This window comes from Lissotriton helveticus, chromosome 2_1 (assembly GCF_964261635.1).
Source record: "Lissotriton helveticus chromosome 2_1, aLisHel1.1, whole genome shotgun sequence".
Classification (NCBI taxonomy): domain Eukaryota; kingdom Metazoa; phylum Chordata; class Amphibia; order Caudata; family Salamandridae; genus Lissotriton; species Lissotriton helveticus.
In genome coordinates, this window is record NC_136059.1 from 839,935,350 (window position 1) to 840,457,796 (window position 522,447).

Sequence of the window (522,447 nt, forward strand, 5' to 3'; positions counted from 1 at the left end):
ACACCTGCAAGTTAAGTCTGCTTTATTATAATGGTGAGAACCTCCTTCAGCTCCGAATTACCATTAACCAATAGTATGCCTTGAATGTGACGGTTGTTAGTGTGCATTATGATTTGGTCTCCTAATAATGTTTTGTGCATTTTGCAAAACCTTCACAATAGGGATAGATTCTTCAAGGCAGATACAAAATCCTTGATTTTTTTTATCAGGTTCCCATTTACAAAGAAATAATCTAAACCAATCTATTTCGATGCAGGCTATTAGAAGAAAATAACTATTTTTTTTAATTCTGGAGACAAATCCTCACCCTCAAAAGCAAAAATATAAGCATTAAAATATGACCTCCGTTCTTCACACTCCATGCTGGATTCTCCTCTGGCTGTAAGAAAGGGTTCTTGTGGAGATAAATTCCATGGAATAACAGTGGTCATAGTTGTATGAAAGTTCTCACCTTCAGTCACAATCAGCAGGAAAACTGATTGTTAAAATTACAACACGTAGAACAAAGCAGAAGAAAATATTCAGTAGCTCTGAAATGGTAAATGAAATGTAATCATTAATAATGTGTCACTGAAAATAAATAATTAAATTGGCATCTTGTATGTGTATCGCCTGATTCAAAAGCATCGTGAAATGCGCAAGACCATATGGTATCAGAATCCTAAATGGCGGCATGCACGCATGCTTAAGGCTTACAATGCGTGTGCATATACGTGCATGTCGCAGCTGTGCTGATGGCAGTCAGTGCTGTGGAACAGACAGACACCTGTAGTGAAACTTGAGGATTCTGGTATACTGGTAGTAGAGGTCACTCACAGATGAAGGTAAAGAAACTCTGCAACCAATTAACCCTTCTTCCGTAGTTTCACCAGACCAGTAGAAGAAACACTCATCAAATGGCACAGATACATAAAGAGTATTGATTTGGAAACAAAAACAGCCAATACATGTAACCATAAAATCTAGCTGATGTATTGTCCGTATAGAATAATCTGTGTGGATGCAGTAATGTGGGTGGCAATCGCGGGGCTGCGGCTCGTCGCCAATTGGTACGTGCTAATGCAGGCACAAATGCATGGAAGTTGAACACAAGTATGTGTTTATTTTAGGCCAGCATCAGCTAAGCTCCTCTCCAATACAGTACCAATCTCTGCCTGTCAGTCCCCCACTACCAACATTCCAAATTGACAAGGCAAAAATCGTAGCCACAAGGAGACAAAGCTCAGAACCATGCACCATGGTGTAAATCACACTTCGCTGTGCATATGCAGCCATGAGATTGCATGCGCTCTACCCGTGGCGAGCTAAGAATGCCCAGGGCCAGAATATAAATAAGTGAAATGCCCCCATAACCTGCTCAATGAACCCCCCTACAATACGTACTAACGGTAAGTAGTGTTAGAATGAAGAATGTGCACAATTACACTACACGTGGGAAGTTGCTTTGCAAAATGCATGAACTAACCGGAATTAATACGTAAATAACCAGAAATGTAATAATCTTGTGTTCAGAATGAATTAAAAGGGTTTGCATAGCAAGGCCGCATGTATATGTAGTAAAAAGCATGACGTGTGTTGCTTAATAATGCCGCTTTTCTGCTTATGCTATGCTAGGCTAACCGCTAACATGAAGTAGAGTTAAGGTGGATGGTAAACAGTGAAAATGCATTATCATATAATTAATATATGTTTATTTTCCGTTCTTATCAAATTAGCCTCACAGAGGGCGTGTGGAGTAGGGCGTGAGCGGGAACCATGGGACCACATGACTGAACTACTGTGCAAAGCTGAAAAAAACTTGACCTGGTGAAGGACAGAACATTGACAAGCGGCCAACGCCAGTGTCATCGTGGGAACGGAACCTAAAGTTGTTGAATTTATTAAAATGTACAGTAAATTGTTACTTGTGTACTCATGAGAGAGAAGAGGTATTGATGGCTGTGTAAAACAATGTTTAGAGCAATGGTGTAGTCAAGAGAAGAATGATTTCATGGTTGTGACAACCCACCCCCAGAATTCAGCCAATCCCTTAGCTAGAAAATGTGAACTTAGCAACTATAGTGGGACGGACATGGATTTTTAGGGTATAAGAATAGGGGCTTTAGGGGTGTGGTTTAGGTTGCTTAGGCTGAAGGTGTCCGGGTGAAGGGATGCACCGCTGTTTGTCGGGTTGTAGAGAGGCCTAGCTGTTCCTGTCCGGTCCCTGTCCTGCTTATTGAGTCTTCGATCCCTGACTTTTGGTCCAGGGGTCCCCCACTGCTACCTAGGCCTGGGTAGTAGTTTTTCCCTTAAAGATCCTTTGGGTTTGTATTTGATCAAATTTAGCATTGCGTAAATTAATATTTGCAGTCTTATTTCTCGTCTCTGTACCTTCTGTCTCTTCATCTATCCCTCCGAATTGTTGGTATCAAAATCAATATATTTTTACTTGCATCTAATGTCTGTTATCCACTCTTTGCAACGTATAATTGAAATGATAGTTCCGTTATTGCTATGATTAGATTCTTGCTCTCTCTCATGAAGTTTCCAGTATTTGAATTTATGAAGTAATCAATATGAGCATTTATTATTACTAGATAAAAATTATTAAATCTCACTGAGAGTCTGTGGTTATTTAGCCAGTATTATGATTAATGAGTTTCATTAAAAATTCTAATTGCCATCAACTCTTCAACTAATTGGTCCATCGACCAAGTAGATGAAAAGTCGATTGATATTTTATTCAGATACGCAAAGTTCAGAATGTTTGCATTTTGTGTCTAAATAACAAGAGTAAATACATTGGCATGTATTAAGGAGGATTTTTGGTTAATTTTTCCATACCAGCAAATGCTGGTCCTGGTACATTGGCATGTATTAAGGAGGATTTTTGGTTAATATTTCCATACCAGCAAATGCTGGTCCAATTAGTTGTCATAGATTGACTTAACTCCTTTGGTTTTTGTATTGATTTAAGTCTCTTTTTTTCAATGTATATGATTATATGATGTATAGTCTTGTCTAAACAAATTTGTGTTGTATGTTGTATGTATAGGATGTAGATACTTTATTCACTTAAAGCTAGGTTGTAAATGTCATTTATTTTTTCGTAAGTATCATTGTACATTTGTGTAAATTTGTGTAAATATGTGGATATATATGTGTCTTTTTTCGCTGAGTAAACGTCTTTTTTGAAAAATTATAAATAAGTGGTATAAATAAAAATACCGGGTTGATCTGGACAAACAGTGTTTTCGACCTTTTTCAATTTTGGATATAAATGTAGGTGGCTAGGCAATTTTGTGTTTTTCGCATCATGCCGATAAGGCCGCCAATCAGGCGCCACGAGAAGCTAAGATGCAAGGTCCTCCTATGAGCTGTGTCATGCTACATTCAAATTGATGGAGCCCACAATTAGGCAGGGAGGAGTACACGCTTGTGCTAGTCAAGGGTCCAGGAACTGGGGGCATCATTTGGGGATCAGGATTTATTGCAGGCAGCAGGGCTCAGACAAGTCCAGTTGCAGGTCCAGTGCAGCAGGTAAGCTAGGCAGCTGCAGAGAGGCCTCTGCTGCTTGTTGTGTCCCTGTAGCTCACACAAGAGGTCAGTCATCTGACCTTTAGAGTAACTGTGGTTAGCCTGGGATGAAGACCAGCAGTTTCAAAATTTCTTCTCAGATAGCAAGGCAACCCTGCAAGCAGCAGGGCATCCCTCTGGCAGCAGGGCATCCCTCTGGCAGCAGGGCATTCCTCTTTCAGTAACTTCTACAGGTCCAGGAGTGTTCTGAAAATCTGGCTCTGGTTGGCCAATATTTATAACAGGTACCAGCCTTTGTGTGGGGGGTCTCCCTGTCCTGCAACAACATCAGGTTCTGGAAGGTTCTTCATCTTCCCCTGTCAAGGCTCCAAATTATCTTCTATGACAATAGACAAGGTGGCCTGGTGTCAGGTTCTGTTGTGTGTGCCGGAGGCAAAGATCTTTGAAATGTAATTTAATGTTTGATTAAGCGCATTCATCTGTCTGGTGGCAATCTCATATTTAGTTTGCGTGCTTGTTCCGGGGCCTGGGCGGCCAGGCTCTGCCCATCCCAACAGACCTATGCGTGGTCTGTTCAATTTCAATTTCAATCTTTATTCGATCCAGTTAAAATGATCATAAAAGCACAGATAAAATACATAATAATAAAATCCGGAATTAATTCATAGCTGATCTTAGAATAAAGACCCTATTACAAAAATATGATTTCACATTCTAAAAGATCTAAAAACAAGGTTACCGTGTGACACGCTCGAAACTCTTTTTGCGGTCCCCCTCTTCCTCTTTCTCATGCAGGCCCATAAGAACGTAGCTACCAAAAAGCAAACCATGGGATCAGAAAACAATTACTAAAAAAAATATAATGCAACCCGGCATTGATTAAAATTCCTTTTCTCTAAAATTGGGTTAAGGTAGTCGTTCCTTTTTTTCTCATAAAGCTTGCAGAATAAAACTATGTGCAATTCAGTTTGTGGTGAGAGGTTATCATATGGACACACACTTAGTTCTGAGTGGTTATATGTTTTTCTGGATAACCTAACATCAAGGGAATCATATACATACGGAACCTCAGTAATATAAATCTGTGTTGCGGCCTGGTAACGTTTACTAAATATGAATACCCTCCCTCTATCAAAGGAAGGATCTGGAGATTTGTACAGACTGCTTGTTTCTCTCTGTGAAATTCCTTTTGCTTGTAGTCCACCATCAATAAAAACATATTGCTGACCTTTTTTTTTTAAAACCTTTCTACAAGCCAGTAGGTCTTTAAACTATTTGGGGAGGCCGATCTCCTTCAGAACTAGCTCCATATAGCCAAACCACCTAGACTTTCTGCGATTGTCCATTGTTAGACCTGGCATCCTTGGCTCGGTTTCCCCCTATCTGTTTGCCTCTACCTCCTGTGTTTTTGATGCTGTGCTGGATTTCGTCAGAGTGTAAGTGCTCCCTGTGTAAATGGTTATTATGATTGGATATACATGATTGGCATATTTGTATCACCATGAAGTCCCTAGTAAAGTGCACTGGGTGTGCCAGGGCTGGTGATGACAAATGCTACTAGTGGGCCTGCAGCACTGATTGTGCCACCCACATGAGTAGCCCTAAAATGGTGTCTCAGGCCTGCCACCGCAGTGCCTGTGTGCAGTCTGTGAACTGCCATGTCCTCCTGGTCAGTGTCCCCACTGACTAGGCCTAACCCTTCCCTTTCTGTGCACATTGGTCACCCCTATGGAAGGCCCCAGGTACCCCCTTGGGCAGGGTGCAGTGTATGTGAAAGGTAGAGCATATACTTGTGCAGGTGACATGCTCTGGTAGTGAATTACAGCCATTTTCGTTTTTCACTGCAGCAAGGCTATCTTGCACCATAGGCTATCTTTCACCATAGGCTATCATGGGGGATGCTGGCTACAGTGGCTACCAGCATATCTTCCCACAGGAGCAAGATAGGACATAAAAGTCTGGTATCCCTGAACTCAAAATGTAATAACACATCTTTTAGGAAAGGTGTTTTTTACCTCCTGTGTTTGAGAATAGCAGTTTTAGAAAGTTGCTGTTCTCTTGTCTGACCTTTCTGTGTGCCTTGGCCTGTTTGTGGATTGACTGTCTGGTTTGAGAGTGACAGGGGCTGGGGATTCCCCAGGAGGCTGGCTGAGTCAGCCCTAGGCTGAATGACTGCATTTGCAACTTGAGTGGTGGGAGGAGATAGCACCTGGGCCTGAATAGGGTGGTGCCTGCCTTCCACAATGCTGGCTCCACCTCCTGCTGGGCGGCTGACGACCCTGCCCCTCACTCTAAAAGGAAAGGAGAAGCAAGGAAAACAGAGTGCTCAAGGAACACCCAGAACTGGTTCAGACTGGGCTCAGAGCCCTCCTGCACAAAGGGAACAAAGACTTTTAGGGGTATAAGTACAGGACCCCTGACAACAGAAAATTAGATCATCCTGGAATCAAGAAGGAACCTCAGCCAAGGAGAAAGCTGAAACTGAAGAAGGAAAACTGTCCTGCTGTTGCTCTGCTGGACTGACTTGCTGTTCCTTTGCTGCCAAGGAGAGGGGAAGGACTTTGCTTTGTGCTGTGTCCCCTTGCTTGAAGGAATCTCCAAGGGCCTGATAAGAGCTGGCTCCCTGTTTTTGAAGTCCCAGGAACAAAAGGACTTCCCCCCCAGCTTCTCTGAACTCTGCTGAGAGAGTTCTGTCTTTCCTAGAGTGCTTGGGCCAGTTGTGGTGCCTCTGGAAGTTCTACCTGTGCTGGGAAGCTGGAAACTAAGATTGAGAGACTTTTACAACTGAAAAGTTATCGCATCGCCCGTTGCGGAGCGAATCCCCGACAGTGCGAGGAAATTCCCGCCGCTTCGGAGGTTGACATCGTCGCAGCGCCTGTTGCTGCTGTCTAAGACGACACATCCTTCGATTGCGGGAAGATCACCATCGCTTCGAGCTTCGTCACAGAGCCTGTCATCGCTGAGGGAGATTGCCGCACTACCGACTTGCGGATCGCATCACGTCGCTGCGAGCATCGTCGCAGAGCCATCGCATCGAGGAGCTGCGAGAGAGAGGATCGCCGCTGGATCGAGCATCGTCGCCCCGGAGATTGTCGCAGCCCCTACGAGATCATTGCATCATGCCTTTGCGAGAACAAACTTCCTACGGAACCTATGCACCGGAATCCATACAAGTGGCCTTCCTCCCCATACAGACCGGATTCTTCGCAACACGCCCGCTGCTGCGGCGGGGTTGTCGCAAACGCCTCCCCGGGGTCTCAGGAACAACGCATCGCTTGTTTTCCACCGCACCAGCTTCTGCTTTTGGAACTTTGTCGCAACTGAAGGTACTGTTGGCTAAACGTGACGCAACTGTGAACTTTTCACGCATCTATGGATTATTTTATCGCAACCTTAAGAACTCTTTTGAAACCATATTCTTGAACTGTGTATGTTGTTTTTTTGTCGTTTTGTTCTTGTGTAGTTTAGATTAGATACCTTTATTTTTCTAAACTATTGTGGAGTCAGTTTGTGGTGTTTTCACTGTGTTACTGTGAGTGTTGGTACAAATACTTTACACATTGCCTTTGGATAAGTCTGACTGCTTGTGCCAAGCTACCAAGGGGGGGAGTAGAGGTTATCTAAAGAGTGTTTCCTCCTTACCCTGACTAGAAGCAAGGGTCCCTATTTGGACAGTGGTACCTACCTCTGCCAAATAGAGACCCCCAGTTCTAACATCCATCCTTAAGCAGTTCTTTATTATTGTTTGTGTCAGAGACACTGTGTCCCTCCACCAAATTGAATGCCAGATTGGGGCAAAATTTTTTGAATCTGAAATATAAGGCAGGCCCAATTCAGAGTGTAAAATATAGTTTGAGGAAGAAAAAGGGAGGCCAACTATGGATTTTAAAAAGTTATTCTCAATGGTTTGCAATATTGTTGGTGCTACCATACCCCAAACGCCAGCCCCAAACATTATTGCCGCCTTTACTTTGGCCTGGTAGATGTTTTTTATTGGTAATAGTGGTTTTGCGCCTAGTTTTGGGGCGAAAGATTTAACGGCTGAGATACTTCTCTCCGTTGCCAACTTTCTTCCCTCCACCAACTTTGACCATGATAGGTCTTTGTCAAAGAGAATCCCCAGGTAGGGTGGTCTGTTTACTTCTCATGGGTGGGAGGGAGGCAGGGTGGGGGGGCAGGAGGGGGGTTCTTTTGTGGGAGGGGGTAGGGTGGGAGGAGAGCTGAGGAATAAAATCCCTAAAAATAAGCAATAATAAAGGTAAAGGTCAAGATAAGCAACCAGGAAACACGTAGACCTTGGGGAAAGAGGGAGCTGCTGCAGTTTAGGGGTATACCCTTCTTTCTTGAACGATGTAGGGCTCTTCTTTGAGGGGGTGGCTATATTGGCTTAAGGGCATGTTGGTCCTGCTAAGAGTAAACTAGAAGATAACCTAGGCAGGTGGGCGATTGTTGAGTGTCAGAAACAGGAACCAGATCTACTATCTGCTTGATTTATGGCTCCAATCAGAATGATGCTAGGCTTTTTGAGGAAATGGAAATTGAATTGGCGACTTGGCCCACCCCACTGATTGTGTGTGGTGACCTAAATTTACATCTTGATAGAGGTAGAAAGCATGAGTCCAAGTACCAAGAGAGAAAGTCTCGGAGGAGCCAAGACGAAATCCAAAATGGCAGCGTAGACTCCCGGCTCCGCTGTTCGCCCTCTCCCTCCCTAACATCCTGCAGCTGATCCTGTGTCCTTTCCATACCCTCACGCGTCTAAGGTGGTGCGGTGCCTGGACGTGCAACTCCGAGTTTGCTATCTCCTCGGATGGCCGAGAAATACCGTCGCTCAGATCCGGGCCTGTGAGGGATGTGAGCCGGGACCTCGGGCTGTGACGTGGCCGGGGTCGAGCTGAACAACAGCGGCCGCGGTCGAGTGGTGAGGATCGGTGGCCCCTCCCCCTCCCCCCTCCGGGGATCGCGACTCGAGTAATTTCGCTGGCTGACGATAACGGAGTGCGGCGCAAGTGCTCGACACCTCGCTGCACGCATCTGGCCGCTTTTCTCCTCGCCTAAGAGTCCGGGCGTTAATCATACTGCCCGCATTAATCTTTGCAGTGGGATCCCCGGAGTAACCTGACATTCGGTGAAAAAGTCCACCGGCAGAGACTGATGTCGAGTTGTGGGTCACCCTGGTATTGCGGGGTTGAGGTTGGTGCTGCTGTATTTTTGGTCGAGTCTCGATAACTTCACCCCGACCCCTACATAGACTACCTGGTGCTACTATACTCCGGATGCCTGATACAATGTTTGTTGACTCGCCTGGGGAGTCCCCGGGGGTGAGACACATGGTGGCCGACGAAGTTGCAGACGAGGCGTACACACTGGGAGATGTCCTCTTGGCTCTCCAGGATTTTCATTCCTCCCTGGGTCGTATGCTGTTGCCCCTCCGCGACTCGTCTGTTTCAATTGCTCCCGATATTGGGCTTGGGGGCATGGGCGAGAATGTGGCAGATCGGACGCTTGTCGCGGCTCGGGTGTATGTCACTACGGACTCCCCTGGGCATACAGGGTTACTAATCAAGGAAGATGTGCCCGGCAACCGGATTTGCGTTACTGACATTCACTTTGGGTCTTTCATAGATGTGCTCGTAACCGAGGGACATGGCCGCACCCTTTCACTATTGGACTATGTCGTAAATCGTCTGCCATCGCTGGACTCCTGGGTTGATCCTGAGAAGAGGTTTTGGTCGCTGAAATCGCCTGCCTGTGGACTCGATGGACTAGATTGTTTGCCTCTTTTTACTCGGACTGGCCAGGGGTGATTACTGTATGATTGTTCTCTTGGCCTGTTGACTCTGGTGATGACGCAAGACTTTGCTTATTATTATGGTGGTGGGGGTATGTGATGGACATATGATGATAGTTATCTCCTTTTTCGAGGAGCCTCCATTCTCTTCTGGGATGCGGAGGGGCGGGGGGGAGGGGCGACTGGGGCCGGGTACGGGGGTCCTCCTCCTTCCTTCTTTTCCTAACTGGGGTTTCCTGGGTGGGACGACAGGCATGCCTATAGGGGGGGGTTGGCCGTAGCTTTCTGCTGGTATGCGGGGTGGGGGTTGGGGATAGGGTCTGTTTTCTTTCTCCTTTGTTCTATGGCTCTTATTCTTTCTCGATTTTCGCTCTTTCTTCTTCTTTTTCTCACTTCTATTTGCATGGGGGGATCTGGCTTTGTTCTTCTCTGGGACTGGGATTTTCCTAGCTATGTTACATTCCTTTTACAATGTTTCTTTACCACGTGAATGGATATCGAACTGCCGTGTAGTGATTGTACGCTGACGTCTTCTGAGTAACACGTTTTGGTTTCCTGTTAGTATTGACAGCGACTGTCCCAATCCGCGAATGGCATTAACTGTATTCTGTCTAATCGTATGCTCAGATCCTTCTTCCCTATCATAAAATGGAACCTATTCTATCCTGATACTGAATGAACGCGCTTCTGGGCTATTTCAAATTTATTGCTTTATTGTGGCTTTAGACCGGGAGATGCGGAATTGTGATATTTTGCTATGTGATGGTTTTGATCTATCTTATCCCGGCCGGCCTGAAGGGTTGTAGGCCCACATCTGTATTGTCTGAAGCGATATGTCTGAGGTTTCCAAATAAAAATTATATAAAAAAATAAAAAAAAGAGAGAAAGTCTCAGGTGTATTGAGCTCTGAGGTCCTTAATGGAGAGCCATAGGTTGGTGAATGTGTGGGACGGTATTAAAAGGCCGGGTCCTGGGTTTACCTATTTTTCATGCCCGCACAGAAAGTATATCCAGCTGGATTCTGTTTTGACTTCCACTGGGTTATTGGGCAGGGCTGATATTAGTTAGCTCTCAATGCTCTTCTCTAATCATAATCCTTTCGTTTTGGAAATACCTTGGCTGGGACTGATTAAGACTCAGGGTAAATGGACGTTTGACAGGAACCAGCTTTTAAACACCCAGTATATCAAACACATGAAAAACTGGATAAAGGACTTTTTGAAAATAAACAGATTTAAAGCATCAAAGGGGTTGGTCTGGGATACACTTAAAGCAGGTGTGAGAGGCGAGACTATAAGCTTTATTGCACACAATCAGAAACAAAAGGCTAAAGGAATTAAGGGGCTATATGAGCACCAAGCTACCTTGGAAAAATGCCATACCAAGGGGGTTACACAGGGACAGGATCAGAGATTCAGCAAAAATAGCAGTGGTGCAAGCCATGATTAAATGCTACCACACCAGGGTGCTGGCAAGAGGTTTCAAGTATATAGAGCCGAAAGTTATGAATAAGGGGAGACAGTAGGAAGATTATTAGCGCTCTGCACTCGGCAAAGGCAGATCGATAGGAATATTGAAAGCATTAAGAGGGACGATGGCTTCTCAGCCACTAAGCCGTCTGATATTATCAGATCATTTGAAGATTACTACAGTGCCTACTAGGATTATGCATGGAAAATTTCATTGTTGCAGGTATCCTGGCTTACCTATGGAAACATTATTGAATACTTTGTGGTAGCATACTTAAGACAAGGGGTAGCCAAGGATCCAACACTGCTACAAATTTTAAAAAAAGATTACTACAGTGTTATATATCAAGAATTTAGTCCATTAACATCATCACCGGTAGAAGGGTTACTGGTAGAAGAGGGGAGGGATCAGGTAGATGTGAACATTATCACAGCACTAGAATCAGATATTACGCTAGAAGAAGTCGCCATTGCATTAAAGTCCCTTGCCTCAGGTAAGGCGACAGGCCCTCATAGAATGCTCTTGGAGTTCTATAAAAGGTGTTCTCTAGAATTAGCTATGGTTTTGTTAGATATGCTATTGGGGTTTCAGCAGGATGGGGTTCCACAACCCTTCTGTCCGGGTACGGAGACACAGTGATTTTCATGAAAAAGACTAAGCCTCCGGATAATCTTGGCTCCTATAGGCTCATTTCTTTGATTCATTCTGATGCTAAACTCTATTTTAAAGTTTTTGCGGTCCACTTTGGGAGGGTCATAGCCCACATGGTCTAGCCCTGGCAACATGGTTTCATGCCTAGTAGAGGAACAACGGAGCATGTCAGACGTGCCATTACCCTTTTCAATATTGCAGAAGTGACCGGTGATCCTGTGGCTATGATCCTCCTCGATGCAGAAAAAGCATTTGACAGAGTGCTGTTGAGCTATCTCTGGGGAATACTGATGAGTAAGGAATTAGGTCCATGCCTGATTAAGAGACTAAAGGCTCTATACTATGCCCCATTTGCCAAACTTCAAATGATGGGCCTAAAGTCAGAGAGGATAGTGATTACAAGAGAAACAAGGTAGGGTTGTCCCTGCTCCCTTATTTAATTCACTCTTTATTTCGACCCATTATTAAGGCAAATATCAAGGAGTCAAGTCATCAAGCTGGTTAGGGTCAACAAGTTCGATACAAAGGTTTTAGCATACTCTGAAGATATCACAATAATCAGTCCAGATCCTATTAGTTTGGTGCTCGAGGTGGAGAAACTGGTTGAGAAGTTTGGGGAAAGCTCTGCCTACCTTCTTAACAGGGAAAACCCAGATTGTATGCACCGATAATATTGGTTTGAGGGATACCCGTAGGGTTGACACAACTACGTATTTAGGAAACAGGATAAAGCCCAAGATGAGATCCACCCATCAGATCAATCTAGACTCGCTACTGAGCAAGATCAGCACTGATTTGAGACGTATTAATGGTTTGCAACTTACCCTAGTGTTAAAGATAACTGTTCTTCCAAAAGTACTCTATCTGTTTAGAACTATACCTCTTGAGTTAGAAGGATCCCTGCTCAGAGAACTGGATGCCATGTGCACACATTTTTTGTGGCAACATATGAAGATGAGACTAGCCCTCAAAATGTTAGCTCTCTCGCAAGAACCAGGGGCTATGCTTTACTCAACTTCGTGTTATACTAGGGGCATGCTGGGGCCTGGAGGCCCATGTTTACAAGTGAAAGGAAAAATACAAGTCCCCCATAGTTAATGCTGCTGGTTGAAACAAGCGTTACAAGCCTCACTTTCAGGGAGCTGTCAAAAGAAAAAGAGAAAATAAACGGAGGCCATAGAAACACAAGCGCGGGCCCGTCATGGGACGGACAGAAGATGTGCACGTGGGGACTGCCTTTACTGGAGGCGAAAAAAAAAGTTCACAGAGTGTCACGCCGCCAGTAAAGGGGCCAATCCCCGCATGCACATCTTTTGTCTTGTTTGTCTCCCCGCATGCATGCTGGAATCGTATCGATTCCAAAAGGTCCTCCGCATGGCCGATTCCAAAAGGTCCTCCGCATGGCAGAGCAGCGCATGCGCTTCTTTTCGCCAGGCTGAGACCTAAAAATAGAAGTACAGGTACTCTGTCCCAGAGTACTTGCTTGTTTCTGAAAAGTGCTGGCACTCGCCAATCAAAAGTATTATGTCACTCTTGAGAAGTGCCAGTACTCCCCCACTCAAAATCAAAAAGTGCTGGTACTCCGGACCGGGCAGTACCGGTCCATTTGAAGCACTGATACTGCACCACCCGCTCTTCTTTTTCGGGCGAATGGCCGCTACAATATTGATTTTATAGTTTAGCTACGGAAAATTGCCCTAGTCATCACAGGCGTTTGTAACAGTCTACCACAAGGTGGCACTGTCTGTCTAATTTAGCGATTGCCAACAACAGGAAATTATAAATTCAATATAATCTGCCGCCCAAGCCATTCTTATAGCTTTGGAGGCCTGAAAATAGTCCGAATGTACGCACTTGTAGGAGTGCGATGGTTAATAGTTGGGTTGTTACTATCATTTGCAGCATGGCAGGGGCAATGTGTAGTGAAAACTGTAGGGGCCTCCTGATGAGAGTCATGGCACTTTTGTTTTTTACGAATTAAGCACATGTGAAGTGCAGTCATGTTTTTTTCCTCAGTAAGTGTTATTTTTTTTGAGGGGGGAGTAAATATGCATATGCTTTTTGCTAAAGGATTACGTGGTCATCTGTTTTTTAATTTTACCACACTGATCATGCACCCCTACCATGTCTTTTCGAATGTGTTGATTTCATCATATTAGCCTACCATTAAAGTGGTTTATTGCTCTTAGGAGGTTTGGTCAAACGCAGATGTTTCTGCTTGCTTGGATGCACTGCATTGTGCGAGTCTCAATTGTTTGTGAAGGGATCGACTAGTTGGTCCTTTAATAGTCCTCGTGCATTGCATGCTCAGGAAGTGCGGGCGATTTCATGGTGACTGCGGGCACTTGTGTATGGCATGTGATTTTAAAAGAGGTTTTCTTTGCAGGCTAAACACACACTGAAAGCACCACCTTGTGTGTATATATCTTTGTAACTCGTGCCAAGTGTTTTTGGTGTGAATTTTAATTGCTATATATGATATTTACGACTAGCAACGCAGAATAACCTTCTACCCTCTGGGAAATTATAGACAAATACCTTACTTTACTTGCAAAACCCTATTGTCCGTAGCATTCTCATATTACGCTTATGTTTCCGCAACAGCTACTCTGTGGTGCACGTGTGCTTGTTTGGTATTTTCCACTTTATAAAAATCTAATTAATAGTATAAAAGGCATCCAGTTAGGTAAAATATATTATTTTGAGAAAACAGGACAAGTGTTTATTGATTTTATTCTACTGTCATGCTTTAAGATTGAACGGCTTCAGATCATTCAGTAAGTAACAGTCAAATAAGAAAACATTTACAGTATTCATCTGTGGCTAAATTGCGCCACCTTGTGTTCTTCAATAGGAACTAAGTATATCATTTGTATTTTATTTTTGGAATAGGACATTTAACCCGTTTTTTCGTGATGCCCATCTTTTCTTTTCTCGGTTCTTGATGTGGCACTCTCTAAAGAGCATAGCTGTCCGAGCACTGAGCATGAGATAAGTGCAGCGAGCAGTTGGTACTCACAGAGACAAAATATGAGGTAGGAAGCTTGAATGTATTGCTCGTAAGTATGCACTGGTTCTCAATCCATTAAATCAGTCATATTTGAAACTCTGCAAAACATATTGTTATATGGCTCTAGAGAGAGCCTTTAGCTTGAATGACCGCATCGCATTCTGGCTTTTCACTAATGTGACGCAGCTAAAGTGGAGAATAAAAGTTGTTCCCCACTGGTGCCATCAGTAGAACATGGCGGGACGGTGCCTGTGCCGACCGTCACACTCCAAGGTCAGCGTGACCCAGGAAAACAAGACGTACAGTGTTGGCACAGGCTCTCTGCTCACGTAGGAGCAGAGGGCTCGGGTGGCAGAGAGATGTAGGAATGGAACACAAGGTGTCGAGGGTGTGTGGAAAGAAACTAGGTTACATTTTTATTTTAGTGGGGGTCGTGGTGGCGGGTGTCCAGAGGCCACGTATTTTTTTGTTATACAATATAATTACATCTGGAGAGGGAGGAGAGCCCATACTCTGTAACCCTCATCCCCCGCCACATTACTTCTTTGTCCCCGTGTTGCAGTTGAAAGCAGGGCAGATGACTTTGGGGAACCATACATAACTTAACATTTGAATGGGTAAAAGACGAATAATAGGGATTATTTTTTTTTTACCTCAGGGTTCTGATTTTCTTTTATAGACGCTCCTATTTCTGTATCTGCTTATTTGATACCGCTCAGAACCCATCAGAGAAAAAGATCCCTGCGATATACTGATACCCATCCATTGTATATGTCATAGAACAGTATCAGTGAAGACTACGGTATGTATTTGATATAGTTGACAGAAAAGGTTAAGCATGAGAAGAGAAGAGTAAAGTCCTCATTCTGAGCACTCAAGAGTTATGCCTGTGAAACCACCCCCAGGAGGTACTTACACAATGGCATCAGTAGCTCGAATGCATACATGCCAACATTTTAGAAGAGGAAAGAAGGATATATATATATTTTTTTTTAAACCATCGGCAGAATGTATTTCTTCCATCAACTTCTATTGAGGCCTGAATCTAATCTATTGTAATGTACTGGCACCAACAGCTTAAGGATTTTTGCTGGCCCTGGGCCAAACGTATTTTGGGGCCCCTGTTAGGAACCAATTTCAGCTCTTTTATGCCCTCTTTGGCCAGGTCACTGACAGTGCACAGGTACACTCGTCCAAATTCTAAATGTGTTTACATCCAATATTCAGGGATAGTAAAGTGTGTTTGTAATATTGTAACACAGCAGCTCACTAATATTACTGCGAATAATCACTCTGACACCCCCTTACTTCAGATATGCAAGGACCTGTTTTGATCTGAAAGAAACTTTTTTTTATTGATGTTGCATGAAACATAAACACACCTTCTCTGTAAAATGTATGTAATGGACTCTCACACGGATTAAAAATAAATTAATGGAAAACGGTGTTTGAAACATTCTATTTAAGAATTATTAACGGTCATCCGGCAAGGATTCCTGCAGAAAAGATCTGGCTCTATCAGTGGGCCCCCAGAAAGGATGGGGCCCTGGGCCAGAGCCCACTTTGCCCACGCCTTAAAACATCTCTGGGACTGGGACTAAATGAAAATATCCATATTTTGTCCCTTACCTGTCAGGAGCATGGTGAAAGGCTATGGCAGGCAGCGAGAGCGTGACAAAAATGTTGTGCACTGGGCTGCAGGAGCAGGTTAATGGCAGTGCATACTCCGAGCCACACGAGACCAGTCCTTGTCTGCAGAAGACTGCTAAGGAATCAGATTTTTGCAGACAGGAATAGGGAGGTGGGCGACTAGTCTTGCACTTGGTAGTCTCCTGCCTAAATTGGGAGAGTTGGCATGTATGCGAGTGGGACCTGGGGTTGCCCAGGAGAATAAAGACCCAAGACCTGCTGACCTTCAGAAGACTTCTCAAGACATGGCTGTTCGAGCAGTAGCAGCATTCCCAAGCGCCATGAGAGCCTCACTGGTAAGTAGTGCGCTTTACAAATATTTTTGATTGATTGATAAAGCATTACTAGGATAATCAGTAATTACGAGCCCTATTTCCCTGTTTAGTCCTCGCTTTCCACTGTCTGCCGTCCGACTCACCTGAAGTATTTCACACAGGGACGTCATCTGCTTTTAGCAGGTACAGTCCTCATTTGAAATGCACTGCACTTATACTGTTCACTTGGAAATAATAATTTTGATGGCGCCTGTAACAGGAGTTATTGTAATTGAGAGGGCACTTGCAATGTGGCCCTGGGAGCAGTGTTATGTCAGAAGGCAGTAATGATATCAAAAATAGAAAAAGATGAGTTATGAATGAAAGACGAAATGAAAGGAAAACTGAAAAGGAAATAGGGAATGAGAGGAAGTGTTGCAGAAATTATTAGAAGGTTACCGTCTAGAAGACATAGGGGAAGGAGAGGAAGAAGCTTAGTGTAGAGGTAGTGAGGAAGTTAGATCCTGTTTCTTCGGTTACGGTTGAAGATGTTGAAGGAGCAAAGTCGCCCTGTTACTTACGAGACATATTTATTCATTTTAGTCCTTATGCACATACCAGTCATTACTTATGAGGTGAACCCCACCTCCTTTCAGACAAGAAAATAACGGGGGAAATGCTAATAAGCTCTGCTATGACTCCACTGATCTGGTGCAAAAAGGGGATCCTCCTCCTGGAATACCAAGCATAGCCATCGAAAGTCAGCTACTGAGTGGAAGGGCGGTGTATGATGACTGGTAAGAGTACAAGTAGGACTAAGAGTAAGGAAGATTACCGGTAAGTAGTTGGACCATTACATCTATTTCGCTTGTCCTCATACCATTCATTACTTATTAGGAATATCAGAGAGACCGTGCGGCCATACTGTAATTACTGCCAGCCCCTGGATAACCTTGCCCAGTCTTCTGCCGAGCCTGCCACTGGAGCTGCAGGCCCGGCCTCCGTTGTGAACCAGTCCTTCTATAGCTGCTCGCCGGTCTCAGCTGCTGCACGCGACCGGAACCAGCTTCAGAGTCCAGCAGGGTCTTCTGTTTGATCTTCTTCTGGGTTCTTCTTAGCCACGGAGAAGAAAGACGCAGGACATTAAAATACCGATAGTGTCGCTCGAAGTTGCGAGGAGCTGCGTGGAGCTTGCAGTCCCTCACCTGTTCCAAGGGGATTACAGGATCTTTTAAGTGCGGAGAAGACACCGGCGTAGCTGCGGGACTGCGAGTCCGAGGACCACAAGCGGCCTGCTGACGAGCCGCACCTGGTGACTCCTCCCGTTGGCCGCGCCCCCCGCTCTGGGTGCTTAAGACTGCGACTCGCAGCCCCCGCTTCGCGGGAGCCGCTCGAAGTTGCGAGGAGCTGCGTGGAGCTTGCTGTCCCTCACCTGTTCCCAGGGGATTACAGGATTTTTTAAGTGCGGAGAAGACACCGGCGTAGCTGCGGGACTGCGAGTCCCAGGACCACAAGCGGCCTGCTGACGAGCCGCACCTGGTGACTCTTCCCGTTGGCCGTGCCCCCCGCTCTGGGTGCTTAAGACCGCGACTCGCGGCCCCCGCTTTGCGGGGGCCGCTCGAAGTTGCGAGGAGCTGCGTGGAGCTTGCTGTCCCTCACCTGTTCCAAGGGGGTTACAGGATCTTTTAAGTGCGGAGAAGACACCGGCGTAGCTGCGGGACTGCGAGTCCCAGGACCAGAAGCGGCCTGCTGACGAGCCGCACCTGGTGACTCTTCCCGTTGGCCACGCCCCCGGAGGACTCAGGCTACAAAACCACGCCCTAGGATGCGCATCGCGGGACTAGCGCGGGTGGGCGCCGGGCTAAGCCCGGGCAAAGGGCGGGCCGTTTGAGGCCGTTAGAGAACGGGAGAGACCGGACCGGGCTACCCCCCTAACGCCTTACCTTCCAGGTTACCTTTATTGACCTGCCCGGCTGCTCAGAAGCTTGGATGTAATAAAATAGCCACTAGAGAAACAAGAAGGAAGGCAGCTTCCATGGTCTCAGGTACTCTGGACAATTTTCTTGCTAAGGCAAATACTGTGGTTAATAAGGGACTTACTGTATTGGAAAAACAAATTGCGGAGGGTATAGAAAATTCTCATCAGGCTTCATCGGGGTTATCACCTAATGTAAGGTCATCACTATTGCGTGACGCCACTCACCTATCACTCATGGATAGTATTGACCAAACAATAGAGTCTGTCCTACAACAGCTAAGGACACCATCCAACTCTCATAGGGACAGAGACTCACTACGCATCATTGATGACGATGTGGAACCCTCCCCCACTGCTGAGTCAGTACCACCTAGGGCTCTGGGGGACGGTCCTACATTAATAGAATACACGGGTCATAGAGAGGATGCTCCCCTGAAAAGGAAACGATCTAGGAAGTCCAAAGGCGCCAAAAGGGCTAAAGTTGATTCCATAATGAACACCCCTGAAGATAGCGAGGGCGCCCCCGGAACATCTGTCACAGGGAATGACATGGGAACAGTGAGCACCCCAACTCCCGCTTCCATATTCACGCACACCGGCCCATTCATTTTTGGTGGGGCTGCCCCTAACACCTCAGAGCCCTTCATCTGCTCACTCACTGGTATCCTCAAAAGCCTTCTGAATCCTCTCTCCCTTAAATTAGACTCCATAGAGACTAGACTTCTAGCTATGGAAAGACTAAGTGGTAGTGGTAGCGGTCAGCCAGGGCTAAGAGCAAGCACATATGGAGCCCATGGGTATAATACTGGGACTTCTCATTCCCCTACTGTTACAACTACTACGGCCCCTATTCTATCAATAGCTCCTTCTCGGGAAAACACCAGCATTGTCCCCGTGCCACAATCTGCCCCCATACCCCTTCACAGGCAACTGCCTCCGGTACCAACTGCTGGGAGGTCGAAGCCATCTGCTTCGGCCAGCCTACCTAGACAGGAGAGACCATCAAATGAAACAGTCAACTGCCCAAACCGGTTAGTTAGTTCTAATAACCGGCGAAAAGCAGTTAACTTGCCCCCAGAGGCGGCAGCCTATACTGTGATCCTGATGGGGGTACCAGAGCTTTCCAGCGACGTGGTGGAATCCTATGATTCCCTACGCAATAAGGTTATTAGCTGGTTAAATATCCAAAGGCCCCTTCCATCGAATCTAAGAGGAGAAGTTCTTATGGTTAGAAGGGTTACATGGGTTGGGTATACCGCAAAGAAAAGTGTGGGGGATTGCATAATTGTAAGCTTTAAGAGTCCACAGGTTGCTACCTATATCTGTAATTGGCTTGGTAGTTCAGGAAATACATCCATAGAATTGCTCCCCCTGTCATATTTTTACCCTAGTCCACGTGATTTAACTATGAAGAGGGATGATGGCTGGACAAGGGTGGGTTTTGCCGTTGATGGGTCAAGATATAGGCCCACCCGTAATGCTATCCCTGCTCATGGCAACTACATACACCCTAACAGATTTAGTTGTCTGGATCAGGTTGATTGACTCCATAAGGGTGCATCTTCACGACGCACCCAAAGGATCGTTAGTGAATCTGTAGGACAGGGGATTGTGAGAGGTGATATTGATATCATCATTCGAGAATTTGATGCATCCCCTCGGGAAAGCTTAACCCCTACTAGCTCCAGGGGCCAAGTAAGTAATTTACCCCAGAGTCCACCAGGTTATAACCTAACACCTATAGTCCTCCTTGCTCCTAACTTAACACCCACGGTTCCATCTATCTTGGAAACACCACTGCAAGGACCCGTAGTTCCTTCATTGTACATTGCATCAGAGAAAACAGGGGGGCTGGGATTAAATCCTCCAGCCGAAATCCTGAAGTTCCTCTCTTGGAATGTGGCGGGTATTGCCAACAAATTATACACAAATGATTGGGATTCCCTAGTAGGCAGCAGTGATATCTGTCTTTTTCAAGAGACGTGGGCTAGGGAACCCCTGTGTAGAGTAGGACATGCAGTCTTTGAAATTCAAGCCAGGTGGAGTGGTAAAGGGAGGCCCTCAGGTGGTTTGGCAGTCTGGGTAGCCAGTCATATTAGGTGTAATGCGAAGAATGTACCTACGTTTTCGCAGGACATACAGTGTGTTCTACTCAAATGGCCCAATGCTTTAAACCTGGCAATTATTAATGTGTACTCTCGCCCAGTCAGTGTGGCCATGGAATCACCTACACTAGAAGATCTTTCGTCATTCTTGGGCCAACTCCCCACTGATTGTAAGATAGTGATGGGCGGAGATCTTAATTGTCATTTCGAACCATTGGAAGGTTTAAAGGAGGGTGCCCTAACTGCGGAAGATGACTTCTGGGGTGTCCCGCCATGTCATTCCCCCCACCCTAAATCTTGGTCCCCTCTCGCAGTGCAAATTATGTCCCTCACATTAAACTTTGCGCTAAGGGGCTGTAATGGACGCACTTCTTCTGACATCCCTTCATTGTGTACCTTCAATAGGAAGGACCATGAATCGAGGTTGGACTACATTTTTGTAGACATTGGTCTGTGGTCCAAGGTCCAGGATTTTAGGGTAGTTGTAAGAACAGATAGTGACCACAACGCACTTTTATTAGATATGGTGCATCCTGCACCTGCTGTTGGGTCACTATCTGCCAATCCCAGTGAAGATCCAGGGAATCTGGTTCTGAGCTCTAATAGACGTAGGGTAAAATGGGGGAAATTAGCAAACTCAGAAGAGAGTATAAGTAAAATCTATGAAATAGCACTCCCCAAGCTAAAAGAAATGGATGTACTAATTAACCAGCCTAGACCCCCAGATTTTAACGAGAAATTAGCTCAAATCCATGTCGACCTGGTGGGAGCTCTAGGTGAGGTTTTCTACCCAGTGGCAGTCTCACGCAAGAAAAAGACTCGAACCTCAACCTGGTACAATTCATCTTGTAAAAAGATTAAGACAGAGTTAATAACCACAATAAAAGCAGGTTCTGATAAGGGTAAGGTCGTTGAGCTTAGGCGGAAATACAGGGAAGCCATGGTACTGGCAAGGTCAGAATGGGATTGGAACAGATGGCAGGACCTCTCTTTTGCACTAGAAGCGAGGGATTCTAGAAAATTTTGGATAACACTGAATTTGCCAATGATGTGGCCTCCGATGCTATATCCAATCCTGTAGCTGGACTGGAATTTACCCTCGGCGAGGTGGTCAGTGCAATAGAGAGATTGGCGATGGGGAAGGCCCTGGGACTTGATAGATTGCCCGGCGACCTCTTTAGACACCATCCAGAGATCTGGGGCCCGTACCTCCTCATTCTCTTTAATTCCATCGCGGCAGGTATGGAAATACCCTGTACTTGGCTGGGGGCGGAGATAGTGCCTATCTTCAAAAAGGGTTCTCCTCTTCTCCCAGCCAACTACAGGCCGATCAGCCTCATAGATGTCTCCCAAAAACTATTTTCTCGCCTTCTCCTGGACCACCTATTAGACTGGATGGAGGATAATGAAATTCTGAGTCCCCTCCAGGCTGGCTCCAGGAAAAACACGTCCACCATGGACCAGATTTTCCGCCTCGTTCTCCTCTACTGGAAAACTGTGAGGATCGAGGGGGGGAGGCTGTACATGGTGTTCGTGGACCTGAGGTCAGCCTTTGACCTGGTCCCCCGCAAGAAATTATGGGAGGTCCTGAAGGAGCTGGGTGTTCCTACTCATTTACTACATGCCATAATTAGGCTTCACAACAGTAATTATGCACAGGTCAGGTGTGGGAGGGATGGAGCGTTGTCATCCAGGTTCCCAGTTCTCAGAGGGGTAAGGCAGGGTTGCGTCTTGGCGCCAACCCTGTTTTGCCTTTTTGTTAACAGTGTCATATCCCATCTCGACAATGTTAGGGACAATGACGCTCCCCTTTTGGCAGGCAGGAGGGTACCGGCAATTATGTTTGCCGATACCCTCCTGCTTTCCAAATCCCCGATGGGGATTCAACGGATTCTGGATGGATTTGGTCTTTTCTGTGGACAACATGGTCTAGAGATCAATACAGAAAAGACCAAATTCATGATATTCAATCCTTCCCCCAAAACTAGACCTAACCCATCATTGGGTTCAGCAAGACTGGAAAGGGTAAAAACTTTCCAGTATTTGGGGGTAACCCTACATGAGAACTTATCTTGGGACCCCCAAATAGCAAGATCCCGGCTAAAGCTGTCCCAACTGTCGGGGGCAATTTTGAAGGTTGCAAACACTTCTACTTTTAAACCCATAAGCCCGGCAGTAGAAATGTACAAAACTCAAGCTAAAGCGGCCGCATCCTATGGCAGTGAGTTATGGGGGTATAAAGCAGGGTCAGAACTTGTCAGTGTAGAAAACAATTTCCTCAGACGTCTTCTGGCCCTCCCCCGTGGCACACCGTTGCTCCCGCTAAGATTAGATGTGGGTCTCCCTTCTATAGCTGAGGATTTGGATTCAAAGCCACTAAGATTTTGGCATAGGCTCTGGACCACCGGTGAGCTTGCGCACTATAGGCAAGACCTCATCCATGTAATGAACTTGAACCAGCGTGATAGAATCCCGTGGCTGGCCTTTATAAAGAAAGAACTGTATCGCCTGAGACTCCCTGAGTTATGGGAGGTTTCTGAACAAGGCTGCCAAAGGGTCTCTCATAAAAGACTGGTGGAAATATACAAGGAGAAAAGTCTAGCTTCTCTGCTGTCTGCACCCAACAACGGCATTTTAACTGATCGATTTCTGGAATCCAAAAATTCTTACCAATTTGAAGGTTTTATGGATATTATTTTTCCCATTTTAGCAAGAAAATTGTTTATCCAATGGAGGTTAGGCACTCTGCCTATCAAAACCTTTACCTGCAAATGGCTAAAGAGGGATGACAAAATCTGTCCAGGGTGCAGTAATCATGATGAGGAGGAAATCCATGTTCTGTTTTTCTGCCCAGCTTACAACAGACCAAGGAAATACTGGCTTGTGCCATTATGTAGGAACTTGGGCTTTAGGAGGTACTTGTACTCGTACAGAACATTGAAAACAAGTACCCTGCCCCACATAGTCTTTGCAGTTGCCAAATTCATAATGGCCATGTGGCAGATAAGGAAAAAACTATTAAAAGACTAAACATTGATATAAACTGTAATGTAACTCCAGTTCATATTAGACTCCTAAGGAAATGTATTTTTATGTAATGTTTTTTCATATATAAGTGAATGCCTCTTAAATGTTGAATGTTTTATAGTATCTTTTATGGTCTAAAAGACCGAAAGAATTTTTGGATTGGATTGGATTGGATTGGATATTAGGAATATCTAAGCACAAAAGAACAATCTAAGCCACTTAATTCAACACCCTTATGATTTAAATAAGTACATAAGTGGCAGAGGGTACAGCAGAACTCAAGGCCTTTTTATCTGGATTGTCACATGGTCAGAATTGTCCTGGTAAGAAACACTGCCATTTACATACGTTTATTAAGCTGCCTAAAACTAATAATAATAACAATACATCAGGCCCTAATTTCTAATCTTTTTACACAGTAAGCTGTGTTAAAGTACAAACATTCTGCAGAAATATATGACATTTTATAAAATATTTACTGCATTATGAAAAGCATTTCTATCTAGAGGTCAAAAAAATCTGTTATACCTACAGTCCTGGATAATATAAATTTATTTCAGGAAATAACATTTCGTGTGTTTAAGCATTTCTAAGCAAGTTAGGCTTTCAGCAGTGTTACTTAAGCCATTATTGCCTAGTATGTATAAGTATTCGTTTTGTCATAATTTTAAATGCATTTTAACCCCTCTGGAAGTCTAAAGGATACAAAGCCTTGGAACCTCTGGGAGTATCCCAACCCAGAGACCCAAGAGGACAGTGGCCCTAAGAAGGAAGCGGAGTAGGAGAAAAATGATTTTGCAGAGGCTCCCGAGGAGAGAGTGGAGCCCAATGAGAGGGAGTTCCCTGCTGGATCTACTGCTGGGACCAGTGTCTCCTCACACATCCTGTTCCCTCAGGAGTTCAAGGACAGACAAGCAGAGAGGGACCTGCAGCTGGCTCAGCTGGCTGCAGAGGAGAGAAGAGCTGAGGCTGACAAAGCTTTAGCGGAAGAGAGGAGGGTTGTGCCTGAGAGAGCCTTTTCCCAGGAAGAACTTGCTGTGGAGGCAGCTGAGGCTGAGAGAGCCATCGAAGAAGGAAACATCTTGTGGGCTCCGGACTAACTCTAAAGGAACTGGACTTAAAAGTAAAGCAAGTAGTGTCCAGTGGTGCAGCAAAAGTATCATGTCCGATACTGAAGAAAAGGTTCACATACCCAGAGACTTGGTGCCCGACTTCAAGGAGGGGGTTGACATACACCAGTGGTTTCAGGCATATAAGGAAGCTCCAGAGCTGTGCAGGGTCCCTGAAGAGTATTGGGGAACTGGCACACAGAGTCATATTCCTGGTGGTGGGATGGACACTGTACTGGCCTTAGAAGTGAGTGACAGGGAGAGGTGTATCCCCATGGAGGAAGCCCTGGTAAGGAAGTATGGAGTTACCCCAGAAGAGTGTGGGTTGAGTATCAGGGTCATTCAGCTACTGTCTCACCAGTCCTGGGGGAAGTTTGTGAGGTACCTTTTCAGGGCACTGGATGGTTGGGGGAAGGGTAGTATGGTGAACAAACTTGAGGGCAGTACAATTTGATTGCTAGAGTGCATATGTTCAGTCACTGTTTTCCAGTGCTATGCCAACACCTGGTGGGGTCTAAGTTTTCTGACCTCAGGGAACTTGCACAGGAGGCAGACCGCTGGGTGAGTGCCAGACGGTCTGAAAAGGCATTGGGGAGTAATCATAAAGGAAGTGGCTCAGGTACCCCCAACTGAGGGCGGGGGCGGCTTGTTGTAGCACAGACAGGTCCTAGTGTAGTGGAATGGGTAGGGGGTCCCTTGTCCCTTCTCAGAGTAGAGGGAGATTGGGGGGTGTCAGAGGCCCAGGGTGTCCTATACCCAGTCCCAGAGCCTGGATAGTTCTGAGCATCTGGAGGGGAGTCTAGTCTGCACTGGGAGACCATCCACTGAGGGGGGGCCCATATTGTCAGGAGAACATGGAGAGTGGGGGGCGGCTGCCACAAGTGTCCCACTAGTTCTGATTTCTGGCAGTACCACTCCGTAGAGGAGGGTGCAGAAGTCCAGATGGAGGGGCAAGGGGGGGAGACAGTCCCCATTGGGAGGACCACTGAGTCATGGGTTGCCAGCTCTGAGATCGGAGCAGCCCAGGACTGACCCTGGTGATGCCACTTCTGGCCTGGGAGGAATCCAGGCTCTGCCAGACGGACAGGGCGTCAGGCAAGCATTGCCATGCAGACCCATGCGCAACACATTCAGAATGTGTTTCCCTTGGGGGGGTGTACTCCCCTAGAATTCCTGGCTTGCCAGGCACATGTTCAGCTTGAGAATATAGACCCTGGGTTGAAGGATCCCACCCCAGAGCTGGTGGGAGGGAGAGTGGACAATGGGTGCCAGTCACCTAGGGCTACCACCCCCAACTCTGAGAAACCACAGAGGTTAGAGAGCCATTGATGGCCTGAAGCCTGGCTCTTGTCACTGAAAGCTATCAGTGGCCACTGTTGGTTGCTGTCATTGTGGACAGAGTTGCCCTTGGGTTGTGGACACGAGTCAAACCCCGGGGGTGGAATGGCCACATCACTGTGCTGGCCATGGTGGTACTGTCTGCCTACTGGGACTGTCTGCCTACTGGGATGCATCGGTGAGCAAGTTAAGGTTAGGTGCTGCAATGATAGGTCCCCCAGGTAAGGAGAATGGTCCCCATGGGTCAATTCAGTAGGACCTTAGAATATTGACAGAGGGATCCAACTGGGTGGAGAGAGGTGTAGAACTGGAACTTACCTCTGCAGTAGAGGGTCAGGGTCCATGTTCTTTCGCCCTGGGCAGGGAAGCCCATCAAGGTATTGATTAGTCTAACCTGGTTTTGGCTGGTGTTGTGTTGGACCTGGCCCTTTTTTAAGGGTTAGCCCCAACCCTTTTGCCTTCTTCCTTCTGTTTTTCTGACCTTCTTTTGTTGGCTTTAGGACTCTGGGAACTTTACCACTGCTAATCAGGGCTAAAGTGCATATGCTCTCTCATCTAAAACATGATATGATTGGTTTCCCCATGATTACCATATTTGATTTACTACTAGGTCTCTAGTACAGTGCCCTGCATGCGCCTATAGCCAGTAAATCAAACACTACTAGAGGGCCTGCAGCACTGATTGTGCCACTCACATGAGTGGCCCTTCAAACATGTCCCAGGTTTGCCACTGCAGAGCCTGTGGGTGCAGTTTTAAACTGCCATTTAGACCTGGCAAGTTCATCTACTTGCCAGGCAAGTTCATCTACTTGCCAGGCCCAAACCTTCCATTTTATTACATGTAAGGCACCCCTAAGTTAAGGTCTAAGTGGCCCCAGTGGCAGGGTGGCATTTTCCTACTTGAACCATTCTGTGCCTCTGCCTGTTCCTAGAAAACACAGTCAGGGTGACAGCCTCCCTACTTCAAAGTCTAAAATGATTATAAGTAGTGGACCTCTGACACCATATACTTGGAATACTTTTGGACTGAGGACATTCTGTCAGGAAGAAGAACTGTTGGGCTGCCAAGAGGGACTGCCACTTTTCTGTTTGCTTTGCTGGGTTAGCCTGCTGCTTCTGTCCTGGGAGTGAGAGGACCAGACTTCCTTCTCTATGTCCTGCTTTCTAAAGTTTCCTGCTTTGCTCCTGTGAGAAGTCTCAGGTCCATCAAAGACTTCACATGTAGCACCTGGGCTCATCTTCTGAGAGTGCTACTTCCAGATCCACTTCCAGGGCCCTTGAAATGAGTTTTAGTGCTAGAAGGAGAAACCAACCCCGAATTACTCCAGAACCAACGTGTGTCTGAAACTTTGATGCCCTGCTGTTGCGTGCACAGAAGCCATGGTCCCCGCTCAATGCAGTGACTGCGACTTACAATGCAGGCTCCGACACCTCTGAAGAACTGCCACTGTGGTAATCCCGAGCACCGTGTCACTGACGTCTGTGACGCAACGCTCCGACTCTGATCCCACAGTGGTCCTAGTGGTTCGACCTCGGCGCCATAAAACCAAGGCCTGGCGGCTTGACCGCCGACTTTATCATCGATACCGCACATCAGTAAGGGACCAAGGTATTTCATCTGCAACCAAAGAATCACCTCTCCTGTGCCTCACATTGTCTCTGGGCAGTAGTGGCTCAACCACCCTGCACCGCATCCAGGAACTGGATCCTCATTTGCTACAGTGACACCTCACCCACGTTGTGCAATGTACTGTTCCCGAGTGCCAATGTACCAATGAACCTGCCCAGCAGTAAGGTACCAACAAATCACCTGCTTTCGCTACACCTCACCTCCCCAGCGACTCGCATCAATTTTGATTTTTGACGCATCCAAGGTACTGTACTCCGGCCTGCATCCCCTCGTGGCCGGACTGAACTTGTGCATTTGTTCCAGTCAATCGTGACCTGATAGCCCCAATCAGAGCTATTGTTTTCTAAGAACTAGAACTTTATTTAATTATTGGAAAATTCATAACTCGATCTTAATATGTTGGACATTTGTTGTTTTGGTCTTGTTTTGCTCAGATAAATATTGACTGTTTTTCTAAACTGGTGCGGAGTATTTTTGTGGTGTTTGCCCCGAGTTAGTGCATGTGTGTGTCTGTGTGCATGTGTGTGCATGTGTGTGTGTGTGCGTGTGTGTGTACAAATACTTTACACATTGCCTCTGGGGATGGACTTGACTGCTCTTGCGAAGCTACCAAGGGGGTGAGCACAGGATATTCTTAGTGTGTAACTTACTTAACCTGACTAGAGTGGGACTCCCTACTCAAAAAGGGTGCATGCCACGGCGAACTAGAGACCCCATTTCTAACAGTGCCATTTTCTGGAATTCCCTTAAAAGAGTGTCCGGCGATGATCCTAGATCTTCTTGAAATGTACACTCAATACCAAGTCTGATAAAGGAAAGTATCTTGGGTAACAATTCTTTTCCAATATATTTCGTTTTTCTTTGGTTTTTAGGCAATGAATCATGTCCTTCTCCCCTGCCACTTGAAGAAAATGTTTCACGAATCCTACATTCTGCTCTGGGGCTGTTACATGATTTATCTCCATCACAATCATTTTTCGTCACTGAAATCACCTCTACTCCCTTTCCTTGCAGAAGAGCTCCTTGATGCCAAAGAGGAATCGGTATAATGCTGTTTTGACCTGTGCTTGCCACTACTAGTATAGGTTATTTCCTAGTGTTTCAGAAAACATTAAATCCAAACACTCAATAAAATACAGAAATTTCCTCAAAAAACAAGACAAGAATGCTTATCTGCTCCCATACTGGGTAATTAAAGCCAATATCTCCTACCTCCCAAAATACAGTCTGGTGGACTTGGCCCTCTGTTGGGCCATCTCCAAACTTTTTGCATCCCCCCCCCCTTCCTGTTTTGCTGAATTTGTTTTTGTGGGACTTAGGACTCTGTGCACTTTACCACTGCTAACCAGTAATAAAGTGCTTGTGCTCACTCCTGAAAAAATGGTACGACTGGCTTACACCTGATTGACATTTAATTTACTTATATGTCCCTAGTAAAGTGCTATACAATATACCTGCTTGAGACCTGCTTCTATGTTTGAACTCAAGACTTCCAGAGTGACTCCAATGGCTAATTTGCCTACCTCCTGATCAGAGCCTCAGGGTTAGAAAAGGCTCCAACCATCTCGATCCCGCACCTGGACCCAGCCTGGGTGAGTCCTGACCCTTCAAGTGGTGTCGCTCCAGTCCTTGACTCTTGGAAGTGGTGCTAAAAGTGCCCAGGTATCCCAAATCCAAAACTTGGGAATTTTTTTAGCCAAATCATGCCCTGAGAATCTGGAAAAGATTGGCACTTACCTGCTCGCCCATCTGCCCAATGTGCATCACCAGTCGACCTGACTTTGCAGTACATCCTGCTACGTTCTTCTTCACAGCACTGTCCAGAAGGGTATCAGCCCTCATGGAGCCCTCATTGCCTAAAGCCTACAACTTCATCCTGCTGGAGATTTTCAACTTCCAAAAAGAAAAAATCAGTATAGAGAAATCTTCACCGTGACTGTGTCCAAGGGCTCCTAGACCATGACTCCACCTCCTCGGATACCGCCATCTATGTTGGCCCACTGAACTTTACAGTCTCAGACATTTTCTCACTAAATGTCTCCTATATCCGAAGGTAAGAGGAGATCGTGCCCAATCAACTTCATATGTCTGAACCCCACTCCAGTGTGGTTAGATATAACTTTAGACTTTGCCCCAGTCTCGCGTGGCTAGATGTCCGCGGTTGGGACTCTGATCTTTTAGTTGCTATTTTTTTCTGTTTAAACATTAAAAAAACATAACTCTAGTTCTACTAATTGGATTTTTGTCATTTTGGTGTCAAATAATTTATTAAAATTTACTCTATTTTTCTAAATTGGTGTGGGATTAATATTGTGTTGTGGCTTCACTTTATTAATGTTTAAGTGGGGCATAAATAATATATACATTGCCTCTAAGTTAAGCCTGACAGCTTTTGTGCCAAGCTGCCAGAGGTTTAAGCACAGGTTGATGTAGTGGCTTTTTGTGGTTCATCCAGACAAGGATTGTGGTTGCTGCTTAAGTAGGGTTTCATCCCCCTCAACCAACAACCCAATTCAATAATTCAATTCTGCACATGTGAGACGAGAGACTAAGAATTTTCTTTACTGTATGCTTGTAGCACCACATTTTGCAAGCTTCCCATGAGGATGCCGCTCAAGAAAAACAAGTAAACAAATGGAATAATCTTAATTTTCAAAATATGCCCATTAACCAGCTACGCCCAGCAGGATCAGTTATATGACAAACTTACAACATGTGGCTATTCCCTCTGCCATACTGCTACTTTTGACTCCTTAGGATCGAACAGCAGTCTTACTCTTAAACCTCCTATCCTGAATTCCCAAGCCCATCTGGGAAAGTCTGAAGGGCATTTTTATCAATTTTAAGAACAATCCCCGCAAACACTTAATTCTTTCTTATTCTTCTTATTTCTTGACTCATGTTCTTCTACCAGTCGCAAAGAAACAGGAAAACATTCTGGTAGAATGCTGGGAAGTAAACCTTTTCTTATAGCAGATGGGTGGGATTAGAGCAGGTTTATTATCCTTCTTACTGTATTATTTTCCTTTCTCAAAAGCGGTGGGCTTCACCTCATAAGTAATGACAGGTAGAGGATAAGGGATGTAGAGATAATGTCTGCAGTGAGAGGGAAGTATCCCATATGTTTAATGTATTGCCTGGCAAGGTGAACTTACCAGTGGTATTTTTCCTGAAGCAAATTGACTTAGGCCCTCATTACTAGTTAAGGGCTAAATTCCGATGCGAGATTTTACACAACGATCAGAACTGCGAGTTGTGTGATAATTGTCACACCCTTGCAGTTTTCTCCTGACAAATTTCAGCAAGTAAAACCTTCCAAAATTTACCAGCTGAAAAGGATCAGAAAAAGGGCAAAACATGGGGAACTTGGCATGTTAAAAACCAATTCCGCGTGTTGTGCCTTATTTTCCTGTTGAAAACTCAGAATGTGAAGTATTTATCGCAAGTGGTAAATACTCCTCTCTGGAGTAATGGTGGTATTTACCACATGTAATGGTATTTGCCAGGTGTTGTGAATACCCCACCCTATTTTGACAAACTTGTAATGAGGGATGTACATTTATTCTTCCCTCATTTTGTTCAAACGGTAAAAGAGTTACAGTATGGATTGTGTCATAATCGCTGTTAAAGTAACCTGACTCAATTATGAGCAAGTGGATTTTAGCGTTTGCAATTTTACCCCATAAGGGCAATGTATATGCCTAGATGGTCCCATGTTTACTGTGCCATAGGTGTCAAGCTAGTGCTACATATCACTAGTGAGGGTCATGTATGCTGAACTCAGTATGGGGGTTGTATGTATTCCCATCTGGAAGGGACCTGACCTTGCAGTTTGGTATGGACTGTTCCTGCTGAACCAAGACTGTTAGGCATATATGGAATATCGTGTCTCGAGTGGTACACTGGGTGAAAAATGATGGCCTGGATCGTGAACTGGGGGATCACCAGTGGCTGAAATGAATTAATCTATTCCAACCATCACTTTCTTGTTGGGTGCATTTCCGAGTTCTTTAATATAATTAGTACTCACACATGAGTTGTTTTTCAGATGTATAATTTAAGTGCTGTGTGGTGCGAAGGAACTGTGTTCTGACCCGCTTAATACAGTTAGAATGTCTCCATTTTTGGGGGGATTCTGCCACGAGCGAGTCATCATAATGGAGTTTCACCCACTATAAACTTCTGCTCAAATGAATTTGAGTGATATGTCCACCTTTCAATGTAAAGTCTGCTGTGAAGCTGGGGTAAGGTGCTCTGTGCACATTAGCACAGTGCACACACCTGTGCAAGCTGAGTGAGGAAGGCTAGAATATGACTTATCCTGATATCTGTGTACAGGTACCTTGTCGCTGATGGAAACCTGAAAAAAATAGTTATGGTCTGTGCTTATACTTTTTGGGACAATCAAAAAGAACGTTATCCTTTCTTTTTACCTGAAGAATAAGTGTGGAGTGCTTCCCCTTATTTACACTTTGTGGGAAATGTGTGCAACGTATAATTTTGCATTTGTTCATCTTTAACTTGATTTGACAGAGGGGTCCTGAGCACAAACAAAATATTAATTTGCCATTTGTGTTCTCCTTCATGCAGTTTGTTTTTTTATTTCATTACGGCTGTCCTATGGAGAGTCAGGTTTGAACCACCTTGTTCCACAGGGTTCCACAGCGTTATACAGCGCCGGGACGCCCCGTTGGGGCAGCTGTGCGCTTTACAAAATACACTACATTTACATTTGTTGGGCCAAGGAAATTTCTCTGCTGAACAGTTGGCTGATCAAAGCTAGCTCTGGAAAATAGGACCATTCAGAATGAACATTCTCCTGGTAAAGGAAGGGGCAGGGAAAAACCTTGATAGAGTAATTAGCTGACAATTGCTGTTTAGCCTAAGCATGCCTTTCTCACTGGGACAAAGGAGGAAAAGTTAGAATTCTGGCACCACTCACAGCAGGGGATCTTAATAGAAGGAAGCAGTTTAGCAGTGTCAGTTAGGGGTGGGGCTAAATTAGAGATTAATTATCAAAGTAGTGTGCAGTTCCTAGGGAAGAGGGAGGTCTTTTTAAGTAGTGCCCTCACACACCCCAAGAGATGTCATGCTTCATCATAGGGTGTGCTATTCGTCGGGCTGGCGCTGCAATGCCCGATGGGTATCCGCAAATGGGGCTCTTTTGCGGAGATCTTTTGATGAAGCCGTAGGGTGAGTGCAGGTGTGTGGGCTGGGTAGTGCAATGAGAGAGGTGAGTTAAACTAGATCTAGGGCAGTCCAACTGATGTGTTTATTCTGTGGGAACACTAGCCTACTTAAAATTAATAAGCCTCTGAATGGATATGATGGTCCTATAGAGCTAAAGTGGTGCTACAGGTCGACCTGTTTCGTGCCTGTTGATGTCACTTCATTAGGACCGTAAGTATAGTTTAAAAGCTGTAGTTGTTGAGCACTACTGCAGGCCTGGTTCAGTTAATTGGTACTGATAGCCAGAAGCAGTAGGACACCCCAGAAAAATTGGTACCAGGATGAAAAGACCAAAGGAATTAAGGGCAATGGCTGATGGAGGAAGCACAGCGCGTAGTTGCTCCTATTAGCCTGGAGACAGAACAACTTGTATCCGTCCTACCCTGGCTCTAGGCCCTGTCTAATCAAAAAGACCTCCCCCTTCCCTACAAACTGCACACTACTTTGATAATTATTATCCCTCTGGAGCGTGAGTGCAGGACCTACTAAAACATAGCTCCTGGTTCCTCTTGTTTAAGCTAAATTAGAGAGCTCATGCAGACCATAGCTTGTTACTACCATTTTGAAAATACCCAAGATATTCTGCAGGGAGTTGGCCAGCCTTTGAGCTGCTACCAGAAGGTTTCTGTTGGGTGTGAAAGGCTTATATGGCATCTGATGGGTAGAGATGCCTACTGTCACGAATCATGCTGTTGCTGGAACTCACACTTTCAAGGTGTAGGTCTGGGTGCCCTTGCATCCCCTACCATAGTCAAACATCCATCCTGGAGGATACTTTTGCCATTGATATTGAGTCTCACCCTCATATATTGTCCAGAAGACATGATGCACAGGGTAGCGCAGTGCTACTCATATAATCACTTACATGCGGTGAACAGCCGGTTGACATTCTCCGCCCTACCTTAAAAATGCGGGGGACATTGACAGGTAGTCTGCCATACATGAAAAGAAAATGCAAAAACACCAGCAGTGCTTTCTTTTCAGGGTGCAGTGTCCCCGTTCCAGCACCGTCTCTCTGTAGTGGAGCTCTGCTTGGGGATTGGGTTGGACAGGAATGCCCTTCACAAGACCAATAGGGACATTGATTGTGGGGAAGAGAGAAGGGAGGGGAAGGGAGACCTGGGCATTGGCCTGTGCTCCCTCCACCCACAGCTACATCAGCCTTTCTGCCCCCCCAACCCCGGAGGCAGATGGGATGTTATATCCTAATCTCCCGCCGCAGGGGACAGAAAGCACACTAGGCACCAGTGAACATATACAGCGCTAATTTTTAGGTGGGGTCGGCCCCCTTGGGCATGGGTCTGTGTTTCCCCCAACTTTGGCACAGCAGGTTTTCTCACCGCATGGGGCGGACATAGGGTGTTTATTCTAATCTGCCCCCAGGGGCAGAAAGCCCACTAGGCACAAAGGGATATAAACACCCTTACTTTTTGAGGGGAGCTGCCCCCATGGGAATTGACCTGTGCTCCCCCAACCCAGGCACAACACCCTTTGTGCCCACCATGGGGGGCAAAAAAGGGATGCTTATGTCAGTCTGCCCCCTCCCGGAGACAGAAAGGCACCAGGAAATGTATATGGCAGTACTTTTAGGGGGGCATAGGAATGGGATGTACTACTCCCATACATTGGGTACAACAGTGTTTCAGCCTCCTGAGGGGGGATAGGGGGTGTTTAACCCCAATCTGCCACTCCCCCAACAGAGCAGAAAGCTAACTAGGCACCACTTTTTTTTGGGGGGGGTCACCACCATTGGAATGGGCCTGTGGTGATCCCCAACCCATGCAAAAAAGTCTTTCTCTCCCCCTTAAGTGCATAAGGGGTGTTTAGCCCCAATCTCCCCCCACATGGAGTAGAAAACCCATTGGCACCACAGAATGTAAACAAAAGCCTTGCTTTTATTAAGGATGAGGGCCAATGGCAATGGGCCTGTGCTGCCCCAACCCAAGCACAACTCTTTTTCTGCTCCCCTGAGGGGTGGATGGGGATCATACCCAACCGGCCCCTCTTGGGGTAGGAATTTCACTAGATCACCAGCGGAAAAATGTTCCATAAAACGAAGTGATGGGAAGCCACCCACCCAGGCATCAGGCTGTGCCCCGCCCCAGAATAAGTGCAGCCGTCTTTCTGTCCACTCCTGGGGGGTTCCCAAAATTCTGCCTTCAGGAGTGACGTAAAGATATAAGGCCTGACTACATTGAAAGTAGGCCGCTACTCCATTTTGAAATAGACTTCGACTCCATTTTATGTATTTCTGCAAAATCATCAACATGTCTGCCTTTGAAGCAGATGTCATCTGTCCTTATCTTTCCAAGAACTGTGAAAGTGTCAAATCGTTTAGAAATAGACATACACAAAACACCTAATGCAACATCTGTATGGAACAAGTGCCTTGTTATCTCTATTTCAAGGTCAAACAAAGAGCAATAACCAAAACAAAGTAGTCCGAATTGTCATATTTTCACCTTAAATGTATAAAGGAATGTTTCCTAAACTAGCATCTTGATATTTATTGGTTATATCAAAAATCCCAAAGGTGACATTGCAAATTCCATCTCACATAAGATACAGTATATAAGGACTGCCACTAGACCACCTGTCAGGAGAGGTCTTTCACCCAAATTATCACGAGCAAGATACTGCCTGACCAGAAGAAAATCCTGCCTACAAGAGATACTACCGCCATATCACACTTTCTACTGAAAGCTGATATTGAGCTTAAGCCTGGGAGGAGTTCATTCTGAACGCAGGTTTGCCCTTCCCAAGAGACATGGCCATTGACTCCAGATAATCACAGCGTTTTGCTGTAAATAAGGTATGGGAGTGCGCTCTTCTTCCTAAAAAAATCTAATTGGAAGTTTTTCTATTTTCCATACTCTCCTCGCTTAACGCATAGAAGTAGGTTTTTGGGAGTTAGGTTTTTACATGACGTTATAAACCACATGTTCATTTTATTCTCGTTGTTCGCAATATGCATTTTTTGCTGTGTTTATTGTATTCTGTGAGGTTATTTTGGATGTGTTGAGTGACAGGGTATCCCAGTTGAAATAAACATGCTTTTTAGTTAAAGCATCTTGGGCCAGATGTAGGTAGGGTTTTACCGGTCGGTAACGGCCGAATTCGGCCGTTACCGACCGGTAAAAGGAATTTGAGATGTAGGGGGCAGAATCGGTAAATTTACCGTTCGGTAAATTTACCGATCGGTAATTTTACCGAATCTGTAAATATACCGGTCGGTAAATTTACCGACCGGTATATTTACAGAATCTGTAAAATCGATATGTAGGTGGGACTCTTATGAGTCCCACAAGGCCTAAGAAATCGGTATTTTACCATCAAATTCAATTTGATGGTGAAATACCGATTCAGGTGTGCATGCACATGTGTGCATGCACACCTGTGCCATATGACAGGCAGACCTGCCCTTAGGGCAGGTCTGCCTGCCATATGGCCCCCGAACCTTTTTTGGGGGTGCTAGAGGGTGTCAAAGTGACACCCCCTGCACCCTTGCCAAAAATCGGTATTTACCGATCGGTAAATACCGACCGGTAATGCCCCATTCATTCCTATGGGCTTCAAAGCCCATAGGAATGAATGGAGCATTACCGGTCGGTATTTACCGAATCGGTAAATACCGACTTTTAAAGAATCGGTAAATCCACATCTGGATTTACCTACATCTCGGTACTTCATATTTACCGACTCTTAAATACCGAATCGGTAAAATTCGGTATTTAAGAGTCGGTAAATATGATTTACCTACATCTGGCCCCTTGTGTGTAAACCATATTAGAAATGTTCATTTTATTCTCGTTGTTCGCAATATGCATTTTTTGCTGTTTTTATTGTATTCTGTGAGGTTATTTTGGATGTTATGAGTGACAGGGTACCCCAGTTGAAATAAACATGCTTTTAGTTAAAGCATCTTGTGTGTGTATGATTGAGAAGAATGGAATAGTTTTGTTTCTGATCACCACGGTGTCCCTGTGACTGTTAGTAATTCAAAAGCATTGACACCACTTCAACTATGTATAGGGCGGAGTTCGGTGAGGCTACAAAAACCTGTCTTTCACATTCAGCTTTGGTGCACTGAACTAAGTTCACTCGTGTCTCCCAGTGATGCCAGGCCACCCTGGAGCTGGGTCTATGCCCCCAATAAAGCCCTAACAATGTTTCTGATCACTTGGACTACAGACCATCTGCATTCCCATGGGAAGCAAGAGAAAATGTGGATTTTAAAGGTGCAGTTTGACATATGGCCTGTCGGAGAAAGGGTAAATCCAAATATCCACTTACTTGCCATGCTGAATGGCTGCAAGTTTTGAGCCTCTGTGCAGCCGCCACCCAAAGAAACCTACTCAATCCAGACATTTCTGAACATAATATACTCAGGGGAGTCAGGTTGGTGAGCCTTGCATGGATCCCTTGACATGTTCTTACCCACAATATCTTGTGAACCTCAATCTTTGAAGAAAATCACATTTCTGTAAAGGAAATTTCTGGAATCTGGAGGGATTCAGAAACTTCCTACCCACCAGCATCCTACACTTCTCCTGACAAAAAAGCTACCCTATTTGTGTGACATGGCCTAGTGCTGTCAACACATAAGACTTCAAAATGCAACGCAGAAACATTGTTAATAGTGGTAGTCATGGTATTTGAGCAGGGGTTTGGCTGCCACCCAGGGATACCTACCACAGCAAGACATTTTTTAAAACTAGACATCCAAGAGAATCCAGTGTGATGGGCCATGTGTGGATCCCACAGCGTTTTCTCACCCACAATAACTAGCAAACCTCACACACAGGCAGAAAACATGCATCTTCCTCATATTTCTTTGAAGGAAAGTTCCGGAATCTACAGGTATCCTCAAAATTCCTATCACCCACTATTCCCACACTGATAAAAATGCTACCCCACTTGTGTGGCTGGGCCTAGTGCCTGCGCAGAAATGGACCAGACTAGGGACAATGCGAATCCTCGCGACGGAATCACAATGTCCCTGGTTTGATGCGTTCCTGTCACAGGGGCTAGGTCCAGCCACATAAGTGGAGTAGCGTTTTCAATTAAGACAAGTATGAGAATGCTGGGTGGTAGCGAATGTGTGGATCCCCAATGATTCTAGAACTTTCCCAAGAAATTATAGGAAAATGTGTATTTTTGTCTACTTCTGGGGTTTGAAGGAAATTGTAGGAACAACTCCACACCACCCGGGACACCCAGGGTGTCTAGGTATGGAAAAATGTCTGGGTTTGGTAGGTTTTCCTAGGTGGCAGTTATGCCCAGGCACTAGATCCACAGCAACCCACCTTGCAAAAAAAGTTGGTTTTGAGTGGAAAGATGTGATCTGTCTATTTTGCATTTTAGGGCACTATCTGTTAAGGGCGATATGTCCATCCACACAAGTGTGGGGACCATTTCTATTGGGACAGCATGGAAACGCTGGGTAGTAGGTAAATCTGTGGATCCTGCAGTTGAGTGTGGAGAAGCAGCGGTGCAATTGTAGTTGCGAGGTCCGTAGTTGAGGGCTAGGAGTTCAGTGCTGGTGTACTTCTTGAAAATCTGTGGATTCTTTCTCTAGCACCAGTGACACTTGCATCCCCATTCCCTAGACTTTAGAGGTGGAATTGCAGGGGACCCTAAGGGACAAGGTTCACTGGAACTAATGCTCCTATGGTAGGCACCCGTGGATGATGACAGCCTGACTTCTACTAAACGCACAGGTGCCCTACAATTGACCATGAGGCTGTGGTGCCAGGGAAGTGCAGGAAGAACCTGTAGTCTGCCTTTATGGCCATGGGGTGATGCTGCAAGAAGAACCCAGGCTAGGAAGGCTTCCAAGCCGCAGAGCAGGACATGCCGTCCAGGCTCTCTGTGACTCTGTACTATGAGGAGGAAGCAACATGATCCAGAAGCTGTGGAAAAGCAGTAGTAAATCCTCCTAAGAAATACAACAACATTATAGAGCCTGGAAGGCCCTAAACTGCCTCTCCTGCACTACACTACAGGAGACGATAAATGTAAACCCTGCGTAAAAAGGCCCAACTGGGCCTTAAAAATCTGCATTTTTTTTCTGCTGCACGTATGAGACCTCCCCAGCAGGTCCCCGTGGCTGAGAAAATCAATACGACATTCTGTGGTTAATTGATATACCACTAGGAAAGGCCAGTGCCCAGGGGACCATTTAAAAAAGGAATTGTGCTACAAGCAACAGTTCCTCTTTTACTAAATACCCCTGAGGGCACTAGCCCGCCTGAGCGCCCCAAGTTGTGCCGTAATCGCTTTCTTCCCATGCACAAGGCCACCCAGAGAAAGCATTGTTGGATAGGCAACGAACTGCAGTAGCCAGCTGCCCCAATGGTATGAGAGGAATATATCGGGTCAACCGGAAGCCAACCGGCACTGGGGCTGCCATGTAGTCCCTGCACAAGTGCAGCTTGTGGAAACAATGCACCAATGGGTGTTTTGTTTTTTTGTTTAAAAAAAGGAAAAGTAAAGATATATGCCCTAGTGTATGAAAAGGCTGTGATTCACAAATATATGGCACACCTGATTATGACCGCTACAAATGGCCCGATGAAATACTAAAGAGCTTAAAATGTTGACTGTTAAAAATACACAGCAAAGAGAATAAATAAAATTTCATAAAAATGCAACTCCTTTTAAGATTATCAAAATGTGAAACATAAGAGCGATTTCCAAATTAAATATACTGAAGAGTAGCAAATTGAAAATAGTTGCAAAACAGCAAAATTGCATGAGCAAATTACCAACAAGTGGAAGCAGGTGGTAACCAGTTGGAAGGTATTTAGAGCACACCTAAAATACAGCACAAACATCCACAGTGGCATACTTTACGCAATGGTGGAGAGGAGGAGTGCACTGGGAGCACTACACTGAAGAAGGTGAAGACAGGAGTGGATTTTCTGACCAAAAGGCATCCTATTTCATCAAGCAGATAAGAAGGTTTATACTAGATACAGATTTAGCAAGGCAGTCATCCTTGATTCAATTAATAAGTTGGAACCTATGGTATTGAGGCAGCCAGAACACAGCCAAGCCATCCTCATACATGCCCAGGTTCTGTGCTCTCTGCATCTCCTAACAGGATTATCAAGGCACCAGTGCAGTTGCAGGGAGTATATCACAGAGTGCTCTTCCTAGTATTTTTAGAACATTCCTTTACGCAATGCCCACCAGGATCAATATAAAAATCAGTTTTCCAAGAACTCCATGTAATTGGCAGACAACAAAAGCCACTTTTAAGAAAATTGCTAATTCTCCAAATAATAGCTTAGGGTTTTTAGAAGGTGCACACATATCTATATCCTCCAAAACAAAGAATCCATATAGGAATAAGAAAATCCTAAACTCACTGAACATTCAGATTGTGTGCAAGACAGAATAAATTATTAAAGACATTGTTACTTGTAATGCTTGAGCCTACACACAACTCGCTTGAGCGTACACACAACTCACTCCTTTTTAGGTCTAGCTAGACAGCGCATGCGCTGTCTCTTCGCGACCTGCTGCAATCAGTCTATATGCAACAAGTCCATCCCCTTTTTTGCCATTGCTTTTAATTTGTCTATGTCAGTGTCCTTTAAAAATCCCTGCTTGCTAGTGGTCAGTCCTTCTCTTTGTCCCTCTTTTCTCTCTTCTGTTCCTCCCACAGAGCAGGGACTTAGTACTCTCTCATGCCGCCATGGTTCCTCATCTGTTCTTCGTAGAGTTTCAGATGTCATAAAAAACACTCACATATCTCCCCTGACTTGAAATACCTGAACTGGCTACCGTTTGAAGCCAGAATACATCTGAAAATCGCCTGCATGACGCACAAGGCTGTCCACCTGAGCTCACCCGGCTATCTCACTCAGAAGCTGACAATTTCTGGCAGCTCTAGAAACACCAGAGGCACAAACAATCTTCTGCTGAACCCTCGAAGATTCCGGAAGGAAAAAACGTATAAACGCTCCTTCTCAGGAATGGCACCCAGGATCTGGAACTCACTCCCTCCTGAAACGAGGCTCATCTCCTCCACTACACTGTTTAAGAAAGAAGTAAAAGCTATCCTCATGGCTAAATACACTTGAACTATTATTTTGGACTCTTTTAAGACTCTGCACCGATCTTTAATACTTGTTCGACCCCTTTGCTTATTTGTTTTACTTGTATTATCGACTTACGTGATTTTCTATGTTCCCACGTATTTGTACTATTAGCATTACTGACGTATCTGTTTGACTATGCTCCCTCATGTTCCCCCTTTCTATGTAAAGCGCTCTGATATCTGCAAAGATCTTGTTCGCGCTATATAAAACTTTCAAAACAAATAAATAAATAAATCAATGATGAACATGCGATTAGTGATGTAATATGTGAAGTTATAAGAAGTAAATGACAGTGGATGCAAGTTATAAGAGTGTTTTTGTTTTAAAACTGTACATTTTATAAGCTATATATATATATATATATATATATATATATATTCACTGAAAAAACCATAGGTTTCACACCAGTTATAGTTAGCTGGAAATTTTACTCGCATAAAACCATTGAAATTCCCACGTTATAGTTAGTTGGACTCACTATAACTTGCGCGTGCAATGCACTGCTGATGACGTCACATATTACATCACTCATGACATGGTCAGTGACATCACTCATGACATCACTGATGACACCATCCAGTGAATGTGTGTCTTTCTGAAAATAAATATGTGTTACATATGTATATGTAAAAGTTGATGGAAGAATAAATGTTTAAATAAGTGTTTACATGGATGTTTTAAAAAAATGTGATTGGTTAACTGGCTTATTAAGTGTATCTTAGTGAATACATATATTAGTGAGTAATGTTTAAATATTCAAATGTTTGTATTAGTGTTTCACTTTGTGTATGGTTGGTGAGTAGCTATATGTGTATATATATGGGTTATTAGATGTTTTTTTTAGTATCAGTATGAGTGTCTGTATGGTTTGGTGGGGGTATTACTTAGCACATAGATGCATGAATGACTGACTCTCTGTTTGTATGTGTTTTGAAGACAGCATATGTGCAGGACTGTATGGGTGGATGAGTGTGTATATGTGTGTGTTAGTGAGTGAATGACTGTCTCACTAGTGTCTTTATCAGTAACTACATATGTTTTAATCTTGTATATATGAATATTGATGTATATAAGTGAGTATATGTGAGTATATGTGAGAGTAAGAGATTGTAAGAGTTCCTGTTTCAATACATATGTGTTTCTATAAGTGATTGTTTAAGAGAGTACGTATGTGTAAGTATAGGTGTATCACTTCATATGATGAGTGAGTATATGTATGAGTGACTATATAGAACTGTTGGTGAATGAGTGGATGTGTATATAGATGGTGGAATTATTGAATTGGTTGTTGTAACTGGTATGGGTATCTCCATTTTTTTGAAAATTTTAGTTTCTATTATTGAATATGTGTTTCAAGGGTTACATTACAGTGAAAGGAGGTCTGTCACTCTGTCACAAGGATGGTGTCATCAGTGATGTCATGAGTGATGTCACTGACCATGTCATGAGTGATGTAATATGTGACGTCATCAGCAGTGCATTGCACGCGCAAGTTATAGTGAGTCCAACTAACTATAACGTGGGAATTTCAATGGTTTTATGCGAGTAAAATTTCCAGCTAACTATAACTGGTGTGAAACCTATGGTTTTTTCAGTGAATTTAATAGGTTTTTTAAATGCTAATCCTTAACTATAAATGGTGTGAAACCTATGGTTTTTTCAGTGAATTTCAAAGGTTTTTTAATAGCAAATCTCTATAGGTATGAAAAGTAATATTTTTTATAACGAATTTTATATTGTATAATTATGTATTTTTGTAATGTTTATTTATTTATGTATTTTTTTGAATTTTTTTGCCCCTGAGCGCTCCCGGGGCGCATACCGATGCGCTCACCGGTGAGCGCAGTGTTACGGCGCGCCCCGGGGCGCGTACCGGTGAGCGTCCCGTTAGCGCTATTGCCACGAACGAAAACAACATCGTGACGTTTCGCATAGCCGCGTGATGTGTCTTATGACGCACGGCGTAAACGCACCCGGAAGCGCCCGGACGTATACGATCGCGCAACGTCCTGACGCGCTTACGCTACGCGCCCCCGGGCGCGCCCCGGGGCGCGTAGCGTAAGCTCGTCGGGTCATGTGACCTAAAATAACACTTATCATTGGTTGAGATCAGTTTTGGTTTCCAAATGATGAAGGCCCGAGTCATGTGACCTGAAAGTAACACTTTTCATTGGTTCAGGACAGTTTTGTTTTCCAAATGATGAAAGCCTCCACCTATTTTCCTCATTCTCACTTTGTACTTAGAGTGAGGAAGACCTGTTGAAAGACCTCTCTGTACCTATTTGTCTGAAAAATGGCTACAGTAGCAGCAGCTGCAGGAGCATCTGCTCCACCTCCACCACCACCACCACCACAAGGACCACCACAACCCCACAGTGGTGGAGACCAAGAAGAGGAGGATGAGGAGGAGCAAGAGGAGGGGGGGTTCCTACCAGAAGATACTACCCCATATAAGCCAAAGGAGCACTTTATCTGGCAGTTTTTTTTCATCCCAAAGGACAAGAAGAAAGTTAATGCGCCAAAGGCGACTTGTTTAATCTGTGGTTTTCAACTTTCAAGGGGGAACCCTAACAAAAAATACTCTTTTGGCAACAACACCATGATTCGGCACATGCAACGCCGGCACCCTAATAAGTATGCTAGGGCAGAGGTCAGGGAACTTGCCAAAAACCCTGCCCAATCTTTTGCCAGCACCTCCCAAAGTAATCAACCCACCCCATCGGGTCCAGAAGCGAGGGAGATGTGCTCAACTATTCAAACCAAGTTTTCCAATTTTAAAATCGTTTGCATTTTTTGTGGAGGGTTAATATGCTATGGTGAGCAAAGCATTACACTCATCACCCGTGCTTGGGATCACCACAAGTGCCCGAAGAAACATTATTTTTTTCCTGTTTTTTTTTTTGCTCCAGTTGAGCCATTTACAATTCCCTGTTTTTTTGTTTCTCCCCATAAAAAATACAAAAAAAATATAAAACTGTTCAGAAAAGCCAAAAAAAGTAAAAAATGTTAAAAAAAATAAAAAAATATAAAACAACAAAAAGAATAAAAAAAACAGTTCTTTTTAGAACTACCTCCAATTTATAAAAAAATGCTACATTTTTTAAAAACTGTCATTCTTTTTTCTCCAGGGTACGCTCCCCGATACGCTCCCCGGTGCGCGTAACGGGCGCTCCCCCCCGCAAAAATAAAAAAATAAATACATTTTTTTATGGCCCCCACATCAAACCTAGGGGGTCAGGGGGGGTCTACCCTGCCCCCTTTTGGTCATTTCCCCCTTTGTTTTTGCCACCTCTTGTGTCTCGATCCTACCGAGACACAAGATGGCGGCCGCTCCGGACTTTTTGGAATGTTCACAGACACCCGAGAGCCAATCAGCTTTCCGCTCGCGTACTCGCGTAGCGCGCTGGTACGCTGCCCGGTGCGCGTACCGGGGCGTGGTCATAGATATATATATTTTTTTAACCTAAATTACTCAAAATCCACTGGAGCACATATCTTGAGACATAGCAAAGGCACATCGGGCTACCAGTCCCTACAATTTTGCCAAGTTTCGTGGGAATCCATTCAGCCGTTCGGGCTAAAAGTGAGTCCAACCGCCCTATGGAAATTAAGATGGGGGAAACACGTTTTGGGACCCCCTTTTATCTCGGCCCCCGCTTAACGAATCCCCCCAAACTTTCAGGGAAGGAGCAGAGCGGAGCTGGCCACCTAATTTGAGAAATTCGCGAAAATACGTCCACCGGCGCCAAAGTTATTCCCAATAGAATGTTGTAGACTTCCTATGGAAACTAGGTCCTAACTATAACTACCTACTGGCGACTAAGCATGGGCGTAAAATCCGCTCCGCTTGCGGATTTTTCGGATTTTCGGCAAATCCGCAATCCGCGAACGCTCGCGAATTTGTCGAAAATCCGTGAATCCGCTCGCGGCGGATTTTTTGCTTGGTTGCGGCGCGCGGCGTGGTGCACGGCGTTCACTTTCCGTCATTTTAGCGTTTGCCGAGTTGTTTTTCTTTGCGAGTGACGCGCCATTTTAGATCTTGCTGCGTGTTCCCGCGGGAGTTTGTCGCCCGCGAATACGTACTCGCGGCTTGCCACCTTGCACAGCACACCTCGCGAGAGTTCGCAATTGCGAACACGTAGTTGCGGCGGAAAGGAACAATCTCGCACTTGCGAAATAGAGATTTTGCAATTTCGCACAAGAAAATCACCAGCAAACAGGATAAACCTTCAGAAAATTATGATTTTTATCAGAATCACTCCTCAGGTTGACATTTGCATGGCCTTTTTTTTTTGCAAGGAGTCCATTTTGGGGGGGGGAGGAAGGAAGTGCCCCACAGTCTCCAACTTCCTGTTCCTGTCCAGCAGGCTCCTCCCAGTGCTTTGTCCATCTCCTGGTCACTTTCATTTGGATCTGGAGCTGGAAGGATTACTTTTTGTGGGTGCTGCTGGATATTTGGATTTGAGGCCTTTTTGACTGTCTTTGGATCACTTTTGGATTAGAAATCAACTTTCACAAGTAAGTTTGTTTGGGGCATTACAGTTGCTGCAAGTAAAATTTTGGAACTTTTTCAGAACATTAAATAAATTATATTGTGGGTAGCCACAGTATCCAGTAGGACCAGGGTTGGTTAGGGGTGCATGATACAACTGTTTTGTTGAATTTAAACACCATTTAGGCCATGGATGGGCTGGGATTGTGCTGATTTTTGTCTTTTTTTTGGGACTGCTGGTGGGGCCCTTTGCCCAGGGGTGGTGAGTGTTGCATGGGCCTAGTCTTTCTGTGGGGTGTCTTCTTAAATTTAAACATAATTGAGGCCATGGATGGGCTGGGATTGTGCTTATTTTATTGTTTTTTGTCGTTTTTGGGGGGCTGCTGGTGTGGCCTTTTGCCCAGGGGTGGTGGGTGGTGCATGGACTGAGTGTGCCTGTGGTGTGGTCTCACTCTCTTTAATGTAAACATCATGGATGGCATTGGATTGTGGTGATTTCTGGCTGTTTTTCTGTTTTTTGGGGTGTACTGTTGATGTGGACTGGCCATGTGGGTGGTGGTGGTGGCCATCTTGAGTGCTGGCTGCTACAGGCAACATGTGCTTGGGGTGTAAGGGGCCATTTTGAGGAGAGGCAGTGTCTGAGGCCTGCACTTATTTTGCCTACTTTTCATCCATTATGCCCAGGGGTAGTGAGTGTTGCATGGGCCTAGTGTGTTTTTGAGGGGTGTCTTCTTGAATTTAAACACCATTGAGGCCATGGATGGGCTGGGATTGTGCTGATTTTATTGTTTTTTGTCGTTTTTTTGGGCCTGCTGGTGGGGCCCTTTGCCCAGGGGTGGTGAGTGTTGCATGGGCCTAGTCTTTCTGTGGGGTGTCTTCTTGAATTTAAACATAATAGAGGCCATGGATGGGCTGGGATTGTGCTTATTTTATTGTTTTTTGTCGTTTTTGGGGGGCTGCTGGTGTGGCCTTTTGCCCAGGGGTGGTGGTGCATGGACTGAGTGTGCCTGTGGTGTGGTCTCACTCTCTTTAATGTAAACATCATGGATGGCATTGGATTGTGGTGATTTCTGGCTGTTTTTCTGTTTTTTGGGGGTGTACTGTTGATGTGGACTGGTCATGTGGGTGGTGGTGGTGGCCATCTTGAGTGCTGGCTGGTACAGGCAACATGTGCCTGGGGTGTAAGGGGCCATTTTGAGGAGAGGCAGTGTCTGAGGCCTGCACTTATTTTGCCTACTTTTCATCCATTATGCCCAGGGGTAGTGAGTGTTGCATGGGCCTAGTGTTTCTGAGGGGTGTCTTCTTGAATTTAAACACCATTGAGGCCATGGATGGGCTGGGATTGTGCTGATTTTATTGTTTTTTGTCGTTTTTTTGGGCCTGCTGGTGGGGCCCTTTGCCCAGGGGTGGTGAGTGTTGCATGGGCCTAGTCTTTCTGTGGGGTGTCTTCTTGAATTTAAACATAATTGAGGCCATGGATGGGCTGGGATTGGGCTTATTTTATTGTTTTTTGTCGTTTTTGGGGGGCTGCTGGTGTGGCCCTTTGCCCAGGGGTGGTGGGTGGTGCATGGACTGAGTGTGCCTGTGGTGTGGTCTCACTCTCTTTAATGTAAACATCATGGATGGCGTTGGATTGTGGTGATTTCTGGCTGTTTTTCTGTTTTTTGGGGGTGTACTGTTGATGTGGACTGGCCATGTGGGTGGTGGTGGTGGCCATCTTGAGTGCTGGCTGGTACAGGCAACATGTGCCTGGGGTGTAAGGGGCCATTTTGAGGAGAGGCAGTGTCTGAGGCCTGCACTTATTTTGCCTACTTTTCATCCATTATGCCCAGGGGTAGTGAGTGTTGCATGGGCCTAGTGTTTCTGAGGGGTGTCTTCTTGAATTTAAACACCATTGAGGCCATGGATGGGCTGGGATTGTGCTGATTTTATTGTTTTTTGTCGTTTTTTTGGGCCTGCTGGTGGGGCCCTTTGCCCAGGGGTGGTGAGTGTTGCATGGGCCTAGTCTTTCTGTGGGGTGTCTTCTTGAATTTAAACATAATTGAGGCCATGGATGGGCTGGGATTGGGCTTATTTTATTGTTTTTTGTCGTTTTTGGGGGGCTGCTGGTGTGGCCTTTTGCCCAGGGGTGGTGGGTGGTGCATGGACTGAGTGTGCCTGTGGTGTGGTCTCACTCTCTTTAATGTAAACATCATGGATGGCGTTGGATTGTGGTGATTTCTGGCTGTTTTTCTGTTTTTTGGGGGTGTACTGTTGATGTGGACTGGCCATGTGGGTGGTGGTGGTGGCCATCTTGAGTGCTGGCTGGTACAGGCAACATGTGCCTGGGGTGTAAGGGGCCATTTTGAGGAGAGGCAGTGTCTGAGGCCTGCACTTATTTTGCCTACTTTTCATCCATTATGCCCAGGGGTAGTGAGTGTTGCATGGGCCTAGTGTTTCTGAGGGGTGTCTTCTTGAATTTAAACACCATTGAGGCCATGGATGGGCTGGGATTGTGCTGATTTTATTGTTTTTTGTCGTTTTTTTGGGCCTGCTGGTGGGGCCCTTTGCCCAGGGGTGGTGAGTGTTGCATGGGCCTAGTCTTTCTGTGGGGTGTCTTCTTGAATTTAAACATAATTGAGGCCATGGATGGGCTGGGATTGGGCTTATTTTATTGTTTTTTGTCGTTTTTGGGGGGCTGCTGTTGGGGCCCTTTGCCCAGGGGTGGTGAGTGGTGCATGGACTGAGTGTGCCTGTGGTGTGGTCTCACTCTCTTTAATGTAAACATCATGGATGGCGTTGGATTGTGGTGATTTCTGGCTGTTTTTCTGTTTTTTGGGGGTGTACTGTTGATGTGGACTGGCCATGTGGGTGGTGGTGGTGGCCATCTTGAGTGCTGGCTGGTACAGGCAACATGTGCCTGGGGTGTAAGGGGCCATTTTGAGGAGAGGCAGTGTCTGAGGCCTGCACTTATTTTGCCTACTTTTCATCCATTATGCCCAGGGGTAGTGAGTGTTGCATACTTGCATGTCCGTAGTCTTTCTGTGGGGTGTCTTCAATGTAAACATCAAGGATGGCATGGGATTGTGCTAATTTTTCTGTGTTTTGTCGAATTTTTGGGGTGTATAACTGAACTGATGTTCCTCTGTCTTCCATTGCTTTTAGGTGCAAAAGAAGACTCAAGAGAACCACCAGTGCCAGGAAGAAGTCCTGCAGCGGTGTGTGCAGCATAACGTCACGCGACGTCACGTCTGGACACAGAACCCTCTGCAACTCGTGCAACTGCTGCCTGCTGACCTGCTCTGAAGAGGATGGCCCCAAAAAAAGTAACCCGTAGCTCCTCTAGCAAGAAAGGTGCCAGTAAGGAGCAGAAGAAGCAAGTTACCAAGGAGACTGGTGTGCCGCCCGCCCCTTTTTTTGGGAGTAAAAAAAAAAGTATGCCTGCAGCAGCAGCAGCGGGATCTGCTGGGGACCAAGCTGGCAGCACCCCCCCCGCTCCATTGGGCTCAGTGCCACCACCACCACCACGCCAACTTAAGTCCAAGCCCTTGAGTGCTGCAGAGGCAGCCAGTATAGTTCTTCAATCACCATCGACCAGTGATGTTGGCTCATCGCAAGAAAGCAGCAGCAATGTCCCTCAATCAACACAGGTTGTTGTAGCTCATCTGACGAGTGTTGAACAACCACAGCCGCAACAACAATCACATGTGCAAGTACAAGCCCAAGTACATGTGGAAGGAGAGGCAGCGCAAGGAGATGCGCATGCAGAGGTGCATGGAGGGTCACAAGTGCCCACAATAGTTGTTCCTCCCGAAGTAGGGGCACATCAGGAAATCGACAATCAAGGCGAGGTATCATTTGAGGAAGCCACTCCTCCTGCTGATCCTTCATTGTCTTCCACAACCCTAGCAAGGAAGAGATCAAGGGTGGTGTCTACATCCTCTTCAAGCACACCTCCTTCTGATGATACGGATCAAACTTGGGAACCAGCACCACAGCCGTCTGAGAGTGAGGCACACCATGATCCAACAAAGGTACTTAAGCGTAAAAGGAAGCTCGTCCAAAGTCTCAGACTTATGGAGTGTGATGAGGCTCAACAAGAAGTGGCGGATACTGCTGCTGATGAAGACTCTGCCAACGACGACCCAGTCATCATAAAGGTCACTGCAGCCCCAGCGGGCATGCAGCAAACAGACATTTTGACCCTAGCCCGAAGAGCTGCTGCGCGTGATGAGGATGATGATGATGTTGTCGATGAGGAGGCAGTGGAAACACCACAATCATTGGAGTTAAGTAGTACACCAACTCGTCCCGCTTCCATATTTCTTTCTGGCAAGAAGAGACCTGCGTCAACCTCGACCTTAATTAGTGGCGGTGAAAGTGGAAAACGTACAAAAGTTGGGCAATCCAGATCCTCCACTTCATCTGGCATTAGCTTCATGACCACCACCACCAGTATCGCCGCCTCCTCCAGGTCCCACAGACACTTCAAGTCCCCAGTTTGGGACTTCTTTACTGTTTGTCCCAAAAATCCAAAGTTTGCCATTTGTACCCTTTGTAAGCTTGCAGTTAGTCGTGGTAAGTCAGGTACCAACTATGGTACCGGCGGCCAGAGTGGTCATCTTGAGAGAAAGCACGCTGTCAAATGGTTTGCGCACCTAGCTGCGATCAAGAAAGGCCAAAATCAAGGAAACGTTGATGTTTCATCTGATGTTGACGAGCAGGAAGAAGACGTGTCAAACACTTCCCTTACACCCAGTACCCCTGTCAGCAGCACACCCAATGTGAGGCACACTAAGAGTGTTGGAGCGAGTGAGACACCAACGCACAAAAGTTCACCAGCGAGCAAAATTGGGTCAACGAAGTCATTATCAGCCCGTAAATGCTTGGTCCAGGCCAACATTAGAACAATGCTTACTTCAGACGTGCCATATGAACGCAACCACCCACTGACGCGTCTGTATAACACTAAGCTGGCTAAAATGCTAGCTGTGGACCTTCTACCTTTTTCTTTTGTAGAAGCGGTAGGTTTTCTTGAATTAGTTGCAACGCTCTGCCCTAAATGGAAGGTTCCGAGCCGGTTCTATTTTGCCAGAGTTGCGGTTCCAGCACTACATGAAGATGTGCTGCAGGCGATTGGGGCAGCTTTGCAGAAGAGTGCTGTTCACACAATACATCTGACAACAGACATGTGGACCAGTGGCCCAGGCGATGATTACATGTGCATCACTGCACACTGGGTCTCTTTTTCAGGTGTTATAGCAAAGCTAAACGCAGGTGTTGACCCGGACCAAGTTTTCAAAGCTGCTCGGAAACATGCAACACTAGCCATGTTTGGCTTGGAGAAAAGTCACACAGCAGAAAACCTTTTGGAAGAGTTTGACAAAAAGGTCTTGACAATGCTATCCCCCCTAAAACGCAAGATTGGTTATGTTTCCACGGATAATGGCGCCAATGTAGTTAAGGCCATGTTCCTTGGTGACCATGTTAGAGTGCCGTGTTTGGCGCACTGTATCAACCTGGTAGTTCAAAAATTCTTGAGTGATAAAGAGAGTCCAGCGTTCGAGGTAATGGCCACCTGCCGCAAAATGTGCAACCATTTCAGCCATTCTTTTAAGGCCCGGAAGCATCTGCGGAGACTGCTACTTCAACGTGGAATGCCAGTGAAAGCACTCATCCAGGAGGTGGCAACACGTTGGAACTCAACCTTCTACATGCTTGAGCGTCTGCATGAGCAGTATACGGTACTCGATCACTATTTCTTGACAGAGGCTACATCTCAGAAGGAGGACCTGCGGATGAGTAAGGCGCAATGGGACATAGTTAAAAGCCTGACAGACATGCTTCGTCCTTTTGAGTTCTTCACGCGTGCAGTCAGCCAGGAGGACTGTAATTTGGGAAAAGCTATCCCATTGTTGTGCATACTGGAGCACCAACTGATGGCGGTTTCTTCTGAGTTTGCAAAAGATGAAAAAAAAAAACCATTTCATTTTGTCTGAGAAATTATTACATCGCCTACGTGGTGATGAACGTCTTCAAAACATCAACTCAGATCAGCATTACATTTGTGCTACTATTCTGGATCCACGCTACAAAAAGGCGCTGGCAGACAACGCATTCTTTCCTTTCGCTGATGCAGATGTTCAAAAGTACAAACATTGGTTAGCCTGGTCAGCCAAGAGGTTTGAAAAAGAACGGCAGGTTATTGAAGGAGAAGCCAGTACATCAGCATCAGCATCAGCAGGCCATCCGCAGTCACAAGAATCCACTTCTGCACCTGTGGCTGGGGCACAAGTGACCTCTCAGCCGTTAAAGACACCGGCAACTGGATCATCTGCACCACACACAATGACAACACTAACAGTGGCTGGGGAGGAGGATTGGCTAAGTTTGATGGGGTATGGTTCTCGAAAAAATGTCACAGGCACAGCAAAAAGTAAGCAAAGTGGAGGAACAGTTGATGACCTTGAGTCGATGGTGCAGGACTATCTGAATGACTCAACAGAGGTCTTCCTTAATGATGAGCCATTGCAGTATTGGCATGGCAAAAAACAATTGTGGCCACAGCTCTTCAACCTGGCTATAAACTATTTGTCTTGCCCACTCGCAAGTGTGTCTTCTGAATGTGTTTTCAGTGCTGCTGGTGGCATTGTAACTCCCAAACGGAGCCGCCTCTCGCCCAAAAATGTGGAGCGGCTGACAATGATCAAGATGAATCAGCACCTCATACCACCAGATTACAAAGTACGAGAAAGCACGCCGCATGAAGACGAGGAGGACAGCAACGTAGATGAGGGGATTTTTTCTCTGTTCGGTGCCACTGACCTCATCCAGCCTGAATTCGCAGAGTATGATGACGAAATCTTGTTCTTATTCCCTGACACCGAGCCCTGAAAATGAGACAATCAATCAAGAACTTTCTTTTTCGTCCTTATTCACTTTTATTCCTGTGTGCTTTGTGTCTCTCTTTCTTTGTTTTGCACAGTTAATTTAATTCAAACTTTAATCACCTAATCCCAAAAACAAGACCATCATCAGAACTGTCTTCACTTGTTTGCTTATTGATTTGAAGGTGCCGCAGTCTACATTCCTCAGGTTCACAAGTTCTGAAGAACATGCTCCTCTATCCTCCTCCTCCAGACTGCGATTTCCCTCCAAGCAGAGTGCTGGATTACGCACAATGAAGAAAGACTCAGCACTTGTGGGGGTGTTGTACTTCTTTGCGGGTGAGTTGACGGTTTTGGGCCCATTGCTGTGAAGCTCTAATAATGGACAAAAGTGTTTTGGACCAAATATGAGGTGGAAATTTCTTGCCGTTTTTGCTGACTTGCTTGCCTTTGAGGTGCTCTTTGGCGGGGTTCCGGGGGTTTGTGTGTAATTTTTGGTGTCTGTCGAAGCACTGCTGCGACAGTCTAATCTTGATTGCATTTGCTTTTCAGGAAATCCGTGGTGGAAAACAGGAGTTATGATGATTGATGATGATGACCTAGCTGAACAGCGCCGCATTTGGAACGAAGGCCGAGAGATATTGTAAGTATGAGATTTAGCTTTTTCGCTGTTTGGGGGTGTTGTCGGGTGTTTTTTTGCGGGTGGGTTGGCGCCGGCGGGTCTTGCCTGGGGCATTCCTGGGAAGGTCTAATACCGGATAGAAGTGTTTTGGACAAAATCCATAAGGAACAGCCTTTTTTTTGCCATTTCTTCAGACATCTTGCTCAATGTAGCGTTTTGGGGGGCTTCCTGCTGTTCGTGGGTGGGTTGCGGCCAGGGTCTCTGTCGAAGCACTGCTGCGACAGTCTAATCTTGATTGCATTTGCTTTTCAGGAAATCCGTGGTGGAAAACAGGAGTTATGATGATTGATGATGATGACGACCTAGCTGCACAGCGCCGCGTTTGGACCGAAGGCCGAGAGACATTGTAAGTATGAGATTTAGCTTTTTCGCTGTTTGGGGGTGTTGTGTCGGGTGTTTTTTTGCGGGTGGGTTGGCGGGTCTTGCCTGGGGCATTCCTGGGAAGGTCTAATACCGGATACAAGTGTTTTGGACAAAATCCATAAGGAACAGCCTTTTTTTTGCCATTTCTTCAGACATCTTGCTCAATGTAGCGTTTTGGGGGGCTTCCTGCTGTTCGTGGGTGGGTTGCGGCCGGGGTCTCTGTCGAAGCACTGCTGCGACAGTCTAATCTTGATTGCATTTGCTTTTCAGGAAATCCGTGGTGGAAAACAGGAGTTATGATGATTGATGATGACCTAGCTGCACAGCGCGTTACTTTGGACCGAAGGCCGAGAGATATTGTAAGTATGAGATTTAGCTTTTTCGCTGTTTGGGGGTGTTGTCGCGTGTTTTTTTGCGGGTGGGTTGGCGGGTCTTGGCTGGGGCATTCCTGGGAAGGTCTAATGCCGGATAGAAGTGTTTTGGACAAAATCCTTAAGGAAAAGCCTTTTTTTTGCCATTTCTTCAGACATCTTGCTCAATGTAGCGTTTTGGGGGGCTTCCTGCTGTTCGTGGGTGGGTTGCGGCCGGGGTCTCTGTCGAAGCACTGCTGCGACAGTCTAATCTTGATTGCATTTGCTTTTCAGGAAATCCGTGGTGGAAAACAGGAGTTATGATGATTGATGATGATGACGACCTAGCTGCACAGCGCCGCGTTTGGACCGAAGGCCGAGAGACATTGTAAGTATGAGATTTAGCTTTTTCGCTGTTTGGTGGTGTTGTGTCGGGTGTTTTTTTGCGGGTGGGTTGGCGGGTCTTGCCTGGGGCATTCCTGGGAAGGTCTAATACCGGCTAGAAGTTTGTTGGACAAAATCCATAAGGAAACACCAGTTTTGGCACTTTTTGTAAGTTAGGGTTCGTTAGGGTTAGCCCTAGCAGCAGGATTGCATGTGTTTAGGGGGGTTCTATTGCAACGCGGTTCTGTTGTTGTAGAGCACTGTTGGAGCGATGCTGGCTATGGATACTTTTGCTTGCAGGCAAGTGGTTTGAATACAATCCACGGTCTGTATTTGGGCCTACTGTTACTTTCAAAGTACGTTTTGTAACCATTTTTCTGCTAGGCATCGTTTTTGGAGATATGATTGGGTTCTTCTACATTTTTGCGACTGGCTTTAGTAAGGGTCTTGGTGGGAGCATTGCTGGGAAGGTCAAATTTTGTTCTAAAACACAGTAGTACACCCACCTTGAGGGGAAAGATCCGCTATAATATTTTGGCCATACTTATTGATCCTTAAAAAGGTGACTCAGACAGAGCACGCAATTTCAAAAATATTGTACTGTCTATTAGGGAAATCAAAGTGTCACTTTTTGAACCACACAGCGTACATACCTTTTATTTATTTATCAGTGGTATTGTAATAGCACTTCCTGTTTTCCGTTCAATAATTACAGGCCGGGTTTCAGTCAACATCCGCCAGGCAGGCAGTGGACAGGGTGTCTCTTCTGTCAGTGGTCACCACCACATTGATGGACGAAGCGTCAGCTGGAATGGAGGAGTGCCGCCAATAAGAGGAATTGTTTGCTGCATGCAACTTACTTACCAATTTCAACAGGACAACTCCAACAACATACGCAATACAGATACAGTATCCATTGTTGTCTTTTATTCTATGAGTGTGACTGCATGTGCTTACCTTTAGTTTGTAACCAAAGATTGTCTGTAAACTCTGTATCTTCAATTATTGTTTGTCCATGCTCTGCTTTTTTTTTCTTCTCTCAACAAAACCTACCCAAAAAGAAACCCCCATTCCCATCCATTTTACAAACCCTAACCCTCTTCCCCCGGGCTGTGTTGCTTTGCTTGATGTCTGACTAAAATGACATCAATAATTCCACACACTTGCTGGGGAGGATAAGGTGATAGCAGCAACAGGCTGGTGAAGGAATACGAGGATATCTTCTAGACTTACTCAGCTTCAGTACTATGTCTTCTAGTAGTAGTAGCCAATGTCAAATAAATTCAACGCAAGTACTAGTTATACTTGCAAGCAAATACTTTACCATTTGTTAGGCTACATTATGGCACTGTTCTAGTGTACTGTCACCTGCTATTTTCTCGATCGTACCGTAACCGTTGTAATGCTACAGTAAGGAGGACAAACAAGGTTTCGTTTTCTTTTTTTCCATAGGCATGCAACTGCCACTGTGTCACACCACTAGTACCACCGCAATGAGGAAATGTCACCCGCCCAGGATTGACAACGTTAATCCCCATTTCACCTGGAGCCAGCCCTGGGCCTAGCCCTAATTTCTAACACAAATTACAGGTAAGATAAGCGTTTGGTGGGAGGTAGTATAATGGAGTATTATTTCGGAGTAGACAAGAGATTGACGGTTGTACTACTAAAGTCCTACGACTGTTCAGGAAAACAAAGTTACTGTTACACCCCCGCCCCCCACCCACCAGACTGAAAAGCAGTAAAAAACAGGTATGGTCAGATAAAGTTGAAAAATATATTTATTTAGCCCTAACAAAATAATCTCCCTCACCCACCCTAACCCCAACGATTGTCTCTGAAACGTCCCAAAACGATCCCAACTCCCAAATCCCACCCCCCAAAAGTCTATAAAAAAAGGGCAAGGGACACTCCACTACTGGAGGGTGCTGGTGCTGGTGCATGATGCGGCATGGGCATCATACTCCTTGCGGAGGGTGGCAAGCTCGGAGCGGAGGCCCTTAACCAAGTTCTTATACCTCAGGACCTCCTGCTCCAGGTTGGACATGCGGACTCGTAGGCGGCGTTGGCGTTCCTTGCAGCTCCTGTGGGGGGCAGCTGGTATTTCGGTTGCTTGGCGGTGGCGGTCGGCTTTCTTAGCCCGGCTCGGTCCCGCTGGCTTAGTCACGGAGGAGGATGCAGTGGTCACAGTCGAAGATGTTGCCCCGCTCGACTGCGTGTCCTCCTCCTCCTCCAGGGCCACCAGCCGCCGATACTCGGCGACTGTGGCCTCCAGCCTCCGTTGCCGGGCCAATCTAGCCTGCTCCCTCCTTGTTGTTGATTTGGAAGGAGCAACTATATGAAGAAAGAAAGACATAGTATGTAACCAATGCTCCTTATTAATAACACAAAGTGATTGAGCCGAAAGTTGGGTCACAGAGTACAAGTAGCAAATTGAAAGCACAGTACATAACTATTGAGGACAGTATCTATGTAACCTCCCACTTCTGCATCCTTGCTCTAACAGTAGTGGTAGTTTAATGAACTAATTCTACGACCACTATGGACTTCCATTACAGTCGACTATGACAGTACACCAGTCTTATTCTTCTTCTTCTCTCTTGTTTAGGGAAATGGGTACGTTATCTTATGCAAGCCGGCAGAATGACATGGACACAGCACAGTGAAGTTGCACCCGAGAAAAAAAGTTGCACACCATGATGATGGAGACAGACTTGCGTTACTGTACCGGTCCAGTACATGCAGGTGGTGAAGCTATTACTTTTCTATTACGGGTGGCACTGAGAATACTCTGTTACAAGGGCTACTGCTTAATTAATTTACCTTTCAGCCTACAGTGCAAATGAGTACTAGAAAAGGAAACTGAAGAAGCTAACTAATTTGATTATCTATCACTTCACATGGGACGTATTTAATGACAGATGAGATGACTTTAGGTGCTTTGCTTAATATTGAGTGAACAGTGATACACCCACACATGAATGACGTACTACAAGTAAACTAAAGTTATTAAGAGAGGTACGGAGTGTCCACCGTAATAACCAGATATATGCTGTGAATGCAAACGCAATACAAAGTACTGCTACTATTCATGGTAGTATTGGACACATTTACAATTTCTTTTCCTTGCCTTCCCTGCACTGGGACGGACGTGCGGGTGCGGTGGTACATGCTCTTCAAGGTAACACTTACTTCACCTGGCGACCATCTACTCTCTCTAGATACACATGTGCTATGTAAGAGTCAGAGAATACCATGCTCCAGGCATCCATTCAGTCAAAGTATACGCACACATACAGTTTCTGTTTCACCCACCCAGGCTGCTGTCCTTCCACCCATCCTTGCTTCATCATTGACCCAGCCATGCACCATACCATATTCTTTCCTTCCCAGCCACCTCTGGGTCCAAGCAAACACATATCGTTCTTCTTTGCCAGCCATCATACAAGTTTGCGTCCCACTTACTTACACCCTTCTTTCGCTTTTCGTTCATCCCATCCATCACGTTCGTCTAAGAACTTATTGGGATTCTTCTCACCAAAAACTTCACAGCTAAGTCGAAGTACATTTCGAGGAGGCTACTACCTGGTTGATTTGTAATTGTAATACACCCGTGCAGAAAGCACACTATGCAGTCTTCAATCTCAATAAGTAAGGAATATATAGCTTACCTGTTTCCGCCACCACCGTTTGATCCCCCACAGGAACGGCCACCAGCTCTTCTAACGCCGCCTCCTCCCCAGAGGCCTCCGAGTCCAAGTCCAACACAGCCACCTCCGCGCTGGCCCCGTCACCAGATGTTACACCTACAAAGTACATTTAAGAATGTTAGAATACACCACTCACTACTATATAATATTTGGTCTAGGAGAAATGTTAAAAAAACAGAATACAATGTAATAATTTGTGACTGTCTACTCCATAGTAAAAATGTCCCATTTTCCAGGGAAGGCTGTTGTCTTGCTGCACTTTTATGCACAACTGATGAATGCTTGCTTTTGATTTTTAACACGCACCACTTTTTCTCCTAACAGACAGAAGCTTGACTCCTGAGTCCTAAGAACACGACCAGGATCAAGTTCAAACTAGGTGAGAGTTCGGCTCGACCACAAGAAATGTGTCCAATTAATCGTCAGCACTAACCACTTTTCCGTTTACAGTTAAATAGTTTTATGACAAAGTAGATTTTAATAAATGTGTTTACTTTTAATAAAGCTTTTACACTTAAATAGACTCTGTGGTTTTTGTTCCTCTAGACTAGAGTGGATGAGCTAAAGGTTTTGGAATTTTTGCAAGCATGAGTGCCTCTGACACTTCTTGACTGTGCTGTGACTCCATACTACTCTCTTGTCCTGCGTACGATAATCTAGAGATCATTGGGGATCTATAATCGGTGACTTCGGGAGCTGAATGACTCTGCCACACTATCTAGTCAGTAAGGAGACAGTGCATAGAGGTATTGCTGAATATAATGGGAGTCCAATGGAATTGCCAAATGTCCAATCTTAGTTAGCTACACAGACAGACTAATAAGAATAGTCTAGTAATACCACAGGGAGTCATATTCGAGGCAGGATAAGAATTTATATCCAGTCTACAAGAAGATCAAAGACGATTTAGAAAAAATCGAATGAGGAACGCTAGGAAAAAATAGGTACTGTTTATTAAAATGTAAACTTACTGGGGCCAGCAAAGGAGCCCTCGCCTGCCCGATCCTGGCCTGCATCCTCAGCACCCTCCTCCTGTGTCCTCTTGCCCTTGGGGGGAGCTGATGTACAACATGAAAGAAAGAAAAAACAGAAAACATGGATGAGATTTTTCAACCAAATCAAACATTTGAAAAGAACAATAACAACATATTTTGGAAAAATAGCAAATAGATAGACAACTATTCTACGGGATCTATCTCATGTGGTATACTACGTTATTCGTATTGCCTGATTTGCGGAACGTTGACTTAGAAAGTTCCTATGTAACTCAAAAAACAGACTACTAAAGAGGTTTGCCTAGGCCTGGCACTGCAGGCAGCAGTGCGCAACACGTGACAGACAAAGTCCATCCTGCTTGCAGATCAGTGAATACTCAAACTATCAATCCACCCGCCACCACCGCCACTATTTCTTCTGATAGCCATGTGACTGTCTAAAGGAAGGACTGGACTTCAGTCTGTTGGGGCTGATTTATAAGTCCCTTGCGGAAGTTGCGGCTGATTTTCCTCCATTGTTGCGTGCCTTTTCTGACGCAGCGGCAGAACAAAAGACTCGCCATGGTGTTGGTGCGGCGTATATATTAAAAAAAAAACACATATGGGCATATGGGCGATGCATCACGTTGTAAAGCCCTGCGCCATCAGGGGGCGTTCCGGCGCAAGGGAGGGCGTACCTGCGCAGGAACGAATCCTAAAAGTGGCTGAGGGAAATCTACAAGATGTCAATCAGTCACTTTTAGGACAATGATGCATGACTCAAACCCTGCGCGCTTGAAGCCGACGTACGGCTTGATGCAGCATTGGGGAGATAGGGTACCCCAGAGCATTGCTGGAGCTGCGCCATCGTTGGCACGCAACTCCAGCAATGCGCTGCCTTTATGGCACAGATGCGTAAGGCTTCTGTGACGTTTTGGGCCAATGGGTGGTGGTGGCATGGCACACAATTACTGCCGCATCCCTGCTACTTTGCAGGGATGCGCCGGTAATTGAAAATATGACCCTTACTGTCTAGCATTACGCAGTTCTTTTCTTTACAGTACACTCATACATAATTTCTCAGGCCAATGAAATGCTTCTGAACACAACATACAAAACAAAGAAGCATAGTAGCAAGCAAGGCTACTGAGAAGGAGAGCAGTGCACCTGAAAATGAAATGCATAGAAGATTTTGAAATATAATTTACCTCAATGTAATCGGCAGCATTATTGCTCTTGGTAAAGAACAAAGATTTGCAAATAACAGAGCAGGATAAAACAGAGTAGTAAATGTACTACTACTACTACTCACCAAGCCCGGGGACCTCTACGCCGAGCGCGTCCAGCAAGTCCCGCTCCCGGTCCATGACATCGGTCCAGCGGTGGGTGGCCTGGTTATATGTGCGCCGGACCCCAGAGATCTTGTACATGGCCCGGCACACCTTCTCCCACCGCTGGCGGCGCTCCCGGATGCCATAGCCGGTCGCGATCTTGCCGCCTCCCAGGATCGTCTTGGGGAGGCGGCGCTGGACGTGGAAGATCAGTGCCGCCACTTCCTCCGCGCTGAAGATCTCCCTCGGGACCACTTGCTCCCCCCTTAAACGCCCGCACGGGAGCCGGGCACGGGGTGCGGGACCCTTCCCCTTCTCAGGGTGCTTCCCGGCTCCCTTTACCATGGTCTGGGCAGAAATAAACTTAAATGATAAAGAAGAAATAGAATAGTGAAGAAGAAAAGAAAAGAGTTTAAAAAAGTAGTTTAAAAGTAACTAAAAGCTGCAGAAAACACAAAAATATAGAGCTAGAAAAATAGAGGGTTAGATAATAAGTAAAATTAGATCAAAAAAACTTCAAACAAGCAAAGGATGGCAGAGATTGAGAGAGGATAGAGAAAGCATGCCCAGAACCATAGCAATGAATGAGAAACAAGATGGCCGCGCCCGTTCACGACCGCGTGGGTAAGTTCGCGCGAGATTTTCCTTGCGAGTACACGCGAAATTGTACTAGCGAGCAGCACACTTTGCGAGATTACACATAGCGGGCGGAAACAGAATTACGTCACGCCAACAAGATGGCCGCGCCCGTGTACGACCGATAGGGTAACTTGGCAAACGTATAGCTAGAAGCGCCTCGCGAACACGCGCAAGATCACGCGAACATACACGTCGCAACAAAAACAATTTTGTATTCGCACGTATTCGCGGCTTCCGAAATCGATCTCGCACGGATTCGCGCCCCAAAAAACGCGCGAAATTGCAGAAAAAACGATTTTAGCTAAACTGAAAGCAATGAGCAGGTGCAAAAGTTCAAACTTAACATTAGTAACATTCAAGGTAGTGCTTCCTGATGGGCCCCTCCAGAGTTTGCAACTATTCTATGACCCTGCTATGACCCAAACAGCAGGCTCATAGAATAGCACCATAAAGGTCCTGTGAAAAAAAAATTTCACTGCAACAAAAAGCAAATTACAGATAAGGAAGGAAGCAGGTGCCAGCCAGACTGGAACTTTCAAAATTACTGACACATTAATGAAACACAAATTAATTGATGGCAGTTGAAGAAGGGCAGGTGTGCTTGCTTTTTTCAACCACCATAATCTACAGTGATAAATAAACCTAATAGGTGCCAGTGAGGATGTACTAGAGGGTGGCATGGGTGTCCCAGAGGGTGGCAGTGGTGAAACAGAGGGTGCTGTGAACCTGTGATGATAAACCAGACGTAGAAACAACATAGTCGCGGCCGTTGCAAGCCGAAAAGTAAGTTCGCAATTGCGAACTTGTCCCAAAATCGGCACGAACACGCGCCAACACAAAAAACGGAAAAATCCGCAAATCCGCTAGAGTTCGCGGATCTTCGCGGATTGCGAATCCGTAAATACGCAAGTTCGCGGATTGCCAATCCGCAAAATCCGCCCATGCTTACTGGCGACCGCCAGTAGGTAATATATACACATATATATATATATATATATATATATATATATATATATATATATATATATATATAGATATAGATATATATATATATATATATATATATATATATATATATATATATATATATATATATATATATATATATATATATATATATTACCTACAGGCGGGCGCCAGGAGGTAGTTACTGTTAGGACCTAGTTTCCATAGAGAGAGAATATATTCATTTGCCAATAACTTTGGATTCATTTGACGAATCCTTGCGAAATTTTAAAAACTAATACACCAGCCACTGCAGCTCCTGTGGTGATCCGTCAAGCAGGGGCAGAGAAAAAGGTGGGGTCCCAAAATGCTTCTTTCCCAAGATAATTTATAGCACAGGTCTGAAACACTGTGATGCTATTCTCGATCTTGCCGGGGGGTGCCCTAGATGCAGCTTCCACCTGGCTACTAATTCCTCTAGTGAGGGACTCATGGAGGAAAAGGAGCAGAGTGTTTTGGCAGCCCTTATTAACGCCCGCTCAATGGTAAAGTATGCAGAAAATATTTACGATCTAATTATAGATTGTAAGCTTGATGTATTGTTTATCACCGAAACATGGCTAGGGGAGTCATGTGAGCCGGTGGTTGAACGTACTGTCCCCAGGGGCTACCTCTTAGCTCGTGCTGTTCGCACGACGGGGAGAGGGGGGGGGGAACTGCGGTGGTGTTCAGGGATCACTGGGCCTTTGCCTGTGAGGCCTCTGTGGAGGTCGCAGAGGGTGAGGCCCTGGATTTTTCATTCTCCCTATCGCCCCATTTCACACTGGGTGGCACACTAATTTACCGTCCCCCCAGCCAATTCGGTGCCTTCCTAAAGACTATGGGGGAGGCTATCGCTGGACAGGCCTTGCGCTTCCCCAAATTCCTTATGTTGGGTGATTTTATAATTCACTTAGATAATCCAGAGGCCTCCGACGCCATGGCCCTATTGGACCTTTTGTCCTTGACACAGCTGACTCAGTGGGTTTCCACGTCCACCCACTCGAGGGGTCATTTGATTGATCTGGTATGCTCAAATTTTGATCTGCAGATGGAAGACCCTTTGCCTGTCTCCTGGTCTGATCATTCTCTGATTACTTTCTCTTGGGATATGGAGAAACCTTCTTGTAGGCGTCCTGCTCCATCCGGCCCACCCGCCCGTAAGGTTCATATTCCAGGATTAATGCAGGCCCTTAGGCACTCTCAGGTCGACCCTGCTGCCAATCTGGAGGAGGCGGTTGACCGGTTTAACACCTGGGTTAGCCAGGGGGTTGAATCCTCTGGCAAACCTCTATCTTCCAAGGTTCACCGGCCTTCTCCCTCTTAGCCCTGGTACTCCCTTGCCTTAAAGGAGATGAAACTGGGCTGTAAGAAGTTTGAACTTCAGTGGAGGACTGCTTACTGTCCTGCAGCCAAGTCCGAGCTGCGTGCATCACAAAGACTCTACTATGCCGCAGTCAGGGAAGCTAAGAGCGTTTTTTACGCCGATAGAATAATGAAAGCCAATAACAACGGGAAAGAGATTTTCTCTATTGTTAAAAGCTTCATGTCACCCTTTGCGGAATATAAGGCTACTCCAGCCTCCGCAGGATGGTGCGAGGAGCTATCAACATTCTTTATTCATAAGATACAAATAATCCAAGAAGGCCTGGATCTATCAGTGCCATTGCTGAATCCTCTCCCAATACCTCCCCACTGCATCCCCCTTACTACATCATTCTCGCAGTTTACTCCGGCTGTAGAGTCTGACATTCTTTCGATTCTGAAATCTCTCAAGTCTGGCTCACCTTCTGACCCATGCCCGGCCAGAGTCCTAGCAGGAGTGGCCGATGTTGTTTGCACTGAAGTACTGACCATTGTCAACTGGTCACTTCAGGTGGCGATCGTGCCGGGACAGTGGAAACAAGCCAAGCTTCTTCCTCTCCTTATGAAGCTGACGGCGGACCCCGCTGTTCCTGCTAACTATCGCCCTATTTCTTTACTACCTGCATTGTCGAAGGTCTGCGAGAAAGTGGCCTTCTGCCAATTAGATGTCTTTGTGGAATCCTCGGGGGCTTTACATCCGGCCCAGTCAGGTTTTAGGACATTTTATAGTACAGAGACAGCTCTGGTGGAAATGGCAGAGGCAACCAGGGAGTGTCTGGATGGAGGTGGCAGAGCGGGTCTGATTTTATTGGACCTCTCTGCCGCCTTCAATACGGTCCCTCACCAGCTTCTCCTTTCCCGCCTTTCTGCCATTGGCATCTCGGGGGTAGTGTGGTCCTGGCTGGAGTCCTTTTTGGATGCTCGTACCCAGCAGGTCTGGATACCTCCTTTCTCATCCTCGGCCAGGGAGGTCGGAACTGGAGTCCCCCAGGGCTCGACTTTGAGCCCTTTGCTCTTTAACTTCTATCTGACTCCTTTGATCTCCCTGGCAGAAGAGCTGGGGGCCAAAATTATGGCCTAAGCCGACGACACCCAACTTTTATTTACCTGGAACGGCCCCGACTTGTGCACGGGGGCTGCTCAGAGCTGCCTTTCCGCCGTGTTTACATGGCTTGCACAGGCGAAGCTAAAGTGTAATGAGGGGAAATCGGAAGTTCTTCTGTATGGCCAATTTCCGCCGAACTTTGGGAAGGCATTGTGGCCCTCCGATTTTCCCCGCCCACTCTCGGAGGGTGGCCCGGCAAAAAATATGGGGGTTTGGTTCGGGGAGGATCTCAGATTCTCTGACCACATCAAGAGGCTTACGGGTGTCTGTTTCGGTACATTCAAGTCACTTAGTAGATTTTTCCCTCTGCTCCCTCAGCCAGCCATGGAAATGGTGGCTCGGGCACTTATTCTGTCCCGTTTAGACTATCCTAATGCTTTTTTTATTTGCATTCCGGGCTACTTATTGAACAAACTCCAACTGATTCAAAATGCGGTGGCCAGACTCTTATTTAACATCTCTAAGAGAACCAGCATTAGGGCACACCTTCGTGACCTCCACTGGCTGCCGGTGGCCTAGAGAGTGCAGTTTAAGGCCCTCACCTTAGCACATAGAGTCCTTCATGACTCGGGACCCTCATATATTAAGAAACGAGTGGCCTTTTATACTCCTCAACGCTCTCTGTGCTCTGCCTCTCACCGTCTGATGACCACCCCCCGCTTCCGACGCTCCAGTTTGGGGGGTTAGTCACTCTCGGTCAAGGTAGCCGTGCTCTGGAACAGTCTTCCTGTCGTCCTGCGCCACACACAGGATCTCGGTGCCTTTAAAAGACTTCTCAAAACCCACTTCTTTAATCAAGCTTTCTCTTAATTTTCCCCTTTCACACGTCTGAGTCCGTTTCGCGCCAGGATACTCCTGAGTAGTTGTGCGCGTTATAAATCTCTTATAACATAACATAACATAACATAATTTCCATGGGAAAGTTTAGAACTGCTGAACGGAATTACACCACATTTGGCAAAAAGGTAGCTCTTGGTCCAGAAAGCACTCTTTTTGTTAAATGGTTTAAATCCGTTCGGTAGTTCCTGAGAAATGTTAAGTTTCTTAGATATACAACTGTGGCCGCAGTGGAACCTTGAACCCTTCTGATCTCGTGCCTTAGATCTGATTGGCTGCCAACACTTCAAACCTGTAAGTGTTGGCAGCCATCTTGTGACTTGGTTGAACCGAGTCAGAAGAAAAAACATTTTAAAAAAAGATAAGGGGGCAGGATAGAAACATCCTGACCCCCTGGTCCTCTTGGTGGGTTGGGGGCTTCCAAAAGCATTTTTTTTTTCCGGCGAGAGGCGCGGTGGAACCGCAAATCTCGCTGAAAATGTTTAAAAAACGAAGTGCAGCTTGCCGCGCTTCATTTAAAACGGATACAGGGTGGGCCAGGTCCTGGCGGCAATTGAAAATAATAATCGGGGGCCCGCCACCTCTCCAGAGTTAATTGATTGAAATGCGGGGGGCACGTGGCCCCCTCAGCCCCCGGGACCCCCGCCTCCCCGGGACTATATGTAAATGAAAATGTGTGTGATGGGGCTCCAACCCCCCACGCAGCCCCGGGGGACAGCCACCTCACCGGATCAAATATACTGGAGTGTGGGGGGCCACGCCCCTCCGCAGCCCCAGGGACGCCTCCTCCACAGGGCTTTATTTAAATAAGATGTGTGTGGGGCTCTGCCCCCCCCAAAGAGCCCCGGGGTCCACCACCTCTCCAGGTCTGTTTTCAAGGTGGAAGGTGGGCCGCGCGGCTCCGCTCCTTGAGCCGTAAATGGCCCTGGGGCCCGCCACCACCAGGGCCGGCTCCAGCAATGTCCCAGGGTGCCCACCCCAGGGACATTACAGTTTGCTATAGCAGAATGGGAGCCGGCTCTGGGACTCTTCCCCTCTGGCCCTTAACAGCTGTATGCGCTATAGTAGCCCGTGTGGGTGCGAGGCGCTGCCCGTCATGCCGTGTCCCCGAAGAGACCCTAGATCCTGTCCTGTAGGCGTTGTTGGATATTACCACTGTGACACTAAAGAATACAAAGTTGCCCTAAGGATAGGCGAACTGATCTTAGTAAACCACTACTTTTTGCACTAACACGTTATCTACTGGCCACGTAGAAAGCCAGGGCAAAGGTCAACATGGTACCTGGAAAGCTACCCCTGATTGATGTAGTGATGTGATATAGTCTACTTTCTATGCTTAGCCTTGGATCCTAATACTACTCTTATCTTCTTACATCCTTCACTATAGTGCGCCCACTAACCAACAATTTTTAAATTATGTAAAATCTGTTGTTTTATAACCCTTAAGACTCCAACGAACTGTATTTTAACGACTTTTATGTAGTTAACTATTTATGTTTTAAATTATATGCTTTTATGGCCATTTTAGCCGAAATAAAGCTGAATTGAATTGAGAGATTTTAATTTTGAGAATATGTGGTCCAGGAAAGTATTGATTTTTGTTTTGTATGTAATGAAATAATATTGAATTTCTTTATATATATTGCAGCCTTAAAAAAGTTATTCGAAATGAACTGTGATGGCTCATTCTTATCTATTGAACTAAGAAATAATAGAGATGTGGTAATTTGGAATTACCACATCTTTGGATGTGGTGAGCATCTTCTTCTTGACCTTGGACCACAACCATATGATTTGTGAATTGGATTGGGTGCTTATTTGAATCGGAAGGAACGTCGTAATAATTAGAGTACTTTTCCCAATCATATGAGGACATCTGAATGTTTCTTGCCTTGCAAGAAATAGGGCTGGGAAAATGAAACCCAAGGGATATAGCACTTAAGAACTTGAATATTGTTAGCACTAGTAGGGGTGTTGCAGTAAATTTGTTCTACAACTGTCTCTGTAAATCTTAACTTCACTTTAACGTATTTTTCAGTTAATTTTCAATGTTTTATTTGAAATGTATAGTATTTAAATATATGTCTGCAGCCAACCGCACGAGCTTTGTGCAGGGTGATGGTGGTAACGGAGCCAAGGCCTGCTGCACCAAACTCCCTGCATGCATGCAACCTATCACCGTGCATGGGCGTTGGCCATGCTTGGTGAGGGGGTTTGACCAACCTTAGAAGGGGAGTTGGCCGCAGGGGCTGGACTGTGGCCAGACCCTAAAGCCAATTACCCATGAGAGGCCAACACCCCCACAAGTGAGGAATCTGCCCAGACCAAAAGCCAACACTTTTTTTTGTTCCTGTTGGATTCCCACGAGAGACCCATGGGAGCACTCGGGGGCCTCACTGGCTCCTGTGGAACTGTGACAACCTGAAATATTTTTTCAAAAACATTATGCCCGGGGGCGTGGCCAAGATGGCGACTGGGATGGACGTGTGGTAGCGGAGCTCCCGTCCCGATTCCTCTCCCAGGCCCTTCAATAGCACTTAAAAACCCTCAAGCAACTCAGCGGGGCCCTGGTGAAGCCGGACTACACGACCTGGTCAGGCGGGAGAGGCCGGTAGCGCTTTCCTGAGACTACGGAGCGCCGCTGGATCTCCCCGCGACCTGCCCCTTGAAAATGGCGGCCGCGGTCGCGGAGTAGCGAACGCTGACCCTTCCCGGGGGTGCGGGGACGACGGAGCACCTGGAGGCCCGAGGATGAGCTGCATCGCGGGCCGCGGCGGCAGCGGCAGGGCCTGGAGAGCGGCCAGCCAGCCAGGGTTCCCGCAGCACCGGGGAGGAGGCGCCCTCTCGGAAAACGCACAGCAGAGGGCCTGGCGCCAGGACCCGCGGTGAGTCTCCGCCCCCCTCGCTGGCCCCAGCCGCTCTGCGACCTACGGCTGCACAGGGGAAGAGGCAGAAGAGCTCTGCGTGGTGGGGGAGGCAGGCTTTGAGGCCCGTGGGCCGCAGCGGCGAGGAGCCAGGCAGAGCGGCCGGAAGGCGGAAATTGAGCCCCAGGCCTGGGGCCTACCTTTGGGGCTCCGATCCCTGCCCTAAGAGACACGATCCCTGCCCTAAGAGATACGGACTGCGGCCGCGGGCGGACCGGCTCCCGCTAACATTCCAAAGAGGCAGCTCAATACTGCAGGCCTCACCCGGGGACGAGGGCACGACGCACTGGCGTCCAGCGGCGGGGTGATATCCTGAGACCACGTGGCCAAGGGTCCCGAAATTTAGCCCCAGGCTTCCCGGCCTACCGGGGGAGCACTTTGCTGCGACAGAGCTGAGCCACCCCGGTAGGGACAACGTCGGACCACTGGTCCTGCAGGCAATCAGCAACACATGGTGCAGGGGCTGGAGGCATCGACGGTCAGCTGGGCAGAGGTCAGGGGCTTCGGAAGTGGCAGTATTGACACGGGCCGCGGGTCAGGCGCACAGGGACCACACAGCTTGGGATTGCTTCTCTAGCCGCACACCTACCCGCCAATATCTGGTCATCACGGACTCTGCAAAGCAGGCCAGCGACGAAACCCGGTCCCTAAAAGCATTGGAGGACTACGTATCTTCGCCCGAGGGGAACCGCGCAGCCTCTTCGACGTCCACAGGCGGCCGGGTGGCTGCTTCTGCAAGGATTGCTTCTTGGTGGGGGGGGTGCACCTGCGGCCCTCGGGGTCGGCGGACCCACTCAACACGTTTTCAGGGCCACGGAGAGGGGGCCGGACAAACACAGATATGTTAACAAAAAGTGCCCAGAAAGGTGAGAAGAGCCCAGCGACCATGGGGCCGGCGAAAAACACCGCGGGGCGAGAGGAGGATGAAGCCCCCATCACTAAGTCATTCTTAGAGTCTCTTTTCAACACGCTGAGAGACAATTTCCACACCCTAAAACAGGACATGGCGAGCGAATTTAGGGACATACGGAAAGAGGTGGACGGCCTGGGCGAACGGGTGGCCGCCGTGGAGGAGGCTGACCACACTAGGAGTGAAGAGATAGATCAGTTACAGCAGGAGGTGGTGAGTCTCCGAGACCAACAAGTAGACTTACAAGCGCACGCAGAAGACCTGGAGAACCGCTCCCGCAGAAATAACATACGGGTCCGGGGCATGGCCCTGTAGTGTAGTTCCTATTATCCCAATAGGATCTGCGCATTGGAATAATATCTTCAATAGTATAGACTTAGGACAGAGGTTAACTAGGTCTTCTACTGACGATATTAGACTTAAGTTTTGTGTGCCAGCTAGCTCAGAGTTCACTAGAAACTTTCTCGAATAGGCGAGGAGGAGTTTAACCTCCCTGGATAGACAAGAAGGGATTTAGTTCCTGACAACCATAGAACATGACAACTTTGCTCTCCCTGATCAAGAGTATATCTGCAGAGTTGTGTGAAAACAAAAGACAACTATTTTACTCAGTCAGTACGTGCATACTTAGTTCCACCAGATTGTAGAGAAAGAAGAGATGGGCGTGTTCAATAAAAGGTGTTATTTATTGATCAGTCTCTTTTTCTCATACAAGAGAAATGAATCGCTACAGTTGCAATACTTAAGGTAAAGTAAAGTGCATACAGTAAAAGCAGGATTATAAAATATTACTGTAAAAGCATTGATATGGTTTCTTAGCCATATGATACTTTAAAATGGATAAAAGATATACATACATATATACATTGACTAATCGTACTCAACTGGTGCTTCTAACTACGCCTACCCCGGTGTACCTGACCTAAGCCTAATACGTGGGAGGGAGTAAGTAAGTAGCAGTTTAAGTTAAGTTTGTTTGCCAAGAATCTGTCTCAAGAATTCTCTGTAAGGGGTTAGTCAGTTCAGTACCTGGGATTTAGAAGGCAGGAGGGCTGGTATCTCTCTCTCAGGACTCGGTATCCCAGTTACCCGCGAAGGTAAGCCGGAAACGCCGGAGGCTGGATTTCTCGGCAGGAGAAAAGACAGTGTCTCTCTCAGCGCGTCAAAAAGGGAGGGGCAGCGTCCGTGGGCTTCCTGCATCAGCTGGGCTCTCCGGCAAGTAGCGCTGCTCCAAGCTCATCACCACCGTGTCTTTGCTTAGGGCAGCGTTGGTATATTTATACCTGAAAGGTGCCGTGTTTGACGTAAGGATGGACATAATACGTCAGTAAGGATGTCATAAGAACTGGTCGTTCTTGCATTCTTTACAGGAGTTCTCGAACAAAATCAAAATAATAGCTACGGGGGATTTCCCAGGTCTGCTGGAGGTTTGGTTTGTTTTGAGAACTCGGTGTGCTTTCTAGGGGGCTGGAGGAATAGGGCTTGCTTAATGTGACAGCATGCGCTATGACTTAATCTGAAAACGGGATTCTGTGCCGTTGTATGGATATTAGTGAATTATTAACCGGACAAGGGTCAGAAATAGGAGTATCGATATAGGTACCTAGATAAACACACTACACCCACTCCACGCTTTTATGTCCATATTTACTAACTAAGCAATAGTAAACATAACTAATAGTGCATGTGTATACCGAACCACCCCAAAATACATTTTTTGCATTTAAAAATGGCTTTAGCGAAATACACGAAAATGAGTATAGGTACTGTATGCATTCAAGCAGTATAATCATTCAAAAAGGAGATGCACATTATATATCAGCATGAATGATTTGCGAAAATTACACATGAAATGGCTCTTAATACAGAAAAAAAGTGCGAGACCACTTCATCACATATAAATATAATTATTTGTAAATAAGCTAGAGGTTGAGTTAATGTCTATAGAGTTCATAAAAATAGAAGCTCTGTTCTCTAAGAATAGTTCTACTGTAAGCAGAAGACAAGTGCCAAATAAAAAGTAAATATTTTGGCTTGGGAGAAAAGTTTTCGCTTTTCAGGGGAGAGGAGAGAAAAAATTGTTCACAGTAGCTTTGTTTTCCCAAAGCTGAAGGCCAAATTCAGAGTTCAGGGAACGCTGTGTGTTCGTTTGTTTAAAGTTATTCTCTCTGTTCGGGTGAAAACATCATTTCAGACAGACTCTCGAAAAAACAGTCTACCGCTTCTGGTGAAAGTTCGACCAAGTTGGAAAATGTCGCTACCATGCAATCATGCGCATGTTCGCTTTCAGTGATGTTTAGATCAGCACTGCTTACAGAAGGTCGTACCTGGTTGATGCTGCTCTCATCCTGTACTTCACTACCCTTCAATCGTAGTGGTGAAGTCTCCACGAATTCCGTCATCAGGATAGGTAGCCGCTGGGGACAGCACAATGCATGAGCCTTTACTGGACCCAACAAAGTATCTGCATCCAATGGTACTTCTGATTGTAGTGTAAGACAGGTGTCCAACACGCATTCTTCGCCGCATAGCACGCATCTCAATACAGGTAAGACACAATTCTGCCATATGGGTCTGAACGAAAGAAACCAGGTCATATTTAGATCTCTTAGCCGGGCTAATCCAAGGACTTTAGTTATGCGGTCCCGGTAGCGTATAGCTAGGATCGTTTCTTCCATTGTTGCTGGAGTCTTTCTGTGACATGGCTTGCCATAACGAAGCAAGAGTAGCAAAAATAAAATGCCTGCTACGAGTCCCAACAGGAGTGGAAGTCCGCCAAAGATGGAATGGACGAAATTTGGAAAAATACCCAGGACTGCTTTGAATGGGGTTAACAGTCCAGAAAAAACGGTCTTAAATACACTCGCGATACCATTTGTATCAGAAATATTTAAGATTTCGTTTAGCATTTCTGCGAAGTGTAGGGGGCGATTTGTTGATAACAATGCATGTATCTCTCCCGTTGTCCTTGCAACTTGGAGATCATACGTTTCTTTTGATGACGTCAAATGGGTTGGCGTCTGTAGGAGCACAGTCTTCATTCTGCTTAAAGTATCAATTCGAATAGAAGAAATTTTCAAACTGGGCCATAACCTTCCCTCCCTGTCTGGGGTGTCATTCGGGAACAATACTCGCTCACAGCAAATGACCATGGAAGTCACGCTTACCAGATAAGGTTTTCCTGGCAGCAAGCCACAACATCTGTGATCTACAATTAGAATGTAACTCCCGTTAGAAAGTCTTTTAAAGAATGGTTCTATTTGTGTTGCAGGTGTGCTGAGCTGGTGACATGAAAGGTTATCTGAAGTTCCTTCACAGGCCCCATGTAAATTTATACCTTTACACAGAAGTATACCACTTAGTGATGTCTCACAATTATTACCACTAAGAAATACACTCTGTCCTTTATTACTGTAACATGTGTGTGTATAAGGTAAGTTCCATGTTGACTTAATGTATCCTTTACCCAACCTTTCATACTGGCCTGCCTGTATATATTTTTGACAGTATCGAAACTGGAAAGCTGTTATCGGAATGGTTATTATCCCATGTATTATCCATTCAATGACAGGTCGTTCTGACATTGTCAATGGTAATCTCTCAAGTTTTTCAATGCTCAGAATTGTATACTCTGCACCCTTTTGTGCCAAACTGATTTGTGTATCAGTAAGGTTAAAGATACTGAATAATGACGTTGTGTTGATTAAACGCCAAGGCACATAGCCTGAACGCAGATTTTGTAACGTCCAGCCAAGCTGTACAATAGAACGCAATTGGGACTGACCGTGTTGTAACATCAGTAAGTCTTGTTCTATTATATCGATTGCAGATGATACAATACTGTCCAGTGAATATATTCTGGAAGACAGTCATTAACCCATTGTCCACAACAGAAAGTGATTTTTCCAAATTAACACGGTCAATTTCCCGTATTTTCTCTGCTGTTTCAATTTGAGTTACTTTCCAAGCTTCGTTGTAAGCTGCATATATAGAGGCCGCTATGAAACGTTTTTGACGCTGTTTGCGTGGTCCCATAATGAAATCACGCAAGTCAGCACCTTCTTTAAGTAAAGTCAAGTGTTGCTTAATTTCTGCCAGTGTGGATGTTTGTAGCCATTCGAGGCAGAGTTTCCCTACACTGTAAGTAGTTACAATCCCTGGATGTTGTCTCTGGGAGTATCTAGGGTCTGGCCTGGTCAATGTGAACCCTTGTTTTTTGTTCAGGAATCTATCTTGACAGTTATTTGTGTCTGTGGGCCAGATCAACCATTTATTCCCATCAAGATGTCTTCTATTTTGATTTAAAATATGGGATACGTCTATCTCAACATCTGTAGTGCTATTACTGTCGGGTGTTGGTTTTGGAATAGACGGTTTGTTTAAGTCTTTAATTTTGGCTAGGCCAAGACAGGTTGTCTGTTGAATTATATCATTCAAAAATATAATTTGTTCTGGGATCATACAGGCTCTAAATAATGATTCTAAACCTTGCACTTGCCAATCTTTTGTACCCCAGATTGTCTTCGTTTCAATATTTTTGTTCCAGAAATCAAAACCGAATGTTTTCATTTTTTCAAAAAATTTCTATGAATAGATCAATTTTGTGTTTGTAAGCATGGTTTTCATTCCTGTCTTATTTAACAATTTGAAGTAAAATGTTTCTGCATCACTTGTGTTAAACCCTGAGAAATAAGAAAAATTTTCATAAAATGTTTTTGAACTACCTTTTGGTGGAGTAGCACAATGTTCCCATTGATTATAATTAAAAACATTTCTGGGTTGAGCGGATTTATGCAGATAATGGTGACCATAGTGGTTGTAACAATACATCTGGTCATAATTAGATGAACCCTGTAAATAATCATGTTCTGTAAATTTAGCTATGAATTATGATGGGTTGTGGTGCCCACCTAATCATGCACTGTTCACCTGGTGCTCCGCACCTTCTTTACTTAATTGTCAACCAAACAATTTTTCTTTTGTCATCAGTTCAACTTTTAATCATTTTCTTACTTTTGTGCTTTGCATTTCGTTATTCAAATTCAAAATCAAATTCTTAACAATTTTCATTTCATTGCATTATACTTTTGATACAATAATTTGCAGAGCAATTCAACATGATACATAATGTTTCAAATTTGTTACATCTTGGAGAGCCCAATGCATTTCGGCACCTATCTGTGCCTTCCTCAGGGGCAAATCTTATCTGTCTTGTCATGGACTGTTGTTTCTGTAGTTATGTCCTCATCATATGCCCATATGCTCAAACTGGTACTCAATGATGTATCTTCGCTTCTCTATGGCTCACGTTTCTGGTGCTTCTTACTCCTGTCTTTAAACAATATACTGCTGTCCTGTCGGCGCCGACAGGACAGCGGTATATTGTTTAAAGACAGGAGTAAGAAGCACCAGAAACGTGAGCCATAGAGAAGCGAAGATACATCATTGAGTACCAGTTTGAGCATATGGGCATATGATGAGGACATAACTACAGAAACAACAGTCCATGACAAGACAGATAAGATTTGCCCCTGAGGAAGGCACAGATAGGTGCCGAAATGCATTGGGCTCTCCAAGATGTAACAAATTTGAAACATTATGTATCATGTTGAATTGCTCTGCAAATTATTGTATCAAAAGTATAATGCAATGAAATGAAAATTGTTAAGAATTTGATTTTGAATTTGAATAACGAAATGCGAAGCACAAAAGTAAGAAAATGATTAAAAGTTGAACTGATGACAAAAGAAAAATTGTTTGGTTGAAAATTAAGTAAAGAAGGTGCGGAGCACCAGGTGAACAGTGCATGATTAGGTGGGCACCACAACCCATCATAATTCATAGATACGGTCAGGGATTGACAACCCTTGTTAATCATAGCACCAGTGGATAAGAATCAAGAACAAGCTTTAAAACGGAGTGCTCCTTACAATCCTCATTAATACTGTAAATTTAGCTGACATCACTAGATTTGCCATCATATCATTAATACTTTCAAAGTCCCAATCATCAGCGAATGTGCTTGGTTTTACAAAGTCACTCAATGAAATCTTGAATTGATGAGGATACTTCAGGAGCTCGACCGGACCATAGATTTCGTAATCAGTTTTGTCCCATGCTACCCCACCGGGTATAGGATTGACTGTGAAGTTTACTGAAGAACGTTCTCTTTTCTCGATGTGTGAAGACTTGTGTGGTTTTAGGACCAAGTTGATTTTCTGACTTGCTGTGTCCATTGTAACATATTTTCCCTCAATGAAATGTCCCAAGCATAGTACCATGATGAGCCAAAGTATGAGGATGAAAACTCCTAGTGCCACCCAAAGTTCAATCCATGGAGAAATCAGATATGTTTCTTGTAGTTGGTGAAAGAGTTCCTTTGCTTTATCTTTGAAAGTTTTTGTTGTTGGCTGTTCCTCAGGTTCACTTGGATCCTCAGAAAAATCATCGAAGTTGATGAAGTAGCCAGATGCTGTTCTGTCAATTGCTTCAATTGCTTCTGGATTCCTTTTTGCTTTTTGAATTTTCTTTGTTTCATTAGCATAGTCTGTGGATACATCATTGTAGACTGGTGTTTCTTGATGTAAGATTTTGATTTGGGTTTCAAGAGGTTTAAGTTCCATGGCTTTTTTGCATAGTCCTTGTTGATTCACTGTAGGTTTATCAATTGTGATTAGTCTCTCAGTTTGAACCTCTGTATTTGTTGCAAACTTTGGTGTTCTACTACTTCTTGGGAGTCCACTTGGCCTACTACTTGTTATCGGCCACATGATTGTGGTTTAACCAGGTCGATGGATACAACTCGGTTCTCCTTTTTACCAGCAAGGGGCGGTAATACTACTGATCTTGTCCCGTTGACAGACAAGACAGGTACTGCTTTTCTGTAAGAAGGCCCAAATTCCTTCTTTACCGCGATCTTCTCTCTGACCAGATCCCCGATTTTTGGAATCCAGACAGGCCTTGCTGGGACAGGTGGTTTCTCTTCAGTGGTTGTTGGCTGTTGTTTCAACTTTATGTTGCTCAGGTCTTTTCTCTTTTCGTTTAAGTCCTGTAAAATAGCCAAACGATCTTTGATATCAAAGCATTTTTCTTTAACCACTGAAGTTTGACTATCGAGGTCCTGGATTAACATTCTAGTCCCAAACAATAGTTCGTACGGACTGAGACCTCTCAGAGAATTTCTTGGCAGATTATTAAGACTACGTTGGACACTTATTAAATGTTTGACCCACCCAGCTCCCGAACCTAATACCTTTGCCGTTATAGATTGCTTTATGCCTTGGTTTTTTCTTTACACCATCCCATTTCCCTCAGGAAGGAAGTGACAAGAGTCCCGCAATGCAGTGCCCATGCTGGCCATGCCCCCCCATAAGCTCGAGAGCTAAAAGCAGGACATTGGTCAGAATGTAGTATGCTCCATGCGTATATGCCATTTTAGACTTGCAACTCTTTATATAACAGTTCAGATGTCAGCCGAGAGCTGGGGTCTACATTTTAAGTGATGATAGTCTCAATATGTTAATTTGACACATTAATCATACTGGGTTTTACATATTTATTGTTTAATCCCGTCTTGAGCGAAACGCCATGGTAAAACACCGTTCCGGTCGCCACTGCGATCTCTGTTGCAGTTTGAACAGTTTTTTGCAAATATGTGATGTTGCAGACTCATTCCTGGCCACCAGTATGTGGATTGCAATTCTTCTAGAGAATCTTTAAGCTTGAGGTGTCTAAGACCCTCACCCATATGTGCGTCTGCTATTAACAAGCCTCTCCTGTTCGTGTTTGGAATTACTCTATCCCCCACTCCAGGGATTTGAGCAAAAGGAACGGAGTTTGCATCGATTATGTATGTATAATTGAGTGGATATGTGATGGGTAGCGCTGAGCAGTCGCCTTTTGATGACGTTTTCACCGCCAGCATTGTTTCCCCGTCAATGTATTTTCCTGAACTCTTTTTTGTAGCTACGGGAGCCGATTTAGTTGCTTCCGCTGTGGCTGTCTCAGCCAATAAATTCCCTGCAGCGTGAACGCCGTCACGCTGATGACTCAGTGAGTGTATCACGTGAGTCCTTGGTAGTTCTTTCTTTAAAAGAACTACTTGTTCCCAAAGCGATTTTTGCTTTATTGTGGCACCTGTGTCATCTTTGTACCCGTTTTCAACCCATTTCTGCAAGTCGTTATTGTATGATTTGACGCAGTAATATGAATCGCACACTATTAGTGTCGGGAATTCGCGATCCGCATTATCTAGCGCCATTTTTAACGCTATTATTTCAGTTTGTTGTTCTGAATTATTTTCCACTGAGTGTGTTTTTGTAAGCAGAGGTTTCAATTTACCTTCGCGCCACACGTCTTTTACAATCTCGCATGTGGCGTTATATGCTTGCTTTCCCCAAACTGAGGGTTGAGCATGTCCGTCTGTATATATTACACAGGCGTATTGTCGTATGGGCAGAATGTCGATTGGCAGAGGGTATTCTCTTTCATATTCTAGATTTTTTTATTTTTTCATGTTCGGTCCAAAGTAGTAATTTACTTTGTCTGTAGCAAGGGAATTTTCCCATTGTAACCATTTTGGATTTAATGCCACGGTAGTTAGATTACACGTGCTTGTTAATGGCTCAAAAGCTGATTCTGCTGTTACAACAGTAATCCTTCTGCCTTGGGCCTGGGCTCTTTCCTTTGCTATAGCTGTTTGAACCGCAAGTACAATGTTTTTCTTTATACTGAATGTTTTCTCAGCTTCTGAGTACAAATGTGATTTGTATGCTATTGGTACCGTTTCTCCCTCATTAGAGGTTAGGTATGTGTATCCGCATCTTCCTGGGATGACTCGAATCACAAGGTTGCGTGTGTTATCGCGTGTTTGTAGTTTTGTTTTAACTAAGGTGTCTGTTTGTAAAGATCTCAAAATTTCTGTGTGTTTTTGAGTCCAATTGATTCTTTTAAAATCTGGTTTTATTAGGTCATAGAGAGGTTTAACCCTCTCTGCGTAATTTATAATGTAAGTTCTTCCGAAATTCAGGAAACCTAGAATTGATTGTAAGTTTTTCAGCGTTCTTGGTGCTTGGATTACAGCACATTTCTCGAGGAAATTGTCTGCCAGGCTTTTGCCTTCACTTGATAATTCATATCCTAAAAATAGGACAGTCAGATGGGCAATTCTTGACTTTTTGAAGTTGAATTTGTAACCCTCTGCTGCGAACCCAAGTATTATGGTGTTCACTCTTTTCAAGTGAGTATCCAAGTCATCATCTGTTAGATAGATGTCGTCGGCATAAGATAATGCCTCATCATCATACATTTGTAGTAACTCTGTTACTCTCGCTGAGAATAATCCTGGGCTGTTCTTGAACCCCTGTGGCAAACAACAGAAATTTTCTGCGAGCCGTTTATTGAGAACGCGGTCAAATATCTGCTTTCTGGTGCTATATTTTGACAAAAGAATCCATTAGAGATGTCTAATGTTGTTTTGTATTTTTTGCGCACTATGCTATTCATTAGTGCTGCACTGTGTGAGTTTTGTACTGCAAAGGTCTTGCAACATGAGTTTAGGTGTCTGTAGTCCAAAACTAGACGATATGAATCATCTGGTTTGGAGACAGGAAACAAAGGATTGTTCATTTGTGAGGTGCAAGTTTCAATCACCCCTTGGTATTCAAGTTGATCTAAGATCTCCCTGACCTGTTTTTTTAGCTTCATGCTTAATTGGGTACTGCCTCTGTGCAGTTGGTTGAGATTTTAACTGGATTTTGTGAGGAGGAGAGTCCTCATCCCATCCCACGTGGTTTTTATATAATGCAGGAGCGTTGGCTACTGCCCACTTTCTTGCAAGTGTATATTTTTTATGTATTGGAATGTGATTTGAGAAGGCAGGCATAATCATTTCTTCGCCATGAGGGCACTCCCTGACAAACTCTGGTGGCCAGTCTTTTTCAGCTAGAAGGATGTCATAACCTTTGGAGAGATTATCCCAAAATAGACCCCTTATTTCCCTAGTCTTATCTCCCTCTATACGTAATGTTATTTCATATATTTTATGAGGTTTGCTAATTCTGGTATCTGCAGTTTCCACTTGAATGTATTCATTCGTGTCCACTGTCTCCAGATGATTCATCAGGATCTTGCGAGCTATGCTCACTTCTGCTGCGCTGTCTAGCATTGTCTGAGCCCACTCTCCGTTTTTCAGCTGTGTCCTCAGGATCCTCGGCATGTTTGATTACTTTAATACTGGCTACCTTCTTCTTTGGAAATTGTAACTTTTTACTTTGATTAGCAGGTTCCTTGTCTTTGGACTTGACGTGCTCTTCCCTGTGTTTTGACCGTCCTCTTCTTTCTGATTTCTGCGAGGAAGTCTGAAGAGATCGAGATGGACGTGTTTCAATATCTTGATATCTATCAGGTTTCTTCAAATTATCCCTATTTCTAAGGTTGTATTTTTTCTCAGAGGGCTCCCTCTGTGGAGACTTGTGTCCTTGGTCTGGAGATCTTTCTCTCCGCCGAGGAGACCTTCCTCTGGACTGGAATTTTTTCTCTTTGGGAGTGGATTGTTTATTTCCATCCCAGCTCTTTTTTGGAGTGTTTAGATTATTTTTAATAAATACTTTTTCAGGATTTTCAGTTAGTTGGGGTTTCACTGGTTTTCCACCCAAACTATCTCTTCCTAGTTCTTCATAGGATTTTTCTATGATTCTGGCAAGTTCAAATGGTTGTTCTGCTATATCTGTTTCTTTCAACCTTTGGCGGATCGCCACAGTTGCTGCTTCCCCCTTTATGTTGGCTAGTAATATTGCCGAGACCTGTTTGAAATCTTTCAGTAATTTCATACCAAGAGTTAAAGCAGGTTCTGGACCGTATTCATTTTGAATTTGTTTTAGCACCTCTGGTATTACCGCCATGGACGGAACACCATGTGTTTTTGTGTAAATGGAAGCAAAGACTGTGCCCCAAGTGTCACAGTCCTCCACATGTGGTGCGAATCCCATTGGAAGACAGATAGTCAGAATTATGTGTTTCTCAACAGGGGTGGTAACCGGAAATACCGCCTCTATTTGAGTGATTTTTTGTGCTAACCAGAATGGAATTTGTTCCCGTTTAATGGGTACTTTACCTAGACAGGACTGTATGTTCTGTGGTGTGATTTTATTTGTGTTCCCCTGATGAGGGGTCAGCTGTGGAATTTTAATAGCTGTTTGGACTGTTGAGGTCCGCATTACATATTGGACTAATTGTCTGTGTATTTTAGTGTAGTGTAGTTCCTATGATCCCAATAGGCTCTGCGCATTGGAATAATAGGAACTACACTACATGGCGCCCTACGTTGGGCGCCATGTAGTGTAGTTCCTATTATCCCAATAGGCTCTGCACATTGGAATAATATCTTCAATAGTATAGACTTAGGACAGAGGTTAACTAGGTCTTCTACTGACGATATTAGACTTAAGTTTTGTGTGCCAGCTAGCTCAGAGTTCACTAGAAACTTTCTTGAATAGGCAAGGAGGAGTTTAACCTCCCTGGATAGACAAGAAGGGATTTAGTTTCTGACAACCATAGAACATGACAACTTTGCTCTCCCTGATCAAGAGTATATCTCTAGAGTCGTGTGAAAACAAAAGACAACTATTTTACTCAGTCAGTACGTGCATACTTAGTTCCACCAGATTGCAGAGAAAGAAGAGATGGGCGTGTTCAATAAAAGGTGTTATTTATTGATCAGTCTCTTTTTCTCATACAAGAGAAATGAATCGCTACAGTTGCAATAATTAAGGTTAAGTAAAGTGCATACAGTAAAAGCAGGATTATAAAATAATACTGTAAAAGCATTGATATGGTTTCTTAGCCATATGATACTTTAAAATGGATAAAAGATATACATACATATATACATTGACTAATCGTACTCAACTGGTGCTTCTAACTGCAGATGCCAACAAAGGGCTCACCCAGCGACTACAAATTATACAAAATGCTGCGGCCCGTTTTGTCCTAGCACTCCCAAATACTTCATCTGCCACTATGGCCAGAAGGACCCTTCACTGGCTCCCTATTCAACTGAGGATTTCCTTTAAAATTCTTTGCTTAGCCTATAGAGCTTTATCAGAAAGATCTACGCACCCGTTAAGCGCCTTGCTTACTCCCTACCAGCCGGGGAGAGCGCTTAGATCTGCTGAGTTGAATCTGTTGGTCGTCCCTCGAGCCAAAAGAGCACGATGGGGAGATAGGGCATTCTCAATTGTTGCACCAAAGTTGTGGAATTCTCTCCCCCAAGATATCAAGACACAGTCCTCTCTCTCCTCTTTTAAAAAGGCCCTTAAAACCTGGTATTTCGTCAAGGCTTACCCGCAATAGTTGTATAACTGCATAGTGGTATCTCTAACAGCTGTTACTGTTTGGTTATGCGCCTTGACGCCCATTGGGCTTAGTTGCGCCATATAAATTGCCTTTAATAACTACGCCTACCCCGGTGTACCTGACCTACGCCTAATACGTGGGAGGGAGTAAGTAAGTAGCAGTTTAAGTTAAGTTTGTTTGCCAAGAATCTGTCTCAAGAATTCTCTGTAAGGGGTTAGTCAGTTCAGTACCTGGGATTTAGAAGGCAGGAGGGCTGGTATCTCTCTCTCAGGACTCGGTATCCCAGTTACCCACGAAGGTAAGCCGGAAACGCCAGAGGCTGGATTTCTTGGCAGGAGAAAAGACAGCGTCTCTCTCAGCGCGTCAAAAAGGGAGGGGCAGTGTCCGTGGGCTTCCTGCATCAGCTGGGCTCTCCGGCAAGTAGCGCTGCTCCAAGCTCATCACCACCGTGTCTTTGCTTAGGGCAGCGTTGGTATATTTATACCTGAAAGGTGCCGTGTTTGACGTAAGGATGGACATAATACGTCAGTAAGGATGTCAAAAGAACTGGTCGTTCTTGCATTCTTTACAGGAGTTCTCGAACGAAATCAAAACAATAGCTACGGGGGATTTCCCAGGTCTGCTGGAGGTTTGTTTTGTTTTGAGAACTCGGTGTGCTTTCTAGGGGGCTGGAGGAATAGGGCTTGCTTAATGTGACAGCATGCGCTATGACTTAATCTGAAAACGGGATTCTGTGCCGTTGTATGGATATTAGTGAATTATTAACCGGACAAGGGTCAGAAATAGGAGTATCGATATAGGTACCTAGATAAACACACTACACCGCTTCAGGCAGAATGGAAAGATATCTCCCTCTTCTTGCAAGGCCTTTTCCGCGATGTCCTGGACGAGGGGGAGGACTTTGAAATACGCATTGACAGGGCGCACAGGGTGGGCCTGGCGCGCCGGGAACCAGCCCCCCCCCCGACATTCTGGCGTTCCTTCCAGACTTTCCCTAAAGGAACGCATCCTCCAGGCGGCCTGCAAGAAACAACCCCTCCGCTACCGGGGTCACCAATTCGCCCTCTACCAAGACCTCTCAGCGATTACCCTGCAGAAGCGCAAGACCTTCAAGCCGGCTACTACCCTGCTGCGAGAAAAAGGGATCCCCTATTCCTGGGGCCACCCATTCTGATTAATCTTTAGGTGGAACGGTGTTCTCCAGCAACTTCGTTCCTACAGCGACACGTGCGCCGTGCTGGGCATGTACAAAGAAGAAGATAAGAATTCGAGAGATCCTACAGATCGCCCTTCGAGCGGGGAGTCGCGGGATCCTCCAGCGGCGGATGGCAGCGGGTGGGTCGAAGACGCTCGCCGAAGCTGTCCCTCAAGCCAGACCCGACAGCAGTGGCGCAAGCGAAGGCGGAGGCCATCGTGGAGGTCTTCAAGGACACGGCGCCTACCGACTGAGAACATGAGACATTGGGAGTGCCATGGATGCCTCACTCTCTGCAAGTCAGTACGGGGGGTTCTTATCCTTTGCTTCACGTCCGAGGGTCTGGGGGGGAGGGGGGAAGCCACGAAGGTCGCCACCGCCACACACTCCAATACTTAAGGACTCCGGAGGCCTGAACTGTGATTGGATAGGCCGAGGACTATGTTTTGGTTGAGACTTCCTCAGTTGGGGTTGGGAAGGGGGCTGTTGGGGAAGGGGGTTGTTGGGAGGGTGGAAAGAGGGGGGAAAGGGGTTCGGGGAGGGCTGGTTCTGGGGAAAGGGGGGTACTCCCGGTGTGGTTCATCCGAGGCAGACACCATGGGTCGGGGAGTCTGAAGAACTTCTGACTCACACTGCACTCCTCACACCTTCTAGGTAAGGTGGACTCCACGTTAAAGGTTCTCACCCTGAATGTTAAGGGGCTTAACAACCCCATCAAACATAGGGCCGTCCTGTCCTATCTAGAGAACTCTAAGGCAGAGGTGTGCCTACTTCAAGAAACTCACCTGCTCCCCAAAGACTGGCACAGGATGCGCTCTAGAGCCTTCCCGTTCCAATACTACTCTTCAACACCTAAAGAAGGCGGGGGTGGCTGGGGTGGCCCTTCTAGTGGCGCGACACTTCAGAGGGCAGGTAGGAGATAAGGTGGCCGAAATTAAAGGGAGATTCCTGGCTTACAACTTCCAGATAGGTGGGTTAACGGTGGTCGTGGGGTCACTTTATGCTCCAAACTCTAAACAAGAACCGTTTCTTAAAGGAGCCCTGGCAGACGCATTAACTTCCAACACGAAATCCATACTGGTGGGTGGAGACACTAACCTGGTGATGGACTCCAGCAGGGACAGGTCAGGCCACCGATTTGGGTTCGCGGGCGCGATCTCTGGGGAAGGGAGCCAGTGGCTAACGGATAGGGGATTTGTAGACCTGTGGAGAAAATCTCCCCCCCCCGTTCCCCGGGCTACACTTTTTATCCACACGTACACCACACATATGCTCGAATTGATCACTTCTTTGGAAATACTGAATTGGCCCCTCTGGTAGATGACATCGAGGTTCTTCCGGCAGCACTCTCCGATCACGACGCACTCATGACACACATGCGAGTCCCATGAATCACGATGCAGAAAGGCAGATGGCGCCTCAAAGAAGCCCTCTTACAGCGCACAGGGGTCAAGCAACAGCTTCATGACCGCATTACTGAATACCTGCGCATGAACGATAACCCTGAGGTTCCACTGACAGCGGTGTGGGGAGCGCTTAAGGCGGTGGTGAGGGGAGACTTAATCGCTGTGGCCGCTTCGGAGGCCAGGGAACGGAGAGACAAGCGACAATCCCTTTCCGCGCGACATAGATAAGCACTTTGAGACGGAGATCCCCCGATTCCCGGCATATGCACTGCTAGGTCTTCCCAACGCCATCACATTCCCCCTCAAGTCACTCAGAGGGAAGCAGATGGGGCTGGCAATGGGGGCTGCCACTCAACATATCCTATCACTATGGGGCACCAAGAGGACACCCACGCACACAGGGTGGCTCCACAGGCTATGGTACATAATGGGAATGGAAAGGACACAAGCATCCCTCACTCAGACACAAGACACATTTCTGGACACGTGGCAACCTTTAGTCTCTCTCTTGTCGGACGAATTTAACGAACTCACATGCCCAAAATACCTCAGGGTACTCCGCCTGCCAGACGACTTCAGGAAGGACACAGAGTCCTCCACATGAACCTCACAATGTGTATAGGCCTCAGAACGCTTGACGGCTGCTTAATGAACACACCGGGGGGAGGGATACGGGAGGCAAGGGGGTGGGAGGGTTGGGGGAGGTGGGGAAGTTGGTTGTTGATGGGGTTGATTAATGACATCGTCGGTCGGATCCGGGCCCTCACCCACCTTCATGGACACATTCTCCTGCACTGATGTGAGGCTTGTCTTTGGGCGGGAGGGGAGGGCTGCCAGGAGGCAGCTTGGGGGGTCCTTTGCACTACTCCTTTGTCGACCTGTCATATGTTGGATGTCACAAAACTTAATAAAAATGATTTAAACAAAAAAAAAACATTATGCCCAGAGAAGGTCCCTCAGGAACTCCTCCATAATCCTTACCCTGCACCCTTATACCTTTTTTTACTTTATTTATAAGCAATCGGGGACCAAGCCCCCAGGTCTGTAATGGTGGGCACAACATTTTTCTTCATTTCGGCAAGCCAAAGACTCTGCTTGGTCACAGATGTTTTTTCCTACAGAACTCCGGCGTTGGTGTGTGTCAACAGATAATGCTATTTATTTCAACCTTAATTTCTCTAAAATGAACTGCCCCTGCGTGAGCCTTGAGCCCCGCATCATTGAAGTCTAGGATGCATAGCCCCGACTCCGAACCAGCGCCTGCTTCAACGCTATGGAATTGACGTAACTCAGCTTGACTTTCGACGAATCGTCTCTGGGTGTCGATTTCTACATTGACACCACACTGCAGTAAGGAACCGAGGCTGCATGCCTGAAAACTACGCATCACCTCCTCTGCACCAGTAAGGAACCGACACATCACCCTCCCCTGCTTAGCAGTAAGGAAGCAACGCATCACCTCCCCTGTAGCAATAAGGAACCAACACCTCACCTAGTTTTTCGTTGTCTCGCCTTGCATCGTCTCTGATTTTTGGTGCATCTAAGGTACTTTGTCCTGATCAAGCCAAGCCACTGATTTTTAAGAAATGAACTTTATTTATTCTTTGAAAATTCATATCTTGACTTGTGTATGTTGGATTTTTGTCGTTTTGGTCTTGTTTTATTTAGATAAATATTGGCTATTTTTCTAACTTGGTGTGGAGTCTTTTTGTAGTGTTTTCACTGTGTCACTGTGTGTGTACAAAGACTTTACACATTGCCTCTGGGAAAAGCCTGGCTGTTCAGTGCCAAGCTACCAAGGGGGTGAGTAGGGCTTATCTTAGGTGTGTAACTTACCCTGACTAGAGTGAGGGTCCCTACTTAGACAGGGTGCAAACCAGTACCAACTAAAGACCCTATTTCTATCAATTCTCGATGGCTGTTCCAAAATAATGCCCTGCTACATACAGCTTTTCTCTGTGTCAAACCCTTCAGTCACTGAACCTATATTGAGAAAGGAAGTTTGTTAGACCTGGCACCATTGGCGTGGGTCTCCCTTCCATTTGTTTTGCTGTTGCCTGCTATGTTTTTGTTGGTCTACATGCTTTGGGCACTTTGCCACTGCTATTCAGTGCCAAAGTGCAAGTGCTCCCTATTGTAAATTATTGTAATGGATTAGTGACTCCATGATTGATTGGCTTATTTGATTTACGTGTCAGACCCTAGTACAGTGCACCATGTGTGCCCAGGGCCTGTAAATCAAATGATGCTGGTGGGCTTGCAGCACTGGTTGCACATCCCACAGAAGCAGCTTGTAAAATGTGAATCAGCCCAGCGATTGCAGAGCCTGTGTGCAGCCTGGGGCTGCCATGTCGATTTGGCAAGTGCACCCACTGGCCAGTCCCTAAACCTTCCCTTTTCTACATATTAATCACCCCTAAGGGAGGCCCAAGGTACCCCCATGGGCAGGGTGCATTGTATGTAAAAGGTAGGACATGCCCTGATGTGTGTGGCATGTCCTGATAGTGAATTACAGCCAATTTCGTTTTTCACTGTTGCAAGGCTACCTGTTCCCATATGCCAAATTAGGGGTGGGCAGAATTTGTGTAGTCGCGCTACTCAAAGCTCCGTGACATGGTAAAAAATGTCCGTGAGCACGCAAAAGTTCTGCGAACACGCAGAATTGCTTGTTCCGCCTGTTCGCGATGCTTTTTTCCTATTAGCGAATGCTGTTTGCTTGCTTGGGGAGAAATATCTCGCGAACACGCATTTTGAAAGCACGAACAAGAAAAAAATTCTGCAAAGCCACGGATCACAGAATTTTTGGCAACTCTGCGTTCAACGCGGAATGCTAAATTACCCAAATTCCACAAGTGGAACGGAATTTACCACCCAGGCCTAGTTAAAATACATATTTTAGTGAAGGTGGTTTTTACATTCTTTGTTTGAGAAGATCACATTTAGAAAGTAGGTATTTTCTTGCCTAACCCTCCAGCATGCCCCTACTAGGATTATCTGGTTTGTGAGTAACAGGGGGCTGGGGGGAGCGTTGGCTCCAGCAGTCTGATAGGTCAGGGCTGGGCTGAGTAGGACCTGCATTGAATAGAGAGTGGGGGGCGGAGATTTCCTTTCACTGACCTGAGTCCTCATAGAATAGAAAGTAGGGGAGGAGAATTACTTCAGCTACCTGGGCCAGGTCTGCCTTCTACAATGCTGTCTCCGCCTCCTGCCACGAAACTGCACAGAACTGGTTTTTGCTGGGCACAGGCACCCTCTGCCTTCAGAGGACAAAGGATTTATTGGTATAAATATTGGGGCCCAGACCCCAGAACTTTAGATCAGTTATGGGAATCAAGACAAACCTTTGCCAAGAAGAAGAACCAAGGAAGTTGAAGGAGGAGACTGCCCCTGTGCTGTTTTGCTATTTCTGGGGTTCGCCTGCAGTGGTTACTTTATTGCCAAGGAAAGGGGAGAAGGACTTTAGTGAACTTTTCATAATCTTGAGGAAAAATCTCCAAGGGCTTGAAGTGTGCTTGTCTCCTGCCTAAAATCTCAGGGATACAAGACTTAACTACCAGCTCCCCTAAATTCCCTTGCTGGGAATTCTACCTGCAGAGAGGTGCCTACTGTTGTTTGGGCCCTTTGAGAAGACAGCGTGTCGCTGGAAGCTGAAAGCGTGACGCAACGAGGAGAACCGTGTTGCCGCCACAGCAGTTGCCGTTGCATCGCCAAAGAAGTGTGCTGCTGCGGCAGCTGTTTGCCGTCGCATCACCGACGAAGCGTGTCGCATCACCGGAGAAGCGTTTTGCCACCAAAGAGGTCATCGTCGCATCACCGGAGAAGCGTTTCGCAGGGCCTGTCACAGCTCAGAAGTTACCAAGTTCACCGCACGGCCGTCTGGCATGCACGCATCGCATCCAACGTTGTCGCATCGCATCAAGGGCGCCATTTTGTCACTTCACACATCATCGTCGCATCACATCGAGGCGCCATCTTGTCGCATCATCACTGGGCCGCAGTAGGAAACGGCGCATCAACTCCCCACACAGTAAGGAAACGAGCCTCAACTGCCCTGCGCAGCAGTAAGGAACCTGACGCATCCACTCCCCTGAGGGTAAGGAACGGCGCATCAACTTCCCTGCGACCCTTTTGTTTGTTTTGCGTGACACATCTAAGGTACTTTGAAAGTAAAGTGTCGAATTTACCATCTACATTGAGCTAAGCTATTTTCTACCATTTTAAAGTCTATTTTTGATTACAGTATTGTGGTTTTTTGTAGTTTGGTCTTGTGTTAAGTCTAGTAAAGATCATTTATTTTTCTAAACTGATGTGGTGTCCATTTATAGTGTTTTCACTGTAATACTGTATGTGACCCCAAATGCTTTACACACTGCCTCTGAGATAAGCCTGTATGCTCGTGCCAAGCTACCAATGGGGTGAGCAGGGGTTATTTTAGAAGTGCAGCCCCTTACCCTGACTAGAAGTAAGGGTCCCTATTCGGACAAAAGTACCTACCTCTGCCAATTAGAGACCCCCATTTCAAACAGTGGTGGTCAGCGGTGAGTATTTGGACTTGCATTTGTGACTCATATACAGTGATTGGTGTACACTACTAGTGAATGCAGACCATAATTCGAACACATACTTTTTGGTAGAATTTTCCTTGGACCTTCTTTTTGCTTTTTGAGAACTGCCAACTGTTTTTCACCATGAGCAAAGCAGCATCCATTGCATCTGTTGATATTGAAGAAGATAGGATTAACACTTACACTGTTTCTTACCTCAAAGCTGCTTGCAGGAAATATAAAGTCTCTATGAAAGTCCTCAACAAGAAAGAGGAATACCAAAAGGCGCTGAAGGCCTGGGTAGAATCTAGGAATGCCACTGAGCATCCTGAAGAACCTAGGGAGGAAGTAGAGAATTTAGATGGGCAGCTACAGGGGCCAGTGGGCCTGGATGGGAAGAAAGTGCCTTCCATAGCAAGCAGCAGTGTTTCTTCAAAGGACCTGTCTTCAAGAGAGTTGGAGGACAGGGTGAGAGATAGAGTGCATAAGATGGAGATGGCCAAGCTCAAAATAGGTGTTCAGATGGAGCTGGAGAATAAGAAGTTGGCCTTGGAGGAAAAAAAATGCATTTGGAGCATGAGAGAATGTTGAGAGAATTGGAATTGAAAGCTAAGAGTTAAGAAATGTCTCCCTCTGGTGGCAGTGCACTGTCCATGCCTGTAGAAACAAGAGTGTTTATACCCAAGGATGTCATAAAGGAGTTTCAAAAGAATGAAGATATTGGGCAATGGTTTAAGGCCAATCAAGTAGCTATGACCTCCCACAGGGTCCCTGAGAAGGATTGGGGAGTGGGGTTGTGGGGGCGGTTCCTCAGTGATGGGCGGGATACCATATTGGAATTGCCTTCTGAGGATCAGAATTCTTATGCGCAAATGAAGGAATCCTTAATGACCAGGTATGGGTTGACCCCTGAGCTTTATAGATAAAGGTTTAGGAATTGTAAGAAAATTGAGTCTAGCACTTAGGTAGAATATGTGACTTTTTTTTGCAGAGCATTGGATGGCTGGGTGAAGGGTAGCAAAGTGAATGATTATCAGGGGCTCTATGATTTGTTTGCATGGAAGCACTTGTTTAGTAATTGTTTTCCAGACCTACGCCAGGACTTTATTGATAGCAAGCAGACTAACCCTAGGAAGCTTGCTGAGGAGGTGGACCGCTGGGTGAGTACCCGGGTCCACAAGGGTTATGTGGGAGACTTCGCCAAAGGTGGGCAGGGTCCCCAGCAGAAGAGCTGGGGGACACGGGTAAACAGAGGGAGTTCCAGAAAGGGCCCCAAAGTAATCCCCAAAGGAAGGGTTCCCAGCCTCTCCCTGAGAAGAAGCCAGGGTCCCGACAGGTAAACCTGTTCATAAGGGACCCCTGAAATGTGTTAAGTGTGGTGAGTTGTGTCACCGGTTCTATGATCCCCTGTGTCCCCAAAGAGATAAGACAGCACCCACTGGTACACCACCCCAGCAGATGGCTAGTGTAGCCCTGGGGAATGAGATGGGTTCCCAAGGTGGGTGGGGTCCCGCAGAGATGTCCCTAGTCTCTTTAGGAGACTGTGAGGTGATCCCCAGGACCGAGCTGCCTGATAACACTAAAAAGTACAGGCAGTGGGTGACCATCAATGGCCATAGAGCGGAGGCTCTTAGAGACACCGGAGACAGTGTGACAGCTGTCAGTTGCCGGCTGGTGTCTGAAGAGCAGGTGGTTCCCAATGCATTTTACCCAGTTGTTGCTGCTGACAACATTGAGAGCCACTGCAAGGTGGCTCAGGTTCTCCGTTGAGTGTGGGGGGGTCAGGTACTCTTCAAGTAGGTGTGAGGCTGCCATGCCTGTTGACTGTCTGTTGGATACCGATTTGGAGAGCTCCCCTTGGGCTAAGGTGGAGCAAAGTGCTCATTTGGAGATGTTGGGTCTGCCGGAGTGGGCATGTGTGACCACACGGTCCATGGCAGCCAGTAAGGGTGTTCAAGAAGACCTGGAACATGAAAGAGTGGCCTAGGTGCCTGTCTTAAAGAGAAGGGGCAGGGGGTGTGGGAAACCAGCCTCCACCATTCCCACGGTCCAGGAGGAGGCAGACCTTGAGGGGGATGTCCCGGAACCTACAGGGGAACAGATAGCTGAACTGGGGAACCTGCCTGAACTGACCCATTGGCAGCCAGAAGAAGGACCCTCCAGGGAGGAGTATTGTGAGGAGCAGAACAAGTGCCCTTCTCTTGTGGGTTTGCAAGTGGAAAAAGTGGGAGGAAGCACAAGGCCTCTCCAGCCTTTCCCTGTGGCCAGCACCCCCTTTAAAGGGAGGGCAATGACATTGTGGGGCCTCAGGATCCCAAGACAGCCATAGGCAACAGGTTCATCCTGGTCTTGGTGTACCAGGCCAACCGGTACCCAGAAGCCATCCCTCTCCTGTGTGTGACTGCCCCCGTGGTGGGTCGTTAGTTGATGGGGATTTTCTCCCGTGTAGGGTTCCCCAGAGAGGTGGTGTCAGACTGTGATACAAACTTAATTTCCAAGTATATGAAGTCCCTGTGGCAGGAGTGTGGGGTAACTTATAAGTTCACCACTCCTTACCACCCCCAAGGTAATGGGCTGGTTGAGAGATTTAAACGGACCCTCAAAGCCATGATTATGGGTCTTGAGGAACCTATGAGGCATAAGTGGGACGTCCTCTTGCCCTGCCTTCTCTTTGCTTACAGAGAGGTGCCACAGAAGTCCTTAGGGTTCAGCCCCTTTGAACTGCTGTACGGTCACTTTGTAAGAGGACCTCTGAGTTTGGTAAAGGAAGGCTGGGAGAAAGCTCCAAGGAAACCTCCCAAGGATGTATATAGTTATATGCTAGCCTTCAGAAACCAAACCCGGCGTTTCAGGCAACTCGCTCAAGCAAATCTGGAAGCCAGCCAGGAAGAGATGAAGCAGATGGTAAGATCAGATCAGAATGCTTACAGAGAGGTGCCACAGAAGTCCTTAGGGTTCAGCCCCTTTGAACTGCTGTACGGTCACTTTGTAAGAGGACCTCTGAGTTTGGTAAAGGAAGGCTGGGAGAAAGCTCCAAGGAAACCTCCCAAGGATGTATATAGTTATATGCTAGCCTTCAGAAACCAAACCCGGCGTTTCAGGCAACTCGCTCAAGCAAATCTGGAAGCCAGCCAGGAAGAGATGAAGCAGATGGTAAGATCAGATCAGAATGCCACTCTGACTGAGCTTCATCCTGGTCAGAAAGTTTGGGTCATGGCCCCTTGGAGCCCTGTGCGCTCCAGGATAAGTGGACCGGACCATTTGAGGTGATGGAGCCCAAAAGTGATGTCACCTACATGGTAGACTTGCGGTCTCCAAGGAACCCTTTGTGGGTCCTGCATGTCAACCGCCTGAAGCCGCACTTAGGGAGGTCCAATGTTGGCATGCTCCTAGCGACAGATGATGGAATGGAGGAGTAGACTTAGCATCTTCCTGACCTCCTGTCTGCAACAGAGGCATGATGGGTCAGTGGATGGTGTAAACTTCTCTTCCACCCTGACCCCTGAGCAGCAGCAGGACTGTCGCTAGTTGTTGGGACAGTTTTCTGATCTGTTCTCCCCGTTCCAAGTGTCACTGATTGGTGTGTCCATGATGTAGACACTGGGGAAAGTCCTCCTGTTAAGCACAAAACTTACAGAGTGACTGACAGGGTGAGAGCTTGCATCAAGGAGGAGCTCTCCAAGATGCTTGCATTAGGGGTGATTGAGTCCTCTAACAGTCCTTGGGCCAGCCCAGTGGTCTTGGTCCCAAAGGCTGCCACACCGGGTGCCATTGCAGAACTCCAGTTCTGTGTGGACTACCGAGGGCTCAATTCAGTCACCAGGACTGACGCGCACCCCATTCCCAGAACTGATGAGCTCATTGATCCGTTAGGGGCTGCCCGGTACCTCAGCAAGTTTGATCTAATGTCTGGGTACAGGCAGATCGTCTTAACTGATGGGGCAAAAGAGAGGTCAGCATTCTCCACACCAGATGGGCACTACCAATTCCGGGTTATGCCCTTTGGGATGAAGAATGCCCTTGAAGAAGAAAAATTAGTCCTTGAATTTAGCTTGTTATTTTCCCCATGCAAGTGAGGTTGGTCAACCAAGTGTTAGATGGACTTGAAGATTTCAGTGCCACCTACCTCGATGACATTGCAGTGTTCAGCGCCAGTTGGGAAGAACATCTGCACCACCTCTGGGAAGCGTTGATGGCACTGTGGAGAGCAGGCCTCATGATTAAGGCGAGTAAGTGCCAGATCGGGCAGGGTTCTGTGGTGTACTTTGGACACCAGGTCGGGAGCGGCTAGGTGGAGCCTCTACAACAACTCAAGATTGAGATCATCCTGGCTTGGGAACACCCCTCAAGACTCAGACAGACGTGAGAGCCTTTTTAGGACTCACTGGGTACTACAGGAAGTTTGTCAAGGGGTATGGCAGCTTTGTTTCACCCTTGACAGAGCTGATTTCCAGGAAGCAGCACAAGAAAGTGAACTGGACTTACAGCTATCAGAGTGCTTTTGATGCCCTAAAGACTGCCATGTGCACGGCGCCCGTGCTTCTGGCGCCCAACTTCTCTAAAGAGTTCCTTGTACAGACAGACGCTTCAGAGCATGGTGTGGGGGCTGTTCTTTGACAGATAAATGAGGAGGGCCTAGACCAACCTGTAGCCTTCATCAGTAGGAGGTTACTTCCACGGGAACAGAGGTGGAGTGCAATTGAGCTTGAGGCATTTGCTCTGGTCTGGCACTGAAGAATTTGAGACCATACTTGTTTGGGACTCACTTCCGGGTTCAGACAGACCACAGGCCCTTCAGATGGTTTATGCAGATGAGGGGTGAGAACCCAAAGCTGTTGAGGTGGTCCATTTCCCTGCAGGGGATGGAGTTCACGGTGGAACACCTCCCTGGTACAGAACAAGCCAATGCGATGGTCTGTCCAGATTTTTCCACCTTAGTGAAGAGAACTCCCAAGGGATGGGTAGTTCTCCCCACATTTCAGCTGGAGGGGACATGTGTTAGACCTGGCACCATTGGCGTGGGTCTCCCTTCCATATTTTTGTCTGCTATGTTTTTATTGGTCTAGAAGCTTTGGGCACTTTGCCACTGCTATTCGGTGCCAAAGTGCAAGTGCTCCCTATTGTAAGTTGTTGTAATGGATTAGTGACTTCATGATTGGCTTATTTGATTTACTTGTCAGACCCTAGTACAGTGCATCATGTGTGCCCAGGGCTTGTAAATCAAATGCTAATGGTGGGCTTGCAATACTGGTTGTGCCACCCACAGAAGCAGTTTGTAAAATGTGACTCAGGCCCGAGGCATTACGTAATCTGTATACTTGAGTGAAACTCTGCCTCTTGCTGGTAGTTTCTCCTGCCGGTACTTTCTCCTGCCGCTTGCCATTCGTTAACTGTGGCATTTATTTTGTTAGCTGGCTTATGGTTGGCTTGCGGTCCAATGCGGCACTTCCGTTTTGCTTCCCTTTGGCCGGAAGCAGCACCAACCAACTACGGTTTTGTTTCGCTGCTAGGCCTCATCTATTCCTGTAGGGCAGAGCTTTCCAAGCTGTGTGTCCCCACACAGTACTGTGTCGCCTGCAAATGGTAGATGTGTCGCAGGATGACACCAGTATTAAGGGCACTTAGCACATAACTGCTGCTAATTAGGAGGCATGCCTTTGAAAGAGTATCTCGGGGTCAACTGCAGCAGCTTGGACTCCGAGACAGAGGGAGACAGACAGAGGGACACAGAGGGAGGGACACAGAGGGAGACAGAGAGTGGGAGACAGACATAGGGAGATGTAGAGGGAGGGAGACAGACAGAGGGAGGGAGACAGAGGAACGGAGACAGAGGGAGGGAGACAGAGGGACGGAGACAGAGGGACGGAGAGAGAGGGAGGGAGATAGAAGGACAGAAACATAGACAGAGAGCGGGAGACAGAGCGCGGGAGACAGAGGGAGACAAAGAGATGGAGACAGACAGAGAGAGACAGACAGTGGGAGACAGAGGGAGTCAGACAGAGGGAGGAGGGCGACAGAGGGAGGATGGTGACAGAGGGAGGAGAGCAATAGAGGGAGGGAGAGAGAGGGACGGAGACAGAGGGAGTGAGACAGAGGGAGGGAGACAGAGGGAGCGAGACAGAGGGAGGGAGACAGAGGGAAGGAGACAGAGGGAGGGAGACAGAGGGAGAGAGAGGGAGACAGAGAAAGGGAGACAGTTAGAGAGAGAGATAGGAAGACAGACAGAGTGAGTGAGAACCCCCCTGAATCCCCCTTAGGTGGTTCGGGCTCGCTACGCTACGCTCGCTTGCTACACTGCGTTACTGTGTCTCAAAATGCCGCATCTCCAAAAAGTGTGTCCCCAACATGAAAAGTTTGGAAAGCTGTGCTGTAGGGACTACTTCCTTGTTTGTCCCATGATGCAGTCTCTGCTGGGAATCCTGTTGCACCCAGATCCCGGATTACCACGCTGCTCCCACTACACCCGAGAAGACCTCCTGCCATTGCCCTGCTGTTGTTCCACAGCTCCTGGGCGGCGCGAGACCAGCGGCTTCCCCTGCTCTGCCTGTGCGGCGAGATACTCCTCCATAATGCCTCTGGGATCTGACTTGGAGCTGGCGACTCCCTGAAGCACATACAGTACAGGTAGGTGGGGGGCTTGTTTTTAAATATGACGTATACTCAGCTTGAATTTAATTCCGTAAGGGCCCTGGGGCTTCGGATCTTTGCAGAAATGTCATGTTTTCCAATGTTTCGTCCTTGTTGCACATCTTGCCAAGGTGTGATCTGCATGATACACATAGGAGTCGAGCTCCAGCAATGTAGAATGGTCCGCGTACATGCCGTTGGGATACTGCTCTGACCTGAACGCCGATTCTGTTTATCAGCTTCGATGAAATCTGCTGCAGTTTTATTTCTACAATGTAAAGGTTGGTTTTATTTTGAACGTGTTGGCCTCAGTTCGTGGTACTCCATAAAGTGAATTTCTAGGTAAATGCAAAGGTAAACTAGTGTGCAAGTGTTGGAAAATGAAGCAGCATCTGTGAGGCCTGCACAAATAACATGACACATTTGTCCTTCACTGGGAACCAAACACCCTAGGGCAGCGCCTGACTCTCAGAGGGTAGCGTTGCAGAGCAGTCGGAGGCTTACTCAAGGGAGGTGGTGTGGGCTAGTAATCGCCATTTGCAGGTGCGCAAAAATAACACTCAATAATTGATTGTCCAGTCTGTACTTTGCTTTATAAAAGTAAGAGTACATTTATTAAACACACACACCACTCAATACTATACACCAAATTACAAATATACATACGCTAATGGAATTACTTTGTGACATTGCATAACATCTCCACCCCTCCCACAGGGGGGTGGGGTCTAGTACCACCACTCCCATGTATGCACATCATCTTGCCCCCAATGCAGTGAATTGGTCTTAACCTGGAGCGAGGGCCCTGCGCACTGGCACCATCCCAGTGGCGACCCCCCTCCATTACCTCAACAAGCATTAAACAGGCTACACCTGCCTTGGTGACACATGGCCCTGACTGAGCATCTCCTACTGACCATACAGAATGCACCTCTACATCTTAAGGGCTAATAGTCTGGGGTCTTCACCTAAGCGCAGCAGCAAGAATACGTGCTTACGCACACTTTAGAATGACAGTACTCAGCACATTTGGATATCATTAAAAATGCCTTGCAATTACAACCCCTATAGGCATCACAGATGATCACAGGATTAAGTTGTAAATACAGTCAGACACCCTGGCAGGAGTGTCTAGCCACTTAAATCCACTTTGCTTATGACATCACCTTACAAACTGTGAAATTCAGTCCCTCCAAAAGAAATAACCATTAGTAAATGCATCTCAATGTCATTACACCATTTCACCTCCAGGGGATGCCCTTCGAGACATCTCCCACTCAGCCCTTCAATCTTTGATGCACTTCTTCATGAACCCCCAGCTGTAGAACTAAAGTTCCAGCCTAGGAGGTGATGCAATCTTCGCCGAGCGTTATGGGGTTATTCTTTTTAAAGCCTCAAGAAACTTAGGGTGGGACTTAGTTTTGTGCTAGGGGCGGTACTGTGCTTCTCCAGCAGCTCCCCCCAGCACCTATTCACACTTAAGGGTGACCCCTCTCCTCTGGGGGCCACCAAAACGCCAAAAACGACCCATTCCCCATGCCTTGCAAGGCATTATGGGGCGCTTCAGCTCCTGCTGCTGTATAATAGATGAGCGGCTCTCCTGCTGTGCTCGGGGAGCCCACCCCCGGCCGCTCCTTCTCTTTTCTGGGGCCCGTTCCCACCTAGGCCCCTCGCACCACTGACGGTCTTACCTTGGGGCCCCGGTCCCACCCGGGACCCCCGCGGTCCTCCTTTGTTGGAAGGCAGCCTGGGGAGCCCATCCCCAGCTGCCCCCAGCTGCCCCCGCCATCTCCCCGTGCGGCCTGCACTCTTCCGTGCTGCCGCGGGAGCCAGCCGATCCCTTCTGGTCTGCCCGCTACGGCGGGCAGACTCAAGGACTCCCGCAGTCCCGTCAGGACCTCAGGGGAGTGCGGTGGCACTCCCCCAGCCTTCTCTTCCAGGTCTGGGCCCGGGGATGGGGTCCCGGCCCCCGGACATCTTCGGGGGAGTGCGGAGGCACTCCCCCACCGCTGCCTTACTTCGGGGCCCGGGGATGGGGTCCTGGGCCCCCTCCATGACTTTGGGGCCCGGGGATGGGGTCCCGGGCCCCCGGGCAACTCCGGGGGGGGGCGCGACCGCACTCCCCGGCATCGGCGGGGGGGGCCAGGGTGGGCTCCTGGCACCCACCCCGGGGGCATGATTGCGACCGGCGGCGGAGCCTCACGTGCTTCGTCGTCGGTCCCAGGCGGGGTCTAAGGTCGCCTACCTTCTCGGGGGCATATCTCGGCCCCCTGGAGTCCGATTTGCCCCATTTTTGTTTGCGTCTTCTCGCTCCTGGTGGTGTCCCCCAGCCACTGGGAGCACTCTCCTTCGTCCTCCGGGTTCCAAGAGGCTGCATTCTGCAGGGAGCGGTTTTCACTGGCTCCTTGCGCCTCTCTTCTCCCTGCGCAGAGGCCTCTTCTTCTGCGCCCCGGTCCTGGGCTCTTCTTCTGGCGCTGTTAGGGGCCTGGGGGGCAGTCAGGGGTGTCCTTCTTCCAACTGCCCATTGCACCAGGCTCCAGCACCTTTTGCCTCAGCAGACCACACCCCAGAGAGCTTCTCTTCCTGTGCAAGTACTTTTAAAATTTGAGTAGGGGGTTGGCATGAAGTCTCTGTGTGTCCTATCAAACGGCGACACATCACTTCCCTGCCCCTGCTCCCTCCTTCTTGCCCAGCCTCTGGGTTTGTTCAAAATGGCGTCGTCCAGTGTCTCTGGCCACATGGCATCTGAAAACCAACTCCTTCCCCCCTCACTGCCTTCTCGCCTGGGTGCAAACTGGTGCCTGGCACCCAGCGACAGCAGTTGATGGATTGGCTTTTAGCTCCACCTATCTTTTCTCCTTGGAGGAAAGATCTTCGCTCTGGGAAGAACGGTCGTTAATCTAACCTACCATGGCCAGATCCCAGCCAGGCACTCAGAGAAATATGACATTTCCGGACGACCCAAAAGCAGTACAAATATGACTTTGGACTTTGCAGAATACTCATTTTCACATCTGCTACACTGGACATTAGTGCCTGTCTGGAATCTGTAGGCTTTGTGGAAGCCATTTTAGCCATGGGCCCCACATCCCCATAGGGAAATAATGAAGTGAAAACACAGTAAGACACACTGACTTTCCCTGGCATGTTTCTTTCCAGTATATAAAGCCTATTCCATGTCACCACCCAATTCTGCATAAGTCCTGCCACACCATTCACTCTGTAGCTGCTCCTGCACTGCGCACGCTAGGAATCTCCCCTGCGCAGCCCCTACACGTGTGTACACGCATGTACACCTGTGTCTGCATGTAACCAGCACGTGCCCCATACTCCAGCTGCTGCGCAGCGGCCTAGTCAAGCCAGGGGGACACCAGTAAAATCTCCATGCAGTCTCCTTCATTATGAATTCACTGTGGGTGAGTCCCACAGTGAAAGCTCAACAATTAGGTGCTCAAAAAGCAAAAAATCCAGGCGGCCCATAGTGTCAGAGCCGCCTTCTAACACATGAAATGAAATGAATGAAAAAGAAACTTGATAAAGCACACTGCGGCCAAGCGGCTTCCTGGCGCTAGGGACCATGCCGCGCCCAGCTGATTCCTACAGGGAAGAAGTAGCCACTCGACATGGGTACACTTCCCGTAGTCAGCGATAACTAGTTATAAGGGGTTCTGACCAGACCCCCCTTACTCACCAGTTATCCGCTCAGACCACCTACTTCTCCCATCCATGAAATCTCCACCCATGACAGGGATCCCAGACTACCCTAAGAACTCTCCAGGCTCTAGGTTAGATACCTCCAGGTCACACATGGTCTACATGGACTCAGCCTAACTAGGCCCACCTTTGCCCGTGGGCATGCAACACTATGCCTACCCCTTCTCTGGACAAGGGTACAGTGCCTCAGCACTGATGTGGTCTCCTGGGATAGGTCTACCTCCCATCCCCAGATCACTAGCTGGTCTCCCTTCCAGAGTTTGTTCCAACCAGTACCCTCTCTCCGTTTTGGTCCTTGCACCCTAAAGATGCAACCTCTTTGGATCCTCAGCCTGCAGCTGAGGTCATTTTGCTGCCACCACCCTTTCGGGATGACTAGCTTCCCTAAAGAAAGCACAGCCACTTATGCTTTTACCACTCAGAAAAGCTCTTCTGACCACTAGCCTGACTCCAAAAATAGGACCTCAGACCGGTCTCACAACCACACTGGCAGTGCTAGGGAGGAACACTGAGGGTGCCTTGTCAGACCCCCTACAGCTCATCCCCCCCGTCAGTAGCTCCACAAGGAAACTACCCCGGGAACCTAGACCCCTTTCTTGTTCTCCGCTGTGAGAACAGGGCCTATGCACCCTTCCCTCCGAGAGGCGCGCTCTCCTCCCGGAGTACCCTTAGAGAGCCAGTGGGCCCCGAGTTAGCTAGACCCGGGCCCACTTCTCATGGCTCTCCCCGGCCTCCCGGCAGCACCTTGGGAGACCGTCCAGGGACCCTCATGGTCCCTGGATGGCCTGCACCACCCCTTCTGAAGAGCAGGGTCCCTTCACTTAAGATAGGCCCCACCTGCCTTCAGGGTAGTACTACTACCCTCAGCCAGGGACCCTAAAGATCCTGGCTAGGCCTGCACCACCCCTTCGCGAAACACAGGGTCCCTTCACTGAAGATAGGCCCCACCTGTGTTCAGGGTGGTACTACCTTGCAGAAGTCCACCCCCTGCCTCGAGCTAGAGGAACATCCCCATGCCCCTGGTCCTCTTATCCAAGTCCCACAGGACCTACCTGACTGGTTACCGGCTAGGCATCGCCCCAGCCACCACTTCAGGTTCTCTCCACCAGCTCCTGATCCTGGGGTTCAAGTCCCACAGGAACTACCGGACTGGTCACCGTCCACCCCTAACCCTTCAACTGGAAACTAGGGAGCACATCAACCCCACTCATATCTCCACTGGGTCAGTTACCTTGCCCACCTATGGTACCTTGGGGCTACCACTACACACCATCACTCAAGAACTACCCTCCTTTGGGGCCCCCCATCACCAGGGGCCACCCCTGGGTTGCTCACCTACCCACCAGTTAACCTGGGGGCCTGCCGGACACTCAACTCTACCACACCCTCCTCCCACCGTGGGAAAGGTTTGTTGGGGTCCCCACCATGGGAACGCCTAGGAGTTACTACCCGAGGTGAAGAAACCTCCTGCCCCACCCTTCCAGGGGTTTTGGCCTGCGCCAATAGCAAGAAACTTTCAGCGGGGGAAGGATAGCTGGGGCCCCTTCTGTGGAAACCCTCCCTGCCCTTAAAAAGCGTGTGAACCTCCCAGGACCCCTTTTTCTTCTGACCCCCATAAAGGTCAATCCACCCCTACACCCCCCTCTGTGATGTAGGTATCAGTTGCTGTCCCTATCTCTTGAGGAGACACCCTCCTCATGCAGGTGTAGTGCGTGTAGTGTTAGGGTTCAAAGGTGTACAATATGGTTTAGAACATTTGTTTGTAATCATTTCCTGGAAAGCACCATCCCGCTAGCACATGATAATCAACATAGCGCGGTCATATCAATACAGTTTACATTTAAACCATAATATCTTCACATGACACATGTGGGAGCGGGGCTTTCCTTTCCCATACCTTCAGTTCACATAACCAAAACTTTGAACCCTTCTCAGAGCCTGGCGCTCTTCCATTTGCTCATTACTGCATAGGTAATGTGTGGCTAAACTGAACTTATCATATGCTATAAATGCACACCAGATTGGGATACTATGTTTCCCGCCGCTAGACACCAATGTTGGAAAACGAGGCAGCCTCTGTGAGGCATGCACAAATAACATGACACATTTTTCCTTCACTGGGAACCAAACACCCTAGGGCAGCGCCTGACTCTCAGAGGGTAGCGTTGCAGAGCAGTCGGAGGCTTACTCAAGGGAGGTGGTGTGGGCTAGTAATCGCCATTTGCAGGTTTTCCAAAAGCAAGATTTTGCTATCCGCTGCATTTATGGATCTAATTGTTTGCATTTTTAACATGCACGCAGGAGGAGCGTTCTAGTCATTGTGTTTCTCAATTTGTATCATGGTCAGTAGTTGACATACGTTAAAGTATACACTTTAGCATTCTTGGGGACTGCTTCACAAAACACGTTCTTAATTTATAAATATTCCAGAGAATTAAAATCTGTGCAAATGTCGTAGCAATGTGGAGTTTATTAGGCTGTGGAAAGTTTTGTCTTTCATTAAGGTAGGTCTGATGAGTAAGACCTTCAATAAAGTCATTCTTTTGCTGGAAATCTGGTGGTGCTTTTTTAGAGCATTAGTGCAGTCAGTTTTCTGACTGACAAAAAGCAACAGGCTATAGGTGTAAGACTGTGTCTGCGTAGTTTTTCGGATTTATTGGTAACTATAATTTTACCCTGTATTCTAAATAATTCCTGAGTGAAGTTTCTTAACTCTTCCACTGCTGGATGAAGCAGTAGAGAAGTCAACGTATGGCTAAAGATATTCGTGATCACACCGAAATTTCCTTTTCTTCATTGTTGCTGTTATGTTTCTGGTGGTTGCTTTAAAAATGTTGGCATACCGATGGATATGAAATTGAATATTTTGCTGTGGTTTAGCATTTGTGTCATCACCAAATCCTGTCATATGATGTCAAACGAAGGTGAATTTTAGTCTGTGTATTACATACTTTGATAATATTATGCTTGACTAGTGACAAGATAGGAGTTGTTGACCTTTTATCTAGACACATTATGTAAAGTGACCTCCATTTTATTAGGATTATATCTTGGCTGTTTGGGGCTATTCAGGAGTGGCAACTCTTTCTGTAGAATGTCACTTGCTAGACATACTTTAGCTGTAGTTTGGGCCTGTCACAGTTGCATAAATGCCAATTTCAGATGAATGCACTTGAGTGGAAGAAACCTACCTCTCTGGAGAAACAGTAATGAAGAAGATACATGAGAACCTAATAAACATACATTTTGTTATAATAATAGGTCCTGGCTCTTAGTTTGCCTGTGCAGAGCAGTTGTGTTGCCTTGTATATGGAGCTGACAGTCTTTGATGAATAATTGTTGACTTGTTTTGGGGAAGTATGTCTTTAGCTCATGCAATTTGAGACTTTCTGCACCCAGTGAGGGCTTTTACCTGCCCAGTCACAGAACAAGCATTTTCAATGCAATAGGTCTTGCATGTACGCGAGTTTGAGCTATTGGCATTGTAAATGACAATGCCTTTTATTTATGTTTTAAAAAATAAAACCTAAATAAGAGGCATTGTCATTTAAAATGCCAATATCTCAAACTCGCATAAATGCGGGACCTATTGTATTGTAAATGCTTGTTCTAAACTGGTGTGGTATCCATTTGTAGTGTTTTCACTGTATTACTGTATGTGATCCCAAATGCTTTACACACTGCCTCTGAGATAAGCCGGTCTGCTCGTGCCAAGCTACCAAGGGGGCCCAGGGGTGTGGAATTTAATAAAATATCTACTTGTCCTTGAGACAGGTAGCTTCATAAATCTACTTGCCCTGTAACAAAATCTACTTGCCCCTTTAGTGCCATGTAGTGCACTGACAAATAATGTCAGGAATCTAATTTTGTAAGAGCTTTGATAATAGCCTCTCTGATTATACTTGGGTTCATACTATAGAAGAGTTTGAATACTATCAATTTCCTTATTTTGCCACCTTTCTGCAGATCTAAAAACTGGGGCTAGAGGTAGTGGTAAGCAATGGTTCCAAGGTTGGAATACCTTTTTGAGTCTGGGCAAACCTAATAACTTGCACTTTTTAGTGGTTTCACCAGCTCTTCTCTCTCTAATCTTTTCCCACACAGACAAAGGATAGAAATGTACTAATGACAATGGCAGAAGGAAAATTTCTTCCTGGGCTGGGAAAGATTTGGTTGGAGGAGAAGTGAACTTGTAAACGCTCAACAGATTTTTGCAGGAGCAAAACTATGCATTTATATTTGGTAGAGCTAAAATGCAGTTCACAAATATTTTCTAGGAGTATGATTTCCTGGCCTTCATGTGAATACATGAAAGCCGTAAATCTGCACTAATGCAAGAAAATATACCATATGTGAACTTTCTGACTTTCTTTAGGAATTGGGCTCCTAATTAAGTCTGGTGTTAAGCAAGACCTTTTGTTTTTATGAAAATTCTATCTATCGACTGGCTTCACAGTGAGTGACAGCATGCTGCTCTTTTACAGGTTCTGAGGGACACAGGGTTACCCCTTTTTATCTAAAACGCTCCTTTACAAGCAGCATATCAGAACACATAGTATTGTATTGTATTGTATTGTAATTGCATTTATATAGCGCTTACTACCCCTGACGAGGCGCCAACGCGCTTTTTCGGCGAGTAGCATGCTACTCTGGGACACATAGAGGATTAGTGTTGAATTAGTATAGTGAAACATGCAAGTACATTTTTAAGTGGTGGATAGTTTAGTCAGTTATTTGGAGTTTTGTTCAGTGCCAGGAAATACTGCGGCTATGTGTGCTTTGAGACCAAAAACAATGTTTCCAATGGTAGTTGTAATGGTTAGGACCCAGCAGCTCCAGCAACAATAAAGTTTTACATAGACCATGTCAAAACAAGACACGCATTGACAAAATCAAAAGGTTGACCACCAAAGTCAGACCTATTGGCGTTGCCAGTGCTTACTTATTGTCATGTTTCTCATAATCTTGTTGAAACTGGTTACACTGATTTTCCTTTATGAATATTTTTTGGAAAAACTAGCATGCATCCACAAATTTTAATAAATTATGCTTCCCATAAATGATACCTAAAATTTCACAGTAGTTTAGCAAAACGTAGGGATGGGTTTTAGAGGTGGCTTGAGCTGGTTACGGTCTTAAGAAGGAGAGTTTCTACGGTGGGTACCTTTATAATTTCTGCCATACAGAACATAGCATCAGTACACTTTCACATTGTTTTACTGTCTCTCATGAGAAGTTTGCACCGTTAGCTGTTCCTGGCTTTAGTAGCTTTCAGCAATACCGTCTCCATGTATTCACGTGCTCTGCATGTGATTTCTTTCCAGCATAAAAAATTGTCTTCCTGACTACCTAGTGGTAAAAGTCTCAGCAATGCGCTTTGATGTAACTAACATTCAACCCAATTGCAAGGTGTAGCTGTTGTAGAGAATCTGAAGCTCTGGGAAGAGAAACAAATATAATACAGAGGACAGACTCATGGGCCTCTGCAAACATTTAGACCCTGAAAACAATACATCTTATTGAAGTCTAGGAGCTGGAAGCCCCAGGAATCTATCCATCCCTAACAGTAGGAGTAGGATTTCTTTAGACCAGTTTATCCTACGGTCTCAACATTTTTTGCTTTCCTGTGTCAATTGTTAAGGTGCCTATTTGTATTCATTGCATATACGCACACACGCACTGTCTACCCATAGTAGCTCCTCTAACTAGTCACCTCTGCCAGTACATTGAAATGTGGCACAAATATAATCGACCAAAAGAGGGCACTGAACCTCTAACCTTGACTCACTTGCAGTTAACTTCATTGCGTAGTCCTGGGCAAGTGTTTTATTTACTTGGTCCTCCGTTTCTTAATCCACTAAAATTGGTGGTACTTGGATGAAGGTTAACCCGTTACTAAACTCTACCTAAAACAAGTGTATATTGCTAAACCGCACAGGAGCACTGGGTTTACCTAAAACTTGAATAGTGTTTGCAGCGGTGATTAAGAGTTTTCATTGCTTAATTATTACTGTAAATTAGATAAAGGTGGAGCATATTGGGAAACTCATGGTTGTTTCGTGGGTGAGTTCGACAATATGTCCTTATTCAATGAGAACTGATCTGACCCTGCTGTAGCCTCTTTGTAGGCCTCAAGTCACCTATCCTATGGAAGATATAGTCTTGTGCCCTGGCATTTGAAGAGATCACCCTCCATTTAGCACCCCATGTTTCCTTAAAGCCATGCTTGGCAGTGCACAGAAAAGCATATAAATTCCCTCAGTTCAAAGACAAGGCTTTGATAACATCAGGTTGAAATTAAGATTTACATCGAGTGTCATTTGAACACACATCACAGCACAAGTCGGGGTGGAAAAGGGTAGACTGAGTCCCCACACTAATCAGAGGGGACACGGTCGTGTTTTGCCCGAGGCAGAAAGAAGCTCAGGTATGTCCCTTTTACAACTGTATGAACACCCATGCACTTACCTAGCATTTTCATTACTGTTCTCAATGGCAAACCCACGCCTTTGTGTTTACTTACAATGTGGCTCACTGTATTTTTGTGTCACTAGACAACATCTTTCTTCTCCTCTAGAGGAGCCCTAGATGGGAGGGAACTGTACACCATTGAGACATTAATTTCTTAACAATGTTGTTTTGTAGTGTTATGGTGTTATGAATTACAGCTCGGTCCAAACATAGCACCTTATAATTTGCTCTGTACAATATATATATGAAACACGTTTTATGTACTCATTAAAAAACTTCAGTTTTTGACTGTAACAAAGAAAGTTTTTTTTAAATGTCACTTTGTGCACCCCTTTGTGTTTGGGAAAACAAATGATTTAAAAGAAGTAAAACGAATATAAAAACTAGTTCAGCATTTCACTGCATAATTATATCTGTTGTTTATGTAAAGCGCTTATACAATCAGGGGACCATTTCGGAGGACTGACAAAGCCTGACAATATAATTTTTGGTGTTCAAAATGATAGATTTTTAATGCATCACACAAGATTGTAACATTACTTGCTGGGACATCACTTCATGTGATGTCTCTGTGCATTGCCTATGCTAATTAGTCCACTAGCGATTTTCTCTATGATTTGTGCCCTGCATATCATCACAAACCTGTCTACAAAGGCACAATGGGGGGCCCTTCTGTTTTCCTTTCCCCTCTTCTCGTTCCTGGTGCCAGTGAAGAGACAAAGGCAGAGCACTTGGCTGTCATGGAAGAACTAGCTGGCAAAGAGCACAAAGCCCACCAAATAAACCTGAGGCACCAGGGGTCAAGTGAAAGGACAGTGGGCCAGAGGCCTATATGAAAGCGAAAGTCCCATGGGTAAAGTAAGGCGCTTTAATGTAAGCCCTCGATAAGATAAGACCTGAGAAGCCAAGGGGAGCGGGCCAGGGCTGTCTCAGAGGGGGTAGGAAGGGCAGGTACAGGCACTGGGTGATACATAGGGTGCATGAAGGGAGGGAGTGAGGGGCTCTAGCTGCATGAGAAGGGAAAGCAAGGCCCAGGAGGCGAGGGTGACAAGGGATCTTGGGGCCGCATGAGGCCCAAGAGTGGAACAAAGAATAAAAGATAGGAATGACAGGGTTCAAGTCAGAGCAGGGGCCTAAAAGCAGATAAACCAGCCTCTTGCACGTCAGTGCTGTAGGTGTCCTGGAGCTGCAGAAGCGCAATCTTCGCCTCGTGCTCGAAGTGAATGAAAGGATGAGGGTAGGACCGAATGCCATACAAGAACCTCGACGAGAAATTAAAATGCCTGTTACCTGCAAATGTTGTGGGTGTACCACAGGGCGCTACAACTAGAACTCCACTCCAACATGTTGGTCTTCTGCTCCAGGAAAATGAAAGCGCAGGGCCCAGCTTTTGTACAGACCCTTTCACTGCCAATAACTTTCACTGCCAATAAACTGATCAAAGCCCAGCCCTGACCAGGAGCCACTAACAGAAAGGAAAGGTGTACCAGTGGGGCAAGGCACCCCTCTCATCCAAAGCCAGTTGTGACTGTACTACATGCCATCAGTGTAATCACAGGCCACTACACTTCAGCACGTAGTGGTATGTTCTTCAGTCAGACTTAAAAACTGGCTTTGACGAACAGGGTTGAAGAGCTCTGTATCGGATTACAGTAAGTCTTTGTCTACTTGTCCTTGGGACAAAATAGACATTACAACTTCTTGCCCTTGTGAGAAATCTAGATGTCTCGGGCGTCGGGAGATACAAATTCCCCACCCCTGGGGTGATCAGGGGTTATTTTAGAAGTGTAGCCCCTTACCCTGACTAGAAGCAAGGGTCCCTATTTGGACAACTAGAGACCCCCAGTTCTAACAAAGTCGATATGAGTAGAAAAGTGGGTACTGTAAACAGAATTTACTCTATGGAGAGAGTTTAGTCTGTAGCACACTGTTTGCAGACAGTGAAACTCGTATGACAAATACACCACAGAGTATTAAAACATATCTACCAAGAAGAGTGTACACTCTATGCAACACTTATATAAAAAATAAAAAAGACACTATTCACTTAAAATAACAAAGGTCTGAAGGTGCTAAAGATTATACTACCTTCAGCCTTCATACTGTGGTGAACACTTTACTGATAGCCCATCTTCTGAAGCAAAAGAAGCACATGTACATAGGTTAGTACCTGGTGTACGTAGTCTTCTATGTTATGTGGAAATTGTTGTGCTGAGACAATACTGTCTAATATCTCAAGGCTGATTAAAATACTTAGTATCTACTATGTAGAATCTTTGCCCTGTTGAAAACTTATTCTGCAGAACCAAAAAACGTGCTTGAAACATGCTGAACAGAAATCATCAACTGTAACCTGCACAAAGACTAACTCTTCTTTACAAAGTTTTATAACCTGTTCAATACCTCAACACACCTATGATGCATTAGCGGAGCACATGCGTTTTATAAACACTTATACCCATTATCTGGACACAGTCTGTACAACATTTGGTAGAAAATGTAATATGGTAGCTACACGCCACTATGTCAACTATAAAACAAACACACTCATTGGACCTCATCAGTGATGTCATTTTAAATATCATCTAGTGATGTAATACATGATGTCATAGAACACGTCATGAGTGATGTAATATGTGAGGTCATAAACAGTGCATGGCGGGGGCAAGTGAATTTGTTTTTTTTTAGTTCAAAATGTTAATGTTGACACCGACATATTCACCTAACTAGAACGTTACTTTAACCTTTGCTTTTTTCAGTAAATATACATAATGATATGTATATATATAAATCTATATATATTTATAACGTATGACAGTGCAAAGTCAGTAAAAACAGTGACAACAATATATATTAAGCTTGTAAAAGAAATTGCGCAATATACAGATCTGTCATCTTAGGCTCATTTCACCCAGACAAAATGCCTCCATTGTCTTCTACAGAGCCCCCCACACCTCCTCTTCAATCCATCGCATCTCTAAAAAACAAGCATTGGAAATGCAATAGGTCTCGCCTTTGATTAAGTTAAAGCCATTTGCTTTGCTAATGGCATTCTATAGCAAACTTAATGAAATGCAAGACCTATTGCACTTTTAATGCTTGTTTTGAATGATAATTTCCCGCACATGCGGCCCCCTCCTCCCATCCTGGTAGATGCCAGCTGCCACTGCTACCGAGTCATGATGACCCTTCTATGATGCTGCAATGGTTAGATAATGTACCCTTCTGTCTCCTAAGAGCGATTAAAAAGGGTGTCATACAGTGCCAAGAGACTTTCACTAGGCTAGTGTGTGCTTTATAGCTGCAGTGAAGCAGTTGGTGTCAAAGCATTTTACACTAGGCTCCGTGGCTTACAAAAATTGTGAAGAGCCCTAATGAAGACTGGGAATTGGATACTGCGAAAAAAGAACATGCCTCTGAGTTCAACTGTAGGATGACTTTTCTTGAGGTACATATCTTTCCGAGTTGAGCTTATGAACCAATGAAAGCAGGGCAAGAGTCTGTTTGCAACATTACTGCTTGCCCTTTGACTGTGTTTCTTTTTATCACTGAGGTGTTATTCTATACAAAATGAAGGTGGAAAGTATGGAAGGAACAGTTAAAAGGGCATGAGTATGCCACTTTGTGTCATTTAGGAGTATATTGAGATGTGGGATTTTAGAAGGTTGCAATGGCTCTGCTCAGGATACCAACTTTGATTGGTCTTTCAATCGTTATCTTGGTATTGGGGAGGTGGGGGTGTGAGTAGCTCAGCAGTAGACACTATCCCCGCTTTTAATGGGTCGCACAGCCCCTGTTTTTTGTCATTTGACATAAGTATATTTATCAGAATCCCTGCCTTGTGCATGCTCCCAACTAAATTAGTGGATTGATCCCCATTTTTCGTCTAGAAACGTACATACAGGACAATTCGACATGCAGCAAAAATCAACACATCTCTAGCTACTCCATCTAACAAGAAACATTAGCCAGAATAGTTCTAATGCATCTAACATAGAGCACCAACAAAACGTCCCCTTTAAGCAACCCCACCATAAATATTCAACACAACACTTAACCAGCACTCTGAACACCCAACTAAGACAGCACAGATATTCCACATGGGCTTGGATTATGCCACGCCAATGTTTTTTTTAGCAATAGTATGCAGCATAGCCGATGCTGTGCAGCATGGCAAAAGGGAAGAAATGCAGTGACAGTCATGAGAACACAAGGCAAAGGAAGAAGTACATAGGTGAAAGATGCCCACAGACAAGAGAGTTGGGCAGAAATGTACATGGGCAAGAAAGGGGAAAACGGATAGCTGTGGCAGAGAATCAAAAGGGCAGGTGGTCATTGAAAAGCACATAGTCAAGAGAAGCAAATAGACAAGAAAGAGTAACACTAGCACAAGAGTGGGAAGAGAAACACATAGGCAAGAGGGAAAAAAACACACACAGCAGGTGGCAGAGACGCATATGGCCGAGAGACGAATACAGAGAGCTGGGTCCAAAAAGCACACAAGATCTGTGGGTGGTTGAGAAGCACACAGGTGAGAGAGAAACACAAGCACTGGTGAGAGAAATGAGGAACACAGACGAGAGAAAGCAACACAGATAGCTGGGTTGGTAGAAATGCACATGGTCAAAAAGAACAGAGTTAGGGGCAGAATATTGCAAGGGCGATAGTGCACATCAAAGCAGAAGATGACCGAGGCAAGTTGGAGTGACAAGCGCGGTGGGGGGAAAAGCACAGAGACGAGAGAGAAATGTGGAGCATGCAGGGTAGCGAGAGGGGATTACGGAACACAGAGAAGAAGCACACTATCAAGTAAATACGGAACACAGAGAAAAAGCACGCTATCAAGTAAATAATTCCCTGCCGGCACTGAATATTAAATGTAATCACGTAAATGGAAACAAGGTAGCTAGCATTTTGCGACAACCCACTTAGTCTTCGTGAACCTACAAACACTTTACTGCCATGACAGCTTCTGCCACAACCCCCTTTAGTTCGCAAGACAGTACTGCTCCCTCACCGTCACTGCTTCCAACTCCTGCTGATCCACTGCCTGAACCCAGGAGTCCGACATTTTTAGTTTGCAAGCGGTAAAGAGCCGGCAATCTTCTACCGAGCAGCCTCGGATTGGTAACGCGGGCATTCGGGCAATGCCCGAGGGGCTGGGGTCCGAGTTGCAGCTGAGGGCTGCTTTTTTGAGCAGTCTGGGGCCGATTTGGACGGTGTCTCTATTTTTGGAATACAGCCAGCGGCCCAGTGGGTGTCCGAGTGGCCTTTCTGCAGGCAGATGGGCGCTCATTACTACTCCCCACCACAAACACCGCCGGTCCCCCACCCCCGGTTTAGCAACAGGCAGAGGTATCACTCTCTTTGTCTCGCTGGCCGGCCCATTAAAATATGCACATACAGAGCGGTGCAGGGGGCCTCAGTAGAAGTGGCCTCACTTCTTTTCAGGTGTGTTTCACTAGTGTAAACTAATGCGTGCATTTTTTAAGCCCCCCTCCTTCTTTTTAATGCAATTACACTGAATCAGTGATTTGAGGAAAGGCATTATGCAAATGAGGGCCGATTTTTTTTGTGTGCCCGGGCCGATTTTCAATCCCAATCCGACCCTGCTGCCGAGCCTGGTATCAGTGCAGTGACTCAGGCTAGGCAGGGTGAAAGAGCAGCCAGCTCCGGAAGTACTCTGTGGTAGAAATTAGAACATGGAGCCAACCGAAAGTTACTCTCAGAAAGAGAGGACTGGGAGGGAGCGCAACTGGAAGTAAAAGAGTGAGAAAACGTAGGGGAGAGATGCGCCGTCATAGGCTCTTGATAACCAAAGTGGGTTGTAACCGAATCACGATGTGTGTTTACCAGAGACTGCGAGGTAGTCTTAGCGGTGCCTTCCAGGAGGAGGCACAGTAGAAAGGGAACGGTGCTCAGGCTGAAAGCATTAACATTTTTTAATTAGTAAATTGTTAATATTGGGTACACATGACAAAACATATGATTAAGGGAAAATGAACGGTGTTTACCTTTGCCAAACACCCCTAACTGCATGACAGTATTCGACTTTACCTAACACAAACCACCCCAACCGTTTTCGGTTTATTTTGGCTTGGTCTGTAGGACACAGCTAAAGCCCCACAGCACGGAGAGATGTGAAAATAAATATAACAACTTTTTGACTCTGCAGCGCTTTCTGCTGGCTGCACCTGGGTTACTGTTTGGGCCTCTCCTGGCTAGCTGCAGTATCCAATAACATCTTCGTTATTGATAAACACTTTGAAGGGTGAGGCCTGATTTAGATTACCTCTTTTCTCAGGAGCAGAATGGATGGTCAGCAAACAAGCGCGATACCGCAAAGGCAGCCGCATGTTTATTTTCCCACCGTGCTTTCACTTTAAGTGAAATCGCGATGGGAAAATAAACAAACGTCTACCTTTGCCAATGGCGAATGTAGGAAAAAAAGTGCGTACCACTTAATGAGGGAGAGTGTCACGCCGCCGGTAAAAGATCAAATACCAGTGGGTGTGGCCAAAAGGAGACAAGGCAGCAACAAGGGGGGACTAAGAAGCCTCCTTTACAATCAGAAGCCAGCGTTTTGCATTTAGGATGACGCTGGCCAATTAAAAAGATGGGCGGGGCTTTAACTCCGCCTCCGAGAGCTTCGGAATCTGTATTGATTCCAAAAAGCTCTCGAATGCAGAGAGCAGCGCATGTGCTGCTTTCGACATCCGATACCTAATAATGAGAAATTTCCTAGTTCACACAAAGGAAAGTTTCAATTCTATTAAGGACGCGAAGGCGAGGATTTTGCTTGTCCTTTCTCCATTTTATTGGACAGCACGTTAGAAGTATAAAGAAAAAAACATCAACCATGAACTACCCTAACCAACATGGCAGCGGTAGTCATGGTAATACAGTAACCAATCATAGTCCACAACAACAGCATAAAGGAATCCCACGTCGGTAGTCGTTCCTCTTTCGTTGCTGCCGGTGGAAAGAAGTCCTCTACCCTCTAGTCCGTTTTCTGATCGGAGCCTAGGGAAGAGAAAATATAATAATATCTCGTCCAGAACAATGTTGATAAGAATCTAACACATTGCAATGGAAATGATCAAAGATAAGTGCAGTAAAACCAAGATATATCCAGTAAAAAACATATCAATCAAATGTACACATCAATACATATGAAATATATTACTTCCCTCGTATGAAGAAAACATTACTGGAATCCATAGGTCAGGGAGGGAAGGCTAGATAAAGCCAGGGTGGGAAAATCCTCGCCTCCGCGTCCTTAATAGAATTGAAACTTTCCTTTGTGTGAACTAGGAAATTTCTCATTCTTTGTCAGGAAGCGGAGGCGAGGATTTTGCTAGTTTAAAGCCTACTCACCACCAAAGAGGTCGGCTCCTGGATTGGCTTAAAATAAAACTTTTTAAAAGTTGAATCTGAAGACCAATCCGCTGCATTCATAATATCTTCCAATCTGCCCCCAACTTGGACAGCCTTGGAAGCCATAGCGCCTCTAGTGGAATGAGCGCCGAAGTTTGTAATCTTAATACCAGCCTCAGACATAATCCACCTGATCCATCTGGCAATGGTGGGAGAAGAAACCGCTTTTAAAGGTTTCTTTATCGCAATCAGCAATTGTCTTTCGCCCGGGGGCGGAGTTCTAAAGTCACATCCTCATAAGTTTTGAGGCAACGAACAACACAAAGTTTAGTTGAATCCGGAAAAGCTGGGTAAGATACTGCCCTGGTATTACACTTAGTTCTTCTAGAGACAGTAAAAGTAACGCCTTCAGGGGTAAAGACTCTGGCAGAAACATCAAGGGCGCGAACATCGGAAGCCCTTTTGCAAGAAATGAGACATAGGAGAATAGCCAATTTAGCCGAAAGTTCCTTGCGTGAAAGGTATTCGTTATCTTGCCAAGATAGAAGAAATCGTAATACCACATTCACGTCCCAAAGACCAGAATAACGCGGTTCCGGTGGACGTGACAGGCGAATAACCTTGAGGAGTTTGCAAACCCAAGGATGCTCTCCCACAGGAGAACCATCCACCAGGGCATGACCCGCGGAAATTGCTGATCTGAAAGAATTGATGGTACAGTAAGCAAGTTTGTCGTGAAAAAGTTGAGCAAGGAAGTTAATTACTTCTGTCACAGATGAGCCCACGGGATCCAAGTGTTTTGCCACACACCAATGAACCCATCTGTTCCAGGCAGATCGGTATCGTTTAGTGGTACTAGGGGCCCAGGCTCGCTGAATGAGGAGTTCAGCGTCTTTCGAAAGTGAGTCGTTAGACCAACGTCTCCTGAAATCCTCAGGGCCATGAGACGTAGATGGCCTTGGAGAACCAGAGGATGTGGATGACCCAATGGATCCGTCAGAATGAGGTCGGATACTGGCAGTCGAATAGGTCTGTCCCAAGATAATTCCAGAAGGGACGGGAACCAGCATTGAGCCTTCCATATAGGAGTGATCAAGATTAGAGAGGCTCGTTGCCTGCGGACCTGGGCTGCTACCCTCTGAATGAATAGGAACGGGGGAAATGCGTAAGCTGGAAACCGGGACCAATCCTGCAGGAAGGCATCTACTGCTTCCGCACCAGGGTCCGGCTTCCAGCTATAGAACCGGGGAAGTTGGGCGTTCCACCTGGACGCAAACAAGTCCATCTGAGGAAGACCCCAAAAATCCGAGATCATCTGAAAGACATAAGGATCCAGCTTCCAATTGCTGGCATCCCGAAAATTCCTGGACTGCCAATCCGCTACAGAGTTCATTTCGCCGGGAAGATACTCCGCCATGACAGAAATCTGGCATAGAAGACAATAGTTCCAGAAATCTTTCGTGAGATCCGCCAGGACTTTGGAGTGGGGGCCGCCCAGGCGATTGATATACCTGACCGCAGTCGTGTTGTCCATCCGAAGGAGGACACAACAAGAGACTTTGGTCGTTGTGAACGAGCGGATGGCGAACGAACCCGCAAGGAGTTCCAAGAAATTGATGTGGAGATGAAGTTCCTCCTCCATCCATCTGCCTCCCACTGAGAGGTAGCCGCACCGGGCTACCCATCTCTGGCGGCTGGCATCCGATTCGATCACAAGATCTGGACGGGAGCCGAAGATCGCCTTCCCGTTCCATGCATCCATGTGATCCAACCACCATAGGAGTTCTGATCTGGCTTCCATGGACAAAGAAATGAGTTCCGAGTACGTGAGACCTTTGCGGAGATGAAACGCTTTTAGTCTCTGGAGAGCCCTGTAATGAAGCGGGCCTGGAAAAACGGCCTGGATCGATGAAGACGAGGCCAAGAGACGGACAGAAATCCGGTCCCGACGAAGGACCTTGCGAATCTCCTTCTTGATCTTGGAAATCTTTTGAGAAGGGAGATGTAACGTTGCATCCGTTGTTCTTATCAGAAAACCCAGGAAAGTCATTTCCTGCTGTGGGATTAACTCTGTCTTCTGGGCGTTGATGATGAACCCCAGAGATTGAAGAATAGTTATGGTCACTTGAAGATGATTGAGAAGAAGATCCTTGGATTGATTCATCAAAAGAATGTCGTCCAAGTAAATTATCAGACGAAATCCCATGGTACGGAGATGTTCCACCACGGGTCGCAGGAGTTTGGTAAAACACCAAGGTGCTGAGGAAAGACCAAAGGGGAGAGCACGAAATTCGTAGATCTGATCTCTCCATAGAAACTGGAGGAATCGGCAATGAGGAGGGTAAATTGGAACTGAAAGATATGCATCCTTCAGGTCCAAAGGTACCAACCAATCGTTCTGAAGAAGGAGGTCTCTCAAAAGATGGATGCCCTCCATCTTGAAATGTCTGTAAATTAGCCATTCGTTGAACAAACGAAGATTGATGACTGGTCTGAACCCTTTGTCTTTTTTCTCGACCAGAAAGATGATGCTGAGAAAGCCGTTTGGATGAAGAGAAGAAGGAGTGATGGCGCCTTTTCGCAGCATAGCTTGAACTTCTAAATCTATAAGCTCCTGGTCTGCGAGAGAAAAAACCAATGGACAAGGACGTGAGAGTTGAACGGGGGAACCGTAAAACTCTATGTGAAAACCTTGAACGGTTTCTAGAACCCAAGGGTCTGTCGTGAGATTCAACCAGGCCTGAAGAAATAAAGCAATCCTTCCCCCCAGACGTACCGGAGAAATGATGGAAAAACTCACCGTTAAATCCTTTGGCGTTGAACTGATTGCCTCCACGTCCTCTGCCCTGGCCTCTGCCTCCACGGGAAGGATAGAAGGAACCTTGACGTCCATCATTCCATCCATTGTTCCTTTTGGACTGACCTCTATTGGGGCCTTGCTGGAACTGGCGGCCGGAAGACCGACCCCTGCCTCTGCCGGCCCCGCCAAAAACCTTCTTAGGAAACATTTTCTTCATTGAAGCTTGCGCCTTATCCAAGGCAGAAAAAGTAGCCACAAACTTCCCAAGTTCTTTCACGAAAGGATCACCAAACAAGGTACCTTACGCTACCGAACCTGCTTCCGAAGAGGATAACTCACCAAGCTTGGGATCAATTTTAAGTAAAAGAGACCTGCGACGCTCGGCAGGGAGGGCACAGTTGGCATTGCCAAGGAGACAAACAGCCCTCTGTCCCCAACCCGCTACGTCCTCAACTGGGAGAGGAATACCCGATTCCTTGGAACGCTGGGCGAGTTCAATGATTTTTGTAAGGGGACCGACAACGTCTAACAACTTGTCCTGACAAGCTTTCCAGGACCTGTCAATTCCTTTCTTAGGGTCCTTAACATATTTAGCGAAAAAAGTGCATAACTTCGGGTCTATTTCTGGAGTGGCTGCTACTCTATTGGGAAGAGAAGGGCGAGGACATTCAGAACGTAAACGCAGTCTCACATCCTGAGAGAGCGGTTGCCTAAGTTTAGCGGCCACGTAATCAGCCGTTGATTTCTCGGGAACCCACTCGGAAGAACGGGGTCTGTAAATAGAATTAGGGTCAAACATGTCTGGGGAAACTAGGTCACCCTCACCATAATCTGAGACATTAGATTTAGGACGCCAAGATCTACTAATGTCAGACATATCTTCAGAAGATTCATCCTCATCGTCATCACCGTAGTCATCCTCGTCATCTACTCCCTCTTGGGGAAACCCTTCTTCCGGGTCAAGGTCCTGGGTGGAAGTACCACCAATATCCCCGGGTGAGTCGTCCCCCCGGAAGGGTGCGCTTCTTAGCGTGCGCGCACTCTTATGAAAGACTTCAGCAAGTCTGTTGAAGCCTTCCAGGTGCCCCGCGTCACGCTTCTTGGCCGTGCGTGAAGGTACAGAAAGCACCCCACTGGGCCCAGCCCCACTGTCTCCAAAAACACCTGAACCTGTTTTAAAAACATGGGCAGACAATTTATTGACGCTATCCTGTAGAGGTGCCAGCGCCTGGGCAATAGCCGAAGATAGGAGTCTGTCCACCTATACAGGAGGGTGCAATAAGGGCTTTTGAGGCTGCTCAGAATCCACAGCTACACCATCTTGTTCCTGACGAGTCTGCATTTGCGCAGAAGACTGGGCACCCATACAATTAAAAACGCCCCAGACTAAATAAAAGGGGGGGTTCCCGAACACAGGTACCCACAGGCAACACCAGATAATGTGGAACAAATTATGCCAATAAAGTGACTGACACGTTTGAAAAACGAAATAATTATAAAGACACAAGAAAAAGAAAACCAGTCACTTATTATTATCTTGCCACAATACAGCAGCGTCAGTGTGGGGAACGAGGCACGATTAATATTAAATAAAGCGCCTTGCCTCAGCGCGTGTTCACCACCAGCGCGGGGAAGCGCTGAGGAGAAAAGCCGGTCAGCGTCTGAGAAGACGACACCACAGACCGCGCACGCGCGCAACAGAGACGCTCGGGCCAAAAGCCTACCGCGTCTGTCACCAACAACAAATAGCCTACAAAGCAGGACAACAGTCGCGATGATATAATAAGGCAAAAATATGCTGTCAACAATGAATAAAACACACTGCCACGCCACAAGAATAAGCTGAGGAGAAAAAACAGGACTTATCTTGACGCGGCAGCAATGGAGAAAGAGGAAGGACTACCGACGTGGGATTCCTTTATGCGGTTGTTGTGGACTATGATTGGTTACTGTATTACCATGACTACCGCTGCCATGTTGGTTAGGGTAGTTCATGCTTGATGTTTTTTTCTTTATACTTCTAACGTGCTGTCCAATAAAATGACAGCGCCACCCGATCCTAGGGGCGTGTCGCCCTTAGAGGGCATCTGGGGCGGGAGGCCAGCAGGAATATCCTCGTCCTCGAGGCAGCAGCAGGACAGGGGAGGGGCAGCCAGCAAAGCAGGTCCAAGTGAGCCTATCCCGGGAGACCAGAGTCGTCAGGAAGGCAGGGTCGACCTTCCCTCCCCCGAGGGTATAAAACCTCGGGGGAGGCAGAACTAACCCTCTCGGCCCATCACTGAGCTGACCATGTGATGCAACCTCAACTGTGACAAAGCGTCACACACCAATAAGACAACCTAAACAGCGACTACAAAATTCCAAACGAATATGGAGTAATGAGGCTATTGCCTCGGTATCCAAAAACTCACCACTGTCAGAAGGTATCTGACAGGAGAAGACAAGAAACTAACCCTCTTTTGTCTTCTCCCTACAGCTCCGGCAGCAGACCAGCAAAAGAATTACAGCGCTAGCTGGGTGCTGCACGCGGAGGAAAGGAGAGGGCCTCACAGCGTAGTCATTTAGGGTGAGTTATGAGATGTCTGTTCGCTGATTATTCAATCTGCGTTAGAGTAGTTTTCGGGTGTTCTTATTTCATGTACCTTGGCATATCAGTTATTTTAGAACGTAGTGTTACTGTTCTCAAAGACGCCAATAAAAATGCCCCCTTTTCCAAATCATGTTTATTTTCCTCAGTCAGTTGTTTACCTTGTAGCAGCGGAGTCTACAGTGTACAAAGGGTTTCTTTTTCAATACATCGCTAGGCATCCCGTACAAGCAGTCCCCATGCAATCTGTAATTTGTCACAGGAGAGCGAGATTAATAGCCTAAACGATTTTCTATTTGTTTTCGTCGAGGAAAAGTGCAGCGGAAAGCATGCAGCCGTGGAGAATTCCCAGGCCCGAAGCAGGAGTCTAGCCCGGTACAGTAAGCAGCTAATGTAATGGCGGATGCCTCGTGGTCAGGGCACCATGGGTTTGTACTGGTAAGCGGCCATTTCCGGCCTGGTTGGAAATGCATGGACATTCGCAAATATGTTACACGATAGTGCGGATGCTTGTATGCTAGATTAAGAACACTGCATATGCGCCATATCACTGAAGAGCGTTCTTATTGTGCCGCATCATTTCTTCACTTATCGTGCCGCATAATTAAAAACATTTTAGAACTTCGAAATGCCACCACTGTTTAGAGCCTCCAGTATACTGTGCGCAATCCTGGAATTTTCCTTCAGACACAGAGATAAAGAAATCAATTGAAGTAACGTTTTCCAGTCACGTGCTGGTGCCCAGGTCGCACTATAGCGTTAAGGCTTGGTGCCGATCACACTGCTTCTCTAATTGTATTATGGTGTGAGTCACGCTCTTCCTGGGCCCCGACCAACTGTAGACAAACGTCGCTTTGTTCTGCCCAACCTACGGCCATTCAGCGGCAGGCAGCCAGCATAGTAGTACTTTAAAGGGGCAGTAACTGTTAGCTTCGTTATAAAATAAGGAGTTAACAGAGGATTATTCGTCAACCAGACGTGAACCCACAGTACAAACATCAACTGGGGACAATAATTTTACTGCAATCCCAAAATAAAAAAGGGGATTTAAACAGATAGAAATAAAATTATGCCTTAAAACGAATGCTGTATAAAACCAAAGCACAGTTCACTAAAAGAATGGAGCGTTAATTCTAGATGCAGAGTTAATAGTAAACAATACCCAATGCACGGAATGCTAAAGTCAAGTCGGGCCTCCTTGCACTCTCTAACTGTATTATGTTGGTGAGTTATGTACGCAGCGTCACCTGGAGACAGTGGCAGTACAACCAAGCAGTGCAGCTTCAGTTCTAACAGGGGTGCACTTTGTGTTAAAAAGCATTCTGGAACCAAGGGACGGAGGTCAGCCCGATATAATCTGCATCACTGTGGTACTTTTAGGCATCCCCTTTTGGAGTTATGTATGTTAATTTATTGAAGAAATGTATTTTATGTTTTAAATACAAGTGCCCAAATGCCAGTATTGTAAAAGTATGTGTTCATCGCAGTATCATACATCAGCTGGCCTGAACGAATTCATGTTTTGTTTTCACATGGTGCATATTGCGTTTCTTGATATTAATTGTGACTATCACTGCGAGGTTACAGATGCTCATGTCCCACGGGTATCGAATGTACTGACCTCATAAGGATGAACGCCCGAGTTGGCCCCACCGGGATGCGAAAGTCTGACCCACGAAGCTACCTCCAGAACACATTTAAGCGATAACCCCATGAGACAGCTTAGCGATTCATGTGGTCGCGTGTTGTTTAATTGCCGAGTACCTGGGTCAGCACAGTAACCATGGAAGTTCGATTTTGTTTTAATTTTATCCCGAAAGAACCGACTTTCATTTCTGAACATGCTCGTTTGGTCCCCAAACAAGAATTAGTCAAGGCTTTACAGCGTTGGGTTTCAGAATAGGAAAAGGATAGACCCAAAAGGGCCCAATTCAGGTCTCCCTTCCCTAGAGTACGCCACCCGAGCAAAGAGTGCTCGGTGGGTTTAGCGCCCACTTCAGAGTGGTACCTGGGGGTAATATGCGAGCCTCTGATCCATTGCTGGTCTAACTCTGCCTCTCATCACTCAAAGCTGAAAAACGGGGCAGGAGACGCTTTTCTTAGGGGGTGCACTACATGAATTTAGGTCTACTATTACGACGCCCCCACTCTGCAGCAACGCCGTTTTGTTTGTTTTATAATCCATTGTAATAATGTCTGATGGCTCCCAGCTCTGTTTTAATTGGGTTAGGGCACTCGTTTTCACCTCAATGGCGATGTGAGGTGCTGGATGGCTTTTGAATTGTTGTTGCCGGTATTTACAAGTCGAGTTCAAAGAAGGGCGGCCAGCTGTTTTTTCTCTTGCTCGAAGGGTAAAACATGTTTAATAAAACACCCCCTTATCAGCCCCGCTAATAGCTAGGTTCGTGGTATGAAACGTGTGTGCATTAAATACTTTTCACATCGCAGTTCAATACACGTCGCTCATTTTGATCATAAGCCCGTGGGCCTGAAAGGGAAACGCAGCATTCCCTGACTAGAGAAAAAGCGGCACATTGATTTTAAAGGCAGAGAAAAGACTCTTGAAAAAATCTGATGTATAGGAAACAGCAGCAGGGTGGCCTGAGAAGGGAGTCATGCAACTCCCGAGCACGGTGGAGCAGCCTAAACTCGGTAAAGGAAAGTCGACCACAATGAAATTGCACAATTAAATAATTTTCAGAGCTCATAAAAAGTTCGCAGGATTAAGAGTGCTTTGAAAGTCTGCCGAACTTCCTCCTGAGAGAAGGATATCTTGGAGTGATGATACAAGTTCCTGCACTTCTGTTGGTCTCGCCAGTACATGCAACCCTGCAACAGATAGAGGTTTTGGACTACTCTGCTCACTCTGACCAGTAGTATTAGGAAGTAGTATAAAGAGAAAGGTTCTTGAGTGACAGGCAGCACATATACATTGTGGTGTGAGGCAAACTGGACAATCCATATAATGATTTAGACAATTTTTGTGTGACTTTGTTTATTACATTTTCCCACTTTTATACTAAATTGGTTTGAGGAATTTTCTGGTGCTCTTTCTTGGCAACACTTCTTACTGGGTCTTTACACAATTTATTACTGGGGGAATGTCCCTTTGTTGTGAATGAATAATCAGTTTCGCAGTGCTCAGTAGGCATAGATCAGAACATCACAACACTTCGTCGGCCGGAGCCATACGCTCCAATATGGCTTCCCCTTGGCACTCGTTGGTAATTCGCTGTAACATTGGTTGCCGGCTCCGCTGAGCACAGCAGCCCGCCAGTTTGCCTGGAAGCCGTTGGTTGCCACAGGTGGTGGCAGTTATGGATTATTTACCTGCAGCCCCGTTCATCTGAGGGCATTTCAATTTAAAGGGGCTATCTATCTTGGTTGTGGCCTGTTGGCACAGCCTGGAGGTTAAAGCAAAGACCCCTTGGAGAACGGGCGCTAAGATAGAATGATTACGTATTTATGTGTAAGTATTTGGATACAGCTATGTTCATAATTGATAAACAATTATTTCAAAGAGTTTACAAATAAAGAATGCCAATGGAGGAAGGGGTGTTTCTCGTTTGGGATCTTAGCCCTTGCCAAGCAGCATTCATAATCCGAGTCAGTTTAAATGCAGGTAACTACAAAATTAACCTGCACTCACCCTATGGTAGCAGTAAACTAGAGCCGTCAATCCTTACCTAAATTGGGGCGGAGTTAGGGTGATCCGTATGGGTACAAGGATAGTGTTCTAGATCCTGGGCGCCTAGGTGGTTCAACACGAACCCAGGGCCTGTTCATTGAATGCTACAAGTGGGCTGCAGCCCTTATGGTAACAGTCCCCGAAATAGCATATTAAAACACACCTCAAGCCTGCACTGCAACTTGTTGGGCAGTCTCAACATGATAGTATCCCAGCGAATAAACCCTTTGTCAGTAGACATATTCCCTAGCAATAGACCTTTGGTCGGCAGACCTATTTCTTTAACGCTGGTTGCGTCACCCTTAAGGCAGCCCCTAATCGCTAATGGGGCAGGGGCACTGGGATTGCAAACATAGGACATATCTGAATATGTTTATATGTCCTGACAGTGAAAAGCTCATATTCATTTTATCACTGTGTCTTGGCAAGTTTCCAATATTAGTTCTAGGTTACTTTAGTCTACTTAATAACTGATAATGGTATTGAACTGTGTAATAGTATTGATGCAAATCCTACATTATGAAGATCAACATTGCCGGACAATATTGGTTTGCTTCTAGCATATATCTGGACGCGTTAATGTTCCTTCTAAATCTATCTCATAATCGTCGAACTTGGCACACAAAAGAGAATAGGTGGGAACCTGGCATAGCTATGTCGTTCTCATGATATTGGGTGTTAATTAGCCATTTCATCAGAGCAGTCCGTGAATGTGTGCAGATATTGCCTGTAAGTCCATGTTCCAGATTGTAAAGTTTCATGCTTAATACGTTCACTTTTCCCAATGTGGGGTTATGAAGGGTGAAAGCATTTTAGATATGAAGACGTCTTTAACGGAACCGCCTGCAGTGAAGGTGAGGGTAAAAGTTCACTATTACGGCAAATACTTCACTAGCAAAAAATATTGGGCCCCTTCAGCAGCGGTGAAATCTTCGCATAATTCATTCCATGCATAATATCCTCGAGCTTGGTGGGCCATGCATTATATTGGACAATGGGTGAAGTAGCCTCCAAGAGCATTGATCTTGAGCCGCTTCACAGGCCCGCAATCTTGAACGTATAATTATTCTGAAGATAATACATGCCAGGTATTTTGTCAAGGATTGCAAGTCTCTACAGGTATTTGCAATCCGTCTAGAAGCTAAGTTAACTGTCTACCTCTTACAATGGGATTGGCAGTCACAGGTCGGCTGGATAAAGAGGGTGAAAAGCGGCAAGTGAGGAAAGCCACTAAGGTGCCTGATATGGGGTTTCTTGGCTTTGCGCCAGTCAGCTCATTACAGTGCAGTTGTCTTGATCAGGCCTCCACATAAGCATTATGATAGATGGTGAGTTACCGTTGGGGGGCCCAGCGTGCCATCAGCTGTGAGTTAAATGGCAGTGGTAAGAGCGGAGGCTGATTCCCGGGCATACATGAACAGGGGACTGGTGCAGAGGTGGCTCCCGGCAGTGAAGTTTGTTCGGTCGGGGGGGGGGGGGCGAGCGCGCCAGTAAGCTACTCGCCCTGTGGCGGGGTCCCAGGCAAGAAAAGGCGGTGGACTTCCTTTTTTGGTATGGACTGGATGCCCCTTGGAAAGGGCAAGCAGTCATTGTGGGGCTCTGGGCTGGCGGGAGAGGGGGGACTGACCTGCTGGTGGTCCTTGACCTCTCCTACCCTACCCAAGATGCCTTGGTATATGTTTATAACATTGAAGGGGGTATGCCCCAGTATGGGTGTCTCATGGAGGCACATTATTTACCTGCGGCTCCGTTGACCGGAGGGCGGTCAACTTAAGGAGAGCAGGCTATCTTGGTTGTGGCCTGCTGGCACAGCCCGAAGGTTAAGAAAAAAGGCCCCTTGGAGAGTGGGTTGAAAATACAATGACAATGTACTACTTTGAGATTTATTTATATGCTGTGGCATTGATAAGCAAAGTATTTTAAAGATTTACCTTAAGCAAGATGAATAAAGGATTAATAATCCAAGATGAATAAAGGATTAATGACACTGCTTAAAGATTCAATAAAAGACTACGCGGTGAATGACAACAACTTGTTTCGTGTCTTTTATGGGAGGGCGACTCGCACCCGGTATGCACACTATGACAGCGCCACCCGCTCCTAGGGGCGTGGCGCCCTTAGAGGGCATCTGGGGCGGGAGGCCAGCAGGAATATCCTCGTCCTCGAGGCAGCAGCAGGACAGGGGAGGGGCAGCCAGCAAAGCAGGTCCAAGTGAGCCTATCCCGGGAGACCAGAGTCGTCAGGAAGGCAGGGTCGACCTTCCCTCCCCCGAGGGTATAAAACCTCGGGGGAGGCAGAACTAACCCTCTTTTGTCTTCTCCCTACAGCTCCGGCAGCAGACCAGCAAAAGAATTACCCACCCACCCATCCCTGCAACAAGGAAGAGCATGGCGGGGTCCCAGGCAAGAAAAGGCGGTGGACTTCCTTTTTTGGTATGGACTGGATGCCCCTTGGAAAGGGCAAGCAGTCATTGTGGGGCTCTGGGCTGGCGGGAGAGGGGGGACTGACCTGCTGGTGGTCCTTGACCTCTCCTACCCTACCCAAGATGCCTTGGTATATGTTTATAACATTGAAGGGGGTATGCCCCAGTATGGGTGTCTCATGGAGGCACATTATTTACCTGCGGCTCCGTTGACCGGAGGGCGGTCAACTTAAGGAGAGCAGGCTATCTTGGTTGTGGCCTGCTGGCACAGCCCGAAGGTTAAGAAAAAAGGCCCCTTGGAGAGTGGGTTGAAAATACAATGACAATGTACTACTTTGAGATTTATTTATATGCTGTGGCATTGATAAGCAAAGTATTTTAAAGATTTACCTTAAGCAAGATGAATAAAGGATTAATAATCCAAGATGAATAAAGGATTAATGACACTGCTTAAAGATTCAATAAAAGACTACGCGGTGAATGACAACAACTTGTTTCGTGTCTTTTATGGGAGGGCGACTCGCACCCGGTATGCACACTATGGAGAAAGGACAAGCAAAATCCTCGCCTACGCTTCCTGACATAGAATTGTCAACTTCTTTTTAAAGTCGTCTGGTTGACAGATATGAATTAATTTAGAACACTACCAAGCTACAAAGCAACTGCACGATAAACAGCATAACAAAGGGCTACCCAATCGCCAGCAGCGGTGCGTCCATTGGGCATAGGGGCGTAGCCCCACTAGCCCCCATGGACCCGCGGCTGTGCAAGGAAATATAAATATTTCATTTTCAGACCTCATCATGTCCAGGCCGTCAGGGATCCGGGCAGCACCCGGCGTATCCGGGAGTCGGGGGGGGGGGGAGTGCTTTGCGGCAGGGAGGCTGGTCCGGACTGCTGTGCAGCTTGAGTTGAGTGACAGTCCGTCACTGACTCAGCTGCAGCAGAAGCGGTGTCCCGACGACGAGGCTCGACGAGTGCGCAAGAGAAGCTTGGGGCTGCAACTAGCCCAAGCATGCGCATTGTTGTTCTCCTGCGTAGCGAGTGGCCAGGGGGGTGCTGGGTTTAACTAGGCGACAGCCCCCGGCGATAGAAAGGGCGACAGGGCGAGCACGCAATGTGACCCCCTAGCCAATGCCGCGCGTGGGTGGTTCAGCCGTGGCCAATCACTGTGTCCGACTTCAGTCATGATGCAGTGATTGGCCATTTCGCGGCGCTGCTGACCTGTTCTCTAATCTATTCTCTTCTCTCTCTCTCTCTCTGGGTGGGTGGTGACGAGTGTGACTCTCACCTCGTGTGTGCGTGCATCAGCCAGCCTGTGTGCTCTCGAGTCCGTCTGTCGACCCGTCGTCGTGTGACTTCGCTGGTGACTTCAACTTCAGTAGTTTTAGTGAGTATATCAAAAGAAAATGATATGTAGACTAATTGTTTTAATCTCCTCTCCAGTCAACGATAATAATTTAGAAGTACGACGGCGCTGCGGCTGCCACGCTACTGGGCCGGCCTTGTGCTGCACCCAGAGAGGCCTAGGCCGCCTCAGTATATCACCCATCACTAGTACTTCACTCATCCCGCCCACTGTCGACACCATATATTCATTCAATGAACTTGCTGTCTGACTGTGCAGTGCACTTGCCGCCCTCACAGGCCTGTACACCTCATCATTCCCGCCCCCACACAGACTTACACGACACAAATGCCCGCCGTTACTAATCCGACCAGCCGGCAGCCGTAGCTGCAACAAGGCATCCCGTCATCAATTAATTCAAATCAAATGACTGAGTTCGCTCGCGCTTGACATCCAGTCAAAATAAAACATGATTTTTTCCCCCAAAAATTATTTACAGTGGAGACTCTGAACGGAACATAAAAAAGCCTAGCTGCTAGCTGGCAGACGGCAGTGCCAGGCACCCGCAGCAATTAGCCCGCAGGTGGTTCGGGGACTCGGGTGCTGGCTCCGGGGCCGGGCCAGGACTTCACCAGTTCCGACCCAAGAGCCCCGGCAATGGGGGGATTAACAGAAAGTTCTTGCAGAGTAACCATGATTAAGAAGTTACTCAGTGTTTATACCCCTTAGCGTTCCATACATTTAAATTCGGTACTTCCAGTATCTTCTCCCGATACAGATGACATTTTAGGACTGGTAAGGTTACAGATGTCTCCTAAGACGCAGTTCCAGTCCGGGATTTCCTCTCCAAACACCGTGTGCTGTGATAGCCTCGTCCAATTGGTTTCATTGATGGAATTCAAGACTACAAGTCCCAGAGTGCATTATGGTGTTCATTTACAATTTCAAACAGATGAGTGGTGCGAGTCGACCTTAAGTCACAAGTGCAGGAATCTGAACCCATTGCTGTCATCACTCCTCAGATCCGTGCTGCAGCACCTCCTGCCACCCCACCCGACCCTGGCATCTGCACTTAGTCCTGTCAGCACCCCCAGTCTTGAATTCTAGCACGCCTGCTCAGCAGCAGGAATGTGCCCACGCTGATCCGCCATGATCTCTGACCTCTCGTGCCCTCTGCTATTTCAGGACTTGGGGCTAGTTGAGTAACTTCTAAGTTCTTAATCATGGACAGCGGAGTAAATCGTAACCGTCCGAGGTCTCACTCCCTGACGGTCAGACAATTACACTAAGCATCCCGCCTGCCGCCTGGGAGGAGGATGAATTGGGGGGCTATATTGAGCGTGCGGGGCTCAGAATCCACGGAGTACAGGGTCAAGCGAGGCCAAAAATAATCCGAAAAGGAAATACATGAACTATGTTAATTCAGTTCTCAATCCATGGCCTTCACTTCAGAGGATTTTTTTTCTTTTACAATTGCGGTGCATGCCCTCTGAGAGGATTGGGTTGTGCGTTGCGCAGTTTGAGGTGTGTGCTTGAGGTAGTTGAGACTATGGTTTTTGATTGCACTGAGAGGGAGAGAGAGAGAGAGAGAGAGAGAAAGAGAGAGAGAAAGAGAAAGAAAGTGAGAGAGAGAGAGAAAGAGAAAGAAAGAGAGTGAGAGAAAGAGAGTGAGTGAGAGAGAGAAAGAGAGAGAGAAAGACAAAGAGAGAGAGAGAAAGAGAAAGAGAGAGAGAAAGGGAAAGAGAGTGAGAGAGAGCGAAAGAGAAAGAGAGAGAGAGAAAAAGGGAGAGAGAGTGAGAGAATGAGAAAGAGAGTGCGAGAGAGAAAGAGAGAGAGAGAAAAAGAAAGAGAGAGAGAAAGAGAGAGAGTAAGAGAGAGAGAAAGGGAAAGAGAGTGAGAGAGAGAGAAAGAAAGAGAAAGAGAGTGTGAGAGAGAGAGAGAGTGTTTTGTCTGATTGTGTGTTTGTATTCGTGCACACGTGCACTTAAATATTTCATTTATGCATATGGGTTCATCTAAGTCTGTTCCTGCACCCAACCATGACACAGCCATATTGGGCCATTTCAACTAAGAAAACGTCAGCTTAAAAAAAATCTAGACCACTTGGCCAATGCTTGCTGTATACATTTGTTTATTTGCTCTATTATCAAGCACAAATGGACTTGCTAACATTTGTTTTCTTTGCTCTGCACTGGTAAACCCCTGCCCATAGACCCATAATGTTTAGGGGTGTTCTTTCCCACCTTGTAATTTGATTTACTCCTGCACTTCACGACATGATATTTATAAACGTGTCCATGGTGGCAGAGGGCCATGAAATGGTTTGCAAATCCCCATAAAAGCATGTTTATGACACTCACAACCCCTGGAATTCCATTACCACGCTCCGGGGAGAAGATTTACTTCCACGTGCAAGTAGGTGTGATTACTCTTTTTACACTTGTAAGTGTATGTTTTGCAGATTTCGTAAATCAGGCCATTTACACAGGTGAGTTCAACTGAGGTGGGCAAATAGCTAAGCTAATTTGGGTCAATGGATCCCAAAAACGGATTTGACCTGGTCAAAAAGTTCCATTTGAGTGTGTAAGTTCCTTTCAGGCGCCCAAATGACTTCTGGGATTGAACCAAAATTAGCAATTTCCAAAAATTGACATGTTGAGGCTGGATCTAGCAGAACCAAAGGTTGTACTAGGTAGAGTAGATGTCTGTCACTCAAGCCCCTACATCAGAGGTTCTCTGGTTACCCTGGATCTAACTCACAACACATTTCCCGAGTAGTTGTGTGTTACTCTAGTTTAATTGTTTATGCAAGCATTTTTCAGGAGTAAGACATATTTATCTAAAGGAAAAAACATTGTGAGTCACGAGACTTGTTTTGCCCCCAAAGGAGCATTTCTTCTTACGCCTGGAAATTTGTCAATCACATCTAAGCCTGAAATAAGAAACAAATACTTTAAAATGCTCAGTAAATCAGATTTGATATTCATAAGTAATTCACATTTGAAACGGGATTAAGACACAAATACTCATAGAAAAAGTTTTGCCGCTCAGATCGCCTGTCAGTGTCAGCCCATCTTTTAATTTCAGTGCCTAGTTCTCTGTCCGCATGCATATATCTATCTACCTTGCAGCCTAACGATATTTTTTCCCCCGAATCTATCGCTTTCAAATTAAAAAGCATCATCTCCGCTGAAATCTTTAGCATATGTGCAAGGTTATGTTGACTTTCCTAAAAAGTGAAAGCAGCGGTCTGGGCTGCCTGCTAATGAGGCAAACGTGAGAAAAGTTCAGGCGCCTTCTGCCCTTCAGATCAAACACTAGCAGTCAGTCGAGTGTGTCAGTCACGCGGCCCCCTCTTTCACGATCAGTTGTCACTGCTCAGCACGATTGTTATCCAATGTTCAGAAACAGCGTGTTAGGTCTTTGTCTTTTCCCTGCCCTCCCTGAGTCCCTTCATTCTGCTAATTCTCACCTCATTATTCGTGTAATACAATACATGATTTATGCCTCTTTTATTTGCTCTTCTTTTCTCACTGTCTCAATCTGTCTCTTTACCCTAGGTGGTATATTAGCATTTTTGGCTGTCTTGAAAGCTAAATAAGCCCTACTGTCCAACGCTGCTTATGACAATAACAGAGGTTAATGTGCCCTGTCCATGCAGTGTTAACTGATGTTAATTACGCACGCCGCAATTATGGGCCTAAAACCAAGGAGTGGGTGCTGAAGGAAGAGAACAGCAATTAACAGCTCTTAACCTCAAATTAGCATTAGCACCAACTCCCCCCACTCTCACTCAAAATAGGGAGACAAAGAGGCCAATCATTCTTTGTCATGTATGTCCTACAGAAGCAGCGCAACACGATGCAACACACAATGATGAACATGATTTGACGGAAATAATCGGAACTGAGTGCGGGAGTTAGGGAAGGTCCGGTCCTACTCCTACAGGCAAAGTGAGCACCCCGAGAGCCCATGAAACTGACACAGGTGGAGGGGGGTGGGCGAGTGCCGGAGCCTTGATGATGGAAATGATGGATAGATTGAGGGAGGGGGTATGGAAATAACGCCGAAGGTAGCGAGAAAACTGCTGAGACATCAGTAATACTATCCAAGAAGAGGACTACCCTTTTTTGTAATAATGTTGGTGATATTGACATATTGCTCGGTGCATCGCCTGCCCCATACGGGGTTGTTGGCTTTACGGCTGTGAAACTTTTGAGATGGAGCTGTTGTATGGCTGCCTATTATGTTTTCAAGAGTCTTGCTCTGTATGACTGTATGCTTTTGGTTTTGTCACGTAATAAAAACTAAAAATAAAATAAAAAATAAAAAAAACAATTTGCATGCAGTTTCCCATCCTGGGAAAGCTAACACTCCTGGTACAGGCAGGAGTAAACGTATTTTGAGGGTGGAAGTGCATAGGAAGCACTGACAAAAAAAATCGGTGGGTTTAGGTGGAGGAGTTTCTACATTTGGGAAGACTGAAGAGGTAAAAAGTTTGAATGTAGTGCCACACTTCTGCACGGCGTTGGTGTCTCCGTTCACCCCCACTCTCCCCCCCCACCTGCTGCCATGAATCAGTGTTAATGGCCCATCAGCGGGAGGCGAGAGTCTTCGCACAATGTGTACAAACGGAAAACCTCCCTTTGTATAGGTAGGCGAGTGCCCGGGGGGAGGGGTAGGAGGGGGGGCAGCTTCACACATACATGCCAGATGTCATGTCCAGAGCCTGCTGGGGGTCGGGTGGTATCAGATGTGCATACCTTCATTCTGTTTCTTGTGCAGCTGTTAGCAACACAGGTGGGCCTTGATTGCATCCACATGCATGGAAGTCCCGAGAGCCCTTGGAAGCAGCAGTAAGGCGTGTGCTTCCGGATAATGACGTCCTCGCGACTATTTTGACTACGCTTAGCTTGCAGCCACCAGTTATCTAGGCTAAATTACCTCATACCTGGATGCAACTAAATTGGTTTCTCCTCATGAGAATATTGTAGTACCGATCTGCCTAGTTTATGCAATTTTTAGAGCACACAGCTCCGTGGGGGTAGAATAATATTTGTGTAAATTTCTGAACCTAAAGATATGGGCATTTTTAAAAGGCAGGAGGCCATGTGTACATTCTGCCGACATGCTGGCACAGATGCCCACCAGGCAGATTGGCAGAATGGTGACAAACCAGGGCAAGGGGTTTTCAGATTGTGTGCATTTGCAGCTTTATTATATAGTGCGAGATCGACCCAAATATATCAGAGCACTTCACATGAGCACCAGGGACCTTACACAAGGACACATTCATTATTTTGGTAGGCGATGTAGATTAAATGATTTGCCCAAAATTCCAGAACGGTGAGGCCACACCTAGGCTCGAACCCTGTTCCCCAGCGCTAAAGTCAGAAGCTTTAGCCGTAATAGTCTGAATTCAGCACCTGAGCATAATAGGACAGAATGTATGAAGCTCTGTGGTAATACTGAATAAGCAGCTACCTATGTTATGCCATCTATTAATGGTTTATTAACCTTCCTGCTTTCTCAAATTTGCTTGAAAATGCACGGTTTTTCTTCTTTTTTTAAAAAAAATTCTTGGGGGGGGTAATCCCCCCAAACCCCCCTTTTGGGGTTCAGGCTCGCGAGCTGCGCTCGCTCGCTACGGTGCTGTATGCTAATTAGTTTGCGCCTCACCACTTTAAAATCTCACCCACCGCCCCTGCCAATCGCAAACGCGAGCAACTCATCTGCAAAACACTTAAACTGGTAAGTGCTAGATAAATACCCATACCTTTCCCACTCCACCTTCCACCAGCGACTGTATCAGCTTTATTATTACGCTTCAAAGTTGCTTTATGGTGGGCAGTGTGTAAAAAAACACACAGTTTGCCAATAATGCAAAGGGAAACCGCTACCTAACAGCTTTCTAAGCTTCACAGAAACTTTACAGAGAGGTGACGCGAAAATCTGCTACGTCTTGGCGGACACGCGCGCTGTCAGGCCGAGGGCGCGCACGCTCGCAATCAAAACACACTCTAAGCTGGTTCTCAGCACCGGAAATTGCGTCACTTTTGATTCGGAAGTTACGTTTGTTTACGGCTCCGCCTATCCCACGTGGGTTGTGTGCTACTGGAACAGCTTGTGTAGGGCAGAGGAAGTGCCCGAAAAAAGCAGCGTGGAAGCTGCTCCTGCTTTACAGTGAACTCGAGTGGCATCTGACGGTGAAGCAGGCATGGCGGCTCCCGTGCTGAATCTTAATAATGAGGTGAGTTCCAAGGAGGCGCGGCATCCTTCCTTGAGATAGTTTCAGTGTATTCGTGACTACTATAAATGCATATGTAACGCGTTCCTGCCGGTAGTGCTTGAAGTGGAATAAAAGAGCCGACAGTCTGTGATAGGGGCATGGCTGGGTAAATCATATGTAGAAGTCCTATACCGGAGGCATGATATCATTGGTCTATAAACATTTAAGCCTAGAGTTCTGCGCTTGACACACAGCACGTGCCACCTGATCAGGATATGGGTATCTCTGTGTGTTCGCTTCGAATACATCTGAACACATTTATATAGCGCTTGCTACAGTTGACGATACTGTACGCCAGGCAGCTTGCTGCTCCGGGAATTTAAGGTTACTCTGTTTATTGGTTATTGTTAGTTATTTATATTAATCTTGTACTCTCAAGGAATCCATTACAAGCATTCACTCACGTTTATTTTTTTGTAGATTCAATTAATATGAGTAAGGTGGGATCATTAGTGGGGGCGGGGGTACCTACCACAAAGTTTGTTGTGGTTTTGAAATGAGATGTGGCCAATTAGAAATGCAGTCGTAGAGATTAAGGTAAACACGTGACGGAGTAAACTGCTCAGCTACATAAAGTGTGCAGGGATAGGAAATAGGAGAGTGTCATAAGAAAGAAGAAGTGACAATTGGATGTTTTAATTCAATGTCAGTTTTTCATTCATGGGTTTTTTCAATATAGTGGAGAATTTTGTGATGGAATGGAATCTGAGGATGCAACACAGTAGAAAGACTCTATTTGCATGTGATAGATACAGTGCTACTATGTATCTTTGATATGAACCAGATTCAGACAAATAGTCTGGCAGCTCCTCTGGTACAGCACACCATGACTACAGCAACGACAGTTTTCCAGGTCAGGTGCTGGCAGTGTAATTGACTGGATGCATATATTGGGGATGCCTACATTGGGACGTCAGGTCATTTTAATAAATAATGTAATCATTGAAAAGATATTTCCGCAAATGCTGGAGCAAATATCTTCTTAGGCCCTTTTAGTTTGTCTCACCGTGATAGTTATAAAAGCAAAGTGGATCTATTTGAATGCCCCAGATTTAGCATGGAGCTACATTGGGGAGAATAGAACCACTCCAGCCAATGGAACTGTATTGCCTTCATTGTTGCGGTAGAAAGTAAAGATCCAGACACTAAAGTGATTGGGTGAAGACAGGACTATAGAAATGTCATGAAAACTTTTAGAAAGGGGCTGCTGATTAATTTTCTCTGAGATCTGCCATTTGGTTGATGTTAGATGTACGGGTGGAGCTGTAGATTCTGTTCAGGTTAGAGAATTTTTGGCCAGGCATACTCTTTTGCCTATCCCTAATTGCTGGTTCAGGAAGGATGAGATGCAGATATTCGGCACTTCATCGTGTTCATGTTGTGGGTTCTCCTGCTTGTAGCGAGCCCCAGTGCTTCTTGGAGTGACAAGATTGCCTTACACAAAGGCTGTGTCTAAGAGGGCGGGGGCAGCTTATAAAAAACACTTCAAAATGAACCCTAAACTGGTCCTACAAGAGGAGATATTGTATGCAATACTGAACAAGTGTACAAAAGAGGTAGTTAAAGCGAAGATAGAGTAGTGTGCTCACCGATCGGATTCAGCTCTATAATCGACAAGCACTTTGCAATGTACAAGAGAACACATTCTGCACTCGTGAAACTCTCTGTTGTTTCCCCCTCCCCCCAACCCTGGCTGATTGCCGGTTTTGAAGCTTTAAAATGGTATTACGTGTTTCAAACAAGGTGTAACAGCTTCCCATTGCCTACCCCTGTCTGAAAAGCTATTGGCATTGATGGCTGTTGCATGCATGTGATGTTCCGAAATGCATGATATTGGATTCAGAGACGGTTCGTGCCTTAACACTGCAATTAAACGTTTCTGAGGATCACATAATGGACCCTGTCCTTTTCCAAACTATTTATGCCCATATGAGCGTAGAATAGCATAGCTGAGTGTGCTCGGGCTAAACAACTCTTGCTGAACTTTAGAGTCCTTCTGATAGGCTGCACTCTCCCTCACACAGATGGAATGACACAGTGGACAGGGGAATGGAAATAGAGAACATTACCCTCGAAATATTTACACAGATCCCAAGTACCTGCATTTATTTCAGTAATGTGAGAACTAATTCTCAAATGAATAAATAATGACGATGTTGATCTAAGCCTCCTGCTTGTCCCAAGTGCAATTTTCCAACTCTTATTCTGCACAGCAACAAAAACAAATGTACATTTACCAATGCATTTTAGCCCTGCTTTTTTGTTTAACATCAAATAAATAACAACAATGTTGTTGTGAATAATTAGAATTGCAAATGTTTCAATTTTGAAAATATGAAACTCTGAAGATTTGAAATAAAAATGTCAAAGATCTGTGGGGAGGGGAGTGTCTTGACTATCTCAAGCACTCCTGTTCTCGCTTGCATCACTTTTCTCTGCTGTATGTGTGGGAGCAAATTATGGCTACTCCAAAACTGAAACACCCCAAAATTTACCTCAACTGGACTTCCCACTATTTACTGTATCGAAAACATTGTTATATCTCAGTTTCATGAGGAAATGTGTCCCTACATTAAGGCGATTCCCAAAACGCCCAAATCACTGAAAATGCAATTCATTAAAACAATTAAATAAGCAGTTCAGAGCTAATGCCATAAAGGCTCATAGATGCAGAGTTATACAAAATATGCAAAAGTCAGATAATATTCTAAGTCTCAAAGGTGCAGCAAAATCAGTGAAGAAACTGGCAGCTTTCCTAGCAGCATCAAGGAAAGAGAAACCTCTTCTTGTTCAACCCCACAATCAAGGATTTTTTTATACACAATCCTTGCACAATAAATCCACATTTCTACAAATCCATTGTGGTGTGAGAAAGTGTGTACATTTTTAGCAAATCAGAGCACGTGAAAAATAAAATTCATCACCTAAGCACTATGCAATGTTCTTGAAAAATTATTCAGCATCGTCTATGCTAACGTCATCCGGAGATGTTTTAGCAAATATGAAACATTACATAACGTGTATTTGTAAAGCGCACGTTCACCCATGGGTATCTTGGTGCTGAATAATGGTACTTGTTTTATCAATCTCAGAAGGATGAAAGGCTGAGTGGGCCTGCTGGGATTTGAACGTGTGACCATGAGGTCAAACACAGACCCCTACAGTGGATGCATTAGTCTACTAAGCCACCAGACCCGGCAATTGACAACAGGACTTTCTTCAAATGAATAGATCCAGTGAAGGAACGGAAACTGTAGTTACTTGTAACAATTTTACTTCCATACTGTGGAAAGGTAATCATGAGCAATGAAAATAAACTAGTATGACTTCAGTTTGTGTGCTGCGCAGCCTGTGTGGTGAGAATGTGAGTGCAGGAGGAAACGGGATTGACTTACAGAGATGACTTCCATCTTGTTGAAGCACCTTATTAAATCCACTTTTATACATTAAAAAAATATATTTCAAAAGCAATTCTGTTAATTCAATCTGTAGAGATAAAATCATGTGTAAAAATGCATACCGCACTTTATTATTAATGCACGAAAATATAATTCCGCAAAACACTTCTATATATGCCCCCCCATCTTTCAGGAATCTCCCCATCTGCTTGTCTCGCACTAATTCTCACTCCTTGCTCTTCACCATTCCCTGTTTCCCTATGTTACACAAACCACTCCCACCTGTTTTCAATGCACATTTTTTAACTTCATCACTGTTAATATTTTGACAGCTATGTACCACCCTCACATATTTCCTATAGAACTGAAATTGGAAAATATGTAACCATTGCGCTCTACAGAGAAGCCAATGTTTGGATGAGTTTGTAGTCTGAACACCTTTCCAATGCAATAACAGGCAAAAACTTGTACTATCGTCAGCCTTAAAGCAAGAGTTCTCAATCATGTTCCACCTAGAAAACTCAACTATACCATACATTCCCACAGGCACTAAGAGTTGGCTCTGTTTACAGAGAAAGATATCCGTGTTTTTGATTATAAAGTTAAGGACATGAATATGGTTCCAGTCCCAGCCATGTGTCCTTCTGATGCATTGTCCTATTTGAGTTTGTCAAACCTCCCAGCTCGCCATATCATCTGTCCTGGATCATTTGTAGACTGCCCATGGGCTTTCCTGTCAGTTGACCACACAGGACTTGTTTTTGTTGCGAGTTCCTCAATCTTGTGCCTAAAACATCTCCTTTCACCTTACATTTTGTGTCGCCCTGCTTCCATTCCTGCAACTACTGTTTCCCACCTATCAACCAGGGATAGTTTATACATAAGAGATTTGTGCCTGCGCTCCCATGAGCGGCTTCTAATTTCCCACTAAGATCCATCATCACCTATTCGTGATACAAGGTGTCACCTCCCAGCATTGGACATGCTATCACCCCTAGGAACCGGCTACATTTACATGGTTTGGTGAGAGGCAATGCACACAACAGCCCTCCTAACGCTTTTGATCTGTATTACATTGCAACTTTATATTTTAATTTGAACCTAAGGTCATAACAAACTATATTTGTAAATATAATAATGTGTTTAAAAGTAAGAATGACTGTGAATTATAAAGTTGCATCCACCAAAGTAACAAGAAAGATGGGATCATCAACTCCTAAGAACATAATCTACAGTATGAGTGCTTAGAGGTTGAAACACAGTGCCATGAGTCCATTAAAACAAGTTCAGGTCATATGAACAGTACAGTTGGAATCCCAGATGTCATATATTTCTTTTCTACAGATATTTGTTAAACTTTACAGTCCTAGTATGCACCATAAGTGAATTATCTGTGTCCCTTCAGTTGTCAAAAACTACTTTTCTACTACACTTAACAATAAAAGGAGCCCCAGATCTACATGCAAACTATTTGGATAGCTTATACTTCTCTACTGAAGCAAGATCTGGAACTGAATAAAGCCCTATTCTATTCAGACAAGGATGTTCTGTACTTGGATGTGTGACTGCTGTATATTTCTCATTTGCCTGTTGGATAGATCAGTTCTCTGCATGAACTAGAAGTGCTGGTTGATGTAAAGAGAGTTTAACTGTGTTCAGGTGCAGATTGTTGCAGCCCGACCTGAACAACCTCATTTGTTTGTTCTGTCCATTTCCTGATTCTACCCAAATAATATAGCGTATGGTGTATGCTGTTGTGCCAAGTCTGTGTACTTGAGGTTCCCTGTTCCTTTGTGGAATGTATGATGCAGTGACTGTTCTGACACTGATCATTGGGATCTTCAGTTGAGACCAGTAGGCCGAACAGGCAAGTTAGCATTGCTCCTGCTGGAGCATATATAACGCCTGCATTTTATGTACATAAGCAACACTCTATTAAAGGGGGGAAAAATACCAATTGGTGTCCCTACATCATCTACAAACATGCAACTTCAGATGTAACAATAAGGACGAGTTAAAAAAAAGCACATTAAAAAAAGTTCTTTTTCAGATGACAATTACTGTCAAGAAACGACATGCCCCCTGGTCCTTTATCACCTCCATTTGACACTGTGGAAGAAGAAAAACACCCAAAGAAGTGAATGTCATTGATGGAAAGAAAATCCTGCACCTGCCCTAAAATTAACTATTGGATGTCTGCATTGCTGCTGGTCAGAAACCAGATGAGGACATTAGGCTGGTAGTTGCTATGGGCACAACGAGGCATGTAAGCCAAATGCTACAGTTGGTTGCTGGTGCGCTCTATTTTAGGCAGCTTGTAACTGCTGAAATCTCGCATACCAGTGATTTATTTGAATGTATGACGTTACAATGAATTCCGTTGCAACGCATGCCTTTACCATGCATGCGTTACAACGGAATTCGTTTTCCAGGCATAACCTTTACCTCGAATATTCCTTTACCACGCATACATTTACAACGTTTTTCGTTGTAAATGTATGCATGGTGAGGGCATACTCTTGATAAAGCTTATAACTCTCCCCTTAAATGCCCCCTGCCTCCACTCCTTATATTTACCCCTGCCCTTAACCCTTAATATATATATATATTTATTTTACTAAAATGCCCCTTACCTTTTAACTCGCCTTCTCTACTTCTTCTATGGTTACGTCGGTCGTACGTCATTGAGAGGAAGCGGAAGTTACTTTCCGTTTCCTCTCTAACAACGTTGATTGCTTCAGCTTCGTCTTCAGCTTCGGCTCTTCAGGTTAGTTTTGTTTTTTTGGGGGGGAGACCCCCCCAGCCCCCCTTTTTATCCCAACGCTTTATTTTTTTTATGGGGGAGACCCCCCAAACCCCCCCTTTTTTTTCTTTTCATTTACCACACATGCCTTTACTACGTATTTCGTAGTAAAGGTATGCGTGGTAAAGCCTCTCGTTGTAACCATGCATGCGTTGTAAAGCATGCGTGGTAAAAGATTTCGTGGAAACGGCTTCGTTGTAGAGGCCGTTTCCCGATTTATTTAAGCCACTAAAAAATCATACCGTGGCCATCCAGTAGATATTTCCAGTAACCCTTGGCTGGATTAAACTAGCGGTGTTGTGAAAGGAATTTATGATCAGCCACATGTCATTCACTCCAGTGCAGGCAAGGTCTTTTTGGCAAAATAGCCCGCTCCATGACGAGCACTGTTTCACGTAATGAAAACTAAAGTTCCATTTTTAATTCCAACTAAGTTCTTTGATCCAGTAGGCTCATTCTATAGTTATTACTCCTCTCCAATCTTACTGAATCATATTTCTACTTTTGGTTACAGAGTCAATAGATAAATTCCTGAACAAACCTTTTCAAAAGCTACAAGCTGTGTTTAGATGCACATTCACGTGGTGGGGTCACAATCATCTGTAAACGCTATGTTTTCACTCAAATTTTTAAATTCTTTCTTACACCATGCTCAAATTTCTGGTCATAAAATATCTCATTGTAGTGCTTCCAAAGGCAGTATACCTGAACATGAAAAAATATGCAAACAATTATACCACAAAAAAGCATTTGAGACATTGCTTTGTGTATGTACATGAAAGTACTTTGGATCTTTAATCAAGTAAACAGACATATCTTTATAAAAAGTCTTGTTATAAAAATATAACTAAAGGTAAAAAAGGATCAAGTACTGTAGCAGTGTAAAAACACAAATAACCATTCCCAGAATCAATATTTCAACAACAAACATCAAACACTAAGAGCTTATGTTCTGCTCTTTCGCCCATTCTATTTAACCTATTCCTTGAACCATTGGCTTACCTCCTAAAATCTTCTAATATCCAATACCATATGTATGCTGATGACACTCGGCTGTATCTCAAAATCACCTCCCCAGAGGACCTCATATCCCTCAATTCCATCTTACAAAACACACACCTGTGGCTCACAGTTAACCATCTCAAACTCAACGCTGCCAAAGCGGAATTTCATCTCATCTCTCCACCGAAACACAGCCCCAAAATTGATCTTTGGTTGAAACATCTTACAGCCCTCAAATGCTCTCCCTATATATTAGACTCCGCTAGATCACTAGGTATTACATTAGACAAACACCTAAATATGCCCAAAAGCTAGAAAAATCAGTGGGCAGCAGATCCTCACTAAGTGCGCTCACCATGCTTCTGACACCATAACGAACTCACAAAAAGAAAGTGAGTGCCAGAGCATTCTCGGCTATTGCACCCGATGATATGGAACTCTCTACCACTGGATGTTTGCCTAATCTCCTCCACCTCCTCCTTCAAAAAAGTAGCCAAATCTTTTCTAATGACGAAGTTTTTACCTTAAGAAAATATTACTCTCATATTGAAAATGTATAGTCGGCAAACTCCTATGGGGATTCTCCCCTCCTATTACTGTCTTTATTCTTTATTGAAGACCAATCCGTGTTATACTATTAAACTTTGATTTGTTTAGTTCTCAAGCATGTATTTCCTGGTTTAAAAAAAAAACCATTAAGACCAAATGTTACACTCTTCCCTGTCGAGTAAAGCGCTCTGATACCCACTAGGGTCACTTTCGCGCTGTACAAAACATTATAAATAAATGTGTTGTTTTAACACTGTTCTGCTATCGGAACAATCCAATCCTACTTCAGTTAGTATTTTCTAACAGAGCAAGGTGTAAAGTCTTTCAGCCATTGCTTTAACCAGTGTTGACATTTTGGTCTCTCATTGTCTTGTGTACTTGAGACAGAAAAAGGCTACCTTGGACAATTAAAGCCCCCATTAAAGTACAATCACTAGATGAACCAATAGGTTATAATAATTATTGAAATCATACTAAATGCCCAGGATTCAATCTATATCAAAAGGAATACATCCATCCAACTGAGTAATTGAACTAAAATTTTGAATCCATTCATGGACAGCAGGAGTTCGGGTCTCTAGATCCAAGCAAAGCACCATTTAGCACAGTGTCCGAAGCTGCACGAAGTCCAAATGAAGAGTCTGACACCAGTAGGCACTATATACTTGAAGGGGAACATAATGACTTGGGTTTCCTACTCCAGTGAAGCACCACATAGCACAGTGTCTGGAGAAGCCTTAAGTCTGAATGATAAGAGCAGTCTGACATTCGCAGGCACTAGATACTTGAAGGGGACTAGGGGAATGGGCACATACTATGTGCTCCTTCGACCATCTAGTGTTTGATGGTGTCAGACTCTTATCGTCTGGACTGGGTGCGTCTCTGTGAGGAAGATGAATATGGGTGGGCGGGTTATCTATAGGTCAACACAATAAGGTCACTGTCTACAATGTTTTTATATTTCAGATTAAGCCTGTGCGCATGCGTGGACTTTAGGGTTTCAGTATGTGCACCATACTGTATGTGCACTGAAGCTTGGCATGTAGTTGATGCTGTACCCTAGTTCTTGTGTAATTAGATCATCCCCTTTATCCTACGTGCTAGATTGAATATTGATTGTGCAGTGCTTTATGCCAGTGGCTGTTTTGTCCCTTTGTGTGCATCATTCTTATTCTGAAGAGGCATTGGTATTCGAGGCAGCAGGCATTGTTCCTCCAAGATCTGGAAAACATCCCGGTATCCATCAAGAATCCCCAATGTACCTAGAGGGCTTGGAGTCCCTCCCCGAGTTTAGCCCTCTGGAAGTGAAGGTATTTATGGGAGATCTGGAGACGAAAAAGATATCACGCATATTCCAGTCACTAGTCACACACTGTTCCCCCACACTGCAGAAGCTCCGGGAGACTTGGGAAGGGGACATAGGAGAATTAGAGGAGGAGGATTGGAGGGAGGCGTTGGCAGCCCCCAGGGGTGCTGCCATAGCGATGCGCCTATGGCACATCCAATTTAATTACCTACATGGAGGTTACTTCACTAGAGAGCGATTATGGCGGGCGGGACTGATCGCATCTCCGGACTGTCTCCGATGTGGCCAGGGAGTGGGGACATTTATACACACAGTGTGGAGTTGTGGCTCTCTGGATCGGTTCTGGAAGGGAGTGCTGGATTGCATGTCTGGAGTTCTGGGGTGGGAGCTCCCCCGTACGCCGCAGTTAGGCTTATTGCATGTGATGGATGGGGTAGGCAGTAATGTCTATAAGAGGCATTTATTGCTGCTGGGTCTCACATTGGCCAAAAGAGACGTGGCCAGAGCGTGGAAGGATCCGCTGGCCCCTTCTGTGGTGGCTTGGGAGAGAGGATTAGACTTTTGTATGGGAATGGAGAAGCCGATTTTAGTAGCCCGAGGATGCCCACGAAAGCACTATAGAATCTGGAAACGCTGGGCTGAATTTAGGGGCCTGTGGCTTGAGCCGCCGGTGGAACGGGAAGATCTTCCGGAGGTGGCATGAAGGGGCCATGGTAGAGGGTACATACATGCAGTCATTTAGATGAGTAATATGTAGGAGACGCGTGACGGACTTAGTGCGACTTGGGGGGACAGGATCCGGGAGGGGGAGTAGGGGGGGGCTAGGGGGGAGGAGGGGGGTGCCTACTATTGCTTTGTTTATGTTTGTTTATCAAAGAAAAGAAAAGTTGATTGCATCTCAATTGATGTCGTATATTTGTCCTGCAGATATCTCTGGCGTGCAGAGCTCTGCGGAATGTGTGCAATCTATCAATAAAGTATGTTTAAAAAAAAAAAAGAATCCCCAACGTTACTACAATTTATGAAAGAGTTGAAGATGCATCTCTTTAAGAAAAACTCCATCACAATGCATTGAGTCCACAATCTTGCTACCTCTATCACTTGTTGCCTTTTGGATAGCTTTGCGCTATAGAAATATTACATGCATACATACATACATACATACTTATGTATGTTGTTAAAAGTGAGAGTGCTATGCAGTACAATTTGTGGTTTGCATTTCACCATATCCCAAATAGGTTCAGTTCTTTCTATCAGTTGGTCGAGTTCTTCATAATTGCAATTAGGTAAGCATAGAATTAAGGTCTATAATTCTGAGACTAAGCAAGAATGGGTGGGGAGTTTGTAATCTTAGATAAACAGTACACTTTATAAACCAGCATATATTTATTTGTGTTTCTGCGTAACACAGAAAGGACCAGAGGTGGCAGAGCATTCTACATAGGTTGCAAGTTCAATATTAGACTCTCCTAAAGCAATATGACCGCAGTAGAGCATCAGGATGTCCGCTCAATAAGGCAAACCTTGCAGTCAGCCCAATACCGAGTCAGCAGACATAAGCAGACTGAGAGACATTCCTACTGAATGCAAAAATATCGAGTTAGAGGTACAATCATACAGTTGGTGCATTATTGTTCAAGATGGACTCTTAACTGTGCAGTAGCTGCTTCCAGTTGACGAAACAAAGAGAACCCTCCACCCATGAATACCTCAAAACGAGCTGTGTAAAAAGCACTGACTTGGACTCTTATGTCAAAAACTCTTTCTTGGACTGTGAAGTTAATTCTTTCTACCAATCATGTGAGGGCCGACATTGATTATAGAACTGACGTTTTTACCATCTCACATCACTGTATCATACCTAGTAGCATACCTAAAAACCAGATCACACTTAGTTTCTTTACACAAGCTGAGTAGATCAGACAGTTCCCTTACCAGCCCCACCACGGCGCTTACTTCTTGTGGGGAGACTTCGTCCCTTTCTCACTGCAACTGGGGGAGGCGTCAGAACCAATGTCCATTTTCTTTCATAGAAAATTCTCAACCTGGATTCATACATCATCTCAATCTTCCAGTTCAACACTGCCCAGCAGGTTCACATTAGCAAGCTGCCTGACATTTCCCAGCTCTTCAGACAGTCTTCCAGACTAACTGTTAACTTTAAATTGCATCTTAAAAAACTGGAAAGTGGTTCATTTGTTTCCTGGTGCATGGCCCAAAAGGATTCTAGAGAACCTATACTCTTTTCCAAAACTGCAGTGATCGCCTCCATCCCTGCAAGTTTGAGGGTTACCGCTTTCAATCTGGACTTGACTGCAGCCATATTGGAATGTTATGTGTATTTGTAAAGTGCACTATCACCTGCGAAAGTTACTATCTGACAGCACAGCTCCAGTGGCTCACTCAGTGGGAAGGTGACAGAGGCCGGCAAACGGGAAACTTGGGCCCCTTTGTATCTCTCACAGTTGGCACGATTAGTATTACGCATATCTTCCCCGAAGGCAGATGGTGGTTCAGAGTTTCAGGTGCTCCACAGGTGCTGGATTCGGAGGCTTCAGATATCAAAAACTAAGATACCTTATGCCCTGTAGATTCAGCTGGAATTTCTTATCGAACTCCCGCATGGGTGTAACTGGCATGGACTGAGGGAATGGGCGACAGCTGGGGTGTCTACCATAGGGACTTTATATGAGGATGGCACATTGCTACCATCTGAAGAATTCAGAGAGAGAGATGAGCTCCAACATGGGCACTTTCTTTTAAACAGGGCAATTACGGCCGGGTTCCAGAAACACTGGAGATTGGGAGTGTCAGAACCCCCATAGGCGGAAGTGTCAGTATGTAGGCGGAATAGTGTCAGTATAGGATGTCATCCGTAGCTACACACAAGGCATTCACTTGTTTATATCGATGGCTCCGCAACTAAGTGCTGCCCCCGCTAGACAACTTACAGGCATATTGGGAGGAAGACTTCGGGACCCCCCTAGATTAGAAGGTGTGGGAAGGACTACTATATTGTGCTCCCAAAGTTTCTAAAAATGCCCAATTAAAGCGGATTAATTTCTATGTGCTTCATATGGCATATCTCATGCCAGGAAGGATAAACTGCCATTTTGCGATGACGGAGGCTAAACGTCCCCAATGGGGTTTGTCTGGGGCTGAATTCCTACACCTGTTTTGGAGATGCCCAGAGCTAGGTGTCTTCGATGGTGACGGACACATTGACTGAGGTAATAGATAGTGAGGCCCACTACACACCGGGTCATTGCCTCATCAACTGGTTCCCGCATACACCCAAGTCTAAAGTAACTCGTAGTTTTCAGGACCAGGCAGCTTCTCTTGACCAAAAGGGAGATTGCCTGGAACTGGAAGGCACAGAGAGGGATTAGTGCTGAGGGATGGATAAGGGAAGTCCTACGCTGGGTGGACTATGAGGGAGCGGTATGACTCGGAGAGGCCAGAGATCCCTCAAGACTGCTAGAGCTTGGGAAGCATCATTAGAAGACTTGAAACACCCGGAATGAACCTTACCCGAAGAACCTCTACATCTGCCCTGTTGACATGGTTAACATTCTAGACCTCTGAGAAAACAGATACGATGCAAAGGGATATCGCCCTCTAGACTACGCACATATAGACAATTTCACAACTTTGGCACTAATATTAACAAATACAATGGAGCATTCCCAGACACCCTCTTTATTCCACATTGAGGAACAAAGTCAGTTTATCGTTGTCTACCTAGTACCAGGCCCAGCCATGGCACGCCAGGGGTGGGGGGGAGGGTAGAGGGGGGGTGGGGTTGCTACACCCTATAGGCAGCACAGCAAGTTGATTATCACGGTTCTTAGAGACAACAAAGACTTTATGTCTAACAAGATAACCTCTCTAAAATAATGACCCTATTATTACTGATTGGGAGAGCCCAGTCCCCTGAATCTTGTTGGGCACGAACTTGCATGCATTACCTGTGAAATGTGAAATAGCAACATTTAATGTTTATATGTCAGATTAGTACCAATCACCTGGTTGTAGTTGAAAACAATAAAAACTTTGTTTAAAAAAGAAATATATTAATGCTAGCATGACCTAACAGTGACTACCACCCAAAAGCTATTTTTAACTGTGGCAGGCTTAGTTATCGTATGTAGAAAACCAGTGTACAGATTAACATCCTGATACTGTATCTCAGGAATACGACTAGCTAGAAAAATATCTAAACAACTATTTTCAGTATTTATTAAAAATCCAATTCAATGGTGAAGTTGGAGTTTTAATAAATATGGAGGAAAAGTAATTTTTAGAAAGTTACCTTTTCCCTGCCTGAAGCTTTTGGAGGTTAATTTGCACTTGCTCTCCAACTTTTCCAGTTATGGATTAGCTTAATAATAGATGAGGAAAAAGTGCAAAATGCCTCTCGGGAGTTGCACAGTAGGTCACTGTAATTGACAGGTCGACCCGAATGGTACCTCACTTGTGTGGGTAGGCCTAGTGACGTGATAGTAAAACCGGAAACCCTAGTTGTGATGAATCCTTCCAGTGGGTAGTCACCCACCCGAAGTAAGAATCCATTTTCTTACAACGCCCATGTGATAATCTTCACTATTGTTAAAGTTCCTATTAGCACGTTAAATTCCTGCTTACAGGATGCTGTCAATCCTGTGTCTTGGATGACAGTTTTGTTCATGAACAATGGACTCGTTGGACTTCTCTTTCTTCTCAAACGTGCACTAATAATATTATTATTACGATGTAAATTCAGGTAAAAAATATACAGGATGCACCATTGTATCCCCTGTGTTCAGAAGTTCATTCATTATGGTGTCTCTTTAAACAAAAAAGCAGGCTTACTAACTTGCAACAGAGGATTTTCTTGTTACACCGTGCTTTGATGGAAAAGTCCAAGTATTCGGGACTGGTTCCTCAGAGAACAGACAGCGGTTTCCAGCCCAGCAGCTTCAGTCCATATCTGCTACAAAATGTCAATTGATAGCTAGTTCCTGGGATATCTCTGTGGCAGTAACCAGTTCCTTTACTCAGAAACGTTTCTACACTCAAAAGGCATAGGAGAGAGGCTTCATAGCAAGCAGGCAGTAGAAATGTACATTTGCAGCTGGGCCCACTAGTTTTTCTTCCAGGCATCCACAGCTCTGACCCCATGTCATCTGCACTCTCAGGAGAAAAGGTCTTCTTCCTCAGGCAAATCAAACTTTTTGGCTGTACCTGACTTTTATGTCCTTATGGGTCAGCAAGAGTCTGTCTTCCTTAGCCCTTGGAGCAGCTCTCTAGTCCCAGAGATTCCAGAGAGCTGGTGAGAAACATTTTCTCTACTTTCCTCTACATTCCGGTAGGCAGTATGAAGGTATTTTTCTCTTCTTTGGATCCAGGCAGCTTCACCTGAAAGGAAATGATATTCAAGAAAGTAAAATAGAAATAAAGCAAAGGCTGAGAATGGAAACAATATGTGCACTGAATGTAGTCAGCTTTCAGCCCCATAAGGGGGAGATAAAACAAGAAAGCAGACAGAAAGGAGAGGAAAAGGTGGTAAAAAAGGTAATCTAGATTGTGTAAAAATGTTGGTACAGAATATACATAGTATTGGAAGGTGAACTGAAAATTATAGCTGATTTGCTAATGATAAGTAGTAGAAAGGAGGATCGAGGATAAGGACTGGCAGGAACGTGAATATGGGTAAGTTGCAGTACAGAAATGTGTTTATTTAAACTCTGATATCAATCTAGTGACAGCAGGGAGGACTCAGCTGTATCCATGCACATGTTATGGAGGTCTACCCCTTGATTTGGACATTCGTCCTAAACACAGAGAACTGGTGTTGCAATACTTTTGGTAGGCAAATGTGGCCTAAATGTTACAAATGACCTTCCTGCATCTCATTGTTCTGCATTCTTTTAAAGGCATGATGTGTTAGTTTGTGAAGTTGTGCAGTTAAGTGCAAAACGCATGTTTCTGCCAGAGAAATAAGCCCTTTCTGAACACTGTTGCTATAGTTTAGAAAAGCAATATGACAACTGCAATCCTTCCATTGGTTTGGTTATATTTATCTGTATTCTGCAAATTTGGAGTTTGTAGCATTATCCTAACTAAAATAGGATTGAGGTCAGCTTCTCACAATTCAAAATGCAATCTTTTGCAAAAAACGTGGGCTTTATAGTAGATATTTCCATTTTGTCTCTAGCTGTAAGTGGGGAGCTTACATGACACAAATCAACTTTGTGGATCTGTACAAACGTTTGTCGCACACTTACTACTGACTGGCTGAAGTTTCAAATATCCAAAGTACATAAAAAAAAAGATTTTCTTTTCCTTATACAAAGACTAGCTGCATGTGCTACTAAACATGGTCTTTTAAGGATCTATTACCATTTCTATAGATGTATGTGAATAAATATTGCCTTCTAGTTTGCATCCCAAATTTGAACGTTGCAAGGTGGTGCAAAATATCGATGCATATTTATAGTTGACTTCCGGAACATTGAACATGCTAAATTGAAAACTAAGGGCCTGATTTAAATGTTGCTGGCAAGAGAACTGCATTGTTCTGGTGACTGGGTTCCCTCCCTGCCAACATAATGGTACACCCGTCCGATTTAAATTCGGACAGGTCATAGTTTGACATTGGATACTACTCTGTCTCCGCCATGGGCAAACCCGTCCAACAGAGTAAGGTCCATCGGAGGTTTGGCTATATGTTCACCTACCTAACTTAGATGGGCGGACATACATCTGTTTTTCAATGCCCTTCATTTCCAGGAAAAACCTTGCGATAATGGCACTGAAAAGTGCTCAATGTCCCCCCTACCATGGGAGGAAAATCCCTTAGCGAAAAGGGCATTGCTTTAATTTTTTGATTTCAAAAAGAAAATCCTGCTCTGAGATTTTCTTTTTGAAAACAAAAAAATTGTACGTTTGGAAGTCCGGCTCGGTCATGTTGACAGAGCCGTCCGTCAAACTTTAAATGCATTGGTGGGAAACCACCAACACGGTGGTTTCTGTCAATGCTTGAAATATCCACTGTGCCAGAGACTATTTCAAAATTTGGCAGCCTCTGTCAGGGTGACCGAGTTAATAAAAATACCAAATATTCAATCGGGCTCAAAACCTTGTTTATTTTTAGGATAGGGCACATGAAGCTGGGAGCTGATTTGTAGGCCAACCTGCCCTAGAGCCCAAATAACATTTGTTCATAGTCTAAAAAGGTTGCCCACGGTGACAGAAATGTTTTGCGAACAATGGGTCTTGGTTCACACAAGCTATTAATGAAACATGTTTGGGTTTTTCTGGAGACCTTTAAGCATATCTATTTTCCTACCTGAAGATGAAAACGACTTAGGAAATTTTAACAATCTAAAAAATGTCAATCTGGGAGGAGTGTGTACGAGAAATACTGGTGAGTGAAATGACTACTCTGGTGGTGAAAACTGTAATTGGGTAATCTGGGTATGGAGAGTTCTATTTGTTGTTTTTTATATGTTTTTGTTTAGCAAGATAATACCTGCATTTAACTAACTGACTACATGAGGAAGTAATTAATTATTCTATTTGTTATGCCCTGGAAGAAATACAAAAATTGGAAAGTTATGCACCAGTGTCAACATTATTGGCACAATTTACTGAAGTTCCTTGGATGGTGTGTTTTTAGTGGTTACATCCTTTACAAATGGGTTTTGTTCAAAGATTACATGTAAATGATAACTTAAAACTGCATATAATTTAAGTTCTTACACTTTTCTTTACAATATTTCCTTGACGATATCGTACTCTCCCATGATCAAATAAGTGATGTGGTCTAGAAATTTAAGAGAAGAGAAAAGTCCTAGAGTTACAAAATCAGCATTGCTCAGTCGGGTGAGAAAATGTGGCAGTGGTCTTAGGAGAATATTCATAAGGCTTTTATGTTGAGTCCCTTGCATTTTTTTTTCTTTTCAGGTTAAGTAGCATTTTCCACAGCATAAGGTACAGAAGAAAATTTGCTGGGTCTGTTTTTGATGGTCTCACTTTTAAGCGGGTAGGCAAATCATAACAATGGTTTGGTGCCTTCCCCTGTTGATTTTACTGTGACACTTTGGTAACTTTTGATAAACATATAAGAGCCCTATTGAATTTTGTTACCAATCTAGTCTGAATCAGTTCTACTAATAAGCAACTCCTTCTTAATGGCTTTCTCAATTGCAAATAAAGGTACGTGAGAAAGAACAGGCGAGATCCTGTATATTGACCATTTTGCACATAACAAGGATTGAAATACTAAATTTACTCCAAATTTCGCACTGAATTGAAACACAATTTCCTTTCTTTTTTCGGTCTAATGAGTTCCTTTGGTAACATCGACCATACAGGTGACATTGAGTTCATGGAAGGATTAAGTGAGAAGTGACCAACTGAGCTCCATAGGTATTTCTGACACCTGATGAGAAAATGTTTGTTGGTGTGTAGTTTTATAGTTATAGCTTTGGAGTGTTAACATAATGTGGTAAGTCAGTCACAATATCAGAAGTTGTTGAAGTGTGGTTTGTTATTGTTTTGAAATTGTTAACATGTTAGAATTGATACTAGGACATCCAGTGAAGATAGAGGTCTCCTTTTCAAGCTTTGTGTTGCAAATTACTTACAAGTACAGGATTGTCAGTCAAGCAAGAATTTGACTGGGATGAGCTTTGGTGGTGGCGAAAAGATTAATTTTAGCAAGTGGGAAAAAAATTTCCATAATGGTGTTCCTTGGCTTGCAGATGTAATTCTACTATTCATCTGTGGAAAAACAAAAGTTTACTCATGCTGGTCAAAATGAATTGTGAATGAATGAATTATAGTTGTAAAACTTGTGAATCTAACCGTTTTACAGTTAGGTTAAATAGTCACGGCTAAAACTGGCCAGAGTTTTTTGTATATATATTTTTAAATTTACTTTTAGCCACACTGCACCTCATTCGCACTGCTGCACAACATGGCTGAAAAACATTGACATAACCAAGGCCTCTCGTAGGCGGGACTTTTGGCTTTGCCAAAACCCCTCCCAGGTGACGAGTTCCCCCCCTCCCTTAGTCATTTTTCCAACCTCGCCCTTTTGACCTTTAAACACATCATGGACAACTTTCTTGGTGCCAAAAAAGGTCGCTGTTTATTAAAAAGAAGCACCCTCCGGTTGAAATGCCCTGCTGGAAATATCTAGTGCTTTGACATCTGAAGTTCTTCTGAACGATACTAGACATAATAAGACAGTAAGTTTATATGAAATGTCTTTTAGGGAAAGAGTGGAATTCTCGCCCCAGGAGGTTAGGGTTCGTAACACATCTCTAACATCCCATAGAGAGGTATATTTAGCGGTTGGAAGATTTAGTACCCTCATACTTCTCATTATCTTTTTAGTTAGTAAATTCTGTCCCACAGGTACACCCTCTACTAAGGAGTGTCCTGCAAATATAGCAGATCTATAAACATTCATGGTTCTGTAACTCAGACTTGATGTGAATGGCTCTTCCTGCAGGTTGCTTACACATAACCGGCCTTGCGGGAGGCGGAGGGGCTTAGTGGTTATATTCAAGTCTGCTTTTCATTGTACACTCTCCCCACAGACTATTTCGGACTGCGAAAGCGCCCAGTTTAAAATTACTATATCACATAATTTTACCTTTACTGGGCTTCTCATTTATCGCCCACCAGGTCCAGCCAGGGCTTTCCAAGAGGCCTTGGCTCAGACTGTTTCCACTCTTGTCCTAGAGTCAGCCAATCTGGATATTTTAGGTGGTCTTAACTTGCACCTGGATCGCCGGGACACCCAGGAGATTTCCAACTTCCTGGGCGACCTAGATGCCTGCTACTAACTCAGTTAGTGGAGGGACCATCCCAGCTCGCATGCCACTTACTTGATACGATATTCTCGAATCTTCAAACTTTAACAGTTAACACACCCCTCCCTCTAACATGGACGGACCACTTTCTTATCTCCATGCGTATCGATATTGTAGGCGCTCCCTTGAGGTCCCCCTATCGGTCATCAATGAAACGTCCTTGGCACAAATTGGACGAGCCTTCCTTTGTATCTATCTAAAACTCATCCCGCCCAGATTGGCCTACTGACTTGGAGGCAGTCGACAGAGCCTTTAGGGGCTGGATCAACAATACGCTTGACCACTGCATCCCGAAGAAACTGACCGGTGCTAAGTGTACGCAAATTCACACCTAGTACAATGAGACCCTCTTGGCGATAAAGAAAAACTGTTAAATTCTGGAGCGAGCTTTGAGGCGCACCTATGACACTACTGCAAAAAATGCCTATAGGAAGGCAATAAAAGCCTACCATAAAGCAGTCCAAAAGACTAAAGCCTTGTTCTATGCTAATTCGATTTTGTCAAGCTCCAATCCCTCTAAAACTATTTTTTCCTTCATGAAAGATATGTTAAAATCCCCGACAGGAACCAATGATACTATATCAACTAATACACAATATGATTCTCTGGCGAGGTATTTCATTAATAAGGTAGAGGCATCTACACTGCACTCGAAATTTGGCGACTCCACCTCAACAGTCCCCACTCCCCCTACTCCCTACAAAATCTGCCAATCATGTCTCTTAAAGACTTGGCTTGCCTGTCTTGGCAGCTAAGGTTAAATCAGTTTCCCCTGATGATCCCCTAAAACTAATCTTTTGATTGAGGGTAGGGAACTCATCAATAGATCGCTCCTGTTTACAGAGATCCTTAAGTCTTGGAAACATTTTAAAGTCGTTCCATTGCTGAAAGAGCCCACACTAGACACGTCCCTGCCTGAGAACTTCAATCAATCAATCAGTCATCTGTTAAGCGCACTAAATACCCGGGAGGGTCTCAAGGCGCTAGGGGGGAGGTGGGGGCCGCTACTGATCGAACACTCAGGTCTTTAGTATCCTCCTGAAGTCAGCAGGTCTTGGGTCTGTCGTAGGCTCAGTGGGAGGGAGTTCCATGTCTTGGCGGCGAGGTGGGAGAAGGATCTCCTGCCGTTGGTTGTTCTTCGGATGCACGGGACGGTGGCGAGTGAGAGGTCGGCGGAGCGTAGCTGGCGGTTGGGGGTGTAGAAGGAGAGCCGTCTGTTGAGGTAGGCTGGGCCGGTCTTGCGGAGTGCCTTGTGTGCATGGATGAGGAGCTTGAAGGATATCCTCTTGTTGACGGGGAGCCAGTGCAGGTTGTCGTGGTACATCGAGGATCAGTCGTGCCGAGGCGTTTTGGATGCGTTGTAGTCGATTGATGAGCTTGGTCGGGGTGTTCGTTGCTGTGTGGTTTCCCTTCCTCGCGGCCGGGCTTAGCTCCGCCCCCCGCTCAGGGGCAGAACGCGCAATTCCCACGCGCCAGGAGGCGCATAAAGACTCGCCTGTTGCAGAGTCCCTTGGTGTTCGTTGCTGTGTGGTTTCCCTTCCTCGCGGCCGGGCTTAGCTCCACCCCCCCCCCCCGCCCTCACCGACCGGCCGGGCTTCGCTCCGCCGGTCCGGACCACATCACCTGACTGCAAGCCCCAGGAGCCTCAGGGGCAGAACGCGCATTTCCCACACGCCAGGAGGCGCATAAAGACTCGCCTGTTGCAGAGTCCCTTGGTGTTCGTTGCTGTGTGGTTTCCCTTCCTCGTGGCCGGGCTTGGCTCCGCCCCCCCCGCCCTCACCGACCGGCCGGGCTTCGCTCCGCCGGTCCGGACCACATCACCTGACTGCAAGCCCCAGGAGCCTCAGGGGCAGAACGCGCATTTCCCACGCGCCAGGAGGCGCATGAAGACTCGCCTGTTCCTTCGTCCCGCGCGGGACTCGCCGGGCTAACCCTGGGCAAAGGGTGGGCCCTCTGTGGCCCTCAGAGGCCTGAGGAGGACGGGACGGACCACCCCCCTTGGTTTTTCCACAAGAGGAGGTAAAGAGACTTGGACTCCATACTTCGTGGTCTACTTAATATTTGATGTTATTAACGGACTTTGATTTTTGTACTTTGAATTTCCTGACCGTGTCGCTGCTTGGTATTACCCATATACATCTTACTCATAACCAAGCCACATTATGACTCGTCAGGGGATTAACAGAAATGTCATCCCTCAGGGGGTTCATGCCATGGGACACAAGTCCACCACCTAAACGGGATAATATTGCCCAATATTGAAACAGATGGAAATAATTCTTGCCAGCCCGTAGATAGTATACTCAGTCCAGACTCTCCTTTACTAACAGCCGGTATTGTGCAAAGCCTCTCATTGGAAGAGGAATTAAATATCCTGTGTAAAACTAGGTATGTTCCACTGGAACCGAGATTCGAACAAATTAGTGCCCTACCTTGTCACCCCAGCAGTATCGGTACATTATCCCCTAATGACTGCCCGCTGGAACACCCCCTATTACCTCAAAAAGTTAACACCCAAAGCATAGTACTCCCCCAGGTTTCATCCGTTAAAAGGAAGTACGACGGGGATAAACACAATGGGAATCACCCAAAGCTACAAAAACTATCAGTAAGCCCCTTACTTTCTACCACTAACTCCTCCTTAATCTCAGAGGCTGCAGAAAAACTAGACCACTCAATACTTCCCTCCCAGTTAACTTTACTGTCCCAGATTGAACTACTGATTAAATCTATTACATCACCGTTGGTGGAAAAACTAAACACTCTAGGGGACAGGCTGACGAGACTAGAAGAAATTATCAAGGCCAACCTACTACCCACTAAAAACTCTGTAACATCTAACCGTTCCCAGCCACTTGCTGCCCCCGAAGTGCCTACGCTAACTACACACTACTGACCAAATTCAGCCACTAGCCCTTAATACATCAGCCCCAAATGTTCCTAAAATCCCTTCTAAACCCGTTTTAGTACGGCATACTGCTCCTAGAGCAGAGTTTAATAAAGCACCTTACATACACCTACCACTGGAGGCTATCCCATTTGTATATGTCCTTTCGGGAGTACCAGCACTCACTTATGGAAAAGCCGAAAGACAAGAAGATCTACTAAACAAGGTTATGTTTTGGTTAACAAAAAATAGACCCCTACCAACCGACCTTAATGGAAGTATAGTGAGTGTCAGAAGGGTGGGCTGGCTGGGTTCCCTCCCAAAAGACATTCCTGGTGATCTAGTGCTAGTTAAATTTAGAAACAGTCATATTGTCCCGTATCTGAAAACCTGGCAGCCACAAGTAGGAGACTGCCCTATATCCACCTGGGATTTACACAACTTTTACCCCTGTGCGTCATACCACCCTCTATCAAGATCAAAGACCAAAGACAGGGTATAATTACTCGATGGGTTTCAGAAGCGCCTGTGTATTGAATGGTAGTAGCTTTTCCGCTTCTAATCGATTGGAACAAATGTACAATAGCTATAAGCATGGAAAGCTCTATTAATTTGCTCCTAGTAAGCAACAAGCTGATGTAATGGTAGATCTGTGAATGCTAATCCTGTGAAAGGCACGTAACAATAAGGAAATTATTCCCACAGGCTGGGCCCAAGTTTTTTAACTTGTACATACTTTGTGCCACTGCATGTTTTGTTTTATGACTGTTTTTAACTGTACGCTTTTATGATTTTAAAACCAAATCGAATAAAGCAAACTAAACTGAAACTGGTCGGGGCTCCCACGCAGAGGGCATTTCCGTAGTCCAGTCTGCTGCTGACGAGGGCCTGGGTGACTGTCTTTCTTGTATCTGTCGGGGTCCATCTGTAGATCTTGCGGAGCATGCGGAGGGTGTTGAAGCAGGAGGAGGAGACGGCGTTGACTTGCTTGGTCATTGAGAGCGTTGAGTCGAGGATGATTCCCAGGTTGCGTGCGTGGTCGGTGCGGGTCGGGGCTGCCCCCAGTGCCGTTGGCCACCAGGAGTCGTCCCAGGCTGACGGGTTGGAGCCGAGGATGAGGATCTCAGTCTTGTCGGAGTCGAGCTTCAGATGACTGATCTTCATCCAGTCGGCGACGGCCTTCATTCCTTCATGGAGGCTGGCTTTGGCAGTGATGGGGTCCATGGTGAGGGAGAGGATCAGTTGAGTGTCGTCGGTGTAGGAGATTATGTTGAGGTCATGCTGTCGGGCGACATGTGCGAACGGGGCCAAGTAAATGTTGAACAGTGTCGGGCTGAGGGAGGATCCTTGGGGTACGCCACAGATGATCTCGGATGCTTCGGAACGGAACGGGGGGAGGCGAACGCTCTGGGTTTTGCCGGACAGGAAGGAGGTGGTTCATTCTAGTGCCTTGTCTCGGATCCCTGAGGCGTGCGTGTAGTGTGCGGTGGCAGACGGGGTCGGAAGTTCTTCAGGTCTCTTGGGTCTGCCTTGGGTTTTTTGAGTAGGGCGTTGATCTCTGCGTGTTTCCAGCTCTCTGGGAAGGTCACGGTCTCAAGGGAGAGATTGATGACGTTGCGTAGGTGGGGTGCGATGGAGCTGCTTGCTTTGTTGAAGACGTGGTGCGGAAATGGGTCCGACGGAGAGCCGGCGGGGGTTGTGCTCATGGTCTTGATGGTGTCATCGACGCTCACGCTGGTCCAGGCTACCAAGGGGACGTGGTCGATGGTGTGCGCAGGGTCTGTTGTGTTGCTGTCTGTTGGGGCTGTCTGGGTGTTGAAGCTGTCGTGGATGTCTGCTATCTTGCTGTGGAAGAAGGTGGCGAGGGAGTCGCACAGGGCTTCCGACGGCGGGATGCCGTTGGTGTTGGAGCTGGAGTTGGAGAGTTCCTCCACGATGTTGAAGAGCTCCTTGCTGTCGTGTGCGTTGTTGTTGAGGCAGTCTTTGAAGGAGGTCTTCTTGGCAGCCCTGATGAGTTGGTGGTGGTTGCGGATGGCGTCCTTGTGTGCTGCGTGGCTGTCTGGAGTTTGTTCACTGTGCCATTTCTCCTCTAGTTTCCGGCAGGCTTGCTTGGAATCTTGGAGTTCTGGGGTGAACCAGCTGGCCCTCTTGCTGCTGTCTCTGTGGGGGGGTTTCTTCAGCGGGACGAGGGTGTTTGCGCAGTCCTCGATCCAGCGTCTGAGGCTGTGGGCAGCGTCGTTGGTGTTGGAGTGTTCGGTGGGTGGGCTGAGAGCGAGGTTTGCGTGTAGTTGGTCTTCGGTGATTTTGCTCCAGCGGCGGCGGGGGATCTGTTGGGTGCGGTGGTGGGTTTCTGGAAGCTAAAGTGGATGCAGCGGTTTTTGGTCCAGAGGAGTTCGGTGGTGTGGCTGACGGAGACGTGCTGGCTTGAGGAGTGGGTGGGCGTTGTGACAAGTTGTCTCAGTCCCAGGTTGGCGAGGTTATCGATCAGGATTGTGGAGTTGTTGTTGTTCTCAAGGTGAAAGTTCAGGTCTCCAAGGAGGATGTAGTCGGTGGAGGTCAGGGCGTGCGTGCTGATGAAGTCGGCGATGGAGTCGCTGAACTGGGGGTGGGGTCCGGGGGGTCAGTAGACGAGGGTGCCTCTGAGGGTCAATCTCCCTGCTCCCATACTTGGCCAAGATTATGGCATCCCATGTTAACGTCACTCTGACCAAATATTTGGACACTAATGAGATTCTAGACAGCCCACAAAATGGGTTCTGGTCCAGACACAGCACGGAATCAGCGCTACTGGCGGTCACACAACAGCTTCTGTCCAACTAGCAGAGGGTAACACGTCGGCACTATTTCTACCTGACCTCAGTGCGGTCTTCGACACGGTCTCCCATAAGATTTTACTCCAACGGCTAGAGGAGATCAGGGTCATAGGAAATGCCTTGGCCTGGTTTGCCTCTTTCCTATCCGAGCGCTCCTTTCAGGTCCATGCCCCTCCCTATCTGTCTAATATATACCCTCTTAACTGTGGTGTTCCTCAGGGTCTGCCTTGAGTCCCACTTTGTTTAACGTGTATGGCTGCCCACTAGCGCTCCTGACCAAAGCACAGAACATCATATGGTATCCTATGCTGCTGATACCCAGTTGGTATTTACTCTCTCTTACAATCCTTCACAGGTCCTTGAGGATGTTTTGGCCATCTCAGACTGGATGGCGGGCAACTATCTACAACTTAATTCCGCCAAGACGGAGGTGCTCTTGATAGGCCCTGATACCCATAAATGGGACTACCAATGGTGGCCCGTGGCTCTGGGTACCCGTCCCCAGCCAAAAATGGCAGTCAAGGACTTAGGAGTCCTGATCGATAACGCCCTCTCATTTGAGCCTCACGCAAAAAAGTGGCTGGTACTTGTTTTTGCCTTTTACGTGGCCTAAATCCCATTTTGGGGTTTTTCTATGCCCCTTCCCGCCAATTGATTGTTCAGTAGGTAGTCCAATCACGTCTAGATTACTGCAAAGGACTTTTGCTGGGCGTGATTAAAACAGTTATTAAAAGACTCCAGCGGGCACAGAATGTGGCAGCCTAAGTCCTGCCACACCTCCAGTCTTCTTTGTCGTCTTCATTGGCTGCCAATCAAACAGTGAGTCCAGTTTAAAACTCTCTGCATCACACATAAGATTCTACATGGTGGGGTTATCCAAATTCTACAGGGACTGTGCACTTCATATGTTCCTTTGCGCTCATTGCGCTCCTCTGACCTGCATCTGGTCTGCACTCTCCGGGTGCATAGGTGTAGAGCAAGGGGACGCTCCTTTAAGGCTCAAGCCCCTGCCTTATCGAATTCTATTCCACTGGCAACTCGCAGTACACAAGATCATTGGGCTTTCAGGAAACTTCCATCTAGTCTATTTCTCTCTGGCCACCTGTCTGCTAGCGCTGGGACACCCTGTTGCTGGGGCAGCCATGTGCTTTACAAATGAACCTAACATAACACGACATGCACTAAATCAGTTGAAACAGGATCATAACCTTGTTGAAAACACCAGCGAACCCCAAGCCAGTCGATATGCTTTCCTTCTTCTTGACTCTCTTGACTCCGATATGAGTCGGAAAGCGTCTGGCGAAAGCCCTGGGATTCGCCACTGTCTCCTGAAATCTTCCAGGCCGTCAGAACCAGTAGACCCTGCTCTACAAGGCAATGGATGTCTCCCTCTGGACCTAGGAGTATCTCTCTGAATGAAAGAATTAGAATTGGGAAGTCTATGCTCATTTCCAGGACGATTGGAATCAGGCTTGTGATCTCGAAAGGGGAGTTAGCATTACTATGCTCTCTTTGTAACGTCGTGCATGAAGGAGTAGGCGAGGCAGCATGACAAATCTCCAATCTTGTAGGAAAGCATCTACCCCTTGAGCTTGAGGGTCTGGTCTCCAGCTGAAAGACCCTTAATTTGAGTATTCAGCCGGTCTGCAAAGAAGTCCGTCCTGAAGTGGCTCCATCTACATTGGATATTCAAGAATATTTCCCTGTCTAGTCTCCCGTTGCTGGAGACCTTGAAATTCCTTGGAGAACCAGTCCGCAACACCATTGCTAAATCCAAGAATGTGTACTGCTATAACTGATACTCCTTTGTTCAAGCAGCATCCTCAGAAACCCTGCGCCAGATCCGTAAGGCCTTTGGAATGGGGTCCACCCAGCTTGTTGACATTTGACACATTGTCCATATGTAACATTACACAGCATTTCATTGATTTTTGGGTGAAGCAGCAAACTGCAAATGAACCTGTTAGTAATTCTAAGCAGTTGATATGCAATTTCTTCTTTTGATCTGTCCAGCGACCCCCTGTTGATGAGTTCCCACATCTCGCGCCCAATCCTTCCAAACTCTCATCCAATTCTATTACTAGGTCTGGTTCTTCCCCAAAAATGGCTCTGCATTCCATGCCTCTGCATTCTTCTACCACCAAATGAGTTCCCTCCTTGATTCTTGGTCTAGAGATACTATCTGGGAATACGATTGTGTTGATCTCAGTGCCCTTGCTTTTAGCCTCTGCAATGCTCAATAGTGTAGTGGCCCTGAGAAAATAGCTTGCATTGTGGATTGGATGATAGGAGACCCAAGATCCTTGCTAATATTCTTAGTGAGGTAAGTCTTTTTTTAAGAGTAATTGCCTTAGTTCTTTTCTTACTTTACTTACTTTGTCTTCTGGAATTTCAGTTCTGCTTTTACAGTATCTACCACAAAGTCCTGGGATCTATGTATGTTGGCTTGGTACTGTACAAGAGTTTTTCTTGTTTATAATAAAACCTAGGTGTTCTAAGAGTCGAATAGCGAGGTCTGTATGAAGGGAAACCATCGGTTTTGATTGAGTCATTATAAGTATAACGTCCAGATATATTATTAATCTCGCTCCCCTTTCCCTGAGCCAGGTTGTCACGGGGCGTAGTACCTTGATGAACCACCAAGGGGCGGACAATAGTCCGAAAGGGAGACTGCGAAATTGGTAAAGCTTTCCCTCCCATGTAAATTGGAGGAATTTTTGGTGAAGTCCCCAGATTGGGTTTGTCAGATGCGTGTCTTTCAGGTCTAATCTCGCCAACCAGTCCCCTTCCCTTAGGATGTCTCTTAAAAGATGTATCCCCTTCATCTTGAAGTGGTGGTAGGTTACACATTGATTTAAATCCTTGAGATTTTTAACTGGTCATCGTTCCTTGATTTTCTTTTCTACCAGGAATACAATGTTGAGGAAGCCTAACTCCGAGTCCTCTAGTATCGCCCCTTTCGTTAATAGGTGCTCTACCTCCTGTGAGACCTGTTTCTTGTCTTTGGGTGAGCATGAAATGTCCTGTGGGCGTCTTGTTTGGGAAGAGGCGTCGAGGAATTCTATCTTGTATCCTTCACTGTATCCTAGACCGAGGTTTCTTGAGTTATCAAATTCCAATTGGCAGAGGATTGGCGCTATCTGCCTACCACCTTTTGGAGGGATATCTGAAAGGTCTTTCAAGGTTCTGACCTGAGGAAAAAGAACGCTGTCTCCGCTTGCCTCTTAAGGGTCTTCCACAGTTCCTTTGAGGGTAGAAATGTTGCTGGGTACCGTAGGTATTCTGGAATTTTCCTCCACGGCCCAGGGAGGGTCTGGAGGGAGGTAGTCCAAGGCTGGGGAAACTACCCCGCATTCTCCTGCCCCTCCCAAAAACTCTATTGTGGAACGCCTTTTTTATTTCTTTTTGCGATTTCTGAATGGAGCTAAAGACTCCGACGTATTTAGCCATTTCCTTAAAGAAATATTCTCCGAAAAGTAGACCCTGAGAACTAGGCCCTCCATCTTTATTGGCTAACTCAATTAGCTTAGGATCAATCTTAAGTAGAACCCCTTTCCTTCTCTCTGTGGAGATTGCAGTATTAGCATTTCCTATGAGGCATATTGCCCTTTGAACCCATTCTCTTAGTTTCTTTTGGTCGATTGGGGTATCCCTTAGGTAGGCTGACTCTGCCATCTCAAAAATCTTTGTAACGGGCCTATAGTATTGAGTAGGTGGTCTTGACAGGGCTTCAGCCCCTTATCCATGCCTTTCCTAGGGTCTTTGAGTGCCTCCATTCGTGCACCAAGCTGCTGCACTGCGTGTGAAAAGGTCTGTCGCATTTTTTGCTATAAAGGCTACCACCTTAGGGTTAAATTTGGTAGTCATAGCTACTTTATCAGGTAGTGAGGGTCGTGGGCATTCAGAGTGTAGCCTGGACCTAACCTTTTTGAATATTTCTTTCCTCAACCGAAATGAAAGGTAGTCCGCCCCATGTTGAGATGTGTACACTCCGGTGATAAGGGGTGTTTAATTAACAGAGGGTCGAACAATTCCTCTCCAAATGGATCCCGAGACCTTGGATGCCTCCTCAGAGCTTCCCATTCCTCTTACTTCCATCTATTCGACATCAGTGTCGAACTCAGAAGGGAAAGAAAGCTCAATTTCTAGTTCACAATTATCATCACTATCAATGTGGATAGGGAGCTCAGGCCTTTGTCTTGCCCAGCTGATGTGCCCGAGGAACCAATCTTGTCACCGCCTTGAAATCGTGATGAGGGTTGGAGGTTTTACTTTTCTTTGCACCCTCACGTTCATTTCCTCCTGAAACCCTTTTCCTTGGAGCCTTACTTGCTCCTTCTTGACCACTAGTGGATGGCCATGCTAGATTGGAGATGGAATACATTTTTTTTATTGATGGTTTCGTCAATTGAGCCCAAAACCTTTTCTAGAGCCTTGTTAACCAGCTCCTCCAATTTATCCTCCATATTTACTTGAGGTGGGGGTGCAAACATTTCGTGGACATTTCGTTAAAAGTGTTATAATTTCTTAAATAAATATCTATAAATAGATACGGTAGTTAATAATTAATTATAAAGACGAAGTGGCTATCCCTTATTAGTCCTAACTTGTCCCTTTTTTGTTAAAGAAGCTTTGAAAAGAGCCTTGATAGCACTTTCCTACCTAGCGTGGGAGGGAAGTCCTAAAATCAGCTGTTCATTTGGTAGAGTGAGTATGAAAGGGGTAGGCCCTTAAAACTCAGGACCTGGGTCCGTGGGTCAGTACATATGAGGATGGTCTGAGTATGGCAAAATGTAATATACAAATATATACAATTTTAGATAGAACCACGTTCACCTTTAGAGTTGAAAACAATCAAAAGAATATCTAATTTTGTTTTTCATTCCTTATGGCATTTTATTCATTCATAGCCAAGATTGTGTAGAACAATTTATGGTAAAGACATGTAATTGAACAATTTATGGTAAAGACATGATGCAACAATTACATGTCTTTACCATAAATTGTTCTACACAATCTTGGCTATGAATGAATAAAATGCCATAAGGAATGAAAAACAAAATTAGATATTCTTTTGATTGTTTTCAACTCTAAAGGTGAACGTGGTTCTATCTAAAATTGTATATATTTGTATATTACATTTTGCCATACTCAGACCATCCTCATATGTACCGTTCATTTGGTAGAGCCAGCTGACTTGTGTGGTAACTGGCAGTAAGATAAACTGTAACTGACATGTAATTTTCCCAATGTATTAAAATGGAGGTTGTATTGTGGACACAAGTGTTGTCTCAAACCTCTAAAATTGCTGCCACGCACGTAATGAGCGTGCGTAGCCGCCTGCCAAGGTTCCTTTCTTCTATGCAGCTAGAGCCGGCCCTCCTTCGCGATACCGATCGCACTGAGGGGGCCGGCTTGCTCCGCTCGCCTACTTGCTCACTTCCCTGCCTCTCTAGCAGACAGAGCAGGGCTTGGAGTGGCGGTGAGGTGGGGAGACTGAATCGGTAGCAAGAGGTCGCGCTTGATAGCGCGCCTCAATAGGAATACTTGCCTGCAAGGTGGCCTCTGAGAAGTCGCGTGGTGACGGCTGGTAGGAGAGTTTTTTAAAATTAAATTAATTGATTTTGAATGGTGAATCCGTTTCATAATAAAACCAGAAGGTGAAGAAGAAGCTTTAGGAGAGTAATAGAAAGGTATTTAACCTGTGAAAAGTGGTAGAGACAGTAGATCAAATAAAATATACAAATTGTTGAAAGAGAAGAAAATCTTGCACTCTAAATAGTACCTAATGATAAGACTACCTTCAAATAAACCTTATAAATAGTATACAAATAAACAGAATGCAGTAATAGAGAAAGTATATAAGCGGTCTAAGCTCTTAAAGGATGGTATTTATCTTTCTGAGCAGCAGCAACAAAGAAAGGAAGATGGCTGCTTGTAGGAGGACTTTATACCATATTGGAATGTTTATTGAAGCTCTGTATTCTTCAATTGTTGCTTCTGAGCTGAGGCAATAAAGGAGCTTTGCATAATGTTAACCTCTGTCATGTCATAAATTAGTGTACCAGAGAGGTTTTTGTGAAATGAGATTAGAAGTCAATTTGTGACAATCATCGCACTGACCTTGGTCCCTTGGCAATTAGCCTCCCTGAAAGTCCGAAACCTACGATCTTTAGCGTGCAGGAATGTAGCAGATCCGTATAGGGTTGAAATATGGTCTAGGAAACTTCTCGCACACGGCTACCCAGAGGTTATTTGCAATCTAGTGCAAACTCGACCTCTGCGAATGGCAGAGCGCACCTGGAGATCAGCTCCCTCTGCACTGCACCTAAAAACACTGAAGAAAAAGAGAAACGCCTACTTCAGGAAAATTAAACGCTCAAAAACAGATTTCTTCAGCCTCCAGCTTGACCAAGCAAAAAACCGTCCGAGAAAACTGTTTGAGCTAATCAGAACACAATCCAAGGAACAACCCTAGCCACTCAGCACTATGCGCGAGGCTCCCTCCTGTGAAGACTTCTCCGCTTTCTTTATCCAAAAAACTGACAACATAAAGAGCGATCTCCTCATTGACGCAAGCCTCTACTCCAAACCTCACTGCATAGCACCCACTGAACCAAAAAACAATGCTACATGGTCATCCTCTGTCACCTACTCTGAAGAAGAAATTGGCAAACTGCTCAGCACCTTGAAACCATCCAATCACCTCACGGACCCCCTTCCTGCTAACGCTGTAAAAGACTTTACCCCTTTGCTCCTCCCACTCTGGACTAAAATTATCAACAGCTCACTTCAACAAGGAACCATCCCTGACTCCCTCAAAGTTGGACAAGTCACACCTTTACTAAAGAAACCTACAGCCGACCCCTCTGATTTAAACAACTACCGTCCCATTACCAATATCCCCACTCTCGCCAAATTGTTGGAAAAATGCGCACAACTACAACTGACTAAACACATTGATCAGTTTGATCTCCTCAACCCTCATCAATCAGGCTTTCGAGCAGGACACAGTACAGAAACTGCTATGACCCACATAATTGATGACGCCCTTCAAATCCTAGATCAAAACGATACCTGACTCCTCATCATTCTTGATCTCTCTTCAGCATTCGACACCGTTAAACATGAGAATTTACTCGAACTATTAAACACAAGAATGGGTCTATCTGGGACTGTTCTCAAGTGGTTCACTTCCTTTCTACACATCAGGTCGCAGAAATTCAAGAGCAACAACCTGATGTCCTCGCCAATACCTGTTTCGTTAGGCGTCCCCCAAGGTTCCTCCCTATCCCCAACTTTGTTCAACCTAGTTATGGAACCTCTCACCACCTTGTTACAAGCTTCCAATGTACACTTTCACATGTACGCCGATGATACCCAACTATATCTCAAATTACAATCCCCCAAAGACATTTTGCTCCTGAACTCAACGATCAGAAGCACCCAATCCTGGCTTGCCGATAATCATCTCAAACTCAATGCTCTGAAAACAGAGTTCCTTCTTATCTCACCTCCCTCGAAGATCTCTACCACTCAAATTTGGCTTAAACACCTAACTGCACTCAATGTCCAACCCACCATCGTGGACTCAGCAAAATCTTTAGGCATAACACTTGACACCAATCTCAACATGCAGCAACATATCAGCAAGGCAACTAAGGCAGCGAACTACCAAATCAATACCCTGAGGAAACTTAAACCCTTCCTCCCTGCCAAAGACTTCCAAACTGCAGTACAAGCACTAGTCATCCCTCGAATAGAATATGGCAGCATCGCCCTCTGCGGACTCCCCGTAACTACTACCGCACCCCTAAGAGCTTCTCTAAACACTGCAGCGAGACTCATCACCGGGTCAAAAAAACACTCACATATCTCCCCTGACTTGAAATACCTGAACTGGCTACCTTTTGAAGCCAGAATACATCTGAAAATCGCCTGCATGACGCACAAGGCTGTCCACCTGAGTTCACCCGGCTATCTCACTCAGAAGCTGACAATTTCTGGCGGCTCTAGAAACACCAGAGGCACAAACAATCTTCTGCTGAAGCCTCGAAGATTCCGTAAGGAAAAAACTTATAAACGCTCCTTCTCAGGAATGGCACCCAGGATCTGGAACTCACTCCCTCCTGAAACGAGGCTCATCTCCTCCACTACACTGTTTAAGAAAGAAGTAAAAGCTATCCTCATGGCTAAATACACTTGAACTATTATTTTGGACTCTTTTAAGACTCTGCACCGACATGTACTACTTGTTCGACCCCTTTGCTTATTTGTTTTACTTGTAATATCGACTTACGTGATTTTCTATGCTCCCACGTATTTGTACTATTAGCATTACTGACGTACCTGTTTGACTATGCTCCCTCATGTTCCCCCTTTCTATGTAAAGCGCTCTGATATCTGCAAAGATCTTGTTCGCGCTATATAAAACTTTCAAAATAAAATAAAATAAAAAATGCTGTGGCGCGCTTTATACAAGTGTCCGTTCCATTACTCCGTGTAAGATGCTTTGCTTACATCAATACCAGAATTAAGTGATTTGCCCAGCATCACCGGCTACTAAACAGCGCGAGACTCATCCTGCCTCCCCCGGTTTCTACTCGGCCTCTCTGACCGTAAACCCACATCCTGGGTCAATCATGAAAAACACCTTCTGTAATGGGGTGACTTTGTATTTCCCCCTTTGTCTACGCCTGTTCTAACCAGCCTGCTCTGAACAGCGCGGAGCCCAGTACCTTGCCAATTATGCCCGTGCTCACCTACTGTATGATGACACTCCTCGGGGGCACAGCTCTGCAGTGCGTGACATAAGCCCCTTCCACCAAACTTAGTGCCCCTGCGAGACCCATCTTGTCTCGCCGCTCAGGACGTCTGAGCCTCCGCCCAGCATGTTTCCTCTCCGGGGGCGAGCATCTTTCCCCCAATCCGAGGCAATCTTGAGCCGTTTCATCTTAGATAGTGGTACTGGTTCCCACCGGAGAGGGCCCGATCCCCGTCATAGCCCGGTTACTCCCAGCGCTGCCTTTGGGGCCCACCAGTAGGAGGGGGGGGCACTGACCACAGACACAGGAATGGTGTGATAAAGGCCGCTTTATTGGAATCGGGTGCACCCCGCCTACTCCCCACCTTGGCCTGCGCCGCACAAAACTATGTCTCACCAAATAGTGAATGCCTAACAACCCCCCCACCACCCCTAAATGGATCCCCACATTGCAACTCATAACATCATATAACATCCCATCTGCAACCTACCCCCCTGCCTGCAACTGCAAAAGACCTCAAGTCCCCCACCGCCTACAACAAGCCAACTCAGGCCCCTTCCAATACCCCCACTACCCCCTTGTTAACTAGGAGAAGCGCAACTCGAAAGCCGCAGTAGCGTCTTTCGACCCCCCCACTAGGACTCCAGCCTCCTCGGGTACCTAACTACTCCCAACGCCGCATCCAGTGCCTCCTTCAACTGGACTATGTATAGCTCCATCCCATACCTTGAAAGATGAACCCCGTCCTCCAGAAAGAAAGACACCGCCCCGTATCTAAGCTCGGGATGCTCCATCCTGCCTATCCCCTCCCTAGCACAGAAATCCTTCATCTCCTGGTTGATCTTTCTCCTTGTCCTGTCAATAGCTCCCGGGCGCTCAGCTCCCCTCCAACACCTCCTAGGAATAAAATCAGACCAAATCACATGGCAACCTGACCACTGTCTCTTAATCTCCACCAAATCTCGTTTCATCTGTTTGACCAGTGCTAAACCTTTACATTGCACTAGGTCATTTTCACCCAGATGTAACACTACCACATTCGGGCACACCCCCCCCCCTGACCACAGTATTCAGCAAGGGCATCAACTCATGCCAACGCATTCCCCCCTTTCCCCTCCAATGACACCTAAACAATCTGTCATCCAACTCCAAGTTGAGCTTCCGGTGCTTGTCCCATTCAGCCCTCTCAGCCCGCCTGACAAATGAGTGTCCCACCAAGTAAATGTTCAGAATCGCCACCTCCGGCCCCGCCACAGCACCTGAAAAGACACACATGTAAGAGGGCGGAACACAAAGTTCAAACCGTCCCCTCTACCGGGACCGCAGAGGCCCACAGGCAATCACTGCTGCCGCGGCGCCGTTGGCAGCGCACCGCGGCGGCCTTACCTGAAGGTCGGGCCGCACCAGATCCATGCGGCCGGCCTCTCCGAGCAGCCTCAGCGCCTCCTGGACCCGGGGGTCACCTAGCGCTGCCATTTCGTCTCCGCAAAGAGCTCAGGCCAAACACTACCGCCTCCTGCCTGCCGCGACGCCAAACCACGGCCCCAGACAACCGCAACAACCGAACCAGGTACCAGTCAACAACAAGCAAAACAAGGCACCCAACGTGTTCCCCCCGGCTGACATGTCACAATCCACAAAATGGTGGACAGTGACACGCGCATACCTACTATAAACACCCCCCAGCCCAAAAACAGCCCAAACCTAGCCCAACAGCCCTCCCCCAGCCCAAAAACAGCCCAAACCTCCTTCCTGTCCGTCCTGGTTCTGGGTCCCCCTCCCCTCCTACCGGCCCCAAAAAACCCCGTGGGGGCAAGCCTCCCGCTGGTCGGCTGCCCCCCCAAATCCCCATACTCCTCGACGGCCTGGTCTCGGCCGTGGAAATAACGATTCCTTTCTTCTCCTGCCGTCAGAGAGAATTGAATGCTCGAGGGGGCTGTTTGCCCCCTTCTTAATTCCCACTGCGGCTTGCGGCCTGCCCCTCCTATTTGGGGGAGGCCGAGTTCCACTTGAGGCGAGCAATCGCAGTCGCCCCTTTTTCCCGGGCTTGCCCCCCGGGGGGGGGGGGGGGAAAGGCTCCATTGGGTCCTGCTTTGCCTTCCCTGGCCCAGGTTCTTATTCGTTTGTTTGTGGTACCCAGTTCTTCTTCATAAGTAATATTCCAAAACTAGGAACACTACTCGGTGTACTTTTAAGATAATATGTAACAAGTTTTTTATGTTTTGTGATCAGAGCCTTTTTATGAGTTATCAGCTTTATTTGATTTGTGTTTTTTGGATAGAAGTGGGAAATTTAATTAAATGGTTAATCATAAAAAGCGGACAACGTTCCCTTCAGGAGGTGGAAACGGCATGCTGCTTAGTAAGTATTTCCTCATTGAAAATCCAGTGTTTATTGATCCTTATAATTGCACTTAGCAGTCAAAACGAGATTGTTACGAAATCGGAATAGGAAGCACAGGTGTACCTAGATCTCATACACTTATTATTGTTTTGTTTTAATTTATGACTTTGTTAAAATGTTCACAGCTTGTTATACGTGTACTTGTCGGCTAAATGAAACTAAATACCTAAATGTGATCCTGTGCATTTTTGAACTATACGGATTTTTCAGCCAAATAGTTTTTTCAGATTTGCACCACAAGATGGCACAAAAGATCTTTGGTTGGGAAGGTATTATTGTCTTTTGTTGATGTTTCTTTAAGCTTTGACCGATTTTTTTAATGTAAAAATTAGAATGTGAGGTTGTGATGCCTTTAATTGGAAACCCTGAATTATACAGTAGATGGCAGTTTGTAAGTGAAAAATCACTCCGAGTAGCTTGTTTATAGATTTTGTTGGTATTAGCACCTTCGGTGCAGCTGGGACAAGACGTATACAACCATCTCTGCGGTGCATAGAGTTTCGAGAGTTTTGGAAGTTTACTCAAATTGCAGGTAGTTTGGAAAGTGCAAGAGGCCATGTGAAAACAAAAAAGGCAAATGTAACAAAGAAAACAACACCAAGCTATTCCTCCACCCTTAAATCAACATCTATGGGAAGCACACAAGTGATGATACGTATATTTGATATATTTAATAACACGCCATAATCATTGCTCCACGCCGCTTGCTAGATAGAAAACGTGGACTAGGGAGGGTGACAATAAGGGAACTTGTTCACAGAAGTGGAAGAATGGCCATTCGGGTTTTAGAATTATTTTTTTCAGTAAAATTATTTGTTTTAGCATCTTAAACTGTAGGAATAAGTGATGCTCCGAGGGTGAGGAGTAGGTTTCAAAGATACTCCTTGGTGAATAAAAGTCCTGCTTCTCTGTTTTAAACGTTGATGATTAAATTGTTAATGTCGCTTAATTGCTAGACCTTAGTTGGAGAGCCGGTTGGTAGTGATGGTTTCTTGCTAAGGGCTACGTTGATTGCACAAACCCCTTTAGAATATACCGAGGTCTTAAATACCTTTGGACCGGTTTGGAGACCCCTTGCTAAGACACTTTTTTTAAAAGATTTATTGTGTTCTTTATTCGTTACATCTAGGGTGTATGGTACTACATAATTCTGTGCGATTTTGAGTTAGTTGAAAACAGATTTCTGAATTTCTGCATATAATGAACTACCACACACGCCAATAGTTTTAGTGATTGCTGTGATGCGATCTTTTCTTTAGGGAAAAGGGGGGGGGTAGGGGGTAGAGCTCTAAAGATATCTTTTGACTTTGTGAGGAGGAATTTCCTTTGTTTTAAGACTTGGCCAAATTAAGATGCAAGGCAGAGGTTGGTAACAAAAGTGGCCCTTAATCCTGGCTATATTCTGACACTATCCGCTATTCCACTTTGTCACTCCATTGTATGCTACTCAACTGTGCCCCATTCCACTATATAATATTCCACTCTACGCCACTCCAGTATATGCGAATCTGCTGTACGGCATTCCACTCTATGCTATTTCACTACACTGTGCGCCGCTCCACTCAATGGCACTCTAAGGCACTACACTTGACAACACCATATGCCACTTGACTGTAGCACACGGTACCACACTCTAGTCTACTCTTCCTCACTCCACTGTCAAACACTGTACTCCATTCTATGCACTACACAATAGTTCAATCTATGACAGTGTCACACAGCTAGGCACTCGTCTCTATAACACTTTTCTCTACTTAATGCCATGCCACTGTAGTGTACTACAGTCCACGTCACGGGACGCTACTTCACTATATGACACTTTAGTCTACTCTACACCACTCCATTCGACTATACTGTACGACTCTCTAATATAGCCCACTCTACAACACCCTACTATACTCTATAAACAGCACTCTACAACAGTCTACTACACTCTGTCACTGTACTACACTCTGCCATTCTATGGCACTCTACTTTATGCCACTGTACTCCACTTGATGACGATCGTCTTCACGGCACTACAGTCGACAATACTCCACTGTACAACACTCAACTGTACTGTACAACACTCCAATCCATTTTGCAACACGCCATTACACTCTACAGTTTTCTACTCCACTATACGACACACCACACCGCTCCACCCTATAACACTTTACTCCATTATATGCAGCACCACTCTCCTCTACTCCACTCCTCTGTATTCCATTCCACAACATTAGACTCTGACCGCACACTGTACGACACTGTCCTTTACTATACTCTTCGACACCACACTTAACAACACTCAATTTAATGATCATCAACACTATGACTTAAAACCTGTATTATTAAAAAATAAAATTTAAATTTAATGAAGAAAACAAAGATTACAACTAAGTTATAGTCCGGAAAACTTTAGTTATTCTTTATATACAAACCCAACTTAAACTATGCAGGCAGTAGAAATAATAAGTTACAATTATAGCTTAAATTCCTGTTTACGCACCACTAAATAGAACCTACATTTAGAATTATGCACCACCATCAATTTACTATAGGTTGTGCACGTCTGTACACATTCTTTCCGTATCAATCGTCGCACTACATTACCAATAACTCACCACTCTACCCGGCATTCACTATTTTATGACAAATTGTAATTTTTGATGTCATAAGTCTTATCACTGCTATCATTTCAAATGCTATAATTGTCAGATGCTGTAAGATATATAATACACAAGGGGATAACCATTGCATGGAGAAACAGCGAGTTATACTCAATGTAAAAAAATGTGTATATGTATATATTTATACTTCTACATACATATGTGTTTGTGTGTGTGTGTGTGTGTGTGTATATATCACAAAACCAAGGTTGCCCATTGAAGACGCCACTCACGGGGGGGGTGGAGGAGGGAGAGAAGCGCACGTACACCAGCGGCGGAAGAGAAATCAGCATGCCATCACCTTCCCCAAATCTGCTGCCAAACGCGTTTCAAGCACACCACGTGCTCTTGATCACTGGCTTAATGAAAGAAGGGAGCTGGCGTTTTCGGCAAACGGCTAGCTGGATTGACAAAGCCTGCAATATCCTCGCCCCACCCAAACTACGCCTCCTGGCCAGAGCTCAGCCCTCAGCGCCATGGTTTTCGGAGGAATTAAGAAATCACAAGTTGGAATGTAAAAAACTGGAAAGGGTCTGGCGGAAGGAATACAGGGAAAGTGATAGAAGTCGTCTTAAACAAAGTCTCCTAACATGATGCATCCCAAATGCAAAAATACTGGTCGCAAAGAGGCAGATTCTGCGAATCTGACAGTTTTTACGTTGATGCACGTGGCCCATTGTTACCAATTCTTTAACATATACATTAATGGACTTTAGTTCCTCCCCACAGGAGTATTACCTTCTCACCTCATGCTCTTGGCTGTTTGATGTATTGTTCCTCTTCCTCTGGCGTGCTTCTATTATGATGACCGAAAAGTAGAAGTATGCTGGAAGATAAGTACACAATCACCAGGCTGCACCATGTTTTTGGAAATGTTTGGGTGGTCTCCATAGCAAGCCAGACCTATTGGATTCACCAGTGTGTATTAATTGCCATCTGCACAATAGCCAAAACAAAGTCATTGTTATTTTAATGTGTTGGTACTTTCCATGTAACTAGCACCCATGAACTAGGCTGTTTGAGGGAGCTTCACCCTCATCCTAACATTCGGCCTTAAGCAAAACTAATCCAAAGGAAAACCTCCAAAATTTGAAATTGACAAAGTGGCAGACTCTCAAAAGGGTCTATATCAAATCCTGGATCAGGAATCAGCATTAATCTTTTTTTTAAATGAAGGTGAATGTTACTGAAATTCCTAAAATTGTAAGAATTGGAAGGTGTACTAATAAAAAAAAAAACAATGCACAGGGAGAATCAGGTAGTGCGTGAAGAAAACTGGGTAGTCGTAGTTTTCTTTGAATTTATGCTGCAATCCACCCAGGAGACCAGAAAAGGAAAGGGTGCAGGCAGAGCGAGCCTAGAATAACGCAAAAGGTCAGCATGAATGGATAAAGAAACTTATTAATGAAAAAAACATAATGCAAGTGGAGTGGAGGGCAAGGACTAAAGCGGTTGAAGAGAGAGAGGGAGTAGGCGAGGGCAGTGAGGTTAAACCCCACTTAATTAAGTGAAAAGTACAGGAAGGTGAAGGGGCAGGGCAGACAGTGGGATATGAATTGTGACATTAAAGTTGGAGTGTTTTAGAAAAAATACCCCAGCCATGGGTGAGGGGGTGCAAGCTGGAGGGGGCTTAGATTTGGGGATAGGGAATGTAAAAGGGTAACATGATCTCAGGCAACCTGCTGACAGACAGACAGACTGAACAGCTTGGTTTTGTTAAGAAAGGTATTTTTCATGCCCGGTTTTGCTGTCTAGACGATGAAATGCATTCATACATTTTTCACAAAATATTTTTCATCTCTATATGTTTTTCATTGCTAAACCCTCCAGGCCTGGGCTTTGTCCGCATCACGCAGAGCCATTCAAAGATTAGCCTTGCAGTGTGTTATAGATGTCAGCGATGATTGCCGTTAGGACCCAGATTCTAACCCACATGAACAAGGATCTTACTTTCAAAGCAATTTAATCTTCATCGCATAGTTGGAAAATTATTAACTAGAACTCTGTGTACATATCTATCTTTTACTTATCTATTAAGTGAACGGATGACATTAATTTGTCATCTCCTCTGTAGTCAGTCCTAAATAACATCGTACGAGCCCCAAGCGGTTCAACCAAAACACAAAAAAGGTGAATTAGAACTTTTCCACCAAAAGAACTAGCCAGAAACCTCACCTCTGCAGTCAACTCTCTCTGTTCATTGCCTCCAAGATTAGCTGTGTTGATCTCTCTCTCTTTTGTATTTTGTTTAGGTGTCCAGAAAAGTTACGAAATGAAAAGTAACTAGATAGGCTTCACTAACTCCTGCTTGGTTGACTTCTCAACTATCACAAAGTCTGGTTGTAAACTGTACAGCATGCCAGCTTACCTAAAGTAATTTCAATTACTTGAATACTTAAATAGGAGCTCATTGGATAATCTGAATAAGTTACACCTGTATCGTTAGCAAAAGAGGCACAATCCTAAGAAAATATAGTGCAAACGCCTCAAGTCAGGTTCTTTTCATACCTATAATACCTTTTGTTCTAGATAGCCCCCGTTTTTGTGCAAGCTCGGGAGTCTATTCATGCCAAGCAACCTCATTCAAACAGACTGTCCTTTGCTGGTCTTTTTCCCCTCCATCTTCAACCTCCTTCTACCCCCACATGTTCCAGTACTATGCATTGCCACATTTCCTTCTGTGCACGATCCAAACCTATTGTGTCATGGGCTAGTAAGTGGAGAGGGAGGGGTTTGCTATCCTTTATGCTTTAGTTCTCTCCTGTCCCCTTTATAATGTACAGTAACATAGGCCATCAAAGATAGTATCTACAACGTTGACACTGGATGTTAAGCGTTATTTTTTTAATTTGTTAACTAAACTTTATTCACTTAGATGAGTTTTCTTTGATAGTGTTCTGAATACGCTTCCTCTGTACAAGCCGTTAAAAGGATTTTTGAGCCACAAATACAGGGTATTTGGAAGAGTATACGCAAATCACAACTGTTTGCTTCTGTGTTGGTGACCATCACAATCTTTTTGTTTGTCATTTAATGAAAAATTGTCTAGCAGTCGCGACAAAGAATTTTCAATTCTATTAAGGACACGGAGGCGAGGATTATGCTTCTCTTATCTTTACTGACAAAAACAGCAGCCAATAAACTTTAAACTGGCATGACCCCGGAAGGACAACCCCCTCCATCAGTCTGCACCAATCACTGTCCAGTCCAACACATAACAATCCTTGTAAAACCGGAACCTTCCTCTTTCTTTGCGATTTCCTCCGCAGTCCAACCAAGACCGCAACCCAACGTGGCAACTATCGCATCCTCTTGTCCGAAGGGGAACACTGCTCCTCCTCAGCTGAAACCAGCTCAGCCCGCAGAAATCTTTTCTCAGGTCTGCTTGTGCTGTTCACCTGAAATGAAAATACATGTCGTAATGGCTATTCCAACAATAAGGAATACAACAAGCCATAAACATCATTCGGGTGGGTAAAATACATCACATCTTCAAATCTCCATACAAAGTACATCACTGTCAACCCGGGTGGGATAATCCTCGCCTCCGTGTCCTTAATAGAATTGAAAATTCTTTCTCGCGACTGCTAGACAATTTTTCATTCTATGTCAGTCCACGGAGGCTCCGATTATGCTAGTTTAAAGTTTCTCCACCATCACCGAGGCCACATCCACAATAGGTTTATGATAAAACTTTTTAAAAGTAGATTCAGATGACGAATCAGCCGCAGTCATGATGTCTTGAAGCCGAGAACCGGCACCAAAGGATTTTGAGGCCATAGCCCCTCTAACAGAATGAGCTCCAAATTTGGAGGAATCAATACCCGCCAGACTCAACAACCAGGAAACCCACCTGGCCAGAGTAGCATTGGCGACTGGGCGGAAAGGTCTCTGTAGGGAAATCAACAATTGACCAAAATCGTTCCTAAACTCTCTAGTACAATGCTCATATACCTTTAAACACTTTACTACACACAATTTACTGTGGTGAGGAAATGCAGGATAGGAAATACATTTTGAGTGTGTCTTAGTTCGCTTCGAAATTGTAAAGGAAACTCCCGTGGGAGTAAATACTCTGACAAATCCAATGCTCGAATGTCCGATACTCTTCTGCAGGAAATCAAACACAGCAAAATCGTAAGTTTCGCTGAGAGCTGCTTCCTAGACAGACCCTCATTAGCCGACCAAGCCGATAAAAAACGCAAGATAACAGAAACGTCCCAAAGTTCAGTATACTTGGGTTGAGGAGGGTTCACCAGCCGGATCCACCTGACAACCTTACACACCAGTGGATGTTCCCCAACCGGTTTACCATCCACGTGCGGATGTCCCGCCGAAATAGCTGATCGGAAAGTATTCACCGATCTGTATGCCAAGCCCGACTGTGCCAAATCTGCCAAGAAATTCACAATCATAGAGATATCTGATCCCACTGGATCTCCCTGCCGTTCGTTACACCAACCAACCCAACGTCTCCAAGCTGACTCATAACGCTTGTGGGTGGAAGGTGCCCATGCCTGTGACAAGAAAAAGAGAGTGTCCTGAGAAACTCCCGGCACTTGCCAGCGTCTCCGGAAAGTCTCCACGCCATGAGAGACAACTGATCCAGAAGGACCAGCGGATGTTGAAGGCCCACTGGGTCCGTAAGAAGGTCTGGAAACGGCGAGATTCGCACTGGTGATGCGCATGCAAGACTCGTCGCAACCGGAAACCACGCTTGAGTTTTCCAACACGGCGAGATCAAAATCACCTCCGCCTTCTGCCTCCGAATCTGAGCTAGAACCCTCGGGATCATGATGAACGGAGGAAATGCATAAAGAATGCCCGTCGCCCACGATTGAAGAAAGGCGTCCGAGCTGATCGCCAACGGGTCCGGACGCCAACTGAAGAATTGGGGCAACTGTCTGTTGAGCCATGAGGCAAACAGATCTATCACACAGGGACCCCATAAGTGGTCCAAAGCCCTGAAAATCCTGGGATGCAACCTCCAATCGCTGGCATCCCTCAAATACCGAGAGTTCAAATCCGCTGTCACGTTGACAGATCCCGGAATGTACTCTGCCGTCACCGAGATTTGATGGTCCAGGCAATAATGCCAAAAGTCCTTGGCTATCTCCGCCAGGAGTCGAGACCTGGTGCCTCCGAGGCGATTTATATACCGTACCGCGGACACATTGTCCATGCATAGGAGAATGCAACAAGAGATCTTTTGAGGGGATAGAGTGCGCACCGCAAAGGAACCCGCCAGGAGTTCCAGGCAATTGATGTGGAGATTCAATTCTTCGCGGGACCAGCTGCCCCCGGTCTCCACAGAGCCGCAACGGGCTCCCCAGCCCCACCGGCTCTGATCCGACTCAATCACCACTTCTGGGGTGACAGCAAAGATGGCTCTGCCGTTCCAGGCCTCCATATGCTCCAACCACCAGTTCATCTCCGTGCGAGCGTCCGCCGACATGGAAACCTGTTGAGCGTAAGTCACACCCTTTCGTAGATGCAATGCCTTCAATCGTTGCATAGCTCTGTAATGCAAGGGACCCGGAAAGATCGCCTGGATGGACGAGGCCAACAGCCTCACCAGACGTGCTAAGGTCCTCAAGGAAATTGTCGGAGAGACAAGCGCTTTCCTCAATTCCTTCTTGATCGCCACCCTCTTCTTGAGCGGTAAGAGCAATTGAGCCTTCACTGAGTCGACGTGGAACCCCAGGAATTCCATAACCTGTGAAGGTGTCAGAATGGACTTCTGCAAATTCAAAAGGAAGACCTGGTAGGTGCTAACAGCCCTACCTCACAAACCCCTTTTTTAACATTCCCAGCCAGGGAAGCGAATAAAATTATTTTTTCCACTAGCCAGGGAATTTTTATTTTATTTTTATTCACATCACAAGGTCCCTACACTTCACCAATTCCATTCACAATGCACTAACACATAGTCTTTCATCACTTAAACAGTGCTCCCGCGTAGCTCTTAGGTCGTAGCACGCCCCGCCCCGTAGAGGGACGGGAAGACCCCCATGATGAAGCATGACACTAAGGGATTCTTAGTGTGTGAGGGGTATTTTAAAAGCACATAGCGCCTTCATCTCACCAATCTGAGGAAGAGCCTTATTCCACCCCTTCTCATTAAAAAACCTTTCTAAAAAAAAAACATAAATTTAACACTTGCACCCCTATTTTTGATAGAATCTTTTTGTTAATGTAATTCAAAAGGAAGCCCAGTTCCTGAAGGAGGTGAACCGTCCATGACAGATGGAGTGAAACAACCTCCGGCGAGCATCCCAAAATCAGGATGTCGTCTAGATAAATGATCAGCCTTCCACCCCTCTCCCTTAAGCACTGAACTATTGATTTCATCAGTTTGGTGAAACACCAGGGAGCGGACGAGAGGCCAAAGGGCATGGCGGCAAACTCAAACCACTTGTTGCGCCACTGAAATTGAAGAAAGCGTTGATGCGGTGGAAAAATGGGCACCGTCAGGTATGCGTCTTTCAAGTCCAGACGTACCATCCAATCCTGTTCTAACAGAATGTCGCGCAGTAGGTGTATGCCTTCGATTTTGAAGTGCCGATACACAACCCATGCGTTGAAATCTGAGATTTAAAACCAGTCGAAAGCCCTGGTCTTTCTTGGGAACCACGAAGACGGTGCTCGCAAAGCCCTGAACGTGTGGCAAAGTCTCCACTACTGCTCCCTTTCTGAGCAAAGCCAGCACCTCTGCGTCTATAAAACTCTGTTCTTGTAGGGAAAAATGCAGTGGCGCGGGCGCTTGACGCTGCGCGGGGGAGGCATAAAACTCTATGTGGTACCCTTGGACGGTTTGTAACACCCATGGATCGGTTGTTAGCTCCCGCCACTTGTGAATAAATAAGGCCAGTCTGCCTCCCACCATGTGTTCTGTTGCACAAAGAACTCGTACCTGAATAGGTGTTGTTTCCTGAATTATTTTGTTGTCCTCGGTAGTTTCCTTTCTGTCCTCTGCCACGACCTCCTCGATTACGGGAGGGATAGAAGTTGGAGCGCTGGTAACCTCTGCCTCGTTGCTCACCTCCACGTGAGGTCTGATTAAAACCTCGGCCGGACCCTCGACCTTGCTGACGTCCGGCCCTGTCAAAAACACCGGTGTGAAGCACCTTTTTGATCGTAGTCTGCGCCTTGTCAAGCGCGGAGGAAGTGGCGACGTACTTGCCCATTTCCTTAACGAACTTGTCTCCGAAGAGCATGCCGTTAGCCATAGAACCTGGTCCATCTCTGCCAATTGGGAATCAATCCACATCAGAAAAGAGCATCTCCGCTCTGTGGACAGAGCCACGTTCGCATTTCCCAAAAAGCACATGGCGCGCTGGGCCCATTCCATGATATCAGATGTATCCATAGGCACGTCCTGTTCCTTGGCCTTGACCGCGGCCTCCAGAATTTTAGTAAGGGGTCCTGAGACGTCCAGCAATTTGTCCTGGCACCCCCGACATGCTCTGGCCCCTTATTAGGGTCCTTAGCGAACTTCCTCATGACGCTGTCATGGTAGGATCAAGGTCCGGAGTATCCATCACTTTCCCTGTCACTGAAGGTCTGGGGCATTCCGATCTCAACGTGGCTCGCACCCCACTCTCAAAACCTTGACGCAAGTTATTGGTGACATAATGCGCAACTTCAGCACAGGGCACCCATTCCGTGGATATAGGGTGAACTATACTATTAGGGTCAAACAGAAGGTTCTTAGGGACCTGACTATCATCTGCCTTGTATGCCGTGTGCTTAGTCTTCCTAGCCTTCTTTTTAGAAGCAATCAAATCCACCTCCGAGTCCGAAGTACCAGGTGGCGTCAAGGAGGAATCCCCCGATGTCTGATAAGCCATAGAGCCATGGTCCCTCATCACTGACTTGGCCATCTGTGCTAACTTGTGGTCCTGGGACTGAGCAGAGGTATCCCCCTTGCGTGAGGATTTAAACTTTCTCTTGCCTGAGGTATGATGGGACTTAGTAAAAGGCTTTAACGCCTTAATCAGGGCTTTACTAACAGAGCTCTGGTCGTGGGTAGCCAGGGCTTCACCTAAGTTCTCCTCCAATTGTTCTTCCTCAGGCTCATACTGCTCATATTCATTGAATTCGACCCACTGGTCGCCCTCCTCGGCGGAATACGCCATATCCAAGTGAAAGGAGGTGAGGAAAAGATTAACAGGGGGGAGCAACCCAGGGGTGCCTCTACACACACTCTGCAACCCCAGTTGCCAACACACCACAGAGGGCGGTAAATATACGGTGGAAGGAGACCCCTATTAACACTCAAGCTCCCCTAAAACAAAGCTCTTAATCCGGACACGCTCCGGTCAGCGTTCCTATGAGGCCAAGGATTGATGCAGCCTAGAAACACGCACTTCGCGAGGAGCCGGTAATGCAAAATCGGAACTCGGCTCCTCGCGCATGCGCGTCGTACTGGGGGCACACACTCGACTGCTCCCTGCGCGCGGGCAAGCCGCGTCTGCCTCCTCCTGCTCCACCGCCCCCTAACGCGCTCAAACGCGCAACGCACACCGCAGGACGGCGGACCGGGTAATGAAGAAACCCGACGTCTGATAAATTTGCGCAATAGCGCTATACAAAGTCGCACAATCGCGCAAAACCAAACAATCACACACCATAAACCCCCATACGCTGAAGCAAATAAGGGAAAGGCACTTAACTCGCTGCTGCAGCAGCAAAGAAAGAGGAAGGTTCCGGTTTTACAAGGATTTTTATGTTTTGGACTGGACAGTGATTGGTGCAGACTGATGGAGGGGGTTGTCCTTCCGGGGTCATGCCAGTTTAAAGTTTATTGGCTGCTGTTTTTGTCAGTAAAGATAAGAGAAGCATAATCGGAGCCTCCGTGGACTGACATAGAATGACTTTTTCCCCTGGAGAGTTCAAAAAAGGTGTCAAGATATGAAATTGCATATTTATCTAAGGATTGGTGTACACACTGGGTTTTTAGAATGTTGCCTGTTCAACCTCTCAGACCATGGTCACCTCTGAAACCACAATCTACAAAGTAGGTTTGTTTTGATCTACCACAATTATTAATGGCATACAGGTACCTGACCATATTCTTTATTGCAAGTTTTCACAAAGTTTTCCCTTCAATTGGAACTCGCACAGCTTTTAGCCAGGTCTAGCCTCAACATTCCACGGTGACCTAGCAGACACCCCGCTACTTCTGGCTGGATCCCTAATGTTCCCATGAGTGATAGTGCAAACAGTATTCACACAGGTTCCAATGTAAATGTAAGTACCAGAACATACTAATCCGAAGTCTAATGTAAAGAGATGTCTAGTCTAAAGACAAATTGAGGTATAGGCCCGCTACAGCCCAGTTCCATTTCTGCCAAGCAGTTTTCAGACCTGTACCCTGGCTGTACAGCTTCTGGGAGCTACATATCAGAAGCGTAGAACTGGTATATTAAAGAACATTTGCATTGACTTTGAATAATGAGTGGAGCTGTATATTGTGGCCAGTGTTAAGTCCTGTTGAGCACAGCCTGTAGTTCGTTCTCAGGATTGTAAGGAATTCTGATAAGCACTAGTGGGAAGGAGTGTGGTATCTTGTACTTGGTGCCATGCATCTTTCCTACAAAAGCAAAGGGCGTGATGGAGTACCTGACACACTTTCAGCTCTCTTAGTGATCGTGTTACCGTCTAATGCGCAGCAGTAAATAGCCATATCACTTGAAATCCAAATAAACCAGCCGTTATCTCTTAGCTGGTAATGAAAGGTTTTTATGAATTGGTTTGGGCCTCTCTTGTCTAGGTCTGATTAGGTTGTGGAGGATTATGACTGCATCAATTATCGATGCGAACTGAAAAGATGTGAGGGCAGCGTGCCTAAATTATGTGAAAAATACCCATAATTTATTGAGGAACTGTTAGGTAAGACTTGATTTGCCTTCTGTCTTTTCTATCTGGGAAGGCCCATAGCTGCCAAGGTTTCAGATTGCCATGTGTGACTTTTTAAAATGTCAGTGAAATTATGAGTGACATTCGAACGACTATGAGTGACACTTTCTCGCGAGCGAAAATCATGCAATGAAGACTAGGGAAACTTATAAATATCAGAAATTACAGCCATTTGAGCAACAAGAAACTCCAAGAACTTCTTGAAACTGCTGCAGAGCACCAGAAATGGAAGGACACTAGTGGCAAAACACGCACCGGCATCCATAGTCTAAAGATAATACCTCTGCCTCAAGTGAAGTACTCTGGTACCCAAGGATGACAAGACAGAGCAGCCCTGCGCCTTCAGATACTGTGTCTCAAATAAATAATGATCAGATCAATGCGTGGTGCGCTCCGCGCTGTTTAGTAATCATGTTATAGGGTGGTCCTCCGAGCACTCATTCGAATAATCAAAGTCTTTGTGTAGTTTTCATTATTCCATTTAATGTCCAATTCTTCAATCGTATTCACAATACAGATCCACAAATAATAATACGCAGCCTATTATTATTTGTGGATCTGTATTGTGAATACGATTGAAGAATTGGATATTAAATGGAATAATGAAAACTACACAAAGACTTTGATTATTCGAATGAGTGCTCGGAGGACCACCCTATCATTTTGGACCATTTGGTTTATCTTTGGGGGCTGTGGTAACCAACTCTCCTTCTCTTCCTGAGCACCGTGTACACTTATATCTGTTTACGTACCTTGACTTTGCTGTGCGCTCCAACTAACTGTTACCAACCTATTGCTAGTAATCATGTTACAACTGATTATAGCGGACTCTGAGGAATGATGACACAAATCGTAACCCCCCCCGCACCCCCCCGCAGATTTAGTGGGATTAAATTCGATCTGCTGATAAATCAGGCTCTGAAGGATGATGAAACAGAGCAGCCCTACCTACATATTTTAAACTAACTTGATTGCGTGTCAGACCGAAATAATTCATCAGAGATTATGAGAGACTTTGCGCGCCGCCGCGGCGCTAATGTCACAAGCACTAATTAAACTGAGTAGTACGCTGGCAAGTAAACACCTTACTTATTAGAGTTCAGATTGCTGCTGTCTCTGCGTCCTGGCCTGTCCTGCGGCCGCGGCATGACCCCACAGGGACCCGCGGCCTCACACTCAGCACACTGTATCATGCACTCTTCTCCCAGCAGTCTGCAGAGTGACTCAATGACTCGACCCCCGCCCGGCCGCACTTTGCACCAGCGATGTCTGCGATGCCTTTGATGCGCGGCGGCGCGGGCGGCCATCTGTCCTGTTGATCATAAGTTAACCTCTCTGCTCGGTCCGATAACTCTGCCCGGTTTTATGGGATTTAAATTGCGGCACATTTAGCAGCGGCAGCGCTCGGAGGACTAGACTCTTAGTTTCAGTCTCCCGCTACTTTTGACCACAGTTCCTTTTCCTCCTGCCCAGAACGTGACACTACAGTCACATCCGGTGATTAGGCCCCGCCCTGGTGTGCCACAGCGCTAGCGCAACCACTCCTGAACCTGCCTGGGCAGGCCCCGCTCCCCAGTCTCGGTAATTGGCAGTATGTGTGTCAATCTTTGTCTGGTGCGGGTGGTTTGGCAGAAAGCCGCGCGGCGCCGGAAATATAATTATGTTGCCAGCACAAGTCAGCGGCTGATGGGCAGATTTAATTCGTAACAACTGTAGCACTCTCAGCCACTCGACTCCAGAGCGGAGAGCAAACATGATTAACTATTAACTTACTGCCCAGTGCCTGCAGCAAGTCTGCGGAGGAGCAGGCAGGTGACGGCGGCTCGCGCTGGCACCCTCGTAGCCAGAGTTTCAGAGTGGCAGAAATGCGTGACAATGCATTTCAGTGCGGTGATGCGGATCATCGCACTGAAATGCGTGAGCGTCACACCTGTTGCGTGACGCTTGGCAGGACTGAAGGCCCAGGAGCTGCTGAGCCGTTTTACAAAGACGTACTGACAGTTGGTACTTGCAAATTCTCCTATATTTAAGACTCTTGCATTTCCTGCTTGTTAGACACCGGAGAAATAACGTTTAAAAATTTGAGTTAATTCTTAATGGTAATTTTTTTATTTCTTAATCAGTCTTGTACACAGCTGTAGGCGCTTGAATAATATTTCTCAGGAATGCTGGCTTAGTCCATCATTTGCATTATTCTGCGTTACCACTTTTTGCTGTTTACCGCAATCTGTTCCTTCCTCACCCTTCTGGTGCGTATTAGACTTTTAATGTTGTTGTCCTATTTACTCGTACTTGTGAAAATTAAAAACAAAACTTTTTTTTTGGAACACAGCTTGAAACGCCTTAGTTTGCGCAATGTTTTTGTAGCTGGTCTGCAGGAGCTGCAGCACTCTGTAAATAACTGTTTGGATTGTTCTTTCATGTTCTGAGCTAGAATTCCTAAGTCATTGCAGAAGGGGGCACTTCCAGCTGGTGTCAAAGTTAGAGACGTTTTTTTTTTGTTATTTGGTGAAAGGATTGCATTCTCAGTTTCTTTTTCTTCCAATTATTCTGGGGATCAGTTACCTGGATAATACTCAGGGGTGGTGGGTGACATTTCAAAGTGGCGGGGCGCCAAGTGATTTGCATACAGCACCGTAGCGAGCGAAGGGAACGAGCCTGACCCCCAAAAGGGGGGTTTGGGGGGGTTACCACCCCCCCCAAGAAAATTTTGAAAAAAAAGAAGAAAAATCGTGCATTTTCAAGCAAATTTGAGAAAGCAGGAAGGTTAATAAAGCAATTGTGAAAGTGCAGTTATTACATTAATAGATGGCATAACATAGGTAGCTGCTTATTCAGTATAACCACAGGGCTTCATTCATTCCCTCCTATTACGCTCAGGTGCTGAATTCAGACTATAAGACTTTCATGAAAATCTCAGCTCAAAGAGTAGAAGTTGTTGCACAGCAGTTGGGAAACAGCCTTCACAAAGCATTAGGAAAATGAGAGGCAATTACTTGAAAGCAAACTGAAAGCAATGCATCAAGTAGTACCTTAAAGCAATGCATCCAGCAAAACAGTGCATGCAGTCAACCATACAAAAGTAAACTAAAGCAAGTGTGAACCTGTGAACCTTCACTTTGAAAGCAGGGTGCTAGTCAACAGGCCAGTCACATACATTTAAACTGAAGAAGAGTACACCTCAGCATGCAGGCACAAACATAAAAGCACCAAGCAAGTCAAACAGTTTAATGAAAGAAAAATGAAAGCAATACATCCAGCAAGCTAGACAGTGACTCAAAAAGTAAACTGAAGCAAGTGCACACTGAAAGGAATGCGCAGTCATAAGTCAGACATTCACATAAAAGCAACTTACCAAGACACCCAATCAATTACATGGGAAAAACTTGAGCCAATGCACCCAGAAAACCAGACCAGCACACCAAAGCATCCCACCCCTGATTGGATGGCAGCTGTGCTCTTAGGGTCACCCCTCGGTTTTTTGGCAGGGTAGAGGGCATAAAACTGGGGGGTCCCAGTTTTATGCCCTCTGCGTCTGAAGGGGAGACAGGCAAAAGGGGTCATAATGGGACATCTGGCACAGCCACTTTGTAATCGAGGTCACCCACCCAGCTCAAGACTGAGTTACAGGCTGATCTTAAATCTTTAAACAACCACAAGGGTCCATGGTGGCTGGTGGGGCTCCGCCCCTACGCCCCAATGGACGCACCGCGGCTGGGAGAGGTGGCGGTGGTGGGTCATGCAGGGTGTAACCTCTCCACTAAAACCAATCGCTGCCACGGGCAGTGCTAGAAATGAGGGGGTTGGGGGGATATAAAAGTGCTGGGACTAATTGCCCCAGATTATCTGTTTACTGCTAATAAGTGCAGTAAGTGCAGGTACTCTCCCATGAAAAGCACTGGAACAGTGTGGGTACTCTTCCTTCCAAATGAAAGAAGTGCAGGTGCCGAGTACCGGATAGCACCTGGCCATTTAAAGCACTGACCGGGGGCACACTGGTTAAATATCGTAAACCACCAAGGTTATTCAGGGACGAGGAGGGTGGTGGTGGAGATTATAACTGAACTACTGAGTACAACGATGCAAGGTGTACAAGCCCAAACCCTTCAGTGCATGTAACAGGTGAATACACCAAGTCTGAGTGTGTGAAGTCAAACGCCACCCTAAACCGGGTGCATTCCTCCAAAGCGGTCACTGTATACAGTCGAAGCAACACTGTAAATACCATTAGACACGACCGTGCAAGATAGAGCACCGGGCAAAGGATCCAAAACACACAGTGTATGCGAGGTGGAACTGAGTAATTGATGGAACTGAGTAATTAACTGCAAGTGACAGTGTATGAAAGGCTTGACAAATACCCCCCGAATCACCCACAATACAAAGACCACAATTTGTGAAATAGCTTAACCATATGCAGTGCAAGAGCCCAACTTGGCAAAAACCACCCACTACCAAACCGGCAAGATACCCGTATGCCACTCAGATCTTTAAGAGTCAGGGCCAGGTCCTTTACCCTTTGGACAACAATTTGGCGGTTTATCGCCCCCTCGCCTATCCGGGGCCCCACCCACCAAACAGTAAAAGCCCCTATATGAGGATCAGTCACTAGCCCCGTAACTCCCCCACCTACCCATCACTCTTACCATGCATGCAGGCTCATTAATACAAGAACCACACGTATACCCCTCGCCTGTGAGAATTACACCAAATGGGGCTTTTCAAATTACCCACATCTCCGACTACCGGCCCCGTGCAGCCACCACGCTCCCACCTCAAAGCACCAACAACCTCGCGCACCACTACCAGGCTTCTCTCTCAGTCTCATTAATGACCGCATCCACCATCCCGCTCCGGATACCCCGCTCACCGCGAACTCCTCAAGTACGATCAAGATCCTGCAGCAACTCTATTATTTGCTGCCAGGACTTCACTCCAACCGTGGGTCACCCCTTCAACGTATGTTTCAATCTCGTGTCCAGTGTCCTTGTCTTGCCATCTCTCTCTTGAGCCCGTCCACCCATCACCTTCGTAAACACCTATTTGTAAGGGACGTGGTATCACTCGCCCTCATGATCCAGCCCCCGCTGAACCCCCTCTACCCTCCCTCCAGCTCACCGCCTGCATTCCGTGACTACTTGTTCACCAGTTACCCGGACCGTCCACGAATTCAGCCTCACGCCCGTGGCTGCTCTTTTCGAATGCCGGGCCACCCCCACGCGCGGCATCCAATGGGATGCTGTGCCGGTGGACCAGCCAATCCTGGCGTTGCATGCAGCGCCAGGATTGGCTAAGGGGTCACATTTGCTGCTCGCCCTGTCGCCCTTAGGAAACCCGGGCTGTGGCAGGCGAACAGCACGGTGAAGCACCCCTGGGTCCCACTGGGGAACTTACAGTGCGCATGCTTGAGAAAGTTGCCAACTTTCTCAAGCATGCGCACTGTAAGTTCCCCAGCGGGACTGCGCACTACGGTCTGCTGCAGCCTGAGTGTGTGGACTGTCACTCAAGCTGCAGCAGGCCACCCCCCGCGCAAATCAGCGCAATGTATTTTAAGATACGGCCGGCGGCCGCGATGCGGGTCCATGGTGGCTGGTGGGGCTCCGCCCCTACGCCCCAATGGACGCACCACGGCTAATAATACTGGTTTGAGTGCTTTCACCTAGTGGTAAAAGACATGGGCCTCCGTTACAGTTTGGAGTAGTTACAAATTCGGGCCAATCCGAAATTACATGAGATGTGGGAATGCTCTACTCCCGACTCCTCCTTCCCCTACAAACCTCCCGTGACTTTAACCTCGCTCTCGACCTCTCATCAGCTACCTTGCTGAATATTTTCCAAAGTGTGTACTTGGTGAAAACGTGGGTCCTCTTTTTTTACCAATAAGTAATATGGATGCGTGGTAATACCCCATTTCTAAGGGCACTCTTGGCCTGGGTGAGATGAATACTAATGTAACATTCCACATTCCTGAATTTCTAATGCCTGTAGTATTGATAATTCCAAGAGAAGGAGGTATTCCTGACCGATATTTAATGAGCACAGGTTTCCAGATCTTAACTCTTCCATTTCATGGACGGGATGGTGCTCTTGCCTTCTATATTGACTTGGCAACAGATGTCCTGTGGTTTCTGCCTCCTCTTAATGTCCAAGATGGACAGTGGTGGAGAATGACTTGGATATTCCATCGTGATAGATTGGCATTGCCTTTTCCTTCATGCTTCATGATTCTGCTCCTCGTTTCACCATGTGGGGGTGTAAAAGAGAAATCCAGGAGCAACTCCAAAACTCATTCTATAGTGTTTAATCATGCTTGTCCTTACTAGATCCGTGTTTGGCCATTTAAAGTGGTTTCAGTGCTTCGTTATCAAATGGCAGGCGATGTTTTTAACAACCGCTTTCCTTGCCCTCCCTTCACCCTCTGACACCTTCTGACACACTTCAACAAAACCATCATCTGTGTGAGGCAACTAAGTTATAGGTGATTTAGGTGCTCTGGGGGATGGTTGTGTTCAGTGGCCAGTCCTTGCTCATCCAGATAAATAGCAGTGAACACAAAAGGGACACCTTGCTGCCTTATTTAATTCACTATCATCCACAAGGGCGCCAAATTTCTCTCCGCCCTCGCCCATGGCGCTATTTGAGCAAAGGCCGGTTATGTATATAATATAAATACGTTTTAGTTGTGGGATTCCAGAAGTTGCGAGTCAGTATTAAATGTTCTTTCTATTCCTGCGTTCTCGCCTGCAACTTGTGTTTGTTATAACTAGGCGTGATAGAGAATTTCGTCTTTATTTTTCCTGAATGTAAACCTGTGAGGCGCAGTAGAGGGCACGACATCCTTAGCTATTCTAGGCATATAACAAGGAAGTGCCATTACTATGTCTGGCATTACGACTTTGCACAGTAAGCGCCCACATTTGAAACCAGTGTGTTTTGTTAAGTTGATTTGTAGAGTGCGCTATCACCTGGGAGGGTACCATGGCCAGGAGCGTAACTGCCATTGGTGCAGCAGGTGCAGTGGCACCGGGACCCAGAGCCTTGAGCGGCCTAATGAAGCGTGCTAATTGCTGCGTTTTACTGGCAAAACAGTAGTAGAGCGACCCATTTTCCTTGCTGTGCACCGGGACCATGGCATCCTTGCTACACTACTGTTCCTGGCACTGAAACAATCAATACACTACTGCCCACTGCAGCTGCTGTCAGTGGTAAATCCAGGGCACAAGTCCTAAATAAAGAAGTGGGGGATTCTTAAAGACTGGAAGTGACGTCACGAAAGGGAAAACATAGAAGTGGGGGGACGCTCAAAGACATGGAGTGACGTCACGAACGGGGTTGACGTCACGAAAGGTAAAACAGCATAGACTTATATGGGGGATCTGTGAATTAAACGGTTGTCGCTGTTTTATGGTGTAATCTGCACGTCAACTTCCAATCCAGAGAAGACAACGTCAGCTTTCAACGTTCCAGGGTCGATAAAGAGAGCACCGCTCACTGGGTAGCGATTTTATAAACAACAAAAATGGAGAGCATAGGCTCGAAATAAAATACCTTACCTGTCTACTTTGCACAGAAATAGTATCCTGAACAGAAAAACCATCTGCACATAGTAATCTAAATTCCTAATGAGCGCCGCGGCCTTCTCATCAGAAAGAACGTGGGCAAAATCATCACAATCTCAGCCGAAAAGTTTCACGCTGATGCCGAAATTGTGTGGCAAACGGATTTAGCTCATTTTGTTTACACTTTATTCCTCAGCAAGGGCATCTTTACAGGGGTGGACGCGGTAAAATAAGTGGGGGGATGCCATCCACCCGCGTGGTACCGCGACTCGAGCCCTGGGTAAACCCTTCAGTTTCACCTTCAACCCTCTGCTGAGCTCATTATTTTCGGTGTTTCCGCATTGTATCTTGCATCTTCTTCCTCCCCAATGTATATATCTGTTTTTCTTGCCAGCTGTCATTAATACAATCTTTAAAGGGGCTATTAAGTGACTAGTGGCACAATATGTCTCAGAACATAAAGTGACCTCATCAAGCCCAGGACATTTATTACTGTACACTGGAGCACATCTTTAAATGAAGCATCAAGTGAGTGATGTTACAATATCTCTCAAAACCCAAGCACATGCTCTGAAAGAAATTAACTATGTAGAAAGCTTACTGTTTGTAATTGTTAGACATGCGGGACTAGGTAAAAAATAAAAGCACTTTTTTCCCCTCTCTTTGCTTGTTGGCCCAATATGGTTCGGCCACAGGTGACATTCATGTTGAATCAGAAAATGCAGCGTTTGTGATTTTCTTTTTTTTGCATGGATATATATTGAAACATTTGTGCGGTCAGTTTCTCGCTTCAGTGCTATGTTTTTGATAGTTGTATAACAATGTCAACCATTGCTATGCGCCATGGAGCTTTTTCATCTGGACACATATACGGAACCAGAACAACCTTTGCTTGATAGTGCACATTGTTTGTGTTTGTATGGTAGTGTGAGGTTATTTGACAGTTTATTGTTTAGTTAGTTCTACAATGGTTTGTGTAAGTGTTGTTATAAAATGAGTTAGATCAAGGAAGATGGTTGTAGTGTTTTATGTATATAGGTAAGCGTCCCAAACACTTTTCCCATTTTTCTCTCTGTTCGGGAAAGGGAAGTCTAGCCTTTGCTCAGTTTGCTTAGTGTTGTTTTTCTGTGTGTGTCATGTTGGTGTATTTTAAAGTATGTTTGTGTGCATGATTATTACGTTTAAGCCTTTTTTATCTTTGACTTTATACGGTGTATGTTGGGTTTATGCATGACGGTAGTATTCATAGGGAATAGCTTTTTCCTTATAAATGGCTTAAATTATGTGTTCTGCAAATGATGATGAACGGATTCTTTATAGCGTGTGTAGTACTAGTATAACCATTTGCAGATGAGAGTGGGGTGACTGTGTGTATTGTTTTGCTGGGTATTTAGTGGATTCCAGGTGAAAGCCCAAGTTTGGTATATTGGAGGTGTGTTGAATGTTCTATGTATGATGTACTATTTGGGAAGATGTGTGGTGAAAGGTTTTTGCATCCGGAGCTGAAGAATGTGATTGTGTGATGTTAGTTAAGTATGGCCTCCTAAAGGGCAATTACTCAGTCCTGTTGGAGAGAAAAGCTGAGCATGGAATGTGACCCAAGTGCAAGATGGTAGTTTTAGAATCGTAACGCCCTTTCTAGAAGAGCAATCAGTATGACTAAACCACGATTTAGAGATGGCACTACATTGTCTGGATAGTAATATTGGTGGAATGTGGGTGCTCTAGATTCTCGGATCCGAAGAGAATTTCAGTCCTGTGGGAGAATGCATAAAGGCCGGAAATGTAAGCCCTAGCCTGTGGGAAAAACCATAAAAAATGTTTTCAACCATTCAACCTCCTCCCCACAACAGCTGCTGTCCCATGCCACCCCAAAGAGTGCCAACTATATGATCAATGCAGGAGAGCATTCCACCCCCTCCCGCCCCCCAGTGAGCATTAAAATATGTATTTCTCCTAAACCCCTGTTGGAAGAGGTAAGCAATGAGGAAACCATCAGTAACAGGCTGTAACTCTCCGAAACTAGAAGTAGGCATTGCCAACCGTGTCCCTTAATAATAATAATAATCCACATTTGTAAAGCGCACAATCACCCGTAAGGGTCTCTAGGCGCTGGGGGCCGTCGGGAAGATTAAGCGAGCTATTGCCCAGAGTCACATGGTGCTGGGCTAACCTGCCGCCGGAGCCGGGGATCGAACCCTGATCCCCAGATTCCAGCGTCAGTCGCCCTGGCCGCGGCGCCACACCTCTCCAATCACAGTCATGCAAGTCCTGCAACTGCCATGCCAGCCTTCTTCTCTCTGTCTCCCACTGAGAAGACCATATAGAGCCTTCCAGCACAACAGTCTAGTAAACACTCCCATCAGGTCTCCACACTTTGAGGAACCATCCTGTTCAAACAAGGCGGGCTGGTGTGCGTTCAGAGCAGTTAGACGATGATGATGGGCAGTAATGTTATCTAATGTAGCAATTTGCAAAGTGTAGGATTACTTTAAAGGTGTCCTGGTGCTGGAACTGAAAATGAATTAAAAAAACCGGAAAGATTTGAATATCTGTAAACTGGGTTTGGTTTGTGAAAGGGAAGGAGCTGCCTCTGTACCTGCAAGTGATGAGAAAGTGAATGCCAGAGCTTTATGACAAAGATGGGGCAGGCCTTAGTCCTCTGATATGTTGGAACAGTCAAAAGACTGGTATGAGAAGACCTTAGGGTATGGGAAGGTTCATAGAGGAATACCATTTGAGCACAAGCATAATGCATAATGCATAATGCTTTTAACACTTTTCTTTAGGAGATTGGGGCCAGAGCAAAGCATCAAGTATTTGTATTTGTATTTATTTTATTTGTAAAGCGCTAACATTCATCCTAAAAGGACATCACGGCGCTGAGGAAAAGTTGCAAGTGATTTAACGGCAGCACTAATTGAGAATTATTGATCTGGCCTGGGGAAGAGGAATGTTTTTAGTTGTTTCCTAAATGAAAGGAAGCAGTCAGTTGTTCTGAGTTTAGGGGGTAACTCGTTCCACTTTGTTGCGGCAATGTGAGAGAAGGCCCGCTCTCCCATCCTGACAGTCCGAGCTCGGGTGATGGATGCTCTTCCTGACGTCATAGATCGTAGGTTTCTAGAGGGTTTATGAAATCTGATCATGTCATGTAGGATGATGGGGCCTGTATCGTGGAGTACTTTGTGTGAAATACACAACAGTTTGAAAATAGCTCGTTGTCGCATTGGAAGCCAATGGAGCTCACGCATGCAGTTTTTGGCTGAGTCGTATTTTCTTTTATTACAGATGGCTTTGGCAGCGGCATTCTGAACCATCTGCAATTTAGAAAAGAGGTAGTCTGCCATTCCCACAAACAGTGAATTACCGTAGTCCAACCTACTCATCAATAGTGATTGGACTAATGTTTTCCTGCAATCTGTCGGAACCCAAGGGAAGAGTCGTCTGAGCATCTTCAGAAGGCCGAAGCCTCTGCCGCAAACTATGGAGACATGAGATTTCATGGATAAGTCCTTATCCAGTGTTATTCCTAAATTTTTAGCTTTTATAGTCGGGTTGGGAGGCAAGCCCAAGTCGCTCGGCCACCAGCTGTTGTCCCAGACCTGTGTGCCTCTGCCGAACAATAGAACTTCAGACTTGTCAGCATTAAGTCTAAGACAATGGTCCTGCATCCAAGTTGCCAGTTCAGTCAGGCAGTTCGTCAATCTAGTTTTAGAGTCATCATTTCCATCAATGGTGACCATCAGCTGGGTGTCATCCGCATAAGAGCACATTTCGACACCCCACTTTTTGCCGATGGTTGCCAATGAGGAGATGAACACGTTGAACAGAGTTGGGCTCAACGACGCCCCCTGGGGAACTCCATATTTTATAGGTCGCGGAGGGGATGTATAGTCACCCAAGCGAACTGATTGGGTTCGATCCGCTAGGAACGATTGTAACCATCCTAGTGCTTTATCTTGAATTCCTTTCTCTGCCAAGGTGTTCAATAATTGATGGTGGGGTACGGTATCAAAAGCCGCTGATAAATCAAGGAGTATCAGAGCGACTGTACTACCTCGATCCACCTTGGTCCTAATACTGTCTGTCACCGCTAAGAGTGTAGTTTCGGTGCTATTGTTTGTCCGGAACCCTGTCTGTGAAGCGTCCAGCAAACCATTAACTTCCAGAAATGTGGAAAGTCGTCTGTTTACCAACTTTTCCAGGACCTTTGATAAGTAAGGTAACTGAGATATTGGTCTGTAATTGGCCGGATTGTTAACATCTGCCCCAGCCTTCTTTACTAAAGGGGTAACTAGGGCCTGTTTCCATGATTTTGGGAATTCGGCAGAACTAAGGGAGAGATTAAGTGCTCTAGTAACTACTGGACATATTACAGGGGTAAGCTGGGAGAAAATGTGATGTGGACATGGGTCAAGTGGTGAACCAGACTTGACCTCAAGCATGACTTTTTCTACATCCTCTTCTGAAAAAGGGCCAAAAGTATGACAGATGGTATGTGCAACAGTTGGTACATATTGTTCGTTTTTTTCCGTCCTTGGTTTTGGAAAAGAGGCATAGATGGTATCAATTTTTTCGCAGAAAAAATCATTGAGCTTATTACAGTTCTCCTGTGAGGGAGTAAGATGTAAGGAGAGATTAGTTGGGTTGCATAATTCTCTAACAATTTTAAAAAGTTCTTTTGATGAATTTTTATTCTCGGATACTCTGCGTGTGAAGTAATCCTTTTTTGCCTTTCTGATCTCTCTATGATAGAGTGCTTGAGCTTTCCTGAAACTGTCTTTGGTCTCATCTGTCTTAGATACTCTCCATTTATGCTCAAGAGAGGTGCAATTTCTTTTTAAGAGTTTAAGCTCAGGTCCGTACCATCTCTCTGATTTTTTGTTGCCTGGTTTGTGACGGGATTGGGTGGTCGAACAATGTTCAAGTGCATTTTTAATGTTATTATGAAGGAGGTCTATTTCCTCATGGATATTAGTACTTGTGCAGGAGGGGTGTGAAAAATGATTACTGAATTTATCAAGTGTAAAAGATTTCTAATTTCTCATGTTTGCTATGAATGCACTGTGTTTTTTGGTCTGGGGGATGGGGAGATTAATGCGGAAGGTGATCATATAATGATCGGTCCATACCAATGGGATTAAAGGGTCGATGTCAATAGATTCGATATTAGAAAATATCAAATCTAATGTATGTCCTGCAATGTGTGTTGGTTGGTGGACTCTCTTAGTGGTTGAAGATCTCGGTTGGGGGCCGGGGGGGGGGGAGAGGTGGTAAATCTAGAGTAAGGCGGGAAGCTGCATCTAGTTTCCCTGAAGATGTTGAGAGTATAACCTAAAGCGCTCAAAAAGAGATGGCTATAATAGCCTAAGCAACTTAGAATAGTTGTCTAACTATTGATTAAAATTGAAACCAGAGGTGTGATAAGATTTTTTGCAACAGGCTTAGAAACAAGAAGCAATTTGCCTCAAGCACGTTGACCTGGCTAGTTACGAAAACATCGCACAAAACACAAAGCCTATGTTGTGAACTGAGGACACAGTAGGAGTTTGACCTAGATGAAAGGATTCGAAATGATTAGACATAACGTTCTGTGAGTTAGTATCTCAGTTTTGTCAGTATTGAGTTGGAGAAGGTTATTGCTCTTCCATTCTGCCACATGAACTATGCAATCAGAAACGTTGGAAGTCTGCCACTGAGGGTTCTCATCCTAGGAAATGAAAATATGGGTGTCGTTGGGTATAGCACTTGGGCTTAAGTCCAATAGATTGGATGAGTTGGGCAAACATAAAGATTAAACAATTTAGGACTTAAAGACAATCTAGGAGGACAATGTGCCCCAGTTATTTAAAACTGGACTGGAGATGAGCAAGATCTACTCTGTGGGATTTATTGGTACGATGTGATTCAGTGCAAAAGCAATGACTTGGTTTACAGCTTTTGGAGATCCATGAAAATAGTAAAATGTGGGAGATTGTATCAAATGCTGGGGAAAGGTCAATTAGGACCAGCGCTGAAGAGTTACCTTGGTCTCCAAAGTTCATAGATTATTGAGCATTGAGATCAATGCTGTCTTGATGCTCTGTGCCTGACAAAAGTCTGATTGATCTTTGTCTATGAAGTCAGAAGATTCCAGATAGTATGAGACTGGCCTTATTTACAGATTTCATGAGAGGCTTTGTGGGGTAAGGTAGAAAGAAGCTGGGGCGAAAATTACTCAGGTGGAAGAGGTCCACCGAGGGCTTTTTCAAAAGCGGGAGAACAAAGGGCTTTTTCCAAGTTGCTGGCACAGTGGCAGATATAATACAATTATTTCAATGGCTTATCAACGTTTGTAAGATGATTGAAAGGCTAGTACATTTTTGGGAATACAAGGATCGAATGGGGAACCTTAAGAAGTAGATGCCATAAGATATTCAAATGGTGAAAAAAGATTACATTTCATCAGACAATGATAACCTGCTGTGTTAGCAGGGTAAGGAGGATGGTACATCTGACTTCAGAAAGAGTTGTAGATCATGTTAATTTTATCTGCAAAGAATTCTGAAAGGCTATTGCATAACAGCTTTGTAGCCTCTAGAGAGATGGAGGTGCAATCAGGAGATTAGAAAGACTTGAAAATGCCAAGGAGCTCCTTAGTGGAATACCTGTATTTAGAATTCTAGATACAACGTAGTCCGAGTTAGTTTTTGAAAATCAAATTCTTATAGGTCCAGAGGTCATCTTTGAGCTTCTTTTTTGCTGTCAAATGAGTAGTCTAACCTCCATGTACATTCTAACTTTTTTCAGTGTTATTTGGTCTCTTAAAGGTTTGAATTCCACCTGGGGACATACAGAAGACATGGAGGATAGTAATACAAGAAAGAGGGTATTGTACAATGCAGCAGTGACCCGTTAATGAACATTTTTTAGTGTTGTTCTCATTGGAAGAATTAGGGGATGGTGGTCTCACATAGGACAGAGATTTTGTAAGTGTTATAAAAAAGTTTGTCTCACTAATTTGTAATATTGGGAAGATCCTACTGCTGAGTTGTGGTAGCACCATTCAGTAGAAGAAGGATAAATGGGATGAGAAAATGGCTGGCCCAAGCTTGGGGAATAAGAGAGCAGTTTACAAGATTGTTAGAGGCAAAGATAGCCAGCCCAGCCATGTATGTTGGTCCCAAGACTTAGTTGGGCTGGATTAAGTTACTGGAGGCAATTGATCCATATCTTGGTGGTGTAATTGTCTAGGTTTCTGCTCAGGTATTAAAATTGCCAAGTATCATTAACCACTTGAACGCTATGGGGATTTTTCCCCTGTGCTGGAAATCCAGGAACATCATTATTCATGACGAGCTGGGCTCGTCATCAGTGTAGCAGGAGGCTACTGCATGACGAGCCCAGCTCGTCATGAGCGTGGAAGGGGTTAAGGAGAAGTGTCTGATGATTATGGTGATAAAAAAATCCTGTAAACGGTCTCCAGAATTCAGGCTGTGGGAAGGTGGACAGTGGCAAATCACTTGCATGAGGGGTGAGGATGGGAGTTTAATAGAAAAGCCATCAAATCAGTGTGATTAAAAGGTTTTAGCGACCGCATAGAAAAAAGTGACCAATATTGCGTTACCTCCACTCTGCCTTTTAGGGCGTGGGGGATGAAAAGCTTTGCAACCCTGGGTGCAAGCACCATCAAAATCGGGGTAGAGGCTTCTGAAGTCCAAGACTGTGTGACAAGTAGGGGGGTAGAGAATGTGGCCTAACGGCTAGGGTGATCGACCTCGGAGCTGGGGAACCGGGTTCGAGTATCTGCAGGGATGCTCAACATTCTGTGATTCTGGGCAAATCACTTAATCTCAACGTACCTAACAAAAAAATGAATGTGTTCGTCTGTAGCGTAACTGGTGCTCATGTAAAGCCATCCGATACCTTCAGTGGTAGTTCGCTCTATATAAAACTCCCCACCCCCCGCCCCCAAAAACAAAAATAGTATATCTATATTGTAGCTGAACAGCAGTTCATTAACTTTAGTGGAAGGTTTACTTAGTGAACAAGAGTTGATTAGCCCAGATAATAGTGAGCAGGTTATATCCTACTTATTTCTGGCACAGTAGCTGGTAGAGTCTGAGATGGTGGTGTAAGAAACAATGGCATGCGAGTAGATCAGTGAGTTTCAGATGTAATATGAATGGACTGATCTGTGATATGCAGAAGGCCCAAAAGGGTTTTTGATGGGTTAAGAGAGAGTGATGCCTGCGAAGTACCAAATATGATGATAACTTGCCAGATAACTGCCTTAGTGAACTGATGACAGATGTGCAGCACGACTGACACTGAGCCTGTCTGCCCAGTGGCTTTAAATGGCCTCCTCGGTGAAGTAGGTGTGACCTGTGGTTGCAAGGCAGCACAGTAAGCACAAGGATCTGGAACTCACTCCCTCCTGAAACGAGGCTCATCTCCTCCACTACACTGTTTAAGAAAGAAGTAAAAGCTATCCTCATGGCTAAATACACTTGAACTATTATTTTGGACTCTTTTAAGACTCTGCACCGACATGTACTACTTGTTCGACCCCTTTGCTTATTTGTTTTACTTGTAATATCGACTTACGTGATTTTCTATGCTCCCACGTATTTGTACTATTAGCATTACTGACGTACCTGTTTGACTATGCTCCCTCATGTTCCCCCTTTCTATGTAAAGCGCTCTGATATCTGCAAAGATCTTGTTCGCGCTATATAAAACTTTCAAAATAAAATAAATAAATAAGTCTGCTTTTAAAAGGGAGGGGTAAAGTAAAACTAACAGAGATCATCAGTTCCTGGAGTCAACGCCTACCTCCCTAGACACCACACCTACTTGAAAGTGAATGGAAATAAATTATCTAAATTAAAAGCGAGTAAAAAAATCGTAAAAGTCAAGGTGGAGCGAGTAGACTCGATCCTTCACGAGCCAGGTACCTCGCTGATACAATGAGATAAAAGGAGCTACAGAGTGCCTTAAAGACTCTACAGATGTTATCAATAACATTGGAGGTGTAGAATTTGTTGCAGATACCCAATGGCTGGTCACATTCAACGTGGTTTCATTGTACACTGAGATCCCCCCAAGAAGATGGTCTTCAAGTTATTGAGGCATTTTTGGAACTAAGACCAAGACCACATTGAGTTGCAAATGAATTTGTGATCAAGCTGGTCTAATTCGCATTATGGAAGAATTATTTCAAATTTGATGAAGAATTCTTTTATCAAATAACGGGGACTGTGATGGGATCCCCCTTCGCTCTAGAGCTGCCAGTACAGTATATGGCCAAATCTGAAGGCAGATTTATTTTGGTAAGATGGCTAAGATGTATAGATCGATACAAAAGGGGATGATGGACAGAGCGCTTGAACAAATCAAACACTCACCCCCAGTCAACTGATCTGGGTTTAATCCATCACCATTCTTTAGTTCACTCAGCCACCCCAGTTCAGACATGCTATATGCAAATCAGTCTGACCCTGTGCCTTATGGGAACAGTCCAGCCCGAACTGCCAAGCCATGTCTTCCCTGGACCGGAAACAAGCATCCTGGGAACGGTTTCGGATTCATAATCCTCATCAGCCAGGCTATCTTGAATCCAGTGGCCAAGTGAACAAGGGACTCACGTCTGAGCATACCCTGCCACACTTAGGGCGAACAAAGCGATACAAAAGGGGATGATGGACGGAGCGCTTGAACAAATCAAACACTCACCCCCAGTCAACTGATCTGGGTTTAATCCATCACCATTCTTTAGTTCACTCAGCCACCCCAGTTCAGACATGCTATATGCAAATCAGTCTGACCCTGTGCCTTATGGGAACAGTCCAGCCCGAACTGCCAAGCCATGTCTTCCCTGGACCGGAAACAAGCATCCTGGGACCGGAAATTATTTTGGCCACCACAAGTGTGGAAGGGTATGCTCAGACGTGAGTCCCTTGCTCGCTGCTCCATCAGGATTCAAGCAAGCCGGGCCGAAGACGGCTGTAATGCCAGAAACCGGTCCCCGGAAGCTTGTTTCCTTTCCAGTGAAGAATTGGCTTGGTAGTTTGGTCTGCCCTGTTCCCATGATGCACTGGGCCAGGGACAGACTAATTTGCATATAGCCAGGTTCTGAAATGGGATGGTGCAGTGAGCTAAAAAACGGTGATGGAACAAGCCCTGATCTGTTGACTGTGTAGGAGTGTTCGGATTAACTCAGATACTTTGTCCATCACCACCCCCTTTTGAAATTAAGATGTATAGATGGCATCTTACCTGTCTGTGCAAGAAAAGAAGGGGCTTTAGACTTTTTCCTATCTTGGCTCAACACTAGATCCTCGGATATCAAATTTTGCATGAATACAAATCGGAAAAAGATTGCCTTCCTGGATGTGGAAGTTTTTGCGAAAGGTGAAAACCGTCTGAGAGCACTATATTGGAAACCCAGCTACCAAAACAAAGCTCTTCACAAGTCCAGTTTCCACCTGCAAAGTCTAAGACACAACTTGCCCTATGGACAGTTTCTAAGGATAAGACCAAGTTAATAGATCAAGGTCATCCCGGCAAGTTGTTAAAAAAAAAAATCATTGAAACGAGTTTGGTTCCCTCCCCATGAAACTCTGTTGGAAAACAAACAAAACTTAACTTCAGAGCATCTGGTTTGTCTCGCCACATTTTGTTCGCAAACAAATCAAGATTTTTTTTTTTTTACAAAATTGCCAACTATTCCTTAATCTGGATTCATCCTTTGAGTGCCCTTTATTTGCCTTAAAAAATGATAAAATCTCAGGAGGCAGATACTCCGTTCATATACGCCATCACCCACAACAATTTGAGGTATTTTGTAATCTTCCACTTTTGGAGGGGCATCACAAATGTGGCACTTGTCTTGCATGTCATCAGACCGTCGAAGGTACTTGTTTCCAACGTAATGACATTATGTGGCAACACATTCAATTTCAAATCAGGCTGAGGATTATACTGCACAAGGAGCGACTACGCAACAAGGTAACAAGGTAACTTCTGCACCATTCGTTAATCACTTTATTGAAAAAGATCATACAGAAGATTATTTCAAGTGGACAATCTTGGCATGCATAAAATCCGTTCTAAGGGGAGGTGATATTGAAATAAAGTTGGTCAAGAAAGAAGCCTATTTAATACTCTGTTTCAATACAATGAGCAAGGGGCTTAATGAAATGACAGAATTGCGAAACTTATAATTTTCTAATGGGTCTTCCTGTTACCTCCTAAAAATTTGTCACCTTTGTCACAGGAATTACACTGAATTTAGTTCACGACAACTTCTTACTGAATAAATGGGTTGACATATGTCTGAATCAATTTTGTGAGATATGTGATACACTTCGGTTGCAAGTTCCCTTCACCCCACTGCTTAATTCAATATGCATTACCTTTCATGAAGAGACTGATTCCCATAATGCATCATGATGTCTTGTAGTGCCTCCTGCACTATATCCAATCAACCAGAAGGCTATTGGCCAATGAAAAGACCCCTCACCTAGATGTACCTTTAAATTTCCACGAAGGATAGACAAGCAACTGCAACATTTCCATTAATGACGTCACCATGATGCATGTAGGGGACTTGTTAGACTGATCACTTTGAATGTGAGGTAAGTTGTTTGTAAATGGGAATGTGTTGTTTTCCCATCTGCTTCCCAGTACACACACGCTTTTGGTACATTGTTACAAATGTGCTCTCTGTAAATGTGAGGAATTCGCAAGCACAATGTACCTCTGTTTTATATTTTTTTTAAACCCGGACTGTTTTATGATGCCTTTGTGATCAGTTTGAGCAACTTCAACGGCCCCAAGCCAAGCGGTTCAAATGATTGGTGAGAGTATATTTGCCTAAAAAAAGATACTGTGCCTTGCCCCGCTATCATCGCTAAGTGGCGCGTGGTTCAATTAAGGAAACATACTACTCGCGCTTCAGTCGCGATTTCTTCTTTTGAGATGTTACATTTCTTAATGTTTATCTTCCGAATTGCATAGAGTTCAACTATAATCCTTTTTAGGTCTCGCTAGAGTCCGTGCGCATGCGCTGCTCTTGCGAAAAATTTAGTAGCTGCTTTGAAAAGTGCTACCCAGGCCGGCCACCAGCTTGCTAGAACGCTCACCGGCGAGCGCGATATGCACAGCACTTTTTCACGTCGCGTGCGCACGCGCTCACCACTCGCGTCAACGCTCACGTTTTTAAAAAACGTCCGGGATTCTTTTTCCAAGTTGCTTCCCGAGCTGAGACGAGCAGGCATCGCATTTGGTAATGTTCCTTGGAACAGCAGGCTCAGTAGATTGTTAAGTAAGCTGCAGCTCAGCGAACATACCACCTTTTGGTTTGCTTGCCCATATTACCCGGGACCACAAATATCTTTCCAAGCAAGCTGTATGTGATTCAGTAGGCAGTAGATAGACCTCAGACCGGAAGTCCACTAACAGCTGTTTCTTTCCAGAATTCTATGTTTTTATTCCGGCAAAAGCTATGTGGTCGACTGAAAACTGTCTGCCTCAAAGGGATCCTTATGTGGCGAGACACCTCTACCTCCAACTAACATTGGATACCCTTCGGTTGGCAATGGCAATTAGGAACACATCTTGGGGTGGTTGGCCAGTCATTGGCATGCTGAGCCATGCTGCCGTTTTGATATTATTCAATAAAGCTAAGTGCACGTTTTCTTATGTTGCTCTTATTATTAAAGTCTGTGACGGTGGTGGCTTGCAGACCAGAGCATTTTTCCTGTTTTGTGCAATTCAATAATAAAACAGCTGCAATTTGTAAAATTGTGTTTTCACGGGTACTAAACAGAATAAAAAAGGCAGGACATTTCTGGAAAGTATCGGTATTCATTGCGGTACGCCACTCACCACAAAAACACGAAACAGACATGAAATAGTACCAAAACAATGAAATAACGAAACTCCGCTGAACTTCATGAGGCAGAACTATTTAGTGAAACAGCCTTAAGCCCATTCCATGCACAAAATTTTTCTGAGAGCAGATTTCATACATTTTGCATTTTGACATAACGTTTTGCCCATGCCTATTGACTATTTCCACCTTTCTGCAACAACAGGATATGCATCTTAGGTCAGTTGGGGGAAGGGGTGAGGGAGGGTAGGGTGAGTTGGGGTGTGACAATCCCCAAATAAATGCATTGGTCTTGGCAGTTGTGTCTAGGGGCCCCGAGTGGGGTCTGTTATGTCTGTGCTTTTCTCATTGTCCTGATTTCACAAAGATGTTTTAACTTGTTCATTTTTTCGACCAAGAACATAAACGTATATAGTGACCAGTCTACCTAAAAAGTAGTATATATGCACCCACATAAGTAGTCCTTGAATGGATGCAATTTGGCAACTTTTTTGGAATTCACAAACATTGGTAGTAGTAAGCTGGGAAAGCTGTTCCTTTTGCTTTTGTCTCCCTAAGTGGGAAGGATATGCCCAGATGTGGGTCTTGTGCTCACTGCGCCACTGGATTCAAGCTGGCCTGGCTGAAGAGTTGTGATGCCCCGAAATCAGTCCCAGAATGCTTGTTTCTGGTCCAGGGAGGACCTGGCTTGGCAGTTTCAGCTGGACTGCTCCCATGAGGAACAGGGTCAAGACTGATTTCCATATGGCTGGGTCCAAACTGGGGTGGCGGGGTGAGCAAAAGAACAATGGTTTAAACCCAGCTCTTTGTGATGGGGGAGAATGTTTGCATTGTTCGGCATTCCTCCATCATTTGTTCCTTTTGCTTTTGTCGTAGATGTCTAGGCATACTACTAGCAATCAAACACCTATAAGATGATGGGATGAATACTTGCAAATAGTCTACCCTCCAGCAATCGCTTGGGGTAGCATTCCACACCATTGTTTTTTGCTCACAGTGCCACGCTCTACAGAGGGCCTAATTTAGGGTTGGGTGGACAGTGTAAAGGCAGACAAGGAGGCTGAGGACTTTATGCCTGGCACCCTGCCTTCAACCTGCATGCAAAATTTAGACCTGTCTGTCTGCCCAGCAGACATCTCTCTACATTGGCAGGAACTGCCTACAACGGACAGTTTCATCAAACATGACAGCAGACCATCAACCATTTGCAAATTTTTCTATTTTTCAAACGCAAACTCCTAATGCGGGAGTTTGTTTCTGAAAAGTAAAAAACAAATGCCCCCTACACCATGGAAGCTATCTACCCTGTTCTGGGGGGTAATTTTTCTTTTTGATCTATTGTACTTTTATTTCGCTGTCTCTTACCACCAGGCTGTACCTGGTGGTAACGGACAGTTGCCATCAGACAGTCCGCTGTAAATAGGGTGGACAGTTGGATGGCTAACCTCTGACATCCCCCAACTCAGTTGAGCTGCTGGATGATGTTTTACATCGACAGAATACATTTTACTCAGTCGGCATAAAACTTGCAATCTGCGAAACTCAAAACCAAGTGGGTAGATCTTGAGTTTAACGGATAGGGTACTTTGTCACCGTTGCGAAGGAGTATCCGGGCCAGCTAGCTCTAAATAAACCCTAAAAGCCCACCTAATGCAATTTAGTATTGACCCTGCATGGAAACAGTCCATCCTGAACCTTTGTCACCTTTCCCATTTACCCTACGGCTCACTGATTTTTAGGTCTCGCCTGAGCCAGCGCATGCGTGGCTCTGGCAAGACATTTAGTGAGTGGTCTTTAAAAAGCCGAGCACACCCTTACAGCCCGCGATCGCGATCACTTTGATGGCCGCGCGGCCAATGCTTGTTTTTCCTTTGCATTCAGGTGCCTGTGGTGCTATTTACTGCCAAACTTTAATTACCAAAATTTAAAGGCAAAAACCTGCCAGGATCAGATACTCGCGCATGGACTAGGAACAATTGAGAGCTCTGGGAAATTAAATCTAGTGAATTTAAATACACAAATGTGTATAACAAACATGGCATGCTCCACAAGTACATCAGCTGTGAATAATGATGCTTTAATAAGTTGTAGTGTTTTTTTTTTAGCTTCAAAGTCTACCCTGTTCAGCCTCTCCGGCGCCTTCAGCAGCGGCTGTTACTCCATTCCACTCCCAGGCTCTCGCAGGGCTGCTCTTTGTAAGCGGTTGTGTATGTCTGAGTACACTATGGACTGCAGCCGAAGGCCGTGAGATATCACTGTGCTGTTCCTTTCTTTTAAAACTCGAGCTGGGCTAAAGCTAAGACAATAGACGTCATTATACAGCCTTCCACTTCCCTGCGATTCATCATATGAGGCCACGCATTTTACAACACATTTAGCAACCTCTGTTTACTCGCTTTAGAGCAAAGTGAAGCTCCACATTTGTCATGGGGCTTGAGCAAATGATTTGCAGTTCCTAGAAAAATAGGGCCCTGAGGTTAGACAGCTGCTCACGGGGATTTGATTTTAATAGAATCATTCAACAGGGTAGAGCTGTTATATGAATTATTTTAAGAATGTTTTGTATTAGCGAACTCCAACCTACTTTTTTTTTTCTTTTTAGGTCTCGCCTACGCAGCACGCATCGCTGCATAGGAGACCTGTAACTGTTGCTTTACGGAGATAACAAAACAATCTACATTCAGGCTGCGTTTTTAGTCACGGTTTTTAAAGTTCCATATTTCCTAACTTAAATATGTTAAACAATTCTGGGACTCTCACCGCTCACCCTCACAGTCCCACCCCTCGCGCCCCCACCCCTCAGTGGCCGCGCACCCTCACAGCCACACCCACTGAATTAAACTACTGCTTTCACTCTGTGGTGTCTCTTCCCATCCTCCTCTCACTCTCTTCCTCTCAGCCCCCCCCCCAAGTGACGCCCCTGCATCACCACAAACCGTCTGCGCACCGACACTCCCTCCCTGCATTGCACCAAACTCGCATCCTCACCGTGTGCAGACTCTCCGTCCCTCCAACCTCACATCTCACACTCCTCCATCACTCACTTTCTGCCTCACCACACCAGCTGTCTCACCCTACCCTGTCATACCTCCCAGCCTCGCATCGCCCCCTCTCACTTCACCATCACAGTCTTATCCCTCACCTGTCACGCGCCTGCACGCTTTCACCCACCACTCTCCCCTCATAGTTTCGCTTCCTTCCCATCGTATCTCTCACCCCTGCATCACCTCGCCCCCTGCCTCACTCTACCCTTATTTCACCACCCTCGTAGTGTCACTCTGCATCATCCCTGCCCATCCTATCTCCCCCTTTCTTAATCCCTCCCTGTGTCTCACCCCACCCTCACACCCTGAATCACCTCCCCCCACCCTGCAGACTTCCAGCGCCTGACCCCATTCATGCTGGCAGTGTTTGCTGCATCTCGTGATCAACCCCTTCGAGCCCTCGTCCTGCCTGTCAGTGCTGCTTGTTGTAGGTTTGTCCTGCATTTCTTTCTGACTCTCGTCTGAGGTGTACTTCTTTCTGTTTCTTATCTTACAAGCAGATGTCTCGTACACACGTGTCTCCTGGAGACTCCGTGTTTCTAACCTTTATCTCATACACATTTTTCTAGCCTTCCACACACTTGTGGTATACGTGCGCGTAATACATTTCTATAACACCATACTGCCTCGGGCGCACAGCTCGTCGCACAGTTTTCTTGCACATGTTCCTAGTGGTGCACACTCGTGTCAGGGCGCTGCTATTAGTAATTAAGTGCTGTGCAGCCTCTCCTAGGGGTACACCTTTCAGCTCGCACACACTTCTATGGTTGCACACTTGAGATCCTCTCTTGTGCACACCACTGATTGCTCACACTCATCTCGAGGCACTTCTAGTCATGCTTGCGCGGTCCCGTGCCACACCAGTTTCACGTGCTGTCCTTGCACACTTTTCACCGTGTGTTACTGTGTCTCTGGGGGTTAGTGTGCCCTTGGGTAATCTGAGGCTCCCAGCACGAGGTTACACACTGCCAGGGCCACACGATGTGTGAGCTCGACTCTGTGTGTGGGGGGGTGTCGCTGGAGGGTGCGGGGTACCGATGGCCACAGAAAGAGCTGGTGTCAGTACTTCTGTGAACAGCGAATTGTGTCGGAAAGTGTCACCCAGGTGATCGTCACTATTTGCTGCCCTGGCACCGGCACTGACGTTCCGGAGCCTGGCACTGCCCCCCAACTGCCCTTCGTTGCCCTGGCACCAGCCCTTCGCAAGCATTGGCGTTCAGCAGCTTGGCACTGCCGCCTCCCTATGCTGACCTTGCTCAGGCCCTTAGCACCCCTGGAGTTCAGTAGGCTGGCTCTGTCTTGCCACCTCCACCCGCTGGCCTGGCACCCGCCCTGCACAGCCCACTCCTGTACTAAGGTTACGAGTAACCTGGCACCTGCCTTTCAGAGGTTTTTCCATCCACCCAAGTCTGGCCTGGCACTGGTGCGTCCCAGCCTGTCACACACCGGGTGATGATCTCCGCACCTCCTTCTAGACCCCAGCTCACTACTGTTTGCAGTCTGTCACTCACCCCTCACCTCCCTGGCACTCGCCCTTCACCCCTCTGCCCTGGCAGTCACTCCTCGCCCCTGACACTCACCCTTCTCCCTCTCTGGCACTCAGCATTAATTCTCCGTGACACTCAACTGTCACCTCCCTGACACTCACCCTCGACCCTTCTGGTACTCATACTTCCCCTCCCTGGCACATATCCTTCACCTCCCTGACACTCACCCATGTCCCTCCTGGCATTCACTACTCGCCCCCTTGGCACTCACCCTTCACCTCCATGGCAATAGCCCTTCACCCCCTGGCCCACCTTCTGCCCTCTGTTAGATTCGCTTTTTGTGCCTTTCTGCCCTCTGCATCACCACATCATCACTCAGCGCTAGCCCAGCATCACTCAGCGCTAGCCCAGCATCACTCAGCGCTAGCCCAGCATCACTCAGCACCACCACATTATCACTCAGCACCACCACATTATCACTCAGCGCCACCAAATTATCACTCAGCACCACCACAGCACCACTCAGCGCCACCACAGCACCACTCAGCACCACCACAACATCACTCAGCACCACCACAGCATCACTCAGCACCACCACAGCATCACTCAGCACCACCACAGCATCACTCAGCACCACCACAGCATCACTCAGCACCACCACAGCATCACTCAGCACCACCACAGCATCACTCAGCACCACCACAGCATCACTCAGCACCACCACAGCATCACTCAGCACCACCACAGCATCACTCAGCACCACCACAGCATCACTCAGCACCACCACAGCATCACTCAGCACCACCACAGCACAACCACAGCATCACTCAACGCCACCACAGCACAACCACAGCACCACTCAACGCCACCACAGCATCACTCATCACCACCACAGCATCACTCCGCACCACCACAGCATCACTCCGCACCACCACAGCACCACTCGGCACCACCCCAGCACCACTCGGCACCACCCCAGCACCACTCGGCACCACCCCAGCACCACTCGGCACCACCCCAGCACCACTCGGCACCACCCCAGCACCACTCGGCACCACCCCAGCACCACTCGGCACCACCCCAGCACCACTCGGCACCACCCCAGCACCACTCGACACCACCCCAGCACCACTCGACACCACCCCAGCACCACTCGGCACCACCCCAGCACCACTCGGCACCACCCCAGCACCACTCGGCACCACCCCAGCACCACTCGGCACCACCCCAGCACCACTCGGCACCACCCCAGCACCACTCGGCACCACCCCAGCACCACTCGGCACCACCCCAGCACCACTCGGCACCACCCCAGCACCACTCGGCACCACCCCAGCACCACTCGGCACCACCCCAGCACCACTCGGCACCACCCCAGCACCACTCGGCACCACCCCAGCACCACTCGGCACCACCCCAGCACCACTCGGCACCACCCCAGCACCACTCGGCACCACCCCAGCACCACTCGGCACCACCCCAGCACCACTCGGCACCACCCCAGCACCACTCTGCACCACCCCAGCACCACTCTGCACCACCCCAGCACCACTCGGCACCACCCCAGCACCACTCGGCACCACCCCAGCATCACTCGGCACCACCCCAGCATCACTCAGCACCACCCCAGCATCACTCAGCACCACCCCAGCATCACTCAGCACCACCCCAGCATCACTCAGCACCACCACAGCACCACCACAGCACCACCACAGCACCACTCAGCACCACCACAGCACCATCACAGCACCACCACATTATCACTCCGCGCCATCACATCATCAATCTCTGCAACCATTCAACAACAACTGGTTCAAATATGTTCTCTCAATGTTTCAAGCTTTATTACAAATGTCACAAAAAGATGTTAATATTTCACTTCTGTTCTTGGATTTTCGTCACAATAAAATACACTGAACATAATCTTCACAAAAGTTATTTACAAAAGTTTAAGCTATTGCCATTATAAATTACAATCACTTTTATTTAAGTATTAATTATTTAAAAAAATTAAAAGCCATTGTAATTTGTAATATCAATACATCTAAGTCACGTAAATACAAAACATGTTGCATTACAAATGCTATAGGTGTCACATTTGCGAAAGTTAGAACTATTGGCATTGTAAATGACAAAGCTATTCATTTAGCTATTTTCAAAACCAACACATAAATAAAAATATTGTCATCTACAAGACCAATAGCTCAAACTTTCTTATTGCGAGACCTATTGCATTGCAAATGCTTGTTTCTTTTTTTTTTTATAGCACAGCACACCACAGTGTGCCTCTGGTTATTTTGCGGTGCATGTTTTTTTTCTATTTATTAACTTTTTTGTTTTGTTTACAAGCACCCCATGCCTCATTTTCACGTTAATGGAGGCTGCGCCTCTTTCTTTAGATGAGGCGCGTCTAATGTAAGGTCTGCAGCTGCTATTAAAGTAAAACTGAGGCATGGGGCGCTTATACCAAAAAAAGCCCCCAATACACGCTTTAACGTTAATGGCGACCGCGACCCTTTTTTTAGATGCGGCTCGTCTAAAGAAAGGGGTGCGGCTGCCACTAACGTGAAAGCGCGACATGGGGTGCTTTTACAAGAAAAAGTATTGATAATGCCATAGGTCTCGCATTTGCGAAACTTTAATCTATTGTGCCAATAGCTCAATAGCTCAAACGCTCATAAGTGCAAGACCTATGGCATTACAAATGCTTGTTGTTTCACTTTAGCCACGTTCGACAACATCGAGGAAGCTGTGCAGCGGTCACAAAAGCAAGACCTATTGGCTTTGCCAATGCTTGTTAACTTTTCAAGCCAATAGCTGAGAAAGGTTTGTTGAAATGTAAAGGCTTTAATTGTACGTTTAATATCTTGATGGCAGTGCTGCAGAAAAGAAGCTTGGGTGTTGTTGACATTTTTATAGACCTGTGTAGGGCATGAAGGTGAAAGCTTCCCCTGAGCCCGTGAAACCACCGAAGCAAACATACACTACAGATAGTTTTCCAAAGAACAGTTTCTGGGAACCCTTCCAGCAGATGTTTTTAAAGGGCCTGCAGTTGCCACATCACCACTGCACGAAGCCCGAGTGACGATAAGCGGGTTGCACACATTGTTTTCCACTAGCATTTTGTTGAAGGGGGAATATATCAAGCACTCCCCCGTAATCCAGCAGCTGGTTTGCGCATTTGTATGATCCGTTTGCTTCGCTGTACAGAAGCGCACTCCGACAGACCCTTCTGAGCTCTATGTGACCTACTCCGAGTGCATGTGGTCAGCCACGTAGACTGGCTAGAGGCTGTTACGAAACCATCTGTGCTGTGCTATTGTGTAATAATGTGAAGGGAGGCCTTGCATAATGAGTTTCATCAAATTGACGTGTAAGTAAAAAAGGTTTTTAAAATTGCCCCGTGGCATCACGAACTGCAAGAGCCGTAATATATTTTCTAGCCTTCTTCTAAAATATTCTCTATGGTGACGTGTTCATAACTTTTTGCTTTTTGACAGTGTGTCATATTTTTTCTCCATTGTTTTGACTGAGTATATTCGGTGTTTTCTCAGACTTGGAAAAGGAGTCATGGCTTAGCAAAAGCTGCGTGCTGCTGTTCGTCATTGTAATATGTGAGAGCCAATCCATGTATAAATAAATAGGTATCTCTGATTTCCGTATTACAGTTGAATTTTGATGTCATAATGTCTGCTACTACTGCCGCCAAGTTGAAAGGCAAGTCACAATGCATAATTTTAGCTGCAGTTTAAAAACAAAAACAAAAGCTGCTTTTCCTTCTTCTGATCTGCTTTCTAAAATGGACAGAGATCAGCCAGCAGAAAGGAGATATTGATGGCAACATGTTTATTTTTTTGCATGGTAGATGTAATTCCAAGAAATATAGAATCTATTTGCATGTGTCTATATATTCTGAGGTGTAGCATTTGCTAGTTTGCTAAAGGCTTTTTGGTTCGTTCAATTATGCACTACCAATTCTGCTTGTATTTTTTATGACCACACCTATACACATATACAATTTCTTTCCTTTGAAAACAAAACCCCAATAATTAAGCAGGTTGTGGGATTTATACCCATGTACTATAAGGAATAAAATACCTTCTGCCGTATGTTTAAACGATATTACGAGTTACCTCGGAGTTCCATGACCATCAAAAAGGAACTCTGCCTTCGCCCACTGTCTTCTGTTTAGTCACAGAACTCTGCGACTTGTAATATGCTTATAAGGTTCCACATTGCAGATTTTATTAGTGCCATTCAGCTGCCTCGGCCACACCTGGGATAGAAAGCAATGAGAAATGCCCTTTATAGCAACGGGTAGTAACACAAACCAAAAGCACACGCTTACGCTTGTACACCAACAACCAGTTTAGGTGCACAACAGCATCTGCAAGGGTTACGTCCCATTGCTCAGTCCAAGAATCTGCAATGGATTGCTTTAGTCTTTAGAATTTGGGCCTTCCGATGCAGATATTCTTCTAGGGTAGTTGGTGACATTTTTAGACTCACAAATCTGATAATAAGGGCGTATTTGTGGTCTTTCCTGGGTGAATCCATATCTAAAAGTTTGTGAATGGCCACAAGCAATTAAGTATATGGGAATTCATCAACCGTTACCAGATAGATCCTGGACTCACATGCAGATTTACTCCCAGCAAGGGTAGTATTAAATGTATTTCCAGAGTGGGAATAGACCGGAAACAATATTAAAATGGATGGAGCTGTAGGGCAAGGAGCAAAAAAACTATGTAAAATAATTTCTCTATGCACAAAAAAGATTTTCTGAAGTGTACTTTTAATCGCAAATGCCTCACCTTTTATAATATCCCCATGCGCCAGACCGGGTCCAGAAGACTTTTCAGCATAGCCCCTTCATGCCAGTAGGTGGCATTGTGCTGCTACGTATCCTTCGCTCCGCCCTGGAAGTGACAATGGAGTCGCACATAGGCTCCCCCAAAAATGGATGAGGTCAGTTTCTTTCTTTCTGTACCTTCTTATATGGATCTGGAGCCAACTCCTATTTTTTCTCGTCAGTTGAAGTCTTTTTCTATCAAAAATATTTTTCCAGTGTGCAAGGGAATATTTCCCCTCCTAAGACTACAGGGTTTAAGCCATGTAGGTATATGTCTGTGACAGATCCCATTAAGGTGAGGCTATAGTGTTTGGGGTAGGGCGGCGTCTCTGCTTGTGCCCTGATGTAACCAACGGAAAACTGGGAAAGTGGAGCAAACTATACATTGCCGAGCACTGATGGAAGTTGCGTATGGGCTACTCCAGCTCGAAGCCGAGGATACTGACCCACTCCTGTTCTCGCGATAGGTTCTCATCGCAATCCAAGTCTTCAGGTAAGTCACAACTTCTAAAGAAATACAAGAAGTCCATGTGTGCCTCTTCCAAATCTCGCCATTTTGCCTGAGAAGTCACTAGGATGTCAAGGTGCCCCACAGTCTCGCTACCGGTCCCCTACTGAGGAGCAGATCCCACAGCGGATTTCCATGTACTATAACATCCCGGGTCGATTGGCGATGCCACAGCAGACTGAGAAAATATTGGAGGCACCTGCAAGCGGGTCCCCTCTAGCGGGCCTTGGACCCTATGGATCTGTGGGTTCGTCCTCTGGGCTGTCTGTGCCTCCTGCACCCGCTTCACGGTCCGCTTCAACTCCGTAGCAAAGTCCACGCCTGGCCAATTCCTGTTATGTTGATGCAAGCACAGTAGCCACTCACACCAGAGGAGGACTTCGATTCCAAAGTTCTGTCTCAGCCAAGTCAGATCGACTTCAGCCAAAGCTGCGTTAGTGCTCAGTCCCTACACGTATGGCCCCTATATGCTCTGACTGATAATACCCTGCTTTTACCACAGAGCCGCACACAAGTGCTCCAACAATTGTCAGATAAGAGTCTGACCAAAAGCAGCCCGAATTTGGTGATGACTGATGATGTGGATGATTTTGCCCCTTAATATGATGGTGAGAATTTTTGCATGGACGGCAAAGAGAACAGTGATTTTGACTCTTTCCCTGACATTGGGCGGCATTTAAAAAATAAAATTAAAACCTTACCTTACAGGTCCCACGCCACCTCTGCATTTTCCTGCTGCTTTCCTGCTCTCCTGCCTCCGACAGGAACAGGAAGGAGGCAGCCTCCCTCCCCTCCCCTAAGCCAATCACAATGCTACAATGGCAGGGTTGTGATTGGTGAAGATGGTGCCCATCCGGGTGCCTATGGGGAGGCCAATACATGGGGTCCTGGACCCCCTGCAACCTACACAGAGATGTAAAGTCCATTCCGGACTTCAACTGCCCAGGAAGTAAGCACCCAGAGAGGGATGCCGAGACCCCTGAGACTACCATTAAAGAGGATTTTAAATTACAATTCAAATAAGTGGACGACTTATTTGAATATCTGTGTGAAAGTACGATCTGCTTTCATGGTTACCCCTACTTTCTGGTGTCATCATGTTTTTGACCTAGTCTGACTGGGATCCTGCTGATCAGGACCCCAGTCACTGCCTTCTCCCTAAATTGACCATGGTAAGTACTTCTCTACATCCACAGTTGGCTACTGGTGTACCCTTGCAAATCCCTAGTATATGGTACTAAGGTACTCAGGGGATGGGTACACCAGGGGTCTCCCATGGGCTGCAGCTTGTATTCTCCCACCCGTAGGAGTCCACTTAAACTGTGGCTACAGGCCTGCCATTGCAGCCTGTGTGAGTTGGTGCTTGCACCTCTCACAACAGATATTAGTTTCCTTATATCTGAGGTTACTTCACTTAAAACCTGTAAGTCTCCCTTATGGCAGGCTCTTCAGTCCTGAGGGCAGGGGGCCTGATTATAAGTGGGAGGGTGCCCCTGCATGAGCAGGACACCCATACAAACTTCAAAAGTTGATTCTCCAGACTTTGTAAGTGCGGTAAGCCATTTTAATACATAAAGTGGACATCACTCATAAGAGATGTCTAACTATATAGTGGCTGCACCGAACCCGGTCATGTTTGGTATCAAACATGTTGGAATCACACCCCAACACCTATTCCAGTGTTGGAAGTATGATCACATGTACTGGGGGACTCCCTTGGGCCCCCTGTACTCCTGGTTACAGACTTTTAGGGCTGACAGCAAGCTAGTGCTGCTGCCGACCACAGACACTATTCTGCCCTCCTGCTGCTGAGCCAAGCAGGGGAAGGTAGAACAATACGTTTCCTGTCGCAAGGAGGTGTGACCACCTCCCAGACAGGACTTAATGTATTGGACTTAATGTATTGGGTGCTTGACAGTGCGACCAGACTGCTTTGAAGGGCACATTAGGTGCCCTCCTTGCATACTCAGATTTGAGCCAGTTCAGGGAGCCCTTTGCTCCCGCTCTGGCACAAAACTGGAAAAGGACATGGGAGTATCCTCCCCTATGTACAGCCCCCCCCTCTGGGAGGGACCCTTGAATTGTTCCAACCCTTCCCTTAGGGTACGTAAGGACTTACCTGTGGGTGGGTCCTCAGATTTGTTGTGGGACAAGACTCGAGACTGAAACCACGTCACTCTTAGACCTTCTGGTTCACTTGGACTTCGCTAGACTTCGCCTGTAACCAAGACTAAACCAAGGCAGTCTCCTGCTGCTCCTGGTCTCGCTGGTCTGTTGGTCTTCTTCTTCGTCTATGTCTGTGCTTCTTCCAGGATCTTCACCACACCTGTGGGAATCAAGGACACCCAAAGTAATCTCCCTGGGAGTGAAGGAGTCACTCCCCTGTCTGCAGGCACCGCAGCGAAGCTGAACAGTCTGCTGCTCCTGACATCCCATGGACTTTCAAAGGCTCAGCAACACAGGTGGTGGTTCTGCAACTCCCTCAAGGCCTGACATCTCCTCTCTGCAGTTTTGAGGCCAGTATCCCTTGTTGATACCGCTAGGACCAAATCCCTGTCCACTGTGTCAACTTTTTGTTGCGAAGGCTTGTTGGCTCTGCACTCCAGAGATCTTCAGGCTACAAGAAGATCCAGCCTCCAGAATCTCTTCCTGCCAAGTACAGCGATCTCACCGCTTCCTCTGCACCGTGGGCATTCCTTCTTGGTGAGCTGCTCGAGGTCCTCTTGTGACTCCTATGCCTTCGGCCTGTGGTTCTTCTCCTGCTTCAGTGGGCTCATCTGCTTGCTCAGGCCTGCTCTGACTCTCCTGCTGTTGGTGAGTCCCTTGGACCTTGCTGGTCCTAACACTGCTCCGTCTACTTTCTCCACGCCAGTTGTGGCTACCAAGGATTGTTGGTGCTCCCGCCAGACACCAACCACCTAGTAACCAACATCTGATGTGGGACAGCTCGTGCACGGCTCCTGGTCTTCCTCAGCATCGCCTGGACCTCACAGCTGCAGCAATAAGGACACTGTCAACTCCTCTGAACTGTCCAACATTGGTGGGCATTGGTCTTCCATGCCTACTGGTCACTCCTGAGTTTCCCCTCTGCTTGCAGGTTCTTCACTTCCAGAATCCACTCTTGAGTTTCACTAGACTTCTTCACCTTCTTCTCCAGAGGCACTTTTCTCCAAGTCTTCCTCTGTTGTCTACGGAGGTTTTCAACGTCTCTTCACCCCTATGCACCTGGCTTCCCTGGTGTAGGTAACCTGGTCTCCAGGGTATCCATGGGTGGAGTGGCTCTCCAACCTTCCATTCTGCTAGGAAATTCTTCGGGGTCCCCAGGGAACGGTCCTTATTCAGCAAAACTGCAACCGCGACTTCTCTATTGACTTCCATTGGACATGCGACTGTGTTCCCACTCTGCACACAGCCTCTGTGGGGTTCCTGGGTATTTACCTTGGGTGGTTCCTTGTGTCCCCGGCTCCTCTGGGTCTTCTGGTCCAAGTCCTGTCATCTTCTGCAATTCACATTCCACTTTCTTAATTTATGATTTGGTCTCCCCCCCTGGTGACCACTGTATTTTGTGCTACTTACCCTATTACAATTGAAGTAATATTGTGCATCTGTGTTGATATCTCCGAGTAGGAGCTATACCAATGATTTAGTGAGCGTTGTGTAATAAATAGAAGTATATATATATATACATACATACATACATACATACATACATACATACATACATACATACACACATACACACACACACACTGTGGTTCTCTTTCATTTAACTTGCACCCTAAGGTTAAACTGGTAAAACCAGTTGCTTAACACGTCTTCAAGATAAGCCTGTAGGCTGCTCTCCACAGTTACCACTTTGAGATCTTTCTATGGTTATTAAACACCACTGAAATCACCAAAAGGGTTACCTGTATTAGTGCAAGGTGCATAATTTAAATAAGTGTGCACTATATACTAAGTCAGCTTCCTAGATGAGTGGCAGCGGTGGGATTTTAGCCTGCTTTTTTACCATTAAATATAGGTGTTGGTTAGTTTAAAAACCATCACTAGCATTGGCACATATAAATACTTTTTGTGATTTAGTACGTTCTGCTTAACCTTTTGAATTGGTATTTAAGGGTCTACCACAACCCTTTCTCCAATCTTTGGAAGTTTAGTTTTCACTAGGGGTAGGTAGGTGCAACACCACACCTAGTCACCATGTCTTTAGTTGTGGAAGCCAGTGGGTCTCAACCCTCCAGATACAGTTGTCTTGAGTTCCAGGAACTTAAGACACTTCATCCAGGAAGATAAAGCCAGGTAGCAGCCATAACACAGAGCAACTAGTAGTGACGCTCCTGCAGTATGACCTTGATCCAGCGCCCCTATAGAAAATATGTCATAAGCAACGCTACCCAACTCCACAATACTCACCATTAATCATAAAACACTCATAAGGCCCATAAACCAACGGAACATATTTTTGAGCAACTGAATCATGTGACCTAATTAATAAAACCTATTCATAAAATATATACACATTTATATACAACTGCAATCTAACGAATTTACCATAATTTTTGTAAAACTTTGAATTTAATTAAGCCACTTAGGCAAATGGATCTGCTGATGGTAACGACTGCGAAATAACAAGGCCAGCTTGTCTTTTCAGAATCTTATTTATTAACTATTTATTCAAGGAAAGTGCATTTTATTAGAACCTTTTTATTATAGCAGCATTATTTGAGGATTGGCAAAATAGTTTCAAGCAAAATCAATTAGCATGATTAAAGAGGAATAAACAGTTTTCCATCACCTAAACCCTAACTTCCCTGTCTAAAACTCACTTCACCTAAAAGAATAAAGTAAAAGTCATTTAGCCCTATTAATCCTTACGTGCTCCAAAGAAAGTCCGTCAGCACGTCACGTCTAACAGGTCACAGGAGAAGATGAGCAGCAAGCGCGCCCTCCCTCCCAAGGGGTCAGTTTTTATACCTTTTTTCTCTAACTAATCTAACTAAAATGAATACTTTTCCCTGCCATTCTAAATTCTGATTGGCTGACAAACCTCAGACCACATAATGTCATCGCATTTTCGAAGCCCAGTTCCGACTCTCTCTTAGAGTCTGTTGTCCCTTATTTTCAAGTCACGCAGCTTCCTCCAATTTGAAACATTTGTAATAGTCAATCCGTGACTTCCTTAGCTTGACAATCTCTCTGCCGGTTTCCGACCTTGGCTTAGTCCGGCCAAGAGCACGAATAGTTCATCGTTCAATTAAACTTGCATTCTTTTTTAAACACGACAAAAACTTTCCACACTGGGCTCTTGCTTTTTCTGAGCAGGGCTTCGCCAATCACCATTTTAAAGACGTGCTAGGCCTCAAGCCTTTTTCTCAGTAACTAGTATTCAAACAAACACAAAAGAATAATGAATGCAAGAATTAGAAATCATTCTGTTACCCACCCACCTTTGCTAATTATTAACCCATTAATCTATGTTACCTAGCAGAAGCAAATGAAGCAACAAACAGATTCGTGCAACATTTAAGACAGAAAACAAAACATGAGCACACAGAAATAAGCACATGCCATTATAAAACAGCCGCATTTAATTCTGACAAAGTCGATAGACAAAATTAGTTTATTATTTTACACACACATGCATTTGCAACATAAAGCACAAATATGAGCACACATTAGTTTCCCGCGTGTAATGATTTGCAATTTTACTCTAGGTTGGTTAATAAAAATTCACTTTAATCATGTTAGTATGATTACTTATATTATGGAAGTTTAACTTTGCGAGTTGAAATAAATATATTTCTAAATCTCGCTCCATCAACCTCTAGAATCCTGAGAGTCCAGAGGGACAGGATAACTTTGGGTTGGGTGAGGCCCAAGAAGAAGGGTCAGGGGTTGCTCAACCCAATGACAACAATTCCGAGCCTGACCAGGAGGAGTCTGAAGACCCCTTACTGGTGAACTCTGATCCATCAGTTCTATTCCCTGGGGGAACAGAGGGGTGTCCCTGTTATGTTATGTTAGCAGGTATTTATTAAGCGCGCGGCTACTCCCGGCGCTAAGAACAAAAAGACCCACCACAGAATACACCCAACGAGCTCTAGTTTAAGGCTGCTGTTGAAACAGCCAGGTTTTTAATTTCTGTCTGAAGGTGATGAGATCCTGGGATTTCCTCAACGCAGGAGGCAAGCAATTCCAGAGGAGAGAAGCCAACACTTGGAATGATCTGCCGCCTCTCAGAGAAAGTTGAATATGAGGGTTGATGATCTGAGACTAAGCCGATGACCTCAGAGTTCGACACGGAATATAGTGTTGCAGTCTATCCCCAAGGTATGGGGCGCCAATTTTATGGAAGGCCTTAAAAACCAGCACCAATGATTTAAAGGCGATCCGTTTCTTAATAGGTAGCCAGTGCAAAGAGGCTAAAAGAGGTGTGATGTGGGTTCTCGGCCCAAACAAGAAGATTGCTCGTGCCGCCATATTTTGGACCACCTGGAGGCGCACAATCAGAAATTCAGGAAGGCCGAGATACAGAGCGTTAGCGTAATTCAAACTCAACACCACCAAGGCTTGGACTATTGTCTTCCGGTGGGGGACCGGGAGAGGAGGCTGAAAGTTCCTTAGTATCCTCAGCATCCCAAAGCAGGTCCCCGCCACTGCTTGAATTTGGGCCTTCATTGAGCGAGAGTCATTAAATTTAACTCCCAATTTTTTTCCATCTGGACAGCAGAAGTGGGAGGCGACATGTCCTGCGGCCACCAATGATGCCAGAGGTCACATGACCGAGAGCCAAAAAACATTATTTCTGACTTCTCCGGGTTACACTTCAGTTCATTTATCCTAAGCCAGTGGAAAACCTCAGATAAGCAGGTGTTAATTTCTTCACTGTTAAATTCTGAGCTCTTCCCGCAGGTGAACAACAATTGTGTGTCATCAGCGTATGACACTATCTTACCCCCATAGTTCTCCGCGAGCTGCGCTAGAGGCGCCATATAAATATTAAACAAAGTGGGGCTAAGAATTGAGCCCTGAAAATCCCCACATTCATCAGGGGAATAGGGGCCGAAAAAGGCGGTCACCAAATGATTTGTTGACGGTTATTCAGAAAGGAATCAAGCCATTTTGACACCGTACCTCCGATCCCGCCCTCGTGGAGCCTTTGTAAATTTCCATTGTGGGGCATGGTATCGAAGGCCGCGGAGAGATCCAGCAGCACCAGGGCCGCCCTGCTCCCCTTATCCAAAGTGATTTTAATAGTTTCCACGACTTCCAGGAGGGCTGTCTCCGTGCTAAAGTTGGCCGTAAAGCCCGATTGACTAGGGTGGAGGAGAAAGTTGGACTCAATATAATGAGTGGTCACTGAATTAACATAACTCTCCAGGACTTTAGAGAAGAATGGTAGTAGAGAAATTGGTCTATAATTACTGGCCACCGCAGGATCAGCCGTGGTTTTTTTTAAAAGGGGGAGAGTTTTAGCCTTTTTCCAGATCTCTGGCATTACTCCCACCTGGAGGGCTGTATTCAGGACTGCATTAACTGCCGGACTAATTACGTCGGCAATGGCTGCCAGAGTTTTGGATGGACATGGGTCAGAGGGTGACCCGGATTTAACGGTTTTCATCAGTGCCAATGACTTATCCAATGATAGGGGGGGGGGCTGAGTGAGTGCGGGGCCTGTCTTGCACCGGCTTGGGCAAGGCATGACTCTGTCCCTTCCGACTGCAGATGATTGGACTGCAAAAGAGTCTTGTATGGTCTTAATCTTGTCATAGAAGAAACAGGCCATCTGGTAAGCCCATCCCTCACTGGGTACAAACGGGCTGCTAACGGCTTTAGGGTAAGAGAAGTCCTTAACAATATTGAAAAGCCCTTTGCATCTGTTCCCTGCATGTTCAATTTTAGCAGCTAGAAAAAGTTTTTTTCCCCTCGCGCACGTTCCCATAGTGCACCTTAAGGGCCTGTTTTTAGGCAATTTTGTCTGGCAGCTTGTAGTTGTTACGCCGTACCCTTTCCAGGCGTTTGCAAGCGCTCTTACTTTTCTTAAGAGCCTCCGTAGAGGTAGATCCCCCCTCTATTCCCCCTGGGAGAGTGCAAAGAGTCCCGGGGAGGTATAGTTCCTCCTCTGTTAATTCAGCCTCCTCCAACCACTCCTTAGGGACCTCCATCTCTAGCCAGAGGGAAGACTCAATGGAAAGGGAGTACCACCGGCTCAAGCTTGAGAGAGCCAAGCTCAAGATCAAGAAGGAGCAGTTATCCCTTAACAAGGAGACCCTGGAAGCTCAGAGGGCTAGGAAGAATTTGAGATTAGGGTCTAATGGTGGCAAAACCTAGGGTCAAGGAACATTTATTTGATACTAAGAACCTGAGCAGGATCGTCCCTCCTTATCAGGAGGGGGGATGACATCCATAAATGGATCACTGCTTTTAAGCAGGCCTGTAAAGTTCAGACGGTCCCCCAAGGGCAGTGGGCCGCCATCCTGTGGCTCTATTATGCTAACAAAGGTAGAGACAAACTGAACTGCTCACGGTTAGGAAGGAAGATGCAGACAATTACTCAGTCGTTAACAGTGCCCTCATAGAGTGGTTTAGTTTAACCACTGAACAGTACAGGGTTAAGTTTAGAGAGACACAGAAGGCACACACCCAAGACTGGGTAGATTTTGTAGACTGTGCTATTAACTCTCTGGAAGGCTGGCTTCATGGAAGTAATGTACATGACAATAAGGGACTGTACAATGTATTGGTGCGGGTGGCACATCCTTAATAACTGTCAAAATCAGCACCTGCACCACTACCTGGTGGACTCTGACCTGACCTTTCCCCAAGAATTGAGAAAGAAGGCAGATAATTGGGTCTACACCAGGATCAAGCAGAAGTCTCATGGTGGTGGTGACCAGAAAAAGTAAGATTCTTCTAAACCCCAAGAGAAGGGTGGGGAGAATGGTAAAGACAAGAAAGAGTCTTCACAATGTCCCCAAATGTCTTCCTCTGGAGCTGGGTCCCACACATCTTTCTCCTCCAACATGAAACCTTTGTGTTACCTGTGTAAGGCCATAGATAAAATGATGGCAATTGCTCTATATCTGGCACCAAGTAGGCTACTACTACTGCTCTGAAAGCAACAAATGCCCCTAGCACCAGTGCAAGTAGTGATAGTGCCTCCAAGCGATTAGTAGGGTGAACCTTAGTTCTGAAGTGGGTTCTGGTCTAGCCAGAACACCCACTCAGGCTCTTCTTGTCTGTGACTGTGGTATGGAACATGCCATTTTACTTGTAAGTCCCACTAACTCCGGCAAGTACAGACAACAGCCACTCATTAGTTGCCAAACTGCTATGGCATACAGGGACACAGGCCAGTGTCACCATGGCGACAGAGAAACTTGGGTCTCCTGAACAGATCATACTTGGTCAGATTTACCAGGTGAGCAATGATAGCAATGTCAGGACTGATCATTCCTTGACAGTTGTGAATCTCAGTTGGGGAGGAGGAACTGTCCCTAAAAGAGTTGTAGTTGTCCCAGACCTGCCTGTGAACTGTCTGTTAGGCAATTATTGACAGGGCTGACATGAGCTTTCTCATGGCCAATGATGAGGAACAAAAGGAAGAGAGTGCCCCTCTCCCTGATCTCCTCTCTCAGGATCACTGATGGATCAGTGGAAGTAGTCGTCTTGGCAGACAGCCTCACTGGTCAATAGCAAGCTGATTGTAGGCAGGTTAGCTTCTTTGTCAGTTTTCTAGAGTGTTCTCTCTGACACCCAGTAAGACCACCTGATGTACCCATGAAGGAGAGTAGTTTACTTCCAGGACATGCAAAAATTAAACCCACATATTCTACGTTTTAAATATTATGCCCCCTACTAGTGTTGAGGGCCTACTTTAGGGGTGACTTTTAATTATTAAAAAGGAAGGTTTAAGCATAGCAAAAGGTTTATTTTGCAGGTCAAAATGGCAGTTTAAAACTATACTATGGACTGCAGTGGAAGGCCCGAGACAGTTTTACAAGGCTACTTTAAAGGGTGGCATGAGTGCTGAAGCCCACTTGTAGCATTTAATTTGCAGGCCCATGGTAGATGTAGTACAATTTACTAGGGACATAAAAAGTAAAGTAAATGTACCAATCAGGTGTATGCCAATTGTACCACATTTAAAGGGACGAGCACCACTGGTTAACAGGAGTAAAGTGCACAGAGCCCTAACGCCCCAAAAAACTGTTTAAGGAGGGAAAGACAAACATCTGGGGTGACCCTGCAGAAAGGACCATGTCCAATATTTACTAATAACAAAAGTTCCCATATGAACTTTTTAGAATGCTAATACAAATCTAAAAACAGAAAAAATAAAAAGGGAAAACACTATAAAAATTAGATGTGAAGGATTTGGCAATAGCATTTACAGAAGTAAACTCATACCAAATTACCTGCACTTGATATCATTTTGGTTAATCTGTAAGCAAACCAATAATCACATTAGCATTTTAAGATTGTTGTATGAATAAAGACAATTAACCTGTCAGTCAACAATTTTGCTCATTAAGGTGTAAAACTAATTACATTTCAAAAATGTATTTATTATTGTTTTTCCTTCTAATAGGTCGTGAAAATGAGGAAAGAAGTGAAGAAGATCAGAGTTCTTACCATCCGCAAGCTCACACGGCATCTTGCCAAACTGAAATCAAAAAAGTTGGTCATATTTTTCATTAAATATTTATATTTTGATTTTACTCGCTTCATTATGTTAGTATTAGTACGTGATTTTATTAGAGTATTAGGTTTGTATGTGACAGTTATATTTTAGAAGCATGCAATTACGTTTATGATTAGTAAACAGTTTTTGATTTAGATGATCTCATTTTGAAACTGAAACACTTTCACATGGAAATTCTGAAAGAAATCCTTAAAACCAATTTGAAAGTATTCAATTCAAACAAATTGTTGGCAAATCGGAGTAATATCTTTCTTGTGCAATCTAGGTTTGAAAATAGCTTTTCTTTTTGGAAAAACATATTGTTCAGCTCAGATCATTCCTTCCTTTCAAGGCAATTGTTAGTGACGCTTTACTTGTTTTCTTGATATTCTTTCAAAAGCGTGACATAGTTTGTGCACTTGTTATTGACGGTCTTTCATTGTAGTAGTGTTTCAAAGCAGTATTTCTATTGTGGTGTCTTAAGGATAAATATCTTAGGTTTGCTTAGCATATGATGACAACTTTAAGACATGATTATTTGCATCATGATTTTCTTTAAATCTACCTAAAACAACATTCTGCCTAAATTCCAGGAAATCAGTCCTCTAACTGAAAAAGAATATTTTATAAATACATTGTTTGCATCCAGAGGCCAAAAAGGTGAAATGGACCATACCAAAGGTTTAACTTAAGGAACATTCGTTAAATACAATTTAATAGACTATTCGTAATGATAGAGTACAGAGCTAGCAATATTCCCGTAGTATTTTATGTTCTGAATATGTGTACAAATGTAAAGTTCAAATCATTGAGGTTCATATATAAATATACAAAATGAGTACTTGTGCTAACATTTGCAACTGAAATATGCACACTTTATGCAATACAATATTAGTTTGATCTGAGAACAACAGATTTTATACTGTGATAAACAACTAATTTGCTAATGTAATTGAGGTAAATGGCAAAACAACAGTTGACTTTTCAGATCTAACACAAACGATAGCGACTAGCAGGACTATAATGAAAGGCCTGGGAAACCCATTGAGTTCCTTGTTGAATCTGCAAGATCAGCAGTCAGAAAAGTTAGTACTTTTGAAAATGAAGGAAGCATTAAGGGCGCCTCAGTTGACCCAAACATGTCTAATTTATTTGTGGTAGCTTTTGAGGAACAGTCTGTCTTCTCTCCTTTTAATACTTTATTGGCCCATTTGGTGCTTTTAAAAATAATTATTGATATATTTCTCATTTGGCATTGGTACTTTCTCAGTCGCTTGAGCATTGGTCTAGCTTCATAATGAAATATGATTAACTTGTAATTCACTTTTTTTTAATTTGGAAAATATAACATGCTGGGTTTGCTGTTCACATCTGTACTCAAACTACAGAAAGAAACAATGTGAGAAACATTAAGAGTAATCTGCCACATGTCATGCTTCATACACTGAGATGCAAGTGTTGAGAGAAGATTGACAAATTTGTACAAGCCAAGATTCTGTGTCGACATTTGGCTGACCCCAGGGTAGCCCCAAAGATCAATATGATATTTTCCATCAAGAGCATGGTACTACAAGTGGGAGACTCTATCAAGTTAAAAACATAATTATCACATAATGGTCTGTGTGATAATGTTTTGGGACTTTCAGTACACCTATGCGCAAATGGATTCTGAGCAAGTGGCACTGTACCCTAGAAACTTTTATGTTGAAAACCACTATCTACTTTAAAAACAGCAAACAAAAACTCAGAAACTGGTTTTTTCTTACACAACGAGAAAAATCAGCAGAGAGCGCACAGGCTAATCGGTGGGATTTAATCCCATTGAGCACTTGTTTTAATGGTGGTAGCCTGTACCATTACAAAAACAAAACGTATTTGAATTTCAAAGGACATGTGAATTGTTATCCAATAATTTGGTGCACTGCATCAGATGCCAGTGTAACATACATTATATTGAAAAAACAGCTGTAGAAATCCAGTGCTGGATTGTACAACACATATAAAAGTTTAACAGATACACAATAAAAAGTGGGTGGGTAGATGGGAATGCTTGAGCCAATGCTCTGTAACAGCAGGGAATTGTTCTGTGTGGCATTCTAGTCCAAAGTTTTTTTTAGTTTGCTTGCGCCTACAGTGCAGACAGTCCTGCTGTGCCGAAGGACCTAAAGTGTACCTCATTGAGATAGAATACATTATTTAACTGTTTCTGTGCCTAGTAGATGGTGTCTCAAACTTCATGTGGGACTTCTTTATTATGATATACGAGGTCATTTTTCACAGTTGTGTAGTTATGCTATCAGAAAGGAATACTGAATGGTTGAGAAGCCCTATTCAAAACATTTCCCTTATCCTACCATCACTTTTTTGTTACCTGTATGATTTTGGTTTCCAATTAATTGCAGTGTGTGACTATAAGTTGCTTGAAAATGATGGTTGCATATTTGAATATCAATCCATGGAGTTGTACATTCAGATTTACTTTTACAAAGTATGTTCGCATATTCACATTATAAAACTATATGTTTGTAGAGTCACATTATTAAGATTAAGTACATAAAATAAATTAAATATTGTTTTCAGGGGAACCCAGGAAGATATACTTAGAAATCAAAGACGAGCTCAAAGGCTACTGGAAGAAATTCATGCCATGAAGGTATTTCAAAAATTGTTTTTTCAAGCATTTCTAGCAACCTATTTTCTAATCTGTCTCATTTCAAAATGTATATTGTTTGGGAATACTTATTGCTTCATAGGCTGATGTTTTCAAGAGATGTTTATAAATGAAGGAACTTTAATGTCCTCTATCCACACATACATGCAGGCATATATCCTCTTGTAAGCCATGATGGAGGTGCTGACATATTGCCTTTTAAATCTTGCCAAGTTAGAAACCAAAGCAATAATGCTGCTGCACTTCGTGGCAACTAACAGCACTAAAGTTAGTTTATGATTGACCAGGACACCTAAATAATGATAGCTGGCAACCACATATTTTAGTCCTATTCATTGAAAGTCCATTCAGATGGACATCTTTCTCTAGATGATCTAAACCACACTAGAGCCCTAGTGAGCCTTGCTACCGCATTTTTGCATCATATGTAGCTGTGATTAATTAAGTTTGGTCTTAATAGGAATACTCTGTAATCTTCCCATCAACTATATGTCGTCGATGCACAGTATCTCTTTAAACCTGCCGATTTTTAGTGCTTTCCATAGAATTACTTGTTGGAACAATGATCCATTACCTTTCTATTTCTATTCGGGATTTTGTTCTTTGTCGGGTCTATATGTGATGTCTTCTATGTCCGTTGGTGCGTAGTCTTTTTTTCTTTTTGTGATATATTTGTTTGTTTTACCAAAAACGTTTAAAATTCCGTATTTTGCTTTTGGCTAGATTTTACTACAACTTGAGTAAAGTATTTAATTGGACATGGTACTAAAGCAATTAACTGAGGCAGTCTGTGTGAAAAAGAGCTGCACAATAACCCTGCTCCTCTCCACCATTTGAAGTAGTGATTTAGGTTTAGAGAAGGGGGTTGAGGAGTACCCTCCCAGGACATCGAGTGGCACAGTCTCTGCTCTCTTTGCTTGCATATGACAAGTTTTTGCTTGATGTGACACATGTGGGGACTCAAACACAGAGAAAGGGACACCTCTTATTCCTCAGCAGAACATGGTCAAATATACAGAAAACTCAATATTCCCTCACCGTAGATTGGTAAATGTATTTACCCCTTTTGGACTAAAAAAAGCATTTTGACCATAGAAAATAAAAAGCACACACTAACATTTTGCCACATTATATAATGGCGCTGTGAGATATTGGGTTGGTGGTTGACTGAGGTGTTAGCATTGGCCAAGAAGCAACCACAATCCCTCTCAGGGTGAGGAACAAGCCTTCCCAAATTAACCAGTGCTCGACCCTCTGGTAGCTTGATACAGAGCAGTCAGGCTTAACCTAGAGGCACTGTGTAACGTATTTGTGCAACACTTCAAACAGTGAAAACCCACACAAAAAGTATCCCACACTAAGTTCGGATATAGAGTATATTGTAATAAATAAAACAATACCAAAACAACAAAAATCGAATCAACCAGAGATATGATTTTGTAAAGAATATAGCGACAATAGCGCCAAAAAGCACAAAGCACCCACTCTGGAAATCTGGTCGCTCTGGACCAGGTCAAAATCACACTTTCAGGCCAACCACAATGGAGCGCAGGTTGTATAAAGTCATCAAGTTAGGCCTACTAAAGTTTACCATCTCAAGTTAGTGACAAGAGTCCTGTTTGTGTTAAAGAGTGCCGCAAGGAGCAGGCAGAGCGTCACAGAGGGCTGTCGGCTGAGCGAGCCGGCCAGCGTGGTGGGTGAACGTTGCTGGAGTTTCTTGTTGGCAGTCAGTGTGTATAATCCCTATCCTTTGGGTGAGTCAGATGCCAGGGCTCTGTTAATGCGTGGTTGCTGATAATGTCAGATAAAATGTACCTATTCCTAGGTTGTCTGACAGTATGATTCCCTGATTTGTCGAGGTGCGGGCCTAGTGGTAGGTTCTAATCTCCTCCATCACAAGCGTAGTCGAACCCCAGAAGTTGAGCAGTTTGGTTATTGTAGCAAATAGATCAGTTTTGTCCCCTATGGGAGCATGTATGAAGCCAACAATTAGCTGTTCACCCCGGATCCTGAGTTTTGCTAAACGTATCTGCCCATGGGGTCTCTCCATGTGCGAAGTGTACGGGTTGCCAGAGAGTTATGCAGGAGAATGGCCACCCAGTTTTTCTTGTGGTCTAGTGGTGTGGCTTGTGATGCAGGAGCACAGGATTTGCTAATGTATATCACTGTATCCACCCCCTCCTGTTTCATCTCATCATGTTTGATGACGGACATGTGTGTTTCCTTAACCATTGCCATGTCAGGGTGGTGAGTCTTCAGGTAAGACAGCACTTTCTTTCTCTTAATGAAGTGTGTCAGCCTGTTGACAATTAAGCAAGACGATCCGCAGGGGTTGGGGGGAACCATTAGGAGCAATAGGGGTCTATGCGATGTCAGACGTTAGTTGCAGGCAAACCACAGAGTGGAAGGGTGGAGGAGGGTGAAGGTAATGTGGGGGCTCTCTCCATGCTGTCTCAAAGGAGAGATAGCACTGCAAGAGCAACAAAATCGCAGTTTAGAAACTTGTTGGGGAGACCTGCGTCCCTTCTCCTATTTCCAGAGAACACAAGCACTAAGTTCTGTAGTTCTAGGACCAGGTAAGGGCATCCTCCGACATCAGTGTGCCCCGGCCCCAAAACATCTGGGATTGCTTCTTCCAACATATGGCAGAAGAAAAGAGAAAAAGAATACAGTATATTACACAACAGAACCTAGGATCGGAGGGCAGGATTCTCGTAACCATTCCACAGGACACACATCTGGACCCCTCCGAACTTAGTCTAGGCATAGAGCAGGAGCAACTGCCCTAATCGCTTCTGCAGTAGCAGATGGTACCGGACAGTCAAAGGAGGGAATCAAAATGTCAAAGATTACTATCAGCAATCTCTCGATGTACAAACTGCTGTAGCCAACTCTAGACTTTAAGTGGCGAGTGTGATTTGTCTCTATGTGTCCCAAGTCCCTTGGGCACGTATTTCCCCACCTTACAATGCCCAAAGCCGCGGACCCTCTCCAGTCTCCAACGTCCGTTCGGATGCTTGGGCGATCATTCCCTTCTTGCGTTGTTGGTGGGCTCTGCTAACTCCTACGGGGCCTCTTAGCTATCATTTCCACTAATGTTCAGCCCATCTAAGAATCTCTCCAACTCCTTCAGATCATTGTACTCTGTGTCCTACCATCAGCTGTGATTGGCATCACTGCTAGATCCAAGAGACCATAGAGTATGTTGTGTTTCCGGAAACAGGGTCTCAATGCCTAAAACTTCTCTTCGTATGGTTGATTTTGTGGGAGTAGTCAGCGGAGCCGAAAATCGTGTGGTTCTCGCAGTAGTAAGGCCCATAATTCCATACTACGGGGATGATCTGCCATGCCTACTGATCTCTCAAGAAACGTGGCCAAATAAGAGGGGGCCACTGCAAGAGAGTGGAGTCACGGGATCGGACCCTGTGCGCCCTTTGTATCTCCAAATGTGCATGGATGTCAGGTCGAGGAGTATCGGTAAGAAGGTGCAGAGGAACCTCAGCATGTTCACCACTTCCATTTTCTCTGGCACACCAGTGATGCAGTTATTGTCTTGCCTGCTTCTATCCTCCAGATCAGTCACCTTCCACTAGAGCGCCCAGATCTCTGGAGACCAGTCAGGCAGACCATCCATGCATGCTTCCACATCATTCAGACGCATATCCGCAGCATATAGACATTGATTAAAGGCCAGTGAATGACTGGATTTGACTGACTGATTGAAGGAAGTGGTGTCAGATCAGAGAGACTGGACTTCCGTTGCAGTTTTCGAGACTGCCTCATTGATTGAGCTCAGGGAAGTCTTGTTCCCCCGAAAGGTCCCTCAGTAAGGTGTCCATAGCTGAGGGCTTTATAGGCAACTGTTCCTGCTCCATTGTGCTTCCAGGGGTAACTGTAGTGGCCCTTGTAGTGGAGACATCCTCTGAAAAAAAGGGGTTGGGGCTGTGGGTTTTGATTTATACATGTGGGGTTGCCTGGTATCAAAAAGGCCGGTTGATGGAGTGCTAGGCGATCCAACGCAACCAGTGGGGTCCCCCTACTGGATCTTGCAGATGAGAAGACCGGGTCAGGGTCAGCCAATCCGTCCTTGGAGTGGATGCAATGTAAAGCTATGTGGTCAGAAGACCACCGGAGGGTATCCCACAGGTTGTGACAGGAGTGGCCCCCAAGTGGTTGCATGCGCCACAGCAGTGGTTCCCAACAACGTAATTAGAGGCATCGAACAGTCACCCTGGTAGATGCCCAGTAATGGGGAAGAACGGCAGCTAGGTCACCGAACGTAGCAATGGGTACAAAGCCCCTGAGCCACACTGAAACATCATTCGCTCTGCTGGGGGTTCCAATCTGTCCCTACCCCTGTGGGCTGTCCTGTCACCTACACAGTCTCCTCTGTACTTGGGTGTCCATCCAGGGCTTCAGCGTTGCAAGCCGTGATTGGGGTGGCCAGTACTGTGTAGACCATGCCGTGCAGATGAAGCAAAAAGCAGCTTGGCAGGGCCACAGTGTTCTCGGTTAGATGTCCCAGATAATGGCCCACTGAGTGCCCCACATGGGCACCAGGACGGATTCCAACAGTTCCATACCCAAGAAGGCCGCTAATGTCCCAGTCCTCTGTGGCCATCGCTATGCTTTCCTTTCCAGGCGGGGTCTCGGCAATCAGCCCTGAGAAGCAGGCTGTAATCAAAGAGGCCCCAGGGATGCAGGTGATTGTGGTCTCTTGGGGCCATGCGCTGCTACTCCCCCGTCCACTCTCCTCTGTGCCAAGGGACGATGGTGCCCGCTCTCAGGCCATGCCGGTGTCTCAGCATATGCAGCGGCCACGACATCCGCTGACAAAACAGGCAAGGACTCTCCAACTGGGACGAGCGAGAGAAGCGACTCCACTGATGTGTCAATCATCAAAGGCGCCTCACAGCTGGTCCACCGGTCGGATCAGGAGAAAGCAGCCAGAGAATGAGCTGTACCCTGGCAGGCGAGCTGGTACAGCGTGTGTGGCTTCCTGTCCTGCCTCCTGCATGCCGCCACTGGGACTCGGACACCCGCAGGTGCCCCGGGATGTCCCCCCAACTGCGAGGAGATGGCTGCTGGGTGAACAATTCCACCTGGGATGGCGACGATACCTTCAGCCAAGGCTCACCAAGCCGGGAGCTCTAGGAAGATGCCACCATGCTCTGTCCCCCACAGTGTACTTTTGTACATTGTGAATAGCTTTTTCGTTAACAAAGACAGTACCACTGGCTTTGCTAATGCATTGTCTTTTCTGTTCAACCACTAATGTCCTAGCCATTAGAACATCACAGAGACCATGTAACTCATCCAATATGTCAGCGTCTTTGTCCTTCCCAGGTGAAAAATAATAGTTGACTAAAACCAACTCCTTGATGTTTAACCTCGAAGAACAAACATCAACTCCTGCTACTAAATGTATGGACAATGCACTCAATTAAGTGATTTTTGTAATACTATAAGTAACAAACCTTTGTGTCTACCCTAATAGAGGTGTAAACTTGTTTAGTAAGACTTTCATGATTTTTAAGTTGGAGACATTTACTGACCGGGTTTCCTGTTGTAGTACAATACTATTTGACCCCAAGAATGGAAAAAGTTGTAGGATGTTGCCAGAAATGAGGACCCTCTGTACTAATACACTGAGTCAGTTGCTGTTGTACCTTATGGGTTGGGAGGGAGAGGAAAGGGTACTGTTTTATCTACTGTGGCGGCTCAGCATATTACCTATGACTGTTTAAGCGTTACCATTTAAAAGCCAAAAAATATATTATGCAACATAAAAAAATGAATTACAGACACTTACTCATTTGCTGAGCTCAGGCTCCTAGGTCAGACATGCTGCACTTTCTACGTAATAAATGGACACAAATGCCGAAAGACACATGTTGTGACTGCAGTCCTTGCTGGTTTATAAGGCAATAAAGACCTCCCAAGGTAGCAGACTATTGCGGGCGCACCAAGATAGCTGTGGAACTGCACTGGCATCTGGCCCTAAGGTGGGTGGAGAGAGTAGCTGTCGACTTCCCTTCTCTGTTTTTGTGCTCCGAGGCTCCTGTTAGCACGTGGGACTCATCTAGATTCATGAGGGGGCTTGGTCTGGGTAGAACACTCGCGCCCCATCACTGAAGGTTCTTGTCTGCATGGGCTGGGGTGGGATAAGACTTCTATGTGTCTGGGGCTTGTCCCGAGAGCCGTGGTGGGAGTGCTCAGCATGAGGGAGGGACAACCTGCATCAAGGTGTGGCGTGACAGCCTGGGCCACAAGCCATAACCCCTCCCAAGCACCTCTAATTTCCAGGAGCAAGACTAGCAACTGGAACACAGCGAGGAGGCACATGATCCAGGCGGCGGGGGTAGGCTGAGGGCCCAAGCCGATAAAGGGGCAGGAATTCGTGGTGCACCATTCTGTTGGGTGTCCTGAGTGCCACTTCCACCTTCAGTCAGCAGTGAGTAGGAATGCCTGATGGTAGGACGCTGATACCATAAGGCCACAGTGGACTGAGGCATCTGCCACTAGTGGGGACTCATGGAATTGATGGGGTTACCCTCCCACACCTAGCCTTATTGCAAACCCTACTGACTGCTAGTGCTCTCTTTAAGAGGTAATATGTGATCTGGGATGACCGCGAGTTGGAGACAGTTTTAGGACACTTAAAGAGCGACATACAAATTAGACACACCTCAGTGGAGGTCACCTAATGGCAATACGACAGTAGCATAGACATATGCAGTTGCTGTAGTGACCTCAACGATACTTATCACAACTATCCACGTGTCCCCTACCGCATCAGCTGACTCTGACCTGGCTACGCCTGTTGAAACATGAGCCAGGCGACTGTGCTCAGCCAGGAGCCTGTTAGCAGACGTTTTCTCACGCCGTGTAGGAGACCTGTGTGCTTAACAATGAAGTACTTGAGGAGGTAACGACTCATTGCTGTCCTTTTATATTTAACAGTGTGCGAATCACTAATGTTAACGATCGAAGTAGTACCCCTTCACAGGATGGTTGAGTGTTTTGCATGCAGATCCAGCTGACAGTGCCCCAAGCACCTCTTTGACCCTATACATAGGTTCTAGTTGTGAGGATTTATCATTGTACTGTGTGACCGAAAACAAAGCTAACTTTTGTGTGGTTGCTGTTAGTCTGGAAAGAAAGAAGATATATTATTTAAAAAAAGAATGCTACAGGCAAGGGCAATTGAAGCAAGTTGCGTTCCAAGCTACAAATGCAAGAGGGCCTAACTCGAAGCTCTTGTGTGATGAGATGCTATTGTTTTGGTATTCATGACCAGTTATGAGTAGTCTCATTGTTCATGCTCTTCTGCTTTAATTTGATTCTCAATACCACAAAGGGTCCCCATAAAGCCCACCATATTGACTAACAGAGGCATCAACCCATTAGGGGTAACATTGAAACTTCAGAAAGCTCATGTGATGAGGACAGCCACAAAGGACAAGTTGCAAGTTTTTGGCCAAGCTCAGATTATTAATCATGCAAAGCAATAGTGTATCATCAGCTTCTGAAGGATTGTCATATTCAAGGATGATGATGATCTCATCCGTGCTGATTGTCAGTAGAATGCATATATACATTAGAGCCATCTAGACTTTTGTGAGCCCCTTGCTATCGCCATGACACTCTCCAGAAAGCTAACCCACTGCTTAAAATGATTAATGTTGAAAACACTTTCTTCAGTTAGATGCTATAGTTTATGCAATGTACTCACTGTGCCTACTGCTTTGTAGAGCAGTGGCTAGTTAGAATGTATGGTGCCAGAACGTTCTGTTGCCCCTCTTCTCCTTTTATGGTATAGTGTGATACACTTTTCCTCCATAGACCAGCAGTCGTAGTGGAAATCAGTAGTATAAGCACAGCACGAGAGGTAGGAGCAACAGGCAACTGCTTATGCTTATTCTTACTTTGTAGAGCTCGGCTCCAGCTGGAGAGCCCAGAGGCTGAATGGCCCACTCACCGAAAATTCCTGTTGGGGTCCTGTTGTCCTACAGAATAGGCAACAGCAATTGAGTACTCCTGGTATCTGCAAACAGTGTTTTAACAGAGGCATTTTGGGTTTTGCAGTGGATTCTTCATGTATAGTCGTTGTGCAGGGAAAATAGATATCCTCATTTACAAGGATTTTAGCAACAAATATCTCGGTTGAGCAGCCAAACTGGACATGCAGATTATTCTACCACTGCTACCAAAACCCATCATTACGTTTACCATCCTGCTTTAACCTTGCACTTTTCTTCTGTGTGTTTAACTATGTATGAACGTGCCCTGTAGTGGTCTGACCATAATGTGTCATAAATGGTGCTGCTCAAATTTTTCACACAGATTCATTATATGAGGGAGAGTCTCAAATTTGCATTAGACCACTTGTTATATATGCTGTTCAGTATTTTGTTTAACAGTGAGTATTCCTGGGGGATATAAAAGGTAAAAAAAATAATCTACCTTAAATAAATATGATCCTTCAAAGATGGCAACCAACTATTCCTGATTCCATTGCCAAAGTTCCTTCATACTCATTCTAGGACTCGATTAATGTTCCAACTCCAGTACTAGCATATTGGGTGGCTGGTGCATAATAGTAAGTTAGGTTCACTTGAACATTTTTTGTAGGGAGATATTTACGCAAGACTGATACTTTTACGTAGTCTATTTTTATTCTGTTTTCCAACCTGTGTTTTTTGGTCTGTATTTTCAGGAGAGTATATATGTTTTGAAGCTTTGCATCAAAATAAGTTTCTTTATACACAATATCTGTCTTTTTTTCGCTGTAGTGTAGGAATATTATTTTGGATCACGCCTTGTACCATTCAGTTTTTGGTCTTCAGTTGGGATGTGAGAAACAAATTTTAATTTTTCTCATTGTTGGGGTCTTCATAGAGCGAGCAAGGCTTGAGATCACCAAATGCTCCTAATATAGTTTCAAATGACCTCCACAGCTGAGAATATGGTATCAAGAGCAGTTTTGATAATGCATCCATTGGATGATTATTATGCAGCTCCTCATTATATTGAATGTCACTTAGTGGAATAAGCATTCTTTAATATGACTCCAGGGCCTTAGTAAGAATGGTACTTGGCTGGGCAGAGGGTGCTTTTGGAGTGTTGTCCAGGAGGAGGCATTGTTAAGCTACTTATCTCTGTGGGTGAGGAAATATCCATGGTGTACTAATCTGTTCCAGCCTCTCTGGGCCTGCTTGGAATCCGGGGATGCAGTCAGAGACGAGAGGATTCAAAATGTTGAAAGTGTCCATGAACATTCCCCCTTTTCACTGTTGTTCTGAGCTGAGTAACATGGACTACGTAAGCCTCCATATATTTAGATGGAAAAGTTCAAGCACAAGAAAGCAGTGAATGATTCTGTGTGTGTGGCGTTAACCGCTGACATTAGGCTCATTTCCTGATGCGAAACCACACTTACTGAAGTAGCTTCTAATCACGTGAAATGACGCCAACATATTAAACATAGACTCTTCAATATTGCAAGGTAGATACTAATGACCTGCCGGGGCAGCAACAAAGAAAAGTGAAGACTTGCAAACGCCATGTGGACCTTAAACCACCATTCTGTGGTGACTGGCTGGTGACTGTGACTATCCGAGCTATGTTTACTTAACGTCAAAGGTTGCTGGGAGTTGTTTTTTGTTTATGCTGACATTTACTTTACGGATATGATTTTCAGTAAAGACGGACCACGCAGTAGACACAACCGTGGATTATAGTTTAGCATTTTTTGGCATGTATACAAATGAGCAGTGTGTTGTCTGTGGTTTGTCTTTTAGAACACATCTGTTTCTGTGCAAAATAGACTGCATATCCGTTGACATCATATTGAAGATGTACAGTTGATCTAATTTTACAAAGGGGCGGCGCAAAATGCGGTGTGTATAGCCTGATGGAAGGCACTCACTTGGTCTCTTTAAATTTACACTCCCCCACCCCCTAAATCTAAACATCTGAATGCTGTCTAGTAGAGAAAAGGCGCTAGCGAAGCTTGGCATTTCCAGGATAAGTAAATGCTTAGTTCCATACATTCCTGGAGAATCTCAGCACTAAGCTACAGACTAGTGACAATGTTAAAAACTTGCAGTAAAATCCCCATTGCTACCTAGGTCAGTAAACGTTTAACCTGTTTCCGACGCAACAGGAAACATAATTGTGGCGTTATCATACCTTTCACACTGCAGAATGCAAATAATGGTTTATTTTTCCCTTCAAGCTCCATAAGGGTGTTTGTGTCTTAGACCACAGTATTTTGGCAATGTGGTTTTGAAAGGGCTATTTTCAAATTTACCACAAAATTGTAGGCTCCACTAACAGCTGCTTGCCATCCCAGAAGGAAACACTACAAATGTGGACTCTGAAGATAGTAGGAGACAGATGGAAATCCGTCAGTGAAACAAGTCATCTAATGCGTGTTCCTCGGGAAGTGCCAAGTTCAGTTTTTTTAGCCTGTTTAAACAGATGTAATTGCTGAGTTAAGCCTCGCATACCTCTGAAATATGACATTAGGCAAGAGAAAATAACTTTGTTGTGAAAAAATACCTATGTAATTTTCTTCAAGTACATAGACATCCAGGGAGGGAATTGTAACCTACAGAGTCCATTTCTTTTTGAGAGACCACAAGGTTGGGACGATGGATGAGTGTCCTGGCTGTCTGTACAAGCTCCTTGTGTCTGTTGAGAGCACACGTAGAAAGTGCCAGCTAAGAAGGGGACCCCGCCTCGTCATCACTGCAACTCAGCAATGCAGCTCTGTTGCCCATAGGCCCCGGATCCCCCAGCATGCTCCACACCCGCCTCCCCACCAAACAAGCACTTGAGAACTGGTGGGTTTAAAAAGGCCATGTTTAATTACACTTCATAAACATGACATGTAAATAATTTATACATCTCTCAAATTATGAGCAACATCCCTCCTTTATTATCAACTCTTCTTCATCAACTTTATTATACGTTTCAGCTTGCATTTATTTTGCTCATAACTTCTTGCTTCCCCCAGCACCAAGGGGCCTTCAGGTTCGCATCCCCCAAGTAAAGATGCCCGCGCCAGGTGCAACCCACCTGCGCCCCCCGAGCAATGGGCCCCAGCCCTCGGGTCCTTGTCCGCCATTTCCAGGGCCCCACCTCTCATCCACCATGCTGCTAGGAGGCTCGTACCTGACGCCCTTGCCTCCCCAGCCGGTGGTCTCCATCCCCCTGCGGAGAGCTTACCCTCTCTCCCCTCAGTGCTGGCCTAGGGAGTGCGCAAGGCGGACTCCACTCCATTTTTCCAGTCTATCCGTGTTCAAATGTCTCTTTTCCGCAACACACACCTCCAAATCACAGCCTTAAGGGACGGGTGGGTGGGAGATTGAAGCTGGTTAACTAACGGACAGGGAGTGGGTGAGCAGGTCCGGCGCTGGCGGGGAAAGAGGCCGAGTTGCCCGTGACCCAGACCTAAATAGGTCATGGCCTCTGCCCCACGCCCCCACCGGACGTGCGTCACCCCTCCCCTGACCCGGAAGTACTCCCCCAGGCTGGCTGCCCATAGGGCAGCCTCCTGGGACCTACGGCCAATAGCGGCGTGGTGTGGGCCGGGGGGCCGGGCCCTAAAGGCGGGCTCGTCTAGCCTCGCCCTTGGTATAGGCCCCCGGATCCCCCAGCATGCTCCACACCCGCCTCCCCACCAAACAAGCACTTGAGAACTGGTGGGTTTAAAAAGGCCATGTTTAATTACACTTCATAAACATGACATGTAAATAATTTATACATCTCTCAAATTATGAGCAACATCCCTCCTTTATTATCAACTCTTCTTCATCAACTTTATTATACGTTTCAGCTTGCATTTATTTTGCTCGTAACTTCTTGCTTCCCCCAGCACCAAGGGGCCTTCAGGTTCGCATCCCCCAAGTAAAGATGCCCGCGCCAGGTGCAACCCACCTGCGCCCCCCGAGCGATGGGCCCCAGCCCTCGGGTCCTTGTCCGCCATTTCCAGGGCCCCACCTCTCATCCACCATGCTGCTAGGAGGCTCGTACCTGACGCCCTTGCCTCCCCAGCCGGTGGTCTCCATCCCCCTGCGGAGAGCTTACCCTCTCTCCCCTCAGTGCTGGCCTAGGGAGTGCGCAAGGCGGACTCCACTCCATTTTTCCAGTCTATCAGTGTTCAAATGTCTCTTTTCCGCCACAAGGGAGACTAGGGCCCTCAGGTCCGTCGCCCTTCCCCCCTGCAGCCAAGTTCGTCACAAATGACCAAATGCCTTGAATCCAAGCATCCATACCAATGTCCGACAAATGCACCCCATCCTGGTGAAACATTTCAGATCCCGAGATCATCCTGTGCGGGAGATGCAGCAAGCGGCCCTTTCCTGAGCACATCTTTGCCAATTCCCCGTTGAGACGCCTCACAGACACGTTCACCGGATACGGCCGGATCCCATTGCCCCACCATCGTCGTGGGATCATGCATGACCATGCTATCCTGGCCTGGGGGAAGGTTCGCCCCAGCCAAGCAAATTCTGTAAGTAGTGCCTCCTTGACTGCGAGGCGGCCCCTGTCGACCATGTCGTTGCCGCCCAAGTGGATGATGACCAATGCGGGAGACTGCCTCTCGCGCCCCTTGATGTCTTCCACAAGTCGCCGCAGGTGCCGGATCCGCATTCCTCCCACACCATGCCACAAAAACTCCGTCCCAGCCAGCCCGGGTGGCTTCCGCACTCGCCGCTGCCGCAGTCGCACCGCTGCCCGTCGAACGAACGAGTGTCCCAATACCCACACCACCTTCCCTGGCATACTAGTGATCGGAGAGGAAATAGAAAAGTCAGACAAGGGCATGGCATTACATGACGTCCTAGCAATTCGGGCCTCACATATCGTTTAAAGCAGTCAGACGACCAACGGCCCACCTTCTTCACAGCCTTGGAAGAAAACCCCGCCCCAGCCGCCAATGTGGCAGCGCCTATCCTGAATGAATGGGACGAATAACCAGAATCCCCGAGGCCCAGGTCAACCAGGGCCACCCGAAGTACAGCCTTGAATTGGTATTGCGACACACACTCCCCCCCCTCATGAATGAACAAGGCCTGACTCTTCTCCCCAGGGCGGATGGCCAGGTATGCCTGCATACAGGCTACCGGGCACACAGGCGCATCTGGCGCCGGGCACAACTGGATCCAGGCCCCCTTCCCTAGCTGGTCGGTCTTTGACTTTCTAAGGAATACCTCCATGGTCCCTGCTCTAAAACTGAGATCCCTGAACTGCAGCACCCATTATGATCATTGCGGGAGGATCCCACGATCTCCCCTAGACGAAACGCCCCATAAAAGGCTAAAGAGAAGACTGCAGAAAATAAAGCGCTCTCGAAGGCAGAGGTGCACAGTCGAGGGAGGGCGTCTAGCATACTCTTCAAAGTCCCAACATCTAAGGGCCGTCTACTGTCTCGCTTAGGGCCTTCCCTCCTAGCCCACCCTGCTAGTGCTCTCTTGACTACATAAGACATCCCTGGATCATACAGGCCCGCTAATCTGGCAAAGAATCCCACAGAAGTGACGTGTGTTCTGGCATAAGAGAGTGACCTGCCCTGATCACTGATGCGTTGAAGGAAGTGAAACATAGCCTGATCAGAATGCCAACATGAGAAACCCGCCTCTTGTACCAATGTCCTGTAATACAAAAAACTCTGCTGATACGTTTTCCGAGTGCGGTCACTCAATGAGGCACCTACCAGCCCCGCTAAAGCGGGGCTCCAATCCTCCACAGTGATGGTGGGAACACCGTCCTCTGATCCTCCGCTCCAGGATGGAACCTCCGAAACTCCTGCAGCTTGGAACGAGACAAAGCATCAGCAGCATGATTGTCGACCCCTGGTATGTGTGCCGCCTTAAACATCAAATTCAACTTCAAACATGCCAACACCAGCTGTTTCAACAATCTCAGCACATTCTTACACGTGGCCCCTTGTCGGTTGATAGCTTCAACCACAGACATGTTGTCTGACCAAAATATCACTGATCTGTTCCTGAAGTGCTCTGACCAGACGGACACCGCCACCAAAATGGGAAATAACTCCAAAAAGGCTATATTTTTTGTCAAACCTGTTTTGTGCCACTCTTCAGGCCACTCCGCCCGCACCACTTAGGCCCGAGGATAGCCCCAAACCCGACGCTGCCTGCAGCATCCGTGAATAATCCCAACTCTGAATTGGACACCGGGGCGGAAGGCCAGACAACTGTGCCATTGAAATTCGCTAAGAAATCCCGCCACACCCTCAAATCTCCTTTCACCTCAGCCCGCAGGCGTACTGTGGTGCTTCTGAGTTAGGCCAACCATCGCCCTGGCAATAGATCTAGAAAAGGGGCGGCCCATGGGGATGATCCTGAGGGCGAAGTTTAGCTGACCAACCACGACCTGGAGCTGGTGCAGAGTCACCTTTGTACAAGCCAAGACCGCGTCAATGGCCTGGGAAAAGGCCTTCACTTTGTCGGGCGGTAACCTGCATTCCCCCACCACCGTGTCAATCTCAATTCCCAGGAAAGTCATGCATGTATCGGGGCCCACTGTCTTGCCCGGAGCCAACGGAATATTAAATTCCCTGAACAAGGCCACCAGCTGGTCCAATGCCTGGTTACAAGCTGTTGAGGCGGCCGGTCCCATGACCATGAAGTCATCCAAATAATGCACCACATCCCTGCACCCTGTCCTATGCGAAAACAACCATTGGAGCATGCAACTCAAGGTCTCAAAATACTTGCAGGAAACAGCGCAACCCATGGGCATACACTTATCATAGTAAAACTGTTGATTCAGTTGGAATCCCAACAAGTGATAATCATCCGGGTGAACAGGCAACAGGCGAAAAGCAGATTCTATGTCCGTCTTGGCCATGATGGCGCCAGGTCCTAGTGACCTCACTTTATTCAAAGCTACGTCGAAGGACGAGTAAGACACTGAACACAAAGCTGGGTCGATAGCATCGTTCAGAGACTCTCCCTTGGGGGCTGATAAGTTATGAATCATCCTGAATTGCCCCGGTTCCTTCTTCGGTACCACCCCCAGTGGCGAGCAGACAAAGCCCGGGAGAGGGGGGGCCTCAAACGGGCCCGCCACACGCCCCACACTAAGCTCCTTCCTTACCTTCAACTCAACCACTGCAGGCATCGCCCTTGCAGATAAAAGGTTATTGCAAAACCTGACCGGGGGGACCCCCAGTGCCGGAATGCGAAACCCCTCTGAGAACCCTGAGTACAAGAGTTTGGCTGCTGACCGGTCTGGATACTGATTCAGCCAAAAAAACAGTTTCCCGATGTCTACAGGGGTGGGCAGCTTATGGCTGAGAGGGCTTAACCTCTTTGCCCCCCCCCTCCCCGTTCTTTGGATTTTTTAATGCACTTGAATTCGGGATGCGAGGGGTGCCCGCAAAAGGAGCATGCATGCTTGAACTTGCACTTGTCCGCAGGCCAGGTGCAAACCTTCCTATTAAATTGCCAACATGTCCCCCGCTTCTCCCCAGGTCCCCCTTGGGATGTCCGAAAGGGCTGCCTATTGTTCTGCGACCCGCATGCCTTGGCATTCACACTTTCTAACCATACATTGACCTCCACCTGGTCCCAACCCATGTCCGGGTCCTGCACTTTCTCCCACCTGAAATCCCTATCATAATCCAGCCAGGCAGTCCCACCATGCGTCGTGTGCGCCTTCAGAATTCTATGCATATAGTACACAAGTGGCCCAGCCAACTCTGGCTTCTTCTCAATGACTACTGTTCTAAACACCTGGAAACCAAAGAGCCAATTTGTGATAGATTCTTCAACCCTAGGTCTCCTATCCTTAGAGGAGTTATCCTTACCCTCCTTGTCTTTACTCTCCACTTCCATTCTCTTGGGCCTAATCAATGCAAATATATCCACGAATTCACCCTTCCAAATTTTTTCCCGCATTTCGGGAGATACGTGCGTGGCCAGGCGGCCCGGTTTAGACAAGACATATCACTGGCCCCCACCGGCCACCGCCCCCCCACCGGGCTCCAGGCCCTTCATCTCAGGCTTACCTCCTGAAGTACTGGGGGCGCTAGCAGGGGCCGCCACCACCGGGAGTGCAGCAGGGGCATTCAAAGACTGCGCCTTAACTAACAGCGCCAACTGTTCCTTGATCTCGCCCAAGGGGCCCTCATCCCTATTCCCAGGGGCCCAAGGCGTGACTGCCGGAGCCAAGGTCGGTGCCACGGCTACTGGCGGAGGGGGGGGCGCTGAACCCGGTGCTCGGATGAGAGCCCTCAAGGCAGTTAAAATTTCCCCCAAAGCACTACTAGGCCCAGCGCCCCCGGATTGGGGCGGGGCGGAAGGTACTACCACTACAGGCGGGGGCACTGCCGCCTTTTCAGGTACCCCCGGGGCGGATCCCAACGCCGCTATTGCCCCCAAAATTTCTTTCAAGATCCCATCTGTAGGCTCAGAGGCCGGGGGTATCGCCGGAGCACATGGTGCAGCTGGAGGGACCACTGGCGCTTGTGGCGTAGATAGCGGGGCTACTGGCGCTTGTGGTACAGGTATAGGAGCTACTGGCGCCTGTGGCGCAGGCACAGGAGTTACTGGCGCTTGTGGCGCAGACAAAGGAGTTACTGGCGCTTGTGGCGCAGACAAAGGAGTTACTGGCGCTTGTGGCGCAGACAAAGGAGTTACCGGCGCTTGTGGCGCAGAGAGAGGAGCAACTGGCGCATGCGGCGCCGATGGGGGAGCAATCGTTACCACCGGTTCCAAAGGAACCCTAGGAGGGGGGGGCGGCCCCGAGCCCCCACCGCTCCCTTTCCCTTTCTGTACAAGTTTGCCCCTAGGTTTCTGTGCTCTCGGTTTTTTGGGCAGGGGAGGGAACGCTGCTTTAGGCGGGACCCCCAGCCTGCGTGGGCGCTCAACAATGCTCGGGGGCTCCCCCTCAGGGTCGGAAGGGAGCCCATCGGCCTCTCCTTCGCTGCTCTTGTCCTCCCTATTGAACTTCTGTAAAAGCAAGGTCAGTAACTGCGCAATCTCAGGATCCTTGTCCTTGCGCTTGTGGCTCTGCCCCCTGGACGACATGGTATCGCTTAGCAAAACCGCCAACTACTACTTCTGGTTCCCGTTAACCCCTCTCCCTTATCCCTCGCCTACCCCGCCGCCAGGCAACGGCGCCGGAGCTCTGCTGCCCTTTTCTAAGGCAGCTGCGGACGAGCGCGGGCCCGCACCACGCTCTCCGCTCCCAACACCTTTCAAAGGAGGTGGCGGGAGGAAGCGACAACCCGTTCCGGACCCCGCGCCCGCCCCCAGCCTCGGCTAACCCCGGCACCTCACCTGGCGACCTGGTCGGCGCTCTCTCCTCCGCCGCTCGTCCAGGTTCGTCCACACTCCGTCTTCTCCTTCGAGGGGTCTGACTATGGGGCAGGGAAGCTACTGGGCCACCTAAACAGATTGAAGCTGGTTAACTAACGGACAGGGAGTGGGTGAGCAGGTCCGGCGCTGGCGGGGAAAGAGGCCGAGTTGCCCGTGACCCAGACCTAAATAGGTCATGGCCTCTGCCCCACGCCCCCACCGGACGTGCGTCACCCCTCCCCTGACCCGGAAGTACTCCCCAGGCTGGCTGCCCATAGGGCAGCCTCCTGGGACCTACGGCCAATAGCGGCGTGGTGTGGGCCGGGGGGCCGGGCCCTAAAGGCGGGCTCGTCTAGCCTCGCCCTTGGTATTTGAATCACACTCCATCTATGTCTGTCCGGCAAAGTAGTCTACTTTTGGCCGGTTTATTTGAGGTAGGAAGACTACAGTGAGGATTTGGAGGAGAGATTTGTACAATAGCTGCTAGATGTTGGGGTGGGGGCGGCAGTTGGACAATACATAAACGCATTAGTAAACCTGCCACAAATATTGAGTACCCTGGATGGAGAGTCAGTAATTGCTTATCGGTCTGTGGTCAGAATAAACAAAAGCATCCAGCAAGTTCAAGTGCACATAGAAATTCAAGCGCAGTTTCTTAACACCCATCAACAGAAATGAGTACCTTGACACAGTTTGTTTTCAGTCGATAATTCCATTTATACTTATGCAGGCAGCTGAAGTCACAAAATTGTAAGGTGGCCAGCATCAGTTTCGTTCACGAAATGCACAGTTCACTGCAAGCTGTCTATGTACAGTTGTCAAAGTGTGCAAAATATTGTATGTCACTGTATTGCAGAGATATTTCACCCTTGCCCACGGTGATGACCTAAACTCATTGAACAAGTTGTAAACAACTAATCAAAAGTCCTTCAGGAGGCAACAAATGTTTCCCATATAAATACCTTCTATTTTGTTGAATTGACAATGCCTCGCACCGTCGGGTCCCCATCGTAGAAATCTGCGTCTCTTCACACCTGCACAGTCTTGAAGTGTATATTCAGCTCTTAGAGTTGCAAGGCCCATGCCTCTTCCAGTTCCTCCCCTGCAGACAATAAAGCAAAAAGTAAAAATGTCTTAAATTAACGATGCCTTTGAAAACGCCTCTCTTCATCTGCGACAACAAACACAGGGATGCTTTTCCTTGCATTTGTAAACTTAAAACTTATAAGGAAATTTCAAAGTTATGTTGAAATTTGGAGGCAGTGTATTGCTTTGAGTAAAGTTTCCTTTTTTGGCAAAGCTCTGTGTAGTGTTGTTTCTTGTGCAGGTGTCACTGTGGCTCATTATTCCCTGTATTGTATAATTGTTTGCACAGTTTGATCGCCTGCCGGTGTTATTTTGGGCTTTCCGAATTGCAACAGTTGGATTGATCCTTCAGATTATATTACCTTAATCCAAGCCATATACTCTTCAGAGGTGAGCTGTGTGTGTGACAGAAGGAGACATGTATGAATGGCGCAAGTGCACCAATCATGGCACAGTAAGTGGTAATTATAACTGGAGGTACATAAAGCATGTTCATATGTTCATTGACAGCTCACTTTGGTTCTTGCAGTTTTCTTGTTGTGGATGCCATAAGAAGGGAGCCATGTGTTCTGTTTCATCCGGTTCGTTGATGGACATGGCCATCGGGATTGCTGCACAATGATGCTTAGGTGAATGGCAACATCAATGTTTGCAGTACTTTTTGAAAGACAATGTGGTAGTGAAGATTCCATATCTGAGTCTCGTCTAGCTCCAGATCTGTTGTCAATCAATCAATCAATCAATCAATCAATCAGTACATTTGTAGAGCGCGCTACTCACCCGCGAGGGTCTCAAGGCGCTGAAGGGAGGGGGAGTGCTGTTATTGCTCGAATAGCCAGGTCTTGAGGTGCTTCCTGAAGGTGAGATGGTCCTGGGTCAGTCCTAGGTGTGCGGGGAGGGAGTTCCATGTCTTGGCGGCCAGGTAGGAGAACGATCTTCCTCCTGTTGTGGTTCTGCGGATCCGTGGGACGGTGGCGAGGGCGAGGCTGGTGGAGCGGAGCTGGCGGGTGGGAGTGTAGAACGAAAGGCGGCTGTTGTGGTATTCGGGGCCCATGTCGTGTAGCGATTTGTGTGCGTGCGTGGGTGAGGAGCCTGAATGTGATCCTCTTGCTAACGGGGGGCCAGTGCAGGTTTCTCAGGTGTGCAGTTATGTGGCTGTGGCGAGGGATGACGAGGATAAGTCGTGCAGAGGCTTTCTGTGTGCGCTGAAGTAGTTTCTGAAGTTTGGCTGTGGTTCCTGCATATAGGGCGTTCCCGTAGTCCAGTCGGCTGGCGACGAGGGCCTGGGTGACCGTCTTTCTGGTTTCTGCGGGGATCCATCGGAGGATCTTTCGGAGCATGCACAGGGTGTTGAAGCATGAAGATGAGATGGCGTTGACTTGTTTGGTCATCGTGAGGGAGGAGTCCAGGATGAATCCCAGGTTGCGTGCGTGGTCCGTGGGTGTCGGTGCGGTGCCCAGCGAAGTGGGCCACCAGGAGTCGTCCCAGGCGGATGGGGATTGTCCGAGGATGAGGACCTCCGTCTTGTCTGAGTTCAGTTTCAGACGGCTGAGCTTCGACCATTCCGCGACGTCTTTCATTCCTTCCTGGAGGTTGGATTTGGCGGTGGCTGGGTCTTTGGTGAGGGAGAGTATCAGCTGGGTGTCGTCGGCGTAGGAGATGATGTTGAGGTTGTGTTTGCATGCGATGGCGGCGAGGGGGCTCATGTAGATATTGAAGAGGGTTGGACTGAGCGAGGAGCCAGCGTCTTGAATCACTCCAACACTTTAGTGTAGATGTTTGGCTGGGTGTGGTGCCAGGTTGACCGCAGGTGAGAATTTCTATCATTCTACAGTGTTTAGTGTAGTGTCTGGTCTTCCCCTGGAAGATGACAAGGAGTAAGGATCTGAGAACAGAGTTATCAGCATCTGAATGGGGTTCATGTACAAGCAGGATATGAGTGTCATCTGTATAGTTGTAGCAGGTTTGACTGAAAGATGTTATGAGATGAAGCAGTGGACTTCTTTAAAGACGTGTGTCGTCAACTCTTAAAGTGGCGCAGCATTGTGGTGGTCATGATGGATACAGGGATGTTGTTCCATGTCCTGGATGCACAACTGGAAGAAACCAGCTGCCTTGATTTTATTTTTGATTTTATTTGTCTACATTTCGTTAGTCTGCACTTATGGCTGCTGGTGTGCTATATACCACCAGAAATGGTGAGCTTCTCCACAAGATAAGCGGAGGTGCTGGTCGTGATGCCCTTTTAAGTGATGCTGCTGGTTTTGAATTTGATGCAAGCTTGCAGGGAGAGGCAATGGATTTCCTTCAGGGTGGGGATGGTGTGATCATTCTTCTGGCCCTTGATAGTACGTGCTGTGTGGCATGTATGATGCCCTTAAGGGGTGCTAGTGTGAAGTCTGAGAGGCCATGGGGCAGGGCATAGCCACCAGCCAGGTGTGAATGTGAGGAGTCTTGAATAGCCGTTCAGAAGTCAATTTCTGAAAAAGAATTAGTTTCACTTTCTTTAGAAGAGATAGTAGTTTCCAGGTTCTTGAAAGTAATGTTGGTGTCCAAAGTGAATCCAAGTAACTTGGTTTTCAGTGAAAGTTGTGATTTCAGGACATCAAGGTTCATGTCATGGAGCCAGGCTGAAACATTGGCAAAGTTATATGCAAGACAGGCGAGACCTATCGGCTTTGCCATTGCTTGTAAGTTCCCATTGTGCTTCAAAGGTAGATTGCTGGAATCTAGACGAGACAAAAATAATACATAGTAGACTTAGAACAAAGTGTGACTTGGCCCCATGTGAGTGATATTTTCATTAGTTCTTATTTTTGTTAAGCAGCTCTGTGTTATGTTGTTTCTGACTCATGACTTATGGTTTCTGAATTAAGCAAAATCTATTCCTTGATACTAACTGGGAGCTTACACGGTCATGTAGTGTTTGTCGCCATCCAGGGAACAGTTTTGATTTACTGATACGTTTTCGTCATCTGAGTAAAAGATATCGTATGGTTTTACTTGGCCATGGTGGGCATCACAGCAGCTTTTTGTGTCGGATTTTAGTCTGCTGTCTCAATTGTTGAAAATATAAACCAGTTACTTTTAGGAAATACAGTGCGATTTTGCATGTATATCTATCTGTAAATGTAGCATTAATTTGAGAGGCTGCAAATATACTTTACTTTACTTTACTTTACAAAATCTTTATTCGGATTACACAAAAATCCATAAAAGTACAATCATAAAATACAGTTCAGCATATTCAAAATTACAGTACTTTAAGTGCAATAGATGTTTATACAGTGCATATGAGTACAAGTAACAAATCATATATTCATATATTTCCAACTCTTGAATAAAGGAGATCAATAATCATAAAAATCATATAGATCCCAAACGCGAATTGTGCCTTGTCTATCATTGGGGGTACAAGCTCGCAAAAAGGGGACAACATTAGTGTTTTTAAATTTAATTAGTACCAGATCCCCAGCAGTACATTTGGGCAGCGTCCCTAGCCATCCCACCCTCCTGACACTCAAGATACCCCCGTCTAGCCCCGGCGGCAGCGGTCTATTCTTTTTTAGCCAATAGGTGGCCTTATTTAGCAAATCCTGCTGGGATTCGCGTGTTCCCTGGGTGAGGGCAGGGACCCCAGAGAGGACAGATACATACGGGGCGGCCTCAGGGGGCAGGTTAATATATGGCATTCTTGCCGAGGCGGGTCTAGCCACTCTGTGGGTTTTTGGAGCAGGTTTGACAGATACTTTGGGGCCTTTTGGAATAGGTGAGCGTAATGGCTGAATTTGGGTGGCCTCATTACCCGATTTATACATTTTGGGGGCGGTGATAGGGTTAGGGCAGACGCATGTGGCCCTAATGGTAGCTGGAAGCGAGTGCTTTCTTATTACTGACTCAATATTGGTCAGCCTATCCCCTAAATCATTCATTTTTGTGACCAAGAGAGAGATGGTAGCAACCAGCAGTTGCTCGATTTTGGCCAATAAAGTCGTATTCAGAGACAAAAGGGGGTCCTCATGTTAGTCCGCGGCCCGGTCCTCGATGAATGCTATTGGGTTAGCAAGTGATGGTATAACATTGCACAGTATTTGTGTACTTGTATTGTTCCCAAAGTTAGTTTCGATGTCATGCCTCCATCTATTGTAAGAACCCAGGGGGGCGGCATTTACTTCGTTGTGAGCTTTATCAGCGGGGCCATTTCCTTTAAGACAAAAAGAATCCACAGATGGGGAGGTTATGAGATCAGGGGCATACTTTGTACCGCACAGGGCGTTAAGTTCCTCCCATATGGGCATCGTGCTTGTAGTAATTTAAAGAAAAGTCAAAAAATAAAAGTCAACCAAAATAACAAATAATATTCTTAAGGCACGATACCTCCCTCTGTGGTAGAACGAAGTGGGGTGGCCCGTCCCGTCCTCCTCTGGCCTCGGAGGACCACAGAGGGCCCGCCCTTTGCCCGGGCTTAGCCCCGCGCTTCGTCCTGCGTGCGTCCCGCGGGACGGACACAGGGAGTGTATTAATTAGGCAGGTAGGCGGGGCCGGCAGGGGAAGAGTACCAGCTGTTGGTGGTCAAAGGAATGCTGGTACTCGCAGTCCCCGGCCGCCGCACCCGCCGAATCCCCGGACACAGAAAGCAGGGGCAGAGAGCAACAAACAGCAAGCAGTCCCCCAGTGGTAAAACGGCTCCTCAGGTCTCCCGCAGGGCAGGGTCCCGACCCACCTCTAGCCGCGAGTCGCACCCGCGGAGCGGGGGCGGCAAGAGGTAGTAGCAACAGGCAACAGGCAGGAGGCGGGGCCGGCAGGGGAAGAGTACCAGCTGTTGGTGGTCAAGGGAATGCTGGTACTCGCAGTCCCCGGCCGCCGCACCCGCCGAATCCCCGGACACAGAAAGCAGGGGCAGAGAGCAACAAACAGCAAGCAGTCCCCCGGTGGTAAAACGGCTCCTCAGGTCTCCCGCAGGGCAGGGTCCCGACCCACCTCTAGCCGCGAGTCGCACCCGCGGAGCGGGGGCAGCAAGAGGTAGTAGCAACAGGCAACAGGCAGGAGGCGGGGCCGGCAGGGGAAGAGTACCAGCTGTTGGTGGTCAAGGGAATGCTGGTACTCTCAGTCCCCGGCCGCCGCACCCGCCGAATCCCCGGACACAGAAAGCAGGGGCAGAGAGCAACAAACAGCAAGCAGTCCCCCGGTGGTAAAACGGCTCCTCAGGTCTCCCGCAGGGCAGGGTCCCGACCCACCTCTAGCCGCGAGTCGCTGCAAATATTTAAAATGTCAAACACCGTTACGAAACTTTATTTTATAATTGGTCTTGCTCATTCTTAAAATAATGGTGTATATTTCCGTTTCCTTCCTTGCGCTTACACAAGTATATGATAGTACTTGAATTACAATTCATTTCACTTCACTTAAATATATGTTCTCTTAAATTACACAGTAATACAGCTGCTTATGACAAGTTATATCTGGTTTCATTGTTTGGCATTGAAACTCCTGAACAGTGAAAAAGATTATTATATTAAAAAAAAAAGGCTTCGCTGTTGCTAGCTATGTCATTAGCTGTCTGTTCTCATTTGTGTCACGTTGTAAGTCTAAAAATTGATGAAGACATTTTTTGTTTGTTGCTCAATAAAGTGTAACCGCTAATAGGCTAAAATATATGTCCAATTTACTACTAAAAATCTGTTTAGTTTTTGTTCTGTGCGCGCGCACAACCCCTGAAGAACGTACCTTTGCAAGTCACATTTTTCATAATTTAGATGTGGTTGCAGGATCGATTCTAGTGTGCCAAGCCCTTATTACTACCGCCGGCTTAGTGCCAAGTCGTTGTTACTATCCTCCTGCCTTCAGTTTTTTTGCTAGGCCATGCATCCTCTCTTAAAGGGTATTTACAGAATACCTCTGCCATCACTATGGGAGGGGGCAAGAGGGGTGTGTGCTCACACGAGTGAGCTGGAGCCGTCCGCTCTTGCTAATGCTGGTGAGGCAGACTGTAGCTCTGCTTAGATTTACAGCTTCTCCAAGACATGCTGGAGATGCAGATGAAGACACCTAAAGCTCCTCCCGCTAGAGCAGTTTGGCGTCTTTGCAAGTCCGCCTGCCTCTGCTGCTCCAGCTCAGTTGCATATACTTATATGGGAAGAAATGTACTAGAGGAAGGCTCTGGCCTCAAGTGTTCTTATGCTCCCTGCCGCACTGGACAAGGCATAAGAGTTTCCCTTAATTGCCACAATCCAAGGTCAGGTCCGACTCTGTTGGTTTCAAGGTATGTTCTATGATGCTATGTATTTTCGCTCCTCCCCAGCACTGCTATGCTAGGAACTGTAAGCAGAGGTCTCCAAAGCCTCCTAAAAGAGGGGGTGAACTTGACAAGCTGCAAGCATAACCTACTGAGCAGGCTGTAGCTCTAATTTAGTCTTTGGAACATGGGTAGCTTGAGTACGGCATAGGCTCTAGGTTAAGTGTTGGTGTACACCAGGAAAAGTGTAATATTTGAGGAGGGAAAATGGGTGCTAGGCCATCATAATTACTATGTCAGTTGGTGTGAGCGTGTTTGTGGCTGGGTCCCAGTCATCCTGTTGCTGAACTGCAGGAAGGAGTGTGTGAAGGAACTGTTTTGTCTAAAGTGAAGCATCTGTCACTACCCACTCATACAGCTTCTAAACAACTGGTGGTCTTCTACCCCACCCAGTTTGTCAATATCTGCCCCTTAGGTAAGTTGTGAGCCCATCCAACTAATTTTTGTTGCTATTTGGGGACTCTATTGACTAGCAAGACCAGTGGGATTAGGGGGATTTGACATTCTTCCGCATGAAATCCAGATGCAGTGTAAGGATCCATTTTCACTTATTCTGTAGTCCATATCCTATGTGTTTTACATGATTCTGTGATTGTTTATTGCCTATTGGACCTTTAATCTCTATTTCTTTGGTTTGGTCAAAAGGGTTAAGAAATTGCTGTGGAGTAGGGCCCTAGATGTATAACCTCAAGCCGTTCTGTTAACTGAGAGCCTACTTTTTAGTGGTAATATTACCATAAATACCTACATTGGACACATGTAGCATGGGATTTGACCAATATATATTTTATACTTTATATTTTATACACTTGTATAGCGCGACTGTCACTCCAAGGAGTATCTTGGCGCTTATAGCCCGTAGCCTAGATGACAGGCCGGAAAAGTCAGCTCGCAGCATCCGTCTTGTCCATACAGAACACGCTCTAGCTAAACCAATGTCATACAGACCGTATCTGAGAGGTTGAAAATCCAAGTTTTCAGAGCCTTGCGGAAGTCTTTCTCAATGGAGATCAGACGCAAATTGGGTGGGAGTTTATTCCAGGCCTTCGCACCCAAGGTTGCGAGGGATTTACCTCCTCTTGTTAAAAGTCTGAATTTGGGGATCTGTAATAGATTCATATTTGGCTGATCTGAGGGAACGTGTAGGTGCGTACAGTTTGAACCAAGGGAGAAAGTATTTGGGTCCTTGTCGATGATAGGCTCTGAAGGTAATCACAAGGATTTTGAACAGTATGCGTTTGTGGATGGGTAGCCAGTGTAGGGCCTTGAGAGCGGCCGAGGCAGATGACCTCCTCTGCCATTTCAGGACCAGACGGGCAGCGGCATTTTGGACAACCTGCAGCCTCTGCAGGACAGATCGATTTAGTCCTGCATATAGGCTGTTACAGTAGTCCAAACGAGATGTTACAAGTGCCACTGTCACCGTCTTCCTGGCAGTCAGAGGCAGAAAGTCAAAAAACTTTCTAAGTCCTCTGATGGTGTTAAAACAAGACCCAGCCACTGCCCCTGCCTGCTGTTTAAAGGATAGGGCACTGTCAAACCTGATCCCTAGGTTACGGGCCGTAGCAATGGTATCTGGAGGGGACTCCACATCCAATGGCCACCTAAGACTGGGGGAAAAGGGGTTTTGGGGGCCGAAAGGAATAATTTCGGTCTTCCCGGTGTTACATTTGAGATGGTTCTCACGCATCCAAATGAAGATGGCAGTGAGGCAGTCTTTTAGATTTTCCTCTGCCTTTCCATTTTCCCCGTCTAGTACCAGGATGAGCTGAGTATCGTCAGCGTAGGAAATAGTACTGATGTTAAAAGACGAGATCAGCTCAATCAAGGGGGTCATATACAGGTTGAACAGTACCGGGCTCAGAGTGGAGCCCTGGGGCACTCCTGTTAGTATACTTTTTTCCTCTGAGCAGTGTTCTCCCAACACCGTGACCTGTCTACGGTGATCAAGGAAGTTCTTCAACCAATCCAACACAGTGCCCGCTATCCCTGCTACTACCAGACGACTGATCAGTATTGAGTGGGACACCGTATCGAAGGCCGCCGATAGATCAAGCAAGACAAGGACGGCCTTCTTCCCTTGATCCATGGCGGTCTTCAGTGTCTCCGCGGTGTACAAGAGGGCAGACTCAGTGGAGTGTGAGGCCCGAAACCCAGATTGATTAGGGTGCAGGATATCCTCGTCCTCCAGGAATTTAGTCAGCTGTTTGTTCACCACTGATTCAGTCATTTTAGAAAGCAGCGGCAGCAAGGAGATAGGGCGGAGGTTGGAGAGTGTTGTGGGATCTGGCAGTGATTTTTTTTGCAGTGGCTTTACTGCCGCCAGTTTCCATTCCAATGGAATCATGGCAGAAGACAGAGATGAATTTATAATACTATTTATGGTAGGGTTATATAATATAATATAATATAAATATAGAGTGCAGTGATGCAGCGTAGAGTGGTGCAGAGTAGAGTATAGTGCGGTAGAGTGCAGTGGCATAGAGTGCAGTGATGTAAAGTGGACTACTACTTAGTGCAGTGGCATAGAGTGGAGTGATGTAGAGAGGTGTAGAGTGCAGTAGCAGAGTGCACTTGCACAGAATCCAGGAGTGCAGATTACAGTGAGGTAGAGTTCAGTGGCATAGAGTGTAGTGTAGAATGTAGTAGAGTTTAGTGGTGTACTATGCAGTCGTGGATAGTGGTGTAGACTGGCATAGAGTGCAGTGGCATTTAGTACATTAGTGGATTAAATATTCTTTTATCTGCTCTACGACTGGTGCCTTTTCAAGAAATATTTTGGCATACTTTATTACTCTACGTCTGCCCCAACATGGGACTCCCCTGGAACATCTGAGTATAGGAAAGACAGTCTCTCCACCCCTCTTAGAGAGGCTGGATTTCAAACTTGGTGAGATCTTAGAATAGGACCGAATCTGTTGTTCTGGCAGGACTGCAGGCCTCGAAAAATCATAGGAATGTTACGAGAACTGCAGGTCTAGTGACTTAAATACTCTACTCGACCTAATTATAATGCTCTTGACACATAAACTGGTTTCAAATGATGTGACCCTGGGAAAATATTTTAATTCACTGAGCTGCCTTCATCACATCACCTTCAAATATGCGAGCTCAGCATGTCTGCAGTAGAAAAAACATGTTTGTTTGATTTAATAAACTAAACTTTTGCTCCAAATATAATGCAAATCTAGCCACATGTAGGATACACATGACCACTGACTTGCCTCTTAGTCCATTAACCGCATTGTCATCAAGATGGGGGCAGGAATGTTTTTCAAATCAAGTGTAAAAACTATCACTTTTCATAAATACATACCTGAAGCATGAAGTAGTAGCACACTTATTTCCAAACAGCCGATTTTCCATTGAAATGGCCACAACGTTGCCCACTGATGTGGTTTTACTAATACTGATAAAACTATATAGTATAAAATGTTTGGAAATCCAGTTTCTGCAAATATATATAATTTGCACATTACCAAGTAAAGTGTTCTTATTTATTTAGCTCTTATTTAAAAAGCTGTCTGTATCACACTTCTGAATTACAAAAAAAATAATTAATTTTCCATCCCGGATATATTTTGGAATACTTGTACTATTCATTTACAAGATGTTGTGCGTTCGGAAAAAATGAAATCTTACAGCCTTTTGTTTCACAATGATTGTCAGACAGCTCACTTGACAAAAGCGTCCAAGTGTAATAGGAGAAAGAAAAGTAAACTCAATTTTCCAGGTAAGAGCAACAATTAGTAAAAGGGCAAACTGACATTTGACCTCTGTCCTTGAACAGACAGCAAATGTGACACAATAAAAACAAGATTTAAATGCGTCTTTATCGCTCACTCACTTTTTGAATGAACAAAACACCTCTTCCTTCTACCTTAAATTAACTCGTCAGAACAGACCTGTAGGTGCTAAAAGTAGCTCAACCTGAAAAAATCTGACTCACCACAGCGAGTGAGCGAGTAGATTTTTTGAGGCCTGCTGGAGGCTTCAGCTAGAACCTAAACAATTGGCAACAGTTACAAAACAAATTATAAAACAAGCTTGAGTATGCCCTGGGTGTGTCGCAGATGGGGCAGGTGACCAGCATCTCTTAGCACGTGTTCAAATCTAGCCATATTTTGTCAATTTGTAACTAAATTATTTCGCTGGTTTTTAAGCAGCAGGTCATATTGACTGATACCCTGATACTATTTGGCAGTGACCGTATGCTTAGAGAATTAATAAGCTCAACAGAGGAACAACTGCTCTTCTAGAGATATGCAAAAAGTGGATTTCTCCAGAGGCTCCATGTTTGGCACTCTGGGTTAAGACAGTAAATCGGGTCTCACCGCAAGATATAGCAGTCGGCCAGAGAAGATCTAAAACCTTATGGGTGAATCTTTTGACTCAGGAAGGGGCCATTATCCAATGATTACACCACTGTTGCACTGAGGGTGGTAACATCCGTTCAGTTAAACATATGTCAGTATGATGGAACATAGCCAGTTAGGCTACATTATATAGCTATTCCATAAATGGCTATGGTGAAATGAGGATTTAAAAGAAAAAGAAAAAAAAGCAGTACACGGGGTTGACGGTAAAGGCACAGAAATGCAATATGAGCTTTTTCAACCACCAAAAGTACTTATTTGTAGTGGTCATTGTATGCAGTCAAATTCTTTTGATTATTCCTGTATTTACTATTTTTATGGTTTCATTGTGAACAGTGAATAAGAAGAGCCTAGATCGTCTTGGCCTTAGGCATTCGTCAGTGTACAGCATGGCTAAAACAAATTGGCAAAGTTAACAGCTCTTTCATAGGCGAGACCTATTGGCTTTGCAAGTGTTTGTTTTGAATAAGCTCCCGTTGGGTCTCGAAGTAGATTGCTGGGATCTAGACGGGACAAAAATAGGACATGGTAGACTTAAAAAAGGAGGGAATTGGCGCCATACGAGTGCTATTTTCATTAGTTCTTATTTTTGTTCCCAACCTTTTGCAGTTAGTTGTTTTTCCCTTCTACAGTTGTTTGCACTAAATACGCTCATTTATAGAACTGGAGGATCACAGATTCATGCACAAAGGGCAGGTTTCAAGGGCCCCCCATTTTGCAAGAGTGTTGTATTCCTACGAACGGTTCTTTGTAGCTGCCTTTTCCTTTCTATGTCTTCCTTGGTCATACACTTGTAGCTCCGCCACTACAGAGAGCAGAAACCAACCTTTGCTGCCAGGTGAAAGAAAATATGTCTCAACTTTATTTATGCTACAGCCAGGGTCCCTGGAATTATACAGTTGCAACATTTTTTCATCTAAAATGTATTTGACGCATGTGCCACATAATCCACCATCTGTTGCATCATTTAATAATTCACCTCCCCGCTCCCTAAAAAAGGCTTCTATCTCAAACGGTTCAAACGGTTCAAAAGTTACAAATAAGTGCTGCCCATGATTCTGCAAAGTGCAGATCCTTGCCAAGGTTAAATGGTTCATTTTCAGTAGCTGATTGCAATATTCTGATGTTAAACTAGTATTCATTACACTCCGCTCTGCCCATGCAGTATAAAAAGTTGTTATAATGCCAAAATAATAATATATTGCTATACATAGTACATGTTATGCTGCATAATTAGCAATTTTTTGCAAAATGATGTTAACCCAGCCACATATTTTGGCCCTCCATTGTGACATAATTCCAATGGCCCTGGTTATAATGGACTGAAGGGTTGCGTTCACTTGTATTACAGGTAAGTAGTAAGTGTTCCACATTCAAACTGCAGGAGTCGTGGCTCATTACCTTCACCCCTCCATTTTCGTTTCATTCGTTTGCTACATCTTGTACAGCTACACTTCAGTGTCGGTCAGCATATCCTGTCCGCATGTAAACGCAGTGTAGAAAGAATAGAATGGAAGAGTTTACAAGAGTCTTTGTAAAGGGAATTGTGAAACCCCACTTGACCCCACTGCCATCCGCCTACTCTGTCTCATGTCAAGAGTTTTTCACCACATTCTAGCCTGCCTAGAGATTGTTTTTCGTTGGTGCTACTTGTTTTAAACCAGTTGGTTGTGCTGCAACCTGTGCTTCAACATCTCTTGCCGGTTGGGCGCATCATTTAAAGCTGATCTTCTACTGCTGCAATCCTTTCCCAGAAACAATGAGGACATACAGGACACCCTTGTTGTCGGCCTAGTGACACACCGCTGCATGGTCCTCTTTGGTGCAAAGAATACTCTCTTCACTTCCTCAGAGTTGTGCCTTAGCATCTCCAGTCCCCTTTATCTACAACAACCGTATGCTACTACTACACCTTTACTGCACCTGGATATCACAGGACCAAGCGCGGTCACAAAATGGCTGTGTTTATAAAGTGCTTTCGGCTTTATAGACTATTCACTATATACTTTGATAAGTGTATAGTTAATTTTATTGTTGGTCCAAGCGCCTTCCTATTTAGAAAAATCAAATATGTAAACAGATTTACTGCCCCTGCTAGGAACTTTTATTTGCTAACGTTGTGTTTATTGCCATGCTCTCTATATTGTCTGTGCTTATGCTCCAAGGGCCGGGTGTTCCTTACTCATTTTTAGGTCTCGTGGCGTTTACAGCGCGTAAGCGCTGTCTCGCCGAGACCTATTGTTAGCGAGTCTGCTTCCCAGGAGACAGGAGCTGGCCGCGCGCATCTTGCAAAAGGCAATCGTAGCGGGCCCGCACGCGAGATCGCGCTCGCCGTGGCCATTTCCTGTCTCCTGGGAAGCGCAAACATACACAGGCACACCTCCCCCTGCACGCATGCGCACACACAGAGACACACATACACGAGCGCACATACATGCACGCACACATACAGAGGCCCCCCCCGCCGTCGCACACAGACACACACACACAAGCGCACATACACGCACGCACACATACAGAGACTCCTCTCACACTCCCCCCACCGTCGCACACAGAGAGACACACACACACATACACACACACACCCGCGCGCACACATACACACACACACCCGCGCGCACACATACACACACACACGCGCGCACACACACACACACACACACACACACGCGCGCGCACACATACACACACGCGCGCACACATACACACACGAGCGCCCCCTGTCCCCCCCCCCCCAACCCCCCGAGCCCCACTCACCGGCACTCCGGACTTCTGCAGCCTCCGCGGGGCTCTCCCTCGGGCATGGGAGCCCCGCGTCACCGCTGCTCCTTTCGCCAGGCACTCCGTGGGCGCCGGCTTCACAAAACGGAAGTCCCGCCCCACGATAGGTTTCTTTTGCGCACGCACGTCTTGTTTTTCCCCGTCATCACTGCCAGGAATGTACTTTCACTCTGCCTTACGATGCTGGTGCCTGTGACGGCTCGTAGCCACAGTCCATTATATTTTGAAAAATCCACACCCCACAGTGACTACGTGAGAACAAAGTCACATATCAAACACAGAGAGAGAAAATATTAACGATGTAGAAAAAACATTTTCCACCTCCTCCGATGACTAGATAGTTGTCATTTGCTAAAAAGCATAGGCATCGAAAAGCAGAACATGTTGTTTTTTTTTAGAATGCATATTTTGTCGATACATGTATGTAGCGTTCAAACCCCATTGTGGGGCACCTACTTTAATTTCCAAATGAGTACTGTGCTATAAAACCGACGGACGAAGTTCGATACAAACCATAACATAAAAAAAAATGTTATGGAGCCCTATTTTCCAACAGTTATTTCCGTAGTGGAGCTAGCAGTGAAAAAACCAAAACCATGCATTGCCGATTACTATAGAGTCCACCTTCGCAGCTGTGTGGTGTGAATTTAAAAAGACGGGCAACAGGTACTATTTACTGTAAACTAGGCATGGCCTCCTATTTAACAGAGTACAGCTGCCTTTGTTGATGCAATTAATACGAGTCTGGAACTTTGTGGTTAAATGATAGACGCAGTAATGTTTGAGGTAAACATCACCGACGTCAATTTGAGGTTCGCCTATAAGTTTCTCCGCTATTTTTTAAAGGCACGTTTTTTTTAACCAATATATACGGCACTCTTAGCACAGGGAGGAATACGTCATCATATGAGTACATAAAGACACTGAGCACATACAAATACGCACAGACAAGGGCCCTCCTTCACAGGTAATAACTAGCATACAGGCTAGAGGCAAGAAGTACTATGAACTAGTCACAAAATACAAGTCGCAATTTGAGACCAGTATTTTTACGACGAGTATGGTATTTTGCAAACCAGTTTGTGTACTAATAGGTCGGTTTACAAAATACAGAATCAAAGTTTGTCACAATTTGATCTACATCATGAATATTAATGAGATAAGTCGTAAATTGCGAGCCACAATGATCTGTAGACATCACACAGATGGTGCAGTCTGCAAAGGTCACCAGACCACCATGATTGTTTTTAAATAAAGCAATCATTTTTTAAACAAATGCATTGCTTTCCTTAAAGGAAAAAGAGAAGTACTTAAAAAAAATTAGTTAAAACAAATTTTTTAGGTCTCGTGGCAACCGCGCGAAAGGAAGCAGTACGTCAAATATGCACACTAGTTTATTGTGCAAGGACAACAACACTGAGGGTCGCTTAACTAGTTTCCCTTGCACAATAAACTGGTGGAACACTGAGCAGCAAATGCAAATGAACCACTGCTCCTCTATACACAGCACATTGGCACTGTTTTGTCCATTAGTGAAGAGTGCGGAGATAAGATAAAAGGCGCTATGTGCTTTTGTTAACAGTGCAGGGAGGAGTGGTCGTGTGCCTCGGTGAGTGCCACGGAAAAGACACTCATCCTCCTGAGTAAGCAACGCAGACAAAGAAGGCAGACAAAGAAAGCATGGAAGGGTATACTCAGACATGAGTCCCTTGCTCACTGCTCCATCAGGATTCAAGCAAGCCGGGCCGACGACGCCTGAAATGGCAGAAACCGGTCCCCGGAAGCCTGTCTCCTTTCTGGTGAAGAATTGGCTTGGTAGTTTGGTCTGCCCTGTTCCCATGATGCACTGGGCCAGGGACAGACTAATTTGCATATAGCCAGGTTCTGAGCTGGGATGGGGCAGTGAGCTAAATAACGGTGATGGATCAAGCCCTGATCTTTGGACTGGGTAAGAGTGGTCTGCTTAATTCAGACACTCTGTTCATCACCACCCCCTTTTCTGAATCATTTTGTCCACCATAAGCGTGGAAGGGTATACTCAGACATGAGTCCCTTGCTCACTGCTCCATCAGGATTCAAGCAAGCCGGGCCGACGACGCCTGAAATGGCAGAAACCGGTCCCCGGAAGCTTGTCTCCTTTCTGGTGAAGAATTGGCTTGGTAGTTTGGTCTGCCCTGTTCCCATGATGCACTGGGCCAGGGACAGACTAATTTGCATATAGCCAGGTTCTGAGCTGGGATGGGGCAGTGAGCTAAATAACGGTGATGGATCAAGCCCTGATCTTTGGACTGGGTAAGAGTGGTCTGCTTAATTCAGACACTCTGTTCATCACCACCCCCTTTTCTGAATCGAATGCCTCAGTGAGCACCACAGTGATAAAGGCACCCCTTGCGTTCAGTGAGCAGCTCAGCCAGAGAATGCAGCATTGCCCACAATCAGCTGCACGGCGGACATCCAATGCACTCAGTGAGCTGGCTAGGCAGACGTGAGTGTTTCAGTGAGCAGCAGAGCGAGGATAGGCATGCCGCTGCGTGCGCCTCAGTGAGCAGCACAGCGAGGGGAGGCTGCGTGCGCCTCAGTGAGCAGCACAGTGAGGGGAGGCTGCGTGCGCCTCAGTGAGCAGCACAGTGAGGGGAGGCCTCAGTGAGCAGCAGGAGGACCCTGAGCAGGAGGACCCTGAGAGGCCTTGTGCGCCGTCCCTCATTACTGGTTGCTATTGCGTCCCGTTGCTAAGTTAACTCGTTTTGTTTTGGCCTGCACTGCTGGGCAAGCCTCAGGGCAGGACTCGTAACAGCACTTTTTGAAGCTCTTGTGTGATGACTGCATGCTAGACTGAATTTAAAGACAATACCTGACCCTGTCCCCCAGCGACCCCAGCCTGCCAGTGGGGTACCTTATCAATGTGGGATGTGCAACAAAAAAGCAGGGGTATGAGGGCTGGGGTGGGAGACTGCCCAGAGTGAGATGGGTTGATTACAACAAGCTGTAGAATATACGCCTCCCTGTTCATCAGAAGTGAAATATTTTGATCCAAGCATTACCAGCACAGCTATACAATTCAAAAGGCGCGTGCTTTAATTGAAATCAAAGAAAAATGAAAACAAATGAGAGTGACAGTCTTTGGGAGCAGAGTTGATCAAAAAACATACAATTATTAAAACACATTCCTCTAGAGACAGGGAACAAGACAGATTCTTAGTGTCAACAAACCTTGTAGCATCGTTACTGTGTGAAAGTGATGGGACAAGCACTGGTAACCGGCCAGAACCCGCTTTCATCAGAAGCGAGGACTCCAAGCTTTGAAGCAGACCAGCTCTACTTTTTCATTTTAAGTGGTGCCCATCCATGGGTATGTAGTATGCCAGAACCCCCCTGCCCCCTTTTACACCAATACAGACATTGCTAAATATTTCATGCAACACATTGTCATATACAGTGCCAATAACTCAAACTTTAATGCTGCGAGACCTATTGCATTGCAAATGCTTGTTTGATCTTTTGGCCAGATCTCTCTGCGACTCCCCTGTTCTCTATCAGTGCATTCTGCAGCCAGTGTGTGGGGGGAGCAGGAAATACGTCCACCAACCCACTTGTAAAAAATATGAGGTAGGCCTTCCTGTGTCAGAAACTCTTCCTTTGGCACCTGTGTTTAGTTTACCCAGTGCTTTCAATGAGAAGAGTTGCAGATACTCACCAAGTTGAGCTGGGGCAAGGATGTGGGCTCAGAGTTGAGGCCCGTTGCAGGGCTGTGGGGAAACATTTAATGGGATCAAGATTTTCTTGGTGTGTGATGAGACATATTTTTGCAAACTGTAGTGTATTCTTGGTGCCTTTGAATGTATATAATGTACTTTTAATATTCTCTTTCAAATATTGAATTTTGACATTCTACACCATTCCAGCTCCCATGGGCGCAGCTCTAGGAAAAAACGTCGACAATGATATACTATCAACTAATAATCAGTAACAGATACTATCTTTTTAACTATGAGGTATCCATTTTTGCGAGAGGCATTGGTTCATTGAAAGTACAGTCTGTAATTCTCAGTCGACTTAGGTAAATTTAAAAACAAAGTTTATTCATCTGACAGGACAAAGGTTAATCAAAAATCAACAAAGTACAGTGAATGCCAGCTTTTGTAAAGCGCACAGCTACCTCCAACGGTGTGTCCCGGCGCTGGGGACGGTCGGGAAAATTAAGCAAGCTACTGCCCAGAGTCACATGGTGCTGGGCTAACCTGCCACCGGAGCCGGGGATCGAACCGTGAACCCTGTGGTCCAGAGTCAGGCACACTGGCCGCTGCGCCACACCTCTTCCACAAAGTACAGTGAACGAAAGTATTGAAACAAAACACATTCTGTGGGACTTTATGGCCTGAAACTTAACAATAAATGTTACTAAAGTATTAGCAGTGATTATCAACGGACATCATAAACGCGTCCACGTATACTCAAAGGAGGAGTTTTCTTCCTTGTATGAGAGACATGTGGTCTCATCAGCTGATCTCATTCCCAGTTTTAACCGTGTTTTACATATGGTTGTCTGTCGGTCTTTTCAATGGGTGAGCCAACATAAAAAAAAAAATGTGATAGACAGGTGATTAGTGGAAAGATAATTTCACTTTGGTGTGAGCATATCATTCATACAGCTAAACTACATTCATATTCACTGGTGGATGCAGCAATGATGTCAACAACTTTCATCAATGGCTTAAAATCCAGAGATATGTAAGGCAGTGTTCCACTCATTCTACGCTCTAAATCCCATGATACTATCCACCTCTTTTACTCTTAAGATTTGTCACAACTGCCTCACATTATTGCCACCATATTAAATATCAGTTCCATCTTGTTGCCAGTTTTCTTGATAAAGGAATTTTATGTGCTGCGTAAACAGTTTCATGTTGTTGCCTTGAGGCGTACCCACCCACTTTAGTGTTGATGAGGGAAGATTTTGTGGTAAAAACTCATATAGCTGAGTTTTTAGCTAGGTTCCTGTAGAATTGGGCTGCGTTTATCATGCATATTTGCTCTTTTAATGTATGGCTGCACCCATGAAAGAAATTCTGCTGCAGGTGTCCATGACTTCTTTACTGTATGAGCTGGGGGGGTTAATCCTCGACTCAAATACCCTGACTGCCCTTGTCAGCAATTTTTCAGTATCTGGAAGAGTTGTATTATGGTTTTGAAGCTGGGAAGAAAAGTCACTCAATTCTACTATATCATCCAGCATAACACCAACATTATTTAACAATGAGCATGAGGTGAGAATATTGTCATGGGCAGATTATTTTGCTTTCTGGAATTACTATATGAATATGCAGCTCCTGTTGAGAAATGTTGGTGTAGTGAAGAAAAACTCTGCCACACATCCTTTACACTCCTTTCTCTGGAAGTAACCCAGCAAATGGAAAGAATTCCTCCTGTCGCAAGAAAACAATGATCAATTTTATTAGCACACTGCCTCAGTTTTCTTTAATTTTCAGGCCAGGCATGATACAGAGAATACTGCTTATCAAAGAACATCTGAAAGTTATTTATCCTTGAAATTTCCTTCATAACCTGTTCCAATGCTAGCTCCAAGCGATGATTGCTACAGTGGTACGCAAATAAACCTGGATAGCAATTCTGAAGCTGCATTGCAACTCCAGCCTCCTTCCCAAGCTTAACAGATGACAATCACAGGCCAGGGCAATCAAACATGCTTGTGTAGACATACTGTCACAGTAGTAATGACATCAGGAAAGGACACACATCGGAATAATGTACGATAGCAGCCCACAAGCAAAGGACAAGCACCTATTTTCCACTAAATGTGGTTGATTCATCAATTAACAAGCCTATTTTACGTTTATTTTCCAAAATGTCTTTTGTAGGTTTTTCCTTCTTGCCCGAAGCTATATGTTCTAAAATATTAGCACATGAATTGTTACTGTGAAGAACACGGCCATATTTAATCACGGTTGTTGCACATCTATATCCAGAGAAATATTAACAAATGGCCTTCCTGGTTTCCCTATTTTGTACACTGTACAAATCGTGCCATGTTGTTTTCTGTTCTGCAGTATATGGCAGATGTGTTTGATTTTCCATGTTCTGTATCAAGGACTCTTGTGTAGTTCTCTCAGCAGTGAGATGAGCTGTTGAACATGTATGCTCTATGATTTTGTCCTTCGAGACATCTGTTGCTTACATTTGTATTTTCCATAATGAGTAACGTTCCAATTTAACCACTTTTACATTTATTTACATCCACTGTCTTTGGCAATCTACATATTGAGCAACCCAATTTTATTTATTTTCAACGGTGAGCCAATTTTTTTTGTGCAGAAATATTGCATCTGCTCAGTAATCCAACTGCCAACGTCCACCCCTTGAACTCAGTTGTAGCATATGTAGGAGCAGAAGGCAGTGTATTGTTTGGTAACGGAAGAAGCTCCCACTAGAATGATGCACAGTAGTGTTAGCAGTACTATCAGCACTTGAATGGTGACTAGTACTACCACCTTCAGAAAAACATATTCAATTTCCTCAGCACACTCTGGCTCTATTTTCTTCCTTTTTAGTAACTTGAGACATTATCCTTTTGAAAGCATTTCAGCAAACTCATTTTCACCACGTAGACTGAATTTGTATCTGTATCAAACTGACACCAGCAACCTCTCCCTGTTTGCAAGGTCTGGCGAAGCCCGACGCAGTGAAACTGTAACGTATGAAGAAAAAGAGATATTGCTTTGATCTATATTGACAATACATAGATGAGGTGCAGTTGTGTAGAGGGGATAGCGGACCCTTGGAGCTACAGACCTATGCTCTGGTAATTGGGAGTTATGCTCTTTACATTTCCATAGTTTAGGTAAGTCCTCATTACCCACATGGACGACAATAATTAGGTATGTTGTTGTTGTAAATGCTTGCATACAATAATTACAGAAACACAAGAAACATTAGCAATTTGAATTAATATTAACAGAGAGAGGCAATTTATCCAGATGGAATTGTTCTTAGTTTGTTCTAGTCAACGTTTCATGTTGCCCAGCCAGTCCTAGGGTACAGTCATTATTTTCAGGCCCCCAGTGGCAAGCCTGGGGCTTTTTCAAGGATGCAATAGGCATACAACATCATGTACATTATATAACGTTTTTTATTACCTATACAATAAACTTTACTCTGTATATCAGGTTATTGTTGTCATATTCTAAAAGAACTGTAATTGCAGTGTAGCCTGATTGGCTTGGTATCCAAATCATGTGTACACGCAGTTACTGTATTTGTTTGGTAGATTGAAATAACGCGATCCCAATAATGGCTTTTTCAATATCTAGTTGAGCGGATAATACCCAAAAATTTAGCTACAAGTATACTCCTAAATGCCAAGAGGTTATCAGAGAAATTGTGAATCATCGTTAGTTGAGAAGTTTCTGCTAATTTTATAATTATGGTATAAGTGAAAGATGTTGGATTAAATCTCTATTCGATAGCATTGTGAGGATTTGCAAGAGAAAAGTGCATCCATAATACTCTGCAGCAACTTACCATAGGTCCAGAGAGCATTGTTTAGTTGTGCCTAGAAAGAAGAATATACCTTCTCTTGCATTCACTTGGGTTTGAAGGTCGTTCTATTTTTAAACATTTACCTGATGTGGAAAGAGCAGAAGGGGAGGTGATTGATGAATTCATGGTTGCCATTACGAAATTGGAGGCAAGGTCCGATGTACAACCAAGCATTGTTGTTCTGCGTCGCAAATGTGTTAGGAGGAAGCAGCTATCTGGGGAAAACGTGGATATTTATGTCTCTGCACTTAGAAGAGTCGTAGCGAAATGTAATTTTGAAACTTTTACAGATCAGATGATTTGTGACCAATTTATCAGTCATTATAAAGCACGGAGATCCAACACAAAAATTGCCGTCCTTGGGCAACCCGACTTTAGAGGAGACATTGCGCATTGCGAAAAGTATTGAAAGTTCTCTGATCTCTGTAAAGGAGTTGGAAGAAAGAAAATGACACTGTAAGTGCTGTAAAAGTCAAAGACAGCAATGGTACTAAAGATGACCAAGCTTAAGAAAGTAGGGAACGTGTGAGATTTATTAGAGGTAATTTTTTTAATCAAACTAATTTTTATTTCAGGTGTGGGAACCCCGCTCATCTCAAATGTGGTAGAGCAGGTCCAGCCAAATTGGTCACATGCAGAAACTGCAACAAAGTGGGTCATTTTGCCAAGGTGTGTCAGGTTTCTAAGAGAAATCCAGGCAAAGGAGTACATGTGGTCATGGGGTATTCCGGCGTACAGGCCAATGCCAGTTTCGACCAAATACAGAATGATTGAGAGACATGGTTCTATTAATAAAGGAGGGAGAGGTCAGGTGATCTGTCTGATTGTTTTGACCCATATTATTGATGTAGTGGTGGATGACAAAGTAATACGATTGCTAGTTGACTCAGGAGCCATCATTACAATGGTTATATAGGAACTGTTTCAGGAGAACTGGCCTGACAAAGGTTTAGAGCCCCCACATCGTGCTCCTGTCTCCTATGAGGGTAGAAAGATTGAGATAGCTGGATTTTTCAAAGAAACATTGATTTTTAGGGTAATGAAAATGTTTGGGAAAATATATGTGGCAATCAAGGGTTTGTGCATCTTGGGGTGGTTCAGCCACGGGCTTTTCAAAATGGTTTTGAGGCCATTGTAAAAAGACCAAGTCTTGATAATTTGTATAGATCACATGGAAGAAGAGGATCCAAAAATCCCTCAGTATTGTCAGATAAGTGGGGACCGCCAAGGGATTTTTTCATAAAATAAAACTTAGAAAGCTCCATTCCCATAAAGCACAAACTTCACAGTTTTCCATTTTCAGTCAGATGATCTAGAGGAAGAGTTGAAGGCTTGTGAGACAAAAGTTTATCTTCCAAAGATTTTGGACCTGTTGCCACTCATTGGTGGAGCAAAATGGTTCGGTAAGTTGGACCTGGCCTCAGCATACCATCAGGTGGTTTTAGAGCCCTATTCCAGACACTACTCTGCTTTTGTCTCACCATTTGGCACGCTCCAATATACTGCAGGTTGCCTTTTGGTTTGGCATCAGCCGCCACAGTATTCCAGTGAATAAGGTACCAACTATTAAAGGGAATTAAAGGAGTTGTTGCTTTTCAGGACGATGTGTTGATCTTTGCAGAATCCATAGAAGAACATGATAATATTCTTGACCAAGTGTTGTCCATATTGCAAGAAAAAAGGGTGGTGTTCAAAATGGAAAAATGTGAATTGATCAAAGACAAAGTATTTAGGAGTATTTAGGCCATGTTGGTTCGGTGATGGCATTGACCCAAGGCCAGGGTTGGTTGATGTTATTATCAATGCAGTGGCATCCATAGATAAAACCAGTCTAAAATAATTTTTGGATTATGTGAATTTTATGTGAAATGTATTCCTGATTATTACTCATGTTAAAGCCGTGACTGGATTGTTTAAAAAAAAGGTGTCGTTTGTGTGGGATATCAACTGTCAGGAGGCAATTGAATGGATTAAGTGTTCTTAAACCTTTAAATCCCAAATTGTCTTGCTGTATAACTGGGGATGAAAAACAACAACTTTCAGAGGAGGGTCAAAGGGACTATGTTTAACGACCATCCAAGTTAATACCCCTAATGAAACTACTTAAACAACAAAGAAACTTGAAGGTCTAAATTGGCTGAGTAAAATAGACTATCACCAGACTAGGCACACTGGGAATGCAGTGCATCAGCTACCACATGATGGAGAGACACTTAAAGCACTGGTATAAGTCCTATCAGCCCACCCATGTGGCGGAGCCTCATCATGTAGGACATCTTGAACTAGGTCTGTGTCCCCAAGCCTTGATGTATTGGCTTTGTATCACTAGGCCATAGTTCAGAGGATAGAAGTGTCCTCACCACTGGCGATGCTGATGTAATGCAGTGCAATGAAAGGGAAGTGAGTGGTGTGTTTTAAAATGACGGTCAAGGCAAATGGAGAAATTTTAATGATATTCATCTGGACGTCAGGTTAAAAAACAGTGTAAGGACAGTGTGAAAAAATCACTGTCAACTTTGCTTGGTAATCATTCAGGCCAACATGTTTCTGCCGTAAGGTGGAAATTCACCGGCATTCGTCAGGGCCAAGCTAACTAGTATGCTACTGCAAATTACACTCTTGAAAGTGACAAAAACTCAAACGTGATTAAATGAAATCCAGCAGACAATAATTTGCCTGTGAGTAGTGACAAAAATGGTCAAGAGGACCTGGGGATGCCAGCAACCTTGGATTGGGGACTGTACTTACTCAGAATGTGGCAGGGGCTGAAAACCCCATTGGATATGCGTACAGGATGCTCTGGGAGCCCAAGACACATTTTTCCACTATTGAGAAATAACTTTTATCTTGTTGTTGGGCTATTCATAAATGTATGCCCTACTGTGAAGACTGATCACAAGCCATTGATGACAATTTTAGACAAGGTAAAAGATCAAACTCCTCGAATAGCCAAGTTGTCAACCAAACTTTTGCAATTTCATTTTGATTTTGTTCACATTCAAGGCACAGGAATGCAACAGCTGATTTCTTTGTCTAGATGCTCTTTAGAAGAAAAGGATGATGTGGATAATGAAAGTTGCGAGAAAAATTGTTTGGTTGCTGCGATAGACTTGGAGAAGGTGAGTGCCATATATGAAGCAGAATGGTGGATGGAAGGTATGGCTGATTAGATCATCAAACAAACCATTATGTATGTCACAAAATGTACTCCAAGTGGCTTGAGGTGAAGTTTGTATCTGAGCCTAATGTAAAAACTTTGATTAAAATGTTTGAACAATATTTTCATGCAAGAAGGTTTTCCAGAATTTCTATTTTGTAACAGCGGTGTCCAGTTTATTAATGATGAGGTGAAGAGTTTCTTATGGTCAGGAGATGTCAAGCATCTGAGAATGTCTCTCTTCCACCCTCAAAGCGATGGTCAAGCGGAGTGCATTAACCCAGTGGTGGTTCACTGTGTTCTGAGGGCTGTCTCGAATAAGTATGTTGTTATGAATGCTGTACGTTCCATGAAATGATTCTGTCATACTAACCCGCAAAGTTCCATGTTGTCTCCTTTCAAATTGTTGAGAGGAAGGAAGGCGTTCTCCAAGATATCTCCTAGTTGGATGGGGAAATGGATACAATTTGGAGTGTCATTGGAGGAATGTGATGTGACAGTCAAGGAGAACACTGCTATGGCAAAGGCCAAGCAAAAAGCAATGCCAGTCAGTCTGGGGTGAGTGAGGTTAAGTTAAAAATAGGTGATGTGGTTTGTATCAGAAAAGTTGAGTGGTCCTGTTGTGATAGACAAGATTTGTGGAAATGCCGTCACAGTTAATGGAAGCAATTGGTGGAATGTGGGAAGACTGATGAAATATAGATGGGATCAGATTGAGTTGATGCCTCAGAGTGAAGTGATGTTGAAGCCAAAAGAGGGTGGCGGAATTAGCTCCTCTATTGCACAGGATGTTGGGTTTCGTAGTAGCAATCAGGTAAGAAGGTTACCTAGCAGGTTAAGATGATTCTTTTAGGAATAGTTACTTCACATCGTGTCTTTCAATTTTTGGCAGAAAATTTCTTTGCCCTGCTCAATTTTTAAGGTTGACATCTTTGTATTGTGTGCTTTGCATTTTATTTTTGTATATTTATTCTTGTTTATTTGCATTTTCTTTTGGTTTTTTTTTTGCAGTTTTGAACTGTTTTGCTAGGGTTAAGGAACAGCTTATATCTTCTTGGATGGTTTATTGGTTCATTTTCATTTCTGTATAGAAATTATTAGTAAATTCTTAATATCAGCATATGGTGTTAGTTTACTTATAAATTGTTTTTGTATTTTTGTTTCGAGGGGAAACGTTATGTAGTACTCTGTGATAAAGGGCCATTTGCATTCTATGGAATTCTACCTCAGTATTGCATAGAATGCTGAATGACCAGTGAGGGTATGTGGAATTCTACAGTTGACAGTTGGAGGACCTTACAGAGGCTGTGATGTATGCAGCTCCACTGTCGTAATTAACACATGAAAAAGAAATCTTCCAGAAGTTGAGTGGTCAATTAAAAAAAGATTGTTACACATTGCCAGTTCGAAAACCCTGTGCTGAGCTAAATTTGTCCTGTTGTAATTTCCTAACACCGGGACTCAAGAAATTTTGCATACGATAATGGGGGTTACAAGGTATGGTACTCACTTATCATCCATAATGGTATGTATTATGTTAAAGTGCTTGGTTTAGAGAAAAAAAAAATCTGGATTTAACACGCCATGCAGTGGTTGTGAAGCCCTACTAGTAAGACTTCATTACTATCAAAACGACCCCATTTTAGCAACTTTAGCAAAATGAAAGAGTGAGTAGAAAAACAAAAAGGTTCTAAACGCATGCTTTGCACTTTGCATGCAGCTCCTTGATGATATAAGGAAGGTAACTTGTAGACAGCAAATAATAAAACTATCTCATTCATAAAAGCAATAATCCCATGAGTTCGAAATAATATGCAAGTCTGTGATCTCCATGTTACACGTTATGCCTTCTTGATGAGTCAAAACACGAAATGTGCTTTCCACACGCTCATTAAAAGACCAAACAATGAGAATCGAGGCAAGCTCTTCAAAATTTGAAAAAAGTCTAAATAACAGAGAGGAAAGTGAACGTACGCCTTACTAGGATAATGCATTGCTTTCTAAGGCTGGTGCTAACACAACCGTCGGAGTGGGTCGCTTTCTGCATTCTAGGTATTATGCTTTCTGACTATGGACTAATGGACCAACACATCTGATGGCAATGATCTGTTCACAATAAGACTGGAACCTGAAAAAATGTCCTTTATGTTAATGAAGTGAGATGGGCACGTAAATTCCCAACCAGCTTTTTTATGCATAATATGTTGGGAGTACCGGAGTAAGAAGAGTCAAACGTTACCAGTAAAACTACAGTTACGCGCTTGAGAAACATGTTTCCTTATGATGTACAGATCTCTCAAGCAAGTGCATTGTTGCAGGAGAGGTGAGGATTTGCATGATAGTAATGGCATTGTTCTAAGAGAGGTGAAAATGTTCATGATGAGAGGAACATCATTTAAAGAGATGCAGATGTGCATGAAGGGAGTGGCCTTGCTGCCAGAGGAGCGGATGTTCTTGATGGGAGTGGCATCATTTGAAGATAGACGCGGATGTGCATGATGGGAGCGGCATTACTACAAGAGGTGAAGAAATGCATGATGAGGGTCCAGTACCGCATAAGAAGGCTTGCATTAAAGAGTTGGAGTCATCTTTTGAAGGCATGATTCTAGCATTGAGAGTGGGGTGCACATGCTTAGGGTGAATATGACAGTAGAAATGTGTGTCCACATGCTGGGAGTGAATTTAGGCATTAGAGGGGTGGATGCATGTGCCGGGGTGTTCCTTAGACTGAGAGAGCATGTACTGGGTGCATTACTGCATTAGAGGGATGAGGCAAGTGCTTGGGTGGATTGTGGCATTAGCGTGATGGGTACACTTCATGTGAGCATATTAAATCTTGGTGGTGGGTAATGTGCTGTGTTGTGTGCATTGTAGCATTGGGCTAATTACGGAGTTAGGGAGGGGAAGTTGTGCACTGGAAGTATTACACCATCAGTTGTGTGTATGCACATCGAATACAGACTGCAGTATTTTGTCTTCAGCACAGTATGTATTGGCATGTATGAAGGTTACTTTGACATAGAATTCATGGAACAGAATGCAAGTAATGATGACGTTGTTGTACAACTGCTTCAACTAACAGTGCACATTGTAGATGTATACTGCTGGGTTTATAAGAAACCTCAGACCCACTCACTATTCGTATAGGAGTGCTATTTCTATTGAATGTCACTATTTTCAGGGGATAACTAACACTTTTTGTCTGTTAAACTGCCTTTCTTAGAGCCGCCCAGTCGTGTTTAGTAAAATGTCTCCCTGAATATGAATAAGTGTACTCTGGGTATAAAGAGGCAGTCGTTTCCCCACCGACCCACCCAGTCTCCATTTCTACATTGTCTAGGTTTTTGGGGAGTAATTAATGAGGCATGCACATTGATTGACCGTTGTGGCACTCCACCAATTCCAAGGGTCTTGTAACTCACAGGTCTTTGTTGCCAGGAAATGATAGAGGAAATCCTGAGTTTAAGTCACTGCTGCAGAGCTTCTACCTCTGTGACCTTTTCCTTCAAGCCCATTGAACATGTGTTGCAGTGTCTTTAAAAATACATATATTGTGCATTGTGGGTCTTTTACCTTGCTTTCTTCATGCTGTAAGACCGAAAACAATCTGATTAAAGGGTTTCTTTTTATCAGCAAAATAAATTGACACTGCAAAACGCTTTAAATTGATTTTCTTTCTAAAAATGGAAAATACTAACTTAATGGATGCTTTACTGCAAAATTAATGGAAATCATACACTGGCTTATGATACGGCTAGTACAAGGTACGTTTTTCTCACAATTTCATGAAGCAGGAACTAAGTTGCTTAATTAGGCGCATCCTAAATTATATGCAGACTACTAGAATTATGTGATTATACGACCATAGCATTTTCACATAATTATGGATTTGCAACATAATCCATCATCTGCTGCATAATTTGCAGGTTTTGACAACGTTTTTTTTCTAGCGAAGATAAATAAAAAGTTAGTATAAATCCAGCGCGCAGTGGAAGCCCCTTCCCAAAGGTTGATAGATAATTTTTATATTTGAGTGTTAAAAGTGGTACTATTGAGATGAAGTCTTTGCTAATGCAATGCTTGCTAGCATAGGAGAGAAGGAATAAATAAGGAAGTAATCCTGTCACAAAATGGGGCGCATTGTGCAACATAATTTGCCTATTCTTGCTGCTTTATTTAGTCAACGTTACAACATAATTTTCCCTCTTGTGCTACATAATGCCAGTGGCACTGTTTATGTGCTTCACTACATAAGGGAGGTACGAGAACTCTCAGTGAGTTGAAACTCCTTAATTATCTATACATGTGAATGAAGTTAGTAAAGAAGAGTAAGAATACTAAAAGATGCTCACCAAATGTTTTTTATTCAACAGGAAGTAAAGCCAGACGATGTTACCAAAACAGCTCTTCAGAAGGAAATCAACTTTGAGAAAGTTTGTAAAATGGTAATTGCATATTTTACTGCACTCGCAGAATATTTTCAAGCTTTTATCACAGTTCATACTCATTGTTTAGGATGCTTGTTAGTTCCATGGATTGAAAACAAACTCTTGATACCGATCATAGGTTTTAAAGTGGGACTTTCTAAAATAAATTATATGGAAATATTTTTGTGGTTAAAGAATATGTTCTATTTTGTTAAATCGCTGTTTGTGTTCTATTGAGCACAATGTGTCAGTTTTAAAACAAGCTGCCAAGATGTTAGAACATCACAAGTGTATTTAGTGCAAAAGTATTTTAACATTTACTTTGCTCTGAGTGCTCACTGTCCCCGAATCTGTTGGTGCTTTGAAATGGCTGCTCTGTGCTCTAATTGCTCTCTAATTATGCCCATTCCAGTGGGAGGAGAGTGCTCATTTGATTGATCAAGTAGAAATGTAGTACCTGCTTCAATGGCAAGGAATCTGGACGTATTACCTTGTAAAGCCCAGCAAGTTATTGATTACAATTTCAAATTGTGCGACAAAAGAATTTGTATTCCCTGGCCCATGTGCTTTGTGCCCCTCCTTATCTCTATCGTCAGAAGGTAGAGGAGGTGGAAGTAAAAGAGGTCATGTTGAAGCACCTGCCGCTTCGCCCGGAGAGCTGATATAAGGCTTGCTGCTGGGACAACGCCCTACAACCAGGTGATAAAATGAGGCACTGAGGTGGAACCAATGAGGAGGAGCCTGAGGTCCCCAAGGGGGAAAACGCAGCAGACGAGCAACGTGGAGGGCCCAGGCAATGCTGGGAAGCCAGGAGAATGCAACTGGAGCGCAGATCAGCAAGTCGCACTGGCAGCTACGCCAACCGCTTCCACGTCAACACTATGCTGCCATGGTGCGTCAGACGCCTAGCATACTGATGCAGCTTCAAACACATATGAGAATCTTAGTTTTGGCTGCCCTGAAGTTAAGATGATTTGTTAATTTGCATTAGTCAAATCCTCTGAGACATTCATCTAGTCTTGTGCTTGGGTTTTGCTCACATTTTCCAATTTCAGGATGCTCTTTGTCATCTGCATAGTAATAGCATATAACGTTAAAATACCTGCAGATTTTTAGTGCGGGCTGGTGTAACTTTGAAGATGAATGGAGCAGTGATTGAACTTCGATGTACACCTCCCTTAAAATTAAAAAGTCGGAAAGTGATTGGAGATACTGGGGTCATGCTTGAATTATGAATTATGCAGGAGAATATGCAGTCAAGGATGCTCTCCTTTATACACATTTATTTTACTCTCTATGGCTGTGAGGGAGTGGAGATGCTCTGTCAAACACTGAGGACATGTTCAGTAGAAGTAATGCTGCCATTCTATTCCAGTCCACTGTTTTCAAAACATCCCAAAAAGGAGACCAGGCTGCTATTCTGTACCTCTACCCGTGCAAAAACCTGCTTATCGACTGATAGCAGATTTTTCGCTTCTAGAAAGTTGACTACATACAGTCTGGCTGTATGTAGTATATCCTAAACTCTGCTATAAATATACCTGTGGCTAACGAATTGTTGAATATGTTAATTTTAGGTAGTGAAATTGCAGTCAATAACAGGGTATTCTTGAGAGGTTATGACTGACATGGGTCTAATGGAGAGCCTCCTGGTACATTGATTGGACAAGATTCACTTCCAGCGGCTTAGCTATTGCAATAAAGTGGACATCAGTGAAGTTAAAGAAATCTTCTGATAAAGGATTCATTACAGAGGTACATTCAGGGTTGTTCAATTATGAGAGAATTGTGTGGAACTCATTAATTGGGCTCTTAGAAGTGGTGATCCTGTTTGACCAGTTTTTGCTTTTCTGCTAGTAGACTTGTAGATCTTTTGAGTCTCTGGAGGTGCATTGTGTTAGGTTAGGGTCTTGATGTGTTCCAGTGACATGAATTAAAGTGCAACCAACTGTGGTTTAATTTTCTTTGTTTGTTCATTGATCCAAAGTATCTGTGTTCGTTGTTAAGGTTGTATGTAAATGTAAAAGATGACCAGCTTGGGGAATGACCGGCCTGTTGAATGCTTTTATTTAGGAGTTTTAAAGATGGTTGACATTGAGAGCACATTCAGTTGAGACATCAGTTCTGCAGTGTTGACTTTGGTTCATTGTGTGTGTTAGAGTAAGGTGTTGTGGTGGGAGTCGGTTGTGATGGGATACTTTGAATGAAAGAGATGGGGTGGTGGTTCTTTCAGGAGATGCATTGATTCCTTTTATTGTAATGGTTTCAGGAGGGACAGAAATTATATGAAAGGTGTGACCTGCTGTAAGTATGGTCCTGGAGACAAGTTGAAAAAGATTGATTATCCAAATGTATTAATATGTTTTGCTGATATGTCTGCTATGGCATAAAAGAGGGTACTTGTAAGTGCTCTATTGCTCGACTGTGGTGTGCATATTAGTTGAAAAGTATAGGGGAAGGTATGTGGGGGTGTGCATCTTGTAAGTATCTACAATCAGACAAGTGTAAGTCTTTATATTTGAAGGGTGCATCTGGCTTCAATATCCTATTGGAATTTCTTTGTGGAGTACTAATGTGTGATGCTCTCGGAACCATGATGTGATGTAAATCATTTCTGTTTTTGAGCATGTTATTGGGTCAAACATGTTTGTTTATTGTTGCCTGTTGATCAGCAAGCAGTTCAAGTGGGAAATATTGTTTTGCGAGAGAGAGAGGGAGAGAGAGGCGCAGCTAGGTGGTGATAGATGTAACAAACATAAATCGGGGTGAGGGTGTGAGATACGATGATCAGATGGGGAAGATGTGAGCTAGTTGAGTGAAAAAAGAATGTGGGTGACTGATCAGCCATCAGTATTTGCAGTGTGCTAGGCTTCAATCTCAAGAACACAGAAAGGGGGTTGGGGTCTATTTGGTAAAGTCTGGGAGATAATAAATGCTTGTCCGTTTATTTAACATTTGTTTCTGAATATTAGTGCTCACCAGCTGCTGCTGCTGTTCTCCAGGGGGGCCACATGTAAAGGTCAAGAGGGCCGCAAGCAGCCCCCGGGCCGTACTTTGAGTATCACTGGGCTAGAGTATTTGATGTAGTGGTGTGAGCACTTGTTGTTTTTACCACCACCATCACACCAGAACTACGGCGCACCATCAATGCCACCTTTGAAACCGGCATCCTTCCCGATGACTGGAAACATGGAGAAGTCCGACCCCTACTCAAGAAGCCCTCGGTAGATCCCACTGACCTCAAAAACTACTGACTACTGACCCATCTCCCTCCACCCCTTCACAGGCAAAATCCCTGAGAAGACTGTCAATGTCCAACTAACGAAATGTATTGAAGAAAACTCCATCCTCAACCCCTCCCAATCCGGCTTCTGCAGCAACCGTTCTACTCGCCGCCGCAGACGACATCCGCACCCTCCTCGATCAAGAACACACCTCAGCCCTGATCCTTCTCGATCTCTCTGCAGCCTTTGACACCGACTCTCACAGCACACTCACCACCAGACTCCACGACGCCGGCACACCGTACAGGGAAGCGCCCTCAACTGGATCCGCTCCTTCCTCCCCGGCAGAACCCAAAAACATCTACATGGACCCCCTCGCCGCCATTGTCCGACAGCACGGACTCAATATAGTAACCTACGCCGGCGACACCCAGCTCATCCTCTCCCTCACCAAGGACCCCCTCACCACTAAACTTAACTTCCAGGAAGGAATAAAAGACGTTGCATCCTGAATGAGAAGCAGCTGCCTGAACTCAGAAAAGACAGAGGTCCTCGTCCTCGGACCCTCCCCCTCTGCATGGGACAAAACCTGGTGGCCCAACGCCCTCGGCAGCCCCTCCACCCCCACGGACCACTCCCAAAACCTCTGCATCACCCAACTCGTCCCTCTCCATGAGCCGACAGGTCAACGTCGTCGCCTCCACCTGCTTCAAAACCCACTGCAACGTCCGAAAGACCTTCAAATGGATCCGTCCACCCCACCCCCCAAATCAAGGAAGGCCGTCACCCACCACTCATAGCCAGCAAACTGGACTACGGAAACGCCCTCTATGCCGGGATCAACAAGTCTCTGCTCTGCAAACTCCAGACAATACAGAACACCGCAGCCAGACTCCTCGGCATCCCTCGACCTGAACACATCTCCCAACACCTGCGTAACCTTCACTGGCTCCCCGTCGAGAGGAGAGTAACCGTCAAGATACTCACCCACACCTACAAATGCCTCCACAACACCGGACCCCAATACCTCAACGATAGAATCTCCTTCCACGTACCCAAGAGGAACCTCTGGTCCACGGCATCCCCTTGCATCCGCAGAGCAAGAACGGGTGGAAGAACCTTCTCCTACACAGCAGCTAAGACCTTGAACAAGCTCCCAATCGACATCAGATGTTGCCCCACCCTGCACATTTTCAGGAAGAACCTCAAGACATGGCTCTTCAACTGATTGGAGCTATACCCCTCCCCCCAAGCATCTTGGGACCCTCACAGGTAAGTAGCGTGCTTACAAATCCCTCCCTGATTGATTGATTGCCAAAGATGCAACAGGGAGGAGAAGTATAACACTGAGAAAGATGATACCACAAGACCTCTTTGGTTCCTTTTTTGATGCCAGGGGTTGGAGGGTGGGTGTTAGATAGATAGATAGATAGATAGAGTCTTGGGGGGTTAATGTACAGTGGGTTTGGAGGGAGTGGTGGTGATGGATAGTGAGTGAATGACGAACATCCATTTGAACGCATGCATTACGTCGCATGCGTTACGACGCAAGCGACGTGTACCACTACCCCGCGTACCATTACATTGCATGCGCATTTAAAACGCATACGCTTTTAAATCGTATGTGATGTAATGGACGCAAGGCGGACGGCACCAACGAGCACCGGGACAGAGGCGAAGGAGCACCTGGACAACGCAAGGAGAATGAGGTAAGGGGGTTTATGCTTACACTGTAGTGTGTCGGGTTTAGGGCAGAGTCTGAAGATTGTGCTTACAGTGTTGTGTTCAGGGTTTAGGGCAGTGTCTGGTGGTCTTACCGAAGGGCGTTGTGTTACGCGTAGTGTGTTAGGGCTTATGGCTTTGGGGTTAGGGAAGTGTAGGGTACTTTTTTAGGCTTAGGTTAGTGTGTGTTATGTAGGACAGTGTGTTAGGCGTACTGTCTTAGGGTTTAGGGGTTAGGGTTTAGGGAAGTGTAGGGTACTTGTTTAGGCTTTAGGGTAGTGTGTGTTTTGTAGGGGGTATTCGGGAAACGAATCGCGATTTAAAAACATGCGGGGTGTTTGTGTGCGTTGTGAATTGGTTTTGCATGCATTTGGATACGGAAGAGAAGTAATGGTTTGCATGGTGAAAGCGTACATTGTGAATGCGCATGCGATGTGAAGAAGCCGATGTAAAGGTATGCGATCTAAACATTTGCGATGTAACATCATACATCCGAGTGAACTAGTGTGATGGGGAGTTAGAGAAGGAGTTGGAAGTAAGAGGATAGGAATAGGCTGTGATAGGGGGTGGGTGTAAAATAAGGAACATGGGTAGTGGAAGACACTGTAAAAAAAAAGTGTGCATCATGATTGGGTAGATATAACTGTAAATGGTGCATGACAGGACAGCAGCTTTAAGCAGGAGTGGTGGTCCCAGGCAATACAGGTTTCAAGGAGTCAGTCAGATTCACCTTAAATGCAGTGTTAAGAAGACAGAGCAGCAACTGAATTGGGTCAGCCATTATCAACATATGTGCAGTCCCATTTATGGAGTCCTCCATATAGATGTGACACCATAGCAGATGTCTCTTCAGTGAGGTAATCCAGTGACTTGTCACTGCGGTAGTAGGTCTGAGAGGCCTACCCAGAAGCAGCTTTAGGGCAACCCAGGGAAGGACGAGACAGTACAATAGTAGTCGCTGTAGTAGTATGTCTTAGCCTACCTACAAATTGAACTATAGCAAGCACAAGACGCACTGTAGTCACCGAACAAGGGGCAGGACAGTTGCATGTCCCTAGAAACCCCTATCCAGGGCACCAGTTAGACATGGGTAACAAAGGGCTGAAGGCTGATAATTGCTGTTTGAAGTGAGGTTTAGGCATCTGCTGGACTCAATTATATGTTTGGTAGCAGACTTTTTTTGTCCCAAGAACCTACCTGGCCGTATCAGTATGAAAACGGGAAAAGGTCACAGAAAGACAACGTTTACCCAAGTGCCACTACCTGAATGCCTTAGATTAGAGTTTACACAAAAGGGTTTAGTGGGACAAGTAAGAAGACATCATGAAATGCAAGGACAACTATGGATTTTTTTTACTATTATTAGCATAGTTGGCACCTTGGTGCAGGTTCGAGACTGTCTCCATACCTGTCACTCCTCGTGGAAGGGTATACTCAGATGTGAGTCCCTTGCTCATTGCACCATCAGGATTCAAGCAAGCCGGGCCGACGATGCCTGAAATGGCAGAAACCGGTCCCTGGAAGCTTGTTTCCTTCCCAGTATAAGAATTGGCTTGGTAGTTTGGTTTGCCCTGTTCCCATCATGCACTGGGACAGGAACAGACTAATTTGCATAAAGCCAAGTTCTGAGCTGGGATGGTGCAGTGAGCTAAAAAACGGTGATGGATCAAGCCCTGATCTTTGGACTGGGTAAGAGTGGTCTGCTTAATTCAGGCACTCTGTTCATCACCACCCCCTTTTCTGAATCATTTTGTCCACCATATGCGTGGAAGGGTATACTCAGATGTGAGTCCCTTGCTCATTGCACCATCAGGATTCAAGCAAGCCGGGCCGACGACGCCTGAAATGGCAGAAACCGGTCCCCGGAAGCTTGTTTCCTTCCCAGTATAAGAATTGGCTTGGTAGTTTGGTTTGCCCTGTTCCCATCATGCACTGGGACAGAAACAGACTAATTTGCATATAGCCAAGTTCTGAGCTGGGATGGTGCAGTGAGCTAAAAAACGGTGATGGATCAAGCCCTGATCTTTGGACTGGGTAAGAGTGGTCTGCTTAATTCAGGCACTCTGTTCATCACCACCCCCTTTTCTGAATCACTCCTCACTTTCCAGGCACAAGCCTAAATGACTGCAGATCGCAAAGTGGAATGGGGAGGTGACTGTGGCGTTGGCTGGGAACATCTCATATAACTATGAAATACTAATTCAAGTTTCCTTCCACATTCCCCTAGTGCTATGTTATGGCCAGTCATGTTTTTTTATTATAGAACCTAACCTCTAGGCAAGCCGTCTTGCTGCAAATGGCCTGGTGAGTCAAATGGTTAGAAGGTTACTGTCGTAGCAAAACAAGACTGAGCAGGACTTACTCATATGGACTGACTCTCCCCCCTCCTCCACCCCCTGCAGCCTTCATAAAAGTACAATCTTTCACTTTGATTACGACTAGGAAATGCAGTTTCAGGATGGAAAAACACAAATATTTTAATAAAAAAACAAGATTGGTGTGCTGAAGGACACTGCTTCCATTGGTTTGGCAAGGACAGTAGTAAAGCTAACATTTGAAACTCGGATGTTTTTTTATTTGTTTTTATTTTAGCCCAGATGTTCTATTGTACATAGTGCCCCAGGGGTGCTGTAGACATTGGCGCCAACTTTGTGTCCCCGGGGCACTGTGGTATTTCATATGCGCTACACTTATGCTAAATGTGTGCCAGCTCCGTCCCCAGGGTGTTGAGGCATTATTTACAAAGAAGCCTAGCCCCTCTGCCTATGAGGGAGTCTTTTGTTTTTGTGTCCCCTTACAGACGCAGGCAAAGAGGCTGTCAGGAGACACACTGTGATGGAGATGGCCCAAAGTCACTGCCCCCCCCCCCAAAGGACACCCCCTTTGAGAGGAAGGAGTTACTCACTGCAGCCACCAGCAGAGGGATCTCTACCCCATTAGAAAAAGAAGCCGGTTCTCCGCCTCCATTAAAAAGTCAACTCACAATTTCAGTCAGCTGGTGCTCCTCTCACTGATGCACTGTGTGGGTTTGTGCCTGCCTTTGGAACAGTTCGTTTGTTGTGGTACGTTGCTCTAGCCCAGTTGGAACCCGGGCATCCATTTAAGGGACCACCGCAGCCGGCACAGAGTGCGCCTTGCTTTTAAAGCCCCAGATGTTCTCTGAAAAAATAAAAAGCGTTTTAGCTTTACTCCTGCACATATTGAAAGCTGATAACATACCAACATTTTAAAAGTATATTTGGCCAAGGAGTTAAGCCTTTGAATATAAAGAGAAGCAGTGATTGTATTTTGTTCTCTTTATGTAGATCTTGGCAAATGGAAAACTCAGCGGGCGACTCAGCATTGTGAAATGCTATTTTTGGCTGCCACGTAGTCGCATGTACTTGTTGCAAAGCCAAGCTCTGGGTTGTTCTTGTCACGGAAGGGTCAGTAAACTGCTTAAAGGGGATACGTCCATTCTGTAGTAAGTATGAAGTCCGGAGATCTGCAAAGACGCACTGTCATAAACTACCAATCGAGACACGTCAATTGAACTACCATTTAGAGGGCACCCAAACCTGAGGCACCCGGGCACATTTACCACAAAAAACTATCTGTGCATCATTGTTGGGAATGTAATGTTTCCCACTATGTTATTTTTAATCTAGCCACAAAAAAGACTTACACTTTTTCCGACCTTTTGATCATCACTAACTTTATTCAGTAGAGGTTTGTTCCAAACAATCTTTGCTTTACGGCTGTGAGTTGGATTCCAGAATAATCTGCCACATCTATGCTTAGCAGTGCTACGTTTACCTCCATATTAAGTTACTTGTGTTTTATTTACATGTTCTGTGTATGCTGATGGCCTCTCAAACCTCTATACTAATGCTGATCAACTCCTTGGTCTTGGCTGAGCCAGAACTATAAATGGCTGTATCGTCTGCATTAGTTGCGATGTAGCCTTCGGACTGCCCAGAACTACTACTTCCATCTACATCATCGGATGTGTTTTCTGCATCCAGTGAACAGGGCCGATTGCAAATCGTTCTTCTTGGGCACAAGCCATCCTAGCCGTGGCCTGGCGTTGAACAGCCTGTGACAAATGTGCATCTGTCATGGTACAGATGGGCTGGTGTTACAGGCCCAGTCATTTACTATGTAATTTGGCAAATCTATTTCTCCTGCATTAAACATAGACATCAGCTTATATGTAACACGGGGTGACTTTATCATTCTTTTTTGGAAAGACTGCTTCAACAGTATCCATAAACTCCAGCTCATAAAGACCCCTACTACCTCCAGGGTGGCTGCCTTACCATCTGAGCTCTTTATAACTTCGCACTTGCACTTCTTTGGGTGAGTTGTAATATTCTAAATCCTTGTATTGGTTATCATTTAATCGTGTTACTTGCTCACCACCCTTTTGGTCTTCTATACAGTCCACCTTTTTAGTCAATTTAATTTCATTAGTAAGTAGCACTAGTGCCCTGCTGATCAGACCCACTGCCATCTCACTCGTCCAAACTGGCTGAAAGAATTGTCATTGTTAGGCAAATGTATTTTTGCACAGTTAGAAAAACATGTTCATCTTACTTCTGAGTTGCATTCACAAAGTATTTAACAATAATAATATATGTAAACTGTGATTTAAGTGGGGCGGGTCCCTCCGGATCTCAGACCTAGCAATAATAAAACTCTGACTTTAAAACTGACTTCTATGTCGTTCCCTATGCACTGATTGATTTCTTGAGTTTGATATTTCGGCTTTGACTGTAGAAGCCATTAAGGTTATCCATGTCCCCGAGACAGCTTGTGTTTACCTCTCACGTTTTACTTAATTTACTTTCATATAAGTATTTGCATTTTTGAGGATGCTGTTTTTATATAGAATTTTTCATGCAGCAAATTAATCTTGCATTGTATGTACCATGTACTGCGTCGCAGGTAGATGTCTGGGTTCAGGATGCGGGTGGGGGTTTACATGGGGTCACGATTGAGATCTCTGGAGTTGAGGCTGAAGGCAGTGAGAGGATCTCACAGTGCCTGTCAGTGGGGTTTGAAGTTCAGAATACATGCTTCTTAATCTTTGGCCCTTCAGAACACACAGAGCAATAATGACATGAACCAATTGTAATTGTGATTATATGGGAGACAGTCAAAGTGTAAAGGAGGAACAACGCTTGTGAAGGATTTCAGAAAGATGTGGGGTGGAAAGGGTGCTGTTGTCTCACACAGAGGCTGCAGCGGAAATTGATGTGATGGTGACAGGAGTGATTGTCACACTGAAGACCACTACTCGTTCCTCAGGCATCATCTGTTTAATGCAGAGTATCATATTTTCAGAACTGAAATATTTTCAATTCCAGTTAGTCATGACAAGCTCATTATTGTTACTAATTTATCTGATACTACTAATCAGTATTGACAATGCGATAGGTCTGATTTGTATTAGGTGCATGTTTATTATTGTGTGATAAGTTTGGCTACAATAACAGAAGAGGCACTCAAATAAATACTAGTTAGGTGATAAACTGTGAAGGACGGTATTTTAGTTTACATGTTTTAAGCCACACACTTAATTGCATAAGCACGCCTCTGAAAAGATTCATCGTTATGCTGTTTGTCAGGGCCTCGTTATGAGCCCCCGCCTTTTTGCATCCCTCTTAAAGCTGTGTACTTGAAGAACTATCAAAGGCAAAGCACATCAGTGGATTTCCATTGTAAACACAAGCCAAACCCATTGCGCATGTTTTCTATATTTTAATTCTTAAATCTCAATGAGGACTTATTATTTGTAATGTAAATCAGCTAACTTAAAAACCACATATAGATCTATTTTTGGCATTTAGTGCAGACTGCACAAGCAGTCGGAATTTTCAACCAGTTTAAAATGCTTGGATTTCATGTGCTCAAGCAACATTTAACAGACTTGTTCGTCATAACATGCGAAGTTTAGCCAAACGTTATATCAAAATTCCTATGATATTGGGACGAATGACAGATTTTAGCTGGGATACCACGTTTCGAGTAGACCAAGGCTTAAACGAATGGCCAGATAAGCATACGTGTAGATAGTTTGGATTCCTTGCTAATTGAGCGGCTCTTTTCTTCCCAGAAGCATTAGCAGACCTCAAGTAATTCCAGGAGATAAGCTCGTGACTGAGAAATATTCCAGCGTTAATAATAGTTTTAAAAAAAATATATAAATAGCTTTTGTGCCTTAAGAGAGGAAACCAAGCAGCTTTTCTGACTGGTTTCTGTCTAAACCTGTTGAATTCGTACATTGTTTCCCTTGCCACTGATTAATAGTTGCCTCAATCTTTTAATCTTAAATATTTTTAAAAATGCGTGTGAGTTCTCAATAAAAATATTCTGAATGTGTAAATGTAATTACCCGCAATTCTAAATAAAGCAACAAAATATTACCACCTCTAAGAGAACTATCCAGATTGAATCTTTCCACATTGAGGCAGTAAACCAGTAATTCCACTTACAAAAGTGGTGCAAAGTACATCTGCCTGTTCATCTTATCTGATAGAGACCTCAAGCCGCAGATTCCTTACCTTTGAATATTCCCAGCCGTCAGACTGGATCCAGAAGACTTTTCATGAGCAGTGCCCCTGCGAGCTGGTAAATGGTGTCAGTTGGCTCAGCGTGGCGTCGTCTGTGCTGGAAGTGATGCCCGAGTCGTCTATTTAGTCGTCAATGGGCTTTTAGATCGAGGAAAACGTGCTGCAGTTTTAAAATATTCTCACCGATTCTTCTTTGGCTCCCTCCTATTACTCGAAAAGGACATAATGGGAATCAAATGCCCATTCTTGGCGCTTCAGGGGTATGACAGATTTTTCCATGCTGGGTTCACGCGTGGCTCTCCGAGAGTGGCGATCCTCTTCCGTCGCTCCTTTCCGTTAACAATCACAAAGGAAATTAGAGATCCCCAGGACGCTTCCTAGCCCGAACAGGGAGTGTGGGAGGATGTACACTTAATCTTATCTCTGCCTGTGCACCCTAGGCCGCCCTCATGACCTACCACCGTGGCTTTTTTAAACTGTTACCAACTCTCCCTGAAGGACTGACTGTGATTGGGGGTGATTTTAATGTGGTACTGGCTCCAAGCTGTGATGTCTCTGGTGTCCCATCTGCTGGACGACTTATGGGTGCCAACACCTCTCAGACTGGGCTGCCGCATTTGGTTTATGTGATATATGGAGGACATGGAACCCCCAACAGCTCCAATACACCCATACCTCTGCTGCTCACCATAATCATTCCTGCATACATCTCGGATTTATGCCTGCCCCTGATTGCTGTGCCGTCACCAAGATCCAGATCCCCTCCCAAGGCATTTCTGACCACTCTCCCCTCCTTCTCTGTCTGGGAACTCCCACAGGCGTTCTTCATCCCATATGGCGGCTTAATGCTTGGTTTCTTCATGGCCAGGCCTAAAAACGAGCAATGGGGGAGGAACTTAAGACTTACTTCCAGCTTAATTACTGCACCGTTCAGTCATCTGCCACATTACTGGTAGCCACCAAGGACACTATCTGGGGTTACATCGAAGGATACCTTAAAAAGAAGAGCTACGCCCGAGGTAAACACCTCTCCCGATTAGAGGCCCAAGCCCTTCGCATAGAAAGAGCAACAGCCACATGCGGTCAGGATGAGATATCCCTGCAGGTTGGACTCCGACGGGAGGAAATCTGTCATATTTCCTTTGAAACTGTGAAGCAAATGTGGAGAACCTCAACAGCCAGGGTTTATGGATGGGGCGATTAAAAACAGCAAACTCCTCTACTGGCTTGCTTCTCATCCCCTAGAGAACCAAATAATACCCGAAGTAATAGATGGCCAGGGCCACATTCAAGGCACCCCTACCGGTATCGTGCAGACCTTTGCCGAGTACTATCAACATCTCTATACAGCAGCTTCACCTTTGGAACCGGAGCCAGGCCTCCCCATTTTCATGCTCTAAGGGGCTCAGCCCTCGCTCCCAGCATGTCCGAAGGTGATCTAGTGTGTCTGATGCATTGTTAATAAGAGAGCATTGAAGTTCCTTGAGGTGTCGTGTGATTTGAGTGTGGCATGGTAGGTTGAGGAAGAATCTTGCTGCAGCATATTGGATAGCTTGGAGCCTGTTCATGAGCTGTTTGGTGAGTCCAGTGTAGTCAAGTCTGCTGGTTGAGTGTCTGTGTGACTGTATTCCTGGTGTTCCCTAGTAGCCACTTGAATATTGTTCACAGCATCCTCAAGATGTGAAAGCAGGTGTAGGTCATTGCGTTGACATGGACTGTCATTTCAAGGGTGTTGTCAAGGATGATTCCGAAGTTTCTGATGTGGGTGGTTTTGGTTAGTGTGGGTCCGAAGTCTGTCAGCCAACAGGTGAAGTTCCATGGCGAGGTCTTCCTTCTGAAAATCACAACTTTGATTTTGTCTGGGTTGAGGTTGCGGCAGTTGGGTCTCATCCAGGTGGATTCTTTTGAAAAGCAGATGGTGAAGTTAGTATTTGTCATGGGAGTCTTTCTCTAAAGAGAGAATCTTGATGCGTGCAATCAAATGATGTCAGCTAGTGGGGTTATGTAGATGTTGAACAAAGTCAGGCTGAGAGATGATCCTTGTGGGACACCACAGATGAGGTTCTTGGCTTCTGACATGTAGGGTGGCATGCTGACTTTCTTCATTCTTCCCCTGTGGAGGGAGCCAATCCATTTAAGAGTGTGTCCTTGGATGCCTGTCTCATGAAGTCTTTTGATCAGAGTGGAGTCAAAGGCCGCTGAGAGGTTGAGCAGGTTGAGGGCTGCTGTTTCTCCTTGGTTGAGTATCATCCTGTTGTCATCGGCTGATGATGGGTGGGCAGTCTCAGTACTGTGATTGGGTCCGAAGCCAGATCTAGTGGTGTCCAGGAGCTGGTGTAGGTCGAGGTGGTTGTCAAGTCGCTTGTTGATTGCTTTCTCCATGACCTTCGCTTGGTATGGTAGTAGGAAGTAGTTTGCTAGATGGGTGAGGTTTATTTATCTGCCCAAGGTTTACTTAGTAGTGAACCGACCGCTGAGTGTTTCCAGGTCTCTGGGAACATGATGGTGGTGATGGAAGTGTTCAGGATGTGGGCGAATCGCTTGCTGATCAGGAAGGCACCTGTTTTGTAGATGTGGTGGGGACAAGGGTCCATCAGAGTTCCCATGATGCTGGCTGTTTCTTACAGGGTGATTGTTTTCCATGTAGTCAGGGTGCTTCTAAGGTTACTTGTGGGTAAGCTGGAGGCGGCGCTGCTGGGGTTTGGTTGAAGTCCTAAATGGTTGTAGATAGTTTAAATTTTGTAGCTGAAGAATTCCGATAGGTTGTCACAAAGGTCCTTGGAGAGGATGATGCTGTTGTTGGTAGAAGTTGGTGAGGTGAAATCTTTGACGATCTGGCAGATTTATTTTCAGCTATTAGAGCTGCTTTCTATGCATTCGGCTAAGGCATTCTTCTGGGTTTCTCTGATCTGATGTTGGTAGCGTAGTAGCGCCGCTATGAAGGTGTCCTAGTCAGTTTCTTTGTAATTGAACCTCTATCTTCATTCCATCTATTTGCAGTATTGTTTGGCTGATAAGAGTGTGTCTGTGCACCAGTTAGCCTGATACTGGATTCTCTTCTGGTGGCTGTGTTTGCTGGGTGCCAGGGAGTCGGCGCAGTTTGCGAGCCACTTGCTTAGATTAGGCAGGGTCAAATATAAAAAGTCAGGATCTAAAGATATACACACTGTGAGGCACTCAGGGCATAGGAACACACATGTCTCAAGAAAGGGACATTCATGTCTCAATAGGAAGCTAGAGAAAGAAGCAGTCAGTGTTGTGTAAAACGAATTAGGGAAGCAATAGCAGGGAATTAAGTCAATATTGGAAAAGAAAGGAAGTGGTGGGAACATGAGCGGAGAGAGTTCAAATGGAAAACCGCAGTGTGTCATTCAGAGCAGGCCGAGGCCAGATGATGGAGACAGCAAGTGCATACATGGAGAAGGCCTGCAAGTTAGAGGAGAGGAGTGATTGTGAGATTGAGGAAGAAGTGTAGATTAGGGGAAGAGGATGTAATGTAAAATGTACTTATTTAAGTTGAAAGTGGAGATGCAGTCAGTTGAGATAGTTACAGACATGCACATGAGACTGATGTACAAAATAATGCTCTTGATGTGGAAATTTATGCAAGATGTAAATGTAAATATGCTATGGGATGTGTATGGTGTATAAGTAGGATAATATGTAAGCTGGGAAGCAAGGAACTGTTATAAAAATATGATCCAAGGCTGTGTGTGAGAGTTTGGTCAGTTGTATATTGCATACCGTTGAATAGTCTCTTACTTCTGAAAGAGTGCAAGATTGAGAGTAGGGTATATTTTAGGTGAGGTTCTGTAAGGAGGTGAAGCAGGCCATGAGTTGGTTAAAGAGAATTTTGATTCGTGGGAGAAAATGAACCAGGTGGGGTATGGCATGAGGAGCTTGTATGTGTGACGGAGTATGTGTAATCCTGGGATGTCGAGCATAGTTACCTAAGGGCTGGCTCCATTACAATTAGTGACTGTCTAAATTGGTGACATTTAGATTCATTGTATATGAATTTATTTTATCTGGCCATCTTGGAAAATCTTTCATGAATCTTGCATAAATCTACCCCTTGGGAACACCCATCATAAATCACAAACGTAGCGGGTAACCAGTTGATTCCTGTATATCACAGAAGGAAATCAATGATTCAGAATTTCCTTCTGAGGGGAGGGGGTTTAATTTGAGAGTGGTCTAAGGTCTGACATGTGCAGAACTGATAGTGAGCTTAATCCGATTAGAGATTTTGCTCCTTATCCTTGGCAGTTTTCTAGAATTATATTTTGTACACTTCTCGTGTCTATTGTAGCAATGCTCTGGGCCCTTTTGTTGCAGACATTGGGGTGGGGGAACTTGAGTAAGGAAAGCTTGTCAAATGAGGATAGGAAGTAGATATGACAGGGAACCATGGGCCAGGTAGTAATGGGATTGTGGCATGAGTTAGACATTTGAATAAGGCTTAACAGATGATATGCAGTAAAGAGTATATGTATTTTATAGAACTCGTAGTTTAGAAAAGAGTGTGAACAAAATGTATGTCCTCAATGGAGGAAGGAGAACAGACTATATGACATGGAGATTTGAAATTTATCGACAAATATAATCAATGTTATGCAAGAGGAAAGATTGCCTGTGACTAGTGGGCAATGGTTTATGGTAGTAAAAGGGAGGAAGAGAGTGAGTGCATATCTGAGAGAGATAGAGGGAAAAAGCAAAGTGGACATTCTACAAAATTCAGAAGTAATGTGAACAGATCTTTTAGAAAGATACTGTATCTAAAATGACAGCATGTGTGAGATAGAACTGTTGAGAGAGGATCATCTTATGCAGGTTGGGTATAATTCTATGCAAGACCGTTGTAAAGAATGTATTTGAGGTGCAGCAAAGCTTCAGCAGTGGTCCTGTGTGACAGCAGCTATTATGGAGAGGTCTGTTGTCCATGGTTACCTGGAATGTAGACATTTGTTTCACACAATTGAGGGTATTGGGTTCACATTATGATGGCTAGCTTGAAGTGAAGTCTCTTCAATAGCTGCAGGGGTACGCAAGGCCAGGGACCCATGATAAAAGTGCTATGTGGTACCCCCTTACCCACCCACAAACTCTTGCTCTCTGCAGTTCCCTTTGCCATATGACGGTTGTAAGTCTCCTTGCACAATTGTGCTTACAAAAGAACACCCACTCAACCGCTTCAGCCTTGTTCTTTAACACCAAGGAGAGTATTGCGTGCATGAGAAGGGAGAGGATACGTGTGGGGTGAGGCAGTGAAGCGTGTTGGAAAATGGTTACAGAAGTGTCATTGAAGTTGGAAAAATGGAATCAGTTCTAGATTTGCTGTGAGAAACCTGAGCTATACGAGAAAATAAGAATGTGCAAAGCGAGGAAAAATGCAGAATGCAATGAAAGATATGATTCAACTTTTCTGGAAATGAAAACTGCTTTATAGATCAAATCCAGATGATCTCAGCAGCAAACATTACTTGCTAAGCTGTTTTACTAGCTTAAGAGCTCCCTATGATTCGAAAACAAAAAATTGTAAGAAGATGAGGTATTGTATAACACACTGGCAGGGATTTCTTTGCAGGATGCTTGACAGGAATTTGTGTCATGAAGAAGCATTTTCAAAATGGTGCAAGAAGTGTTGTAATACTGGGACAGGCGCGTGTCTTCATGATTTTGGCTGGGGCACATTTCAAATATGGGTAAAGATGCAGACTTATAGAGCATTAATGAAAAATAGGATGTGTATTGGGTGGTGTGCAGCTTGTGGATGATGTGTCACAGATGGGGTGAAATATGTTTTTATTTTATTTTTTAAAGGTTTTATATAGCGCAAACTTGACCGGAAGGTATCTGAGCACTTTACATGAGCGCCAGCTACATTAGAGACGGACACATTTATTTTAGGTAGGCACTGGGAGATTAAGTGATTTGCCCAGAATCACAGGATGTTGAGTGTCTCTGCCGAACCTGACTCGAACCTGGCTCCCCAACTTTGAGGTCAATCGCTCTAGCAGTTAGGCCACATCCTTCATATGCGTTGCAGGGAGCATGTATGATTGTAGGATTTATAAGGTGTTGAATGGTCTATATGCAATAAAGGACCGGTCAAGTGCAAGATAAGTTGATTTCGATAGATTTTGGTCAAGTCATTGAAGTTCCTTGTTCACGAGCTCCAACTACTATGACTTTTTAGCAGTGCTGTTTTTTTTTTTTATTTCTGTGTACATGACTTAGAATGTCAATCTCTTCTCAAATGGTCACTAAAAACCGCATTGTATATGTATTTAAATTCAATCAGAACTTCCAGGTCTGCTTATTTAGTGAATAAAAGATTAAACGTTTGCTAAATTATATGTTATTAATTTTTCTCTTGGTTACATATCTCCGTTCATAATATTTTTGTTTTTCATTGCAGCCAGGTAGTACTGCTGAGGAGCGTGCAATTGCCAGGCTGGGAACACATCCACAATTTAAGAAAAAAATTGATGATATAAAAGGTAAAGTAGTTGATGCGATGTACATGATAAAACAAATTACATATCTTCTCCCACAAGACCTTCTACATTGTTCACACCATCACATTTCATCATTCACAATGATGAGCACAAAATAGTTCAGCCATCCCATCCTACCTTCTTCATTTGATGCTTGCTTCTTTTTATTCCTTGTTTCCGTAGTCAACTAATCCACCACCATGCCCTTCTAGATCTTTCTCTCTATCCAATCTATAAACTTTTTTCATGTGTTTTTCCACTCATTTTTCGTGTGTGTGTGTGTGTATATATATATATATATATATATATATATATATATATATATATATATATATATATATATATATATATATTACCTACTGGCGGTCGCCAGTAGGTATATATAGTTAGGATTTTTTCTCTATGGGTTTTTTGAAAATTCTATGTCTAATAACTTTGGCGTTTGTGGGCGGAATTGGCTGAAATTTTCAGGAAAATGGCACATTTTGTTTCTGAGCAGCCCCTGAAAATTTTGGGGGGGTTCGTCAAGGGGGGGCCGAGAAAAAAGGGGGGTCCCAAAACGCGTTTTTCCCATGTTAATTTCCATAGGGCGGTTGGCCTCACTTTTAGCCCGAACGGCTGAATGGATTTGCACGAAACTTGGCAAAATTGTAGGGACTGGTAGCCCGATGTGCCTTTTGTAGGTCTCAATATATGTGCTTCAGTGGATTTTGAGAAATTAATGTTCAAAAAAAGATATATATCTGTAACAGCGGACTGGGCAGCGCTCCGCTACGCGTACTTTTCGCGCAACGGAGCTTTGTGAAGCGAAGCTGATTGGTTCTCCGGCGTCTGTCAACATTCCAAACAGTCCGTAGCGGCCGCCATCTTGTCTCTCGGTAGGATCGAGAGACAAGAGGAGGCCAAAGCGAAGGGGCAAATGACCATAAGGGGGCATAGTACATTGTCGCTCACCCCCTAGGTTTGATGTGGAGGTTTTAAAAGGGCCCCGCGGGGCAAAAAAAAATAAAAATAATAATAATCGAACAGCTGAATGGATTTGCACGAAACTTGGCAAAATTGTAGGGACTGGTAGCCCGATGTGCCTTTGCTAGATCTCAATATATGTGCTCCAGTGGATTTTGAGAAATTAACGTTCAAAAAAAGGTATATATCTGTAACAGCGCACCGCTTCGCGTACTTTTCGCGTTACGGAGCTTTGCGAAGCGAAGCTGATTGGCTCTCCGGTGTCTGTAAACATTCCAAACAGTCCGTAGCGGCCGCCATCTTGTCTCTCGGTAGGATCGAACAGCTGAATGGATTTGCACGAAACTTGGCAAAATTGTAGGGACTGGTAGCCCGATGTGCCTTTGCTAGGTCTCAATATATGTGCTTCAGTGCATTTTGAGAAATTAACGTTCAGAAACAAGATATATATCTGTAACAGCGCTCCGCTTCGCGGAGATAAAATTATATGTGTATTACCTAGCTGTTGCTAACACCAGTTAGCGACGGCTAGTAGAAGATAGCGACCATCTTGGGCCCCACTTTGCATGTGAGTGATATTTATCACTAATGACATGCAAAGTGGGCATGCCAAGATGTTAGCGACTGGAAACAGTCGCTAACATCGCTATCTCCTATTATCAACTTTTGGAAATATTCGAGATAAGGGCGAATATCTCCAAAAGCTACCACCTGCCCTGAGCAGTTCTTAGCCATGTTATCCAATGGGAGGTGGATAACATGGCTAAGAGCATTAGCTCGGTAATGCATGAATATCGCTGAGTTTTCAGCGATATTAATGCATTGCGGTCGTTTTTTATCGTATTTCCGATAAACCTTGATAATAGCAAGGTTTATCTGCGATAATTTCTGACGGTAAAAAAATCGTTGCTAAGCATCGTTAGGGATAAATATCGCTTAACTTTGGTAATATGCCCCAACGTCTGTTAACGTTCGATTCGAAGGAAATCAGGAAGTGTTGAAAAACATTGTCTGCGCCATCTTGTCTTTTTTCAAATGCCACACTTTTGTCGTGCACGGCAGCCATTTTAGATGCCTTGACCAGACCCACTCTGTGCACGCTGTCGATCCTTAGCATGGCTCCCCACCCTCGCAAGCATCTCCCCCAGGCAGTGGTCACCCCCGCTCTCTGTCTTATGCATGGGTAATAAACCTCCCCCATCTGCGCTGCTGTTCCCTGAGAATCACACCCTGTGCCCGCCCGACACCTCCCTTTCGCCCTATTCACTACCGCACCCTCTGACACTCCTTTTCCTCTGTGTCCGATTGTCCAGGCTGGTCCTAGGGTATCAGCTAGCCCTGCAGATGTAGTTTATGGCCACAGCTGTAAAGAATCACCCCTCTTCAAAGGAGTTATAGTAGATCAAGGCCCACACTCGATGAGATCCGTCACAGCAGAAGCGTTGCTATTATCTGAAAACCATCCTGTATTGTGATTGGGGAGGGGACCGAGCCTGAAGCGGAAGATTCCAGGGATGACTGTTTGTACATCAAAGTTTTTACAATTATGTGTCACATTAAAAATATATAGCACTCCGACAAAGTAGTAAGATTATAAAACTTTAATAATTTATAAATATATACAAGAAAACAAAAATAGTAATAACATATAAACATTTTTAGGGAAAAACAACGAAGTAGCGGTCGGCTGTGCGAATAGTCCCAACGCAGCACAACGTCCAGATTTCCGGCGTGGGGCGTCGCGGGGGGTGGGTCATCAGTAGCAAACTGTTGTGCGAATAGTTCCAAGGCAGCAGAACGCGCCGAAATCTAAATGACACGAAAGTGATGTCTAGTAAGTTGCCACCCAGCAAATAACGGCATGGGGCGTCGCGGGGGGTGGGTCATCAGTAGCAAACTGTTGCGCGAATAGTTCCAAGGCAGCAGAACGATGGCACCAAGGTGATGTCCAGTAAGTTGCCGCACTGGTTTTGGTATCCTACAATGCTGCTCCGAATAACGGCGTGGAGCGCCCCGGGGGAGGCGGCGTGAACGGGCCTCTCCAGGTGGAGTGTCATCTGTTGTAGTGGGGCGCCCCTTTACCGTTTCAGTTGCCATTCCGTCCGTTTTTGGTCCACTGTGTCAAAAGCCGCAATTCAGCTGAGTTGCGCCCACTCTTGCGGTGCAGCGATAGGCGGCTGTCACAGGACTCTCAAAATGGCGGCAGGCTGTTTCCTTTTTGGGCCTGGTCCATTGAAATGGCCCTGGGACACCTTGGAAATCGGACGCTTGTCTGCTAGGTCTTGGACCCCATTCTCGAAAGCGTCCCCTCCGCCTTGAGAATTCATCAAAAGTTTTGGGGGCTCCGACTCCTGCAGGCTTCTGGTGGGGAGCGGCTGCCATGATTGCTCGCGGAATGACCACGACGGAGCCACGAGATGGTGGTGCTCTCATGCTGACGCCAGCTTCAGTCTGAAACATCCAGAAACAAGGTGGGGCTTTCATCGTTTGGGAAAAAAAAAAAAGTTTTCATCCTATGAAAAGTGTTGTTTTTAGGTCACATGATCAAGCCTTCCATCATTAGGAAACCAAAAGTAAAATGAACCAATGAAAAGTTTTATAAACAAGTCACATGACCTGTTATGCGGCATAGGGTGTAAAATGCGGAGAAAATACGTTGGCACGTGAGGCGGCGTCAGTAGCGGACCGATGTGCGAATAGGCCGAAGGCAACACAACGCGCCAAGATCCGGATGGCACCGAGGTGGTGTCCAGCAAGTTGCAGCACTGGTGTGGCCATCCTACAATGCTGAAAGTCGGCGTGGGGCGCCCCGTTGGCCTGTGAGTTTGCGTCAGTAGCGGACCGATGTGCGAATAGGCCGAAGGCAGCACAACGCGCCAAGATCCGGATGGCACCGAGGTGGTGTCTAGTAAGTTGCCGCACTGGTGTGGCTATCCAACAATGCTGAAAGTCGGCGTGGGGCGCCCCGTTGGCCTGTGAGTTTGCGTCAGTAGCGGACCGATGTGCGAATAGGCGGAAGGCAGCACAACGCGCCAAGATCCGGATGGCACCGAGGTGGTGTCTAGTAAGTTGCCGCACTGGTGTGGCCATCCAACAATGCTGAAAGTCGGCGTGGGGCGCCCCGTTGGCCTGTGAGTTTGCGTCAGTAGCGGACCGATGTGCGAATAGGCCGAAGGCAGCACAACGCGCCAAGATCCGGATGGCACCGAGGTGGTGTCTAGTAAGTTGCCGCACTGGTGTGGCCATCCTACAATGCTGAAAGTCGGCGTGGGGCGCCCCGTTGGCCTGTGAGTTTGCGTCAGTAGCGGACCGATGTGCGAATAGGCCGAAGGCAGCACAACGCGCCAAGATCCGGATGGCACCGAGGTGGTGTCTAGTAAGTTGCCGCACTGGTGTGGCCATCCTACAATGCTGAAAGTCGGCGTGGGGCGCCCCGTTGGCCTGTGAGATGGCGTCAGTAGCGGACCGATGTGCGAATGGGGCCAAAGGCAGCGCAACAATATTTTCTGATTTGAAGACACCACAAGGCGCTGAGATGCCAAGATCCGGATGGCACCGAGGTGGTGTCTAGCAAGTTGTGGCACTGGTGTGGCCATCGTACAATGGTAAAAGTCGGCGTGGGGCGCCCTGTTGGCCTGTGAGATGGTGTCAGTAGCGGACTGATGTGTGAATGGGGCCAAAGGCAGCGCAACAATATTTTCTACTATATTTTCGGAGTAGAAGACACCACAAGTCGCTGAGATGCCAAGATCCGGATGGCACCGAGGTGATGTCTAAGTTGCGGACTGATGTGCGAATGGGGCCAAAGGCAGCGTAACAATATTTTTTGTATGGAAGATACCACTAGGCGTTGAGATGCCAAGATTCGGATGGCACCGAGGTGATGTCTAGCAAGTTGCTGTACTGGTGTGGTCATCCTACAATGCTGAAACTCGGCGTGGGTCGCCCCATTAGCCTGTGAGATGGCGTCAGTAGCGGACCGATGTGCGAAAAGGCCGAAGGCAGCACAACGCGCCAAGATCCGGATGTCACCGTGGTGGTTTCATAGTTGAGAGGCACTTCATCTGCAGTGGGGCGCCGAGATCCGGATGGCACCGAGGTGATGTCTAGCAAGTTGCTGTACTGGTGTGGTCATTCTACAATGCTGAAAGTCGGCGTGGGTCGCCCCATTAGCCTGTGAGATGGCTGTTCTTTGGATTTGGGCCTGGTCCACTAAAATGGCCCTGGGACACCTTAGAACTCGGACGCTCGATTTTTTTTTCCTTTCCTGTACATGCAAAAAAAGGTAAATGCCCGGTATGTTACACGCTTCATCTGCCACGATGAACTCTCCAGAGGAACCGAAAAAAAATATAGTTGTGGTAACTATACCATGCATCGTCATATGGAGAGGTGGCACCAATTAATTATAGTGCTGCATAAAAGAGAGATTTGGAGGAGAACCCCTGACCTGCTAGTACATTCATCAAAGAAGTGGCACTGAGAGCTTCAGAGGCAAGGGAAACGGTCCCAAATATTTAGAAGAACTTTGGAAAGATTAAAATGACATGTTTAGATTGTGGTAAATTAATTTCATGTGGGTAGATGAGTGTTACTCTAATAAATACAGCATATGAACATCATCATAGTCGATGGTTGGTAGAGACATTTTGACTATATCCTGGACCTGCCCGTCCTCGCCCAAAATGGCGCCGGAATAAATGGGACTCGTAACTCCTTGTTGTGTACTGGTTGCAGAACCTTGAAATCACGAGATACGTATGCAGTTTTGAAGCACATGGCGGGCGGGGACGAGAATTGATTGAATATTTCGACATCCCTATTGATATTAAGTTCTGATGTGTTATTGATTACTGTACTGTTGAAAATTCGAATTAACGTCACCCATGGTACTTGCCCGCAAATGTATATCTAGATAATTTTATTGTAACTGGCCCTGTCGTATTTTAATTATAAAATGTACGTCCACCGATTCCGTAACTGTTAGACACCTTAGTTCTTGCAACCTAATGGCCCGCCCGTTACGTTCCTCTACAGTGTAAATGTCTATTCATCATATACGATTACAGTTTGCTCCGTGGCAGGCCCACGTGGTTATAGGCTCGTATTTGTATAATGAAATTTTCACAATAAAGGTTTTTAAAAGAAAACATGGTAGTAGTGTATACATTGGTAAAGTTTTTAATAATAGTCACTGTTTTAGAATCATTAAAAGGCAAGTGAAATAAAGCAGACCAATTACATGAAGGGTAAAAGGTATAATACGAAGGAACGCAGTAAAGATAAATGGTCAAGGGCTGTTGTGTTTTCTTTTCCTGCAACATAAAGTGATCGATAAGAATCTCATATTCAGGCGTATCGGCGACTAAGACAGCAGGTCGACCCTCTTTTGCTCAACGGCTCCGTCATGGGACGAAGAAAAGCTCTTTTTCTCGAAAAAAGAATATATTTTACTTGCAGGACAGTTGTAAAATTTCCGGGAAAGTACATTAGCCTGGAACATTATAACATATATTTAAGAGAAAATAATGTTCGGAAGTAATTAAAAGCGTAATTTTTAGGTGATATGACCAAGGCTTTCATCATTAGAATAAGAAAAGTAAAATGAACCAATGAAAAGTTTTATTAACAAGTCACATGACTTGTTATGCTTACGTTACGCGCTGCGCGCCCGGATGACTTCCGGATGCGCTAACGCGGCGCGTCATATGACGCATTACGCGACAACGCAGGTCCAGAATATAGTCAAAATGTCTCCACCAACCAGCGGTCGAAACACAACGCCTTTCAGCAGGCTAAATAGTTCTGTTAAATGACAACAGAAGGGACAGGCAACAAGAACCATCAGTCAAAGAGGGGAGGGCTAGTTCTTCTCTACCGGGTTACATTGGGGCGCTACCGGAACTGATCGAATTGGTAGTCTACAGTGTTTCTGGATGTTTCAGACCGAAGCTGGGGTTAGCATGAGAGCAGCACCATTTCGTAGCTCCGTTGTGGCCATTCCGCAACCAATCATGGCAGCCGCTCTTTATCGTTATTTTGGGCGGGGTGGGTGGCGGAGCCGAGCTGTTTTGCAGCCATCATTGTGTGGAGTTCAGTTCATCTCACTAGTTTTGTATTTGTCATGAGGGGTTGTTCCTAATGTTTCTATTTTAGCGAGGTCAAAAAGAGATCCCATTAGTGGCCTACTGATTTTGCTCGATTCCTTTTCTTTTTTTTTTACACGATTTTTCGTTATCTGCAAAGACTAAACAGAGTATTGCGACTCTGTGTTTGTTTGTAAATAGAGAATGAACCAAAGAGAACTAATTCTAAAACAGTAAATACTTGGATAACAATCAATCAAATGGAGAGAGAAGCAGGCACGACGGATTACAACGGGGGCAAAGGCCTGCGTTAACTACCTTTCACTATCTGCAAAGAGAGAGTACTCCTAATAGAAATGAGGGGGGGGGGGCACCATTCAAAGCAGATCAGTGTGCATAAACACGAAAATGTTTTCACTTACCACGTACTTGACATTCGACAGCTTATGATATTTGCTATTAAAAAACCATTGAAATTCACTGAAAAAACCATAGGTTATAGACCATATATAGTTAGGAATTAGCATTTACAAAACCTTGAAAATTCACTGAAAAAAACATAGGTTATAGACCATATATAGTTAGGAATTAGCATTTAAAAAACCTTATTTTACTCACACAAAACCATTGAAATTCCATATATAGTTAGTTGCACTAACTATATATCGTGCACCCGCAATCCTCTGCTGATCATGTCACATATTACATCATTCATGACATGGTCAGTGACATCACTGATGACATCACTGATGACATCTCAAATGACATCACTGATGACATCACTGATGACATCTCATTTGACATCAATGACCACATCACTGATGATATCATTCATGTGACAATACAATGCATCTCCTCACATTTTAATATAACCTCTGTTTCACCCAGTGTTAAATACAGAGTATAATTTTTGAAACCATTGACACACCAATACTAGTTACTACATACGTACTCACTGATTCCTACGTCTACACACACATTCACTCATTCACCCATACAATCATTCATACATACAATCACTCATCTTTACAACACTATCATGTGCACTCATACACCTATACAGACACTCACACTCTGCCACTCATCCATGGAGTTACTCACACACCTAGTCAGTCCTGTAAAGAATCAATCACACTTCCATTTTCTTGTCTATACAGTTAAACATAGAGCACCTTACATTTTCAAACATATACTAACACATACTTACTTTCTTATACAATCATTGATACAAGTACACATTGATCTGCACAGAGTCACACACCTCCCAGCCAGCCACACACACACTCAGTCTCCCATACAAATACTTGGACAATCAATCAATAACCCATATAGTTAATCATATAGCTACTGATCAACACATGCAGCAGTTTACAGAACAACAGACATAATGATGCACAAATTAAGACACTTTAGTCACTAACCCATGCACTCAGTGAGACACATTTAATCACTCACTCATACATTCAGTCATGCACCTACTAAATCCTTCGTCCAGACACTTATACATCTACTCATTCTTCAATATGTAAAACATATTTAAACTTTACAGAAACACACAGTCACTGGATGACGTCATCAGTGATGTCATCAGTGATGTCACTGACCATGTCATGAATGATGTAATATGTGACATGATCAGCAGTGGATTGCGGGTGCACGATATATAGTTAGTGCAACTAACTATATATGGAATTTCAATGGTTTTGTGTGAGTAAAATAAGGTTTTTTAAATGCTAATTCCTAACTATATATGGTCTATAAACTATGGTTTTTTCAGTGAATATATATATAGATAGATAGATAGATAGATAGATAGATAGATAGATAGATAGATAGATAGATATTACCTACTGGCGGTCGCCAGTAGGTAGTTCGAGTTAGGACAAAGTTTCCATAGGAAGACAATTTTTTGTTTTGCTTCTAACTTTGGTGTTGTTTGATGAATTCTCATGAAATTTTCTAAACCAATTCTTTGTTCATATCAGCCCCTATGTTGAAAGTTTGGGGGTGCTTTGTCAAGGGGGGGTGCCGAGATAAAAGGGGGGTCCCTAAACATGTTTTCTCCATGTTAATTTCCATAGGAAACTTTAGACAAGGCTACAGATCGAACGAGCGAACAGAATTACCCCAAATTTGGCATGGAGAAGGGTCTTGGTGTAGAAAGCACGCTTATGGTTATTTGGTGTAAATCCGTTCAGTAGTTTTGGAGAAATATCAAAATGTACAGATATCGAGATTTGGGAATTCGGCCATCTGATTAGCTGAGGCGTTACGAGCACGAGCTTGCTGCCTATTGGTTGCGAGCGGTTGCAACTAGGAAGTGTTTGCCGCCATATTGGCATTCCGTTGAAGCGAGTAAGGGGAAAAAAGGGCGAAAAAAGTAGGAAAGGAGGGTAGGAGCACTGTAACCTCTGTGGGGGAGTGCGAAGCGAAGTAGCCACTCCTACCGGTCTGAAAGTGCGAGGTTGTTCAGAGTGACATGGTGCTGAGATGATATGCTGCTACACTGTGGTATGAAACCGACTGCCTAAACCGTGAGCTCATTGCTGTAAAGTGATGTGGTCTGGTCTTTGTAGCATATGTGTGGAAGTAATGTTAGTAGGTGTTTACACCATACAGGGAGTGGGAAGCGAACTACTGACCGCTATCTTGTGTTTATACTATACCAGAAGCGGAAAGCGAAGTACTCACGCCTACCGGTCTGAAGACTCGGGGATGAAACCCAGCTGATTGCTGTAAAGTGATGGGCTCTGGGCGCTGTAGTATACTAGCCGCTGTAGTATAACTGTGTAAGTAGTGTTAGAATGCGTTTATAGTATATAGGGAGCAAACTACTTTCTCCTACTGGTCTGAATACTCTGGTATTAAACCGTGAACCTAAATTGTGAGCTCATTGCTGTAAAGTGATGTACTCTGGGCGCAGCTCATACAATGTCCCGGGGTGTGCATCCGCGGGACATTTATGTTTGCTTTTAGAGGGCAGGTGCATGGCTTCCACCCTGTGATAGCAAATCCTTGTTTGACTAGTTGAAGCGAGAGGAGGAAAACCTTGTATCGCTTTAATAGAGCGGATCCGGATGGGTAATGTTCCATGGCCAATCCTATTATATTGCGGAGTCTCTGTAGGACTGGGGATCTTAATGTCACATGTAAATTAGGCGCTGGAGGGCACAGAGACGTTTTGCAGCCTAGGGGATCGCCACCTTCCCGGGTATTGTTTACTAATTGTTCGGGGGGCTTCGAGGCCAACTGAAGTCCGGGGATCGCCACCCTCTGGGGCTTTACTTAAATATGCAGGGTGGGCCTCGTTAGTCCCTGAAGCCTCGGTGGTCCTAGGCAGTGCCTTATTGGTTCTGTAATCACACGGGCAGTACTCAAGGTGTTATAAAGTGATACACTCCTAGAACCCTGTAGTTGTATAATTACCCAGGCTTCATTTGTGTAATAGTCTGTTGGTTTATATTTGGTAAGTGCACCGCAAAATTACAAATGTTTTCCCTCATAACCTCCTATAAACAGACGATTTTCACAATAAACTACAGGCAAGTGTTGTCAGAAAAAAGATCTATACACTCACTTATTTATTGGAAAAAAATAACCTTTATTAAAACAACACAAATAAATGGAAACGCAAGTTTATTAGAACAAACAACAGTATAACATGAAATACGTGGGTGGGACTCCTCCGGAAGCAGCGTACAAAACCTGCAAGACAAAAATGAAACATAATTATGTGTGTCATGTGGAAGAGGAAAAGAAAGGTAGTCCGAATGAAAGGAAGATGGTGAGAATGGGAGGGGGAGGGAGGGAGTGGGTGGAAGGGAGAAGGGAAGGGAGAGTCAAAAGAACAGAGGAAGGAGGAGACAGAGCATCGGCCTACTGCACCCAGCTCTGTGTTTACCTCCCGTCACCAGTTTGTCCTGGACGCTGGGGTCCGTGAGAGAGTGTGGTGCAGCAAGTCCTTAAAATGAAACTTATGAATGAGGCGAGAGATTGCATTATTAGCTACGGGAACATCGCTTGGCTGAACCTGTGCACTCAGGGTGCTGCACCTCCACACCTTCCCCGCACTGTGCTCAATTGTAGGTCCTGCGCACCGAGGCTTCACTGCTCACCTGACACCATCGGTGTGTCCAACGACGTGTTGGTGCAAACTTCGAGTCCGGGTACCTTTGTCGGGTGGGAGACCAGGTCTCCGGTCGGGGACGGTGTCTTGATACAACGATAGAAGGCGTCAGAATGCTGAGGGCATCATCACGGGGTGAGCACCCGCTCCGCCCATTTTAGCTCAATTAATTCAGTGTCTGAAAAGGGAGAAATATTTAATGCTGGAAACGTCTGGAGGTAAATGAAAGTTTATTTCATGCTTAATAGAAAACACCAGTTGAGTGCAACCTTCGTTTTTGAAGTACGATCTACCAACTGTTCCTGGTAATTGTGGTTCAAAGAGGAGTTGGTGTGCACGAGAATACACAAGGTTAAATAATAATGTTATACCAACGTTCACATACAAAGGAACAGAGCGCATGCTAGAAGCATAATGTGCGCATGTAATGCAGTGCCAGAAGCCTGTGTGCATGTACACTTAGTAATGAGCTCACTACAGTGCCTTAAAAGCCAACGGCATGTGTCTGTAGGGCAGCGCTGCCTGCTGGTTGAGGCCTACAGTACGGTCCAGCAGGTCCTTAAAATGAGACAGACATGTGATCGAATGAGGTCAAAGATCACATCATTACGCACAGCAACATCGCTTGTTCGCACCTGCGCACTCAGGCTGATGCACTCCACCCCTCCCACAGCACTGTGCTCAACACGGGTCTGTAGGGCAGCGTTGCCCGCTTGCTCAGGCCTACTGTACGGTCAGCAGGTCTTTAAAATGAGACCGAGATGTGACTGAATGAAGTCCGAGATCACATCATTACACAGGGCTTGTTCGCACCTGCGCACTCAGGCTGATGCAGCCCACCCCTCCTGCAGCACCGCGCTCAATTGGAGCCGCTGTACAACCAGGCACCACTGCTCACCTGCTGTCATTGTTGTGTATGCAAATACTACGGGCAGCAGTGTTCACAATTCAGTTGCAATGTTGATTGCAGGATGGTGTACACCTCATGGATCCCTTTCGAAACACGACAGGCAGTAGGGTTCACAATTTAGAGCCAGTGTTGATTGCCAGGATGCTGTACACCACATGGAATCCTTTTTTTTTATTGCGCATTGTGATATGCGAGGTGTATGGAAGAACTGGTACATGAGGCGTTGTCGTTATCCTATTTATATGTACGCAAAGTGGGCTGGGCTTGTGTACACCATGCCAGCGTAAGGGTGTGAATAATTGTTCCGGGGATCTGGGCGTTGTTCAGTTCCTGCCTGTCCAGGAAGTGTACTTATGTGTGTTTTTTTTTTTTGCAGTTTTGACGCCACAGAATGCACAATTTACATTAATGTTGCATGTATCGGGAGGGCGGCAACTGTCGCTAATGAGATGCTGTTCGAAAAGATTGAATGGCGAACATCACATGTCGTTGTCAAGGTTGTGGATATGCACAGACACGCATGTCAATGGTGTGCGGTATTAATGAAAGTGTTGCTATCGCGAAAGGTACACATGTAAATGTGCTTGGATGGAGGGAGGATCAGCAGTGAGGCTATGTCATACACAGTGATTACGCTCATTACAGTCAAGCAATGTATGTCAAACGTGAATCTGAAAGTCTCACATATAACACTCTACTATATTGGTAAAGCGTGACAACAGGGCGTACAGCAATACAAATCTACACATTACTGTTTACTGTTTGTCAAATGTGATCTAGGATGTGCACTCTGCCCGTGGCTGATGATACTTCTTAGCGCCACCAATACCCAGGACGAAAGGCAGCACAATAATGTGCACACACACACCAGGGGCATCGTGTTCAACAAATTTGTTTTTTGATGAACGTTTGAGATGCATGGCCATCACACGTGGAAGGCTAATGTACACACCATGAATATTGATCAAGATGATCGTTTCATGTTGTGTGTAGTATAAGATATGTGTATACAGCAAAAAACTTTTCAAAAAAAGCAGAAGAGGTGTCTCTCATCAAACGCTGTAGAGAGAATGACTAAAATGGGTCTGGTCGTCCAACTGTTACAATGGGAAATGTTATGAAGCAATCAAATGCTTTTTTTTAAGGTCACATGGCAATCGCGCACCGAGCGTGCATGGAGGCCGCACCCGACGCGATTTTGAGAAAATGTATTTATCATAATATAAGTTTATTACAGTTAGAAATATATAAATGTTTAAGATATTTTAGATTATCGCTTGCCCTCATATACGGTTTAAAGTTATTTAGATATACTTTTGAGACAAAGAAAAAAAGAGGGAATGCCGTACCCGTACGTCTGTGATGTAACACAGGGCCTGTCGGCGTGCACTTGTCGCATACGCAACGCACAGCGGGCGTGACCTCATACGTACATGATGTAACACGTGGCTTGGTACTGCGTACCCGTCGGTTACCAAAGTAGCAGCTGGGGCGACTTCATGCTTATGTGATGTTACGCTGGACTCAGTGCCACGAACCCGTCGGATACGAAATGCGCATCATTTACGAGTTTAGCAATATAGTGGATCAGATTCGCTTGGTGATGGAGCTTGGTACGCTACCGGTATGGAAGTGCAGTTTTCTCCCAACAAAAAAAGAAAGATACTTATTTTTTGGGGACGATATAAAACATTACATAATTTTTAACATTAAAAAAAGAAGTATAATAGAGTTCCAAAATAATTGAACAAATAATAAAAAAAAATATAGGTTTTATAAACATTAAAACATGAAATTAACATTTAAAAAAACTTTTTAATTCACTGAACAAACCATAGGTTTTACAGTCATTATAGTTAGGAATTAGCATTTGAAAAACCTTAGAAATTCACTAAAAAGCCATAGGGTTCAGGGACATTATAGTTAGTTGAACATTTGACTCTTATAAAATCAGAGAAATTCGCCTGTTCTAGTTAGTTGAGCTAACTATAACTCGCGTGCCCGCAATGCACTGGTGATGACGTCACATATTAAATCACTCATGACATGGTCAGTGACATCACTGATGACATCTCAAATGACATCACTGATAACATCATCCACGTGAAAATCTGATGCATATACTGATGCCCTAATATAAACTTTGATACACGCACTCTAAAATACAGACTACTATTTTTTAAACCATACACACAACAATGCCAGATACTACATACCACCCACTATTTCCTAGGTCTATACACACATCCAGTCACTTATACATGCACTTACTCATCAATACAGTACTATAATATGCATACACCTATACATATAGTAACACTCCGCCACTCATCCATAGTTACTTACATACTTAGTCAGTCATGCAAAGAATCAATCACATACCAATGTAATCATGTATACAGTTATACACACCAACTCCGTTATTTATACACACACCACATGACTTATTTATGCAGATACTAACACATACTTACTGTCTTATACAATCACTGATACGAGCAGACACTCATTTATACACCCACTCTTCAAATAACTTACTTTCACGTATAGTCATTTATATATTCAAACACTCAAATATACTACCTTAAAACATATGCAGTTACTCGCACATATACCACTGAGACATTCATTCACTCACCAACACACCCATTCACACACTAACTCACCCATACAGCCCTTTCCAGATGCACTTTTGAATCCATACAATCAGTGAATCACCCACTCAGACATCTATGCACAGATTCACACACCCACCCACACAGACACTCAGGCACACATACAGATACTCAGACAACAAATCAATAACCCATATAGACACTCATGTACCTACTCACCAACCCATGCAGCCACTTACACACCAACTGAGAGAATAATACAGACTTTCACCAACCCATGCATTCAGTAAGACACTTTCAATCACTCACATACACAGTCAGTCACGCACCTACTAAATATTCCATTCAGACACTTGTAAATCCACTCATTCTTCAATACACCTTGGCATAGATATATATGAAAAATATCTAAACTTTCCAGAAACACACATTCACTGGATGATGTCATCAATGAGGTCATCAGTGATGTCACTGACCATGTCATGAGTGATGTAATATGTGACGTCATCACCAGTGCATTGCGGGCGCTTGAGTTATAGTTAGCTCATCTAACTAGAACAGGCAAATTTCTCTGGTTTTATATGAGTCAAATGTTCAACGAACTATAACGTCCCTGAAACCTATGTTTTTTTCCGTGTCTGTGTGTGTGTGTGTATGTATATATATATATATATATATATATATATATATATATATATATATATATAATCTCCATCCATCCATCCATCCATCCATCCATCCAACTGGTCGCCAGAAGGTAGTTCTATTCTGATGGATACATCTGCCTGTGGATTCCTCACCGTTCAAATTACCCTTGCGCCAGCATTCCCCGGAAACTTTGTTCATAGCTCTCCCTCGTCGAGTAGGATGTCACAATAGCATGGCCCCGCTTGCAACTCTGTATAATGTCAGTGAAGCCATAAGAAGACATCATCGGTGTGCTGACGTCAGTTGCCCTTATTCCGCGCCGTTGACGTGTAAAGGTTTTTCTAGGACTCTCCATTTCTATGCAGGAATAACATTGTTACAGTCTATCTGTGGTTGCAGCAGTGCATTGAGTACACAGAAATAGTCAGGGTTTAAACCTTGTAGGGAATGAATGAATGAATGAATGAATGAATGAGTACAGACTTATATAGCGCATGGCTACCCGGAGGCATCCCAGCGCTTTTAGACCCAGAGCAAAACACCACAACTCAGCGGAACAAGAAGGTCTTCAACTGTTTCCTAAAGGCAAGATGGTTGGATTCAAGCCGAATGTTCTCGGGGAGTTGGTTCCAACATTTAGCTGCGTGAAAAGAGAACCGTCGGCCACCCATGTGTGACCTCTTAACCCTCGGGACTGTCAGAAGATTGAGATGCTTAGACCTCAGGACTCTGGTAGATTGGTAATGGCAAAACAGAGGGCGCAGGATAACCGGGCCATTGTTAGTTATTTACTTATGAGCCATACACATGGCTTTAAACCGGACCCTTTCCTGCACCGGTAGCCAGTGAAGAGAGCGCACAGCTGCCTTCGCAGAGCAGTGTCTCGGTACCTCGAATAGCAGACAAGCTGCGCAATTCTGGACCGACTGTAGTATTTTAATAGTGCCTAAGGGTGCACCGAGATAGACGGCATTAGCATAGTCAAGTCGGGAAAGAATAAGGGGCTGGACAAGGAGCCGTCTGGCCTCAAATGGAAGAAGGGTCAAAATCTTCCTTAGAAGCCTAAGCAGACCAAAACATGTTGAGGTAACCTTTCGAGCCTGAACTTGAAAACCCAGAGTGGGATTGAGCCAGACCCCCAGACTCTTGATTTGGATCTTAGGAATGGGAGGGGGACCCAGACACCTCCGCCACCAAGGGTCAAGATTGATGGGGGCCTTGTAGCCCAACAGCATAATCTCGGTTTTTGAACCATTGAGTTTTAAAAAGGAGGAGTCCATCCATTCAAGAACCTTGGTAAGACAAGGGGACAGATTGTTTGTCCCAGAATCCCCAGCATCCGCCCTAGCAAGGGAGACAACCAACTGCGTGTCATCGACGTAGGTGACAAACTGAATTCCCCAGGGAAGAACCACATCAGCCAGAGGCCTCATGTAGATGTTAAACATGGTTGGGCTCAGTGAGGATCCCTGGGGAACGCCGTAATGCAGTGGAAGTTGTTTAGATGCTGATTCCTCTTCAAAGACTGAAAAGGTTCTCTCTGAAAGAAAGGACTGAAGCCATTTAAGGGCCACCCCTGAGATACCAACCTCCCGCAAGCGGCGAATCATGAGTGTGTGATTTACTGTATCGAAGGCTGCGCTGAGGTCCAACAGGACCACCGCAGCGCAGCCTCCTGCATCCACAATTTTCCTTGTTTCCTCCACCACCGCAACCAAGGCGGTCTCTAAACCTTGCTTAGTTCTAAACCTCGGTTGGGTGGGGTGAAGGGCTCCCTCGTTCTCAATGTAGGATGATAGTGCAATGTTGACATGTTTCTTTGCAATTTTACTAAGCCCCGGCAGAAGAAAAATGGGACGATAGTTGGCCCAATCTTCCGGGTCAAGGCTGTAAGTCCGAATGAGGTCGCACACTGCTCGTCCCATCAGCGTGTGACCCCGGAGCATGATGGTCCATGTGGTCGGTATCAGCGGGTGCGCTTCTACCCGAGTTTAAAGTCTTGAGGGTGTTCACTGGTGTGCTTGCCATCCCTGGACATGTGTTTTGCGTTCATTATCGCTCATCAGCAGGGATTAGGCGTGTGCACGGGGTTGCTGCGTGGGCTGCCGAAAATATTCTTAGGTCCAGATACCTCTTAAGGCGTGCAGGTGCGTTGTCTCGAGGTCGTCACCTCCACCGGCTCAAGGGAGCCTGTATAAATAGTAAGTCCGAATGAGGTCGCACACTGCTCGTCCCATCAGCGTTTGTCTGAGGGGGACCCAGATTTAAGATTGTCGAGGAGTCTTTCTACCGTGGGTAGATCAATCAAAGGGAGGGCCTCAAGAGTTGTGGGCGGTACAGGCACGGTAGGAGGGGGCGGTGTCAGTATTGTCAGCAGTGCAGAAGGCTGAGTAGATATTGGCAACCTTTGTGGCAAAAAAATTGGCCAATTCTTCGCAGCGTTTCTGGGGGTCCGAAGCTTCATTCGGGGGACAGGAGGGGGTGACCAAAGATTTAAAAATGTCCCTAGGGGAATTAGCAGCCTCAAAGATCTTCACTTGGTAATAGGATGATTGTGCAATTTTTTATTGGTTCTTGTATGCTCTAAGTGCCAGTCTATATTCATTTTGTACTCATGGGAGAAATTCTTTCTCCATTTTCGTTCGGTTGTGGGAGTCATATGTCCATCTCGCCCATCACCCCCACGAAGATTGCCTTTGATGTCAGTTGTCAGATCATGATGTCAAGGGATGTTCGGCTTGTCGAAGAATGAATCCAAAGGCTCTTAAGGAAAGGGAGGCAAAGTTATTTATGGCCCGGGCGAAGAAGGAAAAGAGAAGCCGCAAGAGGACCAAGTCAAAGTAGCCAACCCCGCACACCTCGAGGTCGTCCCAAAAAAACACAAGAAGAAGTGGCGTCATGGGTCCAGGCGTCGTTCTTCGAAGGGCAAGTCATCGAAGGTCGGCAACCCCAGTCCAGCGGCGCCATAGAAAAGATGACATTTCTCCTTCTCCTTCTCCGCATGCAACTTCAGTAAATTTACCAGCGCCAAGAGGTTTGCAGACGTCTCCTGTATTTCCGACTTCACCTATTCCGGCTCCAGTGTCTTCAACGCCAGCAGCAAAGAAGAAGTCTTACCAAAGAGTAAGAAGCTGTCCTGAGCACTCTTTAAAGCACGGTCGTGCGTAGTATAAAGTTAATTGTTAGGAAACTGATGAGTTTTTAAAGAAAGGTTTATTCCTTATTGTAAATCCAAATGTAAGTTCATGGTAACAAAAAGACTTATATTTTCATATTTCATAAATCCATGTTAAAGCAGATCCATTGTAAATTCATGGGATGAAATTAACACATGGTAAGATGGAAAAACCCCAATGCATTTCGTGCTACATTAGCACTTCTTCAGGGGGATATGGTTTCTAGAAAGAAAAGAAGAAAAAAGACTTTGTAGATCGCTGAAGTGTACAGGAACTTGAAAGACACGCAAAAATGCGCCCAGTGAAAAAAGAAGAATTAGGAGGGCCACCACCCGTCACGTGATCAACACACCATGTGAAGACGCCAGGTTAAACCGGTGGAATAAGTAAATAAATTGGATAAATACGAGAGTAGACATCAAAAAGTGACAAATGAGGGGTGTAGACCACAGTGTATGAAATGTTTACGAGTGAAACGACAGACATTAGTAATGTACAGAAGATAGTCATTAAAGAACCAGGAAAACGCGAAGTTGACAAAAAGAAAAGCCCAAGAGGAACACCCGGTGAAATTGGTGACTCGCCACCATGTAACAACAAAAACGTGAGTCAGAAACTTACCCATTACCAAAAACGAACGCCCGTGTAAAGAAGAACACGTTTGTAGTGCGGGACACGACCCGGAAGACGCCAGTGAAAGACTAGCATCCGTAATCAAGAACCCCAGGTGAGTGATAAAAATAGAAGTAGGACCAGAAACGGCTCAAGCAAGGAAACTGGAACAGCGCCACAGCCAGAACCCGCCTCGGGGCCATGGACTGAACCACGATCCGTCACATTTTCTAAATGTGATGTTTGTCTTATTCGCCAAAGCGGCTTACCCATCCGGCGTGTCGGCTGGACCAGTGGGACCATTTATCTTTAATTTGGGCATTTCCCAGCATTATGCCCAGGCACCATTTGTGCCTTTCCTGGCGATGACTGTCATGGCCGCTCTGGACGTCAAGGTGCTAAATGCCGATCTCGCTTGTTACTCCGGCACTGTCGGGCTCTGGGCCGGTGCCTTTCCAGCTTCGTGCAGTGCCGCTGGCAGCCACTCAGGGACCTCCTTCGATGCCGGCTCCGATGTCACTGGCGCCGCCGATGCAGATTCCGAAGATGCAGTCCAGGAGAGAGGCACAGAAGCCTCTGGAAGAAGGTCTTCAGGAGGCCAGTGGATTCGACACTTATCCGGAATGGGAGCTCTCTTCTCCCAAGGCTCTACCATCTCAAGACGTGACTCCATATCACACGGTTATTAGGAAGGCTTCTGACCTTTTGGATCTGCCGTTGGCCACTGCTTATGTCGGGTCTAACATTCTGACTGAGGGTTTGCACTCTCCTTATTTAGTGATAGAGCCTTTGCTCCCATTCAATGAAGCTCTGACGGAGCCGATTTTGTACTTGTGGCAGAAGCCAATGTCTGCCCCGGCAGTCTACAGGGCAGTAGAAAAAATGTATAAGGCTGCACCTGGAAATCCAGCTTTTTTAACCTCTCACCCTCCACCGGAAAGCTTGGTGGTTCATGCTTCATGTTCTTCCAAACAGTCAGCAGGTTCCTTCCCCTCCAACCCTGGACATAGGGATTCTAAAAAGCTGGAACAGTCGGCTCAGAAGTTTGTCATTGGCTCGCATGGTATAGAAATCTACTAACTCCACATGCCTGTTAGGAAGGTATATCCATGCCTTGATGGACGCAGCCAAGGAGGTGGCTCCTAAGCTGCTTGACAATGTTTGAGGTCACTTTATGGAGGTGTTGACTGATACACAAGCAGCAGCCCATCCGGTGATCCAGTCTGGTCTAGATACAGCGGGCTCTGTCACCAGGGTGATGGGCTCCTGGCAACCAGGAGACACGCCAGGTTAAGCGGATCTGGATTTTAAACGGACATTCAAGCCACACTGCTGCATCTTCCCTTTAATTTCTCCAGACTCTTTGGGGCAAAGGCAGATTCAGCTCAGCGACGTTTTAAGGTTAGCAGGACTACTGCTAGATCCTTAGGCCTACAGTCCCAGCCTAAGGGTTCTGTTAACAGAAATGTCATGCATTTGGAAAGGCTGCTCCATTTCGAGGCTGTCAGCAGCAGCGGAACCCCCTGTATAAGTTGTACAGGGGAAGGGAAGAGGTAGTCTGCGAGGGGCAGCTTGTCAACAGGTCTCTTGCTCCTCCTCTCCTGTCCCCCCCTTACTGGATCTGCAGGATGCAGCTCTAGATCCCCCATCTTTGAGCATGTTGAACCCGTAGGAGGCCTGTGTCCCATTTTCTACAAAATTGAAATCTGTTACATCAGATATTTGGGTTTTAAATATTGTAGAACATGGGTACGCCCTTCCTTTCCAGGAGTTTTATCCTCCTTGCCAAGGCTGGTGTTCGGAGGACCATCTGTTGTTTCTGTAGCAAGAGCTCCTGTCCTTGTTACAGAAAAGTACAATATAGGTTGTTCCGGAGCAGGAAAGGGGTCAGGGATGCTGCTCCTGGTATTTCCTGATCCCCAAAAAGGACAGGCAGTTGAGGCAGATCCTGGACCTCAGGATCTTGAATTTTTACCTCAAGCAGGAGAAGTTCAAGATGTTGACCCTAGCTCAGGTTCTTCTTCCTTTGCTGCAGCAATAAGACTGGATTGTGTCGATCAATTTACATGATGCGTATTTTCACATTCCCATCCTGAAGTCGCATCTGAAGTATCTACTTTTTACGGTAGCGTCTCAGCGCTACCAGTTTGCGGTCCTCCTGTTGGGGCTTACTTCCGCACCTCAGGTCTTCACAAAGATGATGGCGGTGGTGGCAGCTCATCTCAGAAGGCCGGGGATTCCTGTATTCCCCTATCTGGACGGCTGGCTGCTTAAAGCAGTCACCGGAGATGGTGCTGCATCATCTGCAAAGAACAGCTCGGCTGTTGTCCGACTTGGGTTTTTCAATCAATGTACGCAAATCTCACCTGGTGCCTTCTCAGCGCAACCTTTTTATAGAGGTGTTACTGAATACTACTGTGAGTTGTGCTTTCCCGCCTCCTCAGAGGATTTTAGACATCCAGGATATGATCTCAATGTTTCAAGATGGAGCGACTTTTTCAGTCCTGAGGGTCTTACGCTTGCTCCGTCTGTTCGCTTCCTGCATTCTGTTAGTCAACCATGCACATTGGCATTTGAGGGCGCTCTAGTGGTGCCTTTGCAGGCAGTGGTTTCAACACAACAGAGATGTCAGGGAGGTGATCAGAATCTCCAGAGACACTGCAGGGGACCTGTTATGGTGGAGTGTTTCAGGCAATCTGTCTCAGGGGAAGCCTTTTCAACCTACTTCTCTGGTGTCCACAGTGATAACTCTAAGGTGGGGTGCTCATCTGAGGAATCCGGCGATCAAGGGCCTTTGGTCTCCTGAGGAGAGATTGCTTCACACCAGTCTTCTGGAATTGCAGGCGATACATTTGGCTCTCAAGGCTTTTCTTCCCTCCCTTTGCGGTCAGTCGGTTCTGGGCGGAGAGCTACATAAAGAAATAGGGAGGAGTAGGGTTGTTTTGTCTGCAGAGAGGCTCTGCAGCTCTTGTCCTGGGCTCAGGACCATCAGATTTGTGTGATTGCAAATCTGGCTGGAGTGCTGAATGTACTTGTGGACAGTCTGTCGGCAATTCTCAGCCGATCACAAGTGGCGGCTTCACCCGGAGGTGATCCATCACGTCTTCAGGATGTGGGGGTTTCCTCAGTTGGACCTTTTTGCCACTCACGAGAATGCACACTGCCCATCGTTCTGCAGTCTTCAGTATCCGATGCGGGGAGCGTTGGGGGATGTGTTTCAGTTGGATTGGGGCTCGCAAATACTCTATGCGTTGTCTCATATACCCTTGATTCCTTGAGTTCTGAGGAAGATTTGCCAAGACCGGGCCTAAGTCACATTGATCGCCCCAGATTGGCCAAGACGTATGTGGTATGCAGACCTCCTTCACCGCTTATCGCACCCTCCGCTCCATCTCCCTCTCAGGGCAGACCTACTCTTGCAGTCTCAAAGGCAGGTTTTACACCCCCACCTCCAGATCCTGCACTTTCATTCCTGTAGATTGAACGGAGCAACCTGAGATTGTTCTCTCTCCCACCGGATGTGGTGGAAGTTATTTTATCGACCAGAAGGCAATCCACCAAATCAGTCTATTCCTGTAGCTGGGTCAGGTATGTTAAGTGGTGTGGAGAGAGCTTAATTGATCCTTTGAGGCCCATTTTTCAGATGTTTTTAGTTTTTCCCTTTCCTTGGCCCAGCAGGGTTGTGCTGTGGTTGACTGTTAAGAGCTACTTGTCGGCTCGATCAGCCTTCCTCTGTTTGCCAGGCTAACCATTGTTGTTTAGGTCTCCCATAGTCATGAGGATCATTAAAGGGCCTCACTAATAGATTCCCTCCCACTCCTTTTATTATGCCTCAGTGGGATTTAAATTTGGTTCTTACTTTCCTGATGGGGTCTCCTTTCGAGCCTCTTTATACTTGTCTGTTGAGGCTTCGTAAAAAAATACTGATGGCTATTACCTCTGCCAGGAGGGTGAGTGAGCTTCAGGCTCTTAGTTCTAAACCTCCTTTTACATCCATTTATGCAAATAGGATGGTTCTCAGGACCAGGGCTGCTTTCTTGCCTAAGGTTGTTACTCCTTACCATCTAGGGCAGCCAATCACTTTACCTACTTTTCTATCCTTCCAAGGAGGAGGAGAGACTTCACCTCTTGGACCCTAAGAGGGCGGTCAGCTTCTACCTGGACAGAAACAAGGACATAAGCTCGACGACCATCCCTTCATTGGTTATGTGGGAAGAATAAAGGGCAAAGCTGTCCACAAGCGAATGCTTTCCATGTGGATCATCTTGTGTGTTTAAAATCTGCAACGCCTTTGCCAAAAAGGCGCTGCCTAAAGGTATTAGAGCTCATTCCACTAGATCTAAGTCTTTTTCTCTGCTTTAGCTAGAGGTGTCCCTGTAGTAAACATCTGGAAGGCAGCAACTTGGGCCTCCCTCCACAACTTTGCGAAACATTACTGCTTTCATTCAGAGGTAAGGAGGGAGAGCCATTTGAACATTCTGTTCTGTAGGATTTTTTGGTACAAGTAGGTGGACACCCTTCTCCGGGATCTTGGGGTTTCAATTCGAAAGGTGAGGAATCCAAAGGCAGATGTATCAATCAGAAAAACAAGTTACTTACCTTCGGTAACACTTTTTCTGGAGGATACAGTAACTGCTTGTGGATTCCTCACTGACTCACCTGCCTCCCTGTTGTCTGCCTTCCTATACCGAAAAGAATTTCGAGTATAACATTACTGGTATTTCATTGTCTTTTGAAATATGTAGCTTGTTGCTAGGAAATGTCTAGCATGTCCAGTCTTCTTTTTCCTTTGAATAATATACAGTGTATATTGGTGCATATATTGTATACTGTTTATATTTGCAAAATGTTGTTGGTCACCCGTTTGCCTCGAAGACATGGGAAAAATGGGTGGAACTGGCGTCAGCACGCCGATGAGGTGGTCTTATAGCTCCGATGACGTCATATGGAGTCGCGAGCGGAACCTTGCTATTGTGATGTCCTCATCGATGTGAGAGAGCTATGAAAAAAGTCTCTGCGGAATGCTGGCGTAAAGGTAATTCAAAAGGTGGAGAATCCACAGACAGATACTGTATCCACCAAAAAAGCATTACAGAAGGAAAGTAACTTCTTCGTAAGGATCTAGTTTCCATAGGAAGAGCATTTTTTGTTTTTTCTAAAATTTTGGCTGTGCTTGATGGATCCTAACAAAACTTTCAAGACTTATACTTTATTCGGGTCAGCTGCTGTGTTGAAAGTTTCTGGGTGATCTGTCAAGCGGGATCCGAGAAAAAAAGGGGGGTTTCAAAACACATTTCCCCCAAGAAATTTCCCATAGGGATTTTGAACATGACTACATCCCAAACTGCTGAACCGATCGACACAAAATTTGGTCCAGAAAGCGTGCTTTTGTGATTCGGTTTATATCCGTTGTGTAGTTTTAGAGATATTCAAGGTTAAAAAATACAGATATCTAGGGATGTCGATCTTTGCAGTGGACTCGCGGATCTGCAGTACCCGTACTGGAATTCAACCTGGATGTGTTGTCTGCTATCTTGGGGCTCACCACCACCCCCTGCAACTTCAAGGACCACAACCTCCCTGGGGCTAAAGATCAAAGAAGGTGGGGGCCCGTGCGGCCCCCACATCCCCAAGGAAAGCCACCTCCCTGAGGAAATCATTATATTGTACAGAGGGGCACAGCCTCCCCATGCCCTGGGGAGCATCACATTTCCAGGGCAATAAATGTAAAGTAATGCGGGGGTGTGAGCGGCCAATCGCAGCAACAGGGACCGCCACCTCTCTGGGGCAAAGAAAGTAGATACATTTGTGGTACAGCATGGTCCCTCTGCTGCCCCGGGGACCACCACCTCCCCAGGGCTACAATCAAATAATGATGGGGTCCGTCATGGAACCTCGCCCCTGGGGGACCCCCACCTCCCCGGGGCTAAAACAGACACTGCAGGGGGGCCTCACGGCCTCTGCGGGGGTGCCATAGATGACCCTGGGGATCGCCAAGCCCCAGAGCCGGCTCCTGCTACCTCCCATGGTGCCAACCCTCACGAGGTAGCTGTTTGCTTTTGCTTGGTGGGAGCTGACCGCTCCCACCAAACAAAAGCAAACATAATTCTGCTTCCTGCAAGTGGGAGGTGTTAGACAGCTTGCAGGAAGCCGAGTATTAATCTGTTTCCCTGCATGCAAATATGCTATTAACCAGGAACTAGAATTAAAAACCCATACAAATTCACTTAAAAAAAGAAAAGGTTACAGGAAGTTATATTTAGGTTCTGAATTTACTCGCACAAAACCTTCGAAATTCAGAGTTATAGTTAGTTATTTCAAGTAACTAGAACTTGTGCCCTAAGGTAAATATAACTTGCCCCCTCTCCATGCCCTGCTAATTACTCCAGATATTACAACACTGATGGCATCTTTCATAAAACCATGATAATATCAATGTAATGTTTACATTTACATTTCTCACGAATTAACTGTGCATGACAGGGGGCGCGAGTTATTAGTTAATTTAGGGCGCAAGTTATTGAAATAACTCTTACTATTACTGCTGAATTTCTATGGTTCAGAACCTAACTAGAACGTCCCTGTTACCGTTGGTGTGTGTGTTTAGTGTCCCAGGGTCCGCCACCTTCCCGGGGCACTAAAGATTCAAATTGGAAGGTCTGTGACGGACCCCCCAGCCCCGGGGACCACCGCCCCCCGGGGCTTTGTAAAATATGGGAGGGGGGCCAAAGGCCCCTCCTCCTGGAGCCATTGATGGCCCTGGGGACCGCCACCCCCCAGGGCCGGCTCGTGCAGTGTCTAGGGGTGCCCATCCCCAGGACACTGTAGTTTTCAATGACAGGGCGGGAGCCTCGCGGCTTCTGCCCTGTCATTGCAAACTGCTTTGCATCATTGAAGCGAGAGCAGGGAAACCTGCTGTCACTTCAATGAAGCAAAGCAGATTGCTTTTCCACATGGGGAGCAGCATGTTAACTGCTCCCCATGTGGAAAAACAATGCCGGCTCGCATAGGAGGCGGGGAGCCGGCTGGGACCGTGGGGGTATTGGGGACCCCCGACAGTCCCCAACAAGAGGGCCAGCCCCGGGGGAGGGGGCCCCCGGGGGCTACAAGTGCCCGGGAGGGGGCCACGTGGCCTCCCTCCCCAACAGTTAAAAAAAAAAAAATTAATAAAGGAATAGGCCATACCTCGGGGATGGGGTTCCCGAGCCGATTAAGTCCTCGGGAGGGGGTCCACACTGCCCCATTCCACTTTTTTTTTAAATAAAAAAAATTAGGGGCAGGCCCTGGGGGATGGGGTCCCCAGGGCCACAAAAATAGAATCTTTTGCCCCATACAGGGCGAGATTAAGTAAGGGATTACAAGAATGCATTGATAACGCATGTGAGACTGGAATTGAAAATATGAGCAGTGGAATATAAGAGCGCTGCCGCATATTAGTATTGCACGTAACATTGTTAGAAAATGGCGCCCATTTTGGTATTTGTTTATACACTTATGCATTGGTCCTTTGTTTGTTTTCATTATTTGGAAAGTGATCACGGGTAATTGAGATAAAATGATGGCCATGTTTGGCGCGCCCTCGTACCACAGAGGAAGGCGTATGCCGAAACGCGCCTGGTACGTTTGAAAGTCTAATAAAATCTTTGACTTTCCCCCCGCGAGTGCTGTGTCTCTTTTGGAATCAAGAAGTAGACGAGGAGCGTGATATATTGCGGGAGCACCCCCCGCCTACAGCACCCGTGTATGAGTGCGTGAGTTGGTGCAACAGGAGCGACAGATATTCTTCACGCACCGTCGTTTAAATGAAATGGATCCATCTGGGAAGCAAGCGAAAAGCAGACGCTGACTGCTAGAGGACTGCGTAGCAAATGAGGACCAGTTTAACGACAACACGAGGGGGTAACCGGAAGTACCATTTAGTTCCCGGACAAAGCTAGAAGTTGGGCAACAACATGTACAGTGAAACGGATCGCCAAGAAGCGGCCCAAAATGCCTTTAAAAAAACGATCACAGAACGGCAACACCAACAAGGTGGGTGAAACCAAAACAGTATCCACATTAGCTAAACAATTTACTACCCTTGAAAGATTGTTTGAACGCGAAGTGAGAAAAAGGTGGGAGGCCACCTCATTACAAAATTATGTGGAAGTAAATAGAGTTCCAAGGGGGCTGGGCATTTATACGGTCCCCGCGTATGAGAACCTGGACCCTCAATTGTTAGAGGAATGGTCGGAGTATACAGCGGTCTCATGCCAAGGAATGTTAAAGATTTTGATATAATTCACGTGGATCGATCATGAAAAGGCAGGGAATGCTATTACGGAACTAGAGAAAGAAATTTCAGCAAATGAGGACAAAAACAAACAGGAAGAATATCGTGCAGCAATGGGCAAAAGATTGAAAACATATGAGGACAAAATAAGACAAAGCAAACCAGAGAAATATGAGCGCGATTATGAAATGGGCAGAGTCCTAACTTTTGCGAAAAGATATGATGCCCTGATTCAAGCATTAGTAAATAAAACAGGCAGAACTAAAGGCAGTGAACAAGGAGATACGACAGAGTCAGTGCTGTCTGAAACGGAACAAGCAAGAGGGAAGGTGAGCACTTCTGGGGCAGCAGGAGTACATAAACTTCCTTTTCACGAGGAATTCGAGATACTGAGACAGTCAAGACAAAAAGGGGGAAGGGGCAAACCCCCGGATCAACAAAGAAACGACCAACGCGGAGGGGGGGTGAGTGGCGCAAAAAACAATTTCTCGCCACCACTGACCAGAAGCAGAAGCAAAAGATACAACAAACAACGATAAAAACTATGGAATGCCCCGAAAACAATTTGACAATAATTAACTTGACTTCAAGATATTTGATGAAGGAAGAAGAACATGTATTAAAGCTAGGACTCTCATTTTGCCCGGACAAAAAACTAGAGTATACAGAGACTAAAATCGATCTATTTAAATTTTCACGCAAGTTAAAGCTGCATAAATTTTACAAATTGCGTCCCAAAAAGGTGATTAAGAAAACATCAACCCCAAATGCAATGGATATCTTACAAGATCGAGATTTACCGGCACTACAAGCACTGAATGTGTTGGAAGCTGAATGTGCAAGCCAAGACAGAGGGAATAATTCAACAAGCACGGTAATAGATCAAGTAGGAGGAGGAAGTCCCTTTAGACCGACATCCACCTTCATTCCCCAAATGCCGAATGACAATATCGATGTATTTATGGAAACGGTATCCGAAGAATTGCTCAGGTGGAGAAAGAAAGACGGTTATGCAGTAACTAACAAAAAAAACAATTTATCTATGAAACATTGGGAGGCTATTAATAACATTCAAGAAGATACCAGCATCATCGTGAAACCGTCCGACAAGGGAGGGAACGTGGTACTACAGACTTATGAAGCATACAATGAGGAAGCAGAGAGACAATTATCGAATAGCAACTGCTACAACAAAATTGGGAAGCAGGTGTATTTGAAGAGCATCACGGACTGCCATTTGATGCTTCGTAAGTGGTATGGTAAAGGTTTATTGGAAACAGAAGAATACCTATACCTGAGATGTGTAAACCCTATGACTCCAAGTTTTTACCACTTACCAAAAGTACATAAGAACAATGAAAAAACCCCGGGACGGCCAATTGCGAGTGCACAAGGCAGCCTACTAGAACATTGGTCAGTGTATATTGATTATTTCTTAACTGATTTTGTCAAAACTCTACGCAGCTATATCAGGGACACCAAAGACTTTTTAACACACATAGAAAATGTGATGTGGAGAGAGGGCGACTGTATGTTGGTGATGGATATAGCTAGTCTATATACAAACATAGGGCACGCAGAAGGATTGAAAGCCATAGAAAGTTTTTGGGTGACGAGATCAGCGAAATTCTCTGAGCATAACAAGATGTTGTTAGAGTTTTTATCTTTTAGCCTAGAGAATAACATCTTCCTTTACCAGGACCAATATTACCAACAATTGACTGGGGTGGATATGGGTACATGTTACTCCCCCAGTTTTGCGAATCTTTTCGTAGGGTGGTGGTGGGAACGGGTGGCCTGGACCGATACCAATAGAGAATGGACACAAAATATTGTAGCCTGGTACAGGTACATTGATGATCTCTTCCTGGTTTGGAGGGGATCGACAGAGTCAGCAAACCAATATGTGAACAAATTAAATGAAAATTAGTACAACTTGAAATTTACAGCGGAGGTTAGCTGTACTAATGTGAATTTTCTGGATTTGGATGTTGTAATAAGGGATGGGAAATTGAATACCAGGCTGTACCGGGAATTCAATATTACATTCATCAAGCAGTCACCCCCCTAGATTAATTCAAAGTGTCCCCTATGGGGAATTACTAAGGATAAAACGAAATTGCACTACTGATGAGGATTTCAAATGTAATGCTGAGGCTAGCATTGCTAGGTTTAAAGCCAGGGGTTATGAAAGCAGTGCCCTTAAGGTGGCTTTTGATAAAGTGCAGGACAAATCCAGAGTGGATTTGCTCAAAGACAAAACAGGAAAGTCAGAAAAAGCCAATGCATTTAGGATGATAACTACCTATTCCAGTGGAGCAGCTAGATTACGTATGATCCTTAGAAAAAACTGGATTCTGTTAAAGACAGACGCAGTTATTGGCATGGACCTACCTGCCCGTCCAATGGTAACTTTTAGAAGGGCTAGGGCCTTGAGAGATACACTAACCAAGAGCCATTTACCACGACTGCTGTCTAAACCATTTGGTGACCCCCCCCCCACCGGGTTTTTACCCATGTGGTAGGTGCAAAGCCTGCAAGAGTAGCAGGAAGATTATGACATACAAAGTGGGGGACAACATGAGGATGATTAAAAAGTTCCTGACTTGTACAACACTTATACCGTATACTGTTTGATCTGCCCTTGCGGATTACGGTATTTAGGGAGCACTATCCATCAAACGAAAATTCGCATTCTTGAACATTTACGTGCAATCAACAAAGGGGATGCCAATTATCCTGTAGCTAGGCATTTTGAAAAGTAACATGAAAGGAATAATGATTTAATGTCATATTTTGCCCTAGATCATGTTCCCATGAGCGTAAGAGGAGGAGATTGATTAATGAGATTACGCAGATTAGAATCGAGGTACATAATAGACCTCTGCACCAAGGCACCTGGAGGCTTGAATAGTCATGAGGAACTAACAGTACATCTGGGATAAAGGGCTCTTCATCCCAACAGGGTGACGTGTTTAAAACAGGAGCTACAAAACAGGGATTTATAGGCTTATATTTCCATAGATGTAGTATGTACTCGAGATATGATATTGAAAGTTTAGGTTGTTGAGACAAATACTGCACTTTATTCGCTGTATTGGATGATATAATGAAATGTATTATGTGGAAAACTAGAATGAACTATGAATGAAATTTAAGAGAGTTAAATGTAAATAATGTAATGGGAAGATGCACGTTTATTTATTATTGGTATTGTTACTTATTGTTTTGCGAGGACAAATGAAAAGGTTAGCCCATACAGGGCCTTATGAGTAAGAAAATGCGCCACAGTAAAAGCCCATACAGGGCGAGATTAAGTAAGGGATTCCAAGAATGCATTGATAACGCATGTGCGACTTGAATTGAAAATATGAGCAGTGGAATATAAGAGTGCTGCCGCATATTAGTATTGCACGTGCACGTAACATTGTTAGAAAATGGCGCCCATTTGGGTTTTTGTTTATACACTTATGCATTGGTCCTTTGTTTATTGTCATTATTTGGAAAGTGATCACGGGTAATTGAGATAAAATGATGGCCGCGTTTGGCGCGCACTCGTACCACAGAGGAAGGCGTATGCCGAAACGTGTCTGGTGCGTTTGAAAGTCTAATAAAATCTTTGACTTTCCCCCCCGCGAGTGCTGTCTCTCTTTTGGAATCAAGAAGTAGACGAGGAGTGTGATATATTGCGGGAGCACCCCCCGCACACAGCACCAGTGTATGAGTGTGTGAGTCGGTGCAACTGGAGCGACATATATATATATATATATATATATATATATATTTATATATATATATATATATATATATATATATATATGTGGAGAAGTGTGGCTCAATGGTTAGAGCGGCAGACCCTGATGCAGAGGTCTGGCCCGGGACCAGGGTTCAATTCCTGCCTTGGCTGGTCTCGGCGGATCTTGGGCTCATAATTCCTCGGACGTGATTTCTCGCCTTGGTGCCTACTCTAAGCATGGGTCCCACGCTGCAACTCTGGGCAATAGCTTGCTTAGTCTCCACAACGGCCCCCTACAGCGCTAGGGATGCCTGGTTGCACCCTGGGGATGCCCAGGAGTGGACATTTCACGGGGAAAAACCAGGAAGGGTTCCCTAGCGGTATGAGTACAGCGCCAGGACACTCAGGAGTATCAGTGCGCTTTACAAGTACGGCTACATTTACATTTACATTTATGTGTGTATTACCTACTGGCGGTCGCCAGTAGGTAGATATAGTTAGGACCTAGTTTCCATAGGAAATCCACAACATTCTATTTGGAATAACTTTGGCGCCGGTTGATGAATCTTCGCGAATTTCTCAAAGATGGCCCGCTCCGCTCCTCTCATTCCCTAAAAGTTTTGGGGGATTCGTCAAGTGGGGGCTTAGAAAAAAGGGGGGGTCCCAAAACGTGTTTTCCCCATGTTATTTTCCATAGGACGTTTAGACACGGCTACAGCCCGAACGGCTGAACAGAATTACAAGAAATTTGGCAAAATGGTAGAGTCTGATTCGCAGATCACGCTTTTACTTAAATGGTGTAAATCCCTCCAGTAGTTCCTGAGAAAATCAAAAGAGAAAAAATATATATATGTATAAGCGCGCACCGTGTGCATACGGTACGCGTACCCCGCGATTTATAAAAAAATAAAACATTTTTGGGGCCTTGCGGGTCCTTGTGGGACCCCCTGAGCAGGCCTAGGGGTCAGGGTGCTTCTACCCTGCCCCCTTTTTGAGTTCTACACGTTTGTTTTTCTGCTTCCTTGTACCTCAGTCTACTGAGGCACAAGATGGCTGCCAACAATTTCTGTTTTGGAGTGTTGACAGACAGTGGCAGCCAATCAGCACGAGCTGCATGCTCATTGGCTTTCAACACTTCAAACCAGGAAGTGCAGGGGTGGGGGAATCCTATCGCCCGACGCCCGAGCCATGTTGTTTTTTGTGACGGGCAAGAAGGTTTATTGTCTCCTTCGTCCGATGGACAAGTAGACATTAAATCACGTAAGTAATACAGGCCCAGAATACCCACAGCCAAAAAGAAAGTCTGGCAGAGAGCCAGAGACCAGTCAGAGGCCTCTGATTGGCTAGCAGCCCATGACTGGGCTCGAGCCTAGCCAGTGATTGGCTTGGGGAGTCACTCAGAAAGTGGTAGCTTGTAGCCAGCCGCCGCCGTGAAACCTTACATTTCGCTATATTGAAAATAAGCACTGCCATAGTGACCTCAAAGAAGGTGTATTTTCTGGTAACCAACATGCTCTAAAATTAATAGAACCTTACTGCCTGCTGCGATGCAAAGCGTCGAGTGATGCGTCCTTGTGGCTGCAGGAAGTGCGGGTGCATATTTACCTAATTGCTGCTATTGGAGCAGTGCCGTAGCCGTGCTGACTGCACCTTTTAATTGGTTGGCGCAGAGCAGATTCAAACTCTCCTTTCGCGCCAGGCGTGCTGCAACAAACTTGACGAAAGGAAGGCTGGTGAGACGGTGCCTTTGAGCAGGTCGGTGTGCAGTGCTTCTCCCGGTGTCATGGCGAGTGACTGCAGCACTTAAGAAGAGCAGCTGAGGAGACCGGCAATGTGTGTGCGCTCTGCATCACTGCCTGTGAGTGCTGGTGTGCAGACTTCAAGCATCGCCAGCCCGTGTCCAGCACCTTAGTGTGGCATTTCCTCAGCAGCGGGATGCCCTGCCTGTGCGTCACGTCATCAGTGCTTTTCAGAGCAGTTCATGAATTAAGGTATAGTAACACGATTACTTTTATGTTGGCTGCGTCGTTTTGAGTCTTTGGCTTTCTATTTTTGTTTGTTCCATTCCTGTAACAGTTCTCTCATGTAACGTAACTGGTTCTGTTTCTATTGTACAGTGCTCTGACACCTTCGGGTAAAGTCCGCACTTCATAAATATGCATTAAATAAATAACTGTATGTGGGTGCAAGGGTTATCTTCCTCGCCGTATCTGCACTTGCCCTTTCCCTGCCCCCACTGTTTAACTAGGAGGATTCCAGTCCTGCCTCGTCACCCCCCCTTCTCCACCCCTCTCCTCCGTAATGGAAGATGACTGTTCCCATGAGGCACAGGGTCAGACTGATTTGCATATAGCCATGTCTGAACTTGGGTGGCAGAATGGGCTAAAGAACGGTGATGGATCAAACCCAGATCTTTTGACTGGGTGTGAGTGTTTGATTGGTTCAGATGCTCCGTCCATCACCACCCCCTTTTGTACCGCTTTGGCCGCCATAAGTGTGGCAGGGTATGCTCAGACGTGAGTCCCTTGCTCACTTTGCCACTGGATTCAAGCAAGCCGGGCTGAAGACGGCTGGAATGGCAGAAACCGGTCCTCGGAAGCTTGTTTCCGGCCCAGGGAAGGCATGGCTTGGCAGTTCGGGCTGGACTGTTCCCATGAGGCACAGGGTCAGACTGATTTGCATATAGCCATGTTTGAACTTGGGTGGCAGAATGGGCTAAAGAACGGTGATAGATCAAACCCAGATCTTTTGACTTGGTGTGAGTGTTTGATTGGTTCAGATGCTCCGTCCATCACCACCCCCTTTTGTACCGTCAATGATCAATAGAACACTATCAAATATATTTATACACCTTTATCGACATTACACACCAGCACACATCCTATTCACGTATAAAGTCATCCTATTCACTTATGCAAACAATGGATCATACTTGCATTTACTTAGCTATACACTTATACAAACACCACTTTATCTATTCATATAGATAGTAAATTATACTTAGTATGTTATAAAATCACTATTACAAGTATACAGTTATCTATACAGTCACGCATACAATCAGTGAGTCTTACGTATACTTATTTATAAACAACAACTGACAAATACATTGCCTTTTATTTTTCTACTTTGTTGGACATGTACCATTAAGAGAGATATTTGCTCATCACCACACCCATAAAGATATTCACTCACCCAAACAACTGTTATAACATGTAGTCTTAACGTCATATACCTACTAAATCAACAATTCACACATCTTTGGGTAGTCACACACCTCCCACCGAACCACACACACATTCACTGGCCCATACAAGTACTTAGTTAACTAATCAATAACTAATATAGGCTTTCAAATAGCTAGTAACCATCTGGAGAAGTAGTTTTTACAACAACTGACAAAGTGATGCAGATAGTCACACAGTTTAGTCACTATCCAATATATTTAGAGACACTTTAAATTAGTCAAGTAAACAGTCAATCACACTGCTACTAAAACCTCCATCCAGATATTTATATTTGTATATCCACTCTTTCTTCAATGCAAATTGCTATATATTTATTTTGCGATTTGTAGAGCGCCTGGTGACCCGTAGGCATCCCCGCGCTGTAAATCTGTGAAGACCAAGAGAGGGGGAGAAAGGAAAACTATTTGGGGAACAGGAAGGTTTTTAGTTTTTTTCGGAAGAGGGCGTGACAAGGTTCCAGACGCAAGCTGCGTGGAAGTGAGTTCCATCCTGCGGAGGCTTTGACCGAGAAGCGACGGCCACCGGTGCGAGCCTTCTTGAACTTAGGAACCGTGGCCAGGTGTTCGCCGTCAGAGCGAAGGAGTCTGGGGGCTTTGTAGGGAATGACCATGTTTTTCAGGGCGGCTGGGCCAACACCGTTGATGAGTTTATGGGAGGTGCACAGGGCCTTAAACTCAACTCTCTGGCGAACAGGAAGCCAGTATATATATAATACATATTTAAATAACAAAGCAAACCACATTCACTGGATGATGTCATTTGAGATGTCATCAGTGATGTCACTGGCCATGTCATGAATGATGTAATATGTGACATCATCAGCAGTGGATTGCGGGCGCGCGAGATATAGTTAGTACAACTAACTATATCAGAGGAATTTCAATGGTTTTGTATGAGTGAAATGTCACCCCTAAAATCTACAGTTTTTTCACTGAATTTGTAAGGTTTTTTAAATGCTAATTCCTAACTAAATCAGGCCTGAAACCTATGTTTTTTTCAGTGAATATATATATATATATATATATATATATATATATATATATATATATATATATATATATATATATATATTCACTGAAAAAACCATAGGTTATAGACCATATATAGTTAGGAATTAGCATTTACAAAACCTTATTTTACTCACACAAAACCATTGAAATTCCATATATAGTTAGTTGCACTAACTATATATCGCGCACCCGCAATCCACTGCTGATGATGTCACATATTACATCATTCATGACATGGTCAGTGACATCACTGATGACATCACTGATGACATCTCAAATGACATCACTGATGACATCTCAAATGACATCACTGATGACATCACTGATGACATCTCAAATGACATCACTGATGACATCACTGATGACATCTCAAATGACATCACTGATGACATCACTGATGACATCTCAAATGACATCACTGATGACATCACTGATGACATCTCAAATGACATTACTGATAACATCACTGATGACATAATTCATGTGATAATACGATGAACCTCTTCAGACTCTAATATAACCTTAGATACACTCAGTGTAAACAGACACTCACAGACTGTCACTCATCCATGGAGTTACTCACACACCTAGTCAGTCATGCAAAGAATCAATCACACCTCCATTTCCTCAACTATACAGTTATACACACCTTACTTATTCAAACATATACTAACACATATTTACTCTCTTATACAATCCCTGATACAAGTTCACAATGATCCATACAGCCACTCGCACATTCACTGGCTCTTATGCACAGTTATTTATATATGTCAACTCTCACATGTACTGTGTTTTACATATGTACTTACTTTGACATGTAGCACTGAGATATCCATTCACTCACCAATACACTCATGCACACAGTCAACCGCCCATACAGCTGTTTCCACATGCACTTTTGAACCCATACATCTAGTGAATCAACTGCTCACACATCTATGCACAGAGTCATACACCTCCCAGCCACCCACACACACACACTCAGTCTCCCATACAAATACTTGGGCAACCAACCAATAACCCATATAGTTACTCATATAGCTACTGATCAACACATGCAGCAGTTTACAGAACAACAGACATAATGATGCACAAATTAAGACAGTTTAGTCACTAGCCCATGCACTCAGTGAGACACATTTAATCACTCACTCATACAGTCAGTCATGCACCTACTAAATCCTTCATCCAGACACTTATACATCCACTCATTCTTCAATATGTAAGACATATTTTATCTTTACAGAAACATACAGTCACTGGATGTTGTCATCAGTGATGTCATCAGTGATGTCATTTGAGATGTCATCAGTGATGTCATCAGTGATGTCACTGACCATGTCATGAATGATGTAATATGTGACATGATCAGCAGTGGATTGCGGGTGCGCGATATATAATTAGTGCAACTAACTATATATGCGAATTTCAATGGTTTTGTGTGAGTAAAATAAGGTTTTGTAAATGCTAATTCCTAACTATATATGGTCTATAACCTATGGTTTTTTCAGTGAATTTTCAAGGTTTTGTAAATGCTAATTCCTAACTATATATGGTCTATAACCTATGGTTTTTTCAGTGAATTTCAATGTTTTTTTAATAGCAAATATCAAAAGCTGTAAAATGTATTCTTCTTTTAAAGGAAAAATATATTTTATATGTATTTAATATAATTTTTTTATGTATATACATTTTTTGAGGGAACGAATTTATCAACTATCATGCTGAAGAAGAGTGTGGGGAAAAAAAAACAAAGAGGAGGACTAAGAGGAAAGAACAATCAGTTCAAAAATACAATTGCTTTAAAGCATGAAGTGCTTTTCCACACATTTACATTTAAATAACCCATATTAGAACATATAAAATATCTACAGAGGAGACGGTGTACATTGAATTTTAGACTCTTCATTGGTACCTACATGTTGGTACTTACATCACCCACACAACACAACATCTCTATTCAGAGGTACCCTACCTCAAAGCACTCTAAAATATTATTTTAATATTTCCCTTGGAATTCCCCTTGTTACGCTTTCCGGAACGCTACCCGGTGTGCGGACCGGGCGCTAACCGTGCGAAAATTTGAAAAAAAAAGGGTTTTTTTTTTACATATATGGGCCTCCTCAGCCACCCTCAGAAAACCTAGGGGGTCAGGATATGTCTCCCGTGCCCCCTTATACCCATTCCCAACATTGTTTATCCTCCATCTTGTGACTAAATTCGTCAGAAACACAAGATGGCGGACTCCCGTTACGCTACAGGTGAGCTACCCGGTTCGCGTACCGGGTAGCGCTTCCACCGCGAAAAATCGAAAAAAAATGTCTTTTATTTTTTTGCCCCGCGGGCCCTTTAATAGCCCCCACATCAATCCTAGGGGGTCAGGAGGGGTCTACCTTGCCCCCTTTCATTCATTTCCCCCTTCGTTTATTTCCACCTCTTGTCTCTCGATCCTACCGAGAGACAAGATGGCGGCCGCTCCGGACTGTTTAGAATGTTGACAGTCACCGGAGAGCCAATCCGCTTCTCCTCGCGAAGTTCCGTTACGCGTCTGGTACGCGAACCGGGGCGCTAACCGGGACACTGTCACAGATATATATATTTTTTTGAACGTTAATTTCTCAAAATCCACTGGAGCACATATCTTAAAACCTAGCAAAGGCACATCGGGCAAACAGTCTCTACAATTTTGCCAAGTTTCATAGAAATCCATTCAGCCGTTCGAGCTAAAAGTGAGTCCAACCGCCCAAAGGAAAACTCAATGTTAAAAACACGTTTTGGGACCCCCCTTTTTTCTCGGCCCCCGCTTGACGAAACCCCCCCCCCAACCTTTCAGGGGACGCTCAGAAACAAAATGTGCCATTTTCCTGAAAATTTCAGCCAATTCTGTCCATCAACGCCAAAGTTATTCAACATAGAATTTTCAGAAATCCCTATTCAAAAAAATCCTAACTATATATACCTACTGGCGACCGGCTGTAGGTAATATATATATATATATATATATATATATATATATATATATATATATATATATATAACATTTCTATGGCAAAATGAAACCCCTCATTTTGTTCCTTTTCAAATTAAATGTATTAAGTGTTACCACTTTATTCCAATCAACATGACTTCAGGTGTGCCATACTTTTGTCATAAGTAAGACTGTTAGCGTTCTAGTTGTTCTTTAGAACACTCTGGGACATTCTGTCATTGGGCTATAGTTGGGCTACGTCTGGCTGATATTTGGGCTACGTTTGGGCTCTTTTGTCTCTGGTGGCCATCTTGGGAGACTGCATATCAGAATTTTTTTAATGAAATATAAGAGGATTTGAGAAGTCACTCAAAATGTGCCCTAATTTTTCTTTCTTCAGCACTAATCATAATTTCTATGGCAAAATGAACCCCCTCATTTTGTTCCTTTGCTAATTAAATGTTTTAAGTGTTAACACTTTATTCCAATCAAGATGACTTCAGGTGTGCCATACTTTTGTCATAAGTAAGACTGTTAGCGCTCTAGTTGTTCTTTAGAACACTCAGGGACATTCTGTCACTGGGCTATAGTTGGGCTACATCTGGCTGATATTTGGGCTACATTTGGTTTTTTTTTGTCTCTGGTGGCCATGTTTGGGCTACATTGGGCTACATTTGGGCTCTAACATATATATAGCCCAATGTAGCCCAATATATATTTTTCAAAGTTAATTTTCGTAAAAACCACTGGAGCATATATCTTGAGACATAGCAAAGGCACATCGGGCTACCAGTCCCTACAATTTTGCTAAGTTTTGTGGAAATCCATTCAGCCGTTCGAGCTAAAAGTGAGTCCAACCGCCCTATGGAAAACTCAATGTTAAAAACACGTTTTGGGACCCCCCTTTTTTTCTCGGCCCCCGCTTGACGAACCCCCCCCCCCAAACTTTTGGGGGACACTCAGAAACAAAATGTGCCATTTTCCTGAAAATTTCAGCCAATTCCGTCCATCAACGCCAAAGTTATTCAACATAGAATTTTCAGAAATCCCTATTCAAAAAAATCCTAACTATATATACCTACTGGCGACTGCCAGTAGGTAATATATATATAAATAACATTTCTATGGCAACATGAAACCCCTCATTTTGTTCCTTTTCAAATTAAATGTATTAAGTGTTACCACTTTATTCCAATCAAGATGACTTCAGGTGTGCCATACTTTTGTCATAAGTAAGACTGTTAGTGTTCTAGTTGTTCTTTAGAACACTCTGGGACATTCTGTCATTGGGCCATAGTTGGGCTACATCTAGCTGATATTTGGGCTACATTTGGGCTCTTTTGTCTCTGGTGGCCATCTTGGGAGACTGCATATCAGAATTTTTTTAATGAAATATAAGAGGATTTGAGAAGTCACTCAAAATGTGCCCTAATTTTTCTTTCTTCAGCACTAATCATAATTTCTATGGCAAAATGAACCCCCTCATTTTGTTCCTTTGCAAATTAAATGTTTTAAGTGTTAACACTTTATTCCAATCAAGATGACTTCAGGTGTGCCATACTTTTGTCATAAGTAAGACTGTTAGCGCTCTAGTTGTTCTTTAGAACACTCTGGGACATTCTGTCACTGGGCTATAGTTGGGCTACATCTGGCTGATATTTGGGCTACATTTGTTTTTTTTTTGTCTCTGGTGGCCATCTTTGGGCTACATTGGGCTACATTGGGCTACATTTGGGCTCTAACATATATATAGCCCAATGTAGCCCAATATATATTTTTCAAAGTTAATTTTCGTAAAAACCACTGGAGCATATATCTTGAGACATAGAAAAGGCACATCGGGCTACCAGTCCCTACAATTTTGCCAAGTTTTGGGGAAATCCATTCAGCCGTTCGAGCTAAAAGTGAGTCCAACCGCCCTATGGAAAACTCAATGTTAAAAACACGTTTTGGGACCCCCCTTTTTTCTCGGCCCCCGCTTAACGAAACCCCCCCAAACTTTCAGGGGACGCTCGGAAACAAAATGTGCCATTTTCCTGAAAATTTCAGGCAATTCCGTCCATCGACGCCAAAGTTATTCAACATAGAATTTTCAGAAATCCCTATTAAAAAAAATCCTAACTATATATACCTACTGGCGACCGCCAGTAGGTAATATATATATATATATATATATATATATATATATATATATATATAGTGTGTGTGTGTATGTATGTAGATATATATGTATGTAGATATGTATATATATATATATATATATATATGTGTATATATATATATATATATATATATATATATATATATATATATATATATGTATATGTATGTATATTCACACACAAGATTCCTGTCTACAAATACTTAGCAGGTACGGACCTCAGCCAAACTCAAAGAAGACTTCAGACTTGATGTCGTGGAAAAGCAGTGCAATTTATTCCAAGATTATCCACAGAATTACGCAGGCATAGTGCCTGCCATTACGCGGTTCACACATCAAGCTTGATCACATGATGCGCTTCATTTCCGGGGAACTCTGACGACCATCAAAACTTGCTCCACTCAGGCAGGAAAACAACCATCCTCCATATATACATAAAACACATTTTCCCCATTCATTTTTCTTTAGGAAAATTGAACCGCGATCCCACGAAAACTGCTGAACGGAGTTACACCGAATTTGGCAGAAAGCTAAACCTTGGTCAAGCAAGTAAGCTTTTTGTGTTATTCTGTGGAGTAGTTTTTGAGCAATAAAAGCTCAAAATGTAGAGATCTATCAGGCTGCGGAGGATCTACGATCCAACAGATCTGAAGTTGAGATCTGATTGACTGCTGCTTCGTCCACAACGATGCGGCAGCAGCCATCTCAGGAATTGAGGCTCAGTACTTAGTCCTACGAAAAAGGTTAAGAACAATTATAAGAAGGTAGCGTAGGAATAAGCTGCCACCTAGGCCTGGTGGGGTGAAAAATATATATATTTTTTTAAAATTTTGCTGCAAATTCATGGTAGGTCTGCAAAAACAAAGCAAAACACAGGCTCTTGCACATAAAAAAAACTCCTGGAGGTGAGGGGGTGGTGCAAGTGGTTTTAAGGGGAGGGGGGCATGCGGCTTCCTCCCTCCCTGAACCTATTCAGGCCCTGGGGACCTCATCCCCCGGGTCTACATTACCATGAGGTGAGGGGGCGTGTGGCCCCTCTCCACCAGCCTCTACAGGGCCCAGGGAACCCATCTCCTAGGGTGATTATAATTTTTCTGAGGATTGGGGCGCACTTCCCTGCTTCATGAGACTTTACAGACACCAGGGACTCCATCCCTGGGGTCATATTTATCTAAAGGCGTAGGTCCGTGTCTTGTGCTTACTTAGGAGTTTTGAATTGCACAGGAAACCGGTATTGTGCTTTTCTTCTGTGACCCAGTGTTTTCTGTTGTTTGTTCATTTGGCACGATACCCTGATATTTGATATCTTGGTTTACATCCTCATAGGAACAGACATGTCAGGTGGGTTCGGAATGATGGTGTCATAACTGCATCCACTTTTGAGTGTTAATCTTTTTTAGGTCTTGCTGAGTCACGCATGCGCTGCTCTGCGAGACATTTAGTCAGTAGCTTTAGGAAATGCTTCCAAAGGCTGTTGCCGGCCACCAGCTTTTGGTTATGCGCACAAGCGTGTGCGCCTCGCTCCGCCTCTGCAATCAACACTGCTGCGCGCGCATCCCTCGCGTGCTGAGCACAGAGCGCTTCATCGCGATCACTTTCGCTTGTACCGTGATCGCGAAGACTTTCGCTTTCACGCCCGCGCTGCGTTACTTATACGGCCACGCAGCCAATGCTTGTTTGTAGTGCATTCATACTGCGTCATTCACCTGATGGTAGGTAGCATTGTTTTAAGGTGCTTTGCTGAAACCTTTGCAACCGTTTTTAGTGGGAGGCTAGTCTTCAGTCTGACCGGAAGTGTGTGTTGGGGCCGAGAGATGGACATAGGTCACAGGAGGCACAGCTGCTGCTCTCGTTCACAGCAGCTCATCCCTCACCTAGCCAGACTATTTCCGGTTTCCTTTGCAGGTCAGCACATATGCTGTCTCCTCCTGTACATGGTATTAAATGTTATTTTAAATCGACGCACTTTATTGGAGCAGTTAGAACACGTTATCCCTTGAACTGAGTGTTCAACAGATGTATTTGTGGTAAGATTTTATTATTATTATTATGTTAACAGTGACAACTGAAAATATGGTGTTCCTGCACAAACACATGATATGCAGATTTAATTGTGGGAACACAAGGTCATCTAGTACAATGACTGCAGGGAGCAGAGAAAAGAGCACAGCACGCCTTAAGCTAAAGAATAATGGATGAGTAGTGATATTGCTGGAGGAGTATATACGATCAAGTGAAGCATTAACTGTGTTAGCCATTTCACCCCTCTCCTAAACCATATTCTCACTACAACCGGTTTAAGGTTAAGTAAGGTAGTGTCAACTGATTATGTCATATCTCTCGGCATTTGATCTCATCTGTCGGAAAAGGAAATTTAGATAGGTTTACAGGTGGAAGGTAAAATATTGTTGCCTTTACCTCTTCAGAAGAAAACCGATTTACTTGTGTAAGTGGCTAGGAAGTACTTTGCTAATGTTGTGCTTGGGTGTTTGTAATGGGGGCGCCCAAGAGCAGGCTCTGTCTTTTTAGTATTATTTTATCAATATGTCAGCCCTTCTATCATGGGTACAAAAGCAAGTGGGCGTGCCACTCCAGCTGCTATGAACTACAGTGAAAAACAACTCTAAGAGGTAGATATGCAACTCCGGTATGTAGGTGGTATTGATACAGATTGAGCCGATGCAGCAGGACGTTGTTCAGGGTCAAAGAAGATAATGTGTTATACGATGATTAGCTTTTTTTTTTTTAAAGGGGCGCATCTTCAGTTCTGCATTGCAACAGGGCTGGTGCAGTCTTGCTGGATAAGGAGTGCAGTCCTGATGGGTATAGGGTTGTCATTCCAGATCTTGGGTGAACAGATGAAGATATACTGCTGCCTTATAATTTTTTTGCACTTCTTCGTCTCCAGTCTGAAGGTGGTTTGGCTGCAGGTGTGCCAAGAGTCACTGGAGATGGTGAGCGTGTTTGCCTCAGAGGCCGTTTGTGATGCTTTGAAGATGAGCCATCTGGTTCTAAAGATGGAGCAAGCTGGCCAAGGCAGCCAGTGAAGTTCCATCAAGGTGGAGGTGATGTGTGTTCATGGGCTTAATCAGGAGTGCTGCTGTACGTAGGATGTCCTTGAGGTGGAGACATTGTGGAGGCCAAGGAGGTCATGGGGCAGGATATTGCTGCCCTTTGGATGAGAGTATGAGAATTTGAATGGCAGGACTGAACTCTGTTTCTGGGAGGAATATTCCACTTTGAGTGCAGAGAGCTGGCACCAGTTCATCATACTTTTCTTGGTGGTGTTCCATGCAGGCAAGATTGGCGTCCAGGTTGAATCAAAGAAACATTGCATATAGTGTGGAGAGGTGTGGCACAGCATCCAGGGCAGCTGACTCCTGAGCATGGGGCCCACAGTTCAATCCCCCGGAAGCTGCTCAGCCCAGCACCATGTGACTCTGGGCAGTAGCTTGCTTAATCTTCGAGATGTCCCTCAGCGCCTTGAGTCCCCTAGGGGTGATTTGTTCACGCTTTACAAATACCGGGTTATTATAAGGTTATAGTGTTAGTTGGGGGTTTGAATACATCCGAGTTCAGGTTGTTGAACCAGTACTCGGACACTATTTGCCACCTAGAATTAAATGTATTCAGTGCAAACTAGCTTGGAAAATTTCACAAGTCATCAATAATAGAGACAAATGCTCAAAATACACAATGAAAGGCACATTCAATACAGCCTAGCCTATCAGCATGAACCAGCCACATAGAATGGAGTCTGACACTGCCATCAAATAAAATGAGAAAGTCCAGTATGCCGATTTCCACCAGTTGTCTGAAGAGTGAACTAGAACACTAGCGCGGCTATACTTGCCAGGTAGAAAACGGGTGCGCCAATGAATGCAACTTAAAGACAAAAAGCATTAACAAAGCCACCAGGCTGGCCTTGACACACAAGCAGCTTTAATTACAAACGTATTCAAAAAGAAATGGCAACCATATAAAACAAGCTTTGGCATAGCCAATAGGGCTCGCTTTTGGGACCTTATAAGTATTTTTCTAACTTTTTGTGGGCTCCTACGTCTTTGGCTAAGAAGGTAGTAGTGCTATCTATCTATGGTCTGATTTTACATCTTGCTTGCTGAGGCAATGCATTATGGTCTAGAAAGGCAATATCGTTTCCTATGCACTAAGGTCTCTTTTTGATCCACTCAGCTGGTTTCTTAGAGATGGTCATTTGTTTGTAATGCTGTACACTTAACCCCGATTGAGCATGATTTGCTGATGTTGTTTTTTATCAACAGGGTTTGCCCCGACGAAGGGACAGCCCGTCCCGAAATGCATTGGGCGAGGATTATGTTTATAAAATGATTGTTAATCATTGACACTGAATGTTGTTTAACTGTCTATTGTATTCAAGTTTATGTGCAAAGATTATGTTTTGGTTAAAATGTATGAAAATAAATATTGTTAAATAGCTATTTGCGTATGGTTTAGTTTAGACTCAGTGCATGCTTGAGTCCATGTTACTTCAAAACCTGGCCACAACATATGTTTTAACATATGCCAGGCAGACATTTGTCAAGTGTAGCACGCATATCAGTTTAAGCAAATGTGCTCTAACCAAGTAGATTGTTGAGCAGGTGTGCACAATCTCCCCTACTTTACCTCTCTCATTTATCCCATTGCGCTGGTGCAGCCTAATAGAACTACAGAACCAAGTGCCTTAACAGTAGGATGAAAGGTGATATCACCTTTCAAAGATGTTCCTGGTGTTGCAGTGTATATCTTATAAGTGTGAGCAGGCAATAATATTAGCTTATTTAATTGTAGAATAGTGCCTTCCACAGCAGGTGCCGGCTTTGCCACTTTCCACCTGAAGACAAAGCCATTGATATTTTCAATTGATGTGACATCATCCGCATACAAACACGTTTAAGAAACCACTGCCTCTAATGAACAAAACCACGAGCTCCTACATAAAATATATATCAATGCTTTAAAACTCTTAGGTCTTCAATGTAGCCTCAATGTCTTTCATCCCAGTTTTGGAAAAAAACAAAGCAGGTTACATGATGTACAATGAACAAAAGCAGTTTTTGTTCATTGTCATAATTTGTTCAGGGATTAAAATATGGTTGCACATTGTTTTAGACTGTAGGTGGAGTCAAGAATAGAGACACGAGTCAGAAGACTAATAAATGTAGTCGAATTCCCAGAGTTAAAAAGCATTACGTCAAGTGCAGATTTAGGAGCTACACCATTTAAGTATTTTTACAATTTGAAAATGGTTATCTTTCTACTCGCCAGTTACCTTTCTGTTTATTTGTATTTGTTTAGCTGCTGTTCAAGCTTTCAAAGAAGAACGACTCAATCCTGCAACAGCAGTTTATCCATCAGTAGATAGTGTTTCCGATAAAGATTTAAAACCGGTGCAAAGAGATGTAACGATCACAGAGCAGGTTGAAAACAAAGCTGCCAACAGCACAAAAGAAGATTCATTCCATGACAGAGAGGGAAAAAAGACAAATACAAAAGAACTATCCTTGAAAGCCGTAGAGAGAGAGACTGCGAGTATTGTGCCATCTCAGATTAAAGAACCAAATACACCAACTATTCCAAAAGAGAACGAAATGAGCATTTCAAAAGACACTATGCCTATTTTTCTAAAACAAGATACGCCTATTTCTCCAAGACGGGATGCATCTGCGCCTCAAAAACAAGATACACCTTCTTCTCCAAAGCAAGATATGCCTGCTGATCCGAAACGGGAAACCCCTGCTGCTCTTGAACAGGACATGGCAACTGCCACAAAAGTGGATATACCTGCATCTCCATCAAAGGGTTCATCTGCTTTAAGTGTCTCTGATGTTCCAAAACAGGGCTTGCCTACTGACCCTACTGACCTTACTGACCTAAAAAAGGATGTTTCTAAAGAAACTACATCCGTTATTGCAGAAATAGGAGATAGGTCAACAGAAGGTGCATCTCTTGCCTCAATAGTGTGCATTTCTGATGCCACACAACACAGCATGCATTGTACTTCTAAAGTGGATGTATCAGTTAATCAAACAAAGAAGTTACCCTTTGCTCCAAAAGGGAAAAACGTAGAACTTCGAGTCAATGAAGAGACAGGAAAAGGACTGGACTGTGGATCTTCAGATATTGAAGACTCCGATAAAGAAGAGCGAGAATACTTTGATGACAGCACTGAAGAAAGATTTCATAAGCAATCGTCTGGACCTGATGACAGTGATAGTGAGGATGACTTCTTTATTGGTAAAGTAAAACAAGCAAAGAAGAGGAAAGGGTGCAAGACTCCTACTACAAAGAGCAAGGCTGAGGAACACACCAAAACATCGGAAAAGGAGCCAACAACTACACCAGGGACAGCTGTGACTTCTGGGGCAAGCAAGCCAAATATTAAAGCCCAAAAACTAGAGTCAGTTTTTTGCCACTCTTTGGCTGAGTCAAAGCACAAATCCAAAATGATAAAAAGGTAAGCATGTTCCTTTATCCTAAATGTCAACCTTTCTGTAATAAATTAGTGTCATTTTATGATAGCATGTTTTTTATTTATTACTAAGTTATTGAATGGAAACGAGGTTAAGAACTTCTTATAGCCTGAGAATTATAAAATGTGATACTAATATGTTCTCACTATTGCTACCTTCTTATCCTTCAAGCAAGATTAACTAATAGTTTGTTAACCAGAGTATTGTGAATGCTTTGAGCACTATATTGCATCAAACAATAATTGTTTTCTTTAACAAATTGTACTCCTGTATCTACACAGCATAGTAAAACTCAGATTGTGAAAAGAGTTGGATGATGATACAGTCATAAAAGCTAACACTATACTCTAGATGATGTTTTAATGCACTAATGCAAAACCAATCGATTTCTAAAGCGAGGTGTTGCCAAAAGCGGCGGGTGAATATGATGCATTGACTTGGTCTTTCTAGCGTTGAACTCTTCACTTGTTTTAGATTTTTTTCAACCCCATTTGTACAACTATGAAACACTTACTTGCCTGAACGTTTCCAGGTTTATTTTAGTGGCAATTGTTTGCTTTTTAAAGGTATTCTGCAATCCAGTTACAGCAAGATTTGGATTAGTCCAGTCTCTATATCCGAGATAAAACAATGTCCTTACTACTCGGTCATTTCCGGTGGAATTATCTTTGTATATTTAGATTTTTATTTAGATTTGGCCAAACAGCACATGAGCAGACCTGTCCAGTCTTTAATGATGTAGGTGTGAATTACAGATGTTCTAATCATAATAAGTATCTTTGAATGGTGAAACACTTCACAGTGTTCCTCTGTTCAAAGGCACGTATTGCAAGACAAAGATATGTTTAATTTTCTTTAATCTGCCTAGTGCTATCAGCAGTGTAATTTCCCAGAACGTGTTCTCACACATGTCCTTCAAACATAGGTCAACCCACGATTCTGTAGTTTTACTAAGCTCTGCCTCTAGATGCACATATTTTAGTATACTGCAAGATACCAATGTGTTGATACCTGTGTGCACCTGGACTTCTCATTAATAACGTTTGTTGATTGGACGTCCTGCCTTGTCTCGTAGCTGGATGTCAGATTTTTTGACATAATCTTTTTGATAGCATTTTTCAAGTCCCTATTATTTGAGTCTTTGGGTCTAATTTAGATGTTGGTGGACAGGTTATTCCGTCACGACGGTGACTGATATCCCATCCCCTGAAATATAAATCCCATTATATCCTATGGGACTTATTTTTCAGCGGACAAGATACCCATCAACCATTGTGACTGAGTAACCTGTAGCCAAGTTCTAAATCAGGCCCTTCGTTTTTATTTAGTAAAATGTGTGCTGGTGGGAATCTATTGTTTTCAGGGATCATAGGATCCTGCTGATCCAAATCCCTACTGAACCTTAACAAACCAACCTATCTGTGACGAATTATTAGACTGAGGAGCCCTCGGACGAATCTAAACTACCTTTTCCACCCCTCCAGTAGGAGTCCAGCCAATTAGAAAGATAGAATCTTAATATCTATAATGATTTCAGAGCAGACTGTTGCAGTGTCAAAACCCTGATTTAGTTGACCCCATCAGTAAATGTCACACCATCTGCCGTGAAGTACATTTATTTTTTGTGCTCACTGTTGAGTTCAGTGGCACAGTCACTAAGTAGATCAAATCACTCCTGGCTGATTACTTTCAGCGATTGGCCGTTTCTCTGTTTTCATTTCACAGATCTCCGGGGCCCATCCGACCCTTGCCCCCACCATTCCTTAACCAAAGGACTCCTATTGATCAGCGATGCATTAACCCCCATCCTTAATCCCTCCTTCGACCCAGCTCTATTCTAGGATACCTGTAAAAAGTGCCCCCGTCAAGCCACTCTTTCCAACTACTGATCTATCCCACAAATCCCACGAATACGGTAAAACAAAATCTTTTCCTACATCTCTCCTAATGCACAGAACAACGTGCTGCTACGCATAAAAACCTCCTTCTCACTTCTTGAATTCTGCAAGAAGCTGAAGATCTGGTTTTAGTGTGCTCCACAAATTTGCATAGCATAACATCTCTCTCCTATCATACCCAGCAAATGTCTTATAGAGACCAATCAACGAGACGCCTCATTGACCACCTCAGTAACCACCAGCCCCACTTTGCCACGCAGTCGAGCTCAGGCCCAGCCATAGTACAGAAATAGCACTCCTCTCCATCACAGGTACATCTACATGATCCTTGACAGAAGAGTCACAGTAGCCCTCATTCTCTTGGACCTCTCTGCAGCATTTAACATGATCTCAAACCCCATCCTCATCAGGAGCCTGCATGAGATTGACATCCAAGGACCGTTTCTCCACTGAATCTGCTGCTTCTTATGGATATAACACAAAGCTGTCAGCCTAGCACCTTACTCCTCAGAAGCCAGCAAACTCATCTGCATCTCATAGCACCACTCTCTTCAACGCAAACGTGATCCTTCTGTTCTTCTGTACACACCACATCCTCTCCTATGCCAACAACGCACAACTCATGCTCACCTTCTCGGACAAGAACCCATTACAAGAAACAAGTTGACAGAATGCATGACCAAAGTTGCTAATTTGATGAAAGCCAACTGTCTCAAGCTCAATGCAGACAAAACAGATGTAGTGATCTTCGCCAAGATACCTCACCATGACACTAATTGGTGACCGGCCAACCTCAGATCCACTCCCAGTACCCTGGCCACGAACCTAGGAATAATGAACAGCAAACTAGACTTGACCGTGCAAGTTAACACCATCACTGTATCTAGCTTCCACACCCTGAAGATGCTGAGTAAGATATTCAAATGCCTCCCAAGAAACACTAGGAAAACTCACGCACGGCCTAGTCATGAGCATGTTGGACTACAGGAATACCCTCTACACTAGGATCACCTAGTAACTCAGTAGGAGACTACAGACCTTTCACAACTTGGCAGTTAGACTCATCCTCAACCTTACACACAGAACTCACATCACACCACACCTCAAGGAGCTCCACACACACACAAACACACTCTTTTCAAACTCCTCACACATATATTCAAGGCACTACACAACTTCGGGCACACCTACCTGAACATTTGCATATCCTTCCACCAAACACCCAGACACCTCTGCTCCGCAGGACTCCTGCTCGCACACATCCCATGCATACACAGACGTTATGCATCGATCCTAAATTGTGGAGCAGCCACCACTCCGCATCACAGCCGCCTCCTCTCTTTTTGATTCCACAAGAAGCTGAAGACCTGGCTTTCCAGTTAACCAATCTACCATAGGCAGAGCTAAGTACACACATCAGCTCAGCACCAGGATACCCTTGCGAGTGATAGTACGCTTTACAACTACACATAACACAACATGGCTCCTCCTGAAAGATACAGGAGTTATCTAAAACTGCATGACGTCAGGATAATGGAAACATATTTATTTTTTTGGCCCTTACAATTGATGGCAGTGGAGAATCTTTCTGAGACACGGTTATACATAAATAGAAAGAATTGTGTAGCTGGAATAGAATCTGCGGCGGAGCAGAATTTGCAGAGCCCTTTCCGAGAGTGTAGCAGAGGTTTGGCCCACTAGGCAAAGGTACTTTAGGATCTCATAATTGTATTGAAATGAAGTTTACCTAAGTGGAAGCTGAGTGCAGAGATTGTTTGAAGAAGTCACATAGCTAATTGTTTGTCGCAGCTCAGGCCTTGAAAAAACTGAAACCTTTCTGTGGCTGAAATGAAGATTGTAATCTGGCTGATATCTCTTGCTAAGGGCCCGATGTAGGTCGCCAATTACCGGTCGGTAACGGACGATTTCAGCCGTTACCGACCGGTATTTGGGAATTGACATGTAGGTTGCATTTTATTTACAGAATCGGTATATTTACAGATTCGGTAAATTTACTGATTCTGTAAAATACCGAATCGGTAAATATACTGAATCGGTAAATACAGATGTAGGTGACACTGGAAACAGTGCCACAGACCTTTACCGATACGTTATTTACCATGTAATACTATTACATGGTAAATAACGAATCCCAGTGTACATGCACATCTGTGCATGTACACCTGTGCCATGTGGCACACAGACATGCCCTAAGGGCATGTGTGTGTGTCACATGGCACACAAGCCAGTAACAGGGGTGCAACAGGGTGTCAAAGTGACACCCTGTCCCCCCTGTAAAATCGGTAATTTTACAGATTCGGTAATTACCAAATCGGTATTTGCTATTGAATCCTATGGGCTTCAAGGCCCATAGGAATCAATGGCAAATACCGATTCGGTAATTACCGAATCGGTAATTACCGATTCTTACCGATTCGGTATTTTTACCGAATTTTTTACCTACATAGCAATTACCGAATAGTGAATACCAAATCAGTAAAATTCGGTATTTACCATTCGGTAATTTGCTATTACCTACATCTAGGCCTAAATCTTTTGCAAATTTGTTTTGGCTAATCTTGTACTTCAGGTTCCCACCAATTTACAGGTCGGCGTCTTTCGCTCTTCAAACAAACAGTGAGGTGACCAGTGTTTGAGGTTCTGGTCTCAGTGTCACCAGCTTGGTCAGGTTAATCGTTAAGTCCTTCTGGTCATAATTTGGTAGCAAGGTGTACCAGCTGAATTTATGCCACGAGTATTCCCTGAATAGCGTTCTGATAGCATTATCAGTAGTTGTGCATCCTTTTGTTATAGTACTCTAGCAATTTTGTCTCTGCAGCTATGCGGGATAAAAATTCTTACTGTTTATGGGAGTTATAATCAATGCTATAACCTTACCCGGGCATACCAAGAGATCAAGATGGGAGTGTCCTTCAGAATTTGTAGTTCCAACATTTATTAATATTCTGCTTTGGAGTGTGATTTCTTCCAGACCACTTGAACCTTTTTGAGGACTTGGGACTCTGACCATAGCTGGCTTCACCAGGAGAGCTCAGGCTTTGACTGTAGCATAGATGCTGTCATTTTCAGGTGCTAGTGCCACTGTCTCATTGGAGACACTCTCAATGTCATTGGCCAGCACTTACTAGAACTTGAGAATAGGCAGTTGTAGTTGTTAGTATCGCCTCCTTCCCCTAAAGTGTACCCACTTGTGGGGCTGAGGCTTGGAGTATGGATCCACTGAAGCCTCGCCTACCCCTGAAGGTTTTGATGTCGCACCTGAGGGAAGAGACAGTTTATTGGGGATTTTAAAGATATAGAAGAAAGTTGGAGGCTTGTGAAAGAGTTGATGGGTCCTATTTTTCAGGAGTTTCATTATGGTACACACTAGCTAAGGTACAGTTGCTGTGGTTTTCAGCTTTGCTCTTGAGGTATCCTAGATGAGTCTAAACTGAAGAGGTGTGTCAGTATACTGGTGACGAAAGCAGAACTGGCCAGGTAAACTGAAGATCCTGTTCCTACTAATTGGAGGTGTTAGACCGCCCCATCTTCCTTCAGTATGGGGTGGCTGGAGGAGAACTCTAAAGCAAAGGAGTCATGAGTAGAAGGGCCTCCAGTACTGGGGCTGCAGAGATGACTAGTGCAAACCTCTCTCCCTTCAAGATCGAAAGTGTTATAAAGGAGGATATGTCCTGGCTTCATTGCTACTCTGATGTTGAGCAGCCACTGAACAAAACAGCAGCTGATGATTGGCCATTGTCCCTCATGTCCTGAACTTCTTTCTTGTGTTTAGGGGAGGGTACACTTCGAAACTGGGGGAAATAAACTTCTCTCACTTCCTACACCAATTAGGCTTTTTGCTATGTTACCCTTAGGTGCCCAACCCCTTAGTGCAGGGGATCTTTAGCAGTCCAATTCAAAGAGACTGGCTCAAACTCATACTGCATCAACCGCTCCTACGCTAATGAAAGGGATGCAGAACTCACTTGTGATTTGATGGAGCCTTTGAAGCAACAAGGGTCCGACGCCAAAAACCTTTCAGACCTGGCCATCTACATACCTTCCCAGGCAGGCGATTCTGGTGGGATAAGGTTGTCACTTAAGAGGGTAGTAGAAAGCCTACTACTTCACTGAATTTACTCACCCCACTTGTACAAGACGAGACAGGGTGACAGTAATAAAGTGAAAGAACATAATAAGGACCCTTCGCCTCCCATGTACCTAACAGAAAGCACACTGGGTTTCTCAAGCCCATATTCTTTTGGCTTCTCTTCTTAATCATGAAATGTGTTGCTTCTGTAAGATAAGAGGACTACTGCCCTGCATGTGGTCTAGGTAGTTCTGGAGAGGCTCTGAATTACTGTTCCCCAAGTAAGAGAAACTAAAATTATGTGAGAGCACATATTGTGAGTGATACAAAACCTTTGCTTATAACCGGAGTATTGAGACATAAGCTACCCAAACTTAAGAAGAATTTAAAGAGCAGGAAATAGCAGAACAATGTAATGCTGCGGTTTCATAGTATGAAAAAACAGGTTCCAATCAACACCATTTTGCACTTACAGCTCTATTAAACAGCTATAGTATACTATCTGGTCCTACCATTATGTAATGCTGTACCACTGGTTGAGAGTAGAAAGGCAGAACATGAGTGTGATTATGTCTTTAAAAACGTGCCTCCAGCTAACTTTGTTTTTATCCTCCCAGTTTCCTCTCAGGTATATTTGGGTACAGAGAAAATTCCATTGGCAGTGTAGTGCTGCTCGCTCCCCTTCCCTGCGAAAAGGAATTTGATTTCTTTTGTCTAGTGTGATAACTAAATAACTTTCATATTTTACATGTCCTTCAAGGTAACAAAATGGATGAAATGAACTTACAACTCTTGAATGAAGCATCTCTCATGTGGTTGAGGGTTGAATAAAGGGTGTGGTATCTTTATTAAAGTAAGACTTGACTTTACCTCTCTGAATGTATATTTTGACAAGCAAATGCTCATTGCTGCTCTGTTGGATAGACCTTCATAAAGTTGTTGGGCTTCAGGATGAATTTCAAGTAAAAGTTCCGATTAAATATTTATAGTGTGTACCAGTCCTTTACAGTCCTGCCAAGTATCACGCTTCAGGTGTGACGCTCACGCGTTTCAGTGCGGTGTTCTGCATCACCGCACTGAAATGCATTGTCACGCATTATTGCCACTCGCCAGCGTGCGCCACCAGCAGCACCTGTGCACTGGCTCTGCTACTCGAGAGAGACGTGCTACCAACAGCTGCTTGCTGGGCTGAGTTCAATAAATAGTTCAAAATCCATCTGCTCTCAGCTCTGGAGTGGATGAGAGCGCTACAATGTAACTAATCTGCTCAGCCTGTCGTGCCTGGGCTGGCACCACGCGGCTTTCCTTTGACTCTCTCTCACTGCTGCCAATGAATTACCGACGGGGGTCCTGCCCTCTCAGTAGTCGATGCTAGGCTGTCCAACACTGTGGCACACCAGGGGGCCCCAGTGCCGTCACGTCCGGAGGAAGAGGAAGCGAGGCAGAAGAGCGGGGGACTCAATCTGAGTCCGTCAAGTCCTCCTCGCCGGGTGCACATTCAGTCTGTGCTGACTCTTCATTCTGCAGTGTGTAGGCAGCGCTGCAATTTAATTAAACGCCTGGTGTGCCCGCGTTCACGTAACTACTTGCCAGCCCCTGTGACCGGGGGGACTCGGAGAGTGAGACTGACCGACCCAGAGTGATTAATTCCACTCACCGACGACACAGGACACTGAGGCTTTAATCACTTGATTTATCTTGGTTAGACTGTACAGTTTGGAGACCTGTTTGATTTGTTCTGGTGCTCGGTTTCTCTGGTGATGTCCAGACAGAAGAATCAACAAACACGTGTCAAGTAGTATCCTTAATAAATGCAGTTGCCTGTACCTCGCTAAACACCTGATCCCCCAGTACCCAAGACGACGTGGAGCGACCCCTCGCAGTGTACTGTGTAAAGGTGGTCAGGCAGGCAGCATGCAGTCAGTCAATTTTTACAGCGCACCACGGAGAGAGCTATAACATGCTCCCTCCCAACAGTAGTAAGGAAGGCAGTGGTGGTGCCCCGGTGGGTACAGTGTGACGCACACATCGAGATTATGGCCAGAGAGGCAGAAGCAGAAGTCACAAAGGGGAGCAGTCATTAAATAAACAAGCATTTGCAATGCAATAGATCTCGCATTTGAGAGAGTTTGAGCTATTGGCATTGTAAATTACAATGCCTTTCATTTATGTGTTTTGAAAAGCTGCAAGCGGTACGTAAACACGCACTTTGTACTTTTAGTCCTTGCTTACAAGAAGAAAGGCTGGCAGTAATAGAGGCGCAGTTATTGCCAGCCTTGCATCTTGTAAGCAAGCACTATATGTACAAAGTGCACCCTCGCAGGTTTTCAAAACACACAAATAAAATGCATTGTCATTTGCAAAGCCAATAGCTCAAACTCTTGCAAATGCGAGACCTATTGCATAGTAAATGCTTGTTAAACATGGGCACCCTAATGCTACCTTCCCCGAATTCCGGCACATCCTGCCCCCCAATTATTGTTCTGAACAATAGTGCCAGGGTTTGTGCCCACGGACAAAGGTTAAGTTTAATAATGTCTGAGGAAATACCGTCATGCCCTTGAGCTTTTCAGACCTTTTATCATTGATTCAATGCAACTAACTGAGAGGAGCGGAATGCTCTCTACTTCCACCTTGACGTGCAAACTCATCAGCGAAAGTCCCAAGGCACCCCTAAGATCATCTTTTACCTTGTACAATTCTGAAATGTATCTGACCACGGTATCTTCGGGAATTGGTACTGCTGCAGTTTTTGCTGCTGACCCAAGTATACTATTGGTTATTCACCAGAAACCTTTTAGGTTGCTAGCATGAAGGGAGATTATTGCCTTTGTTCGAAAGCTCTCTTTTCCCCTTCACCTAATTTGCTGCATGTCTTTCCTGAAGGCTTTTTTGTGTTGTCTTATTAGGCTCTCCCTTATTACCCCACCTGGTTTGTACGCATCTCTTATTTTCTTGTTTAGAGCTGCAATAGCCCATACCTTATTCAAACTAAAAGAGCCGTTCTGACTCTGCCCCTATCCAGCCCTACAGGCGCATTGTCCCTTAAAGAGGGAATGAGCTTTTCAAAACTCCGAACTATGTAACGTGAGGGAAGGTTTGGGCTTTTAGCAACCCCATCATGCCGTTTATAATGTGGCGTTTTAGTTTGGCAGACCACACTATTCTGTGCTCATTTTTGCAGTACAAAGGCTGACCTGTCTCTTTGATGAACACCTCTGCTTAGTGAGAGTATAAGAGGCTTATGGTCACTACCAGCAAGAACGCTTACCACTAAATCCTTCACCAACCCAAAGTTCTTTGAGGAGATAATTGCATAATAAGTCAGAGATGTTACCCATCCATTATCAAACGCTGGCTGCACCAACTGATCACCCGGACACGTACCATTTATTATAGTCATGGTTTTTTTTATAACCCACTTTATTAAAGGGTTTCCAGCAGGACACATGATATCACAGTTCAAGATTAATCGATGCTCATGCACAACAATACAGCAAGCCCAGTCATCAGTAATATAAAACATTACAGAGTTAATTTGACACTTCTTTGTAGCTACACCATTTCCCCCGTATTCGGCCGTGCTTCTGAGGGAAGCCAGTAGCCTAAAAAATTGGCTTCTCCTGGTGAGCGTACCAGTCCATCCCCATCAGCCATATTCAGACAATCAGTGACTTTTTCTGTTTCCATGCACGATTCCACATCCCATTTGGCAAACAAGCAGCCCACCTCCTAATGATATGCACAGCTCTAGGGCCACCAATGTCCTCCATCAACCCCAATAGCACAATGCGGGGTGTGAGCTCTAGGGTGTGGCCCAAGACGGAAGAAAGTACTTGACCCACCACCCTCCCAAAAGGGCCTCAACACGGACACACGCAAAATTGGTGGATGGCTGGCAGGGGGCGGTCAGAGGTCTAGTGGCAGCTCTGTTAGAGGTGTCGGAGGACGAGGTATAACGGTCAGGGTGATCAGCGGGGGGAGTAGGGGGTATAGGGGAGTGTCCATACTCTGGGTCAGTGGGCATGCTGGGGGCGATAGGGAGAACTACAGAGGGAGCCCTAGGAGGGGGGTATGTGGGTGGCTGGGCGCAATAGGCTGGCAGGATGGTGGATTGTTGGTGTAGGTGTTGGTTCCCCTATTTGTGTTACGCACATGGTTTCTGAGTTGGATGAAAAGGTCCGCAAATTCATTAAGATTGTTGGTTGAGGTTTGGATCAGAACAATGACATTTTTGTAGAGGGTGATGGTGAGGTCCGCTCGCAGGGTAGAGGAGGGGGCCATTGTGAGTTTGGTGCCGTAAGGAATGTTTTTAATTGAGCGAACGTTGAGAAGGAGCGCCAAGGATTTGTGCCAGTCAGCATTTCTTCTGGAGTAGAAAATGAGGTCATTTATGCAAATGCCACTGTCTATGTTGAAGCGCAGGTCATATATCCGTGTCTCAGGGTATCTTTTTTAGGTGGCGTGCTTGAATCATTTAGCAGCAGTTTTGGAGAGGTTGGGGGGGGGGGAGTAGGCTAGAGTATAGGAGTTTTCCCCAGACCACGTCAGGTCAGGACGTGACATGATCGTTAGTGACTGGCTCAGATGTGAAAAACGGGGTAAGAAGACTGCGGAGGTGGTGAGTTTCTGGGTATAAAGGCGAGATGAAGTTATGGTGACTAAGGTCTGTCTCACAGGGCGTTTCTTGCTAGTCGCTAGTTAGGTAACCACTAGTTAGGTGGGACTACCATCATCATAATGTGAACTGTGAAGTTATACTGGAAGGTTTTCAGATGATAACATTTTGAGGCAGCACCATCTTAAGGTCAGGCACTGTGAGGCGATTCAGGTTATCTTGGAACGTCGCCATTTTAGAGTCAGGCATAGGATGGACAGGTAATCTTCGAGCATTAGCATACACTCAAGGGCAGTAATGCATTTAGTTTTAGGTTTTAGGTGACGTTTGTAGAGCTGCTTCATTAGAGGAGCAGGAGCCGTGGGGAGTGACCTGAGATGCACTTCAGGGCATGTCTCTTTTCCTGCGCGCTCTCTACAGGCTGCCAATAAAGAAGAGAATTATCTTCAACACGTTAGTACATAGAGCACTGCACCTTTCTGGGGCAGGCTATCTTAGAGCTAGAATTAGTTTCTATGTCCCCTCCAAAAACCTGCCGTCAGCCCATAGCCTCTTGGCAGAGGTTCCTAAGGTCCGTCGCACAAGAATGGGCGGAAGAACCTTTACTTATCTTGGATCAGTGGCCTGGAATAAACTCCCCTTGGGACTGTGCTTCATAGGGCCCATCACCTTGTTCAAGAAAAAGCTGGACATGGCTCTTTCAGCAAGAATAGATGATTGAGATCTATCTCGTGGCTGACTGTAAGCGCAGCACCAGGGCACCCCTTGGAGTAGCCATGTGCTTTAGAAGTCCAATTTCATTGATTCATTAAGCAGCACTGCCTTTTTTCTTCCTGGCAGAATATCCACAGATCCAGAGTGTTCTGCAGAGTTGGTGTCTGAGGTCCAGTATGTATTCCCAATTGTGCCTTTGAAGTGGGGAGAAGCTTCTAGAGGCATGCTTTTAAAATGCACAGGTGACCATCCTTCCTAGCCCTGGCTCCAGACTAAATACAGGGGGTATGCAACCCTTTGGTTGGAGTCAGAACACAGCCTATTTAAGTGTAAGTGGGGCTGGGTCCGGTTACTCCCTCCTATTCTGCCAGTGATGGCCCACCCAGTCACACCTAAGCTCACCATTGTGTGTGTGTGTGCGCACCTAGGAGGAATACACAAAGCTCAACTGTCAACTACACCCAGTTATGTGACCTAGAGACAGGCTGCAGGCACCACATGGCTAAGGTAGAAAAATGTAAACTTTCTAAATTTGCCATTTTCAAAATTGTAATTTAAAATCCAACTTCACCATAAGTTAGGGTTTCTCATTATAATTTTAGAGAGACCAGATATGAACTGGTTACCTGTTCCCATTTGGAAATGACATTTATCAAATGTAATACGGAAACTCCAGTGTTATCCTTTAGGAGAGTTAGGCCTTGCAGTAGCTCAGAAAACACTCAGAAATCCATTTTGGACCGATTCTGTTGGGCTGGAATGTACCAACAGGTAGAGATACTGCAGGGATTTTGCGGTATGTCAGAAGAACAGCCGTTATCTTCCCATTAGGGCCCCCCTACTTCCTTTACCGGTAATAGAAGAACCATTCACAAGAGTAGGAATGAACATCATAGGTCCCCTTTGCATAGTGGTTGCTGATTTGTCCTGAGATTAGTGGTCTGTCTTTGCCATGCGTGATCACGAGGCGGTGGCCCTGAGACAACCAAACACTACTCGGATAGCAAAGGCTATAATTAACATCTTTTCAAGGGTCAGGTTTCCGAAGGAAATATTGACCGACCAAGGAACCCCGTTCGTATAGCGACTCATGAGGCAAGTGTGCCAACAATTTGGCATTAGACAGATTTTCACTCTGATTATCACCTTCAAACGGGTGGCCGTGTTCAGAGGTATAATGCCACATTGAAGAATACCTTGGAAAACGTTATAGGAGTTAGAATCCTGGAAATGGGAAGACATGTTAACTCTGGCCCTCTTCACCATCCAATTTAAGACCCAGAAAAGCTCTGGGTTTTCACCATTCGACCTTCTCTCTGGGCGTGAGCCACATTCTCTTCTAATCATGGCTAGAGAAGAATGGGAACAAGAAAAAGATGGAACTAAGCCCTTTCTTGAATATGTCACTTGTCTTAAAACCCATTTGGGACCAATTAGAAGTATAGTGAGAACCACAATGGAAACTGGCCAACATACCCAAAAAACTCAGTATGATAAAAAGGCAAGGGAAATAACCCTAGACGTAGGGGAACACATCCTTTTAATGATGCCCTCTTCAGAACACAATCTTCCTGGACAATCACAAGGTCCTTATGAGGTGGTGGAAAAGGTGACCCCAGTAACCTATCAAATCGCAACAGATTCAAGTAAAAAAATCACACAAATCTATCACATACATCTTTTAAAGAAATGGGAGGTTCCGTTACCTGTCCTGATTGGGAGAACCTTGGAAGAAACCCTGTTTTATGTTCAGTATATAGATACTGGCCTTCCTGCCAACCTAGCCCACTGTCTAACAGTCTGACTACATCTCCTTCAAGAAGTCTTGTCCCTGGTTACACTGCCTTGTTAGTATACCCCAGAAATACAACCCTGGGGAACAAAGCGTGGTTAAGAGCATATCGCCTTCTAGAAGATTGGCAAGAGTTCATTGGTAAAGAAGTGAAACAAATACTACGAATGGGGGAGATTGAACCCTCCATTAGCGAATGGAATTCTCCCATAGTGCTAGTGCCAAAACCGGATGGTTCAGTACTCTTTTGTTTTTTTTTAGAGATTTTAAACACAATCGTTAAATGTGACTCCGCTCCCCTTCCTCGGGGAGCAGATTAGGGGAGTCCAAATATATCAGCACCTTAAATTAATGTAAACCCTTTTTCCACACCAGGAGGTTTGTTTCATTTCACAGTATTGCCCTTTGGGCTAAGTGATGCCCTTGTAACATTCCAGCGCATGATGAATACCATACTAAAATGTCACAACAAATATTCAGATGCTTACATTGATGATATCGTCATTTACAGCCCTTCATGGTATCTACACTTGAACCACCTACAGACTGTTAGTCAGGCCTTGGGCGTTAGTGGGCTAAGATTTATCCAGTTAAAAGCCACTTAGCTGCAAAGAAGTAACATACCTGGGGTTTCTCTTGGGAGAGGGACACATCTGGCCTCAGTCTGAGAAAATTGCAGCCATCTCCAAAGTCCCTTTGCCGAAAACCAAAAGGGATCTGTGTGCTTTTTTTGGACTCCTCGGATACTACAGACTGTTTAGCCTGTGTTTTTCACCAATAGCTGCTCCCTTTCCAGATTTGTTAAAAAGATTCGGAAAGCCGAACAAGAGTCACAGCAACCCTCCCCTGTCGTGTTGGAAGCCTTTCAGGCCTTTAATGAGTCCCTCACTTCTGAACCTGTTCTAACCAGTCTGGATTATACCAGGCCATTTGTTCTCCAGACAGTGGCTTCAGGGGTAGGTCTCGGGCAGTGTAATATCAAACGGCTGAATGTGCAAATAAGTAGGAAACTGTTTCCCTGAGAAAAGAACAATGCTGTAGTAGACACAGAGGCTCTAGCCATTAAATGGTCCATTGAGAACCTACGCTATTATCTAGAGAGATGGTGAATTCACTCTCTTCAAGGATCATGCTCCCCTTGAATGTATGGCCCATAATAAAGGAAACAATGACCATGTTCAACGTTAGTGTGTGGCAGTACAACCATTTCATTTTCAAACCTTGGATCGAAAGGGTATAAATCATACCAACGCTTATTTCCCCTTTCCCGGTATCCCCAGGAAAAATGTCCTACTAGTAAGAAATTAAGGGACGAGGGATGTGAAGAGGAAACTATGGAGCTTATATGCTTACCAGGAAGGAGTCCCCAGGTGCACTTGGGCCGACACTACATTCACTGGAGTACCTGTGAAGGGAAGGAGAAATCAGGGGTTAAACAAAACGGAAACCCAGCATCCACAAAACTAATAAAGAATCCATGTGTCTTTCACCAGTGGGCGGGGCCCCAACAAATGAAGGCCAGTCAGAACCTCTGGTCGGAGGAGATAAAGACGTACAGACTTGCAGAGGAAGTACACCTGAAGTACCACGAAGTTCGGGGAGGAAGGAACCTACAGCCGACTAGAGGAAGAGGCGCCAGACGGAAGTCGACGAGAGTAAGACTATACCACCATCCTGGAAAAGACCCAGAAGACCTGGACCACGGAATGATGGACACCGATTGAGGATGCTGAGAGCTGCCACAGCGGTGTAGTTGGAGATTGACGCTGGGGAGGGTGTGGGATGGTAGTTTTAGGGTGATGGGAGACTACACCATCTGCTTTCACTACACTGGGTTTAATTTAGTTGCCTTGATTGTTTTGTTTTGCATTTTGGACTACTTCATTGGAACGCAGATGGTATAATTCAGCTGCTGCATGAGGTTAATGGGACACGCACAGGATGTATGTTCAAATTGAAAGAGACTGTGTTGTTCTTATTTTACCTACCCAGTAGTGAATTTGTAGAGGGTAGTTTGTGCAGAATACAGCGAGACCGCTAACAATCGGACCCGCTCCGACCACCTGAAGACAAGAAACCCCATAATTCTTTACCTCAATGGGAGGAGGGAGAAGGGTCACGGGTGTTAACAGACATGCATGAAAGGGATTCCCAAACAGGGACTATTTCAATGAAACACAAACCCAGAGTTAATCCCTATGCTTATCAAAATCTATAGTGTGGTGATGACTTGGGAATAGAACAACCCAAGTATATAAAACTCCTACTTACTGCTATTTCTTTCCCGAGACTCCTGGTGGCGCCATCCTGAGGGAGAATACCTAAAGATAGAAGAAATAAAAACCACATCCCAGTTACATCCGTGGAAAGACGATCACATCACCATCCCACCCATTCAAGACTAGAAAGAACCATAGTTCTCCAATTGTACAACCAATAAATATTCAACATTCAGAAACCTACCCAGCCTCCGCATATCATTATATCCTCCCAGCCCTCCTATAATGTATTAAAAAGGTTGGTTTGTGCCTGGCAAAAGGTTTGTTTTGCCAACTGGAAATAGCAGTTTAAAATTGCACACACACACAGGATGCAATGGCAGGCTTGAGACATGTTTAAAGGGCTATTTACTTGGGTGACACAATCAGTACTGCAGGTCCACCAGTAGCAATTATTTTGCCGGGGCAGGGCACAGGCGGTGCCACTTTACCAGGGACTTACAAGTAATTTCAATATGCCATTTGTTTGTAAGCCAATTTAACAAGTTTAAGGGAGAGAGCTAAGGCACTGATTAGCAAGGTAAAGTGCGCAGAAAACTAGGAGGTCTGAAGGGAAAAACATATGGGGAAAAACACACCAAGGATACCAGGTCTAGCAAGGATTTACGTATGGTGTGCCACCTGTTCCTCTTTATCTCTTACTTTGATTTTTATATTATTTTCACACACCCTTCAACTCATTCTCCAGAACATTTACACCTATATAGTATTACAATTGTGAAATCTTATTAGAGATTAAAAGACCCGATGCATTTCAGATAAAACTATCCTTCATCAGGGAAAAAATCTTCTTCATTCTAATCTCCATTTCTATAAATAGAACAAAATATGTTATGTTATGTTATGTTATAGATTATTTGTATAGCGCCTATCACCGCCGGTCTCTAAGCGCTTAACAGAGAAAACATAACACGCTGGTATCCAAGAACCCTCAGTTGTTTTGCCGCCTAAACTGTTATGAAGGCCTTTTTAAATAGATGGGTCTTCAGTTTTTTTCTGAAGGGTAGTAGCTGGAGTTCCTCCTTCAGGGCAGACGGGAGCTCATTCCAGAGTTGCGGGAGAAGCACAGACAGGGCCCTGCCTCCTCTGGTTTTTAGTTTGAACCTAGGTTGAGTCAGATTGGAGGTTGTTCCTGAGCGCAAGGATCTTCCAGGAATGTACCTCTTCAGACGTTGCTTAATGTACTCTGGGGCTTTCCCAAAGAGTGCCTTATGGGCCACACAGAGACATTTAAATTGGACTCGAAGTTTCACTGGAAGCCAGTGCAGCTTTTGAAGCAGGGGGGTTACATGCGAGTTTCTGGGCATGGAGTGGATCAGCCTAGCTGCGTCATTTTGAACCACCTGCAGCTTCCTCAACAGCTTACATGGCAAGCCAAGATATAAGGCATTGCCATAGTCGAGTCTCGAGATAACTGTGGCAGATACGATCGATTGCAGGGTGGAGGCAGATAAGATGGGAACTAGCTTTCGCAGTTGCCTCAACACACCTATGCAAGATCCAACGACTGCTGAGACTTGGGGGGCCATTGAGAGATCCGCATCGATCCTTAAACCCAGGCTTTTTACCACAGTACCAGGAGAAGGAGTGGTTCCTAGCTCAGGAGGCCAATACAGGTCATTCCAGGGATCCTCTCTATTGCTGATTACCAGCACCTCTGTTTTATCAGCATTCACTTTCAACAGATTGTTAGTCATCCAGTTGACCGTGAAGCTGAGCAAACTCCTTACTGATTCCTGGGCCTCTCTAGTGTCATCCAGCTGGACCAATAGCTGGGTATCGTCCGCGTAATTGAAAACTTCACAGTTCATACGCATGAGCTCCTCTACCAACGGTTGTAGATAGATATTAAAAAGCAAGGGGGATAGAGCCGACCCCTGGGGCACTCCCCAGGCTACCTCACTGATCCCGGACAGCTGGTTTCCTAGCTGCACTCTCTGGGTGCGACCCGTCAGGAAAGATTCTAGCCACATTAGCACCTGGCCTGAGATCCCCAGTTTCACGATCCGGTCCAGCAAGATGGTGTGGCTGACCGTATCGAAAGCCGCCGATAAGTCTAAGAGAATCAGGGCGCATGGTGCAAATACAAGCTCGGGGTCTCTGGGAAACTCTAGTCTGTTAGTATGTGCCCCTCAGTGTTTCAGAATGATATCCCATATTCTTACCAATTCTAGTAAGTTAAACCCCTATGTATATGTATCAATTCTATACCTCTATAAATGCAGTTGACTACTTTGAAAAGTGAGTCCTAACCCCTTCCATGCTTATGACGAGCCCAGCTCGTCATAACGGCCGCGGCACACCGACGCGCAATTCATTCCCCGCCTGTACTGGAGAATCAATCAGTGGGCGGAGTTGTGACGAGCCCAGCTCGTCACGAGCACAGATCCACTGTGGCTCATGACGAGCTGGGCTCGTCACGAGCACCGCGGCTCCACCCCCCCCGTTCCCCACCCCCCACGCCGTGGGGGAATTACCCCAGCGACGAAGGGGTTAAATGTGACAAATCATGCTCAAAACAAAACCACAAGTGACTAAACTCGTATTATTACCAAGTCAATCTGTGAATTTGTTCTGTTGTTAACAAAAACAAGTCCTGCGTTAAACCAAACTCCATTACCATCAAATCCCCATATGAATAATGCAATGACAACCATGTAAAAATGTGCTATTAATTATGTAAAAATATGCTCTAAATAAATTATCAAAACATTAAAGATCCAGTCACAGGTGGCTGACTATCTGTAGGAGGTGGCGCTTGGCTGGCTGAGTGATGTGTCCGCCTCTTCCTCAAGCAACCATTTACATTCGATAAGATCATGTCAATTATCTGGGAACTTCAAACTTGTAAAGCTCCTGGCTCGAATGGCTAGTCAGCCAAATTCTACAAACAGTATGCTGTTGTCTTTACTTCCCACTTGCTGGCTGTTTAGAAGGAGGCTGGGTCGCAACGGACCTGTCCCTACCCCCTAATGCAGTAGGCAATCCGTGTGATGTTGCTAAAACCAGGGAAGCCCACCAATAAATGTGAATCACGTAGGCCATTCTTGCTACTGAATTGTGACCTAAAATTCTTGGTGAAACTGATAGTTAATCGCTTGACATTACTTATGCCTGATTTAGTGAGGCCAGACTATTTCAAGCATTCGGTCTCTCCGCACCTTCTCTCACTTCACTGGCTACCAGTAGCCAGCAGAATTAAATTTAAAGCACTAACGTTGGCCTTTAGATCACTGTATGGCACCTGCCCAAACTATCTGAAAACTCGGTTGCCGAGATATACCCAGGTCCGCTCCCTCCGTTCCAACTGTCGCGTTCAGCTTGTAGTTCCACGTGCTAGAAGGGTTCGGTTGGGAGGACGAACTTTCTCGGCCAATGTGGCGGCACTCTGGAACACCTTGCCCCCAGCGCTTCAGCAGGCCCCCTCCGAGCTCTGCTTTAAGCAAATGCTGAAGACCTGGCTTTTCACCCAACTGCGCTAGGCGCTCAACTCTGGTCCTCATGGTCAAACCTGTTCTTACAGCGCCGGGACACCTCCTTGTGAGGTAGCTGTTCGCGCTTTATAAAATGCTGTATTATTCTTATTCTTATTAATTAGTCTCTAGGTTACAGCAGCGCTAATCAGAACATGCCCTCAGATACACCAGTAGCCAGATATTAGTATTTATCTATGTAGATGATAAGACCATCTGTGTGAAGAACCCTAAGGAGTGCCTAAATAATAATGGGAATAGAAAACATTAGGAGCCCTCTCAGCATTATGATCAACTGTAGAAAACTGAAATCTTCCCCCTCATCAACAGCTCTAGGAAATTCATGCCTCACTTCCCCTTGTAGTGGTGTGAGGCATCCTTAAAATTCCTAGGCATGTAGATGAGTCAAGATAACAAAGTTGTTATGCGAGAAAATGATGGCACAGCAATCCTTAAGCTAAACACAAGCTAGGTGTTCCTCCTATTGCCACTGTAGGAGGAATAGAGCCGATAAAATTGGTGGCTCTCTGCAAGCTACCATACTGCTTCGTAAAGAAACCCCTGCTACTCTCCGTATCATTCTTTGGTACACTTAAAATCTAGTTGATCAAGTAACATGTATTGGCAAACAACCCAGTGTTGGATGGGACACTCTAACCAGACCTTTTCATCTGGGTGGGTTTGAAGCACAAGTCCAAAACTGTACTACTTATGCACAAAGTTTCATTTTTGCCACATACTGGCACCAACCTTTGCCATTCCTGCCACACATACACAAAATGTAGCCACTGCTGCAGGCATGGTCAGAGCATGGGATCAATTACGGAGAAAGGTAGTTCTCAACATATTATACTCCCTGTAATTACCCATTATCTACCACCCGTTACTACAAGTGACGTATGAGGCATGGATTCCGGGGACTCTGAAAATAGAAAGGAATACGTTGCATAAGCTACATATCAATAGTGTGAAGATGATGGGTATATATTAGACCAGTTGCAGTGTTTCTCCCAGACAGGCAATCTCTATCACATTGATTCTTTATTGTATGAAACTCTTTATGTACTGTCAAGTTGTAATCAAAATGAAATGAAATTCCTTAAATAAAATAAAGTCAATCGTAATGCTTTTCCATCTAACCCCCTACCCTGACCCAGATAAGAAGGTGTTGATTTCCTCAGCTAGCCTGTTTGTACCCTCTTTGAATGCAATGTCCTTCTAGGCAAGTACCTTATGCCGGAGGATCTCAGGAACTCACTGACACAATTGACACAAGATGGACAGGGCACAGCAAAGTATGTGTTGTGGGGTGTGGTGGCCTGCACAACTACCAACTGCAGTGACCATGCTATTGGTAACAAGATAATGCTATTGGCACCAGTGTACTGCAGAGAATGTTAATGTTAAGTGTTTTGTAAGCGCAACAGCTGCCCCAACAAAGAGGCGTCCCGGCGCTGCTAGATCCGAAAGAGACAGAACCTCAGGGGAAGCCAATCATGGACAGCAGAAGCCTATGAAGGTGGGAAAAGAAAGGTTTTAATAGCTTTCCGGAAAGCCAACAGGTTCTCCATTCCACGAATGTGGACCGGCAAGGAGTTCCATAATTTGGCTGCCAAGACCCGGAAGGAGCGACCACCACTGCGGCATAGTTTTGTCCGTGGTACAGCCACCTGATGTTGGCCCAGTGAGCGCAAGCTACGCTGGGGAACATACAGGGTCAGAAGTGGACGCAGTAGTGCCGGGCTCCCGGATTTAAGGATCTTGAATGCCAAAACGAGAGCTTTAAACTGGATCCGAGATGCGATCGGAAGCCAATGTAACCTTCCCATTGTGGTTCTAACAGAACACCTGCGGGGGAGTCCGACCAGAGTTCTCGCTGCCAAGTTATGAACCCGTTGGAGTCGCAATATCTCAGCTTTATTTGCGCCCAAGAGCAGCACGCTGGCATAGTCCAAACGCGATAAAATCGTAGCTTGGACAATAAGCTGACGTACTGTAGGATCGAAGTACTTCAGAATGGGTTTAAGGCCTCTTAACAGGCCCACACAAGTAGCTGCCACTCTCTTAGTGTGGGTCTGAAAGTTAAGTGAGGAGTCCATCCAGACTCCTAAGTTCTTAACTAGAGACTTTTGCTCTGGCATTGTGCCCAACGAAGCCGGCCACCAAAGCTCATTCCAGAGGGCGATGTTCTTCCCTATGAGCAACACCTCTGTTTTGCTAGTGTTAAGCTGCAGACAATTGTCTGTCATCCACTAGGGCTACTGCTGCCATCCCATCTCTGAACCTAGTGGCCAATGCAGATGACCCCTCGGCTAGGGTGATAACCAGCTGGGTATCATCAGCGTATGATACTAGCGTTAGGTCCCATTCTCTTGCCACAGCAGCAAGAGGCTGCACATAAAGATTAAATAGAGACGGGCTGAGTGCAGAGCCTTGCGGAACCCCCTGACCAATGGAATGGGACTGAGAGAGGAACGGTGACCCGGAAAGATCTCTCCTTTAGGAATGATCGAAACCACTCGAAGGCCGATCCCGTGATCCCTACAGCCTCCAGACGATACAGAAGAATATCATGCGACACCGTATCAAAGGCAGCGCTGAGGTCTAACAAGATCAGCGCTGCACTCTGACCGGCGTCGAGAATCATCCGTAGATGTTCAGTTGTGGCGAGAAGGCGGACTTGGTGCTATGGCCGGGCCTGAAACCGTTTTGAGACGATTCCAGAATATCATTATGGTTCATATATTGTGATAGGACATTATTCACATGCGCCTCAGCAATCTTGGCCACCCAAGGGAAATTGGTCTAAATTTTCCGGTTTAGACGGATCCAATGAGGGCTTCTTAATGATGGGAATACCCACGCCTGTTTCCAGGCCATCGGAACTCTGGCTGTGGAAAAGGACAGGTTGAGTATAAAGCCAGGCGGCTGTTGAAAGAGAGCCAGGGACTCAATAAATTGTGCCGGCCTCATAGGGTCCTATGGAGATCCAGATTTAACTTTGCTACATAGTTTGGCTAGCTCTTCCCTGGAAATCTCTGGTATGATTGCCAGGGTGGAACCGACAACCTTGGTATTAGCGGGCACATGTGGACCCGGGGAGTGCTGCGGAAATGTCTTATAGATCTTTTGCACTTTTTCGACAAAGAAAGTTGCAAGCTCATCGCACTGCTGTGCAGAGGTTAAACTAGATACCCTGGTTCTGGTGCTCTTTAGCTCTTGAACAATTTTAAAGATACATTTAGTGGGGTTAGAACTGGTTTTAATTTCTTCCACATAGAATGTAGCACGTGCAGAACAAATCGCTTTGTGATAAAGTTTTATTTTAGCCAGATAAATTACTTTATCCCCATCTTTGTAATCTTTCCTCCATGTCCGCTCAGCTTCTTGCATTCCTTCCTCAATGCTCTCAAAACCTCGCTGTACCATGGGTTAGAGATGGACCTACGCCCCTTAGTCCATTTAGCCGGAATAAAGGCGTCCAGACCCCTCACAATCCATTCACAAAAGGTAGTATACGCCACTTCCTGGTCAGACATGTCTCCCAGGGAAATTGTCCCTAGGAAGTCATGGAAGTCCTTCAATTTAAGTTTGTGCCAAGGCCTCTTGAAGGCCCGATTCACCCCTCTAACCTAAAAGGGTCGGAAATCTCCAGACTAGCTTTAATCAGGAAGTGAAATCAGCAGCCACATTTTTTAGGGAATGTCCAAGTGTCCCATCTGGACATGCTACAAGGGATCTAGACTGGTCAAAGAGAAGGCCAAATTGGAGCGCAAGTGATTCAAATATAGTTGCGCAACTGCACGGTGCTTGAGGTATTGTCCCTATCCAGACAATTTTGCCAACAGTTTAGAAAGTTTAGAGGCTATTTCAGAGACCTTGCTTAGTGGCAGCTTACCTTCCCAACCAGTGCAGCAGTAGATGCAGCTCTCTCTGGGCAGAGGACGTTGTGACGACCAAGGCCATTCACACCAGCAGAGACAGCTATACTTAAACTCTTCAACCTCATTTGCATGAGCTCCCAAGGCGCTTGGACTTGCCCTCTAAGGCCAACAATCAGCAGGTAGGGGGCATGATAATGATTCTTCCTCCAATTCAGGAGGTCCATCACATCAGCCTGGTGGGTCTTGCAATTAGTTCAAATTGGCTATGCTCTGGCTTTCATTTCATACTCGCCTCTTATTTTTATCTCTCAAGGTTGATTGTTCAGTAAACAATGCTGCTATCTTGATTCAAGAAGTCAATACCCTGCTGGCCAATGTTACCATTGAGCAGATGCCGCACTCCGAGAAGAGCGAGAGGTGCTGCTCACACACCTTCCTTAACCTGTTGAAAGATGGAGGACTAAGGCCTTTACTGGACTTCTGGTTATTGAATACTTTTCTGAAGAAAGAATAATTCAAACTGCTCATCCTGGCTCAAATTTTCCTGATGTTTATTTTCATGTAGCTCTCTGCATTCCTACAGATGTTACCTATGGGTCATGGTGAGGTTAGACAAGTTCTAATTCTCTGTGTTGCCCTTTGACCTTATATCTGCCCCCTCCGGTGTTCATGAAAGTGATGGCAGTGCTCACGTTTAATTTTTGGACATCTAGGATGCATGCATTCCTGTATCTTGATGACTGGCTGCTCCAGAGGGGCTCGCTGCTATCATTCATTAACCACTGTGGACAGCGGTCAGACTTTTGATCTCGTTGGGATTTTCCATCAATGAGCTGAAGACCCACCTGAACGCTACACAGTGGATTCCCTTCATAGTGGCTATCCTGGAGGACACAATAGCATTCAAAACCTTCCTACCGCCTCAGTGAGTCCAGGACATTGATTATGATCCAGACATTTCAGACTCAACACTGGAACTCAGTGATGATGGTTCGGAGGCTTCTTGGTATCCTGGCCTTGTGCATCCTTCATGTCCCTTGTGCCAGCAGGCGCATGCGGACCCTGCAATGCAACCTAGGGTTTCACTGGACCCAGCATTGTGGTTGTCTTTTCAACGCTCAGCACATCTCAAGAGACACCTCCAGACGTTGTGTGGTCTTAAAACTTCCCTTAGACCCTACTCTCATTCGTGTGTGGTTGGTTACAGACAAACCCTAGTCTGACTTCCTGCTGGCCATCTCCCTTCCACACCCAGACTTCATGGTCCTGACAGATACGTCTCTGCCTGGGGGGATAGTTGGGCTCATTGCCTGGGGGGGGGGGGGGGGGTAGTTTTGTAACTGGAGATCAGAGACCTTCAGTCTCTAGTGGGCAGCTAGTTCCACATCACTTTTGATGTTTTGGGTGATCTGTTCAGCCTTGAAGGCCTGCCTGCTGATCAGAAGGCTACTATGTGGTACTTCAGCAAGCAGAGTGGAGTTGGATACAGAGACATATTCCAGAATGCTCTACACCTCTGGAGGTGGCTAGGCCAGAAGATGATCTTTCTGATAACCAACCACCTAGTGCAGTCCCAGAATGCGAGAGCTGACAAGCAGAGTAAACATTGTCTGGCAGACCAAGAGTAGCGTCTCCATCCCTAGGTGGCACAGGGCATCTTCAATGAGTGGGGGGTGCCTTGGCTAGATCTGTTTGGCGCATAGTCAAGAGTGCACAATATCAGTGCTTCCGCACACTGGATTATCTTTCAAAATAGACACTGGCAGACATATTCCTTCTGCAATAGGGTATGGGTCTCCCGTATGTTATCCTAGCACTGCCTCTCCTTACAGTTCTGAGGAAAGTCAGTACATACTCGGCCTAAGTCAACTTATTAGCCCTGGACTGAAACAGGAGAGTGTGGTACTCGGTGGTCTAGGGCCTGAGCATTTTCCTTCTGTTGGACAAGGCCCTCTCTGCAGGGTCACCCTCAAACATTTTGCCATGACCCATCCTGCTAATCAGTACTAAAGCGCTTGGGCTCTCTCCTTCAAACATGATAAAATTGGCTTACACCTGATTACATTTTTTAAAATGCACCTTTTAGAAAGTTGGCATTTTCCTGCCCTAAACTATTTGGATGACAACAGCCTCCCCTGGATCACGTAACTGGCAACTTCCCACTTGTAACTCAATAGTCTGTGCTCTGCCTTCACACAAAGGACTTGTCACCCCTACATTGTTCATGCAGCCAGCTTGGAGCCTGGGCAGAGGAGTCAGGAAACTTCAAGCACTTCATAGGGATTTCTCTAGAAATTTCTCCCACTTCAATGAAGGCACCATGGGTAAAAGCATTTGCAATGCAATAGGTCTCGCATTGATTAAGTTTGAGCTATTGGCATTGCTAAATATTGCACCGCCAATTGCAACAAAAGTCTATAAATTGTAGGCCAAAAAAATGTGTATTTATTTTTGTAGCAATGGTGGCATGAGGCGCTTTAGATTAATATGTTTAAAAGTAAAGTGCGCCATACTGCGATTGCTACAATAGTTAATTGTGGATTTGTTAACAGTTGATGTGTGCACTGATGGCTGGTGGTGTGTGTGCCTGTAGAAAGTGTGCACTGATAGCTGGTGGTGTGTGTGCCTGGTGGAAGTGTGCACTGCCGACTGGTGGTGTGTGTGCCTGGTGAAAGCGTTCACTGACGGCTGGTGTCCACCCGAGACAGCAGACCTAACCAGAAGTTGCAAAGTGTTACACTGTAGACAGTAGGGCTTTTTCTCAGGTTACCCAATGCTACAGCGGGTGCAAATGGGAGAAGAGCTATGCCTCGGGAAGCACATGAGTTAAAGACTTGCACCTTAGTAGGACAGTCTCACAAGTTGCACATACAACACCGTGGGTGAAAGTAAGACAAAAGAGCTACTGGAAAGTATTCACAGATGTAAAAGGCTTGCAACTGTGGCAGAAGGATTGTCTTTCAGGTAAGATGATACACCAGGTGGAATGAGAGATATTAGCTGTGTATAGGCTTGCACGTAGATTGTGGAGCTGTTGATCTGGATAGCTAGTGATACTGTTGGCGTAAATGAGAGATGACTTGGCATTCATGATAAGCTGGAATGAAAGGCTTGTACGTAGATTGCAGGACTGTCTCTCAGGTTACGTAGATGATAGTGGGCCTAAATAAAAGATAAGCTGTCTCATAGGATGTACTTGAATGAAAAGTTTGCACCCATTTCTCAGGCTACATAACTCTGGGTACACATTGGATGCAAATGAGACAGTAGGCTTATCTCTCAGGGTCCACAGGTGCTGCAGGTTGATGCTTCCCTATTCAGGGACACAACTGCAGACTTCGAATTATCAGGACATACTTGAAAACAGTAAATAAAAAAAGAAAGCACTGTAAATGTGTTTTAAAGGTGCCCTAATGACACCGACTGATAATTTATGTAAACAAAAACAGAAAAATCCATGTTAAAAATGTATTTAAACGATTTATATCAAGTTATATCCAAGTACCATATCTGCCCTTTGCAGAGCCTGAAAACGTGAACAAACTGCTGAGATATATCTCTGAAGCAGTTAGCAACCCTATAGAAACTGTTTAGATTTGCAATAGCCAGAATGTGTAAAACTCATTTGACTCGCTATGGGTGACATGATCCACTTTAGCCAAGACATAGAAAGCACGATATGGTAAGTATAACATTTAATATTTGAAATACAGGCTCAATAGATGCATTAATTAGTGCACTGGGCCTCTAAGGGGCGGTCGATACATTTTGTGTACTATTCACTGTCCTAAACACAAACTGGTTCGTAAGACTGAACCAGTATGGAATGTTTTTTTTCACAATATGAATGTAATTTAACGCAGCCACAATAAAGCATTTAACAACATATATGTGCAGCATGTCTTCATCTACAAAGATTGTGCAGGAACAAGCAACATCACAATGTAAACACAATAGTTTCCCACCGAGCACATTCAACAGGGTGGTACCGAGTTGAGGCTCTGTACTTTATTTGTTAGCAGTACTTACATTTGGGTAGGTGGGAAGGGGACAACATCACTAGAGGGTACAATTAATAAACTTTCTACACCTTTGTTTTACAACTAACGACATGTAAACATTTGATCTTCCTTCCTGCAACGAAGGGGATACATCATATTTTGCTACATCATTAAGTGCAGAAAAAGAGAAGAATAAGAGAAGGACATTTGGGGGCTTCACGATCGTTTTCAAAATACTCCCCCATCATACTAACATTTAAATACTCACAAAGAGCTGATGTGTGTTTTCAGAGTATGAAGGGGAACGAATCGCTGAGATTCAGTAAGAGCTTAGAGAAAGTATTATCTCCAAACAGAAACCTTTTTCCTGTCCAGAGGAAACATTACAACGAGGAGCACATGCACGGTGCTTTTGGCTCTTGCAGCTTCACTGACAGAGCTGAGAGTGTTACACTGCATTCTGGTACTTGCAGTTCTTGGTTTTAGACGATTATACATCAAAACTACCAATGCCATACATTATATTAAAAGCATAAGTCTGTGAGTAATTCAGCCATGCACGGTACAGCTTGAGAGCAATTTGTGTAAAAAAAAAAAAAAGAAAAACTTTTTTTTATCACCCCCGAAGTATGGACCCACGCTAGGGACACAAAATGACACGTTATGTAGGAAACATTTGTAAAACCATCCATGATCGGATGAACACACATGGAGCTTTAAAAACAAGGAAATAAAAAAGCCGCTTAAAGCCAAAGCGGGAGAGGGAAGTGCACAGAACAGACACCCGTGTACCGCTTTGATGAAAGTAAACAAACGCTGGTGGAAAGCCATAGCGGGAGGGGGAATTGCACGAAAGACTCAAGGCCGTCATTGCTAATAAAAAAGAAGTTATTACCACAGGGTCTGTGCTCCTGGCTTCAGTCTGTCACCAGGAGTCAGGCTGCCCAAACACGAACTCTGCAAGTCTCTGGGAAACCTCTCTGAATACGGTTTTCCCAATAACAAAGGCAAGCTGGAGTGGATGCCTGCTTGTGCCCCTGGGGGGACCGTATAGTGCATATTCATACTGGAGCACTGCAGTCGGTCCCTGCTTGTGCCCCAGGGGCACTAGAAGGAGCACGCTACATGTGAGCAATGCCGAAGGCAGGGAAGCCTGAAATTGAAAGGCAGCTGTGCGCAAAGACTTTGTGCGCGTTGCTGCTCCTACCTGGCAATAAATAGCCAGCGTGCTGGAAAGTCTCCAATTACAAAGGAAGACTACAGCTTGGAAAACAGATGGCACTGAAACAAGTGCAAGCAGAGTGTAATAACACTGTAGTTAGCCACCGCTGTATCGGGACTACAAGGAAGTTAGGAAATCACCAACAGGAAAGGAGATAACAACACTAACACAACTAAACCAATAGCAAACAGAAAGACAAATAAGATTAGATTTATCCCAACATACAGATTACTTCAAGTCTCGTTGAGCCAGCGCATGCGCTGCCAAACACGAGACCTAAAAAAGGGACTCTCAGACCCACTCTTCTGATCACTTTCTGTACCTGCGGAAGGTCTCTCAGAGGACTGTTCACTGCTGTGGCCTGCCTTGTACTCCACAAGACTGCTTTGCTACCTGGAGCCTGCCTTGAACCCTCAGAGGCCTGCCCTGCTGCTTGAGCTCTGCAGTCCTGGATCGTTCGTAATGGTGCTAAAAGTGGCCAGATAGCCAAATCCAAAACTTCTTGTATACGGCCGTGTTCGATCATGGTCTGCCTTTTTTCTTTTTTTCACTTTAACCCAGTCTTGCGTGACTAGATGTTCGCGGTTAGCGCTTGATCTTTTAGGCACTAGATTTTACAAAACATTTTTAAAATTCATTAAGCGGGTCCTATTAATTGGATTTTTGTCATTTTGGTGTCACATAATTTATTGAAATGCACTCTATTTTTCCAAATTGGTGTGGGATTTTTCTTGTGTTGTTTTTTCATTTCATTACTGTCCGTGTGCCGCATAAATACTTTACAACTTGCCTCTAAGTTAGGCCTGACTGCTTTTGTGCCAAGCTACCAGTCGATTAATCACATGTTAATTTAGTGACTCTTGCTCCATTTTACTTTCTTTTGCAAGTTTTACTTGGTATACTCTAAAAGGTTTTTAATTCTTTTAATCCGAGTTTGCGACATCACAAGATGTGCAGAGGCCCAGTTGTATTTGCATGGGTTAAACTCGCCTACACTTTGTTTTTGTATTTGTTCTTTTCTAAAGGTACTATCGCTAAGTGAAAACAAATGCTGATCTTCTTAGTTTTACTTGCCTATTCAGTAATTCTTGGACTTGGAGTCCCATGTCAGGATTCACTTTCTTTGTTCACTGAGGATACTGATTGTATCTGCTGGTTCTAGACTTGTTTTATTGGGAAGACCATGAGATGTTTTAATGAGGTTTTCTATGTTTGAATTGTGCTTTTAGGACTGTGTCTTACCGACGAAATATAATACTATCTGATCTAGTGACTCTTGTGGTTCACTCTGATGGGGTTTCTGGCTGTTGGTTAAATAGGGGGGTCACAACTCCTTCCCCCTTTTCAATCAACAACCCAAATTCTCACAACTTCTGATCCGGCTACACCATGTGAGAAGATTCTTTGGACTTTTCACCTGAAGTCACAGATATTCTTGTAGCCAGACTTCCATACAGAGTCTGTGGTTAGAAATATCCAGCAGAAAAACAAGTTACTTACCTTTGATAATGCTCTTCCTCGTGGATACTCTATCCAACCTCAGATTTCTCATTGCCCTCCCACTTCTCCATGGTTGGTGTGGGTTTCAGAACCTCATCATAAGATCCCAGGTTAGATGTAGGCACACTGTACTGCAAGTTGTTCTAAGTGCTGTAGAGTGCTTTTAAGGAGGAAGATTAAGGAACTGGCATTAGCGCGGTGGGCTGGAGCTTATATGCATCTCTGTTCCATCACTTCTAGGGCAGAATGACATCATCACAGAGTCATATATCTTCTGCCTGCGCCCGGGGAGCGTTGCTGAAAAAATTCTTCAGATCCAGTCTGACACATAACTTTATCCAACAGGTGAGGAATCTGTTGTTAAAAGTATCCACCAGAAAGAGCTTTTCCAAAGTAAGTAACTTGTTCTATAGGGACAATATCTACCCCCACAAAATGTAATTAATGTTATGCAATTGCCGCCTCAGCAGAGTATGCTGAATACATGTTGCATACTCCGTGGCAGACATGGTCTCTAGTAATATGTACCAAGCTGAACAAAATATAAACATGCATGCACTAAAAGTTTGACTATTTTAAAATGGTTTTATCATGTTTTTTTTTTAGAAATTTTAAAGACGAGCCAAAGATGAATAAAAGAACAGGTATTGTGTTTATGTGTAAACCTCTAGCTGTATAATTCAGCTATGAAAATGTATTTCCTATGTTCGTCGTCATTTATTGTAATTAAACCACTATACCTTAGCATTATGTGAAGTTCCTTGGTTGGGTTTCTGTTTAACCCCATCAGTTAAACTATATCAGGGTTCACCAGAAGGAACGGGAGAGACTAAAAAGATATTTGTTTCGTTTGTGCAACCTTGTAATTATGGAAAATTTGCCTCATTGTTACTAGTTCAATCTCATGCCCTCATTAGGAGTTCCCCCGATTTAAGTGCAGAGAAACCGTAAGGCCAGCATATCAAATTTAAATTGGTATCCTGGTGTGATGGAAGATAAATAATAGATGACCTGTACATAACGTGGGTTAGCAGGAGGATTTATTTAGCTTCATGCAGGGATGTACAAGTAGAACCATATACAGACAGACAAGCCAACCCCACCGGGAGCAGATGTTATCAGAAGCTCTGCCCACGTCTAACTGCCTATGACAACTTCCACAGAACCTTAACCGCACAGTGTTCTTAGGCATAATGGGAGAGCTGCATGGCAAGTCACAGCACTTTGCTACATTTCACAAACAAGTAAACCGAAAAGATAAACACATTTGTTAAGACCTCAGGAAAAAGACCCTAAAACCACACAGAAGTGAACAGCGTAGCAACAAAATGTGAAGATTTTGGTTTTTATTCATTAATATAGTTTGTATTGCCGGCCTACTCCCTGGCACAGCAGAGCACTTCACATGCAAGAAGAATACATATAAACTACATTGATGAGAGAGATGGAAAAAAGAAGTTGAGAGTTCCAAAGCCTGGAGCACTAAACAAGACAAAAGTGTTCTAGGATGTTTTTGCTTTTTTGAAGACTGGAATTTCTAGAAATAATCAGCTTTTGTTCTTGGTGTTTCTGCGGTCTTCAATGAGTTAAAGTTTATCATTGAAATTATGATGGCTGACCGGTATATACTGCTTTATGATTTACGCAAGCAATCTTAGTTCTTGCTGCCAAGGGGCAACAGTTGAGGTCTGTTAGAATGCATCTGATGTGGTGTGATTTCTGGCTCCCATGAGCAGCTGAACATATAGCCGATTTTAGAACAGCCAGGGTGAATATAGGCAAGCATGCCGAGACTGCGTTTCCTCCATCTTAATGGCTCAGGACTAGAGCCTGTACTGTTGATCTGAAGTCTGAATGACAAATGTACAGTTTTAGTATCCTGAGCAGATGGAGTTAAAAAGAGGTAAGATTAGGCAATTTGCCGGTGTGGTCGTCTCTTAGGTTGAGAGGTTGGTCTTTCAGAAAGCCCATACCAATCTGGGAGAAAAATCCAAAGGGGTGTAGAGATTCTAGCCACTTATGTATGTACGACGGCGAGTCAATGGTGCAAAGGAACACAAATTCAGTTTAGTTGGATTTAGTTTCAGATCGAGAGACAAATTCACTTGTTTGGCTTTTTGAGGTAGATATTCATATGGCTGGCTAGGTTGAACTCCTGGATATTGTTGGATTGAGTTAGTGTGACTAGTACTTTCACACAACGCTTATAGAGCTATGAAGAGAAGATTGAGCCTTGAGGAACTCCACGTTTGACTGGAATGATGGGTGATTCAAATGAGTTTAGTTTTTCAAACTGCAGTCTTGAGGACATTAAGGATTTCAACCAATTCAGGACTCTAACATTAAATCCCATTCTTAAAGATAAGATGTACATAAGGGAGAGGTGGTCAAAGATGTTGAAACCGCTGAAAGATTCCCCTTCATTCAGGATTTTTAGGACATCATCTAGTACCTGAATTGTTGCTGTTTCCGTACTGTGTTTGAATCATATACAGATTGGAAGTAATTGACTACATTGTTTTTGGAGATATGGGCAATAAGGTATGAGGCAGCTGCTTTCTCAATAATTTTCCTCAGGATGGAAGTTAGACAATCTGTCTGAGCTTTTGTAGGTTGCTGGGGTCAAGGTATATCTTTTTAATACTAGGAGTTATCTGACTGGTTTTGAAGGAAGATGGAAAGTCACCTTCTTCAAGAGTGATACTTATAATTTTGGGAACAAGGGATGCAATATCTTGCAAGCAACTTTTTAGATGAACCAATTGTATGAGGTCCTTTGAGTATGATGAAGGGGTGGGGTTAAAGTTAAGATGATTTGTGTGACTTCCCACAGATCAAGTTTTTGGATGGGAGACCATTTTGATGTTTCTGCTGCAGGACTGTTGAGTGTTGAAAGACAATTTGCTAGCCCTAAGCTCTTTGTGTGTAGAGAGATTTCTGAGAGAAGAATCTGGCTAAGTTATTGACAAACGTTTGGGATCTGTGGATTTACGTTTGAAGAGTTAGGTTTTTGCTGTGCTTTATTTTCTGATGGATACTTCTAACCACAGATACTTCAGCTTTAGAATGTCCCCAGGCACCAGAATGGATCCAGAGAATTCTTCAGCAGTGCTCCTGTGCACTGAAAGGGGGGTCTCATGTAGCTCCATGGAGACTCTGTACCGCCCCTGATGTAATAGAATGGAGTTATAAATAAGCATCACCCCTGAATGCTGATATCAGTATCTTTCTTTCTACACCCTTCAATGTGGATCTGGAGCTCACTCCCGACATTTCTGGTTTCCAGATGACTCAGAAATTTACCTCTGAAGTGTATGAGGAACAATGTCTTCTCTGAAATACCAAAGCATTCAAGCTGTGGTGTGACTGCAGAAATGAGAGAGCAATAACAGACTTGCACGATGTGTGTCTTTGGTGCATGAGTTCTGCTCATTACTCGTAGTTGTGTGATAAATGAGCCCTTACGAACCTGAAGGTGATCAAGGGAGTGGAAGTCAAAACACTATGTCGCCAAAAATTAGAAGAGGTTGCACTCAAAACAAAAGCCCTGCACAAAGTCCAAAGGTCATTCGCAATCTTTTTCAGGAAGCTGGCCTCGCACAGAGTCCTGTATGCTCTCAAAGTCTTCTGGAAAGGCAAAGAGGCTCCGACCTTAAGTTCAAGAAATCTTACCTGAACTTGTTCCCATTCTACTACCTGAAATCATGTACAAAGGCACATGAGCATCAATCAAATAGATTATAGCCCACTAGCTTCTTTTGACACAGATCCAGTCCTTTATCTGGTCCAGGAGCACTCTTCACTGGGTCATCGTTAACCTCTTAGTAGATAGCGGCCTACAGGAAAACCATGCTGCAGCTCTTTCAGATGCTGCCTGCTCTCTCTGGTGTGCCTTTGGGTGACACAGATCCACAAGGAACTCAAGTTGGACTTTTGCCAGCAGGCCCTCCCTTGGCGCTAACTGACTCCGTGGACCTGTTCCTGGGCCAGTAGCAGCACTGGTTCAGATTGTCACCTTGGCCCTTTGGATCCACACTATCCCATTTCCAGGCCTGTGCCAATGCTGCCTCCGTCTGCATAAGCCCTAACACTGAGCGATCATTGTCCCTCTCCAGACCTATGCCTTGCTGCGAGATTACAAAAATGCAGCCACTCAATGCTCTGCTAGACTCTAATCCTTGACCCCTATCTCAACTGCAATGCTATTAGAGACTAGAGTCCTTATTCGGATCTGACTCTGACACTATTCAGGGATTCAAAATATTCCCCATAACATGGATGATAAGGAGGTGGACAGCCTGCCTTCCCCTCATTATACTGATGACATGTTATACCCTGACTTATACAATGCCAGTGAGCTAGATACATCTCCATTGAATTAGCTGGACTCTTCACATGAGACACCAATGGAAGAAAGTGCCCCTTTTGCAGTAGTTGTGTTAAAGGTGGTAGATTTGCTGTTGAAAACAAGGCACATTTATTAACTGTGATCCTTCAACCAGGTCCTAGCTCCCCTGAGCTACTTGTCTACAATGTGCTTGGTACCCCTGTTAGTGCCACCTATGGTCAGGTGGCACAGGCCTGCCCCTGTGATCCTAGTATTCTGACAAGACATCCTACACCTGAGAGACTATTGGTGCGGGCCTCAATAGGCCAAGGCAACTCCTAAGGCCGTTCCAAACCTACCCCCCAGACTGTCTTTGAAAGGAGAACAACTCTTTGGCTAGTTTAGTATTACAGGCAGTGTGTCTTCAGGACAGGTATACCCGTTCTTTATTAGACATGGCCAGCAAGATATTGCTGACCCACCTGGAGGACCTCAGACACAGGCTGGTTCAGCTGATACAGGATGGCAGTAGTCCGAGATGTCCTGTGGGCTGGCTTGGACACCACAGACTGCTTTGGCAGAGCTATTGGTATTAATGTTGTGCTTACAAGGCATGACTGGAAGAAATAAACTGGGTTTTCAAGAGATGTCCAAGCCTTGATGAACATGCCCATGGATGGCTTCTATTAATTTGAAGAAAGGCTAATTCGGCTCTCAAACTATTTAAGGGCAGTCGACCCGCAGCATTATCCCTGTGTCTCCAGCCAAGCAGTTCCATCAACATTCTGGTGGTATTCAAAGGATCTACCTTGCAGACAATACCAACCCTCCCAACCTCTTAAGCAACAACAAGCCTGAACATTTTGGGGCAAAGTACAGCTTCTCCTCCCCTGCTGCAAAACCTCTTTAACTTTCTCTCACAAGGAGTAGGAGTCAGAATATGACTTTTCCTCCACAGCTTTTGATCCATCATGTAGGACAGATCGATTTTGCAAAGCATTAAAAGGGGTTATACCTTGCCTTTCATTTCTTCCCCATTCCTCCTCCTCAGAGCGATGCTCAGCAGATCATTATGCGATTTTGATGTATGAAGTCAACCTTCTACTGGCAAAGGGTACCATTGAATGGGTGTCTGGTTTTGTGAGACGAAAGGGTTGGCATTTGAGATAAATACTTGTACTAAAGGACGTAGGCATCATGACTATCCTGGCCCTCCACCCACTGAAAGACTTTCTGAGGAAAGATACATACAAAATACAAACCATGTCTCAGATTATTTTGTCTCTGGACCCAGGAGACTATATGGTGTCCTTCATCTAGCAGCACAGGTGAATCTATACACACTGCCTGCACTCCCACTGGCTTTATTTGCAGTTCATGGTGAAATTGGAACATTTCCAATTTGCCATGCTCCTTTTTTTTATTATCTTGGTCCCTTGGCTGTTCTCAAAGTGACAGTTGTGGTTACTGCCCACCTTCAGAGTTGGGAATACATGTGTGCCCGCACCTCTATGACTGGCTGCTCTAGGTGGGCATGTCAAAGTCATTCGTTGTCACCTTCAGACTACGGACAGACTCCTGATATCCTTGAGGTTTTCCATTAACAAGTCAAAAACCCACTTGAGTGCGGTACAGAGGATTCCTTTCATAGGGTCTATGCTGGACATAGTGGCGTTCTAAGCTTTTCCATATCTGCAACAAATCCACAGCCATGCAAAGTACCACACATCAGGCTTTAGAGTAACGCATTTCAGTCTGGTGGTCCACATCACTGCACTGAAATGCAGTGTCACGCATTATAGTGCCTCAGCTGTTTACCGCCATAGGCTTCTATAATGCCCCATACTGCAGCAGCAGTGGCAGCTCGTGGTGTGTGCTGTTCCATGCAGTATTGGAGGCTCTGCTGCTAGAGCTCAGCTTGAACATTGCTGCTACAGTGCAACCGAGACTGGCCCGACATTAGCAATGCCAATCACTGATGTCAGGATCGTCAGAGTCAGTGGCCAATGGCAACACAGAGAGTTGTGGGTCACATGATTAATAATAGGTGGGTCCTTCCACTCCTGCTATGGTGCGAATGAGTGGGCCGCGGTCGGGGCCGGACTGGCCGTAGCGTCAACGGTCATTTGCCTGGTGGGCCGGAGGTTTAGGGGCCGGTTTTGTATCCATAGGTGCTGGTTTTGTCACTGGCAGCCGGTTTTGCAGCAGTGCTGCAATATCGGTCCCCTGTAACAAAAGCAGGAGCAGTGCTTCTTGCTAGCACCCCCCTACACCCCACCTCCCCCCCCCCCCCCACAGGGCCAGTCGAACAGCCAGGGCTGGTTGCTGTTATCAGTCTGGCCCTGGCCGCTATGGCAATTTAAAACATGTGGCTTCTGCTGCACAGTTCAGTTTATTGGCAAATTGAATCGCTGGTCTCCACTTGCACGGCTATCATCATCCCGGCGATTCCCGCGACGCCGAAGTACATGACCAGCCACCGTAACTGGCAGCTACCCACGGCTCCGCCACCAGAGAAGCCAACCACAGCCACCCTTGCCAGCGGCTGAGGCAGTGTGTGTCTGGCTGAGAGCTCAGAATTGCCACGGAAGTCAGTTGGTTCATGGAGTCAATGCAGCCATGGGGCCTGCCAATTGCTGCTGTGGCTCTGGCTCGCTTGCTGGCCACCGAAATAAGTAAGTGTGCCTGACTCAGATTCCAGAATATAGTAGTTGAGAACTTGCTGTGGCCGCTAAAATCTGTTTCATTCTGAGTTGCCTGCTGTGCCGCTGTATGTTACCCTTGTCTTAATTGCTTGATTTTGCTTGTAACAAAGTGTCACTGATAGTCAATAAAATGTCACTCATAGTTTCACTAAAACTATGAAAATGTCACACATGGCAATCTGAACCCTTGGCAGCTGTGACTCCACGACATTCATGAAATGTTCCCGACTTTTCGGCTTTAACCCTGTGTCTTGGTAATGATGGCCCTGTGTTTCTAAGATACCTAGCCTCGTGTATCCTCCTCAACCCAATACCATATGTGGGCCCGGCAGTGTAACCTCCGGTTCCAGGGGCCCACCATCTGGCCTGTCTCTTCTACTGCATCCAGGTCTCCCAGGAGATGGCTTATGATCTTCTGTGGTGGAAGACAAGCTCCAATCTGGCCTGCCATTCATGAAGCAAGGGCTCCCAATATACAAATTAAGAATTTGTGTATGTATGTAAATGAAAAACAGTGTTTCACTATAGACTCCTTTCATAAAACATGATCATTTGAGTGGCCAATAAATTGATTAACATATCAGTACTGTTCAAGAACAAATATCTAGCCCTTTCAGTCTGAGAAATGGTTTAATAAGCCTTTTCAGGACACACAGTGATGAAACAGGGATACGCTGTGTGGTTGTCCCCAATAAACAAAAAGTGAAGTGCATTAAAATTGATCGCACTTGTGTGTGTGTATATACAAAAATCAAACAACTAAGATCGGAGTAATGCTGCAAGGCATATACAGTTCAACATCCACGGGTCAGTCCTTCATTTAATGTAACAGGTTCTAGTCTCTTTGCTCAAGTATTGATGACAGTTCAATATTGTCTGTAACTAATAATAAAAAAGGTCATCATCACGACGATGAAAATTTTGGGACACCTTCAAAAGGCTAGATATTAGAGAGCATACTAGTGCCCAAGTTGTGTTATTTTATGGGCGCTCGTTGCACTGTATTGCAAAATCACACTTGCAGTATATGGCTTTAAAAAGTCACTGAGCTCAAAAAGCACCATCCAATTCATACAAAAGATGCAAATCACCAATGCCATATTTGAAAAATGAAAATGGGGTTCTCGGGGGTTTAAAAATGGAAACGTTATTTAAAGAAAAATAGTAGTAAACATACCATCAGTTAGAGGACCCCACAATTAAGTGAACAAATGACCAGGTACACTCACATTGCTAAAGGGTCCAAGCATGCATGAAACTAAATTGGTACTAAAAATAGAATGAAAGAAGTATGGGAAACTCACTCCCCCAAATAGAAGAGTAGCCAAGGAGAAATAGAAGTCTTAATTCAGTATATAATAACCCCAAACTCAAGCCATTTATTAAGAAAGCCAGTAAATATTGTGCCAGAAATGCAGTGCTGAGTAAGAAGACCTGCGCTGCTGCTGAAATATGCTGTGCTATAAAGAAATCACAGAGTCGAACAATCAGACTGAACAATACAGCCAGTAATTCACCATCAGTGTTGTAGGAGATGGTGTGTTTTAAAAAGATTGTCTTAGTCGCGTGTGGGTTGCAGCATCAATAGAGAGTTTGAAAGCAATAGAGCACTAATTGCTGTACAAAATCTTTCAAACCATGAAGAAAATATTGAAATAGCAGTATCCAACACTAAGAAACATTATTAAATAATTAAAATAAAAGAAGTACCTAATAGTGTTCTGTATGGATTGTAAGGGTTTAAAAAAGAGCATTAAGAATCTGAAAATGGTATTGAATACTATCATAGCAAGGTTGAAATAAAAATGTAAGGCTTCACTAAAAGAAATACTTTTGACTACAAACCGCACAAAAGGAGTGTGTTACAGATGTGGGTATTGTATATACAGTTCAAATAAATCATAAATCTGAAGCAATGTGTAACACATTATTTTTGAGTCACATTGAGACCCACCCGCTCCTCCCAAACCCTCACAGAATCCATATCTTTGGCTGTAAAAAAATCCTGAGGTATCTGAAAGAAACTATTAGTTATGGATTCCTCACCTTAGAATTACTCCCAGGCATTAGACAGGATCCGGAGAATTTTTCTTCGGCAGTACCCCTGCACGTCAGTAGGTGGCTCAGTCGACTCTGCGTTTGTCTTTGGCTTCTTGGTCACAGGAATGACATTGCTGTATCTACTTTGACGCTGCCCCTGCGCGCTGATGTCCGTTCTTAATCTTTCCGCACCAGCCAACGCAGATCCGGAGAGGGCGGTACCTCGAGTCACACTTTGACTCTCTTTTTGCGACATTTTGTCGACCTCTTTTGGAGTCATTCGACTCCTGGTGCACGTAGGGATGTCCCATCCTCGAACCGGCTAATAGGCTCCTGTCCAAATTGATGTCGGTTACAGACACGCACCTCGTGGGCCTTTTATGTTTGGAGCACCACCAAGACCCAATGTCGTGCTCTGACTTCTGTGCCATGAACCCGAAATCTTTGCGGGAGCGGTCCTGAAAGCTTCTCGAGGCCCAGCAGTCCGCTCCGCGCTGTTAGAGGTCCCAGTCAAGAGGGAGGTCACAGGACTGGTCGCAGAGTCATCACGACCACTCCTCGTCAAAGTCTTAATCTTCGGGTAAGTCGAAGCACAAGAAGAAGGCAAAGAAGCACCATTGCTCTTTGCGTTCTCCCCGTCCGACAGCCAATGCAACGCGGGATGCGGAAGGTAGTTGTCCGGCTCCGCCCGTGGAGCCTGTTGGGTCGATTCAGGCCTTCCCTCCCTTTCTGGGAGCTGAAGCGACTCCTGCCCAACTTCATAGCTTTTACGAAGCACTTCACTCCATCTTTGGGCAGCCCGACGCTGCCGGTGCACCTTCGGGTCCACGGACTCGCCTGGGGGCCTTTGATGCCGGCAGCTTGGGCTATGGTGCAGCAGGGCCCCCAGGGATCCAACCCTGGATCCAGATCAGTGCCGGTAGATCTTGTGACACCTTCTTTGGCACCAAATCTTGTGGCGACACCTCCGCCCCCTTCCCCTCTGACGCCAGTTGTATCCCCAGCCGACGGCGACCCCAGCCTCCCCCTCGATGTGGGCACGGGCCGGACCGGCGTCGACCGACATCGCTACCAGTGCTGACCGGTACTTTTGTACCCCTGATCTCCCCTGACGTTTCCTATCGCCCTGAGTAGCTACCAGAGGAGGGTGAGGAGGACTGGGAGGGTTATGTGGGCCCTCTGGCAGACCAGTTAGAGGAACCGGACTGGAGAGAGGAGTTGGATGAGTCCAGTGGTCTGGACACCTCCCCAGACCTTGGCATGATTTCTCCCCCTACCTGGCTACGGAGGAGGGTGCATCTTATTCAGTGGTGTTGCGTAGGGCAGCTGAGGTCTTAAACCTTAAACCTTGAGCTTCCTACGGTGGTAGTCAGGACTTACCTCCTGACCAAGGTGCTTCAGCCGGCAGCAGACTCTTCGGAGCACCTGCTGCCGTTCAATGAGGCCCTTACAGACATCCTTTTGGGCCCTTGGTCCAAGCCCGGCACACGGGTTCCTATGGATAGGATGATTGCCCGACGCCACCTCCTGGCCCCGGGCGATGCCATTTTCATCTCCCAACACCCTACCCCTGAGAGCTTGGTGGTCCAATCTTCGACTTCCAAGGGTGCATTCACTACCACACCACCTGTTAGGGAATCCAAGAAGCTGGACCATCTTGGGAACAAAATGTTTTCTTTCTCCAGCTTAGGATTGCGGTCGGTGAACACCTCATGTCTCTTGGGCGGTTACTCCCATTCTGTGTGGGATACGGTCTAGCAGGTGCTGCCACAGTTCCCGGTGGAGTCCCTAGGCCGTACTCTCCCGTGCAGTGGCCGAAGGGAGAGACTCAGCAAATTTCGCTATCCGATGTGGGCTGGACACCACTGACTCGCTAGTCAGGACGATTTCAACATCAGTAGCCCTTACACGCTACACCTGGCTGAGGTTCACTGGTTTTTCAGGTGATGTCCTAGCTACACTTTTGGACATGCCCTTTGATGGCCGTAGCCTGGTCGACAACAAAGCAGACAACGCGCTTGAGTGCTTTAAGGACTCCAGGGCTACGGCCAGATCCTTGGGCCTCGCTTCCACCTCTCACCCCACGCAGTCTGCTTTTCACCCCTTTCGTGGCTATGGAAGGGGTGCCCACCACATTCCACCCAGAGCCACAGGCCTGCGCAAGCTTTCCAGCCTGTGCTTGGCTGGGGATGTGGGACCCACCATTGTGGGTTTGGGAGCCAGCAGGCGGGCCAGTCCACCAGCGCCCCCTTCACAGCAGCCTCCAAGCCCTCCTATTCCGAACTTTCAGGGCCATCATTCGCCAGTGGGCGGGAGGATTTGCCATTACCTCCCCCACTGGCTCAACATCACGTTGGACAGGTGAGATTTGCAGATAATCCGAAGGGGCTACTCCCTCCCATTCAAGACTACCTCTCCATCCATGCACCACAATTCCATCGCATGTTGGAGGATCACTTGGCCCTTCTCCAACAGGAAGTTTCGGCTCTCTTGGCCAAGGGAGCCATCAAGTAAGTCCCTGCCCCAGAAGTAGGTTGTGGTTGTTATTCCCACTACTTTGTGGTGCCCAAGAAGGACAAGGGCCTGCGTCCTACCTTGGATCTCAGGAAAGTCAATCACTTCCTCCAGTTCAAAATGTTGACATTAGCTCAAATCCTGTCTGCCTCGACCCTGGAGACTGGATGGTAGCGTTGGACTTGCAGGACAATTATTCTCACACCCCCGTCCTGCCAGCTCACAGGCGTTACCTACGGTTCACGTAGGCGACTAGCACTTTCAATTGACCGTGCTCCCATTTGGCCTTACCAGCGCCCCTCGGATGTTCACAATAGTGATGGAGGGGGTCGCAGCTCATCTGCGCAGATCAGGGGTTCCAGTCTTTCCATAACTCTGCGACTGGCTGGTGAAGGCGGGCTCCCCCAGGCTGTCGTCTCCCACCTCCAGACTACGGCTGGACTCCTGCATTCACTGGGGTTCACCATCAACGTGCTGAAGTCACACCTGATCTCCTCTCAGAGGCTCCTTTTCATCAGGGCAGTTCTGGAGACTGCTCAGTTTCGGGCTTATCCTCCTGAGCAGTGAGTCTGGGATATTTGGGCTATGATTCCAATCTTTTAGCCTCTATCCTGTGTTAAGGTCAGAATGACCCTGAGGCTACCTGGCCTGATGGGCTCCTGCATCCTGCTGGTGAACTATGCCTGGTGGCTTATGCGGGCTCTGCAGTGGGACCTGAAGTTCCAGTGGGCAGAACATCAGGGTCCGATTGCGTCCAGATCTCAGAAGGCACTGCACATCAATTGCAGTGGTGGCTGACTAACCAGGATTGGGTCAACGGCAGGTCCCTCTCCCTTCCCTAGCCAGAGTTCACAATGGTGACAGATGCATCACTCCTGGGATGGGGCAGCCACATGGGAGAGGCGGAGATCAGAGGCCTCTGGTCTCCGGCGGAGTCCAGGCTACACATCAACCTTCTGGAGCTTCTGGTGTTTTGTCTTGCACTGAAGGCATTCCTTCCTTCTGTCAAAGGGAGAGCAGTGCAGGTATTCAGGGACAACACTACCGCCATGTGGTACTGCAACAAACAGGGCGGGGTGGGGTCGTGGACCCTATGTCAGGAGGCACTTAGTCTCTGGAAGTGGCTGGAACATCAGGGCATGTCCCTTGTAGTTCAACACCTGGCAGGTTCTCTGAACGCCACGGCGGACAAACTCATGATGGATCACGAATGGCATCTTCTCCCGGAGGTGGTGCAAGGTCTCTTTCAGCGGTGGGAGAGCCTTGGTTAGGTCTATTCACAACAGGAGAGAAAGCACAATGTCAGCAGTTCTGTGCATTGGAATTTCCAAGGCGGCACTCGCTTGGCAGCGCTTTTCGTCACAAGAATAGTTGCCGTCTTCTATACCTCTTTCCGCCTATACCAGTGTGCTGAAGAAGATCAAGCGCGACCGGGCCCAAGTCATTCTTGTGGCCCCGGACTAGGCATGAAGAGCCTGGTATACCGAGCTCTTGCACATGGCCATTGATCCTCCAATAAGACTGCCCCTTTGGGAGGATCTTCTGTCGCAGCAGCAGGGTACGGTCCTCCACCTGAACCTGTCCAGCATCCACCTCTCTGCGTGGAGATTGAGCGACGACAGTTGACAGCTTTTGACCTTCCTCCCGAAGTCTATAACGTAATCTTTACAGCCAGGCGTCCCTCCACCAAAACGGTATACGCCTGTAGATCGAACAAATTTGTGGCATGGTGCTCAGCAAATGCTGTGTATCTCCTTTCTGCACCCTTTTCAGAGGTTCTCCTCTTCATTCTTTCTTTTGCCCAGCAGGGCTCTGCTCTGGGCACTCTCAAAGGCTATCTTTCGGCCATTTCGGGCTTCCTGACTAGACTTCTCTTTTCAAGTGCCTTATTGTAAATCGCTTCCTTAAGGGCATTTCTCACTTGTTTCCGTCAATTCCTTTCATAATGCCCCAGTGGGACTTGAACCTGGTTCTGACCTATCTTATGTGTGCTCCTTTCGAGCCACTACAAAATTGTCTTCTTAGATTCTTGACCTTAAAGACTGCTTTTCTGGTTGCCATCACCTCTGCTCGCAGGGTGAGTGAGCTTCAGGCTCTTTCCTCCAAACCTCCTTCCCTGGCTATTCATCCGGACAAAGTTGTCCTTCGCACTAGGCCTTCTTTCCTTCCCAAAGTGGTTAATTCTTTTCACATAGGAAAGACCATCACTTTGCCCACCTTCTTCCCACCCCGCATCCTTTTAAAGAGGAGGAGGCTCCACCGTCTGGATCCAAAATGTGCGCTTTTTATCTGGATCGCACAAAACAATTCCTGGTGGATGATCAGCTCTTTGTTGGCTATGTGGACGCCTAGAACAGTTGGGCCATGCAAAAACCAACCATCTCCCTATGGGTCGTTCTTTACATCAAAATCTGCTATTCTTTAGCGAAAAAGGAACCTCCAGTGGGGTTGTATTCCCATTCCTCCAGGGCTACGGCAGCCACTACTGCTTTGGGACGTGGAGTCCCCCATCATGACATCTGCCAGGCAGCTACGTGGGTTTCTTTGTACACGTTTACTAAGCACTACTGCCTGGACAGCCAAGTCCGGAGAGACGGCTTCTTTGGCCGTTCAGTTCTCCAGGACTTTAGGTGTGAACTTAGTTCGCAGACCCACCTCCAGGATTGGTATTGCTGGGGTATCTATTCTAAGGTGAGGAATCCATAACTAATTGTCTCTTTCAGATGAACAAGTTACTTACCTTCGGTAACAATATATCTGTAAGAGACATATATTATTTATGGATTCCTCACCGCCCCACCCATCCTCCCCGTTATGCGAACTGACTTCTACGGTGAGGGACTTCTTTCAGGGCCCTAGTTTTGTGCACCAGTGGTCAGTGTCTTGCATGGCTCTGCACTTCTGGCGTGGAATGTTGTGTAAAGAACTGACATCAGCACGCGGGGCGGCGTCTAAGTAGATACCGCAACGTCAATCCAGTGACCACAACGCCAAAGACAAACGATGAGTTAACCGACACCACCTACCAACGCGCAGGGGTACTGCTGAAGAAATATTCTCCGGATCCAGTTTGAAGCCTGGGGGTAATTCTAAGGTGAGGAACCCATATCCAATATATGTCTCTTACAGATATATCATTACCAAAGTGTAACTTGTTCATTGGGTCTATTATCAGATCAAATCAGCCTTAATGCTCTTTCAGCCTCAGGACATTGTAGCAGTTTTTCTAAGTCTTACATACTATACCAGCAACCATTGATTGGCAGTGGCATCCCACACTAGCCCACAGTTTTAAATATTTTGCACCTATACATCCATTTGTAGTCAAGACCAGATTCCCTGTGGTACTGATGTTAGTTGATTCCTTCACACCGACATTCCATTAATCTTTGACAACACATTACCATTCCTCCCTAGCTGTAACAATGGATCAGTTTGCATTTCTAAATGTCTTGAAGATCTCCTCCTGTCTGTGGCTTTAGGACTTTCTCAATTACTTGCCATTAGACGTCTTCATCTATGTGTCCGTACTCAAGAAAATGCATTGCTAATGATAAAGAGGCAACCATACATCAGCTCCTACTGGTTATGTAGTCTTTCGCACTTAAAGTAAATTACTGGGGCACCATATGCAGTAGTGTACACAGGCTGAATTACAATTAGAGAAGGATTAGGGTATAGACAGAGGTTATTTTGTGTTAACAATGCTGCAGCAGGCCACTCTCCATTACCCATCAGTTATGACAGATATATTCCAGCTGGGTAGGGAGGGTCACCTGGAGGATCTGGAGATCAAAAGCATCTGTCTCTAGCAGGGATTCAGCTCTACATCAGTCTTCTGGAACTACAGTCAATCATCCTACCATTCTTCAAGAAGAGGCTGGTGCAAGTCCTAACAGACAACAGCCACTTAGTACTGCAGCAAGCAGGGTGAAGAGGGGTTCTGGATCCTGTACTAAGAAGCCCTGTGGTGGCTGGGCCAGCAGAAAATCTTTCTTGTAGCCAACCATGTAGCAGAATCCCTGAATGCCAGAGCAGATGAGCTGAGCAGACATTGACTGGTGGATCACACATGGCATCTCCATCCGTAGGTGGCATAGAACATCTTGGGGCATGTCCTGATTAGATCTGTTTGCCACTATTGAGTACACACACTCTCAAAACTGCTGTGCATTGAAGTTTCTACCAACAAACTCACTGGAAGAAACATTCTGACTTTGATGGCACATAGGTTTCCTGGACTCGTTCCCACCACTGATTCTCCTGCCCTGAGTTCTGAGGAAAATCAGGACAGACCCAAGTAATTGTATTCTCCCCGGGCAGAGCTAAAGGAGTGTGGTACATAGACCGTCTTAGTATGTGCGTTTGCCCTCCTATCTGGCTATCACTTCAGATAGACCTCCTATCTCAGTTGCGATGAAGGGTCTCTGCGGCCTACAACTGCATGTGTGGAGATTGAGCGGAGGCAGTTAAATGTGCTTGATTTGTCAACTGCAGTAGTCCATATCATCCTTGCAGCCTGATGCCCTGCGTCAAAGTCCTCATGTAGCACCCGTCATATAGACCCCTGCTGGCCAAACTATCCGATGCAATATTGATTCTTCTATTGTTGGCCAAGCAAGACCTTGCAGTGGGCACAGTTAAGGGTTACCTGTGAGCCTTTTAGGCTTTTTTGTTTGTACATGATCAGCACACTCCTTTGACATGCTGTGATGTGTTTTATCTAAGGTCTGGCTTATGTTTCCCCTAAAGCCATTTGTCATGCCATAATGGGACTTTAACTTAGTGTTGAAGCTTTTCATGTGCACACCTTCCTTTTAAGCTGATGTACAGCTATTCTCTGTGACTGTTGATGCTTGGGGTTTCATGATTGTCATCACCTCCGCGTACTACATAGGTGATCTGTAGGTTCTCCTGGTGCAACCACCCTGCACCACTTTCTTCCCAGACAAATGAGTCCTGATAACTCAGGCTGCCTTCTTCCTGAAAGGCGGGACATGTTTCATGACGGCCAGTCTGTCACTGCACCGATGTTTCTCTCTCCACCTTACCATTCAAAAGAGTAGAGGCTCCATCAACTTGATGATCAGAGGATTTTGAGTTTCTACATTAAGTAAACAAAGGACAATTGTGGATGATTAGCTCTTTGTAGAAATCTCTGGACCAAAGAAAGGGAAGGCGGTGCAAGAAAGGTCCCTTCCAAGATGGACAGTCCTCTAAATCAAAATCTACTGTGGACTTGCCCTGAAGCAACCACATGCAGGACTGTGGGCTCATTTCACCAGGGTAAAAGCTGCTACAAGTGCTTTTCCAGTGGGGGGTGTTATGGACATTTGCCAGGCTGCGATGTGTACATTATGTGCACACATTTACGAAACACTAATGCCTTGATAGCCAGTATAGGGAGAAGCGACAGTTTGCCTGTTTGGTCCTACAAGACTACTTCCCAGTCTGAGAACACTCTTCATACCATGCACCTCTGCTGCTGTGGCATCTATTCAAAAGGTGAAGAATCTGCAGTTATCAGTATCCATTATGAGAAAATGTTTCTTGCTGTAGGAAAGTGGATTAATATTTTGTAGTTGAAAGTGTCACACAAACCACAATAAAATGTCACACTGTTTTAAAATAAAGAGAAAACCTTATGAGTAACATAATAATAAAACAAAAAAATATGGGTAACCATAGAGATTAATTTTTGAAGATGTAAGTGAAAATATTGCCAAAAAGCACAAAGTGGCAATAATAGCCTCTAAAGCAGTAGGCAGGGACCTAGGCATGATTGAAGGCCATCTACAATGGAGCCCTGGTCAGATACACCAAGTGGATTTGGTCTCAGTGAAAGTCTAGAAGGCAAAAAGTTTGAAAACGTTTCTAAGGTTGAAAATGTTTTCAAGTACCAACGCAGAAACAGACTTTGTTACTTTTGAGGAAATAAAATCTGCGTGAGCAGTCCACCACTGAAATTGTAGCTGCCGCTGTGGAACTGAAGGCCAGACGCTTGAAGCTGGTTTGTCCCTCTGGAGATTTCTTGCTTAAAATGTTTCTAATTGCCAGCTCAGAATGGGACGCATTGATTTGTTTCCAGATGTGCTGGTAGTCTTGACGGTGACAAAGCTGAAATTTATTGCCGTGGTACTGCGTCTTGGATACTTTTTTCCGCCAGTCCACCTAAAGCTCTGGTGCTCTAAAAAAAATATCTTCAAGGTTTCCATATGTTCTCCTTTTTTTAAACTATAGTTTCTGAATTTTATTTCTTTTACCCAAACAACCATGATTCACTGCTGAGGCCCCTAGGACCTCAGGGTGGCAGGATAAGGCCAAAAGCTAATTTCAGTGCAGGTCTAGTTTACTGGTCGTCTAGGCTTTTCCAGGAAAAGGACGCTTGTTGTGTTCCTGTTGCCACAGGAGGTCAGCAGACTGACCCCTGGTGTTCACTGGGACAACCCTACCCACTATTTTTCAGTAATTCTTGTTTGCCTTTCTGCAAACAGTCACAAAATTGTTTGCTCCAGAGCATTTTCAAGATGATGTAGGTATTCGACCACACTAAACTTGTGCTATGAGGTTGTGGGTATAAAGGAGAGTGTACTATGGTAATCATTAGTGTAATCCCAAGTCGAAGAGTAAAATTAAGTATGGGGCTAACCCTGTACCCGCAACAAACTAGTATATAGAAGTCTAGTAGGACAGACGCAGGGTCCCACAGCACCCAGACAGGGGATCCACAAGAATTATCCTGTCTTCCTCTTTGCTGCCTTTCAAGTGCCCCAAAGTTTTGCATGTGGCTCAGAGAGACCTGTCAGACAGAATTTTCCACTATTGTGCCACCAGGGTGCACCCCCTGCCCCTCAGTACTGCTGTGCATAAATAAACCATTTCTACCCAAACAGGTTGACCCGTCAATCACAGTGCCCTATTGTGTAGTTTCAGGGAGGAATTTCACACCTCATTAAGGGCTGAGGGCAGGCCAGGAGTTAGAAGAGGCTAACGCTCATTAGCCTTTTGAACGCTCAGGCAGGTATAGGGTAAGTTCCTAAAAGTTACATTTCCAATATATTTAATCAATATTTTGTGGTTGGTATTGGTCAAATGTTGCAGATTAAAGTAACATTCTATACTTTGGCTTTCCATATGTGCAATTACAGCCTGACCAGTGACTGTTGTTTCGTGCTGAGTCACTTCGGAACATAGGGAACATGCCATTTCTAATGTCACACATGTTCTACTCTTAAATATTGTTCATTGTACCTTGTGGGACGCAAGGTGCTCTTAGGGGTGATATATTTAATATTTTAAAGTGTATGATTTAAAAGGGTCCTTTTGACAGGTCAATGACTATGTTGTGACTCGCAACTAGCCTGAGTTTAGAGTATTTACTATGTTTATTATGCCGTTCCAATAAACAGCATCTTGTCCCTCATTCAATTACGCTCTTTCTGGTGGATACTCTCTCTAAGCACAAGATTCATCTGATAGAGACTACTAGCCGGAGATTCCTTAATGTAGAATTATCTCCAGGCATGAGACTGGATCTGGAGAACTTTTCTGCCACAGCATCCCTGCACGCCGGGGGGACAGCACCAAATGACTCCGCCCTGACGTCGTCCCCGCCGTGACGTCAGCGAGGATACATTAGTTCTACCCCAGCGCCCCTACGTCAGTTTTTGCGGATTCGGATTGTGTCCTAGCCTGTTTTCAGGCCTTCTCTTCTTTTTCACGCGTTGGCGTTAGTGGAACAGTGTGCGAATGTCTTCTGGCTTCAAGACGTATACCTCCTGTGCATGTCCCATGTCGGCGACGGACATTCATCAGATTTGCGTGTAGTGCCTAGGTGAGCACCACGACGCCTGCCAGCACCTTAAGCCTAAACCACGGCGGGAGCGCCGGATGAAGTTGCTATTGGCGAGCTTGTCCAGATCGGTGTCATCCCAGCATCCGTTTTTCTGCGACATCGTCTCTCGCCAAGACCCCAAGGGCGTTGCTCACCATCTGATAGGTCCTTCAGTTTGTCTCCGAGGCCCTGTCCTCCTTCCGCGGTGGGCGCCACTTCCCCGCGGGACATGCGCACCCGCTTGTCACCTTCCTACCCGCCGTTTCCCAGTGCAGGGGAGACTAGGGCCCAAATGACAGCCTACGCTGTGGCTCTGCAGGCTTCTTTGGCCCTTCCTCCACCTCCTGAAATGTGCGCAGATCCCTTGCCGATGGTGGATGGTGTCTTCGAGGTGTGGTCCTTTGAGGCTCCCTTCTTCGGCACCTAGCGTCCCTGCCTCGCCGCAAATCCTTGCGGGCTCCCCGTGGCATCGGAGGAGAACATTGGGGCTCCGGGCTTGCCCCTCAGTATCCTTCGGTCCTCTGAGCAGGCGGGTGTCTCGCCAGAAGTCGAGCCGGCCCGTTTTGGCGCGGGAGCCTTCCTCCCCGGCTCTGGTGGAGTCACTGGTGGAGACCGGGACCTGGGACGCTTTCCTGAATCCCTCTCGGTCCTCGGCACAGGCGGCTGCCCCGTCTGAGGCCGAGACCCCGTCCCATACTCCTGGAGAGCACATGGTGGCAGAAGTCGAGCCGGGGCCACGAGTGCCCACTCCGGTGGCGATCGACGTCGATCAGGCGCCGGTGACAGACTCCACGGAGCCGCCCCGGCGTCGGGTTCTGGATTCATCTCCTGAGGTCCCTTCTTCTTCATAGGTCTGTCATCTTGTTGGTGTGTTCCTCCCCTGAGACAGGGCGCAGTATTGTTGCCTTTTCACCGGCATCTTCCAGGGTAGGCTCCTCGTCGTCCCCACGGCCTAAATCCTCGAACCCTTCTTTCTGTGGCTCGCGGCTGGCTTTTCCACCGGCCTTTCTACCTTCCCCATAGGCGCCTCAGGTTCCCCATTCATCTGTGGATCCTCTACTACTCCGGGACTGGCCGAAGCCCCCCCCCCCCCCCCCCCCCCGGACTTGCGAATGGATGGCTCAGTCTGCAGCCGTCGCCCACGGAGGAATTACTTTCCCCTCTGCTGCGCCCTACTGAGGCCAGTGTTGCCTTTGTACAGGCTATTTCCACAGCCGCTGGTATTCTGCAGATGGGTGAACCTGTCACTCCGTTTCCTACGGACAACCTTTTGGAAGTTTTCCACCAGGGCTCTGGTGGACGGGAGTTGTTCCATACTTTTGAAGCGTCACTCCACAATTTTCTTATAGGGGTTTGGGGGTGTCCTGCAACGGGCGATCCGGTGCCTCAGGCGCTCCTGCATCGCCACCGTCCCGCTTCGCACGACCCTGTCTGTCTTTCCTTCCACCCTTCTACTCAAGGCTCTCTTCTGAGGAATGCCTTTCCGTGTTTGCCTGTGGTGTTGTTTCCTCCGTCTCTGAAGGCTCAGTGGTTGGATTCAAGGGGGCGTAATGTCTTCGCTTCTCCCAGCGCTGCCTTGTAGGCGCTTAACACTTTGTGTGTGTTGACCAGGGCTACTCCAGCCTGTGGGACTCTGTTGAGTCCCTTCTTTCTCATGTCTCCCATGAGGGTGCCCGTGCTGATCTGCGGGGCCATGTGTTGGATGGTAGGGAGTTGGCCGCGTTTGTTCTTCATGAAGCCTTGGATGTTGCCGATGCTCTCGGCCGTGCTATGGCCACCTCTGTGGCTCTCCATCACCATGCCTGGCTTTGTGATGCTGTTTTTCCCAAAAATATTAGAGCGCTCCTGGTTGATCTGCCCTTTGACGGGGTACTTCTGTTTAATACTCATGCAGACTACGCCATTCAGCGTCTTCTTGCGGGCCTCCGTCCTCCTTCTCTGCCTCCGCCTCCTCCTCAGTAGGTTGGTTTGTTGATCCTCCAGGTCTTGGTGGTAGGTGTTATCCCACTTGCTCCTGTAATCTGGGGTTGAGGTGACCGTTACACTTTCTGTGCGGTTTGAGGTCCCTTGAGGTCCCTTGGTTGGCCTGCTTCTTCAGTTGGCTGCTGGTTCAGCCCTCTTCCCCCCCCCCCTTTTTTTGGCAAGAGTATACTTCTTTGGCTGCTTACTAAGCCTCCTGTGGTTTCTGCCGCGGGTATATAGTTTTGTTCTCTGATGCCGAATTTCTTCCCTAACATTGGTTCCCATACTTTTCTTGGGACGTGTCATACCACATGTGGGGTACTTGTAGCTATTGCATAGCTCTGTCTTTCGCTGGGAGGGTGTGGACTCTCCTTTGCGGATTCTTGCCTTTCCTGGTGTCGTTGTATTCCGCTGGTGCGGTTTCTTGATCATTACCTAGGTGTAGCTGGCGCTGCTTCGGTTCTGTCTTGCTAGGTATCTGATGTATAGACTGACTGGTTTGGTATGCCATCGTCAGCGTTGTGCTGCGGTGTTTCACCCTCCTGTCCGCCATTTTGGCCTGGTCCTCTGTCTAGTGGTCCAGGGGGGATGATTTCCTGTGTTGACAGCTGGGTCCGTCCTACTTGTTCCTCCTCTTATCTTCCGGCTGGTCCCACTTTTTTCGTGGGTGGGTTTCTGTCTGGAACGGTCCACTTCTTGTGGTTGTTCGAAATTTCCCTGGCCCTTGCCCTTGTTTGGAGCTCGATGTGGTCTGGCGCTCAGCTCGGGCGCCTGTCTGTGGTCAGCTGCACCGCTTGCTCTGCTGGTCTTCGACCGGGGATCTTGACGTGGGTCGTTGTGCTCCTACTATTGTTTTCGCTGGGGCTTTTCAAGACGACTTCTTTCTTCCCACGCCTGCCTTGTTGCCAGAGGCGTCGTTCCTGCCTTGCTCGTTAACTTCAGGCTGTGTCAGGTTTAACTGTCCCTTTCACTGCGTGTGTGTTCCAGTGGAGGGCTTTGCCTCCGTTCTACCTCTTCTCCTTGGATTCTTCTTCTTCAATATGCTGCGCTCTGTTCTTTCATTCCGTGACTTGGTGCCCTACTATCTGGCACTATTCTGGATGGTGCTGTTCCTCACCATGCATTTCTTTCCCTTCTGTTTAGCTGGGTTTTCGCATTCTGTTCCAGTAATCTCAGAGTTTTGTTTCTGATGGCTCCGCGTTGTGGCATGGAAAAGTTCTCCTAAGAAAACTGACGTAGGTGTGCCGGGGTGGGACTTATGTATCCTTGCGGACGACGTCAGGGCGGAGTCACGTGGTGCAGTCCCCCCAGCACGCAGGGATGCTGTGTCAGAAAAGTTTTCCTGATCCAGTCTCAAGCCTGGGGATAATTCTGCGTTAAGGAATCTGCGGCTAGAATCGCCTCTACCAGATACATCGTTACCGAAGGTAAGTAACTCTGACTTCACTGCTCACAGAGACCTAGAACAAATTGTGGAAATAGATTGAGAAACTGGCATTAGCACGTAAGGGAGGTGCTTACATGTGTCTCAACTCTCACCAAATGGCATGCAGGATCCTTGCTGAAGAATTCTCTAGATCCTGTCTGCTGCCTGGGAATATTTTAAAGTTGAGGAGTCTGGTTGATATCCACCAAAAAGAGCTTTACCAAAGCTATGCTGCTTACTGTTTTGGAGATTGGCTGACTTAACAGAGGCAGGACGTCCTTGAAAACAGATGGTATTCTTTTGTGACGGGTGACTTATAAATTCCTCCCCTGTTGATTATTCCCCAGGAATCAGACTGGATGTGGACATTTTCAGCAGTACCCCTGCGTGCTGCCAGGTAGTGCCAGCGACTTCATGTCGACGTCTTTCCGCACTGGATGTGGCACGGACGGGCATATGTAGATACCATCCATGTGATTTCACCCTGGTTCCTTTGCTTTTTGCACCAACAGATGTTGATCCGGAACTACTCATGTCTCTTACATACAAATTTTGGGACAAAAAAATTCTACAGTGTGGAAGGGAAAATATCACCTCCCAAATCTACAGGGTTCAAACCCCATGAGGAATGTTGCAAACAAATGTCTGTGACTCATCCATATGTGGTTTGCATGTGGTGCCTAGGGTCGGTTCACGAACCCAAGGCCTGCAGTTATTGTACTATGACACCCTAAGGCCATTCGAGACTCAGTCAATCGGGGGTTTTAGAGTGCACTACTCACTCGTGAGGGTCTCAATGCACTGGGGCAAGCAGCCCCATTGGTCATTCAAAGAGCCAGGTCTTGAGGTCCTTTCTGAACTGGTGCAGTGTCGGGATACGTCTGATGCGAAGAGGGAGTTTGTTCCAGTTCTTGGCTGCAAGGTAGGAGAAGAATCTGCCAACTGCTTTGGTCCTGTGGACCGTGCCTCAGGTGGAGATTTCTCTTGTGGGCGTGGAAGGAGATTCGTTCGTTGAGGTATTGCAGTCTGGTGTAATTGAAGGCTTTGTAGGTGTGAGCAGTTATTATTCTTTCGATGGGAAGCCAGTGGAGATCGCAAAGGTGATGGTTGATGTGGTCATGTCATGGGATGTCGAGGATAAGTCTGGCTCTGACTTTCTGGACAGTCTAGAGTTGGCGGAGGAGTTTTTTGTTTCTTCCAGGGTAGAGAGCGTTTCCATAATCCAGTCTGCTGATGGTGAGTGCATTGGTGACAGTCTTCCTGGTGTCGAGGGGGATCCATTTGAAGGTCTTGCAAAGTATGTGGACGGTGTTGAAGCATGTGGAGGACACGGTGTTGATCTGGCAGTTCATGGAGAGTGAAGAGTTGAGTATGATGGTGAGGTTGCATGCGTGGTCCGCTCGGGTAGGTGAGTTCCCGAGACCGAGAAGTAAAGCTGTTTGTGGAGAAGCATCGTAAGACTTCACCCCGAGACCTGTCGAAGTTTATGGGGTTTTTTTTCTATCTGGAAGGGTATCCTTCCTTTTTTTTATTTTTTATTATGCAACTCCAAAAATAGTACAAAAGATAAAACATGTTCACATATATCACATATATCAATAGAAATAGCAATAGGCATACATAATTCATAGTATTTGTTTAAATAGGCTAAAACAGTGTTTCCCAAACTGTGGTCCGCGGACCCCCAGGGGTCCGTAGGCAACAGTTTTAAAAGCACAAAAACATTTCTTGTATAATTAGCAGCTTTTCAGCAACAATAAAATTGTCAAGAGAATGCCAGTGATTAATGTACCTGCTGGAGAGCGAGAAGAGTTTTGTTCAGTGGCAGCTTTGATTTAACTAATGTAGCACAGAGGGTTAATGTGCCTACTGCAAAGAACGTGTAACATGCATCTTAAAAAGCAGCATTTTATGTGCCTAGGTTCGTGGTTACTGCTTTTGTCACAGGGATTACTTTATTACTGTGCACTTCATAAGTGACAACCGTAATTTAGCAGAGGGACCTATAAACTGTCATCAAAGAGCTGCTTGCAAACTGCATGGTACTAGTTAGTAACTTATATTTTGTCCCAGTTATTCATTATCCTGATGCTGCTAAAAAGATATATTTGGGTGGAAATACATTTTTTATGTTAAAGTCAATGCTAGCCACTGTGTTATGCTCTGAATCCTGAGTTTGTGCTTTTCCAGACCAAGCACTCTTTAAACATTTTATATACACACTGATTTACATGTATGATTCACTGTCTCTATATGTGTGTGATGTAAAGTGCTCTGACATCCTACAATGGTATGAGAGATGCTACAAAACAAATGAAATACATGTGACAGAGGGGCTATTACTTCAATATAAAATACTAAGGGCCAGATGGACGATCTGTTTTTATATGCGCGAACGGGTTTGCGAACCCGTTTGAGCATGCAAAAACCTATTGGGCCATGTATATAGCCTATTTCGCGAGTCGCAATTTGTTTGCGACTCTCTAAATAGGTTTTGCAACTTGCTATTTGGAAGGGGCATTCCCTTCCAAATAGCGAGTCTCAAAACCATGTACAAATGTTTTGCGGTCATAAAACAGTCACAATTACCACCTACTTCAAGTAGATGGTAATACATTCGCAAATGGGAAGGGGTCCCCAGGGGACCCCTTCCCCTTTGCAAATGCATGCAAAATTATTTTTTACGGTCAGGCAGTGGTCCCAGGGACCTCTGCCTGCCCTTAGAAAATTGAACGAAAACATTTAATTTTCTTTTTTTTTTTTAAATGCATGGTAAACTGGCAGCATTTTTTTTTTAAACTGCTTTATTTAAAAGCAGTCCGAGAAATGGTGGCCTACAGAGCCCAGCAGGCCAACATCGCTGGGAGGGCTGGCATTCCCAATGGGCTTGCAAATTGCGAGAGGCTCATTAATATTAATGAACCTTGCAATTTGCGACCCCATTGGGAATCCCAAACAGTGTTAAACACACTGTTGTACATTTCATTTAGCGAGTCGCAATATGCCACTCGCAATGTGTCGCCAATTGCGAGGCGCTAAATGAAATGGTCGTACATCTGGCCCCAAAATCCTTAGTACTTTGAGTATTTGTTTTGTGTGCACAGGTGTGTATATTTTTCGAATTACTGTTTTAATGTTTGAAATTTAACTCATACAAATTGCTTGGGGGTCCCCGGCTTCCAGTGGTGACTCAATGGGGGTCCTCAGGAGTCAAAAGTTTGGGAACCACTGGGCTAAAACATCATACTGTCCAATAGAATGTCATACATTAAAAGATTTTTTAAATCTTTAGAATAAAAAAGCTAGGGGAGGCTAGGAGAAGAGGAAAGAACAGTTTGTCATTATACATTTCTTATATCATTACTCCGAGCAGCGATTGGCTTCCAGATTTGGGAGCCTTGTAGTCTGGCCTTTTTCCCTCTAGCTGCATATATTGCCTTTTCCTGATTATGGATCCCCAGAAAGCGTGTTAACCACATTTGGAAATTCGGGGGATCAACCTCCTTCCAACGAGCTGCTAGAATTATTCTGTAAACCGCCGTGCCCAAGAACAAACTGTTCCCTCTTCCTTACAGTGCCTAAGAGTATTATCATATCCTAATAGATAAAGGGTGGGTGATTCCGCTACTTTGTGGCCAAATACTTCCTCCCAAAATTCAGATATCATTTGTCTAAAGGATGTTAATTTGTCACATTCATAGAACATATGAATCAATTGCGCGGGACCCGTTCGACATCTAGGGCATTCATCGTTGACTCTTTTTCCCCAGGTATGCAACTTGGCGAGCGTGTAATAGAGATTATTTATGGTTTTATATAATTGAGCCTTTAAGTTAGTTGATAAGAATAACCTAGATATGAGCAACAGTGACATATCGATGTCAACATTGGGATTGTTAAGTTTACTTGCCCATGCAGACTCTGTATGTTCTAGATCATCCTTCTGTTTTTCCATTAGTATGTCATACAAAGTGCCGATCCTAGTTGATAATTTTCCTATATGTTCTAATAAGGGAATGCTCGTCAATGAAATATCTGGGGTTTTTAAGCTTAGAATGGTATTGACTTGGATAAACTTAAAAAAGTCAGCATTCGGGATAGAAACATTATTTTGAAGGTTCAACAACCTAGTATTCGAATCTCCATTAAGAAAATCTTTCAAAGTTACAACCCCCAAATTTTCCCATCTCTTGGAAATATCATCATTAGCTTGTCTAGATAAAACAGAGGAGTGCCATAGTGGTGTGTACTTGTTAAACTTTGGAATAGCCAGATGTCTAGAGGCTTTCTTCCATACTCTCCAGGCACTATTTATAATCTTAAACTTGACCGTCTTGTAATAAGACGGTTCTACTTGTCTCAAGAGGAGGCCCTTTGCTTTGTTTCCTATTGCCAGTTCATAAATCGATGGTATCACATTGTCCCTGGTTTTTACATTTGATAGATTTACATTGAATAAGGGTGACATTTGCTGGAGGAGAGTGACCCACAGGTAAAACATTATATTGGGGATTGCCAAGCCACTTCTGTGCTGCGGTAGAGATAGGTAATTCAGTGCCCTCCTGACTTTCCCATAATTCCAAAGAAACTTGTACATTTGTGATTCTATTGCTTTAATAATGTTATCGTCCACTATTAGAGGAATAGCACGGAATATGTATAACAGCCTAGGGAGAATATTCATTTTTTTTAAATTCCCTCTACCAATAATTGAGAGATGAAGACTGTTAACCCTCTTTAGATCTCTCTTTATGACCTTCATAAGAGGTTCGTAATTCAATTTATTAATGTTTTCTACCCTGGGGATATACATATTCCAAGATATACAGCATTTTCTGCCTTCTTTGGCTCGTCAAACTGAATACTGTCAGTGCAAATAACCATTGTTTTGTCTTGGTTGAGTGAATACCCAGAGAACTGACTAAAAACCTGAGTGATGCATTCTATTTCTATTATGGCCTCGGTGGGGTTAGGTGTAACTGCCGCCACGTCATCGGCATATGCGAGTATCTTAGTTTCATGGAGACCAACAGTGATGGGTTTTATTGCGTCACTTGATATTAATTTCTGAAACAGGGGATTTATATGCATGGCGAACAATATAGGAGAACATGGACACCCCTGCCTCGTACCTCTTAGTATATTAAACAAGTTAGATTCGAGTCCCATCACTTGTACTTTGGCCTTTGGCTCCTGATACGATGCCTGGATTGATTTAGAGAAACAGGGCCCAAAATTATTTTGATCGAGGACCGCCCATAAAAATTTCCATGACACTCGATCAAAAGCCTTCTCGGCATCAAGGAGGATCATTGACATCTGGCCCCCCGTCACACTCATAATATCAAACAACGAGATGACCCTGCGGGTGTGATCTGTGGTACCCTTACCAGGAATAAATCTGTGCTGCCAAGGGGAAACCAGATGTTCAATGACCCTCCTCAGCCGATTGGCCAAGATCTTTGCATATAGCTTTGAATCAGAGTTTATTAAAGTAATTGGGCGGTACGAGGATGGACGTTCTGGGGGCTTTCCCTTTTTAGGGAAGACAACTATATTTGTTTCCTTCCAGGACTCAGGTGGAGTACCACTTCCTTGAATCCCTAAGAATAGATCTAACAAATACGGTGTTATATTCTCTCCAAGAATTTTATACAGCTCTAATGGGAGTTTATCTGGGTCCGCGGCTTTTCCTGAGGCGAGATCTGACAAGGCCAATTGCAGTTCTGTAAGCGTAATATCTTTTCCCACATCTTCTCTGGTAGTATCGTCAATTGTCCTGTTCAAACCAGTATCGGCTAGCCATGAGCTCAGGGCCACTTTAATTTCATCCTGATCATTCATCCCTTCATTTTGATATAATTTTTGATAGTACTTTCTAAAGACTTCCACTATGTCTCCTGGTGTAGTATACTTCTACCCCTCCACTTCAATTGTAGCAATCGTGTTAAGAGACTGTTTTTGACGAGTACATAGGGCTAGCTGCTTCCCTACTCTTTCTCCGTCTTTGTAGATTTTATTACGGTTTAACTGGAAGATCTCAGCTGCTTTCTGGGTAAGCCTACTATTAAGCTCAGTTTTTAGAATAAGCATTTTGCGTAAACTGGTACCCCCATCTTCGCCCCGCATTATTAAGGTGGTATGCTCTTCCTCTACCTTAGCCAGCTCTTGCATCTGTAAGTGATTGACTCTATCTAGTTCTTTCTTACTCTCGGCCACAAAACTAATTGTCTCCCCCCTAAGGGCAGCCTTAAAACAGTCCCATACAATACCCCTGGATCCACTATACCGATTGGAATCAAAAAATCCCTGAGTCCATATCTTTATATATTTTATATAGTCTTTATTTGCCAATAATTTTCTATCAAAAGACCAAATGGAGCGTGGCCTATTGAGATTGGCAATATTAATTATAAGAGCTAAGAGGTTGTGATCTGAGATTGTCTTTGGAGATTTATGAATTTGAGCTTCAGCAGTGTAGTCTCTAGTTGTCCATATGTAATCCATCCACACATATTTATTGTGGGGATATGAAAAATAGGTGTAGCCGGGATCCGATTGATGCTTGGAATCCCAGACGTCTATTAGATCCAAGCTCTCTCGGAGTTGAGAGATGGCCCTAAATACTTTCGGCTTACGCCCTGTAAATATTTATATATGTGTCTTGTTTTAGTCTTATCCTTTTACACTCCAGGGAAATATTAAAATCCTCACAGAATATTAATGTTTTAGGCCAAGAAGCTAGCCCTAATTCTAGCTCTTCAAATGTATGTGGGTCATCCTGATTAGAAGCATACACTGTACAAATTGTAATGCCGGATTTTAATTCTATAATAACCCATCTTCCCAGGGTGTCAACTGCCTTACGTATAGCCTGTCCCAGAAAAGCTTTAGCTAATATAGCTACCCCCCGGGTTCTAGATGTCTGCGTTGTAGCCGCCAGTAGATTATACCCAGGAATCTTTAGAAGATCTCTTTCATCCCATGGTGTATGGGTCTCCTGGAAGCAAAGTACATCGTAAGAGCTTTGTCTGATTATACCGTGTAAGCGGGCCCTCTTACCCCTATCATTGAGTCCCGCCACATTCCAGGAGTATAATTTCACCCTCCCCATGGTAGACGTATGATATGTATTCTTTTTGTTATAGCCCTTTAAAAAAAAGTTCCTATCACTTGCATATTATTTGTATTCTCTGTATTTTTGGAGTTACTTTTTCCCCCCTTTTTCCCCTTAATTCCCTAGTCCCACACCGCCCTCCTTCAACCCACCCCCCTCCTCCCGTCACCCCAACACCCAATGTGAGGCATGTAGACTCCATAAGAGTCTGATTGATGGGAGTGCATCTTGTGACCATTGCTAAATTGAATATAATTACCATTATCATCATACAGATTATACAACCTTATATCCACTATTTCACCATTATTATTTTTTTTTTTAAATCATATAAATTGATTCCTTTCGGGTTCACCGTTTATATTCCACGTGACCTGCATCCATGCTGCATGAAACAGTTGTAATACAGTTATAATTAATAAATACCCTCCGGATTTGTAACTTAGTTAAGTCCATCTAAATATTCTTTTGCTTTGATTTCCGAAGAAAAGAATTTTGTTTGGCCCTCATTTATCACTTTAAGACGAGCAGGAATATTCAGGTATGCTTGCGCCTTTTTTTCCTGGAAAGGTTTGATCAGCTGGCGAAGCCGCCACCTCCTTTCCACGATTGCGTGGCAGAAGTCAGGGCGCACGAAGTAAGTTATCGCCCCCCTAGCACGCTTCGCTTCAGGTCTAGCTTTTTCAGAGATTGCTTGTCTAGGAAGGAAGTTTCCAATATAGACCAGAATAGCGCGTGGAACCCCCCCAGGTTTCGCTGGATGCCTTAGAGTGAGTGGAACGCGATGGGCGCGTTGGACTTCTATATCCCAGTTCCAGCTGGATAGTTCAGGCAAAGAGTCACGAAATAATTGTATTACATAAGAGCGAGCATCTTCTCCTTCCGTTGCCTCTGGTATACCCAGTACGCGAAGGTTGTTTCTTCGTAGGCGGTTTTCAAAGTCCTCCAACTTCCACCTAACGTCCGACAATTCGGCCTCATGTGATTCAACCTGCTCGTGATTTGTAGCAATCTCAGACTCATTAGCAACAATTCGGGATTCCAGTTCCACCATTTGATCGCCAAATGTGCCAACTGTTCTTGTCAGCTTTCGCACCACCCCTTGCACCTTACGAAGAGCTGCTTGGGTCTTACGACCATCTTGACAAGTCTCTTCTCGATGCGCAGCTATCGCTTGAAGTACCGTATCTAGTGTGGGTGTAGCTGGATTCGAATATACTGGGCAATCTGACTGTTGCGGTAGACCAGGAGCAGGAGTGAGCTGAGCTGACCCATGCTAAATCCGCTGCGCCGTGATGGCTCTTTTTTCGCTTTAGGACTGCTTTTTGGCCCCCCTTGGGGTCTCCCAATCGCAAACCATTATCACTTACGTCGGTCGAGGCAGAACCAGTCTCATCGGAGCACTCAAGTTTGTCTGAAAATGAGTAGAAATCACTCGGATCTTTATCTTTATCTTGATCCACATCAATTCCTCTGTCCTTAGACACACCTGTCAGTTTTGCAGCCCCTGTCTCTATCTTGTGCATATTTAGCGCATTTATTCCAACGTGAGCTCCTGCCTGATTACACCGACTAGAAGTGTTACTCTGATCTCGCCCCCTTCTTCAGGTATTACATTTAACTCTATATCCAGCTGAGACAGTGCGAGAGAATTACTATCGGTGGCTACCGGCATGCGGGGCGGTGGGGGTGTTATACTTTCCACTGTGTCCATTTGAGCATTTTCTGCCATTCTATTTACACTTATTTCGCCCCCGATTGCCGCGCTGGTAAGAGCAGGACTTACTGTTTCGGAGCTGGCAGGTCCGGGAGAATAGCAGCGGAGTATTCGCTGGCTTCCTTCGCGGCTGATGCTTGCGTGAGTGACTCTACCGGCTTACTCTTCCCGCCTTGAACCGGAAGGAGTTTTGCCGGCATTTTGCAGAGGAGATCAGCTACCGATGGGCCAGTCACACTCCCCTTCCTTGTTTAAGCCGCTCCCTGCTTCGGGGTCCTGGGTCTGGAAATAGCGTCTGCTTCAGATCCGCTGGTCTGCTTGTTCGTCTCCCCTCCTTCTCGCAGGGCTAATCTGGCTGCCCTCGCCTTGGCAGCGGCTACCGCTGCCGCATTCTTAGGAGCCATGATGACTACGTTGATGTCCGCTTTGATACCTTCGTCGGCTCCCCGCTCAGGTGCTTCAAAGAGGTACGTTATCTTCGCAGCTTTAGAAGTTATGGCGCTTTCAGATTTCTTAGCACTGTCTCTGCCTCTGCACAGATACCGAATCACTATTAGACCAATCAGAGATCCTACTGTCATAAGTTGGTTTCTGATCGGCGCCCTCGCGCTGAGGCTGATCTCTTCTTCCACCATCTCCGCTTCTCTTGTTTATTTTTATACTGCCACGGCGCGGTTAGAACGAGTGAGCTTCAGCCTTCTCAGGATGCCTCTCAGGATATTTTAATGTAACACCATGATCATTACAGAGTCTGTATCATTCGCGTAGGCTGCATAACCCACATTTCTGTATCCTAGAGCCAGAGCAGTGTGCACAGCGTTCTCACTCGACCGCCATCTTGCCTCCACCGTCTGCAACCTGTCGAAGTTTAAAGGTAGGTCCCAGTCCCTCTCCCGAGATTGCTCACACAACAGATCGCCTTTGTGATCTAAATCCTCTACAAAGAGCAAGAAAAAGGTGTAATACGTCCAAGCTGGCTTCTGCCTCGTCCCACCACGCTGCATCTCCAGAGAAGGCGCAAGGGCGTCATCATGCCTCCAGGTTGCGCTCCTGAAGGCAGGATTGGTACTGACCCTTCTTCCACTGTAACCAGAATTTCTGGGGATTTTGTCAATGGCGCAGCGAATTGAAGACTTTTATGAAGCCATGCTGCAGTTTTTTGGCATGTCACCTGCTCCCTCTGGCGTGCCCTAGGTAGCTGGTAGGTTTCCCAAGTTGACTTCTGCGGACAGGTCCGCCCTTGGTGCCAGCTGGGTCCTCTGGATTTGCTCAAGGCTGTGGACCAACTGCAGTAGTGGTTCCCTTCCGGGCACCACAACCCACGCCAGAACACAATACACCGATGCTTGTGCCATTGACTCTGGATGACAATGGCATATTATAGTGCTGCCCACCTCCGAGATACCGCTTTCCTGACCTCGATCGAGGCCGTGATCTCCTTCAGCTGAGCATCAATCATTTAGCCACCCTTCTGAATCTCACACAGTGCCTCTTCCTTGCCGGAAGATCACGTGATTAATAAATTATTCGGTGGGGGGGGGTGTTCAGCAATAACTTCCATTTTATAAACACCTGCTGCAGAGTTTCTTGTGCATCTAGCTTTCATGCAGCAATATAAATGTCAAGATACCTCTTGTGACTAATGTTCCTGCAGGAAAGAGAGATGGAGTTTGTCTAGTGGTGGTTTTGAATTGCGGTAAGGTATTGCAGAGGGTAAATATGCCTGCTGCAAAGAACCGTTCACTAATCTGTATTTTATGGATTACTGCTTTTGTCACAGAAATCCTTTTGTTACTGCAGTTCACAAGATAGAACATGTATATAGAACAGTGACTGTTACAAACTGTCATCAAAGAGCTGCATGAAAACTGCATAAAATAGGTTAGTACATTCTGTATTTTCCCTAGTCTGTCATTATTTATTCTTAATGTTGCTAAAATGGGATTGTTACGATAGATATACATTCTTATTAGTAAAGCCAGCCTTTTCCAGTGCTTTAAAACAAGTGCAGTGTATGGGAGCGAAGAGCTAAAGGTCGATGCAGAGCAAATTTGCCAGGTGGTAGTGAGGGAATCCGAGGAGGAGGTTATTGGGGGGGTGGGTAAAAAGGATAGTCGCACAGGTAGCCACCACGGCTAAAGCCGGCCCTATAGGCCAGTAAGGTAAATCTGCACTCTTCCCACTACTCCAATAGGGAATTGAAGAGGATTCTTTGGTTAAACAGAGGCCCTTCCTTCTGTGAATGACATACCACCTGGTGGGTTCCTTGAACGTCAGAGCAGATGATCTAAGCCATTAGCGGCTTGCTGTTCATTAATGGCAGTTGCATACAGACATGATGCAGGGTCGTTTCCACAAACGGGAAGAACTCTGGCTCAGTCTTTTCACCACTGCCATGAATGTGCATGTCAACAATTTTGCACGATGAAGTTTCCAAGGTGTTGCGTTTGAAGACTCGTTCCACGTGGAGTAGAGCTCAGGACTCCTGTATGCCTCCCCTTAAATACCTATTGTGCCCGGAGTTCTGAAGATCACCACTGATCAGGCTGAGTCATCCTAGTGAACCCATATTGGACACACATCGTATGGTATCCCAAAGTCCTGCGCATGAGTATCTGTCCTTTTATCAGGCTGCCCCTTCATAGAATCTCCTGTTGCATCAGTAGGGTAGGGTTCTGCATGCTAACCTGCGCAATCTACTCTTTCATGCTTGGTGAGTGAGCAGGTACGATCGACTACTTTCGACCTTCCTACTGAAGTCATTGATGTCATCTTGGCAGCCTTGTGTCCCTCAACTAAATTCATAGACTCCTTCTGTTGAGATAATTTTGTGCCCTGATGCACTTCTCAGCAGATCAAAGGGCTATGGGGCAAACAATACAAAGTTTTGTTGTTTGTGTTGTACCTAGCCCAGCAAAGGTCGTGCCCTGAGCATTGTTAAAGAGTGCCTGTTGCCTTTTTACCATTTCCGACCAGCCCTCATTATTTACCACTTTTGATAAGTTTCCTCAAAGGGTTAGAACATATGTTTCCCCCTTCTCCTTTCGTTTTGCCCCAATAGGACTTAAATTTGGTCCTCGCACTTCTCATGTGTGTTCCTTTTGACCCTCTGTACACTTGTTCTCACTGGGTCCGTACCTTCAAGACAGCATTTCTTGTCACTATAGCAGGAGCACAATGGGTGAGCAAATTTCAAGCCCCATTTGTTAGCCCGCCCTATACCAAATTTTACCCAAACAACTGCTTCTGCTGACTCGAACCTCCTTCATTCCGAAGGTAGAGACTCCCTTTCATGTCAGCCAGAACATCACCCTTCCTGCATTTTTTGCTCTGTCTCACCCCTACTAAGGAGGAGGAGAGACTTCACTGGCTGGCTCTGTAAAGAGCTCTCAATTTCTATATTGATGACGGCAAAAAGCACTGAGTTGACAAAACGATTCAATGATTCACTGGAGCAAAGAAGGCAAAGATATGCAGAAAAGGATAATCTCTTGCTAGATTGTACTCTGCATTGGGATCTGCTAGTCACTGGCCTAAAGGCAGCCCCCTGAAGGTTTGAGGGTTTATTTTACCACAGCCCAGGTTTCCACCATTGAGTTGGCATGTGTAGTGCTCCATAAGCTCGCGAGATACTGTTGTCTGTACAAGACAGCCAGGACCGCCAGGAAGGGAATTTTGCCTGCTCTGTTATTCCGGACTTTTTGGTTTGAGACATCTACAGACCTATCTTTGGGAGGTACTGCTTTGATATCTACTCAAATGGTAAAGAATCTGCTATTAGATGTCTCTATCAGATGAACAAGTTACTTACCTTAGGTAGCACTCTTTTTGGTAGACACTCCATCTGACTGCAGATTCCTCACCGATCAACCCACATCCCTGATTTTTAAACCAGGCTCTTTCATGTAATTTGAACCCATCTCAGAGATTTGCACACAGGTCACAATTGATTTAATTTTGGATCTGTGTATGCGGGTGTGGATAACTCAGAAAGCAGCTGAGAGTAGCACACATCGTGGTGCTTATATTGACCTACGAACATCACATCTGGTGTGGAGAGACGTCAACCCTGAGCCTGTGTCCACCTGCCACTGGCCAAGTGTACTTCTTAATCAGGTAGTGTAACTTCTTTTCCCTTACTTCCAAAATCCAAGTACATCTGGACCATGCACACCTCATGCACCCTTTAAGGCTGCTCGTCGTTGTTGTGGAAGATAAATTGTAGGCGGTACAACATTGTACACTGACACCTTGTAGGTTAGCCGAAGATGTCGTTCAGCTTCGTGAAGACAGGTCCAAGTAGAATTATATAAATCAGATAGACAACCCCTACAAGGAGCAGTTGTAACTGCCTAGTGACTGCTTCCATGAAACATCCATCCCTGAGTTCCATGACATTCTGGGTAGAACTGCATGGTAGGTCACCACCTATCCCCTCAATTTAAGCAGGAGAATAACAAATTGTTTCCCCCTAATGTGGAATAGCAAGTAAACTCAAGATTACAGAATCTAAATCCATGTGTTTTGCCTCTTTCCGGGGAAGTTATGGTGTTTAAATTCACACACATTTAACCAAAAGCTTGTAGCACATCTTTAAGTATGCATAGAGACCTTTAGAAGGCCCGTTGTGCACAGGGAGTGGTTCTGGCAGATTAAGTGAGGTCGGCGCACTTGTTGTTGACTGCCCAATGGTTTTAGAGGGCAAGCGGTGGCCAGGCACAGCAATTGCCTGCAAATTCTGCTGCTGCGCCGGTGCTTTCAGGCTCTTGAGTTTGCACACCAAGGAATTGTAGGTCTAGAGGCACCTGGAAAATTGAAATGGCATGGATTCCGGGCCACTTGCAATGAATGCATTACTCTTTGATCTTCCTCATTCACATTCCATGCTGGTTTTCCCCCACTTATGTCCTGCTCATAGAACTCACCAGGTGTAAACACCTATAGCATGAATCGCAGGGGCATCACTTTTTTTGCAACAAAAAAAATTCAAAGTTTGTGAATTGGAGATCTAGCTCAGCTTGCATCAGGGTTCACAAACAGTTGTGACGCAAAGAGAGAAAGGACCGAAAGCATTTGAATCCTCATGGATGTAGTTGCTCATTTTGTGCACAGTGTTTTGCATGTTTCTTATATTGTGGTTTTTTCTTTTTCTGCTCAGCATTCCCACAAACAAAGCCACAGGTTATGAAGCACCAACTCGACAAGAAATTCCCTACTGCAAAGAAGGAAAACAAAAAGCAGCCACTCCACGTTTTAAAGCGAGAAAACAAAAAGCAAGAGCTTCAGCAGCCTCTACACCCATCTTGGGAAGCCAGCAAAAAACGCAAAGAACAGCAGTGTTTAATCACCGCTTTCCAGGGGAAAAAAATCAGATTTGATGACTGATTTAAGTATTTTGTGAACATTAAGTTTCTGGTTTAAAATGATTCCCTTTTACACACACTAGAAATGGAAAAAATCTTGTTTTATAAATTAAGATAAATTCATATTTGCACTGTCTAGAAATTACTTTAACAACCTAGACTCCACAAACACTCAAATAAAAGTGCATGTATTTTTTTATACTAGCAAAAAAAGTGTGTATTTTACTGAGTTAAAATCTTCAGTTAGTAAATTTATGTCTTCAGTTCTGTGGTGCTCAGTTTCTGACATTGCAAAAGTTTAAAGTAAAATACAAACCTGGGAGATGAATGCTCCACTCGTACTTCAAACCATTAGCATTCTTCAGAGTGAATGAAAGAATGGGCATTGATGAGTCTGGCATTCTGTTACCATAATACATTTGCCCTTATCACTTCCCCCTCTTTGATTTGAGTTGGAATGTAATACAACCCAGAAGTACCTTAAAGTCAACTTCTAACAATGAAAGGAGATACGTGATTACTCAATTTGTGAGGACTGTTGTGGTTAATATATCTTTAGTAAATCTACTATTGTTGTTATACATTTTCTGTAGTTCAGTGAACAATTTTTTCTGTTGTCTATCTCCACCTATTATAAAGCAGCCATTTTCCTCATCAGAGATTGTACTTTAAGCTGAGATATATATATGTTCAACATTTGAGGTGCACTGCTTATATCCCTGGCCTAGCTAAGCTGGGTTAGCAGAAATGCATAATTGGTCTTAGGTTGCAATCATCAGAACTTGCTGTCACCTGTATCAATGGAATTATCAAAAACAGGATTTTAGATGTGAGGGAAAATTTGGGCGCACTACTAGGTTGACGCACAAAAAGAAGCTACAATGCAGAAGGTGCATGCAGAAGAGAGGCAAAGACCTGTAACCCCTCACGATGTGTTCTAGAGGACACACCAAGTAAAGAAACAAAAAACTGCAGCACACTTGTAGGAAAATTAAAGTTCAACCGATGTCCCAATGGACATAAAATTCAAAAGTTCAAGGGCGAAGAAGTTGTCCACAAAATAACGTTTCTTCTTTTATTGTTCCAATACAAGCCAGCCGACACGTGTTTCGTCGCAAGAAACCACACTGTTTCTGCGACTCATCAGGGCTATAGGAGCGAGGGTGTTCAACCAAAGGTCGCGGTGCCGGTGATAATTCCCACCCGGCTCCGCTCAAGACCGGGTATAGACGATAAACAGGCACGAATTCCACACGAATGGAGCGTTGTATTTTCAGAGTTGAATATGGAGAACCTTGGTTAAAGAGCTGGGTAATGACACTGCTTCGTGCGGTAGGAATGGGAGTATTGGTTACTTTTTCCGTGCCTTCTAAGATTAAGGCAAGTATAGCCTTAAAGGTCAGTAAGTCCCCGGAGTACGGGGAAGATGTGGCGAAGACTCTTCAGAGTCGACGATTCTGTTCCGGGTGCGGTGACCGGAACTTGCCTTAATCTTAGAAGGCACGGAAAAAGTAACCAATACTTCCATTCCTACCGCACGAAGCAGTGTCATTACTCAGCTCTTTAACCAAGGTTCTCCATATTCAACTCTGAAAATACAACGCTCCATTTGTGTGGAATTCGTGCCTGTTTATCGTCTATACCCGGTCTTGAGCGGAGCCGGGTCGGAATTATCACCGGCACCGCGACCTTTGGTTGAACACCCTCGCTCCTATAGCCCTGATGAGTCGCAGAAACAGTGTGGTTTCTTGCGACGAAACACGTGTCGGCTGGCTTGTATTGGAACAATAAAAGAAGAAACGGTTATTTTGTGGACAACTTCTTCGCCCTTGAACTTTTGAATTTTATGTCCATTGGGATATCGGTTGAACTTTAATTTTCCTACAAGTGTGCTGCAGTTTTTTGTTTCTTTACCTGTATCAATTGACACTGCCCCTTTTGGAAAATTGTCTTTACTCAAGTTAAAAGTGGCTGTTACATTGGTAGCATCTGCTGATCCTGCTTCTGTGACAACTACTCCCCAATGTCTCAAGAATAATTGATCTTAGCTCTACAGACGTGGTTTATTTCTTCTAGCTTGAAAACCTGAACATGTGGTTATTAGAAATGGGCAAATCATAATTTCATTGAGTCTACAAAATTCTTACCTTTAGTTAATTGTATGCCCTCTTCCTTTTTGTCAACCTTTAGTATTCATCTGTTTCATGGCAGTCCAGTTGGTTTACTAAATGTGTACAGCCATCACTTTGTGTGATTGTCAATTATCCTCAAACTGCACAAATACCTAATTATGTAGTCAGCTTGTTGTTAGGCCCAACAGGTTATTTAGCTAGAACTTTGTTGGTAAAATACAGTGTTGTAGTACTCTGAGAAACTGATTGGTTTCACAGTTGTCTCACTGTTACCTTTGACAGTGAATATTAATCCTGAAAATATATACACAGCCTATCCTATTTCTGTGTATGACCCTGAATGTGTCTCGTAAGAGCTGACCAATGAAATTAGATGTGCCTTTCAAATTATCATTGGGGGCAACTGCAACACTGAAGTCCCTAGCAGTATGAATGGTTACTAGTGATTAGACATCTCACCAGAATAAAGTGCATGATTTCAAAAAGTCTAAAGCCATCCCCATTTTCCAGGAAATGGCCACAGCAGTTGTTGGCATTTAAACGAGATTCAAAATTGCAACAGTTAAGACCGTTAAGAGCAACAGGGCAAGCTGAAATTACTGGATCCAACCGTGGTGGTTGAGGCTTTTACCCTTGATGGCCAGGACCTGGCCTACTGTGAGGTCTGAGGAACTGGGTGAAGTATATCTTCAGCACTTAACTCGTAGTGGCAGTGCTTGGGAGCAGTCCAAGGCTTCTCTGGGAGGAGGTAGGTGTAGGGCTAGCACAGACTCACAACTCAAAATACATCCAGCAACCCCAATAAATGATTGTCCAGTCAAATACTTGCTGTTATGTAAAATGGAGTATTTATCTGCTAACACAAAGTACAATACAACACACTACAAACAATATACACAGCCTCCTTAAGTCAAGCCTGATAATGTTCCCTGGGTCAGCTTCCCAGTCCCACTGCCCGTTTTATGGCTGACACTTCTTCCCCATTAACGTGTATCAGCGTCCAAGAAAGATCCCACTAAATAAGTCTTAGAAGTTCCATGGGGTCTGCCAAGAAAGATCCCAAAGTCCCTGCGCTGGAGCACGTCCGTTCAGAGTAAATTCCCCAGGGCCCAGCAACCTATTGGTCAATCTTACCCGCTCTCACAGAGTGACAGTTCAGAGTCTTTGGTGCCTCTCGACAGCTCCGCTGTGCCCAGATGGCGGGAATCAGCAGTCACAGTAGCTGCTGTCCTCTGCGCTCCAATTGTGGTAGATCATTCCTGGAATCCGAGGCAGGTCTCCAATGCCTCCGCACAGGGAAGTTGAAGTTGTTGTTCTTACTCTCCACTGGTCACAGCTTTCAGTGTCTTCTTAGCTGCACGTGGGGTCAGGGTGATGGTTCTCTCCCTTCTTCATGGCCCCTTCCTCCTAAGTTGAATGTAGAGTTGTAGCAGCACGTTTCACTAGGGCCCCCTCCTGGCATACGGGCTTCACAGATGGCACGAACAAGGTGACGGCCCTCTTCAGGTAAAATTGCTGTTTCAGACAGCCGTCCACTTTCTCTCAGCGCAGAGCCGAGGGCGGTAACTCTTATTCTTCAACACGACCCCAACTTGGCAATGGGTTTGCAGACTGTGGCACTCGGGCCGGCAGCTCGATCGATGTGGTGGTCCCCACAGATCATAATCTCACACTCCACTCCTGGGACCCATGCACTAGGATCCTCACTGGAATTCGCTCCCTCCACGCGATCTCATTTTCCTCATTGGCCCATTGGTCCTAGGTCAGGCAAAAGCTGGTGCTCCATGTGAGGGTTCTTGATCTTCGTGGGTGATGTCCCCTCACCCAGCATTGGAAACTGGCAGACCCTTAATCCCCAATCTTGGTGACAACAGGAGGATCTCGTGCTGAGCTTCCACACTGATGTACAGCTTCAGTTAGACAATTTGTGAGGTAGTGTTTCTATTTGAAGTTCCAGGACCGGCTCACTTTGAAGTGCCCACTCCTTTCCTATGCCATTCTTCCAGAGAGCAGTCGATCACAGCAAGACAGTCTCAAATCTTGATACTGGAGGGAGCAGGGGCAGTGAAGCCTCAGGGACCTGGGACCCCATCTCCTGGCCCCGAAGAAGGAGAAGACAAGTCTGGGAGCGCCATCGCGCTCCCCTGTGAAAATGGCCGAGCTGGGTGCCAGGAGCCCACCCTGGCCCCTGAAGACTCCGGAGGGAGGGGAGCGCCGTCGCGCCCCCCCTCAGCGATGTCCTGGGGCCCAGCAACCCATCTTCGGGCCCCGTGGAGAAGGAGGAGGCTGGGGGAGTCCAGCCGCAGTCCCCCGAGGACAGGCGGGCCGGCGGGAGTCGATGCATCTGTCCACCGGAGCGGGCAGACCAGAACTGCTATGCCGTCTCCCGCTGCAGCACGTGAGGGTGCTGGCCGGGCGGTGAGCCGGCAGGGGCAGCCGGGTGTGGGCTCCACTGGCTGCCCTCCAACCTGAAGAGCATGTGAGGGTCCCGGGTTTGACCGGGAGCCCGTATACATGCAGAGGGGCCCCGAAAATGAGTATAAGGGGCTGGTGGTGGGCTCCCTGAGCTGTATCACTCACCTGGGGGTCTGGGTGGGACCGGACCCTCCAACGGAAGGCAGATGCAGTGCGAAGCGCCAGGATGACAGGCAGTGCGGCTATTCCCGGAGCAGCGGGGGAGCCGCTGCTCTAATATTCAAGCGCCGGGGGAAAGAGTGGCCCATAATGCTTTGCAGAGCCGAAGGCCTTCATGGAAAAATGCCTGTTTTTCTGCGTGTGGTGGCCCCAGGAGGACGGGGTCACCATGAGTTGTGTGTAAAGGTGCAGGGTGAGCTGCAGGAGAATGCAGCCTCTCCCAGCACGAAGAAGAAGAGTCCCTCCCTCAGTCTCATGGTGCCTTGAAAAAAATAACCCCTCAAGGGCTCAGCCAGCATTTTAACACCTCCTGTGCTGCAACTTTTGTTCTACAGCTGGGGGTGTATTGAGAAGTGCACCAAGGGATGAAGAGGTGAGTTGGGGATATCTGAAGAAGGGCATCCCGTGGAGGTGAAGAGGTGTAATTGCACGGAGTGCATTTACTAATGTTATTTCTTTCAGAGGGACTGAAGGTCACATGTAATGTGAAGTACCTGTGTAATGTGATGTCCTGTGCAAAGTGGGGTTATGTTGCCAGACATTCCTGCTAGGCTGTATATGCTTAACCCTGTGATTTTATCTGTTTTGCCTTTAGGGGCTGTAATCGCAACACATTCTAATGTCCAACAAATATGACGAGTACTGTTATTCTAAAGTGATGCTTAAGCATGTGTGCTTGTCTCTGCGCTTAGTTGAACACCCAGACTGTTAGCCCTTAAGATGTAGAGGTGTATACTTCATGGTCAGTACAAAATGCTCAGTCAGGGTTGTGTGTCACCAAGGCAGGTGTACCTATTTTAAATGCTTGTTGAGGTAACAGGGTGGGTCGCGCTGGGATGATGTCAGTGCGCAGGGCCCTCGCTCCAGGTTGGGTTCAACTAACTGCATTTGGGGGCAAGATGATGTGCATACATGGGAGTGGTGGTACTAGACCCCACGCCCTCTGCCGGAGGGGTGGAGATGTTATGCAATGTCACAAAGTAATTCCAACCTTATGTATATTTGTAAATTGGTGCATAATATTGAGTAGTGTGTGTGTTTAATAAATGTACTCTTGCTTTTATAAAGCAAAAGTACAGACTGGATAATCACTGATTGAGTGCTGTTGCTGCGCACCTGTAATGGCAATTACTAGCCCTCACCACCTCCCTTGAGTAAGCCTCAGACTGCTCTGCAACACTACCCTCTTAGTCAGGCGCTAAAATTGGGTGTTTAGTTCCCAGTGAAGGACAAATGTAGTCATGTTATTTGTGTAGGCCTCACAGATACTGCCTCGTTTTCCAACATTGGTGTCTAGCGGCGGGAAACATAGTATCCCATTCTGGTGCGCATTTAGAGATTTGATAAGTCCAGTTTTGCCACACATTACCTATGCAGTAATGAGCAAATGGAAGAGCACAAGGCTCTGAGAAGGGTTCAAAGTTTTGGTAATGTGAACTATAAGTATGGGAAAGGAAAGCCCCGCGCACATATGTCATGTGAAGATATTATGGTTTAAATGTAAACTGTATTGATATGACTGAGTTATGTTGATTATCATGTGCTAGCAGGATGGTGCTTTCCAGGAAATGATTGCATACAAATGTTCTAAGCCATATTGTACACCTTTGAGCCCTAACACTAAATGCACTACACCTGCATGAGGGGGGTGTCTCCTCAAAGGATAGGGACGGTAACTGATACCTACATCACAGATGGGGGTGTAGGGGTGGATTGACCTGGGGGGACAGGAGAGGTAGGGGTCCTGGGAGATTTCCACGCTTTTTAAGGGCAGGGAGGGTTGGGACCCCAGATATCCTTCCCCCGCTGAAGGTTTTCTTGCCATTGCCGCACGCCAAAACCACTGGAAGGGTGGGGCAGGAGGTTTCTTTACCGCAGGTAGTAACAGCCCAGGGGTTCCCATGGTGGGGGACCCCAAGAAACGTTTCCCACTGTGGGAGGAGGGTGTGGTAGAACTTGGTGTCCGGCAGGCCCCACAGGTTAACTGGGGGGGAGGTGAGCAACCCAGGGGTGGCCCATGGTAGTGGGTGGCCCCAAAGGAGGGTAGTTCTTGAGCTAGGGTGTGTAGTGGTAGCCCCTAGGTACACTAGGTGGGCTAAGTAACTGACCCAGTGGAGATCTGAGTGGGGGTGATATGCTCCCTAGATTCCAGGTGAAGGGTTAGTGATGGACCCTGAGGTGTCAGGGTCGGGTAAGCGGTTACCCAAGGAAGCAACAGGATGTTGTTGTGAACCTGAAGTGGTGGCTGGGGCGATGCCTAGCTGGTGACCAGTCAGGTAGGTCCTGTGGGACTTGAACCCAAGGACCAGGAGCATGGGGGTGTCCCACTCGCTCAATGCAGGAGGTGGACTTCTGCAAGTACATAACACCCTGAACACCGTGCTGCCGCGAGAGCCAACATAGCAGTGCTGGTCTGTCCGCACCGGCGGGCAGACGCGCCGACTCCTGCCGGCCCGTCTGTCCTCAGGGGAGTGCTGCTCCACTCCCCCGGCCACCCCCTCCTCCACAGGGCCCGGAGATGGCATCCCGGGGTGCCGGACCCCTGGACATCTTCAAGGGGGGGAGCGACGGCGCTCCCCTCCCTCTGGAGTCTTCAGCGGCCAGGGTGGACTCCTCGCACCACACTCAGCCATTTTCGCAGGGAGCGCGATGGCGCTCCCCGACTTGTCTTCTCCTTCGTTGTGGCTCGGCGATGGGGTCCCGGGTCACAGAGTCTTCTTCGCGGGGGCACGAAGGCGCTCCCCGCCTCCTTCTCATCACACGGGTCCCGGAGTTGGGATCCCAGGCCCCTCCCCTTTCTTCACGGAGAGCGCGACTGTGCTCCCGGCTTAGTTTTCGCCTTCAGCGGGGCCGAGTTGGAATCTAGGGCCCCTTTTCACCACCTATACAGCGAACGCGATGGCGCTCCCCGCTATAGCTTCTGTTGGGGGCATTCCCCGGAACTTGACCCACCCCGGGGCACATTCAAGACCGGGGTCGGAGCACCACGCGCTTCGTCTTCTGTCTTCTTGGAGGTCAAAAGTCGCCTACCTTCTGGGGGGCATATCTCAGCCCCCAGGGTATCGATCTGTGCCATTTTCGCCTCCTCTTGCTCCTGGTGGTGCTCCCCAGCCACTGGGAGCACCTTCCTTCCCACTTCACTGCCAGAGGGTTAAGTTGTGATGTGAGTGCAGAAAAGCTCCTACTCGCCAGCTCACTGGGCAGCTCCATAACCCTGAATCTACAGCAGACAATTAACGTCAGGTGTAGCCCCTGCTGGAGCCAAATTAACATCAACGTACCAGCACACCGATACAGAACTGGCAAATCTCGTCATAACACAGGCGGTCAGGTGTAAGGGGCGAGCTCAGGGCAGGTGGACCATATTGAGTGGTGACAAGTAGAGCAGGCCTCTGCAATTGAGCAGCACAAGGGATGGGGGAGGCGGTCAAGCTAGGTCATGGTGCAGCTTGCCGTCCCATGTACTCCTAAGCTGGTTGAACTGCCAAAGCTGCCTTTAACTGTGTGCTCCCCATGCTAAATCCCATCCCACAATTCACCAAAAACGCACCACTGCTTTGGGGCCCCCCTTACACCTCGTCTGTATGAATCGAACTATAGTAACAACAATAGCAAAAGTAAGGGGTAAAATGAAAAAAGCAAAGAAAACAAAAGGCAAAGGAAAGAGTAAAACAAATTGGAGAAAAAAACGTGCTGGAAGGCCTGAGTAAGCGCACCAGCCAGTAAGACAACTTATGGCAAGGCAAGCAGAGCACTACAGCGTCATAGTACCAAACGAAGGAAACTGTAAAATATTATAACAACAAAAATAAGAAGCGAAAGGGAAATCAGATTTGTGATGCGTAACAAGAGGTTCGCCGCCACAAGGACCAAAAACGTAATCCCATGAGGTTATGAAGACCAGGGGACCACCCCACCAGCATGGGAAAGGAAATGCAGAAGACATGTTGTGAAAGACAGGGGGGAATTGCAACCATCAGTCCGCCTAGTAACAATTGACTCGGGTCTTCAGGACATGGACATGTCAAGGGAAGCTTGACATACTCCTTTCAACCAAAAATCTCATCAAATTTTGCTTCTTGAAAGATGCAGGCTTCTAATCCAGCAGTAAAATACAAGGCCTGCAGCCACCACTCGAGCCTCTACAGTCTTCACACGATCAAAGGGCAAGTGACCAGGCAAATGACACTCTTACGAACCCCAAAACCCCTAAGAACACGAAGTCTAACAACGACCCAGAGGCATCTACCAGGGAGGGCAGTATGCCAACACTGGCACAAGTTATCCAAACGAGGCACTTACCCCAAGAGTGCCAAGAATATCAAGAGGCCTTTCACACTGTGTGATACCAAGGGGCTGCACCTGAGTCGACAAAGTGGGCTTCCCAAGCTAGTCTCCAGATAGCTCACCTGGAAGATCTGCATACATTGTCTTGGGAAAACAGCACGGTCAAGGCATAGGAGGTCATCAACAACCTAAACATAAGTCCAAATGCCCCAAAGCTTTGTCCGGATCCACCTTAGCCTCAAACCCGCCACCATCAGAACTCCAGGAACACCTCGAGGTCCAGAATCACCATGCAGATGAGATGGGGATACTCTCATACCTGGGCACCCAGGAGTGAGCAGAAATGCTGGCCTCCTACACATTGGATTTACTGCAGGGAGCTTCCCCCTCTGCTGCCGCCCAAGTCCTCAAAGCAGGCTCAGAATTGGCCACCAGGAAGAGTGTCAGTCCAGGAAGAACAGCTGCGCCACATTTATTACTATTATTAAAGATTTGTAGGGTGCAAGCTACGCCAAGTGGTTTCCCGGCGCCAATCAGGGAAGCATAAGAAAGAAAAAAGGAAGTAGGAAGGCTAAAGTTAAAACAGCCAGGTTTACAAACCCTCTTGGAATGCGCGAAGAGAGGTCTCATCTCTCAAGGAGTCTGGTAAGGAATTCCATAAAGTCAGTCTCTGGTATGAGAAAGACCGGCAACTCATACAGGCAAGTCCGATGTTTGGAACAACAAACTGGATATGTTGGGCGGAGCGCAGGGGTAGAGAGGGATGGTAACGCTGAATCAAATCCTGAAGGAATTTAGGGACTGAGCTTGTTTTGATTCTAAACATATAGCACAGAGCCTTAAATTTCACGCGGTTTGACACAGTCAGCCAGTGTAAGTCTGAGAGAATCACAAAGACAGAGGAGGACTTACTCGGACAAAAAAGAAGTCTTTCTGCTGCGTTTTGCACCAGCTGTAGCATCTGGATGATCAATTAATCGGCTCACAGATATTCATTAATCCAGTCTTAAAGTAACCAGGGCACAGATTACAGTTCTCTGTGCTGGTTGAGGAAGCAACCATAGAACCTTGTTTAACCATTTCAGGACTGCAAAACAGGTGGATGACACCTTGGCTACTTGTTGTTTCATCGACATATGTTCATCTACAATGAAACCCAGGTTCCGAACATTGTTCACTGGCGTGGGCAGAGCTCCTAATTCTGGGGGCCAGTGCTGGGGTCCCCAGAGGTCTCGTCTTTTGCCTAGGATCATAACCTCAGTCTTGTCACCATTTAATTTGAGCAGATTGCTTTGCATCCAGAGAGCAACTTTGCTCAATCCTAACTTAAGATCTGAGGGCATGTGTCTGTGTGACCAGGAGAGGGAAACAATTATCTGAGTGTAGTCAGCTTAGAAGAAGAGGGACAGACCTGCATTTACGACAACCTACGCTAAGGGGCGGGCATATATATTGAATAACAGTGGACTCGGCACCGATCCCTGTGGTACTCCGTATGTGGAGGCATGAGAGTTGGAGCAGGCCCCTGCTGAGGAAACCTGGAAGGTTCGGTCCTTGAGAAAGGAACAAAACCATTCCATCCAAGCCCAATCACTGTAGGGCTCTCAGTTGAAAGCTGCGCAGAGGTCTAATAGGATGAGTGCCGCAGTTTCACCTTCATCTAAAGGGTGCCTTAGCATTTCCGCCACCCCCAAGAGTGGAGTCAGTAGAGAAACCAGCTCAGAAACCTGATTGAGAGATATGAAGAAAGTTCTGAGATTCAACAAAAGAGGCCAACTGACCATTGACGTGCTTATCCAAAAAGAGCAAGTGGGGACCAACGTGATAGGGCGGAAGTTAGACAGAATGGCAGGGTCAGAATCTGCTTTCTTTAGGAGAGGACCATGGCATTTTTCCATCTGTGTGGGACCAAGCCACACTGTAAGGAGGCGTATAAAGATTCCCTTATCATCGATAGTATGGAGGTGTCGAGCTTTGACATTGAGAAGGAGGTGATTGAGAAAGTAGAGTCCAGGGGTCCAAGTTTCCAGTTTGAAAGGAGATCTGATATTACCTATAGGATCGGTTACAGCGGGGTCCCGTCTAACAATGGGTCAGTCCACTAACTCTGACCAGGTATCCTGTTGGTTTTTGTTTTGCAGCACAGAATGAATATTTTCAACTTTGTCAATGAAATAGAGAGCAAGTTCTTCACATTGACTAAGGGTGAGGGCAGGAGAAGTCTGTTTCTCAGTGCCGGATAGCTCTCTTACCACTTTACAGAGGGTTTTAGCGCAGTTTTACGCCTGTAGTATATTTTGTGAGGAAAAACTCTGCACAGGCCGCTTTACAGAGAGTGTGATATTCACTTAAGGCCTTTTTGTATACCGTTTTAATATCTTCATTATAGTGTTTCCTCCAATGCCTTTCCAACGTTTACACTTAGTCTTTTCACCTTTTAGCCTATCCTTGAACCAGGGTGCCACGGAGAAGTGTCTGCTTGAGCATTTAGTAGAGAAAGAGAGGCATATTTCTACTGCTTCAATTATCCAGTTATGGATAAGGTCATGGTCTCTAACAGAGGATTTGTTTGAGATCAGGTCTACTGTCGACTAAAATCTTATTAAATGTTGGAACTTAGTCCAGCTTCTAGTTTTCCATTCCGGTGACGAATAAGGTTGCATAGGGGAAGACACCACTTTCAGCGTAAAAGGAACTGCGAAGTGATCAGACCAAGACAGTGGGAGGGAAGGGAGACTGCCAAGGTCAGACAGATTAGAAAAGATAGGGTCCAGCAGATGTCTGGCTTCATGAGTGTGTTTGGAATTACACATTCGCAAATTAATCACCCCCAAGTCTTCCATTATTCACATGCTTTTGGTGCATTTACGATCATCTAGGTGAAGGTTGAGGTCATAGAATTGTGAAATAAATTGCAACATTCAAAATGTAAGGGACTGCTAAGTCAGGGAACGCTACTCCAAACACCCTGAATCACCTTTTATGGCAAGACCTGCAGCATCCGAGCATATCACCTGCCACAAACTTTCTCCAGGAATCCTTCGTAAACACCGGGCTGTCTCAGGCCTGGGACATTCCAACCAGTCCTGCCATTATCAAAATACTTGTTGGAAAATGAATAAAAAGCCTCTCATTGGTAGAAGACAAGGCTACATACTCAGCCCTCTGGCACTTCTGGACGGCGATCAATGGATACCGCAGGGATATCGATCACTTACCCCTCAAAAATTCTTCAGCCTAGGCTAACCAAGAAACGTAAAAGAAAAGTTCTTAAAACTTTGTTTGGAGATACACCCTTCAACTCCACATCTCCCACCATGTCAAAGGGCAACTTTTCAAACAGCTGTTGTCTATGCGGCTCACCTGCAGCGAACAGAAGGAAAGGATTCAACTGCTCAAAACTCAAGTGGGATCTGTATGCGTAGACAGACAGTGCTAGCCTACTTCAATGCAGAGGATCCTCAGCTCAACTGCAGGCTGGTAAAATGTCTCGCACTGGCACAAAAGAAAATGACAAGTGCCAGCAAACACACTCCACTGTCAGCGTCTGCAGCTGCTACGGAAGCAAGTGACCTCTAATCTGCAATCTACAATGGGGGTCACAACCACTGCACTTTATACACCATGATCCGGCCACAAACTCTAAATACCCTCGAACAGGTCAATAGGATACTCGCTACTTCCTCTCAGGAATGCACCGCACCTTTGCACCTACCATTATGCAAGGAAGAGTCCGAACTTTTACAAATCTGCTCCCTAGTAATGTAACTTCTGCTCAACATTTTTTATTTCATGTGTAGTTTTTTTGTATTTCATAAATTTTTTCTTGCTTTTTAAACTTGGCGGTATTGCACTGGCTTTTATTGACTAAGCAAAATTAAAATGCTTATCTTCCTGCCTAGAAAAGCTATCAAAAAGCAGCTGAATGCCGATGAGTTCTCAGTTACACCCAGCCCTTCCTGTGTTTGTGGCTGTCTAGAGGGAATGCACAAAGTGTAGCTATCACCTAGCCATGACGTGTATTGGAGACAGGCTGCAGGCAGACAGAGCAAAGTTAAGAGCAGAGATATGGCCACTTTCTATAAGTGGCCTTTCTAAAATGGTAATGGCAAATACTATTAAAGAGGATTTATCACCACCATTCCAACGATATTAAACAATATATTAGCTAATCCTTTCCAATCAGGAATTACAGCTTAGACATTGTTTTAAGGAATCCCCAATGCTAGCCTGGAGAAGGCATCATAGCAGTGAAACACGAGTTTAGCTGTCACTGCAAGGACATTTAAAACTTAAAAGTACATGTCCTGCCTTTTAGTTATAGAGCACCCTGCCCTTAGGACCTACCTCAGTGATGACTTAGGTGTAATAAAAGAGATGTTGAAGGCTCAGCTAGTGGTTTTAAATGCCAAATCGAGGTGGCAGGCATGGGACAGATGCTATGGCAGGCATGAGACAGGTTTGACAGGTTACTTGTGTGATTGGCACAACCAGTTTGCAGGCCCACTAGCAGCCTTTAGATTACAGTCCCGGAGTATATGGTATACCTCTTTACAAGGGACTTAGAGGTAAACTAAATATGCCAGTCCGGTATAAACCAATGTCACCATGTTTAGGGGAGAAACACATGTACATTAGCAGTGGTAAAGTGCTCAGAGCCCTAAGACCGATAAAAGAATTCTGCAAAAAGTGGAGGAGGAAGGCAAAAACGCAATTTCCCCCGCCCCACAATCTGTGATACTCTTATCAGTCCCATCTCCTTCCTCTGATGTGCCCAGGCCACTTTGACCAGTGACCTCCTTTCACTATCAAAGAGCTTCGAAGTGCAATGAAGAGCCTGGCTCTTCCTTCCTATTATGTGTGTCCCACTAAGCTCTCCGGAAAGCTGCAATCTACAAAGCTGTCTAGGCGCAACCTCCAACTCTTCTCTTCCTTCAGCCAGCCCTGGTATATCCAAAATGGAACCCAGTGTCTTCCATGTAGGGTGCTCTTCACAAGCATAATTGAAGCACATACGCCTGTGACCAAATGCATTCAAATGCACACATTCCCCAATGAATTGTAACTCTTCCCGGGCACACATACATCCTAGCGCACTCATACCATATCACATGCTATCTCTCACATGCTGTACCATCCCACAGGCACAAGTACATCCTAGCACACACACTCAACTGCTCATTCTATTTCTTTTCCACTGTACCATGTTTTAGGCACACATACATCCTCACGCTGCACACACAGTGCTCATCCTATTTCTCCTGTACTCTACTATCTTTCAGACAGCTGTAGCTATTCATGTATACGTGTAGCTTCTTGTGCTATTTCTCCTGCACTAACTCTCTCAGACACAGGTACATCCTCACTCCGCACTCACAACTTAATGCAGGCCAAGGGTTGAGCTCAGAACACAGTAGCAGAATTTTACTAGGGTAGGCAAGGGGCCACCAATTTAGTGGCACAGGTAAACACATACATGTTCACTCTACTGGTCACTAAAAACATGGTATGCTGCCACCATTGCTTTACTTAACTACAGGTGTAGGCAGTAGCTTTACAACTACAGAGGGTAATGCTTGGGGCCCCCCTCCCAGTCTAAGCAGACCGCTGTCCATGAGACAGGCCTAGGTCCTTGCGCACACACATGATTTGTGTTCGTCAATGACCAAAAATCATTACCAGATATCCAGATATCACTGCAGCTGGGACATTCAAGAAAGGGGTACACGTCCGTCACCATGCTAAGGACCTTTCTGTCCCGACATTCCCAGAATGGGAAATAAAAAGGGAACCTGGAAACTTTACCGCTTGCAATTTCTCAATCCCGGTGACATTACCATAGACATTATCCACTTGCTTTGAGAAGGTGAAAAATATCAGTGGACCATTTAGTTAAACAAGGCATAGTATTCCTGCACCCAGCAATTTTAATTGCTGGAATAATGACGCACTGGAAATTGATTGAAGTGCGGTACCCTTTGGAGATGGTGTTCAAGCTGATTATTAATGAAGTGGTACAAAAGGGGGTGGTGATGGACGGAGCATCTGAACCAATCAAACACTCACACCAAGTCAACAGATCTGGGTTTAATCCATCACCGTTCTTTAGCCCACTCTGCCACCCCAGTTCAGACATGGCCATATGCAAATCAGTCTGACCCTGTGCCTCATGGGAACAGTTCAGCCCGAACTGCCATGCCATGCCTTCCCTGGACCGGGATCAAGCTTCCGAGAACCGGTTTCTGGCATTTCCGCCTTCTTCAGCCCGGCTTGCTTGAATCCAGTGGCAAAGTGAGCAAGGGACTCACGTCTGAGCATACCCTGCCAACTAATGGCGAACAAAGTGGTACAAAAGGGGGTGGTGATGGACGGAGCATCTGAACCAATCAAACACTCACACCCAGTCAACAGATCTGGGTTTAATCCATCACCGTTCTTTATGAAGGCCTGAGTGTTAGGTTGTTTAATCCCTTACACTAAATAAGCTCTTGGTTAGATTTAGGGGCTAAAGATTTATAACACACTCAGGTTTAACTTGTGGCTCCTGGGTGACGCGTATTAGTATAAACTGGCTTTCAGCTTTGAACAGGAACAACACGCATAGATATCAACCCCATTTGGAAGGATGAAATCTATGCCTCTCCTCACATGCTTTGTTCAAAGATGCAGAAAGACCTTTGAGCACATTGAAGAACCGTTCTGACCTGTGTACTCCCCTAACTCCATTTAAAAAGCACATTTTTGGGCCAAATAAGGTTTATGCTTTACTGAAAGAATACAGTATTTAAGGCCTAAATGCTATGGGGAAGAAAGTTGAAATCTCACACTATTAGTCTAAAGTAGCCCAAAAGTCGGTTGTATTAGACCCTCGGCAGCTTGAAATGTTTCCTAATGTTTAGATAGGTTACCTGACCCAGTTCTTCAGTGAGACACCAGTTATCCACTGATGTAATTAATTATGAGACAGACACGACTAGGGGCATGGTCTGGCTGGCTCCAAGATGGTCACAGCCTGAGCTAGCTCTGGCAGCCCCCCGCAATATCCTACAATTATTCGCACCATCGAGGCTTCGGATGGTCTAATCCTGGCTGGTAGTGACTTCTGAGCTACTTAGGCACCATCGACCTAAGTTTGGACCCGATAGGTGCCCCCCCTGCCGGAGATACAAGGAGCGGCGTCATCAGGCCTCCTGGTGACGGGCCGCGACTGCTCGGGGGTTTCCGTGGTGTGAGGTTGTGCCCGCGTTGATCAGTGCCCTCCTGCTGCCTGCCTGCTGTCTGCGCTGCACCCGCCCGTGCTAACGACACACTGGGATTCCTACTCTGCGTCCCCGCTCTTAGCGGCCGAGATCACTGGGTGCTTCAGCGGCCAGGACGCTGGGCCGACGCGTCTTGGACATGCCTTGAAAAGCAGAGGAGATTCGGAGCGCGGTGCTCCTGTGGACTGTAGTGCTCACCTGCCCTGCTGTTGCTGCTGCCTGGGTGAACGCCGGAGATACCTGCTGCCTGGCCCTGCCACTGCTTGTAAGAGCCCAATGACGTAGACCACCCGAAGAGTGAGGGCGGAGCGAGACGCTTATTATTATGCTGTGGCGCAACGTCCATTCTATCGAAGTGAGTAGCTTACCTGGGGCCCACATAGTGACCCACATAGTGACTATTCAGGCTGGTGCTGCCGGTCTATTCACAGCACCCTTCCTGGAGCATAGCCTAGATCTCTGCTATCCCTGCAGCGTACTACGCAGTGGCTGCTCCCTGGCTGCACAATACCAAGCATTGCGCATGTTAGTCTCCTGATCCAGGTACTTTGTCTTGGGGGTGGCAGCGGCTGTGTCGGACTTGTGGCTTATTCCTGAACTTGCGATTAGCTCGCTCACTCTGGCCCATCCAGGTACTCTCATCAGCAGTTGTTTAACATATAATGGGCTGTGGCTGTCTGGGACCTTCGTGCCTAGGGGCCCTTGGTGCTCATTGCGGCCACTGCTGGGAGCTCCTGCCTCCTGGGGACATGGGGAAGGCAGATAAGTCCCAGCCGAAGCTCCATTTTGATCAGCGCAAGTCTGCCCGGCACAGGGATGATGACTCTGACCATGCTCTGGTTGACCGCTCAGCTGACCCTTCTGGCCCAGACGCAGGTATCCGACAAATTTTAGGGGCATTGCAGCGCGGTCTTACCTCCATAGATAACAAAATGGACTCCCTGTCGTACCGCATGGACAGGATGTCCGAGCGGGTGGACAAGCATGCTGAGCTGATCGACCTAGTCGAGCGTAGGATCTCGGAGGCGGAGGACACCCAGACGGAGATGGGGGCTGCGCAAAAACAGATGGAGAAGCTCATGGCCGCAATAAAAAATAAAGCTGCGGAACTTGAGGCACACTCCAGACGGAATAATGTACGCCTTTTGGGTCTTCCGAAGACGACCTTCACAGGCCCAATGGAATCCTTCGTGGAGAAGCTTCTGATCCAACAACTGGGCCATGATGCATTCTCGGGTGTCTTCATAGTTGAGCGGGTTCATTGCTCACTAGGACCGCGGCCTCCTCCAAGTGCCCCTCCGCGACCTGTGATAATTTGCCTACCTAATTACCGGGACAGAGATGCTACTTTGAGGTGTGCAAGGGAACTGAACACCCTCCCGTTTGAAGGTTCAGAGCTGTCCCTCTTCCCAGACTTTACTCCACTGCACAGGAGGCCTGGAAGAAGTTTGGGCCTGTTAGACGTAAGCTGAAGGAACTCCAATTGGAATATGCGATGCTGTACCCGGCCCGTTTAAAGGTTAACTTTGATGGCAAATGCAAACTGTATATTGACCCGAATATACTACAGAAAGATCTTTAAAAATACAGTGCAGAGAGGGCCAACAGGTGCCCTCATTTTTCTGCGGAGCAGGCGTCTCTTTGGAGGGCACGGAGACGGGGAGTAAGCTGAGGGCGAATTCGCCGGCCCCCTCCTGGTCATAATTGTCAATTATTTCTATTCTTGCAGAATAACGTTAGCAGATGCCTTCCTTTCAGTTTTGGGCCTGATGTGGCAGTCCACATGCTATGCACACTTAATGTCATGTTACGAGCACTACCACTGCACAGAACTGTTGGAATGTAATGTACTGCCTCAATGGAAATGCTTAGCTTGGACAGTGTCGGCCTACCCTATAACACCTCGGGTCTGGCGACCATAGCCTTTCTGTGCGTACCACCTGGGTGCTACTTCGGAGGTTCCGGCTCTGTTAGCAAGTACATTTGTGGGGAGTGGGGGGTACAGTGGTTGCCGTATCTAACTATTTTGATATGGTGTGGGTGGGTGGCTGGGGGCATGTTTACTGTTGCATTTCAGCCAATGTGTGTGACCCTGAGGGGTGTTGTGTTTACCAAGGAGGATTCTGATACAAGATGTATACAAGCCTGCATAGTATGGATGACTTCACACATGCTAAACGCTAGTGATCGCCCAGCGATTATCCGCTTCCTCTCCTGGAATGTCCGTGGTCTTAATGACCAAAGAAAAATACGTACAGTTGTGGCTTATTTGAACAGGCACGAGATAGATGTGGCTATCCTACAGGAGACCCACCTCTCTCGACAGACTGTATTGTTATGCCAACGACGAATGAAAGGCCTGTGTGTGGCGGCTGGGTTTACAACACATGCTAGGGGGGTGTTCCTTTGGACACGTGGGAACTCGGGTATACATGTGCAGGCACTGCACACGGACCCTGCGGCAGGTTTGTAGTGGCTAGATGTAGTAAGGACCATTTTAATATGTTGGTGGTGGGAATGTATTGACCCAATTACGACGACCTGCAATTTTATCACTCGTTACACTCTAGGATTATGCATCATTCACATTTGCCTATACTTTGGGGCGGTGATTTTAATTGCATCCAGGACCCCCAACTTGGACAGTTCAAAGGGGACACGGAGACCCCCCTTGCGTGCGGTGCGGGCTGTAGCTCACACCGCATAGACTGAAGGCATGCGAGATGTGTGCTTCAAACTTAATCCATCAGGCAGGGGATTTACTCATTACTCAGCTGCCCATGACACCTATACAAGAATAGATAATTGGTTTCCCTCCCTCACATTGCTCCCTTCCATCAGAGAATGTCAGCATATGGCCAGGACTCTGTCGGATCATTCCCCAACTAGTCTCACCCTGGAACTGCCCCTGGTGAGTTCTCCCCGACAAGCATTGCGATTTCCTCAGATTTCACTGTTAGACACGGTTTTTCATGCGGAAATAGGCACGGCGATAGATGAGTCCTTTTCAACGAATCTAGGCAGCGTCACCACTATGGGGGTGGTGTGGGAAACTTACATTATACGTAAGGGGAGTACAATTTCTAAGCACGCTGGAGTCCTTAAATCCATATGTACCCAAATCGCTAACATCAAATCCACCCTTCTGTCTTTGGAGGGTATACTGCAAGCAACGGGCGACCCCCAGGTGCTGGCGCAGATCAGGACCCAAATCAGCAAATGTAATGAATCTGTGGACGATGAGGTTAAGCATCTGAGGAAATATGCAGTCGCCAGATCATATTCAGAAGGGGTCCGACCCAGTGCCACACATTGGCTGCGACGGTTAGACCTCCCAGGGGAGATAATCATATCTTGCAGGTGTATAACTTGGAGCATGTCCTAGTGGACGGTACTCCTGCCATACTGGATGCGTTTTTAGGTTATTATGCCGCTCTCTACACCTCGAGAGAAAACGCGACTTGGGACTCCGACGATGACTACTTTGCTCATATTGTCCTGATCTGGCTCGTCAATAGCAATAGGGAGCGACTGATTGGCCCTTTGAGGCCCACTGAAATTATGGCAGCCTTGAAAGATATGCCCAGTGAAAAGGCACCTGACTCGAATGGCTTGACGGTGGCCTTTTACAAAGCATTCATAGATAAGTTACTTCCGAACCTGGTTAATCTCTTTGAAGAGATGGTAAAAACGGGGATGATACCTCCATCTATGCGAGAAGCCACTATAGTCACATTGCTTAAGGCTGGAAAGCCCACAGAACAGTGTTCATCTTATAGGCCACTATCACTTCTGAACACTGACACAAATTTATTCTCGAAAGTGTTGGCGAATAGGCTAGCCCCCTTGTTGCCTAAATTGGTTGGTCCAGAACAAACCGGGTTTGTCCCGGGTAGATCATTGTCCAGCAATCTACAAACGCTGTTCGGAATTATAGCACGTATTAACCCGCAAGTAAGGGCGGTGACCCTGTTTATTGATATAGATAAAGCATTTGACTCAGTAGAGTGGAGGTTCTTATACACTGTCTTACGCAGAGTCGAAGTCGGGGATGTCTTTCTGCATTTAATAGAGGTGCTGTATACAGATCGGACAGCTAAGGTGAAAGTCAATGGCATGACATCTCGCTCAATAGCAATTACCAGAGGTACGAGGCAGGGATGCCTCCTCTCCCACCTTTTGTATGCACTGGTGGCAGAACCTTTAATGTGTTCTATGCATGAATATCACTCCTATCGAAACATTCGGTTCTCCAAATATAATCTCACAATTGCTGCACATGCAGACGACACTTTGCTTTACATCCGCAACCTAGAACAGAATTTACTTCCCATGTTACAAGAGGTAGAGAGATTTGGCCAGCATTCCGGACTACATATAAGTTGGCATAAATCACTTATTTTCCCACTCACCTCTGTTACAGCGCCAGTGGACACTCCGTACCCACTAGAGTGGACGACTGACCCAGTGAGGTATTTGGGCATCAAAGTACACACAGATTCAGAGTCGATATTGTCTGGAAATTATGGTTGTGCAATACAAAAGCTATCGGAGGCGGTGGAGAAATGGATAGAATTGCCACTTTCACTAATTGGTCGAGTAGCATTGGCAAAAATGATAGTGCTCCCCGTTTTTTTATTTTTATTTATCAATATACATATCAGTTTGTCCCAGACATTCTTTCCCACATTGTGTACATTGCTAAGCCGTCTGGTCTGGGCGGGGAAACAGCCCAGGGTAAAGTGGGGAGAACTAACAAAACCTTATGCAAAGGGTGGGCTGATCGCCCCAGACATGGAACGGTATTACAGGGCTGCACATACCTTACATGTACATGTGTGGATACATGGTCCTCAGAACTTGCCACACCATCTCATCGAACATAACACTGTGTCCCCCACTCCACTGCCCAGTCTGTTGACCGGTGCGGCACGTATTGCACCACACACGATAGATCCGGTAAACAGCACTGGACACCAACTCTCTAAAATAGCCTGTAGACATCACATTCCATTGATATACTCCCCTAAGCTACCGATTCAGTGGTGTGATTGGTTGCCACACGAGGGAAACCGGTCCATAATGAACACGCTAGCGAAGCTAAATATTCAATGCATGGGGGACCTGTTCCTAGATAGGGTTGTTAAAACATGGGAGCAGGTATCTGCGCAGACGATGGGGATTACGGCCCTGGACATATTCCAATGCCACAGATTTCGTAATGCCCTGCGCACCCTGTTAGGGTAAGACATGGGTGAACCTGTGGGGATGCCATCACTGAATGAATGAAATGAAAAGGAGTTTTATTAAGCGCGACTGCTGCCCTAGGGCGTCCAAGCGCTGAGAAAAAAGGATAGTGCCTCATGATACAACAGCTTAAGAGTTAGTCTTGTTTAATGAAGAGAAAGGTTTTGAGCTGCTTGCGGAAAGATGACAGATTAGGATTAGATCTTAAGTGTAGAGGGAGTGAGTTCCACAGCTTGGCGGCGTTGAAAGTAAAAGACCTGCCTTCTGCTCTTGATCTCCTAATCCGAGGAGCTACGGCCAGAAATGCATGGGCGGAGCGGAGTTGTTTGCTGCGGTGGTAAGGGGAAAGCAAAGGGTGGTTAATCTTGGGGCCAGTTTTCCAGAAGGCTTGGTGGGAGATGCACATGGCTTTAAATTTAATTCTCTCCCTAACCGGGAGCCAGTGCAAAGTCCTCATCCCGGATTCTACTGACGCTCTACGTGGAAGCTGGAGCAGCATGCGTGCAGCACAATTCTGAATCCGCTGAAGTTTTTGCAGAACGTATTCAGGCGTCCCTAAGTACAAGGCATTACTAAAATCTAGTCTGGATTGGATTAGGCCTTGTATCACAATTTGCTTAGCTTCAAAGGGTAGGAGCAGAAGGATTTTTTTTCAGCATCCTGATGATTCCAAAGCAGGTCGCAGATATCTTAGTTGCTTGGGTGTTAAGGGTCAAGGATTTGTCCAGCCAGACCCCAAGGCTTTTTATGTTATCTTTCGGGATGGGCGGCAAACCCAAGCTGATGGGCCATAAGAGGTCGATGGTAGACAGCGCTGGAGGGCCGAGTAGCATGAGCTCGGTTTTGTCACCGTTGAGCTTAAGAAACGACGCAGTCATCCAGCTTTTGACCTCTTCCATGCAAGTCGTCAGGTTGGTCTGCGCCGGTTCACAGTTCTTTTGTGCGAGGGAGACCACCAGCTGAGTATCGTCCGCATATGTGATGATCTTAATACCATATGGATGAACGATCTCAGCTAGCGGTCTCATATACACATTGAATAGCGTAGAGCTCAGAGACGAGCCCTGTGGTACCCCACAATCCAGAGGTGTACTTGAGGAGAAAAAGTCTCCGTCAAAGACTTGGAATGTCCTTTCGCTCAAAAAGGATTTAAGCCAAGCCAAAGGGTCCCTTGATACTCCAAGATTAAGGAGTTGACACAGCAAAGTTTTATGGCTTACCGTGTCAAACGCAGCACTCAGATCGAGGAGGATGACTGCCACTGATCCCCCTCGATCCAAGATCCGCCTGGTTTCCTCTGTCACGGCCAGCAAGGCCGTTTCCTTCCCATGTTTGAGACGAAACCACGTCTGTGTAGCATCAAGTAGGTGGTTACTCTCGAGAAACATTGTTATATGAAAATGAATATGTTTCTCCAGGATTTTGCTCACCCAGGGTAACAGGGAGATGGGGCGGTAGTTGGTAAAATTACTGGGGTCAAGGTTAGGCTTTTTCAGAAGTGCTCTCACCATGGCTTGTTTCCAAGTAGGTGGAACACCGCCTGTTATTAGAGAGATGTTGAGAAGCTCCAAAAGAGTGAGGAGAATGACTTGGCTGGCTGCAACCATAGTGCATGGAGGTGCAGAGTCACATGGGGAACCTGACTTTACTTGTTGTATCAAGGGTTCCAGTGTTTCTAGGTCTAGCAGGGGAAAATGATCTAAGGTTATTCGAGAGGAGTGATCAGCTTCCGTGGAAAGATGGGGTCCATTGGTAGGGGGCTCCAAAACTGTGGCTGCAAATGAAAAATACATTTTATTTATTTTCTGATAGAAAAAGTCCGCTAGATCATTGCAGCGGGAAAAATTCCGCTAGATCATTGCAACGGGAGAGTGGATTGTCGTTAGGAACCATAGGTGGGGGAAGCTTGGTAAGACTTTTGACTATTTGGTAGATCTCTCTCGGTTTTGATCTAGCCGTCATGATTTTACCACTGTAATAGGTAGATTGTGTCATTTTTATTTCTAATTTGTAGGCTCTAATAGCCTCCCTGTACATGACTTTGTCTACGGTGGCATATCCCAGCCGCCACTTCCTTTCAAGCTTCTTACAATGTCGCTTTTTCGCTCTAAGTTGGAGCTGTTTCTCGTGGCCTCTTTAAGCTGATTTTTCTAGAGGGGAGTATAGAGTCAAGCGACTTCCGAATCCAATTATCGAATTCCCTATTATCTGATGAGGGATTCTGGGAAAATGAGGGTCTGGAGGCTGCCAAGGAACTAGTCCACTGTTCTAGTGGGAGCCTAGACCAGTTTCTCATTTTTCGCGGAATGGGGTGCAAATGGCGGGCCGGTGTATCGACCAGATAAGAGGAATTAAGAAATGATCGGTCCATGGAAGATGAGTGATGGAGCCTGCCTTGAGGTCTACACAATTGCTAAATACATGGTCCAGCAAGTGCCCTTTAGTGTGCGTACGGGGCTAGAACTAATTGCTCCAGCTGAACTGCAGCCAAACTCGCTATCAGCTCTTTCACCATGTTATCTGAGCTATTGTCAAAGTGAATGTTAAGGTCCCCCAACAACGTAAAATTAGAGGGAGACGTAACTGATTCTGCTACAAGGGGGGGTAGTGTAGTGTGGAATTGGTTCAATGGACCTGGAGGGCGATAAATAAGGATCCCTGAGAAGCAATCGTTGGAAGAGAATTTAATAGAAAAAGACAGACTTTCACAGTTGGGAATGATATCCAGGGTGCAGTGACACGAGTATTGAGCTTTGTAAATAATTGCAAGTCCCCCGCCTTTCTCATGAACGCGGTCCCTGCGTGCAATTTGGTAACCAGGGAGGAGTGCTTGCACTAGACCGGGTTCGGAGTCAGAGGTTAACCAGGTTTCGGTTAAAAAGACTGCTTCAGGTGCGAGTTCATCTAACAATAATGAGATTTCCATGCCATGCTTTGGCAGAGACCTGCAGTTTAAAAGAAACATTGTAAAATTCTGTAGGTCAATTTTCTGCTGAGCAGTAATGAGCCTCGCGGTTCAGTGGGAGCAGACAGTAGGTACATCCAGGGGATAATAAAGGTGACCACAGCTTGCTTTCGCGGGGGATCTTAGGTTATAAAGGGAGCCTGAGCTGTAATGCTTCCCCAAGACCATAGGAGGTCCAAGGGTTGTGCCCCCTGGCCCCGGCCCGTCGTAGACGCCGCAGACGGGCTTGCCTTAGGCGCGTGCGCGGCCGGCAAGGGATGCTCATCATATGGTGGAGAAGAGGGAGGGGCCAAAAGGCTATACCGTCAACCCAGCTCTACCCCCAATATGGCGGCGGCGTTTTTCCTGGTCCCAGCTCCTATTCGGCTGAGGGGGAAGTGTGTGGCAAGGAGGTGAGGATTGTGCAAATGAGCAGTTTTCAAACACAGCAACAAATACACGCAATAACATTTTAAAAGTTTTCACAATTTAAAAGCTTAAAAATAATTTTCGTCAGCAGCTAGTCTCCCGGTTTCCGCCTCAGGAGGTTTCTATCCAATTCTGATACTGCGCGCGGTGTGGGCGATGCTTAAGTATTCCTGTCAGGGTCGGGAAGTCCCAACAGCTAAACCGTCAACCCAGCTCTACCCCCAATATGGCGGCGGCGTTTTTCCCGGTCCCAGCGCCTATTCGGCTGAGGGGGAAGTGTGTGGCAAGGAGGTGAGGATTGTGCAAATGAGCAGTTTTAAATCACAGCAACAAATACACGCAATAACATTTTAAAAGTTTTCACAATTTAAAAGCTTAAAAATAATTTTTGTCAGCAGCTAGTCTCCCGGCTTCCGCCTCAGGAGGTTTCTATCCAATTCTGATAGTGCGCGCGGGGTGGGCGATGCTTAAGTAGTCCTGTCAGGGTCGGGAAGTCCCAACAGCTATACCGTCAACCCAGCTCTACCCCCAATATGGCGGCGGCGTTTTTCCCGGTCCCAGCGCCTATTCGGCTGAGGGGGAAGTGTGTGGAAGGAGGTGAGAATTGTGCAAATGAGCAGTTTTAAATCACAGCAACAAATACACGCAATAACATTTTAAAAGTTTTCACAATTTAAAAGCTTAAAAATAATTTTCATCAGCAGCTAGTCTCCAGGCTTCCGCCTCAGGAGGTTTCTATCCAATACCTTTTGCAAACACAATCCCCGCAACGTGGCATCACTATACTATACTCACTCTTTCAAAATAACCGAGAACAAATTAAACAAAAATTCCAATTAGATTGGGAGGAAGAATTAGGCACAGTCATCACTGAGGCACAATTGACCTGGTGTTTTCCCACTGTTAAGTCAATCTCACTAAATGGTAGACATCGCCTCACACATTTTAAATATATTCATAGAACCTATTATACTCTGGCCATGCTATATATATATGGGTTGAGATAAGATGACACTTGTCTGAGATGTTATGCTAGGAATGCACATTCCACTCACTTGGCTTGGGAATGTCCGGGGGTTCGTACCTTCTGGCACAATGTCTTCAGTATTCTTTCTAAAATGTTTGCCTGTGAGCTATCAGAGACCCCTCTAGTTGCTTTATTGGGGTTTGACAAACTAATACCGAAGAGAATACGTGAGCTTGCAGCTCTTGGTCTCCTGTAGGCTAAAAGAAGTGTAGCCTTGCGATTGATGAGAGGTTCTCTGCCCACTATCATGGAATGGGAAATAGATTTGGCATACTGCTCAACCCAATCTTATAATCATAACGCATTGATGCCAGTACGATGTGCACTCAAAAATAGTTGCGGTCCGTATCACCAATATCTGTTAGATATAGAAGACGCCACAGAATCACGGGAAAAGCTTGATCGCACCGGGGAGGGCTTAGAGAACTGTATATATTGGAGGCTGTTGGTCTATTTTTGTTCTGTGTTGCAGACTACTACACCAGTGTTACGTCCACACCAGCGTACGCCGCAAAAGTGCATGATCTACCTATACTGCAGAATCAATTTATAATGTGCTGTCAAATTTGTCATGTAACTGTACCGCTTTCTACTTGCTTGACATCCTCACAGACTGCATACTGTTTCGCTTGCTGAAAAGTATTTTTTTTTTGGGTGAAATGTTTGTTGTGGAAAAATGAGAAAGTTTTAGATGTATAAAAAAAATGTGTATGTTTGTTTGGAATTGTAATTTATTCTAAGTTGATTGCAATTTTCAGTTTTTATATGGATTCCTGTGAGTTCTAACAAAAGACTGTTTCATGGCATGTCTAGCTGTGGATACGCATGCTGTGCATACTTTCGGCATCTAGTGTTTGGCTTTTACGTGTACAACTTGTTTTTCTTCAAAGTAAGTCTTAGAGTCATGGGACCTAGTGACTCCACTTATTAGCGATATTGCGCATAGGCATCAGCTCCATTGTTAGATTGTTTTTTCTCTGCCGTGGAGTTCAGAGCTCTGGTTTAACGCCGCTTGGTGTTCTCTGCGAGCTTTTTCAACTGATACATTCCATTCAGGTCCATGTAGGTTACATACCCTCGACTTTCACCGTCTTGGTTGAGAATGACACTGGAAAGGTAAGGACTCCATTCTGAATCGGTCCATATTGTCACAACCTTCACGAAGTCTCCAATCTTTGTCTTCCAAACACCAAGAGAACTCCTGCACGGCGTGTCTTGTGTTTCATAACAAAAAGACTCTAAGGAACTGACATGCTTGTCGCCTCAGCCACCATGGCACATAGACTAGAGACGGAAGATACTCCAGACATCTTTTAAGGGTGTGTGGAGTCAGCTGTTGAAGAGGTGTATTCTTCAGGTATTGAAATTGAACCAACATTCTCGCCGGAAAGTGTTGACTCCAAGGCAGAAGTTGAAGCGGAAGGGCACCAACCAGCTCAGCATCTAAAGACGGCAGCGAGTACTGATGATCCCCTTACTCCCGTGCCACCCATGAGGTCTCTGGTGTGCTACTGCCTTCTGGCCATGTCCAACACCGTCATTCTGAGTTGGACCAGACACCCATTTCACATTTTGCATTGAAATCCTCCTCGAGGCATTGAGTATTGTCCTCTTCTGCACCGGTTCTGAAGGTGCACTCTCGCCTACCCTTTGAATCGAAAAAGCTGAAGCCCAAGACTTTGGAGCTGAGAGATAGCGCTATGAAACACTCATAGCGGGAGTTAAGTTCAGTGCCGAGGCTCACCAACCCTAAGCATCCGGCTCCAAGGTCGAGCTTGACACCTGGTGGGTAACCATCTATTACATCGAGGCACTCTTCCACCGTTGCCTCCACTGCAGCTGCCGCAGACTTTGGACGGCCAATAATCGAGGAGTTTCAGGAACATCTGGATGCTCGCAGCAAAGGACCTATATCTAGCCAAGCTCTAGTTTGATCCTGGGGAAGCCTCCACAGGTGCTGAAGGACCCTTTACACCAAAGGAGCAAGTTAACGTTTGAGGAGGCCATCAAAACACCGATGACAACCCCTTCCAAAAGACCTAAGAAGCATGACAGCTCATCTACCACCCGCTCATCCTCTTCCTCCTTACCCAACTTCTCCACCTGTACTTCATGTGTGGCCTTTAGAGGTGCCACAACACTCACCTCGGGCCTGCGGACAGTCTTAGACTTCCCTATGACCGCATTATTGACCCACAGGGCCCAGACCCTTGGGACAAATATGATATTGAAGCCCCTGGAGACACAGACATAGATTTGTATCCTGCTAAGCATTCCCCTCCAGATGAGGTCACTGCATATTATGAGGTTCTACACAGGGCTGCCACTTTCCATAATGTAGAACTCCCATGTGCGGCAAGAAGAGGATTAAACCCTCTCCTCCACCCAGCTCTCCCTCCAGTACCTCCAGATGCTAAAAAGGGTTCTCAAGTCTGGCCTAGAGATTTTCAAGGAGCTTGTTAAGGCAGGAGTTATCGCACCTAGGGTGGGTAGGAAGCATAAAACCTCCCTTAGTGACCCTCTAAATTCATTGCCAGTTACCCGCTGACTCACAAGTAGTACATACTGCTAGAAAGCAAGCAAACACCCAAAGCACTGGTGATGCACCTCCTCCTGATGCGGGGGGCAAGAGGGCGGCGGCATATTCCGCTACTCATTGGTGAATAGCTTTCCTGAAAGGGCTGCAGTTAGTAGCAGAGGGAAATGTTATCTCCAACAATAACATTTGCTGTGCTTTGATGCCATGGCTAGAGCGGCTAATGGTATTAATACTAACATTCTCTTATGGCACCGTGTTTGGTTCACGGTCTCTCGTTTTAAACTGGAAATGCAGCAACATCTATTAAATGTGCCCTTCGATGGTCAGCAACTCTTTGGCCCTCTGATCGATGAGATGCTTGAAATAAAAAACAAAGCCACAGATACAGAAAAAGTGATGGGCACCCTCCAAACCCTGCCTACTGGAGGTTGCTTTTGGTGCTCAAAGGTTCATGGTACTTCTAAGGCACACTCTCCCGAACCCTCTTCCACTAGGCCACCGCACCAATCATCCTCGCTGGGTTACTTCTAGGGTGGATACTGGGGCAACAATGGCAAAGGGAGAAGTAAGGGTTCAACCTCAACAGGAACTATCCCCTCAAAGCAGTGATGCCATTCAGATTCGCACTGATCACAAAACACCTGTCGGAAGATTGCAGGGGTTTCTGCCCCGCTGGTCAGAAATTACCTCGGACCGTTGGGTTCTAGATATCATAAAAGGGGATATTCTCTGGAACACACACAAGCACCACCAAATATCACCCCTCGCCAACACACGTTGTCCGAAGAACATCTTCGCCTCCTTCACGAGGAGGTGCAGGCCATCTTGAACAAGGGTGCCATAGAGCCTGTTCCACCTCTACACTGCAGAAAAGTTGTATATTCACTCTTCTCCCCAACAAAGATTGCTCCCTCAGGACCATCCTCAGTCTCATGCCTCTCAACAATAAAATGTTGCAAAATCACTTCCACATTGATTCTACAGGACGGTATACCACTATTAGAGAACGGTGACTTCATGACTGCTCTGGATCTGAAGTTTGCCCTCTTTCATATACCTATCCACCCAGCACATTGCAGATATCTGAGGTTTGTCTTAAATGAACACCATTATCATCTTAACCCCTTCACTGCGGCGGCTATTCCGCCGCAGTGCTAAGGGGGCGGGGCGGAAATGCGGCGGGCGCATGCTGGTGACGGAACCGCTCCGTCACCAGCGTCGGTTGCGCTGTGCTTGTGACGGAGCGGTTCCGTCATGGCCCGCCCCGCTCAATAGAACGCTCAGCGCAGGCGCGGAATTCGCGCAGCGCATGATCGCTCCGTCATCAGCACAGCGCACCCGATGACGGAGCGGTTCTGTCATCAACATGCAACGGGTTAAAGTGCTCCCCTTTGGGGTTACTACTGCACCAAGAGTCTTCACCAAATGTCTGGCTGTGGTGGCCGCTCATCTCAGGAGGAGTGGCATCCAGGTGTTCCCTTACATAGGCAACTGCCTGATCAAGAGTGCTTTACAACAACCCTGTCTAGCGCACACCCAGACCACAATTTACACCCTGCACACACTGAGTTTCACCTGACCAAATCCCACCTACAACCCCTTCAAATGCAGCCCTTCCTTGTGGGTGTTCTAGATGCACATGTGGTAAAAGCGTATCCTAGCCCAGCCAGAGCAGAAGCCTTCCTAAACATGCTGCCTCTTTTTCAGCTAGATCGGCAGATAACAGTAAGAAATGTGAGGAGACTACTAGGCTTGATGGAATCCTGTAAACACTGTAGTCCCTCGTGCCAGGCTACATGAGTCAGTTACAGGAGTGCTTAGCAGCACTATGGTCTCAAGAGGAGGGTCACATAGAGGATCTAGTGTTGGTATGGGACTGCACACATCGTTCTCTGCAATGGTGGAATCCAATTTGTTGCAAGGGCAGCTTATTCTGGATCCAGTTCCCCAAGAGACCATCACCACGGACCCCTTGCTTAATAGTTGGGGAGCACATCTCAATCGTCTCACTGTTCATGGTCAATGGACCCTATCCAGCAAACGCTTCACATCTATCACCTGGAGTTCTGCTCGCTCTCTGAGCTTTCCACCCTCTCAAAACAACAGTCCTGCTACACACAGACAGCATGACTGCCATGTTTTACTCACAGAAACAAGAGGGCTCGCATTCACCTCAGTTGTTCAGTGTAGCCCAAAGCATCTAGTGATGGGCAATCCATCACAAAGTCCACTTACTCATTCACCGCATTCCCTGTGTGGACAACGATCTAGTGGACCTGCTCAGCAGGCCGCATCAACACGACGCATTTGAGGATGGGTAGCAAGTGGAAGTTTCTGAAGTGCAGGCTGATGTGTGTGTGTGTGGGATGGGAGTCTGAGTCTGTCATCAGTAATGTCATCAATGATGTCAATTGAGATGTCATGAGTGATGTGATACGCAAGGTCATAAGCAGTCCATGGCGGGGTGCTAGTTAAAGTTAGCTCAGTGAACTATAACTTGCAAATATCAGTGTTTTTTTGGCTTTAAAAGAAACCACTATGACTGACATTGTCACCTAATCATAACGTCCCTTTAAGGTAGGTAGGTGTGTGTGTGTTTGTGTCTCTGTTTTTGTTTGTTTGTCTGTTTGTTTTGAGATCAGGTAATTTAAAATTACATCTGACCTGTGCATGATATGCACATCGAGGTTCATCCCAAAGCAGGGTAATGGAATGAAACAATCTCTTGGTCCACTTATATTAATCAAAAGGTAAGAAAATAACAGAGTAATCTTCACGAAAACGGTTATGGAGGTTTATTGATATGAATGAGACTAAGGTATGTTTAATAAGAAAACGTATTGTGATGGGATCTATGATAAGTGGTTGGGAGTTCATGTCTTGGAAACATTCTCAACCTTTGCCTTAACGACATTGGATAGGAGAATATCTGAGATGTAAGCTATTGGTTTAATAAGTGGATTAATTTACTAGGGGCGCATCTGTAATAATTTTAAAGCAGATGTTGTAGAGTGAGCTTGGATAATGTTTCAAATTTCGGTCTGTAAATATCTTCAGATTGATTATTTTGCGCCTGCCCAGGTGCACCAATATTCTCTGGGAGTAACCCTTGGGGATAGTTGACATAAGCTTCTGGGCTCAAAATGTTACGTACGCAGTGGCTGTCATCCGGAAGTAAATAACAAATGAAGACAAGCCTACGTGGTTAGGATTTAAGTGACAAATTGGTCTCTAAAGAGAAAGGTACACATAAAGTGAGGCAAAATCAGGAACATTTAGATATAGAAAATGTGATCTTCAGGGAAGGATAGCAGATAAGGAGGGGCAAAGGATGATGGAGGGAAAGGAGGTGCTACATATGATGCATGATGGCTAATTAGTTAGAAACGCCCTTGTGGGCCAACTGACCCCCTTTACAGTGTTTCTTTGTGAAGAAAAAATTACATCTTAAATGAGACTGGCATACTTGTGCACATATTTAATCCCCCTCTAACTAGTTTGCTTTGAAAGAAACCCAAGCAAAGTTTGACAACATGCATATTGCATTTGGATTGTCTGACCACATTTTTGGATGTACTTGTGGCGATGAACTGAAAAGTAGAAGTGGACATAATTTGCTATAGCGTAATTATGTGAAATTACAGCAAAATTATGCAGAATTATTTGAGGAGCTTAACCCTGCATTTAGAGGTACATCCTTAGCGCAAAATGCATCCTTGTGTCCACAATTGACCCAAGGATGCAACAGAATACAAATTGCAGCAGCTGCTCATTATATGTTCCTGTGCTCCTGGGGTATGAATTTTTTTCCCCAAATTACTCTAAAATACATAAGCGGGAGTAATCACGTAATTTTGCATCACAAGATCAATACAAAATTAGAGAAATTACTCCGGCATAATTAAAATGTTGCCCAGGCCTACTGAAAAGAACAAAGGCTGTTGTGAAACCATATGTAGCCCAGGCAGTTGCACTTGGGCCGTCAGGGAACATCACTGGAACTGAATGGGACCATTGCAACAAAAAGGTGGCACTCTCATAAAACTAATCAGATGCGGCGGACATTTATTGTGCAAGGAGTTGCAATGGAAGAGTGCTAGGCGGTGTTTAAAAAACGTGTATTTAATCTTTTGAAACTCAACTTGCATATCTGTTTAGTTACATCATATATCCCTGGATCCGGTCTAGCGTCTTCCCTGCATGTATGATTCCTGGCTGGCAAAGGCACCTGAGTCATAAGGCTTCTAGCACAAATAAATACCTCATAAGCGGGAGTACACCGAACAGCCTTCCTTAGAGAGGATGAGCTGAAACTCCAAAATTCTAAGTTTTCATTACAGTGCTGTTTCCCATGCAACGACTTCTGTGCTTATTGTAACTCGCAGTCCCTATAGTAATAAGTGCCTCTTTGAAGATCTGTTCTATCATAGCTAATACGAATGCAAACCTAGTGTATTTATTTTACTTAACACTTTTCTCAGCTATGAATCCATCTTATCTGTCTTATAACAAATGGTATGACTGTGCATTCTGGTGTATCCATCTAAGTTTCCACCTTTCTTGATGATTGCCTGAAGAAATGGGACATCGCAGCTAGATAGATACAAGCATACCATAAGATGTACATTAAAGAGTCACTTAATGGAGACAATTGCTCTGTGCTCAGCAGTCAGTATGTGCTGTATGATAGTTGAAATATTATTCTCCAGCATTAGATCTTGAATAGATTTTACATGCTCTTTAAACATCCCCCTGCATTAAGCTCGAAAGCGTCCAGAAAAAAGAGATTGCAATATGTACGTCCTAAAACAAAAGCCGCACATATGGGCTGTTTTCTCCAGTCGCTTTAGCTCGCTTTAACCTTAGTGCTTAATTTGTGCAGGAGCTTTCAGGTGCCAAGCACCGCCACTTTTTTAACAGCTACTAAATCTTTCCCCCCAGTGAGATGAGCCCATATTTATTAAAAAGAAATGTACCTACCTGTCCTGTGTCGTCCTCCTTTCTGCACGATGGCCCACCCAGGTCCAGGCATTTGACTGCATCATGTTAGTGATGTCAGTAGTGCATGCCTGCCTTTAAAGGAGCATTTTCTTTCGCATTGGTTAATGATTACTGTTGAGGGCGGGCTGATGGGTGAGCTTCGGGCAAGGCAGACTGGGTCCTGGAAAGTTTCGATCTCAGCAATAACCTTAATACAACATCGCCAAAGTAATACAAAAGTGGTAGCTGCTTTCTGTTTACAACTCGCATGCACTGAAATGAAAACCCAGCAGAAGCAGGCCATAAATTATTCCTTTTGACTTGTCATTTGCATTGCATGCTGATGCTTTTTGCCTGTGGTCCACCAAAACACATTTTTGGCCAGCGATCTAATGAGCCAGTGCCAAGGAGACTGCAGTTCACAGGTAAGAGAGTAGTAGATGGGATTACAACAAGTCGCTATTAATTAATCTGGAACAGATTTACTATTCTGTTTCCTCTTCACCAATTTCTTTGCAGCAAAAAAGTTAACTGTCATCTTTGCTTTTTCAAGCTCAGCACTTTGTGATTCAACGACCCCTTTCCTCTGCCACACCTGACCTTCCAATTTATGGGTTACCAGAGTAAATTGCAAGTGTCAGTGCTTTTCCGCATATGTAAACCGGCATGTTTTTGTTTTTGCAGAATTTGCAAATGAAAAAGGGCAGGTTACAGCACTTGCCTGCAGCTGCAGTACAAGTTTTAGGCAGAACCCAGTGACGCACGTCCACTGTAGGACCCTGGCTCTAGCATCTCCATTCTTGTAGTAACCTTCAATGTAAATCACGCAGTTGAATGATTATCAGACAGGCCTTGTGTGTGACCACTCACAGATATTTAAAATTTGCGCATTCATCTCAAAGTCCCAGACTGTGCCACGTTTCATGTAGCAATTTCCATCTGCATTGCTTCCCCACCAACACAAGACAACATCAAATTATTACTACACTCTTCAGGCAAGCTGCTTGGAGAACCTCCAGGCTCCATGGCTCAAGGCGACTGATGGAGTTAAAATGAGATTGACTTGTTCCAAAAACAAGGGGTAGTTTCACATTGAAAAATTGTTATTTTGAGCTTGAAACTAATTAAAACAGCAGAATGTAAACAATGCATGCTATATTATTTGTGTTTTGACCCAATAAAATATACCACTATCACTCTCGCACACACATTTTTCGCCCCTTTCACGTAATTTACACTAGCGCACCCATAGTTATCTTCTGGCTGCCTGGCCACTTCATCGTTTGGCATAAGGATGTAGCACTGTTTCTGTTTGAAGTAATTTGTAGCTGCTTAACTTGGGAATTTCCCGAGGGCTGGAAGGAAGAGGGTTGGTTTGCTGTTGCCTTGAACATTCATCACCACTTTTTCTCACAGTTTACCCGATTTGAAGCTTGGAATCGTTAGAGGAGCCTGCAATGTTTTGTTTATGTGCTATGGAGTAATGCTAAAAAAAAACAGACATTGCATGGCGATGAACAACTTAGAGGACCTTATTGAGCAGGAAATTAAATATGAACAGCAATTGCAAAAAGAGCTCAACTGCAACTTTTGTCTATGAAGTATTGATGGGGCTCACCTAAAAATCATAGATTGTATAAATATTATATATAATATCACAATGAATCACGTCTTGTTCTCTGTGGTAGGGCCAAGGCTGCTGCTGTATTTAGGGTGCAGCGGTTGCGAGACATTACGTTATGATCGGATATTGCGACTGCGAGCCTGAGCTCCTGCAAGTGCATTGCATTGATTAATGCTTCTGTTTTGGAAAGTCAGATCCGGTTGCAGCTAGGGAGAAGGGGTGGGGTTGTCAGGTATGAATAAGTGACATTCCAGAATAAGCATCATCAGAAAGGAACAGCAGGGCTTTAATTTTAGTGTATACCCGGGTCCGCTCGCTGCAGCACTGGACTCCAGACAGGAGCTCTGTACTTCGCATGGCTCTCTACCCACTGCCGAGCACCTGCAGGGGTTCTGCAAGTCAGATCCTGACAGCCTGTGTATACAGGAGCTAATGGGGCCTTGATGGGCTTCTTGTGGGCTAGGGATGTGGAGGTGAGATGTCATGGGTGTGTGGTGCTCAGTCTTTCACCTCTCTGGGTGGATGTGTGGTTTTTTCAGACTTACACCCCTGTGGGTGACTGGCACCTCCTCAGAATCCTGCTGGGCCACAGCTTGGCCTATCTGTGCTTCGATGACACGTGGCTAGTGACTGACCCTCAGCCAGAGGTGCACAGTACAGGGTATAGACTGTTCTGTAGTGCATCCTTAGGCGATGCACATGGCTCACTTCCTGACCTTTCAACCTGTAGATTTTGGTCTAACCCAAGTTATGGCACGTTCAGCAATACTAGTTCTGGGTGTGGGTGAGTGGAGCCAATAGAGGAAGTGGGCGGAGTGAGTGGGTGGAGCCGTGGGTGTGGCCTCCTTACAAAATCAGAGCACCTGCACTTAATATTTTACAAATTAAGCACTGCCAAAAGCTCCATTTGCGTCTGCGATCCAGCCTTAGAGCACCTGCTGCATTTGATCACCCAAGGACTGTGTTACTTTTCATTTACTTGCTTGGTAGAAGTCACTGTCTTGTCTTCAGCTTTTTATCTGGTGCTTCTTGTACCATATGTATGGTTGAACCCCCCCCTAAAAAAAATGGCTTCTCTGTACCACTATATGGCTTGAAGAAGTTACCTCAATATGACCCTCTTTGAGATGTGTGTGTGATGTTTACAATGTTTTCTACAAGCACACAAACATTAAGGATCTTCTACATCAAACCTTAAAAATAAAATAATCCAGGTTGGTCTAAAATAGTCCCCTCTTCTAAAGCTCTAGATCCCAAGGCCTTCCATGGAAAGGATACTGAGATTTCACGCATACGGACACCCCTACCACTGGGCATCCCAAAGAAATCACCTGGTTATTCCTTCGGGTTCTCTGTTATGTGATGAAATAGGCTGGTCTAGCCAAAATAATGCTGCTACCAAAGTGCTCCTCAAGGTTGATCTCTATCCATGGACCATTCATGCCCAAAGCATAGTGCAGTGAAAGTTTCACTAGGGGCAAGTCATGAAACGTGCATCAAAGTTAACTCTAGAATCAAACCTATTTTGAACTCTGCCCCTAAGCCACCATGTTCAGTGTTGGTTCCTGAGAAAAGCTGGGCATTGTGCAGGAGAAGATACCAAATTGTGCAGAAACAATATGTGGGCTATGAAAAAAAGGAGATGCAGCTCCTCCAAGTACGTTAAGTTGCTAGACAGAAGAGGAAAGATCAACTCTCAAAGCTAAGGTGCTCATCACAGAGATTTCTTTCGTCCTTGAGAAACTGAGAATGCTGGAAGAAAGTCTCAGGCTGCTGAGTCAAATTCTTAAAGGAACACAAGGAGATGTTTTCTGGCAGCTAGGTGTCTAACAGGAAACAATACATCAATTAACGGAGGATGGATGTCCCATAATGGTCGTAATGTGACTATCCCTTCCAAGAGGCCAATGAGGAACAAGAGTACGATGAGTTACTTTCTCTACCACCTCATTCCGCCATAAGCAAAAACCTCCATGTCAGAATCACCCCCTGCAATGGGATGCTGATCTGTAGGATAAGAAAGTTTTGCCTCAGTTCCCTCACCCAAGCCCTCATTGCCATCTGATGACCTAGTAGTCTACATGGTCTTTATGGGTAGGATGTCTTCCAATATTTACTGTTTGTTTATTGGATAATCCTCTTTCCAGTAGGTTAGGAGCTTGCCTTTTCTGGTCCATATCTGATGGAAACGGAAGCACCATTTCGAATACCAAAATCTCATAGCAGCGATTCTTTTGGGACAGGATAAAAACGTATAGGGCCCTAGAATCTGCTGGGAAAAGAAACCAGGTTGATCCAACACACAAAATGTGATGAGATTAATGCTTGCCATACGTCTAACTACTAGCAATCGGGGTACCATTCCGACTCATTGTTCTTTTACTCACCATGCTGCCTCAATTTGGATCCAACCATATGCAAATTAGTCTTGACCCTGCTCCAATAGGAACAGTCCAGCCCGAACTGCCAGGCCAACAAACCAGGTTGAGCCAAGAACATTCCAAAGAGGATAGGTTAGTTATGAAGTCGTATGTAAGTGTTTCAGATATAGGATTTTGACATGTATGCTAGGCTTGGCTATTCTTTAAGATGGCAAGCTACTTTATTATCTAATTGTGAAAGCATCCCTAAACATGACAAACATTGGGATCTCTCATATACGCTGAAGGTAGATGCTCTTAAGCGAGGCTTGGCTAAAATGCATCTGTTTCAGATTAGGTACTTGCCATGCTGCTGAAGATGCCGTTCTATTAGGAGGAAATATTCAACAAATATGTTTACAAGTGGCTTTGTTCCATGAAGAGCAATAGTAGCCTGTATAATTTGTCAGGCCTAGTCGATCTGCAATAATTTGAAGGATGATCCTATTTTGCTATTGTTGTCAAAGAGGTAAGTTTAAACCACCACATAGATTTTGCTTTCCACAGTACAAACAGTGGCCCTTCTGTTCTCATCCATACATCTACCAAAGAGGGCACAAACCTTCCGATTGTCAGTATACTTAGTCCTCCACAGATTATCAATTCATTTTGTTGGGTGGGGTGAACCGTTGGGATCATATGTTCAAAATGTATATAGAGCCGTTATAACTTGTTTCTCCTCTTCTTTTTTCTTCTTTTTCTCTCTTCTCCTTTTATTCTTCCTAGTAATTGTGAGGGAGGATACACCGTTCCATATTGTTGAAATGTGCACACAAAATTATATTAGGTTGGGAATGTTATACATATACACGGGTGCCTACTTTACTTTAGTCCTTTTACTAAACTATAGACATATTGTAATCTGGTCTACACTGAAATTCAAGGCGATACCAATCCTCCTGACTCCCTAAATGCAGCAAGAATTTGGTGAAACAGAATTGGCTACTGGAAGTGAAAGTAACCCAGAGAACTACGCCAGGTACTTCCTGGTTAAAAAAAAGGTCTGTTTCCATTGCAGACCTTGACTTCCAGCACAGATTCATCTGTAGAAGTTATTTAGAATGGTAACGGTGGCACAAATAATCTACTTCCTGCAGTGCAGCAACTCTGTCATTATTTGACCTCAAAGATGCCTACTTTCTTGTTCTTATTCATCAAAGGCAGCAGTGTGTTTTACTGATTCAGGTTGAGCACAGGCAGTTTAAGGTCCTTCTATTTTTGCACTGCAGTCTGCTCTCAGAAACTTCACAAAGTGCCTGCCACCTATAATGACTTGTCTGCACACATAGCGGATCCACATTGTTCACTACCTGGTAGATAGGCTAATGAAGGCCAGTAGCTGAAGGGGACCATCGGAAGTTCAAACTGTTCGCACCTTTGGAGCGATCTGTCACCTTCCTGGCATCCCTACTGACCCTTTCTTAGGAGATAGTCCTCCTCACCATCTCTATGGACTTCAAGTGCTGCAGGCTACAACCTGCTAAATACAAGGTGCTGGTCTTGCTGGGATGTTCATGTCAGTAAAGGAAGGGAAGGGTCAATGATGGGCCAAGCAGTTAATGGCCATAATGTGCCTCATATCATCTGCATCATGATCGTACTGCAATGGGCGATCACCTAGAGTGTCCCCGGGTGGTCAGACAGTGACAGAATGACGTTCAAGTGTTTAACACAAAAAAGGCATCCTTGAGCCAGTGAATTTGAGATCTGCATCTGATGACCGACAAGCTCTTGTGCCCTCTAGATCCAGAGGTCATTGTGGATGATTGTGTATATTTGCCTGAAAAGTGCTCCTAGCGTCACACTTAGGTCTATGGGTTGAAATCAAATAGAGCTGCCCAAAAACGTATTAGTGCTATGTGTGGTCAGGTACATGCTTGACACATTGTGAGCTCAAGTTACAGAAAATGCATTACTAACCTTCTCAGAAGGCATTGTACTGCTACTAAGATGTGTAACTTCAAAAACTGTACCTACTATGTTATCCGGGCTGCCTCTCACTATGTTCACATTGTTGGGACTCCCTGCACTATTATTTCTGCTTGCTTTTCGATGCCATGATATAAAATACTAATGCTCCCTTAAATCATCTGAAGTGTCACTATCACTGTGTAATGGGTTAACGTCACCCACACAAGTGTTCGTTACCAGAGGATTACTCTCCAGTGATTTCTATTTCATGTATCTTAGAGATGAAGGTAGAATCATTGAGCCCTTCCAGGCATAGAGACACTTCCGGGTACATAGTAAGCCTTCTTAAGTAGCCAACGTTACAAGAAACTAGCCAAAACAGCCAGGTTATAGAGAATAAGAATTATAAGATACTTGCATGGAGTGGCGGAAATAGTGGGAGAGCAGAGCAGAGTTGGCAGCCACCGAACAAGGGGTTGTGGGGGCCAGCAAGGAGAATGGGGACAAAGAACAAAACAGCTGAAAATACCACAGACCTGATGACGATCCTACTGTTGCTGAATGTTTTAGGCACAGTCACTAACAGGAGTGGGGTAAGTCCCTTCAAGCCACAGAGCCTTGGCTTTGGGCAAGCCAGTGGTAATTGGTGGAGAGGATTGTGGCACAAATCAGTGGCACAGTAAAACACTCCTGTTGTTTGATCAACTTAAAACACCTGTATTGTTAACATTACTCAAAGAGGAGGGAGTGTGGTAAAGAGTAAGAAAAGTATGTACATTTGTCTACAATCACGAGAACAATAATCCCTCCAATACGATTTGGCTGAAGGATTAAAGCAACAGTTTAAGGGTTATCATCCAGTAGCACAAAGGGATCTTAGCTGCTATGGGAAGAAGTAGCCATCACCCCTAGGCTGATATTTTTGCTAGTTATCTTAAGGCATCAGATCAGTTGCATTCCTGAAAGAATTGTCACCTGGAAGCCCAAGAGCCACAAAGCAAAATACTATCCATAGTCCAAGCTTGCTCTATGGCATCAGGCCCATTTATTTATTTTCTTATACCCCAATAATACACCTTTTCAAACTAACACTTGTGGTGTCATACCCACCACATCATTACACAGTTGTAGAGGAGGGATGTGAAATCAATCTGACGGTAGACCAGTATCAGCACGATCAGTCTTTGCGGCAATAAAGCTGGTTATTTCATTACTGTTTTTTCAATTTTAAGGCTAACTTAGTTGATATTGAACATATACTGAACAAGCCGGATTTGCCAACTTGTACACTTCAAACAGTTGTCTCTAGTTTCTCCCTTGAATGAGAGCTACTTGCTTAATTACAACACAAAGGGTCACCTAGAGATGCTGGCAGACATGGAATCTTTTATCTTCCACTGATATTAATTTTCATTATGGTCCAGTGGTGGAAATAAATGTACGAAGGAGGAATATGACCTCTCACAGTGACACGCTCCTCATGTTCTCCATTTTGACTGCTATGGCTGACATTCTAATGGTCATTACACCACCAATACCCCCGATAAAACGAACACAGAGAAGAACTAAAAGCAAAATCTGGTAAAATACTAAAACCACTGGTTGAGCAATCACCTAAAATCAATTTGCTGCTTAAGTAGTTCTGTAAACAGTAATCAATGCTGACTGTGTTTGTAGATGAAATAGACCTGTTAAAGCTTTTACCTTTTACAATTTCTAATGTCCTTTATAGTTTTTTGAAACCTACAACTGAGTCTGGGATTTAGTATGGCATTAAAGTTCCCTATAAACGGTTTCGCCCCTTCTAATATTGCCGATATTGTCAGCATTGTTGATAAATAATTGTTTAGAAATTGACATAGGTAATGATTCTTTATGGCTGCATGTCAGGAAGTTGTTGCAGACACTGTTTTATGGCCACAGATCACTAGGTCATAATATAGAATCTATTGAAATGGCTTCAGAAGTACATATCACGAAAAGGACGTTGATGAATAAATATAGGAGGTTATAAAAAACATGGATCATTCAATCATTGTAATGTCATTATAAGAACATGCACAAGAAGTGCTTATCTTTGTCTTCCCTCTCAGTCAGTGGGTGGGGAAGCTGTTTTCTGTATTCGGTCTACGGGCTACATTTTTATGGCATTGTTTGAGTACCCTATCTGTTTGAGAGCGTTTAAAATTAATAAAATGTTGTGAAAAGTAACTAAGTAATGAGCAATTAAAGGCTGTAACCTACCCATTGTTTCAGAGAAAGAGAAGTACTAAGTGCAAAATTACTTACCAGGTGGATGAACTTAACAGTGACACAATCGTCATCTGGGGTACATAGTAAAAGTGAAATGGGAAGGAATATGTCAAAATCCCGAGGGAAGTTAATTGTGCTAAGATAGATCTAAACCACCCAAAGACATTCCTTAAAGTCGCCTTCAAATCCTGACTTAAATAAAATTGTTGTTGAAGACAATCCACCCCCCGCAAATATTTGTATTTTAGGTACAACATTGAGTATAGACAGAACTGAATTAAAATTCTATACAAACCATATTTACACCAGTGCATGTTTTACTGCCAGTTAACCTGGAGACAACAGACTAGTTATGTAGAAGAAACAGGTTTCAAAGTGGGCTATTTACTAATACATCACCAGCCGCAAAAGTTGTCACAGGCTAACATATTCAATACATTTGCATCTGTTTATAAACCAGCATCCTCAATGATCGAACATTTTAGCAATGCTGACCAAAACAGAGAAGAGACTTGTAACTTCTTTTTATAACATTGCATATACCATCAGTTCTATATTCAGATTCAGCACAATTCCCGGCAACGCACCTACAAGCCACCCAGTTTCCTCAGTGAGAAGGTGTGACTCTGCAGTCAGTGGCAACTCACCCCAAGTTATGGCCTACTTAAAGAGTCTCAGTCTTCGAAGCCTATGCTGGCATGTCATTTCCCTAACACAAATCTCCATACCTGGATCACTGGGATCAATATTGCACGGAAATCATCCCTGTTTTCCCATTTTTCAACCCGCTATAGGCTTCCACAGCTTCCAGAGTCACATATGCAGAGCTGGGCTGGAGGATTTCTTCCATTTCATTTCCCACCTATTATCATCTGCTCCGTGAGTAACATTTAGACTATGAGTTCCTACTCCTATTTCTCCATTTCTCTCCTGGGTTCCGGTCTAGCTCTAGTATCATCAGAATGGGGTCTTCTGGAATCGGTAAACCCCTTAAAACCTTAATTGTTGCCAACAATTCGTTCCACTATGTAACTAACTTGGGGCATGCCTACTACTGAGAGTACTTTTTGCCTCCCGCACCCACAGCATTTCCTCCAGCATGTAGCAGTTATACTCAGCTATGTTTTGTGCAGCCTGTTCAGAGTTAAATACTACCCGCACATTGTTTTAATAATGGATTCCCTACGTTAGACTGCTTTGTTACATTTCCATGCATCCGTCCATAATCCTTTCCAGCATGTCTTCAGTGTTATCGATCCACTCTCCTTGTCCCAGTTTGTCATATTAGTCCCATCTAGTTTATCTCAACCAGGTAGACATTAATTGATGATCCATCGTCCCTCTATGTGTTAACCAATGTCTCAAATGGTATTTTTTAGCTAGTTGCTGCCTTTTAGCTCTCCAGTTGTATTCATCAATACAATATTTGGTTATGTCAGAGGCATTCTGTCTCAGGGACTTCAAATTCCTGTTTACGCCCTTCAAAAAATGCAAGGTCTTAACTCTGATGCACATCCACTATCATTGAACACTCTGTCCTACTGTTTCCTAAAACCCCTGTGATTCATTGTGGGAGAGAAGTATGAGTTGTAATGTATTTGAATCATTAGGGAGGGAAGCATTGTGAAGTTTATGCAGTCCATGCCAAGCCCCTTGTATCCCACAATGCTTGCCACCTGGCTGAAATAAAGGTTTTGAGGTCTGCTTCTAGTCGATAGTCGGATTATATCCATAGTGTGCGCCCTGCCACTAGCAAATCCTTGTATTTTCCAGCGCTTCCCTCAGTAGCATTGTGACCATTTTTCTATAGTTTGCAGTTGTGCTGCTATATACTTATCTGGGAATCCCAACCCTCCTGCCTCTTTTAGTGCCCTCTTTATTTTATCCGCTATGCTCAACAATTTGCATTGCCATACAAATTTAGATAGATCTTTTTGTATGCCTTGAAAGCTCCTTCTTTCAATGCATGCAAGTAATGTTACAAACATTTATAGTAACTTAGAGATAGAATCAATTTTAAGTGCAGCTATTCTTCCTAGCCATGAGACTTAGAGATCCTTCCATCTATGCAAATCTTTCTTGATACCAATGAACTGGCCAGGAGTTTTGCAGATCTAATTTAAACAAATCTATGCAATAAATGAATGCTCAGGTATTGCACCACTTTCACTCCTTGTATTAACGGCACCACTTCATCTAGCTCATTGTCCGTGTGTATTGTAAAGTTAAGGGCATAACCATTCATTTGTCCGGGTTTACCTTGTATCCTGAAACCTCTTAAGGCAGCTCTGGCTTTTTCAGAAGAAAAAGCCCAGCGGGACTTCCACAGTGACATGTCATCTACAAATATGACATTTTTCGATCTACTCACCAGATCTGATTCAGCCCTCCCAGTAATGGCTTCAGTCACACATCTCCATCACCAATGGCTCTATGAATACTATCATTAGGAGGGATGGCATTGATCTGGAGAAAGCCACATTCACAGCTACTCTAGTCCGAGGTGACTGGTAACCTGCCATTACCATAATTTATAAATGCCTCGCTTATCCCAAATGTGATCAAGACAACCTTAACAGAGCACAACTCCCCGTTTCAAAAGCCTTTTCTTAACCACTGCTGCATTTCTCTTTCAGCCTTCTCTGCAAGGTGAGCTAGTGTGCAAATGTTTGACATCTCACAAAGCCCAATTAGTCTTCACAAACCAAGTCGGGCATTAATGGCACAAGTCTTTTCGCCAGGATTTGCACATAGATGCCCGCATCAACATTTAGGAGTGCTGCAGGTTTCTATGATATAAATTGTTGCCTACCATTATGTCTACTTGTGGAAGTTAGCACTTTGTTCAAGGCACTGTCTATAAAGACCCCCCCTTAAGTAGCAACACTATTTGGTGTGCCAGTGCCTTGCAAAGTGCTCTTGAATATCCATCTGAGCCTGGCATTTATAAGATGTCATGCTCCTAATTGCTGCAGTAGCTTGTGTATCTTTATTTGTGCATTTATTTGATCCATTGCATAAATTCCGATATTAATATCTCATTCAGGAGATCAGCTGCTTTTGTGGAACATAAGTTCTCCCTCTTACATAACTCTGAAAAATTATTGTGAAAGATAGTCGTATTTTGACTATCTCTTGTGTAAACTGCACCCCTCTTGTATTTCAAACTTTGAATTGTCTTCCTATTCTTTTTTTGCTTTTGCCTGTTTGCATGGATATTATGGGCCTAGTCTCCTGTTCCACATATTCTGCTTTTAAGCATTCAAAGTACTTTCTTTGATTCGTTAACCTGCATCATTGTGCATTGGCCCCTAGGCTCCAAAGTCCTTTGTAGATTTAGAGTGTTTAAGAAGTGCTTCAGCTTGTCTTAAATCAGTTTCCAAATTAAGTTTCAACAGGTCTCTCTCTCTCTCTCTCTCTCTCTCTCTCTCTCTCTCTCTCTCTCTCTCTCTCTCTCTCTCTCTCTCTCTCTCTCTCTCTCTCTCTCTCTCTCTCTCTCTCTCTCTCTCTCTCTCTCTCTCTCTCTCTCTCTCTCTCTCTCTCTCTCTCTCTCTCTCTCTCTCTCTCTCTCTCCCTCTCCCTCTCCCTCTCCCTCTCCCTCTCCCTCTCCCTCTCCCTCTCCCTCTCCCTCTCCCTCTCCCTCTCCCTCTCCCTCTCCCTCTCCCTCTCCCTCTCCCTCTCCCTCTCCCTCTCCCTCTCCCTCTCCCTCTCCCTCTCCCTCTCCCTCCCTTTGCCCCTTCTGATGTTGCTATGAGCTGAGAACTGACTTAAGGACATTTCACAGCCTCTTTGCTTGACATATTCGGGCTATCATTATTCAGTCTCGAAATTTTGCCCTATTTAGAGCCCGCTGTAACACGTACCTGTAAAGTATCCCCTTTCTGTCACCTTGGGCGCTACCTAGCCCAGCTAATGTCCCATTATTGGGGTATGATCGGAGGTTGAGATACTCCCTATCATCACTTCTAGGGCCCATTCCAGTATCCCTGAGGAAGCCTATATATAATCCTTTCTCGAATATATACAGTTACAGTTCATGTACATGGTAGTAAAATCTATAGGGGCACATTTATGAGGTTGGGGCAAGTCACCTTGCTGCAGTGCACTGCATGACAGTGAAAGGGCAGGAATGTGCTGTTTTTAATGGAATACGGCACATTCCTGTCCTTTCCCATGCGCTGCGCACTATGATCTGCCAAGAGCCAATGCAGGCACACTTGCACAATGGTGCAAAGGTGCCTGCGTTGCATGCAGAATTGTTTTTGTTAAGGAAGAGGCACCTTCCTGCACAAAAACCAATCCTGGGAGGCATGTTCCTCTGTCTGTGTCTGCTGCAGAATGCACCACAAATAGAAAGAGGAAGAAACGAGGAGAAATATTTCTCCTTGTTACGCCTCCCAGGGAAGTTACAAGATTTTGGTGCATCCCCAGATTTACTAGTTCTTGTAAATCTGGGGATGCGTCAAAATCCATGAGAGTTGTGTGGGAACACCCATGCAACGCTCATTGAAGGCCTTCCCAGGTCAGAGTAACGCATCTCAGCGATTTGCGCTGCGTTACGTTACTCCAGATTTTTTAAGCCACTCAGAACCATTCAAGTGGCTTTGCTTGGCTTCAAAAATCTGGCTTGGAGGTTTGTGTCATGCATGTACCACGCTGGGTGAAAACGTGACGCAACCCAGAAGCAACCTGTGAAGGTAGGAGCAGTGAGGCAGGGTGCGGGAGTCAACAGACGACAACGAAGGAAAATACAATTTTAAAAAAGGAAAAGCACTTACCTTGCACTTTCGAATTCACCGAGGAAGCTTACGCAAGGTAAGTGTTTTTCTTTTTTTATTTTATTTTCCCTCATCGTCATCCGTCGACTCCCCACCCCACCGCTCTTACCAGCACGGGCCGCTCCTGATGCACCCCTCTCATAATTAAGCCCCATAGTCTCTTTCAAATGGGTGCAATTTTTCCCAGATGTCCAACAGTATTTTCTCTTTTCTTAATTCCCCAATGACTACTGCCAAGGCCACAGCCCCACTACACAACTGCTAGCTTAGTCCATTAAACTTATTTTAAATCGCCTATCAATATCTCTTTCCCCTTTATACATTTCACTAATTTAGGCAGCAGCCTTCATTTGGTTCATAGATCGAGCATAGTGTTGGGGTCTCATAGTCTGCCTCCTTTTTATCAATGTATATCCCCCCCTCCTGCCCCTCTTGTCAGTCAGGACTTCTTGAGCAACAATTGGAATGATTTGTGGTGCAGAATAGATACTCCCTACGTTTTAGATAGTACTTTTATTGAATGAAATTACATTGCAGTGTCTGTTCTGTAGCCATGGACCTATTTGTGACTTCTCTCTTCAAATGTCTCCTGTAGTACTACTGTCTCAGCCTTTTCCTATCTTAAGGGGGTTAGAACTCTCCTTTTAAGTGGGACATTGAACACCTCGACAATCAAAGTTAGGATTTTCTAATCGCTATTACCTTTGGGGAATTTGTTCCGCAACCTGTCATTTCTCTCCTTAATTTGTTTGTGTTTTTTCCAAAGTTCTAGACATCCTTCCCATCTGTACTCCATCCACAACAATACAGTAAAGAAAACATAAAACAAATTAAAATCGCCAAAGCCAATATATCTCTACTTTTTGATTGTTTGCCTGTGCTTTTTGCTTATGGTTGCAGCATCTTCAGAAAACAATGTTTTGGGGCTGATGCTGTGCAGCAAAAAAGAAAATAGGGCCAATGACTTTAAGGCTTGCATGCGCTGTTTGTGTCATGACGCAGTGGCTGTTGCCTCATTCCCTGTGCCTGCTCATGTGTAATAGCATGAGAACCATTTAATTCATTTGTTTTTATATAACCTTTCCAACATGGCAGACTCCATTTGGAGCAGTAAATAAAAAAAGAATCTTTAGATGTGCAAAGAAGATTGTTATAAAAGAGAGTGACCCAAAAGCAAATGGCAGCTGCTGGGCCCTCAAAAACATATAAGAGAAAAAGATTGAAAACATTTTGCATAGGGGATGGGTAGGCAACAGAGGAGCAAGTGGTGGGATGATAATGTGGGGGAGGGAGTGTGGGGGAGGGAGTAAAGAAGTGGGCTGCGTAGCACTAGGGTATTGCCGAAACTTCATTTGCGGGGAAGGAAAAAAATCTAGCTGGTCAAAAATGACTGACAAGCTTGAGAGTGTGGGAAAAGGTAGTAACCTGGAGCATGCCAGGGGTTAATATTTGAAGGGGAGAAGCAACACATGAGGGAGAGAACACAAAATTGTGCTATCTCATCCAGTGTTTTAAGGGAAAAGTAGTTCTTTGAATGAGAGCAGCGGGCTGATACAAATCATCCATTCAAAATTATAGTAAAGAAGGTGTTCTCTAGGGCTTGGACAAGCACAAGAAGAGTTGAATAAAAAGCAAGCAAATGAAAGTAACAAGAAAGCCAACCAATGGTGATCAATGGGCTGGCTCTAAGCCCACAGTGATATTTTGGGAAGGTCCACCAAAGGTCTTTCACAGTCAACTAAAAGCTGTCTGTAGACCAGACCTGAAAACCTTTTAACTCACCCGGCTATATGAGACTTAACCACCTACCGCAGACTTTAGTTTGACAGGACGTTTCCACAACTAGGTTTGGAATGGGCCTAGGCCGCTCTCCTTGCTCTTTAAGCTAGTAATTGGTGTCATTAGTTCATGTAATTGGTTCTGTGAGAGAGTGAGCACCACTGTATTGTTTCAGGATACTTTTCTGTTAGCATTTCGTTTGTTCGTGATATGTAGGTGTTTATGACTTCTGATAATAATGTACCTAATTAGCTGAGCTTTGCATAATTCTCCCTCTGCCTGGATTTCCATCTCCATGTTGACTATTAATTCTTGCTCTGCCATTCTTTTTCTACACTGAAGTATACAATAGAGTGACAAGTAGAATGCTTGAATTAATCTCAGCCACTGGTAATTACTCTGGTTGCATCCCAGTCCATAGTCCATCACTTTTTTTTTGTCCACAATGCCACTTCAGATAAGACTCAGCCATATGCAAATCAACCTTGATCCTGCTCCAGTAAGAACAGTCCAGCTTGAACTGCCAAGCAAGGTCCTCTCTGAATCAGAAAACAAGCAACCGAAGATCAGATTCACCATATTTGAGGCTCTTCAGTCTGGTGTAGCTTGGTTCCAGTGGAATAGCGAGCACGGAATCCACATCTGGGCATATCCATCACATTTAGGGCATTGCACTGATGTATACAAAAGGTAATGGGTGGGATACTTGAATTATTCTCAGCCACTGGCAATTACTCAGGACCACATCTCAGTCCATAATGTTTTTGCCCACAGTGCCTCCCTGGATTAGACCAAGCAATGTTCAAATTAACATAGATCCTGCTCCAGTAGAAATAGTTTGGCCCGAACTGCCAAGTGTAGCTCTCTTTGAACTGGGCCACAAGAAACCCTAGACCTGTTTTTCCCTATTTGGGGCATGACAGACTGGTGTAGCTTGGTTCTAGTAGCAAAGTCAGTGCATGACCCATGTCTAGGCATACCTGTCGCACTGAAGTATAAAAAAAAGTGATGGGTGGGATAATTTAATTAATCTCGTCATAAGTAACTACTGAGCGCTGCATCCCTCTCCATTGTTTTTTTGCCCACAATGCCACGTCAGATTAGACCCAGACCGATGCCAATCAGCCTTGATTATACTTCAGTGGAAGAGTCCAGGTCCTCTCTGAAAGGGAAGACAAGCAACCCAAGATCGGGGTCACCCTAGTTGGGGCTCGTCAGTCAGGTGCATTTTATGTGGCCATCTATGTCTTCATGTAAATCACAGGGTTTATCAACGTCAGCCTGCAATACATATGGGGAGGTCCATCAAAACCTTCATTGTTTTTGTTTTTGGTAAGGCTTCTGTCACCTGGATTGAAGTTCTGCCTTTTTGCTTGTGTTGTCTGTTCTAGGTCTTGGAGGAACAGCTCCCTATCTTGTGTCTTCTTTGATAATCATTTCTCTCTGCGGAAATGATAATATTTTTGCTAGTTATACCTTAAGCAGCCATTTGTTGCAGGCCCCAGAGGCGTAACTCTCAGGTCCAATGGTTTCTCCTTTCTCAAGGTCTGTTAAGAGCAGTTTGGTTATCCATTAAGTGATTTTCTTCTGCCTCTTCTGCCATGCTCGTGCCCTTACATTATCGTGTTATGCCCTGTTTTCAAGTAGTTCTCACTTGAGATGGAGTCTTTCTACTTGCGCATTACAGCTCCTCCATTTTTTTGCCAGAGGATGTGTGGTTGAACTGGTGGCCTTCAACATTTTCAGCAGTTGCAGCACCAAAGTTGGGTTTTCGCAGTTTGGTACACACTCATTTAAAACCTGTTCAAAGAGGTTGGGACATGTCTGGATGATAGTAACTTAAGCTGTGAAAAGGTCGCTCTAAAAACACAATGACCCTTATGTTTTCAAGCATTTCTCATAGTACCAGAATGGGCAAAACAGCAATGTGGAACATCAGGCCAAATGACCTACTAGGCATTGGCTACTTATCAATGCATGCAAACTCAAAGAGTCATTGCATACAGGTCTCCAGTTGACAGCATCAGGACTTTCTGGACGCTGATGTGGAATATCACGTAAGTGAAAATTGTGTCAGAACATGCATATTCACTAATTGATCTATATAAACATCCCTTTCAGTAACCTAAGCACCCACTCCAGAGATCGGACTTTAACTTACATGGCACTCCTGCTTTAACTGTACATGTTCTGTAGCTGATTAGACAAGATAACTGACTAGCCTCCTAATAAAATAGTCAAAGGAGAAAGCATCTGGTCCACTGATTTTATTATAGGCCACCCAGTGCCCAGTGCCGTGATTTAAATTAATGACCTAAAGCAAAACAGTCAAAAATAAAACAAAATTCATTTAAAGGTTCTCACCTCAACACCTCATCCAAGAGCTGTTTACTTAAGCTTTTTTGTCACTGCTTTTTAAGACAGGATGTAATATAGGCAGGATCACGGAGAATTATGGGACGCGTCTGTCACCGCCTCACCCCGACTGTCCTATTAACTCCGGTAATGAGGTAGGAGATACTTGGGTGTTGGGCATGTGGCTCATGGCCTATGTGTGAAACATGGCGCACGTGACGACGGCCTCACCAATAGCACATCATAGACCTCTTCAAGGAGTGAAGCATGGCAAAATTTGCCCCATCTGGCTCCTTTCTTAAACTAGTGAACAGGAATTGTTGCACAATATTTGCCGTGAGAGCCCCATAATGACAATATTGGAGCACCAAAATTTCTCAGATGAACAGAAAAGTAGGGGCCATTGCTCAGCCGTCCTCCAGTAAAACACATTTTTAGCTCACCCACATACAATTTTAATGTAAGTCTGATAGTTTAACAAAGAAAAAACATAAATGTCTACATAAGTGATATCACCTCACCCATCCTAGGGCACCCATAACTGTTTTACCTGGTAGGTGAAAATTAATCTTCCTATTTGAGTACCTGAATAAATGGTGACATGGTAATTCCATGATAGATTTGGCTGTTTCTTCTAAGAGTTTTATACTTGTTGTATGTTTATATCTTGTATGTTAATGTTGTACGAAAATCGTTCAACAGTAGTGTAATGCCTGTCCCTTAGGCCTTTACTTATTTTTTATGTTAATGACAGTTGTGTTGCTGCAGTCCATTTAGTACTTTCATTGTGAAGTGCAGCTCAGTGTAAAATCTTAACACTACGCATAAGAAAAAGGATTAACATTGCCAGTGCCTAATTCTATACATAATGTGAGTGAAAGAGTGACCCCTGATATAATATGTGAGTAGAGTTTCCTTTTGGTTGTACGAGTGAATCAAGCAGTTTTTTTAAGCGGCAAGGTGACTTCTTAACATTTATTGACATAGCTGACGAGGGGCTCCATATGATGCTTTAATCATCTCTGCCATTTTAGACAACAGCACGTTGCTGGGATTTTAAGCCGATACGTGTTTTAATCGCAAAATTGCAAGCCGCACAAAGCAAGACGCACTTGGCTGAATAGCCAGGAATTGCTGAAAGTATCATATGTCATTCATGGTGCCAGTTGGTCGAATCGGGAAATGCAAAATAAAATGTAGCTCCTTGTTTTTCTCGCAGGTAATCGCGGTTCAACTGCCCAGGTAATGTGAGGGCCCAGAAAGCAGTTAAATACAAATCCCTCTTAATGCGCTCTCATTAACACCCCTTAGAAAACCGGGAGGTCAAAGAAGATGCTATTTTCCAAAACAATGCGGGTACATCAGCTGGGTGTGCTTGAGAAAGGATAAGACAGTTCGCTGTCATTTCTCTTCCTCGTTTGAGCATGTTGTGACTTAGGTAGAGCGCCTATAGTGCCGCTGTGATGCCCTGTCTTAGCACGTGAATGAGGCAGGCTCTGCCCCGCGAGGGCCGCCAGTGCGCGGTTCGTAGCAATTTGCCGCATGATTTTCCACTCTATCCCCCCTCTCACCTACCTAATTATTTTCTGCCTCAGTGTTGACAACGTTTCTGCTAAGCCATTGTGCACCACTACCAGTTATTGATTCATTTTTTCTTTCGATTCCTTGCCCAGATTTTGCCAACACTGCACGAGATTTTTAATTATATGCGGTTCATGTTTCTTAGTTTTCGTGTCTGTTATTTCTTCTACTGGTGCCATCTCGGCTAGGCTTATTTCAAATGGACGGTCCTATATACCATAGGGCATACGAAAGCAGTCCTGGATGTGGATGATGTTTTACTTAGGAAAGAAGCCTATTTAATCTTGCGATTCAACAGTTTCCAAACTGGATTAAACTCTATGTCAGAAATCTCTAGGCTATAAAATCTCTGTTTTATATTTATAACTAGATCCCTTTGTGCGTTCTCTAAATTACGATGTTTTTTCCCTCAATCTTGTGAATTTCGTGACAAAATTAATATTCTTCATTTGTTCGTAACATCAGTTCACCAAACATTTGCGTATTTCAGCCAAATGAGCCCCACGTGCGTTTTCTAAATTACAAGTGGACTACATGTCCCAGAAATCCATCAATCATGTGACAATAAAATAGTCACGCCCTTTCCAAACATGGCGCATTGATGGATTGCCAGTACGAGTGATGAAAGCAGACTGAACAGCGGGAACTAGGTATGTGCTCCCCGCCTTTGCAAAATTGCGAGCGCATTCCACGCAATGCGAAGAAGCGGTGTGCTAACCGAACGCGCTTCTCTGTTGTTGTTTTGGCAGATAGCTAACACTGTGCGTCCCCGGACGTCTCATTGGGAGGCACCGGTTGTCACGAAGTGAATAATCAAGACCGAGTGGCCGACAGACTACTGTTTAAAAACTCAAAGTCGAAGGTACCTTGTTATACATTTTTTGAGAACCATACTATTGATAAGGGATACTAAATAGTTGAGTGACCATCCTTCCCCTTCTTGGCAGGTTCCAGTGCACCCAGGGGGGCTCCCCTGTGCACGAAGGCAAAACCAAAAAACCAATTTTGAAAAGAGACGCGAGTACTCGCAGGTAAGAGCGAGGCTCACGTGTGTTCGGCACAAGGCATCTGGCTCTCTATTGGTACACATAACTGATCCTGATTCCCTTCCATTCATCCCCCTTAGATATCACGACCGGGAATTTATAGCGCACATTGAACCCCATCCACCAGTGACGTTTATATAAGGTATGAACCCATGAGTTGGAGCTTTTTTACTTGATCAGGCTACGTGAGATCTAGTAAGAACTGACGTCATTTCTCCTTTCTATTTTTGCATGACCCTTACAGGATAGAGTCATTACGCCCTGACGAGAACACGCCAAGTAAAATAGCGAGTTCGAAACGCGTCGGCCATTTGGAGAGAAGCACTTGATAACTGCCTTAAACAACTATCTTTGTGTTGCACTGAGTTTTTGATTGACTCTCTCAGTCTAACTTGCATTGTTGTGTACATAGAATGTTTTCTCCACTTGATTTCTCCTTATCTTTGAGCATAGAGAATTTTTCTCTTTATAGAAAAGTCAGTGCAAATATGATTAACGATGTTGATGCACAAGTTTTTGTGTTAATGTATATATGAAATTCAGATATATGTATTGTTTGTTATGTGTAATGTTTTTATATACGTTTGAACATACTGTATGATAAATGTAATTGGGTGTGTCTTTTTTGTATAACGAATCTTTTGAATTTTGAAAACAAAAAGCAGAAAGGTATAAAATAAATAATACCAGACAAATTCTGAAATAAAACTTTATTTTGTCACTCTAAAAGAAGGAGACCGAAAAACTTCCTGTATGGCCAGCACTTGCTTTTTCACAAATATTACAGAGGGTCCAGCTGACCATACGTCCCAAGGACCTATCTCCCTGTCATTCAAAATCAATCTCGGCTAGGCTAGCACCTGATTTCCCTTTGCAGGGCCAGCACTCACTGAGTCCACAGGAGTAGGTTTAATTTTCAATCACAGCTGTCGCTTCCTATCTGGGACAACACCGACCTTTAAGGTGCTTCAAAGGTGAGCCTGAGCAAGTTCATTTTTAGAGATTCTGCCTCACAGTCAGTGGCGCCTCCTCCGCTAAGGCGCAGGGGCGTCGCCCCACTGCTCTTGGAGCAGCTAAAAGGAAAAATAAAATGAAACAAAAGTTATTATCTTTTTATTTTTTGTGCCAGCCTGGTTAGGGCAGGGCTCCTGTGATTTCGGAGAGGAGGAGGGTTGCTGCTCTCTAAAGTGTGCATGACAGTTTGGACAGCCATCTTGGCCCGGCTAAACAGTCATGCGCACTTTGCATGTTCCCCACCAGCAATACACAGCCTGGTGGGGAACATTCATAGGCTCCCTGTGCCGGTCTGAGCGCAGAACCAAGCACTGCAAGTTGCAACATTGTGATTGGATTAGGGGAGCCTTGGTGCTTCCTGTTGGCACAGAAACCATGAAGAGGACGGAGGAGAGACGATGTGGGAGAGACGGTGCGCTGAGTTAAGTGAATTTTAATTTTTCTATATTTTTTCCCTTCTGCCGACCCCCTCCTCTGCTCCACCCCCAGTTCAGTACCGGCCACCACTGCTCACAGTTTCAGGTCCACAACCGGGGACAACATTTTTCTATCCCATCAAAGGTATCCCCGTCTCTGGCATCACATGTGCTCTCCAGTATCCACAGTGAATATGCGCAGAAGGGGTTAGAGACAGATCTTCAAATTGAGTCCTGCCTTTAACAGCCATCACCACAGTAACTGAGTCTCTTCCTAAGTGGTTTATTTGTCATTCACTTTGCAGTTTTTCGTTATCTGGTAGGTCCTGAATCTTTCTCTTGTGATTCTTGGCAGTTTGAACAGTATTGAGACAAGGTTGATTCTTATTTATGACCCAGTTTGCATCGCTCTTGCACCACAAGTGGTGCAAGAGTGACGCAAACCTTACATGTTATTTATGAAGCCACGCAAGGCCACTTTGCGTAACCCTGATTGGCTCCATAAAGCTGAAGTATGGCAACGCAGCGCAGCGCAAACTGCTGCATTGACTTACTCTACCCTGGGAATTCATTCCATGGGCTTTGCATGGGTATTCCCACGCAACTCCCATGGTTTTTGGTGCATTCCCAGATTTACAGGAACTGGTAGACCTGGAAAAGCCCCAAAAGGATACACCTTCTCAGGTGAGGTGTAACAAAGATAAATATCTTTATTTCTCCTCGTTACTTCCTATACCTAGGATTTTTTTTGTGCAGGAGGGCATTCCTTTCTGAAACAAAAACAATACTGAATGCAACGCAGGCACCATTGCACGGTTGAGGGGTGCCTGCATTGGTGCTAGGCTGCCAATTGGGCATGATTGCAGGGGATAATACAGGAATGCGCTGTATTCCATTAAATACGGCGCAAAACTATCCTTTCCCTGTCACGTGATGCAGCGCAGCAAGATGACTTGCTGCACTGTGTGACATGTTCGTAAACTGGCCCCCAGGGGTGGTTCTACTCTCAAGTGATCATGAGATCAGCAGGGCCTCCATGGGTACTATTTACTGCATTCCCCTTTGTATATTTAATATTTCCTCCTGGTTACCTTTTTTGGCTGGGAAAAACAAGTATCACTGCAGTGCTTGTTTTAGTTGTCAATCGTCTACACCATCTTGGCGTCTCTTGTGTTCCCTGCTCTCTCATCTCATTTTTCTGGGCCCATCAACCCCATGTACTTGCCCTTGTGGGACAGCTTCACAGGCACCACCCACCTCTCCCCCATCGCATGTGGTCCCTCAACCCTGTGGCCAAATGAACCAATCATGGAATGAGCATGGGGGTAGACACAGCATTTCTCCCACTGATTTTTAGACCTAGATCACTGTTGCCACCGGCATGACTCGCGTGAGGGGGGGTCGAGCGGGGGTCAGTTTAATTAACATTTTTAGAAAAAGTAATCATACCTTGGCCAGCCCAATCCAGTTCCGCGTTGTCTCTGCTCCTCACAGGAAGCAGGCAGCCTCCCTCCCCTCCCCTAAGCCAATCACAATGCTGCACTGGCAGCGTTGTGATTGGTGGCGACGGTGCCGAGCCAGGCGCCTATGGGGAAGTCATTTTCTCCATGTAGTGTGCGTGCAGCCTACATGGAGATAATGGCAGAGTGCGCATGACTGGTTTGGTCGGCCCCAGAGGGGCTGTTGCAGGACCGCGTACCCCCAACCAAACCCTTCTGCTTTCTCGCAGTGCGTGAAGCAGTAACATCATATGGTATTTATACCATTTTATGTTACTGCTTCTCGCACTGCGAGAAAGCAGTGGGGCGAAGCTGCTCCGCCCACATGGAGGAGCCACCCCTGCTAGACAATGTCTTCTCATTACTGCGATGCCAGATGTGCACTTCCTTTCATCACATCTAACCAAATTCTGCGTTTCCTTGTAGGTGGAGTACTCTTAGCAAGCCGGAGTCTAGCACTAGCTTGGAGTTGTAGGAAGCTGCTACTGCCTGTCTCTCAGTCCCAGTCAACCCCTTCCAAAAGAATTTTGGGGAATTTGTTTACTTCTTTCGGAAATATTTAAGAAGGTCAATTCTTCACCCCCTCAAAATGGTAAAGTGAAAGAGGTTGCCTGTGTTAGATTGTAAGACAAAATTGGTGTTGTTACACCATGAACACTGAGACACTGCTTGGAGGGCTAGGGAGTCATGGTGGACCAGTTTGTCAAACCGAAATATCCATCTGTTTTTGACCTTTCACCTTTAATCATCCTTTCATGGAATCTTATCAACTCAATAGGAAAGTTTTAGGAAAAATGCAAATTAGTGTTTTAAAATGTACAGTAGTTGCTTGGCAAGCCACAAAAGATTTTCCAGCCAAGTAAGCATTTTTTAAGGAACGCAGGAGGCTTTTGAAAAAGATGCTAACTTGGAAAGTCTGTGAACGCAGACTGTGAATGCATTCATTTGTTGGGTCGCAGAATGCCCCCCTCTTGCTTAATATTGCTTAATATTTATTAGGCATTCGATTTAGCAATCTCTGAAAAATTCACATTTTACAATGCAATTGATTAGTACAACAGTGCTGATACATAGCAAAGACTAGGTTGCAAAGTGAAGCCAGTGTTGCATATGCTGGTTTGCAACCTGGGCTTCGTACAGCAGACGCCAGATTACTTAACTTGTTACTTCCTGAATCAGCCTTGAAAAATCATGATAATGACTAGTTGATTACATAAACACGGGGAGTGTTTAAGGACAGTAAGTAATCCAATAGACTTTCTCCTTAATTTTCCCAGTTTAGCGTTGGAAGGAGGGAGGGTTAAATAATCCCTTGTCTTAAGAGGCCAAGGCGCCATTGCTCCTCCAGTGTACTGCTTGGGTCCTGTCCCACTTACTTTTTAGGTCTCGGCTAGACAGTGCATGCACTAACAATTTGAGACATGTTGTTTACAATCAGTGGACTTACAGCCCCCCATAGCTTATCATTTGTTAGCTTCAGCCTTGCTTTCATTTATGTCATCCCAGTTTGTCACGGCATGCCTGCGTCATCCTCTTCTTGTTTTTGGCCCTCCGTGAGAGTATGGACCAAGTACTTGTATCCATCCACTGCTCCCGTTTTTGGAGCTATTTTTAGGTCTCTGGCCTAGTGTACACTGCGGAAGCAGTGTCGCGTAGCGAGAGTCCTTTTCCTGGTTTCATTTGTGTTCAAGCACTCCACATGAGTGCTCCTGTTTTCAGTCACTCCCTTCCCCTCCCACCCACTCCCATCCGTGTTGCATATTATTTACTATTTATTGGGAAGTCGTTCTAATATTTCCTACCTTTCTCTAAATATCAGCTGTTGTTGGAATCTACTTTTTGATATCTCAACGTTTAGAGGTTTGTCATACTGGGTATTATGAGCATGCTTGTGTGTGTCTCATATGTGTGCGTGTGCATCCTTGAGTGCTTTTGGCACTTCTACTGTCTAATATTTACACTTGTGTTCCTTCAAGTGTGTTTTAAAATTTACATTGTGTAGTTCACTGTATTACTAAGGCACAATGCTATATGTTTATATTTACTGCAATTTATAGGTAGGTTTTTGCATCTGTGTGCTCTAATGAGTTGCACATGTGTGCTAATAGTGTATATGTTGTCAAGGATGATGTTCAATAGGTACTTTATAGGGCTGTCATAATTCATGTAATTCACAATTTATTTTCTCTATCAAAGATGGCGGCAAAGGTATGCGGAGAGTTGAAGCTTCCAATCAGCATCCGTTGTTTTCACTATGTTTTTTACAGTTCCCTGCCTTACAAATTCCTTGGTGCAGTAAGTCTGTGTTTTTGTTGGGGGAAGAGGATCTGTGTGCCTTCACAGAGTGGCTTTTGTTTCTACCAAGCACTCCCGTTTCTCCAGCTTTCCTTTTCTCCTTTTCAGTTTACATTTTAGCTAGAAAGCACAGTGCTGCAACACCCCGGTTTGTAAACAAAATGAAAATCTAGGTGTTGTTACTGTCTAGTCCTCTTTTAGCCTAGGCTGGTCAATTTAACACGAACATTACAAGACTTTATATATTCTGTGAGATGGTCTCTGAGCTCAGCACCATATCCAACTGATAGTCATGCCAGTAGTAAATAGGAACAGCACTTGTGCTGAACTTGTGTTTAAAATTGCAACATGGGTGCAAAGAGGTTGCAATAAAGAGGGTGATTTTCAATCTTTTCTACAGCATTTTCCTCCTATTATATTTTTGTCCAATGCATGTCGGTATCACTGCTGCCATCAGTGTTGCTTCTTTTCCCCTCTCACCTACACCCCATCCGTGTTACTTTCCCCCTCACACCTGCACCCATCTGTGTTGCTTCTTTTCCCAACTATCCATTTCTTCTCTCCCTGTTATAAATGGGGATCTCTAGTTGGCAAAGGTGTGCACCGTTGTCCAAGTTGGGACCCTTACTTCTAGTCTGGATAAGAGTTACACACTTTAGGTACCCCCTGCTCACCCCCTTGGTAGCTTGGCACGAGCAGACAGGCAATGAGTACAGTATTTGCACCCAGACACACAATAACACAATGAAACACTATGAATGGATATCACACCAGTTTAGAAAAATAAGGTATCTTTATCTAAATTCAGAACAAAATGACAAAAATCCAACATACACAATTCAACTTATGACTTTTAAAAGGATTACTGCAAAAATACAGCTTGTAAAAACATATAGCTCCACCTGGATCTAATATAACGTTGTGACAGGCACAAATCCAAAAGTATGACACTGACCGCGATGTGCACCGGCCGGCCACGGAGTCACATGGACCTCAAAAACAGTATCTTGGGAAACGAAGTCAAAAGGCAGTGCGCTGGGTCATGGAGGTGAGTTCTCAATGACCAAGGCAAGGCCGGTCCTTACTGCCACAGGGAAGGCGTTGAGTCTGCTGTTGTATATGAATTTAGGGTCCTAGTGTAATTTCCCCTATTCATGCCCATATATAGGTATAAATCACCCTATCCTTATATAGGCATAGAAATCATAACCATATTTAGACTTAGCCTATGCAGTCCAAATACGGCATGGCTACTTCCACTAGTTCCGAAAATTTCTTGGAAAAACCCACCTTCAGCAGTCAGGGACTTCCCCTTGCTTGAATATTGATTTATCCAAGAACTCATGGAGTTTTCAAAGAACTGAGTCTTTGATGACGTTATTATGTCCAACCTTACGTCAAACTAGGCCCCTTCAAGGTATAAATATACCCACATTTGCCTAAGCAAACACACAGTGGTTTGGAGCAGTTCGACTATCTACTTGCCTGATGCCCTGCTACAGCAAGTGCCGAAGGATGCAGACCCTCCACCAGACACACTGAGAGAGACGCTGTCTTTTTTCTTGCCGAGAAATCCAGCTCCAGTGTTTCCAAGCTACCCTTGCGGGTTGTTGGGAAATCGAGTCCTGTGAGAGAGATACCAGACCTCCTTCATTCTAAAACCAAGGTACGGAGCTGATTAGACCCTTAGAGAATTCTTGGATTAGATTCTTGGCAAAAGAATACTGAAACTAAGCTACACCTCACTTACTTCTTCCCTTGTACTAGACCTAGGTTAGGCACACCGGGGTAGGCGTATTTTAGAGAAGCACCAGTTGAGTACTTTAAGTCTTTATTTTGTTAATGTATGTATTCTATGTATTTTATGGCTTAGAAACCATATCATACTTTTACAGAATTATTTTATAATACTCCTCGTACTGTACACATTGTACTTTGCAACCAGTATTACGATTGTAGCAGTTCATTTCTCCTGCATGAAACAGGAGACTGTTCAATAAATACTTTTTATTGAAAACGCCGTCTCTCTATTTCTCTGCACCTCTGGTGAAAAGAAGCATGCACGATTGACTGAGTGAAATAACTATCTATTGTTTCCGTGACTCTAGAGATACATTTCTTATTCTTGGGAAACAAAGTTGTCATGTTTATGCGGTTATCAGAAACGAATCCCTTCTTGTGTATTCGAGAAAGTTTCTAGTGATCTCTGAGCTAGCTGGCACTCACAATTAAGTCTAGTATATTCGATGGAGACCTAGTAGACATCAGTCCTACGTCAAAACGATAGGATATATTATTCCATTGCGCAAGCCTATTGGGAATATAGGAACTACACTACACTGAGGCCTCGAATCCGGGCTGGCTAGGGAGGTGAGGCGGCATCCACTGTGAGGCGTCAGTTCTGTTGAGTAGTGCGGTGTCGATGAGTTCGGGAAGTCACCCACGTTGTTGTCGGCTCCGCAATGTCGAGGTGCAGATGCTGTCGACCGGCATCGGTGTGAGCGCTGGTGTCGGAGAAATCGATCACTTGCAGGCATTAGTGGGCATCAGAGCTGCGGTGCAGGCAGGGCAGTGCATCGTGCACTTCACGAGCAGTGCCCACAGCCTCGGTGCAGGTTGCTGAGTCCCTAGCGACATCGCTGGTGGCGGCGGTGTTGTTTTTCTTGGCTTGCAGCACCAAGCACACAATTCCAAAGGGCAATATACTGGAATTGGCACCTTTTGGCAATCACGAGTCCAGTAGAGGAGTCTAGGTGCTGTTTAGCAAGATGCAGGTGAAGTCTTTGTGTCCCTGAGAGTTCAGAACAGGAGGAAAGCTCTACTTTAAGCCCTTGGAGATCTTCTTAAGCAGGATACCACAGCAAGGCAAAAGTCTAGTCCTTTCCACTGCCCCAGACAGAAGCAGCAACTGAAGGCCAGCCCAACAAAGCATCACACAGCAAAGGGGCAGTACTCCACCTGACAGCTCTACAGCTCTTCTTCTTGGGTCTTCTTAGTCCAGAAGTAATCTAAAGTTCTGGGGTTAAGGTCTACTATTTTCTTTATCTCAGCTCTTCAGAAGTCTTTGTTGCAATAGTCTCCGAGCTCAGTGAAAAACAGTTCTGTCTTCCCTGGTCCAGTTTCATTACAGGAGGTCGAGACAGCATAGTGCAAAGGAGGCACAGCCTATTCAGGTGCTAGTACAAACTCCTCCCACCACTTGAAATGCAGACCAGGTCTATTCAGCCCAGCTATGAGTCATCCAGGAAAGGTAGGACACACCTCAACCCCTCTTATGGCTGTTTAGAATGAATGTTCATCGCCAGCGCCTGTCACTCCAAAACCAGACAGTGAATGTACAAACAAGCAGAGGCACACAGGATAGTTAAACAAGAAAATGACCACTTTCTAAAAGTAGTATTTTCAAACGCGCAATTTAAAAACCACCTTTACCAAAAGACTTGTTATTAAATTGTGAGTTCAGAGAGTCTAAACTCCATTTCCCTATCTTGTCCCAATGGAAAGTTACATATGTAAAATGTTACAGTACTCCAATAATAGCCTATAAAACAGACAGTATTTCAACAGTGAAAAATGAAATGCACAGTATTTCACTATCAGGGCATGCAAAACACACAGTACATGTTCTACCTTTCACATACACTGCACTCTGCCCAGGAGGTTACCTTGGACCTACCTTAGGGGTGACTTGCATGTACAAAAGGGAAGGTTAGGGCCTGGCAAGTGGGTGACCTTGTCAAGTCAACATAGCAGCTACAAACTGTGCATGCAGATACTAGAGTGGTAGGTCTGAGACACATTACAGGACTACTCGTGGGTGGAACAACCAGTGCAGCAAGCCCACTAGTAGCATTTGACTTACAGGCCCTGGCACACTCAGTGTATTTTACTAGGGACTTACCACTAAATAAAATGTGCCATTTTGGATAACCAATCATAATCACAATTTACACAGGGGGCACTTGCAGCAGTGGCAAAGGGCCCAAAGCATCTAAGCCAGCAAAACTGAAACCCAGCACACAGACATAAATGCAGGAGGTAGAGTCAAAAAGTCAGGGGAAACCACGCAAAGGATGCTAATTATAACACTCTCCCATCCCCCACCATTAGTGTTGAACATTTCAACATACAAGTCTGCTTCCTCCCACCCTATTGTGTGTTGCTTCTCACTCCCTTTATCCCAACCCCAGTAGCAAAGCAAAGTACTATGAAGCAGCTACTGCTTTTACCTTCTGTCTACCTGCCCTCCACTCCTCCCGTGTAATGTTGCTTGCCCCTCCTCCCTCAATGTATTCCTTGTCCCTCTCCTCCTTCCAGACAAAAAAAAGCGATATGACACGGCCAGTGCTGGCCGCATTATAGCACTTTTTTCCATGACTTTCAGCCATTCTGAACAGCATTTGGCATACAACATGACTAAAAGGCATTGACATTGACAACACCAATAGCTCTCGCATTGTCGAGAGCTATTGGCTTTGCCAATGCTTGCTTTCAAGAGGAGAAACAACCCCTGTCAGGTGCCACAGCAGCCCAAATCCAGCTCTTTTTCATCAAGTCTATCCCTGAGCCATGGTGTGCTAGTACAGCCCCTTACTTCACCAAAAGAAAAAGTAAGCACAGACAGCCCATTCAAGTAGGAAAAAAATAAACATGCTAGTATATTTATTTTATATAGGAATTAGGGTTTACATGTCCTCATAATAAAGGAAGGGGAGGTGCTGGCACAACACGATTGAGAGAATGGTTTAATGAAAGAGTGCCGGGTTTGGGTTGTGGCGATGCAGGAGAGCTGCTTCTCCCCACAAACATGGTAAGTTGAAATCACACCTTGGGGCACGTGGTTCTAATAGCTTTATTACATTTACCAGTGGGTTAATAGTTACTTTTATTTATCCAACACTCAATATGGTCATAGCCTACAGCAAGGCCCATATTGGCATGTAGGGTAATTAACAACCTTTATTGCCTACTGTTGTTTGGCAGTAGCACTTAATTATGATGAAGCTTTGCCTAGGACTAAATTCCATTTATTACTGTGGAATAGAGTAGGATTAAGACAGTAATTTGAATCTTTAGACGAGTATTTCTATTACTTCTGTGACGTATTTAAAAGCTACCACGTAAAAATATTGGTTACTGACTCCTTTCCCATAAACATATATGTAGTTTATGGGTGTAAGACGCTCCAATAACCTAGCACAAAAATAGTTTTAATAAGAATTTACCTTCGGCCTTAACAATACAGCTGACTGATAAAATGTAAAAGGTGTTATGTGAATTGGAATCAATATTGGGGGATTTATTTATATATCTTAATTATGGTAACTGGTGACTTCATTGCAAACCTATTTGTAGAAGGAGGGTTGTTAAGTAGCTTTGATGAAATTGGCAATTCCTCCTCGATTCCATCAACCCCAAAGACGAATCTTTGCAGACAGAAACATCTTTGTTTCAGCCACTGTGTATAAGATCCTTGATGGTAGATTTAAAAATGTTTGCCCTGCTTAATTTGTTTATACATAGTATGGCAAGGTCATTTTGAGTTATACTTTAATACATATTTCAGATTGTAGTGATTTTAACATCATTCTGAGATCAAAACGTGACCAGCACCTGCAGTCTGTATCCTTATGTTCTGTATCTACTAACAGTAAAGAGTCACAAAGGCCATATCTATAACATTCTAAATATGAGCTTTCTACCATGGAATAACATTCTGGGTGACCACCAGTTAGCAGGAGTATTGCCCCTCCTAAAAGCAGTCAGTCTCCCAAATTAGGAGCTTACCCTTGGTAAACTTGTATTAAATAGTTCTTAATCCCGTAGTTGATTTCTCCCACTGTGTTCTTGACACAAATACTGGTGCTGAGTTTCAAACTGTAGCGATTCCTTCAATGGACAGTTGTCACATATAAGCAGGAATTTATGACTGGTCTTTTCTTAAATGTTATCATGGCAAGGTCAGATTTCTTCTGGAAATCTAATCATAGGAGAGACATTGTAAGTATGCAACATTAGCACCAGAAGATGACCTGGACAAGGATTGAATAGGTGATTCAATTTAAAGATAGCCACAGGTTTTGGTCCCTGGCAGGGTCCAAGGGGTTGGGACATACAATAATGGTGTTGATTTTGATATTTCATCTGAAGCCTGAAGATTACCTTTAACATCTAGCTTTTCTTTATCTATGATGGAATGCCCTTTTGTACCCCACTTGGGAACCAATACTTGACACAGTTTGCTTTGTGGATGTTACTAGTCTTGTAAGACCATGTCTTTCATAATGTGCGCCTAGATCGAACAGGATCCCAATTAATGTTGTGAAAGAGGATTCCGTGATCTAGAGTAGTGTTCTATTGCCACTGTGAAATAATGGTATGTTTATGTATGACATAATACCACAGATTTGAATTGGCTCAGCTACTCAGACTATATATTATCATGGCTTGATCACAATCCCAAGAGCTATCAATAGTTTGTGTTGCTTTATACTAAAAGTAACATCTTTGCAAGGATTTACTGTACATGGTACATGGTGCATGACACCCAACTAATTAATTGCACCTAAACAGAGTTCTCTATCGCGCTTTTCAATAGACAACATTATAGCAGTAGCATTATTAGCTAGTAAAGTAAGGGTACCAAAGGGGCACCATCTTCTAGACTGATATATAAACTATAGTCTCAACTGTGATACATTTGATTGAGTGGGCCTATTATATAAGCTTAATGCCTTTGGATTTAATCCATACCTTCTGAATTTAATTGAATTCCAAGAGAGTACCTAGATTGGGGTGAAATGTTCTAGAAATAAATGCCTATCACTGAGAATGCCAGCGGTCAATTAATTAAAATAAGGATGCTTTTCACCCAATTTTTTTCTACATTTATATGGCGGGTTGACCATATATTGAAGCAATTTTGCTCTGAAACAGTCAACCATGGGATCAGCAACCCTATGTAAGCGGTGACACTAACTGCCCTGCAAAGGCTACATATTCAAGTAGGACACAGTAAGTCATCTAACCATAAATATATATATGATTTTTAAAGTGTTCTTATTTTTAATACAAAAAAATGTACATATTACAATTTACATCTATAGTAAGAATAGATGTGTGGGCATAGGTCACATTCCATACATTTCCATCATCAAAGCAGTCCTTACAGTAATAGTTTGCAATCTCTGTATCACAGTCATAAATTACAATATTCATGTCCCGTTTCTCCTCAGGGTGTCCTTTACATTTATCCCCTTATATATGATCACAAGTAAAACCCCAGGGGTAAAATGTTCCTCTCAGATGATTCATTTTCAGTTTCCCGTTGCATATATTCTCGAAAAGGAGCCTGATTGACTTTTGGTTTAGTTTTCAGTGTCTCTATAGAGCTCAAGGTGTCGGCATTAGTGTTGCATTAAGGCTATACGCCTGACCGACCTGGCTGGCATTGGGCCTCTCAACCAAATGTATACCAATGTCTCTCTTGATCAGTAGTATCAACAGTGCTGTTAATTGCCGCATCCCTTGGATATATTTTCACCATATCGCATCAAAGCCAAATCAGGCAGTCGTTCCATTGGTGTGCTTCCTAGATGTGTCACAATTCGCAAAGTCTCCTCCCAAAATGTCGCAGTTACAGAGCAGGACTATGCCAGATGCATCTAGCGCGTTCCTGAGATCGGGATGGATATAGCTTCTGTAATTCATTGGGACATTGTAGGTCCAATTCAGAAAATAAAAATTTACCAGTTTGTGTCTGTAGTTCTCGGATATGGTTTTAATTGCGCACAGCAGCATGCCCGTGATTTTTTGCCCTATAAGTCTCACAGGTCTTTCTCACAAAATGTATTGCAGGTATGTTCGTCCGGGTTCTGGAATTACACAATTAGATAGTTGTGAGATCCAACCCTTATTAAATTACAAGCTACTCACCTTGGATAGAAAAGTTCTTGTGGGGACTTCACATGCCAACCTTTCCGTGCCAGTCCGAATCGGTATATAAACATGTTTAATATGCAGGTAGGTCCCTTGGTTTGAAGTCATGTTAAGGTAACCAAATGCCCATCCTCGTATAGTTTCCCCATCTCTGTTAGCCCATGTCTTAAACTCCTTTACGGATGTCAGTGGTAGAAGAGATTATCAGCTAGCGGAAACCAGAGGAGTACACCTCATCCAATCCCACCTGTTCGCTTAGCTCCCACCAAGCCGTCGTGGTAGTAGTGACAGTGTCATCTATTTGTGATCTACCCATAAATATAACCATGACAGTTATTATGGGTCTTCTCAAGGTCTAAATGTGCATGGATTGTTATTGAGATAAAAGTTGACCAAGTAAGTAGTTGTATGTCACTCTTATCTGAGGTGTGAATTGCTCCTGAATTTCTAAGTCTGATTCACAAAGTCTTTTCTGCGAGTAGTTGTGTCTTTCTCCAGACGTAGGTGTGACTTACTCATGAATTTTCGAGAGTAAGACATGCTTGTCCATAGAAATTAGAGTATTAGCTCTAATTTATCAGAAAGCATGTCTTAAACCTGAACATGAATAATTCTGGAGATGTACATAGCTATTTGCAGAAAAATGTTTGTGAAACAGGCAAATCAAAACAACTCGCATCGTAGTGTTGTGGCTTTTGCCCTAAATTAATAGAATACTATTCTTCTTCCTCAACGTGAGGAGAATAAAACGCTGCTGACCAAAAGGTTAATGTGAGGTGAGGGGAAGTGGGATTGAGTGATACTTGTTTAAAGGAATGGATTTGGCATAGGCGCTTCTTCGCTCATGTACCTTTGGGGATCGGTGGACATCGCATGTTAATGTTAATGTTATAGGGTATTTATACAAGCGCACGGCTACTCCAAGGAGTGTCCCAGCGCTACTGTAGTTAAGCAAGAGACCCCAGAGAGAAAGCCCAACGTTTCCTCCAACTGATACTCCCACAGAAATTATTGCTGGAAAAGCCAAGTTTTCAGCTGGCGGCGGAAGCACAGAAGGTCTACTTCTTGCCTTAAAGACAGAGGGCGCTTATTCCATATTCTGCTCACAACCACCTGAAAGGAGCGACCGCCTCTCCTAGTCAGGTTGAATTTAGGCACCCGCAACAAGTATTGTGTCGATGATCGCAAAGTCCTGGCAGGAAAGTAGGGCACACTTCTTTTCCTGATATACTGGTCTCCACTGTTATTCAACGCCTTAAAGGCTAACACAAGTTACTTAAAAACCACTCTGTTTCTAACAGATAGCCAGTGGTGTGATTTCAGCAGGTTTGTCATGTGGGTTCTGGGTCCCACCATAGAAACTGCCCTGACAACAGAATTCTGGATAATCTGAAGACGATTTAACAAGTACTCGGGAATGCCCAGATAGAGTACATTCGCATAATCCAGCCTAGACATTATCAAGGCCTGAACCACTGTCTTTCTATAGGCTACTGGTAATAACACCAACAAATTCCTCATCATTTTTAACATCCCAAAACAAGTTCCAACCACTGACTGCACCTGTGTCTTCATAGAGAGATCACAGTCCATCATCACTCCCAAATTCTTCACTACCGTGACAGGGGAGGCAGGCGCCAATTGATTCGATGGCCACCAATTTCGCCATTCATCCGCTGGGGTATGGCCAAAGAAGATAATTTCCGTTTTAGTGGAGTTGCAAGATAACTGGTTTTCCCGGAACAAATTAAACACAGCCTTTAAACATGTATGTATTTGGTTTTCATCAAAAGGCGACCCTTTTTCATAAGTGATGTGTGTGTTTTTAACTCACTTACGAGTAGGGTTTAGGAAAGGCTTTTGATGCTCCTATATTTTTTTCTTCAGATAGTACAGGGAGGATAATGCTTCTCATAAGTTTTTTGTTGTTTTTTATGTAGAAAGTAGACATAATTTTGTTGGAGAAGAATAGGGCATCCCTACATCAGCCATCCATATTTATTTGTTATAACTGGAGGATAAGGAGGCAATGGTGAAGACTATACTGGGGTTGTAAGGGAGTTTATGTGGAGATGGTGGCACTGTGGCTGATTCGTTAGTTGTAGAAAAGGGTGCAGACCTGAGAAGTGGCACTCTGTCTTTACCAACTGTGCTGTTACACAAGAGGAAATAGAGGCTGCTGTGCAGCAATGCCGGAAATAAATGAAATGCATTTGTGGAAATTGAGCAGCAGCAATTGACTGCATTCGAGTTGCAGAGTCCTTGCTGCCTGACACCTTTTCAGGAAATCCATCTGTTCTGGGCCTTGGGACACATTTGTTGTCTGGTATGGTTCCAGATACACTGGCCCATTACAATCTTGGTTGGCAGATGTTATGCTGTTAGATCTTTCTTTAGCCTAGCAAGGCCTTGTAGTGGGCACTGTAATTGACGTTTTGACACACTTATTCTTTCCCCAACAATTTGTGATACCTCAGTGGGACCTTAACTTGGCATTTCTTAGGTGAATACCTTTCAAGCCTTTGTATAGTTGCTTTCTCCATCTATTGACCATAAACTGTCTTCCCCTTTGTCCATTACATCAGCTCATCACACGAGTGAACTACAAGGAGTCAGAGCAACCACACTACAGTACCTGCTTTCAGCACAGATTGTTGCTGGGGTCTCGTGCAGCATTCTTACTAGAGGTTGTGTCTGCCTTGTTGGACAATCGATCATTCTACTAGTCATTTGTGACACTCCTACCCCTTGAAAGAGGAGGAGAGATTCATCAGGTGGACCCCAAGAGGGCTTTAGTTTTTTAGATTGATGGCACCAAGGCCCTTCAAGTGGACGCTTCACTCTTTGTGGGTTTCCCGAAGTATCTACCAGAAATTACCAAATGTAATGAACTTTGTCTGAGGGCATGAAAAAGGAAATTATAAGAAGCTGGCATCTGCATTGAGAGTTGGTACTTATATGGGGGTCTGCTCTAACATTTTCAGGGTTGTATAGAGCTAGCATGGAGCCGTATGATGCCACCTAAATGTGCATGGGAGCCTTGTTGAAAAATTCTCTGGGTCCAGTGGGACACCTAGAGGAAATTTAAAAGCTGAGGAAACTGCAGTATCCACCAGATCGGATCACTGACATAATATCGACAGTCAAAATATCGACTTCCTATCTACAAACAGGTAAGTACAAAAATATCGACTCCAAAATATCGATAGGAAAAAATATAGACAGTCAAAATATAGATTTTTTAAAATATCTTAAATGTAATTTTAAAGTACTATAATACTAAATATAATAAATTAAAACATACTTAAAATACTTAAATAAACTTAAAATTAATAAATAATTATTGTAACTTAAAAAAAATATATATATATTTTTATATATATCTATATATACATATTATTAACAAAACATATACAATATTTTTTTCGTTGGATAGCGAGAGGTTTAAATTTACTATTCCCACTCCAGTGAGAGCAAAAGTTGGGAAAGCGTTGGATAGCGTAAGGATAAAAATTACTATTCCCACTCCAAAGAGTGCAACAGTAGGGAAAACGTTGGATAGCGTAGGGGTAAAAATTACTATTCCCACTCCAAAGAGTGCAACAGTAGGGAAAGCGTTGGATAGCGTAGGGGTAAAAATTACTATTCCAACTCCAGCGAGTGCAACAGTAGGGAAAGCGTTGGATAGCGTAGGGGTAAAAATTACTATTCCCACTCCAGCGAGTGCAACAGTAGGGAAAGCGTTGGATAGCGTAGGGGTAAAATTTACTATTCCCACTCCAGCAAGTGCATCAGTAGGGTAAGCGTTGGATAGCGTAGGGGTAAAAATTACTATTCCCACTCCAGCGACTGCAACAGTAGGGAAAGCGTTGGATAGCGTAGGGGTAAAAATTACTATTCCCACTCCAGCGAGTGCAACAGTAGGGAAAGCATTGGATAGCGTAGGGGTAAAATTTACTATTCCAACTCCAGAGAGTGCAACAGTAGGGAAAGCGTTGGATGGCGTAGGGGTAAAAATTAATATTCCCACTCCAGAGAGTTCAACAGTAGGGAAAGAGTTGGATAGTGTAGGGGTACAAATTACTATTCCCACTCCAAAGAGTGCAATAGTAGGGAAATAGTTGGATAGCGTAGGGGTAAAATTTACTATTCCAACTCCAGAGAGTGCAACAGTAGGGAAAGCGTTGGATGGCGTAGGGGTAAAAATTACTATTCCTACTCCAGAGAGTGCAACAGTAGGGAAGGCTTTGGATAGCACAGGGGTACAAATTACTATTCCCACTCCAATAACTGCAACAGTAGGGAAAGCGTTGGATAGCATAGGGGTAAAAATTACTATTCCCACTCCAAAGAGTGCAACAGTAGGGAAAGCGTTGAATAGCGTAGGGGTAAAAATTACTATTCCAACTCCAGCGAGTGCAACAGTAGGGAAAGCATTGGATAGCGTAGGGGTACATTTTAATTTCCCCACTGTAGTGAAAATAACTTAATATAAATAACATAATTATACATTTATCAATTATTACATTTTAATTACCAATTAAGAATTAATTACCAATTAAAAATTAATCACCAATTTATTTAAATAAAATACCAATTAATTAATTATCATGTTTAATTAATTATAATAAATTACTTCCCACCCTATTCCCCTATAAACAAACAACCCGCTACTAAAAATAAAATAATATTATTCACATAATTATCATTTATTCAATTAATAAAAATTAATTATCAATTAAAAATATAATTATTTACCAATTAAAATGTATTTGACAATTTATTCTAAATAAATACCAATCAATTAATTAACATATTTAATTAATTAAAATTACATTACTTCAAACCCTATTCCCCTATAAACCCACAACCCGCTACTGAAAAAAAATATTATTCACATAATTGTCAATTAAACAATTAAAATTAATTATCAATTAACAATTAATTAATTATCAATTAAAAATTAATTACCGATTAATTCAAAATAACTACCAATTAATTAACATATTTAATTAATTATAAATAAATTACTTCCCACCCTATTCCCCTATGAACCCACAACCCGCTACAGAAAATAAATTACTAAAATTAAAATATTTATCAATTAATCAATTAAAATTAATTACCAATTATATTTTAATGAATTACCAATTAATAATGAATTAACAATTAATTCTAAATAAATAACAATAAATTAATTAACATATTTAATTAATTATAATTAAATTATTTCCCACCCTATTCCCCTATAAACCCACAACCCGCTACAGATTTATATTACACAATTTTTTTTTTAATATTAACTTACCTAAAATTCGATATTTGTGTTGTCTATATTATGTCTAGTCGATATTATGTCCATTCTATATTTTTGATTCGATATTATGTCCATTCCATTCGATATTAACATTTTCTAGTCAATATTTTGGTAGTCTATATTATGTCTAGTCGATATTATGTCTGTTCTATATTTTTGACTCGATATTATGTCTAGTCGATAAAAAAACCTCGATATTTTGACTGGTTACCCACCAGATCTACCAGAAACGATGCTTTTTTCATAAGCACAACTCAGTCTTACTCAGTCAGATTTCTCGACGATTTGAAAATGTGTTATTAATTTAGAAATGTCAATTGCAGAAATGCTTAAAGGTGGAAGAGGAGAACAGTGAAGAAGTGGAAGTGCATTGAGTGAAACAGAGGGGGTTATTCACAGTGGTGAGTGTTTGAATGGGGTTTCAAATAACACTGTAACCTAGTCAAAAGTCAGTGGAGCACTGCACTGGGTCAAAGACTACACTTGGAGCGTCTGTCAGAATCTGAGTGATGCCACTTATGCGGGAAGCGGTGATAATTCCAACCCGGCTATCCTGATGCGTATCCACTGAGTAGATTGTGGTGATCTTAGTTTCCAATATCACGAGTTACAGGTGCCGTGAGTAGGGGATAAGTCGAGTCTGACTCCAAATCGATTATGAATACTAGGAGTGCTAAGTTCAAAAGGTGGAGTCTGTAACTTATTGACGGTGTAGCCCAGGCATGACACAGGTGTGTGCTGCCAAAGTCCTTTCTATGTAAGAATAATTGCACGTCCAGTTTCATCGTAGGAGTGTGCACCGGTTTTCCCTGGTCTTAATTTTGGCGCTGCCTCCTATATACGCCACCCTTGTAAATAGGGGTCAGCGTCAAAATCAATGGATGTTGCGGTAGAACGCCCACCACAACACCCACTGCCCACCCCTTTCACGCTAAGCATATAGTGAAAAAGGGCCTTACTTACAAGGCAGCGCTAAGCCATGTTAAGTGGCTTAACACTGCCTTGCAAATAAGGCGAAGCCCCTATTGCCACAGGAACATCATAAAAGTTACCATGATGATAGGAGATTCTACATATGCCCCTCAGTGTCCAGAGACCCCGCCTGAGCATGCTGCAGCTTGATCCTGGGGGGCTGTGGTTGGTGACGGCTGGAAGTGGGGGCAGCCATATTGGGGTTTGAGGTGACAGCCACAGTCCCCTTCTATCTTTTCTCCACTGGACTCAGGTCGGATGCTTTGGCTCTCTCCTTGTTTCAGGGACATTGGTTTGTTCCAGTTTTTGTTGCGGTGTTTGTTCAGGGGTGAACATCCCTAGGTTGGAGTTTTTGTAGGTCATAAATATCCGGGGCAGACAGGTTGTTTTTATTGCTGTATTGGATGGGATCCTTCCAAGGCTGAGAGGCAGCTCTTCCAAATAAGAATATCACAGGATCTCATCTTCACTAAACTTATTGAGGGTTCTGACTCTCAATCTTAAAGGGCTTAGTAACCCAGTTAAAAGACAAGCTATCCTCTCCTACCTGGAACATACACACACTGACATCTGTTTGTTACATGAGACCCACCTGCCAGCAAAGAATTGGCTCAGGTCTAGGGTCTTTCCTCAGCAATGTTTCTCCTCCTCAGAGCGTACATCAGCAGTAGCAGCAATTTTATTATCATAATCTTTCTGATGGAAACTGGGGTTCATAATAGGAGAAATTGGAGGCTGCCTCCTGGTTTATCGCATCCATCTTGGCTCACACTCATTGGTAATAGGATCTTTGCATGCCCCCAATGAGGGACAGGAGCAGTTTTTCCACAGGGCAGTGTAAGACATCATGACAACACAAGGCAGGTGGGTGGTGCTGGGGGGGGGGGGGACTTTAGCCTGGTTTTCCATAATGAGTTAGAACGCTCAGCCTAGAGGCAAGGTGTGGCGGGGGCTATGACTACTGGGGGTGTTCTATGGATCTGGGAGATGAGACTGAGGGATATTTGGCAAGACAAACACCCATTAATATAAGATTACAGCTTTTACTCCCACGCACATAAATCATATGCCCAGCTGGCCCACATCCTAGGCTCTAGGGAGGTGCAGATGGTGGTCAACTTGGTGGAGATAGAACCACATTCACTGTCTGATCACGCAGCCATCTTACTAGACTTAATACTCCCACGTGGTGACACTGCCCCCCGGACCTGGAGAATGTGTGAGTCACTTTTACATAGGCCGGAGGTGGTCCAGAAATTAGAGAAGGCAATTGAGGATTATCTGCAGATTAACTAAGCCTGTGGTAACCCTGTCTCGATTGTCTGGAATGCACTGAAGGTGGTCATATGTGGGAAGTTTATTGCCATTTCTGTGGGGGATAAGAAAATATGGAGAGATAATTGAGCACAATTGCAGCAGGAGGTTCGGGAGTTGGAGTGCATTCATCACCGCACAGGGGTCCCTTGAGTATGTCGTCAGTTGGAGTCTGCCTGGAAACAACTAGCAGGGCCAGATTTGGATAGTGCAGAATAATCCATTCTACATCTCAAACACTCCTTTTATGTAGGGGGGAACAAATGCGGGAGGTTATTGGCAAATAAACTCAGGGCCCAACGGCAGGCCACCACGGTAGATGCTTTACTAACAGAAGAGGGAATGCTTATTGAGGGAGATGAGCCTATGGTGGCATGGTTTGGGGAATTCTATACAAACCTCTATTCTGCGCAGAAGCTTTCAGCCACTAATATCACCACTTATTTGGGAGACTCCACTGTGAACCGCTTGGGAAAAGAGCAGGCAGCGGGGTTAGACAATCCAATATGGATTCAGGAGGTTATATCAGTGACTTCGAGGCAGAAACTCCTTAAATCACCGAGCCGAGACGGCTTTCCGGGATCCTTTTATAAGGTCTTCTGCTCATCCCTAGCTCCGCTTCTTACTACAGTATTTAACTCCTTCAATGACAGAGGCCTACATAGTGGTACTTGCAAAGCCTGGCAAGGACAAGCGGCAGTGTGGGTCTTATCGCCCCATTTCCCTCTTAAATGTTGACGGCAAATTATCCACCTGAATTTTGGCAGCTCACCTCGCACCTTTAATGCCTGGGTTGGTGGACCCTGATCAAGCCGGTGTTATCCCTAACAAAAATTGCACAGATAACATTAAACCGATTTTACATCTTATAGACAAAGCCACTCATTCCCAGAGAGGTGATGCTATTTTCCATCAATGCCGAAAAGGCATTTGATCGCATTCATTGGCCATACTTAGCCGAGACACTGGCATATTTCGGTCCTGGGGAATGGTTTTGCGCCTGGATTCTTATTGGCTATGGGGAAACAAAGTTCTTCGTAAGAGGCAATGGGAGTAGTCGGGCCCAATATCCCATATGTTGCATCACACGGCAGGGATGCCCCTTGTCTCTCCTGCTGTTTGCGCTCTATATGGAGCCGTTTGCCCAGAGGATCAGGGATAACCCAAACATCACAGGGGTAAGCTTTGGGGGGGAGGAACATGTTATTATACTTTATAAAAATGATGTTGTTGTTTCCCTAGACAACCATAGGAGAGGCTCTTCCCAGCTTGTTGGAAGAGGAGCGGCATTTCGGAGTGGTGTTGGGATTTCATATGAACCTGACTAACTCACTGGCTTTGGACCTCATGGCTTCGCCCACCTCAAGAGACTATCTGACTGAACCACTCGTTCCGGTGGGGTTCAGGTTTTCTCCAATACCTCGGTATTCAACTGGCCTTACCATTACTGGGGTCAACTCTCAATTATCAGGACCTGACTAGGAGGGTGAAGGCTGATTTGGCACGTTGGCAGCTATAGCACCTCTCCTAGCTGGGACAGGTCACCGCCCTTAAAATGCTGATTCTGCCCAAGATGTTATGCCTTTTTCAAATAGTCCCTCTACAGCCCCTGTCAGAGATGCTCCAGACTCTACAAAACGTGCTATAGCATTTTGTATGGGCTGGCAAGCGGCCCAGGATGAAACATGATTGCAGTTGGCGTCCTCCGGCCAATGGCTGTGTGGGAGTCCCTTGCCTACTACATTATTTTCAAGCTGCACAGCTTCGGTATTTGGTGGAGTGGTCCCACCCAGAGTCAGAAAAGGCGTGGTTATTCATGGATAGAGATCTGTCTGGCACTGCTTTATGGAAGGTGTTCATTTCTGGCCTGCACTCACCACCCTGCAAATCTGTATCTGTCCTTGGTCACCGCACCAACCCTGAGGGCATGGGATAGTCTGGCGACTCGGAGGGGCCTTATGTCATTCCCTTCCTCTTTAACTTCAGTAGTGGGAAATGGGGACTTTACTCCAGGTCTGGATAGTACACTGTTCAAAGCTTGTCAATGGGCGGGATGCTGGTCCAAAGGCCACTTGGTTGATGCAGAGGGCACTATCCCTTTTGAATCTTTGCACGCAGACTTAGCAATTCCAGAAGGGGAATGGTTTTGGTACACGCAGATCAGACACTGGTTAATGCAACCGGTAGTAAGGGAAGCTGCACAATAGCAGCTGACAAAATTTGAGCATTGGCTTCTTAGCAAGGACTCAGATAAGCACCTCATTATGGAACTGCATGGGATGCTGCTGAGTGAGGGCCGCGGGTCAGAGTCCATTGCGCAAGTCCAGTGGGAATTGGTAATTGGCAGACAACTGTCCCCTAAGGAATCGCAGGATATTTATTACCGTACACGGCACATGGCATCTAATATGTCTAGCATTGAGACTGCAATGAAAATGACCACATTCTGGTACCTAACCCTGGTTCGCTTGCACAGAGGGAATCCATTGTGTAGAGGTAGGTTTTGGAGATATTGTGATTCCACCAGAACTTTGGCACATCTCTTCTGGGAATGCCCCAGACTTACACAGTTCTGGAATGAGATCCTGACTGACATAGACAATCACTTTAATACCCAATTACCCAGATTCCCCTCATACATCATATTCGGGCTTCCCAACCGACTCACATACCCACTTAAATCATGGAGGTGTCGACATATAGCTCTGGCACTGGGAGCGGCACTCCAGTCAATCTTAACGTATTGGGGAGCAGACAAGGTTCTGTCCGGCAGAATTAGCTACACCGCGTTTGGCATCTCTTGGGGATGGAGAGGCTTTCTTTAACACTTACACAGCAAGGGGACTCACACTGGGATTTCTGGCAACCATTCATTGTGCTCCTCCTACAGGAATTTATGGAGCTGACCTGTCCCAGGTATCTGAGGTTGCTCCGACAAGCCAGGCAGATTGAGCTACCCTGATGCGTTGTCCATATATGTCTCCTATACAATATGATCTCACTTATAGTTTGTGACTGGCTGGGCACCCGGGGGAGGGTGGGAGGAAGGGGGGGAAGGGGTGGAGTTGAGGGGAGTTTATTGAAAATGTTGCTAATAGTCAAAGTGAAGTTTATTCTTTGAGATGTCACAGCACTATTGAATGTCTTCGCTTCTTTATATGCTTGTTCAACTATAAAAACAAATTTAAGCGTGAACACATTTAAGTTGCATTGCCTGTCATAATTGGACTCCTAGATTTATTAGGAGATAATTTAACCCCGTTCCTACAATGTGAAGGTGGTCAAATCCAGGAGTGTGAAATGATTTTCTGCACATGGAAAAACATCCATGCAGAAAAATTGGTGGGATATGCAATGGTGTCTTTCCCCTCAACCTAGGAACCACTTTTACCACCTGTTGATAATCCCCAGGAATTTTCTTGATTTTCTTGTCACTCACAGGGACTATTGTGAATTCCCCAAAATTTAGGCTTGGCAGTGATTTGTAAGTCTCATGTACCAGGCAATTTTAGATGTCTGATTATAAAAGACCTCTTTTGGACTATCCCAAAGACGTAAAGTGGGCTTAGAGCCCGCCCATTGTTTCTTTTTTTTTTTAAATATTTTTTATTGAAGGTTTTTTTCACATATAGCACAGCACAGCATATAGAGTAAGAGAAAAAAATAAGTAAATAAATAAAATAAAAAAAAGTAAAAAGGTACACGCATTGGTTATTTATCCATACAGAATAGATTGTTCCCAAGTAAAGAGAAAAGTAAAAACAAGCATTTACAATGCAATGGTTTTGCCTTTGTTAAAGTTAGAGCTATTGGCATTGCTCTTGAAATTTTTTTTATTTATGTTTTTTTTAACATAAATAAATGGCATTGTCATTTACAATGCCACTAGCTTTATCTCTCGCAAATGACACACACAGAGCCCCCCCACACACACACCCACACAGAGCCCCCCACACACACAGCCACACAGAGCCCCCCACACACACAGCCACACAGAGCCCCCCACACACACAGCCACACAAAGCTTCCTACACACACAGACACACAAAGCTTCCCACACACACAGCCACACAGAGCCCTCCACACACACCCACACAGCACAAGCAGGCAACAGGGGCACACGGAGGCACAAGCAGGCAACAGTGGCACACGGAGGCACAAGCAGGCAACAGGGGCACAAGCAGGCAACAGGGGCACACGGAGGCACAAGCAGGCAACAGGGGCACACGGAGGCACAAGCTGGCAACAGGGGCACACGGAGGCACAAGCAGGCAATGGGGGCACACGGAGGCACAAGCAGGCAACAGGGGCACACGGAGGCACAAGCAGGCAACAGGGGCACGAAAACGGAGGCACAAGCAGGCAACAGGGGCACACGGAGGCACAAGCAGGCAACAGGGGCACGAAAACGGAGGCACAAGCAGGCAACAGGGGCACACGGAGGCACAAGCAGGCAACAGGGGCACACAGAGGCACAAGCAGGCAACAGGGGCACACGGAGGCACAAGCAGGCAACAGGGGCACACGGAGGCACAAGCAGGCAACAGCGGCACACGGAGGTACACGCAGGCAACAGGGGCACACGATTACTGGTGGCTGACATTATTTCATGAAGTCGACCCATCACTTGTTTTGCTTTCCTTAAACAGAACAGGGTAGGAATCGAGTTCCTGCAGGAAACACATTAAAATGCACATGGAGTATTCCAAGCTAGCAGAGAAATGGGGTGGACAGTGATATTATTCTGTGTCTTCTACCGTCAACAGAGGGGTGGCTGTCTATTTGTTCTAGAAGTGATAAACATGGACCAGGAAGATTACTTCTGATAGAGGTTTCATAAGCAAGAGCCCTATGAAACGGACAAGCAATGGTAACTGTGTAATGACGGGTAAAATGGATATCCTCAATGAACAGGGACAGAGCACATATTTTCGAATGTAGTTGGCTGACTTGATGGATAGCGTAGATATGATGGATGACTGGAGAGAACTGCATTGCACTGAAAGGGCTTATTCCTTTACCCTCTCCACCTACCCCCTACCCCTCCCCATGGCTCTGACAGTAAGCATAATCATTTCTTTTTTAGTCATGTGCTGTGTGAGGGGAGAATATTCTCAGATCATTTTCTGATCTGCAGGTTCACTGTGCCAACGGCTTTGATTATTTCACCCATAGCAAATAATAATTGAATTACTTACACCAATCACATGAAGTCTGTGGCTAGAAACGTGTGGTAGACCAATTGCGTTACAGTACAATTTCCACCAGGAAAATGTTTCCTTCTCCACCGCGCCGTTTGCAACCATCCACAACCCTTTCCTGTCTGGACAGGTGCCATATGTCTCTCTGTGGTGGCAGGAATTTCCCTGCAGTGCGGGACTCCCTGTTCTGTCAGACACAATAGTGCTTCCCCATTACATGCTCATAATCTGTCATCTTGGGCAACGGTTCAGATACCTCACCCCCTCAACTACATCGGGCACCTCATGTGTCCCACACGTAGGAATGTGCACCTCCCTGCCTTGAATTTATAATACCAGACGTCCAGTGTCTTGCCTTTTAACATCAGCGCCTCACCCGCCGTCTGACACTATTTACTTCTCACCATCCACACAGCTGTCAACTGACCCTATGTCGTGAGTGACACTGAGCAAGTCCTATTCCAAACAACAAAACTAAGCATGCCAGGGCTTGCAGGCTCATACTTACAACTGTAAGATTTAAAGTACCAGCATGCTCAGTGGTGTTAGTAAAAAGTCTGCGCTCTCTGAAAATCGCCCTCGTGACAGGGGATGTGAGAGCTACGCATTCAGAGGCCAGACCTCCTAAGTGAAAGAAATGGTTTTTCTACATTACATGGCCTGGTCTCATTATAAGAAGGGCCTGGTCGCCATAGCATATATGTCGGCATGGTAGCTCTACGCACCGGGTCTAGTCCGCTTTTAGCCATGGTCTGGTAACCTTAAACGCAAGGTCAGAGACACTGCCTTACACAGAAACTCATGCACAACACACACGCCTGGCCCCTGTTGCCTTTCACTCTGCTCTCTCACTTCTAAAGTTAACACCAACTTCTTACAGGACGGCGAGGGGCAGAAAGACGAGGCTGGCAAAAGAGGAACCGGCTGGGCCAGCGGGTACAAGGTGGCGAATGGGAAGAGGCACTCTTCCCCCCCCCCCCTCCTAAATGAAGAGGAAGACATGAAACCATGTTTCTAAGACAGCCTGCAGCTATGTGTATACTGCTCCGTCCTTGCCCCTTCTCCAGGGCAGGTCTTGGGTGACGCTCAAACGGCAAAGTGAGATCCGTGTCAGAGAAAAGAACGAGCTGGAGACCAGGCAGGGTCTCTGGAGTTACCGCAGCCAGGAGGGGTAGACCAGGCGTGACTGGGGCCTTTATGCCACTCTCCACGCCTGTGCCGCACGCTGGCTTTCTTTCTCTCGCCTCCCTCCTCTCGGGGTCTCTCTCTCTCTTGCTCTCTCTCTCCTGCCCAGCACTTTAACAGCGTTACAGGAGAGGCGACCTGTGACCGGCGACCGGTGAGACTACGTCACGACACCCCATCTTCTCCTGTCTCGCGCTTCTGCCACCCCTTCTCTTTCGTGTTCTCCCCATGCCTTCCTTGCCCCTTCTCCCCTTCACGAATATCCCACATTATCCCTGGCATCTCTTTACGGTTCCCCCTCACATTTTCCCTGTACTCTGCCATTTTCTTTCCAATGTCCTCTCCCGAATGCACTGCCCCCATCTCTCTGCCCCATACCACGTCCCCTGTCCCCACACCTCGCCCTCACGTGCCCGTCTCCCCAGTAAGCGCTCCTGGTGTGCCCCTTCGTCGCCCTGCCCTGTCTCCTGGATAAAGCACATGGCAGCGCCAGATGTTGAACTCTCCTCCACAGGGCAGCAGCGCGGAGAGCCGCCCCAAGTCTCTCCCACTCACAACCCCCCCCCCCTTCCCAAAGTGGTGATCGCGGATCGATAAAGGAAATGCTCACAAACCGTCAAAGTCGGAGATGATGCCCTCCAAGTGCGCGTTGACGGCCGGATCGGACATCTTTCTCACCCTCTCTCGGTCCCAAGACAGAAAAAAAGTTTTAAAAACAGTCTCAGAGAAGCAAGAACGCCCACACTTTGATTGCGTCCGCGAATGTTTTCTCCTTTTTTCTCCTCCTTTTTTTCTCGGGAGAGCGGGAGGGGGGCGGGAACGGCCACACACTGGACAGGGGGGGGGGGCGGGAAACGAAGCGGAAAGGCACGGAGAGCGGGAGGGGGGCGGGAACGGCCACACACTGGACTGGGGGGGGGGCGGGAAACAAAGCGGAAAGGCACGGAGAGCGGGAGGGGGGCGGGAACGGCCACACACTGGACAGGGGGGGGGGCGGGAAACGAAGCGGAAAGGCACGGAGAGCGGGAGAGCGGGAGGGGGGCGGGAACGGCCACACACTGGACGGGGGGGGCGGGAAACGAAGCGGAAAGGCACGGAGAGCGGGAGGGGGCGGGAACGGCCACACACTGGACAGGGGGGGTGCGGGAAACGAACCAACAGCGGGAGGGGGGACAGGAAAGGGAAGACTCACCTGGACTTCCTCGGCCGGCGGTCGGCCGCAGAATGGCCTAAACAAACCTCGACGAGCCCGAAAAAAAGCCCCGCCCACCGCTGCATGACGTTGCCAAAAGGGAAAAATTCTCCGGAACGCCCCCGAATCTGGTCCGGCCTTTGACGGACAGATCCGGCTCCCAATGGCTAGCCTCCATTTATGGAGCTAGCCAATGGGAGGAGGGGGCGAGGAGGGGGCGGGATACCCGACCCAACAGAGAAACAAGGATTTTGCTAGCGCATGCGTACTTCGTACGCATTGCCAGCAAAACCTAATGATTTAGCATAATCAATCGTAATTACCATAAAGGAAAAAACTCTTGCTCGTATATTCCATTAGCACAGAGCGGGATCTACCCGTATATCGTTACTAGCACCCCTCCACTATACCTCCACCCTATCCCCTTTCCATAGCATCAATGGTTTCCAAATCTTCTTACCTAATGCCCTACCCCTTTTACCTTTCCTTTCATATATCTCTTTTTCGAGATTGTAAACCGCCAAAAGACTAGCAAGCCAATGCTGCATAGCTGGGGGAGTCTTTTCCAGCCATGTCCTAGCGAGCAACAATCTTAAAACAGCCATAGCTAAAAATAGAAACTCTTCGTACATGCTATTATATTCTGTTGTTACACCTAACAACATTAACTCTGGAGTAAGTACAATGTTGGCCCCTGTGACCTGTGATAAGAATTGCTCAATACTTTTAACCAGCGTATACAATTGCGGACATGTAGAAAAGATATGTATAATGTCAGCTTCTGGTGCAGCACAACGAAAGCACGTCGACCCTGAAGTGCCGCCCCACTGAGCTGTTCTAGCCGGGGTATAGTAGAGCGAGAAGAGCGTTTTGTAATGCTGAGATTGCAGCGGGGCTGAACACAACACTGTACAACCTAACTCCAGCGAATCTTGAAATCTAGCCATCTCGATCCCCAGCTTTTTCGCCCATTTACCACCATGCTTCTCCATGTCATATGACTTAGTAGTAACCAGATTTGCGTACACACTGCAGATCGTCACCCCCCCTCCCGTTCCTATCAGGTCCAATATGCAATTGTTATTAAATCCTGCCACTCCCCCCCTGTATATTACACAAGAAGCTGCGTACCTGCAGGTATTTAAAAAAACTGTTTCTACTTATATTAAACTTATCTCGCAGTTCCCCAAATTGAACAATCCCCTGGGGGCCCATCAAATCACCCGGTTTTCTAATCCCTGTCCCTGCCCATTCTGCCATGACTGAATCTGAAAAGATTTCTAAGGGGAGGGTTCTGTTTTTATAGAGCCGAGTATATCTATTATATCTTCCTAATCCCACTCTCTTCAAAAAGGCCTCCCATACTTTGTATGCAGCCTGTACTGTCTTGAATCGTGTCCTTTTAAAGTATGATGAGTCCAAACGATTAAGAAATGCGTTCTCCGCTTCAATCCCGAGAACAGTGGCATAAACCTTGGTGAAATTGGCTGTGATCCTTGGACCCAGCCCTCCCCTCCTATTAATCCCTGAATATATTGCAATGTAGCCGCCCAGTAGTACAGTCTGAAATCTGGGGCCACCCATCCTCCTCTATCCCTGGGGAGAGAAATCAATCTATATGTCCTCCTTGTCTTTCCATGGGCCCATATAAACGTATTCAGAACCGCCTCTAACTTGCTAAACCAGCTTGATTCAAAAAACAATGGGATTGCCCTAAAAAAGTATAAAAACTTTGGCAAAATAATCATTTTGATCACATTCGTACATCCTACCAGAGTTAAATGTAAGTCATTCATTCGTACCAGATCTGAGGATACTTTGGCCATAAGAGGTGACATATTGATTTTGACAATGTCATCTAGATCTGCGGTGATCTCCACCCCCAAGTATACGGCAGATTTCACTACCCGGTGATCACTGCACACGGCATATGAGTTTTTAACAATCTGGGTCTTCTCCCTATTTATTCTGTATCCTGAAGCCTCTCCAAACCGCTGGGCTTCCGCTTCTATCTCTCGGATAGCTAGTGTGGGATTAGAGGAAACGATTGCCACGTTTTCCGTGTAAGCGAATGTTTTGAATTGCTTGTGGTTTATGGTCACTGCCGGTATGTTAATATTGGCTTCTAACCTCCTAAGCAGGGGGTCCATGTACAGGGCAAATAGTAGAGGTGAAGAAGGACACCCCTGTCTAGTCCCTCTGTGAATCTGCACTGAGGCTGTGTACACCCTGTTGACCTTTATCCTGGCCGTTGGCCCTGCGTAAAGTGCCTGAATCACTTTGACGTATCCTGCACCTAGCCCATATCGGATAAGTACTGCCCATAGATAGTCCCAGGAAACCCTATCGAACGCCTTCTCGGCATCTAAAAAAAGAGCTGCGATAGGATCCCCTGGGACCCCTGTGGCGTCAAACAGGGTGATTACCTGCCTGACATGCTGCGTGGTTCCCCTCCCAGGTATGAACCCATGCTGGGTGTCACTAACCAAGCCCTCGATCGCTTTTGCTAGTCTGTTGGCTAATATCTTTGAGTACACTTTTGAGTCGGCGTTCATCAAGGTGATTGGCCTGTAAGAACCTGTGGCTGTAGCGATCTTCCCTTTTTTTAAAATGAAATGACATCTGCCCCTCCCCAAGACATTGGAATCGAGTTCCCCTGTTGGGCCTGCTTCAGCACGTGCAACAACTCACCGATAATCACCCCTTGAAATGTCTTATAAAATTCCACTGGCAGCAGATCCGGGCCTGCTGCTTTCCCAGCTGGAAGATCGCCTACTGCTTTAAGCACTTCTTCTAGACCAATCGGGGCTTCTAACGTTGCCTTATCTTCATCCGAGAGGTGCGATACGTTTTCTCCTATGCTCTGGTCAAGATATTCCAGTATACCTACTCCTCCATAGCCATCTTCTAAATTATATAGGTCTGCATAGAACTGTCTGAAAACTTCTCTGATTCCCTCTGTATCCCTCCTAAGGGTCCCTTGATTATCCATGATCTCCTTAATCTCCCCTGATGCCAATTGCTGTCTGGTTCGGATTGCCAGGATATGCCCGACTCTTTCGCTGAGTTCAAACGCTTGCTCCTTCTTAACTAAATATTTTGCTGCTACCTTGCTGCTGATTTCCTCTACCGCCTCTGCTTTCAGTTGAATGATTTTAAGTAACTGCATCTCCAGTGGCGCATTCTGCTGTATTAAAGAGCACAGCTCTTCCTCTGCCTGTCCAATTGTCCTAACTAATTGTTCCACCCTAGCTCTTTCCCGCTTCTGTCTAGGCAAAGTGTAACTCAGCATTTCCCCTGGATTGCCGCCTTGAATGCATCCCAGACAACCCCCGCTGACGCGCTCTCCCTGTTAAACTCCCAGAACTCTTGTATCCATTTATTCATATGCACAACATATTCTGTATCCTTCAGGAGTGCTCTTTCAAATGTCCAGCCATTATCTCTGCCTGCCACCCGCTCTAAGTTTACCGCCAGGACCAGAGGACTATGGTCTGATATAATCCTTGGATATTTCTGGATTCTAGATCTTGCCAGCAGGGAGTTTGAAATTAAAAAGTAGTCTAGTCTTGCCAAGATCCTATGCGGTGTGGAGTAAAACGTGGTGCCATCTACCGACGGATGAAGCCCAGCCCACACATCGCAGAGTGAGTTATTTTGTGTCATGGCTGTGACAGCTCGAAGTACTCTTTTTTTCCTGCCAGCATATCCCTGCCCTAGTTGAATTCCACTGCCAGAGGGCATGCTAATGTTCAAATCCCCACAACACATAATTGGTTCTGGCCAGTGCGCTAGTTCTGCGTCAAGGTATTCAAATATCTCTGGGTCGTCCTCAGTGGAGCCATAGACCGAGGCAATTGTAAACTTCACCCCCTTATGCATTATTTCAACTATCACCCACCTGCCCCACTGGTCTTCAAGTTTCTTAACCACTATGCTATCCCTCCCTTTGGCCAGTATCGCAACACCCCTTGTCTTAGATCCCTGCCTTGTGCATGCCAGGGGATTGAAGCCCAACTGGTCTAACAGGAACGTCCTCCCTCCCTCGACATGCGTTTCCTGCAAGCATATCATATCTAGCTTCATTGTTTTAAGCACTGCGGTCACCCGAATCCTTTTCTGAGGATCATTCAAACCGCAGACATTAATCGAGGCTATTCTACAGCTCATCTAGAATACAATGGAATGTTCCTCTGTGTACCTGTCTATCTCTAATGCTAAGCCAAGAAAAAATATGCCGTGCTGTTTGTGCTGTGTGCTCCCCCCTTGCACCCCCTATCTCCCTCTTCCCCCCTGCTGCCCCCCTCCCTTGCCCTCACACCCCCACCCTCCAATTGCTCCCTCCTCCCTCCCCCCCACCTGTTGAGACGTCCTGGGCCATAGGGCACCCAGGTGTGTGTGTCAGTTAGGGCAGTGCGCCTCAGTCATGCCCGCGACCGGTTTTTGAGTAAGTACATCTAGGGTATATAGAATACTGATACCCTATTTCACTTTGAAAGTGAGTCATCCTTTATGCTAAAATATATTTTCCCCCTTTGTTTAACAGTCAAGACCTAGTTGATTTGATCAGATTGTTCTTTCATACATTTGTCCCTGTATCTTTGATTATTCGTTTTCAAGATTTTTATAGTTTCCCAATGTTTTGCTTAGTTCTTTCCGAGATTTCTTTCAGGTAAGACTCGGCTTGGATTTCGCTAATAAAACTTCTAGTAGTGCCCTTGTGTATTACTTTCAGGCGTGCCGGGTTTTGTAGGATTACAGTTGCTCCGATTTGCTCAAATGGGGTAATCAATTGCCTCATCCTCCACCTCCGTTCTACTGTAGCGTGTGCGAAGTCCGGGCGCACGAAGAAGGAGAAGCCTTTGAATTCTTTTTTATTTGAAGGTCTAGCGATATCATAGATAGCCTCTCTTAATCTAAAATTCCCAAAGTTGACCAGCATTGCTCTTGGATATTGGGGTGTCTTATGGGTGTACTTAGGGAGTGCCAAGGGGAAGCGATGTACTCGTTGAATTTCGCTATTCATGTCCCAAGTTTCAAGTTCGGGAAAACTTTTTTTCAACAAATTGGTCATGAAGCCCCTTGGATCATTTCCTTCAACGCCTTCGGAGATGCTAAGAAAGCGAAGATTATTTCTCCTGCCTCTATTTTCTAAATCTTCAACTTTTTGCATCAAATCTTTGATGATTCCTTCATGCTCTTCTCCTTACATTTGAAGTTTACAGACGTCAGTCTCTAGGTCTTCTGCGCGGGTTTCCACAGACGCCATTCTGTTCGATATTTCAGAGCATGTTTGGTCTACTTTTTGGATGGCTCCTTGGAGTTTTTGTATGGCAGCGAGGTTCCTGTTGCTGTCACTCTTAACGTCTTTGTGAAAATGCTTGATATAGTTTAATACTTCGCTCAATGATGGCTCCCTTGATTTTCCCGTTACACCACTATCTTCATTTAGCAGTGGGGTATTTTCTTCCGGATCCCCCATATGGTGGCTGTAAGATTCCGGATCTCTTGTGGTTTTTGGGGTTGAACCATTGCGTGTGTGGTTAAACCTTGCTTTAGCATGATCCGTGTTACTTCCAGGGTCTGTGGTTTCATCATAGGATGTTTGGCAGTGCCTTCTATGCCTTATTCTTTTTTTCTCCTGTCTTTTCTTAGGAGTGGTATTTTGAGCAGGTGCCCCTGCTTTCCCCAAGACTGTACTGTCAGATACCTCAAGGGTTGTTACTACTGGTTTATGGCTTGTACTTATTTCACTACCCTCACCTACATCTGCCGCCTCATCTGTCTCACTTGCCACGCTAGAGATGGAAACCCCTGTCTCATAGATATCCGAGTCAGACTCCTCAGAGGATGTTTCGGTCTCTGGAGGTAGGTTATTTCCTGGGGAGGATGTTTGCGCCATATGTGAGGTACGTTTGGGGCTCAGGGGATCATTTGAAAGTGAGGGCGAGAATTTGTTTGGTGCGGGTATAACTGTAGTTGAGCTTACGATCTGTACCTCTTTTCCTTGCATGATATCTATGCTCAGAGACCCGCTTTCTAGAATGGGGTATGGGGTAGTAGTAAGAACCATACTGCAGCTTCGCATTTCCAGTTGATCATTATGGCCTTTTTTGGCATCTGATGTAACCTGTTGATGTTTTTTTAGTGCTTTTCCCTGATCGTCCTTGGGAATTGGGCTGAATATATTCGATATCCGAGATTGAGAGTCCATTGTTTCTGTTGGTGGCTTTTTTGTCACTCCTATTTCCTAGCTTCTAATTCAACGGCTTTTCTTCTCTTTCTAGTGTTTTTTCCTCCCTTGGACCAAAGCCTCTTTACCATGTCTTTGATTGGCTGACCTATATTCTTCCACTGCTCTCTTTTAGGGAACATTTTTCTTTCTTTTAATCCCTCCATGACATGAGAGTTCATGTGTTGTCCAGCTCTCTCCCTTGTGTACTTATCCCTCCAGCAAATATCTTCCCCCTTTGCACTCCACCTGTATCCAACAGTCCATGTTGCTCTCTCTCTCTTGTGCTGTTTTTCCCCTCTTCTATCCCTTCTCCCCGACACAGCTTTGTTTTTATTTATACTTATTTTAATTTAATACCCAACTCCTCATTGCTTCTACCCACTCACTCCTCCATTGCTCATCCACCCCTTGTAGTCCATAAAAAAAGATTTTTTTTTTTTTACATTTCTTGATATTACATTGTCAAAGCCAGTAGCCCCAAAGGCCTATTGGCTTTGGCAATATTGTTAAGAAGGCATATAAAAAATGTCCAGCTATGCAGCCAAGCATAACATGCCAGTGGGTTCCCATAGCAATAGAAAAATAATGTTTAAAACTAGAAAACGAAGACATTGTTTAACCCCGGCTATTAACTGGGGGGCTTGGCTAATAAGTGATACTCTGCCTTTAGAATTGTCAAATGTATTTATTATTTGTGTGTAGCACCAGGGCAGGCCAGAAGTGGCTTCAGCACGCTTTCCAAGTAAAGAAAGGGGAGTCAAGAACAGACAAACATGTTCAGAGCGCTCCCCTTCCTGTTTAGTGACGTGTATCCCTATCCTCAGCCAGAGAGTGTTTATACTAGAAAGCACAGAGTAGGAACCTAACAGATTGGAACCATTAAAGCTTTCGCCAAACAGTGACACTTTGTTTGAAAAAAAACCAATAGATCTTCTGTGAGTTTTTGTAGCAATAGCAATTCCAAGAAACAATGTGTACACACAGTACGGAACATTTAATTCCCGCAGAATGAAAAAATCACCAGCATTTTTTTGTCATAAGAGTCAGAGTGCCTAGAGGAAACACTTTTCAAATACTGCATCATAAACTGAATCAATATGTTTCCGTAAACGCCGAGTTCTCCTCATTGAAATTTAGTACAGAGGCATTTGAAAACTGCTCTAGCATCTCAGACATGTTTTGAGCAAGTGCCACCAGCTCAGGTTAACATTGGTAGGGCTTTTGGCGAATTTGTAGCCATAAGTAGTGAATTTGTACTCCTTTTTGATGCAAACTGCTTTATATGACGACATGCCATGTCGTGATACAGCTTCCGTTTTAGACAGCTGCTCCCGTTTTGTATGGAGCAATATTCAGTATTGATGCCGGGTTGTGTTTATTAGTCTGTGTTCATTACTTTAAATGGTTGAGTTTAGGATCAGTGGAGCTCTGAATTGGACCTCTTGCTCGGTGCAAGATGTTAGTTACTTCTTAAGAGTCGCAACGCCTCGAATAAACAGTCTGAGTGAGAGTGCACCAGTATCCCGTCCACAGCCTCCCAGGCGCACAGTACTATTTTACCAGCTGTTAGAGGTGCAGCATCTCATAGCTGTTCTCCAGTTCTATGTCCTTCATGCTCACAGGCTCCTGTTCAAGTAAAACCTAAAAGGGACTGTAGTATCTTGACTATATTACATGCATTGATCCATGTGTAATGGCTTGTAGACATGTCATTTCCCTTGATTTCTGTCCGACCGTTGTCCCACAAAAGTGGGTGTGCCTTAAGGTGCACTTTCCTTGTCTTGGTCAACATACAACGGTTACTGACAGTTGAGCAAGTCTATTGTTGGTGCTCCTTAAATGAGAATAAACATGTTACCACTCAAGGATAAAGTGAAAACGAGGATGAAATACGTGCATCCCAGTTTCAATGCTGAAGATGTTGGTGGTGCCATTTTCCATTGTGGCTACCTGTTGGAACGTGTTGGTGTCTGCAACAGGAAGGTGAGCCAGGCGTGCCCGAGTGCAGTGTAGACACACTTTTCATCCGATTAACGTTGTGGGCTGACTGAAGGAGCACGAAGCAGAGCCTTCTCCTTCCGGCACAGCACATCACATGAGTGCACCAGGTTGGGTCAGCTTTGGGCTACCCTGCCCATGCCAGTCACTGAGAGAGATCCAGGCCCTCCTTATGCGGGGCGCAGCATGTCACATGACTGGAATGTCCCACACTTACTACTTTTCTCTTCCAAGTCAGTGCTCCGAGCAGAGCTCAACTCCAAAAACCTTGAACTGCGAGGTGGAGACTTCTTCCCACTTTCAGCAGTTGGGAAGACACTGACCACAAGCCACTGATATATTCATTTCTTGAAAGAAACTCTGCACCATAAGTTTCTTACTCATTCGTTACTGTATCATTCTTTGTGTATTGGAGTGTATGGAGTCTGGTAGCAGTCTCTATCCTCTTGAACTAACAAGTAGGTTACTACATCTTAAACAAAAGTTGAAATAATTACCTACCTTGTAACAACTTGTATAATTACCATGTTACCCAGTACCTACTTTGATGTACCACTAGGACCAATAGAAAGCTGGTCCACAGAGATAAAATATTTTGAAAAACATTTAGAAGTCATAGAAGGCACAGGTTACACTCCAGCTAAAAAATCAAGCCCTACTATACAATTGTTTAGGGTAGAAGGAAGGAGACCATTGATGAGATGATACGGAAACCCAGTAGAAGGAAGGAGACCACTAGTGCCTGTTAAAAAGAAGAGGATGTGGAAGGACTATTTTTCTAGAGCCAAAGAGGAAAATGCAAGCTTGGTTTGATACCAGCATGAGCATCATAATGGAGGGATGCAATGTTTTATTACTGCTACAAAGCACCTGAAGAATATGTAGTAATCTTTAGAATGTTGGCGAGCACCTGCTCATTTAAGGACATTGATGAGATGATACGATAAACCCAGTCATGATGTGAACTACTTCTGCCAAAGCACAAGAGAAACTCCTGTTTTACGAAACCTGACTTTAGACAAAGGACCTGATTCCGATCTCGTTCAGAAAGCATTCCTACCAAATCAGTCCTGGAGGCTTTCTGGACGACATGGGTTGGGGGAGTCCAACCAAACGATTTTGATGCACCCGGATGCTTCCGGATACGATTCGGTCAGACTCCCATTGACTTCAATGGGAGCCTGTGTTCCAAACAAGAACACAGGCTCCCATTGAAGAAAGTGGTGGCGGGGAAAATCGTGCACCCCGTGGCGGGCACCCCATGGAGCCTGCCATTTTGTGCATGGTTAGAAAAGGGGGTCCCTTTGGGACCCCCACGGGGCCGATTCGGAGGGCACCAGGTGATGGGGGGCTCCCAAAGACAGATTCCGGCAGCCATTTTGTTCCGGAGAAACCGAATCAGAACGGCTGTCCGAATGGTTCATCGTACTCGCTCACTCGGAAACCTTGGCCATAGAGATGTACGATTCGGCTCTGAAAGACGTAACCTGTCCAAATGCCTTTGGAAACCGATTCGGACAGCCCTACCGGTTTCCAGGCTTTGTACTTGGTCGTTGGGAAGTGTGTACAATTTGGTCAGAAACAAGGGCTCTGGATCGGATTCAGCATACACAAATCCGATTCAGACATCGGAATCAACCCCTAAGTTGTGACTACCATAAAACGTTTGGGAAGATATGCAAAAGGTTTTGAACTCTTTACAAAACAGACTGGCAACATTCTGGGGTTTATATTGTATGCATGAACAAAGATTATAGCGAGAATCATTGTTCAGGTTGTCAAAGAAAAATAATTGTCAAGATACAAAGCAGCATGCAATAGATGTGGATTTACTATCTAGTTGGCTTCAAGCACCGGCATCGCAAATTTATACAAAGGATGTAGTAAGAAGGGCCTTTTTATGAAGTTATGTAAGGCGGCCCAAGGAAAGAAGGTATACACAGTTAACGAGGAATAGGAGACACCAGATGAAGATGAACTGCTAGAAAATCTAGTATTCCTTGTGGCAATCATTGGCAAAGAAAAGGATGAAAATCAACCAAAGTGCAACATAGAGGTCCCTGTAGACATAGGATCAAGGGTTGAATAATTTCTCAGGAAACATATGAGAACTGGGATGGATTAGCCAACAAAGTTTGAAAATGTTAACTAACTCTTGCAAGCTACCTTACGTTTTCATTGTACAAGAAATTGCTGTCTCATCTGTGGTAATAGACTAGAAAAGAGGAGTGTTGAACAATAAGCATCAGACCTTCCTGAAAGACAAGGTGCTTGTAGTTAAGCAAACAGTAGGGAGTGTACCGCTTTCAGTTTGATCTGAATTTTAGGCTGTATTGGAAGAATGATGCAATGAAAGTTATTGAGATGATCAATACACCAGAATCATTGTCTCGTGGTGATTGACAAGAAGAGCAGAATCACTTCTTATCTAGCTCAGTCGTGTGTAGTGGTGGACTGTCAACCGCTACCACTTATTACCGAAATTGTCATGACTTTTTGAAATGACTTCAGCGCACCGTACCATCAAATTTTTGTTGCCCAACGCTCAAAGTATACTACATTTATTATACCTTGGGGGCATATAAATTCTGCAGAATGAAAGCTAATGATTGTTTGAGGCAATATGCGGCATGGCAGCCTTTCAAAATTATGTTTTGGAATACAATGAAACTGGGTAATAACTTTTCTCCGTCTTAAAGCAAGTACTATGTACTATTCAAACCCGTGGGTTAACTTTGCAAAAAGGCAAGTGCATTTTATATATTTTTTAAACAAGTGGTCTCAAATATTTCCAACCAATGGTCGACATTATTTAACAACATTTTGGGAATTGTGATGTATCCTTGAATTTTTGTCTCTCTAAACCAGTTGATTCAGCCAGGTGATTATTGCAGTATTTATGTCGACCATTGTTTCAGTCTTGGACTTCATGAGAACATTGTTATTTAGTGACATCACTTCTATCATGGAATATCAATTTCAGCCTTAAAGTGTGATGACCACCAGATATACGTTCTCTTGTTTAGATAAATACATTTAGAAAAGAAGTTTAGTAGATTCTGTTAATTTTCTTCCTGGGGTGCAGCTCCTGAGGTTACTCTGTTCATGCTAATACAAGTACCAAAAAGAGCGTGAAAATAAGTCTCTCAAACAGCGGTCCTGGAACAGTTTTCAGAGTGGGAATGCTGCTATCAATGTTACATCACTGAACTCACAGGGATTGTGAAAACAATGAACCACGCCTGTTTGGCAAGGGAGTGGTGAGGGTGCCGTATATACCCGATGGTGCAGTTTGGAGCACACTGTTGCAAATAATTGTCTAAAGCATGGTGTGGTAGAGCACAATTTCCACATATTATCACTCGTGTGCTATATAGTTTTATCAGTAAAACTGCAAGTCTGTGCAAATGTAGTTCCCATTACAACAGAGAATGTGCTTTATGTAATTGGCAGTGTTTCAGCTCAAATGTGTTATTTGTGCATCACCAAGTAAAGTGTCTTGATTTGTTTTGAGGCTGTTAATATCTTTGTTTCCATGCCACTTCAGAGTTACAAATACACTTAATTAGTGATGTCCTAATTGCTGATATATTTTGAAATATTTGTAGAGTTTATTGCTGGGTATTTGAATTGTGTTGTAACATCCTAGAGTCTTCCTTCCACACCAGCAAGATAGTCACATAGCTTATTTTACAAAAATACTCTCAATTTGCAGCCATAGAAAGAAAAAAGTCAAAACTATTTTCTATGCTATAAGAATAAATAGACAAATGCTGACATTGGGCCTCTGTCTCTGAAGGCACAGCAAATGTGACAAGATAAACAAACATGTAAAGGTATCGTTAATATTAATTAATCTTTGGTTATTTTGGGGATACTTCAGCAACTCCAGCCTGCCCCCGCAACCCTACATCCAGCTCCTATTCTCTTAAGAAATTGGTTGGAGGTGACCAATATTTAATTTCAGTGCATGAGGCATTTCATCAAGCAGTTGGCGTGCTCAGATTGTCTTGAAAGATCAAATTGTTGTTAAAGGTATATATGAGCGCCTTTTCTAGTCTGGTGTAAAATGGAACATGAAGTGTATGACAGCAAGATTTTTCTCATTCCCGTAGTGTGAGATGAGAAGACTTTAAAGGTATATAATGCTGTTATCAGAAAGTGGGTGTAATGGGTCCAGAGCCTTAGCAGTCCTGTAATAATAGAGCTTATATGGTATGGTTTACTTGTCTTGACAATGAGAGACCCTTTCCCCATTACTGGTACAGAACTTGTAGATGTGCCAGAACGAGTAACAAATCACTTGTTCTGTGGAACAGATTCCAGTTTATTTCATAGTGCTTCAAGACCAGAGTAGAACATTTCACAGCCAACACGTGTTTCGCCCCCTTACACTGGCCATCCAGCCTGGGGCTTCCTCAGGGCATTATAGGGCAAGTATCAGGGTTCAGGTATATAATCAGATCCTTACCCTGTGATGCATGCAAGTCAAATCTAGAGATGCAGGGATGAATGTCTACTGGTCTGTCTGTTTGGATCCGTTGGCATGAACGCATCACAGGGAAATATTTTCCAACATGCTCACAAAGGGGAAGGGGTCCCAAGAGGAGTGATTTACCACCTACTTGAAGTAGGTGGTGAACTGCGAGGGTTTTGCGGCCGCAAATGCGGTTGCAAAACACTAGTACATAACATGTTGACTCGCTATTAGGAGAGGACGCCCCTTCCGTTTTTAATGTTTTTAATTTTTTTATTAAGATTTTCACTTTTTCAGCACAGGCAGATAACATCAACAAAAACAAAAAACACAGATATGTGAGGTTTAAGAGAGAGACAAAGGGACAAGAACAAACAGTCAGATGAGCAGCATAATAAAAAATCAACAACTAAGATACAGTAATACATGGATGAGCTATTTGTCAGAAACTACATTTCAAGAGACACAGAAGTTCTGATTTGTTTTAACCAGTTTATACCAACATCAAGATGAGTTTACTCCCAGGTTAACTTAGATTATTCAGATTCCTTCCATTTTATTAGAGGTGCCCAAATATTCCTTCCCAACAACTTCGCTTTCTTTCCCTTCCTTTCATGAATCGCTCTTTCCGTTATATATATAGAAAGTAGGCGAGCCAGCCATTGCTGAAAGGTGGGGGGAGGGGACGCCCCTTCCTAATAGCATTTGTACATGCTAGTACCATTTTTTGCAGCCGCAAATGGGAGGTTCTCCCATTTGTGCCCCCAAAAAAGGGGCGTACTTCTGTCCCTAAGTCCACTACACCCCCCTGGTTGCGGGGATATATAGGATTTGTAAGTTATTCAAGAACCCAAAGTACCCAGTACAAACAACTGAGCGGCACCACACAATAGTTTTTCATTGTGTACCAAGTATAGACCAGTTCATATGGTGAAAATGTAAGTAACAAATGGATATCAAGGAAACCTATATATTTCTGAAATGGGCATAAGTTATAGAGTATAGGATCAGTGATTATTTGTACATCTCTGAATTTGTGGATGCCCGTACTGGTAAATGACTTGAAATGTATTTTTCAAAATGTCTTCTTTCGTACACACTGGCTCACATTTGGAAGGCACAAATGCAGTGAAATCCAATTGGTAATAACAAGTGAACTACTATTCTATGCTCCCACATGTCTTCCAATACAAATGGTGTCTCACTTGTGTGAATGGGCTTAATGCCAGCAACAGTAAAGGACTCAAAATGCAACATGAACATATCACAATTTCCCACTCAAAACGAACCCTTTTTTCTCACGGAGGGTTGCTGTGGATTTTGGGCCCCATCTCAACCGGCACCTAGGGAAGCTCAGCAAATGTGCCCATTCCCCCAGCCGTCCTGATAGAAATGGTACCTCACTTGTGTAGGTCGGCCTAGTGCCCGCAACAGGAAATGGCCCAAATCGCAACATAGATTCATCAAATTTTTCCACTTAAAACCCACCCTTTTTTTCAAAGTGGGTAACCGTGAGTTTTGGGTCCTACCTCAGCCAGCACCTGCTGAAACCATGCAAATTTGCACATTTTTTAAAGCTAGACATTTGGAGGAATGTAGAGTGTGGGAACGTACATGGCTCTCACCCAGAGACCTTTGCAAACCCCTAACTTTGACTAAAAAAACACTTTTTCCTCACATTTCTGACATAGAAACTACTGGAATCTGTGGGGAGCCACAAACCTCATTCCACGCAGCATTCTCACAAGTCTCTCAATGAAAATGATACCTCACTTGTGTGGGTAGGTCTAGTGCCCGCAGCACGAAATGACCCAAAACGCAACATGAACACATCACATTTTTCTACTCGAAACTGACCCATTTTTTGCAAAAAGGGTGGCTATGGCTTTTGGGCCCTAGCTCAGCCGGCATCTAGGGAAACCTAGCAAATCTGCTCATTTTTTAAAAGTAGACATCTAGGGGAGTCCAGGCTGATGTGCCTTGCATGGATCTCAAGAGGTTTTCTCACTCACATTGTCCTGCAAACCTCAAACTTTGCCTGAAATCACACATTTTCCTTACATTTCTGTGATGAAAATTCCGGAAGCCACAGAAATACAAAAGATTCCTACCCTACAGTGTTACCCCACTTGTGCTGATAAAAACACTGTACACTTTGGGTGGTTGGGCCTAGAGCCCACAACAGAAAACGAACAAACCAAAGTCAATGGAAGCCTGTGTGAGGCAACTCCCATTGACCTTGGTTTGATCTGTTACTCTTGAAGGCACTAGGCCCAACCACACAAGTGGCACAGCGGTTTTATCAGCACAAATGAGGCAGTGCTAGGAGGTAAGAATTTTGTGGATCCCTGCGTAGTCCAGAAGATTACATCACATAAATGTAAGGAAATTGCGTGATTTCAGGCAAAGTTTGAGATTTTTAGGGCGTTGTGGGTAAGACAACCTTGTGGGATTCACCAAGGCACACCAACCTGGAATCCTCTGTTTTCTAGTGTTCAAAAATGTCTGTGGCCGGTAGGTTTCCATTGGTGGTGGCACGCAGGGTCCCAAATCCCGCAGCTACCCTTATGGGTGATCTCTCCGTGTACTGCTATAGGACCTTTTGTGTAAAGTTCTATTGGCCCACCCACACAAGTGAGGTACCATTTTTATCGGGAAACTTGTGAGAATACTGTGTGGTAGTACATTTGTGGTTCCCTGCAGATTGCAGAAGTTTTCCTCACAGAAATGTGAGGAAAATGTGTGTTTCTCATCCAAGTTTGAGGTTTGCATGTCATTGAGGGTAAGAAAATGGTGTGGGATGCATGTAAAGCACATCACCCTGGACTCCCCCATATGTCTAGTTTTCAGAACTGCCTGGGTCTGGTAGGTTTTTTCAGGTGGCAGCCTACCAATGCCCAAAATGTGCTGCCATTCACAATTGCAAGATATTGCAAGTTAGCCACACTCTTGTGGCCCATAGGTAAAAATAACACCCAAAAGTATCCAAAATGCTCTCACTTGACATTGGAATGGGATGCTTTAGGCTGCAGGGGAGTAGAAAGACTGTTGCGGTTCTAGGGGTGAAGGGGGGGGCCTGATGTTAGGATGGGCAAGTCCCAAATCATTATTTTATTTAACAATATATATTATTGCCATACAGTGGGCTGTCTGCCCTTGGGGGGAAAAAGACCAGGTGGTCCCTTTTGGGGTTGGGTCTGGCCAGTGCCAGAGTGCAACACTCGCGCCCCTTTATTTCGCCTCTAAAGCAAGATCCCTGGTGTCAGGTGGATTTTCTGCCCCCGGTGGCAAATTTGGGGAAACGTCCTTAATTGGGAAAAGCCTCACATCTGCCACCAGGGGGGCAGAAAGATACAATTGACCCAGCTGGGGCAGGGGTATGACTTGATGCCAGGGTAAATCTCCCCGTCCTTTTACTTATTTTGGCGCTATTTTGAATTTTCTAGTGTCTAGTGGGGGTCTGCACCCTGGGAGGGGGTATAACAGATTGGGGTGAATACTCTATTCATCCCCAGGAGGCGCAGAAAGTCTATTTGGCACCAGGATGGGGGGCACTGGCCCATGCTTAGAAGGGGGCTCGTCCCCTTCAAAAATATTGCATAAATCCAGTCCCTAGTGTCCAGTGAGGTTCTGTACCCCCAGGGCGACAGATCTGGGGTAATTACCCACATGTTCCCCCGGGGGCAGAAAGACTGTTGCCCCATTTCATTGGGCGGGGGCATGGCCATGCCCATTGTGGGCAGCACCCACCCCTTTATTTAAACAAAAACAATTTCCCTGGTGTCTAGTGGGCTTTCTGCCTCCTGAGGGGTAGATCAAGGGGAATTTCCCCATCTGTTCCTGGGGGCGGGAGGATTGTTGCTCTGCCCATGGTGACAACCCCCACTCCCATATCTTATGTTTTTTTTTAACTTTCCCTGGGGGAGTAGAAAGATTGTTGCCCATTTACTTAGGATTGAGGCAAGGCCATACCCATGCTGGGTAGCCCCCACCCCCACCCCCACCCCCATAGCTTATGTTTTAAAAAAAAAACTATCCCTGGGGGAGTATAAAGACTGTTGCCCCATTTACTTGGGGTGGGGGCAAGGCCATATTCATGCTGGGCAGCACTCATCCCTCTTTTTTTTATAAAAAAGAAGAAATCCCTGGTGTCCAGTGGGCATTCTGGCCTCCAGGGGCAGATTTGTGGTAAATACCCCCATCTGCACCGGGGGGTGGGGGGGGCAGAAAGACAGTTGCCATATACATTATGGGTGCGAACAGGGCCATGCCTGGTGGGTAGCCCCCACCCCTATATTTTTATAAAAATAAAAACTATCTGGTATCTATTGGGCTATCTGACCCCCAGGGGCACAGATTGAGGGTCATCATCCCCATCTACACCTCAGGGGCAATAAGACTGTTGCCATATATATTAGGGGTGAGGGCATGGCATACATTTTTATTTTATTAAATAAATACATCTCTGTTGTCTAGTGGGCATTCTGCCCCCGGGGTGCAGATCAGGGCAATTACCCCATCTGCCCCCAGTGGGAGGGGGGGGGGGAAGCCAGACATTTTTAAAGGGTTTGGGGGGAACACAAGCCCTTGCCTAAGTGGCAGATCCCCCTGTCCCTGATGGCTATTGGGTGGATCCCTGCAGGGGGATCGCTCTCCTCCAGTGATCCCCCAAGCAAAGGTACCTCCCTGCTCACTGTTCGTAATTGCAAAAAAAGAAACCGCTGCTTGGACAGCTCTTCCCGAGCAGCGCAAGCTGCAGAAATAAAAAGGAAATCCTCTAGTGCACAGCACCAGATGGGCCTTTTAAACCCTCCCCAATGTCGGCCGATGGCTGATAGATGCACTGGGGAGGGAGTGCAGCTTACAGGCGAGCTAAAGGGGTTAAAGAACAGCACATACATATTAGATGTTAACAGCCTCACGCCAACTCGAAACTCAGAATGTCTCAGAAAAGGACAATATTCATAAAGAGACAAAAGTGAAAATTCTGATGTACTCTACGGACTAGTCAGCCGCAAGGGTACATGTGTCCATGGGTTTCCTTCTCTTTTAAAGCTCTTCTCCTGCAGGCTGTTTAATAGAATTGGGACTGGACCATGTACAGGAGAGGGCTCCCATCCAAATTTAGGGGCACATTAGGATGGCGGACGGACCTTCGTCCGTCCGCCACCCCAGAGGAGGAGGGACCGTCGGCAGGGGCAGCGGCGGTCCCTCCGTGCCAATTAGGATGTGACCGCCACCCTGGCGGTCATATCCTGTATTTTTAACATTGCGGCGGATGCTGCTTGAAGCAGCACACGCTGCAATGTTAAAAAAACATGTTTTCCTTTGCGTGCACGAAGCTGCAGGCACCGCGTGGTGCCTGCAGCTTCGTGCACGCAAAGGCAGGGGGGTACCATAGGTACCCCCCAAGTGCACCCCCCACCCCCCCTTCACCTCTGGGGGCCCGCAACGGGCCCCCAAAGAAAAGTCCGTATGCCTTTGCACGGCGGTAATGCCGCCGTGTAAAGGCATAGTACTCCAGACATCCTAATATGCCTGGCGGTGTCTGATAGACACCACCAGACATGTTAGAGCTTTTCCGCCGCGGTTGTAAGCCGACCGCGGCGGAAAAGCGGCGGACTTAAACCAAGACCCACCAGCCATCCTAATTTGGCGGTGGGTCTTTGGTGGGTCCGCAGCGGATTTCCCGCATCCTCCGGGCCGGCGGTGGCTTCCGCCGGCCCGGAGGATGCGGGAAATCCGCGATCCTAATCGACCCCTTAGTGTGCAGATGGTTTCACATATTGCAAGTTACCCTTATTTGCGTACGCTATTTGTCTTATGTTCATGCCACAGTCTGGTTATTTTGGTCCAGGAACACTACCTATTTTTTAAAATCACCTTTCCATTAAATCGTTATCCAATCTGTGTGCAATATGATCCACAGCTTATTTGAAAATCCTAGTAACAGATACCCTGATTCTTATTCATTCGGCGAACACATATGTAACTCGCCACTCGTACTGACTGTTGTAGCTTTCTCACATACTGATGTACTGGCTGGTCTTACTCTTCATCGTCTCTGGGCTGAGACAATCACTAAGCTTCCTTGCAGTAACTAATCTGTGTCTCCACCTTTACATGAACAGCAAACAATAAGCAGTGAAGCTCAATAATATGCTACAAAAGACCAAGGACCAGATTCGATAAAGTTTTACGTCACACTTGCATCACGCAGGGAGACGCAAAACCTAGAAGGAGAACAAGCCACACAATGCCAGCTTGCTTGACCCTGCATTGCTTGGTAAATCGCTGCCTTGTGTTAATTTGCATGCTGGGGTGGGTGCATGGGTGGAGCTTGGGTGTTCCCACCCTTCCACTCATATATTCTGATGCATTCCCAGATTTACCAACACTGGTAGAACTGGGAGTGCATCAGAATTGTACCCCTTCCCACCAGAGGCGTAACGAGTAGAAATATCTTTATTTCTCCTAGTTGTTTCCTCTTTCTTGGGGTGCTGCAGTCTGAACGGTGAAATCCTCCTTTCTTCTTGACAGGTAAGATATAGAGTAACTACAAAATTCCTGGGCACACAAGCAAGATGCGCAATAAGGCCATATTTGGCCCTTGTTTGGCAGAATCAAAGGCACCATGGTAAAAATATGTATATATTTATTTTTTTACAGTGTATAAGCTTGTATTGATCCTGAAAATACACTATTAAGTCTGACTAAGCTTCGTTTAATACACAACTTTTTAAATCATTCCTGATATTAGGATATAATTTACGTCTAAGGCAGGAGTAACATTCGGCTACTCATAGAAAAAGCTTGTTGATCTGAGCAAGAAGTCGCTTTTTCCTATATTCTCTAATGACCTCCATAGTATACATGCACTAAGTTCTAATATCTCCATACTAGATCTAATGAACCTCCTTCACCTCGCTGAACTCTCCTTCCCCAACCTCAAAACCCAATGGAACTCCACCCCCCCACACCACAGAGGTCCCCAAGCACCCTCTACTGCTACCCGTGAGACATCTTCGCCCTCGCAAGAAACCATGCCACCTCTCGGAGGAGGAAACCCTAGCTCTGGCCCTCTCCTACAACCCTACACATGTCACCCCTAATCCGCTAGACCTCATTGAAGAGGAAATCCTTTCCATCCTCAGCGGCTACAACTCTGCCCCTATTACTCTTCGCCCGCTAGACATGAGAGCTGAACATTCCATCCGCACAGTCTCTATCAACATCAACAGAGCGGCTACCCTCCGCAACAGAAGTGTGGTCAAGAGCAACCTAGCACCTGTACACTTGTTCACCCTGACCCCCGACACTCCCCCTGATTCCTCTCTGTCTGGCCTCTTAATCAAATGCCGATTGGCGTTCAAGGACGCAATTGCCATTGCTGCACTCATTCTGAACAAAAACATTGACTTAGGAATCATGGCTCAACGACTCCTCATCTCCTTGCCTGGACTTCTTAGTCCCTCCCGGCTATAACATTGCCAGGCTGGACAGGCAATCTAGCAAGAAAGGAGGAGGCATCGCCTGCTTCTATCACTCTAACCTCAGTGTCATAGAACTTCTGGCGGATTCCACCGACTCTTGTGAATACCTCGCACTCTCCTTTTCTAGCAACTCCACCCTATTGTGCAATTTACACGTCATTTATCATCCCCCTGGCACGAACGACTCCTTCACTGACCACCTCATGGAACTTATTACAAGTTCTCCTCCAATTCCACAGATATCTTCCTGGGTGAATTCAACCTACATTGGAATGACCCCAAGGACCCTCACATCAACGCCATCAAAGACCTCCTGTCCGATCAAGCCCTGACCCAAGCATGTTCACTCCCAACACACTCGAAAGGGGCCATCCTTAACTGGATCATCTCTAAGGAATCAACAGTCAAGCGTATCTCCATAGACTTGTGCGACTGGTCTGACCACCACGCCATCGCATTCCTACTACCTGGCAAACACAAGATAAGGGCACCACAACCAGTGATTCCTAAACGCTGGATTAGAGACACTAGAAAGCTGGACCACAATGAACTAACGGCTCTCTGCAAATCCGACCTCCCGCCCTCGCATTTCTCAAGGGTCCATGGCCTCAATAATCACTACTCTGCAAATATCTCGAACATTATGGATGACCTAGCCCCACTAAAGCTAAAAAGAACCCTAACCAAAGACAGGAACCCATGGTTCACTGGATCCCTCAACAATGAGAGGAGATGCCTCCGGACAATTTCTCTATCTAAACCTACCTTAGTTATACCATTTCGAGGGCAATGTACCACCCCTAAATGTTGCAAATCTATGTGTTCCCCTTCAGTGATTGGTTAGAAAGACGAGGAGAGGTCATCACACCATACTAAGATGAGATCATTTCAATTGACTTGTATTGATTAAGTCTCCACCCACAATGTATTTTCCCATGACTTTATTCCGCCCAACAATATTGGCATACAAATTATATAAATTGTATTTATTTGAGTCTTCTGGCTTCCTCTTTAGAGGTCAGTAGAGCAGGTTCCCAGGAACATCCTGGGTAAGAAGGGTGTTGGCAGCAATTCAATGCCAATAACTGCATGACTTTCAGGGATTTGTTGCGCAGGCACATCTTTTTCAATATGGAGTTTTTGTCTCATTTAAGCCCATAATCCGAGCTAGTAACAAAGTCAAAGAAAGACACATTAGAATACAAAAATAAATGAATGCACTGTATACCACCTATCTCTACTCTAACAACATTACTTTATTTTAACTTTTGCATTAATAGTTAAGCAGAACGAACAAGCTTAGTACAAACAGCAGTATGAGCGTTAGCATGTGCGATTAAAGCGGCCATTTCTGGCACTAGTGCGCAGAAGCAAAGATTTCCCACCAAACAGAAACACGTCACACCACGTAGAGGTGGCGGACACATGCGCAGTGAAATTCCCGCGTTTTTGGCGCCCATACTAAGACACTCGGGGTAATGTTAGTAAAAGCACATTGACAAGCTTCCCCAGCTTGCTAAATATGTTGGTAATGCAAATATTAATGAACGAAACATGTTGATTAATAAGTTAAAGGTTATTTCGAGAGGGCTGAATACAAGAAAGTTTCTGCATATGTGAAACCTTGCTCCATCAGCTAAAAAGAACCCTAACCAAAGACAGGAACCCCTGGTTCACTGGATCCCTCAACAATGAGAGGAGGTGCCTCCGGCAATCCGAAAGAATCTGGAGACAGCACCACTCCGTCGCACATCTAAACCTTCTCCGCCAGGCCAGAAATGCCTACAACAAGTACATCCTTAACTCTAAAAAATAATTTTTCAGAACACAACTCGAGAACGCCAAGAACAGACCTCGCAAGCTCTTCGATCTGGTCAAACATCAATCCAATAAACTGGTCAAAACCTCGAAAGAAACCCCCAAGTCTTTAATATCATCAAAGGAATTCTCCTCCTTTTTCGCTGACAAAGTCGCAGCCTTAGAAAATGAACTTAGTGCCGCCACATACTCTTTATCCCTTACTGCCCTGCCCCCTCATCCTGCGCTGCCCCATAGACTTCACCTAAAAAACAAGCACTCTGGACTGACTTCAACCTCTATGACGAAGACTCCGTATCTAAAATCCTATCGTCCCTAAACCTGAATATCCCTTTCAATGACCCGCTCCCCTCCAACTGCCTAGGGGCCGTCGTCCAATCCATTATTCCTAGCTGAACTGCAATAATTAACGCCTCGCTCCAGCAGGGTTCCATTCCTGACTCTCTGAAAGCCGGCCAAGTCCTCCCCATTTTGAAAATAACGTCGCTGGATCCAGCCATCCCCGACAATTTCAGACCTATCTCCAACATCCCCCTCTTATCCAAAGTGCTGGAGAAATGTGTACAACAGCAACTAAGTCAGCACATCAACAACTTCCACCTTCTCGATGACTTCCAATCTGGATTCAGACCTGGGCACAGTACTGAAACGACCATGCTCTACATCGTTGATGATGCCCTCCAAGCCCTGGACCAAGGGAAAACGTGCCTTCTAATAATCCTAGATGTATCGTCGGCCTTCGACACGGTCAACCACGAAAAACTAATCGAATGCCTTAAAGTCAGGATGGGTTTAGATGGCTCTGTTCTAAAATGGTTTAGATCCTTCCTCCAAAACCGATCGCAGCGATTCCTAATCAACGACAACCTATCTGCTCCCTCTCCGGTCAAGGTCGGAGTCCCTCAAGGTTCAACCCTGTCCCCCACCCTCTTCAACCTTTACCTTGAACCAGTTACCGAAGTACTACGCACAGCGAATATCTCCTACCATATGTATGCTGACCACACTCAGCTCTACATCAAAGCCTCTTTTCTTGTGGATATTCTCTCCCTGAATGAGACCCTGAAATCAATCGTCCATTGGCTCACCTCCAATCAACTTAAACTCAACGCTAATAAAATAGAATTTCTCTTAATTTCCCCTCCAAAAACCAATCCCGAGATGCAGATATGGATCAAGGCAATCACAGCCTTAAATTGCCCACCGACCAGCGTGGACTCAGCAAAATCTGTGGGAATAACCCTTGACTGCAATTTGAACATGTGTGACCACATCAACTCGATTGCCAAATCAGCCAGATTCCACTTGAGCTACCTCTGGAAACTGAAACCCTTCCTTGACACTAACGACCTAAAAAGTGCAGTCCAAGCGCTAGTAATCTCCAGACTGGAATATGGCTGCTCCACTCTCTCAGGTTTACCCAAGATCTCCATGGTACCCTTAAAACCCTGCCTTAATGCTGCCGCCAGACTTCTTACAAGCTCAAAAGAATTTTACCATATCTCTCCACACCTGAAAGCTCTGAACTGGCTTCCCCTCGAGGCCAGAATACAACTCAAACTCCCCTGCTTATCTCGCACAGAAACTTGTGGTATCCGGTGGAATCAGAAACTCTCAGCCCGCCAAAGACCTCTTACTCCAACCTGCACGGTTCCGGATTTTTTTTTTTTACCGGGCTTTCTCTGGATCCGCTCCAAGAATATGGAACTCTCTCCCACCCGCCATAAGAAGAATCCCTTCCCTGGCACGTTTCAAAAAAGAGGCCAAAACCTACCCTATGGGTAAATCCCTCTCCTAAATGCTGCCTTCTACCAACACATAGACCTTCACCAACTATCCACTAGCACCTCCCTTCGGAATATCGAGCTACCTCATCAAGAAATCTGTGGCCTTATCTGGAGTTAGTTAAATGTAAACTGTACATACATGTCCTCTATCTTTAATGTGATTCCTTGCCTATTGTACACTGCTATAATCCCCTGTAAAGCGCTCTGATACCTTAACGGGTCAAGTTCGCGCTCAATAAAAATAAATAAATAAATAAAATTGTGACCAGTGTGGCTTGGGATTTGCCACCGAGTAGCATCACATGACAGTAAATCTTAGAAAACTGAGGTTTCCTTGCAGGATAAATGGTAACCCTGGGCGTAGTTAGCGTAGTCGTGCTACGTGTAGCTACGCGAAGTGCACTTCGCACTACACAAGCTACGCGAACTGCGTAGTGCGGTAGGGAAATGCTGTTCACACTGATTGCACAGTGCTGGATGCTTGTCTGCACTGTGTAATCATTGCAAACGGCATCTTGCACAGTGCATATGGTAGTTTTCTGCTGCTCAAGGAGATTTGTACTCGAGCAGCAGTTTTCTCAACGCGGACTGGCAGTTTCTCATCGTGAGCGGTCGCGAACAAACACGACCACTCTCAATGAGAAACCTGACCTCCCCGCATTGAGAATCTCGCTTGGAGGTTTATTTTCCACGCTCGCGATCGGCAACTTGATGTTGCTGATCGCGAACGAGGAAAAAGACTCGCCGGGATGTCATTTTGCTCGCTCGCTGTCGCCACCTTGACATTGAGCACTGCGAGCAAGCACAAAAAGCCCGCTATGCTATGCATTTTTGCACTGTGCTACGTGCAATTCACGTAGCGCGTAGTTGCGCAAACTACGCGAGCATAGCGTAGTCTTACGGCCAGGGTTAATAAATGGCAACGGACTCTCAGCGAGAATTGTAACATTACATTGCTGTTTTTGGCTTGACTTCTTTAACATTTTTTAATACACTTACCAAAAGTGCTTTAGAATATCCTACAGTTTTCATAGATTCTGTGTGTATTTAGTCACTTTCTCTCCTACAAGGTTACAACAGCTCCACCTGACTCATTTTCAGATATTTATCAGTATTTACATAGCACTACTGATGCGTTTGTATCTATGAACTAAAGGTAAGATTGAAAAGAATACAGTCAGGCAAAAGTGTTAGACATTTTGATTACAAAAGAACCATCATGAGTTTTTCTTAAAGCTGATCAAGTTGTCTTCGCTGATAAGTTGGTGGAGGAAATAGTTCTATTTTACTATACGCCTATGAAAAAGGAGATTTTTTTTCCACATGCTTCATTTTGGCATCACGACTTTCTTTGCAATGCTTTTTGTGCTATTTCTAGACTCTGATTGGCTTATGATAGTAGAAACGTAATTTCTCAATTGCAGCAGCTCTCAAACACCATTCAGCATTTTTGCGTTTGGTACCAGGGGCTCTACCAGCATCTGCCTGCCTCCATGGGCCTACTGCCAGTTTACATTACAGCTGTGATTTAGCAGTCTGATAGTTCACACTGGAGTTTGTATGACACCAGGCAATATGTTTTATTTAGAATATCTGGATGAAGTCAGAAAGATGTTTCCAGGTTTTGATCCCACTAAAAGCCTTAGGAAACACTGGTGTAATATAAATTGTTCAGAAAAGGTATGCTCTACCGTCAGATCCTCACCCCCCACATTCCACCTACTTTCACACAAACTTCAGTGGATCATGCTGCCATCCTTCTGCAGGAAGTTCAATCACTTTTGGCTAAAGGGCCCATAGAGCGAGTTCTGGAGAGGAAGAAAGCTGAGTGGCAATAATCCCACAGTTTCTTGATGCCCAAAACAGATGGAGGATTCAGGTTGATTTTAGATCTTTACCCCCTGAATGTCTTCCTGTCGATGGACAAACTAAAGATGTTGACTTTGGCCCAAGGTCTTTCCGCCCTAGATCTGTGGACTTGTCTGGTGTATTTTGATTTGCCTAATTCATACTTTCATGCGTCATACTACAGTCTCACAAATTATACTTTTGGAGGTGTAGAGGGTCATAGGATTTCCAGTTTGTCATTCTACCCTTCAGGCACACTTCTGGCTCTCTGATATTTACAAAGGTAATGTCTGCAGTTGTGGCCCATCTTCACAGGACGGTAACACATGTGTCCCGTAACTTGACGACTGGCTGCTGAAGGCAGGGTCACTGCAGTTAGTTGCAAAATACCTCCAGATGACATTAACCATTTTGTAATCTCTCAGGCTTTTAATAAGCAAGCAGAAGTCCCTCCTGTGCAGAGCAGGTGCTATCTTGAAGGCAGTGGCATTCAAGACTTTTCCAGTCCCATAGGGAACCTAGAATAGTAAGGGCTCAAACCTGGATTCTGCTGTGGGCATTTCAGAGGCTTCTTGGACTCCTGACCACATGCATCCTTCTGGTTCGACTTGCCAATTGGTGATGCAAACTCGCAGTGGAACTTCCATCTCAAGTAGGCTCAATACAATGACCTTCAGCAGCCTCAGATGGAGACCAGTGTGTGGTGCAGTAGCCCATTCTCCCTACTCCACCAATACCTGATAGTGGGGACCAGACGATCATCCATGGGCTGCGGCAGCCATCTGGGAAACGCAGAGATTGGGGGCCTTTGGTTTCAGTGAAAAGGAATCTTCATATCACCCTTCTGGAGCTCCACTCCATTTGGTTGGCTTTGAAGTCCTTCCTTCCATCCATAAAGGGGAGGCCAGTTCATCCGGAAGAGGTTGGATGTTTTCACTGCTACCAAGAATGTGCAGTGTCATGAATAAGGCATGCCATTTCCAGTAGGAGTCTCCCTATGGGACTCAAACCATTGGCAGTGGGGTACAGGTCTCCTGCTAGCTCTTCTGCCCGAGTTCTGAAGAAGATTAGGAAATATCAAGCTCAGATCATCTGATAGCTCTGGATTGGGCCATGAGAGTGTGGTACACAGATTTGCGAGGCCTGGGCATTAGCACTCTGATCCATCTACCTCTTTGAAAGGAGTTCCTGTCTCAGTAACGGGGCAAAGTCCTACACTCAATGCTACATAACCTATACCTCCACACTTGTAGACTGAGGGGCAGCAACCGAGTGGTTTTGAGTTGCCTGCTCAAGTAGTGAACGTAATTCCTGTGGTGAGGTGCTTAGCTACCAAATCGATATATTTAGGGTGTTGGGTGAAGTTTATGGCCTGGTGTGGGGATCATCAAGTTGGTCCTTTACAAGCCAAGTTATTTGATTTCTTTTTGTTTATGTTATCTCTGGCTCAGCAAGACTTGAGGTGGTTACTACTAAAGAATATTTGTCAACCCATTTGGCCTTTATATGTTATCTTATTTTACTAAGATTTATATCGTGCAATGCTGCCCTAAAAGGGCTACTCAGCACACCTGACAAAAAACAGAAAGAGGGAGACTGAAAATCCTCAAGCCTTTAAAACAGCCAGACCTTAAGCTGCTTCCTCAAAGTAATGTACCTAGTGTTGCTTTTAAGTTTTAACGGAGGCTTATTCTACAGTTTTGGTCCAGGACAACCAAAGCTCAGTGGAACGCAGCCCTCTAGTTGGGCAATAGGGCTGTAGATGTCCTGTATTATTGAGGATGCGATGACTGACACACAATGCCTTGAATTGAATGTGCTTCTCAACAGGGAGCCAATACAGAGCCCATTATTGGTTGGAGACCAAGAGATCTAAGGAGATGGCACAGCAGCCTCAGAACAGCATTTCAGATAATTTGAAGTCTGTTTCTAACATTCTTGGAAGTGTCAAGATAAAAGATGTTAAAATATTCTAGGTGCAAGATGATAAGAGCCTGAATAATTGTCCTCAACATAAAAGGAGAAAAGTTACAGAGGATTTTCTTCAAGGTTCTAAGCAACCTGGATAAGGTACAGGAGTGTGTAAATATGGCTGTTTCATCTTTGGCAAGCCAGTTGGGTAAAGAATTGGATGGCTGTATGGAAAAATTTGAATGAAAGATGGATAAAAATGATGAGGAACAGTTTTGGACTGTATAAGACGTTGCTGGTAAGGCAGGTGACTCAAAGGAAGTTGAAAGGTGCCTCAAAAGAGTAAAAATGTACGGGTACAGCGGGAAAGACATCATGGTCCACAGGATAAAAAGAGGTGGGCAGCAGGGAACGCTATAAAGGCCATGTAGCCTTTACGCAGCAGCCCCATACACACGCCTTTTCCCTGCTGATGAGAGGTAACAACCTCGAAACACATGTCCAGGGAGGGCCAGCACAACGGTGGATATACTCAACATTTTTCTGAAAGCGCACATGCTGGAACTAACTGCATTAACTATAATGCCCCGGGGGTGAACCCGCTGGTAGGAGGAGCAGTGTGCGACCATATGGATTTTTTGTTTATTAAGGCTCCCTTGAGCCTGTTCGAGCTGACGAGCTCATGGTTACTCACCTGCGCGCCGCAAGAGGTATCAAGACCTGAGAACACTTTTGGCAGCCTATGCAGCAGCCCTATACACACGCCTATTCCCTGCTGATGAGAGGTAACGACCTCGAAACACGTGTCCAGGGATGGCCAGCACAACGGTGGATATACTCAACATTTTTCTGAAAGCGCACACGCTGGAACTAACTGCATTAACCATAATGCCCCAGGGGTGAGCCCGCTGGTAGGAGGAGCAGTGTGCGACCATATGGATTTTCTGTTTATTAAGGCTCCCTTGAGCCTGTTCGAGCTGACGAGCTCATGGTTACGCACCTGCGTGCCGCGAGAGGTATCAAGACCTGAGAACACTTTTGGCAGCCTACGCAGCAGCCCCATACACATGCCTATTCCCTGCTGATGAGAGGTAACAACCTCAAAACACATGTCCAGGGATGGCCAGCACAACGGTGGATATACTCAACATTTTTCTGAAAGCACACACACTGGAACTAACTGCATTAACCATAATGCCCCGGGGGTGAACCCGCTGGTAGGAGGAGCAGTGTGCGACCATATAAATTTTCTGTTTATTAAGGCTCCCTTGAGCCTGTTCAAGCTGACGAGCTCATGGTTACGCACCTGCGCGCCGCGAGAGGTATCAAGACCTGAGAACACTTTTGGCAGCCTATGCTGCAGCCCCATACACACGCCTATTCCCTTCTGATGAGAGGTAACGACCTCGAAACACGTGTCCAGGGATGGCCAGCACAACGGTGGATATACTCAACATTTTTCTGAAAGCGCACATGCTGGAACTAACTGCATTAACCTTAATGCCCCGGGGGTGAACCCGCTGGTAGGAGGAGCAGTGTGCGACCATATGGATTTTCTATAAAGGCCATGTAAAGCAATAAAGGAGTCACAAGGCAGTTGAATGTGACAAGTCATCGGGAAGCAGTGACATGGGTATTTCTTGTTCATCAGATATGGATGACACAGATGATGAGAAGGATATGAAGAAGTACAAGATAGATGTGGTAAAGGATGAACAAGTTAAAAAAGTGAAAAACCTCTTTGGAGTATGTATGTTTGACCATCACATAGTTTAGCAACCTTTGTCCCTGCAGTGGGTTCCTGCAGATCACGTGGCAAAGTATATAGGATTTTGAATTAGGCATGAGATGTGTAAGGAGGTGAGGAACAGATTACAAAAGGAGGCTCCTAAGCCATCATTATTCAAGACCCAAAAATGTTGGCTTTCCTGAACAAGTCAGAATATGATCCTAGAAGGCGTCTAGATAAAGGGTTGAAGGGCTGTCAAGACAGGATACTTGATGTTTTTGAGCCCTTAAGCTGATGTTTTAATATGTAAAAGGAAGCCTATTTGCAGGAAACATCTGTGGATGTACAGGAACTACGCCAGTGGGTGCAACAGTCTGTATGTTTGTTGAAAAGTTCTAACACAGCCTTACGTGTAGAATGAAGAACAAATATCTTAATGAAGATAGACCCCAAGTTGGCAGAGCTTGCTACTAAAGAGTCAGGGTGAGAGGCCAATGGTTTACTCTTTGGGGAAGAGTTTGTCAAAGAAATGGCTATGTATGTTGGAGCTTTCAATTCCATTTGGAGAAAAGCCATAACAACGCAGGGATTACCCCGCACTGCCATTACAACGCGGGGATTACAACGAAAGTCGTTACAACGACTTTCGCTGGAGGGCGCTGTTGGATAGGGAATAGTTTAATTTTCTATCCAACACCTTCCCTACTGTCAACGTGGGCTGGAGTTGGAATAGAAAATTCAACTATTCCACTCTCCAGCGTCCTCCAGCGAAAGTCGTTGTAACGACTTTCGTTGTAATCCCCGTGTTGTAATGGCATGCGGGGTAAAAGCCCGCGTTGTATTGGCATACAACCATTCCATTCAAAAGGTTCTGAAGGATATGAGGAAGGTTTTTGGTTGGGCTGGGAGAATGCGGGTTGATTGTTCGGCTGAAGATAGGAAATCACGCGTGGATATAGACCCTATTGAACCAGTCTCCAGGATTCTTTCCTCAGAGACAGAGGGGAAGAGGAAGATCTAGGGGAGACAGAAGGGCAAGAGGGCAACAAGGTATGTTCGGTAAAAGACCCTCTGTGTACCGCAATAAAGCTGGGCAGCAGACTCTCACACTATTTGGAAAGAGATAACAGCAGATCCTTGGGTCTTGGAGATAGTACAGGGTTACCGTATAGATTTTTTGGGGGTTACGGTGCAAGTAAGGTGGCCAAGGGCATTAAGGTTTATAAAAGAACAACAAAAGGTTGGTGACTATGGAAGTGGAGGAACTATTCAGGAAAGGTGCAATAGCGGAAGCATGCAGCGACTCAGCAGGTTTTGTGAGCAAATTGTTTTTAGTGGAGAAAAAAGACAAGGGAATGAGACCAGTTATACATTTAAAGGAATTGAACAACTGGTTATAGTACAATCACTTCAAGATGGAAGGGTTGCATTTGTTGAGAGACCTGTTGAGGAAAGGAGTTTGGCTGACACATCTGGATTTGAAAGATGTTTATTTGACGGTCCCAGTTTGTTGGGAGCAGAGGTATTATCTGAAGTTTTTATGGAAAGGAACAATGTGGAGGTTCTAGACTTTTTGTGTGGTCTCGCATCAGCTCCATGGTGCTTCCCAAAGGTGATGAGACTAATTATGGCTTGGCTAAGGTCTGGGGAGTATGCTTGATAGTCGACCTAGACAATATTCTGATTATGACAGAGAGCAGGGAATTAGCTCAGGATCAGATGGATCTAGCTGTTCGAAACCTGGAGGACCTTGGGTTTGTGGTGAACAGGAAGAAGTCATGTTTGGATCCATGTTAGGATATGGTGTTTAGGGTTTTGAGATTCAGACATTAAAAAGTGTGTCGAGGTTACCAGTACAAAAAGTGAGGAAGAATCACAGAGAACTAAAGCAAATCTGACAAAGCGACTGTGTGTCTTTGCAGCAGATAGCAAGGATGTTGGGTTTATTGCCAGTATTAATTCAGGCAATTATTCCTGCACCTTTACACTATCAAGCCTTGTACAGGTTAAAGGTGAGGTATCCTCACAAAGGGGTGAGGTATTCCCTGAGTTTTTGCAGGGATATGGAGACGAAGAAGGAGCTAGAATGGTGGTTAGAACATTTGGAGGCCTGGAATGGAAAGGCAATTTTTGGAAAGGTCCCAGGTTTTGGTGATGGAGTCAGACGCCAGTCTTCTGGGTTGGGGAGTGAGATGTGGTTCGCTTTCAACAGGAGGGAAATGGACATTACAGGAGAGAGAAATACACATCCATTACCTGGAATTGCTGGCAGGCTCATTTGCGTTAAGGAGTTTTATCAGGGACAAGGCGAATGGTTGTGTGTTACCAAAGATGGACAATGTGTTTGCAGTAAGGTACGCAAACAAGTTAGGAGGTCTGCGTTGAAAGATACTGTCAAATTTGGCAAAGGAGTTTTAACATTTGTGTCTAGTGCAGAATATCATGTTGCAGGCTCAGTATATTCTGGGGCTGAGCAAAAGAATGGCAGATTGGAATTCCAGGAGATTGAGAGATTCCAGCAATTGTACGTTGAACAAGGCTTTGGAGGGCAGGTGGGGTCTGTTCAAAGTGGACTTGTTTGCAAGCAGGTTGAAGACATAGGTTTGGAGGTTTTATAGCTGGAGGCCAGATCCTGGGGCTGAGGCAGTGGATGCGTTCCTACAACATTGGGGGGTGGATCGCAATTATGCTTTTCCTCCCTGTGTTTTAATGCAGAGGTTAATATTGAAAGTAAGGGAGATCAGGAAGAATTGTTGTTAGTGGCTCCCTTTTGGCCATCTCAAGTGTGTTTTCCAGATGTCATGAACTGTTGATAGACAATCCGGTGCTTCTTCCTGTATTTGCGAATCTGTTAGTGAATCCTCTGGAAGAGTCACACGAGCTGTTGCTGCAGGATCAGATACAGTTGATGGAATGGTTGATTTTGGGAGAGTTTGGCAGGTGTTAGGCCTATTGTTCGATGCTACAAAGCTTATTAAGGAACCCTGGGCTCCAGGAGCAACAATGGCATACAGGTTGGCATCAGCCGTGGCCCGTGCAGGTAAGAGCGGTGGGGCCAGGTTGGGGGGGGTTTGACAGAGGACGATGAGGAAAATTAATTATTTAAATATGTATCTATTTTTCCTTTGTCTTCATCTGTCGAAATCCCCCCACCGGCCCGCTCTTACCTGCATGGTCTGCTGCTGGTTGGCATGGAAGAGATTGTTATGTTAGTGTTCATCACAGGATTTGGATCCCATTTTAGCTCCTGTGGTCAATGTGGTTAATTATTTGACTGCGGTTTTCTTATGAGGAAGTTCCAATAGTTCAGTACATCTGAGTAGATCAGCGATATAAGCAGGTCATGAATTACTGGATGGCCTGCCAGTGTGGCAACAGGACGTGGTGAAGAGACTGTTATGAAGTGTCCGCTTAAAGATGGCCCCAGGACCTAACTATTCTTCCCTTTGGGATGTTGATTTGATTTTAAGGGAGTTGGCTGATTGAAGTGAGAATGAGTTTTTGGTATTTGAAATAGTTAATGTTTAATTTGACCATACTTCTATGCTTAATATGTTTTAGATGGATGTCTAATGTTAAAGCACTGGAAATATCATCACGTAGTTAATTGTCAGAAAGAGTGTGTTTTAATATTCGGAGAAGATCAGAGACTATGCTCAGGACTATTTTGTATCCAAACATGGAAGAAAACAGAAAACTGTTTGTAGTTAGATGTTTGCAAGAGTATAAAAGGAGGACAGCCAGTTTAAGGGGTCAAGGAGATTCTCAGTTGTTGATTTCTTTCAGGTATCCTCATAAATCTGTTTCTAGTCCTACATTAGCTAGGTGGGCTAAGGAGGTCATGAGGAAGGCAGGAATTGATGTTACCAGGCTCAGAACACATTCAGCAAGGAGAACTATGGCATCTAAAGGTTTGCTGTCAGGAGGTAGTAAATGTTAAATGTCGTATACTTGCAAAGCGCACAGCTGCCCCAGCAAAGGGGCGTTCCGGCGCTGTATACCGCTGGGGAACCCGTCCTGGCTTTCCCTGTGGGATGGTCCCTATTGGGAATCCCCAAGGTGGAGCCAGGCATCCCTGGCGTTGATGGGGCCATTGTGGAGATTAGGCAAGCTAATGCCCAGAGTTGCCGAGTGGGACCCCAGGTTAGAGTAGACACCGAGGCGAGAATTGTCGAGTCCGCTGACCCTGGTCCACGACCCTGCCGCGTTGGGAATTGAACCCTGGTCCCGGGCCGACTTCTGCTCCCGGGTCTGCTGCCTCTAACCAGTGAATTCTTAATAGGGGGGGTTTTACCCATTAGAAGGTACGGGGACCTGGGTAGTTAAGTTAATAAAGAGAGGGGGTCCCAGTAGCCATGGAACGTAAAAACACACAAATGTAAAATAATCAAGGACACATACATTGAAACCACATTGTTTACTTCACAATGGGAATGCTTACTGAATATGCAAGAATAACCACATACAATAATAGAACACTCGTTTTGGTGGTGCCCCAAGGAGGGAGAGGGGATAGGACGGTGTAGTGAAAGTGAGGAATTGGTGAGGAGAGAAGTGGCGATTCAATAGTGACAGTAAAATCAACAATTGTCAATCGTTAGACAAAGTTACACACTATGTACAAAGAAACATTTAAGACAAAAAATGTTCATGGGCAAATTCGACAAAGTCATCCTCCAGGTTATCCAACAAATGTACACAGTGGGGATTGGAGATGACACACGGAAATAGATGTCGACGTTTCGACCCTCAGAGATGCAGATATCAATGGTTATCTTGCTGGGGGGTCTTCATCAGGACTGGGGGACACATAACCGTTAGTGCACCAACCGTGGTGAGGTGGTGCCGGATAGAGCTTGGAGTTGGGGGTGTCTTCAAGGTACAATTCTCACCCGCTGTCGTACGTGAGACGAATCCGACAGGAAAAGAGGGATGAGGCAGTCAGGTAACTAAACAGTGGCTGTCGGGCTTGGAATTAATCAGGCTCCGTCTGCAATGTGAAGTCACAAAGGCGCGAAGTACCGGGGTCAGTCCGGTAGGGGAGCTCGCACGAGGCGGTCTCCGGGCTGTGAATGAATCAGTCTGCGATCGCGGTCTTGCGTCTGACCGCGATCGCAGACTGATTCATTCACAGCCCGGAGACCGCCTCGTGCGAGCTCCCCTACCGGACTGACCCCGGTACTTCGCGCCTTTGTGACTTCACATTGCAGACGGAGCCTGATTAATTCCAAGCCCGACAGCCACTGTTTAGTTACCTGACTGCCTCATCCCTCTTTTCCTGTCGGATTCGTCTCACGTACGACAGCGGGTGAGAATTGTACCTTGAAGACACCCCCAACTCCAAGCTCTATCCGGCACCACCTCACCACGGTTGGTGCACTAACGGTTATGTGTCCCCCAGTCCTGATGAAGACCCCCCAGCAAGATAACCATTGATATCTGCATCTCTGAGGGTCGAAACGTCGACATCTATTTCCGTGTGTCATCTCCAATCCCCACTGTGTACATTTGTTGGATAACCTGGAGGATGACTTTGTCGAATTTGCCCATGAACATTTTTTGTCTTAAATGTTTCTTTGTACATAGTGTGTAACTTTGTCTAACGATTGACAATTGTTGATTTTACTGTCACTATTGAATCGCCACTTCTCTCCTCACCAATTCCTCACTTTCACTACACCGTCCTATCCCCTCTCCCTCCTTGGGGCACCACCAAAACGAGTGTTCTATTATTGTATGTGGTTATTCTTGCATATTCAGTAAGCATTCCCATTGTGAAGTAAACAATGTGGTTTCAATGTATGTGTCCTTGATTATTTTACATTTGTGTGTTTTTACGCCTCTAACCAGTGAGTATTTTAGCTGCAGCAGGTTGGTCAACATATACTGTGTTTAAGAGATTTTATTTTAAGACAATATAATGGGCTGTGAGGAATATTATGTCAAGGCTTTAAACATGCATAATATTGGCCTCCCGCCTTGCCACAAAATTCAGATTTTCCACAGCAGGGGGTAGAAACTCATGACTTTATTAAAGACACTGAGGCTAATAAAAAAACCCTCCTAGTTGCTGGGTGCCCAGCCTTTCATATGTGTTTAATGTTTCAGGAGGAAATGATTACAATCAGTAAAGGAGAGGATTGGAGAAGATTGCGTCGCATTCTACTGTTGAGAATAAGGACAAGGAAAAGGAACTGTTCTGTTCATTCGCAGCATAAAAGAATACAAATTACTGCCTGAGTCAGGACTATATAATGGTTTAGAATGTTGATTAGGTTCCTATTCTAAGTTGTAAATATGTTTTAGTTGCTGCTGTTTGAGTGGCAATAAAGAGGTGTGCATAATATTAGCCTCTGTGTCTTTAATAAATCATGATTTTCTACCCACCCTCTCTGTGTAAAATTTGAATGATTTATTAGTGCCCCTTCTGAACGTCTGACTTTGAAGTCCATGTAGTTGATAATTGTGTTGTAAAAAGCACCATGTGGCCCTGTTTTTAATTTTTTTTAGTGCAGAACCCTAAACTCGCCGAAACCATCCTGGAGAAATGAAGACTTATTTACTTTGCTTTCATATTCAGTTCAATTCAAGGTAGATTTTTATGCTTAACCAGTTTGACAATTCACCAATTCACCAGATAGCTCTGCAGACTACAACAATCCTTGCTAGTCATACCAGACTCCAGCTCAACTGCTTACCTCACCCTTCCTGAGCAGAGATACACTGTGCCTCCCAGTTGTGGCTCACTCAGACTCTGCTAAACAATGCAAATGCTGCAGTCACTTTGAGCATGCACTAAATCCATACTTCCAATGAAGGGAATGGATACCTACACAATTAAGTGCTTATTCCCAATGAGTCTATTATGTAATAAATACCGCCATCTACCATGTCACTTCTAAGATGGAAAATTGCTGGGTTAGCAACTAACTTTTGGAGATCCAAATAAGAAAGATTCTTTCAATAATTCATAATACCGCCACAAAAAAACAATTTTAGCCAAGGTCACTATAAATTTGGTATTTTTAATGTAAAAAGGTTAAGAGCATTAGGTTTATGGGGGGGCACACAAAACGTAGTGAGAGATGGTCTTGGATAATGTTGAAATGGGCGGGATATCATATATTTTAATTTATTGATAGTCTGTCTACCAGCCATTGTAAGGGAAGGTCACCCACTGATACATATATGGGTCAGTATTCTTGGGTCATTATGGGTGCTACTGTTATTTACTGGTTATTTATGCTTCCATTGTGGCACCGCTAACAATGCTGATTTCTCAGAAGCAGACCAAGAAATGCAATTGGACCCTAAACAACCACCAAGCCTCAAAAACACTGAAAAGAATTTGCAGAGGCATCTACACAAACAAATCAGCAGATTTAATTCCATACTTCTGCCAAAGCACTTTTCCAGAAACCACAGGAAACTACAATCCACTCTCTTGCCATGGACTGCTAGAGACTGCAAATGGGTGCTTTTTGGACTCAAGGCTACCGGGGACCGTTCTTAACCTCCTGTTGTGGAAAAAAGTATTTTCTGGAGCGACTGACTGTTAAAGGTCATGCTCGCGCATTAACTACTGTTGCTTTTGTTGCTACCAGTCAGTAGCTACTGGTAGCAGTTTTGTTTCTTGGTGTGCCTTTCAAGAATTACAACTCCGCGTTCATGGATAGTTTGACAGTATAAGCTATTGAGCCTACTCTCCAACCCTGAAATAGACTTTCAGTTCTTAACCACATGTTAAGTCTTTGATCATATGCTGCCTGATATTTCAGCAACGTGCTTGTCCTGCCAGGAAGTCCATCTTGAAAAGGAGGAGGAGTTCATTTTCCTTAAGACTCTTCTTTGTGTCCCTCTCGCCCAAGGTAATGTGCACATACACTCACACAGACTGTAACATAACTCAGTCATAACTCAGTCATCACCACAGTGCAGGCATCTTCTCTCTCTCCCTGGAAACGTACTGCACCTAGTTTCATGGGATAGTACAACAGATGGTGAGACACCAACAAGCACAAGCGAGTAGGTTTGAGGTCAGTCCCGTCATATCCACCCTTTAACGGTCTGGAGAATTAAAGAGATATATCACATTGTAGTGTTTTTCTTTTTAAATTATTTTTTGCTATGTTCTTGTTTCTTTTGTACAGTTCTGTAATGGTGTTCAAAAATTATTGTTTTCTTTTTAAGTAATTTTTTTGCTATTTTCCTGTTTATTCTGTACAGTTCTGAAATGGTATTCTAAAATGGTTGTATATAACATGTGACAAGTTACATTAAAAAAGTTAAATAATATCATCTGCCCTGCAACTCATTTGTCAGGCTCTAACCCTAGAGCAATGGAAAATTCATTAGTTCAATGTTGCCTATTAGATGAAGGTTATTGAGTTTATTGGATATGAAAATACGTCTATAATACTCACAATAAAAATCCCTTTTTACTTTAATGAAAACATTCTGAATAACGGATGAATCGTGTTTTTGGATCAGACCAACTATAAAGAGAAAAAGATGCCAGTTGGCACAAATCCAATCTAAAGTGATTGTAAGGCTAGGGATCATTTCACAACATGGCAATAAGATAGCACAATAACAAACTTGAAGCTTTTTTATTCAAGTGCTTTTCACATGAAGTGGCAATCATAACATAAGCACGAAAAAGAAATTCACAAAAATGCTACAAGAAATTGAAAACTTTTTTCAATAGTATAAATAAAAGTCTCTCAGATTAAGATGCATTATTTGTAAAAAATAAATCTTTTCGATTGTTTAAAGGCATAGCTATTTATCAAACATCCACCAAGCATTTCATTTGGTTGAACCAATATGGCTTGCCAAATGCCATGCCTTACAATTGCCTGTGCTTCTGGGCTGTAATTCAAGTTATATTTTCTCAGCACCTTTGGAAATGATAAATACATGTGTGTCCAAGCTCCAGACTGGTAGGAATGAAGCATCATGTAAACCACCGCCCAATCACAGAATTGTATTCGTTCTTATCTTATACACGAAAAGAAAAAAATGAAAAACTCATACAGGAATAATACGTTGCTTTTTAAAATCCTGAACAAAATATGCGGAAGTGAAATTGACCACCCACTGTAGAAATGTCCTATATTCTTGAGGTGTACAGAACTCTAATTGCTGTCTGACATTGTCATGTCGAACACTTAAAAACAGTGCAATATGTATAGTTTTTAAAGTACATTGTTAGAAGAAGAATGATTAGCACCCAATGGGCCGTAATTTCTTATGGTCAGTAAGAAGCGCCATTCTTTTCTGAACATGTTAACCCTAGAAATAGGCCCAGACAGATTTGTCATTTTTTCCAAAGAAAGATTGAAATCGTAGAGGAAATTTTCAGATATGATGAATGTT

General features: G+C 45.2%; 1 protein-coding gene, 1 long non-coding RNA gene and 1 pseudogene across 3 annotated transcripts; 1 reads left to right on the top strand and 2 right to left on the bottom strand.

Annotated features, from left to right (window-relative positions):
• Window positions 1–111,950: 111,950 nt before the first annotated feature.
• LOC144820171 (uncharacterized) lies at window positions 111,951–119,739 on the bottom strand (annotated as a pseudogene). The gene is made up of 3 exons (XR_013607696.1): window positions 119,661–119,739; window positions 115,310–116,479; window positions 111,951–112,155 (listed from the first exon to the last, which is right to left on the bottom strand). The product of XR_013607696.1 is annotated as an uncharacterized LOC144820171 (transcript).
• Window positions 119,740–131,429: 11,690 nt separating this feature from the next.
• SRFBP1 (serum response factor binding protein 1) lies at window positions 131,430–402,553 on the top strand. The gene is made up of 8 exons (XM_078675562.1): window positions 131,430–131,604; window positions 220,920–221,008; window positions 223,593–223,665; window positions 270,645–270,716; window positions 288,620–288,701; window positions 334,555–335,713; window positions 365,807–365,844; window positions 402,001–402,553. The coding sequence occupies exons 1-8, from the start codon at window positions 131,572–131,574 to the stop codon at window positions 402,225–402,227; spliced, it is 1,773 nt and encodes a 590-aa protein (XP_078531688.1). The 5' UTR covers window positions 131,430–131,571; the 3' UTR covers window positions 402,228–402,553.
• On the bottom strand, window positions 299,364–483,307 carry LOC144818283 (uncharacterized). The gene is made up of 5 exons (XR_013607082.1): window positions 483,196–483,307; window positions 351,113–351,162; window positions 350,195–350,246; window positions 299,866–300,054; window positions 299,364–299,455 (listed from the first exon to the last, which is right to left on the bottom strand). It is a non-coding gene; the product is annotated as an uncharacterized LOC144818283 (long non-coding RNA).
• Between the last annotated feature and the right edge of the window lie 39,140 nt (window positions 483,308–522,447).

Excerpts from the sequence above, each read along its gene's own strand:
- SRFBP1 (XM_078675562.1), top strand. The coding sequence starts at position 131,572 with ATGGCGGCTCCCGTGCTGAATCTTAATAATGAG. Across the intron at positions 288,702-334,554 it reads AAAAATTGATGATATAAAAG|CTGCTGTTCAAGCTTTCAAA; the intron begins GTAAAGTAGTTG and ends GTATTTGTTTAG. Across the intron at positions 365,845-402,000 it reads AAAGATGAATAAAAGAACAG|CATTCCCACAAACAAAGCCA; the intron begins GTATTGTGTTTA and ends TTTTCTGCTCAG.